The sequence below is a fragment of the Lepisosteus oculatus genome, chromosome 4, assembly GCF_040954835.1.
Source record: "Lepisosteus oculatus isolate fLepOcu1 chromosome 4, fLepOcu1.hap2, whole genome shotgun sequence".
In the NCBI taxonomy this organism is placed as follows: domain Eukaryota; kingdom Metazoa; phylum Chordata; class Actinopteri; order Semionotiformes; family Lepisosteidae; genus Lepisosteus; species Lepisosteus oculatus.
Genome location: NC_090699.1, coordinates 37,623,216 through 38,193,731, shown reverse-complemented (window position 1 = coordinate 38,193,731; position 570,516 = coordinate 37,623,216). Strand labels below are relative to the sequence as shown.

At 36.0% G+C, this 570,516-nt stretch overlaps 1 protein-coding gene, 1 long non-coding RNA gene and 1 pseudogene across 4 annotated transcripts; 1 reads left to right on the top strand and 2 right to left on the bottom strand.

The window, feature by feature from the left end:
• Window positions 1–292,981: 292,981 nt before the first annotated feature.
• On the top strand, window positions 292,982–524,521 carry sorcs1 (sortilin-related VPS10 domain containing receptor 1). 3 transcript variants are annotated; one of them, XM_006630828.3, is made up of 27 exons: window positions 292,983–294,139; window positions 398,214–398,281; window positions 435,168–435,267; window positions 460,829–460,987; window positions 465,880–465,953; window positions 473,120–473,184; window positions 474,736–474,854; window positions 477,385–477,474; window positions 478,593–478,772; window positions 484,980–485,126; window positions 494,110–494,212; window positions 498,563–498,639; window positions 500,407–500,498; window positions 501,414–501,521; window positions 502,311–502,428; window positions 503,808–503,941; window positions 506,379–506,492; window positions 507,917–508,088; window positions 508,583–508,769; window positions 509,182–509,315; window positions 511,284–511,407; window positions 512,680–512,792; window positions 513,585–513,719; window positions 517,011–517,110; window positions 517,643–517,748; window positions 518,517–518,677; window positions 519,678–524,521. In XM_006630828.3, the coding sequence occupies exons 1-27, from the start codon at window positions 293,327–293,329 to the stop codon at window positions 519,740–519,742; spliced, it is 3,858 nt and encodes a 1,285-aa protein (XP_006630891.2). In that variant the 5' UTR covers window positions 292,983–293,326; the 3' UTR covers window positions 519,743–524,521. The 3 variants fall into 3 exon arrangements, with proteins under 3 accessions (XP_015202889.2, XP_006630891.2, XP_015202888.2); XM_015347402.2 differs by having other exon boundaries at window positions 509,179–509,315; XM_015347403.2 differs by lacking the exon at window positions 519,678–524,521 and having other exon boundaries at window positions 292,982–294,139; window positions 509,179–509,315; window positions 518,521–518,661.
• LOC107077383 (U6 snRNA-associated Sm-like protein LSm6 pseudogene) lies at window positions 367,130–367,382 on the bottom strand (annotated as a pseudogene).
• Window positions 461,878–503,819, bottom strand: LOC107077384 (uncharacterized). Its single transcript, XR_001478430.2, has 4 exons — window positions 503,742–503,819; window positions 503,485–503,532; window positions 499,226–499,294; window positions 461,878–462,062 (listed from the first exon to the last, which is right to left on the bottom strand). It is a non-coding gene; the product is annotated as an uncharacterized lncRNA (long non-coding RNA).
• Window positions 524,522–570,516: the final 45,995 nt, after the last annotated feature.

Below are 570,516 nucleotides of genomic sequence, written 5' to 3'. Positions count from 1 at the left end.
GTATGATATTCTAGCTGTACTTTGGAAACCGAGTAGAACTATTTTAGGAGTAGCACGTTCTAATAATCTTTTCTAGGTTTTTTGGTAATGAAAATACTTTAAATGAAGAAAACGGCTTGAATATACTGTAATGTACAGTATATAGACATCCATCTGTCTTAAAACCATTTCTGGTGACCTCCCTAATACAAACTGATATCTCTGAATTGTCCTACTTAGTGTTTGGAAAGGGAAAAGATAAGATTTCTTGTTTTTTTTTCTGACCTGTTCTTTCCGTCATTAGTATGCAGGGTGACAGTGAATTGCATTTGCGTGACAGTGTTGACTCGGTGAATCAATGATAGTAGGCCGGCATAGACTATGAGTGGCATGATATTGAAACATGCCTGTTAAAGGGACATCTCAATCACTGGTGGGGAAATAAGCCTTCAACTTGCCATGTTTCGTTTGGTTTAAAAAAGTTTCTCTTAATCTCATACACCTCAGTGTTCTGCCAAGTAGTCCTCATGTTGGGAATCAGTGTGCTACAGTATATAAATAAAGAATTAAAGACTATACCAGATGCTCTGCTGCTTTGTTTTATGCATATTACATTCTGAAAAGACTCCAAACGCTACAGGAATGACCTCCTGGAGTACTTGCAACATGGAATTGTTAAATGTAGAGAGACAAGTGAAGGTAAGATACAATTCTGCTACTGTATGCACAGAAACAGAACAGCATGCAGCTTATATAATTTTTCCCAACTTGGTATTCCAATTTACAAAATTATTTTTCAGCAGAGCAAGTTAATACTTAAGGAGATTATTTCAAGCAATGTACTGTATACTACACTATGTATCCTGAAATTAAGAAAATATACTTTGAGATTTAAAGATTGTGTCTGCAGTCCCTAGCTTCAGAGCATCGGGAGTTAATATATTGCAATTCAAAATTAAAAAAATATTCTGCAACATACACAGGTTGCAGGCTAAAGTGATGTTTGGAACTAAATGTGTCATATTACTACATATATACTGTTATGCACTGTTTGTGGGTGCATGTTTGGTAAAAACAAACTTAGCTGAAAGGCCCTCATGTTGCTAATTCCTGTCAGTGATAAAGCCCAGGTGAAACTGAGAAGTGTCTGGTTAACACTTGGGTCTGAATTAATTCTTCCAAGTGCAAATAAAAAATTTGGACTTGATAGCAATGTCTTGTTTGCTGGAGGCTTTTCATTTATGCCCAGTGGAGATTCACCATCACTTTACTGGGTGTGTAATTTGCAGTTGAGAAGGTAGGATGGTTTTTAATCTGGGCTTTAGTCTGTACCTTTTCCCATTGTGGTTTTGACCTGACAAATGAAGAAATCAGCCTGACAGCAGGCCTCAATGGAGAGCACTTGTGTCTTTGGTTCGTTAAAGTCAGTGTGGGAGTTCAGGGATGAATCGCTTCTGCGTAGGAGGAACAAGTCTGTGTGTGATTGTAAAAAGAATAGGCTAGTTTTCAATTTTAATATTTTTTTTCATTGTGGCCTATCACCCCTTATTGACTTATTCGTGACCATAAATAAGTGAGAGAAAAAGCATTGTAACATTTTTGTTTTTGTTTTTTTGCTTATGTTTTTCTAAGCTGGTTCTTGTAGAAGACCTCAATGAAGAAATCTAAAGAGCCTTCAATGACCTGCTATTAAAAAGTTCTTTTTCACTGCTTGGCATTTAAGGAACAGAATTAAAATATGCATTTAATCTGTGGTATTTCTCCAGCTTGCCCATGGAAACACTAACTCCTTCTGCTAGAGACTTAGCAAAACTCTAGTGCTCAAAGGTAAAATCAGAAAATACTGTACTGTATTCTTTTTAACCTGGAGTCTGTAACAGGCAGTAGTCTAAGGGTTTTGTGAAACCCTTCACAATGTACAATAGGTAATACTGTTTATGACTCACTTTTATAGCTCATGCATAATGTATGATGTGTTCTATTTATAGATTATACGGGGTAAGAAAAGTCCTTTTAGGATATCTAGGAAATGCATGAAATAGTGCAAACTTTATTTTAAATTTAAAGTCTGTGCTTTGGAAATGTAGAACAGTCATGTATTCATGTGAACTGGAAGTTCTGATTAAGCCAGGGGGAATATTTCTCTCATCTCTAAAAGCCAGTGACGCGTGTCAAAAATGATGTACAGTAGTTTGAACTACTGTGCTAACTTCCTCCACTCACTGAATCTGATTGAAACCATACAGAATTTTCAGTGAAATTTTTGGTAGAATTTGGCAACATGTTTGTTTTCTATGCCATCTGCCAATTATTATTACTATTTCAGAAGCACTCTTGATGATGAGCAAGTTTTGAACACCTGGATGATTTGCATTTAGCGCATGAGGTATAGTCAGGTAAGTGACTGTAATCTGTGCATTTTAACAAAATAAAAATCTGTAGCCATTTTCTAAATAAAACAAATATTCTCTTCAGATCCATTAAAATACTGCTACAACTTACTGTTTTAATGAAGTTACCTTGCACCTTAGAAGATTAATATGGAGGAAGATAAGTAGTACTGGAAAAACAAAATGAACATTAACAACAACACAGAATTAATGAAGCAACTGAATTTTAATCTATGTATGAGTTCAATATCATGGCAACACTCCACTTGAAGGGATCTGTTATGGAAATGTTGTATTCTTTCCCACATATGATAAAATCACTGATCTTCACAAATTTCTTCTGAATTAATTTGGGAAAATTGCAGTGTTTTACAGCGGTGAGCATCGCTTCCTCATAGTGCTGGGGCCCCGAGTTCACTTCCGGACCTAGGGTACGATCTGCGTGTGGTTTGTATGTTCTCCCTGTATTCATGTGCCTTTTCTCTGGGTGCTCCAGGTTCCTTCCAGTTCAAAGACATACTGGTAGTTTCTGGCTTCTAGGAAAATTGATCCTGGCGTGAGTGTGTGCGTGTCTATGTGTGGCCTGTGATGGGTTAGTGTCGCATCCAGTGCGTACCCTGCCTTGAGTCCATTGCTTGCCGAAAGAGGCTGTGGCCCCCTGCAACCCAGAATTGGATGAAGCTGTTAGAAAATAGGTAAATGAAAAAATAGTGAGTTGATCCAGTAGGGGCTAAAATTTGTTAGGGGTGTTAACTAAAAGATGTAATTTATGTTTAACTAGAACAATTTAACTCACCGTCTGTGGTCTAAAGCTGCTTATGATGTACAGAAGCCTAAAAAAGCTGTGGGATTAAAGCCTTCAAAGATCTGGATGAGGGCTCATGAACTAACTGGTTTCACAGTATATTTGTCTTTTTGAACAAATGTACAGTAAAAAATCTCAAGGTCTTATCATCTCATTAAGTACTTGACCTGTAATACCTGTTAGTGATATTAAAAAAACATATTGCTACTTTGCTGTATGACTCCAAGACATTTTGGGATGGGGAAGGTTTTAAATTATCTCTAAATTGAAGATAATGAATATGCAAATCCTGCCTCTAACCTTTTACTAAATTAATAGTTACTATGCCACCAAGAAACATCATGACAATGAAAGTCTGAAATATAATTGGCAAGTAGCAGATAAACAGCTAATTAAAACAGAGAGAAAGGAAACCAAAGAAAAAGTCATTTTGTTTTTAAATTCTGTAAATGACCACTGCATTCTTCTGCTGTGAATAGTTATCAAAATATCCAGAGAAAGGATTTCATGATAATTGTATTAGGTTGTATACGTCGCTTATATTAGGTTAGAATCATAAGAAGAACATAAGAAAAGTTACAAAGATGAAGAGGCCATTTTGCTCACTTGGTTCTAGTATTTATTGTAATTGATCTGCACATCTCAGCCAGTTGTTTCTTGAAAGAAATCAAGAGATTTCAGTAGTTTTTTATAAAAATGTGTCATCTGTCTTCAGGAGGTCAGCTCTATAAAACCTGAATTCTGAAATTATGGGCCCAGGTTACAATGTAGTGTGCACTGCATTGCTATTGAATTGCTATTCATGCATTTTGTCTGGAAGCACATTTTCAAGCTTAATTGTTTTATTTACTCTTTATCTGGCTTCTGAAAAACTACAAATATGCATCTTTCGGGAATAAAGTGAAACTTTCTCAGTGTTTATAGTTCTTTCTCCATTGACTCAACTATAACACTCTGAAACGCCAAGAGTGAAAGGAAAAATACTGTATATTGGCATTCTTCACTCATTCTGAGGGGTTTGCCGTAACAATGGGGTAAGTTATTTTATATTTTAAAACTAATGTAAATCTGTCCATGTGGAGGATCCAAAGATTTATCAAACCAGTGTATACAGTATAAATGAGATCCACAGAAGCTTCTAATAAGACATTTTTTTTAATTGAAATGTTCATAAAGTGTTACAAGCATTTTTTTTCTTATAGTGGAAATTGGATCAGGTTTTCAAGTCACGTTTCTACATTATCTACTGTTTCTCACCCTTTGAGCCATTTTAAATTGACAGTGCATTAGGTCATAATCATCAAAGGTTAAAAGTCTTGGAACTCCAAGTATGCTTAAGATGAAGCAAACCTACTTGCCAACTTTACAGAAATAATATTGACTTCTGAGCTGTGGATTAAAAAAAACCCTTGATCACATATGACTTTGTGGTGATGATTAATTACATTCAGAAATTGATACTGAAGCCTTTAATTACACCTTCCTCCCACTTGGGGGCATTATTGTCTCTTATCTGCTTGCCTTCCTTACATCAGTATGCTCTGGAAATTGTTGATAACTTGAAGCAACGTTTTCTGATCTCTGCACTGTGGGGGATATGGGTTTTACAGTACTGAGTTTATTACCCATGACTACTTTATAGAAAAATATAAGCTTGATTGGAAATAGTACTAGAATTCCATAAACAGATCATGGAAAGGTCAAAGAGGCAATGACTGGCCCTAGCATCTATTTATTCCTATCTGAAATGTCATTTTTTATCAGAAAGTTAGTTATTCAGAAAGCTACAGTACGACAATGCACTCACTGTGCTGGCATTAACCTCCACTTGATCTACCTCTGTCAGACAAGCGACAAATTGCACAAAACGCACTGTTTGAAAAATTATTATCCTACCTGCATGTTTGTGATGGGGTTTCTTCAACTGTTTGTTTTCTGCAAGCATTTGTCATTTTAACCACTGAAACATGTCATTCACGGCAACGAGATTCTTGTATTAATCTTTTATAAATCACTTTTCTTCTAAGAAAATTCAAGACGAATCTTTAAGGAATTCAAAGATATTAACCATTAGAATAATCTTTTTTTCTAGAAGTCTTATTTACCTGCTTCAAAAGCCCTTTTTGCATTTCTTCAGTCTCATAACCTCATTAACAGGGGTAACTAGTAGAGTAACACATTTTGGTTGTTGTAACTGCTACCCCTGTAAGTTTCTCGTTTTTCTCCATTCACACAAAACTAGGCCATACTGTATTTCGCTCTGTAGGATAAAAAGGTTGCTCTGGCAGTTGTTTCAAAGTTAACAATAGTATTTTCTTACTTTGTGGGTAACCAAAAAGTGGAAAGTTTGTGTTCTCTGCAACTTTTTCACATGTCAGCAAAAACTTTAATCTCAACAGGAAGAATGTTGAACAATAAATTCTGTATTATTTTCCTATTGGATATTTTAGGTAAGGTTAAATTCACTGTTGCGCTGCACTGTGCAAGCATGAGACATTGATGTGGCTAGAATGAATGACATAAAAATGTATCTTGATTACTGATTTCAAATCCTTGACGCTTAAAAAAAAATACTTTGATGTTATTTCGTGAGGTGCCACAGCTTTCTGTGGGAGTTGATAAGCCCTCTAGAGAAAGTGTCTGTTCCATTCTAAATTTCTATTCCAAACTGTATCGCGTAAACTACTGTAGTATGCAAGACATTTATCAAGAGAAATAAAAAATACAAGCTGCTCTCCACTGATTTTAAAGTACAGGTTCGAAATGCAACATTTTAGATTGTGTTTCAGACAGTAGTTTGCAGTGTTCTAAAAAATGCTTCTTATTTTTTTAGGAAGTCATCCGTTCATGGGAATCAAATGGGCTTAGCAGAATCGATTCCCTTAAGTAGACTGCTATCTTTGTGAATCTCGAGAGACTGAAAGAAATGTGGAATTCCACATTCTTTGACATTTTCTTTTCAGTCCAGTGTTCTTAAGTAGTGGTCTTCTTATTTCAGCCTGATCTTGGCAGACTGTATGTGTTATCTCTTCTTCGTTAGTTTACTGAAAAAAACATGCTCAAAAATTAGCTTGTCCTGGACACTCAGAGGAACATGGTATTTGGTGCTGCTAAAATCGGCTGGTTTCCAAGCAGCCTCATGAATTTTAAGCTTTATTTTTGTCAGTGTCTACACAGCCAGCACTCCAAAGGAACTCATCTGCATTAGCCTTGGGACTGGAAGAAGTCTTGCTTCTTTTCTTCCTTTTTTCCCTTCTGAAATCAATTGACAGCTTCACACGTTGTTATGTTATATTTCAGTGCATGGATGGAAAACGTTAATAATCTAATCACATTGTAAGAACATTAGCTGGTCTGCTGGTCCCCTTGGCTATAAAATGGGAGTTGCTCTGTATTAAATTACTAAAGATTCCACTTTAACATCTGATCAGATCTTCCCTCTCATTTATTTCACAGAGCTTGTAATAATAATGTATTAGATGGAGCTTCAGTAAGACAGCTATTATGGGAGCCACCTTTGACTCCAATGTGTTTTCTGTAAGCTTGTAATGTAGCAAGAGAATTTGTGAGAAACATAATTTCCTTTTGTGGTCTTGAAAGGCTACATTATGTGTTTACTGGGGCTTCAGCACTCGAGGAAGTGTGAAAATGAGGGTGACAAGAAACTTTTCTTCCCTGGGACATTCTGACATACAGATTTTATTCTGGTGCATACAAGGTTTTAGTTATACATAATCAGGGTTATTTCAACCTTCTTTTTGGCTCTTTAGACTTGGGGGAAAAAAGGAACTTTGAGATTGCTGTGTTATAGAATTGAATAAGGGGAAAATGTTTAAGGTTGTATCTAGTTATTTATTGAAGGTGCTTGAGGCTTCCAATAGAATATCAGATTTTTTTATTGTGCATTTGCAGGTATGAGGCTAATCCAGGAGCGTTCTTGATTCTGTCTTACTGCAGGCTGGTCTTGTGAGTTACAGTACATACAGTATGAAATAATACATTACAAAAAAGGTAGTTCTAACAGTTCAGCAGCCTAGAAATAATAAATATTCTACGAAGTTGTCTTCGGTGTACAGCATGAGGTGGATCATGTATATCTCTGGGACATTTCAGGCTCTCATTATTCTCCCTTTGTAAACGTTGCATAGAGGTTTTATATTAAGTACATTTTCTCTCAAGCAAGTTTCAAAGTCTAAATCTTTGTGCCAGGAAACCTAAAAAAAGAGAAAACATTATTTCAACAGAATGTAGTACGGTAACGTTAGAACTGACCCAACTCTGACTTGACATAGACTGACAACTGAAATATTGTTTAATACTGGTATTACATATACTGTAGGTAGGCAGCTGGAGGTGAACTATCAATCCAAAAAGCTTGTTTTTAAAAAATAGTACCATATAAAACTGCCTATGACAGAAGCTATGATAAATTAGCCATTAATACATATCTTAAAAATATGAGATCATCAAATGTACATGAGCTGATCATTGAATCTCTATATCTCTATGCATGCTTGTTTTTAGAATAATAAAGTACAGTGTAAGGATTTTGGATGTTGATTAAATATTTTGGCATCATTTTAGTTGTTCATGACTGACGGATATGCTTGAGTGTCTTTGCTAGATAACCTTATTAGTGAGAGAGCTAAATGGTAATTATGTGATTTAACCTGTTGAATGTCAACTGCGGTGAAAAGAGAGAAAAATATAGTTGGGAAACAATTTGTCCTGTTCATCAAGAGAGCAATGCCTTTGTGGCATTAGAATACTGTAGACAAAGTCACTACAGTGTCAGTCACCATCTGTGGTATTCACAGCCAAAGTATTTCAACATTGTTAAGATGTAATAGTAAAGCAGTTTGTCAATAGAACATCACAATCTGGGAGACGACAAGTCACTATACCTCCCCAAGGTAAATACGGTAGATGGTTCAAGTGTAATGGTCTAGACAAGAGTGTCTAGTTTCTACATCTTGATTGATGGCATCCTGACTGAAAGGTGTCACATTGATCAGTTCCTGGGACTTCACATCATGCCCTTCCTGTAGGTTTATTGTGATGTGACAGTGTTCCAGTACAACACTACACATTTTTATCACGCTCATGTAACAACAGCTTTCTTGTTAGGGTGAGAATGTAACAGTTAATTCTCCTGACCTGAGCCTCTTTGAGCACTATTATCTGTGCCTTCTGGGGCTCTGTCACCAGTGAAAGGGTTATCTTCCTTCTAGTAGTGGGCATACTGTACATCCTGCTAGCTTTTGGCTTTCGTGGTAGACCCTGTTGATCAACCTTGTGAGTGAGAAATATTAATAATAATTTACATTTCAGTAAAAGTCAGGGAATATGCTACAGATTTGGTTATTTTCCTGATAATTATGTGAATCTGTTGCAGTTAGGAATGATATTCATTTTCCCTGTGCAGCTGCAGCCAATCACAATTGTCTCCTTTCGATGGCATTGGCCGGCTGGTTCCAGATGCTAAGGTCAGGAGAAAAATCTCACCTTGACATGGTAATCTTGTTATGTTTCCCTTGTAATTGTAGCATTGAGTAATCTTACAGTGGTACTGCTTGAAAATGCACGTTTCAGATTAGGCCTTAGCAATATGACCTCGGATAGATATCACGATAATTTCACACATTTATATTGATAACGATAAAATAACGGTAATGTTTTTGAAACCCTTTTGAAAGATCATGTTTTAAATATGCAAAACTATTAAAGCTGCACGACCTCATCTTATTTCAATGTCAATTTCAAGGAAATACAGAAAAAATATAATGAAAATGTGTTGAACGTTTTAACATACTGCACATATTGCACTCCTCGTATCCACACCACGGTTGTGTTTCAAGTGATAAAACAAGTTGCTTGTATTACATTTGGGCATAAAACGGTTTTCCGACAGAGTTTGCATCCGACTTCTCTTTGTTCAGTATCCGGTTTGCTGAAGCCAAAATATGACCAAATGATCGACACTGCTTTTTTTCCTGATTCCAGCTCCTCTTCATTTGTAGTTGAGTCATCCCTGCCTGACTGGTGTTCAGCATAAGTGCTCGTGTTGTCTCATGCCCGGCACGCTTCTTTGTGTTTTGAATGAAGAACTAAGGTTAGACAAGGCAGAAGCATGTGACTGGATATGACTGGCTGTTGTAATTTTTTAAGGGAACTGCTCATAAAAGCACACCGTGGTGAGAGCTTTTACTGAACATACCGACATAAGCAAAATTAGGTCGATGAGTGATTCTTTACGTCTGTATCGGTAAATGTTCGGTATATTGCCCAAATCCTACTTCAGATTGACTTTTAATCTGAAGTGTATCCGGACCACCTACAAGTCATCTTCCCATAGGAACCACAGAAAATCTCAAAGACCCACATGAGTGTGCGCGCACACTCTCACATACACATATAATAAAAATAGAAACACTTATAAAACTAACACTGAGCACTTACCATTTCAGTGAGAGGGGTGAGCTTGTTTAGTTAAAGCCTTGCAATGTCAGGGACGAGGGCAGTGAGCTTCAAACACAGATCTGGCTCAACATCCATTTTGCTGCAGTACTTTGTCTTGATTGCAGTGAGAGCAGAGAAGCCTTTCTCACAAAGGTAGGTAGTAATTAAAAATAATAACAATTGCTTACACTTACAGGTAATGGGGACTCCCCTCCACCACCACCAATGTGCAGCATCCACCTGGATGATGCGACAGCAGCCATAGTGCGCCAGAACACTCACCACACATCAGCTACAGTATCAGTGGGGAGGAGAGCAGTGTAATGTAGCCAATTCATAGAGGGGGATTATTAGGAGGCCATGACTGGTAAGGGCCAATTGGAAATTTTGGCCAGGACACCGGGGTTACACCCCTACTCTTTTTGAGAAGTGCCCTGGGATTTTTAATGACCACAGAGAGTCAGGACCTCGGTTTTATGTCTCATCCGAAGGACGGCGCCTGTTTACAGTATAGTGTCCCCGTCACTATACTGGGGCATAAGAACCCACATGGACCGCAGGGTGAGCACCCCCTGCTGGCCCCACTAACACCTCTTCCAGCAGCAACCTTAGTTTTTCCCAGGAGGTCTCCCATCCAGGTACTGACTAGGCTCACACCTGATTATCTTCAGTGGGTTGCCAGTTGTGAGTTGCAGGGTGATATGGCTGCTGGTAAGCAAAAGGCATTAAAAATTGCACAGCCTTTAATGAGAGGGCTTGGTATTCACTCTGTCTTTGGATCCACAAATGCAACAGTGACTGTCGTTTCAATTCTGACATCAGAGTCGCATCAGATGATAACTCGAGCAACTTCTCTTGCTCAGCACAGGAGAGATTCTTGGGTATTCCTTCGGCATCAACAGTAAAGGGGTTCCTGATCCGCACTGGTGTGGTCTCAACTGGAAAATACTCTGAGAACTGTTCTTTCAATGACAAGAGGTGCACTGCAATCACATCTCGAACAGCAACATCAAGTTCCACACCATATGTGTGCAGATGGTTCTCCAGAGTTGGGAAAGCAGACACATCACCTGCGTTGATTTTATGAACAAAAAGTTGCAGCTTTTTCTTCATAGCGGTGATCTTGTCAGCCACATCAAAAATTGTTAAAGAGAGCCCCTGCAGTCCCATATTCAGCTCATTCAAATGTGAGATTATATCAGCCAGGTAGGCCAATTTTACCAGCCACACTGGATCATCAAATTGACTTTCCAAGGGAGATTGCTGGTCATGCAAAAACATCTGTAGCTCAAAGAGCCTCGTGAGCACTTTGCCACTTGATAACCATCTCATTTCAGTATGTAGCAAAAGCTGCAAACGTTCGCTGCACATTGAATAGATGTGAATTCATTGATCGAGCCTTGATAAAATTCACAACTTTGACAGCAGGGTCTAACGCGGATTTCAAATCCTTAGGCATTTTCTTGGCTGCCAAGGCCTCGCGGTGGATGCTGCAGTGCGTCCACTTCATATCTGGAGCAACATCTCTAATTCGTGTAACTACACCGCTGTGTCTGCCTGTCATCGCTCTAGCACCGTCTGTACAAACTCCGATGCATTTTTTCCAGTCAATGCCATTCTCTTCAATAAATTCATTCAGAAGCTGAAATATGTGCTCTCCTGTAGTTCTTGTTGGTAGCGGCTTGCAGAACAGAAAGTCCTCATGCGACATGCCCTCAAACTCGTATCTAACGTAAACAAGCAAATTAGCCAAATTGACGACATCTACAGACTCATCTAATTGCAGTGAAAAGCATCTGCTCATCTTAACGTGCTCTATCAGCATACTTTTGACATCATCCGCCATATCAATAATTCTACGAGTGACTGTGTCATTCGAAAGCGCCACCAGGTCGAGTTGTTTAGCAGCCTTTTCTCCACACATAAGTATCAGCTCTTTTGCCAACGGTAAACAAAGTTCTTCACCGATAGTGTGGGGCTTACCTGCTTTAGCACTCCGCAAGCTTGCGTAGCAAGATGCTTCTTGGGCTTTGGAAATTGGAGTGGCACTGTTCCTTATAGTGGACTTGCGCTGCTTCAGATCTTTAAGTTTCCTTTGAAAAAAATCAACAGGCTTATCCTTCAAGACCGCATGCTTTGTGGTAATGTGCTGGCTTCATGCTTTCATTGCTGAGAATCTCACTGCACATGATACACTGTGGTCTTGGCTCTTCCTCTTCCGACGCTTGCTAACACTAGTAGGTTCAGCAGCAAAGTTTGTCGGTGGTTGATGTATAATCCTCCTCCATCTCAACAGGTGTGCATGATCTGTCGGAGCTGGCATCATTACTTTTGGTGTCTATTCCTTTCAGCCAGGAATTAATACTTGATTTTTGCGAGGTATTCATTTTCGATCAATTGTTGACGAATGTGGCGCTGTTGGAGAAATATTTCCCGTTTCCCCTTTAAAGGCAGTCAGAAGTCCGTCTCAGAAGTTTTTCTTTCATGCGCATGGATGCGAAATGGAGACACTTGATGTATTTTTGTCAAACTAACCCGGAACAGTCCTTAAGTATTTTTCTGTTATCTATCACGCTTTCCCATGCTTACAAGATTGGCGTGTTCCAAGATTACGCACATTCTCCTACCTCCCTATTTGCTGGAGATAGCTTTTTTTAAATACAATTGGTCACGTAAGTTCGTAGCATGCATTTCTATACTTTCCCACGCTTACAAGATTGGCGGTGTTCCAAGATCACGCACGTTCTCCTACCTCCCTATTTGCTGAAGATAGCTTTTTTTAAATACAATTAGTCACTTACTTCATAGCATGCATTCCTATAGAGTGGTATAGAATTACATCGTAACTGTGTCCACTCAAATATTAGCGTGCGCTGTACTGTAGTACGTAGGCTACGTATTCGACACATTCAAATAGAAAATATGAAAACCCTTCCCGATTTTTCAGCGCACACAACACAGTTCCAGGGTCATGGGCGTACCACCTGGCGGCACTCCGCGTACCACAGTTTGAGAACTACTGCTGTAGACCGACTGTAAGTCCAATTGTTGAAGGAGAGCAATTCGTTTGTGCAGAGACTGTAGTATCTAGCAAAACTTCATTACTCAAATGTGATGTGGCATAAGGTCTTGTGTTATTTAAAATCATGTCCTTTTGGAAATGCTGTTTATACATTTTTTGGTACTTTTAACTCAGCTGAAATATCAAACACCGACCTGATGTTTTTATTAAATCACAACTTTTTTGTTATGCCAAAGAGCAGAACTACTAAAAAAATCACCAAATATCTGCATGCTATGTAAAATGTAAATGACATTGTGAATGTACCCAATGGAACTATTGAGTTAAAATGTTGCATTCAAATTGCACATTAGTATCTTAAATCTGTTATCAACAGCTTTGAAGTTCACCTGATTTAAAGCCTTAAATTTAAACAGAAAAACAGCACATGCAGTGCAGTTCCTAAAATATTAATTAGAAGGAAAAAATACTTAGTCACACAAGAAGCGTGATCACAGTTCATTTGGAAAATAAGTAAAGTGGATACAAGTGTATAGGTACAGCAGGAGTACAATACACATTGTATCAAGTAAACGTCTGCTATACAGTACAGTAGTAATATACTTCCTGAGCATCTGCAGTCTTAATCGTGTGCAAGTCCTGGATTATAGACTGTTTGACTGCATATTTATGACTGTTGTAGTTTTGACTGTTGTGGAGAAATAAACTGGTTATCAATTGTCAGACAAATGAAAAAATTGGGGGTCCTTAACATTGTGAGTACCTTCAAAAACCTTTATACTATTAAAAAATAGATTTAAAAATGTGAACTGAAGCCATATTATAACACATCTAGATCATCTAAAATTGTTTTTTGAAAAATTTGAAAATGTTTACATTTTAGAAAATACTCTTAGGAGTGCACTGGCCCACCTTCAGCAATAATTGCACATGCATTATATCACAGCATTGATTCTAATAATCTTCCCAAATATTCAAGAGGTATGGCTCGCTTCTTATTTGTACTTTTTTGATCCACCAACCACTGCCTGTACAGCCTTGGGATATTAGAGAGACTGTCAGAGATTTACCTTTAGCAATGACTAAAGGTAACTTTTAGCAGAGGCTTTTGGTCTCCCCCCACAGCTCACTGAATAATGGCCATTACTTTAGCCCTTTGGGTTTTATGGGTTATTCCACGTGCTAGACCATTCCTACTAATTTGGTGAGGGCACGTAATTCCTATTATTCCTATTATTTTCTAATATTCTGATGGGAAAGTGTATTACCCAATTGTTTTGTTTTTTTTACTAGTACTTTCCAGATGTACTGTACTTTAAAAACTGTAAAGTTTTTAAAGTTTTATTCGACTAGTATTAGGAAACTGGTTGGTAAGGGGTGTTCTGTTATACTGTATTAATAGACTCTGATGTTCATTTTATTCACCTGCTTTGTGGATATGTAAATAGCCTTACAAATTAAATGTAAATGGACTGTTAAACCTGGCATAGGTGTCTGCAGTGATATGCTGTTCTTGATGCATAGGCCTCATAAATGAGGGAAGTTGGAAATCCAGTTGAATACCAGGTGCACTTTGGCTAGTCAGTTTTTTAGACTTGAGTGTCTTCACAATTCTGCTTCACAGTCCACATTTTGACAAAATGTATGGTTTAAGAAATTGTTGATTGTTTTTCTAAAACAAAAGCGCTTGCACTGTATCAAAATTTTAAGTACTAAAATGGATATATTTGCATTTATTCATTAAAAGTTTAAATTAATATAATAATAATAAACTTTATTTTATATAGTGCCTTTAAAGGTGGCTTCTCAAAGCTCTTTACAGGATGACAATAATAAATAAGAAGACTACAACAATAAATAAGAAGATTTCACAAGATAAGACACAATTACAATTACATCAATAAAACAATAACAATAGAGGAGACCGTGGAAGGTGGTACTAAGAAGAGCACAGGGGTGAAGAATAAGTAAAGTAAAGGCTTTCCTGAAGAAGGTTTTGAGTCAGGATTTGAAGGAGTTTAGAGAAGGTGACTCTCTGATATCCTTGGGCAAAGAGTTCCAGAGCTTGGGGGCATAGCAGGAGAAGGCCCTGTCGCCCATACAATGTAGACGGGCTTGTAAACGGGCTTGCGGGACAGTTAGCAGGGCAGAATTCGAAGAGCGGAGGTGGGGAGTAGGGCGATAAAAGTTCAGACAGGTATTGAGCCTTATAGGTGAGCATGAGGATTTTAAAGTCTGTGGAATTTGACCGGAAGCCAGTGCAAGGACTCCAGGATAGGAGTAATGTGATCACTTGCACTAGACCTGGTCAGGATTCTGGCTGCTGAATTTTGGACATACTGCAGCTTGTTCAGAGTAGAGTTCAGATTTAGATACCCCATCGAGTAGAGCATTGCAGAAGTCAATTCGAGATACAAATACAAATATGTTGATCAGCTTTTCAGCCAGTTAATGATAGCATAGGGCGTAGTCTTGCGATATGTCTAAGGTGAAAAAAATATGTTTTGACAGTATGCTGTACATGTGGGTCAAATGTTAAGCCAGAATCGAATATAACCCCAAGGTTTTTCAATTTTGACTGAAGCTCAAGTACAGAGCCATCTACAGATAGGGTTACGGGACTGGCTTTACGAAGTTGATGGGGGGTACCAATAAGCATGACTTTGGTCTTGTCACAGTTAAGATGAAGGAAGTTTTGAGTCATCCAAATTTTTATGTCAGAGATGCAATTAGATAGAAGAGAGACAGCCACATCAGTGTCAGGTTTGGTATGGATGTATATTTGAGTATCGTTAGCGTAAAAATGAAAGCTGAGGCCATGTGATCTTAAAAGCTGACCAAGTGGGAACATGTAAATGCTGAAGAGCAAGGGCCCCGGTATTGAGCTCTGGGGGACACCAAACTTGACAAGACCAATTTCAGACCTGTACCCATTGAGAGAGACAAAGTGACAGCGATTAGTGAGGTAAGATTTAAACCATTTGAGGGCAGTGTCAGAGACTCCAAACAGTCTCGAGATGAGAAAGTAAGATGTTATGGTCAACAGTGTCAAAGGCAGCACTGAGATCAAGAAGGATGAGTATGGAAAGAGAACCAGAATCAGAAGCTATTAGATCATTGGTGACTTTGACCAGGGCGGTTTCTGTGCTGTGAAATTGACGGAAGCCAGATCGGAGGGGTTCAAAAAGGTTGTTTGTCATGAGGTGGTTATGTAACTGAAGTGTGACAGCAGGTTCTAGAATTTTAGAGAGAAAGGGTAAGTTGGAGATGGGGCGAAATTAAATTTTGCATTTCAGCACAAACATCGATTAAAGTGACCAGAAAACTCTTCTTTCCTTTGTTTTTTAAATTTCTCATTGACAAATTAAACCAGTCGTAAAAACGTTCTGTGCAATATTGAAATTAGGTTATGTCCACCAGGCAGATTTCGTAGCTTTTGTGTTTCTCCAAACACTTATCAAGAGTTATTATAAACATGGTAAATTTGTATTGAAAGCAATGGCATTAGTTGTTTTTTTTAACACCTTTCAGTGTATTTTGAAATACCAATCTCATTCTCCTTTCTTTCTGAACAGGGTGCTATGAAAGCCACTTTTTTTCCTACTGTGTTTTAAAAAAATATCTTTATAACACAGCTCTAATTCTATTTCACAAAATCTTCTCGGTGAATACAATTTTCTCAGATCTAGCAAGCCCACAGGCCTTAATACTTATTACTTGGCCTTCCTGTTTATGAAAACTGCCAAAGTATGTTTAAAGCTGGGACATTTATTTACATTCAGAAGGATAGATTCTGTCATATTTCTGGAACTTTGCTATTGCCTGTCTTTTGGCAATAGAAATAGGTTACTGGCAGCCTCAGAAACTGCTGATAACATTGTATGCTCATAGAGAAACTAATACTCATTTATAAATCCTGTCATATAGTGGATAATATAATGTACTGTATTAAACATTTAAAATTTCTTATAAACCAATTTACTATTTATGCATCGATAGCCTGTGGTTTCTAGTAAAGATTTTTACAACTCTAATATACTTACTAAGTCCTCTTAAAGTAAAGACTTTGAACTAACTTCACACATTCCAAAACCAATATCTGATAATAGCTTTCCAAATGGTAGAGGCAGAATTGTTCCGAGAGAAAAAAATGCTGTTATAAAGTATGTCTTTGTAAGTTATTAATGTAAGATTGTTACAGAATACCAGCCTGTTCCTTTGCTTTTTAGACTTCATCCTTTAGTTTTTAGTTTGTGACATGATACTTCTGCAATGAAAGTAATATTCACCTACTCATGAAGCCATCGAGCACAAGAGTCTTTCTTTTTTATCATTTGTAGTATTACCGATAACGTCTTTGGGAAATTGCTGCTTGATAAAGCAGTTAGCTTGTGGGAAAAAAAAGTGCTGATTGATAAAAACATGGGTCAACGAGATGACTGTATTTTTTAACTTTTAGCCATTTCTGGGACTGGCTCAGGCTCAGCACATTGATCTTGCAATTATGGTGTGGGAAAGTATCCCAAAGGATTTAAATATATAAGGAGATACACTAAATACTCTGCTGAAGTGCAGACTCCCTCTTGGTGAAGACTGGTTTCTATTATGTGCTAGCAGCCCCCTACACAGAAGATCAAGTGAGAGATTACTGGACCAATTAAATTAAGGGTGACATTCAGGTAGGACAAAGTGTGCCAGCACCAAGTGAAATTTATAGCTGGGTAACTCAAGGAGGATGTAGGATCTTTAATAACAAGAAGACTTTGACTTTGATTTAACAAGATGTCAAGCAATCACTTTTGTATTTTCCCATGCTAAAATAATACATAAACTACTAAGAAAAGCAAGATGACTGCATCTCATTTCCTAATGTTGCACATTTTGTCCACCCTGTGAGTTTATCACAACACTTCCCCTTCCTGTTGCTTGGGGAACCCCTATCTTTTGATTCTAGTTGAGAACCCAGCCACTTAATTTGATTAATGGCTTGCTAAATTAGGCATGTTTTTTCAGCACTTTAAAGTTTTGGTCTTCTCAAGGTTGCTTGAACTAATTTCTGTTTAATTTTTGGTCTCTGGCCGCTTAACAGCAGAAAACAACTTGAAATAAAGGTGTAATTATGCTAATTGCCCCCTTTGTTACAGATTCAACAAAGTTACACATGCTACCATTGCTAAGGTAAGGGGGTAAGGTTTAGTATAGTGTTTTAACTTGTCTGTATTGCAGTTATACAAGGAGGATAATGCTGCATGTTTTTTCTTCTTCCAAGATTTACCTGCTGGCTATAGTGGCGTTCTTGTAGCACAGTGTTTTGCATATCTGCACAGATGTGTATCCCTTGGAGGCCAGTGTATTACAGTATGTCATGTATTGTGCAATCCAACACAGGTCTGTGCAGATTGTGCTTAGCCCAGTGCAAGTTGCTGTGGGAGACAGGTTCCAGCAGTGAACTAGCAGAATGATGCACCAACCAAAAGTGATTGTGTTAATTGTACAATTATTTGTTTTTAAACCAATGGTCCCAACAGCACAAAAGCTTCAACTGACTTTTGATAAATCAATATTAATTGGAGTGCTTTGAAAGAGCTTTATTTGCTTTGCTGTTGCATAGTATGGTTGGTTTTGCAAACAGACTAGTTTTTTTACATGAACTATTTATGATTAATACTGAAGCTGTTACCTATAACAGTTTCGACTATAGGCATATTGACATTATAAACCTCCCTTTTTCTGTCTTAGGCATCTTATTCCAGTAAGATCAGTGCAAAGATCAAACAAGCTAGAAAACCAATGCTACATTACATTGTATCCAAGTTGTCATAAAGGTTTCTTCTTCTGGAATGTTTTGGCGTGGACTAGTTTATGGTTTTATTTTACATACTGAAAGTAAAATATCTTATTCACTCAACAGAGTAAAAGTATATGTTAGTCACATCAGTGAAATGCATTTTATATATTTCCAAACAATGTTTTTTGAACTGCCCAATTTGATTGCATTGAACAGACCAACACAGCTCACCATTCGGCAATGCTTAATAACAGCTTTATGGGATGTATTGTAACACTAATGATACACCACTGGGGTGGTGGTTAACCTTGCTACCTCACAGCTCTTGCTGTGTAAGCAGCCATCTGTGCGGAGCTTGCGTAAACTCCCCTACAAAGTTGCATGTGTTTTAGCCGGTTGTTCCAGTTTCATCCCTCAGTCCAAATTCATGATATCTAGGTTCTTTTAAAAATGTCTCCCATGTGTGTGTTTGTGCCCAGTAGTGGACAGATGACCTATTCAGGGATTCATTTGCTTTGCGTCCATTGTCTTGGGCACAAAGAAAATAGTTTTTTCGTGTTGGTACGCCTGAATTGTCAAAAGTAAGAACTGCAATGCTAGGCTCTAACTCGCCAAGATCTGGATTGGACCAGGCATGTGTTCAAAATTGATATCAAATAAAGTTTATAACACCTCCCATGATGTATCATCTCAAGGCACTTTTCTAGCATAAAATTACTGTTATGCAGATCAGCCTGATTTTGCAGCCTTGGTCTTCACAACAGTCTCTCCATGCGCAAACGAGCCTGGAATCAAACACCTTCCGATTGCATGAGATCCAGTGCCAGTTGCCCTCACATAATGGGTAGTTATCTCATCAGCTCCAGGTTACTTAAACCCTGCCCTGTCCACAGCAAGATGCTCTGTCATTGAGCTTCTTACTGACTTAGGAAAGCGCTCCTTACACTAACCAGCCAGTCAGAACCGAGGAATCTGTCTGAATCAGTCTGACTACCGAGCCCAGTCTCAAAACGGAGCCTCACAGCCAACTGAATCCCCATCTGTGCCTTAAGTTCAATGCCTTACACAGCAACCAACCAGATCTACAGTACAGTATGGGAGTGTGCAGCTTCTCTTTTCTTCTCTGCTCACCTGTGCAGTGCCTCCTGGTCCTCTTCAGCCCAACTACACTGCTCATTCCTTGTTCTTCTCCTGTCTGCCTGCTTTGTGTCTGTGTGTGCCCTGTGATAGAATGTCATCCTATCCAGGGTGTATACTGCCTTGTGCCTGTTGCTTGCCAGGACAGGATTGCTGGTGAGCCCGAGATTGTATTGGATAAAATGGTTAGAAAATAAAAGGATGGGTGGTTATGTTAAACTGTTTGTCATAATATTGTGTGGTGGACAGTAATATGACCGAAAAGTGATTGATTCTGCCTTTCAAAATACTACTTTGCTTTCTATTTTTGGCATGAACACTTGGGAGATGGGAGATTCTGGAGTGACACCTGAGACGCCACCACCATCAACAGAACTCACAATGATGGATTTTCTTATGGAAGAATGGTGTTGTAGAATTCCAGACATTCTCACAATCAATGCCAAGGCTCGATAAAGCTGTATTGGTGATTTGTGGTGGCCCAATGCTGTATTAAGACACTTTAAGTAGGGGTTGCCTTTATTTTAGCAGTTACCTGTACATAATAGACATTGGTGTACAGTCAAGGTGCCCCTTCAGTGCTGTGACTCGGTATGCCTTAAGTGTGTACACTGTGGTGGAAAACTGCATCCTTGTTATTGGAAAACTGGTGTTTTCTATTGGGTGTAGTTCTGACTCACATTTATTAATACCAACTTGTGGAGATGATTTTTGTTGTTTATGTGAATCTCAATGCTCACATTTGAACCCGGCGTTCTGGCAAAATTTCCCATTGGCCTTTATCAATCATGGCCTCCTAATAATCCCCATCTATGAATTGGCTTCATTACTTGGCTTCATTACTCTGCTCCCACTGATACCTGATGTGTAGTGAGTGTTCTGGCGCCCCATGGCTGCCGTCGCATCATCCAGGTGGATGCTGCACATTGGTGGTGGTGGAGGGGAGTCCCCATTAGCTGTAAAGCACTTTGAGTGGATTGTCCAGAAAAGCGCTATATAAGCATAATAAATTATTATTATAATTATTATATTTGATACCTGTGCTTGACCTGTTGTTACATTAATGTTGATATAAACACTTCTTTAAAGAGGAAAATACTTGTCCTCATATGGGGGGGGTCAATAGTATATCTGGGTGATCTGCTTCATTCTGTACTCAAAATGCTACACTGCAGTATTCTTGCTCTACTGCTGGAATATACTGCTGTACTTTAAGATGAGTTAGGCAAAGTGTACATTATTGCCAACAACTGCCAATTTTCATGGCTAATGTGCTAGTTTCTGTTACTTGAATTGATTAAATTGAGGAAGATCTCTCATTTCTCAATGCAGCATTGTTGCCTGTCTATTTCATGCCTGTATTTGAACTAAAAGTATTCCAACAAAATATTGTTTGTATTGTAAGGATACTAACCTTGAACACACCATATGCAACATGTCACTCATAATGAACATCATTTTCAGATTTATTGTCAATTTACAGGTTAAACTTTAATTGAAATGATGGGTATCTTGAATATTGTGTAGCCCTTCTTTTCTTTGTGTAGCCCATTTCACTATACAGTAAATTTGCATGAAAGTAAATTTGATGAAGAAAATAGTCAACGTAAAATATGCTAATGTTATTTTTCATACAAACGATCAATCTCCGGATTCATATTCAATTGAGGCATGCATTTTACATGTAGATGGGAAAAAATGTAAGTTAGGCCACCCACATAAAAGGAAAGAACTCAAAATGACTACAATAAAGCATCTCGAATAACTACACAAAGAACTGGGAGAATTCACGCTTCATGCAGTTACTGCCTCAGAGGGATTGGCAACCAAATCCTTTTATACTCCTCAAATTTACTTACAATAACATGAATGTGTCCTCATATTTATGGTCGTTTGAAATAAATGGGTTTAACACAAAGCTTTTAAAAAAATGTATTGTTAAAATGTTTTTGGTATTAAATGATCAAATGTTTGCATACTGTAGAATTACCCCAAAATATAATACATTTTATTGTGCTTTATCATATTACACATGATAATATTATTATGATTTTAAATATTAATCATGTTACAAACACAGATTGTTTAACTGTAAATCAAAAATATATTTGGAAAGTCCCATACTTTCACAGTAAGCCCAGATGCATATTACAGTAGATTCCTGCAACAGAGCCATATCATCATTTCTCTTCTCATTATTACTGTAACTCATCTCCTGCAACTTGTAGAAAAGATCTTTAATATTTCAGTCTCTTGCTGGAAAAGGGTGGAAAAACTAAAGGAGTTATATCTAGAATCATCATTATGGCATTTGTAAACAAAGCAGAAAATGACTTGTATAAATATTCATGGGACATGTGCCAGATTGCTTTTTTTGTGAAACAAGTGTAGCACATTTTTGCTAAAAGCATGCATTAATGTTCTGTACTTGGCCTTTACTGTATCTAGATACTAATTAGTTGTATTTCCATTGTGTGGCACTGCTTTTTCACATTGATATGTTTCTGAGTAGCTAGTGGATTGTTCCCTAGGGATAACTACAGTGTAAATTCACAGTCAAAATTGCTTCAAGATTGAGAAAGCCTGGTCATTATTGATTATTAAAGAATGCCAATAGCCAAATAAAGTCCAGTAATGTTTGCATCGTACTTATAAGGGTATACAGTAATTTAAATTTGCTTCCATTCCCAAAATGTGGTATTTGTTTACCCCGGCAATCCACATTTTGCTATAAAAATAGTCACTACAAAATATTACAGAAAACATATACTGTACTTTATATAGCAAAAAATAATCCTTAATTTCCAGCACTAGCCCCAATTTTCACATAATGTTCTCTATTTATGTAGATTAGTTTGATACATTCATGAGTAACTCCAATCTGGAATTCTGCGAAGTCAGATGTTCCACAAATGTTAAATTTCTAAATACCACAAAAAATTAGATGTGAAAAATATTCCTCTAATTTTTACGGTTAAATTAAAATTGATAAAAACAGAGTTATAGTAATTCCAATTATAGTAGGATTTTAGCTTTTCTGTTATATTTGCTCTACTGATTGTTATTGGAGAGAGGGATGAATCAGAAATATTGCAGTTGCAGAAGTAAGTAGGACTGTCTGGTTTAAAGGCATTGAGTATTTCATGGATAATTGGCTGTGTTGCCAGAAGAATGGACTTCTCAAATGTTATGCTTCAAGTCAATGAAAAGTAGAAGACCTTGTTTAGTTTCTACCAATTAAATTTTCTTGTCTCTGTGCAGCTGTGAAATTAATGTGTATTTTAATAGATTTAGGGATAAAGCCTATTAAAATGACTTTTGCAAATGTTAAGAAGAGCCTTAGAGAATACTGTGAAGTATACAGAGGTTCTTTTCTGAGACAAGGATGACTAATTCTCCTGGTAGGATGCCTGCCTTTTGCCAAGTGAAAAGCTCTGGTCTGTTAAAATAGATTGTTTTTTTTAAGCTGATAAAACAGCAGAAGCCTTCCTTGAAGGGAAACCCTGAAAGTCTTACCGTTAAGAAACTCAGTGTGACCTCGTACTGTGTAAGTACGTTTTTGATACTAATTGTATGTGCACAGATCATCTGCTTTGCAGTTTTAATGTGCCCTCTATATTGCTTCAGTACTGTATGCTTTCACTTGAAAATTTGAGTAACAGTGCTTGGTTGACTTATACTTTATCATGGTGCTCCGAGTATATATATATACTATATATGTATTTAAAATAAACTTTTACTTGTTCCTAGGTAATAAACCTTTACTTGTTTCTGTTATATGTGTATCACTTAGCACAGTATACTGTATACAGTATCTAGAAGTGAGTCTCTTAGATCCACCTACTTCTCTCACATCATTTAAAATCACCATAACAACCCCAGACATCTTTTCTCCACCATCAAAAGACTGCTAAAGACAAACTGCCACCCACATTACCTGCCTCATCACAACTTTGCAACACATTCTAAGGTTTCTTTAGCTCCAAGATCGACAATATCCGGCATCACATTCTCTCCACTACGCATATAATTTCCATACCTCCTCCTTCCTTATCCAACTTTTCTGGTTCCCTTCTCTCCAGCTTCACTGTTCTTGACTCAGCATCCCTCAAACTAGTTACACACATGAAACCCACGACATCTGTTTTAGATCCCATTTCCCCAACTTTATTTCAGTCCTGTTTCTCTTCTCTCTGTCCCATTGTCCTCAATATTATAAATGAATCCTTGAGCCACTGGCATTGTACCAACGGTCCTCAAAACTGCTGCCATTACCCCGATGCCAAAAAAGCCTAACATGGCTCTTGACAGTATTAACAATTTTCGCCCCATCTACAACTGACCCTTTCTTGCAAAAATTCTAGAACATTTCAGTTACATAACCACCTCATGACAAATAACCCTTTTGAACCCCTCCAATCTGGCTTCCATCAACTTCGCAGCACACAAACTGCCCTGGTCAAAGTCACTAATGATCTTCTAATAGCTTCTGATTCTGGTTCTCTTTCTATACTCATCCTTCTTGATCTCAGTGCTGCTTTTGACACTGTTGACCGTTTCATCTTACTTACTCATCTTGAGACTGTGTTTAGAGTTTCTGACACTGCTCTCAAATGGTTCAAGTCTTTCCTCATTGATTGCTGTTACTTTTGTCTCTCTTAATGGGTTTAGGTCTGAAATTGGTCTTGTTAAGTCTGGTGTTCCTCAGGGCTCAATACTGGGCCCCTTGCTTTTCAGCATATACATGTTTCCACTTGGTCAGCTTTTAAGATCACATAGCCTCAGCTATCATTTCTATGCTGACGATACTCAAACATACATCCATACAAAACCTGACACCGATGTTGCTGTCTCTATTCTATCTAATTGCATCTTTGACATAAAAACATGGATGACTCAAAATTTCCTTCATCTTAACTGCGACAAGATTGAAGTCATGCTTATTGGCACCCCCCATCAACTTTGTAAAGCCAATCCTGTAACCCTATTTGTAGATGGTTCTGTTCTTGAGCTTCAGTCTATATTGAAAAACCTTGGGGTTATATTCGATTCTGGCTTAACATTCGACCCACATGTACAGCATACTGTCAAAACATCTTTTTTTCACCTCAGAAATATCGCTAGACTACACCCTATGCTGTCACTAGCTGTGACTGAAAAGCTGATCAACATATTTGTGTTCTCTTGAATTGACTACTGTAATGCTTTACTTACTGGGGTATCTAAATCTACTTTGAACAAACTGCAGTATGTCCAAAATTCAGCAGCCAGAATCCTGACTAGGTCTAGTGCAAGTGATCACATTACTCCTATCCTGGAGTCCTTGCACTGGCTTCCTGTCAAATTCCATGTGGATCCTCGTGCTCACCTACAAGGCTCTGCATGGCTTGGCACCTCAGTACCTCTCTGAGCTATTATTGCCCTATTCCCCACCTCGCAACCTTTGCTCTTCTAATTCTGGTCTCCTATCTGTCCTCCAAGCCCGTCTACATTGTATGGGTGACAGGGCCTTCTCCTGCTATGCACCCAAGCTCTGGAACTCTCTGCCCAAGAATATCAGAGAGTCACCTTCTCTAAACTCCTTCAAATCCAGACTCAAAACCTTCTTCTTTAGAAGAGCCTGTACTTAACTGGTTCCGTTCTTTACTCCTCCACTTCTACTTTTCTTAGTACCACCATCCACGGTCTCCTCTGTGTATTGTAATTGTGTTTTATTTTGTGTATTCTTTTTTATTGTTGTTGTCATTCTGTAAAGCGCTTTGAGAAGTCACCCTTAAAGGTGCTATATAAAATAGTTGTTGTTGTTGTTGTTGTTATTACATATAGTACCGCACCTGAAAGAAGTCTCACAGCCAAAACGTTCTTTCTTTTCTTTTTAGCATGGAATAAACCCATTACCTGTTCCTATACAGTATCTATATAATGTATACTGTTACAAATTGTTCAAGTGGGTAGCTCTGTCAGCATGCGTAAGCTGCAGAGGAAGAAGTAAAGGTTTATTTCATGTTGAAAAGAGAAGAAAAAGATTTGGCTGTGGAACCTTCTTTGGGTGTGAGAGAGGAAAAATTGATTTTCCTCTTCTCTTTTCAGCATGGAACAAACCTTTACTTGTTCTTTTGGTGTTACAAATTGATTGTGTCTCTGAGACTGTGGAATATATTCAAATTTATAAACAAATTTATGAAAGATACCAACGCTTTCACCAGTAGTCAGGAATGGTTGAACATAGTCCCATGGATTCTTCTTGGCTCCAGGGACAGTGCAGTTTCACAGCAAATGGATGACATGTTGGAAGACACAAACATCTTTTTACCATGATTGCAGGGCTAAGGGACAACACGCAGACTATTTGCAATATATTAGAGTACATGGGCCGGCTTTTTGCCAAACCAAGACTTGTTCAACTGGTTATCATGGTGATAAATAGACATAAGGAGCATATGAATGAGAGAGAAATTATAATACATTTAGTATGTATGATAATATTCACATTTAATGTATTAAATTATACATTAACAGAAAGGCAAAGAATATAAAGCTAATAGAAGGCCCATGCCTGAAGTAAAATGTTTTCTAAACTGATACTAAACTGGTGGGAACCCTGTACTAAATACACTAAAATCTGCCAGACACTCATCTTGCTTGGTGGATACCACAACACTTCCACAAATAAGAGCATAGTTACCTTTTCTAAACTGAAATTTGTATTTGGAAGCCTGGCCTGTTAAAGAAGGTGTCCACTCAGACGTTGATGCTGGTTCACTGTCAGCAGTAGAGTAAGAGAATGTGGTAATGGCGAAATCTCTGATGTACTGTGTTGAACTGGACTGTTCATTTACTTCTTTGCTTAAGCTTTCATTACTAGAATTTATCAGGACATCTTTTATTGATCTCTACTCAGAAAAAGGGAGTGTGTGACTTGCTGTCCCATTACTTCTACTTCTTCCTAAAATGTACTGTAACCGAATTGAGGGGTGAACAGACTGTGGCAATTAACTAATCCACATAGAGTAGGTGCTCCTAATGACATGTGCACACTTAGCTTTACACAAAAGTGTGTATGGGCAAACATACAGTCCTGTATGTATTGCCAAGCCATAAACCTTGCACTTCTAATTTACTATTTCAGTACTAAATGATTTACATACAATATTCGTGAAACCAATGACATTTTGTAGCAAACTGTAGCTTTCTATTATGAAAAGCAGGAGCAACTTAGCCAAATCACTTTACGACACAGGCCTCTGTCAGGCCAGGCAATTGCTAGGCAGTAAGAACAAAGATGGTGACTATTCCAATATTTGCATAGACATTGTAATAAAACTGACAGCTTTATGAAAAGGATTCACTATCCTTGCATAGGCTTGGGATGCCAACATCAATTACTTCCCAGTCCTATCTTACAAACCGGGATCGATTCAGAATATTTTATTGCTTTAATTAAGTCACTGTGTGCCCAATTTAAGGGGACTATCAGGGACAGATGTTTATTTTCTTTTTGGAATTGTTTTTCTATTATTTCTGCTTGGTGTTGCAGAATTCCTGTTTTTTATCAAGTAAAACATAAAGTGTAGTTTACCCTAAGCTAATTAGGAATTCTCACAAAAGACAAATGCTTGCACTTTCTTTTTTTGTGAAAGACAATTTACTTGTTTATTCAGTTTAAAAAAATCCAGATGGCTTAACTTTTTGTTGAAGTTTCCTGGAGTGTGCAATGTTATTTATAACCCCAAAACCATACCATAACGCAGTGTGAGCAGCTTATTCTAATCAACTAAGTTTTATTTTCCATCAACAGGGACCAGATTATGTTTTGTGACTTCATATTTATTTTATGATATTGTCCAAAATATGCCTTGATAAAAAACCACACTGAGGTTCTACAGTGACCTTTTCAAGTTTGAAGAAAATTAATACACAATCTATGTTTTATTAATGAAAATTCCAAGACCACATCTTTATTTTTTCTCCCCTGACGGCTACTTTTTCTGAAATATCATGTTAGAACCTGTTAGTTTACTGAACACAGGCATACTCTCTGCAGAATTCTCATGACAATAAAGGGATCGAGTAGGAGATGGTGGGGCTCAACAATTGAATGTTGTAGCTCTTAAATGCTCATCAAAGGCTCAGTTAAGATGCTGATCATTTTCTTAAGCAGATAGATTAGCTTTTTTTTTTTGCTAGATTCTAAAATTGCTTATTTGCAATGAACACTTTGTTCTTTTCTTGTGGTTTCAGAAATAGCCCAGTGCTTGTGAGAGTACGATTTTAGTTAAGGGACTCCCAAGCGATTCAACCAGAGATGGCACCCATTTAGATTGCAGGCTGGCACTGTTGTCCTGATAGTGCTATCTACATTGGATCTGTGTCCCATTGTTAGATGACTGTGGTGCAGATTTTCCAAATGACAGCAGCCTCATTGGTTTCTTGGCTCTCTAGTAACATTGTTGAAAAACCTTTTGTGGAATCCTTTGGTAATATGACAGGATGGCACCCTCTTGTTACTTTTCTTACCTTTGTATGGTACTGTTGTCTGTATTTCAGAAGATCTTTTCAAAACTGTTGACAACTGACAATTCCAGTCAAAAGGTACTGTACACTATGTACTGTAGTTGGGGGAATCTGAAAGGAAAAACAATTGCTCATTGTAACACATTAAGAAGTTGACCTTGACTAGTAAAGCTACTCTCTCAGAGCACCGTTTTAGCTTTAAGTTGTTTCCACCTCTAGTCTAGGTAATTTCATTAGTCAACCTTGATCAGTATTCCATGAGTGGTGGCATACAGCTGGCTGTATGGCATCTCAGGTAAGGCTGAGATGAGTCAGTCAGGGCTCTTTTGGCTTTCCAGCAAACATGGACTCCAGTGACTTCTTAGGTATCTGCAGGTTTGCAGTGATGTCAGGTTAGAGATGATTCTATGGAGCTTGCAGTATGTCAAATAATGAATGCTTCTGCTTCTGCCAGTTGCATGCAGGAGGCCAGAGAGCGCAGTTTAGAAAGAATTGACAACTTCAAACTACCCACTATGTGGGCAAAAAATACATTAATTGTGATTCCAAGTTTGAAATAATACATAATCCCAAGCAACTTCCAAAATGAGCATATTTTATAGTGTTTATTTTTTTTCCTTAATGGATCTACTTATTGGATCATATTGATTATATTTTTATATTTGTTTCTACACACTTTTGAATGGCTCATGTTTAAATGTCAGCCATGTCATACTGGGACATATAAACCTTTACATCTGGGGTCCTGCATGAGCATTAATTGAGGCCAGACCTATGGATTCAAAAGCCCTTTCATAATCCTAAGACTTATTGGCAGCAGTCATCTAAATCTGGTACCTTTTGTTAAAAAAGTAATAATTTCTGTGCCCTTACATCACAAACTGTTTTGAGAAATGCAGCCTATCACACAAGCTGTTTATAAACAATCAAAGCTACTTCTGAGGTGCTATTCATAAGATGCTGTGAGTTTTCCATCCTACACTGGGTCATCACCTCCTTGGTGAAATGGGCCACTTATACTTCAGTTCAAGAACCTTTTGGCCAATTAGCTCTAAATGTGTTTTTATTTCTAGTGCCAGTATACTTGCAATATGTTGAAATAGGGTTTCCATGCACACTTGGATGGCCGCAATCCTGCAGGTTTTTTCTTTTTTTGATATACTGTACATCCCACGCAAGAAGATCAAATAGACAATACAGTAAATCAAAAACGGCTCCAGTAGTTTACTCCAAATCTGTTATCATTCTAGTGACAATACAGCTCACTTATTGTGATGAGATTAGATTAGATTCCTGATTAAACAACAACTGCCATTTTGTCTGCCAAGATTCAAACCAGTCTTAGGACCTGCTTTTCTGATTTTCTTGAAACATGGCAGGCTTTGTCACAACCAAACCTGTTTCCCAACTTCTACCTCACATTTTGCAGCAATACTGTATAGGTTCACAAAGGATGGGCCAATCGTGTGCTTGGGGGTAAAAAAGCACCCTGTTACGCTAGCTCCTCTTCTACAGCAACTGTGAGTCCAGTAAATGCCAAACTTGGCAAGTATCTTTCAAGTGACTGTACAATTACAATATGGTCAAATTAAGTTTGTCTGGAAACGGGGAGAGTTGCTTGACTGCCAAAATCTGTTTGATTAAAATACATTCCTAATCTATAGATGCTTTGGAAACAAATGTTAGTCATTTAAGTAAGCAATGGCAATAAGGTTTCTGCACAAACCGGAATGTCACTGGTCTGTCCCTTTGTTCTGCTGCCTTTGGCTTTTGTACAGTATATGACTCTTATTAGTACAACAGTGCCAGAGACTCTTAGACTGGCATTGTTGTACTTTTTCACTTTGGCTTTCCTTTTTTAATCTGAAATAATCAATCATTATTTATAAATTTACAAAATGGATAATATTTCAGTTAATCCTGATAGATTTGATTAATCGAAAACCTTTGTTTACCTTGAATTGTTGTGAAGCTCACCCAAACTAAGCTGTAATAATTAAGTTCTTAAAAAGTGGCAAATATTTGAATAAACTGTTTATGTTCATAACGTATATTCCAATTCCTTATTATATATAAGCTGTAAAATGCATATAATTGTATAAATATTTTCTTTGCTGATATAGACATTTTAGAAGCTAAGGGAAAGGATTGTGCTCCTATAATGTGGAAATCTGTAAATCTAATCTCCATTGTGTACAGTATGTCTTAGTAAAAAACATGTCAAGCAAATTGGTTTGTGTGAAATACCAGAATAAAGTTTAGAAAATACTGCTGTTTTCACCTCTAGGACACACAGGCATGCATTTCTGTATTGAGTGAAATGAAAAATACATTTAAAAGATTCACTTCAGGTAAATTAATTCCACCTCATACTGGTCTCAGCTTCATTTCCTAATTTATATAATTACTTTTTCAGATACTCTGTACCTTATGTACAGGATACGTCAGTTTTCCCTGTCTTTAAAGAGATATTTTGCTACACATTTGCTTAACCAATAACATATACAGTGTTTTGTGTGACCTTATTTTGGCCCCTGTGAAATAACTCCTATACTTTTTGGTGTCTTTCTTTTTATGTTATACCCCAGTCCTCAAGTATCTCCTGCTATATCAAACAGTTTGTAGAAGTCCTCATTTCAGCATTTGTTCTTTCTACCTACCACAACAGCTATATTAATATAAATCAATTATCATTTATGTAAATGTTACACATTGTAAATGTTTTCAGTTCTTTCACAGTGGCAGTGAAGTCTTTTCTGTGCTTTATGCAGCTTTCTTGGCAGTTCATCATAATTATAGGGGAACGTCTTCCTAAAGTCAGCCTGTCATGCATTTATGTACCTGTTCATACTTCAGCAGAGAACTGCTTTTGAACAAAGTGAAGAATACATACATGTTTTTAATGAAGATGGATTCAATTTCATCAGAAGTAAACAGCTGCAGGTTTTAATGAGTCTCTGGGCTCATTTGTTTTAATTCATTTTTATATGTCCTGTGTTTAGTTCAATTAGAACTTGATCCGTCAAGTACTCTTCAACCAACACAGCTCCTATCACTGCTACTAAACATTTTAGTAGCCCATTATATTTAGTGTTTGAACATTTGTAATTGAATATTTAATTTTAACCCTAGATTTTGGGAAAATTAATAGAAGTCATACAGTTAAACAGGAGGACACACACCAAGTCAGCATTGTAAACAAGCCATATCCCACCTAACAGAACTGTTAATCCTTAGTAATAGACAACTTTTAAAATTAATCAGTAGTTCATTTTCTGATTCACACATGCTGCTTATTGTTTCTTTATACTTCTCTTTCTTAAAATTATTATTGTTAAAAAATTACCTTCAGTCATATATTGTGGGATTATTAGTTAATTAAAATTCACCGGTGGAACAGTTTTTTTGGAGGATTTAAGATGGACAGTTCCTTAATATGCAAAGGAACAAGTAAGAGGTTAATTCCATGCTGAAAAAAAGAAGAAAGAGAACACAACGTTTCGGCCGTGGAGCCGCCTTCTTTTTTTCAGCATGGAATAAACCTCTTACTTGTTCCTTTGCAGCCTACGCATGCTGACGCAACTACCCACCTGAACTACTAGTTCCTTAATATTATCCCTTATGAACAAATAAAACTAAAACTGGTAGTGTAACCAATTTTTAAATTATAATTATGTATACATGGACACATAAACCACTTTTAATGGTTTTAAAATTGTGAGGCCTGCATTTTTGTAAGTTACAGTACCTTAATGTATACCTGTTTCCGTTAAAATGAAGAAGCCTAAGGCAGTTCAATGAAGCCCATTTGATAGATTTTATGATGTGTAAATTATTATATGCGTATGTAACTATCCCGTTGTCTTAAACTATAGAGTATGAATTTTCCCAGCTTCAAAAGAGCGAGAGATCCATACTGTACATAATCAAGCTGCTTTGATCCAGCAAGATTCAGAGCAACTTACAGCTTGGGCAGGGTGCAAGATGGGACGGCACTCTTGATAGGACGCCAGTCTATGTGCAGGACATGCACCAAACCGCAGGACAATTTAGAGACGCAGCTTCTCCTCTCCAGCAGGTGCAACATCAGGAGAAACATACAAAACCCGAACAGATTGTACAGTACCTAAGTCTGAAATCAAATCTGAGACCCAAGAGCTGTGAGAGAACCACCAAGTCACTGTGCAACAGAAAGTGGTCAATAAGAAACTTAAATAAGCCTGGGGAAGCCTCAGACACTTGATTAAAATCATGGGAACACTGAAAGCCTAAGGCCATAGTTGCAGACAGTTGTGAAAGTCACAGAGCAGAAAAATTCAGTCAAGAATGGCTTAGCTTTTATTGAGTCAATTTAAAATAAAGGATAGAAACGTTGCCGTTAACTGATTATAAATTGTGTAGTCTTCTGTATGTATTTTATGGCTACTTAACTTATGAATATAGTATGCAATTACATATTTTAGTAGAAAATATACAGTAGAAGCTTGGAGCAGGATTTTTGACCTGTGTATTTGTTAAGATTAACACTGTGGGTAATTTTCTTTAGCACACACCACTTACAAAAAGAAGGTGAAAAAGAACAATGCTTCGTTATACTTTGTATATTTCAAATGCCTTTCAAAAAGGTATACGAAATGTTGCTGTTGCGATGTTGTGCATAAAACAATCTGAATATTAACACTGTGTGCATTGTCCTTTGCATATACACCCAGAGGCTTGTAAAGCCATGCTTAAATGCGGAAAAACATTGAAAACACTGATTTTGTTCAATTCCATTTAAATTGTTTCTGACTGGTTCTAGAAAAATAATATTACTGAATTTCTAATTTAATATAATTCTGTTTTCTGGCTGAGTGATGAGTACTCCAATATTTTCAACTCCTCTCTTTGAGTCCTCAGGTTCAGAAATAATTCTCAATCTCTCTGTGAGATTGATATTAATCTGAATCACAGTTAAATTTGCAACATACAGTAGCATACTCAAGCCCCAACCACTCATGAAGATCCACTAATGTATTCTATGGTACATTCTGTACTAGGTTATGTCAGTTCTCTATTTGTAGAACTCAGTCTAGTAAGCTTTGCACCAAATAATGAGCCAAGAACCATACCACCCATTTTCTGGTTCCCCATTTTAACATGGGTTAATTAAAAAATCCCTTTAGCCTTCCTGGTTTAGTAAAAAAAAACATTTTGACTTTTCTTCCTCTCCTCCTTGCTCTAGTAAGTCTTAAAAGCAGGGTTTTCTATCTGTTTCTCCCTTTACCTTTGGTAAGTAAGCCATTAGTATTTATTCCAAAGATCTGTGGAGCTGAGATTATTCAGCATTCTTCTTTTAGATCAAACCTAACTTTTCTTCCTTTCCTATGGTACACATGATGTGCTGTAGGAGTGCCTAAATATGGCTTTACCACCTCAACTGCCACCCCATATTATTCATTACCTAAAATCTCACATTGTCTTAAATTTACCAACAAAAGTAAATGTAGGAAACAATTACATCTTAAATGTTTTTTTAAGAGTCTATATTAAGCCTATGTTGTAAATGGTTTGTGTCGCCAAATATGTGACACGTCATTATAGAACATTCCCATGCAGTAACATAAAGTGAAAGTTGTGGGAAATTATGGCTTTGGCTTACTGTACATGTCAGTTTCTCCTCGCCGTGGAGTAAAACCAGGGTTGTCAGAGTAACTGGTGCAGAGAAAATTAGTAGTAATTTTATATCATACATTATTATAGTAATTATAAATATATAAAAGAATGCTTTGTGAATATATTTAAATGTATTCAAGTTTCACCCTGATTTTAAATTAAAATTTTGACCAACTCAGATGAAGGCAAATTTAGTTATTGATCTGTGTGTCACTGTTTGCATTGACCTGATGGAAGCCATTATTAGGTATTGCAATAGTGGGTGAACTTATGTTTTGACTGTATAAAAAACAATCTACACTGTAAAAATGTAATATACTATTTTGAAATGTCTTCAGTGTAGTTGTGGCACCATTTCCTGTTAATTTGTCACTTCCTTTTGGTGTCTTTCTGTGCTCGTTTAATTATGTCAGCACCTTGTATCTACTGTAATTACAGAAGACAGATTGGTTTTATGTTTCTAGAGTCTCGAGTGATAATTACGTTATATATTAATATAAAATATAAATTTAAACATTAATGTAAGAGTAACATGCATTCAAGCATTATATTTATATTTTTAAATACAACAGCATTTACATAACTATCTATAATGCTGTATAGCCTTCTCTTGTTCATGAAATTTTCCTTTTTTGCCATGATAATTAGTTTTCATTATCAGATAGAACAGTTACAGTGCCTTTTCATAATTGACTCTTGTTGTTTATTGTTTTTCATCATTTTATCTGTATCTTGTTGATTGTGACCAGACTAATTTGCAGAGAACTGTTGCTTTTATTATGATGCAGATCCTTTGTTCTTGGAGTGTTGTGATCTGATAGCTAATGCTATCTATGACAATTTAGAGCCTCAAACATTTTGCTCAGTAAACAAAAGTATGCTTATCAAAGGATATAAAGCAAACGGCAGCATGACAAGATGTTATGGAGGGGGAAATCTACAAATACTTTGCATGTGAAATGATAATGCAGTTATAGAATCTGATGGATGTTGCTGCCTTAAGGTTCAATATAATATCTCATTCTGATTGCATTGAAAGCCATCTTAAAGTCAAACAGTGAAGCTTTTAGGGCATTTTAAAATGATCATTTTTCTTATTCACTGGAACAGAATTAATTTTCCAGGGATGTTTAACACTTTATGCTGTGGACAAGAATAGAATGCAAGTGCAATTACTGGCACCCACTTATTGGTAGAAAAACAATTTTAGAAAAAGACTATACATATATTTTTTCTGAACTAAATCTTTAAATGGAGTTATAGTGCATAACAAATATGTATTGGTTAACTGCAAAATGTACCATTTATTCCATTTTAAGTGAGTAATTCTATCATTATCATAAACAATTAGCCCATTAAGTATGATGTATTTTGTTATAAAGTGCCAGTGGGAAATAAAATACTGTATTATAGACCATGAATTTCTCTAAGGACCTTTCTTTCTATGAAAGCAGATTAATTTGGGGTTTTTTTTTGGAAGTTTAAATTTGTTTTAAAGAGGATCCAACACCTGTTTGCAAATCCCAATTGACATCACCATAACAACAAATGAGCCCTTTATCATACACTTTATGAAACACAGCTAAATTAATGATCTTGTGCTTGGTTTGAGATGGGTAATTAGGCTAGGAAGCAGTCACAGCTCTGCTGTCAGTTTTGAACCTCAATAAAAGGTGTCCAATTGCCGCTTAAGAAATATTGTTCCACTGTGTTTTCACCGTAGGTACAGTATGCAAGCATTGCTTTCACATTCTTTTAATGAAAAAATAAAAAAGCAAAACTGCAAATGAGTGAGAAACTAGTGTAGAACCTGCTGGAGTAAAGAACAGGCATTATATCCTTCTATGCTGAAACAAGATTAACTGAATTTCTTCTGCAAAATACAGATTTATAACAAAGGCACCATTACCTTTTCTTATACATCTCCCATCTGCTTTAGCTGCCATATAAATTAGTCTCCCAAGCTGCCTGTGTTGGCTTCTATATATATATATTCTGTGCCAATGCCTGGTTTAAAAGTTTCTGTTCGTTCTGCATGAATTAATCATCATTTTGCAGCTTACCCTTCCAAAGCATGCTTTCAGTTTTCCAGTTTGAGAAGCTTATTTATTTATTTGTTTAATTACCACAGGTGCATTGTGCACTTTGACAAGTGAGAATATAACTGCTGCATGCATTAGTCGCAGAACTGTAGAATTGGCTGGAATTTACTAATGGATATTCGTATTCTTAGTTTTCATTCAACTAAAGAAGCTTACTTAATGGCTTCATACTTATGTTTCATGAATTTTGTTTTCTGAAGCAACAGTGATAACTGCAAAAAAAACATGCTAGTAATTCATACATAATATGCAGAACTCTGTAATACACAGCATATTTTTTTCAGATTTAGCAAACAATATTTACCTCTGTATATTTTAACAATATACAGTACAGACTCCTTAAATGCTGGCAATCAAGTGGCTAAAGTTGTGTAACCAGGTGATAAGGTGTATACACAGGAGTTGGGAACAGCGCCTTGCGGAGGCAGGTAATGATATCCTCACTACCAGCCTGCAGTACGCTCAACGTGAAAATATCTCTGGAAACCCACCCATGGTTTTCATGTTTTTCTTAATTTTCTAAAAAAATAAACATTTAATAAGGAATCCCGTATGAGTTCCCTCTGCGACAAGAGACGACCAACTGTGAAGCTGTCAGTAATGGGAGTAGCCTGCTAAACATAACCACAGCCAGGCAACTGTGACGGAGCACTGCCAGGAAGTCCTTCAGTACGTTTTATAGGAGTTGTAGTTCTTAAGCCAATGTTAAGTCAGGGAGAAATCATAGCCAGTTTGTTTATATCGGCTCCCCTTAAGACGGGGTTATACTTGTCTTGAATTAGAATTGGGCTCTTCTAAGATAAATTTTAATTATGAATATGGCCATACCTACTGTAGTTATATTAATGTCGGCAGCTATGTGGCCCTGCAATTCATGCCTGACAGCCCACTGAAGCTAAAGAGGTGTAAGCCCGGCCAGAACATGGATGGGAGACATTGCAGTATGTCGACAGGCACACTACGCTGTAAAAACATAAAACCAAGTTCGTGACTCTCTGTAGTCATTAAAAATCCGAGGGCGTTTCTCGAAAAGAGTAGGAGTGTTACCCTGGCGTCCTGGCCAATTTTCCCATTTGCCATTACCAATCATGGCCTCCAAATAATCGCTATCTATGAGCTGGATCCATCACTCTGTTCTACTCCCCACTGATAACAGATGTGTGATGAGTGTACTGGTGCGCTATGGCTGCTGCCGCATCATCCCTGTGGATGCTGCACATTGGTGGTGGAGATTCCCTGTTACCTGTAAAGCACTTTGAGTGGAGTGTCCAGAAAAGTGCTATATAAATGTAAAGAATTATTAGTAGTAGCTAGAATGATTTACACCCATTTGGACCCAAATTGCATTTAAAAATGAAAAAGCCCTTTACTTGGTGTATGGTTTTAATGGAAATCCATTCATCTTTTTAAAATCCCTTTCATTGAGTACATCTTGGTAAAGATTCAAAAATGAATAAATCCGTATATTGCTTTTTTATTAAATAGCTTTAGAATCTAGTGCAGTCAATTAAATGTTCTGTTTAACAGAAAATATAATAAAAGTTCAAAAAACATTAATAAAAATGCTTCTTTGGTGCTGTTCCATTTAATCTGTCTTTGGCATCAGATAGTAAAGGTGCCAGTTATAAATAGAAGTTAAAATAGGAATGAAAGTTAAAAAAAATAAGACCAGTCATAATTTTGTTAAAGAAAATGAAGATTTTTGACAACTGTATTTATTACGTTTGTTACATAAGAGAACTTTAGTAATATTAAACAAAAACAAACAAAACAAAAACATCTAAGATCTAGGAAATCATAGTAAATGTATTTGCAAAATAGGGAAATACATTTTAAAAACTTCAAGAGCATACCAGAACACAACTGGCAAACTTCCATTTATTGTCTAGCAAACAAAACATGCATTCTGTTCATGGGATAATGTGGCCAAGTGCTGCTGAAAATGAAAAAAAAAAAGTGCTCAGTTTGGAAATAGAACTGAAAAAAAAGAATATTGATTCAGTTTGGGGAAAATAGTGTTTTAAATCTTACTTCAGGAGCATTGGTTGAATGCAGTTTTATAGTTTGCTGGCTGTATTTTATGAAGAGGATGAAATTGTAGTTGTTGGTTGTTTTATTTTCTAGTCCCGTCTTCCATGATATTATAAGCAGCTCACATAAAATGGTCTACAATCCCTTAGATGTCTGTTAATAAAATAAAGCATGTTAAAAACGAAATCTGTTACAATTTATCTAGGCAGGAGTGTGATAAAAGTTAAAGCGTGAACATTCCCGTGCATTAAACCAGTAAGGTTATCAAGGTTATCTTGAGCTTGCCATGCAACAAGGATGACAGTGGCTAGCTACATCCATCCAACGTACTAATTCTGCGATGCTCTGAATTGCCTGACAGATTCACAAAGAATTAAAAGGAACTGCAATTTCCTGAATAAAATGTGAAATGAGTGATAAATATATAAATCAGATACAATATGTGTAGATCTTCTGATTATATCAAGAAACCAATAGATCGTGTGCTAGTGCACCTGAAAGATACAGAAGCATTGAACAATTATCGGTTTTCTATTCAATTATAAAGATCAGTGGTTGGCAATTCTTTTGTGTTCAAAAACCTCTATGATGAACATATCTTGGAAACAACACTAAAAATGAGGTGTAAGATGCAGCAGGCGACGGGGATAGAGAAGGAGGATCCTGTGTCTTCTGAATTGCAGACAGTTGTCCACGGATAGATAGATAGACTTTATTGATCCCATGAGGGAAATTGCAGATTGTCTGCTACATTGGCTGCTCAGCTCAAATCTCCAGGCAAATGAATTGGAAAAGAAAGCCATTTCTGATTGATGACTGAGGGAAATGTGTTTTGCTTTCCTTTGTTCAGGGGCCACATTGCAGACCCTAAGCCATCATTCTAAGCCATCACACCTTAGATCTAATTATTGCAAATGACTCCTTTGTCTCCCACTGCTCTCCCCTTGATCTAGGCCTCTCTGACCACTTAGCCATTCTCTTCAATCTGGAATTACCTGTTTCTAACACTTCCCCCTCACGCTCTGTAAATTTCCGCAACTGGCGATCAATTGATCACCCAAGGTTTGCAAATTCTGTTCTGTCCTCCTTATCCTGTTTCTCTTCCTCTGACCCTCTAGAGGACAAAATACAGTTCCTTGACAATGCTCTTTTATCTACCCTCAACACCTTTGCTCCTTTAAAAACTCGAACCATCTCCTTCTCTCGCCCTGCCCCCTGGTACAATGACCATCTGCAATTCATGAAGGCAGCCTCTCGCAAACTTGAGCGTAGGTGGCGTCTTTCCGGCCTAAATGTACATTATCAGGCCTAGAGAGATTACTTATCTGATTATAAGGTTACTATAGAGTCTGCTAGATCCACCTACTTCTCTCACATCATTGAAAATCACCAAAAGAACCCCAGACATCCTTTCTCCACCATCAACAGACTGCTCAAGCCAAACTGCCCTACCACATTACCTGCCTCATCACAACTTTGCAACACATTCTTAGAATTCTTTTGTTCTAAGTTTGACAACATCCGGCATCTCATTCTCTCCACTACGGATATCATTTCCATACCTCCTCCCTCCTCATCCAACTTCTCTGGTTCCCGTCTCTCCAGCTTCTCTCTTCTTGACTCAGCATCCCTCAACAAACTAGTTACGCGCATGAAACCCATCACATCTATTTTAGATCCCATTCCCGCCACTCTATTCCAGTCCTGTTTCTCTTCTCTCTGTCCCATTGTCCTCAATATAATACATGAATCCTTGAGCACCGGCATTGTACCAACTGTCCTCAAAGCTGCTGCTATTACCCCCGTGCCAAAGAAGCCTAACATGGCTCTTGACAATCTTAACAACTTTCGCCCCATCTCCAACTTACCCTTTCTATCTAAAATTCTAGAACGTGCTGTCACACTTCAGTTACATAACCACCTCATGACAAACAACCTTTTGAACCCCTCCAATCCGGCTTCCGTCAACTTCACAGCACAGAAACTGCCCTAGTCAAAGTCACCAACGATCTCCTAATAGCTTCTGATTCTGGTTCTCTTTCCATACTCATCCTTCTTGATCTCAGTGCTGCCTTTGACACTGTTGACCATAACATCTTACTTTCTCATCTCGAGACTTTGTTTGGAGTGTTTGGAGTCTCTGACACTGCCCTCAAATGGTTCAAGTCTTACCTCACAGTCTTACCTCACTGATCGCTGTTACTTTGTCTCTCTCAATGGGTACAGGTCTGAAATTGGTCTTGTCAAGTCTGGTGTCCCCCAGGGCTCAATACTGGGCCCCTTGCTCTTCAGCATTTACGTGTTCCCACTTGGTCAGCTTTTAAGATCACATGGCCTCAGCTTTAATTTTTACACTGATGATACTCAAATATACATCCATACCAAACCTGACACTGATGTGGCTGTCTCTATTCTATCTAATTGCATCTCTGACAAAACTTCCTTCATCTTAACTGTGACAAGACCAAAGTCATGCTTATTGGTACCCCCCATCAACTTTGTAAAGCCAGTCCTGCAACCCTGTCTGTAGATGGCTCTGTACTTGAGCTTCAATCAAAATTGAAAAACCTTGGGGTTATATTCGATTCTGGCTTAACATTTGACCCACATGTACAGCATACTGTCAAAATATATTTTTTCACCTTAGAAATATCACAAGACTACGCCATATGCTATCATTAACTGTGGCTGAAAAGCTGATCAACATATTTGTATTCTCTCGAATTGACTACTGCAATGCTCTACTCCCTGGGGTATCTAAATCTGAACTCTACTCTGAACAAGCTGCAGTATGTCCAAAATTCAGCAGCCAGAATCCTGACCAGGTCTAGTGCAAGTGTTCACATTACTCCTATCCTGGAGTCCTTGCACTGGCTTCCGGTCAAATTCCGCGTAGACTTTAAAATCCTCATGCTCACCTATAAGGCTTTACATGGCTTGGCACCTCAATACCTGTCTGAACTTTTATCGCCCTACTCCCCATCTCGCAACCGCCGCTCTTCAAATTCTGCCCTCTTTACTGTCCCCCAAGCCCGTCTACATTGTATGGGCGACAGGGCCTTCTCCTGCTATGCCCCAAAGCTCTGGAACTCTTTGCCCAAGGATATCAGAGAGTCACCTTCTCTAAACTCCTTCAAATCCAGACTCAAAACCTTCTTCTTCAGAAAAGCCTTTACTTAACTGGTTCCATTCTTCACCCCTCTGCTCTTCTTAATACCACCTTCCACGGTCTCCTCTATTGTTATTGTTGTATTGTTGTAATTATAATTGTGTCCTATCTTGTGAAATCTTCTTATTTATTGTTGTAGTCTTCTTATTTATTGTTATTGTCATCCTGTAAAGCGCTTTGAGAAGCCACCTTTAAAGGCGCTATATAAAATAAAGTTTTATTATTATTATTATTATTATTATTATTATTATTCCTGAACTTTCATTGACACACGCACAAACTCCACCTAGGGAGAACGGAATCAAAAAGTGACAGCTTTACAAAGCATGGTATGTAATGTGTGTCCTCAGGAAGACTAATGTGAATATTTTAAAAGGTTCTTTTTTACCTTATGAGAAGGAGAGAAATATGTAATTTCATACAAAGAATTAATAAAACAAAGAACATCAGTTTGATTTGGTACCTAATGCATGCTTATTTACTTTATGTTCAGATTCATATAGTACTGTGGGACACCGCATACTGTATGTTAGTTGTGTGTCATGGAAGATAATACATAAAATTTGACAGTGCATATCTGGTTTGTGTATGTACTTTGCATGGATCACAGATTTATATATATACTGTAGGAGAATTTTACTATTGTTTACTGTGTTTGTATTTAAGCATTTTACCATTTAAGCAGATGGGGAGTTTAGAAATGTCAGAATGAAGAGGTGCATTTTTAACTGTTTGTGCCATAGTTTTGTAAGTACAGAATGATAAGAAATTATGGATAGCACCGTTTCCTTGAAGACTGTTAATAAGCTAACATTTTCATGTTTTATGACTGATGTTTTTACTAAGATGTACTGTAATTCATATATTTTATATCAGTATTCTCTTTAAAAAAATCAGCCTCCTTCTCCCAGTGGGCCTAAGGATTCAATAACAGAGAGGCAAAAAAATGAAATTCATAAAAGATTTGCATGTTGGTATTGTTGAATTTTGGGTGGAAGTTATCTTTCCAGAGCACAGATTTTATCCTCTAATATGGCATTTTTGGAGCAGTTGTGTATCACCCTTTAAGCACTGAATTGAATGCTTTTACAATTTAAGGGAGAATGGCTTTCTATTTAAATATGACATTGCAATTAACAGTGTTGCAATTAAACCCTAATGCCAACAATCTAAGCTTTTCGTATTTCCACAAAGGCAGTTTTCTTTTGCTGGTTCATAAACTGTGCCAAATAAATGGCTTTAATAATGAAAAACCCAACTGCTGTGGTGGGTTAACAACAAGTTCATTCAAGGCATTCCAGATCTGTTGTAATGGCTGGGCAGGGGACATTTGTGACCATTTTTGTTTTGCAAAAGTCTCTCTGCCTAAATATGTTTGTTTCCATAGTCCATAGCCATCCATCTCTCGAGCATGCATTTTTGATGGTGTTGAGAAACCTGCCTCATAGAAGAGGCACTAACCCAGAACATTACCATTTTCAGGAGAGATGACTATCCTGTGCTGGGATTTATTTTGAAACAATTGAAATGCCTGTCGCAATATGCTAGATTTCCTGCAGAGTTGCTTCAGTTTTATTCCAGCACAGATTTTATTACCAGTTCCTTCTTTTTGAAGTTATTTTTAAACAAATTACCAGCTATTATAGGGTCATTTGTTTTTTTGCCATTTGCCATCCATTCATTCTTTTAATATTTATGAACATTAGAACTTTTGGAGGGAATCCAGCTGTATCTTGGACCTAGAATATATACAAATTCTTCTAAGCAATTACATAAGCAGAAGTAGAAGTTCTTGTTTTCTCCCATTTTAAGTGGCTTAATAGAATGTAGATATAATTACTGACCATAATTTGTCTGAAGTGAAGAATGACTAAGCGTTCTGAGCAAAACAAGAATTAATCATTTCATTACTCTGTATTTAAGTTAGTTTAATTTGGATAGATCACAAAACAAACTGAGTTGTGGCACTTGCAAGGGTGACTGCCTTATAATTATCTGGTGCAGACTTGTACTTTCCTCACGGTTTTTACAGTCTTGGAGATGGAAAGGGACAGGTCACTGAACTGGATCATTACATCTTAATAATGTACTCCTGCACTTAGTTTTTGAGAATTCCTGATGGTAGATGGGAGTTTTTTTGTCATGGAGGCTAATGATGTAAAATGGAAAAGCCTGCTGGGGTGCTCACGTCTGATTCTCTTTGACCTTTTGTGGCATTTCAATCAAATATGTGGTTAGCTGTCCCCAGAGGGGAGTCATTCCTTCATATACTTGCGGGAAAAAAAAGATTTTTGAAAAACATTGCTCTTCTAAAGATCCAGCAGAGGATAAAACAAATGGCTAAGGCTAATATCTTCATGTATTTTCAAAGGATATGCAGTAATTCCATTTTCATTTGTCAACCATGGACTTGTTTCTGTTCCAGTTGAAATCACTTTCTCCTGAGCTCTATTCTTTGCTGCTGCTACAGCACATCTTCATATCTTGGAACCCTATTAAAATAATCAAGCATGCAAAACAGTAGAGCTTCAGATAATAGACTAATGGCACTGTACATGAGCAGAAAAGATTTGATAACATGCATTAATTGAAATATCAGATATTCTATCAAAAATTTTACATGTTCATCTCTGATCTTTAGTTATTCTGTGTCTTGTATAACTCATTGCTTTCTTAATTGTTTAGCTTGGGCAGCTCAAGATTCGTGTTGAGATAAACGGTGGATATGATTTCAGCTGAAAAGTAATGCCTCCACTTTTTCTTTGACATATACATTTAGTAAATAAATAACTTCCCCTTCTTTTTGTTAAGGAACACAACTGTTTTCTGGAGTATATTCCTGATTTCTAAAGATGTGCATGTTACCATAGTACGGTTAAAAACAAGTGTATCATTCTACTGTATATATGCTTGTATAGATGTTTATAGTAATCTAGGTTTTTTTTTTCATTTGGATTTGATCTCTCAGTTTACCAGTAATTGCCTGTGATACACTCAAGTGACTTTGTTGCATAAGCACTAAATCACCTCAATTGGAAAGTTAATTAAACACATGTGATAAGGCAATCAGTCAAACTGTTGTATTTTGAATGTGGTGAAAATCTAGATAAAAACACAAAGTGGCCAGTTTGCCCCTTTTATTAAGAGAACAGTGCTTTTGTGCCACTGCTATGTTTGTGGTCTAAATGCATGGTTGCTCAGTTTCTGAGATGTTCACAGCCAGCAATCTCTAATCATGGATAAACAGTCAAATGCAATGATCTGTTGAAACATTAATGATAGGTCATGATATAGGAGACCATGAGCTATAACACATCATCATGAACTATCTCCTGATCATTTCTGCACTGTTGTTTCACTGCAACAGAAACTCATGGATACAGCAACACAAGTGGTTTAGATGGGAGAAGGTGCCCCAAAAGTCAGTTTTACACAGGCCATGCCTGAGGTATGGGGACCCAGTGCTCACCTGCTGTTCATTGATGCAGCAGAGTAAAGTACTTGGGTGAACTTGAAAGTAGTGGAGCCAACTCCCCTTTAGTGATGAACCAAGTTATTTTGTCGACCACACTGATGGTCATGAGCAAGTGTGGTACAGACATGTAAAATGATACACTAATACACTAACAGATTAATTGATGTGGAGATCCAAGATGGATGGTTTGGCCTTTGATTTACAATCTTTATGAAACTTGAGTATTAGTGAGTGATGACAACTTGACAACAGTAGTACAGGAAGAACAGGGGAGTGTCCCACAAGATTAACAATCCCAAAGTGCAGTTGAACTTCCAGGGGTGAACCGACATTCTGCTAGCCAGTCTGGTTACCACTGGAAGCAATACAGTGACTTTCAGTCATCCTGTTAATCGGATGTATTGATACCAAATGGGCATGAATATTCCCATGTCATGTCAATGTTCAATAAAAGTGTCCAAATGTTAAAGGATTTTGCCATTTTTCTGATGATAACTGTGACTTTTATTTGCAAATATGAGTGATTTATTTCTTTTGATGCTCACTACATTGTCAATTTTACCATTTTTTAGCTTTTTCTTCTGAGAGGTTCAGCTGCCATCTGTTATGTTGGTACTTAACTCCCCACAATACGTTTCAGATCTGATGCCCGACTTGAGGGGCTTCACCAGCAAAACCTTTTAAAATGAAATAAGTGATCTTTGACAACTTGTGATTCTATTGATAATTTCTGCTCTTCCCAGATTCAGGGAGCAGCTTGCAAATACACTTTCTGGTAACTTTTGTAGTTATTAGCTAATTTGAAAATGTATCCTAAAGGGAAAAGCAGCACCATCAGGAACCACTTTATTGTATGTTAAATAAAATAGAATCCAATGGCTGCTCATTCTTTTCTGTATTTGCTGTGTTGTCATATAATAAGCTTCTTTAGTTGCATATAGTTGCAAGACAGTAATCTTTTATTTTGGTCTTTATCTTTTATGAGGAGCATTTTTGCATCACACCTCCTACTAATAAATATAGGGTGTGTCTTTTACAGACACAATCACAGAATGGGCTTGGTGGAAGTATTTCCTCTGTGCATTTATAAAAAAAATTGAACAGAAATGTTGTTTTCTCCTGCTAAAAAAACTCAATGTACCTACTTAAAACATTAAAGGTACTTAGTTGATTCACAGCTTTATTTTAGCTGTTGCCAGCAGCAAAATGATAGAGGGTTGGTTAGTGAATATAGGTTACTGAGCTGTCATCTGTTTTCTGAACCCCCTGACATTGTTTCAGTGTAGCTCTTTTACTTCTGGTTAAGTTATTTAACATCAGAAGGAAATTAATTTTTAAAAAATATTTTCCCACACTTGTTGAATTCCTTATTCCTTCATGTTGTTATTATGAGACTTCATCTTTATGCAGTACATCTCGACCCTTGGTGTGAAGCAGTGTGTAAGTGGCTATATTTATAAATGAGATCTATAGTACAATAATAAAAAAGCTATCAGCTGAGGTTCAGAGGGAATCGCTAAAAATGCTCATTAAAAGAAGGAAGTAGGGAAGAAGGATTAGAGTAATTAGAATTCCATACTTTTCCTATCCGTGTAATTTTAATGCACCTTGTCACACAGAATTGAAAAATTTGAGGAATATGGAAAAAGGATCTGATTCACATATTTTGACTTTTTATCTTTTTCCCTGATCCTTTGAGAAGTGAAATAAACTTTGAAAATAATGAATTAAAACATTGAAAGGATCCAGATCTGAGTCATTTGTAAAAAATGAAGAACTTGGGTTGGAGCCCAAGGCTTTTCAGAGCATGTCTATCTCATGCTGATAGCTGTCAGATGTATCACTGACTGGTTTTTCTCATCTCAGCTGCAGGATAACAATCTCTCTCACTCTGGTTGTCTCCTCTTTACAACTGGCATGTATAGGAGACAGTTTTGTCAAGTGTAGCAACACAAGAGTGTAGCAAGGAGATAATAAGTTCCAGATTTACCTAACCTCCATGTGCTAACCTTACGCTTCAGGCTTTTCTGGTTTTAGATTTATGTAAAATAGCACAATACAATATTAGCCTACTGTACATTGAGGACTGATGTTTCTTTGTCAAATTACTGTATTGCAAACTAACTGGGGTGTGTATCTGCAAAATAATATAAAACAGCCTCATTAGTTAAGATGTTAATGTAATGCATCGTGACACAATTTTATTAATAATGCAAAAAGGAATTATTTAAAATCTGGATAATATTGAAATTCGAATCTCTGCACTATTTCATGGTTTTATGATTTTGAGTCAACTTTAAATAATACTTGTCAAATTTAGCTTCATCTTTATTCAAGAAGAATCAATCCGACCAGTATTTCTATTTAGATTGCAGGAAAAAATGTGCTGAAATACCTTTTTAAAATGCATAATTTTGGGTATTTTAATATACTTTATATACAGTAGTTTGGAGGCAAACATTTACTGATTATATAATTTATTTTTTTCATTTATTGTTTGTATTTTAAAACAATAGCATCATTTGCATGTAATATATCTGCGCCATTATACCAAAATGTGAGGTAAGACAGGTCTCTTTTAATTATATATTGCATATATATTTATATTTGAAACCTATCCTTAAACTGCCATTGCTTATTGTCACTTTGAAACTGTCAGCAAATAATGAATGCAGAGATCCATGTGATGTAACTGTCTGTGACCGTGATCTTTAGTAGTACAGCTAATTATTGGAAAACTTAAAGGTGTTTAGGAAGTGCCTGTGCTGTTCCTGAAATCAAGTCTCTAACGAGGCCAAGACTTTAGTAAACCTGTGCAGCACAGCTTTAAAAGCCCTGACATCTATTGTGCTTGTTTGGAGCAATGTTAGAGAGGTCAGCAACGTGTCAGGTGTGCAAGTGATGTCAGACACAGAGGGCCAATGAAGCCTGAAACTCGGTCTTCCAAATCAATCATCCTCACACAGCTGGGGTAGGCAGAGCTATCATTTTTACCCTTCAATATTATGCTGTTCCAACTGGGTTAAGTAATGGCAAAATCATTTAATGGGCTGTGCTGAATGCTTTCTTGATATGGGTTTTCCAGGCTTCATTTCATCTCCGATCCTTTCTCTGCCTTTGCTGTGAAAGATTTCCACCCTTCCCAGTTCACTTACTTTTTCTTCTGCACTGGCCTGAACATTTTTATTATTTTTTCAGGTACATGTTAGCACATATTTGTTTAGGAATAAAGCTGGATGTTTCTTATTTTGTCTAACAGTGAAAGAGTGAATAGTCCTCAGAATAATTCAAACGTAAATTTAGATTGTAGAAAGTAGATTTAAATGAATTATTTATGTAAACATAGCTTATGTGTCATAGCAGTATTTACATACTGCATTCAGATAATTAGTGGAAATATACTTATCCAGTGAATTCAATGTCAATAACCAGAAGAATGGCAATGACAGCACATTAAATTGCTAACCATGAATTAATTAAACCTAATTTTGTTTTTCAATAGAGTGAATTTTTCTACATATTTGCTCTGTGGGTGATCCTTATCTAATTGAATTAAATCAATCATAGTTTTATTTTACTTTTTTGGTGTTTTTGTCTTCTCTAACATGGAGAAAAAAGCTGACGATTGAGACCCCTTTGTAACAATTTGAAAGCATGTATTGATATTAGCAGAAAAGGGAGGACTCCTGAATAGCCTATCTGGTAGTCTCCATCTGCAGGAATAAAACTGCATCTAAGCTGTTTTGTTTCCATTTTGCATTCATAGGAAGAGGAAATGAACAGCCTGCAGTTATATCTGATATGCATGTGTGGTTATCTTGCTTTGTATTATTTAAATGTATTGTTTGATTTCATACATAGATTCTTTATCAGTAGTAAAATTTGTATGCAAGCTGATTATGATTTTTTGTGACTTTCATTACTATTACTGTGTACTACTTTTAGTAGCAATAATACTGTATATTAATAATAAATTGTCCCAAATAGACTAACATGCCATTAATAGTTTATCATCAGGTCTTCAACATGCTGATAAAATCATTTTGTACACTCCCTGACCAATAAAAAGGACTGACATTTATCTGTGGGTTGTTCCAAGTTTAATTGGTTAGGGATTCTGTTTAACTCCCTGGATAAAGATTGCTTCCTGATTTAAAGAGAATCTTTTCTTCATTTTATTGCCTAATAACTTGTGTTCAATGTGTTCGGCTTTGCAATGAGTTGATGAGGTGAGACATGAGGTCAAAAGGTCTTCATGATGTCAATACATTTCTAAATGTCATCCGGTTTTCGGTGATTTGTTAATCATACTGTTAATGTAAATGTGCGGCTCGAAAGATAGAAGAAAACACAATTTTTTCATCTGTGTGTTCTGTATCTCTGGTGAAATCAGTGTTTTTGGTGCTCCATCATGCTTTGTTGAAGGTCTACTAAGTTAACAGATTTACTTTTAAAAGTGGATTCCCATTTACCAAGTGTCATGGAAATATACCTATCAAGGAAGCCACGAGAGAGAGTTCTCACCTGAGTAAGGTCTTTATTTCAATATTGCAATATCGGGAGCCCTGTTGCCACTCTGCAAAGTGCATCAGAGACTCAATTTGTTACAAGCAGTACAGGGTTTTTATAAGAGCTTTCTCTTACAGCGCAACACTTTGTCCCTTCTAAAACTTCCCCTTTCCCTAAGACAAAACAGATTACATCATAAAACGAAAGAAGAAGCACCACTAGATTCGTTATTCAAAGCTTATCAGTTACTTTCGGCTAATCTTACGACCCAGACAGCATATATTGTTTTGGTACATTGTCTTCTGAAGTAACCTAAACAGTGTACTTTGTTGATGCATTGTTTTCTAAAAATCTGCACATACTGTAGCACAACATTTACATCCTTGAAAATATTTTCTAAAAGCACCAATATATTTTTTGCATAGCTCTCTACATTTTAAGAATAAATTTACTTATTAGATTTCCATTTCAATTTCCTCCTTTTTATTCTTGAAAATGTTTTAAAAGTTAGATTCTTCATATGGATTCCCTGGAGGCTCCCATACAGTACGTCGGATTCTTGCGTTCTTATCAGAATATACTGATGCGTAAACATTCATCACCATATTTTGAAGCATTGGAATAATACATCCATACAGCAACACTAAAAAAAAGGAAGACAAGTATCACAGTCCCTATAATCGGTGTTAGTAACTTACATGTGACTACCAACTGGTCGGGGAAAAAGTCGCATGGGCGAGGCTGTAGAATGAGGCATTAAAGCACATACATAACAGGATGCATTAAATTTATTTAACTTTACAGTATGATTTATAAATTTATACCACAAATTACTCATATCCCCCTCAGTTTCATTCAGCCAGTTTGTATACAAAGAGGCTTCGCGTTTAGATTAATATCTAATAATAGAAATAAAGACCTTACTCAGGTGAGAACTCTCTCTTGTGGCTTCCTTGATAGTTATATTTCCATGACATAAGATACTGTAAGTCTTCGCTTGCATGGTTGCAAATGTACAGACCTCGATAAGAGAGAGAACGTCTCATACAGTAAATTATATGGTTAATGTCACGGAGTAATGGTACATTCGGTAGCTACATCTGTAGTAGTTAAGACAGTAGTTTGTACATAAAATTGGCCTGATAGGCGAATACTGTACATATATTAAATAGTTTACCATATTTACAAAGTGTAACAAATACGTGCACTTTAATTTGCATCTGCTTGATACAGAAGTGAACAATGAGCCCATTTCAACTTCATGGCATTATGAAATCTAACATGACATTTGAGATTTGTGACTTGGCATCCATACAAACCATAGACCTTTTGCATGTGGAAATTGTTTTAACTTATGAACTGTTTACTATGGAGCTCTTTATGATCAATTTTCATTAAAAAAGTATAGGAAAATTGTACAGTAAGATTAATATTTTGTTTCAAACAACAGTATAGCTAATGGCTATTTAAAATATATCTGTGTTGCTGCCTGTTTCATAATAACATTGCTTATTTTCTAATAAACAACAATGTTAGCATCTTATTTAAAAAAGTTAGAAGATTAAACCCAACATGAGTTTAATAATACAAAACATAATCCCACTAGAGGGAGTAAATCTACATTGTAACTACATGCGTTTTCATAGGTCAAGGGGGGTAGCCTGCTATTTATCTCTGTTTCTCTGTGTGCTGTAGATTAGAAAAGAAAAAAACAAAAAACAACAGATACAGTACAGCTGTCTTTCATATACTGTACACAATATGTCTGCACTGCAAAGATGCATATATGCCAGTCCTTTCTCTTTTTGGATTACTGAGAGCCTCCTCTAGTTTAATTCCTCAGCTTAAGGACTTATCACATCAAACCAAAAGTTGCACTACAATCCACAATTATTGATTAGCAGTCTTAGGTCTTCAGTGATGCAAGTGATAGCAACAGAAAACCTAGCACTCATCGTCATCTTGCAACATTATTTGCGAAATTCGGATCTTATTTAAAATGTTCCTAAACTTGCACACTTCTTGAATGGAGTTTGTGGGGTTTCAAATGCAAACATCAGGTGGAATCAGTATAAACGAGGCTGCCGATTACAGTCTTCGGAAAAAGTTTAAATCAAGACTAGAATGTTGTATTTCTTCAAAACCCATCTTATTTTGAGGCAGAATACATTTAGGATGAATGCAATATTTTTTTTAGTATTTAAAAAGTAGTTTACAATACTTGGTTTGTGTGAGCCAGAAGTAATTGCAAACAAATTATTGAAGTGAAAAGTGATCTCCAAGGATTTTGCAATTACTTTTCACGATCTTAGCAGTATCATAGAATTTTTTTTCCTGAGAAAATTGTTTTTCTCTCGTGCAGTGCACTGTCATTGGTGAAATGGCTCCGATTTGACTTGCACTGTCTTCTGCGAAGAAATGAAAGTACATATAAAAACAAAGATTTAGGGGGAAAAAAAGGCAATACAATTAAACAAATCATACAGTACCAGAGAGTGTCACTATAAATATAAAAGTATACTATTGGGGGAAAAATGTTTGGGGGAAAGTTCCCATTCAAGTGTCTAGCTGTCCTCCATGTATTCCTCAGCTTGAAGCCTTATTAAACAAAAATAGAACAATGAGCGTACAGGATAACCTGTAGGGCAATCAGTAAAAGGTTTTATCATGGAAGAATAACGGGACAAAGCATTTGGCAAATTACAGGTTTTTATGAAATTATTGTTGAGAGGGTGGGGATGCATGATTGTTTTGAACTTTCTTAACATTTTTTACAAATCAAACAAACAGGATGAAATGGATAGAAAGCTTTTTTGGAAATCATGTTTGATTTATTTTTTTAACTCTAGTATCTCTTTTAACATTTCATGCCTCAGAATATCCAGTATATTCCAGGAGTTTGGCCTTTCTTAATTGGCCACACTAGCGGTGCCAGCTGCCTGTTGTTTTTTGTTTCTCTGTTGCAGTTGGAAAGCTGGCCATGGGACTGCAGTTGAATGATGTGCAATTTGAATGGGATCACCACTGCTTCTCAAGTCACTTTTAATAAACGAAATTGAATTGCTTGTCTTTTTAGTTTTTTATTTGGCTCTATTAGGGTTTTAATTATAAAGTATATAGCAGGTTCATTTTTTTACAATATATACTGCCTTTTTAAAAGCAAATTAGTAATCTGTCACAACTCATGATATTGTAACGCAATGGGGTTCAAGTGGGCGCCCTCATCTGCTACCTACACAGGTTGGCCACGCAACGTCGGGGACATGAAACCGGGCCTCCAGCGTCACTCAACAGGGACCCAGCCTGGTGAGCTAATGAGAGATCAGAAGTGGGATGGGATAGTCCTTCGCCGAGGACGGCGAGTTAAGCAGGGGAGAGTGTAATACATACGGCCGACAGGCACTGTGTAAGAGCTGGCTTACCAGAGCGGTGACGTCGCCGCCCTTCCCTGTAATAGCAGGACCACAGCCGCTGGGCTGAGGGGAGATCTCTCTTTAGCTCACCAGGCTGGGTCCCTGTTGAGTGACGCCAGAGGCCCCGGTTCGCGTCCCCGATGGTGCGGGGCAGACCTGTGTAGGCAGCAGGCAAGGGCGCCCACCTGAACCCCGTTGCGTTACAATATACTGTACTTTGGGATTACGGACTGGAAAGTTGCAATTTGAAGAATTTCCTCTTTACCCCATAAAATAAACTGCCCATTCGGCTTAAAAACTTGAACTTGAACTTAAGCCTAAATTTGAAAAAAACTCCAGTATGACCAAAATTCAGGAGCCAGAATCCTGACCAGATCTAGTGCAAGTGATCACATCCCGCCAAGTTTCATGTCAACTTCAAAATCCTCATGCTCATCTATAAGACTCAGCATGGCTTTGGCACCTCAGTACCTGTATGAGCTACTATCATTCTACTCCCCACCTCACAACCTTCACTTGTCTGTCCCTCAAGCCCATCTACTCTCTATGGGTGCAGGACCTTCTCCTGTTTTGCCCAAACTCTGGAACTCTATCCTCGAGGATATCGGAGAGTCACCTTCTCTAAACTCCTTTAAATCTAGACTCAAAACCTTCTTCTTTAGTTTCTGTTCTTTACCCCTCTGTTCCTACTGTATTCAATACTCCCATCCAGTGTCTCCTCTCATTGTGCATCTTGTTTGGAAGCTGTATTTTTTTTTGTTGTTGTCATTGTGTAAAGTGCTTTGAAAAGCCAACTTTAATGGTACTATATAAAATATAAAATTAATGATTATTTTTAGGATTAAAGGAGTGGAGTTGAGATAAGTATAAGAAATTGGACTGTGTCTTTCATTTGTTGCTACTGTACAGGTTGTTATTATACTGTAGATGTATATGTAACATTTCTAAACCATCTTTACTCAATTTTATCTAAACTTGCCAATCTGTTCAGCATATTTTTAAATGACACTTTAAACTTATCTTAACCAAACACTCGTTTATCTGATCTTACCTCAGGGAGTGGTTGAGTTACTCTTGTTAATGTTACTGCACTTCTTCATATGCTGAATGAACACTCTGTCACTAGCACTACATTTGTAACTGATTATTTTGGATGCAAAGATGAAATAGAGAATTATTCTTCACTTATATTCATAACAGCTATGCAAAAGACAAGAAAGAAGACTTTTTCTAAAAGAAATTCACTGAGTCGAGAATGGCAAACTGTAGTACAGGAGAGTTTTACATTGTGTCTCAAATATCTTGATGATTTTAGTGTCGGGAAATGAATATCAGGGTGACTTACTGGAATGTGTTCTATATACTTAAGGTGTTCCTTCTGCATGCATATTGTATACCGCATATAATACACGTGTAAACTCTTCTTACAACAGTTTCTTTTGATGAGTGGTAGATAAATTAGTCATTTTCTGAACATTTTGCATTCAAGCCATTTGTGTACTTGATGAAGACTTCATTAATTCAGTTAAATCAAGTTAATTAGAATGTGTATTGTATTCTCTTTTTGCTCTTCTTTGGTCTGAATCTTTGTATGAGATATGGACACATTTATGATGTGGAAAAAGAATGAAACCACCATGACAGCAATTCAGCATTCTGCTTTTTTTTGTCATACTATACAGTTTATGCTATTGTGTATATATTTTCATACCAATAAACTAGGCAATGGATTAATAAGACATTTATAAGATCATGTAAGTAGTGTGCCAATGGTAACCTTGAGCTAGAGATCTTGCTGCTTCTCTTTTCATTTCTATTTGATGAACAGTACCTCATCTTTTTTATACTCTTTTATTCTCTTTGTGTTGATAAACTTTTGGAGATGCCGCAATTTGGGAGAAGGCTGATTGCTTTTCCACCGGATTTTTCCCAAATTAAAAGCAGTTGAAATAATTTGATTTTTAATCAAAATTTTTGAAGCTTGGTGAAATGGCCATTCAGTTGGAGCAGAATGGAACAGCAGGTGCAGTTTGTAGAAGAGCTTGAGTAGTGGGGTTGCTGGTCACGCAGCTGGGTAATACTATTGGATAAAGTGTATCTTATTCTATATGTAAAGTTCCAGGACCTACAGTGGGAATATGAGGTCCTCAAGGGAAAGACCTCTTATGTTTATCAATGGGACTTATTATTAAACCAATTGATTTTTGTTGAGTACAATGTGGGGCACGTTCCTCACTCTCCTACCAGGGCATGCTATTTAAGGCAAGATGTACTATTACAATATTTAATAAATTGTATTGATTCACATGTATATGTGTATCCATTTTGAAAACAGTGAAAATTATTTTTTAAGTATTAATTATTAATACAGAAATGGACAATAATAGTAGAATGCAGTGGTGTTCTGTGGAATAGAATTAATAAGTAAATGTGTATGTATGAATGTATTAGCTATGCAGGTACATGTTGCTTTTGTGAAGATCCATATTCGTGTTAATGTACTGTAGGTGTTAATGAAGTTAAGCTGTGTTGGCAAGAAGATTCATCAGTTTAATTCTAAAACAATGTCTAATGCCCAACAGTACTATATGTCTGCTTATAGTGAATTTTCCACTTCACCAGCCAAAAGTAATACAGGTGCCGTACTGAACTAAACCACTGAAGGCACCTGCTGTGTACTGGTTCTTTTCAGATGAGCTGGCCTTGCTGCAGTTTCAAAATATTATGCAGATTTTGTGGACAATTAAGGATGTGAACCTGAAAAAATACACTGTTGCTTGATTACCTTCAAGAACAATGCCAATTCAATATTTGTCAGTTCACTAAAGATACTAGACACACCTGCTGTTCTCTTGGTCTTTTCTGCTAAACTGTCCTTGTTGCAGTTTTAAATAGTTGTAGATTGCATAATGCAAGTTTTTGCACTAAAGCCCTTGGAGCTAAATTTAAATTTAAACTGTTTCATCTGATCATACACTACTCTTACATGACTAATAGCAGTATTAAAATAATTTTATTTACTAATGATAATAAAAAGAGCTGTTCTAATCCCATGTACTGTAGCATGGCCAGGTCCTGCTGTACAATATATTTTTTAGGATTTTTAATGGCTGCTTTCTTCTTTTTAAAAAAGAAATCTGACATTTTAGAAGCATTGCTCTTTGGCACTTGTCATTTGTTTATGAATAGAGTTTGATTTAAATAGACCCACATGTCCACTCCACACAGTGCAGACTGTATACTGTAGGTAATGACCTTGCCTCTTCATGTTATTTTAAATAAAGTTAAGAAAAAAAGAATACAGTTGTAGACTAAAGGGTAGATTTGATACTGACCCAAGAAAACCCATACAGTATGTGTAACATTTAAAAAATTCATCTTGACACTGATAGATTTGATGATGATGATGCCTCTCAGTTCATTTTCTTGTTTAGTCCTGTGGGATTACAAAATCTGATTTGCACAAGGAATGTTTATCCCCACAAAGGGCATTGTATTCTAGTATGACCTCAAGGCTGTTCTTTCCTTGATTTCCTTTGGGCTCTTGTTTCTTCAGCTAGATGGATGCATGTGTTTTAGACTTTGTTGTTCTATCATGAATCATCTCTTAGCACTTAAAAGCATCCTGATCTTGTGTGTTGACTTTCCATATTTTGGAGGTTAGCTTATATTCCACACTGACCATCATAAGGTCATTAAAATTTAATCTCTTAGAGCCTGGCAAATTTTGTGTTGTGAAATATTGCTCTTGTTCACATGAACTAAGCATAAAAAAACCTTCAAGGTCTTCGTCCAGGAGTTCAGAACAATGTAGATTTCTCATTTAAAACCTAGAACAAGACCCAATGGTTTTGCCAGACACCTGATCTTTTTCAGAATTCTTGTTATAAAGGTATATTTGTTATATTTTAAGACAAAAGCTACATTTATCTCCCAAGCTAGCACTGACAAGATTTTCTTTGATCTAGTTTCTGGAATGTGATTGCACATTGACCTTAAGGCATGCTGATGTTCTTAATATGTTCATAGTTTTTTTCTTTAATTAAAAAAAAAAAATCCCTCCATTCTTCCCTTCTACTGCATGTTCCCAGCCTGCTATGAGGACTTTTTATTAGGTGGGGAATAAGGATTCCCCTGATATTTTAACAGACCCTTAAATCTGGGACATTCACTTCTGCTGGAACTCCAGATAGTAGGCTTTGAATTTAGAAATGAAAAACACCAAAATACCAAAAACAAGCCAAGATAATTACATTTGCTGTTTATTGAATTCAGTGTTTCTTTGATTATATTACTGTAACTTTACTGTCCTTCATAAAGCAATGTGTGGTGTTAGTGATATTTCTTTACAGCTTAAAGGGAAAGGACAGCACAATTTTAAATGCTGACTCAATGCTAACAAGCTCTAAAGTTTTCCACAGCTCAAATAATGTAACCACCATCATGCTCTAAGCACCTCTTATTTCCTTTGCTCTGTTGCTTTGGGTAAAAGTGCTGAATTGTTGCATCTTTAAGCTGGATTTTATGTGTAGATCATTACCTAAACACTTTACAAGGAGCTGTCGGATGTTTAAAAGACTCATTTAGGTCACTAAACCCATCACACTGTCAGTGATGATATCTTTAGCACCATCTTTGAACAGGCACTTTCTAAGGCACCTATACTATTGCAGTGCAGAGTTCTTTCCTGTATAAATTCTACTGATGAGCAAGAATAACCCGTCCTGTATTGTTGTACCCTAGGGTGCTGATCTGCCAAGCGTTTACCTGTCAAAAAAACATCTAAAAAAGGTTATAGTTAGTAATGTGCAAGTAAAAAAAACAACAAGATACTGTAACTTATTTTTGGAGTTTCTGTTGTGGTTTTTAAATAGATATCTGTTCAACTTGCTCGAGGTCATTTACAAGTCTCCCTTTGTTTATGATCTGAGACATAGCAGTATAAGCTTCTGTTAATTATTGATGTCAGCAAATTAATGCAGCACTTTGATTCTTTCCATGCATCTACCTCCTGTCTCACAGGAGTTTCCCAAAAATGAGAAGTATCCCCATCTTGCGAAATGTTTTTATTCAATAAATGAATAATTGAAATGCATTGTGTTCCTTCTTGCTTATGCCTATGATACAGACAGCCAGATGGTTCCTTATTTTTCTGTCAGTCTTTTATTTCTTTAATGAATAATTAAAAGTGAATTCCACAAAAGTTCTTCTATGGGCTTATTTTGTTCTCTTTATCTTGTGTAAAGATTTACCAAGAACCACTCATGATATCAATCCACAAGCAATTATGGACATGTAACGTTTGGCAGGTTCACGTATTAAATGCATTGTATTGATTCATGCAGGATACAACTTTTTAAAAAGAATGAAACAATAATTAAGAGCACAATCTAGCTGTGGTATGTAGAATAGAATCATTAAGTAAAGATGTGTATATACAGTATATGTATTTGGCTAGGCTTAAACGACATTGAATTTTTGCACATTGCTTTTTTTGACAATACCATATGCTTGCGTCAATTGAGGTGTTTAGTAAAACAGTGTTGACAAGATGATTCGTCAGTTAAATTCTAAAACAATGTCTAATGCCCAACAGTATGTCTGCTTACAGTGAATCTTCCACTTCACCACCTGAAAGTAATTCAGGTGCCGTGCTGAACTAAACCACTGAAGGCACCTGCTGTGCTCTGGTGCCTTTCAGATGACCTGGCCTTGTTGCAATTTCAAAACACTTTTATGCAAATTTGGGGACAATTAAAGATGTGAACCTGAATAAATACACCAGTGGTTGATGACCTTCAAGAACAATGCCAATTTAATATCATTAGTAAATTAAAATGTATACAAAAATACTAAAAATAACTGTTCTTGTGAAATGCAGCTTAATCATAAAACCACTTCTTAAAATAGCTTTATGTAAATGATCATTTTGACCCTAAGGTGTGTATAGAAAAGAAAGCTGGCTTTCCTCCAAGAAGACCCTCTAATTGCACAATAATGTTGATAAATTGACAATAAAAGATTGGAAATATTTTACCTTTATAAAAATGCTATTCGGGTCAAGCATATGGGACTGTACCACAGGATGGCTTTCCCACAGAAAAACATTCCTAAAGCGCACAACCTTTGACAACAGGGAGCTATTCATCTTTGGGACTGAATGAGAAATTAAATTAGTTTTCTTGCTTAATTATTCCTGCTTCACGTAATGAAGAAAAGCTGCCAAGTATAATGAAGTATGTGTTAGTTTTAAATGTCATGCCTGCTCTTTCTAGCGTGGAAGAGACCACCAAAGTTTTGTTCTCATCTGTAACTGGTGTCCCCTTCTTGGCCACAAAAAGAAAAAAAAAATATTGTGTACTGTATGTACTGGTGCACCCCCCCCCCCACCATTGACTTCCCGTGAAAACACTGGAAGAGCGATTCTGGAAATCCACTGTTGATGTTTGGCAGTCAATGTGGGGGAGGTGGGGTACATTTGTGAATTAAATACAGAAATATAGTAATACAGTAAGTTGTGAGGTTCTTAAAGAAAACAAAACAGTTATTTAAAAATTACCTTTCCCTTCAGTATGTGGGTTGCTATTTTAAGAGAGAGAATACTGCCTTTACCAGTGGCAACAGCACGGAGCACATCTTTTTGAAGGTGTATACTGTATGGTACATACTAGTTTAGATATGCTTATATATTTTTTCAAATCTTGTAGCCATACTGTTATGTTGTAAGTGGAAAGATAGTTCACAAAAAGAAACATCTTTATTCATACTTCTGAATAACCCCATTTGGACTCGTTACTATGTATTATTCTCCACTGCACTGTTCACTTTTGTGAGATGACATGTAAGGTTCAGGTGAACAAAGCAGCCAGTCTGGAGTTTTTCAGAGGAAGATAGCTGGCAATATCAATAAAGCAACACTAAAGTGGATAGAAAAATGAGCAAATGAGATGTCTAGCATTGAGATGTTTTGCATCTATGACGCCAGATACACATTATATCAAAGGCATTGCTGCGACTGCTTTTGGTGGCTTAAGAACTTGAGGAACTAGGAACTGCCATTTGCGCTCAGAGGAGTGATTTTCCTCCTTTAACGACGGTAACCCCTGCTGAGCCGGCAGCTGGTGGAAATCAGCTGAGATGACCTCAGTTCTCAAGGGCTCAATTACTTGTCAACATCTTGTGATTAGGTTCTTTCCAGGAAAAGACAACCTGCTTAGGCCATGAGATGTGAGAACACCTGCAGGTAGCAGCATTTGCTTTCAAGATTCCAAATTAGAAAAAAAGGGAGAAGGAGAAAAAAAATCCCTTTTCTCTGTCAATATCTCAAATTGTAATTCAGCAGCAATGTTCTACTGAGATACAGTTCTGATGCATACCATAACAAGAGTAACGATACTGATGCACAAAATCAATGCAGCACTCAGGTCTAATGGATTTAATTAAATATTTCAAACATGGATATGAAGTGAAGTCACAGACAATGTGAATAAAAATATAGATTAAAGAATCAGGATAAGAGATCAATCTTGTTTTTCAGCACAGAGCAGATTGTCCTGAGAGTGAAGAAATCAAAGGGTAAAATGCAGTGGTTTAATAGATCAATTAGGAAAAATATAAGGAGAAAGAAAGTACTTGATAAAATGATCAAAAAGAATGCTAAATGTTAAACAAAGGGCATATAACAAATGCAAGTACAGATAAAAAAAGGATATTAGAAAGGGAGAGAGAGAGAGATTACAATGGAGGCTAAAATGCTATAGCTCTTTCAATATTACAACAGCAAAAGAATGGTAAATGATGAAGTAAAATGTATCTGTGTTAATAATGGGAAATATCCAAACAGTGAGAGGGAAATAGCTGATGTGCTACATTAATATTTCACTCAGGTATTTACCAAAAACAAATCAACAGTATGCCTCAGGCAGCAGAAGTATAACTTTCTGTATTGATTAATACATAGAAATGAACATAGAAATGGTGTTTTCAGGCACTAGCGGGCTTACCTGCCCTAGCTTTATGGTAGGCAAGAACTTGGAAATTAGCATCTTTGAAGAACACATAACTTACAAACAAGAACAAGAAGCACATCTCTACAAAGGTGATATGTATTTTTTTCATTGAAAGTAATATCATGAATCTGTTAACTTCTATTAAAATGCCTCAAAACGTAGGTACAGCCTTTCTGCAATTACGATTTAAATTGTAAACCATTACAACATAGTTTGCAATACAAGTAAAAGGTTACTTCTAATGTTTCATTACATGTTAGATGTAATGGAATATTAATAAAAGTTATCATCACAACATTTACTACTTTCCTAGATTAGAACGAGCTGCATTTGCTGTAGCAGCACCTGAAACTGCACTGATATGGTCATCTTAAGGGGAAGAGGAGTCATTTACTACATTGACTGTGAAATAAACTGCTACACGTTCTGTAAATTCACAAATAATAGTATCACAATTTATAACTAACAGACTAACAGACATTCTAGATTTAGCAAGGCCGCAACAGAAAGATCCACTGCATGGATTTTTTCACTCCCATTTGAATGTGCTGATTAAAAACAATGTGTGTGTTTAAGAAGGCACCCCCTAGTGGCTTCGGGACCCTAGGCAGTTGCCAAGGCTGGCCCCGAGTAGTAGAAATACTTTACGATTGCCAAATCTCCAGGAAGTTATGATAATCTACCAATTGTACTTATAAATATAGGAAACAATAAATGCTATTCATAGACCATTTACATAATTACACCAATAGTTTAATTTGCTACAGATGGTATCAAAAGTTATGAAGAGCCCATACTTATGTAGAGCCCATACGGTACATAAAAAATGGTGACAAATCTGCACCAATTGATTAGAACTGAATCCAATAACTAAAGGAATTAAGCTTCCCCTATGAAAAATAAATCCTAGGTGATAGTAATCATCCCATCATCACTTTCAACAACTGCTTATCCTGTTCAGATTCACTGTGGCCTGGAAATTATCCCAGGAAGAATTGAATACATCCTGGATGGGACTGTACAGTAGTTCAGTATAGGACACACACACAAACAAACATGCACACACCCACATCTGGCCCAGTTTTCTCCAAAAGCCAGTTGACTTGCCAATGCGTCTTTTGATGGTGAAAGGAAACTAGAGAACCTGGAGGAAACCTAAGTGAACACGGGAGGAACATAAAAAACTCCTTGAGTTAGGTCCCCAGGGATTGAACCCAGGTTCCTAGCAGTGTGAGGCAGCAATGCTAACCACTGTGCTATCGTGCTATCTAGTCAACATGAATTGTTGAAAAGCAACTTAAAGGAAAAAACAGTAATAGTCACACATTGTATAACTATACTGTATATGACATGGTGTAGTTTATTAAATTTGATATACAGTATATTATATTACTATTTTGTATGTCTGGTATACTTGATTTTCAAAAGTCTTTTAATAAAGTTCCTTATTAAAGTATAATTCACAGATTACATGTAGTAGGAATTTTGGGAAGTGTGTGTGTGTTTGGATTGAGAATTAATAGACATATTCTGTAAAGGGTGATTGGTTTGATTAGGGTAATATAATTAGTGGAGTACCCCAGGGGGTTATATTCGAACCCTTCTAGCTACTAATTTATATTCATATTATAGATTCTGTTGTAGTTTGTTTCCTAGTCATGTTTGCAGATGATTCCACAGTCGCATCAGGAAACACTGAAACGGCAAATGCAATTCAAGAAGAATTAGATAATATTCAAGAGAAAATAACTAGCAGATGACATTTAATGTAGTAAATTGCAGAGTACTGCAAGCAGAACACATCATTTGGCACATCATTTACTTTGTCTATACCCGTGGTTCTCAAACTTTTTCAATGATGGAACCCTTTTTCTGTTGAAGCTAATATCACGGATCCCAGCAACATTTTTCCTTCCTTTTCAGGATTAGCTATGTTGGTGTTCTGCATAAAACATTCTAGGACTGCAGTTCAGGGGCAATTTAGCCAATTATTAAGGAAGAAACTATCAATTGCTTTTGTTTTCATTATTAATCACATGTGGCTAGAAGGCATATTACCCTGCAACTCACAACTGGCAACCCACTGAAGCTAAGCAGGGCTGAACCTGGTTCGGAGACCTCCTGGGAAAACCTGTAGTTGCTGCTGGAAGAGGTGTTAGTGGGACCAGCTGGGGGGTGCCCATCCTGCAGTCTGTGTGGGTCTTTATGCCCTAGCATAGTGGCGGGGACACTATACTGTAGTGGGCGCTGTCTTTCGGATGAGACGTTAAACCAAAGTCCTGACTCTCAGTGGTGATTTCTCGAGAACAGTAGGGAGTTATCCCAGTGGCTGGGCCAAATTTCCCCCCTCGACCTTGACCTTTACCGTGGCATCCACGGTTAGCACCCCTACAGTTCAATAAAGCTTAATCACTGAAATACTCATTGAGAATTAAAGAACAAAAGTTCTAACCACCGGTTCGACCAAGTAAGAACAACTTTTAGTTGTTTACTTTAACAAAGGAAAAAAAAATAATAGTTATAGAACCAGACGTCACTTTCTGTGGTCTAACCGGGCGCAAAAAGGAAAAGTTGGTAGCAAATTGAATAAGTAAAACGCAGTGAGACGACAACAAATGAGGTTTTTAAAAAAAGAGTACTGATTTTTAATCAACATTTACTTCAAACCAGCAGAAATAGTACAATCTCAGTGTGATGAGTGAGTTTGCCTCTTACTTCTACATTTTTAAAAAATATTTGGAGTTATGGATGTGAGTTGCAGATTCCTGTTCATGTCTGCATCCAATCTGTTGCGATACATCATTTTTGTGGACATGTACAATGAAAATCCTGTTTCACATAGATACAGTAGGAGGTCACAAACAGGAGAAGAACAGAAAGAGCTTTCTATGAAAATACTCTGAAAATACTGGATATTCATTTTTGATACTGTACCAAAACTCTGCCAACTGCACCTCATTTGACGCTGTTTGTAAGGAAGAGTCTGAAATCAGGTCAATGAACTTCTCATATTCTTGTGACGTGAACTCTTGAAGTTTTTTATTGGTTTTTCGCATTTTTTCTTCTTTTTTCTTTTGTGGTTGCAGTAATTTCTAAGTAATCTTTCCACCCAGTAACACGCTATTTCCTCTCATTGTGAGTTTTTGAGATTTTCCGGATGGTGAAATGGCAAAACTTTTTATCTCCAAACAAGATAGAAGAGCAGATGGAAGAGGAAATTTCATCTGATACTTTTGATCTACTGTACCTTCTGGCTCTAGCAGCGAAAGTACAGAAATTTATTCAGAGAGTGAATTTGAAGATGACCTTTCAGAAGATATGCCTAATTTTTCGACTTCTTGGAGCCATGCAAGTCATCGTAACGTTTTTTATTTATAGCAAATTATTTTCCGTATAGCCTACAGTATGCGAGAGCTCTCGGAACCCCTATGGATGTCCTGCGGAACCACTGGTCTATACAATGTGGAAACAAGATACAAAAGGCAATTCATTTTGAGGTTATTGTTAAAAGCATAGAGTTTAAATCATGGGAGTTTAAGTAAGTACTTTACAAACTGAATTGTCTGCTCCGGAATTAGTCTAAAGAAGAGAAACACAATACATTCCTGGACATAAAGGAATGTCCTATACTGTTAGGCTGAAAGAACTGAACCTCTTCAGTCTTGCACAGCAAAGATTACTGTGGGACCTGGCCAAACATTTTTTTTTTTAATTCACAAAGGCATTGCATCTTCAGATTCAACAGTGAAAACGTGTACTGCTAATATGAAAACTGTGTGTAAGTGTATTTTAAGATGGTGGCATAGCTTGATGAGATCTTTAGATCTCTGACTACTTTCAAATGGCTTAAGGCCCATTGGCCTCCTGTCATTTGTAACTGTCCTTATGAAACCTGACACTGTCATATTGAAACAGTCAGTATAACAGTCACGAGTAATGCTTAATATTGCCAGACACAAAGTGGTGTTAATCTGTGAATAAACCACTCTACTAATTTCTCTCCCTAGTTCTCTGTCCCACAGAAGACTGGAATTTTGTCTCTGAATTGTTAGTTCTCAGTGGCCTCTGGGCATGCAGATCATTTTCATGCAGACTGATGAGCTGGAGTTAATTTAATTGATGTGTAATTTATTTCATTGAAAATTCATCATGATGTAGCCTGTAAACACAACTGAATAAGACAGATGTTATGGTCCAGGGCTTGAATGGGGGCTAGGCCTTCCAGGACATAATCCATCCCCCATTTTACTGGATTCTGTAGACTAATCTGCTGATTAGAACCACATTTTATTCTTTGGAAGCCTTCTTTCACAGCCAGTCTTCAGTCACGTGATGACAACCAGTGAAGCATGGTTGTTGTTCTTGCACTAATTAAAATCATGTTTTTGAAGGGCTAGTTATACTGTTCTTTATAAACAATTTTTACCTTGATTCAATTATTCATCACTTAGCACTACATGTTATGAATTTATATGAGTCAAGCTCAGTATTTTATCTCAATGAACAATACTAACAATTTTTTGTAGTAAATTTGTTTCACCTACAGTAAATAAATATATATTGTATTAGACAATTCCTCATTTGGAAGCATACAACTTATTTTGTTTTTGCAGTTCTGCTTTTCCTAAGGTCCCTATAAGATGGCTTTTGTTTTAGATATTTACAGCCTACCATATTTTCTCTCCATTTCTGTTCCCCTGTCACATTTTGTCTTTAACTATTTATGATGTTCCCCTGCTGGGGCAGCCTCAATTACCAGCTTCCTCTTCACAATAAAGCCCAGACTTCAGGAAGAGTGCACCCTTGCTTTATAATTGGACTTAAGGTTGCCTCCTATTATGTGCTCATCTAACACCAATATAACACTTTGCCATCTGTTTACGTTAGTGTTAATCATATCCCTTTTTCTCCGTTATTGTTCCAGATGGCTTTCATAATTGCTTTGTTACTTCTGCAGATGTTTTATAGGCAGTTCAGGAGTACTGCCAGGCACGATTGATATAATGTTGAAGTTGTTAATGGGAAAATAACTGTTTTTGCAGGCTGGTTCCAGGTTTTTGTCAATGGTAGCATAAACAGTGTAATTGTCACTAATGGAGGTGAGTGGCTGGTGGAAGGGAGAGATGGGACTCATATCTATGGAGGCTGGGCTACAATCACAATCTAAGAATTGATGCACTTCCACCTAGTGTTTAAGTGAGCTGTTTTATCAGTGGTTGTGTGGCTAATTGTGTAAAGAATTGTTATTATCTGTAAACAGAGGTATTCTGGTATAAAGCAATTAAAATCAAAGTCTTACCTTTTGATTGTCAGAATACTTTTGAAAAGAGTATTTGACTTAATACTTTATTTTAAATTAACGTTATAGTGCATTGATAACCTTGTTAGACTCCTGTATAGCTTTCAGAATTTTCTGTTTGTAATATACAGGTTTTTCAGTGGATCAGAATTTCTTCCTTTTTTGGTCTGAAGATTACTCCATTGAACACTGCTATGCAGGAGGAGGGTACAAATTAAGTTTTGTCTGTTTAACTTTTGAAATACTAGATGTATTTCTTATCATATATTTTACCGATCTACTAAAAATATACTCAATAGAACTATTAAAACTGGACAGTGACAGAAAAGTGGCAGAGGAGAACTTCTAGAATGGATCAGCATGTGTTAAAAGGCAAATGTAGTGCAGCTGCAAATAGATACACAAGCACATAGGTTTCTCAAAGCTGAAAAATCACCAGCCCCACTCTTTCAGAGATATGCACAACTGCTGACTTTCACAACAAAAAATAGATTAGTATCTCTGCAAATATCTTGACTGTTATGGTAGGTGTTTCATTTTCTGCACACCACATCCATATTTTGCTATTGAGCTAAAGGGTATCCAACTGAGCTGTGCTGACTTTGTGTTGCTCTAAGTTTAGCCTTGCCAGATTTTTATTTTAAAATGGCCTATCTTACTTCCTTAATCATAGCCAAGAGGAATCATGCTAACGTGCCATGGCAGAAGCATCTGCTATGTTTAAAAAAGCAGCCAATTAAAGCAAACGAAATTAGGGTCATGACCATGCAACACTGCAGTTGGAAGAGACCTAACAAGTTTAATTGAAGAGGTTTCTTAGAGCAGGGGTCTTTAACCATAAAAGTAAATGCAATCTTTCCTGAAATCCAAGGGTGAAATTATTATTTTATCATTTATGCTTGAGTCTGTGGCAGTGACAAACACTAAATTAGCATGACTACCGCTAAAATCTCTCACTCTAGAAAATGGAACTTTTATTAAAATCCTAAAATAGAGCATGTGTTAATTTAAATATTGTCTTGTACCTGTATAAATAAAAATTATAAAGAAATGTTTGTATTAGTCCCTAACAGTCTTACCTTTTGTTTATTTTAAATTGTGATTAAGCCATAACTATTAATGTGAAATGAGACAAATTGCAGGCATCAATTTGTAATCAATACAACAGAGAGGATTTGTGGAAGTGCTGGTTGAGTGGTCTTATCTAAGACATGGGCCTCACTTTGTGCAAACCAATTTGTTGGCAATATTGGATGAAAGCAATTACACTATGAAATCTCAATAATTGTAGTAGTTATTCTACATAGAGGTCAACATCTGAAGCAATTATAAGTGGTGTCTCAGTATTTAAACAAATCTCATTTGGTATTGATGGGCATTTGACCATATAAGCAGATAAAAACAAAGCTGGTCTAGGATATTTGCACTAGGAATATCCAGAATATCATAAAAACGGAAAACCAAATAATTTTTTTATTTTAACCAAACAATTTGGAATGTCTGGTTGTTTCTTTACATCTCATGCTTATGGCAAGGATACCTCCTCCTTCGACCTGCCTACATTTTGCAGGAAAAACAATTCAATGGCCACAGTTTTTGTGTTTGCACACTATACAGCAGCATGACATACAGTATCTACCCAGTCAAGATCCTTGTCCATTTAACATATAAAGAATTGCCTGTATCTGGATATTTTAACAAAATTACATTCAAACTGTTGTGAAATGGATGTGAAATTGAAATATTCAGAATAAGAATATTCTGAAAACACTGTACTTTAAATTCCAGACACAAAGAGCAAAAAATAGCTTGGGTTGAACTAATCACCAAATTATGTTGTAGGTTTTTTAGATCAGCAAGGCTTTAGAAGTTTGGTTGCCTCATGCCGTGATATTGAGACATCTAACAGAGAAAATTATTTTAAATTTGTTTCTTCAGAACTTCATTTGGATTGAACATGGACCTACAGATTGTGAGCACAAAAGGGGCCAAAAGGCTGCTGAGTAACAGGTTTCAGTTTCAGCAAGATGTTCTTCAGCCTCAAGAAAGAGTCATAAGCAAGGACAGAAAGCTGGTAAGGTTACATTTTTATTGACTGAATTGATAATGATGAGTGAGTACAATAAGAGAAGGTTTGAATCAATCATGGTGTCCATAGAACAGATATACAACAGATATGATCTTAAATAAAAAGGGGTTATTTGAAAAAAAATGTTGTGAAGAATGTTGTGTTTCATGTGCATCCTTAAATTATTCTTAAATAGCTATATAAATATATGTATATATTAAAATACTCCTACATACACTGTATAGTAGATCCTATTAAAGCCCTTAAGATTTTCCATTATTTGTGGATCATTTATGATGCTTTTCTGTTTATATGTTGTAAATGTCTGGCAACAAAGATTTAACTTAATAAACAAGCTGGGTTGTTTTTTTAACTACTGGGAAGCAAGGGAGATCTACCTGACATAACCAAAAGATGCGTAGTTAGATCTAGACTCATCTTCAGTGCACAATCAAGTCTACTGATTCTAACACTCTGCCTAATCATTCGAGAGTTTCAGCACGTAAATTGGTTTGGAGAATCTGTTAGGTTAATAAAGGAAATGACAATGAAAAAAAATGAAGGCAGACAGTTGAGTTGGATTAATCAATACAATTAAATCTGCTATTTATGATATGAAATATACAAGGTTAAAGGTGCTATTTTCCTACTTGCTCCATAATGAAGATAAAGTATCTGCAAATAGTGGCATTTCTGGGATAGTAATGTCCTACTTGCTGGTGTTGAGCGGGTGCATGACAGTTTTATTGCAGGATTTACCTTTCTAACACAAAAGGGACAGCTAGCAACTGCAAGACATCCGCATTTACATTCAACTCATTCAAGGAATTAAAAACAGCGCTTTAGTATCTTCAAACATATTTTGGTATCAGTTTGTGTGTGCTGAAACGTTGACAAGACATTTTTGATGAATGCATTATGTCTTACTTGACGGGTATATACTGTACAATTTATAAAGGACCTTTTTCTAGTTTAATCATTCAATAAGACGATTATATAATAAAGGTATCTATAAGATATAGATAAGTACAAATGGTAAACTTTCAATTTAAGAAGGTTGGGAGGTAAGCAATAGAAGAAAATATGCAACCATATTGCTAGATGAGGTGTGCTGTAACTATACACTATTTTTCACAAACCCATCCTCAGTTTTCTTGATTTGCTATGTAACTAAGCTGCATGTAACAGAGGTGTGCTAATTTGCAAAAGGGATTGGCATTTTCACAAACAAAAAAATATTAAAATATACATGTAGTATTCTGCCTTCCTGTTGTCATGGGTTCAGCTTGGTCTTCACTGGGATTTGATCAAAGTTGCATGTGTGCTCAGAGCATGCATAGTGTTACTTCCTATGCAGAAGCCACAAGAGGGGTTTGGGTAAAATCACAAGTCTGCCCATTAGCAGGTGCTATTAAGGTTCATGTCATAGTACTAGTTACATACCACAGGACGAGAGTTATAAATCATGGTGACTTTTTCCTGTAAAAGTAATTTTTAGATTCTTACAATTTAAGTTAATGGGAGGAGATAAAATGTGTAATTATTTCTGGTAAAATAATCCCATTATTTCAACTGTAATAACTCTAGTGTGAAAGCAGCACTTTTAAAACTTTCAGAACTTGCAATGTAAGTAGAAACCTACAATTCCTAGTTTTCAAAAGTGAAAGGAGCTCTTTGGAAAATATTTCTGAACAGTTGTGTATGCCAACACCTTATTTTAGAATTCAGTCATAATCCTACAGTACGTTGTCCTATTATTTAGTTGGTTCAGTATAATACATTGCAGTCTTTGTGGGGATGAGTACCTGAGTTTATGGATGAACACTGTAACATGAAGCTGGTTAAACAGCTCTGTCCTCAACCTGTGCACTGTTAAAAATCAAATTGAGTACAGATAACATGAGGTGTCCATAGGCGTGTTGTGGTAGAACTGCACTACTCTGTTACACTGCCTGGTGGCATGCTGAAAACCTAGCTGCTGGGTGGCTGCATACTGGTGTGCTGTCATTCGAGGTCAAGATCACTTAAATAAAACCTCAAAAGGGTATTTACACTGTGGGGAAAAAGGTTTGAACTGAATTGAATTACTTTAAATGGTATTTTAAGTGTGAGCATCTGTAGTAAGAAAAACTGCACACTGCACTTGAATTGACAGCACAGGGGTTTGAGGAATGCAGTAATACAGTCATATATGAATCATGCAATGGCATTCACCTCACAAAAACAAAAAAAAATGCTGGTAACTGAAAATAAAAAAAAATAATAACATAAGAAAACTTTTCTTTCCATGTACATTTCCCCATTATTGCGGTGGTGCTTCACTCTGATTGGATGATTGAATAGATAACAGTGGAAATGTAGTTCCTTAGGTCCTGTGTTTTGTACCATAAGCTAAATTAAAAACTACAAGCATTGCTTTGTGATAGGTGTATTTGGCAAGAAGTTTCATTTTCCATTACACTGCAAAGAAACATATATAAACAATGAAATAAGCAATAAATAATTAAGATTACTGATCACCTGCATACTGTAGGAATTGGACTGTGTCCAATTGCCATTTACAGCAAACTTAGTCTGCTAATACAGCAGTTCACAAACCAGGGTGGGGTCATGAGAAGTGTTTCAGAAGTAAATGGGTATGAAAAATTATTAACAAAAACGCGCCCTAGATTACTGAGAAATACACCTAAAAACCACGTTATAAATCAAAATAATTTTGTTGTAAATATTATGGCGTGATGACAAAAGTGTGGTTTACTGTATGCTTCTTTAAAAGATTCTAAAACAGAATTTCTTGTACTCATTGAATCTTTACATCCTCAGTAATCTTAACACACAGCCCACCCTTATCTCGGAGGCATGTGTGACATAGAAAGGGTTATAAACTTCTGGTTTAAAATTTCAGATTTGTTTGTATCTGTTGTAACTGTTAATACTTTGGAAAATGTAATTGCAGTTCTACTGTTTATCACCTATTTATGTGAGCCATACACACGTGTTGAACCACTGATATAGTTGGGTGTCATTATTAAACAGGTACAAACAATGGAAAAATATTCATACATTGATGTCCATGCAAACCCATGCAGAAAAAGTTGTAGTGTGTTTGTTGTCTTGATTATTGATTCTGAATTTTCATTAATTCCCACTTGATAACAAATACTACACATTTCAGAATCCAATGACAACAGGGATTTCTATATCTAAAGACAATAAGACAATGGGCCATTAGAATAACCACTTCATGGGTAGATAAACATAAAGACACCTCTCTTGCAATTACATTTCAAACAGGTTTTTGCCAACTGCTGGCAATATTTTGAGTGGGGGCTGGGAAAAGATAACTAAAGAATGAAAATACTTTCTTCTCGAACTGCAGGTTGATTCCACAACTGCAGTACATTTTATAAGGTGCAAAGTTAAATATAGTAGACAATTTTTTCAAAAAGCTTTTTGTTTCATAATAACTCGGTTTCAAATCTATAGAAGACACTTGAGGCACCTTCATTGGAAAACCACGTTTTTTTTGTTTTTTGCGACTATCATGAATTAATTATCATTGTTCTCAACTCTAATTTATGACAGTACAGTACATCTGAAATAAACAGTTAATGGATATACAACACTTGATCATTCCCTTGACCTGGTTTTAAATTTGTTCCTTTTTATACAGTATACAGTATATGAAAAAAAAAACTTTATAATAAACATCTGTTAAAGAAGAAATCACCATTTCAACACATATAGTCCTAACGTGTCATGCACAGGATAACTCAAACTGAGCCTTACCTTGTGACTTTGTTTCACCAATGAAAAAAAACTCACTGTTCTGAAGGGATCCAGAAATGCTATTAGGCTAACTTGATATGGTTAAACTAGCATTTTGGAATTATGTATAGGGATTACAAAATAAAATATGAAATAATTAAGATGAGTCGTAAACTTGAAAAATCATATATAATTAACACACAATACTGAAATTAGTCAGATAACTTTAATGAAAAAAGTAGAAAATGGGAGTTATCCTAGCTAATCTATCAACACACATTGCAGTTTTCATTCATTTCAGGATATATTGAATACAATTACTTATCTAATGAAGTTTCCCCACTGGTTGTACTTGTGTTCTGTGCCACCATAACAGATTGTCAAGACAACTTCCACAGTATTTCTAATTTTTCAGCTTCTGAAAGTAAACTGTAAAACAAAGCTAAATGCTCTTTCCACTGCCTACAAAAACTACACCTCACAGAAATCCACGGTTCTTCTTTCTTGGGTTCTGCAGATTCCTTCTAACCTTGGATTTTTATACCTATTTACTGTATATACCTTATATTTGATCAACCATATGTTGTTTTAAATTTTAACCTTGCAGGAGTTTGTGGGAAACGTAGTTAAAAGGAGCATGTCAAAGCTTTCCAAAAACGATGACAGGAAGTAACAGGGAGTTTAAGAATTTAAAGCAGAATATGTTTATCAAGAAGGTAGAATAGTGTTTTGTAACATTTCTTTAGACCATGTTTCATGCTATTTTTTATTCTGAGATATATAAATTCTATATATATAGATATATATTTATATAGAAAAATAAAGTAATACAGCTGTTCTGTGAACTGCATATCTCATGGTGACATTGTCATCAATGGATTGATAGGGCCCTGGTTATTCTATATCAGTTATTTTTTTATTTTCAGCTGCTGGAGCCAGCTATATAAATAATGTGATACCCCAGGATTGTTCTTTGGGCACGGAACAGGAATATTCACAGCGACTGACGTGCACTCAGTCTATAGGAAAACTTTTTTGTTAACTTTGTGTCGTTTCCGCAGCTCACATGCACTCTCATCTAAAAGCGGTGCTATTACTTGCCCCACTTTTCGGAGCAACTACTGTAGGACACAACTTGCTTGTTTCTTATGCTCACTCTGTTTGAGCTTGTTTATGTTCAACATTCTCTAAATTCTCTAACATTCTCTAAGAGTCTTGTCTCACAGACTCTCAGGCACAGAGCCTCGTAATTCTGACATCTCCTCAGTGCCATATTATCTCTTTTCCTGATCCTCATAAAACACTTTCTCTAGCTCACGCCTTGTTCCTTCTGTCACCTTCTTGAGATCAATTTGTACTACTAAGTTCTTGGCTTGCATTTTTGCACATTCAAGAAACCTTTGGGCTTCAAAATTATAACAGATCCCATAAAACATATTAGCTTCTAATCTAGAAATAAACTGTAACTAACCTGCATTTAAGTTTGTCTTCACTCAGGAAGCCTCTGATCGAAATAGCACATAGATCTGACAGTTGGAATACTCCAGACTCTTCACTTAGAGTAATTTGTACCTTATTACCAGCTGTGAAAGGAAGGAGATGCAATAATTTTCTCTTGAGTCTCAACTTGAGTCAGTTCTTGGTGCTCTTGTCTACCAAAAACAGATGGCTAAATAATGAGGTGTAAATGCCTTTATTGGAACACCTGGAGATAAAAACGTCAAAAGAAAAAAATGTAGTGTGCGAGGTCACATCTAATTGATTATTGACCAGTTTAATGGTTAGCAGCACTTTCATTCTTCATGTGCTATAGTAAAGGGAACTCTGGCTACCATTATTTGCTTAAAATAACACAAGATCAAATTTTCTCAAAGCTGTCCTCTTGCCATGCGTTATATCCATTTAGAAGAAGCTATCTTTATGGTTCATTCTTTTTTAAGGGTTGTAACGTCCCGGTGTGTGTTCTGTGTGTGTTTTTCTGTTATGTCCACACTGCGGACCCTTGATTGTTCTCCATTCCCCATTGGCCCACCATTACACCACACTCCCAGTATGACATCATCATCGATCAGCCTCTCAGCCAATCAGAGTGCATCTTATTCAGTATAAAACCTGGAGGTTTTCAGCAAGGAGAGGCCTTTCGTTTGACTTTGGTCTCTTTCGGTTTTGGTTATTGCTTCGCTTCGCTTCGCTCCTGGTTATTGCTTCGGCTTCGTTTGTTGGTTTGTTTTGCTTTGCGTGTGTGTATTTTAGTATAGCTTCGGCTTTGTTGTTTTGTTGGATTTACGTTACTTTCTTTGTACTTTCGTTTGTTTGTGTGTTCATCCTTGTTTTGTCATTACCTTGCCCCAGTGTTACATGTTCAACTTTTGTGTTCTTTTTGTACCCTGCTCCTATTTATTAGTCTTGTTTTCCCTTATTTGTCTTCCTGGTTCACTTGTGTTTTTGTGTGAACTTTTGTATATAAGGTTAGTTTAGGTTGTTGGGTACACTTATACACTTAGTTGATTTTTGTATTAATACACTAGTTTAGTACGGGTGAGTGCCGTTTGTCTTGTATGGTTTTGGGTAGACAGTGCAGGTTAGCTAGGGTGTTGAAGACACCGAAGACCGTGTGTTTCAGGGTTTCTTTTGTAGTCAGATTAGCTTTCCCTCACTGTCCTAGCCAACTCCATTTTTGTTTGCTATTTTCTTTCCTTTGGCACCACTCTAGTTCCTTACCCTTATCACGCTTCCTAGTCCCTCACCAAAACCCCCCCTGCTTCCAAAAGAATTATCCTAAATGTTACACCCCTTTTCCCCTAGACACTTGGGGTCGTAAAAGGGGAAAAAACTGTTGGACTGTCATTGTTTAGGTAGATGCTTCTTTCATTTCAGTAATGCACCATCAAATGCTTTGCATGTTTAAACTCAGACTCATCATTATGGAATATTCTTTTAATTATATGGATATAGCACAGTTCTTCACTAGAATAGTTTCCAAGGCCTTTGTTAACATTATTCCTTCCCGTAAAAACATTTTAATCATTTTAATTATTCTGATGAATCTGAAGAACTTAACCATTCCTGTCATATTATCCAACATCCCTTAAATATCGATAGTGTAAGACTTAAGACTCATTAAAGTTATTAAAACTAGTATTATATCACAGTAAGAAATAGGACCAGGATAAGTTTTTGTATCATTTGTATAATGGCCCATCAATTTCTTTTTGAAATCAACTTTCACATATGTCTCCTTTATCAACATTAGTAAACATTATAACTATAGTCACCATTTTAAAGAGAGATGAGTTAAGGGTAAAAATAACTTTTGACTCCTAAATACCCAAATAGTTTTTCCAAATAGACAATCAAGTATAATTTATTATGGGTATTTGTTTTCTTTCAGAGAATATAAGTGCACTAATATAGTATATTATTTGAAGCCATGCGTTTAAAATATTTTCAGAACTTTCATATGCAAAAAACTGCAATTAGTAGACTTTAAAGCATTCTATTTACAAAGCTTTATTCACCCCTTATTGTAATATTCAATTGCTAGCTTTCCCGCAATGATGCCAATAACCCAGCCTGACTCTATTTTTAATTACTACTGCGTAGACACTGCACTAACAATCATGTTCCCTAAGTGCTCAGAATTTATGGAATGTGGTTAATAAACATGCATTATCAATAACATCTGTCAATTCATATGCTACATGCAAACATTTTGTTCAAATGTTTTGTTTGTGAAATGAAATCATAAAATGTCTTTCTTCATTATAGTTCCATCACTCTAAACTCTCCTGCAGGAGTTGATAATTGTATGCATCTCTTAAACCAAAAAGAGACAACTAATGAAATATGCAAAGATGATAAAATAAAACTATTTATCAGAAGCTGCTTCAGGAGCAAGTTAAGTTTTTTCTTTCCAATCAGCAGTGCAGTTATTTTGCAATGATTTATGGCTATACCTTTCTATAGAATGCTACCTGGGGTCAATTTTCTTAATGTCCTCATATCATGTAAGTCTGCATGGACCTGTATAACATTCTAGAAATTATTTAATCTCTGAATATTCTTTTCTATTTTGGTTTACTAAAATATCTGTGTTATTTAAAGTTAAGCTGTATTTGTCCCCTTTTACCCAATTTAGTGCGATCATATTGCATTTAACTGAACCAACTCTCCTTTTGCATTAGAACTTCTATTGGGGAACTTTGTGAACCAGGATTCTGTGAAACTTGGTTCCATTTGTTGTCTGCCACTGTTCAGCGACTTTGTTTCTGAATTTGATGTTGCTGCAACAACAGGCGAGTTATGCAGTACTTATTATGTTACTGCCAATGAAATTAGTCAATCACCGTAATGTTATTTACATTTTTAAATAAAACAGCATTTTAGTGCTATTTATGTTTAGATTTTGAAATGGAAAAAATGTCTAGAGTAGTTGTGTAAGTCTTTTTTTGTACTCAACCAGTGGCTGTTTACAAGGGGTATACTGTACCTACAGAACATCCAGAGTTTAATATGCTGATTCGATATACAACAACGTAAGAGCAAAGCCTGTGGCTTTGTTACTTTGTACATTATCATTGTACACCATCACTGTGAAGTATACATTAACAGGTAGAGGTTTATTCCATGCTGAAAAGAAAAGAGACACAACTTTTTGGCTGTGGAGCCTTCTTCAGGTGTGAAGAAGAGAGAAAAACCATCAACTAATGAAGATTGGGAGAACAAAAGATTGGGTAGATGTCTGTTGTTAAGTGAATGGGGAAGGTGTGATCCTGGTTTCAGGATTATTGGTTTCGGATGAAATTCCTTTGTGAGAATGCAGATGGAGAGATTGGCATGATCATGGTCATTAGGGGAGAAATGGAAAATTATGGGTTTGGAGAGATATTTGATCCTCACAGTCCTGACGTTCTCTGAAATGGTCTCCCTGTCTTTTTCCTGTCTCACCAATGTATATAGCTGGGCGTTTTCTGCAAGAGATGCAGTAAATTGAGACGCAAGAGATGCTGGGAATACATTATGTCATCTGGGTGTTCTGGAATTTGAAGTCCTTGAATGTGCATAGTATTGGATGTATATTTACAGGTGATACAGCAAGCTCTTGTTGCCAGGGAAAGTATCTGGTGTGGATGATTGCTGTGGACGGTCAAGGGATCTGTAAATAAAAAGGTTACACTGATTAGGTGGTTGGTGATATGAGATGACGGGGTGGTCGGAAAAGAAGTTATCATTAATGATCCTGGGAATAGAAAGGGTGTTAGGGTGGTAGGGAAGCACCAATGGAATTGTAAGTTCGGGAGTTCCTAATTGGGTTGCTATTTTGGCTCAGGAGAGGGCCCTGTCAATAACAGGGTGGAAAGTCCTTTGTTCATGAAAAAAGAGTGCATTTTGAGGGCTTGGTTATGGAAGTCCTTGCTGTCACTGCAAAGTTGTCGGAGTCTGTGGAACTGTGAAAAAGGGAGGGAGTTTTTAGTAAGTGTGGGTTGGAAGGAGCTGTACAGGATATAGCTGTATGAATCTGTAGGCTTGTAATAGACTAAAGTAGAGAGTTTTGGATGGTTAATCGATAGGCTTATGTCAAGAAACGGAAAAGTAATGGCAGATGTGTCAACCATATACTTGAGGGATGGATGGAAGTTGGTGAAATGTTGCCAACATGAAATGCAGGAAATGCTCTAGCTGATCATTAGAGCTGATTGTTAGAGCAGGTTGTGGCATTGACACAGTTATCGATGTATTGCCTGAAGAGGTCAGGGACAATGCTGATGTAGGAATTGAGGAAGCATTCTTTTACCCAGCTGACAAAAATATTAGCATAACTAGGTCCCATGGCAAACCTACTCACCTGCTGATAAAAAGGTTATTGAATGAGAAGGCATTCAGCAGGAGGACCAATTCCACAAGATGTACGAAAATAATAAATTATAATAAACTTTATTTTATATAGCGCCTTTAAAGGTGGCTTCTCAAAGCGCTTTACAGAATGACAACAACAATAAATAAAATGAATACACAAGATAAAACACAATTACAATATACAGAGGAAACCGTGGATGGTGGTACTAAGAAGAGCAGAGGGGTGAAGAATGCAACCAGTTAAGTAAAGACTTTTCTAAAGAAGAGGGTTTTGAGTCTGGATTTGAAGATGACTCTCTGATATCCTTGGGCAGAGAGTTCCAGAGCTTGTGGGCATAATAGGAGAAGGCCCTGTCAGCCATACAATGTAGATGGGCTTGGGGGTGTAGTGTGCTCTCTGAAGGCACCAGTTCTGTAGGGTTTGGGCATTTACTGGGACAATTATTAATTGTAGTAGTAAATCTCAAAATTCATTCTTTTGATGGCCTTAGAATCCAACCATGCGATATAATTCAAACAACGCACACACACAGGTACTAATACACGAGGATACATTTATTAATACATAGAATATGCATATAAACCTAACAGATCTTATCGAGAGGGTTATCAGAATACAAAAGGTATATATTCAGTCAGTTACAAAGAGTTACATATATCAAGAGGACATACGTTCAGTATATCATTCATTTAGACCGTTTCGTAAATGAACTTGGTTATAACTTCTACATTAGATACTCAAAACAAGTACATAACTCTTAGGGATTAAATTTATATTAACTGGTTGGGATAACAATTGAATTCTTGAGCTGTAATGCATTGAAGTTGAATACTCATCCAATCTCTGGGGATTCAGATCTCCTGCGGGCTCTCTGGCTCCGTGCCAGGCTGTGCTGTGCGGCTTGCGACGGTGCGCTGCTGATGCTCACTGGCCAGCTAGTTAGTGTTGGCTTTAACTAGCAAAGTTTGTGCACAGGAGAAAAGATGACTGTGGGTCCCAGCAAGTCAGGAAGAGGACCGGTTCGTTCCTGATGAAGAGCTAGTTCTGAATAGTGATTCAGCTGTCCACAGTTCTGACCTGTTCAAGAGGCTTGCTGCTGGTGCTAACCTCGGGTGGATCCTCTAGTTACTCTCTGGCAACCTCCGCTTTAGACTCTTAGAACAAAGGAAAGTTCTGGCACTCGGACACACTGGCTGTTCCGTGGTTGTCCGGGCTGAGTCTCAGGATGGTCAGGAGGCGAGCTGCGAGAATGTCCTGCCCTTGGGAGCCTTCTGCTCCTGGGCCGTCCTTCCCTGGAATTCTCCTTTGAATTCCCTTTAGAAAAGTCCACAGAATTCTCCTGGAGCTCTGTGTTGCCTGTTTTTACCTGGAGGAACTTCAGCTCGTTGATTGGCTGAAAGTTCCATGGGCATCAGAGTCCCACATGGGTTACTCGGCCCTACCAGTCCCTGATTGGTTGATCAAGGTGAGATATGAGTCACTTACTCCTGACACTTAGGACTGCAGTCCGGATGTCCATCTGGCACTCCCTAAACAGATAGGCGCCAATGGATGACCATTGATCATGATAGCCAGGCTTAGCTAAGAGCATCCCCCTTTGGGAGCTGTCCCTTATCAAAAGAAAACATCTTTAAATCAGCCTGCATGAATAGTTTCTCTGTGGCTGCACCACAGAGATGAACAGAGAGATGAGGCCTCATTTGGGAAAGCACAGCAACACTTAATTCTGTCTTATTAACAAGCATCGCCGCTACAGGGGACAGCAAGGAGACCAGAATTAGTTGAGTGAAGGTTGTGAGGTGGGGAGTAGGGCGATAATAGTTCAGACAGGTACTGAGGTGCCAAGCCATGCAGAGCCTTGTAGGTGAGCATGAGGATTTTAAATTCTACACAGAATTTGAGAGGAAGCCAGTGCTTCCAGGATAGGAGTAATGTGATCATTTGCACTAGACAGGATTCTGGCTGCTGAATTTTGGACACACTGCAGTTTGTTCAAAGTAGATTTAGATACCCCAGCGAGTAGAGCATTACAGTAGTCATTTCGAGAGAACACAAATGTGTTGATCAGCTTTACTGCCACAGTTAGTGATAGCAAAGGGTGTATTTTAGCGATATTTCTGAGGTGAAAAGAAGATGTTTTGACAACATGCTGCACATGTGGGTCGAATGTTAAGCCAGAATTGAATATACCCCCAAAGTTTTTTAATTTAGATTGAAGCCCAAGTACAGAACCATCAACAGATAGGGTTACAGGATTGGCTTTACGAAGTTGATGGGAGGTGCCAATAAGCATGACTTCAGTCTTGACGCGGTTAAGATTAAGGAAATTTTGAGTCATCCAAATTTTTATGTAAGAGATGCAATTAGACAGAATAGAGACAGCCACGTCAGTGTAAGTTTAGGTATGGATGTATATTTGAGTGTTGTCAGCATGGAAATGATAGCTGAGGCCATGTGATCTTAAAAGCTGACCAAGTGGAAACATGTAAATGTTGAAGAGCAAGGGGCCCAGTATTGAGCCCTGGTAACACCAGACTTAACAAGTCCAATTTCAGACCTATACCCATTAAGAGAGACAAAGTGACAGTGATCAGTGAAGTAAGATTTGAACCATTTGAGAGCAGTGTCAGAAACTCCAAACAGTCTAAAGACGAGTAAGTAAGATGTTGGCAGGTAGATCAAGCACTGTGTGTTTGTTCAGCATGTGCTTGAGGGCTGTTAGACCATCACTGTGGGGAATTACAGTGTATAAGGATTTTATGTCCATGGTAAAAATGAAACATTCTAGACCCTGAAACTGGAAAATGGAAAATGTTAAACCAAGTTCATTCCACACAATGCAATGAGTGTATCACCTGATACAGTACATCTATAAACTAAATGGTGATACACAATAGTATAAAACACTTCAGTGAGCTGAGTAGATGTTAATCGATTGTGGTATATCTTGATAAGGACATTTATTTGCTGAATTTCATTAATTATTGTTCACATAGATGTGCTAATCTGCCTTTGAGTACCGCCCTATTGCACTCACCCCCATCATAATGAAGTGCTTTGAAAAACTACTTATTCCACACATTAAAGCCAGCATTCCAAAAACACTGGATCCTCTCCAGTTTGCCTATCGTACAAACCTCTCCACAGAGGATGCTATCTCTATAGCTTTACACACCACACTAACCCACCTGGATAAAAGGAACACCTATACAATAATGCTTTCATTGACTTTAGCTCAGCATTTAACACCATCATACCCATAATACTTTCTACCAAACTCAGGGCTCTAGGTTTAGATACAACCCTCTGCAGCTGGATCCTAGACTTCCTCACCAGCATACCCCAGACTCTCAGGATTGGCAACCTCACCTCCAACACACTCACCCTTAACACCGGTGCCCCTCAAGGCTGTGTGCTCAGCCCACTGCTTTACTCCCTGTTCACCCACGACTGTATTGCCAAGTTCAGCACAAACACCATCATCAAGTATGCTGACGATACCATAGTCGTGGGCCTGATCACTGACAATGATGAGAGTGCCTTACAGGGAGGAGATAAAACAACTTGCAGACTGGTGCCGAGCCAACAACCTATGTCTCAACATCAGCAATACCAAAGAGCTGATTGTTGACTTCAGGAGACAAGGAAAAGTCCACTCCCCCATCTACATTGAAGGGTCTGCGGTGGAGATGGTGAGTAACTTCAAATTCCTAGGTGTTTACATCTCTAAGGACCTTACATGGACACTGAACATCTCCAGTCTCATCAAGAAGGCACAACAGCGGCTGTACTTCCTGAGAAGGCTGTAGAAAATACACCTACTTCCACAGATCCTCACCAACTTCTACAGATGTACGGTGGAGAGCATCCGACCGTAAGGCACTACAGCGGGTGGTCAAAACTGCCCAACACATCATTGGCAGTGCTTTACCATCCTTCCAGGAAATATACAACACCAGGAGTCTGAAAAAAGCCACCAAAATTGTCTGACCCCACTCACCCCAGTCATAGCTTGTTTGTTCCCCTACCATCTGGCAGAAGGTTCCAGTCATTCCAGTCGCACACAACTAGACTCCAAAATAGCTTCTTCCCCAGAGCTGTCAAGTTGGTGACGCCCCCACTCCCTCCCATCATATTATGATCTCTCCTAACGTCTTCCTATACCCACAAGGGCTGTACTCCTACACCACTACACACACATGTAAGCTGAATTTGTACTGTCCCCTCGATAGCCCAGTAAAACTGTACCGGTCGTAATATTTATTAACCATACTATTTTTGCACTGTTCCAAGAATTACCTTGCACTGTTTTTGTCCTGTTATATTTCTCTGTTTGTGGAATTTTGCACAGTTTGATTACTTGATTACATGTTATTTATGTTATGTTATTATAGTACATGTTATTGTTATTGTTATTGCTATTGTGTTACTGTCTATTGTCTTATCTTCTGTCCTATTTATATACTGCACCTGAGTGACTAATGAGAAACACTTTTCATTATACTTTGCACCTGTGTAAGTATAATGACAATAAAGTTGAATTGATCATCTCTCCCCCACCTGACACTGGACCCTGAGAAATCAAGTTGGAGGGAGGGAGCATGAGTGAACCACCAAAGGAACTACATGGAGGAAAGAACTGCTGGACTGCACTATTTTGGGATATTTGATTGGTGCCTGGGGCTTAATTAGACACTGGTTTGGAATGTGCGTCTTTTGGATTTGTTTTATTTAAAATACATTCTTAGTGTGTTAACTGGTCAGTGTTGAATCTAGTAGTACTACTAGAAAATATAGGCGATTCAATACTCGTGTCTGTTGCTGGTCTGTGTATGCACTGGTGATTCTGGGAGATGAATCTGTGGCAGAATAGGAGGGTCCAAACCCTTTAGAATTCCTAGCTGGCATAGTCATGCACAGAGCAAGAATAATTATTGTTTGAGCAGTCGCATATCTGAGACAAAAGTTACCAAGTTAAAGAATTCCGTGAAGTAATAACCACAGATATTTATACAGCAACTATTTCAGCACTTCTTGCAGACGGCCTTCATCTGGATCCTGTTTAGAAAATGGTTATTAAAAAAATATCATTAATATTTAGAGCAGTGCATATCTCAACAATATAACCGCAAATAGTGATGTTAAGAATTTAAATATATTAATCTAAATAAAGTTCACTTCAACAAAGTAAGCACTGTCCTAATATTACCCTATAGTTGGCATATACTGTATATCTCCATAGTTAAGTTTGCTGTAAATGCATGCTGGTTAATATAATGCTTAATATCAATTGGACGGGAGCAGGGTATAAAAGCTGGCAATGATCACTTTCAAACACTGCGTTAGCTTAGGAACTCCAGTTCCCCTAAAGTCCTGTGGGCAACTTCCAGATGGCATCTGTATCACGAGTCCAATGCTGCCTGGCTGTGGTGACACCCTGCAGGTCCCTCCCAGTGCTTGCAGCTTTACTGTTGGTGATCTGTTGTCACCGGCACATGCCACAGAAAGAATTCACATGGGATTGCTTTCTAAAAAGTTTATTTTCTAAGAAATAGAAAAAAAAACATGGGAGGGGTTCCAGAGGTATTCACAGGTCAGGAGCACAGCAAACTGGTATAGTGAGTGTTACAAATGGGGGGGTTACTAAAATGGTGAAGATCTGTAACTGACTGAGCAATTTAGTTAATAAGTAAAATAAATCTTCATAACCCCCAACTTGTACGTGATTTCAGCAGAATATATCCTAGGGGTTGATTATAATTAAAGGCATGTGAATTCTTTGTTCTCTGGCACAGCTTTGGTGAAAAGAGTAATAATCTAAGCATACTTGTTTAAACAAATATTTATTATTAATGACAGGACAAACGCTACACACAAGTTACTCTAGTATTTAACCAGTAGTACTTACCTTCTAAGCATTTAGAAAAAAAAACAGACTTCTACTGAGTATAAAACTCTTAAATAATGCCTAAAGAGGCCAAATAAGAGAGAAGGTACAGTACCTTCTTAATAAATGCATTACAACCTGCAGTTAAATCGCTGTCTGCACCCTGGGTGCCACAAAATAAATGGGAGCTTATCTCCCTTTTTTAAAAATGCACCTCAAGCAGGAAAGATGTCTCTAACCGAGGTACCTTTTACCAAGGAAACCCAAGTTCCCCAAAAATACAGAATAGCAAGCTCTTCCTAGCAATTTCAGATACTGTAGCTCCAGTCAGGTTTGGTTTGGATGATCATGAAGTAGGGGCTCTCACCTGGAGCAAGCTTTGAGTTCTAACTCCTCCGTCCTTCTCTCTCTTCTCTCCGCTTCTCTTTTTCCCCTCTGAGCTATTAATGCGATTTTTTTTTTATGGTGTTTTTCTGTACTGTTCATTGACAGTCATTAACCCACAACTTCGCAAAGTAAGCTTTACAATTTTTTTTGCGCAAGGGACCCCCCCAGCAAACATCCCAATAGCTTGCCATGCATATATAAGCTTGTGTGAAATGAGTTTTATGAAATTAATATACGTGTATGTATATCCAGTGATAAAGTGTAAGCATGTAATTGCTGTAGTGTTTTACTGCTAAAATGCGGACTTTACGAATTGTATTGCTAAAGTGACAGTGGAGTCAGTGGAGAGGAGTCCCTGGTCAATGTCTCTATTATCTTGTCTCTTTTTCTTTTATTGATGACAGCGAAAGCTCAGTGAGGATTAATACACATAGGTACAAGCAATTCACGGCGAGAGACGCGACCGTAGATCCACCACTCTTGCTTGCAAGGATTTTTGTTGTTGCTGTGGGTACCCGTATTTGTAAACCCAAAAGAATTATCACACACAGGAAATGGTAATTACTGTGAAGCATGTTTGAGTGATAAGGGAGTATTTGGTTCCCCACCGCCCTACGCTTTGCATGACAACTCAGCATGTGATTCTCTGGGGTAAATACTGTGAATAATTGCTTAGTTTTGCGTTCATGAAATGTAATAAAACCTGAAAGAATTGAGCAGATTGGATTGCAAGGAGGATGCCTGAATGGCATTATGGAACACTGAGTATCCGCAATGGTTGAAGGAACAAGAAATGGAAAACCACTAATCACAGCACATGTAATGTCTCTCCTGAGAAAAGTTTTGTCTTTTTAAACGCGGCTCAGCTTTGCAAAAAAGCTTTTGCAGCAGGAGACGTCTGAAGAAGAAACTTTTGATATCAAGAATTGTGGCCCCTACACATACAGTACACATATACTGTAGTAGTTTCATTAAATATGCAACCAGAGAGAGTGAAACTCTCAGAAGAAATCTGAAGGGGACTTATTAAACGTCTGCAACAAAGTGTTAGTTGGATAATAGTGCATTTTTGATTGTATAGTTTGTGGAAGTACAGTAGGAGGACAGAAACAGCAATACAACAAAAATAAAATTCTGTACCAACAGTTCTTGGAGCAATAAAAACTGCCCTATTTCAGAAGTCCACTTTGCAAAAGGCATCAGCTCAATTGTTTCACATACAAAGAATTTACTGTTTTTAATTTTTTTTTCATCTTAAGTCAGCCGCTCCAGACATGCTGTCAGCTGAGCCAAGAAAAAATAAAAATTTGTTTATTTTACAGCTTGTATTTTTAACTGCAAAAATAAGAAGCTAAAGTGTGACATTTTCCTTTAATACCAAAGGACTTGAATAACAAACATGTACTGTAGCTTGCATTAAAACACTATAATTTATCTTTTTCTGTATCAACGTTTCTAGTCAACTATTTAAGCATTCTAGCATTTGTGTCTTTTCTCTTCAGCACTACCAACTGCTGAAACATGCTTGGGACACCATTGTGAAAATGTTTTTTATATTCACTGCTGAGTTCCAGTAATTGTTTTTGCAGTACTTGTAAAATAAGTTGCAATGATTGTTTTTCTTTTTTTACAATAACTAGCAGCTTAAGCTAATGGGTCATCTTTGGCTGGTCAGAAATCCAATAAAGTAAGATATTTGTAGTTTAGTGGGTTATCATAGAATGTTTTAAAATATGGATTTGTTTGTATACAGATTGATGTACTGTTTTTCTCTGGTGTATAAAGATTCTGCAATTATATTTGCTAGCAAAAATATATTAGCACTAAGGCCATGAATTTGAAGTTTAGAAACTCTATAAGGATCTTAAATTGGAAATCTACTACAGAATATGTGAACGTTTCTGATCCAATAGGAGACCACACAATTTAGAAAAGAAGCTCGAAAGAAATATATCTGAAAAGGAAATGCTTGAAGAGGTAATTTAGGTGCTACAGAGGTAATCTGTAATTTTTTTTAACCTTGTTTATACCTTGTAACCATAAGAACATTATTTTATACAATAAGTATTTTCTGAACCCCCAACTGCATTGATATTGACCAGACAGCAAAATGAGGTGCTACTAAACAGTAATATACTGTGTAGGGGTTGTGGCCTATAGGCTAGAAGGATTTTGATAGAAAGTAGAACGTTCTCACAGCAATTAAATTAAATGAAGTTAAGATCCAGAAATGTTACGAATTTGCTGATTTGCATCCATAATCACCTACAGTATATTAGGATGTTGAGAATAAAATCAGTGTTGTGAAGCATGTTTGAGTGATAAGGGAATATTTGATTCTCCACACCCCTACTAAAAATACACTAAATGCAGGTATTTACTGTATACAAAAACTTGTCGTGTACCAACAAAATTTTATTTAAAAAAGCAAAGTATTGACCATAATATAGAGGCATGCAAAGTAATTCTGAAAAATTGGTTTTGACTTGCAAAGACAAACTGTCTGAAGATAAAATGTTGAATCAGTGTATCGTGGTGCACTTTGATCTTGATACTTTGATTTGATTGTTTTTGTATTATTATCCCATCATTAAACTGAGGCGTTTTAAAGTTGTGGCAAACATATTTGCATTTAAAGTGGACTAACCATGTCTGCAAACATGTTGTGTGTCAGCTAGGGCTACATCAAGCACATTGTAGTTAAATTGTCATTCCTCAGTTTGATTATACCATGTTTCAATCAGATGGAACCAGTGTAAAATGAAACGCATATAATGAAATAAGCTCCACAAGAAAGAAAAATGCTGTGATCGTTGGGTAAGGGTAGACATGATTTATGCTATGTTTGCATTCAATACATTGGCTAGTGCAATAAAATTTTGATTAGTATTGGCAGAGGGGGAGAGCACTGGTGTTCTAATGATAAAATATGGATTTTTTTTTAAATTAGATGGCATAAATCAGTTCATTTTGTCGATGGGTACCAGGTTCCAACCACAAGAATGTTCTTGCAGCAGCTTAAAGCAATAAAGCTGGTGGATAGCTGTTTTTTTTTTAACTGGAATACTTGGGCCAAATCAAAGACAAGGCAATCTGTCTTCAATAAACTAGCACCTAGCACTATAAAGGAGTACCTAATAGATTTCTATCAAACCAAAGTTTTTGCTTCAAGAGGTTTTCTCACCTTGTCAAATGTAATGATGCTGACGCACAATTCTATTATTTCTGTAGATTTTCTATTGACAAATGCTTAATTAGAAATGGATTCATGGCGATTTTAAATTGGAGGGTGTTAGAACTTTTCAGAATCATGTAGTCTGTGTTCAGAATTGAGGGTGAATAACCTCATTATTCTAAGGGGGCTTCAGTGGAAATTTGCATCAATTGTTTTTTTACGTGCTGTATATTTGCATTGTGAAACACTCTATAAACTGCAGTTTTATTTCAGGTTTTATTTGATATCAATATCAAGTTATCTGTGTGCTGATGTTTTTACATGACAGATGTTTGATTTTTGTGATTTTTTCATGGTTAAAAACCGTTATAGCTTGTCTGTATGGGCCGTTGACTATTGAAAAATTAAACAATTAAACATTTTTACCAGAAATAAAATCAGAGTCTTCATAGACAAGTAAACAGTATCTTTGGATACAGTATGTACATGTAGTGATTTTTTAAACTGTGATTTTGTGCAACTGGACCAACATGGATGGATAGGTGGATGGATTTTGTACAACATGACCTAAAGTGTAATACAAAATCATCCAATCAAATTTACATTTTGAAGTTTAAAATACTACATACCTTATTTTGGAAATGCCAGGTTCAAGAGAAATTGATTGAATGGAGTTTGGTTTTGTGGAAAAGTACCTCTGCAGGATCATGTCTTAGGGCATCACATTGAAATCTTTCCCACATCCGTTTACACGACAGCTCACCTGGACAGTACATTCATGGAATTAAATACTGAAAAAAACTGTAATTTCAGATTAGAGTGTCTCATATCTAAGTGTGGCCCACATGGAGCTCATTAAAAAAAAGCAGTTATATAAATTAGGAAAACAGGAAAATGTTTTTATAAAGATGTGCTACAATCATCATGAATTAAAGGACAAATATTAAACCTGTATATCTGACCCTGTTTATTATTTACCTACAAAATAAAGCAGTTTTTAATTATATTCCTTCATTATTTAACATTTTTGATTACTTCTTATTCTTTTGAACTTGACATTTAATTAACGTCAGATGTTTGTTAAAACAAGTAAAGCAAATAATATTGGTAATGTTGTCTTGCTTTTTATTTTAATAAGCAAAAGCTATAATTAAAAGTGAAATCAGTACATATTTTTAAACTGATTTTGTTGATGAAGAGAATGAAAAGGTACTTAGTATTTGACAAAAAAGTACTTTTTATATGACAGAACATATACAGTACTGTACAAGGGCTTCAGAGTTTCCATGTTTTGCATTTTTAAAGTTAAAAATAACAATTTCAAAGATGTACCCGTAGAAGTGCCTGTTTTATTTTATGGTAAACCTGCACAAAGCATCAGCACCAGCAAAACTGTCCACATGTTGGGAAGAATGTTAAAACCTGCTTCATAAAGAAAAATAACAAAAAATGTTTTTTTGTTCTGTAAGTTTAATTACTCCAACACATGCACAGGTCATTGCATGTGGTAATTAAACAAGGTAATTAAACAATCTAGCAGCATAAATGACAAGGTGCTATTGCAAATTCTGAATCGCAGATTCAGAGTGGTCACCCACGCATTGCTTCAGCAACAAAGAAATCTGTCATTTTTAGCTCAAAACCTACAAATACAAGGCTGACCATGCAGCATGTTTTTAACGTTTTTGTCTTGCCTTACACCTGTCTTTTGGGTTGATTGTCTTAGAAACCAGTTAGGAAGCGAAGGTAACAAATACAGTATGTGGGTTTCAAAAGAGCTCCGACAAAAAGAAAAAAAACATGCCTCGATGTACAGTATACATTAACAGTGCTTTGTGGAACAAAAATTACAAATCTGTTCTGAACCAGTATTTAATGTAATATGAAAGGCAATAAATGTCCAGCAACTTTTATCTTTTTTAGCAATGGAAATAGAAGTTGATTTTGTACAAATAGCACTGGGAAAAAGTATTACATAAGCTTGTATAGTACACTTAGTATATACAGTATCAGTTAATCTGGTTTGATGTACACATTTCAGTTTGGAAAACTTTAGATGAGTGCTTCGTAGGTAAAGAGGTAAAATATCTCTGGACTTTTAGTGTTTAATTAATGGTCTCAGGGCAAACATCTTTGTTAGGATAACATGGATGAAACAGAATCTAAGAGCTGCAGATTGTTGATGTACAATTACAACCACTAAGTGATGATCATCAAGTTAAAGTGCATTTTCCTCACATTAATTAGACATCATCTGTGTTTTAATAGGGATTGAAAAGGTCTCTGAATTATATTCTGTCCCCTTGGGTTTAAATTATAAATTAGACGAGATCTTCTTTAACTAGTTGATTAAACAAGTGAATTTGATATTCTTGTATATCTACTGTATATAAAGTAGATGATATAATGCATACATATTGTCATTTAATGTTGTCTGTGTCTGATTTACTGTTCAATAATTTGGATATCTCCAGAATAATATTGTTAATTTTTCTGTTCTGGTAGTAATCTGTGGTTTCAATTATATCTTAACATCACAAGATAGACAGCCATCTCCTCTTTTATAATATACAGTATTATATACATCAAAGTCTAGGAGCAATGGAGGACCAATGCTGTCTTTTTACTAGAACTACAGGATTTTTGAATAACCTAAACTTTGTTTTCCTGTTCAATTAACTGGTTCTTGTGTACAAAACATTTTTTTCAATACTACTTTCTGTACTTTCTGTATTTTAAACAGGCGTTTATGTATGTTTGCCATTCATCAGGTGACACACACTTTTCCATGTCTAACACATGCCAGTTTTTTAGTATAATGAGAGCAAATCTAACTTTAAATAAAGTAATAAAAGGAACTCATTTGGGCCATCTAGCTAATTTAAAGGTTAGTGCAGTAAGTAATTGCTCTCAGGGTCTCTTCCAGTTGTTTCCTCAAATATGCTATGGTATCAGCTTTTGTCATAAATCTCAGTAATACCAATTCAAAAAGGTTATCTATTCAGGATCCAATGGTAAATGGTATGCTATGATCGGAGAGAAGAACTGCTAATTCTAACAGTAATTAGAAGAAGAAAGAAAAAGAAACAACAATTAGAATGGTTTAACCGAAGAATCCACACTCCACATGTGTGTTCAAAAATAGGAACATACATGTTTGTCAGAAAATGTTATTTTGAGAATAATACTGTAGATTGAAAATGACTAAAGCCAAAAAAGAAACCGGGGAGAGAAGCCTTTTCAACCTTTTACCATAGATGCTTGCTTCTCTGAAAACATGGATTTTGTGAGGTATGGCATCTGAAAGTAATGCAAAGAAAAATAAAGAGGGATGAAACTTTTCCAAATAATAACAAACTACAAAGCTAGAGCCCTTAAGTACAGGTAAGTGGGCCACCCTAAGCCACCATTCTCCAATGAAGACCTGACAGGAGCCAGACTGTTCCACATGTTTAACAGGTTAACTATCCCTGACATTGATAAACATGTTCAACAAGTGTCCAATTTTTATATACCAGGCACTGCAAGAACATATACAGTAAGGCTTGTCTATCTTACCGACTAAGATAAGGCTGCCATCATAGTCGGTGTTAATTGACCAGGGTAAAGAACATTTTAACTAAATTAATGCTGGACGATTACCTGAATTCTTGTCAGGCAACTCTCTATATAATGTAGTTATCTCTGCATTTGGCAACCTTTACATCACACTACACATTTTAAAGGTTGTGCCATTCTTTTATTGCCTTGATTGCCATTTCTGTTGTTATTAAATTGTATTGTAAGTATTGTAGAACCTCATTGGCTGTTGTCCTAGTTGAATGTGAAAATAACTCATTGCTTTTGACAGGTCCATGTTGACGTCAAAGTTAATGGAATTACTTTGCTGCCTGGCAGACATAAATTGATTACAGGTTTTATAAACAAATCACTTCTGATTTTTTATTCTGTTGGGGAGTGATTGTGGAAGTAGTTCAGGTAATGTTCTTTGCATTTTGTTATCTGGATAGTAGAAATATGGTCATGTTGTTTATTTAATATAAATTCCCTAAGCTAAGAGACTGCCTTTCTTTTTATTTTCAGTTTTCCACTTTTATGATAGAATGTTGTATTTTACTTCTTGGCGGTTCATTATTAAACATCACACGGTTTGTAATTGTTAGGCAAATTCACTGTCTTCATTTGTATTGATCTAGATATTTGTTGTATGAATGCTATAATTCTGATAAACCTTGTGATTATCTCCCCAATTTTTTTGTGCCCTGGCAATAATTCCACAGTAGCACTTACATCTTTGCTATTCAGTTTATTCAGTGATTTAATTCTGCAATGTAGTCATGCATTGACTGCATGTTAATTAGAGCAAGTACAGTACAATGCAGATTGGAAATTAGATTTTTTTGTTTTTTGACGTGAATGAAAAGTGAATTTGTGGCCTTAGGTGTAGGTTAATTCGATTAAACAATATTATTAGAAGTATTATCTTAGCATAACTACCTTGTGACTAACTTACGTTGGGAAAAGTTTGCCATCTGCAGAATGGTTCCCTTTTTTGGCCCAACAGCAAAAAAGGAAAAGGCTGAAAGAAAAACAAAAAAGCAGGACAACAAGTAATGTTTTCTCTTGCAGAAGTAGCTTTGAATAGAATTCAAGGGTTTATACATCAGTAGTCTGAATGCAGCAGGCGACCGTGGCAACAGGCTGACTGCCTTTGTTTTACCAAGGGGGCGGAGTGAAATAAGGGAGCCTGGGTGGCATCTCCTGCTGAAAGGGCCCATGCACAAGTGTCACCAAACACAGTGTACCATGTGAGACACCACATAATATGCATTAGATCTCCGAGAGAGACAAATGACAGGACAACAGTAAGGCACTTGTAAAATATGCATTTATTTAACTCCCACAGGGCATATGTTAAATATGGATTGGCTAACATCACAATGTGTTCCAGTTGCATTTTTTTAGTAAGGAAAAGATTATAGCAAATCCAAGATCAGTAACTAAATAATTGTGCGCTTATCCTCATGCAAATCAGCTGTGATGGAATAAAGTACCCTTTTAGAGGTCATTGCATTTATATCTCAAGGAATGAGAGTGCTGTTGCATAATGGAATATGCCATTTATTTTTTGTAATAATGTAGTATAACTGTGAAAACCATTATGTTTTTCCAGTGTGGTAAAGTAAAGATACTGTATGGAAGTGAATCTAAATGGAAATATGTGTACATTAAGAAGCACAGGGGCTGTAGACTTTTGTGTCAAATAAGAGACTTGAACTGGTTGAAATAAAAGTAGCAACAATTATTTGTCACTCATTTGTGCCACACCAGTGATGTCTAAGTAAAAAGAAGTGCTGTTCTGTATTTTCAAGTTGTTTCCATCAGGGGCAATGGAGATAACTGGGGGTTGAAAACATTGTGAAATCACACTTAGTCATGTCCAGAATTTGACTGTAATTGGTAACACAGTTTTGCCTTTGGCCATTTTTGAAATTCTTAATTTCTTGCAATTTTCGTATAACAAAATGATGGCTATTAACTAGAGAATAGTTTTTTGGAAGAGATGGAAATAAACGTTTCAAACATTATCAATCTTATCAAACATTTGTTGACATCAATCTCTTTGAAGAATGATACCGAGGTGTTCATCTCGATCTCTGGGTATTGTAAACAAAACAGGAGGTGCACTAAGCCTGTTTTTAAGAAATGCATTTGTCAGTCAGCTAGAAAGTTGCCTTTTTTGAAGCCAATGGTTTAAACAGTTAATTGTGTTTTTAACTAGTTTTTAAAAGGAGGGAAATGTTATCAAGCACTAGAGTGCAAGCAATATTTCATTTTGAAAGTTAAATAAAGATTCCATTCTGAGACAGTACGAGTGATGAGTTAGGAAAATTATTTTGACAGCAGTGCCCTAGATGATCACTAACCTAGAACCTGAATATGAATACCACAAAAACTGATTTCATTGTAAGGAAAAAATATTACCCGAATATGTTGTGCTTAACAATTAGTTAGATTTTGGGAACACTTACAGTAAATATGTTAGTATTAATCGATGCATGAATTATCTTTTAGTTACTAGGCAGTCAGTGTGAAGGTTTTAAGGCACTCCTTACATTATAAAGTAATACATTCTGTAATTGAAACAATAATCCTACTAGAAATTTAATATAATTAAGCAATATACAGTATTCTGTAATTTATCTTAGTTACTGTATATTTATATTTGTAGTTGACCTTAATTTAAAATGTAAGCTTTAATACTTTTCCACAGAGTTAAACTCAGAATACAGTCAAGATTTTCCTAAGCTCTATAATTTAAAGTGCATTTTTCTCTCCACTTTGGTTATTTTATAAATACTCAAATAAATCTCTCTATATGGAGTACTCTGTGCAGGTTATTTTCCTATCACTTAAAGCTTCCATTTCTATAATTTATGCTCATCACTTATCACACATTTGGATGTTGGCAGTTTGAGAGGCACACATTATATTTTTGTGGTTGTAAATAAGATGTTTGAGTCTTATGATATATTGCATATTTTACAGCAAGAACTTTAAAGTAACAGGAAAACATTCATGTGCATCAGTGATATTTTCTTTTCTTGTCGTAATAGCTGAGCGTAAAATTCCCAGCTCTTCAACAGGACCCATATATATTAAAGCGTCATTTCTATGCATGTAAATTTACGAACCTATTATTAGAATATTAATGTAGTAGGAACACATAAATGTAGACTAAATATCAGTGTGCATTTGGGTGGCAAACTACCTACAACAGCACAAGAAGTACCAAGATCTCCAGACAGCAGCATAAGAACACAAGCAATAAATATAATATATAATTGTCTTACACTTTGAATTGTCAGCTTCATATGGTAGAACTGTAAATATCAAAAGAGCATAAGCTATTTTTTATCTTTGCCTTTCATGAGTCATACATTTAAGCGGAGTTAGGACACAACTTTCAGAGGATTTTTTTCAGTGATTCAGAAGAATTAATATATGCATACTGTATGTGGCAATAAATGCAATGGAGAGATTAAATACATATAAAGTATTTGGTGTGACTTGCGCAGCTGAATGAAAGGCAGCCTAGATAAGGCTGCCTAAACTCCGCTCGCTATTGTGAAGTAAGAGCTAGGAGATTGATGCAAGGTGTAGATTAGGTGGCCAGGGCGATACTAGAGAGATATGCAGAGGAAGTCCTGGATATGAGACTTAATGTATAAAAGTAGCATACAATTTGAGGGATTCCTCTCAAACTTCTGTTAGAAACTCAGCTAAATTATGTTCAGCTGTTTAATATTTTAGGTGGACAAGACTGAAAATTGGAGGTTGTCATTTCTTTGGTTTTAGCTTATACTAAAAAAAGAATTACTTTTCTTCTTTTGCTCCAGCTATATCAAAATGGAAACATTCCTTCCATCTTCATTTCTTCAGTTCATTTCTGTAGAATAGCATCTGTTTGCAGTACTAACGTGATATTGGGTAATTAAGAATTAAACAGGGATCTGGAGGCATTGTACTAACCAACGGCTTGTTTATGTTGCTGATGCAGTAATCACATCCCTGACATCAGCTGCACTGATCCCTGAGTAGGGGCTCTGTAACAGCAATTACTAGTAGTCAATCCCAGTGAAGTAATTGCTTTCAGTTCATAGAAGATCTTACTTGTAACTATACACACCAATTAGGACTGCAGAAATAAGTTTGATAGGATTTTTATTCTTAATGGCAACTTTACTGCATACCTTTCATATAAAAATAACAGCAGTATTGTTCCCATTTGAGAAAAACAAAAAAAAACCTTCAGTTTTTCTCTTTAAATATCAAGTTAGATGTAATTCTTCGTTTTAGGGTTTCATAGTAATGTTTCCTATTACAAATACTTTGTAAATAGGTAATGAAGCCACTGTAGCAGACTTTTCCTAATCCCTTTTAAAAAAAGTAGAAACAGGCTAACAAGCTGAGCAGCATTAAAAAGTTGCTGTGACTTAGTTAAATACCATTGCAGCTCACCAGCCCTTCCGTGTTTATTTATAGCGTATTAATATTTTAGAAAGTATGCATTTATGAAAATCACTCTCAAAAATGAGTTAGGTGATTCTCAAAGTGTTTCAAAGGTTTTCTGATATGATTGCAAAATCTAAATATTTATGGTTTATACTGTATATATTTTTTCTTTTAGCTGGGCTGATGTGGATATCGAAATACACAGTTTCAAATAGAGCAAAATGCTCTACATATTCTCCTGTCAGTGACACCACATTCACTTATTCCTTTAACAAATGTGCTTTTAGACATTGTATATGTAGAATTCTTCTTATTTAAATAATTACAATAAAACTTTTCAAAAATAATGAAAGCATTGTATATCATATTTGTCCATGTTTTGATACTGGAGTCTTAAAACATGCCTTTATTATGATTAGACTACTGTAACACTTGCTGTAAGGGACTATCAACTTAGGTACTGAATAGGCTTGAGTAGATTCAGTTTGCTGCTAAATACTATGTACTAACTACAACTACTCTGCATCAATTTATAATTACCATCATATGTAAATTGTGATGGTTCCCTGTGAAACTTAGAGTGGACTTTATGATCCCCTAGGTCACGTACTGTATAAGGCAATAAATGTCCTAACTCCAGAGTTTATGCAAGAAGTATAGTCTGAAACTTAGTCTCAGATCTGCTGATTCAGGCCTTTTTAGTCTACTGAAAGCCAAGCTCCCCACAATGGGTGATAGAGCTTTATCTTGTGCAACACCTCATCTGAGGAGCTCATTGCTGAAATCCATTATACACTCTGTAGCTGTCAACATTTTTAAAGCTCGCCTGAAGACCTACCTTTTCACAACTGCTTTTAATGTATAATTTAGTTTCATTCTTGTTTTTTTTCCAGTGAATTTAGTGTGCTCTTTTTTGTCTTCATTTTTATTTCTGTTTCCTACAGTATGCGACATCATATAACACCTTTATAATTTTGAAAAGTGCTTCAGAATATTCTTATGTGTAGAAAATTGCCTTTATCGGTAAATCATTGGAATTGGAGTCATTTGAGGTGCATGTTAGGACTGTTTATGAATATTGCAGACAAACATTGTGATGACCTTTCCAAGTTTTAAGACACTACCTTACTGTAATAGTGAATTTGACTCTGAGTGGTTAACAATATGTTATTCCTTTAATGTACTTCATTAGCATGGAAGATTGTGTTAATGTGAAAGCTGTGGCAGCTTCAGTGCATCTGAAAATGAGTTGATTAAATATTGGATCTATTAGCATACACAAACATGCAGATTAATTTTGTAACAGCTGGACATCACAAAACAATTGGTAGACTTCACTGACCCCATTAGTGCAAACATACGGATGCAACAACCTGAGTATCAGTGGAACCATCAACATTAAAAATTAGTGACCTCTTTCTGTGTGGCTTGGTATATACAGTAGCTGTCTGCCCAGAATAATCATGTTCTTGTGTAATGAAAGTCTAATAGAAACATCAAACTGAGAGTGCATTTTGTATTTGGATAGATAAAAAAGTATAATTCCAGTGTTGTGGAAAAGGGGAACTGGGATTAATCTACATTAAATGTCACTGCAATATACTGTATAGTAAGTTTATGATTAATTGCACTAAATCAACTGATTCAATTCCCTCTCCATATCAATACCGAAAATTGTTTAGATTGTTTCCATACATCCATATGCTAAGTGCTTCTTCCAGTTCAGCAATTCATCAATTCAGTTATACTTGGCTATCACAAGCTCTTTATTTAGCATCATTAAGGTTGTACCACTCACACCCGTAAATATAAATAAAGAACAAAAGTATTTCTTCAACTGATGAATTAGGTATGGCTAGATGATGGCAGGTTATTTAGCCTAAATCGGGAAACTCACCTGTGTTCATGAGCTGTGGGTAATGACTGAAAGAACAAGATCGCGGATACAAGCGGCAGAAATGAGGTTTCTCTCCAGGACCGCTGGGGTGACTCTCCACGACAGAGTGAGGAGCTCGGCAATCCAGGAGAGCCTCAGAGAAAAGACGCTGCTCCTCCAGGTCAAGAGGAGCCAGTTGAGGTGGTTTGGGCTTCCGCCGGCGCTGTTCTGGGCACTTCCCACCGGGCGGAGACACGCTGAAGGGATTATATCTCTCGGCTGGCTTGGGAGCACCTGGGGATCCCCCAGGTGGAGCTGTAATCTGTTGCTGGGGACAGGGAAGTCTGGGCTGATCTACTCGGTTTGCTGCAACCGCAACCCTCACCAGGAAAAGCGGAGTGAAGTTGGATGGATGGAAGGAAACTCCATTCATTTTCCTTTCTAATGAGCCAGATGAGTGTTCTGGCCGAGAGGGACGGGTCAGAAAGTTTGGAATGTCAAAAATGGTCTATGTGATGGTGATCCTGCTGCAGATTTCTTTGGAGCAGTGGATCACATATAAAAGGAGTTTGATGCATCTTTGGTGAAGCTGTCAAGCTACGTAGCTACAGCATGTCACCAACTCTTGGTAGTGCAAAGATGACCTTGCAAATGAGCATTTACCACACTGTGGACACTTGCATCAGACCAATTTGAAATTATATAGCCTTGCAACCATCCTGAAACACTTTTATCTCCTACCCCTCAACCCCTGCAAGATTTGCCAAGGATGATTGCTTGATTACATAGGTATACTGTATATTACAATATTGTTATTGCTATTTAAAACACGCAAGATAATCCTTGGACACATTTGATGACTTACTGTAACTGTCAGTGATTATCATCCTCTATTTTTTTATTCACTGTAGCTATAAAACTTGAAGTTTTGCAGAATCTCTTTAGATTGACGTTTTCTCTGAAAATGAAGATAGAAGAAAAATGTAAGTGTATTGACCAACAATCTGGCAATGTGAGTATTCAAAATGTGAAGATTGAAATTTAATCCCAATAATGAACTTGATTGATGATGAAATATAAGTGAGGTATAATTATTTTTATTTAGTTTGGCAATATACCAATTACTACTAAATAATACAGTGAGATCTACAGTGGGTGACATTTTGTCACCCACAGACCAGTTTAAGTATTCCTTTTCTGACCATTGACCACGCAGTAGCCAAAAAGCATTGGCTCAGCTGTAGGCAGAACTAAATTAAATCACTAAATTCCACTGATTCTTACACACTGTGCTTAACATGAGAACTTAAAAATTACTCCCCTAGACATTCTGTTGCACTGTGTAATTAGATACAATGCTGACTAAAGATTGAGACAGACTGAGGTGGGAGTAATGAGTATCGTAACTACAGACACTATTTTGCAAACAACACATCATTTAGATGCCACTTCCTGAAAGATGCACCGTCAAGTCACAATGGCAGAGAAAGTCATACACAGGCAATAATTATATTGTCAGTTTATTATAAATTTATTAAAAGTGAAGATTTTTTTTTCCAGTATCATAGACCAAATGCACATATTACTTGTTTATTATATCACTAATATTTGTATGTGCTGTGGACCACCTACTGTATAAGAAACCCATGGACCGCCGGTGGTCCACAGACCACAGGTTGAGAAACACTGTCTTACTATATATGCACTTTAAGGTATGTTGCATGCAAAGTACATACTTTTCAGAAATAATTCTTTAGCTCCTTGGCTTACAGTACATAAAAAATGTCTCAAAATCAAAACTGAAGAGGATGGAAGCTTTTGCCCTATCCCTGATGAATGCAAAATGATACTGAATGAAAGAGTACCTTCTTCCTTTGCCTGGAAGTTACTGTAAAAGGAAATAAACATTCCCCCAATTACAAAACACAATTCTTTTTGCTAAATTTACAATTTCATCTCTCTACTATGTAGTATGGTTCTGTTCAACAATGATAAGACCTAAAGCTCTTGAAGTCGACATGTAAAAGATAGCATCCACTCCATGTGCGGCTTCTTTATTTCTGGAGATAGAGAAAAAAACTTAATATGATTAATATGTGAATCCTCTAGACCAGGCCTTCATTTCTGACTGGTGGTTTTGTCACAATATTAGAGTTTTAATCCTTATCTTAGCCCTATTTCCAACTGAAAGGATGGCTTGGTAACATACTGCTATCCCATGACCATGATCACCCTCATTTACAGATGCCTGCTGTATCATTAGTGACTCCCGCACTGTACAAACACCTCATAATTTCTATCATTGGCTGTGATCAGTATAAACGTTCAGATGCAATACAAAAATCCAAATCTGTATTCTAGATAGTGCCTGTCATCTATAAAAAATCACTATGGTATGCATAGACATGTAGTAATGGAAAATAGGATCCATCTAGACATAAGACAAAGTAGGAACCAGAAATGGATTCAAAAGCAAGGCCATCTGTTTGTAGAGAGGCAAGTAATTCAGATTCTCAATGAGTATGAGAAGCTTTGATGCATATGATTCACTGAAAGCATTACATTGAAAGCATTGCTTCCATATGTTTATGGTGCCTTCAAGGGCATTTGAAATGTCCTACATCCATCTCATTAGCACTATTTGCAAGAAGACAACATTATTAGTAAACCTGCACCACAACAGTAAGAAAATTAATTTTTTAGACAGGTGTCCAGCATGGGAATGAAATATCCTTAAATTCTTTGCCGTCATATTGGATTCAAATCTACAAATAATGCAGAAACTGCAATCTTTAAGCCATAGCTAGTTTTTGCTCCAGGTATGTCATGATTGGAACACTCTATAATGATTAGAATTGTCTTTTCATATCCCTGCAGCTAGACTATTTTAGTATTTTTTTTGGAAAGAAGTGTGTTTTATCATGGCTATCAACAGTCATTCTCTAAAACACCAGCAGAAATGCTTTCAGTAATTCACATGGGACTAAAGAGTTAAATATACTGTGGGATGACAGCTGCTGTTCTTGATTACCCAGACATACCAGGGATTTTCTTTAAACAGGAAATTCAACAACACATAGTACAACATGTTTGTGTTTCCTTGTACAATTATGTTGGATTATCTTTCATCTTTGTAACAATGTATCTTTTTGAACATTGTTACCTAAAGTGTTCAGCTATTGTAGCATGCCTTTCTGAGAGGTCAGTACTACCGAGAAAGTGGATGAACTGCATTTAGATGTGAATGACTAAACATGTATTTTTCAGTCTTTTCCTCACTACTATTGATAGCATACAGGATTGTCGTAAGAAAAAAGGAAAGCGCAGAAAGGAAGGCTTTCAAAGTTTAAAATTGTGATAGAGTGATTAGATGACCCTACAGTGCTGACATACACAGTGCTTCATATGTGGAGCTAATAATTTGGCGGTCTTGATTTATAGACCCTTCTGCTTATAACAAGAGCTACAGTTCATCAATGATTGCCCAGGGTTATTTATACCTAACACCAGTACAACGGTTTTGTTTTTTTTCCAGTCAATATGGCTTTCATGTTGTTTTATAGCATTAATTTCAGAAGGTGAGAAAATGAAGAGCGATTGTTGCTTCATGGCATCCACTGGTTTTAATTTTTTTTAACTTGAGTTTAAGTGCTCAGCGAGTAGCCTAATACAGTTCAATAATTTTGTAATCACAAATAAGACCAAGAGCTGAATGTGCATACATAATTAATTAGGGATGAGGGAAGAGTTAGATTTTAGAGTAATCTTGTAATTAGTACTAAGTACCATTTTTTTCTGAAGCACACCTACAACACTTGATTTAATAATGCTGAATTTTAAAATAAGTCAGCAGACTCATTAATTTGGATTCCTTTCGCACATCAACCTCTTATTAATAATTATGCAAAACTAATATTTAAATGATGTGTTATACATTTCAATGACAAATAGACAAGATGTCATTGAAAAAAATTGCAAAGTACATCACATAGGTGCATATCTTATTAAATTTAATAAACAGATTATTGTACACATATTACTACTACCCAAAAGGTAGTAGTATGTGTACGTAATATGTGTAAGAAATTCAGTTACAACAGCATGAATTGAATAAATCAGCATTCAGTCCTGCTCAGAAGGGCAGTATGAGACAAGAACATAAAAGAACACTTCATTTGTAATTGCATCTCACAATGAACAGAAAAGCACTGAACCACTAAAGAGAATGTAATAATGTTCATAAAGGCACAAAGTAGGAGTATGAGAGGAAAAATACAAGAATTTAACACATTTGAATTTGAGTGTACATGGGATATCTAAAATAATATAAATTGTATATACAGTATACTGTAATATAAAGACAGATTGTAGATTTTAGATAGATATTAGCTATTTAGTTAAGATCACCAGTGTCTTGATAGCTGAAAATAAAAACAAAGAAAAAGTTAAGTAAATTATAAAGTTAATTCATGAAAGAGATGTTCATGAATTCACTTTACATTCAAGTGCTTCTGGATAGACTGAAAACAAGAAGACTACAGTGCTTGGTTTAAAAAGTCCTTTGGCACCAGTTAGGTAAACACGGCTGTTTTTCTTATCTTTCTTGATGAGAACAAAAACCTATACTTTGTGAAATACATAAGCACTTTCATGATTCAGGGGAGCTGAATCATAACAGAGAAGATGCCATAATACTTCAAATTTCATGCTTAGCTAGAAGTGCTAAATGCAAAGTGACATCGCTCTCAGTTCTGTGGGAGCAGAGGAATTATTACTCATTCCTAACATTAACATTAGTACTATCAGAGATCACAGTAAAGGACTTAGATTCACCTCAGCAGACTGCTGATAAAGCAGAACACCTGCAGTGCTTAGGGTTCTGCGCTAAATTTAATTAAAAAGCAGCAACAGAGAGAAATGGTAAAAGTAAGCGGGGTGTTAGAAAGGGAGCTTGAATAAGATGCTATCTTTTGTAACCACACATGAAACACCATTAACATTGTAAGGTCATTTCTGAATTTAATGGTTCTTTTACACTACATCTCCTTTTCTTCATGATAGAAGAGTGCAGCATATATTGTTGAGTGTTGCAGGACTGATTGGGTCTGTAAGAAAATATGAATTCATTAGGCACCTTTCCTGTGCACCAATCGAAACCTCAAACGCAGTAATTTCATTGACAATTTTTTTTGTGGCCCAGTGATCATTGTAAAGACAATGGGAATATATCCCCCATCCATTTTCTAACTGCTTTATTCATTACAGGGTTGGGGGGATTCAGGGTATGTTCCAGCAAGCAATGGGTGTAAGACAGCATGCATCCTGGACAGGATACCAGTCATTTTGGACTGTAGGACTGTAGGAACTGGTGCACCTGGAGGAAACCTATGCAAACACAAGGAGAACATACAAACTCCATGAAGGTAGCATAGCACCCAGGAATTGAACCCAGGGCCCCAGTGCTGCAAGATTGTGCAATATTGCTACTTTATGTACAGTATATTGTAGAAAAATAGGTCAGCTTTCTAACAATACAAAAATGTACTGTAATGCCATTCAGGGTCTGGTGTACGTGAGGGGTGGAGTGTTCTTTTAAAGGATTGCTTTGCTAAGCAACCACAGCTGAGTGGAGTTTGTGGTAATTAGACTCAGCTGTGGGAGAGCTTTAAGAGCATGTAGAGTAGTTCCATGAGTTCCATGAGTAGAGATCAAACCAGACTGTCTGTTCTAGATTAGTTTCAGAACAAACAAAAGAGGGAACTACAGTATATGATATTGGTCAGACTATTCGGATGGATGAGAACAGGTATGTCCAGTAACCTGTGAGTGAGAGTAGTGTGAATTAGTGTTAGCGTGTATATCAAAGATTGAGGTGTGGTGGAGGGTCCCTTCCGCTGGCAATATGAGGGAGAGAGAAGGGTCTGTTTGATCACTGATCTCTAGTAATGGGCGACAGAGTGAGGGCGCCACTGATTCCGCATATTGGACTAAAGGCAGTAGTGACTGGGCATGGAAGAATCTGCAAGTTACACAACCTGGGACATGAGAGAGGTTGTGAGGATTTTAAATCTACATTGAGTCTCATGAGAGTGTTGGAGACTTGGTGTAATGAATGTGAGAAGTCTCAATGCTTGAGAGAGGCACTAGAGACTGTGTTTTGAATGTGAGACCTAGCCTGGTGGAGTCAAGAGGTGACGTTAGTGGCTGGAGCTGGAAGTCCAAGGGCTGACTGGTTGTGAGAGAATTTGTAGCCGTCATCATGATGGAGATGGAGGTGGAATCTCCATGTGTGTGACATCTGGGACCTGGTGGCTCCAAAGTAGAGTGAGAGCAGGAGGCTCCTTGTGTGGTGGCTAGGATCAGGGAGGCTTCTAACAAAAGTCAGTGTCATTCAGATGCAGGGAAGGCCTTGAAGAGTAGCAGCCTGAGTCATTGCCATGTCAGCCTGCTGGTAGGGTACAGAAGATGGTAGAGTGGGTCCAGCCAAACAGGATCAACTGCGTTAACGGCCCTCAACTGCTACTAGCCAGAGGGCAAGAGAGTTAGAGACTTGAATTACATGAATATAATTATATCATTATTAATTTCTTTAGATACACAATTCCATATTATATTCCCTATTAATCAAATTCTAAAAGTATGCTTGTTTACTCCGGTATCGAGCATCTTCGCAGAAAAGCTTAAAACTACCACTTTTCTCACAGAGTCCTGTATACTGTATAAACGTCCAGTACAATAACATGGTCAGAGGGAGCAAGGAGCACGTAAAAACGTTTCTGAAATAACCACATGTAAGACTTTGATGCTTAAAATGTTTAGGGAGAAATGGAAAACTGGTGTGTATTTTTTCTTTAAAGTACCGAGACCAGCCATATACAGTTTACATAATATGTTTATATATATATACAGTATAATTTATATATAATATATATATATTGTGAATAAAATATGTTTTAATTGGCTGAGAGCTAATTGATGATGAATTGAAGTGTGGTGTAATGGTGGGTCAATGGGGAAAGGAGAACAATCAAGGGTCAGCAGTGTGGACATAACAGAAAAAACACACACAGAACACACACTGGGACGTAACAGACATTAAATTATTAAATCTGTCGGTCATTTTGGCCAGCCAATCACGTACTGCGGTATGACACGTTATGACAGAGGGAAATGCCTGCGGTACGTGTTTGTACCGCTCACTTTGAATGGCTGCATTTGTATTTGATAAAATGGTTTATTAAGATGATAGCACTATTCAATAAAGTAATATTATAGTATGTGGAGAAAATGTGTTTTCATGCATCTCTTGCTTTACGTTTTGCATAAATTTATTTATTTTTTAATCATTTAAATCATGAGCAATGCCTACTAAAACACTAGGTCCAAATATTTTATTTTTCCAACAATGCTGTAGTGTTCAAAAAACCTTATTTCAATAATCTAGATTATAGAGACTAAGATGAAATTTAATGTACAATAATAAATAATAATAAATATTAAGGTGGAAATTTTGAGAGCATTGGTTGTTTCTTGTAGATTTACTTGAAATCAATATGTCATGGGATCATTTTGTAATATATTGACCTTGCAAACAAGGGGTGTGTGAGAGAACTTTAAATGATAAGGGCCTCACAGAACTGCCTATTGTTAGTTTGTTTTTTCTTGCCTTGCCAATGTCAGATTCTTTATTTAAAGCTAACTGTTGAGAAAGCCATTTCCAGAACATAAACTACATTCCACGCAGAGAAAGGTTGTAATATTAGTTTTCATTTTTTAATTTGTCAATTTTTATGACAGTCATAAATTATAATTATTAAATACCATTCTGCAATACTCACAGACTTTTCAAATAAAAAAATGTCCCTGTGATTCATAACCAATTGTTTTTCTCAGTTTTAAATAAAAATCATTTTATTTTGTCATCATTTGACATTCAATCATTTATTTTTTAAGAACATACTATAAGAATGAAAGAATGTTGGTTGAATCTGTTTGTTTGCTTGTAGCTTTTAGGTTGTAGAATATCATCCAGTCATTTTTTTGAATGAATTATTTGATTTAATAAAATGCTTTTCGTCCTAAAGGATCCCCCAGTGATTTATACGTGTACCTGTATATAGAAGGGAACCTGCTTCATCCACCACTGAAGTGTAGCTCAACCTTTGTGAGAAATGCCAGCCGTTATGTGCTAAAATCCCCACTGGAACAGGGAAATTACATCACCATTTAAATTAAGGGAGTTTTTAGGTAAGACATATTTGTAGGCCTAAATTGGAATTTAGCCAGGATATAGAGTTAACACCTTTACTCCTACAAGTATATGTCACAGTCATTACTGTATGTCACATCTCAATCTTAAGGAAACCGCCCCCTCCAGCACAGTGTCTGGTCATTAGTGCTGGATTGGAAATTCTGATCCAATGGGAAGACTATTATCAACACTATTTACAATGGCAGCCTGATTTTGTCTTGAGATATCCCATCTCAGTACTAACCAAGCCAGATTGGTGTAGTAAAATGAATTTTGAAGTCAGATCAATGCTAATCAAAATACAAAACCTTTGGGAATGTATATTACAGTAAATTAACAAACTTAAAGAAACTAGGATTCATTCAACAGAAGAAATGTAAGATAGGAGAACAAAAATCTATACTACGTGAAATACCTTTTCATGATTCAGGGGAGCTGAATCATAACATGATAACACATGTTATACTGTATGTTAACATGACATCGAATATCATGAGCCTTTGTGGCTTTTGATTTCAAGAATTTAGTGTTGGTTTAATACAATATCATCCATCCGCTTATATTGTAAGCTCACTGGCACTCCGAATGTCAAAGGCCTTGATCTCGCATGGCAAATGGGAAACCCCAGGTGACTGAAGTCAATGCAATCCTGGTGGTGCACAGCTAGTTCTTTGTAATGAGAAATCCCTGTCACAGCTGACGTATGACGTAGGCCACACTCTGAAATAAGAATACCTGGACTCTGTGCTCCGAATGAACGCTCTGTAGTTCCAACCAATTTAATGTGAAACCTTGCTAGAGAAAGAATTGCCATCATCTGGATGTCAGAGTCTGATTTGAAAATGATGTACGCTGAGTTAAAGTTCTGTAAATATTTTTATTTTGATATGCATAATATATTAATGAGCATACAGTTATGCATGGTTTCCCACTTCTTTCATCTGAAATGGCACAGTTCATTCCAAAATATATGCAAGGTAATATGCTTTTAATATTAGCACATATGTCATTGTCCCTCATTTTTTACTGTTTGGATACAACCTTTCAAATAGTGAGAGTGTGGGTTAGGAATAATTAAACTCCCTACTGTTGTCTTCCCCTTGGGGAATTTTATTGCATTGTTTGGGTAGGGGGAGTGTAACTTTATAAGTAAAAATCCTTGTGGCTTGCTGCTGTTTCTTTACAAGTGAACTCCATGATTTTTCAAAGCTGTTTCCAGAATGGGGGAGTAAATCAATATTGTGTGAAATTCTGAGTAGTTGAACTATAGCTGACTTAACAAACTCAACCATTCTATGCTGGCAGGAAGCAGTATCCATGATGTCACCTCTCTTATTTGAAAGACAAGTCTTTGCTCAGCAAATAACCTCGTTTTTTTTTTCTGTTTGTTGTCAAACACTGAACACATTATTTTTCTCCAGTTCAGTTACTGTAGGTGCAGGGTTAGGGTCATGTTCGTCCTCAAACACCAAATTCATCTATTCTCCCACAGGAATATTTATTGACTGGGGCACGTCCTCCAGAGCAGCCAACACTGTCCTGAGTGGATCACTTGCTTTTTCTTCATAGACCAAACAACATGGCTTTTATCAGGAGGTGCAGAAAGCACTCTTTGTTACTGTGTTGAAAGCAGTCTTCAGACTGAAGGCTTTAAAAGGAATTTCTGTGCCCCATAAAAATGATTGTGGTTTGGGGATTTTTAAATGATCACATTGAACTCCATCTCGTTCATATTTTGCCATTCAAATAGACTTTCATCCCATTTACACAGCCTTGTGTTACTCTTTGTCTAACAATGACTTCCTCTCTCAGGGGGGATTTTGCGAGAGATGGAAAACTATCAAAGGCAGGAGTTGTTTGATTTATGTTATTAATTTCATCAGGAATTAAGATTATGGTTTGTGTTTATTCTGAAATATTTAACATTTGAAAGAAAAAAGAAATAACCATTGGAGGTAAACTCAAAGGCAAATAAACAAAAACTACGATGTGCTGCCTTCAGCAAACATGAATATGTTATCTCCATACACTCAGGGGTTTGGTGCTTTGCAGAATAAAGTACCAATTTATTTCCAATTAAGATGACTGTCTTTGAATTGTTATTAACCATAGCTCTGCACATCAGCTGACGAAATGTCAGTATTGTAGTCATTCTTCCATTTGTATATTGATTGATCAAGATTGTGTATTGCCCATTTAGTATAATTTTCCTTTTCCTTTAGAAATATTCTCATTGTCGTATTCCTCTACTTGAATCATTTACTTTAAATATAGATTTTTGTCAATGCTGATGTCATTGTGCATTTGGTATTTTCCTTATGTCTTGTTTAGCATGGCTCAAAATTAATTATATTAAAATTATAGTTATATAAAATTTTATATTAAATTATATTTATATTTAATATTTAATTATATTAAAACAAAGGTTTTTTGCTTTTCTAAGTTTTCTATGTTAAAATCTAATATGGTTATACATCGTCCACAACAAGTTGTACCATATGGCCATACTAAGTTTCTTATTCTCTTCTCAAATAATGAATGTACATTTTGGAAAATAAAAACTAAAATGTATTATTATATTATTTTATATATATTTAAAGCAACTTATTTGTATTCCTATTATGAAAATATTAAGCATTTTGGGGGGTATTGAAACATTGAATCCATGTTCATGTGTCCCTGATCTTTTTAAGCTTTTTTAAGACTAGTCACACTGAAAACACACAAAAGTACCAAAAGTTATCAAAGTACAATTTTTATGCAGTATACTAAAAATACATTTTTAATGAGAAGAGCCACACTATACAATTTAAAATCTCTTTTTGTGAGTTAATCACGACTGCACAGCAAGACACAGCAACAACTGCATCATTACATTTCCAGATTACATCACTGTAATAGGCCTGATCAGTGGTGATGACGAGTCCACTTACTTAGGGAAGTCGTACAGCTGAAGTGGTGTCATAGGAATAACCTGGACTTGAACATGGAAGTGGAAACAGTCACCAGCTTTAGGTTTTTGGGAATTCACATTTCTAATGACCTAACCTGGACTATGAACATGGGCATTAACTTGAAGAAGGCTCAGCAGCGCCTCTGTTTCCTGAGGTGCCTCAAGCGATGGGGGATGCCAGTACCTGTGTTAGTGAATTTCTACCGCTGCACCATCGAAAGCGTCCTCACCAATGGGATCACTGTATGGTATGGAAGCACCCTTTTCTCGAGAGAGAAATGCACTGCAGAGAATGGTGAACGTGGCCCAGTAGATCATTGGCTGTGGCCTTGCATGAGTTTAAACAGCTCTACGAGGACCACTGCTGTGGTAGAATTCTTGCCATCACAGAGAACAGTCACCATCCCAGGCATGAGCTCTTTACCCCCTGCCCTCAGGCAAGAGATACAAGAGCATACGGACACTTACCACTAGATTCTTCAATAGCTTCTTCCCACAAGCAGTTTGATTAGCGAACAAATTTGGCCATGTCCCTCGGACCACACCAACACCACCTACCTTATTGTAATTTTATTTATTGCACATCTGCAGTCATTGCTTACATGCCCAGGATAAATAAGACAAGCAAATAGTGTTTATTGCCCCAAGTATGTTGGTGAAAACCAGGAACGTTAAAAAAAATACTTTCACAGCTTGTAACTCAAACCTGTCCTAGGGAAAAATGATTGTGTGTATGTTTTAATGAGGTATTAAGCACAATTGGTAAAAAAAAACAAACAGACTGGATGACAGCAACTGCTGCCACAGTCTCCAGAAAAGAGCCAGAGGCGTGAACGTATTAGGTAATTTCACCACTGCAGGCAAAGAATGGGTGAGAGGCTGCAGGTTATTTTTGAGATCATCCAATCCTTTTTTTACTCTTTGCATAATTGGAAGAGGGTAGTGAGGGCATAAAATTCACTTTTTTCATCCTACTTTTCACACTTTGTTTCTGAAGCTGTTGTTGTTTTTGTCTAATTGGTTTGGTCTCACTGTTTTTCTCATATTGCTTATTAAATAACTGTAGGTTGCAACTTTAAATTGTGCTTTCTGAAGTTCTTAACGAATTGGTGCAAGTATAAATATTGCAGCTGCTGGCAACTTTTTTCCAGTTCATTTAATTCATGAGAAGCCTCACTTGCACAAACTCCACATACGTTTTGAGATGTTGTTCAGGCCAATGCCATGTTCTCTGTCGCACTGCATTCTCATGATTAAATCCTGAATCTTGCAACGTCTTTCTTCATCACCCAGTATGTTGCTTGATTTTATCAATATACTATATAGTCACTTCCCTGTACAAATGGTTCAGAATGTATTACTTTCAACTGGTCTCTTGCATGTTCATGTCTCTGTGGTCTTGGTTAAAAGTCACATTCATCTTAATAATCTTAGTTGTGCTGAACAGAACATTTGTTCCAGTTTTTTTCTTTTACACCTTCAGCAACATAAGTTAAAATTGAATGAATCCCATTTAATCTTACTGCTATTTGTTATATGATAAAATACATCATTTCTTACTCTCCGCTTAATCCAACTATTGTCTGTCCAATTTCACCTTTGATTTCTCCATTTTCCTGAATTCAGGAGCCTGGATAATTGAAACTGTGCTTGCTCATTTTCTTTTTTTGCCTGACGTATTTTAAGGCTGACTACTTCCTTAATGGAACATGTTTCAAACTCTGCTTAATATTTTGTGGCCTCAGGTAATAATTTATATAGAAATGTGCCTAACATGAGAGAGGCAAACCACACAAACTACATGTTCCAATACACACACAAACAAACATAGCTAGGTTAAGTGGTCCAGTGATTAAAGTAGCAGGCTACAGGTGGCTAAAATGAATATTTTGTGACTTCTCAGCTTCAGTTTTCCTTTTGGTGCTAATTCCAATGTTGTTGACCCTAACTGCTTTAAAAAAAAGTTGATCAGATTATTTTAGGATGAATATTGATGTAATCTTCACTAGTGACCTGATCTAGTTTAATCCTTTCTCCGTTAAAAATGAAAGAGGGCTCTTGATCAATTTTATTTCACTGATGCTGTTTAAAATAGTTATTTTATATTCAGTAGTGCCAACCTTTTATTGCATTCTGAAATTATAGGTTTTCCATTTGCACATGATATATAAATGTAATTGGGTGAATTTATTGTAGAAGGCAGAGATGTTTCTCTACATTTGGATATTTTGCATTAACAGTGTCTGTATAGATACAATTAATGTACCTGAAAAGAAAAGTAATTATAAGTTATACTTTAAAGATTGCAAGATTATGGCATTATCTTAATGTATGACAACATGACTGTCATACAGCTCTGACTGAGATAATTATATCTATTGTACATTGGTAAAGCCCAATTTTTTAATGTTTGTAATAGACCATCATAGTTGAATAATTTTGCCTGCTAGCAGGCTATCAGAATGTATTTGTTCTGACTCTTTCAACAATAAATATTCTTTAGAAATTCATGTGCTGTTAACTTTCTTGGAAGTATGTTGTGGAAGGTTTTTTGATATTTAAAGATTTAATTATGTCAACAGACAAAGTAAAATGCATTCAGTCTAGTGGGGTCTAGGCCCTTAAGCTAGCACTGAAAAGGGAAAAACTAATTATTTTACTAATGTTGCACTGTCTCACATCCATGAATACTTTTATCTTATCATGATGTTCTTTTTTCTTGTGGTAATGCATTTTGCAGCCTACTTGCTTGAGGCACACGTTCAAATGATGTGCAAGGAACCATTCTGCTTTGTGGATGACAGTGATGCATCCAGAACAAACACAAGCCACCAGATGCAAGAAGAATGAAAGATTCAAGTGACATCGTATTTTACCTAGATCTGAAATCAGGAGTAAAACAAGCAATTACACAAAACCATACATTGCTGACATATCTAACACATATTAAAGATGAAGAGTAAACTCATCACTACAACAAAATGATGTAATGATTAACTGCAAAGAAAAAAAGGTTCTTGATTCTGCTTCTAAATTTCTGAATATATTCTCATTGACTTGTAAAGTTTTTAATGATGTTTAAGTATGGAAAATAAATCTCTCTTTTAGAACAGTTTTAGAACTAATAATATTTTTTGTAAAATAAATTCATTAGGCTGCTTCAGATTCATACTGTATGTATTCTAGGTACAGGATTTTGACAAAGTTTTATTTAGTCACCCCATTTCGACTGTTTGATGGAATATTTAATAGTACAAAGCTGTGAAGTATTGCCACATTTACCTTAATTAGTTTACTTTGAATGAATGTGAATGAACATGTACAGTACGAGGAACATAACATTTTTGTACTAGGACAAACAATATGAAATGTATTTAGTAGTTTAAAGCTTTGAATAAACAGAGTGGTACTGCCAAGTTTTCCTTAGTTTTTTGCTGCTGCTCAACAGGAATGAACATGGTGTGTCACTACTTTGGTGCAGGGACAGATGAGATGAAATTCAAATTAATTAAAATGTGAATGGAGAGTGAATGGAGAGTGACCATGAGCCGAATAAGAAATGAGTGACATCAAGCGAGGGTGTCCCATTACCATATTTATACCTATGCCCCCTAGAATCCTTGTACACTTTAAGTCAACACTTGATATATGTCACAGAAATGTGGACTTCAAGGAAGAACTCGGTGCGAGGTTTGGGACAGCCTTGTTCAATCCCAAATTCTTATGACACACCAATTGCATTGTCTAACTGCATCTTATATATGCTGCTAAAAGGAAACTACAGAACAAAGCCACACTAATTGTCTACTGCAAATTTAGAAAATCCAATTAACACATTAACACTAACAAGATCAGTAATCCTCTGTCTCACTTTTGGAAATTTTTAAAAAAATTTTATACAAATGGGGCCATTTAGAATGTGCGAGGTACTGTATCTGGAGTTAGATTGCAATAGATACTCAGGTGTCTCAGAGTGCTTAGCATCATTGTTTGTTAATATTTTGGTATAATCTGATGCAGGACTGCATTTGTTAAACTATAAGGTGGCTCATTTAATCCTTAAAGTACCACAGCTGAGTGTGGTTGTCAGACAATTGCTACAGTATTGTAGCGTTTGCAGGTTCTTTTCAGAACTTAAGAACAGTGGAGACACGATTAACCAAGCACTAGCTTTATTTGTTAACAACCACACCAAAACCAAACACAGGATCTACACACACATGAGGAGACTGACGGAACACGTACATATATTTAGGGTGGTAATTACCTAACAACACACTGTACTTTTACAGGACTACACAGGGCACTAGAATTACTAGGACATTATTTACACAGGTAGGGTCAGCCGCTGGTCATCGTGCTGACCCTCAGACTCTCCCTGGCTACCACTCCCAGCATGCCCAGCAGTACTACGAGCGCCTAGGGGTGCTTCCTCCTCACCACCAGGCGAGGGCGTTACACTGCCCCCACCTGAAGCGTCTGGCGTCTCGCCGACGTCGAACACCCCCCTCAGGCTGTACTCGTATTCGGCCAACTGCTGCGGAACCCTGCGTGAGCGGCCGCTGCGCCGCGGTGACGGCTGGCGATCCACGGACGCCCCACTATCGGCCGGCTCCAGCCCCGGCTGCTCCTCTAGAGCCTCCCCACATGGCTCCTCCTCCCGGGCCCGGTAGGGGGCCAGGCGGTCTCGGTGCAGGACCACCACTCTCCCCCGCGTTCGCAACTGGACACGGTAGCAGACCTCTCCCACCACCCTGAGTACCTCAGTGGGCCCCTCCCACGACGGTGCCAGCTTAGGGCTGAGGCCTTTGCGGTGGCACGGGTTGTACACCCAAACCAAGTCCCCGGGCTGGAAGGCAGGCCCCCTGCAGCGTAGGTCGTAGTACCGCTTCTGCCGGACCCCCGCCTGTGTCAGGTGGGTCCGTGCAAAGCTGTGCACCCGCTGCATCCAATGCCGCAGGTCCCACTCGTAGTCCGGTCCAGCCGGCCCATCTCCGAGCGGCGGGCCGAAGACCAGGTCCACCGGTGTTCGCATTTCCCGGCCCAGCAGGAGCGAGGCCGGGGTGCACCCGGTGGATTCCTGGACCGTGGTCCTGTACGCCCAGAGCGCGAGGGGGAGGTGGCGGTCCCAGTCCCGTTGGTGCCGGGACACCAGGGTGGCCAGCTGGGTGGCGAGCGTCTGATTAAACCGCTCCACCAACCCGTCGCTCTGGGGATGCAGTGGTGTGGTCCGTGTCTTAGTGATCCCCAGGCGCTGACACACTCTGGCGAAGACCTGGGACTCGAAGTTACGCCCCTGGTCACTGTGTAACTCCTCCGGCACCCCCAGCCTGGCAAACATCCCCTCCAGCAGTGCATCGGCCACCGTGGGGGCACTCTGGTCCAGGAGGGCGTAAGCCTCCGGCCACTGCGTGAAATAATCCATGGCCACCAAGACGTAGCGGTTCCCGGCCTCAGTGTGCGGAAACGGGCCCAAAACGTCCACCTCCACCCGTTCCATAGGAGCCCCCACCTGGTGTTGTTGGAGGGGGGCCCGGGAGCGCTCGGGGGGACCCTTCTGCGCCACGCACACCGCACACGTTCGGCAGTACCGCTGCACGTCCCGGTGGCAAAGACCCCAATAAAAATGGCCTCGGAGACGCTGCAGGGTTTTTTTACCGCCGAAGTGCCCCACGCCTGGCTGGCCGTGCACCACTCGGAGCACCGCCTCGCGGAGCGACCGAGGCACCACCAGCTGCCACCGTATCTCGCCACTGGAGGGTACCCGCCACCCCCGGCGCAGCACCCCGTCCTTTACCTCCAAGGCCTCCCACAGGGCGCAGAGGGCCTTGACGGACTTCGGGTGCGGGGCGAGCTCCTCTCGCGTAGGCCGCACTCCTGCTGACCCTCAGACTCTCCCCGGCTACCACTCTCAGCATGCCCAGTGGTACTACGAGCGCTTAGGGCCGCTTCCTCCTCACCACCAGGCGAGGGCGTTACAGTATTATTAACCCATGTGTACTTCCCTGCGCTAGTCATAATGTTTGCATACTAGCAACAAACAGTTTAATTAAATATAGCAGTGGTTCTCAAACTTTTTGCCCAAGTACCACCAAAGATCAAACAAAAGCATCCAAGTACCACCTACAAGTCATCTTCTCGTAGGAACCACAGAAAATCTCAATGACCAACATGAGTGCGTGGGCACACACACTCACACACATATATAATAAAAATATCACCGAGCACTTAGTTAATTTGGATCGTACCACCGTAGCCATTTTTCGACACTTGCTAACACAAGCAGTGCTGTCAGTGTCAGGTTCAGCAGAAGAGCTAGTGTCAATGGCCGATTTTCCCGGCCATGTTCTCCATTTCAATCCTTATATCTCCATCCAGGGGGAATTTTCAAATATCCAGAAATCCCCCGGATTTCAACCCCATTATTTTCACCATGAAGAATAATTAATAAGAGTTATAAAGATAGAAAGAGAGAGAATACGTTGCCGTTCAGTTTTCATCCTGTAAGTGTATGATTATGTATGAGAGAACAAAATCGGGCGTCAATATCAGTGTCTTTGCTCAGTCTGTGCATTGCAGAAACATTTAATCGAAAGGCTCCCTATTTTGTTTCTCATTTTCCTACCCTCAAACACATTGCCAAAGCAAAAGTGTAAATTCACTGCAGAACTGAAAAATAAATGTCTGTGTTTTCAAAGTGTCAGAGAAGACTAGGAAGCTGAATGTTTGGTGCGTAAGCCTGGTACTTTTGTCTCTGTTGCAAATAAAGGTGTACAGTACTTGACTTGCAAGCTCATGTGGACTCAAACACAAAAAGGCAATTTGAGGAGAGAGGTCCTTAACCAAATTAACAGATTATTTTGTAAAATCTGGCAGAAAAGCAGAGGATACTGTTATTGCAGCAGAGGGGACTTATGCATTTCAGACAGTTAAACATCATCACAGCTACTTTACTTTGGGGGCGGAGCAGTGACACTGTGGCTAATGATCTACACCTGTGGCTGGGAGGTTGCTGGTTCAAATCCCGCAGCCGTCAGAGTAATCCTACTCCGTTGGGTCCCTGAGCAAGGCTCTTAACCCCAGCTGCTCCAGGGGCGCCATATACTGTAAATGGCTGATCCTGTGCTCTGACCCCAAGCTTCTCTCTCCCCATCTGTGTGGCTGTGTGTCTCATGGAGAGCAAGCTGGGGTATGTGAAAAGACAAATTCCTAATGCAAGAAATTGTATGTGGCTAATAGTGATCTTATCTTTACCAATGAACATAAAATGTGGGATATTTTGAAAAGACTCCATCCTAACCCCCTTCCCAGACAAGGCAGTAAGAAAGTTCCTCAGGGTTTCCTCTTTTTTCATGTCCAAATATGGTAACCTTTGTGGCCGATGTATAATCCTCCTCGTTCTCAACGGGTATGCATGATCTATCGGAGCTGGCATCAGTACTCTTGGCGTCTATTTCTTTCAGCCATGACATAATACTTGTTTTTTGCGAGGTATAAATTTTTTATCACTTGTTCTGTTGGCGAATGTGGCACTAAGCTGTGTCTTTGAAAGCTCAAGAGGAGTATGAACACTCAAGTATTAGCGCACGCTGTATCATCGTAGTATGTAGGCTGCGGATTTAAACTAATTTTATTAAAATAGAAAATGTGAAAACCCGTCTCAAGCTTTCTGAAACTGATTAAGTAAATTACAATTACATTTTTCATAATTCAATTTTTAATTCCCAAATTTTTTAGTGCACACAACAAATTTCCAGGGTCATCTGGCGCTTTGCGTACCATAGTTTGAGAACCACTGAAATATAGTGATTATTGTACTGTACATTGTTGAGTCAGGATGTTCTTACCACACTGCTACCACAACTTCAAATGAGATATACAGTATTGTGACATAAAACATAAAGTTATATATTTTGAAATTGCATGCAGTACATAGAATTGTGAGTAATTGTGTATACATACTGACCATGAGTTACAGGACAGCATGATTGAAAAGCATATTAGAATATCTGTGATAATTTCTAAAATTCAGGAAAAATTTTCCTTGTCACTAGCTGCTACCGTAAAACAGACTTAGCGGCTGCCAAGCTCACACAACCAGTTCACAGTCTTGTGCATCACCATTTATCTTTTTATTTATCAAATAACTGCAGTACAATGTATTGTGTAGAATTAACTGAGTTGAAAAAAAGCCATTAAAATGTCCAGATCTGGGGCACAGCAGACAAGCATAGATACTGAGGAGTCAGTAAGTGGGAGGGAGAACAAGCGCAACATCTGAATTCAACACAGACAATCGCCGGGAAAAAAGCTGGTTTTTGAAAACAGCTTTTTTGTCTGTCTCTAGCTGACATAGTTGTTATTGTATTGACAGTTAGTTTCATTTTCCATTACACTTCCAATCAAAGTGACATTATAAAGGCAATAAAGATGGTTGCACACTGCTTCAAAACCATACAGCAAGTTTTACAGCATGAAAAGCTTTCGGTTTCAGATTTTTAATGCATCAAGGACTATACATGGGGTGCTTCCCCAGTACCCCCATATACAGTATAGTGGCTTTAAAAACATTGCATTTAAAAGCAAATAAAAATGCCAGATAAAAAAAAAAAGTTTTGTATAGTAATTTTAAGGACTTTACTGTATGTTGCATTGTAGCTAATACAAGTCTGCACTATATTTAGATAAATATTTTTATAAATGTCTAATGCTACAATTTACCGTTATACTGTACATATTATTGATGTACAGTACAGTATGCATGTGTAGGGAAAACCGGTTCAGAGACGCCAAATATGTAATCATAGCGGCTCTCTGAAGGCACCAGTTCTGTAGGGTTTGGGCATTTACTGAGACAATTATTAATTGTAGCAGTAAATCCCAAAGTTGATTCTTTTGATGGCTTTAGAATCCAACCATGCGACATAACTCAAACAACGCGCACACACAGGTACTAATACACGAGGATACATTTATTAATACATAGAATATGCATGTAAACCTAACAGATCTTATCGAGAGGGTTATCAGAATACAAAAGATATATATTCAGTCAGTTACGAAGTGTTACACATATCAAGAGGACATACGTTCAGTATATCATTCATTAAGACCGTTTCGTAAAGTGAACTTGGTTACAACTTCTACATTAGATACTCGAACAAGTACATAACTCTTAGGAATTAAATTGATATCAACTGGTTGGGATAACAATTGAATTCTCGAGCTGTAATGCATTGAAGTTGAATACTCATCCAATCTCTGGGGATTCAAATCTCCTTCGGGCACAAAGAAACAGTTGCAGGCTGTTGCTGTCCAATCCGCGCTCTCTGGCTCCGTGCCAGGCTGTGCTGTGCGGCTTGCGACAGTGCGCTGCTGATGCTCATTGTTGGCTTTAACTAGCAAAGTTTGTGCACAGGAGAAAAGATGACTGTGGGTCCCAGCAAGTCAGGAAGAGGACCGGTTCGTTCCTGATGAAGAGCTAGTTCTGAATAGTAATTCAGCTGTCCACAGTTCCGACCTGTTCACGAGGCCTGCTGCTGGTTAATCTCTGGCAACCTCCACTCTAGACTCTTAGAACAAAGGAAAGTTCTGGCACTCGGACACACTGGCCATTCCGTGGTTGTCCAGGCTGAGTCTCAGGATGGTCAGGAGGCGCGCTGCGAGAATGTCCTGCCCTTGGGAGCCTTCTGCTCCTGGGCCGTCCTGCCCTGGAATTCTCCTTTGAATTCCCTTTAGAATTGTTGAATCTGAATCTGAATCTGAATCTGAATCTCTGACTCTCTGTGTTGCCTGTTTTTACCTGGAGGAACTTCAGCTGATTGATTGGCTGAAAGTTCCATGGGCATCAGAGTCCCACGTGGGTTACTCGGCCCTACCAGTCCCTGATTGGTTGATCAAGGCGAGATATGAGTCACTTACTCCTGACACTTAGTAATGCAGTCCAGATGTCCAACTGGCACTCCCTAGACAGATAGGCGCCAATGGATGACCATTGATCATGATAGCCAGGCTTAGCTAAGTGCATCCCCCTTTGGGAGCTGTCCTTATCAAAAGAAAACATCTTGCATGAATGGTTTCTCTGTGGCTGCACCACAGAGATGAACAGAGAAATGGGGCCTCATTTGGGAAGCTCAGAAACACTTAATTCTGCATTATTATTAAGCCTCGCCGCTACATATCCCCCCTTTTTGAAGGTCACGAGGTCCCGAGGCATTGTTGCCTTCAAAACAAAACAGAGTTAAGTGATGTCCCTTGCCATTAGAACATTAATCTTAAATGTCTACATTACTCCTCGAGAATTCATACCGGAACCAGCATTGGATACAAACAGGATGAATAACATCTGGAGTATGTATAAACACGGTAGGAGACATTATCTAAGTCTAGGAATTACACATCAGGAAGTTCACTATCAATATCTGATACCTCTGTGGTAGATATTTGGGGAGAAGTCACTTCCTTTCTTTTGACATGCTACCTTTGACTCATTCGTGCTACCCGGAGTACATCTTGATGTGAGAGTACAGCATTCAGAGTACACTGTCAGTCATGATCCAGCTACCCGGCAGCAGTTTTACAATAACACCAGTTCCTGTTCCCAGCCTCCTGATGAACCACAACACCTGTGTTGGGTATCTGCTAGGGTGGCTTGGAGGTTTGTTCCATTAAAGCAAACTAACTACCTGTACCTCTTCAGGGCTTACTGTTTCTTGGATTTCTATCCAATTCAATAGTGTGGCACCTGAAGGCATCCATAACCTCAAGTTTGGTCTTATGTTGTCTGGTTCCAGACCGTACAGCGTTAAGTTCAAGCTGTACTATGGCCTTCTCGGGAACTTACAGGAAAACTGTTTGATTAGGTAGCTGCATTGTGGTAGCTGTATCATGCCTGTCACAAGTCATAGTGACAGTAAAATGTGGTGTGCTGACCAGCCATTTACTTCCCACCTGCTCTTCATGGGGTTCATTAACCTCCCTCTGCTCGTTAGTAGCTTTACACCCTTCATTGGTGAATCGTTTAGACACAGCCAATGGATAGCTTTGGTAGCCATACCCATCTCAAGATTTGGAACCGAATTCAATCTTGGATTGCCTTCTGGGTGAGCTATGAGCGATGGGGTTAATGTCACATACTCCTCTACTGAGAAGAGTGGAATCAAGTGGGTTGGGAATTGTGCCATGTCTAGACTGGCTACAGTGGCACTAAGCTCCCTTAACAGTTCTTGTGTCAACATTCTGGCCTGTTGCACACAAGCATAAACCCACTGTATAACACCAACAATCATGTCCACTGGTTGGGGAATAAGGTTTAACCCTGTTGCATAGGAAGTTGCCTGTAGGGTTTCCCCTAAGCTTTCCAACTTTTGCTGCTGTTGATACAGTCTGTCACTACCCTCTGGCATCTCTGACACCTGCCTTCTTGGGGCAGTCAGGGTGAGAGTGCCAGTAGCACACAAACCTACCAGAAAAAGCAAACGTGCAACAGTGGCGGCAGCAATCAGTCCTCCCAAAAGTCTTTTCGGGTGGCTGATCCCAGTCATCTCCTTCTGAGTGACTGTTGCCTTTCTAAGCTGGCGCAGCGTGTACATGGTGTCTTTCTCTGTATGCCCTGTGGCATCTTGGGCACCAACATCCTGGAAATCTGGGGAGATCTGACGCAGCGGCTGATGCTGCTCCTCCGTTTCCAGGGCATCTGCTTTTTCGATTTGTTCATGCCTGTGCTCTAGGAACCCTGCAGGGGGCGGTGCAGCGGTGGAGCATGCCTGACCCTCGGCTGAGTGGTCATCTGGAGCACCTGAGTGATCTGGGATTGTTACCCCATTCTCACTATTCCGGTCCACCCTGCACACCTCCTGATTGAGGAATCCCTCTATCGGCATGTTTACAATCGTTCGCTGGGCGTGGGTGTAGGACACCTGCTCGCTCCTCCTTTCCCTCGCTAGGGGTTCAGGGAGCTGCCCCAGCAGTGAGATAGCTAGTTCACTGTCTTTGAACTTACTATCACTCACCAGGCCCATGTCAGTGCAGGCTGGGGTTCTGACACCCCTCTTTGCGATGTCCTGCACTGGCAGGCGGGTGGCTTGACCATTCAGCTCCAGTCTGGGTGAACCACTGTTGGTCAGACTCAGACTGACAGACTGAGCTGGTGGCTGTAAGAAAACCGTCTCGGCTTTCATTCCCTGTCCCTTCTGGGGGACTGGGTGTGTTGGCAACCCTGCCGTTGAGGCAGGAGCAATCAGGTCAGTCTTACTCACTACCTGGTAGTTGTGAGAAATAATGTTACCTGACTGCAGGTTCCCTGGGTCAAAGCAGAGGGAATTGGCATCTGGGATCAGGTGTGTCCACAGCGCAGTAGTCTCAGCATCCAGCTGGACCTCCTGTCTAACCTGTGAATGTTGCACCAGGGGCACCTGGCGGTGGCCTTGCGACAGCTGCTCAAGCCGATCCTCACTAATAGAGGATTTCTCAGGGCTAAGGGTGAGGGCTACATCACCAACCTGCTCTTCTGCCATCTGGATCCCTTCCACCACTGCAGGGTGGTGTTCCTGACCCCTCTTGGGTGCCAGGGTGCACAGGGAAAGCTCCTTTTCATCGCCAGGTGGGGAGATCTGCTCCTCTTTAGGTACGTAAAAGGTGTGTGCTTTACCTGGTCGATCAGGCGGCTGCTTGGAGCACCGCTCCTGTGGCATGGAGGCTGTTGTGACCTCAGCCGGGACACGACTTCCCTGTATATCCGGGGAACAAGAAAATATTTGTATTTCTTGTCCAGAGGGAACAGAAGGAATCTCCACATAGGCTTCTGTGTTCGGTGGGCAGTGTGAGCACAGTCTGCCTCTTGGCCCCCCTTTCCTTCTGTACAGAAGGCTTAGGAGCCTTGACCTGTTTCCACACCTTGCCTTTCTGGTGATCCACCAAAGGTTCCTCTCTGAGTCGCATGCCCTTTTCTTTTTCTACCCGTTTGAGCTTGCCGTGTGACATCAAACACCTTTCAACCTCAGTGTCAATCAGTGTCTCACTGGGTAAGACATCTCCCATGGCAGCCTTGAGGTAAAAGCTTCTTGCTTTTCCTCTGCGGTTTACTGCCTGCTCTGTGACTTCAGGGGTGGAGTCAGCACTTAATTGGGAGTGGCTGACCTCATCCAGGCAGGAACTCTTCCGCTCAATCAGATAGACTGAGGGAGGGAGAGGGGGCGGGTCTCCGCCTCCTCCAGTGGAGAGTATCGGCTCATTCACGCTTCCGGCAGCCTTGGGGAGCGGTTGTCCCTGTCCTAATAAAGCTTGTTCAAGCCTGGCCAGGCGGGCGGCTACTGAATCCTTTTGTTCAGCTTTTTCTAGCCCTTTCCCTCCCCCGGTGTTCTCATGGCACTTATGACGCTGGGTGCGGTCCTGTGTGCCTGCTTTGGAACGGGGCTTAGCCAGCTCAGGAGCCTGTGCTCCTTCGAGCAGGGGGGAATTAACCCTGCTGGCTCTGACGGCGAACACAGTCGCTTTAGCAGCTTTTTGCTCAGAGCGACTTTGGACATCATACTCCCATGCTTTCTGCACGAATCTCTTAATATCAGTCATTTTCATGGTCTGTGCATCTGTATGCATTAAGATCATCTTTCTGACTGACGGGTGGAGATTCGCAATGAATAAACCCTTGAAATGTGTGTTCTCTTCGCAACCCTCATCATTTCGCCCTGCAAAATAAGTTCGTCTAAGTCTCTCGTAATATTCGCGAGGGGACTCTGCTCTCTCGTGCTTAATGTTAAGAGCGGCGGCTATCGCAGCAGTCGGGTCAATAAACGCACTGTATTCTTTGATAAGTGCTTGACACAGCTGCTCAAAATCATTACAGACTTCTTTCATCTGCCTAGCCATCCACTCATGTACAGCTCTGCTGGTAGTTTTCCTGACCAGAAACACTTTCTCCTGTTCTGTGGCGTTTGGCAGGTACTGCAGGGTATACCTGAGGTCCTGAATATAACTCTCAATATTATTCTCTGACACTGTGGGGTCAAATCTCTCTATGTCCTTCGCTAGCTCTCTCAGAGAATGGAGATTTATTCTACTAGCTTCTCCGCTGACGGAGATATGGAAGAGATCGTGGTCAGACATGTCGCTGCTAGAGAGAGTGCTTAATAGCGACTCGAATTCAGACCTTTTAGCAACCATCGTTAAATTTAAAGTGTATTACTTTTAAGTACGAAATCACAGTTTTACCACAGAAAACCACAAGATCAAGTATGCAATCAACCCGGTAGATTGCAAAAGATCACAAAACAATCAAGCACTGCTTAAAGAGCAAGGGGAACTTTTTTCCTTTCGGCTTTCAGCACACTGTATTGTCGTGTATGAAACCCGCGGCGTTTTATATTGAATTATTCCGCCTGGTTGACTCATTTCAGTCTTGCCACGCCCACCCAGGGACACCAAATAATATAGGGAAAACCGGTTCAGGGACGCCAAATATGTAATCATAGTGGCTCTCTGAAGGCACCAGTTCTGTAGGGTTTGGGCATTTACTGAGACAATTATTAATTGTAGCAGGAGAAAAGATGACTGTGGGTCCCAGCAAGTCAGGAAGAGGACCGGTTCGTTCCTGATGAAGAGCTAGTTCTGAATAGTAATTCAGCTGTCCACAGTTCCGACCTGTTCACGAGGCCTGCTGCTGGTTACTCTCTGGCAACCTCCACTCTAGACTCTTAGAACAAAGGAAAGTTCTGGCACTCGGACACACTGGCCGTTCCGTGGTTGTCCGGGCTGAGTCTCAGGATGGTCAGGAGGCGCGCTGCGAGAATGTCCTGCCCTTGGGAGCCTTCTGCTCCTGGGCCGTCCTGCCCTGGAATTCTCCTTTGAATTCCCTTTAGAATTGTTGAATCTGAATCTGAATCTGAATCTGAATCTGAATCTCTGACTGTGTTGCCTGTTTTTACCTGGAGGAACTTCAGCTGATTGATTGGCTGAAAGTTCCATGGGCATCAGAGTCCCACGTGGGTTACTCGGCCCTACCAGTCCCTGATTGGTTGATCAAGGCGAGATATGAGTCACTTACTCCTGACACTTAGTAATGCAGTCCAGATGTCCAACTGGCACTCCCTAGACAGATAGGCGCCAATGGATGACCATTGATCATGATAGCCAGGCTTAGCTAAGTGCATCCCCCTTTGGGAGCTGTCCTTATCAAAAGAAAACATCTTGCATGAATGGTTTCTCTGTGGCTGCACCACAGAGATGAACAGAGAAATGGGGCCTCATTTGGGAAGCTCAGAAACACTTAATTCTGCATTATTATTAAGCCTCGCCACTACACATGGTTAGAAACATTTTCATATTTTGAGGTCACTTGCAAAACAGGTGATTTTAATAATATCATCTAGATCAGGGGTGCCTAACCCTTTTTAATGTAAGATCTACTTTTTCATTTGCCAGTCCAGCGTGATCTACCAGTGTGAATTTGAAGCTGATATAGGAAAAATAGATTGTGGGCACATCAGTACAATTACGATACCCATCATTAAAATGACAGCAAATAAAACCAAGTGACTCATGCTACAGTGAACAAGTAATGTTCTCCATTTTAGAAAGAGTATCCTACCTTAATGTGAGCATTGGCACTGAGAAGCTTACCTGAGAAAACTTGTAAAAGTTTTTTTGAACGTGTTGACACTGCTGATCATGTCGATGACATTTTTAGTTTGTCCCTGCAGCTCGACATTCAGCAGTTTAGTCACGTCTGTGAGGAATGCTTAATCCAGACACCACTGGTCATCCTCTAATTGGGCATATTCACCATGTTTAGACGACTCGAGAAACTCTTTGATTTCAGGCAACGGCTGTCTGAACCTGGCCAAAAATGTTTGTTTTTGAACTCACCAAACAGCAAGTCAGCAGCCTCAACAAATACTTTTTTTTATTACTTCTCGATCCCTGAATGACTTTTTGTGTTTAGCCAGGACCTGGCTCACATGGAACAATGTGATGATTGCTGCTTTCCCTCTTGTATTAGGCCCTGTGAAAACCGACTGCTGCTAGTTGAAATTTTAATTTTTCCACTTTTCCGTGACTCACTTTTAGCAGGAAAGCACATCATATGTTTTGTATGCATTTTTTAAATGTTATTCTATATTTCCCTTTTTTACTTTAACGCTAGAATTGCAGATATTAATGCGAAAGTACAAAAAAAAATTATGCTCCATTTCCTTGTGGTAACAGTAAGTTTTCGGTCTCTTTGCTTCGTCATTTTCGCTCAAACTCTACAACTATCTATTAGGCAATCAAACTTATCAAACTGCTGGTGAATTTATCACGGCCAGTCTGTTTCGCTCCACTATGCACTGAGATGAATGTGGGGTACGTGCGGCAATAACCAAGAGAAATTGTTCTTCGGTAGCAGACACAACACTATTTACGAAGCTCCTGCAGCCTTTTTTTCAGTGTCAGCCAGCACTCAGGGAATAGTCTTTTACAACCATTTGACAAGGGTTAAACACATACAAGGGCAGTAAAATGTATGACATAAAATGCACAGATCTGAATTAATTTTCAAATTTTTAGGCTATCGAAAAAATAGTCAAATAGTCCATTTGTTTTTGCCAAACATTCTTGTGATGGATCGACTTGCAAGTCAATCACGATCAACTGGTTGGGCACCACTGATCTAGATGAAAACAGTTTTCAAGAATAACGCTAACACTGTAGTTGTAGGTATGCGGTATACTATAGTTATATGGTATAGATATCTGTGGATATTCATGGAATTCTTTAACGTGTGTGGGAAATGTCAGAAAATATAGTTTTTGGTAATTTATGTGTTCAGCTCGTATCAAATTAAAAATTACAGTAGAGTACATGATTTGCTTGCGTGGTGAATGGGTCACTCTGATTGATATTGTGTTTTAATTAATTAATATTGATTATGCAAATACATAAACGTGAAAGATAGTTTGTTCAATTTTCGTTAACTATAAAATATCAGCACTCTCCCTTTGTGCAAATAAATGTGTAAAAAGAAGTGTAATGTCTTTTCTATGTATCAAGTATAACACCCTATAATTGAGCATTCCTGGGATAAACATGTCATTTTCACTAGTTTTGTGAAAAGCAGAATACATTCAGAATTACTTAGCAGTAAGACTTACCTGATGTTGTTTTGCAATCCAAAGTCAATGAGAAAGAAAAATGAAAGAGCCAAAACATTAGGGCAGACTCCTGCTGAACATACTGTATACAATAATTAATTTACAACCAGATCCAGTTGTAATTGCCTCATGAGACAATGAGCATTCCACTGTTGCCAGTCTTGTAAAAAGGAACAGTCATACAGTATCACCCTTTTTTTATGGAACAACATGGTTTCAAACTGCTCCAAAGCCATAGTAGCTTGTTACTAAAGTCAAGTGTTTATAGAGTGGGTAGTTCTCCGTGCATTGTAGATATATAAATAAAGACAAAAATGTTAACAATTCATTTAAAATCATTTTAAAAAGTTAAGATCACTCAGTCTTAACATCTTTTAATAGTCCAAGGCATTTTCCCTATAAGGGGAAATATCTTTCTCCACAAGGTTCTCTTGTTTCAGATGCGAATGAGCCTACTGCTAGTTTTCTGAGTCCATTCCCTTCCACTGATCCTAGATGTACTCTGTTTAGTGACTGTGGATGTACAGTGAGTCTCTCATTCATACTTTTCCTTCAGTAGAAACTACCTTTTCTTCTTGAAAGCCCTTTCTCCTTGGTTTCAGTGTGTTAGTCATCTACAGTATGGAGTATTATAACATGGTAGTTAATTATTTTATTAAGGAAATGTAATTGTTTTCTAATGTTCCCTTTTTAAGGCTAAAACAGCAATTCTTGTGGTTACATTCATATACTGTACATAAGAATTGGGAATAAAGTAGGTGAAACATTTCTGTGAGCTGGGCATCCGCTGATGAATTGTGGTATATTTCATTTGTTTTTGACAGCAGCTAGTGACAAGGACATTGTGTTCAGAAATGATTGTTGTGTTTCACACAGACATGCAGCCCACCCCCACCCCTCACCCCCTTTAAGCTTTATTATATATTTTGACTAGTTCCTCTCTTTTTGGATTTTGTGAGCGATGTGATAATTTATTTTTAAAGGGTCTATTAAAAATGGAACAGGAAGTGCCTCCTTCAAAGCATGTAGTTTTTAATTTCGTGCATAAGCTAAATACGTGGATGAAAACACTACATTTTCCAACGTGCCACACATGTTAGTTAATTCCCTGATGGATCCTCAGATATTGATACTGTCCATCAACTACAGTATTTGTGTTGTAATTGTAATCTGTGTTCATCTAGATACCATTGTTTACACCGCTGTTTTGCAAGCAATCATTTAAATATTAAAATGTTTTGATTGGTGCATACAATACCTCAACAATATTATGGCAAATTGCAACATTAACAATTCCATTTGTTTAAGTTATGGTTGCTCTATGAAGTTCCTAGTTTTCTGAGATTTTCTGTTAAACCAGGCACAAAACCGAGATCCAATCTAGGCTCCATTCATGATGTACTGTACCCCTTTTGAAAAACAAATACTGCACTTTTTGCTGTACTGTACATTTTCATTTTAAAGCAGTAGCTGGGCTATGTATTTTATATGTTTATACAACACATAAAATGTAGTGTTTTAAGAAAATATTATTAGACTAAGAAAATTAAGTGAAGCTACCTTTTCAGTAACATCTAATGCATCACAAGTGCCACCTATTGATCTGTTTTGAGCAGTGAATAGCTGACGAGACTGGTGTACAACAGTGTGCTTTCTGCAAGTTTTGCCATGCATTCTAGATGGCTGCATCTTTAAATGCTTTATGTGTAAAAGTGCTAATTTTAGGAACTGTACACTGTTCATAAAGTGCTAGCGCTAGGGATGAGTGTTTTGATGGATTGGACATTTGATTGATTTAACACGTGAATGTGAGTTTGCTGCTTATTACGCATAGAACTTTCTTGGAAATAAAATCCTGATTCTGGTGAGTCTGTCTTCTAGAGAAGAATTATCAAAGTAAGATATTGTGCTTTATTTTCTCTTTAAATGTAATTGTAAAATTGTCTTAAAAACATTAAATGATACATTTATTTATAAAATATCACAATAAATGCTAATTAATGTTAGGGTTAAACGCCTAAATGCTAGATAATGGTGGAGTTAGGTAAATGTTATGTATGTCTCGAACTACTTTGTAGTTGCATTAATTCTAATTGTAAAAAAAGACAAAACCATATATTTCATTTTGTTGTTGAATATGTTACTAGTAAATAAACATGAACACATAAACATGAAAATACACATGAACAGTTCAAAGCAAAACATCTTAGACTTTCTTGAATCTTACACGAGGAACTTAACTATATGAGGTTGGGTTGGTTACAAGTCTCTGCTACTAACGTGATTTACCATTTCTATGCAGATGACAGAATGTTTCACATCTTAATTGCGGTAAGACTTCCTGTTTGCATCTCAACAGTTAAAGAAGAAACAATGCTTTAACGTTGTTAACCGATGGAACTGTGAGTTTCGATCCAAAATGAAGAATTTGGGTTTATTTTTTTTATCTTAGATTGACTTTTAAATATCCTGTGCAGAAACTTTGTTTATGTGCAGACTTTGTTTTGTTAGCCCGAGTCTTATGCTGTCCGTGTCTGTAGTTGAGAAATGGATTTTCAAGGACTGGTTATTAAAATACCTTACTTGCAGGCGTATCTAAATTCAACTTAAAGTTCATTATATTCAGAATTCAACAGACAGAATCTTGCTGAGGTCATATACAAGTTATCACACCACTCCTGTCCTCGCACTGTGAAGTTTCTGGTTCATTATTAATATTCTCTGTTCATGTTCAAGGCTCTACATGGCTCCCCAGTATAAAGTGTAGATATTATCTTACAGTTTTATCTATTATCTAAAAGCTTTGCGGTAAAAGGCACTATATGGAATGTTTAAAATAATGTTTATTATTATAGGAGTATCAACAACATAATAAAAGCTTCCACTAATGTTTTCTATAACTTACAATATTAATATAGCTTTGTTTATTTAAGAAGAAACAAAGCTTCTCATTTAGCAATCTTTGATTAAGGAATAAAGTTATGTGAAAAAGGTAAAACAGTACCCATTGTATTAGCACAGCAGTAAACTGAACATGCAGTATGTATACAATTGGTTGGCAATACAGTATATTTACATTACCTTGAATATTGTTTCAAACACTTCCAAAAAAGAATCAATAAAAATAAAAGATTAGTGAATTAGCTTAATAACCAGTAAGCCATAAGCTAAGGGTTGTTATACTGCACAAAATAACAGTTATTATTTCTTCACTCTAATCTCCATTTTTGGGGATACCAATATCTTTGCATTCTTGAACAGAGAATAGGAATTCACTAGGAATACTGTGTAGTCAAGATTGATGTGAGTGTTGTCTAATATGTCTACTCAGAGAACTGTATATGCTTATTAAATGGTTTCTTTTAATGCACAGTTAATCTACTTCAGTGGTTCTCACCGAAGAAGGCTCCACGGCCGAAACGTTGTGTTTTCTTTTTTCCAGCATGGAATAAACCTATTAATTGTCTTTTAAAGAATAAGCTGTGAACAAAGAACAGCCTGGGATATGTGCAACTGCTTTGTTAAACCTTAAACAATAGTTGGTTTACCACTAAACCAGTGGTATTTTTATTTCCAGTCGTCTGTCACAAGATGACTGAAACCTGGTTCTGCCCTACATTAATTTCCCCCTCATTTCTGTGGTTTGAATGTATAAAAATCCATGTACGGTGAGCAGTTGTCCTCATGATGAAGTACACGTACTGTATGCTGTTTAGACTGTGTGATCTAAAAGACTGTGGATCATTTCTTCTTCCTGAACATGCTTAAAAAATATTATGTACACCAGTGGCAAGGCTGTTCTTGAATAGCACAGGATTACAGAACTCAGATTTCAAGAGCCAAATGCAAATCTTGAGATAAAAAAATGTACATCCAGTCCCCCCATCACGCAGACACTGCTCTCCTAGGGGGATGTGGTACTGAATGTTGTTGTCCTTTTCACGAGCTCACTCCTGCCAACACCTCTGGATGTCACTGTGCTCAAGTGTGGGGAAGGTCACAGGTACAACACTACAACTTTGCCAAACCCAACTTTGTGCTGAAACAAAATGCCAAAAGCACTTGTCCGTGTCTATTTGTTTCTGTCATGTTATCTTTCTACAGTAGCTGGATTCTATTATAGTTTTTTGTGTTTATTCTACTAAAACATGTTTGTGCCACTTGGCATTGTATGTGTAGGTGCTGATTTTTTTTCTTGTGATAAAAGGTGTCATTTCAGCAAACCCTGTCACTACCTTTCTGTCTACTGTATTTATGTAAATAGCATTGTATTTTTAAACACCCACATTTAAATTTAGAAATCAAAATCCTTATGCACTTTTTTGTGTGAATGTGGATGGATTGATGTGCCACTTTCTCCTATGTGATTTTAAATATCTTCTTGATCTTGATTCTACATTTACACTTCATTTAACTATTTTTCTGAAGTATTAAAACTTTAATAAACCTTCAACCTACTTTATTTAATTTTACAACTTTTTTCTCTGATTTTTTTAAACATGACTGGATAACACAAGAGCAACAAACATACAATGGGAACCAATATAAGATTGAAGTGTGATTTCTAGAAAGCTGTTTTGCTTAGAATTTTACACCTGGCAAAATTTGTGTTCTAAGGACTTTTAAATATACAGTATGTACAGCACTTACAAATTAGAGGTGAATACCCCAAACAACATAATTAAATGAAAACATGAAAATGCAATGATTCTTTAAAATATAACAATTATGTTTTGACATTGGCCATTAGTATGAAAAATGGCAAGGAAAAACCTCTTTTGTCCTTGGATTGTAAGAATAAAATATACAATAATTGAATAAGAATAACAACATAAAACAAAACCCTTGAAAAACATTGGCATAATGAAATACAATGAAAACTACATACAGTATACTGTACAGTATGATGCAAGTGAACTATGGTTACTCTAATTTCATACAGACATTCCCACACCCGCATATTAATAAATGTTCAGACTTGCTTACACTTTTAATCATATAATGATCATATAATTAATGATGCTATACAGTATGTCACCACTTTAAAATCCCACATGTTGCTACAGAATTCTCAATCTACATCACACAGGGGACATTTTACATTACTATATGAAGTCCATTCTCGAGGAAAGTATAATTAAATGTATTTTAGCTCACTAAAAACATGGCTCTAGGAAGCAACTCTGATGGCAAAACCCGTCAATGTGATGCTCCTGTTTTTGCCTAAAAATGTATTGCCTTTGTACAACAGCATACCATGATCTTGTAGAATACTAAAAAGCAATTGTCCGCTTTCATTGTGAATAGCAGCCCCCAACAGAGATGATAACACTGCCTCAGGGCAGAGGATCGAGCATTTATGGAAATGTTTCCGACAGGCCGGAACGAGTGTGATGCCCTAATTCCACCTCCTCTCCTGAGGAGTTACAGGGTCCAGCATGCCTCCTTTCCTTCCTCCTGTCTTGAGTAAGTGACTGAGATCTGTTTATTTATTTCGCTGAGAGTGAGTATCCGCCTGGAAGCTGGCTTTGCTCTGTATCCAGCTTTATTCACATTCTATTCTCTATTGAAAGCAATGACAGCTCTTTATTGGAGCTAAGTTATTTGCTCTTGGCATTGGTTTGGAAGTACCACTCCTTCCCAGCTTTGCTTTTTTAACCAAGTTTTCTAGCACCAATCAGCCAATCAATCAATTTTCATTTTTATATAGTTAATTTCATTCCAGAGATTTCTCAAGGCACTTGTAGGGGTTTTGTGCATTTCCTGGGACAATTATTAATTGTTGCAGTAAATCACAAAATGATTCTTCAATGGCTATTAGAAAATGGACCTTGTGGAACAACTCAGCAACGCACACACAGATGCTAATACACGAGAATACATTTATTAATACATAAAATGTGCATATACTGTAAACATAACAGATCTTATAGTGAGGGTTAGCAGAATACAAAAGGTATATATTCAATCACGAAGAGTTACAAATACCAAAAGATGCATAAATTCAGTATACCCTTCATTTATATTGTTTCGTTAATGAGCTTTTTGATTACAACTTCTACACTAGACACTCAAAAGCAAGTATGTCACTCATATTAATTAAATCGACATCACCTTGGATTGAGGTAAAGTTTGAATTCTCGAGCTGCAATGTAGAGTGTTGAATACTCATCCAATTTATGTGTATTCAGATCTCCCACGGACACTAAGGAACAGTGACAGGCTGTTGCTGCGTCCAGTCGGCATCCTCTGGCTCGGGGCCAGCCAGTCCTGGTGCAGCTGGAGGTGTGGGAGAAGGAGGGAGAGATTTCTGCTGCAGCACGCTGGCAGTTCCTGTCTCATAAAAAGTGACTGCGGGTCCGAGCAAGTCACACTCTTTAGACAGAAAGAAGACCGGTTCGTTCCCGATGTAGCGCTAGTCCTGAATGCTAAAATTCAGCTGTCGATAGTTCTGACAATGATCAGGCGAGCATTCATGGTGGGTTACCGGCGGTTCACGAGGCTTGCTGCTGGGCTAACCTCGGGCAGATCATTTGGCTACACCTGGGCGACCTCTGGTCTCGACTCTTAGAACAAAGTAAAGTCCTGGCACTCGGACACACTAGCCGTCATGTGATTGTCCGAGCTAAGTCTGGGAATGTCCTGGAGGGGCGCCCTCTGGACTCTGTGCAGCCTCTTCTATCTGGAGGAACTATGGTCGTTCATTGGTTGAAAGTTTCCTGGGCATTTAGACCCACATGGGGTTACCCCGCTCTACCAGTTCCTGTCACACATTCTTCACAGGATTGTGTCTAGAATCCTTATTATGTTATAGAACATTGATCAAGATTCATTTCCCATTAGGACATTGACATGGAATCTTTACCTGTGTAGATCTTTAGGGGATCCTGTAGGATCATGCATAATCTTACAAAATTAATTGTATGATTTCAATTAAGTTTATTTCATGAATCATGTACATACAAATGTACATGCACTTTTTACTACTATGGATTATTGATGACTCAGAGATACAGTACTACTGGGTCCTGGTTACTAAATTTCTTAGGGTAGAATTCAGGGCACTTTGGTTAATATGGTTTTACTGAAATCCTCCTCTTTAAAGGATTAAGACAATCAAAGATATAAAATATTTTTTTTTCTCCCAGAGGATGAACTAAAGATGTTTGTATAAGAAAAACAAATGTTTTATAGATAGCCTTGCTTTAAATAATAAATGAAGCAGTTGTGAAAAATCACAACTAAATAATCAAGTCTAGTATTGGGGAAAAAATCCCAAATACAGTATGAACAAAACTTTTTACTTGTACTCCTTAAAAAAATTTTAAACATTCAATACACACCGTTTTGTGATACTGTATGTTAATTGAAATAATAATAAAAAAAACGTTTGGCTCTTTTTGGCATAACACCCACAATCTTACTTCACTCCTAGTTCTTTTCCTTAGCTTCTTTTTGGCTATGATAAACACTTAAGCTTCTTGACATTTTACTGTACCTCACATGGCTCACAGATATTCTACTGAATCTGACTTCGCTAGGAATAGCAACACACTGTTAAGTGTACTGAAAATATTAATCAAAACTTGGCTTTATCCATTTGGCTGAGTATTAACCTCCTTGCCATAAAACGAGCAGGCTGGGACCCCCCTGCAGATAGAGGAGTGACCAGGGGGCAGCTGCAGAGGTTGAGATGGGTTGGAGGTGGGATGCAAACAGACAAAGGGAGAAAAGGGGATACTTTGCAGTAGTTATAATGTTTTAGGTAAGTAAATTACGTCAGGAGTGATTGTGAATTATTGACAGCTCAGTGTGTTTGAACTTGGCTGATGTTATCCCTCCTGAGCTTTCGTTATAAACTCAATTTAGAAACGCAAGGGACCCATTTGAGAATGATAACCGCTTTTCATAATAATAATAACATCACTTTATTAACCCTTTACAATTTCTTGCATTAGGAATTATCTTTTCGCATACCCCAGCTTGCTCTCCATGAGACACACAGACAGGGAGAGAGCTTGGGGTCAGAGCGCAGGGTCTGCCATTGTACAATGCCCCTGGAGCAGTTGGGGTAAAGGGCCTTGCTCAGAGGCCCAACAGAGTTGGATTCCTCTGCCGGCTGTGGGATTTGAACCAGCAACCTTGAACCAGCAACCACAGGCACAGATCCATAACCACAGTGCCACCGCTCCGCCCATCTTCATGCAAGCCATTCCTTTCTAACATGTGTTGTGTTCACTGGGCATTATGTTGTTGGAAAAGAACAACTGCACAAGCACGCTAGGAGACCATTTTGTTTGTAGGCAGCTCCAAAAGCACCAAAATCCATATACTGCTAAATTTGATAGTTGGGATGTTGCCATTGGGATGAACGTCTTCCCAGCTGCATTTGAAGACAATTCTGGGAGTTCCAAAAGCTTCAAATAAAAGTAAGGATAGTTCAATATAATTATGATTTTTAAAATGTTTATAGGATTATACAAAGTATTTACATTATTTTCATAAATACATTATGATCGGTTGATTGTGATTACTAATGCCACAACTGTTTCATCTACCCAGATCATTTTATCCTATATTCTCTTACTAAACTCTTATGGCATTTGATTTAGGCCCTCTGACAAGCTAGCCATATTTTTTGCCAAGCTTTACATCCTACAGTATACTGTATATCTACATTCATTTGCTCATCATCTATGTATCTGTTCTAGCCAAACAGCCTTTTACTGGGCAGTTATGGAGATAGTATTTCTTACTTGTGGAATGGAGTTTTTAAATGTACCTTTTGGGTTACCATATGCCTTTTCATATCTTTGCAGTATTTATTTGTCTGGGATGTGGCCTCTTTAAAGCTTTTTAGGGCTGTCTGGACTTCCCATCTGGGGTTCTTAATCTATTTTACATTTATAACCTGGCATTCCCCCTGGGAATAGAGGAGGTGTATCTGAAAACTCATTCCCATCACTGAGCAGTAAACATTTTTGTGAATAATATAATTATTCTCCAGCATTCACTATAGTTGTAAAATAAAAAGGAGCACTTGACTATACAGCTATCCCTTGTGATTATGGCCCAGAGGGTTTTAGAATTAATTAGAACAGATGGAAGTCCTACAAAATCTTAAATAGTTTTTTATTTGCAATCGGAATAATAGCTAATAAAAATAATATTTTTTTGGTTCAAATTATTACACAGTACTGGAAGTTTTTTAGGAGGTGTAGAGTATTATATACAGTACAGTATATTTGCAAAGATATCATCTTCATTGCCACTGAATAGAATACTGTTTGACCTTGTATTAGTGTCTCATCTTCCATTAGCAGTGACTGTCTAGGTTTGAGAAAATAAAAGAGAATCTACTTTATGTTAATTTATGGGATTGTTTTTTGTATCATGTAGGGTGAGTGCTTTTTATGAATAATGCAGTAGATTGTATCTGTGAGTGCTTGGCTAGGGCCCGGCAACAGATGGGGGTGTAGCTTGGTCAGATGATGTAAATATTGTAACTCCAGAATGGCGAGTGAGACACAGATAGGGAGTGCAACAGAGTAAGACAGGATTGTTTCTGTAGTTAATCTGCCCACCATTTATGGACATGCAAATTACTGTGCTGTGTGTGTTCTTCCAAGACTATGGATGGATCTTCCAGCCCATATCACATCTTACAACTTCCAAATAAAATCTTAAAACTCACTTTTATACTCCAAAATTTGTTTTAAATTCATTTTTATTTTAGGTTTTATTCTGCTGCTCTTCCAAAAGCTTTGGGGGAATTCTTCAAAATACATGAATGCTAACTTCCTGCATATTTTTATTATAGCTTATCCATATCCTCCCTAAGTCTGGAGTGAAATTAACTATGCTAGTTCTTTCAGATTAGGAAAATCTCATAAAGTCCATTTCACATCTTTCTATCCTAAAACTGCATACAATGACATTGTTTATATGTCTATAAATTGAATGCTGACACATAAAAGGCCTTTTATGCTCGTTCTTTAATCTTGTCTCAATATAGGACATAAATCATGCCAAATTCTGAACAAGCTAAAAAATTAAGGGTGGTTTACATGGCAAAATATTTTAATTTAATTATGCAAATCTGCTTGGCTTGAGTTTCTACTGACAACCGAGTAAACCTTTATGTATAAATCAGCCTAAGCTGAATTTCAGAGGTAGTTTATTTCCCTCACAACTGATAGAGTAACAGTTCCATAAAATCACTATTACATTACCGCAAAGTTGAGTTTATTCTTTATTCAGTTCTGTTCTTCATTCTGTAGTCTCATTTTTTGTACTCTTTTGTTTTAAAGATCTTGACATTAAAATTTTGTATGTTATGCTTGGATGCCTGATGAATAATGACTTCCCACAACAGGAGTGCATCCTGCACTTTCTGAAGCCTCTATTTAAAGAGAACTAAGCAGGATGTAAAAAATGAACAACTTTAATGTGAAACTTTGAAACGGGAACTATTGTGAGATGCAAGTTTAAGAATTGAAATGGTATTTAAAATGATCATATACAGGCCCATAAACACTATCTACTTGGATTGATCCTGCATTCTGTTCTTGCAGTAGAAAATGGAGAACTGGGCAACAAGTGCGTAAGATCAATATGTTGTCTGGTCTCCCAAAAAATCATTTAATGGAACAGCCAGACTCTCTGAAGTAACCCTTTATCAGAGAGCTTCAGGAGTCACGTTTTTGTGCCTATTAGGCTGAAAAGGATTGAAGCAGGACCTCTGGGGGTTGTTGTCAAAATTTCTATTGTTATTTAACTTCATGAACAACTACTGACAGTTCACTGCCACCTTTACATTATGTAGCTCTCCTTGCTTTTATGAAGTCTTTCATTCCCAGTACCTGCCATATATCATTTTGACAAAGGCATCACAATTGAGGCAAATCATAGTTTAGTTTTTATTTTAATGAGATACATTGGCAAAAAATAAAAATGGGAATGTTGGTGCGATGCTCTTAAGTGATGTTTCTTGTATGAATAAAATATCCTGAATATGATTTACTGTAGATGCACATAGAACATCTGCCTTGTAACAGAAGCGAGTTTTGATTTGATGTGAATTAAACAGCATGTGTGTTGCATAATTAATTCTGTGTGGTGCATATTTACCATTATATGCTGAGTTAGGAACTGCAAGATACTTATTTATACAACATGGACACTTTAAAAATGGGATGTCTAAAAAAATTATTCTCCGTATCTCTATGGAGAGCTTTGAAAAAGCATATTAAAAACAGAAATATTAAAGGTAAACAGCATATTTGTAATTCACAGTAATCATTGAAAAGGGTAATTCACACAGTGTATGATGTTATATACAATAGGAACAGTCCAGTCAGTTCAAATAAAGCACACTGTTGAGCCCAGAGTATAAGAATGTGACACAAGTGCTCTTTAGTGTAGAAGATAAAGTGTTGTGAAGGGAGCTTTTAAGGTCAAATGAACCCTTTTGACATTTTCAGTCTTCTATTATAAGTTTAAATCTCAATTACAATCCCAAGGAATCCGCAAGGGTCCAATCAACTTTAGAAATGTAATGGTATTCTGGTACCTCCATTTGGTAATTTTAGTTTAGGTTCTTGCTTTTCAAGGCTTTTTCAACAGTAACTAAACACAATGTGTTGGAAAATAAAATTCAAAATACATTAAAAAAAGGAATCAAATTGATATTGTTCCTGTGCCATTGTGTAAATCTTCTTTAAATATCATTAAAAAATGTACAGTAGGTAGTACAGTAGTACAGAAGGTAGCTGTATCAGAGAGTGAGCTCTCATAAAAACATTTTTAATGCAGAGTGTTTTCAGGTGTGTGCTTTTATTCTTTTTATTTTCATCATGGACTTAAGCCTGTTCAAGCAGATCGTACTGATACTATTCCCCATTCCTCTTAGCTCTTCAGGATATTTATAAACAGGCCTAATTGTTGGCCAATAAAGAAAAATTCCTTTTCAGTTTAGAAACAGAGAATATACAAATGAAAAATGTATAGAAAAAAAATACCCCTCATGCATTTTGATGTTTTTGTCAGCTCACCTTTTTATATTGTATTATAATGGCATGGAGGCTTTTGTACCTATTAAGATATTCATCAGATGGAGACTATTAAAAGAAAAAAAACGATCAAATGGAAAAGTCCTAAGGCATAAACAAGACAAGACCAAGAATATGAAGAGCAGGGAAATTCTAATACCAAATTACTTGAGAGCATGACTTTGACCTTAAGCAAGCAATGGATGATTACTTTTAATACCATTTCTATGAAAAAGAATGTGTTAGGTGAGATTCCCCAGTGTCTAAATAAACATATTACTGCTCTGTGTATGTACTGTATTATAGAAATTAAGATCCACTTCAACTCAATATATTCATATATCATGTATATACTGTACTAACAGTGACAGAGCCTGGGCTTCCCCATATAGCTCCCCCTGATATTCCTGTTCTATTTCTGGGTCTGTGACAGTCAGATCCTTGGAAGAAATGGGGTTGAGAATGAAAGGGGGGACCACAGGGGGGCCTGATGAGCTTTAGCTTTAAATTCTCTCCTAAATCCACAGAGATGTCCTTTACCCCTAGTGACACTGCCCTTGGCGGGGAGGATAAATGGTGGTGAGCTTCCAATGTTTGTGAGGTACAGTATGGGGGAAAACCCAGGTTTTGTTTTCTTTGTTTTTGCAGTACTCATTATCTACAGCCTGTTATCTGATTTATGTAATAAATCTGTTGGATGCAAGCCTGTGTCTGTGATGTATACCGTATATCGTGATGACATGTTCTGATGTTGTCATTGATTATAGCTTTTAACTCTTTAAGATGTATTTTCAGGAAGGGATAATGTTTTGTTGTTGAAACAAACAGCAGGAGCTTTGGAGGATGAAAGCAAAATCTGAGCATATTAAATTATTCTTCTCTAGGTTCAGAAGTACATTGTAGTGTCCTACACAATAAGATGGAACAGTAAAAAACAATTGGTCTGCTTTTCAGCAAGCTCTGTTTTTATATCTACTAATCTCATACTTGAGGTTTTCCTCCTGTTCACTGGAAAATTGTCTCTCAAGTGTAATGGCAACCTAGCAGGTCTTTCTTATTGAAGTATATATTTTTTATCTTTTGGGCTGACTTTAGGATTTCAGCAGTGAAAAATCTAACCAGTATTTCTATAATGGCAGCAAAGCTATTAATTATTAAAAAGTGCCTTTAAAGCTTTCCTTCAAATTTCTGGTTACATTAGATCATTTTAAAAAAGAGATACTTAACTTTTTAGGGAAACCAATGTTAAGGTTAATTGAGTTAAGAATTAAGAATTAATTTTTCAGTAAAAGAGTCAGCGTTATGCATGAGACCATTGTCTTATTCTTTTCCAAAAAATAATGCTTATGTTTTTGGGAATTTATTTGTTAGCCTGGGATTATGGTGGAGTTGAAAGAAAATTCTTGTTTTTATTCCCAGTGGCTATGTATATTGTTGCTTTCAAACTTTTGACCTGTTTTGTGTCAGTAAATATAATATTTTTACACCCAGCTAAGTTAATTTGGGGCCACAAAATGTCAGCAAAAGCATTTCAAGGAGTGAAAAAATTTAAACCTGAACCAACACCTTTGCTGTTGCCTAGTGGAAATTTAATCAGCCTGTTGACCTCCCTTGAAGCATTTGTGAAAGGTTACTGAGAAAGACCTCCATATTTCTTGAGAGATTATTAATATCCTTCAAGGCAATGTAAGTGTTTCTCTTTAACTACAGACACTGAAGCTCTAATGAAAAGAAATGGATTCAGTGGCATTTCATATCAGCCAGTAGACTGTACCCAGCAATAGGAAGAACCCCCTGTTCCAGTAAATTTATTAAAGTAGTGTAGTGTGGAAATCAATATAGTTTGATGCTTCTCTGTTTGACCTTTTGCTGAACTTCTAGAAATGGCCTTTCCTTGCAACCTTTCTTAACTTTTTTTTTCCCCGAGCAAGCTGATGGTCTTTCTAAGGGGCTTTAATCTTTCAGTATCCTACAAATGAGTCAATTAACTATGTACTGTAGTTAGCAACCTTGACAGCAGAGCATGATTCATCATTTAGTTATGAATACAAACACACCACTAATGCAGATAAAAGGGATGCTAATGGAAATTTCAGTTTTCTTCTTTTTTTTTACAGTGCTACTTGATATCTGACTGACTACATTTTTTTTGTTTTCAAATTCGCTGAAAATCTAGTATTCTTATGTAAGTGAGGATGGTTTGGCTTATATCAGCACAAGCAAAAGATCACCTGCCTAATGAGCCTTTTCCTTCTATGGCTTTGCAGATGCATCTTAGTCAGTTGTGAGAGATTTTGTTTTCTCATGTTTAGAAAGAGAGACAAACCCTGAACTGTGAGGTTGCATACAACATGCTTTATCTGAGATGCATTCGGCCGCTAAGACTTTTACAGGATGATCATAAAGAATTCATTTGCAACTATTTTTGCTTAAATAGTGCTGGACACTTGTCATATGAGAGTGCTCAATTAGGTCAGACTGTGTGGGAGTTTTGTGATATGAAGAAAAATCTATTGGCATTAAGGAAAGATCACAACCTTATTTTAGCTGGATCTCATATGGAACCTTACGAGGGAAAAGAAAACACTATGAAAGAAACACACTATAATAAAAATGCCCACACATTTGCAGTTATTAATATGAATAATTGAACCCTCCAAATGTTCAACATTTTTACATTTTTATGTATTTGTAGGTTCTACTGAAAAGGTTAATCAGACACACCTCTTAAAAATGGATTTGAAAAATATTTTTCTAAACAAAACAAATTACACTTTTCTTTCAAAACTCAGAAATGTCATATACAATACAGGTATTACATTTTCAATGCAGATAGGTAGACATTTCTCTTTTCTCCTATCAGGTCCCTGGACCTGTTAATTTGTCCTATAATAGCAACTCTGCACTCTGTAGTGTCTGTTCATGGAATATCCTTGCTACTGCTGTTCAATCAATCAAAAAATCAATAAAGAAATTAATTGAAAAAAGAGAAATGTCACAGGGCACAGGGCAGGGCACATCTGTCACATTTTTGGGACATGTGAAGGGTAAACGTGAGGGACTACTGGAATGTACAGTAACAGAAAAAAGGCAAAAAGTTATCTTAAGTTTCTTGACTCACAAATGTACTGCTACTGTACATTAAAGTTAACTTTTTAAACTAAGCAGTTGAGTAAAAAGTAATTTCAAACCTTTTAAATTAATGGCTTTTTAAATTTCTGTTGACATTGTGATACTTTTAAAGTTAGAAATCATGTTTTATTTTTAAATTTTTAGAATACTTTTCAAGTCATATAAAACATCATTGTGACATTGCATATTTCTGTGTTCATTCCCCATGGTGATTTTCTGTTAAACAAATGGTGTTGATTTAACATTGTTAAGAAACGTTAAGGACTTCTGATTTAGACCATAATTATGACCAGATGGTGGCTTTCGTCTGTTAGTTTTTAACACATGAATTAAATATCTGTTTATTGGAATCAGTTATCTGTGAAATGTTTATGCTATGCATGTTACAGGTTGAAAACAATAAAACTTGACTGTAGTTGCTACCATTTTTCTAAGGTCAGGTTAGATACTAGATTGGTTAATATTAATTAAAAAGAAAAGAAGATACAGAAAAAATAAAGTCATCTTCATACAGTTGTCTCTTTAGCCTTAAATCCACAGTGACAGCTGAAAGCATTGAGTTTATTGTATTTCTTTCATCATTCTAACAGGAATTTATATTCATCCTGCAAGATAAATGAAGATAAATATTGTGGCACCTTCATTGAAATATACTGCCTCAAACTGAATACAGTGGCATGCAATCACATCATGGTACTGTATGTATTGTTGTGAGTAGCAGAGACCAATAAAGCATTCTTCCTCTTCTACATACTCAGATTTTTCAAGCAAAACATGCCTTGTGAACAATGCTCTTTTTGTATACAGAATATTCCAAAAGTGACTGTGCTTTACTTGAAAGTGCGGTATTAGGTGTTAAAAGACCTTCTGTTATAGGAATTTCTGCTATTACTGCTGTCCTTTATAATGTTCTGTGGACAGCAGTATATTTTTATGATTAAGTTTCAAACAGAACAAAAATATTTATAAAATGGGGAAATTAAAGGTCATGCTAATTAAACAAAATTCTAAAGATAAGAAATAAAACTGTCAGTTTTTTCGTAACCTATCACTGGGCATTCCCAAAATGTGTATACTGGTAGTGGGCACATCCCAAATGTGTCTGTGAAAAAGAGGCTCAGGACCACCAATGTGGCAATAGCATACTGTAAATCCTATGTGCAAATTTAAAATGGATTAGCTAGTGTTCTAGGTTTTCACAAGAAGAGAAACCATTGTCTGTCCATGTCTCAGTCAGAATTACTATCCTGCTTGTGTGAGTCTTACACAAAGGTAACTGAATAGAATGATTTTGGACAATAGAAAAAGAAAAACTAAGGTAAGGAGAAAATTCATCGAACACTGCTTTTCCCATTCAGCACAGGTCTGATTACATTTCAAACAACATGTCTGAAAGAGGTGAAACTATTACGTCATTGATGCATATTAATTTTTTAATTTTTTAAAAGCCAAATGCCAATTTTAAAATATGCTTTAAATAGAAAACTGAAAACAATTTGCCTACATAATTCAGAGCTCTAAGCAGAACTACAGAGACATAAGGCACTTTTTGTGCAAAGTAATGTTTTTTAACCAGATTTGCTGTGATAGAAAATGACCAGGCTACTGTCTTGAGATTAGAACAAATCGCCACTAGCAAATAAATGAGTTAGGTGGGCCGAATGACCCTCTATCAGTTTGTACCTTTTCTGTGTTACGTAATAAATAGAAGACACAGGGGTCCTACAGGACTGAGGTTTGGAACTGCTGATCTAGCATTTGCATTTGCATAGTACATGAATTATTTACATGATGGACAGCAAGATACAAGCTCATCCAGTGATATGACACAACAAGGGTAGGTAATCGGTAATCAGATATGCCTTCAGCTTTTTGTATGATTGAACATACTGTAGCACTGAATCCAGTGATGAAAGATTTTACCTTATTTTTTCTGTAGCAGTAGCTGCTGACAGTACAATATGTGGCAGATGAGAAGGGTAGGTAGTACATAGCAGCTGTGATTTCTGATTGAATTAAATCTCTTGTGTAAACATAAGAAATGTAGGAAGCGGAATCTGTTAGTTGTAGCCACATTTTCCTAAGTTATTTAGTCTCCTTAATAACTAAATTTTCAGTTATTGTTCCATCTGTGGAATGTGTATCACCAGAGGATATGAATGTCACTTTGGCACAAAAACTGGGAGTTCTTTCCATTTAAAATAAAAAAAATGGAAATCCAAAGCCCAAGAACTGTGTAGTCCAGAATATCAGAGTATCCAGAATATTAGATTTGTCAAACTCAGATTTAACACAATGTTCATGAATTAATTCCTAACATTAAAACACCTCAGTTTCTTTCATATATAGTACAGTACATGGGTAAGATTGCTTTTGTAAGGGTTGCGCTCCATAAAGTCAACAAAATACCCTTCTATAGTTAACATGAGTTGTCCATTAAAACAAAAGGCTTGCACAAATTAATTAATTGCTTTGTTTTCTCCATGAAATTGCTAATCTGGTAAGGCCTTCCAAAAAATAATTTTTAAAAAAGACAAGCATTCTCAGTTTTTTTCATATACAGTACATGTGAGTAAAACTGTCTTTTGGAAGGGTTTTTGCTACATAAAGTCACCAAAATACCCTTCTGCGGTTGTCCGGTAAAACAAAGGGCTTGCACAAATGCATCTACTGCATATGTCTGTTCTGTGTTTTACTCTTTTAATAAAAATTCTTAAATGGTAATTGGTTAAAATCTGTCAAATTTGATTGTGTGGGCTCTTTCTTAAGTGGCATGAAGACTTCATTTTCTTACAGATACTTTGCTGATGTATTTATATCTGACGTCTTTGCCTTTTTTAACAGAAAGCTGAATTGTACACATTCTTTTTAGTTTTATGTTTGGACTTTTTGTCACATGTCTATTATACAATTAATAGACAGCATTTTGCAGTGCAGAACAATTATTACACATGAGGAAAAAAAAACTGTACATTTTGAAAGTGTAGGACTGGAAAAAAGGGTGAAAATTAAAACATTAAGAACAAACTTCGAACAAAGCCGCAAAACTATTAAGCACATTATGACTTGTGAAGAGAATAGTAGTAAAGCCAATTAATAAATGTCCAAAGGGAGCAATAGATGATAAATGTTAAAAATCTGCCATAATCTGAATATAATTTTCTATATTGTCAAATTAAAAACTAGATTTTTCAAGTTTGAGGATCTGCATTACATGCCTAAACCCATCATATTAGTGAAGACGGGAGGGCTTGCAACAGGTTGAACAAAATTATGTCTCTGTTTGGTAAAGTTGCAAAAGCCTGGGAAAATTCACTGTATTTTGGTCATAAAACTGATATTGGACACAATAGCATCCAAAAAGTGCTATTAGGGTGTTTGGTATTAATGCAAAGAAAATCAAATATGTAACAGTTAAGCAGGAGCTTGCTTGCATGTTGTACTCACATCTGAAAAAATATAGCTAATTTAGTGATCGATAAATAAATTGAGTATTAAAGGGCTGACCTAATCTCATACCTCAAGCAACACTCTGGAGATTTAAACTTTCTCTTAGGTTAAGCTGATGCCTTCAACTGCCACATAATCACAGGAGCATTCAACAGGATTCAACTGATTCAAGGCAATTATAGAGGATTTAAGAATTTCTTGATAATGATCACGTCTGTCAACTTCAGATGAGTAGAGATGTAAAAGACTTGGTGAGTTTTATTGAGTTGCTTGGGGCTGGTGAATGCAACACTTCAGGAAGTTCTGCATGTTCATATTCAACCTGCTTTGTCTTGTGTTTTGGAAAAAAAAATCCAAATTCATTTTTTCTTTTTAAAGAATTTACATTTGAATTATGTTTACATTTGAAAAGCAGAATTGCACTTCCTAGCTGAGAAATCTATACTGTATACTGTGGCAGAAGAATGCCCCAAATAGACAATGATGTAGTAACTTTCCAAAATTTATATTTTATATTTTCTTTTAAAAAGTCTTTTAAACCCTCAGAAAGATGATTTTACTTTTGCTTTTCTTAAGAATGAGGACTCGTTCTGAAGGAAGAATGAATTAAAATGCCAATATATGTGCATGCTTTATGTCCACAAATGTAGTCAACATACTAGTGAATCACTAAGCATCTCATAGAATCTTGTGCAAAGGTTTGAAAGCATTTAGAAGCAGAAGAAAGGGACCCTACCCCTATAAAAAGTGATAAATCTACAAACTAATACTATTAAGTCCTGTATTAATTCAATTCCTGTATTAACCTTCAATATCATTATGGAATCCATTGGTGGAATTATCCTGTGATCGGTTCCTACTAGAACTCAATTTGTTGTACAGTATTTAATGAATAAACAATATGTTTATTTTGAAATGTTTGAATACTTGAGGTGAGTTTCTTGAAATTAAGTGTATTGAAAGTTATTCATACAGTATATGAATAGCTCTTTTTATGGGTGATTTCTAGCCACATATATTCAAGGGCGTCACATTCTAAGTCATACTGTAATTTATAAATATTTAAAAACACAGGATTGTAGGACATTTCATTTTCTAGGAGTAGAAACAGAAAACCATCTTAAGCAACAAGCATAAGAGAAAGTAGTAAACATTATGGTGATAAATATAGCCTTATCAAACAGATTAAAAAAAAAAAATGCCCCCACAATAATGCACCAGCATGCTCTCAAATGTAGTACACATTACAAAAGTACAAATAAAATCAAAGAAACATGAACAAGCACTGAACTACATTGAGATCTTCTCAAAATAGAAGTGAAAACTACAAAACCAGCCCTAAACTGAAATTTAACATTAAAAATGGAGTGCGAATGCATGGCTATACAGTAAGTTGTGAAATTATTTTTCTGTATTATATTGAGATGACAACTTTATCAATAGTTTATTATTTATTTTGTTAAAGCTGATTACATGAAGACACTCATGAACGGTATCTTCTGTTTTAAAAAAATAAATACCATGAAAGAAAAATATTAAATTTTCTGTTGAAGCTTGGATTGGACGCATTGATATTTCACCTTAAGAATGAAAATTGCCTTTTACTTTCAAACATAGATGTACGAACATACAGTATCTATCTAATGTTTGCCTGCCTCTCAAGAGGTAATAGGATTTATGTCTTAAGTTTTCTGGCATTGTTTCAGTTATCAGATATCCTTTGTGTGAGAGCTAAAATATGAAATGCTCATGTTTCTGTGTCTGTCACTGCAGCGGCTATTCTTTCAGTGTATAAAGTAATTACCCTTCACATAAAGCAGAAGATTATTAGATCTGCTGAAGATATGATAAAAAAGATGATGGGAAGTCTTATTGAATTATTTCTCTTTGTGTATTACATGAATTGTTTAAATAAGAATAGCTACAAATGAGCAGAAATGTTTTTTCTTGGATAATGTTAAATTACCATGCATATTAATGTAGCCTGGTTTGACTGATATGATTGACAAATGCATGTGGCTTACAGAAAGCTTGAAATTTAAACTGTAAATTTTACATTATTTTTACTTCCGCAAAAGGGGCATAGAGGTACCCAGGATAAGATACAATTCTTAAATAAATGCAAGGCTGTATTGTAATATAAAGTAAATATGTTTTGTATGTAATGAAAATATATGTTGGAATAGACAGGTCTTTATGGTTAATTAAACCATCCAACTACCATACAACACACCATGAAGTAAAAGTAAAAGTTTTTTTTCTGACATACTGTGATTATATTTTTCAATTGTGTGCTAAAGTTTGAAAATACCAAATACCTACATTTAGACACCATCAGCTGGTAGGATTCCAGAGTTATGCACAAAAAACATGATGGTTCCATCATGTGTACTTTAATTTGAAGAGGATAAACGGTTTATACAGGTAAGAGGACAGAAATTTCATTAGAAATAATGGAAATGAAAGCTGAATTCTTGTAAAAGTTCAAAATGAAAAAATACCAGTCTGTATTCTTACTTTTAAGTTAATATATACATCTGATATGCATATGTCTATTTTATATACCTTTAAAAGCCTGAGGTTATTGTTATACATGTATCAGTGTGATCATTCCCATCACAATTTTGTAAGTGAAATAAATATAATCCCATGCATAGAATGTCTGTAATGGATATCTACTGCATTTCAAATACCCTTTACTCTGTGCCTGAATCTTTTTTACTCATCCAATCTGGATTCATAGAAAATAATGGATCCTTTTTTTAAATAAGAAATCCATCAAACAAAAAATTTAATTATACATTTAGGATTTGCCTGCAAGAAGTTTATATATCTGCTTTTGATTTGATATCATTATTTTGATGACTCATAACTTTATTACATTGTAACTCCCACAGCAACTGCACATTTACTAAAGAATTTTCCTTTTGGCTGAAGCACACTCATCATAACTAAAGATGTTTAGAGAATGTTTTAATGAAGCCAGCTTAGATTCCATTCCTAGATACTGTATACTGTGTCATGATGCTCTTAATTGTATGACTAAAATCCACCAGGCCAGCAGCCGTATCACCCTGCAACTCACAACTTGCAGCTCACTGAAGCTAAGCAGGTGTGAGCATGGTCAGTACCTGGATGGGAGAGCTCCTGGGAAAAACTAAGGTTGCTGCTGGAAGCGGTGTTAGTGGGGCCAGTAGGGGGTGCTCACCCTGCAGTCCATGTGGGTCCTAATGCCCCAGTATAGTGACAGGGACACTATACTGTAAACAGGTGCCTTCCTTCGGATGAGACGTAAAACCAAGGTCCTGACTCTCTGTGGTCATTAAAAATCCCAGGGCATTTCTCGAAAAGAGTAGGGGTGGCATCCTGGCCAAATTTCCCATTGGTCCTTACCAATCATGGCCTCCTTATAATCCCCCTCTATGAATTGCCTTCATTACTCTGCTCTGTGGTGAGCGTTCTGGCGCACTATGGCTGCCGTCACATCATCCAGGTGGATGCTGCACATTCATTGGTGGTGGTGGTGGAGGGGATGCCCATTACCTGTAAAGCGCTTTGAGTGGAGTGTCCAGAAAAGCACTATATAAGTGTAAGCAATTATTATTATTATTATTATAAAAGTAAAGCTTTTATAAAGCTGTATTCTTTTAGCATTGGTTTCCATTTTTATCCTTATGTAATTCAAAGAATGCAAACAAATAGAAATCTACAATACTTAATATTATTCCTTTAATGTACAAAATCAACTTCATTTCTTTGCACTGTTACTGTTAAATAAAAAATGTTCGACATGACAGTATGAGAAATGTTTTTTTAAAAAAACACAAAACGTAGATTAGATTGCAGTCACTTGATGCACTCTTCTTAATCAAAGTAATGTCCATAGTCTCCTCAGTGCTTCTTGAGATCCATTTGATAATGAGTGACACTCATTAATAGGACTGTAAAAGAGACATGTTATGCCCATATCTAAGATTAGTATAAAAAATACAACAGAGCTTTTGAAGATTATCACCACTAAATACCTTAATTAAAATTGTTCTAGATATTCATTACTCTAATTTATGAACTCATTGGAGTATAAATGCATATCAGATGAGATTTTATGTTTTCTAATAGCTATATCTTCTCCCTAAGTTATTTAATAGTTGTGCTACATAAATCTTTTAAAGACTTCCATTAAAAAATCCTGTTTGTCCAATATGGTATTTAAGCCACTGGGGAAGATGAAAGCAAACCCTTCTAAAAAGGAAAACAAACCAATTGTCTCAGTTGTTGTTGTTTTTTGGCCCACACAGCGCAATTTGCAGATTGATTTATTCTTTTTTTATGGTGAGGGCCAACATTTAACCTTCACAATGCCATCATACAGTATCATCTTTCTTTTAACTTTCTTGCCCATCATAATGAAAAAAGTAAAAAGATCAAATCATAATGGTGAAATGGGTATTACAGTATATGAACAGATGTCCAAGTGCTAAAGGAGTTCATTATCTCAAGGTATCATTGTTTCAAGTGACAGTATAAATATAATGGATTATGGCATGTTTAACTAATCAGTTTGAAAAATCCGGTGTGTATACATGTGTATTTTGATAACTGTGAAGTGGAGTGCATAGCACAGAAAAATAAACTATTGTCTGCTCTGGCACAAGTTGCTCAGGTAAATCTAAAGCTGCATTTTGATGATTATATTTTTTAACTGAATCTTGTTTCTGCCCTTGGGTAGTATTCGTGCAGAAGTACATTTCAGTCTTCTCAGCAAGAATGAGCCACTGCCACAACTATAAAACAGGAATATTAAGACAATAAAATTTAACAGAGTTTGGAATGTTCTCGCTATAGGTAAGCTTTCACAATGAGGGGGAACAGCTAAATTCTTAGACAACAGTGAGAGTGATGGTTTGCCTCAAAACAGTGTTTTGTTATAATCCAATGTGAGATTTCATTAAGAAACATTATAATGTCAAATATCACCTGGTGTGACGATTGCAAAACAGAAAATTTGAAACCAGTGTGATACCTGTCAGTCACTGTCAAGCAAGCTTATCTTTCTGTGGATATTGGGAAGTGTTTATACAGTATGCTCTTGTTTGCCATTGAGCAGATTTTTTAAAAAATCTTCTAAAGCTGCTGTAATATAAGTATTTTGATTATATCCAAAAACGTTGACACTGAAAAATGTTGGAATCAGAGTCAGGGGGTGCTTTAAAAATGTCATTCTTTATTTAAAAGTCAAGGCTTCAGGGTGGCAGTTTTTCCCTCAGTGTCAAAGTTTGTCAAAATAAAATGTCAAAGTAAAATGCTTCTTACCGACTAGTGCAGTTAATCATTTGCTGTGTACTGTATTGCACAAAAACAGGAAATCATCATTAGGCCTCATCTGTTAGAAGCTTCAGACAGAAAACATAGTAGTTATTATATACAGTTTTACATCAGTTGCCTGTCTTTGGGACACTAGAGTGTTTTTCAGTAATTACATTTACACATCTAGCATATTTAACATTAACGGTATTGTATTTACTTTGCGGTTTGCAGTTATAAATGAGGATATGATTCATATATCCTCAAAGCAGTCTTCCTTCAATCCAAATAATAAATGAAGACAGTGACAAATTATATAGTAAAGATTGACCTAGAGAAAACCTCTGCATATTGCACAGAATTTCTCAAGTAAATGTATTTTTGACAAATGGCTCCTGCCTTTATGATTTAATATGTAAGTGTTCTGTAATATTCCATATCTGTTTTATACTGTATTATTTTCTTGTGCAGCATTTACATGGACAGAGTTACAGGAAGTAGAAAACTATTTGTACAATATGTAGAAACATTTTTACATTTTTACATTACAGAACTACTGGCAATACATATATAAAATCTGCAATAAACATAGATTCAAACTGCTGTATATGTACAATAAAATTATGACCAACGATTTAGATAGAAACTTCTGTAATATACTTACTGACTCTGTAAACAATGTAGATTCATAGACTGAATCTTAGAGCTCCAAGTGGAAAAAGGAAGAAAGTGTTTTGTATAATAATTTTTAAGAACATAAGAAAGTTAACAAATGAGAGGAGGCCATTCATCCCATCTGCAGAAACTTATTTGGCAGTTGATAGATAATTGATCATAGGATCTTGTCGAGTCATTTCTTGAAAGAAGGGTATTGGCTTCAGCAACATAGCTGGGTAGATTGTTTCATTTTCCAGCACCCTTTTCAAGTTTTTCAAAATGAAGCTAGGGTACATTTATTTTTGTGACTATGAGTAATAGAAAATTTAGTCTGATAATGAATTGATTGCATGGTGTCTTCAGTAAATATTTTATATTTATACTCATTGCAGCTGCAATAAGTGTGCTATATAAAAATGTTGATGTTTCAGAATATTTTCACATTTTCTTCACGTTTCTCTAAAGTGGGTCCGAATGGCATATACTGTAGATATTTCCAGATTTCCTGGAAAAGTGTATGCAAATATTTTTTGTCCATTATAGCATTTTTAAATAATGCACTTGAGGAATAAATTGACAGTTAATCCCTTTCCTTTTTTCATTTTTTTACCTCAAAACATACCTTAAAATTTAAGAATTAGTTCATGATGGACAAATCCCAGTGTCAAGTAAATAATGGCACCATAGACTGGAAAAAATCAACAGTATATACTATAGCTAAAATATTCTAGTGATAACAATAACCCTTTAATGTTTTTGAATCCTACTAAAGGAAAAAGGAAAAAAAATGAAATAATCTAAGAACCAACCTTAACGTTTTGAAAACTAATGCATCCTCATCCCCATATGATCATAAGACAAGTTACAAATAAAAGGAGGCCATTTAACCCATTTAGCCCATAGTAGTTACCTACGTACTGTAGCTAGTGGCTAATTGATCCAAATAAATTATAGCCATTTATTGAATGAAGTAAAGGTGTCAGGTTTAACATGTCTGGGTGCTTGTTCCATACTCCGACCCTTTCCAATGTCTTAAGTGTTAATGGTTACAATTTAACACTTTAAATGTCTCCCCTAGCCAAACTGCTCTGCTCCCTTTCACGAATGTTGTAAAAACCTTGCTAAACATTTTGTCTAACATAACCAATCCATAACCTCCCAGCACTATTCAAATACAGTTTTGTAATGTTTTTTTTTATTTATCTGGGTAAGCAGTGAGCTCATGGGAGAGATGGTATGTGAAGTCCTGTGGGGATTTGCCTGTGCCAAGTAAAGCTTTTGTATGATATGAATTATTATAAGGTGATGTATGAGGTTGGGATGCCACAATTTAATGTTCTCCATTTGATCTGTTTAGACAGGTTCTGTAAAGAAACTGCAACAGAGTAATCTTATTTCTCAATCTCAGTGGATGAGATCATACATTTTCCAAGGGGGTATGTAAATTTCCCCAGCAAACAGCTGTTACCAGACCTTGAACTCTGAGATTGACATTAGACAATAGGGATTTTGAAATGGCAGGGTATAAAGTGTATTTTAAAACTGTGCAGATAAAAAATCATAACATACATGTAGGTTTATAATTTTAGTACAGCTCTGTGTTAAAGAGAGTTAATGAGAATGGATGGAACTAGGATGAAAATGGGGACCATCCATCAGTGGAGAATGGATGGTAGAAGTTTTAAGATGCAATTTCATTCCAAATGCAGATCAAGAACGCAGTGGCCCATATGGTTTAATCAATTACAGATAAATATAAAAATGGAGAGAATAGTTTATAAAATGATTTAAATGTTCAGAATCCCGTTAAAGAAAATGAATATCATAAATTGCAAGCATGGGTAAAAATGTGCTTATACAGTGCCTTGCGAAAGTATTCGGCCCCCTTGAACTTTTCAACCTTTTGCCACATTTCAGGCTTCAAACATAAAGATATAAATTTTTTATTTTATGTGAAGAATCACCAACAAGTGGGACACAATTGTGAAGTGGAACGAAATCTATTGGATTTTTGAAACTTTTTTAACTAATAAAAAAATGAAAAGTGGGGCGTGCAAAATTATTCGGCCCCTTTACTTTCAGTGCAGCAAACTCACTCCAGAAGTTCAGCGAGGATCTCTGAATGATCCAATGTTGCCCTAAATGACTGATGGTGATAAATAGAATCCACCTGTGTGTAATCAAGTCTCTGTATAAATGCACCTGCTCTGTGATAGTCTCAAGGTTCTGTTGAAAGCGCAGAGAGCATCATGAAGACCAAGGAACACACCAGGCAGGTCCGTAATACTGTTGTGGAGAAGTTTAAAGCCGGATTTGGATACAAAAAGATTTCCCAAGCTTCAAACATCCCAAGGAGCACTGTGCAAGCGATCATCTTGAAATGGAAGGAGTATCAGACCACTGCAAATCTACCAAGACCTGGCCGTCCCTCTAAACTTTCAACTCAGACAAGGAGAAGACTGATCAGAGATGCAGCCAAGAGGCCCATGATCACTCTGGATGAACTGCAGAGAACTACAGCTGAGGTGGGAGAGTCTGTCCATAGGACAACAATCAGTCTTACACTGCACAAATCTGGCCTTTATGGAAGAGTGGCAAGAAGAAAGCCATTTCTCAAAGATATCCATAAAAAGTCTCGTCTAAAGTTTGCCACAAGCCACCTGGGAGACACCCCAAACATGTGGAAGAAGGTGCTCTGGTCAGATGAAACCAAAATCGAACTTTTTGGCCACAATGCAAAACGATATGTTTGGCGTAAAAGCAACACAGCTCATCACCCTCAACACACCATCCCCACTGTCAAACATGGTGGTGGCAGCATCATGGTTTGGGCCTGCTTTTCTTCAGCAGGGACAGGGAAGATGGTTAAAATTGAGGGGAAGATGGATGCAGCCAAATACAGGACCATTCTGGATGAAAACCTGTTGGAGTCTGCAAAAGACCTGAAACTGGGACGGAGATTTATCTTCCAACAAGACAATGATCCCAAACATACAGCAAATTCTACAAAGGAATGGTTCACAAATAAACATATCCAGGTGTTTGAATGGCCAAGTCAAAGTCCAGACCTGAATCCAATCGAGAATCTGTGGAAAGAGCTGAAAACTGCTGTTCACAAACGCTCTCCATCCAACCTCACTGAGCTCAAGCTGTTTTGCAAGGAAGAATGGGCAAGAATTTCAGTCTCTCGATGTGCAAAACTGATAGAGACATACCCCAAGCGACTTGCAGCTGTAATCGCAGCAAAAGGTGGCTCTACAAAGTATTAACGCAAGGGGGCCGAATAATTTTGCACGCCCCACTTTTCATTTTTTTATTAGTTAAAAAAGTTTCAAAAATCCAATAGATTTCATTCCACTTCACAATTGTGTCCCACTTGTTGGTGATTCTTCACATAAAATAAAAAAATTATATCTTTATGTTTGAAGCCTGAAATGTGGCAAAAGGTTGAAAAGTTCAAGGGGGCCGAATACTTTCGCAAGGCACTGTAAATTCAGGAGGTAGTGAGAGAAAAGACTATTGCACAGGAGGTTTTTTTATTTTACAGAATTGTCTCCTCACATTTGTAATCTTACTTATGTTCTTAAATCATTGTGTTGTTTACGACTTTCAGATCTTAGCTTGGATAAGCTATGGGTATCCTCCTCAGCTGTCCATTTCATGCAGAACATCATCTCTGCAAGGAGGAAAAAAGAATATATTATCTTTCAAGCTTATATTTTCATTTACTGACTCAGATGAAAAGGAAGTACAGATAAAATATCCATAATGATGGAATATTGAAGACAGTAAGTATATTTTGGTTGAACCTCGATGCAAGAAACAGATACAGTACTTGTTAAAGGTATATAATTTTAAATTTTAAATGAAATGCCAATTTTGAATTGAAAGTACAATTACTTTAATGTATTGTTTACATAAAATATTCAAAGGTTTTTAGCATATTGAATTAACTCAAGGTTTATTAGCCTAGAGCACAGAACATGATCTAATTGCCTTTTTATTTTTTAAAGTTTTGTTTTGTGACATTGATAAAACCTACCAACCGCGAAGTGCTTTGGTTGTCTTCATATTCAAAGAAAGGTGATTAAATCAAGCTTTTATGTGGGCAGTTGTATATGACTGGTTAGAGATTTCTCAATGAAAATGAAATAAGACTCTATTAAACAGCCCCAGAAATACTTCTTACATTTGAATAATACTGCTTTTTTGCTATCATTAAGCCTTCTGGACTATGTTTTAAAATACATTGAACAAGTGTTTAAAGAGATATGCATTTACTGTACCATTTGTTTTGTCTAGTAAGGATACTACTTTTAAGCATCATATTATCAACAAATTGGGAAACCTTATTACTGTAGGAGCTTTACTGTAAGATCACTTGGGAGTTTTCTTGCTGTGTGACCAGAATTGTGATTTTCTTTTTAAATTCGGATGTACTTGGTGTTTTGAACTTGTTTTAATTTATATTTTAATTTGAAGAATTGGATTCAGCATTTTAGTTTGTGGAATGGATGATTCTTTTTCCAAGTTATAATGCTTTTCATTGTATTCCAAAAGCTTAGTGTGTTTTCTGAGCCTTAGCTGCTGCATGTTCTTTGGACTACATAGTGGTTAGTGATTAGGAAAGCCATAGTGGTACTAGGTATTACCCTTAAAGTGTTGTTGACAAGTTAAATAATTGCAGAATAAATTACAAGAATAACTTATTGAAACTCAGTAGAGATATAAAAATTTGGACAGGTGTAAAAGTGGGTTCTAAACAACCAATCCAAATATGAGAAAATACAGATTCAGAGGCATAAGTTGTAAGCTGAAATTCCTGTTGAAACTTGGATATTTTATGACGTGTTTATGTTTACTAACCCAACAACAGAACAACAACAAAGGTTGTTCTGATTTATTAGAAATATTCTCCTTTCTTCTCAGTTGCAGCATGTGGATGTGAATTCAACTGAGCTCAGACATGAAAGATAAAATTAATTTAATAAAGATACGTTTTTCTTATGAAAAGAAAAGTAATTAACGTTGACTTTCTGGAAATGCAGTATATTTTGGATAATGTTTTATACATATAGAGTAAATCAAACTTAAATTTTCATTTGTTTTCGGAGTGGGAAATGCCTCAAACTATTCAGTATATGCACTGAAAAGCAAAACTTGTTTCAGTGGTTACAATATTCCTTTGTCTTTAAGTCCTGAAACAAAATATCAGTCAACTTTAGCTTGTCAAAAGTTAATTTACTACTGTTAAAAGTAAATATTCTGAATATTGTTCGATTCTTTCTTTCAATTTCAATTCTTTGGATCCTGGGAAAACCGGCCCTGATGTGTGCGTGTGCGTGTTTGTCTGTGTGTGACCCACAGTGGATAAGTATCCCATCAAGGGATTCTGCCTTGTGCCGGCAACTTGCTGGGATAGGCTTCAGCTCCCCTGTGACCCTGAATTTGATGAAGCGATTAAAAATTGATGGATAGATTATATGGATTTGACCTGGGAAAGCGTTTTACCTGTTAGAGCAATTAATATTTTTATATTGGGCAAAATGTATATAAAAGGTTAAGATGTAACAAATCTAGAACAGAGCAATTCTGGAAGACTATCCTTAGGCTATTTGGTCTTGTAACTCCACACCAATTTACAAAAGAACGAATAAAGGTATTACATACTGAAAAGAGAAGAAAAGAAACACATTTCAGCTGTGGAGCCTTCTTCGGGAGCCACATTCCTTTGTACCCTATGCATGCCGAAGCAGCTACCTACTTGAACCAATTTAAAAATATGTAATTTTATATATACTATACCAGACAGCTAGGGTAGTATTCTGCACACGAAGTATTGTATTGTTTTTTCCATGTGGTACTGTATGTGCTCTGTTAATTTGAGCACACTACAAGCTTCCCAACAAAATGCATTGTCATAAAATGTTAAAGCTTTGTGGCAGTGAGGTTATTACAACCCATCCGTTTTCTAAAAGCTTCATTTAATTCTGGGTCTATGATGAGTCCATTGCAAGACATGAATTTTGTAGTGTAAATGTTCGTAGTAAATAAAAAAAAATATTTATAGTAATTATACAGTATATCTTAGCATTGACTCTTCATATTAATGGAGACAAAAAAGGTATTTTGTCTTTGCTGTTTACATTCAGTACACAAGTACTTAACTCCCACAACAGTTTACTATAATATTTTATAATGAATTTTTATGTTAGTGATAGAATATACAGTATAGATAAGCAAAGTGGTGATAGTTACTTTTGAATGGATGTTAGGTAAAAAAAAACAAAGTAAAAACATTGTCAAGTTACTTAATCAATGAAATCTAAGTCATTTATACTAATCAGATTGAGTTCATATTCACAACTGACATGATTTTTAATATTTGTAATATGAAGCATGTGCCTGCTTAATGCCAAGTATGTTAACCCTTACAAAAATATACTGGTAGCTTCTGGAACAGATTTTAAAACTATAGCCAGCAGCTGTACCACCCTGCAATGCACAACTGGTGACCCATTGAAACTAATCAGGTGTGGGCCTGGCCAGTACCTGGATGGGAGACCTCCTGGGAAAGCTAAGGGTGATGCTAGAAGAGGTATTAGTAGGGACAGTAGGGGGGGGGCGGTGCTCACCCTGTGGTCTGAGTGGTCCTATTGCCCCACTATAGTGAAGGAGACACTAAAATTTAAAAAAAGATGCTGTCCTTTGGAGGAGACATACTGTAAAACCAAGGTCCTGACTCTCCGTGGTCATTAAAAACCCAGTGGTTTTCCCAAGAAGAGTAGGGGTGTTTCTCCTATGTGTGTTACTCCTAAGTGTGTTATTTCCTGCCCAAATTTCCCACTGGCCTTTACCAATGATGGCCTCCTATGAATGCCCATCTATGAATTGGCATCATCACTCTGTTCTCCTTCCCACTGAGAGCTGGTGTGAGGTGAGTGTAATATGCGCACTATGGTTGCTGTTGCTTTAGCTACTGTAGGTGGAGGCTACACGTTCGGCATGGTGGAGGGGAGTCCCCATTATCTTTGAGTGAAATGTGCAGAAAAGCGCTATATAAGTGTAAGGAATTTTTATTATACCTAGTTTTTAATGTATTTAATGTACAGTATATGATCTCTTTATTACATTTTTCCAAATCAGTAACACTCTTCCTAATCAGATTCCATTGTTCTTTACTCTGGAACTATGAGCCAACAACTGGATCTGAGTGTATTTTTCTCTAAATTGTTTTTTTCTTTTAATTATTATTAGAGTATTTTGTGCTGAGGTATTGTTTTGTGTAATATAAACTGTTTTGTTGGTATCTGTTTGTATATCTTATAACATTAAAAAACCTGAAATTAAAATCTTGATTTTTGTGTTTCATCATGTTTGTGTGTGTGGTTATCGTGGCTACACACTTGAGGTACTGTAGTCTTGAGGTAGCATTTTTATTACATTATTGCATTCCTCCTGCATGTTCACTTAATGCATGTTATCTCAATTTAAGATGCAGGATCATTTTGTCATAAGACATGGTTTGCTTGTCTGACCAGTTTGTATATTGTGTAATTGAGACAGAGTAAAATCAAATTATTGTACAGATCTGGATCAGTCAGCAACTGGAATAAATTTAAATGCAACGTTAAAAGCAATAGTTGTCAGAATACAGTAGGTTTATCTGTATCTATAGCTTTTTTTTTTCAATACACTAGATTGAGCTATAAAACGTATATAGTAGCAATTTTCCATGTGTATATTTTTGATTGGTAATGATTCTGACTGCATTGTAAGCTTTCATCATCTGCAAATGAACATATGTGCATGTATTTTTTTTTGCACCATTTATGTGTTCGTTCTGACCTGTCACATACAGTATACAGTACACATTTATTTCTGATAATACCGAGCTCTGCCGCTGCCTGCACAATCAACACCATGCTCAGTCAACGAGCTTTAAGTCGTGGTTTAGAAATGGTATAAACTGAATTTAAACCTGCAATCAAAGGGTTTCGATATCCCACTGTACCCTGAAGTGGCTTAGATTTCTCATAGCTGAGCTCAGATACAGTGCATTGTTTTTAACCTTCAGTAAGTGACTTAAGAATGTTTTGGGCTAGTATAAAAAGCTAAAGCATTGTTTGTATTCTTCAACGGGCAAATTCAGAATATTTTGGGCTGCTGTAAAGAACAGTTTATTTTTAATAGCTTTCCGTTAATGGTATTTCAAGATGAGAAGGCTTAGGCATTTCTGTGTAAGATGTGGTGTGAGGAACTGAACAAGAGGCATGGGTTAATCGGGACACCTGTCTTCACAGCATGCAGAAATAAATATACTTGGGAATTAGTTTTTAATTGACACTGAAAGTTCATTCAGCAAATCAGATTTTATTCTTTTTCATGTTATCCATCACCGTTTAGGTGAGAAATTAATTTTAATTAAGCAGGATAATTAACACATTTATCATCTTCTACCCATCCACTTTCTGAAAGATGCTTATTTCTGGTAAGGGCTGTGGCAACCAGGAGACTATCTTGGAAGCATATGTTACAAACACAACACCTTGCTGAGGATACAAGCACACTGCTGGGTACACACACACACGCACAAAAGGACAATTTAGAAACAACATTAACCTACACATGATTTCTTTGTAAGATGGGAGAGAACCAGACACCTGGCAAAAAAAACATACAAACATGGTGAAGACTCCACAAAAGGCACTGCAGTTTGGAATTGAGCCCAGGATTTAAGAGCTAATGGGCAGCAGTGCTAACCACAATATCACTGTTCCCTCCCTTTTATCATCTTAGGGTTGTTAATTTGTTTTTAGTTAGGCTCTAGAAAGGAAGTGGCTGTTGGGTTTGTGTTAGACCTTACCTAGACTGAAGTACTGCCAAAAATGCCTTTTTTCATAATGCTGAGTTAAAATATTTTGTAACAAACCCTCCTTATGGGGTGCTGCAGCAAACAATCTCTTAATAGTTAGGTACCAGTAAAATACAAATAAGGTACCAACCAGTGCTCTTTTATTTACCACGTGAGGAAACAAATGAAAACCACAAAAATGAAACAAACGTTTAGTCCTTCTTTGAGCTCCTTACTAAACTTGTGTGCCTTTCTATAGCAAACCAAATGGCTAAGCTGTTTATTGGCTTCAAAACACTAAACATTTTTCCCCAAATGTTTGTCACACTGACTCTTAGTTCCACATGCTCTCCTCTCCAGGGAGCTTTAGCTACTGTATCTCCTGTCCAGTTGTCTTTTAGCAGATGATCAGGTGACTAATGGTGGCTGGACATTCCTCATGCTTTTCTGCCATCTTGCCTGAACCTGCTGTCTTCACAGTAAAGTCTCTTATAAAATGTGCAGTATGCATATTCATTATAGAACATTGTTACATTAAACAAAACCTTGACAAAATTCCCACCTGGTTTAAAGAAAACAATATAGTAAGTAGAACAAAAATGTACAGTGATTCTTTCAATTTGGAATTCAGATAAACATGAAATAAAGCAAATTATAGTTCAGTATATAAAGGAAAATGAATATGATTATAAAACTAAATGTTGTTTAGCTTGAGTTCTGAGACTTTTAAACAGCAAAAAAATTCAGCATACTTAAGGCAGCACTGGAATCACATGTGAATGCTAATGTGAAAAATCAAAAACTAAACATCTAACTGGGTGGAGAGATACTGGTGTGTGAGAGAGGCGAGACAGCAACACAGAGTCAAGAGTTAGAAGCCACATGCTTTTTAAAAGTTCCCATGGGCAGAACTGTGTATGAGCAAGGCTTTCTCTATGGTTGGGAAAAGTGGTTCTCAGAATTGAAAACCTTGTCGAGTGCTGCATTTGGCAAACTAGTGGTTGGCGAGGGAAACCTGCATAATGACAATGCATTATTTGCTAGTGTCAGAACCTATTTGGTGTTGAGTCTATGTAAGAGATGATGTCACCACGTTGGAATCTGGATAGCCTTGAATTCCCCTGCTGCTGGAGACTTTTTAATACAGTGGAAATTTCTTCTATCTGGTGGGAATGTTCCCCTTCAATTAATCAATAAGTATTTCAGACAATGCCTTTTCATAGTTGAGATTATTTCAAAGCATCTTTTTAAAGTGGTTTCAGTGTAGGACGGTGTCAAATTAAAAGTAGTTTTTTTAGAACACTAATATGGAAATACTCAAAATTAGAGATGACTTCCAGTTGGAGACATTGGTATAAGTCAGAATAAGGTGGTCAGGTAATATAGCATATACAGTAGGCTAAATTCCTAAATAGTTGTTAACAGGATGTTTAAAAACTAGTTTAAAAAAAAGGATTGTTATGGATAGATTCAAACAAGTAAGGGATAAAGTTATTCCTTATACAGTAGTACCTACCTACTGTAGCACTACATTTCAGAGTAAAGTTACAGTACAGGCAAATGAGTATCACCCTACCCATGTTTAGATAGTAGATGGAGGACTTTAATAAACAGGGGTTCTAAAAAAAGGTCAATACATCCAAGATTGTTGCATGCCCAGTATTCTACAGTAGGAAAAGACTCTTGAATGCACTTCAGAACTAAAGAAGGAAAGTCAGCTGTGAAACATTGTGCTTGTACTGCTTAGTACTAGTAATATAAAAAAATTGGTTGCTATATTTACCAACTTAAATTAGAATGAGAGGCAGCTATTGTGACACCAAAATGCAGCATTTACTGTAAAATAGTACAGTCAGGAGCAGACCAAAAAAGCAGAGAAAGCCAACATACAATTTGTATGCTAAGTTCTGTGCTGTTAGGTAAAAACTAGGGAACATTGAAACTTTCAAATACTATAGCATACAAAGTTCAAATTAATGAGTTCTATAGCTAAGAAGGAATAGGGGAATAATTTTGAACTGTGAAGGGTAGGTAAGACAAAGCTGATGTTGAATACTTTATTAGAGAATGAGCTGATGTGATTTGATTTTATTGTGAACGAGGAATAAATCAAGGGGAGTGGAGAATCAAGTGAGTGGCCTTTGCTATAAGTTCCTAACAGAAGCCTTATCCTGGTCTAGCAATAACATAGAATATGTTGTAGCAATACTCTAAATCAGCAGTGATAGAATGTTCAGTAATCTACAATTGCATTAATATCTCAATAGAAAAATAAATATAATGTATAATCTCCTGAGCCTGTTTAACCACAATGCTGATGATGCTGTCTTTAAAAAAAATGTTTCATTTCAATGCCAATATTGCATGTCCCTGGAAGTAGAAAGTATACACACTAGTAAATGTGTAATATAGTGTAAAACAAAAGTACTGAACTACTGAGTCTGAAGGCTAAAAATGTTAAAGATATCTCTAAACCCAATAGATACACGTTGAATACTGTATATAAACAGGAAAATGTTTGTCCTTTTAGTTAACTAAGATTACAAATGTTCTTTCATTACTGTAGAAAAAATAACAACTTGCATTAACGAGCAACTATGGTAGATTTCTGTGAAAAAGCAGATAATTGAGGTAACGAGTTTGTTTAAAGAGTTGTGAGGGAGGGAAGGATGAGTACTTCCTTCTAGTTGGAACAGCTTTCTAAAAATAGCAAGAAATGGCAGTTTGAATAAAAGAACAAACCCTAATTAAAAAATAATCAGATATATTGCCTTTCAAGGGGCACCCTTTCATGACTTTAATATACAATATAATTGACACGCTTGCCTATGAATAGTTCTTAATTAATTATCCTGACAGTATAGGTTTGCAATTAAAGTAGTATGATTAACTGGGTACCAGTTTTAATAGTAATGTTCTGTTTTACCATGTAATTTACCTCCTTTATTAGGATTTGAATGCATAATAACTTCAGGACAGACAGTAAGTAGGTACCATGCTGTAATGCAATTATCTGCGAAACTTTTTCTTGTATCTGGATGTTTACTAACTTATGGGGATTCAGTGATAATAATTAATGTACTATAAATAAAAGTGTGATCTGGTTCTTTGAATTAAGTTCCATCCATGTAGGGTGTGTGAAAGCAATAAATGTGTGCCTAAATAAAAACAGCTCTCAGATGCATAAACATCAGCTATTATTTTTATTACCTTCTTCAATTTGTAATATATTTGGACTCCTGAGCAACAACCTATAATGGAGTCATAGTTAGTTTGATAACCTATACTATTTCAAAATGTTTGTCTGAGATTATTACAATTTGTTTCCCAGTTCTCACACTATATATTATACAAACATGCATATCTTTTAAAAAACAATATCACACAACCATAGTCACACCAAGATGAACAAGTTACAAAAGTTGGCATTTCATAACATGAAGGTTAGTTTGTGTTTTATTCAATCTTATTATAGCAAATGCTTTCATGGCTGAACAGAGTGAAATGTCTGGATATTCTTTTCTCTCTCTACATGCACGGATTTGATTTATGGACTTGGTTGTTGTAAGTGGTTGGTGCAGAGCACACAATGTTAAAAATTCGGACTTACGGGATTTGGGCTTAGAACTTCAAGAGTTCATAACAAATCAAGGCCTGTTAAGACGCAAGATGAAATATTTAGATCCCTGACATGCAGTACAGCACCTCATATTTTTTTCCGTCTCTTTCCCCTATTTGGTGGTACTGCACACTCTGTCCGTAAATCAGCTATATAATAACTCCTAACCTAATAATGTGATGGAACTCCTGCCTTGGTTTTCTTTAGGGTTAACGATTCCTTTCAACCATTACTGTTTCTTCCCTTCCTGCTTGAGTTTTACATTCATTCTTTTGAAGCTTGAATAGATAACTTGATTTTACTAAAAATCAGAGTTGCTGTAGTGCCACTTACGGGTACTAATATTATGAATGATACCCTGCTGGTATAAAATGGTAATGATACCTTTCTCCTCATCATTTGTAGAATGGTACTATTATAGTATTATCTATAAATCCATACTCGTTTGAACCAATAGTAATTATAGAACAAGTAGGTAGCTGTGTCAGCATGCATAGGCTGCAAAGGAACAAGTAAAGATTTATTCCATGCTGAAAAGAGAAGAAAAGAAACAACATTTTGGCTCCACAGTCAAAATGTTACTATAAAATATCTTACAAATTATAATGCATTTAACCTTTTCATTTTATGAAAAACTACTAGTCTTTTTATAATCAAAAATAGGACAGTTGTTTTCTGCAAGTACATAGACATCTACAGTATGCTCTTTTGCATAACTTGACTTTTTACAATGATACTGGTCATTAGAAACTCCATTATTTTTATTTCCATTCTGGATTAGAACTTCACGAGTTCTGATCTATTAGTTTTCATCATCCGTTCTATACTATATTATTTTACATATATTCCAAAATAAAATCTCTCATTTTCTTCCTTTGAAAGGGAAGGCTGTGCTTTACATCTTTGCATTTTGCTGTTTGGAATCAGGCAGTTTTCACTTTAAAATAAAATTCAGATCCCTCTACCCCAGAAACTTATAGTTTGAAGCAGTGAGCCAAGATAACAGACTTAATGTAATAAGCACATTTTATATACAGGTATTTATAAAACCTTGTGTCAAATTAATTGTTTATGAAGCACATTCATAGTAAAGTAAAATAGTCAGTAGCACAAATCTAGATGTATAAACCAAAACATGCTATTTAATCTATAGTATTGGACTGTACTAATTATGTAAAGGTACAGTAGCAGTAATATCAACAAATCAAAAATTGTAGTGCTTTGGTTCACAACACATTGGGAGCTGGGCCCATAATGACTGCTGAAGTGAAAAGCAGAATTCTGCAATTGCTTTATGAAGAATAGCATGAATAAAATCTTGCATTTCTGAATAACTGTTAGCCTCTTTAGACACTGTTGAGATTGCCTTATAGTATCTTACCACCAACACAGCAAAACCTAATACATCATGTGCTCTGTGGTGACATCTTAACAACCTCTTTAATTGATGTCACCCCTTTGTGGGAACCATCAACACAGAATATGAGGCACTTTCAAATTAAAGCTTTACGCTTTCTTATGCAATATAGAAAATGCAGGCTTGCACAATTCACCTTTTGTTTTAATGTGTTCAGCACACCTGTTTGCTATAAACCTCATTTTACTTCTTGCCTTCTAAGCATTTTTAATATAAAGACTGTGTACTGTATCTTATATTAAGGAATCTAAACTAATTAATAGGAATCCATTGACATACTGTATCTTAATACTAAGGCAATAGCTTGATAAATAAGATAGTTTTGTTTTAGTCATTTCAGTTCAGCATTATGAGTTGAATTAATAAATTTAGGCACCTGAAAGTAGGATTTTAGGAATTTATTTATTACAAATACCAGTATTTTAGGGTATAACATTTTTAATGTTAAAAAAATCTGCACATAATAATAGTATATATAGATTTATAAATCTGCTAAAAAGGTACAGAATTATTTTATGAATTGTAGTTTATCTGTCATTATATGCCTTCTTATGCAATAGTGTATTGCTGTCAGGTTTTTTTCCTATCTGCTTCATTGACATCCAGGAAAATGATGCATAGGGAAATCAGCTCATTTTTCCCCTAAAATATTCAATTTCCATTATAAAGTTTGTTCACCTCTTAATGCAAGATGCCAGGAACTACAAGCAGATTGCATTTATTACTTAACACATTTTCCAGATTTTCAAGATGGGAATCACAATTATCTCTATCAACTGAAAAATAGCTCAACTGAAGAAATCAACAAGGGTGCAGATGAACAGAAATGCAGGAAATTGAAGCATCTATGCTAAAAACATATAAAATGTATGTACAATGTTCTGTAGTTATTTGTATTATACGCATTGATTTTTGTGAACCTATTAAGTTAGTTATTGAATTATTGAAATTAATTAAAACAACACACACAGCAAGGTGTGTCTGTAAGTTTTACACAAGATTATTTTGTGTCTTCCAGAGACCCAGTTATGGATTGCACAGTTCAAACAACATCAGGTAGAAAATCTGGAATTTGCAAATGGTGAGTGAATTGAAGTTACGTTGTAAAATGTCTTTATGGGCTCAAATTCAACCCAGATTAGCAGAGTGTTGTATGTGAAGCTTATTTCCCATTTTTTGTACTGTATGCTCATTGCACACATTTTTCTGTTGGCACATGAAGGTAGCAAATTGAATGTTTTTGTTGTATTTTTAAGAAGATGTCACCTTGTAGGAATGCATTTTGATTAAAACTGTAAGATCAAGCCTTAAATCAGTCAGTTGAAAAAGTAATGCATAGTGGGTAAAATAATATTTTAATATAAACATTTACTGCACCTATCAAATAAAAAGAGGGAAAAATAAAATAACTACATGCTGTACTGCAGAACGACTAACTTTTTAGTTGGTACTGTTGTAGGGAAAACCGGTTCAGGGACGCCAAATATGTCATCATAGTGGCTCTCTGAAGGCACCAGCTCTGTAGGGTTTGGGCATTTACTGAGACAATTATTAATTGTAGCAGTAAATCACAAAGTTGATTCTTTTGATGGCTTTAGAATCCAACCATGCGACATAACTCAAACAACGCGCACACACAGGTACTAATACACGAGGATACATTTATTAATACATAGAATATGCATATAAACCTAACAGATCTTATCGAGAGGGTTATCAGAATACAAAAGATATATTCGGTCAGTTACACATCAAGAGGACATACGTTCAGTATATCATTCATTAAGACCGTTTCGTAAAGTGAACTTGGTTACAACTTCTACATTAGATACTCAAACAAGTACATAACAAGTACATAAATAATTAAATTGATATCAACTGGTTGGGATAACAATTGAATTCTCGAGCTGTAATGCATTGAAGTTGAATACTCATCCAATCTTTGGGGATTCAGATCTCCTGCGGGCACAACGAAACAGTTGCAGGCTGTTGCTGTCCAATCCGCGCTCTCTGGCTACATGCCAGGCTGTGCTGTGCGGCTTGCGACGGTGCGCTGCTGATGCTCATTGTTGGCTTTAACTAGCAAAGTTTGTGCACAGGAGAAAAGATGACTGTGGATCCCAGCAAGTCAGGAAGAGGACCGGTTCGTTCCTGATGAAGAGTTAGTTCTGAATAGTGATTCAGCTTTCCATAGTTCCGACCTGTTCACGAGGCCTGCTGCTGGTTACTCTCTGGCAACCTCCACTCTAGACTCTTAGAACAAAGGAAAGTTCTGGCACTTGGACACACTGGCTGTTCCGTGGTTGTCCGGGCTGAGTCTCAGGATGGTCAGGAGGCGCGCTGCGAGAATGTCCTGCCCTTGGGAGCCCTCTGCTCCTGGGCCGTCCTGCCCTTTAGAATCTTACAGAATCTTGTTGAATCTGAATCTGAATCTGAATCTGAATCTCGTTGAATCTCCCTTTCTGAATCTGAATCTCTCAGGCTCTCTGTGTTGCCTGTTTTTACCTGGAGGAACCAGCTCATTGATTGGCTGAAAGTTCCATGGGCATCAGAGTCCCACGTGGGTTACTCGGCCCTACCAGTCCCTGATTGGTTGATCAAGGTGAGATATGAGTCACTTACTCCTGACACTTAGGAATGCAGTCCAGATGTCCATCTGGCACTCCCTAGACAGATAGGCGCCAATGGATGACCATTGATCATGATAGCCAGGCTTAGCTAAGTGCATCCCCCTTTGGGAGCTGTCCTTATCAAAAGAAAACATCTTGCATGAATGGTTTCTCTGTGGCTGCACCACAGAGATGAACAGAGAAATGGGGCATCATTTGGGAAGGCTCAGAACACTTAATTCTGCCTTATTATTAAGCCTCGCCGCTACACTGTATATCAATTATAGGCATGTTTAAGAAACTGCAGACTGCAGCTCAAGAAAGGTTTTGCATGGAACTTGATACCTTTAATAATGAAGGCTAATGCCTGGGTCATGTACTGTACATCTTACAGACAAGATCGACAAAAAGAAAAGTGAAACGCTTTTCCTGCTTTTGAAACCAGATATGTGCCATTTCCTGATTTAACTCATCATGAAAGTACCCACAGGTACAGGTGGTTTACACTAAAAATAAAATGTTTTTGCTGAAAAAGAAATATTCTTGGTACAAGGTACAGTATATTCTTGTACCTTGTACCAATGTCTCTATTTATAATGTATATACTGTATCTTCAAAACTAATTTTTAACTTATTTAACTAATTTTAAACTATTTTAGACTGGCCTAATTCATTATTATCCTGTGAGTTATTTTAGTTGACTAATTGGTATATGCTGAGACAGTGTTCAATCATTGGCTTTGTTATAAACTGGTACTGCTGACTTGTTGTAAGAATAATTGGTCAGCTACTTTATAAGAGGTCTAGGTCATCTGGGAGCTCATCAGAGGAAGTAAACACACTCATCTTGAAATAAAGCAGCTAGAGAGATCAGGAGAGCAGGCTAAAAGTAAAAGTATATCAGTCAGAAAGATCTTGGTAACTAAAGTTTTTGCAGAAATGTATCATAGAAGTTTGGAATGCTTAGAGCGTGATATTTTTTCTAGTTTTTGTATACTTTTTGCCATGAGAAATGCTTGACTAGAAGAAAGAAGGGGTAACAACTGATTTAAGGTCAAGAGAATTTCTAGACTGAAGTTCTGGGCTTGAACAATATCAAAACTTTTAAAACGTTCTCCATCTGGGGTTTGTTATTGGTGAAGATTTCTTCTCACTCACAGCAGAGAGAAAACAGAGACTATTGATGACATAAGGATTTGTACCTTTATTTCTTCAGGGGGATGTTTAATATGAATGACATCATTAATTTGTTGTGAATTTCAATTCTCAGATTGCTGATTCTATAAATGTTTCTTTTCTGACCCTTCCCATTGTTCATTTATGATTTATATTATGTCAAGCTTGTCTTTAGAATGCCTGCGTTGTTACAAACTTGCACCTGAATTGAAGGGAGATTGAAAGGCTATAGTCATCTGAATTGCTACCATACTTGCTTATGCATAGTGAATTATGCAGCTTCACAACATTTATAGGCAGCAAACTAAAACAGAATTCAAAGAATTTGACAAGGCTCTTGTGCTTTTTTGCCATCTCAGCCTATGAGCAATTTAAGGTTAGATTTGCCAACTTATATGAATTCTTATTAATTTTAAGGCTTACTGTATGCAGCCATTCAAAACAAGCGGGCGATACCGCATTATTTTGTGGTGCGCTTTACGCCGTCTACTGCGAGTTACCGTAAATTCTCCTATAGTAACGCAATAAAATAATAGTATCCGGAATTTCCGCAAGGTGGAGCTAATTAAGCTCAACCTCTCATGTTTGAGCTGTCGCCATCAAAGTCTTTAACGAAGATATTACTAATAGTATTAATAATGAATGACCTTGGACAAGCTGTAAACTCAAAGTATTGCCCTGGTCCACATTCTTTTTTTCATTGACCGTCTTTGTAAAAGTAACACCACAGCATTTCGCAATCACTCATTTGTTTCCAATCATGCAAAGTACAGTAATTTTTGAGAATCTCTGATTCACCATGCCTTTCACATGCTCATAAAAGAGATTGATTTAGGAACATAAACATATTACTGTATGCAAACTGTACTGTATTCAGTATGTATATGTATTGTAACGCAACGGGGGCTCAGGCGGGCGCCCTTGCCGCATCTGGTCGGCCCCATCCCGTCCGGGGCTCGAACCCGGGACTTCCGCATCTCTCTGAAGCAACCTAGCCCCGTGAGCTAAAGAGAGATCTCTCCACAGCCCAGTAGCTGTGGTCCTGCTTTCACAGGGAAGGGCGGTGACGTCACCCGCTCTGGTACGCCGGGTCTTACACACAGTGCTTGTCGGCCGTAAGCGTTACACTCTCCCCCGCTTAAATCGCCGTCCCCGGCGAAGGGCTATCCCGCCCCGCTTCTGACACCAATGTAACGCAACGGGGGCTCCGGCGGGCGCCCTTGCCGCATCTGGTCGGCCCCATCCCGACTGGAGGCTCGAACCCGGGACTTCTGCGTCTCTCTGCAGCGACCTAGCCCCGTGAGCTAAAAAGAGATCTCTCCACAGACAAGTAGCTGTGGTCCTGCTATCACAGGGAAGGGCGGTGACGTCACCCGCTCTGGTACGCCGGCTCTTACACACAGTGCTTGTCGGCCGTAAGCGTTACAGTATATTTAATGTCTTTACTGTGCCTGTTTGAGTACTGAATATTTATATGGAATTTTACCACTGAAGGGAAATCTTAGTAGCTGAGCATAAAAAGAATAGGAGCATTCTGTAACACATGTGAAGGGCATAAACGATATTAATTTTGGAACATAAACATACAGTACAGTATATGGCTGGTCTCGGTACTTTAAAGAAAACATACACACCAGTATTCCATTTCTCCCTAAACATTTTAAGCATCGAAGTCTTTAACTAACGTGATACCGGAGTCAACAAGCATACTTTTAGAATTTGATTAAAAGGGAATATATTATGGAATCGCGTATCTAAAGAAATTAATAATGATATAATTATATCCATGTACCACAACACAAGAATCGCTGGTGGCGCTGTGGGTTAGGTTCCTGACTACCATGTGTAGTAGTTGCTGGGTGTTCGAATCCTGCTGGAGCCATGACTTTATTTTTTAACAAACATTTCTTTGAAAAAATAAAACGTTTCCCTGACTCAGAGATTAACTCAAATTTCACTCGCACCAAACAAATTTATATTTCTAAATATCACAACATGATCGATTTTAAGTCATTTTAATAAAAATGAATAGTCACCTATGCATTACAATATAAACATTTATATTGATTTAAATCGCCTTTATTTAAAACCCATAAATAAAGCTGATACTGTTTAGACTTTTAAGTATTTAAAACTGTATTACAGCAGCACAATGCACAATGCAATGTAAATCGCTATCTTTGTCTTCTGCGTAATAATGTTCACCTCTCTGTCCAGCAAATTAACAATAGTAATAATAATGAACTTTATTGTATATGGCGCCTTTAAATGTGGCTCCTCAAAGCGCTTTACAGGATAAAAACAATAACAACAATACTGTTAGGCTGGGCAAACGATTTTTTTAAAGTAATACAAAATGAGATATAATGATGTGTTCCGGCTTAGACATTAACGAAGAGCATAACAGTACTTACTAGTTAAGGCTAGGCTCCTCAATGAAATCGTTTTAACATGCTAATGCGTTGGTTTAACAGTCCGGGTGTGGCAAGCTTCTAGTGTCAACTCGACTACGGCGAAAGGAACCCTTCTTTCGATGGAAGACAATGAACATATTCTACCCCTAAATGAAATAATAGCAAACATGGTTTACATAAAAGACATTTTTCCAAGAAAGTTTAGCCTTTGTCACTAATGAAACCCCTAAATAAACACATAAATATAGAAATCTTAAGATTTTTAAAATACATGACTTTGCTAAAATTTATTTAAAAATAAAAACGATTACAAACGCCAGCGGAGAGAGAGAACAGGGGAGGGGTGTTAGTTTTGCATAAGGGGCGGGGCTATGGAAATAAGGTATATTTGGGAATGTAGAGTCACATCTTCTGGCTTTTTGTGAATTCTCATTGTTGAGTATTGTTGAGTGTTGAGGTATCGATTTTGTGTAATGCTTTATGTTGAAAATTGAGGTGGATTTTGTTTATGATAAAGAGGATAAACTGGGATGGGAGGAGAGTTTGGTTTTGCATAAGGGGCGGGATTATGATGATTGGAGGAATTTGAGAGAGTTTGCGGGCTATTTTTGGTTTGTATTACGAATAATTCGTACAATATATTGAGATTTGTTGATAAATAGAGGACAGTTTTGCTTTAATGGTTTGATATATTTGATTTTATATTGTGATCGTTATCTATGTTTTTGATTGGTATTATGTTTATATGGTTGTTTTTGTTGGATGGTCGTTATTATGGTTATTATGTTTATTGTGTCATTTTTGATTATTGGATGTAATAATCGAGAGAGAGAGAGAGAGAGAGAGAGAGAGAGAGAGAGAGAGAGAGAGAGAGAGAGAGAGCAAGCGCCAACCCCAGAATTCTGTCCCATAGTTTAGATAGATGGTAGATACTTTTATTGATCCTGTGAGGGAAATAAAGTAAATCATTTTCATTTTAGGAAATTATTAAACGCTCGGTTAAAAGCAAAGGAGATTGTCTGTTATAGTGGACATAAAAACAAGAGTTTGCTGCGGCGTTATTGGAAACCCAAATTTAACAAAAAATCGCTGACATTATATCCTAGAAGACACAGACTTGCGCCAGACCGGGAGAATGCCCGCAGCGTAAAAGAAAATGCCTGATGAACTAGGGATTGGACAGTTTCCAAGTGCTTGTACAATCCATTGAAATGTTCACATATGTAATAATAATGTGCAAAAGAAAAAAACAAAATAATCATTTATTTCTTTATCATATTGGCTAGCTAATTGTCCTCTCTTTGCTAGTTAGTGGCTGTGTTTCTGCGTTAGGTAGCAACGGGTGACTGTTCTCAGGCAGAAGATGTAAACAGCTTAATTTTCGTGTTAAATAATTTTTTAAAATTAAAATTCATTCTATACAGCAATCGCATATTTGGGTACCGTTTCATAAAACTTTCATGCTTAAAATGTTTAGGGAGAAATGGAAGACTGGTGTGTAATTTTTCTTTAAACTACCAAGACCAGCCATACACAGTACTGTTTACATACAGTAATGTGTATGTTCCTAAATTAATATCGTTTATGACCTTCAGATGCGTTATGCTCCTCTTCTTTTTATGCTCAGCTACTAAAATTTCCCTTTAGTGGTTAAATTCCATATAAATATTCAATACTAATCGGATTAAAACGTGCACCGTAAAGAGATTAAATGATTACATCTTTTTACTCCCAACCAATGCACCACGAGTGCCCCTGTCGGTCATTTTGGCCAGCCAATCACTTACCGTGGTGCTTACCGATGGCTTGTGGGTAGTTTACCGTACCGCGGGTTTGTACCGTGCATTTTGAATGGCTGCATCTTATATACCATCCTCTTATTGTACACATGAGAGTACCCATAGACATACTCCTTTGACATGCCCACTTCTCACCTATCTTTTGACACACTGCATGCTGCCATGGTGCATAACAGAACAGACAGCACTGAGCAGCAGTGCATTTCTCACTGATGTTATTGCAAGCCTGCAGGTAACCAGTAAAGGACTAGAGTTGCTGTTTTGTCAAAATTTAAGAAGATCCCGCACAACTAATTCCCATCCTGGCCACCTGCTGTATAGTGCTCTAATTGTGGGGATCTATTTCACAGTCCCCTAATGACATGATCCAGACTTGGATCGATGATGTCTGGGGAATTTAGCTAGAGACTGGTTTCACGGTGTAGCCACTAGGGAACAGAGCGAAAGTCATCTATTACTTTTTTTCTATTCAAAAATAAACATCCCTTGCAATAGAATGTCACTCTTGATAGTTTACCAGAGTGTAACGATGATACTGTATATCACATTGTGTCATTAGAGATGAGAAAAACAATCGGTTTTGACCTTTAGCAAAGCTCCCCCATAATGACAAAGAAGGAGAAGCTGATTCCTTTTGTAATTAAATACAGTAGATCGTTTAATTTTATGAACAACACATTTTGCATATAAAATGCTATAAAATGGTTATGGTTATAAAGCTGACAGCCTTGTTTTAGTATGAATTAATATGCTGTCCTTTCTTGAGCCAAATATGGCCAAACATGTTTCCTTACCAAACAGCTCTTGCATTTTGCCCACACATTTGAAAATCTCAATATCAATGTAAACATAAAATGTTCCTGAATCTGCTTTTAAATAATGTTACATGCAAGACTGGATGAAGTCATAGTGCTGATAAGGCTTCCTACCTCTGGGCAAACTGAAATGGTGTGATAAGTCTGTACGTGCTTCACATAACATGACAATTAAATCATACAGGAGAAGTATTTTTAAGGAAATTCAAAATGGTACCATATGAAAACTATTAATCAAGGATGAAATGTAAAGCCTCTTAGGATTTCAGTGGGGATCACCACTCTCAAAGACACACTGATCCTGTACAATAAGTTTACTTGACAGTACCAATGTCCCAGATAAGCTCCAATTTTCCAATGTTCATGTTACTAATTGAGGCTATGATATCTGATTAGTTAAGTTTTAAGTGCAGATATCATAGCCTCATTTAACACAAGAGTGTTTGGGACAAAACCAGAAAGAGCTTCTGAGTGCAAAAAGAAAAAAAAATCACAATAACTTTTAGAAAATATAAAAACCATTACATTTTCTATCCCCAGTTTGGATTTACTGCCTGTTCCATGACTGCCCAGCACTGCCCCATTACTTTTCTCAGTCTTGATCTTCTTTTCATGCTGTGAATTTCATAGAGCCCACAGCATGGACCCCATCAACAGCAGGAGTAATTCGACTGTCACTAACAATGATGCAATCTTACTGGTGCACGACAAGTCACAGGATGTACTGTTGCACAGCCAACTGAGGGTTACTGTATCTCCAACTCATCCTGTCCTGGTGGCTCTCTTACAGCTGTTGTCTTTACTTAGGGAAACCTGGCCAATCAGCTTATTGCATAGCCCAGGCTCAAACTAGCGATATTTGGAATAAAACTTTTTTTTTTCCAAATGAATACCTTTGCTGGCTGAACCACCAGGGAGGTCCTGTATTAAGCTTCAATATATTATTCAGTTGTAGACTTTGATGTATGTAACTCCAAAAACCTTTTGAACTGCAGCTCACTGCAATCAGTTATATATAAACTGGTGGCAAAAATGTAAACAGCTCCCAACTGTGTTTCAGAGTTTGCAGAGACAATCTAATACCTCAGGGTAAGCTGGTTGTGCTGTACAAGAAGAAAAACCCTGGAATAAGTTGCAAAAGTTTGGTTGCTCAAGATGAGCCAAAATGAGACTGTGCTTAAGAGTGGCTCCTACCCATTTCTAGAAACCTTAAATATTTTGTACTGTAGTTTTTCAAAATGTGCAATTAGCCATGCAGAGGACTGCTGAAATTCATTTTTTTGGCGCATTATTAAGAAATTGATCAGCATTTTCAGATCTTTATTCTCTTCATTTAATATGGGAGATGTAATCTCTACTTTTGTTGCCTTTCATATTGCTGGATTTGTAATCATCTTTAAAATTACAAAACTTAAACTGTTGAAGGGTAAAATGTTACAAATGTTTAACTTTAACCACAGTTTAAAAAAAAACACATAGTACAGTATGTGTGTTGAGTCCTGTGATGCTTATGTTATATTATGCCAAACAAAAGCAGAATTACTTTAGTATAATTATTGTATCAAAACAATTCCTTCTGTACTGTTAAATCAGTGCTACACCTCAGCACCGTGGACTGGTTAGAGAGGTAACTGAAACTTTGTGGAAGCACTGTGTTAACATTAAGAAAGTAAAATGAACCTTCTCCTTTTGTATGACAAAAAAATATATTCTAGTAACTCCATGGAGACACTGCTTTCACATGCAATGTTTGGATTTAAGCAAAAAAGAATTCCCTAGTCAAAACATAATTAATTCTGAAAATACAGAAGGCACTAAGTATTTGAACACTATTTACATGTTGCCTACATCTTTGAAGCTGCCAAGCACCAATGAGAAAAGGAAATGGGGGATATTGTACCTTGCATGTAAACATTTGCAGTTCATGTGAGTTGATTTTTTTAATTCTAGAATAGGTTTTTCTATATACTGTATGAATTTTAGGAAAGAAAATTGGTCAAAGGGTGTAGTTGTATATGAAAGTAAATGAAATATTACACAAGAATGCTTTCATTTAGAAGTGAGAGTTTGCAGAGGATATTCACTGCAGCTCTTTCTTTTGCTTTTTGCTTTCCAAAATAAATAGCTCTCAAATAATTGTACTACAAAGATGAAATGTTGGTCTTGAAGGAAGTCAAATACTGTACTGTGAGTAACTTTAATAACAGTTGCTTTTTTGATTATACTACATTAAAACAATTTCTTGTACTGAGCTCATTTGTAAAAGAAATAAGCAACATGGGCCAGGCTACATAGATCACAGGGGGTTTTCAGTGAACACCTGCAGTTTCTTGCTCTTGTCCAATAATTCTATAGTTGCCTGTGGTAATATACTGAACTGGTTGGTATATTTTATATAAGTATATAAGTTTTCAAGTTTATAAGTTTTCAAGTGATGTATTCTCAGGTAGTAAGGTTAGCATGGAAATCAGCAGAAATGCTATAACTCCACTCTTATTACATGAGTATGCATTGTATTTTGTCATCATTGAAAGTTTTAAAATGATTACTAAAGTGCTAACATTATATTGTGCTGTAAAATGTAATATATTGGATATTACAATAATAAGCAAAATACAGTATAATAGCATACTTTTTAAAGTATAATAATGCTAAACAAAAGTGATTGGTTGATTTGTCATTAAAGCTACACATAGAAAAATAGATTTCTGCAAATTAATTTAGTTAAGGATGTGCTCTGTAATGCTGCTCCCCCTACAGACTGCACAAACGATGAAACCCACTGATTTGGTTAGGGCCATTGATGTGAGTGAGTTACATCATATCCCTGAGAAAATAATGTGCTATTATCTCAGAAACGTAATCGGTACAAGTGCTACTTTCAACTGCACAAACCAGCACAAACAGAGTACTAATGATGTGGTGGCTTTCATTGTGCTGGTTGTGTGTGTGTGTAGGGGCGGACTTCACGGAGCTTTTAGAATGCCCATTTTAGAGAATATTATCTCCATTTGAAAATATTATACTTCAAATGGAGCATTTATTTACTCCTCAGAATGTTTCAGGACTTGAACCAAGAGCCAGTGTGTTCAAAAGGTCAATAGATATTTAACATGTTGGATTATTGATATCATGCAGCGTGTTTAAATAAAAAAAATGTTGGTAGAAAGGCATGATCAGTGTTAGTGTTAGACTCTGATCTGGAAGGAATGGAGGAGAACTATTTTGCAGAATGCCAGGGCTTGCTCACCTCCCATACACATCCCAGAGCCCCTAGGGCAGCTCTCTCCCTCAGCATGGCCCTGCTATTTCCACACTTTCCTGCTGTTCCATTTCCCTTAAGCATAAAATATTTTACCCTGTTGATCTTGTACTACATATTTGTTAATGTCTTATTTTCCTTTTTTACCTCCAAATCAATAAATGACAAGCAAATATACACAATTTATGATGGAAGAATTTGTCGGATGGAGAGTTATTGAGAGAAATTTTAGCACTTTTAGCAAGTAGACCCACATATTTACTTCATTAAATTCATATCATATTATTGTTCAGCAGGTTATTATTATTATTATTATTATTATTATTATTATTATTATTATTTCAGCTGTCATTCTGTTTTCTTTTGCTCTCTTCCCACAACAACATGGACATTACCAGATGTTTTCCATACACATTTCTGCACAATGGTCAACTATGGACCAGCGTTTTGTCTTATTTCATTACCTTTTATGTTACGTTAGAAAAAACAACCTCATACAATTGTTGTTTGCTGAGCATTTGAACTTAAACAAGAACTTGCCACTCTGTTGTGTTTATTTATGGACACATTACATTAGAATTGGGTTACCAGTCCTACTCTTTCTTTCTGAGAAGAATCTCATAACCAATTCTGGGTGGTAATTAGGTAACAATTCTCCAGACTGCTGCCTGTTTCAGATTTGGCAGCAGAGGGGAATTGAGAAGGTGATAATGACCCACATCAAGGAAAATAGTGTTTGATAGAAGGCAATGCATACCTTAATCAAACCAGGCGAAATAGTTCCCTGGGTTTAGACTTTGATAGCTCAGTCTGTTTCTAGCATAAAATAAGTCACTAACACTCAGAACTAAAGGACTTACATTTTTGTTGAGAATAAAAATAGCAATAAAACAAATTATAATGAACAGAAGGCAATGCATTTATGTAATATCAACAATGGCATTTTGAATATGCTTCAAAACTAGAAATATAAAATGTATATCTTTAAAGCCTATTTGAAATATCATTTTTGACAAAACATTACAATTTTCATGATCCAAACATTTTTAAAGTCACAGCTAATTAAAAAGTGCTAGAAAACTTATAGCACACAATGGGAGGCATCTTGTCAGTGTAATCCATGCCAAGCTAATGTAGTATTTAGAAAACATGAACTATACTGGTGTGAATAAATATGACCTTCTTCTTTAGTTACTATTAAAAATGTTTTTTACTTTCTGAAATGCTATTAGTACTGTATATCATTTAAGCATTTTATCCAATCTCTGTATCTTTCTGTTATATGATGTTTTTGTTTGTAATTCAGTAGGTATATGAATAAATCTGAAGAGCACTGTATATATTCAGGGTATTTTTGCTGTTTCTCAAAGTGTACCGAGAATTGTTTTTCAGTCAAGCAAGTTTGTGGTAAAATTGTGGTAAGCTAGGAAAGACGGTTAATAATACCAAAATTAGCATTTTAAATTAGGTTTTATTCTTTCTAAATACCGTAATAATTTTCTTAGATCTCGGCAATGCTGGCTGTGGTGGTAGTGGTTGAAATTACTTAAAAAAACTTAAATGTGATTTCTGATGTGCAAAAAGTCATCCTTCTGACAGCTACAGATGACTGTCACCACCCTCACAACATTTCTGAGTCTTGTTTGAAAGAATGACCATGTTGATGAGTGTTAGAGGTGTTGTTTGCCAAGGGCAGTGTGCACTCAAATCACTGTATTCTCCTGTGCAACTTTTACAGGAACTGGCACACTTATTGGTCATAGTCAAGTGGATGAAGCACTTGGCTGCAAATTGTCCCAGGTATAATTTGGTATTCAGACAGTAGCATGAGGCTTTCGAAGCAACAGGGAGAACTCTACATTCTAAACTCTGTGATGTCCTGCTTGCTCTGATTTAACAGATAATGCTAAATCACAAGTTTACTAGGGTACCCATCTTTCTTTGCTTTGTGACGTCATTACAATTTAACATTTGAGATAAGGGACATTTTGAATTGACTCACATACAGTACACTTTTGTACATGCCATTTACACAAGGCAATTTTAATTAGGACTAACTAATGTTGTGTAACAAAGAGCAGTTGCACATCTACTTCACATATCTAATTTATCTTTGTTGTCATTCCAAGACATGTGGGAAAGGACATTCTATTTTGCATATTCACTACTATTGTTGTTAATACTGTTGATTTCTTTGAAGTGTGGTTGTTACTTGTATTTTTAACTTATCTGTCATTGATCCGAATGGTTTCTTTATTCATTTTGTGTTGGTCCACAGACCCTGACTCCCCTCTGGTTTAAAATGGAAGCTTACCTCCCCATTTGAATTAGCTGGGGTAGAGTTTAGGGTATTCAATCTGACAATCCCAGTTGTCAGTTGGAGTCAGTTTTACTTTAGTTTTTGTGTTGTTTGGTTTATAGTAGTCCAATACTCTTAAAAACCATTTATGAAACGTTCCCTGGAAAAACTGCAGTTAATAATTTTTGTTGAATGATGTCTTCTTCTGTTATTTTTATGCTTTGTATGACGAGTACTTAAGGCTTAAGTAAACATTTGCTGTTTTTCATGACTTCACGACTTATTGTTATGTCCCCATGTGTGTCTGTGTTTTTGTTTAGTTTTTTCCGCTTCCTGTATTCAGGTACCCCCCCATTGGTCCATCACTACACCATCACTGCAGTTGTGACATCGTCATCAATCAACTCCTGGCCAATCAGCAACCAGACCTAAAGTTCAAATACCTGAAGAACGTTCGACTCCATTAGCTTTTTAATCAACTAAGGTCTTTTTGCTCAACTTCGATTAGCTTTGGCTCGTGTTTGCATCGTCTAGACACACTAAGTTAGGGGCGAGTGCCACCTTTGTATTTTTCTGGTTAGTCAGTGTAGGGAAGTTAGAGCGCTTGAATATAACGAAAACCTTTTGTTTCGTGTTTTTGTTTTGGTTAGTTAGGAATGATCTCACCGTCTGTATTAGCTTGGGCCATTTTGTTATTTTTATTTTCTTTGACACCAATCAAGTTCCTTTTCCCTGTGTGTTCTTTGTGTCCTGTAATACGTACCAGTCACTTATTTATGGAAGCCCGTTTCCGCCAGGGAGGAAAAAAAAAACGCGCTATGCTATCTCAGAATTCCGACTTAGTATCTCAGAATTGCGACTTAGTAACTCAGAATTCTGACTTAGTATCTCAGAATTGCGACTTAGTAAGTCAGAATTCCGACTTAGTATCTCAGAATTGCGACTTAGTAAGTCAGAATTGCGACTTAGTATCTCAGAATTGCGACTTAGTAAGTCAGAATTGCGACTTAGTAAGTCAGAATTCCGACTTAGTATCTCAGAATTGCGACTTAGTAAGTCGGAATTCCGACTTAGTATCTCAGAATTGCGACTTAGTAAGTCAGAATTCCGACTTAGTATCTCAGAATTGCGACTTAGCAACTCAGAATTCCGACTTTATATCTCACATTTGTGACTTCGAAATAGCCGTAGTCCATTGTCTGTCCTTTTGTTATTGTAACGGATTCGGGTTCTAGGGCTTGTGCCCTCGCCGCTCCCACCCTTGTTCGTGCCTCGCTGCACTGGCTCACTTTCTTTAACCCCAGCATCCCTGTTATGCGCAGGGGAGGGTGGTGTACTGCAACCAGATCGTACAACCTGTATGTCGGCCGTTCCGTTACACTATTTTCATGAATCGTACAGGATCATAGGATCTATAAGCCTGAAGACTTGTCCTGTACAGTGCCCTGATAAAAATCAAATTAATTACACTAATTTTTATAGAATCCCATTTCCGCCAGTGAGGCTTCCATAGTACCCGGATGGAATAGTGCACGGTGGGCTTTTTAAAATAGTTTTTATTTACGTAGACAGAATATGAAATAAGATAGAGAAATAGGCACTTCACATCCAGAAGAATTCACAATTATAAAAGCTGAAACATACTTTTTACGTATTTCCATTGTATGTCCTTTTTTACTTAAAAAAGAAGGTCTTCTTTAGCTCAGCTGGCAAGACTCAGGTTCGAGCCAGTGCAGCGAGGCACGAACTAGGGTGGGAGCGGCGAGGGCACAATCCCTAGAACCCGAATCTGTTACAATAACAAAAGGACAGACAATGGAATACGGCTATTTCGAAGTCACAAATGTGAGATATAAAGTCGGAATTCTGAGTTGCTAAGTCGCAATTCTGAGATATAAAGTCGGAATTCTGAGTTGCTAAGTCGCAATTCTGAGATATTAAGTCGGAATTCTGAGTTGCTAAGTCGCAATTCTGAGATACTAAGTCGGAATTCTGACTTACTAAGTCGCAATTCTGAGATACTAAGTCGGAATTCTGAGATACTAAGTCAGAATTCTGAGTTGTTAAGTCGCAATTCTGAGATACTAAGTCGGAATTCTGACTTACTAAGTCGGAATTCTGAGTTACTAAGTCGCAATTCTGAGATACTAAGTCGGAATTCTGAGTTGCTAAGTCGCAATTCTGAGATACTAAGTCGGAATTCTGACTTACTAAGTCGCAATTCTGAGATACTAAGTCAGAATTCTGAGTTACTAAGTCGCAATTCTGAGATACTAAGTCGGAATTCTGAGATAGCATAGCGCGTTTTTTTTTTCCTCCCTGGCGGAAACGGGCTTCCATACTTATTCACTTTTTTACTTTGTAAATAAATAACTTTTGCCCCCAACTTTTTTGTCACACTTCCTAAGTCCCTCACCAGAAACCCACCTGCATCCAAACCTATCCTGAATGTTACACCCCTTTACCTCTACATACCTGGGGTCGTAACACTTATGAAGACCAAAAAGTTTCCATTTTGACAGTAACTGTTTTTTTATCTTCAACACAAAAGACTGCTTAGTGTTCACCTGTTTACCAGGTCAAAAAGGTGAATAGATTTCTGTCTAAGCTTTAGTAGAATGTGAGCAAGGAGCACGAAGACTTGGTTCAGAAGACTGAAATAGGATTCCTAAATTTAGATTTTAAAAGGAGCCATAAATGTTGTCATAAACTAAACTAATTAAATGCTTTTTTGTTGTTCTGTCATTTGAGGCTGATCAACCTCCATCTTTGAATGTCATTAAAACATAAATTGTAAGAATAAAGTTGATTGTGCTTGATTCGCTTTATCAAAGAGAAAGATTTATTATGATGTAGAAAGAGAGGATTGAGTAATACTGTATATCACACATTTAATTGTACCATTTTTGGTGTCTTGGAATGCAATAGCGTCATTTTGTCATTTTAAATTATTCTTCAGCATAGTGCTTTTCACTGCAGCTTATGTATGATCAACAAATGCTTATTCTCCTAAACTGTCAGCTGCTTGACTTGAAAAGCAAAGATTTCCCTTTGTAAAATTATTAAAAGATATTTCAAAGTATATTATGACATGTCAGGGGGGGAGGTGAAAGCTCTTTGGCTTGACTTCTCTTATTGTAGTCTGTGTTGCACTCTATGGTGCCCATGCTGAATGTAGAGAACACTTGTGTTATACAGTACATTCACAAGACAAGGGATAAATTGGGCAATAAAGATATGCCCTCCCCTTTCATCTTTCTCCTACAATGACTTCCTTACTGAATACCTGGGTATACCCTGAAATACAATTTCTCTTTCTTAACAATGTGAAGTCCTTAATGGGTAAGCTATATCGTATTTGCATCAATGGCTCACATAAGTGCTTTGTCTTATATGGTATAGGGCTACTTATTCTGCTTGGGCACTGTAAAATTATTCTTGGCACAGCGAGGAAAAAAATGTATGGTTGTGAAATGTAATTGAAAAGGTATTTTATTTGGCTAATAGAGAAAGGAATTAGATATAACTTGCTTGAACTTTGAAAATATAACATTTCTGGTTGAGAAAACATTTTGGTGAAGAAACCTTAATTTATATTCATCTATATGGAAAGCACATGGCCGAGTTATTTTGTGTGATAAAATCAATGTAAACCAGTTTATATGCTGAACATACTAGAGAGGCTCTACACTGTAAATGTATGCATTATTCTTTTGAAAAACATACTATTGATAAGGATGAGCAATATTTGTGTTCTGTAGTGTGAAAGCTTTTGGCCCTAAATCTGTAGATGGTTTTATTTCATACACTTATTTTCCCCACACTAAATAGGAAAAGTGTACTTAAGTTAATGAATTATTTTAATAAAAATCCTATTTGCAGCTTTCAAACAAAGGCATTAGCACTTCACTTTCTATGATCTATGTAATTACTTAAATTTAAATGCAAGCAAGTCCTTTTTGGAGAGGTTTTGTTGTTTTGTCCATGTGTGGTTAAACATACAGTACAGCAAATAAAATGCACAGAAGTCCCAAACAGTCTTACTTACAGTACATATCAACACCAACTGCGCTTGCAGTTTCATAAACTAATTAGGAGTCTGGAAGGGAAGCATCTGCCCTGTTAAGATCCTCATGAATGAATTCATCAGATGGAATTATAGTCTCTAATGTGAGAAGAGTTTTTCCAGAAAAAATAAGCAAAAATGGCCACTTCATTTTTGGTAAATGCATATAATTTAAATGATATATATTATTGGATTGGTGTTAAAAGGTTTGGATTGAAAATCCCAAGTATTAGCTATTAACCATTCTTTTCATAGACGTTTGTCTAGTTTCGAGTATGCTTTACTTTTACATATATTAAAGATATCATACAAGAATACAACAAAACCTGTAGAAGAAAGTATTTTCCTTGTTGATTAATAGAGCTGGCTTCTGCGTGGTGGCACAGTGGTTAACATCGCTGCCTGGCAGGGTGCTGGGTTTAGTCTTGGACCTAGGGTGCTATCTGCATGGAGTTTATACAGTATATTCTCACCTGTTTTCACGTGGGTTTTATCTGGCTGCTCTGGTTGACTAGCACAGTCCAAAAAACAGTCCTAAATGGCTTCTTAGAAACTTCCCGCTAACTGTGAAGGCAATAAATGTTTGTATGCCTGTCTGTATGTGTGTCTGGCGTGCGATGGACTGGGGTAGGGGTAGGGCTAAGGGTCGAAGGCCACTAACCTGCACCCGTTGTTTGTTGATATACAGTAGGCTCCATCCACTCCCGTGACCCTGAATTGGAAGAAGCAGAAATGAAGTGGATGGATGCATTCATAGAGCTCCCCATATCCAAGCAAATTAAAATTCAAAATGGGAAATGACAAATCCCTGTTCATTATTTTGTTTCAATAAAAAATGGAGGGTCAAAATATTATTGGCATAGGAGACATTGTTCAGGGTGACCTGTATATCAAATTTAGGTTTTAGAAGTGCAACAAAACAATTTTGCAGGTGTCATGTTATACAGTATATAACTTGTTAAGAGTGAGCCAGTGGAAAAGAACCATTTGTGCAATACAGTGTAAAAGTTATAGAAGAATGTAGATGAAAGCAGCGAGATCACAGTTGCTGTCTAACCAGATGAGTCTTGTTGCAGAGGCTGAAGAAGTTCAGGAACTGAGCATTTCGGATTTGTAAGGGTATCACTGATGGGTGATGGTGTAGAATGAATGGATTGTGGGACTGGGGTACAGAAGGACTGGGGGAAGATGAGAGGTTGGTTGGAAAGAGGTGCAGAGATCTAAGTTTTTTAATAGGAGCTATTCGAAGCACTGAAGTAATGGAGTAACATCTGAAAAGTGAAGAGGAGAGAAAACAAGGTGATCAGCAGACTTCTAGTTTCCTGGAGTTGAATGGCTGGATGCTATTGACAGGGAGGCTAACCAATAAGGAGTTAAGCAGTAGAGTTCCAGTCCTTGAAATATGAGTTCAGTTGACCAGTTGGTAAGAGAAGGTTGAATTCTGCAGTTGTTGCTCAAGAAGAGACAACAGACTGTGTCAGATTTGATAGATTGAAAATAGATGGGTACCTTCAAGAGACTGTTGAAAGAAGAGAGCAATAGAGATATGAAGCAGGAGACAATTAACATTTCTGTTTATTTTTAGCTTAGTGTACCTTAGTTCAGTCCAGGAAGAACAAGGAGAAGAGACAATGTTGGAAAAGGCACAGGCAAGGTGAGAATTGAATAGATAGTTAATCAATGCATTAAGAGTAGAGAAGAGAGTAGTATTAAAATGTTTTTTTAGAGAATGAATCAATACATGCAAGGTGGGAGAATGCAGAGGAAGCAAGGTTGCATTGGAAGGAGACATAGACATAGTGGAGGATAGACATACTGTAGGGATGATAGTGGAAGGGGAATGGAATAGAGATCAGAATAGTTAAGAAGGTTGTCAGAGATGGCTAGCAGTTCTTTGAGAAGTCCTGATCCAGCTGTCAACCAGCATTGTCTATAGAGATAAATGGAGATAGGGAAATGCTTAAACAGTATAGAAGAGGAAATACTGTACCATAACCAAGGAATTGTGATTGTAAAGATAAATATTGAAGCCACCACAGTAGGGTAGAGAAGATTATAGGGAAGAATTAAGGAAATCTAGTTTTATCAAGGAAAGAAGTAAGAGGACCAAGAGGTAGTACACAACAATAAATAGAAGTTGAGTGGGGGTATTTACTTTGATAAGTGGAAATACACAAAGGTGTAATAAAAGAAAAGAAAGAGATGATGACAGAGAATAGCCTGGAGGGAGAGAGCAGTAGTCATGTGCCACCAGCTAGACTAGAGAAAGGAGGGTTGTAGGGGAGATCCATGTTTCAGTAAGAGTAAGCCAATCCAGAGCATGATGACAGGCAAAAGCTGAAATAACTACAACGTGAATAGAGATTGATCAGCAGTTTGGAAGAGCGCCTAAAATGATTCAAGGTCTGGGTTATAGAAAGTTGGAAGAGGTTGGAATATCAAGTTGGACGAGGTAGAAATCAAGTCATTGGGGGGGGGGGGCAGTAAGGAACGGGACAACTGTAACTGGGGATATACAGTACATCTCCTTTGAGGCTCTTTGTAATTGATCTGTTCAAGAGAAGTACTTAATTACAGTAACTGACACTTACAAGAGAGCTCTGTAAAGTAAGCAGAATAAATGCTCAAGGCTCAATAAATTAACTAGTAAGAAATAAACTGTTGCTTTAGAAAATACAAGTAAATGAATTACAGGAGCGCTCCAGGCTCAAGTTTGTTGCCTTATTAATTGGATGCATTTATAGCATTACTCTGTGATTTGCAAAACAGTCACATAAATACTATAAAGCTGTGTTATTAAAGATAATTATTACAGTCACAAATCTACATTTTTAATAGTGGCATTAGTACATGAAAATAAATTTATTTAAAATATTACAGAAAAGAACAGTTGTTTTGAAATTAAAACAATAAATTTCCAGTCCCAATAATTAGTCTGTTGTCTGCTTTGCTTTGTCTTAACTTTTTCTGTTAGCATGGGTTTAACAGGAATTAAGAGTTCTACTCAGATCATATTGAAAATAGAGCTGGCACCAAAACTGAATCACTTTGAGTGAATACAGTACCTTTCTTACTATTCCTCTTATATCATACACAATAGAAGAGAATTAAAATTGTGTTTGTTGGAGAGTTACACTAGAAGAAAATGCTGAGGACTTCTGTGAAATGTACTGTACATTGTGTGTCATGATTGAAAAATACATACAGTAAATACACTTTTAGGGCAATACATACAGTACACTATATAAGAACAAATTTTACATCTGTACAAGGTATAGTATACAACATTGCACCTTGTTATACACAGAGCAGGATAATAGCAGAAATAAGTACAAACTAAAGGTGTTAATTCTACTGTACAGTACTTCTGTACTTTGTAAAAAAAACTACGATACTATGAAAAAAAAAACATCTAACAAATAGTATGACAAAATAGATAGATAATACTTTATTAATCCCGTAGGGAAATTGATGTGTTACAGCAGTCCAGCCCAAGACAAGCAAAACAGACATCAGAATAGTTATAAAACAAAAGATAAACAAGATAAATAAAAATAAATACATAGGTGTGTGCAAAATGTGCTGATCATAGTCACTGTAAAAACAATAAAATATGTGCAAAATGTGCATAGGTTTATACAGACTGATTGTCGAAAAAGTACAATGGAGTAAACATGCTGTCCATAGAGGAGCAAATGAAGGCCTAAAAGTCCTAGCCAAGGGCATCGTTATACACCCTTACAGCCGGCGGGAGGAAAGACCTGCGGAAACGTTCCTTGAACACTGTAGCTGGAGCAGTCTATTGCTAAATGTGCTCCGCTGCCCAGTAACAGTCCCATGAAGTGGATGAGAGGTGTTGTTCATGATGGCTGTGAGCTTGGTCAGCATTCTCCTCTCAGCCACCACCTCCATGGGGTCAAGGCTCATCCCCAGCACAGTGCCAGCCTTCTTGATGAGTTTATTGAGCCTATTTGCATCTTTTGTCATGATGCTGCTGCCCCAGCACACCACAGCGTAGAAGATGGCCGCTGCCACCACTGATTCATAAAAAATGTGTAGCAGTGTTCTACACACACCAAAGGACATGTCTCCTAAGAAAATAGAGTCGGCTCTGACCCTTCTTGTACAGGGCATCAGTGTTACCAGACCACTCCAGCTTATCATCCAGGTGTACCCCTAAGTACTTGTAGGAATGTACGCCCTCTATGTCCTCACCCTGGATGGAAACAGGGTTCAGCGGAGGCTTATTCCTTCAAAAGTCAAGCTCCTATATTCCTCTTCCCTCCCCTCTCTAATACACCCCACAATTGCAGAGTCATCTGAAAACTTCTGCAGATGACATGTCTCAGAGTTGTACCTGAAGTCAGAGGTGTAAAAGGTGAACAGGAATGTTGCAAGGACAGTCCCCTGTGGAGCCCCAGTACTGCTAACAACCTGTTCGGACACACAGCTCTGTAGCCGTACATACTGTGGCCTGCAGGTCAGATAGTCTATAATCCAGGACAGCAGGGGAGTGTCCACCTGCGCCGCCCTTAGCTTATCTCTCAGTAAAGGTGGATGGATGGTGTTAAAGGCACTGGAGAAGTCAAAGAACATAACTCTCACAATGCTCCCCGTCTTCTCCAGGTAAGAGTTAGCTCTGTGTAGCAGATAGATGACTGCATCCTCCACTCCCAGGCGTGACCGGTAGGCAAACTGCAGGGGGTCCAGTGCTGTACTCACCAGGGTTCTGAGGTGGTCCAGTACAAGCCTTTCCAGAGTTTTCATTAGGTGTGATTTCAGTGCCACTGGTCTGTAGTCATTCAAGACTTTAGGGTGCCCATTTTTGGGTACTGGCACCAGGCAAGATGTCTTCCAGAGCATCGGAACCTTTTCTAATCTCAGGCTGAGGTTGAAGATGTACTGTAGCACTGAGCCCAGTTGGTCCGCACAGATCTTTAGCAGATCTTTAGCACTTTAGATCTTTAGTCTCCTCAACTCCCTTCTGACCTGGTCAGCTGTGATGGATAGGCCGAGGAGGGCAGGGGAAGATGGAGTAGGAGTAGGAGGGATCACATGATGGGGTGACTGAGGACATGAAGAGGGTATCTGGGGTGAAGGGCTGTGAGGTGAATGGACAGTGGACCCTGTATCGAATCTGTTGAAGAAAAGATTCATCTCATTGGCCCTCTCCAGGCCTCCTTCACTCTGTTGGCTGCCGGACAACTTGTATCCGGAGATCTTCCTCATGCCATTCCACACTTCTCTCACATTGCTCTCCCTCAGCCTGTCCTCCATTTTCCTCCCATAAGCCACCTTGCTCTCCCTAACTTTCACCTTCAGCTCTTTCTGTGTTCGCTTCAGCTCCTCCTTGTCACCTGCCTGGAAAGCCCTCTTTTTCCTATTTAGGTTGGCCTTCAGATCACTGGTGACCCAGGGTTTATTATTGGAGAAGCAGTGCACTTTCCTGGTGGGCACTGCACTGTCAACACAGAAGTTTATGTAGTCAGTGATGCAGTGGGTAAGACCATCAATGTCATCTCCATAAGGCTCACAGAGTATCTCCCAGTCCGTTGTTTCAAAACAGTCCATCAGTGCATCATTAGCCTCAGCTGACCATCTCTTCATTGTCCTGGTGGTTACTGGTTGCTGTAGTACAAGAGGCTTGTACAGAGATAGGAAGTGAACAAGGTTGTGGTCAGATCTGCCAAGGGGGGGGGGGGGGAGTGATGTGGAGCTGTAGGCATTCTTGACATTAGCAAACAGCAAGTCCAAAGTCCTGTTATCTCTAGTAGGGCATTTAACAAACTGACTAAAAGTAGGCAGGGTAGAGGAGAGCGAAACATGATTAAAATCGCCAGTTATCAAAAACATGGCTTGTGGGTGACGAGTCTGTAGTCTGGCTGTAACAGTGTGTATGACGTCACACGCTGAGGCTGCATCGGCAGAGGGCGGGACATATACCAGCACAACAATAACCTGCGTGAACTCCCTAGGTAGGTAATATGGCCGCAGGCTAACTGCTAGTAGCTCAATGTCCGGGGTGCAGAGCTGTTCTTTTACAGTTATATGATTACAGTTACACCATCTGTTACTCACTCCCTTCTGACCTGCTAGCCCTCCTCCTCTCTTTTTACCGCTCTCCTCGATTTTCCGATCCGCACGCACTATCTGAAAACCCTCTATTGTAGCGTTAGCGTCGGGAACCAGTTCATTCAACCAAGTCTCTGTGAAGCACATAATAGAGGACTCACGATATTCCCACTGGCTCCTCCTCAGCACCGCTAGCTCCTCCATCTTGTTGGCAAGAGATCGTACATTCCCCATTATGATGGAAGGTAAGGAAGGTTTGTACCTCCTTTTTTAGCCCGATACATTGCTCCGGATCTACAGCCTCTATTCCGTTGAATTAGTTCTCTGGGGATCTCCAATCGCTCACCCGAGAACACTGCCGGCTTACGTAACATGAAGAGTTGGTCTCTGGTGTAAACAAAGAAGCCCGGTTTGCCCGTAGTACACGCCGATTTAAAAAGTTGCTCAGAGACCGTCATGACTCCGAGAGAAAAAAAAACACAGAAACAAAAACTAAAGTAAACAATATCCCAACCTAAAACTAACATAACTACCGGTAGTAACAACAAAAAAGACACACAAATCACAAACTAACTGGAGCTGCTGCAACAGGCTGCCGCACTCACGGCGCCATATTGAATGAAAATGGTAGAACAATTACCCTACAATGATTTTTAATTTACTGATGGTACTTAACATAAAAGAAAGAGGTAAAACTGATGCTGCCTATTTTTGCTGTGGAAGAATTCTGCACTGAATGTGATAAGTGCCATTGGAATAACCATGAATTAACCAGACAGCCATGGAACGGTTCAGTGGAACACTGCATCATTGTCAGGACAGATGGGACAACATCTGTTGCAACCAGGACAGTCTGACCTAAGATCAAAACTAGAGAAGAAGCACTGGACCAAATTGTTGGGTTGTGATCCAATGCCATTTTGCCACCCTGTTAGCCAAAAATGCCAAATTGATTTTTATGCTGGTCTTTTTTGTGACCATTCCATACATTGTATATTGAAATACAAAACAGTGGTGTATAGGCTGACATCTTAACACCCTTTGGCAGTGCAAAAAAAGATAATCTCTACAGAAATTAAGGTTTTGAAGTATACATCTGTAACTTTTTTTCCTCGAACCCTTCATTTTCTTTTTTATGTACTTTTCTCATAGGTTATATTTGAATAGCTACTTTGAGAAGAACTGCTTCATTTTATGTAAAACTACTTTGCTTAAGGAAGACATTTTCTATTTTAATGCCCAGTGTCTGTTAAGCTTTGTTTGATTGACCCTTTCTTCAAAAAAAAAAATCCATGTATCATTGTTTCTTTGGCTGATATTCTTGTCCACGTGAGGGCTGGAGCTTGTCCTGGCAAGCAGTGGTTGCAGGTTAGGATATTCCCTGGATGGGATACCAGTCCATTGCAGGGCACACACAGACACAGACCTACAAGGTTTACAGTTCAATGTGTTCATCCACACATTTCCACACAAGGAAAAAAAACTTCCACTGTGCAAAAAACTTCAATATTTTACTAATTAAAAACAAGGTAGATGCAATAAATGAACTGGAAAAAAAATAAACCATTTACAGTCCAACACAATGCAATCTGTATGTGCAGTGAAACAAAGAACAGAGTCACAAGGTGCAATATTTACGTTATACAGTACATAGGTTAATTTTTGTTGTGTAGCATCATTTGGTAATATAGATATGAAACTAAAAATGATTTATTTTTACCGTCTAAATATTGAAGATTTCATTATGTACAGAGATTAGAGTAATTGCCTGTGTTAAATTAAATTTATAAGCTTGCATCCTTGGGTAATATCCAGTTAATTCAGAATTTTCATATTATTGATCACACACTGAGACTGTTTAAGACAATCTATTTTAATTTGCATTTAGTTTCTTGGCAATGTTTTTTTATACACAGATTTTTCTTTGAATGAACATGAGGCAGGGTTTCCTATTATCTAAACAGAATTTTAAGTCATGACCATTCTCTGTAGGATTTACTTTGTGTAACATACCCTTTAATTCTAATTAAAATTAGGAGTACAAAAATTGGGAGTATTTAACATTTATCTTACATGGTTCAGCTGGGTGCTGTAATGTAGTAGAATTTTAATACCAATTATAATTTGGTAATAGTTTCAAAACTCAATATTGTGCAGCTAAATTAGGGAACAAGACTTAAATTGTCAAAGTGTCCTTGTCCTCACCAATGGAGGGATTAAGCACAGGGATCAAGGAATGTGCGCCTGCATGAATCAAAGCATTGTGCAAATACCCATGTGCTGTGAGTATTTCTAATGAGGACCCACACCAATCTCTCCTTGCTTGGCAACGCTTATCTTCACTTTACATTTGAGTGAAACTGCAACCGTGTAAATGTCACCAGTGCAACATATTAAGTCCATCGATCCAACCTGTGATGGTAAACCACATAAACACTCCATAAGAAACCATTTTTATGTAACTAATTTCCTTCTCTTTAGCATTTAACTGCTTAAAAGTGGTTGGATATAAGGGAAAACTAAAATGCCTCCTGTTTTAGCTTCCTCGCAGTGGCTCTCTGTGGATTTCAGAATAAGTTTTGAAATGGTGCTTCTCAGTTTTCATAGCTTTGAACAGTTTGGAATCTGACATGAGCAAAGAGTTTATTGGTGATCTGTTTTCTGCCAATAGTTGTACTCTTGGGACTCTGACCTTCTTTCCACCAAAACTAGGCTCCAAACCTTAGTAAACTGTGCTTACTGTTCTTTTACTCAAAAAACTAAGGAATGATTTCCCAGTCAGTCAGTCATCCCCTTTACATCACATATTAATTAGGCACTAGCTTTTAATTCTGTGTGATTTGTTATATTTGAAAGTTTGTGCATTAATGAGTTTCTAAGGCATTTACTTTTGCTTTGCTTAAATGTAGAGCATGTTGTGTTGAAAGACACTGTAAAATAAAAATGGTTCTTACTACTTTTGTAAATTGACATTTAATACAATAATGAATACCTACTTTCTGGCTTAGTGCCTACAGGACAGTTGATTTTTTTCATCTAATGCTTTTTGAATAATATATTTGTATATATTAATATTGGTTAAATTTAACAAGGAAACTACAAGAAGTAGCAAGGGCTGTTTTTTAAAAGACTTTTACTGTGTAATTGTGGCTGGGCAGAATGTATGGTTTACACACAACTAAGAAATATAAGGACCAAATTGATTTCAAGTTTAAAATTTAAACACATGTAAAAAATCTATAATTGGGAAATGTGGACGTCACCATTTTTTTTGCAGTTGTCAGTGTGGTACAGTATGTGTACCCAATCCTACTTGGTAATTGCTTGGCAGTGTTATTTCACAGCTTACTTTTTAAATGCTCCCATTGTGAGTGCACTGTGAATTTCACTGTTTCTGTTTATTGCTGTATTATTTCCCAGTGTTTTTTAACAAGTAAAACAGATTCACAAAATATGTTACTGGCATTTTTTTTTTTTACATTTTACTTCTTCAAGCTGAGCCTTAAGACCTGTAGTATTTTTGGATCCAAAATATTAATGAGTACACAGAAAATGAAATTCTAAGTCAAAAAGACAAATTACTCATTTCTAAAATGAACTAACAGGAAAGATAGATGTTTTAAATGACCCCTTTAACCTATCAACTATATGAGATTATGTCTTTCTCCTTGCAAAGTGCTGTCCTTTTGAAAGATTACTCCTAACTGTCTCTTCACAAGGGAATAGCACAGTTCTTCCACTGTACAGTTGTTTACAGTACATTGTTTTTCACTATAATTTGGTAGCAGACTTCTGTTTTTGCTGAGAGTCACTTTTAACTAGTAGTTCAGGAGAAGGGTTCATATTTTTTGGTGGACAGGAAGTAGGATTTGTACTGTAGAAAAATTTTAAATATAAATGTGTCGTAGAGTGACAGTGTTATTATTTTTTTATTAACTAAAAAATAGCCATAGTGTAATTTAAAAACTTAGCAATGTGTGGTAAGATCTTTGAAGACATAAATAGTATATTCAGAAGTATTTTTTTTTCAATTCTATTATATTATAATTGCTGCAGTCCTGGATTTGTTTCTTTGTGTGATTAAGTGTGTGGAGTTTGCATGCTCTCCAAATGTTTGTGTTATTTTCCAGGTTCTCTCATTGATGTGCAAGTTTAGCTTCATTTTATTCTCTAAAATTGTTCCTTTCTAAGTTTCCGTAGGAATAGTAGCAGCTACTGAACTACACAGAAGTAGAACCAAATTATATTGATGGGCAGAATATTTTCATGAGTTTTTCTCATGTATGGGCTTTGTGATGGTCTTATATTTCATGCATTTTTAAGATTTAAAATGAGCCTGTGTAAAGCTAGAATTTCTTGCTGTGCAGCAATTTTATAAATATGTCAATTTTTTATTAATGATATATATGCAGCTCATCAAACAGAATAAAAGATTACTGTTTTGCATTCAGATACTGCAGAGTTAATAGAGTATCTTAATTTCTGAAACAAACTACAATGAAGCAAGCCATGTGTCTGAGTTAGACAGGAATTATATATTGAAAATAGGTCCCTTGCTTTAAAATGTCTGCTTTGCTGTAAAATAGTTTAGACATATTCTAAACTATTTTAAACCAACTGAATGTCTCACTACTATATCATAATAATTTCAGATCATTCAGAACTTCTGGGCTCCAATGAAAACTCTTTGAGCATGCATCACTTCTTAAATCATATTGTTGAGGATTTTTCAAACTCTTACAGGTTTTAAATTTGACTAATTTTGCTTTTGGTTTGGTTTTATACATAGTCAAGAAATCACTTTGTAATTTACTAATTGCTTTGCATATTTTATTTAAACTAAGGATGGTAGAATAAAATTCACAGTAACAGTATAATACGTTCTTATCATTTCTCCAGAGTATACAACAGTTTGTCTTTGGTCTTATCCATTAAGATTCGTTTCTGTTGAGAAGTAGTACAGTAGAAATACAGAAAATACAATATAATGAACTTACTTACTATTACTTTTGTCTTACAGAGTCTTACATACAGTATGTGAAGTAACTAAAGATAGCTAGAAAGTGTCACGCAAAGGCAATATCAAATCATAGGGCTGCCTCTTTTTTATAACTGGCATAATGATAAAGGTTTATGTTGAAAAAAGGAAGATCTGAAAGGAAATGCCAATCATTTAATGAAGTATTATTTAATTAGACCTCTTATTCAAACTGATGCCTGGGACATGCCACACATGGAGAAATGGGTGCACTCCTGGTCTTCAGTTCCTAATGATGCTCAGTCACAAAGACAGTGAATCAAATCTGCTGCTTTTCCATGGAAACATCACCTTTTTGACCTCTCTCGTGTAAAACTGCTAATGGGAGGACTCATTGATAACCTGCAACTTTTATGTCGTAATTTAAAGTTTTAATCCATTGAAACCAGACATTTGTATATTTCTCAGAAATAAGCGGGATGATGTCATCACATACACCTTGTAAGACTCACTGCTTTTGCACCAAAAAAAATGTCTGAAACATGTTTTAGGTTTGCCTTGCATAGTCGTTTCAACATTAACAGTCAATGTCATAGCCATGACAACAGCATCCTCAGCATTCCAGTTTCAAAGCATTGCAGAAAAAGTGTGATGATTGCTTCTCCAAAGTTAAAAGGGTAATCAGCCTTTAGTATAAATATATCAGCTTATTATTATTTTCACAATGGATTTTTCCACCTTATCTCACAATGCTAAAACCAATATTTATATATCTACTTTTGGTCTAAGGCAAAGGGTGTCACCTTAAACAGAAAAGTCATAAATGATGCCAAATGATTGTTAAAGTGTATTCATATCCCCCAGCAATTGTCTGCCAGTTTTAATCAAGTCTTGTACTGTGTTTTATCATCCATGCACTTTTTTCAGACTGTTTGCACTATATTTGCATTTCAAAATGAACCTGCCTCAGAAGTTATTGACTATTACAAGGGCAAAACACATTCGTTTTGCATTTTTTTATCCCCTCTAACCTGAAAAGATTTATGCTAAATAATCATCCTGTTGTGATCCTGATAACTGAACCACATGTGAAAGAGAACAGAAGAGGCCTTGAACTAACACCAGCACCTCAGACTTTTGTCTGATACCTCTTCAGTTTTTGGCCTGGTGGCAGTGTTGTATGAGAAGATGGCTCCAGCTAAAAACATTTTTGACAAATAAGGAATATTAACAAGCATATTTCCTTTTTGTCATGGATTTACATAGAGTTGTTTTTACTTAGTGACAGCCTGTTCTTTAGGTGTGGTAACTTGCACTGCTAAGAAAAAAAAACTTTATGTAAAGGTTTAACTGCCTTATCCAATATAGGGTTGTGGGGGAGCCAGAGCCTATCCCAGCAAGCAATTGGTACAAGGTATAATACAACCTTGAGGAGACACCAGTCCAATGCAGGCCATACTGTACACAGACTCAAACACACACACACTCACACCAGGGCCCATTTTCCCATGAGCCAATTACCTTGCAAGTGTGTCTTTGGATGGTGGCAGGAAACCAGAGCACCCAGAGGAAACCCACATAAATACAGAGAGAACGTACAAATTCCAGATATCATCCTAGGAATTGAACCCAGGGCTCCTGCATTGGCAGCAAAGGCAGCAATGCTAACCACTGCATCATAGTGCCACCCAGATAACCATTTATAAAAACATTATTGTTACACTTTTGCATCAGATAACCATGGTTTAATTCAGTTGTGAATATTTCCCAGTGTCTAGTCTAAGATTCCAGAACATGCGTTCAAAGTGTGTACCTTTTATGGTGTTTTGATGTACAGTATGTAGCTCTCCAGGACACACCATGATGTTAATTTCTTCCAGGATGGGTGGGAGGCTAAGGGCTGCCTGAGACACAGCAATCGCTAACTTATATTTATGTACATGTACTGTAAGTTTATATTATTCAAAGTTGAACTCTGAACCTTTTTTTAACATATCCAGTTTATTACAGTATATCTTGGGTTTGATTCTCTCCTGGAGTGACTTCTGTATGGACTTTGCATGTTCTGTCTCAGGAATGCTCTGCATGCTGTTGTGTACTTCTGCAGTCCAAAACACGCTGCCTAGGTTTACTGACATCTTACAATTTTGCCCCTGTAAGAGACTAATGGGATTTATATCATGTGTTGCACCCAGTGTCTGCCAGGTTTGGCTCCAGCTCACCCCTATCCTGCATTAGACTCATCAGTTTCTGAAAATGGATGGGATAGATGCTTATCTTGTTAAAGCAAAGGAATTCTTTAGTAATTCTATTGGAATGAAAAATATTCATTTGGTGCTCTGCAATATTTAAATAAACATGAGCTTAATTTTGTTTTATTCATAAAACGGGATCTATGGGAACTGAATTTTGTGCTTATCAAACATTCTCTTATTCACTGTGGGAAATTTTTTATTTGATCATTTTTAAATTCTTTAAAATTAGTATTTAGAAATTAAATACATTTTGTAAAAAAACAGTTCTGGAACAAAACATTAGTGTCTTTTTCATTGCTCCCTTGACTCCACGGCACTGTAGTATTGGTACTACAGTTATTGGAATGCTACATTTACACTGTTTTTCTTTTCTTAGTAAGCTGTTTATCAACCTACAACAACATAATTACTGTATATACTCACTTTTTCATATAGAAAATATCTTACCTTTTAAAACTATTAACATTTTAGGTGTAGCCTTATAAATATGTTGTGTTTCTCTGATTGAAAACAATAAATAATTTTAGAGACATTTGAAAGGTATTATTGTTAATTTAACCTTCCTGTAGCAGTGTTGTCAGAATTCTGTTTTTATTTTTTCACAATTACTTTGAATTAGCAAGGCTACTATTGCTTATTCATTTATGATTAGCTTTCAATTAGAAATTGGTAAATTTGGGACCACAGGAACTGCAAATATATGCAGAAGAAGAAGACTAATGTTATTACAAAATGTACTTGTATTTCTAGAGATACCTTTTCCCTTTTTATGAGCGTGGAAAACATAACAATATTATATTCTAAAAAGGTCTGCAAATTATACAGAGATTTTTTAAAACTAAATTATACCTTTTGGCAAGAGGAATCACAAATTCATACAATGTACTACTGTACAATAACAGCTGTCTTTTAAAGCATCTGGCATTTACCCCTCCCCTGATTTTGAGACGTAAGCACGTCTGACTGGCCTCAAACCTGTTTGAATTTCATCAGAGAAATCTTAACTGCTTGCCTTCCATTACCTATACTAAGACCTGTACAACTGAGCTGGGATAAGCACGCTTGGATATTTACTGCACATTGAGGAATTGCTCTTCATTTTGTAATCATTACAAGCTGATCGCCCTCGGGAGCATCGATCAGTCTAATTTCTGCCTCATTGACCAGATTACAGTTTGGACTTCAGCATGAGCGGAGAAGGAAAACCCATCAGAGCTTGCTGGCTGCTCCGTTACTCACTTGCTTATGAATTCTCTGAGGTGTAAAGGTTAAGACATGTCATCAGATTATCCATTGATTTCAATTAGCGCTGTTTGCTACTAAACAACCTTTGTCAGTTTTTAGATCACTGCTTAGTATTGATCTCCAGCTTGTTCCTATGTGGCTTCATTAAATTTGATTGCCAATTGGGTACTCTTGGGTCTGAGATCTGAATACATCTTTCCTTGAGTTTCTCAGTTTCCTAAAACGATGGCTCTGAATTAAGTTCAATACCTTTGGTTGCTAATGAGCTTACAGGGTGCTGCTCAGATAACTCTCTTTAAAGGTCATACACAAATGTTTTGAGGCCTGAAAACATTAACACTAATTTTGTGTTTCATTGCAATCAACTACTGAGACAGTGATCAGTTCTGGAGCAGCTGCAGCACAATTTATAGCTACCTTTCATTTTCTTTAGGTTTTTAAAGGTTAGTATAGACTAGTCTTTTGAAAAAAAAAGATAACCAATTAAAATAAAAAATAACTTTTATTAAAATAATTTTGGATTCATCTGTGAGAAACATACAAGCCTTCAGAACAAAATTGTTATAGAAACTCTGCCTTCCCATTCAGAGTTAATGTGCTTGATTCATTAGGATTACTGTAGTGCAGTAGAGTAAATCTGTAGTGATGTAAAACTGAAGGTGCATTATAATATTTGGATTAATGGGTGGTATTAAAAAGAACCTGAATGACTGATAAAGGCTTTGCTTTACACTCAGACGAGATAAAGCTAAGCATGGTAATTAAAAAAAAGTCTCCCACAGATTTTATCAAAGAACCCCTCCCATGTTTATTTTAAACTGTTCCTACTTTACATTTTTACTCAGAACACCAAATTCTCTGCCTAAAATTCAGAATTTATTCTTTTTGAAAGATACAAGCAGAAAATGGAGCCTGGCATGGCTAAGTATGGTTAAGTGAGGTGAGACAGAAACAATTAGAATGAAGCACTGAGTGAGGGAGAACCTTCCTTACTTGAGAATTACTGTATGCGATCTCGGTGTACTCTTTAAAACTTTAAGATTACAGTTTATTGATTAATGTCCTCCAAAGATTCTGTTCCTTATCTCTTCTGTTGAAGTGAATATGACTTATTGAAGACATATACATGCAAATATTGCCTATTACTGGTCATGCCATAATGATATAAAACTCATTAATGGCATAAAACCATGCCAGCTGGACTGATGTTAAAAAATATGGGTAAATAGAACTATGATCATGTTGAGGGATAGGATATCTAACTACATTATACTATTTAAACAGTATGTTGCAGCAGGAACATGCAGTGGTTGTATACACCTTGAACACAAAGTTACTAAGAAGAAAATAACACTAGTAGCCATTGTGTAACAATAAAAGCTTTAATGAATGCTATATCTGTTAGAACATACCAATTTTTATAAAATTGAATATATATATACATTTGTGTCAAAAATGTGTCCAAATTCTTAGCAGTTGGTTTGTAGGTGACCTCTACAAACTAACGAGTTTGTTGGGTAATGAGGCGGGGGACTCAACAGAAGAAATAAATAATTTAGATTAGACAATTAACCGGGCAGCACCTTTGAAAGCTGTGAGGAAACCAGTGTACCCAGGATAACATAAGGGTGAACCCCATACAAAACAAACCCAGGAAGTACTGAGCTGTGAGATGGCAGAATTGAGTGCCGAGCCACTGAAACCTTTCTTTTTGGAAAGTGCAGCCAAAAACATTATCCTTTTAAGTTAAACATACATAATTAAGACTTTCACAATCCAGTAAAAATAAATGAGGTACTTTAATTAGAGCTGCTGTTTGTTTTTAAAAGGATGTAGGGAAGAAAATCCATCAGTCTAAGTACTGTAAATGAATTATAGTTCTGTTGTGAAATTGCAGCAAAAAGTCCAGATACTGGTGCTACAGTATAAATGTTAACTTCACAAAAATGCTTAAAATGGTTACTATCCATAATTTTCTGATCTGTAATGTCTTTGTTAATGCATACATGTGACAATTAAAAGAAAGTTCTATAAAATGGCAGCTAGTGATTTCGACATCTGCTGTAGACTGCACTCTTGCAAGGAAAGAGAAATGTTTTTGTCAGATTGTATTCCCAATATAGAAGCATTAGTGTCAGATACAAGAATTCTGAAGGCCTTAGCCTATTTTCTAGGAGACAGAAATCAATATCAAGAAGTCACTAATTGGTTCCTAATTTGAGAGCACTAGGTCTGACTGAAAGCATGGATTCTGGTTGCAGGTTCTGAAATGCTGTGCATTTTATCAAAGATAGTCTGCTTCTCTAGTTACTTCACCTGCATAAATAAAAGATAAAATATTACACTTAAACTATAAATTAATCAGTTGACATCCTTTCCTAGTGCTCATTTCCACTAATTATTCATTAGTAGGCACTGGGGAACGTATTTCAAGAACAGGCACATGAATCTATTATTTCATTTCCAGCTCTGCCATTCTGAATAATTTTTTTAAACAAAGTTGACATAACTTGTCAGTAAGGACCCAAATTGGCATCAGGTTAGTTTTTCATTTGGTGATTAGGGAAACTGTGCGGTGACCATTTCAGACCATGTTATTAAATGCAAAAACCTGAAAGTGACATATATTCTCATAATTCTTGCTTTACAAAGGGACTTGTATTGTGTTCTCTTTAACATTTTAGCTCTAACTGATGTGTAATTATGGGAGCATTGACAACAATTTTATTTATTTATACGTACTTTCACACACAGCAATGTTAACTGCATGGCGTTGTATTACAGGTATTATCCTTATCACATATTATGAAAATAGGCATATGTTTGAACATGTATCTTTGCAAGACAAAACAACTTCATCATACAGTATGATAAGTTGCTTTAAGGAATATGTACAAAAGCTTGTCTTGGAAACATAAGAGTTCAATTAAAATGTTGTTGCATCTCTTCATACCAAACCCTCATTTATATGAGAGTATTGATTTAATGCACATTATGTTAATAAGCTCTGAAAGTTGCAGTAATTAATATTAATATTTTAAATATTAATATTTCAAATCACTAGATGATACCTGGACTGTAGTATATTAAGGAACTACAGTGCAATTCATGTTCCTTAATTGTTTGAACAAGTACCAGCTCAAATTATAAATTTTATCCAACTATTAAAACCTGTTTTGTTTTGGTAATGGATAACATTTCAATATGAAATTAATCAAATCTGACAGTTGTCATGAATCAAGGCATGGTTAATAATTAGATTGCAGGACAGCACTAGAGGTATCGGAGGTGTCAAATGTTCTAAGGGTCTCTGGAAAACACTGTAATGTTTTAAATTATTTTAAATTACTTAATAAACCCTTAAAACAGAATTCGCTGTTTTAAGTTTTATCAGTACATTATATGTTCTGCAAACTAAACATCAACCAGAATGCAAAAATGGATAAGAAAAGTTATAGTTGTACTTGATGTTCATATATTTGTAGTGTAAGAGCATGACTTCGCAGGATATTTTGCTGAAACATACTTTTTTCAATTGTTTTAGTTAAATTAATTGCTTTGCATATATAAAACACATACTGTAGGACTGGCATAGTGATATGGTAGCAATTGTTGCTGCCTGACTTCCAGTTTTCAACTGGACTGTACAGTTTTTAAGGTATTTGTGCTGTATTTTGTATAGCCATCCATTCAAAAGTAATATAGTCATTTTCATGTTAAGTGTACGTTATGGTAATTAGTTGTGTAGTGATCTACTCAGTAGATTATGTCCCCAGACATTTCTCTATTAACTGCAGTGAGTATAGCCGTGACAAGATACTGAACTCGTCATTGTCTGTTTTTGCAGAATTACAATGTAGCAATCCTACTCACTACTTGTGGAGTTTGAAAGTTCTCTCAAAGTTCCTGTGTGCTTTTTCTGGGTGTAGGTTCCTCCTCCCTTTCACCCAGGGTGTAGTCTAATCCTGAGCTCTGTGCTTCTGGAATAAGTAGCTTTTTGATAAGTGGATTATGGATAGTGAAGTAGGTGAAGTATGGCTGCCGTCGCATCATCCAGGTGGATACTGCACATTGGTGGTGGTGGAGGGGAGTCTCCATTACCTGTAAAAGCGCTTTGAGTGGAGTGTCCAGAAAAGCCCTATAATTGTAAGCAAGTATTATTATTATTATTAAAACATTCTTGAATAAATAATGCTAGATTGACTATAATACCTATACCTAATACCTGTGCTACTGATTAAATGACATAATGTCTACTTATGGTTCCCTTTGGCATTTAGTAATGATTTATCTAAATTGCCCCCTTGGGGATGAATAAAGTATTTTGAATTGGATCAAATTATTTTACGTTTCCAGGGCTATATTGATCATTCAAACCACACTTCCCTGTGGAAGCTAATATTTTCTTTCTTTCACAACATGTTTATCACATTTTCTTTTGTTTTAAACTTTACTAAATTTTCTTTTTACCTTTATTGACCACATTAACAAATCTTTCACGAAGAGTATTCATATTATTTTACTTTTTAATTAGAGACCGCTTAAGAAAACATGTTAGTTCTATGAGGTTAAAAGATTTCTCCAAGCCCATAGTTTCTCATTTCACCTCTAACAGCCATGATCACACTGATCTCTCTGTCTGCGTTCTCAAAGAAGGGTTTCTTAACTCCTATTGCAGAAGGACATCCAAAACCAAAATTATCCTGAAACTAGGTTCACACCTTCCCCCTTCTCTCAACGACAGTCTTGTTTCCTTCTAAGTCTCTCTATTTATTTGCAGGTTCCAACCTCTCATTATTTGAACCTGTCTTCACCACTCTCGACTTCACACCACCCGAGAACCCACTCTGCCTCCCCCTGCTCATACCTCCTCTACACTCCCAGCTTTTGTTCTCCTATGCTACTGTATAACAGCTGCTAACCTCCCTGTATTTCTCACAGTCGGAGAAGGCCCCACAGCCGAAATGTTCTGTTTTCTTTCTTCTCTTTTCAGCATGGAATAAACCTGTACTTGTTCCTTTGCAGCCTAAACATGATGATGCAGCTACAGTACCTACTTGAACTATAAAAGATCTTACTCTACAGAAATAACATTTGTTACATTAGCAAATCTGTTCCTGAGGTGTTTTGATACTTTATCTGTTTTATAGAAGATAATGTTCACATTACAATTTAGCATCTCTTAAGTCTTGAGCCTATTTCCGGGCTTCTAAAATATTAAGATTTTGAGAAAATGATTTCTTCCTGGCAGGGACACAGCTCTTTCAGAGAGTAACACCCACTATGCCTGGTATGTATTTATGCAAGTATAATATTTATGCAAGTGGAATAATCAGGGTAAAGTACTTTGCACAAGAACACAACAGCAGTGTCCATAATGAGGAATTGATCTGGCAACCATGTGGTTAGAAGTCCAGTGTCTCAGCCACTACTGTGCTGTCTTAAAGGGGGGGGGGGGGGATGAATCAAGTAAGAGAGGACACCTCCTTCACTAAATATTTATTACACCTTCCCAAATGTAAAGAATGTGTCTACATTCAAGAAGGACAACATCTACTGTAGCTGGAGGATGTTTTGAAACTGTAGAAATACTGTATATTTAACATCCAGCAATAATTGGATTTTTTTTCTACAAGTCAGAAGAATAAATTAAGAACAACAACTAAAACACCTCTTTGAAAGTGCTTTAACAAATGGGCTTTGCTTCAGCGCACCATCAGTTATTTGATTTATGTGTATCCATGTGCTTGACTAGAATATTCCCACTTTTTAACAGTTTTGCCAACAGGAGTGGAAAATGCTTAAATTCATTTGTCTTCTCTGATATGTTAGATTCTGATGTATTAAATTACATATATTACATAAAAATCAGTACCTGGTCAATCTGACCAAATTAATAACTTAAATATTAAAAACTTCATGTGTTCAGCCAAGGGGAAATTTGCTTTTCTATTATTCCATTACATTATCCTTTTAAATAAGGCATAGTTAATTCCCTAGAAAGCAACATATATTAAAGTTTATGAATAATACTGTTAGGTGTCTTTTTATCAGTATTGTGGTTAGTTTGTAATGTTCATTTCTAATGTGACCAATTATTAGAAAGGTGCCAGAACAATGTATTCAATGTTGTAAACTTTTTATTGTTGAAACTCTCATTCTAATCATTGCAGGGATAGACAATTCATACTTCTTTCATTTATTGAATCCATGTTGAAATATGCTAATTGTGTTTTTTTTTCTTAACCTACTGTATTACTACGTAGTAAAAGTTATTCAAAGTATTTCTATGTTGATAGCTTATTTTTAACAGTATTAATTGTTGAGGTCTATAACAAAAAAACAAAAAATTAAAATTAAAATTATTGGCAAAAAAAAACGAAATGTATTTAAGAGAGTAAGAGTTTAATATATTTGAAAAGAAGATTGTCTAAAACCCCCTATAGATTTCTAACAGACTCTTTGTCTAGTGTACATATAAAATATTAACTCTTATTAGTAAAAAACATGTTATTTCAATCCTGAATTGTATTAAAGCAAAAGGTTCCAGAACACCACAATTTTTATATGAAATATATGATGACAATGCAAACAATATATCAACGAAGGTTATGGTGTATTTCATTGCAACAAAAAACACTGATACTTGATGTGACAAAATCTACTTTTATTTGCTTTATAAAAAGGATGATCCATATTTTTCCAGACCCAGCTTATTTAGTTATCTGAGCGTAAGGAAAGTTCAACATTTGGACACATTACCTACTGTATGATAACCCATTATATTTAAGCTAAAAATTTATATGGATAGAATTTGGATGTACTGTATGTGAAGAACAAATCTGAAGAAAAATCTTTTTATTCCTGTAATCAACTCAATACTGAGTAGAATAATTAAATAAAGTTTAGCTACTTATCAGAATTTATTGACCTTGATATTTAAGGACATGAAGGCATGAATGGTTTGAAAATCATACAGTATCTGTTTGGTCAGGCAGGATCATCCCGTACTGTATATTCTAAATCTTTATGACCTGATTTTCTCCCCTTTCCTTCCTCTTAAACTGAAATACTGTGTTTGTACCTCAAGAACACAGGCACAAACAGGGCAATTGTGCTGAAGAAAAACATTGGAGCTGTAGGTTTTGTCTGGCAGTTAAATTTTGCTTGCATTTACAGTATGTATAATGTACAGTAAGAACGCTTCATTCCCATAAAGCAATTTGTGAAACAAGTGGTTTAAAAAAGCTCCAAGAATGAATATCTTTGGCCAAAGGAGAGGTTACTACAAAATGTAATTTCCATTTTTTTTTATCCATTTCCTGTGGATCACAGATAAAATAGCTTTTATTTCACATATTTCACATGCTATAATATGTGAATAGAGAATATACAGATTATGACCAACTTAATTTAGTCATTAAATAATCAAAGGCCACATGGAAGAGGTTGTATGGAGGTACAGTATCAACCTGCATGGAAGTCAGTGATTCATGGACGCATTGTGGTGTACTGTATAAAGTACAGAGTATTCAGGAGATGAATTTGAGAATGCAGTTACAGCTCTTGAGTGTCAAAAAACACAGAAACAGGCAAAAACAGGATAACTGGCTGTGATAGAACCAGTTCTGCATCCCCACACAGGTGGCTTCTTCTTCCTCTATCCTTGTACTTGTAGTTGTTTTATCCTTACATGTAAACCTAAGAAAAAGATGGGAAGGGAGGATAAAAGGATGTTGTGAGTACCAAGAGCAGTAGAAACTGCTGTGGAAGAATGCAGAATGAAAACAAAGCAACCGACCAATAACAGAGGAAAGGAAGGGAAGACAATAGATGAGGGAAGTTATATTGACTTACTCAGTTTCTAACTTTGTTTCTAGAAAAATGTTTTTTTACACAAACATGCTAAACAGAAGTTCTCTTCCAATATAACTTGAAATTTAATTTGGAGTACTGGGGACAGGACATAATTTATTGGAATAGATGATACAGGAAACTACTGTTTCAGTCCACTGTGATAGCAGTGCTTTGCTCTTTATTTTTAACCATCTCTGAACAGTGTCAAAACTTATTTTTGTTCAGTCCTATATCCTTATAAGCTTAACCCCAGTTACAATACAATTATTGGTTTATATAGACTGCATGTCCCACTGGTACTTATTCATGGGTTTGACAACTGGTTTATACTGCAAGAAAAGAACTTCAGATCTACAAACTGCACAAGTATAGAAAGGTGTGTGAGATGTGAATAAGACTAAAGAGAAGAAGACATGAAGAAGGAAGTGTGTGTTCGTCATCATTGAAAGACTAAACAAACTTAAATTAAAATTGCAATGGGCTGGAGATAAGAAGAATGGAACAAATTTGACCATTTCCTGGTTCATAGAATCCTAAATGGTGCCTACAGTATGTCCATTACCATTGCAATTAATATTACATGTAGTGTATTCCACTCTTACACTAGGTATTGCATGACATTACATATTACGCCTCTGTCAAGCTTTCCAATTGTAATATGGCATTTGGTTTCATCACAAGAACACAAATCAAAGAGCAGTCAAAATATTCTTTAAAAGTTGGCAACGTAGTAAACTTGTCTTTCACGGCTAAGGCCACTACGGATTGTAACGCATACGGCTGACATTAGAGGTTGTGTGAGCCGACTTACCAGCGCGATGAAGTCACCGCCCTTCCCTGTGAATAGCAGGGACCTCAGCTGCCGGGAGATTTCCCTTTATCTCAACTGGCTGGGTCCCTGTTGAGTGATGCCGGAGGGCCGGGTTCGAGTCCCCAGCTGTGGGGGGCCGACCTGAGGCGGCAGCGGCGAGGGCGCATACCCACATGAACCCAAGAGCGCTACAGTATCAAATGACCTCACACATTCTTGCACAGTGCCATTTAGAGGATTATCTATTTTTCCTGAAATTCTGTAATATCCCACTCTCAGTGTGCATCTTAACTTTGGACTTGTTCCATTTATTTGTAGATGTGAGAATTAACTCCAAGTGTATATTTTAAGTTTTTTAAGATTCAAACATTTCAAATTGTAGCTTGCAGATACCCCTTAAATATGCAAATATCACGTTTTCAGTATTTGCATCTGTATGAATTACATTGTAGCTGGGCTGCATGCAAAGGGTACCAAAACAACTAAACAACTAAAAACAACTGGAAAGACCTTACGGGACAAAAGCATTTGTTACCCAGGGCGGAAGCAGCAAAATTTTAATTAAATGTACAAAAAAATTAATGGAAGCAAAGACTATATACAGCAGAAGTGGATTCATATATTCAGTTCATATTGCTTTTGTCAGTTGTAGTCTTTATTCATAACTAAAAGGTTTGCATTATAAAAATGAGAAGTTGGTGGATAATTAAGATCCTTAACCCATGAAGAATAATTTCCTTTGGAAACACAATGAGCAAAAAAAAATGTCAGCCTCACAAAGAGCTATAGACTAGCTTTTCATATCTAAATACACAAAGTGATGGCTTTTCAGTGGAACACAGAAATTAATTTTATAGCATAAAGAAGGCTGAGGTTTTTCACGATGCGCTTAAAAAAGAATATACTGTGCCGCTGTAAAAAGCAAAAATGAATACTCAAGCAATCAAACAGATCATTTGGTGAAATTACTCTCTGTCATTTAGCCTAACACTTTGTCAGTGACAAATGTCTTGCTTTTGTTTTTTCCATAAAGCTTATCATCAACCCATGTGATTCCAGAAAAACAAATGGTTCTTGTCAAATTCACAGCTAGGGTGAAGGGTGCAGCTCCAGATTAAAGCTAATCCAAATCAAGACCTTTATAAATTTAATTTGCATTTCTAATTTAACAGTTTTGGCTTCTCCTTTTTCTCTCTAGCTGTAGATTAGACTTCCAAAGCCTTGATGCATCTGTACACTTGTGGGATAAAGTTCTTGGCCAAGAAGGGATGTCTATCAGCTTCTGACTTAGTGTTGGTAGCTAGAGGCAAGACTTTATTTTTGTCATTCAGCCCAATCAAAGCAAAAGTGTTTTTCCACCTGCGGTGTAATTAAAATGAAATGTTTGTTGGGGATTATTTCCGTTTCACTATGTTAAAACTAATCATACGCATTGTTACAGAGAGGAGCAGTGAAAATAGAGAATAATTTTGTTTCATTACTGTCATTGTATATTTTAACACAAACATTTCACAAACAATAATGAAGGATGTCAAAGTTAACATTCATATAGTACTTAGATATGGAAGAATAGAAATGAAAGGAAATATGTTTATCATTGAGTGATGTTTATATTCACTTTCATAGAGGTCACCCCAGTTATTATTTTTTTCATAAAAGTAGTGAGAAATTGAAATGGCACCACTGATTGAGTTTATTTCAACTTGTCAGTATCTGGAATTTGGGCTGTTTATGCACAAAGGAGGAATAGGGAAAAAACATGTCATGGCAGCAAAGTTTGATTCAAGTGCATCTTTTTAGAGGGTTGGCAGGATTAGTCCATTTAGAAGTATGAAAGAGCAACTGGGTTGACTCTATTACTTCAAGATTTCAAACAGGCTGTTGCTTCCAGATTTCCAATAGTCTTGTTAAATACAGTGTAGCTCAAAAGAATTATATTGAAACTACACAGCTAGATTGTTAAATTGGGGGAAAAATGAGAATGAAAAGCAAGACAGATACACACAGAATATTAATTCTAGTTAAGAAAAGGTATTCACCATGGGGTTAAAGACTAGGTCACTCAACCTAGTTGTTTTGAAACTGTTACTTAAGATCCTTAATAGTTTGGACTTTTTGGAATTCACTTGTTTTAACAGTGCATGAAATATCATTAGAAGAAAATGACCCTGTGGCTTTTGGGATTGAAATGTGCTGTGCATATTTCAATTGGGAAGAGAAGCTGTTATGCAAAGGAAGGCAAATGAAAGGGAAAGGATAGAGTTCAATGCAAATTAGCCATGTGAATTAGTTTTTTGGGTTTTCATAGAAACATCCCAGAAAGGCTGATTTACATGTAGAAACGGGCATTAACACAATAAAATCACATAATTGAAACCTTTGGATACAACATGGCATTTTATTTCAGTTAATCAAGTTGACTTGATTAACACACAGTGTTAAGATCTTAAAACTGTTGATGTCAGTGATGGGGTAGTACTGTATGTTATTAGCTGCAAATAATGTCTACTAATTTATCTCTGAATTCAATCATTTGATATGAAATTTTAAATCTTGAAGTATACAGTTAAACTTCCCAATTCCCACTATACTGTATATTTGTACTTTTGTAGCATAAACTGTATGTACTATATTGTACTGTATGACATTCTCTTATTGATGAGATTTTCCCTATCTTTCTCTTAGGCTTTTTTTTTTTGCCACTGAGTGTATTCATTCGTCAGATTCCCTAAATAATACATGTGCACCTTTGAAACACTAAGAAGTAACTTCAAGAACAAAAGCCACCAAAGCTTCAAAGTTCAGTACTTGATACTTGAGAAGATTGAGTTGCTTATTTTGTATGTCTTAGCAGTCCCTCTGAAAGAGTCTGCGTATGGTAGATATTCTAAACTGTAGAGTGGTTTATTATGAGGGAAAGTAAAAAAACCCAACAAATGAATTAATAAGTAATGTTCCTGTACATCCAAGTTGCGTTCATGTAATAGTATGTTTTCATTGTATAGTTTCTGCAGAGCAGTTTTGTGAGGATATTATCATGTGTCTTGAAGTGTCGCATACAGTAAGCCTTTGACATTTAATTCCGTGCTGTATTTGTTGGCTAATGATTAGGGTATTGTTTTGTTAAAGTATAATTTAAAAACGTGTAGGTTTAGACGAAATGTAAATGGGGTTATTTTTTGTACCCTGCTTCCGAACCTCACAAGTTGCATGGATCACCCCCTTGGCAGAACACATCCTGCACCACCAGCTACTTAAATTCAAAACATTTTTGTAGAATGATCTAAAAAATTAGTAGTTATCATTCTTTTCCCCCCTTTTGTTTTAGTCAAAGTAATTGGTAAATATGCTTGGAAGCCTTCAAAAATGCTTTTTTTCTAGTTAACATTATTCATGCAATTACTGTTCATAAAACAATTTGGTCCCTCCTGACAAAAATCCTCACAGTTTCTATTTTAAAACATAACATAACATCATTTAATTAACCCTTTACAATTTTTTGCATTAGGAATTGTCTTTTCGCATACCCCAGCTTGCTCTCCATGAGACACACAGACAGGGAGAGAGCCTGGGGTCAGAGTGCAGAGTCTGCCATTGTACAGCATCCCTGGAGCAGTTGGGGTTAAGGGCTTGCTCAGGAGCCCAACGGAGTAGGATTCCTCTGCTGGCTGCAGGATTTGAACCGGCAACCTTCCAGCTGCAGGTGCAGATCCTTAACCACAGAGCCACCGCTCCGCCCCAAGTTTTTTAGTTAGACTTATTAGAATGGATCATTTTTAACTTAATTGAGCATTAGGTACAATACATCGAATGACATGTACTATGTACTATGACATGTGAAGTTGAAGTCTTCATTGAACTATATTACTGACATTATCTAAAAACTCTCAGAGAGCCCTGCCTTTTTCTTTGCACTGGTCCATGGTCATACTGTACGGAAAGGACAGCTATCTTGATACACTGTAAAGTGTGACTTCCACTGAGCAGAAATTAGTCAACCAAGATGGTGACCTGATACAGTGTATGTGTTAAAACAAAATTAAAATTAAGCAAAATTAAAACTTCTGCAACAGGTGCATTAAGCAAACCGCTCCTTCTCCTCCTTTCTAAGAGCTTTTTGCCCAGTTAACATTAAACTTTGTACAGTAGGCATCTTTCCAACTTAATATCTTTTTCCTGGAGTCCAGAGCTTTCAAATATCTGTAGCTTAGGGTCCCTGGTAGACTGAGGCAGCTTGGAAACTGGTAAGACTAGGTGTTGATTATTCCCATTTTTACCCTTAGAAATCACACTAAAGGCTCCTTATCTACTGTAACTATAAGAAAAAAAATATATTTTATGTCTCTGTGGTATGGAAGCAGAAAATAAGCCAATCTTAGTCACGTTTAAATTTGCAGTGGAAAACGAGGTGCATAGCTGTTCTGATGTTAGGTGTGAGTAATTAAAGGGGATGTGAATAATGTAGACTTGGCCGTATCAAATGTGTGAATTAAAAATGCTGCAAGAAAATTGAACAAAGGAAATTGTTTCCATGATATTCTGGCCCTATTTGTCCACACTATTGCTGAGATGACGTTTTAGTGTTTTTTTCCTCAGAAATAGTTAAAAACAAACTCCACCAGCTTTCCTAATCTAAACATCGAGGATCTTAGCCTAGCTGTTGATGATACTAGTTATTCAGAATGTACAACATTGAAATGTAGCACTGACACATTTTGACAAAAAGCAAAGCAAACTTTCCTACATATAAATATTCTGTGACTTTCCACAACTCTGCAAGCATTTTTCTAGCACTGAGCATTTTGATCTCATTGTAGACAGATACAGTATCTCTCATACTCAGCATTAAGCCTTTGACTTTGTCCTCTCCAAACCAGGGCTGGAGGTACATCTTTGTCTCTTCTCAAACGAGCAACTCTTCATCCTCAAATTCTTAGCAAAAAAATAACCAGCTCTCTGCTCCTATCATTTGCTCATTTCTTTCAGTTCCTCTGATGTTGTCAACCTCTCTGGATCTCCAATCAACTGTGGCTACTTCTTCTACCTCTGCCTCCAGCTTCTCTAATGTCACTTGTTTCAACCTCTTCCTCCCTCCCTCTTTCTGTTCTCTGTTTCTGGTATCCCGTCACTACACCTATGGCCCCAGCCTACTGTGTGTTCATTGTTTTGTCTCTCTTCCTTCTGTGATCCCCCTTTTTACTGTCCCCATAGCTTTCACCCCCCACACACACACACACACACCCCATTGCTGACAGCAACAGGCCCATGGCGTTATTCTACACATCCCTTACCATCCCTGGTGATGGCCTCTCCGACCTCCTTCACCCCTCCTCTGTTGGCATCCAAGTTGTCTGGTGTCAGCCATTGACTCTTTCCCTTCCCCAACCTTTCACCTGCAAAAGTTCTTCTGCTTTTGAGGGTTCTACTTGGGATCCTTGAAATCCTCCTCCATTTAGTTCTAGCAAACGTCAGATTGTGATAACTCATTACCTGTTTTATTCGTCTGGGTCAAGATACTGTCTTCTGTTGTCCACCTCAGAGTTCCAGTCTCTAGAGAAGTAAGTACTGTAGGTTTGATGGCTTTGCTGCTGAATCTACTTAATCAAACAAAGCTCAAGCCTGTGTCACACACTTTTGTCATTCACTCCATGTTATACCACACATTCTCCGATTGGTTCCTGTGAAATCAACCTGTTCCAACAGCTTTTTTTAAAATGAAATTCTGTATCAGTGTTTGGGGATCATTTTAGGGGTTATGACAGCTCCAACCGTCAGCCAGGGCTATCATTTCCTCAGTTAGGGAGTCACAGAAATATTTGTTGTTGATCTTGAAGAAGTCTATTGAGTTTTCAATGCCTTTAAAAAATATGAATGCATGATTAAAGTCCCCTCATACTGTAGTCTCATAGTTTCAAGACTAAAGCACTTCTTTCTTTAATTTGTCTCTGTAAAGCATTACTTTAAGTGATCTTGTACCTTTCTTGAACTGATTTTAGAGAAATATAATTTCTCTTGACTTGAATTTAAAACTTTTCATTATATATCAGCATTTTGTTGGCCTTTGATGAAATGTACTGTACTGGTGTACTGTGTAGCAGTGAAGATCACTTAAAATGAGGGATTCCAATTTAAAAAAAAAATGAAGATTATATAAGTGCTTAGTAACAAGCTGTTTTGCTCAGGGGAAGAAAAAGGAATACATTCTCCTTATAATATTTAATGAATTTAAATATTTATAAATCTTACATCATCCATGAAGTTCAAAGATCTGACCTGACAAACTAATATTAATAACAAGTGTAAGAAAAAAGGATGTATCAAGTGATGACAAGAACTCTCATGGCATCATTCTAAATCAGGCTTTTCCATTAGGAGCCCATCTAGTTTTAAAATATGATCGAAATTCAACGATTCTACATTAAATCTATGAAGGCACCAAGGCTTGAACTGTTGTGTGAAGTGTACTGGAAAATCTGGAAACCTCTGTTAAAAAATATCCTTATTTATGTGAATCCTGGTAGATCTCCAGAGTAGAGCTTTTTTGCATTTACTTTTGAATAAATATTTTAAATGTGTCTGAGACATTTCCTTCTTGATACTGGCCACAGTTAAAAAAAACAAACAAAGTACTGTATTTTTTACTTGTTTACGTTCTTTTAAATAGATCTGCTGATTCAATTGCTGCAGTGTTACCTGTATAAATAAACAAATGACCTGGAAACACATATTCTATTCAGTTCTGTGCCAAGAAATTCAACAGGTTTAATTGGTAAACATGAAATCACTAATCCTGCCCTTGAATGATTTAATTTACATCAATTAAACATTGCTCTCCAGCAATTAATAATTTACCAAAATTAACAATAGATTCATTGAGTGTACAATTAAATAATTTAGGTAATGTTTGAGTAATTTGAGGAAATGTGGATGTTCACAACAGTTTACAGTACCACGGAGGTGTTTTAAATTACTACCAATAGTAATGATTTCTTAAATGGTTTCATACATTTTTGTTTGATTCCTCTGTCATTATGAAAGCTATTCATTTTTGTTTAATTGTTTATTTGAGAATATGCTTTCTTGAGGGATGTATAGAAAGAAGATAATAAAGATGATAATGAAAGTAGTACTTTAAAAATGGTATGAAGTGTATGAAGGAAAAACATGAGTAGCATATCACCATAATTGTTAATAATATATATAATTATATATATTTGTATATAAAATTCCGAGTTAAAAATTAATTGCACTGTAAAATGTCTTAACTGTTTTAAGTTTCTAAGAGGTAGTCTGGACCTGAGATTTATAAGGGAGGATTTTATTATAAAACAAAAAATTATAGGGCTAAAATGTGACAGAACAAAAGTGAACTGGTACATTTAAAAGACATTTATATTTGCAGTAGCACATTTTGCTTGTATTAATTAGGCTTGCAAACCTAAAGTGATTTTTTAAAAAGATTTTCATTTTCCCCCACTTTGTTTTACTCTGCTTAGGTTTGAAGACCATTCTGCCTAACAACCTCATACCAATCAGAATTACTGGGACAGATAATTGAATTGGTGACAAAAAGTAGGTTCCTGTGCTCACCCAAATGGATGCCAGGCTAGCATTTTTCAACACCCTTCCAAAGTTTCAGAATTGAAAGCATATTTCATTAAGCACAATTTGTATAGGTTGCACTATTAATTCTGACCCTCTTTATGCCCATAACAGTCCATAAATGTAACCTAAAACCAAGCCCTGTCACCCTGTTTCTGTTTGGCTAGTGCCTCCATGTTTTCTAGGTGAAATTGTAGTACTGTATCAACTGCATGAATACTGTATGTATGAAAACTGAAGGATATTTATTTTTCTTTATTCTAAATACACACCACATAGCTTTGACTCCTTCTCTTTAAAAAGATTTACCCAATTAACTCTAGATATTGTATCATTCTATTGAGGATACCACTAACATTTGCCAAACTGCTGTTCCTGAGTATAATAAGATTGCTGCAGGACCACCATTTGTTTCTTACAAATCCAATGGTCTCTGTCTTGCAAACAACTACACAGATTGAATGTAATAGACTCTTACTGTTGAAAACATTACTACCACATTTACTATAGAATTTAATGACATTGGAACCATGCTTGTAAAATAGCTTATTTTCTTTTCTCCTTGTTTACTGTTGTGCTTGAAACACTAATACACAAGCAATGAAAGCTATTCTTAAGATTGTGCATTAAAAAAAATGTTTTGTACTTCTTTTCATCCAATTATAAGAAAAAATACATCTAACTTTTTTTCTCCCATATTAATATGCCTTTTTCACAGGACTTCATGACATTGCTAACCCCTAAGTCCTGGAGACAGAAGGCAGCTTGTTTTCTGTGAAAGTCTCCAAAGCTATAATCCCATTTCATGAAATAAATAATCTCTTTTTCAGCAGCTTGAGAATTTGATCAGGGTGCTATGTATCAAGCTTCTAAATCTGCTACATGCTAATAACATTTGGATTTTTGCATGAGAACCCATTTAAACCTTTGCTTTTCCCTTTAAGTATAATTTTTAATTTTAAATTATAGAATTAAAATTGAATGTGGAATTTGAAATGTAATATTGTATACAGTATGTATAATGTATATCAGGAGCAAAAGTTCACTCAGTAAAAAAGCACACATGCAGCATTCAGCAGTATTTGAAAGCAAAGTTTTTAACTGATTATATTTATCCATCCTTTTTCAGCCTTGTCTTTGGAAGTGTCACAGTTCAGAATTTGTTTCTTGAATGTGGTGCAATAGAAGATGAATAGGTTGTTTTAAAATTAAACAGTTTAAATATGGCAAAACCATGCCATTTAATCAGATTTATTTTCCATTTAAGATAAAGCACATAGTACAATGCATTTAATGTTTTCTACCTCAAAGCAAAAAAACTAAATCTGATGAATCTCATTATTAAAAAAACACACTTTGTTAAAAATAATGAGCAGACAAAACTACATTATAAAGCACTCAAAGTATCATTTTAAAATTTAATGAGAACAAATTAAAACAACTTTTATTTTATAAGTTTTTGAGCTCAGATTTTTAGAACTGTTTTTAACCTATTTAGATGTATCTTACAAATTACAGTACTGATTTTTTATATGCACTAGTGATATGCACTATATGCACTAACATCCTGGTTTTGGTCATGTCATGTGTGTGTAAAATCCAACTTAACTTTCAGTTCATATATTAACGTACAGAACACAACTGGTACTTACTCCCAAATATCAAAGAATATCTTTAGATTCCATTTTTGCAGGTGTTCTTTTCCATGGCGCACCTAGAAAGTTTGCACAGCAATATGTTTAGGAGGTGACATTAAAACTGAGATGTTCTGTAACTTGTGACCTCCTCTTTTCTTGTGGTGCACCTGTCAGTGAGAGAAGAAATCCCAGTACAAAATAAGGATTGGAGCACACAGTTTGCAGTTTAACTTTTTCAGCTTGTCTTACATGATCTATGAACCTAAAACATTTGAAAAATAATTTGTGGGGGAAGCATACAGTATACCTTAATATTGCACAACCCTCTGAATCCCTTAGATGAAACCCATACAAACTAACAGATTCTTTTCATTTTCTTATGTTTATCTGTGAGAAATTAATTCAGACAATGTTTTTTATTAAGTACTTTACTTAGATGACATGTCTTCATTTGGCCATACATTTAGGTGCAATATTGACTCAGTGTCCTCATTTGTAACCCTTCTTATGCTCTTATGTGTCTTTACACACTGTGCAAATGGAAAGTTGAATTTCTGTCAAGCATCCATCAAGAAATTGCCATGCACGGTTGCATTTAATACATGGGGACAAAAGGAGGATTTTTTTCAGTTTTAGGTGGTAGATTTATGGTTTCTGCTTGACACAGTCAGCCCCTCAAATAGGTCTGAGATTAGTCTGCACCTAAAGTAACAGCTGAGACACAACTACATCTGTATGGAATCAATATCTCATACCGTTGTGAAATTGAGTTTTAGAGTAGGAGGAGGGGTAAAAGCAAGACAGAATATGACACAAGTGGGAAAATGGGAAAGGCAAAGATTTTCAGTCTACCAGTTATGGAGTCAGTTATGTGATACCTTCAGAGCATTTTAGATACACTATAATTTTAACCTTGTGTCTCACCCACGTTTTGATTTCGAGTCTGGTACTATTTGGCTAGAGTGACATTGTCATGTTTGCACGAGTCACAGATTGCAGGGTATGTCATAATTTTAGAAGTCCACTTACTTGTATCCAGTTCTTCTTTGTGAAAGAGGACTTATAAATGACCAGATGCAAGTAATCATAGCAATCAGCTCTGTACTTATTTCCGTGCAATTGTTTCCCAGACAGTAATCAGAGTCAAAATCTGTATTTCATTTTAAAAGCTGGGTAGCATCAGCTTGTATTTTCTAAACTAATAGTTTGCATATAAAATTGTAGTCACTACCATTCGTTATGCATAAATGTTAAGTTTATTCTATTGAAGTTGACCAAAGACTCGGAATATACTCTCTGCTTTCCCTCTCATTTTCCATCTGTTCTAAGTCTTTTCACCTTTGTGTTGAACTTTATTAACCAAATATAATGAAAAATGTTTCCAAGGGCAAAGGGTTAAAAGAAAGACTCTGTAAATCTGTTAATAGCTTTTTACCTTTAAGCCACAGCATCTTTGAAATGATTTGCTTGGAATTCTAATGACAGTAATGGAGAGCAGTGTTGTTTCCCTCAGATGTCTAGCTTGAGCAAATGAGTTTTAGCCAGCTTAGTCGCTAGTCTCATTACAGTGACAGTAAGTCTTTGAAAACATTGGGAAGAAAACAGTATTCAGGCAATCACTCTTAACAGATGCAATCCCCCATCTCTCCAGGTTCATTTTGAAACCTCAAAAACTTGAAGTATTAAAATGCTTGTTGATATTTTTTATAGGTCCTGAGTCTCCTATCTAGATACAGATTACTCCCACTCAAAACATATCTCAACAAATTAAGGTGTTGAGGCTTGCTCAGAAAGCACTTTTGGTGCCTGGAAGGAGCCTTTATTCCATGCAACATTTCTAGTTTTTGTAGAGAACTTTGTCATCATTGTAATTCCTGTTTTACTGCAGCATGTGGCACACATAAGAATAAGACCCAACTCACCTTTCCAAAGATTTCACTGACTTACAATCAGAATAACAGAACAAAACCTTTGATGTACATTCAATTACTAATATTCTTTAGTTTTCAGTTCAATCAAATTAAACTCTTTAGATTCCCTGCTGCACATGGAAATTATGAATCTTTATATATATATACAAGTAAGCAAGGATTGCATATCAAATAAATCAATTGTGTATACTAGCCACTTCAAATGTTTGTTCTAACTGAAAAAAGCTTAAAGAACAATGAAAAAATAACAAGTCACTATATAACTTGAACAATAAAACTGGACATTTCTTTATATGGGAAATGATTAAATAAAGAAGTTCCAGCGCATCATTGGAAACTTTGTGTGACCCTGTTCTAGGTAAGATTTAATAATAATAACAAAACAATAGGATTCAGCGATTCTGTCAAGGAGAATTTAACACAGAAAAGCAGCTGAAGTGGCCAATTTAAGAGGGAGGCTAGGGAGTTCAGTGTGCTGTGTGTGCTCCATAATTGGCATCCTTCTTGTCTTATTAAAGAGGAAACAACCTCTATGGATCTCTTAAGCTTTTGCCTGGTTTTATTAGGAACTCTGGTAAACACTAAGGGTGGTTCATAGAAACGAATAATTGCTTATGTACATAATGATACCAGTCAAAGTGTTTTTGCTTTCCATGTTTAACAAGGGAAACTTTTAAAATAAACTGGTTACTTGAGGCACTGAGCTGTGTTAAATGTACAGCTAGAATGTCACATCATTAAGACAGAATATCAAGCACATCTAAATAAGAGTAAACACTAAATATGTACATAATTGCAGTATATTAAATATGCAAGCAGTATATTAAGTATTTCAATTTACTTGTTCTTGCATTATGGAAAGTGTAATGTAGTTCTAGCCTAGATTAAATGAAACCTTTAATTTTCCTGCAAATTGCAAGACAAAAGACAAAAACAGATTGTGACTTGTTTTTGTGCAGATTTGAATTTATATTGCTCACCCAGGATTTTAACCTATGGTCTTCAAGTTATCTATATGTTGCTCTAACATCTACTCTATATTGCTGCTTGGAGATTCCAGGAGTCTCTAGCAAACAGCAGCAACTAAGTGTCATTTCAGGATCTGGGGTTAGTAGCTTTAAGTCTAATTAAATCAAGGCCATTTGCTACAGAACATACTATTGTAAACATCCTTGTAAAAATAACCTACATAGTATGATATCAGATATAGACAAGTCCATGATTGTGCAGGATCCTAAGATGGTACAATGTCATAGTTGTCATTTGAAAAATAATACAGGATCCTGAAGAATAAAAATGTGGCATAAACAGTGTTGTTAGTGCTTCATCTCAAGGTAGCAGGAGAAATTTTATCATATATACTGTAATTATGAGGCAGGCAAGGCCTCATACAGCAATGCTTCAGCTTTCTGGGTTGAATCACTGCGTGGACAATAAATTATTTAGTTAATTAATAAGAAAAGGTGACTTGGAAGCCGTAATCTGTTTATTGTCTTCAATTTTTTTCCTGCATGGATTGCACATTTGCTGAGAGTTTAAACTGGACACATATTACAAAGAATTAACACTATTTGTTTATTATGGTTTGGTGTAAGAGAGAGAGAGAGAAAGGGAACGTCCTACCCCCTATTTACTGTATACAGGCAGGGAGAGGGGAAATGAGTGCAAAATAGATGATAGAGTGGTCAGGGTTCAGATAGACTGGTTCCAGAAGGGGAACTCTACAGTTACTCTTCCTGAGCTCCTTTGCCCCCAAGGGTGACTTACAAAGTACTGGTAGTGGAATGGCAGCCTCCTCTATTGGTGAGGGCACTGGGGTGATGGTGGCGTAGACAGGCAGCAAAGCCTGTGAAGGGTGAAGATTCTCCCTCAGCCTCTGCCTGGGCAGTTGACCTCCTCATTAACCCCCCTACCCCTTGTAAGGAGCCATCAATCTAAGGAGCCTGATAGAGAGTGACCAGACGGCCCCACAGCGGCAGATGAATGCAGTAACTGGTCCCAATCAGCCTCTTAACTATGGTGCAGGGTCCATCCCACTTGGTGTTGAGTTTTGAAATGTAGCCTTTGGCTCTTTTCAGTCCTTTCACCCACACTTTCTCCTGGGGATGCAAAGGGGTGCATTTGGGCTTCACATCATAGTTTCTCCAGAATAACTTTACTGCTTCTTGGGTCCATAGGTGTTCCCAACAGGGTGCTGTGCACTCTGGCCCATCTGATAGTAGAGGATCCACTGGGAGGTGCACCAAGACATCAATGGCTACTGGCTTCATCGGTGCGCTGACCAGGAATGCCTGAAGGTGTTCCCAAGGGTGCTCATGAAGGCCCTTGCGAGCCAAACTGGTGTCGCCACAGCAGTAATCTTTTAAATCCACTTGCATGCATCCCTATTAATAGGCTTGGTGAAGGCACTCTATATCTAGGTAACTCCAGGGTCTCATGGCAGCAGGCACGACTACTTGCCACGGAGCTTCTCCAGTCACAGGATGCACCCAGTGCCTCTTCATGACACCTTAGTCTTGTCTTAGACCAGGCCATTGTGACCAGAGAGCCTTAAGAGAGAGAGGCTGTCCCTTCAGTTCTTCCCATATGGGTGAGCTTCCATCTGCCACCCACCTACGGAAGTTCGGGGTCCGGAGTTTGGGATCTGTCTCCTGGTTATTCACCTACTGTTGTGTTGACTCCAGTAGGCTGACCCGGCAGCTCTTGATAGGCGGGGTTCGAATCTCAAACCTTCCAGAATCCTGCAGTGCTGGCACTAGGCACAGCCTTCTTCAATACTAGGCTCTCTGGTTAGGGTGTCTGCATTCAGGTGCTTGGCTCCGGCTTGGAAAAGCATCCACCACTGCCAACAGCTTTCGTCTCCTGATGCAATAATTGTGCTCTGCCTTAGTAAGGGCATGACTATAATAGGGGGCACCTTGTACTCCATCTCCTAGGTTCTGGGTGAGAACAGTGCCAAAGCCATTTTGCACGAATGCTGCACTAGCGTCTGGGCAGCCAGTTCTGGTGGACTGCACAACGCATGTTTGAGGGCGTCGGAGGCACACTGGTGATCTTAGCTCCAGCTAAATGGGGTTCCTTTCTGAGCGATCTAGTGTAGTTGTGCCATGACGGTAGCGAACCTGACTACAAAGTGGCAATACCATGAGGCTAGCCCAAGGGAGGTCTGGAGCTGCTTCAAGTGTGCAGCTGTTGGCCAGTCTTTAACGGCACTCATCTTATTCTCTTTGGTGGCAACTCCAGCCTCATTTAGATGGTGGCCAAGGAAGGAAGGGTTGAGCATGAGGCCAGCTGCTGCTGTCTTCTCCAGGACTTGGTGGGGAACTTGTAGAGCATCATCTAAAGACAGCTGATCATAGAGATGAACCAGGCATTGGGCAGGGAGTATCGGCATCGGGACCCACTCCATCAGGCATTCAAAGGAGGCTGGTGCATTTCATAGGTTTAATTGCCTGACCTCGAATTGCCACAAGCCTCGGCCTGTCAAGAAAGCCATCTTAGGACATGCATTTGGAGTCAGTTTGACCTAGGACAAGCTGGTGCGCGAAGCCAAGGTCTTATCAATTTGGCATAGCAGACAGGAGTCTTTCTTGGTTGCTGTGTTCAGCGGTAGTCTACGCAGTTCTCCAGCTGCTGTTTTTCTGCAGGACCAGCAACACATATGACTTCCATGGACTGTCAGACAGCTCTATGATGCCATTTTCCGTCTTTGCTATGGCGCACTCCATGACTATTCTCTTTGCTTGAGTCAGCTAACTAGGTCACTATCAGATTGGGTGTGCATCTTCTGTCTTAATGTGGTGCTGCACCATGTTGGTGTGGCTGAGGTCCTGCTGTGTCACCTCAAAAAGATGTTGAAACTGCTGCAGGAGGTGTTCAGCTTCATTTAAGTGCCACAGGTGGTTGAAGTCTCACTGTCAAACAGTAGGATTCCGAGCTTGATAAATGAGCACAGTTGTCTAATTGTAAGGTTATTCTTACATATAGAGGTTGTGGCTTTTCTATGCAGATTGTGCTATTTGTCGAAGAACAGGATATGATATCAATAAGATTAGAGAATTTCTCATAGTTTTATTATTTTACTTTAGAATTATTTCAAGTCACATTCCATTACATTCCCCCTCTTGAAACCAAAAATATTATTTCAGACTTGTATCAAGCATTCATTAATGAATGACAAAATATTACGAATTATACACTGATGTGCAAAAGGAATTATATGCATTTAATTCATTACATATTAACATGAGATAAGATTCTTAAAATACATTTCTTTATAACATTTAGATATGGAGAGACTTTCTCCCTCTTTCTTTATGCATAAAAGCACATTTTCATTTAAATTAATCTGGGATGCCAGTGAATCAGCAATATCCAAATTGCTTTACATTTTGTTTCATAAACCTCAGTATTCAGTAGATAAAGAAGCGCATTTTAATCTTAATTGTTGGATCTGCCTCATCTTAAATACCTGATAATCCCTTTGGTCCAATTCTGTTTCATTTTCTTGATGTAGAACCTGACTTTGCACAGCCCCTTCAGGATGCTGAAGATTTCAGTTTGATGCTTGTAATTAACATTTATTCTCTCCTTACAAGAAAAATTGCATTCTTTTCATATTAATTAATATGGTGCCCCTTTTTGTGAATTTACAAAATGTTATATACACATTTTTGCAAAAAAGTATTTTATTAAATCCCTGAATGTTCAAACTCAAGCCTTCTAAGAGTAAGATTGGTTCCAATAAATGACAGCAAAAAGTAAAGAAAAAAATGTATTATGTTGATTGTGCTTTTAGAAGTATTCAGACTTCATTATTCTTCTTATGTGGAAGTTCATTTAGCAGAAATTATAGCTGCAAGTAGGTACCACATTTGCACACCACCTTGCTGCAATTTGTGCCCATTCTTCTTGACTGGTTTGCTCCAGCTCTCTGATGTTGCTTGGGGATTGCTTATGGACAGAAGGTTTTAAATTTTTCCACAGATTCTCAATAGGATTTAAGTCAAGACTTTAACTGGGCCACTGAAGGACATTCACTTTATTATTGTTAAGCCACTCTGATATAGCTTTGGCTTTGTGCTTTGGATCATTGTCCTCCTGAAAGGTGAATTCTTGCCCTAGTTTTATATCTTTAGTAGATTGAATTAGGTTTTGTTCTAGTATTTGTCAGTGCTCTGCTCCATCCATTCTTCCTTCAGTTCTAACAAGCTTTGCAGTCCCTGGTGAGGGCAAGCATCCTCATTGCTTGATGCTGCCACCATCATTCTTGACAATAGGGTGGTGTTGTCTGGGAGATTTGCTGTTGCTGTGTTAGGTTAGTGCCAGATGTATCGCTTCCCACTTAGACCAAAAGGTTCATATTTGTCCTCACCTTTCCACACCCCCCTTTGTCTCACTTTTGTAGGATCAATCAGGTGCTTTGTTGCAAACTGCTCTGGCATACAGGCAAGCTTTGTAGAGTAACAGGGATATTGTTGACTGACAGACGTTTTTTTCCATCTAAGCCATTGAATTCTGTAGCTTTTCAAAATTGACGATGGCCTAATTTCCTAACTAATTTGCTCCATGCCTGGATATTCAATTTGGCCTGATTTAGGGAGTGTCTGGATGGCTTGATGCACCTTCCCTGTCTTGATGAATGTGAAGAATGTGCTCACAAACATATTCACAGACATTAATATTTGCTTTGAAATTAAATTAAACGTCTTCGTGGTTGAGTCTTTGCTTGAAATTCACTACCTGACCTGATAGAGTCAGATGTTGTTATTGAGACAATCTGAGAACCACTATGATTACACTCAACTAAATACAGTGTGTGTCTTGTTAGGTTTATTGTGCACCTAAATTAATTTAAGAGGTTTAAATAGGTTTAGTTAGCCATAACCTTTCCATTTTTTTCTTTCACAATATCTGTATACTTCTTTCTTTTATGTTTTTTTTTTGCTTTGAGTGTGTGGAATAGGTTGTGCAAGTGTCATCGCTGGATGCTTTAAAGCTACAAAATGTGAAAAATTTGCAAGGCTCTAAATACTTTTGTGAGAAACTGTCAATCCATTTGGGCTTAATGTCTAACTTAGCAGGTTCAGTATAATTTTTGAAAATCAGTTAAATAGCTGAGAATAACAGACGCCTGGTCATTTATGAGTCCCAATCCTAAACCCCCTAATATCTATTGTAAATGTTTATCTATTGTAAAAACTACTTTCTGAAAAGTAATGACAATTTTATGTTTTCCCTCTAAAACATATGAGACAAACCTATTTGTTATTTTTTTTAATTACACATTTGTGACTGAAAAGTTTCTAAACTACAGCAAATGTTACAAGAGTTTTTTAAAGACTATGCAAGTACTATAGATGAATAAAAATTGTATAGAAATATACTTATTCTGATTTAGCTGCAACACCAATTTATGAAAAATGTGATATATAATTTAGTTAGGAGGGAATAATACTCTATGTAATCCCTCTGAAGGCACATTTGTAAATGATATTAGATTATTGAAATCCTTGCCAAAACCTATGAATGCCTTTTCATTTCACGTTTGAAATGTCTTTCAAAAAGCATTTTTTACACTGATGCTGAAACAGACCTGCTGATGGGCTTTCTGAATAGAATATTTATTTTCATATAGATAGTAGTATTAATACTGTAGATACATTAAGTAAATGCATTAACTAGAACACACAGACCCAAATTTAAATGGCAGGTTTTAAAAATATAAAAGCAAATAAATAGGTGAAAATGCGGAAAGAAAATGATAAATTACTTAAAAGAGATTTTAAAATCTGAAACATGTTTGTCAGTCTGTCAAATATAGCCATGATTTCTTTTCAGCTTAAAAACAGCGGGCTGTTGTGCCTTTCCTCATTTTTAGTTTAATTCCCATTTCTTTTCCTCAGGGCTGATCAAAATGCTGTTAAGGATGCCTGTGGACAAACAAAGGGTCAGCAGACTCATACAGTAGCAGCTGCCTTTGAATAGCTGCTTCTGCTTCAGTAGTGCATACTGGTATAATAAGTTTATGATGTCCCCCATGTTCAAGGTTTTAACCCCCCTCGGGAGGCAACAACACATACACAATCTGAAAACTTGCTGCTCTCTCTCTCTCTCTTTTTCTTAGCTTAGGTCCCCTGCCAGCAGTGGGAGTAGAGGGTCAGCAGTCTAAAAGCAAATCACTTTAATGCTAGAGGCTGTGCTGGCAGGTTTGCACAGGCCCTTTTTAAAATTGTGCTGACATTTTAACAAATTTGTCAATTAGTGATTTTCTGTTTTAATAACTTCACTGAAGTAACAACGAGTCTATATTTCCTCCCTGTTCCGAGAGGTTGGGGACCTGAAGATTACATCAGGGAGGAATTAGACAAAAATGTGTGATGTACAATTAGTGCTCCTTTGTTGGGTTTTTCATCTGGTAAGAATGTTAGCGGCTCAGGCTTTTTCTCATTGCTTACCATATTTCAGTTTTGTGTCTGAGCAAGTGCTTGCTGTTTTCCCATCACATATTTTGTCATTTCATTTGTAACTGCACAAAACCAGCCTGCTTTTCTGTCCCTCAGACACAATGTGTGTGTTTTTTTGTCATTATTTTTAAAGAAAGGATTAGTCATTCTTTTGAAAATAATTTAGTTAGTCTGTATTGAATCTGTGCAGACCCCCCCTTGGTCCTTTTCATCCGAGTTGACCCACAGTCTTTATGCATTCACCCAAATGCTGATTTAATTCTTTCAGAAATTAGAGCAGTTGTAAGCTTGTGTGTATCTGACTGTTGAAGTTTGAAGTGGCAGAGGTGGAAAACAGGAACTTTCAATTATACCAGCAAAAAAAGCTTTAGTGAAGACTAAAGAAAAGATGAATAGACCAAGTTCCTTTTCTGAGCTAAAAACTGAATGCTGCCTTGTCTTCTACATCTACATTGTAAATGAACAGCTTGAGAAGCCCATTTTAGGTAACAGTCTTGTGTTGAACAACATTGTTCAACTTCTGTCATTTTTTAAATGTATTGCATTTGTTGTTCTTTTCCACCAGGTTATTCAGCTGCAAATCGTTTTTAAAGAAGTCTATCGATACATTTTCAAGATATGTGTGATGTAACTATGAGACTTCAGCTTGCATCAGTCTTTCTTTGCATGGATTTCTGTCCCCCTTGGTAATGAAATCTGTCAATAGCTATTCTACCTTTTAAATAATACATGACCACACAAAAAAATGTAAAATGTCAGAGAATGTATTTATAATTTACAAGTCAAGAGCTGTTGCTGTACAGTACTACATTGGATTTTGCTCTGTTTTTGTCTTTTATAAATACAGAGCATATTTCTATTAAATTAGATTTAAATAAGTTTAGGTTTTAAATTGCATTGCCTCTTTACTCAAAACCTGCCCTTTGCAACTTAGCCTCTGGGAGTAGAAATGTCTATTCTTACACACATCAGACCTTTTCGTATGACGTTCCTTTATCTTAAATGTGGTCTGAAACCTTCAAGCTTTTCAAATGGAAAAGTCATGGTAAAACCAGTCTTTTTGCTCTTAGATTTTATTAAAAAGCATATTTTAATTTATTATTGATACACTTGTTTGTGTGTTTATGCTTTGTGACATTTTCTTAATGCAATGCAGTCATTTCTCTTATACTGTGGTTTGCATCATACATTTTATTTACAGTATGTCAGTTCTTTTTTATGAAAGGGTTTGTACTATATACAGTATACATTTATTGGTAATCATTAAACTTTCAATGGATTGCATGTCAATAAACACTTTTAGTTGCTCTGATCTTACAGTAGCTTTTTATAAAATCCTAACAATATTATTAAATTATTGACATTCATAAATGTTAAATACAGAAAAAACAAATGTTTCACACTATTCCATTTGCTCTGGAGGAAAATAAATGATTGGAATAAATAAAATACGGTTAACTGTAGCTTCTGCACAGTTCCTAAAAGTAAATCTTTCCATATGAGCAGATATTGGTGTTTATATGTACTGTATGCGATTAACACATTTTGTTGTTCCATAAGTAGGGTTGTGTTCCTATAACAGCAGTATACAATAGGCTAGCCCTTGATATAAATTAAAACTGCACCTTGTGTCATTTAATCAGCCATTGTTAACATTTTCTGCCCTGTTCAGCTAGCTATCAGCATCAAAGGTGGCACATTTGTCAATTATTCAACTTTTAAACTCATTACCTCAAACTGTTATTCAAGAGATGATGACAGCATGCAAATTGGAATAACTGTGCTGAAGCGATCACTTCAACTACCCTAATGAGACATCGGATTTATATTGAAACAAAATATTTTCCAAAAACTGTGTAGAATAAAAGAAATGAATATGATAGTAAAACTGAAAAAGAAAAAAATACAAAAATATAAATGATAAATTTCATACAGAATTTCATGAAGCCATTGTGTTTGTACTGTATATTGATTTCATTGCTATCCACTGTGAACCCATGGAATTTCCACATACAGTAAAGGTTTTTATAATGGACATTTCAGTGATGTGATTGATTTTCCATTGAAGGTTACACACAATGATACTTGTAGTGCACAATAAGCTATTTTTGACATTCTGCTTTTTCTTGCATCCTACACCCTTTCTGTATTGTATACTTAATACTAAGTAATGATACTGTACTTAGTCAAGGTATTCTTGCATATTACTATTACAAACAGTATTACTTATTACTCCTGAAACCAGATATTAAATAGATTCATTAAACTCTTTGAATCTTGTTAATATTTAACAAATGAAACTTTTACATCAGATGTTTACTTATAATTCCTTTTGGTCCAATACACATTTTTCAGTCTTTAATGCTTGACAATTTCAAAACCAGTAGACTGCAAAGCTTTGCAATGTTTTATTTAGTTTTATTTTCAATATAATCGCCACACACGAAGGCAAGTTTCATTTTCTATGTCAACTTAAGGAGAAGAACTGATGACATACAAATAAAACTGTCACACACAAGGAAAGGTTATTCAATAATAAAAAATATTCTGATTTCATGATATTTCATGGTATCACATTTAGGCATGGCAATCACAGATTGAGAAAAGTTAACAAAACATCACAACATTCAGTTCCAATTTTAGTATAATTATAGAATATTAATATCTGTGCATTTTACCTCAGAGTCAGAATATCAGGAGTGAATGCAAGGAGATATTTCTTGTATCAGACAGAAACAAACATGTTTTTTATCTAAATTGGTGTAAGGATTGGTTTTGGGATTCCCATCCCCAGTTCACATTTTGCATTAAGGAAATCCCATTAAATGATACCTGAACCCTCAAGTCTGGAGTTCGATAATTGCTTTATTTAAAAATATGGATATTTATACAGATGTTTATGTATTTTTGTTATTGTTTACATCTAGGACAGAATGTTTTTTTTATTTATAGTCATAAAAAAGGAGCTTAATGCAGCACTGCACTGGAAAACAACATTCGAATCTGAATATCTTTACAAGGCCTGTGGTAATGACTGATTTCACTTCTTATGACTCTAAAATCATTTATAAAATATAAGCAAGATTAAAACCAAAAAGAAAGGTGGGGTGAACAGATCAATCTTAAAGGTATTCAGAAATCTATGGGGTGTTCGCAGAAGAAGAGATTTAATATACCTTGTGCAGTGTAGATGCCTTTGAATGGATTAGTCAGTGAGAAAAGTCACTGAACTACTGGTCTCTTTAACCTGAGGGTCCACTGATCCAACAGCTTTGGGCTGTTTTAGTCCTTTTCTTAGTGGATGCATGTTTCTTGGCTGTCACCTCCTGTTTAATACTGTAAGTCTTTGCATATACCTTTACTGATAAGTCCTGCCCTTTGAAAAAAACATTTAAGTGTCTTCCTCCATTATGTATATATCACAAATACTTATCATATTCAGTAATGTATTACCAACACATATTTTCTGTTTCTTTTTGTTTTTGCTTTCCATTTTTTCAGAAGTTAATTATGTAATGTTCTGAATTCGTTTTACATCTATTCAGACTTTGTTCTGTGGCTTTTTCTTTCTTAAGCAAATTATTAGTTCAAATAAGGTTCAATTTAAATAACAGAGTTCATTTGGAACAACAGTAACTGCAATCTGGTGCATTCCAGATGGTATCTTTTTTATAAAAAAAGACCAAACAGCAACAATGTGCTATATGGGAAATATATCCAATATTAAATCAAACTTGATACCTTTCAATGGAAGAACAAAACGAGAAGCATCTAGTATGAGGCATCGCTGATGAACATCTTGACTGATACCTCATGCAACACGCTCCTCTGAGAAAGTCTCATCCAATTTTCTGTGCAGAAAGGACATTTGCTGCTGTGTTGTTCTTGTACATACAGTATTTACGAAGTTTCTTTCTATTCACACAAAAAGATAAGGAAGAGAATCAAATAGAAAACACATACTTGGGGATATTGAACTATAAAGTACACATTATATAGTTCTGTTTTCACAAGAACATAGACTGCTATCACATTTTTGTGCAAGACATTAACAAAAATTATTGGTGTATTTGTTTAGAACAATAAATAGCATTTTGCCTTGGTGTTTACAATGGAAAGATTTAATCCTGGTATGTCGAATCATTAGGTTCTTCAGGTTCTTGCCAATTTTCTCCCCCAAATCAAATTTCAACTTTCAATTTCAGAGCATTGGGACATTGTGACAGGTTGTTTTAAGGGAGGAAAAGCGTTCAATATAAGTTGTATGGCACAACATGTGGATGTGCGTGTTCTGTAATGCTAAGATCGATATAGAATTTGTCAAATGACCGACGGGTGGCCTCTTCTTATTCACAATAAGTTTTTTGTTAGTGTAGTATTTTTGTTAAAAGACCAGAAGTGCACACCTTTCATTTTTCTTTGGAAGCTATAATGATTTAGAAATGTTGTTTAACAGGAATCATTAGTATACTCAGAATATTTCATTTTCTTTAGGTTATACATGAATCTTTACGGCCATAGGCATAATCTAGGAAGAGCCGGTGAAAAAAGTGATATATAGACGGTTACTATTTTAATGCTGCATTCCAATTTCACATCCATTTTATATTGCTTGTGTTGTGCAAGATTATGAAAGGCCACACAGATTTCAACTTTTCTCATGGGGTTCACTTTGTCATGCTCTTCTGAGACAGTTGTACAGCCACAGAGAGCTGGCTATTACTTGGGTTCTTCTCTTCTCCATCCTGCTCTCAAAATGTAGCCTAGAGAGACCACAAACATCATAGCACCAGGAGTGAGAAGTAAGAATATGTAAATGAATTTTTACTTGTTTTTTTTGTCTTTATACTGTATAACTCCTGCACTTAAATATGAAACCAGGGTTTGGCTTTGTCCAGGCCAGATTCATGCAAGTGAAATAAGTGCCTCCTTTCTCCTTACACAGCACTCATACTTCAATTCTAATTGTCATCATTATCAATGATCTTTTCTTGAAGAATAGAAATAAGCTAAGGGAATTGGTATTTTATTTCATTTTAGTTTTAAAATGAGTGTAGGTGATTCTCTATCACTTTATCCTGCTATACACTGAATGTAAAGTACCTTCTGAAATGCAGTTTCTTTGAATCCATTGTCATTTTCTTAAAATTATTTTTACATTATTGATTTGTAGGGATGCTGTAACAGCCACAATAAATGGGATAGCCACTATCTTGGCTAAGCTGCAAACAATAAATTATAATGAAATTATAAAGTATAATTTTGACAGAATCTATTTTACTGTATGTACAAAAATGGTTATTACTAACAAGAGTGGCATGGTTTAAACACATGTAGCAAAATATTTTATAACCAAAACAATAATACTAAAAATGCTTATTACTTATTACTAAGGTAAAGGCTGGTATTTTGGCAAATCTATTTTTTTTTAAATAAAACAAGGGATTTAAAATGTGTTTTTTTAATATATTTCTTAAAAACTTTAGTAGTAGTTTTTACCTAACATTACTACTTAACATAGAGGAGTCTGATATTGATAGTATCAATGTGTGGTGTTCCATTTTCTTCTGTTGTCTTTAAATTCAAACTGTTCAATTCTATGACAGTATGACATCATAGTTGCTTTTATTTGCCCATGGTGGTGGCTCTGTGGCTAAGGATCTGCGCCTGTGGCTGGAAGGTTGCCGGTTTGCATCCCGTGGCCGGCAGAGGAATCCTGGAATCCTACTCCATTGGGCCCCTGAGCAAGGCCCTTAACCCCATCTGCTCCAGGGGTGCAGCCATAAATGGCTGACCCTGCGCTCTGACCCCAAGCTTCTCTCCCTGTCAGGGAACAAGTAATAGGTTTATTCCATGCTGAAAAGAGAAGAAAGAAAACACAATGTTTTGGCCGTGGAGCCTTCTTCAGGTGTGAGAAAGACAGGGCAGTAAGCAAAGGTAGTGTAGCAGGAGAACAAAAGCTGGGAGAGAGGAGGAGCGAGGGACGGAAGCAAAGGAACAGAAAGAGAGGCCAGGTAGGAAGTGTGAAGTCAGAATAAGTGAAGAGAGGTGTGAAATGAAACCTTCAATAAATAGAGAGAATTTAGAAGAAAAGTAGTCTGTCGTTAAGAGAAGGGGAAAGGTGTGTTCCTAGCTGCAGGATAATTTCAGTTTCTCTAGTCTTTCTGATGTATGACTTCGGAAAACCGTCTTTGAAAACACAGATGGAGAGATTAGTGTGATTATGGCTGTCAGAGGTGAAATGAGAAACAATGGGCTTGGAGAGGTCTTTAATCTTCATAGCCCTAACATATTTTCTGAAGCGGTCTCAGAGTCTCCTTCATGTTTCTCAATGTAGATGGCTGGGCATTTACAGCAAGAGATAAAGTAAACAAGGTTGCTGGAGGTACAAGATGCCATCTGGGTGATCCGGAATTGTCCTGAGGCGCATTGAATGAGTGTGGTGTTAGATATGTACTTGCAGGTGATACAGTGAGCTCTGTTGCAAGGGAAAGTGCCTGGTGTGGATGGTTGCTGATAGCAGTCAAGGGAGCTGTGAAAAAGAAGGTTTTGCAGATTAGGTGGTCTGCGATATGAGATGATGGGGAAATCAGAAAAGAGGACCCCAATGGAGGGATCATCCTGTAGGATGGAAAAGTTGGTTTGAAGAAGTGTTGGTTAGCTATCTAGAGATATATAGGTCCTTACGCCACACCACAACAGTGCCTCCTTTGTCCCCTGGTTTGATGACGATTTCTGTTGCGGAGAGACTGGAGCGCCTGAATTTCTTCTTGGGTGAGGTTGGACCTGTGTTTACTGGGTGTAGAGAGTGTCTTGGGAGCTTGATTGGTGCATTGGATAATGAAATAATCGACTGGTGGAAAACGGCCGGAGGGAGGAGTCTAGCAGCTCTGTTTAGGATTAATATTGTTAATGACATCAATAACCGGATTGTTGTCAGCTGCTTGTGAAGAGGAATCGTCAGCAAAATGTGCTCTGAGACAGATCCTGCGGTAAACCGGTTGAGGTTGACTCTGGTCTAAGGGATGTCCAGCTTTCTAGGAACTGCTACAAAACTGAGGCCTTTGCTGAGGAGGGATCGCTCATCCTGTGAAAGGGAAAGGTCAGAAGGTGTAGTGAAAACAAGGTTAGGATTGGTGAAGATGTTAGGGGTGTTGATGGTGTTCTTCTGTAGAAGATGACTCAGTTTTTTTATCCTTCTCTGTAGTGAGGAACTGGTAGAGTTTGGAGTTGAGAGATCTAATGAGGTTAGTTATAAAGGGAAGATGATGTGGAGCTGTCAGTCGTTTAAAGGAAAAGGATAATCGGAAAGGATAATCTGTTTTTTGAGGGAGAAAATGGTAGAAAGCATTAGTTTCCTAGAATATTGTTTTAGAAGTCTCTGAGTGTTACTCTGGGTGGTATCAGAGTCAAAATAAAGGGTATTAAATTTCAGCGAAATCCTTTAGGAATTATATTATGTCAACGACATCTGTAAAGGAATAGAAATTCTCTCCCTGTCTGTGTGTCTCATGGAGAGCAAGTTGGAGTATGCGAAAAAAGACAAATTTCTAATACAAGAAATTGTATATGGCCAATAAAGTGATCTTATCTTATTTGAAGTTATTAAGTGTTTAGTCCTACATTAAATTTCCCAAATCCATTATATCTAATCCATATTTTCTAAACAAATCCCATATACACAAACCAGTACATCTGGGCACTCACTTACATCATAGACTGCATTATATATTGTTACAGCTATAAGTGACTTGGAAGTGTCTCTTAGAGTTTAGATAAACACCTGGCCCTTCTAGCTTCAAAACGGAGAGAATAGTTCCTAAAATGTGGGGAGCCTTTTGAGCAAAGACAATTGTAAAGATTATCTTGGTATACCTACTGTAGATACGTTGTGGGTTAATAATTGCCAGTGAGCAGTATAGAAACATCATATAAGATCACATTAAGACCACAGAGAGAGGAGAAGAGAAGAAAGAAGAAAACAACAAGAAACAAGAACAGGATAAGAATAGAGAGAAGAGAGGAGTTTTGAACTTGAAACTTTCACCAGATGAGAGCCCCAACTTCATGATCTTTCAAACAAAACCTGACTGGAGCATAAACTAATCAGTGTGTTGTTTGTTTTTTGTGTATATTGTAATGTTTGTATTGCCATCATTAATAAATATTTGTTTAACCAAGTGTTCCTGGATTATTACTCTTTTTTTCAAAGCTGTGCCAGAGAAAGATTTGCGTGCCTCTAATTATACCAACCACATGGGTATATTCTGGAGAAATCACCTACAAGATGGGGGTTATAAATAATTATATTACTTATTGATTAAACTGCTTGGTCAATTCCTGATTTTTACCATTTGTAACAATATCTTTATATTTTACATGAGCTGGTCTTTTGTGATGTACATAGACATAGTTGTAGTAGGCCCCATCTCCCTTTCTCATACAGTTATTCACACAGTTCTGATTTAAGGTGTTTTCTCTCAGATAAGGAGCAGCTCCCAAATGGGGATGCACCCAGCCATGCTTAGCTATCATGATCAATGGCCGATCCTGGCACCTATCTGTCTGTGAGATTCTTGGAAACATCTGGATTGCAGTCCTAGATGTCTGTGGTCATTGTTACTTGTCCCTAGAAGTGACCAACCAATCAGGAACCTACAGGGTGTGGTAACCCCACATGGGTCTCAGATGCCTGCTAAACGTTCAACCAATCATCAACCGTCTTGGTTCTGGTTTAAAACACACTGCGGGGCTCAGAAACTTTGCTTCTCCGGCCAATTTTCACACCCTGAGAGACTATCACGTGACTGGCAATGTTGTTTTTATAGGAACTGGAACCTTGTTTCAGCAAAGTGTCGGCCTGGGGAATGCCCATATGTAAATCACTAGCCTACACCAATGTGGACGCTTCGCTTGATCACCAGAGTATACGTTTGGACTCTTGTCGACAACAGTGCTACACTGGTAGCAAACCAAGTTTCTTAACCCTAAAGAGTGACTTGCTTGGAACCCACCCTCTGTGCATAGAGACTTTCTACTAGTCTACTTTCTACTAGTCAGTCGGACTACTAGTAGGTCCCTGAGAGAGACACTGTCGAGCGCGTCGCCACAGCAGAAATCTCTCCACAGCAGAATTCGTCTGACTCTGAGCTGCACCCCAACTGGTTGGCCGGGAGCCAGAGGACGCTGGGACGACGCCTATTGAATGCCGCAGCGATTGGACACAGCCACTAGCTGGTCTTTGGTGTCCGTGCCAGGAAATACGAGTCCATAACTGGATAAGTAAACCCAATGTTCTACATTGGGTCTCGAGAATTCAATTGTTACCTCAACACAAGCTGATATCAATTCAATTCATATGAGTAATGTATTTACTTTTGAGTAGCTAATGTAGACTGATTAACAATAGTACGGCAGAATGGTATACTGATGCATATTCTTTGTCTGTATCTTTTTGTGATTATATACCTTGTACTTTGATAACTCTCACAGTAAGATCTGCCATCTGAATCCAGGCAGACTGTTATATGTTTTATATGCACAATTTATGTATTAATAAATGTATCTCGTGTATTGAATCCGTGTGTGTCCATTGCTGATTGATTGATTTTCTGATAGCTATAACGAATCACCTCGTGATTACTGCTACAGTTAATAAATCGTCCCAGTAAATTCACAAAACCCCTACATAGTATTGATATTTCTGCTAATGTACTACAAAATTATTTATTAACACCTGTTTGGTAACTAATATGTAAACTTAGTTCACCAGAACTAACCTCTTAAGTGCAACTCTTAAGAAGCATCCTTTTTGGATTCTCTGTTTCCTGAAGACTTTTTAGATTGACATTAAATACTATTCTAATTGTACAGTATACTGTATGTTTGTTTGACAGCAGTTACCAAGGTCATGTCTTTGGAGAGGACAAATAAAGCAGGTGTGCACTAGGATTTGTTCTGCTGTTAATCACTACATATTCTCAAATGAAGGCCTGGAATAGAAAGCGACAAAGATATTGTGAGTTTGGTCTATGATATGATCTAGAGGACTCATGTCAAAAGCCATGACACAAATGATGTATCTAACAAAGCTCATCAATAACTCCCACATAGCTACTAATGGAGGCATAAAACTGGACAGATAAGAAATTTGGCTTGAGGCTGTCATAAATCAGCTCTTCTGAATGACCTGTATGAAAAGAGATGGCTGTGGCAGGATTACATAAATTACCAATAGATGCTGTTTAATAAAAATGATTGCTATTATTTAAGGGATCAAGGAGATATGGATGCCTTGAGAGCCCATATTAAATATTCCATTAAAGGACTGCATTGTTTACTGGTCTTTGTAATGCAGATCAGGTTGTAGCTGGTAGAGTTAGGGTTTAAAAATGAGGTCCTCAGTCACAGTCTATTTTGCAGCCAGTGTTATATTCTTATATGCTTTTCCTTTGTGAATTTCTTTAGTATTAACTGTTATTGGTGTCTTTACTGATCAAATATTAAAAAGCAATATCTTAAGTTTGTCTCATTTGGTCAGTGTATTCTTTCTTTACTACATGTCAAAGGGAGTCTAGTTTGAGTAGTTCTTGCAGAATGCACTATAAAATATCATTGGCATCGAGATCACAGCTCTTAATTTAGGTCCTTTGTCCTGCAAAATCATCAGTGGCTCAAAACATTCAGACACTGTCATAAAAACACTGAATTTTTGGTTGTGATGACCAGTGTGTAGTATATGTACAAACTGAGAGATTTGACATAAACAGTTTTTTATGTGCTGTATATAGACACATACATAGAGACACTACATTTGTTGTTTTTTTTGTGTATGCAGTAAAGTAATAAATGAATGGCTTGGTGAGGACCGTGGGAAGGTCAGATGTCTAAATATGTTAAACCATTAAATCAAGGAGATGTGCTTACTTTTTCACCATGCTGCACAAATGACAGTAGACACATTGAAAATGTTAAATATACTACATTTTAGAAAGCAATGGCTTCCCACGGAGAAACAAATAATAATAGCACAGAGCCATTTTAAATGTTTAAGGTGCCATGGTATGACACACAGCATCACATCATTTTATTACATTAATTAATTTCTGATTATCAAATAATCAGGTTCAAGACAGCACTACTCTGTTAATCCACCAGGTGACACAGTGAATCCTTAATGTAATACATTTGTGTGTAGATATCACACAAATTTTATTTTAAAGGGGAGCTGCAACGCTATTTTCATATTTTTCATATTTTGGGGTTAGAAAGAATCAGCATCGATGTGCATTTTTAACCACAATAAAAGTAAAATGTACACAGTAACTTGTATAACCTCCAATTTACATCACAAAATAGATTAAATTTCCAGTTACACACAGCACCATATTCTGTGATTCAGAATAAGGCAACAAAACTTCTGGTGCCTTGTGCAGCTCTATGACACTGTAAACAAGCAGGCTTGAGAATATAGCTCTTTTAATTAAGTAGAATTAAAATTAATATAAATATTGCTTTCGATTTCAGGACAGTGTTGCCAAACAAACACTACTTACTTGTTAACTCTGCATGCAGATCAGATTTACATTGGTAAAATGTCTGCTGCACCACCTGTATTTATTCACTCACACATTGCATTGGTCATTATGGATACTAGTGAGCAGGAAGGTCCGCATCACGATGCAATTCATGGGAACTCAAATACATGTTTGCAACAACATACAGTATGTTTGTACTACAGTACTATTACAAAGTTCACAATTTTGTGCTTAATTGTCAATTAATTTATTTTGTTTGCAAGATTTAATAACTTATCCAAGAAACTGGGACACTTTCCCTTTAATAACAAAAATTAAATGTTTATTAACCATTAGTGCTCTCTGTGCTAATCATACTGTACAATAGTGACAAACAATTTCAGTATTAACAACTGTACAAATTAAACACTCAAGAGTATGTCACAACACTTTTACTCTAAGAGAATAAAGTATACAGAATTTTTAGTGATTGTGTATTAATAGTATTTTTTTTATTTTGGTTATTAAAATATAATCATCATGGCTTTAAAAACATATTTAAAAGTAAGTAAAATAAAAAACAAAGAGAGGTCAGTTGTGATTTGAATGCCTCAACGAGTGTACTGTAAGCAGCATTATAGCTGATACAAGGCTGCACTTGTACAAACAGAGTGACGCATTGGTGCTTCCGTGGTAAAATTCTTGCCTGTCATGCGGGATGCCTGGGTTTAATATCCGACCAATGGCTGGGTCCTTGGGGATAACACTTGTTTAATAATAAAATCTAATATGTATACCATTGTGACATTTTTATTGATTATATATAAATATATCACAGTATTATAATATTCAATTAATATTTAAACTAAAAGTAACAATGGCATGGATGAACCTATACTGTAGAGCTGCTGTAGTAAATGTGATACCCTGGGGCTGTTTCACAAATCAAGATTATTCATTTTGCCAGATATATAAAAGTTGTTTATTGTCTGTTGTGAATGTTTTTTTCAGGTTTACATACACATAAGACAAATTTAGTTAAGTTTAGTCAATCAAACTACACTACGCACAACAAAACATTCAACACACAAGTTACTCTATGTATATAGTATTTACAAACAATAAATTTCAGAGGCCTCACATCACAAAATCCTAATCACCCACCAAGACTTCTGCTAAGTATTAAACTCTTAAATCCTACAGAGGCCGAATACAAGATAAGCCAGATAGCCATATCACCCTAAAACTCACAACAGGCAACCCGCTGAAACTAAGCAGGTGTGAGCCTGGTCAGTACCTGGATGGAAGACCTCCTGGGAAAATCTGAGGTTGTTGCTGGAATTTTAGGGGGCCATTAGGGGTGCTCACCCTGCAGTCTGTGTAGGTCCTAATGCCTCAGTATAGTAATGGGGACATTGTACTGTAAAAAGGTACCGTCCTTCGGATGAGATGTATAACCAAGAGTCAAGGTCCTGACTCTCTGTGCATATTAAAAATCCCAGGGCTTTTCTCAAAAAGATTAGGGGTGTTACACTGGTGTCCTGGCCAAATTTCCTATTCATCTTTACCAATCATGGCCTCCTAATAACCCCTTTCTATGAATCGGCTTTTTCAGTCTGTTCTCTTCCCTACTGATAGCTGATGTATGGTGTGAGTGTACTGGTGCACTATGGCTGACAGTACATCATCCAGGTGGATGCTGCACATTGGTGGTGGCGGAGGGGAGTCCTCATTTCCTGTATAGCACGTTGAATGGAGGATCCAGAAAAGCACTATATAAGTTTAAGCTATTATTATTATTATAAGCAGCCATTCTAAATGAACAAGTAATAGGTTTATTCCATGCTGAAAAGAGGTGAAATGAAACACAACATTTCAGCTGTGGAGCCTTCTTTGGGTGTGAAGCTAATGCAGCTGTTGCGTGTCAGGTGTTGCGCTCATGCAGCACAGTGCTGATGCAGCTACCCATCTGAATTACTTTCTAAATAAATACAATACAACCTGCAGTTAAATCTCTCTCTCAATCCCAGATACAACAGAATATATGGGAGCCTATATCTTTATTCTTAAAATGCACCCTAACTGGAAAGATGTCTCTAACTTCCTAAGTTCCCTAAAAAAACAAAATAGCAAGCTCTCTCTAGCAAGGGTCAAATACTTACAATAGCTCCAGGCAGATTTTGTTTGGATGATCATGAAGTAGAGGCTCTCACCTGGTGCAAGCTTCAAGTGCCAACACCCCCGAACTCCGCTCTTGTCTCTCCTCTCAACTCTATTCTCTTTGTTCTTGTCCTTTTTTCTTGTCCCTTGTCTCTCTTCTTCTTGTCATCCTGTCTCCCTCTGTGCTCTTAATATGATCTTATATGGTGTGTTTCTGTACTGTTCATTGACAATCATTTACCCACAACTTCGTTACCTACTGTAGGTATACCAATTGTTTTTGTGTTTACAATTGTTTTTGATCAGGGGCCCTCCCATATTTCAGCAAATATTCCCTGTGATTTGATAAAGTGTTTACTCTGCCAGGTGTCACTTACTTTATTTAAACTCTAGAGACACTTCCTAGTCACCTGTAACAATATTGTAGCTTAAATATTAATAGCTTAATGGGTTTTACATTTCTATTTACTTTTAAATACTAATTTTTAATTCCGTATATCTGTATAATATATTATACTTTATTTTGATAACTATAATCTAAAATATATACAGATGTAGCCATTCAAAATGTTGATTAAAACCCCTACAGGCTACCATAGTACGTGATTCACTGGTCAAAATGATCAACAGGTGGCAATTGTGGTGTATTAGGTGTTAGTGAAACGATTGTTTCATTGAATCTCTCTACTGTGCATGTTTAAATCTGCTTAATACAGAATATTAATATGGAATTTTAAAACTAAAGGGAAATGTTGGTACAGATTCAGCCATTTAAAAAGCACAAGGTACACTGCATTAAAATGCGGTGGGTGTGGTGCAATATGCCGCATGTTAATTGAAATATGATAATAGTATCCGGAAGCACCTTGTAAAACTGCCAGGTGAAGCTAATAAAGCTTAACATCTCATGTACAGCATTGGAGCTGTCGCCAGAAAAAGCCCGGGTTTGAATTCCATTCACTGCTGAGAGACAATCTTTTTCCAATTAAGAATTTAAGTTGTATACTCTTTAGACTTTTAATAATTTTAAACGGTGTATTACAGCATGTTAAACATTAAAATGATTAAAAAGTAGGTATATTTTATAAAAGCAAGATTGCTCGGTTGGACAAAAATAGACAACCTTCTATTGTCCTTGTAGTGGTAATGAGCAGTAAAATGTAGCGAGCAGCACCCAGGCGGTTCAAAGCGCGATCAAAGAAATTTCTTTGTTTCTTACATAGCCGAATATATAAAAATAGTCCACTATTATAGCTTGTTGTTGGTGTGAGGGTGTGTATCTGGATGAATTATTATACAGTAAGTGATGGTTTCGTGAATTAGGATTTCTTCACGCAATTCTTTAAGTTAAAGGAGGGAAACATATTATTAATAACATTCTAACAAATTCAGATTCTTAGGCTTGTGCCGTCACTGCTCCTGCCCCGGTTCGCCCTTCACCGCATTGGCTCGAACCTGGGTCTCCTGTGTTGCTCAAACTCTGCTGTTAAGCAGAGTTTGTGTTAACACACCACACCCTTTTGAATGAGTTTAATGAACTTAGTCTGTCAGTGAAAAAAATGACTGTGGGCATTTTACTTTCCTGCCCGGTGCGAGGTGATAATTCGGAAAACAGGCTTTTTATTTTACTGGGAATGTGAACATTGATTGAGCAATGGGGCGTACAGTGAGACTAACACAGTGAGATTACTTCTTTAAGTTAAAGGAGGAAAGAAGGGTTATTTTTACAATTGGCACCTCGAGATTCTGATTGATTGAATTCCCCTCTTTTAGCTGAAATGGATTAAGAAATCATGCAGTAGTTACAGTAAAGGAACAATTTATAGGTTTATTCCATGCTGAAAAGATAAGAGAGAAAACACAACGTTATGGCTGTGAAGCCTCTTCAGGTATGAGCTGAAGACCCTCACTGTTACGGTATATGTATTGGAAGGCTCTCTGTTTTATTAACAGACATAGATGATATAGACATGGGTAATGTCATCCCCATTAAACAATGTGCTTGTTGCGCAAATCCTGCTAAATTAGAAGCATTGCAGATGGTGATAAACTGTACATTATTTACTGGAGCACAGTTGAGTTCACAGAAGGAAGTCTGTTTATTGGTACCAAACATTGATGAGACATTACAGTTTTGTACAGATTACAGAAAAGCGAATGCTGAAACTCTACCAGACATCATATGTACTGTTTAACCATAGTCAAGGACCGATACGCCATTCCTATTTGTAATAGGACTGCTCCATGGAAATTAGTTCCTTTTAACTCGGAGTTTGTAATGTCGGGCGCTCTAAACAAGTTAAGCTTTGATGCAGTATAAATAAAATTTCCCACAAACTACAGTATACTGTAGTGGCTTTAAAACTATACAGTATCTCGCGCTATGCATGTTGCTAATCCTTGTTCAAGTTTTAAAACTACAGTATGAAAAAACGAGTGTTAAGAAAAAACAGGACATTTGATAGCTGGTTGCCTTATGTTAAACAACAACAATGACAACAGAGCATGTTGCTGAAAATTCCTTCCCATCCCCCAGAACTATTCTACTTAACATTACACAGCGGGGTGTTAACACTGCTAGCCTTTGTGAGAAGTACAGAGCTGCGTTACATAAAGTGCCTGCAATGGAATATACAGTACTAGTAGGTAAAAGTTAATTCTAAGTTGGAAAGAAAAGACACAATGTTTCCTTTATAAATCTTCAGTTTACAGACCATCCAAGGTCGTTTATAATTAATAAAATCTTCCATATCGCATTAAAATTGGAACATTTTTTACAAGTGTTTATCCACCTATTTTCTAACCGCTTTATCCAGGACAGGTAACAGTTTTACCCCTTCCCCTTCCCTCTTCCTGCCTGACCGGTTCCCATTTTTAACCATTCTGTGTCCGAATCAGAGGGGGGGAGAAAGAGTAGAGAGAAACAGAAAAAAAGTTAACCCTGGTTTTTTGATTTAACGTATGTTTGAACACAGTCCAGATTAAAATAATTTTGATTTGATTTAATGATTTGATTTAAAAGACTTACTTGCAGCTAATACAAGTCTGCACTTTATTTAAATCATATATCCAAATTGTTGATATCTCCAAGAATGCTTCACTCAAATATTTAGATGTAATTGCAATATAATTTCAATGATTTGTTAGTGACTAGATGAAGGCAGTCTGCAAGAATGCAAGAATGATTCAAATCCATAACATAATCCAGACACAGGAAATATTTCTAAAGACATAAAGACAATGGGCTATTGAAAAAACTGGTTTGTGGGTCAATTTACTAAAGCTATAGCATTGTTCTGGGAAGGGTTAGGGGGCAGGGAAAATTAATTTTCAAGGTTTTATAATAGATCAAGTGTGCATTTTTATTTATTCAGGCATAAACTGTATTTTTATGTTATATTGTTAGGCTATATCCTATCCAACCAAACTTTTTAAAGACAAAAATAGAGCAATAGAACTTTAGAGATTTAACTTAGTGGCTGTCCTCCTCACTGAAGCATTTCACACTATTGCATTACCATTTATTTTGGGGATGTCCTTTATCAGATATTACATTGAGACGAATATCAAATATCTACATTGCATTGTGTGGAATGAACTGGGTTGAAAAGCCAGAGGAATGTCTTGATTTTGGGCTACTGCGCACATGCACTCATACCGAGGATCAAGTAGGTGGGTGGAAGAAAAGAGTTGTTTTATTGACAGTTTCTTTTTCCATTACACCTTAAAGTGGCACTAAAAAGACAACAAACAACGAAGATTTAAGATTAGCAATGTTATGAAACCAAATCAAAAACAAGTTTGCATCTACCTTGAATCCCCCTCCTCCCCCTTTTGAAGACAAGGAAACTGGGAACCCCTACAGTGTGAGAAGTGACCTAGGGTTAGCTGCAATGATGGAGATAGGCTTGAGGAGGGGTGTATATCTTCATGCTTCCAGAAGCAGAATTTTCAATCCCGCCTGTAGCTTGCAAACATTTTTTTTTCGGATCTTAAACTATGCTTATTTAAAGTATTAGGATGGAGAGAGTGAGCGAACAAGAGAGAGGGAGATAACTTTTTCAAAAAGAGAAGTCTTGACTTTGACACAAATAAAGCCAAGATCGCTTCACATGATGTATAAATTATAATAGTTCAGGTGGGTAGCTGCGTCAGCATGCGTAGGAACTAGGTACTAGGTTTATTCCATGCTGAAAAAAAGAAGAAAGAAAACACGTTCTTCAGGTGACAGTAGCTCTTAAATATTTGGGGTCCATGCTATTGTTAACTTTTCTTTTAATATTCCTTTAATATTTAATGTACTGTGATATATAGAGTTAATACACCTATTATCATCCATATTATTTATTGGATTTTATTATTAGAGAAAATGTCTTTATTATCCCCAGGGGGCATTTGATTCTACCACTGCGTCCAATGCGTCATTATGATTGGACAAACTGAATTTAATCTGTTACACTGCAAATAAATATTATACTGTATATTGCTATAGGCTGTTGTAAGTGACTACTGAAGTATCTTTAAGAATCTAGGTACAGTGGGTAACATCTTGCAAATGTCATAAGGAGATATTTGCTGAGATGTAGGCGGTTAGCTGTGATGTCGGTGTAAGAGATTTAGTGATCAAAGCAATTGTAAAGTATACTTGGTTTATCATAGATAATTAAGATCTTTGTAGATCATTTAGACTGGCATCAACAGTCTCTGAACACAGCATGAAACAGGCAGGTACAGAAAAAGGGAAAGGGGGAGAGAGAGATGAGTAGAGGAAGATAGAAGGTGAGAGCTCCTTCTCCTGATCATCCGTAAACTCCAGATTCGAAATAAGTATTTTAATGTGTTTTTAGGAAGCTTTTATTTCCTTTATTATTATTTCCTTTTATTCCTATAGAGCAGTGGTTCTCAAACTTTTTGGACCAAGTACCACCCCTAATCCAACCAAAGCATCCAAGTACCACCTACAAGTCATCATCTCATAGGAACCCCAGAAATTCTCAATGACCAACATGAGCGCGTGTGCACACACACTCACACATACATATAATAAATATTATAATAATAAACTTTATTTGATATAGCGCCTTTAAAGGTGGCTTCTCAAAGTGTTTTACAGAAAAAAAAAACATTAACAACAACTAATAAAAAAGCACCATTTCAGTGAGAGGGATGAGCCTGTTTAGTTGAGCAAAGCAGAGGTGAATTAATTTTTCGAGCCTTGAAACAATTCACAACAGTCTAACAGATATTAAATGGTCAGGCATTTTCTTGACGGCAAAGGTCTCGCTGTGGATGTTGTAATGCGTACATTAATTTCTGGAGCAACCTCTCTAATTCGTGCAACTACACCGTTATGTCGGCTTGTCATTGCTCTAGCACCTTCTGTACAAACTCAGACGCATTTTATCCAGTCGAGGCCATTCTCTTCGATAAATTCATTCAGAAGCTGAAATATGTGCTCTCCTGTTGTTTCTGTTGGTAGCGGTTTACAGAACAGAAAGTCTTCATGGGACATACCGTCAAACTCGTATCTAACGTAAACGAGCAAATTGACCAAATCGACTAAAGACTCATCTAATTGCAGTGAAAAACATCTGCTCATCTTAACGCCCTCTATCAGTGTACTTTTGATATAATCCTTCATTTCAATAATTCTATGAATGACTGTGTCTTTCAGGGGGAGGGGGGCAGCAGGTCGAGCCGTTTACCAGCTTTTTCTCCACACATAATACGTGTCAGCTCTTTTGCCAACGGTAAATAAGGTTCTTCAAAAATAGTGTAACTTACCTGCTTTAGCAATACGCAAGCTTGCATTTTTCCGCGTTCCGTTTTTATTTCCGGATTTATTTAAAGTTTTTATTTCATGCGCATGTGAGCGAAACACAGAGACGCTTGGTGTATTTTTCTCAAATTAGAACAGTTCTTAAATATTTTTCTGTTATCATGCTTTCATGTGCTCACAAGATTACCTGTGTTTGTAGCACGTATTTCTATGCATTCCTGTGTTTACAACGTTGGCAGTGTTCCAAAATCACGCACATTCTCCTTTCTCCCTATTTGCTGGAGATGCAGTAGCTTTTTTTAAATACAATTGGTCTCTTGCATCCGTAGCACACATTCCTATAGAGTGGTATAGACTTACAGAGTATCTCTTGTGTCCACTGAAGTATTAGCGCGCACTGTATCGTAGTACGTAGACTGCGTATTCGACACGTATTAAAATACAAAATATGAAAACCCGTCCCGATTTTTCAGTGCACACGACACAGTTCCAGGGTCATTTGGCGTAACACCTGGCGGCACTCCACGTACTGTACCACTGCCGGTACGCGAACCACTGAGAGAATCCCTCAGTTACAAACTGCCTCTCCAGGTGAGTAGGTGCATTTTTAGAATAGAGAGATAAGTTCCCATTCCTATTTTGTAGCATTCACGTTTTTAAAAGAGAGATTCTACTGTAGATCATATTCCGTTTAGTTTGGAAGGCAGCTTTATCTTATTTTGGCCTTTGTAGCAATTATGTAGAGGATCTGAATACTTGGTAGCAGTCTACTGTTCTTCTGGTTGGTCAAGATGTAGGCCTCTAGGATGACTTGTTTGTAAGCTTGTAAATAGTGTAACTGGTATGTTGTATGTTTATGTTGTGTGTTGTTTAGTGTGTGTATTTTCATTGTTATTAAATGTTTGTTAAACACAGTGTACCTGTTCCCCAAAGCAGTGCCAGAATACAAAGAACTCAGGCGCCTCTAATTATACCAATGTTCTGGGTTTATTCTTGGCAAAAATCTTTACAATTTTGGCTGTGATTATTTGAGTATCAATTAATCTGTTCAGCCTATTTCTTTTAAATATTATATTTGTTTATATATTATATATAATATATAAATATTGTATATAGACACCAAAAAAGTTACAGATGTTTCACTTGCTTGCAGAGGAAGTGAAGCCAAACAAACCCTGAAAATTGCAAAACAAAACATTATGAATAGATAACACTGAATGAAAACTTACATAGAAATGCTGTCAAACTAAAAAACTGCATATTATAAATAAAAACATTTTATAAGTTCTAAAACATAAGTATGTATAGAATTTGTGTGAATCTTGCAAGTGTTCCAAACTTTTCCCAAATAACGACAGCAAATGACCAAGTTAAAATTCGATGTTGAACATTTTATGAAGAAAGCAGAATGCTGTCATATATCTTTTTTATTTTCACCCACCTCTACCAGCTATAGTATATATAGTACACTAAATATTCATATATTCATATTCATAATTATTATTGTTAAAAACCTTATGTAATGTTATTATCATTTGGTTATTTATATTTTCAACAATTTCCCTTTATTAACAATGGATTAAATGAAGTTACTGTTTCACTAACATCTAAAGCACCACAAGTGCTACCTGTTGATCTTCTTTGGGCAGTTAAAAGCTAAATTGAGCATACTGAATCACACTGTGGAGCAGTGTAGATAGCCTACCTCGACACAGGTTTTGACACACTTTCTTAATGAATTAATCTGTACATCTAGAAATGAAAATAATTTAAATTAACCCTTAATTAAGTCATTCCATTGTGGGTTATAATGAAAGCATTCTCTTGAATCAGAGGGTTCAGGTTTTGATCTGCAAATGTGCCATGAGTACAATTATGTTGTGTAAACCTTACATTTGCCAGCAAATGTGACTTTTTTATCTACTGGATGCATACAAAGTAATATCAATGCATCTCAACCTTGTCATTTCCTTACTGTAGACTGAACAGGAGATAAGATTATTTCCTTTTGAAAATATTTACAGATTCTTGAAATTTCTTGAAATAGTTTCTGCATAATTTTAAAACATGGTAGAGTGATAAATAACTTCCTGACAAACCAGAAAATGCCTCTAGAGAACTTTCCTTGTACCTGTGGTAAATAAATAAATATTTATATACAGTATACTGTACTGTATATACAGTATAACACGTTGATGTTCTGTGTAGTTACCACGTGAATCATTCAGCCCACATCGATCAAGTCCAGACCACTATATTTGCTAATAAAATAAGTTTTGTAGCTGATTACCTGTATTCATAAATATTTATTCTCTGTGTTTAGTTGTAAAATGTAAAAGTTTTCACATCAAAACATTTTTTTCTTCTAAACAAGCATACAGTATAATATTGTTTCTAGATTTTGAGTTAAAATACTATAAATTTGTCCAGGTGACACTTGACATTTTGGGTGTCCTGACCACTTTTCATCACCTACTGGAGCTTTCTGTCTTGCTAGAAAGCTCTTTATTTATGTACAATTCTAATTGTTTCAGAAAAAATAGTAATGAACTTTTCTGTACCCTCTCAGCTGGTTGTGGCTGAGCCTGGGCTCTTAATATATCACACTTTGCAGAGTTTCACTGTTCTGTTGCATGGCTCATTTCCCAAAGAGGTCAAAGTAAAATTCCTGTGATGTGCCAAACTCCTACACACATACTGTAAGCCTGATGACTGAGATTCACACTGGGATTGGCCCTCCAACCACTATCCTGCATTGCTCAGTTTTTCCCAGGTGTGGAAGGCTATCTAGTGAAACGGATTAAGGCAGCTACTGTGTGTAACACTGCTAATCCAGCTGAAGGAAACATTTTTTTTTGCTTTGACACTCTAGAGTAACATAAGTGCTGAAAGTGAAGTAATATGGGAGGCAGCTGCAGTTTTCGCAGTGAAGGTTCCAGCTGAAAATCATTTAAGTTAAATGCCAACTAAAAATAGATGGAGAATCAATCAAGCACATCAGTCTGTCTGGAGAATTATGTGCTGCAAACAGCCCAGCTTTTCCCAGATATCCTAAAAAAGGCATTGCTCTGAAGTAAATATTTTAAGCTTATTTATTCTGTCAAAATAAGCTTTGAAGTAGCCATGTGCTGTTTAACTGGAACTGTTTGTATTACATTTTCATTTTTGGATTAAATAATTCTTTGGATGCCATATTCAATTAAAAAAAAAACAAGAAATAGAAACTGTTGAACTTAATTGTCAAAGGACAAAAAAGATTTCCAGGTGATGAAACCACACGTAAATGAAACTAAGTAAAACAAAACAGCTGATCTGGAGAACATGACAGTACAGTACATATTCAGCAAAAATTAAAACTGAGACTGCATCAGTGGGCAATCCCTTAAGGAACATGTACAGTACATGCACTTAAAATGTGTGATGTGTTAGGCAGCATAACCCAACAAGCACTGCGGCATGACAAACAGCACCGCTTCTAGCTGTTTTTAATTTTTCAAATAATCTGATGCAGGACTGCACTACTCTCTAAAGCTGCCAGTTGGTGCAGTGATTCCTTAAAGTACAGCACAAATCTTTACAGTGTTAAATGTTTTTTACCCATTAGTGCTTTCCTAAGCAGTATGCATACTGTAAAAGCAATAATTTTATCAAATACAATTACATTGTTGATAGAGGATGTTGTTACCACGTTGCCACCACAACTCTTAATTACTAATTGTACATTGTTATTTTGCAATACCGTATACCATGAATATTGTCACACTTCTCTGTTTGATAGAATTATTGGTTATTAATTACACACAGTATACTGAATTATAAGTAATTGTGTACAAATAGTAATTAGAAAACTATGGCAGCATCCTGGTGCCACGAGGAAAAAATAAAAAGCTTAAAAATCATGTCTGATTTTTTTCTCCTAATTAGGATTTTTTAATGTCCTATATAGGAGTTTATTAACTCCTAAATAGTACTTTTTATTTCATATGTAGGACTTTATCAACTCCTAAGTATGATTGTTTTCCCCATTATGTACTGTATACATTATTCAATGAAAACAAAGAACAAACTATCTTTTCATGTTTAGTTGTTAGCATTATGACAAAATAGAAATTATTTTAATGCACATGCAAACCTCAGAAAAACACATCACATTTACAAATAAAATATATATATACAGTATAAAATATAGTAAAAAATTGCTTTTATATATCTGACTTATCTGCCAAGTAATCTTGCTTTCTGAAATCACCCCAGAGTGTTAGACTTGATTTACTTTATACAAAAGAGATTACAGATTTTCTTTTATACAAATTAATTAGTGTAAAGGGAGTGTGATAATATTTTTTGCTAATGAAAATTGAACTTTGCATGGGGGAATGTTATTGCATATATATTGCTACCTGTATATATTGGCACAATATTATTTAAACAATAATTATTGCATTTAAACAGTTATGTATAATTGCAATATTTATTTTTTCTCCATGGTGCTAATTGGCTTCCAAAAGAGTCCTGCAGATTTGCATTATTATACAGTATACAGTATTTTAAGTACTAGCTTTTATATGAAGGGACAAAGACACATTTTTACAATACTTTTGGATTTTTGTGAGTAGCATTTATTAGTTACATTTCTAAAATAATTTTCAATTTTTACTTTTCTATTTAAAACAGAACTGGAAGTACCAGGAAAAGCATGTACGGTAATTTTTAAGTCAGTGTGTGAGTCAAATACCTGAACTTCAAAAACGACATTTTCTGACATTCCATACAGAAACACAAAATTCTGTCAATATTCACAGATATCCATACTGTACATCAGCTGTAGTATTACCACCATTCATAAAAGCAAATTATAAAATTAACAGTTTACTTGTATTAATCAGTTTATAGTTACTCCATGAAATGCCTTGTTTTCTGAGAATTTCAGTGAATACGAGTCCTGCTGCTTTAAAAAACTTACTGTGTTTACTGTAGAGCCAGGTTTCATTTTAAAAGAGTAGCTAAGCTATGTATTTTATATGTTTATAAATATACATTGTACTTCTGACAAGAATCTGAAGCATTGTTGAGGAAATAACATGTCTCACTTGTCTTTATAGATAATGTAATTAATGATTGATTAGTTACATGATTAATAAAGACAATGGAGCCAATATAAAGTTTACATTTCTTTTTGGTGGCGCCTCACCATGTAGCATGACAGTGATCCAAAACATACTGTATGAGCAGTCCAATCAAAGATGTCATTATTCGAAAAAAGTGGAAATTCTACTGTCAAAGCTAATCTTCAGGTTTAAATGTGTGTGTTGTGTACTGTATGTGCTATAACACGATCTACTAAAAGAAAGAAGAAGAAGTTCCTCCAGATAAAATAGGCAGCACAGGGCCCAGAGACAGGCTCCTCCAAGGCTCCTCCAGGACATTTTCAGACTCGGACAATCTCGGACAATCACGTAATGGCCAGTGTGTCCGAAAGCCAGGACTTTACTTTGTTCTAAGAGTCGAGAACGGAGGTTGTCGTGTGTAACCAAAGAATCCGCCAGAGGTTAGCTCAGCAGCAAGCCTCGTGAACTGTGGACAGCTGAATCTCAGGATTCAGGACTAGCGCTACATTGGGAACGAACCGGTCTTCTTCCTGTCTAAAGAGTGTGACCTGCTTGGACCCGCAGTCGCTTTCCGTGTGCACAAACTCTGCTAGTAAGGCAGGACTAACTAGCCGGTCTTCAGAGAGCCACCACTATTGCACCACAGCAGGAACCTCTCTCTCCTTCTTTACAACTCCAGCCAGACCAGCACTGCCTGGCACCAGGCCAGAGAACGCGGATTGGACATAGCAACAGCCTGCCACTGTTCCTTTGTGTCCGCGGGAGATCTGAATCCACACAGATTGGATGAGTATTCAACATTCTTCATTACAGCTCAAGAATTCAATTGTTACCTTAACCTGAGTTTATATCAATTTAATTCCTATGAGTGACATACTTGCTTGCGAGTATCTAGCGTAGAAGGTGTAGTCTAAGTTCATTTACGAAACGGTATAAATTAATGGTATACTGAATGTATGTCCCTCTAGGTTTGTAACTCTTCGTTATTGAATATATACCTTTTGTATTCTGCTAACCCTCACTATCTGTGAGATCTGTTATGTTTATATGCACATTTTATGTATTAATAAATGTATCATCGTGTATTAGTATCCATGCGTGTGCATTGCTGAGTTATCCCGGTGGGTCGGTTTTCTAATAGCCATCAAAGAGTTATAGGTTGAGGTAGATGTTTGAATTTTGTCCCTAATTTTTATAATCTACTCATTGAAAAAGTTTTATCACAAATACTAACATTTTTACTTTTACCTAAAATGAATGTGTTCTAATACCTATGGTCATTTGAAATCAGTTGGTTCAACATAAAATACCCTATGGTTTTAATATGATGAAATGTATGCCAAAAAATAAAACAACTATTACATTACATTTTTGTTGTTGGATATTCAGACTTAATTTCATATTAATCAAATTGTCACAAGTACAGACTTTAGCAAAAGTAATAATTTGGACTTTACAGTCTAAATATTTTGGGTGCCATTGGATTAGCCTAAGAGTTTTAAGTGCAAGGCAGGGTTTACTTTCTAAATTAAGACTTTATCTTTTTCTGTCTTGAATTGACAAATGAATGCTCATTGATTTTATAAAAATATAAACCTTGGATCTGTCTTTATGAATTACAATACACAATCTGCACCACTTTCTATCCCTGAGAGATGTGTTTCTGAATCTTGCGGAGCAATCTAAAAATAAAAATAGCAAATAGATGCCAGAATAGTCAAAAAAGATGCCAGGAGATGAGATACTAATGCCTTGAGAAAGCCCTGTATTTGTAGGGCAAGACGTCAAAAGTATTGTTGTCTTCATTTACTGTCATAGGCTGTGTTTCATTAAATCCCACACTACACATTCCAAAATAACTTCAAAGTCAACTGTACCCTCATCTTTATTCATTTTCTCTTCAGTTACAGGTCTTCATATGACTGAATTCTGTGCTGATATTTAGCATTTATATTCATCGCATTGAAAGAACAAACTGTTTTTCTCAAGATCTCTTGGCTGTTTAAACTGCAGCCTTTAACCTTCTATCTTTAAAGCCCATATTTGTTGGAAAACTGGAGATGAATAGCAGTTAGCATTAAGAAGAATTAAGAACTGTCAGCCTTGTTCTATTGGGCTTGGAAAGTCCTTAAATCTCTTGGCTTTGGCAATCTGTCTGTGTCTAAGGCTTCAGAGAAAGAAAGATAGATGCATTCAATAAACACAGTCCTGAAAAATCTGCAGTCAATGAATAAGACTGAGAAAAGAGGACATGAACTTTGATGCAAATCAAAGAGTTTCATTTGACAAATTCATTATTTTGTTTTTCAGACTACTTAGAGATGATGCAATATAAATTATTTTAGTAACCTAAAAGGTGCTTTTTGTGTTTGTGCTTTTATGTCAGCTCTGTATTATTGCTGACAATATTACTTACATGCACATTAATCTCAACCTGATTTTCACAATTTGCATTTTTTTTCTGTATTCACAGCATACACAGCATATATTTCACATATAATTTACTTTTTCAATTTAAAATGTTTTTCTGTTTTAATGTTCTTATAGGACGTAAACTATATAAGAAACAAATAAGTTCTCAGGATGCAATAATGTAGCTCTTGTAGTAGCATGACAAGAAATAAAAAGTTGCTCCTAAAATGATTTTATCACTTCAAAATTTGCAAGCTATGCTGCTGTAGTATCCTTGAAAAATAAAATAAAATCTGCATTAATGCAGTATAGAATTTATAGTGCCATTTGTTTATTTAATAGATTAATAGATTATTATTAGATTAATAACCACAACTTCTGTACCAATATGTATTTGCATTACCACATACCTTTGTAATTTAAATAACCTTTTCCACTATACCAAATAGCTGCCAGTACAATAATATTTGCACCACTGTGTTCGACTATCATCTGCAAACAGGGTTGCTAGAATGTGTTGCTTATCTACTTACCTATTATTCTCGCTGGAAATGAATTGTTGAAAATAAGATTACTGAGACAACACTGCTATTTTCCAGTATTTTACAGGTTGGCGACATATTTCAATAGCCCATATAAATTATTGCCTTACATGTGCTGTAATAAACAAAGGATTTCCACAGCTACTGTATATGCTTTGTGTTGGTTTTGATGTACTAGTAGTATACCTCTGCTCCCATCTGCTGTTTTTACAACATCTGAGTGGCTCTAGCTAAACTTGTTTTATTATGCCCCGTTGTATAATACTTGACAGGCTTTACAACTCTAATGCTACTGGATGATGGTGTTGAATACAATATTTAGCTGGAGAAAGTGATTCCTTTACTATGGCAGCATTTAAAGGAATGTACTACATAACCGCCATTAAGGGCCAAATATCAAAAGCACAAATTATGCGTGCCAATCTTTTTGAAGATAAAATGCTTCTACAACTAATTAATTCAGTTTTTATCTTTTACATACACCATTATGGATAACAGGCTGTAGGCATCCTCTCACGAGGCACCAATAAATGTAGGGGTTTTGTGCATTTACTGGGACAATTATTAATTGTAGCAGTAAGTCACAAAACGATTCTTTGATGACTATTAGAAAACCGACCTTGCAGGATAACTCAGCAACGCACACACATGGATACTAATACACGAGAATACATCTATTAATACATAAAATGTGCATATAAACATAACAGATCTTATAGTGAGGGTTAGCAGAATACAAAAGCTATATACTTGATAACGAAGAGTTACAAACCAAGAAGGACATACAGTACATTCAGTATACCATTCATTTAGACCGTTTCGTAAATGAACTTGGATTACAACTTCTACACTAGATACTCATAAGCAAGTACATCACTCATAGAAATTAAATTGATATCAACTGGCATTGAGGTAACAATTGAATTTTCAAGCTGTAATGCAGAAGGTTGAATACTCATCCAATCTGTGTGGATTCAGATCTCCCGCGGACACAAAGGAACAGTGGCAGGCTGTTGCTATGTCCAATCTGCGTTCCCTGGCCCGGTGCCAGCCTGTCCTGTTCCGGCTGAGGTGGGAGAGAAGGACGGAGAGATTTCTGCTGCAGCACGCTAGCAGTGAGCTCTCTGAAGACTGGCTAGTTAGTATTGGCTGAACGTGCAGAGTTTGTGCACACGGAAAGTGACTGCAGGTCCAAGCAGGTATTGCCCAGACAGCAATGTGCCAGAGATGACCATTTATTAGGGTTGCTGGAGTATCTCAGCATTGGGAGTTGTTCCTTATCAGGACACTCTATCAGCTAGAAAAACACCTTAAATGTGAACCAAATGGAATGGCCTTTCTGTATCCAGCACCACTGAGATGAGAGACTGGCAAGGGGACAGAAAACTTAATTCCTGTATTTTTAATAAGCCTTTCCACTATAAGGCAGTTCTGCTCTTTCAGGATTGTTCATTTTATTATTTAAATACTGTGGAATATGTCTCATTTGAACACTATTTAAAGTGTATCTATAGTTTAAATTTAAGAAATCTGTAATTCAGTACGTAAATGTGTGGCCAAAGTTGTTTTCACTATTTAAAGTCTTTGCTGTCATTGTCAAGACAATTTAAAACTTAAAAAATCTTAAAACCAAGATAAACAATGTTTCAGTGGTTCTCAAATGTTGGCGGTGCTATTTAAATGACCTGTGTTCCCTCTTTTGTGTAGTCCTTGGAGAGAGAAGGAAGATTACTTCTCTCTAGCAATGTGGATCAGTGTGAGCCATCCCTTTGTGAGTGTGGTGCGTGAACGTTGTGTGTCTGATCTGCTGTGAGCGTGGAGTGTTTGTTCACCTGGTTTATGCAGGGGTGCAGCAGTTGGTCTAGCTGGCCCTGAACTACTGACTTGCAGGTATGTGTATGAGAATGATCTCTGAGATCATTAAGGATGAAATAGCAGGACAGCCTCATCGAATTGGCCATAGGTTCGATTCACTGAACTCCAACATAATTCATTGATTCACTGAGCTCCAACATGATGACTACCCACCATGTGTTCTTCCATCCTGCCTTGTGCCTCTGGCTTTTGTTGCCACATAACCCCAGCAGCAGATATGCAGAAGTCACTACCTTTCTCCTATTGTTGCCCTTATTACAGTCCCAGAAGCTTTAGACTTGCTGCCACCACAGTCTGCTTCTTCTCTGCCCTGTGTTGTGGCACCTTTCTTTATTTCCCTGAAGGATATTGTTCACCAAGCACTAACCTCAGAACCTGGGCCTACTAGTACTCTGCCAGGAAAGCACTATGTGTCTCTTCTGTGTGTCCAGGGATTGGGAAATGGCTCCACACTTCCGCTGTTGTTTATCATCTTGTCATCAAATGCACTCAAATTCTTCTAAGAAGATATTTTCGATGGCCTTTATGGACTGCAGATGTTGCCCAATATGTCCGCCCCAAGTACAATTAAAAAACACAGAAATCTGCTTTTGGGCTTGTGGCAGTCCTTACCTGTGCACGACAAGTCCTGGACTCCCATTTCTGTGGGCCCTCATTACAGTTTTTCCTCCAAATAAGGATATGCAATCATAGGTCACCCTTTATGTACAGTGAGCTACTGTGAGAACAGTGAATTTATGCTGATCTAAAATGCTCTTTTCCTCACTTTGCAGTGGTGCTCGTGGAGTTTCTGGCAACGATGTTCTTCTCTCTGAGCTACCACGCTTCTTTCTTAGAGGTTTTCCTGTGTCTACTCACTACTGCTCTGCTTCAGTAATTATCACCAGCACCTGTATCCAGTTATCCTTAGGACTTGTGTCTCCCACCAAGATTGAGGAACCTGCATCTGAAAGATGAAAAAGCAGGAGGTGAAATTGAATGGAGCATACCTGGAAGAGGAGCTGGGGTTGGTTCTTGGCTCTTCGAAAGCGTAATGTGCCAGACATGATGGCAAGGCCGTAAACAGATGTGACGTGAATTCAGGCTGGCCAGATGGATGATAGCAGCTACAAAGTGCTGTGTTTCTATAGCAAATTTAAATGATGGGGGGCTGTTAGTCATGGAAGGAAACTGTGGTAGAAATTTTTGAGAAAATGGAAACTGGTTAGTGTGCAATGTGAAAATTTAAAAAACAACAACAATAGAGTAGTGAGTTGCAGGAGTCATAAGATCATGCACAGACAGCCCTGTAAAGAAGGGTGGTTCCTGCTTCTGTGACATGTAATATAATGTCACATAATTGAGTACTGTATCTTGTGCCCACCAATATTCAAGCAAGGTGAGACAGAGTGCACTCCAACTTAACAGTCACTGCCATCGAAACTATAGAACACTGGAGAAATAAATAAACATATCCAACAAAGGTTCTGATTTGCTGTGTGTCTGCATTGCTTCACAGGTGAACACACAAAGTAAAATCAGAGATCGTAAATGTCTTCAGGGACCAAAAAGAGCCAAAACAATACAACAATAAGTGGCTTTATTGTGCCCAAAGGCAAAGGTTCTTTAGAGCTGGAAGAGACCAGTTATTGCTGGGTAATGTTAATTGGATATTTAAAATGATGTATAGAGTGTAAATTAGAAAAATGCAGTCTAAAATGGCAATTTATTATGAATAAATGTTAATTGTGAGGTACTGTATAAACCTACATGATTGGTTATTTTCTATGGGAGGAGCTAGAGATACAGTGTAGTATATAAGCGGCTGTTGTTTTGATTAGAGAGAGGAGTTGAACAGCAAAACAGAAGTGTTATGCCCAGAGGAGCAGCAGTTCTCAATCTCGGGTTGCTCCAGGAAATTTTGACATTCCCACAAAGGGTGGTGGATCTAGCATGGAGCTGAGGACTTGGGCTGGATGCCCTTCAGTTCAGCCTTTTTTTAGGACCCTGCAAAAATGCAGTTTGCTGGAGTAGCTTATTTCAGCAGTGCTTCATTCATGTGGCTGGAGTTACAATGTAGCATGTACTGTACTTAACCATGCATATTGTCTTTAACTGCTGTTTAACATCCTCAAACAGTAGTCCTTTGGAGTCATTATACTGCATGACTCCTGCACCAGGTTTTGCTTGTTGATTACTTAGAACTATCTTAAAGTCTGTTTGAGAACCACTTATGCATTACAGTGGATATTTTTCTACCTTTTCTTGAAAACTGACAGAAAAGATGGCTGTGAAAAATCTGTCTTAAGTGAGTTTATTCAAAACCTTTTAGGGGATAGGGGGATATTGAATAGATTTTCCCACAAGTGGTTGTAAAAAGTAGCATTCACGTCAAATAAAGAAAAAGATTAAACTTTTAAAGTGGGGTTAGATAGGTAGCTGTAATAATTTCTAGGAATGATAAAATAGAAATTACAACTGAAGGCTTAATTGTTCATGTTCTCCTTGGTAGCATAAGGGAGCAGATGCAGAGTTTTAGTCATTGTCAGATTGCCTTCCTACTGTACATTTATTTTAGATTTTTATGTTTGATTATTAATTCCCAGCATGACTGTTCCCAGTAGCGGCTACAAAAAAGAATACAAAGAGTCTTCAAAATCCCGCAATTAATATTATAACATCACCCATAATGCATACCAGACTGCCTGACACTCTCTTGTAATGTTTAAAAGACTTCTGTCTCCAAAAAGGTATTTTTTTAATCTTAAGTTCAGATGTCCTCAGGCTGGCCTGTTTCCAGCAGAAGAGAAAAGGGATGTGTAATTACTTTTGATTCCATGGCTACTTAGGAAAGGTTTTGTATCAATGGACTGAAAGTTCAGTGCTTCAATGACTGTTGGCTTATAACATTTTTGAGCTTTATGGCTCTCTGGAGCTGCCATTAATACCATTAATTTCAAAGATAATTTTAATTTATACAGTGTTGTTTTACAAATGCAGTGATAGTACTTACCATGTTTTGTTAAACATGAAGCTTAATTCTCTTGTGTGACAGACATGCTCACAATGTTTCACTCTTAGGACATGAATAGGTTTGGCACATTTGTTTGAGATTAACATTAATTGGTACTTTCTGGCTCAGTTTTCTAAAGTGTTGTCAAATGTCAAGGAGAAGAAAGAAATTCTACATTTTCTTTTTATTTTTAGAACACTTACAGATGAGAATACTATGTAGGAAAAAGAAATGTACTGTATTTTTTCTCAACAAATCAAATCAATTAATCACTGAATTCAAAATGTACGATTCCTGTCATCTTCTTGCCTCTTAATATGGTTAAACAACAACATACATTATTTCATTTACATACAGTTTGTATTAATTATATTAGTTGTCCTAAGGTATGAAATGTATTTTTCTGCTATTTGATGATCAGATTTAATGATGAAAATTGTGATGTTGATTTTTACAAGGATTGACTGTTCTTTGATTTGGGTTGAGATGAATGTCTGCACCTATTTTTATCTTGTATGGGAGTTTTTTAAATCATATATTTGTGCTTTGTATTAATGAATTAATGTCTTGAAAAAAAATGTTTCAGATAACAAATCTTTGCTCTGACATTAATTTTTTTATTTGCTATTTTTGGCATTTGTTCTGATGCACATGCAAGGAGTCAGTCGATATACTGAAGTAGACACTGCAGTACCACAGAAAGAGGCCTGTCATTGCTTTTGCACTACTGCAGTACTCTGTAAAACTGCCAGGTGGTTCAGTGAATCCTTAAAGTACCGTAGCTGCATGTGATTTTCAGACAAATTAGTATTAAATGTTTATTAACCCAGTAGTGTTTTGCTGCATTAATCATACTGTAACAACGTCCTGTCTCAACGATGTGATACTTGTATTTAATTGAATTATTTGTTGTTACTTATGCCAAAAGTATGATTAATGGTTAAATTCACGTTTAACACGCAGCTGTGGTACTTTACAATTTCACAGCATGGGAAATGGCACAATTAACAACTTCTGTTGTTTTGATTAGTTTATAGTATCTTCATGACTTTCCAGGATACCAGGAATGGTAAAAAACTGAGGTCCGATCAAGGTTACATTGATGACACATCCTGTGTAGGTGATGTGGAGTTTTAATTTATTGTAACAGTCAGAAATCACAAGTGTAACTGACAACTTTCAGGAAAAAATCAAACAAAATAATGTACAATCTCACACATGGTTCTTATTATACAATATACAATTAATTTATAAATCACCAAAACATATGTAATGAACAACAAACACAACATATTTAACCAATCTGCTGTGATATGAAAGGGTGGCCCTCCACTCAGATTTTCCAAAGATCAGAGTTACCAACTTCAAGGTTAAAAATACATTAACTATAATGTAAAGTACATACTACGTGCTCGTAGCTACCGTATGAAGCTACCGTTTCAGTAACATTTAATGCAAGGCAAGTGCACTCTGTAAGAAAACCGGCTCAGGGACACCAAATATGTAATCATAGTGGCTCTCTGAAGGCACCAGTTCTGTAGGGTTTGGGCATTTACTGAGACAATTATTAATTGTAGCAGTAAATCACAAAGTTGATTCTTTTGATGGCTTTAGAATCCAACCATGCAACATAACTCAAACAACGCGCACACACAGGTACTAATACACGAGGATACATTTATTAATACATAGAATATGCATATAAACCTAACATATCTTATTGAGAGGGTTATCAGAATACAAAAGGTATATTCGGTCAGTTACAAATAGTTACACATATCAAGAGGACATACGTTCAGTATATCATTCATTAAGACCGTTTCATAAATGAACTTGGTTATAACTTCTACATTAGATACTCAAAACAAGTACATAACTCTTAGGAATTAAATTGATATCAACTGGTTGGGATAACAATTGAATTCTCGAGCTGTAATGCAGTGAAGTTGAATACTCATCATTTCTCTGGGGATTCAGATCTCCTGCGGGCACAAAGAAACAGTTGCAGGCTGTTGCTGTCCAATCTGCGCTCTCTGGCTGTGTGCCAGGCTGTGCTGTGCGGCTTGCGACGGTGCGCTGCTGATGTTCACTGACCGGCTAGTTAGTGTTGGCTTTAACTAGCAAAGTTTGTGTACAGGAGAAAAGATGACTGTGGTCCCAGCAAGTCAGGAAGAGGACTGGTTCGTTCCTGATGAAGAGCTAGTTCTGAATAGTGATTCAGCTGTCCACAGTTCCGACCTGTCCACGAGGCCTGCTGCTGGTTACTCTCTGGCAACCTCCACTCTAGACTCTTAGAACAAAGGAACGTTCTGGCACTTGGACACACTGGCCGTTCCGGGGTTGTCCGGGCTGAGTCTCAGGATGGTCAGGAAGCGTGCTGGGAGAATGTCCTGCCCTTTGGAGCCTTCTGCTCCTGGGCCGTCCTGCCCTGGAATTCTCCTTTGAATTCCCTTTAGAACAGTCCACAGAATCCTCTCCAGAATCTTACTGAATCTTACTGAATCTGAATCTAACAGGCTCTCTGTGTTGCCTGTTTTTACCTGGAGGAACTTCAGCTCATTGATTGGCTGAAAGTTCCATGGGCATCAGAGTCCCACGTGGGTTACTCGGCCCTACCAGTCCCTGATTGGTTGATCAAGGTGAGATATGAGTCACTTACTCCTGACACTTAGGAATGCAGTCCAGATGTCCAACTGGCACTCCCTTGACAGATAGGCGCCAATGGATGACCATTGATCATGATAGCCAGGCTTAGCTAAGTGCATCCCCCTTTGGGAGCTGTCGTTTTCAAAAGAACCCTAAATCAGCTTGCATGAATAGTTTCTCTGTGGCTGCACCACAGAGATGAACAGAGAAATGAGGCCTCATTTGGGAAGGCTCAGAACACTTAATTCTTTCTTATTAATAAGCCTCGCTGCTACAACCCTATCGACCTTCTTTGAACAGCGAAGGATTGAATTTGATACACTAAGCAGAATTGTAGTATACTGCTGTGTACCGTCTGCTGATGCAAATTTTGACATGCATTATCTAAATTTTGACATGCATACCATATCTGCACTCAATTAATTTTGAAACTTTTTAAACTTATGTCACTCTTTCATTAATCATTGCAATTGCATTGCAATATTTTTGGATACTCCTTTCTTTACGTTTGCTACATGAAAGTAAAAATAAATCTCATCTGAAAAAGCTATTATCAGCATGACACTGTTAACTAGCTCATATATTATGAAACCAGTTAAGTAACCATGTCTTTGCCTAGTGATAGGTGTATTCTTTATTCATGCTGGATAGCTGTTGTAGTGTCTTGTAGAAGGAACTACTTACTTGTATTTAATTACATTAATTAAAAAGCCTGAAGTGGGTGTTTAGGTTTAAACAATATTGTCATGGTAAGTGTACAGTACATCTAAAGTCAAACAAAATTTACATTTAAGAAATGGGCACTTTTAATTTAGAAATCTAAAGTACTTCCAAGGACCCTATGAATATTCTGCTACTCAAAGCTGAGTTGCAGTCGGATCTGTCTTGTTTCCTGGCAAGCCAGCAGCCCTGATTCTATATGTAATTCACTACTTTATGAATATTGCAATGACAATGAATAATTTAGACACTTTCTTTAAAAGTCTTCCTTCAGTTTATAGCAGAAGTGTTTTGCACAGAAAATCACTGATAGTTTGAAAAACCATTGTGAACATGCTGCCCATTTGCCTTCAAATTCCAGGACTCATGAGTAATAAAGCACTTCAAATTTTCTATTTTCCACTCACTGTTCCAATATGCAAATATTCTTCCAACTCAGGTGCTTCCTATGAATTACTGTTGGGTAGTCTGTGCATGGGGCAATAAAACTAATTATCTAAATCATGTAATTTAAACTAATGTTTTATAGCCTGCTGTTTTTCAGTCAAACCTGGCTGCGGTAACACTTTAAAGTAATAGGCTGGAATTTTCTAACTAATTGAAACATCACAGAAGCTTGTTATTTCAAACCTCCTTATTTTTTGTTATGTTTCATTTCAAATTACTTCCTATGATACAATGATATTCTCAAAGTAAAGCTTAAATATTTTATAATGAGATACTTTGATTTCATTTCTTATGTCTTTAACTTTATCTATGCATTTAACAAAATGATTAAACTCAATATAATGGAGTTATGGCATGGACGATAAAGTTTTTTTACAAAGCCTAGTTGACCCTGTTACTATAGATAATATTACAGCTTAACAGATTTGGGATACGTCTATGCCTACAGTAGGTATAAGTACTGTATATACAGATTATTCAATTATTCATCTAAACATGATGATGATAATAATAATAATAATAAGAGATAGTGTCTGTTTCTCTAGAGGTGAAAATACATATGCATTAAAATCATGTCTCCATTAGACAGTTGCTCCTGATTTTTCTTGGTTTGCTTCAGTTTTAAATAGTTTCATAAACGACATTGAAACTTCATCTTCTGCCAGTAGCTTCTTGCACTGGTTTTAGTTATGGATCTGTGTCATAAGACAGTTTGTGAGATTGTGTTTTTAAACTGTGTGAAATGGACAGTAAACATAAATTCAAAGAGCTGGGCAGAAAGTGGAAATTTATAATTTATAGCCATGGGAAATATAAAACTCGGGGCATTTGGTTAATGTATTCTTGAGAAAGAGTATTCTTTACCCTTCCGTATTTATTTACACCATTAATTTATTTCTTAATCAACACAAAAATATATACACGTTTTGTCAAGCAAACACCAAGCTATCTATTTCTCTACACCCTAGAGACATTTTTCAGTGTGGTGTCAATGTACATTTCCATTTTTTAATTACAGTGGAGTCTTTCTGATAATAATAGACACCTAAAATATTATTTGTAAAATAATCTATTTAAACTCAGGTCCTGTTGAAGTATGTCTTATTCTGAAGTCTTTATGTCAGGTAATTTTGCAATAGATGAGGCTAGGCTGTAAGTTATTAATTTCCATTATTTGTGTTATAAGTGCCTTGCTTTTGTGATGCATTCCCCAAATATTTAATATTTTTGTGAATAGGCATAGGGAATAAATTATACAGAATTAGTAATATTTTGTGGAAACTTCAATTCATATATATATATATTATAGAAGTGATGTGTACACTGTGGGTGAAGCACACCAGCTCAGGAAACTGTGAGATTTGTATTAATTAAAAAGTCCCTTTTTGTTTTGTTCAAATGCAGGTCATTTAAGTCATTCAAAAATGAAAATTTAACCATGTTCACCCAAACCTCCTAAACATTTAGTTTTTGTAATCTTCTTCTAATTTTAAACCTCTAATATCCGTAAGCCACATTTATTCAATTGCTGAAGCCATTTCCATTTCAGATATTGTATTATAGTACAGACCGTTTAATTAGACTTTAAAAAATTTGAGCAATAGGTCATTGATTTTTATTTTTTACATTCTTTTTGTATAAATCTTGTTATGCTAAATAGAAGAGCATATATATATATAATCTCAAATAAATTAGCAAGCATTTGTAAGCATAGTTTAACAACCCTCTTCCTATCCCTAGATGGCGCTCCACCATTCTGTCCTGTTCCTAGCTCCCCTGTACCTTTTTTTGAGATTCCAGTGCGTCTGGTGATGGTGTGCTATTTATGGTCTATCCTATCTTCCGAATGCCGAGAGGCTCGCCTCACCAGGACGCCTCACGTCCGTGTCCTGAGAGCTTTGGTCTCGTCCCAGACTCCGCCCGATACCTTGAGCCCGGAGCGAACTCCTGCGTTTGCTCGTATCCTGCTGCTTCGCATAGGGTCTTCTCATCCCACCGGTCTCTCCACAGCTAGCCTCTGGCTTCTATGACAGAATGCCGAGCCTGCACTGGACCCCGTGAGTGGTTCTGGCCTCCCTGGATTCTGGTTCTCTGGCCTCCCTGGCTTCTTGTTTCCTGGCCTCTTATGCTTCTGGTTCCCTGTCTCCCTGGTCTTTTTATGTGTCATTTGTCCCCATGGATTCTGAGGTTTTTCAGTTGTGTCTTATTTTTTATGTGTTGTTTGTTGCCCTGTTCCCTCAGGGTTTATTTATGTTGTGGGTATTTTTTTATGTGTTGTTCGTTTCCTCGGATTTCTGGGTTATTTCTGTTGTATGCAATTTTTACGTGTTTTGTCTGTTTTTTTCTCGGTCCTCGTGAGCCCTGCCTGGCTCCCACTTCCTCTGCTTAATAAAGGTTTACCCCGGAGGAGGGGGTAGGTCTCAGCCGTGTACTCCCGGAGGTTTCCTTTCAGTTAAATGAGGTTTTTCCTCCCACAAGTGCTATGCAGATATATATATTTTTGGGCATCCAGAGCTGCCCTTAAAGCTGGTGGGGGTACTGTCACGACCCTCTTCCTACCCCTAGGGAACGCTCCATCTTTCTGTCCTATTCCTAGCCTCCCTGTGCCTTTTCTTGTGCTTCTGGTGCATCTGGTGGTGGTGTGCTATTTATTTCCGGTCTGTCCTATCTTCCACGCTCAGCATTGGGATCGGTTGTCAAGAGGCTCGCCTCACCAGGTTGCCCCATGTATGTGGCCTGAGGGCTTTAGTCTCGTCCCAGACTCTGCCAGATGCTTTGAGCCCAGAGCGAATCCCCGCGTTTGCTCCGTTCCTGCCACTTCGCATTGAGTCTTCTTGTCCTGCTGGTCTCTCCACGGCCTCCGGCTTCCGTGATACATAGTTATATACAGTATATAATATCTCCATTTTCTTATGCTTTCAGGAGGATTAGCCTACATCACTGTCTGTCCTAGTCATACTCAAAAAAGGCATACCAATGGCAAAGACAAATAAATATGAAGTGTTTTAAAAGTACTTACTATAATGAATGTCTATATTTTAACCTCATATTAAATTTTAAATGCTACCCTTATACTATATAATGAATCACAATGACCTTTTAAAAGCAACATTTAAATAATAAGAATAGATATTGTATTCAGCTGCTTTAAATTAATGCATATTATAAAGATCTTGGTTGCCTGCAGTATTTCATTTTCCTGGTTTAGGAAAGAAGGGACTACGATTTATTTTTAATATAAATAATGGCATTTATGCAGACATTGACAATGAAAAATGTTCATTTTTGTTTATGTAGATCTATTGAGAGAGGTTTTCTTTTCTATCTTCGCAAAGCATTTTACATACCATATTACTTATGTAGGCAAATGCCTGCAGTCAGGCAGTCTGGCACTTGAAAATTTATTCCTTATTCCTTTAGAAAGGAATATTTCTTCAATTTCCTGTGGCTGGCAGACTTACTCTAAATTAAAATCAGACTAATTAACTGTCATCTACATCTGTCTCTTGTAACCTGGTCTGGTTCATGATTTATGTTTTATGCTCTAATTTTATTTAGAAAATTAGAATAAGAAAAGGCTATATTTAACTTCTAAGAGTACCAAAAAATGTTAATGTTTAAATTAATTTACAGTATTCCTGAAAGAAGGGTTTGTGAAAGAAGGGTAATGTGTCAAATCTCAATATAATAATAATAACAATGATAATAATAATTATTATGTATTATTACTATTATTGTTATTAATTATTATAATTATTTAAAAGCTCCTTTAAAAACAGCTTCTCAAAGTGCTTTACAGTAAGATGGAAAAGTAATTTGCTCCTCATACATCTTACACGAGAGTTAAACTGTGCTGAAAAGAAAAATGTATCAAAACAATACAAAAATGTATACAGTATATTACACAGAAAATGCAGGATTCACTAGAATAGTTTTTTTGGCTTATGCATTGCTGGTATATAATGGTGAAATGTAAGATTGAAATACCTATATGAGAGTGTTGCTTCAATGTAGATTGATGTTAGTTTCAAAATCAGTGTCTTAGGGAAATTAAGATATAATACAAAAGAATCTGTGAATGACCTAGCATGATTTGGAATTCGTGACAGCAAAATCCTACATCCTATATCTAAATACATTTAAAGGGTTAGAGTTAGAATAAATACACAAGGAAAATATTTTGAGTTTGAAAAAGCGAAATGGTATATCTTCTTTTACACTCTAGTGGTGGTGTTTTACAGATCCAGCCATTCAAAAAGCGTGACGTATGCTGCGCAAAACACAGTGGCTGATCTACAAAGCAGCCATAACACCCTGCAACTCACAACTGGCAGCCCACTGAAGCTAAGCAGGTCTGAGCCTGGTCAGTACCTGGATGAGAGACCTCCTGGGAAAAACTAAGGTTGCTGCTGGAAGAGGTGTTAGTGGGGCCAGCAGGGGGCGCTCACCCTGCGGTCCATGTGGGTCCTAATGCCCCAGTATAGTGACGGGGACACTATACTGTAAACAGGTGCCGTCCTTCGGATGAGACGTAAAACCGGGGTCCTGACTCTCTGTGGTCATTAAAAATCCCAGGGTGTTTCTCGTAAAGAATAGGGGTGTAACTCCAGTGTCCTTGCCAAATTTCCCATTGGCCCTTACCAATCATGGCCTCCTAATAATCCCCATCTATGAATTGGTTTTATTACTCTGCTCTCCTATCAGTTGTACTGATTTAATACCTCTTGATAGTAATATTAATATGGAGTTGTGTAACTAAGTAGATAAAATATCATAAGGGGACAGTTTGGAAACATTTGATGTATGTTTTATTAAAAATATATTATTGTCCTTATAGTGGTAATAGGCAATGTACTTGTCACGCCCTCTGCAGCCAGAGGGCGCTCCTTCTCTGTCCTGTCCCTAGTTTCCGGTCTGCTGTCCTTCCTGTCCCTCTCTTTCCCTTGGGCTAAATATTTCCGGGTCTTGCACTCTGTCCTCGCTCAGCATTGACGTTCGGATGTCCTGAGACCCGCCTAGCACCAGGGCGCCCCACGTCCGCTCCCTGAGGGCATAGGTTTCTATACGGCATTCCTGAACTCTTTGCACTAATGAGCCCGGGCCTTTTTCCCGTCTTGCCGCTACGCATATGGGTCTTTTTCCGCTCTCCTGCTTCCCACGGTTAGTCCCTTTGGACGTCCGTGACAGTACTGTCATGTAGTGCGCTGCACCCAGGCAGTTCAAAGCCCCATCAGAGAATTACTTTGTTTCTTACATAGCCGAATATATAAAAATAGTCCACTATTATAGCTTGTTGTTGGTGTGAGTGTGTGTATCTGGATTAATTATTTTAAGTGATTGTTTCGTGACTTAGTATTTCTTCATGGAATTCTTAAAGCTAAAGCAAGGAAAAGGGTTATTTTAACATGTTGTGTATCGCCTCTTATATTTGTAAAAACATTCCAATTTAAATGCAATACAAAATATATTATTAATAATATTGTAAGGAATTCAGGTTCTTGGGCTTGTGCCTTCGCTGCTCCTGTCCCCATTCATCCTTCACTGTGTGGCCTCGAACCCAGGTCTCCTGTGTTGCTCAACAGAGGTTTTCTGTCTGAGCTACAGAAGACCTCCTTCAGCACCAGCAGTATGCCGGCTGTTCGTTACAATATTAATAATGAATGACAATGCATGAGTTGTGAATTGAAGAGTTAGAGAAGACACGTTGAGTCTTGTCTTTTCAGCTTGGAATTTAACCTTTACAATGATTCTTTTAGCTATTTTTTTTTACAAAGCCGGATGAGTAAAAATTGATTGGATTAATAAATTGATTAAGAAAAGATATTTCACACATACTTTGAAAAGATACAGCTTTGGAACAGCGGGAGGCAAAAACCCAGCTGTTGGAAAGGGGCGGTAATTTAATTTTCTTGCACAAACCGTATTCTCTACAATACTATAATGCAGTGGTTCTCAAACTGTGGTACGCGTACCGGCAGTGGTATGTGGAGTGCCGCCAGGTGGTACGCCAAATGACCCTGGAACTGTGTCGTGTGCACTGAAAAATCGGGACAGGTTTTCATATTTTGTATTTTAATACGTGTCGAATATGCAGCCTACATACTATGATACAGTGCGCGCTAATACTTTAGTGGACACAAGAGATACTCTGTAATTCTATACCACTCTATAGGAATGCGTGCTACGGATGCAAGTGACCAATTGTATTTAAAAAAAGCTACTGTATCTCCAGCAAATAGGGAGAAAGGAGAATGTGCGTGATTTTGGAACAATGGCAACGTTGTAAACACAGGAATGCATAGAAATACATGCTACGAACACAGGTAATCTTGTGAGCACACGAAAGCGTGATAACAGAAAAATATTTAAGAACTGTTCTAATTAGAGAAAAATATACAGAGCGTCTCTGTGTTTCACTCACATGCTCATGAAATAAAAAATAAATAGGGAAATAAAAACGGAAACACAGAAAAATGCAAGCTTGCGTATTGCTAAAGCAGGTAAGCTACACTATTTTTGAAGAACCTTATTTACCATTGGCAAAAGAGCTGACACGTAATATGTGTAGAGAAAAAGCTTCTAAACAGCTCGACCTGCTGCCCCCCTCCCCCTGAAAGACACACTCATTCATAGAATTATTGAAATGAAGGATTATATCAAAAGTACACTGTTGTTTTTCACTGCAATTAGATGAGTGTAGTAGATTTGGCCAATTTGCTCATTTACGTTAGAGTTTGAGGGCATGTCCCATGCAGACTTTCTGTTCTGTAAACCGCTACCAACAGGAACTACAGGAGAGCACATATTTCAGCTTCTGAATGAATTTATCGTAGAGAATGGCCTCGACTGGATAAAATGCGTCTGAGTTTGTACAGACTGTGCTAGAGCAATGACAAGCCGACATAACGGTGTAGTTGCACGAATTAGATAGGTTGCTCCAGAAATTAATGTACGCATTACAACATCCACCGCGAGACCTTTGCCGTCAAGAAAATGCCTGACGATTTAAAATCTGTTAGACTCTGTTGTGAATTGTATCAAGGCTCGAAAAATAAATTCACATCTGCTTTGCTCAACTAAACAGGCTCACCCCTCTCACTGAAATGGTGCTTTTTTATTAGTTGTTGTTAATGTTTTTTTTCTGTAAAACACTTTGAGAAGCCACCTTTAAAGGCGCTATATCAAATAAAGTTTATTATTATAATATTTATTATATGTATGTGTGAGTGTGTGTGCACGCACACTCATGTTGGTCATTGAGAATTTCTGGGGTTCCTATGAGTTGATGACTTGTAGGTGGTACCTGGATGCTTTGGTTGGATTAGGGGTGGTACTTGGTCCAAAAAGTTTGAGAACCACTGCTATAATGAGTCCCTGAGTCATATCGTTGAAAGTTCAGAATTATAAAAAATAAACCTTTGCTGATTTTGACAAAATAGCTGATTTTGTTTGAAGAATTTTGAAATCTGTCTGTACTGTACAGTAGCTTTATTTAAATGAGCAGAAAGTCACCTTGCTCCTGCAAGTGGCTCTGTTAATCAGCTACGTGACCTTGCCCCTGTGAAATTTTTGGGAAAGAGGTTTCGTGGGCAGCATTACTCAAAGTGTAGTGCCCATCGAGTGTTCATTGTAATAGACTGTACGGTATAACAGTATAAAGCAAGTACTGTATGTTTTTTTAATGTTTGTAATCGTTATTCTTGCAAGTACATTTTGTATTCAGTTCGTTTCTGTGTGTTAGCTGGTGGGCAAACGTTTGAGGTGAAACTTCTTCCTCAAGGAGTGTACCTTTAAAGCGGAGAAGACCGCACCAAACTTTTTAGGCTCTGTATGTCACAAGCCATTCCCCTTTGACGCTTTCTTTAGTCATAGTGATGGGACAATGCCTCACCCTCACCCTTTTCCTCTGCCTGCCTGACCCGTCCCCATTTTTAACCATTCTGTGTCCGAATCGCAGCAGGTGAGAGAGAGCACAGAGAGACAGAAAACAAATTAATCCTGTCTTAATTTTAAATTATATTTTACTTTCATTTTTTTATTTTGTAAGTATGTATTTTACTTATTTTCTGATGGTCAATTTTAATGTATATTTGAACAACGTCTTGTAAATTAATGTTTTTACAAGATGTGGAAGAAGTTCAACAATTTATCACAGTGTGATTTTAATACTAATTATTGATTAGTAATAGTTTATGCTAACGCATGACTTTCTTGTTTAGATGTATATAAAATATTGAACTGTTACATAAAATCCAGAAATACAATCGAAAATAATCTATGGTATTTGTGTAGATTTAACTTTTCTAAAATGTATTGAAAAAATAAAATCGATTAAAATGTATAATCTTCCCACATGTAATGTCATTAGGAAGTACAATAAGCAACTGTTTTGTTTAACGATGGTTTCAAATACAAAACTGATTGGTGCGAAAGCTATGTTAAATGAGAATTAAAAAGAGTTCAAGTTTAAAAAAAATGATTTGTGTTCCATTATTCAATTTTAAAGGCAGATGGACGTGCTCAGCGCAAAGCTGCAGAACAGGAACTCCACGCCTCCTCTCAGGTCCGCCTCTTTGATGGAGCTCATTGGCTGGTGTCCTGTTTCCTCAGCAACCTGCTGATTGCTGATTGCTTCACAGTTCAGGAAGAGTTGAGAAGGAATGCAATTTGTACGATCTGTACGATATGCGTGTTACGTTTACAAAATCAAAATCTTTCAAATCCTACAGGAACAGCTGATTTTTATTTGGGGTTAATCAGATTCACTTTCATTGATGGCAGGTGTATGCTACTTACCTTTGGACATTATTTTGAATGTGACTGGTTAACTCTGAACACAGCTATAGCCCACATTATAAAAGGGTGCGCACACTTATGCAATTAGGGTGTTGTAGGTTTTTTCATTTCAGTTTTTTTTCCTAATAATTATTTATTTGTTTTTCTCTTGAATTTTGTTGGTTGCAAGGTCACAATAAAGATGGAAAAATGTTTGACATGATTTATCTTGATTTCTGGCTTTACGTCACAAAAACCTGCAATTTCAATAAGGGTGTGTGGACTTTTTATATCCACTGTACTAAACTTTATGAGCTACCTGAGAAAATAGTTTATAATGGGCTTTTTGTCAATATATGATGTACATTGTTATCCCATTTCAAGGTGGAAGAGATTGTGGTGCCAAGAAACTTAAATATAAACACCCTCTCCACTATCTGAACACTAATCAGAAAAAGTTGTACTTCAGAATACTTCTTTGGTTTTACATTTATTGAGATGAAGATTTTTTGTCAGAGAGAGATCCTGTACAGATATTCATTATTTTTTGTTATTAGGGTAGGGTAGTATCATCTGCCAAATTGATTAATATCACAGATTCATAGTAGATACAGTCATTAGTATACAAGGACAACAGTAGTAATCATCCACAGACCTGTTTGCCTCGTATGCCAATCGGTGCATGTCTAGTTTGATGTTGGGACGATATTTACATACTAGTCAGTTGAAAACTTTTATAAAAGCTAATGGGAGACCCATTTTTATCACTAGAATTCCCATAATACTAACTGCTCATTTATAGTATTATCAATTGAAGGAGGCATTCAGCGCTTACTGAAAACATTGTAAGTTCACAGGTGCTCAGCTAGTCAGTTAAAATATTGTGCAGCAAGTTTTGGAGATACAAGTGGACTGAAACCAACTCTAGCTCAGCATTATTCTAGCAATTGAGTACCATTGCTTGGGGATGTTGGGTACAATTGGGATATTACATAGTAGTAGTAACATCTGGGCTACGAAGCAATGAGTAATGAGTAAGAAGTTTACTCAGGTGTCTTTGTTTGACATTAATCGTTGTTGTAACATTTTACAATGTTATATGCTTATATACAGTATTTATAAGCAGCGAATCCCACAATGATTATATTTTAAATGGTGCTTTCCTGCATATTGTTTTTCATTAGGTCTTTTGTATTGCACTCTCATTTAAACAGATTTATTATGCATAAGCAGTGAATCTATAAAATACACAGTACTAGGGGAGAGAAACATTTTATAAAATGTTGTTACTTATTGAGTAAGATGGATATATATACTGTAAATCTGTCTCTTGTCTGTATTTGAAGAGTGCAAAATAAATTTGCTTTTTATAAAAAAATATCTTAGCTAACAGTAAAAACATACATCATTTGAAGCCTTTATTGAAGAAGCAGTAATGGTGTAAATTAAGACTGGAGTAAAATATAATCAATTCATTCTGTTTGTGAAGGGTGAAAAGTTAGTTTTATTTAATGTAATTAATGTTTCTTAGCTAAACCATTATATTCTGATATTCCTTTGAAGAAATAGGCTGGCCTTTTAAACAACTATTAAACATGAACCTGACAGTACCTGATTTTGAATGAATTCATGAATATAAATACCAGGAGACTTTTTGTTTCTTTTATATATTTGCTATAAAACCTTACTGACATTTTCTGCACATTTTATTGAGGAATAAAATATTTTACAAATGTAAGTAAAATGCCACCAGATAATTTTCCAAACCATTAAATGTATCTTAGATACCAGGAAAAAGTACATAATAATGTAATTTAAAATGCAACAATCACAGGTTTAGGTCTTACTTTTATCACAGGTTTATACTTTTCAAAATACGATCCCTTGCCAGACTGCTTAAAGTTTGAGATAAATGTGTGTACCATACCTGAGTCACCTTTCCCCAATAAACAAGCAGTAAAAAAGTAAACAGTAAAATGATCTATAGACCATGTTTCTTAGGAGATGATGTATATAATGCTGTAAGAGATGATTGATGGACTGCTGTGCCAACCAAAGCCCTTTATAAAAACCATTGTTGCTCTTACCATGATCCTGGCTTAAGACTTGTTTGCTGCTAATAAATTCTGGAGCCAGCGTAGTGATTGTTTGCCCATAAATATGTATAGCTGCTCCAGTAACTCACTTGAAAGGCCTGTGCATAACTTTCTCACGCTGAATGTCTGCTTCACTGCAAACAAATCTGTTATTCGCACGATTAGATGACAGTAAACTAAAAGCATGGACAACAGCTATTTTAAGCCAAACAACATCAAAGACAGGCTCAATTAAAATCAGACAAGGTTATTACCCAATAGTAGTGTTTCTTTTCATGAAATCCTTGTTGAAAATGTTTCTACCTAAGTTAGTGGTCTATGTTAGTGAAACTGTAATAAATATTATCCTCTAGAAACAAGATTAACACACATTTGTGGGTTTGCCAAAGATAGACATTCCAAAATGGCCATTGTTATTCTGTTCTGATTATGATATTTTGCTACAATGATGTTGTAAAACAATGCTAGCAATCAATATGTGCACTTAGAAGTGATGTCAGTCAGTCTGATTTAGGTGATTTTAGGAGTTCTGTAATTAACTTTTTTGTAAAAATAAAAAAGATAGCACTTTGAGTAGTCAATGAAACACATAGCAATATGATCAGCATATGCATAAAAACCCCATTCTATTCACCACTTCTCAATTCCCAGCCACCTAAATTGCTTCACAAAAGTAACAGTACAAACCTACTGTAAAAACATAATACAGGGTGAAGATGAAGCAGAGAGCAAAAAGAAAGGGAGAATTTTACAATCCAAAAATCATAAAGGTAATACAATAGCAAAAAAGCTTTTCCAAAGAGTTTGTTACAAAGCAAATCCATATAAAAGTATAGAAATATCCACTGTATAGGCTAACCAAAGGACAGAACCTCAATGTGCTTGAAGAAGGTGAGAACAAGCTTCCACGTTATTACAAAGCCTAGTAGGACTTTTTAATTTAATGTAGAATGTTCCTGTTCAGTCAGTGAAGGTGGGCCAGTTTGCTTCAAATCAAAAGGATAAGGGTTCCAGCTAAACATACAGTAGTACAGCTGTAATAGGGACATATACTTGAGTATAACCCCCGCATAGGGTTAGGAGCTAAATGTCATGTAAAAAAATGCAATAATGTTTTTAAAATATCTGACCACAAACTGACCAGCCTGGGATGTGACTAGAACATATGTTTAGGAGAGAAAGGGGTTTGAATGCATCTCTCACAGATTGGACCGGATACAGGGTGTATCTAAACCAGTTTTTGGCTTATAGAAAACAAAGTCTTAATTTAATCTGTCTTTTCCCAAGACAACACAGATACAACACAGGAGAGTGCACCTGTTGCAACATAGATTTTAACTTTAATTATCCAACATTGCACTGAAGTTTTGTAAATATGAATTGATCAAATTTGAATTAAATGAATACAGACATTTTACATTTGTTCTGGATACAGCTTTTCATCTAAGAAAAAGGCCCCCTGGATGGTTTGTTTAGTGGATTGCAAATTAGACGTGGTCCTTGATTCGATTTTTTAAGTTATAATTTACTGATTTATAAACTAAAGAGATTTGTTATCTCTAAATAGTGTGAAGTGAGCAAAGTAATTTTATATTTCTGGGTGGTTTGAATGATACATGTCCAGTTTCCACTACTAATAGTTAAAATATTAATATTTAAACTGAAGTAGTGTTTTTGGGCTTCATACAGGGAAGATAATTTTTCTTCTGCATTGTGTAAGAAATTGATTCTCAACGGTGTTCTTTTTGTTTAAATGTCTAAAATATTGTTTATGTGAACATCTTATTTCTTCCTTATAGTCTTCTCTAGTCTGTTCTCTAGAAAAGCTAGTTGTTGTACCTTGTGTGGAAAAAAAATGGAAATGATTAATCCCAATTAGTAATTGTTTTTTAAATTTAAGAGTTTCACCTTTGTAATTACAAATACAATTCTGTAGATGTTAACGGATATTCCAGTACAAATAAAATGACATTAATATAAACACCAGTCAGATATATACAGTACTGTACGCATCTGTTAATTAAGTCATACATATGGGGTATGGATTTTTAATCTGCAAATTCAGCAGGTTTGGATGTGACTTCAAGTTTGTCATCCAGCAGTTAATAAGAACACTAATATAAAAGGAAGTGTATACATTTAAATAAACCTTTTCTAAGTCAAACATTTTCCCATAAATGTGCTGATCTCACTTGTTGCTACGCTGAAGATTAGAATAGAACAGCGAATTCCATGTCCACAAACAATATTGATTTAGAGACCTCTAATGAAAAGTGTTGGGACTTAACCAAGTAACAGAAAGCAGCATCTTAAAGTCATGCTGGCCTGTCCACAGATCAAACTGATTAAATCAGGGTGGCACTGGTGCTGGAGAACTAATTCACATCTTCAAATTTAAATCCTGATAAGTTAAATTGGTTGCCAAGATATTGCATGCACGAAATTCAATGGTTCACCACTGCACTCCATTTTGTCAATAGGTATGTCTGCCCTATATCTTATAAATAGATTGCATTTGCTGACATCTCATTATAATCTCAGATGCTTCAATCATTTACTGCTGTCTTGCAAACTCCTAGAAGGCTTGCCGAACTTGGTTAACAAAAGAAAAGATCTGTGCTGCAAGACATCCACCCCCCTTACTCTGCATTAGAACTCTAGTGTCCTGACAGTGAAAACTCCTCAGCATTAGGCAATGAACAGGTCTCGTTACACTTAATATTAATGTTTCAAATTGATTACATGTACACACTTTTCTTTTAAATTGACTATCAATGCTAATGACGTTATGCTTTAGCCTTTCTACTGCAGAAACATATCAAATATGTTTCTTGCCTGGATAGTTTTATGATTTTATTTTGAGTTCTCCTTTGTAATAGTGCTACTGAATCTGGAAGTAACAGTCCTGAGACACAAAACTGTACAACAATCAAATCTGTGATATGTCTGTATGAATGAACTGATGAACTGAATGAGCTGAATGTGTGAAATGCAATAAGATAGTATGCATTTATGTTGGATTACTCAGATAAAACGTCACCAGATATAGTGTAATAATAATAATTGCTTATACTTATATAGCGCTTTTCTAGACACTCCACTCAAAGCACTTTACAGGTAATGGTAATGGTAAACTTTACCCCTCCACCACCACCAATTTGCAGCATCCACCATCCATCATGATGTGACGGCAGCCATACAGCTCACCACACACCAGGTATCAGTGGGGAGAAGAGCAGAGTAATGTAGCCAATTCATAGATGGGGATTATGAGGCCATGATTGGTAAGGGCCAATAGGAAATTTGTCCAGGACGCCAGGGTTACACCCCTACTCTTTACGAGAAACACCCTGGGATTTTTAATGACCACAGAGAGTCAGGACCTCGGTTTTACGTCTCATCCGAAGGACAGCACCTTTTTACAGTAGAGTGTCCCCGTCACTATACTGGGGCATTAGGACCCACATGGACCGCAGGGTGAGCGCCCCCTGCTGGCCCCACTAACACCTCTTCCAGGAGCAACCTTAGTTTTTCCCAGGAGGTCTCCCATCCAGGTACTAGCCAGGCTCCTTAGCTTCAGGGTGTTGCCAGTTGTGAGTTGCAGGGTGATATGGCTGCTGGTTATTCCAGCTCATTCTTGAACATACTGTACTGTATTTAGTAAGCTACCTAAAGATGGATGGATTGTCCTTCTAAGTACTGTATTTCTAACATTTTGGTCAGCAGCATACATGATATTTGTTATTCTTTTTTGTGAATTAATTTTATTGAAATACAATTTAATTTCTTTAAATGAAAAATAAAAACAATAACATTACATTCACAACATTTGAAACCCAATATTGACGCTCATCACCAAACCTCCTCATATACTCAGTCACCACCAGTGGTACCCTCCTCTATGTTTCTACCAAAGAACCCCCAACACAGTTACCACCAATACATATACCATGCAGAAAAGTTTTGCAAAGTTTTTGCATTTGCAGCAGCACTTCATGCCTTTAACCATCAGAGCATTCAGGTGTCCACACCTGAAGAAGGCTCCACAGCCGCAACGTTGTGTTTTCTCTCTTCTCTTTTCAGCATGGAATAATATAAAAATAATACCCCTTGATTTAAATTCTGTAACTACATACCTTAGCATTTTATTTTTTAATTAATATTTTAATTTTTTGCTTCCCCATATTTTCCTAAAGATTTTTAAAGTAGCATCTTGTTCATTTCAATTTATATTATTAGTTTATGTTTTTACTACCTGCATGCACTACCCTGCACTTGTCTAGATTAAAAATCCTGAATTTTATCTAAATCATTTGATTTTCATGTGCTGCTTCTGTGGTGTTTGCTAATCCACTTATTTTGGTATAATTTGCAAACTTGACTATTAACTATACCAGAATGTAAATCATTTATATAAATTGAGAAGAGCAGTGGCTGTAGTACAGATTGATACAATTTTACCATTCACCCCTTGTGTGTACAGTTTGAAATTGGAGTATTAATCTTTTATGAGGAACCTTATAAAAAAGCTCTCTAAAAATGTAAATACACCAATACAAGCTGTTAAGCAAGACCTAACTTTTCAAAACCCATATTGATTATTTCCTAGGATACTGATTCTCTAGTTCAGTTTAAATAAGTGGTTCCATAACCTTACATGTCACAGAAATCAGATGTATTACATAATTCAGTTTTTTCAACCTTTCTGTAGGTAGTGTAGATTAAACCGAGCCAGGGACGCCAAATAATGTAATCATAGTGGCTCTCTGAAGGCACCAGTTCTGTAGGGTTTGGGCATTTACTGAGACAATTATTAATTGTAGCAGTAAATCACAAAGTTGATTCTTTTGATGGCTTTAGAATCCAACCATGCGACATAACTCAAACAACGCGCACACACAGGTACTAATACATGAGGATACATTTATTAATACATAGAATATGCATATAAACTTAACCGATCTTATCAAGAGGGTTATCAGAATACAAAAGTTATATTCGGTCAGTTACAAAGAGTTATACATATCAAGAGGACATACGTTCAGTATATCATTCATTTAGACCGTTTCATAAATGAACTTGGTCATGCATTGAAGTTGAATACTCATCCAATTTCTGGGGATTCAGATCTCCTGCGGGCACAAAGAAACAGTTGCAGGCTGTTGCTGTCCAATCCGCGCTCTCTGGCTCGGTGCCAGGCTGTGCTGTGCGGCTTGCGACGGTGCGCTGCTGATGCTCACTGACCGGCTAGTTAGTGTTGGCTTTAACTAGCAAAGTTTGTGTACAGGAGAAAAGATGACTGTGGGTCCCAGCAAGTCTGGAAGAGGACCGGTTCGTTCCTGATGAAGAGCTAGTTCTGAATAGTGATTCAGCTGTCCACAGTTCCGACCTGTCCACGAGGCCTGCTGCTGGTTACTCTCTGGCAACCTCCACTCTAGACTCTTAGAACAAAGGAAAGTTCTGGCACTCGGACACACTGGCCGTTCCGGGGTTGTCCGGGCTGAGTCTCAGGATGGTCAGGAGGAGTGCTGCGAGAATGTCCTGCCCTTGGGAGCCTTCTGCTCCTGGGCCGTCCTGCCCTGGAATTCTCCTTTGAATTCCCTTTAGAACAGTCCACAGAATCCTCTCCAGAATCTTACTGAATCTTACTGAATCTGAATCTAACTGAATCTGAATCTCTGTGTTGTCTGTTTTTACCTGGAGGAACTTCAGCTCATTGATTGGCTGAAAGTTCCATGGGCATCAGAGTCCCACGTGGGTTACTCGGCCCTACCAGTCCCTGATTGGTTGATCAAGGTGAGATATGAGTCACTTACTCCTGACACTTAGTAATGCAGTCCAGATGTCCAACTGGCACTCCCTAGACAGATAGGCGCCAATGGATGACCATTGATCATGATAGCCAGGCTTAGCTAAGTGCATCCCCCTTTGGGAGCTGTCCTTATCAAAAGAAAACATCTTGCATGAATAATTTCTCTGTGGCTGCACCACAGAGATGAACAGAGAAATGGGGCCTCATTTGGGAAGGCTCAGAACACTTAATTCTGCCTTATTATTAAGCCTCGCCGCTACACAGTATATTTACTTTTTTTGTGAAAATGACATTTTGAAATATCCTGCTGTCCTACTAGAAGTATTGTGCTTTTACAGTTTCATGGTTCCATTCAAGGATTGGTTTCTTGGTTTTATTCCTTCCCGTGAAGCATTCTGAGTTTGTATGTTCTTCCTGTGTTTTTGCGGATTTTCTTCAGATGCTACAGTTCCTTCCACCTTTACAAGTACTGTACACACTGGCTAAGTTGTAGTTAGCATGCGTATAGGATATGTGCATGTCCTGTGATACATTGGAGTCCCATCCAGGATATAGTGCTCCCTATATCTGCTGTCTGCAGCATATGTGTCAAATCAAAATAAATAATTACAGCTTATCATAACAACCTTCAGCTGACAACCTATACTCTATTTAGAAGTACGATTAGCATAGCATAAAGAGACAAAGCAGCATAAATGTGAAGTTCAATAATATTAAATTAAAAATGTGATGTTAGTTATTAACCTTTTTCAGTCAAATATATCATGTCTGATGGTACAGTATGCAATTTCAGAAATATGTAGATATGCAATTATTTCTACACAAAATGCATTCATTTTCTCCTAATGTTTTGTGACATCTCAGGTCTTGAACAAAAAATTATTATATTTAAGCCATCGGGAAAAATAAAAAGACCACATTTTAACATTTTCAGTCATAGTATTCATACAGTACATGTTCTACTGTACATTTAATATTGGTCTTTTGTAAACTCTTGGGGATGCTTACATTAACATAGCATCTGAATTATGTTTTCTAAGGAAATTAAAACATTGTTTAATAAGCAATTTCAATATATTATGTTATAATGAAGATGCCTTTCAAAACTTACTTAATATATTTATACCACAGCAGTGGATGAAGGGGGATATTTTTTTGCAAGCCTAGTAATTCCAATAGATAATTCCAGGCAACAGTGACATGATATATTGGACCCTGTGCATTTCAAAGTACAGACAGAGACAAATAGTTCCTTCACATTTACCTTCCCACTGTGGATTCTCTTTGGCTAGGATAATGACATTAAAGCTATAGACCATGAGGCATGCATGTATTGAATGAGAAAGCTCAAGGTCAAATATTAACATGAACAATGATAAATATATGTTTTACCACAAGGAGCAATCCCTTTCAATGTTATATATAAAAATTCAGTCACTTCAAATTTTCAGATTGTGGTTATTCAGGTGTAGTACAGCCTCCAGGAACAGAGGGCACTCCTTATTTATAGAGAAAAATCTTTCCACCACAAAATGTCTGGAAACTGCCATCTTGACAAATGACAAATGACTATTTCCAGCAACCCGTGTTTAGAATTGGCAATACTTCAGGTCATCTGATTAGCAATATATACAGTGAAGGTGTGTCTATGGAAATGTGTTCAGTTTCATACAGATGGAGCAAAGTCTGTATACTTAATGGCTCTAAGGCAAATTCCTGGCCATTTAGTTAAAGCGCACTGTACTGAAGAATACAGTAAATCTGTGATATACTGTAGTGATATACAGAAAGGACACAACAAACTTCACTTTAAGGACAAATTTGATTCTGTCTTTTTGTGTATCTTTTTTCAGTTTTAAAAATAAACCATTTTAAATGTGTTCTTTCTGCCAAACAAGGACACACTCTTAAAACCTCTTTTTTTTGTATGTTATTCAAATACAGTACATGCTATCTATAGGTAAGGTGGTTTAGACTATCTTTTTAAAGTTTAATGTTCACAGATGTCATATAGAGCTTTAACTCCCTAGACAGAAATTGTGAGACTTTTCATTAAAAAAATGCAATATACAGTACATGATAGAAACCAACAATGGAAAGATAAGCCTCTCAATTTAAATGATTGCATGAACAATGTAGGCCTTTATATATAGTATATATACTGTATATATCCAGTCATGTGTTATTAAGTTAAGTTAACTATTAAAACCAAGACTTTAAAAGCAGTATTATGGAATTGAAGTCATATAAATGCAATGAAGTGTTGGATGTGATGCCCTTCACTTTGGCCATGACGATAGTTGTTGAGAAATTAATTAGCTCTGTGATTATCTGCTTTGGTGGTAGATTGGAAGCTACCATTCAAAATCTTTTCAGAACTCTGGTTTAACAATATATGAGTGTCATTTGTATCCATTTCAATATTTAACCAAGAGTTATCTGAATGAATTCCCATGGCCAACAGCTGTAAAACTGCTTGCCCGTAACCTACAGTATATACTCTATACTGCCACATCTGTTGTTTGCAGTTTCTACAAACAAATACTATTGGAGTTTAGAGGTTCTAAGCTCATTTTCTGTAGGTAACTGAAATGAATGATAGTAAGACAATGAAATATCTTTTTAGATTCACCACAGTCCAAATGGGCCTTATTACTAGTTTATTTACTTCTTCATAAAGGTCAGTAGTCTTTTAGTTCAACTACTGTTCTTATTACAGTATGTTTGAAATGTTATGGTGCTTTTCATATAATGCTCTTATGGTGCATTATTTTTTGGCTGTGTGAAATGTTAAGGAATGCCAACATAGAATATAATATAAATAGCTAAGTTTTTCCTTAAATAATCATATTAGTGTATTTTGTTTGATAACTAAATCTGTACAATTGTATGTCTCTTGTTTGATGAATGGTGACATTACAAGTGAGAAGTACAAATAGGGTCACATTTGTAAAATATTTTCACCAATCAGATTGCAGCATTCTACACTTGACAGCTGGCTCTTCCCTTTTTAGAGTAATCATTTTAAAGCATTTATCAGATGTCCCAACTCATGAAGCTAATATTACTGCATTGTAGACTGGAACAATTCACAAGCTGTTTCTCAAAGCATTTAGCAAACTTGATCAATCTAGACTGGGATGTGGGATTGGTAGAGCATCACATTATTAAAGCCTGTGACTGTATTATATTGCAAGGTTATATTGTAAAATTAGACATTATCTTAAGAAAAATACAGCATTATTAAATGGCATTTTTAAATAAGATCCCGTTAGCAGTGCAGTATCATGTACAGTAGATCACTAGAAATGCAGATGGAAAAATATTTGCTGAAGGCTGACTGGTGACTATTCGACTTCATCCTATATTCAGGTGGGAAAATCACTCCACATTGTCAGCATGTCTGCTGAATTTATTACCTTGTACATTTATAAAGATATTATAGAGTATAATTAGTTGGTGATGCTTACGTACACTACACATTGAAGGTGAGCTCATCAACATTCAGTGCATTAAGCCTCATTACTTTCCAATGAGCACGTATATTTTAACACTATATTTAATTAAAACAGAGCAGAGCACATCATTTGATTTTGATAAGGTAATCAACACGTTTCCATCTTGTAAATCATGCATCACACTTTTTTAAAAATGGGTGCAATTACAAACATTACATAGATCTTTTTTGTATGAAAGTCAATACAAGTACCAACAGGTAGATGGTTTGTCTAGTTTTGTGGGATTGCATGGTGATGATGATGATGATGATGATGATTATTATAATTAAAGTTAGATTCAAAGTCTTAAACCAGAAATGAAAAGAGCTTTTCTTTTACACCAAAGGGTTACTCCTTTGCCCCTTAATGCTCTATTGTTCCTGCAAGATAACTAATGCAAAAGACATGGTGAGAAATAACCTTTCACCTGGCTTTTCATCTGAGTAACATCATCAAAGGTTACCGACTTATTAGCCTTTCTCCCCTTAGTGGGCCATTATAGAGTCTTTTTTCAAGTGCACCTTCAAAACATGTTTCCTACAGGTCTTTTTAACAAAAATACTGTAGATTTGATTATCGTTACATCACCAAGATGGTTGTGCCCTATTACTGATTCAGAAAAGTGGTATACAGTATATTCTAAGAGAAGCAGAGAACTGCTTCTGGGATACAATCATGCTTGAAGGGGTGGAGCTAAAGTAAAGCTCATGAATAACAGTGATTTGGTGTGAGCAGTGCTGCTGACTGCAAATGGAACACTCCTTGTTTGTTGAGTAAGAGTTACCCCCCTGGGTCAGACTGGTAAATACTGAAGCACAGCTGACCGGCAGTGTAAAGTACTAGAAATGGAAATTATGTGGAAGTGCATTTACTGTATATCTGAGAACATGAAGCATTTAACACACAGGGTTTTGGTATCATCCATAATTAGAGAACAAGCTACTGTAGCTAGCCATGTTGTTAAAACCATATCCCTGGCTTTCAAGAAAAAGCTGGATGAGACCCTCATGTTAAATAGATCCCAAATGGGCTAGAAGGGCTGAATTGCTTATTGCTATTAACAATAAGCCTCTCTTAAGGCATTCTTTATTCAAAAAATCAAAGTCTTCAATTTGGCTGCTGGCTGCTGTGTATGCTACAACAACAAAAATGTTTCTGGGACAGCTGCTGACAATTGTGGTGCCGAGTTACCACCTTTTAGCCTGAGTGTTCAAATTTCAGAAACTCAACACCTGGGTTTGGTCTATACTGGGGTGAGCGACCTCTAAGGAAAATGAAGATACTGCTGTAAGTGATGTTGATGGACCAGTGGTTGACACTTTCTTTTGAGACTAGAATTTTCAAGTTAGTGCCCCAGTATGATGACCTGGGATAATGCACAATGAGAGGTGCTCTTTTTCAGAGATTAAACCAAGGTCCTAACTGCTTGCTTATTAAACAAACTCTTTGGACTTGCACAATCTGATGTACCTTGGGCACATACTGTAATAGCTGCTGCACATCATTGGTGAAGTGGTTCTACCTGTATGTAAATGCATTTAGGTATCCTTAGGGATGGATTTCAATATACCAGTACAGATGCAAGGAATTATGATTATTGTGGACAATGAAGCACTCAGGGAGAGCAATGGTTTGCCATTGACATGATAAATTGGTAGAGCTCAGTTTTTTATCTCACTGATTTTTCCTGATGCCTTTTTTTATGTTTTATGGCCCTTAAAATAGAAATGTAAAATATAATTATTATGTGATACAAGATGCATTCTCGATTATTGTTCAGCATTGTTGTATTTTGTATTAGGGAGGTAAATTCTTAGCTTTTAGACACATTTTATTCAGTAGATGTAATTGTAAATGGCCTCATGGTAGAGACATTTGTCAGAAACCATCGTAGTAGTTGTGGAACTTGGCATCTACTTATAAGATTATAAAATGTTACAGTATGCATTCGCTTTTATGAATTTACATTGTTTTACAAAGGCAAACTTTGAACCTTTTTCCAGATGCCATATAAATTCACAATTTTATCAATAAGAAAGCTTAATGGTAAAGGTGATATTGGTAAAATGACTATAGACTTTAATGCTAAAATCCACAAGTTTAAAAATATTGCTTTGGCTACATATAAGAGCATTCTATACATCAGACTCCAAAGTCCAACTTCAATGAAACACACAGGTATTACACAGTACTTGTGTTAAAGTAGATATTATAAATAAAATTGCACATTTCACACAGTATTTGAAAAAATTACATTGGCTAACAGTACAGTTTTGCAGCTAATTATCTACTGTATCTATTTTTACAACAATATTGTTAAAAATCAGAGACTGAGTGGAATTTGCTCTGTTGTAGTCCAGGAGGGCTCACAGAAACAACACCCAGGCCCTATTAATAAAGCTCAGTTTGTTTTAAACAAATACCCTGAATGAAAGATCTTACATACTCCATGTACAGTATGCCTTGGGGGTCAAAATTCACCTCCATTGTACTGGTATTGGCAAGCCTATAACCAGAAATGTTAATTCTGGCCACAGCCTTCATTGATGTATCCATTTTAGTCACAAAAGTTGAATGTGGTTTTGAGTGTGCTCTTACCAGATCACTCATGTACAACCCGACTTTAGGTAAACACTTGTATGCAAATTCACTTTTTTTCTGTAACTCTGAGATACACTATCTAAAATATCACCAAAGTTAGTGTCAGACTATGGTGGTACAGCAGGGGCACTTTTGGACATTGACTCATCTTGAAGCATAAATATTACGTTTCTTTTTTTATACTACCCTCTTACACAAAGGTCAAGTTATATTGCAACTCCTTGACATAAAGTTCATTCTTTTCATATTTAGAAGGCAGGGGTTTCAAAGAAAATCTCTGCTTTTCTCATCCAGTCTGTGCATTGTCGTTTTTCTTACAGTACATCACATTTATTGGTAAGACTGCTTTGGTCAGGCTGCTTCTATGGTATGTGACACTTCTTTCTACAAATTCCATCACCGCTCTGCAAAATGCTGTAATCAGTGATGTATAAATACTCCAAATAAACGTTGGGCTAAAGGCTTCTTTTTATAAATAGATATGGTGCAGTTTGGCTATGGTTTCTCATAGTCAGAGGTAACTTGCCTTTTAAAGTGGTCAATTTGTAAATGAATAAAATCACTGTCCCAATTCAACTTTACGGTGGTGGGATTATGAACTTGTTGAGCACACTAATATCTGCTCACATATTTATCTTTCCTTCCTTATACTATAAATGAAGCTATCCACATTCCTGTGACTCACTGCTTCTTTGAGTGTATAATATTACTTTTTTTAATTACTTGTAACCCCTTTTTCCCGTCTACAGCAGTACTGTATGTGTGTGTCTGAGTTACTGTTGGTGCGTCTCTGTGTGCCAGTGTGCTCTCAGTGGTTATCCTCACTCCATAAGAGCTAAAATCATGGGTATTTTAGGAATGACAACAACCAATTTAGAACTTTAAAAGGCAGAGAGGGAGGGAATTCCAGTCTATAACACAATAACATTGGTTCCAGGGAATGGGACTTGTTGTTAATATTTCAGTCTTATTGTTAATATACCCAAAAGGGGGCAGGGCAAATGTCAAATATCAAATCCTGTATTCCTATTGCTTGAGAAATTCTGACAAAACATACCAATTTCTAAAACTGTGTAATTAATGCATTACAACTGGGAGAGAACAAAGAAACATAAATTATTGAATGAAAAATAGCAAAGACGTTGAGGTTTGATGCAGAAATTGCTAATTAAACCAAACAACAGCTGTTTTTTTCCCATTCTAATTCCCATCAACCCATAAGGAATGAATTACCTTTACTACCACACAAACTTTATGTTAACATCTTAACAGATTGTTCCTTCATATCCAGTTAGATCCAGAGGAGAGATATGAGTCCTCAAGGTCACATGCTTGAGAACCTCCAGTAAGTTGAAAATGGGATTCATTAATAATTATCATTGCTGCGCTCTAAGATTCCTGATAATGTAGCACAGTATGTATTAATATTTTACCCTTCATATAAAAGCTTTTAAACTAGTAATTCATTTTAGCCCTCAGCTGGCTTATGACTGCCTTTTTTATTTCCCTTTTTTAGATCATGTTTTTTTTATTTTCGTTTATAAGGGACACATGCTCATTTGCATAAACTTTCTGTTGCATGCTTAGTAAATTCTGTTTGCAAATTGCTTGGGGCAGTGCAAATGCACAGAATTGCAATATCTCTTGATCAGAATCATTTGCAACTGTTTGAAACTGAACTGCATTTGAAAAAGGAAGCTAATGGTTGTGTGACAACTGACGTGGAACAGGAAATCTTTTTATATTGTATTATACTGGAGCATGAGTAACTCCATTTAAAAAAGCCTTCCACCCCATCCCTAAGGTTATGACACATTCATTTTTCCCACATGAGCACATTCAGGTCACATGGCAAGACAAAAGAAGATTGTAGGCTTTGTGAAAGTCTTTGTGAATGGAGACCATTGTCTCTCAAAATATTTTGTGATTGAGGACTGTGGGATTTTAGAAATTCCTTTCTTGATCTTGAGGGATATACTACTTCTTCTAATGACCTCTTGTATCATACATTCCATATGTAAAAACAGTCTAATGAAACCAGTGGCTCAGATGTTTATGATGGTTTTGAAGCCACAGGTGACAGGAATTTCAAGTCTCATTTAATACTGTAGTTTCATGACATTGTGACCATTATGAAAAATGAAGTAGAGTAAAAGATATATATGATACAAGTACTGTACAAGTTGTCTTTGGATGAGAAAACAGCATTCCACAAATATTATGTGACCAACTGAGTACGGTCTTGTGAAAAAATTGAAAAATAGGCCACCCATTTTGTTTCACATTTACAGTTTCAAATCTGTGATATGCAGAACAACAGCATCTTCTGTTTAGCACTCTTTTGTATCTTGTATTTGAAATAGTGGTGATGCTACATGTTAAAAATGTATTATTTCCAGCTAGTTTACAGATTTTACTGCTAATGTAAGCATGATCATTTTACCATTTGTTTACCATTTTTACTTTTATTCTTAGTTATTCTTAATTTGTTTATGCAACCTCTTTATTGTGAATGGTATCCCAAAAATACAGTATGTTTCAATATGTTTTTGTGCTAGTTGGATTCAATTAGAAATATTATGTCTTTAGTTTCATACAAATGTTTCTTGAAGGCTTTTTAGATTTTAACAGATAGCTGTTAAAGATATAACTTATTGTTTCATGGACCTTTCTAGGGTGTTTCCTGAACTGAAATTCCTCCAAAAAGTTTGATTTTATGAACAGTTTACTTAAACTCATACCGTATTTTGTTCTGTGATGCAAAACATGATGTTTTATGTTGATCTCACTGTTCTTCAGATGTTTCAATAAAAGACAAGTACCATTTTAATTCATTCACATTAGAATAGACAAGTAAATTGCACACAAGCACATGTAATAATGGTATGATGAATCAGACTGGCTTGAGAACCTCAAATTACAGTGATATCAATAGATACAGTCACTTTAACTTCAGATCAAAGTAAGTGAGGTGAAAGAACCACTGCAGACATGGATTAGATTGGTTTTGATTTTTTTAAAACCTGCTGCTTGAAAATGGCTTGCATTCAAATAATCAAATCACAAAAACTTTGTTTTACATTTCTCTCATTGTTATGGATGCTGCCTAGTGCAATTAATAGCTGAAGGGAAAACAAACAAGCAGAAAGGGTTTGGAACTGAGAGGTGTTGAACTCTGCTTTTGAACTGTTTTGGATGAGTTGCTGAGAAGTGATTGCTACTGACCCAGCTTGTGAACTTTGCAACAGGAAGAATACCAATACACTATTTTAATGCATTAAACTTCGAAGTGTGATCATGATCTTGAAAAGGAGAAGTCTGATTTTCAGATTGTCTAAAACACTACAGTTTAATGATAAGAAATCCACATGATTTACTGTAAATAAAGTGCTCTTTGGTTCCTTGTTATTCATTCACACGTACTCATTTGGTTGCAATAGGTTTCTCTTTCATGCAATAAAAGAATCTCGTACAACACAAGTGGATGACTGAAAACATTGTCTGTGACTATTGAACCACCTTTTAATTTTTTATTCATCTCTATTGACTGACCTTTCCTTTGAAAAATTTATGCAGACATACTGTAACAGTTAAATTTATTTTATTTGACAATTAGAAATCATATACAGCTATAACAAAAATATGTACCTGGGTGCTTCACTATATTTTGTTTTTTGTAAAAATAATATTTCTCCAGATTACCAGATTAAGATAACTCACCTAAGAGAAAAAAAAAACCTTTAGACTTCAAGCCTTTATATGGCCCTTATCAATTTTACCACCTTATGGACAAATTGACAATGTTTGATCAGTTTGAGTTTCCTTTCTGTGTGGTAGAACTAAAACAGTTTTGGAGTATATGAAATAAATAGGTTTGACTGGAGAGCTACTTGTGTATCAGCAATAAAGCTGCAAAGCAACAAGTAGTGTTAATCCCACACTGCAAATTAGAAGAAAAAAAAGCAGTGTTTCAGATGTGAAGTCTTTTTTTGGGGTTTGAGGATATTAAAATGCAGGATTATGAAACAAGAGGGTGGATAAGGAGAAGAATAGAAAGATCATGTGAAAACGGGCTGTCAACATGAATGGAAATCTGTGGGACAAATTCCAGGAAAAGTGTGAAAAGATTAAATCCTTGAGTGAATGGTGGGCTTAATAAAGAAATTAATTTATCATTGGGAACCTGTGGAAGGTGTGATTCTATTTAAGGATACTTTTGGCATATGTCTTTCTGGAGTTCCTGTGAAAGGACACGGGCAGAAAGGTCAGTGAGATCATGGCTAAGAGTTTTAAAATGGCCCAGAAAGATTGGTAATCCTCACTGCTCAGATCAGTATTATGAACAAATTATGCATGTAAAAACTATGACATAAGTATGCAGGTTATGCATTTGTCACATTTTATGGTCCTTAAACCTCAGACATAAGAATGCAGGTGGTGGTTGAGTTGTCTTTTGTTATTACTAGTTCCACTTACCTGACCCTTCAAGCAGTCATACTATTTTAAAATTACTTATTTCTTGTGAATAAATCAAGGTTGTTTCAGAAAATGAGTTATTGCTGTAGATTTACAGAAAACAGTTATATATCTTTTTAAGTCACAAAGTAATTTACAAGTAAGGAAAACTGCACTTTATTATCGTTAAATGAGCTATGTCATATGGCTGCATACTTTAAGATAAAGCAGAATGATGACAAGATTTCTGAATGGAAAGAAAGACATTTCCAAAAATGTTTGATTAATGCCATTTCCATAAAACTCAGTTACCCCAATTATATTCAAGCCATTTGTTGCAAATGCTCAGTGAAATTGTCCTATTATGACAGGTCCCCTCAATCTCCTCATTGTCTTACTGTAAATGACTTTACTGCCATATACTAAAGCAATTTGGAAATTCCACATTGACATATCAATGAATCTCAAAGCTGCCCCTGAGCCATTAGGGGATGAGAGGTGTCTGAAACTATATTGTTGTTAGCATTCAAAACCAGATCTGTTGTTAATATTTTCAAACATAGAGGTACAAACTTCAAACAACATTTACAACAAGAAACATTACAATTCTAAACACAGTGATGTGCAAAAGACATAATCTGTACAGTATATACAGATTTATCTTATCTTTAATTAATATTGTGCACAATCTTTAACAACATACTCCCAGCAACTCAGGGACAGGTATACAGTACATGAGTAGCCAATATTCATGTAGTACATAACCATCATATTTACAGTACCTAACAAATATAATTACAAAACTTAAATGATAAATATAATCATTATCAGGTACTGTATTCTTCACCTAATATTATTTGTTCCTCTCTGCACACCTGTTAGAAGGCACCTCTTTGCACTACATACTGTAATACAGATCTATCATGATTAAGTGTTTGCTTAAAACAAAATGGCTTACATTTCAGTATAAAATCACCATAAAATTGTTTCTGTGTTAAGAAAGGGAAACCCTGAGTAAAAATCTTATACAAAAGCAAGACGTGTAAGGCTTAAGTTGTGTGCATACATTTATTTGTTTGTGGAACCCACCTTCATTAGTCCCTGAGCTCCACTACCTCTGCACATTCTTGCCCCAGAAAAAAAAAAAAAACTTAATTATCTAGAACTTCATTATCCTTATAGATGGGTTTGGTGACCTTGAGAAAAAACCTAAAACAAAATACTGTAATAATGTGTTTCTGACTATTATACCAAAAATAGCTTTAAATTATTCTCCAAATGTACATATGAATTCTCTGAAAATTCAGAGTAAAATATATGTATCTGTACGTACATTTTGGCATTTTCTTTTTATCTCTTAATCATATGGATTATTTTCCAAACTGTGCTCAAAATGTGTAAACAGCTCTGTTTCTAGCATTAAGTAAAACATGGAGAGTGATCAAAATAAAATATAATTCTTCTTGTTAAAAGTCTGCAAGTCGCTGAAATGTAAAAATAACTTTTTACATGTACAGTATTTCAGATTAATTCAGAAACACTATTTCTGCCAGGTGTATAGGGACATGAAACTAGCAGGTGTAAAGTCCCTGGTGATCAAAGGGTCTTCAGCTGTAGCAAAACTCACCTCTGCAGAAATCACCATCTCTTTCAGACACCTGTGTGCCACTGAGAGAATGTTGTGTGTAACATATGGATACCACTGCACAGTTTTTACATGAGGTTCAGTATTTTAAACAAATTAGATTTTTCATACCATATCATTCAGTGAGTGGCTTATTGTTCCAATGATATGTATTCTTTTTAAAACCATGTTAGTGCCACCTGTGGCTCAGCATTGAGCCCCACTATGCCCTTATTGCATAATAGGCCAGTAACAATATGCACTTCTGATTAATGGGGATTTGCAATTATTATAAAATTATATATTAAAGATAGTAAAGGAGTTTAAAACATTATTAGTCATACATATACAGTATATATAAGCTTGTTTGAAATACAGACTGAGTCTATTAGTCTGGATATTTCCCCCACAGGGAGCATGTGACATGCTGAGTGTCATGCTGAAAGAGATATTGGTGATGCCAAAAAAATGACAAAATAAAATAAGCGTATATCTGTAAAATCAAACAATAAATAACAACATGAAAGTGTATCAAGATAAATCTTCATAACATTGATGATGATATTAATTGTTTAAAATTATTTTTATGCATAGTGCTGGGCCCATGAGCGTCCAGCACTGCAGTACTGGTGGTAAAAGTTTCCAAGCTACAAAGCACAGAGTGCTTGTCCCCAGTTTCTGAACTGTGGGGCGGGCGAGCAAGCTGTGGAGCACCAATGGGGATGTCATCACCAACAATCTGTCCCTTCTCTGGCTGCCACAGAAAACTAATCCCCTGGAGACTCAGAGCACCTGGGGTCATTTATGACCACACCCATTCCAGATGCTCCTCAGGATACATACTTGGACCTGACAGAGCTTGGGGCTCTGTCATTGAGTTTGGACACTAAGCCCCTCAAGCTTCATCTCTGAGTTTTTTTTCTCTGAGTCAGGCTTTGCTTGTTCTCCGACCCCTGCTTTGTTTTTGACCGTGTTCCTGATCACCTCCTCAGCTTTGTTAACTGTGTGTCTCTCTGGCTTTGAACTTGGACTAAAACCCTGACCTACAGTAACTCTCAGATCCTCCTTGGCTTTGTTCCAATGTCTCCCCAGTTACAAACCTGTGTCTGCACCATGCTTCACCACTCTGCAAGCAGCCTGCTCCCCACTCCCAGCTGCCTCTGGTCTCGGTATCACACAGCTCTGAGTATTCCCTGTGTGCTGTTTGCAAGCTCCCCAACTCAGCCACCTGTTTGCCCTGCGCTTGGGTTTTCTAATACTCCTGGGTTTTGCTTCGAGTCCCATCGAGGGAGTGCAACATTACAAAAATATAAAAATGTCTCAGGTGCCATTTGAGTACAAGGATTTGGAGAAGATTATCAGAGAAAGTACAGTACAGTCCTTGTATATGCAAATACTTTTACCTGGCTCCAGCACAAGGGACCAAGGGAAAAGGTAAAAACAGCAAAAAATGGAAAAACACATAACCAGGAGAAATAATTCTGAAAAGCAACTGTACATAGGAACAGACACGGAATTGAAGAAGGGAAGGTTTTTATGTATGATAGAACATTCTCCTTGAACAGCATGTACTGCCAGAATTCAATTAGGCATGGAGTCAACAAGTCTTTGAGTTACAGCGCGCTCCAGATCTTGCCATAGTTCTGTAAATCTTTCCTTCATGGTGGTCACAAAAGTAGGACACAAATGTGTTAACTTGTTCATTCCTTGCCTAATTGGATTCTGGCACTGCATGAAGCTCATGATCTAGGTAGAAAGAGATCCAAGTACTTTTTTAACATGTAGCATTTATTTGATGAATCAGGTATATTTTTAAAGTATAACATGGAGAGCTGTGATTTATTTAAGGAGGGCACTGTGCATATAATTTCTCTATATAGTAAAAAGGCATTATCGATACAGAAATAAATATGAAGTATTTGTGTACAGTACATGCATAGACAGTATCATTTAAGTCATAAATGTATTTGTTTATTACATTCCGGGATCCATTTTTAAATATGTACACTGTACCATCCCTTACAGGTTCGGAGAACTCAGCAGAAAATATACTGTATGACACTGAGAAGAAGTTGTTTATTTTGTTCAGTGGTCTCAGTTAACCTTTGATTGTTCTTTAATCAGGACAGGGTAGGAGGCAGCCAGTTTGTTAACATCTCTGCTCATATTGTTTTAATGCATGCAGCTGGAATTTAATTATTTATCTTTTTAACCTCTGTTTACTTTGTTCACTGCAAAACATATCTCCAGACCAAACTCCTTTATATCATTGAGCACAAATAGCAGCAACTGTACATGCATCACTTATCAATCTTTTAAACACCATAGCAGAGCTCTGGAACTTGCTGTTCTGTTAGCTGAAGTCACTCCTTTAATTAAGAAATAATTAAAAAAAAACTGTATCCTAAAATTTAAAACTGTCAACAATAAAAACGATATATACAATAGTACTTTGAGTAGTGCATGTACATTTCTCCACCACTATAACTCTATTTGGCAAAACAATTACTTTCAAGCAGTGGCAAAATGTACATCCTTATAAACTGTTTTGAGACGATTAAAATGGAAAATTCATCTTGGTCTTTCTCAAACAGAAGATGTGATCAAAACCCCTCTATAAAAAAAACCCTCCTACAAAATGAAACAGCTCTTGGAAATTATTGCTTTTTCACATCATTCACATTAAGTGCTTTGTATTTTTGGTTTAAAATAAACTGCTTCTACTGAACCACACCCTTCACCAGGAAAAGCAAACTGAAAATGGGTGGACAGTTACTGCTGAACAAAGACAAGTATCTGTTAAAATGGTGTTACAGCAACGAGATAAGCTATTTGTAAAAGGGTGCATTTTGCCTTCTTTTCAAACTGCAGTCTTGCCCTCTCAGAACCAATTCAGACTTGAAGTTTGTTACTGCCAGGGCAATTTTTTGCACATCCACTGCAATTTCATTTGGCAGTACATTGCTCATTGGAACTTCAGTAATCAATCACAAAGCTGTTAAAATGGTATTGCCAGCAAAAGACAAAATAGCTTTTGTATTTTTAACAATTACTGTAGGTTTTATGCATACATGATTTAATAGTATTTCTGGAGAAAAAAATATGCCATTGGTGTCTTATTTACAAAGAAAAAATTTACGAAGATAACCTAACAAAAAACTAGCATTTTTCAGCAAAGGTTTGCTACTTTATAGTAGTACCCATATTTTCAGTTCATTTCTTATACAATGTTTGTATTATTAGCAAAGATTGATGTACTCTTTGATAATTTAGACGTGTTGTTTACAATTACTTGTGCAGTATTTTACTATTGCATTTCTCTTTAAATAAAATACATGTTCTTGATATATGCAATAGCGTGTCTTTAAATGTAAAATGTAAAGCTGTGTTTTACACGCGTTTTGTGTATGAGCTGCACTTCATGTGGTTTAAACCGAACAAGAGAACAGGTATTTTGATGAGAGGCTAGGAAAATAAACGTGCAACTTGTGTTATCTATTCCGTGTCATTTAGTGAAAGCACTGAGACTGGCTACCGTTGCAAAAGCTACTGTATCGTTTGTCTGCAATACATGGGGACCACTGTACTCAGCAACCTGAAGAATGAAATCAACTCGCGCGTGTATCAAAATAGGACTTGTCAAAAATGTATTTTCAGTCCTGAGACGTACCATGTTCAAATCAAGTCTCCGATAGAAAAAAAAAACTTTAATTTTAAACCTCAACTCTTGTCGGTTATACATCAATATCAAGTGTGTAAGGAATATATCACATTAGCACAATTTATAATTTATAATGCTTAAAGTAGGCAACAGATATTTTATACAGCATATCGGAATATGGGTTTAAATATTTTTCTTCTATTTTTCAGGAGCTACTGTTCCAACAAAGTATAAAAAGGTAACGTACTGTAACCTTTTATCACAATACACAAAAACTGGTTTTAAATAACGGTTGATACTGAATAGCATCACTCCGCTTTCAGTTTAATTGCATTGGACATTAAATGCAGGATCACGCAATATGGAAAACAGCAATAACCGAAAGAGATATGTAATGCAACTCCCACCACAAGTTAATGGATGTGAGCTCATTATATTGCAAAGATTAATGCCGTGTAAAAAAGCAAAGGAGCAAGAAATCTCCCCTATCTTTCCTCTGGATTCAGCCGAGCTCCTCCCCCATGTGGTGCTTCATTTGATCAAATCCTTCAACGTGAACCGCTTCAGCGAAAATCACTTTTTACAACACCGCAACTGTAACCCCACAAGTTACAAGCAGTTCTGTAGCCGTAACGTACTGTAGCAAAGAAGAAAAAGAAAGACTAAAGGGAGCAAAGAGAAAAAAGCCAGTGTCTTTCTGTGCTACCAGCAATGGAGAGGGGGGTCGGTTTCAGCCCATTCTGGCACATTGGTGTTTGGGTCTGGGTACTGATCTTTACTTCTTTCCTTTTCGTTGCTAAAGGAGAGATTACTTGCAGGTCCTGCCATTCCCTGGTGGGTAAGCCACGTCCGCAGGAACCGTGTGGTGTTATTAAGATGGACACAGGAGAATCTGCAACTGGGCTTCAAGGGGAAGTTACTAGGTTTCTAGACGGGACAGCGGGGTCTGAACCTGCAAGTGAGGAAACTTACCATCTTGGTTGTGTTGCAGAAACTCCGGGTTGCCATTCGGGGCAAAGCATAGAAGTCAGCTTTGCACGAAAACGAAGTACTGACCGGCTGCATCTGAACAAATCACTTCGTCGAGGACTGCCAAAAACCGAGGATGAGATAAAAGTGACCAATGATGGCAAGAAAGTTTCGAGCCTTCGATGGAATGGACAGAAAGACGGCAGTGGAAATGCTGGTACACTTTATACTCCAGTCACCCGCAGTATAGTAAAAGACAGTTACAGCCACAGAATCAGAAGGCGCATAAGGCGACTGGGAAAGGTAAACAACAGAGTGAAATCATCCCCTGTACTGCAGGACAGGGGCTCGTCAGCTGCTGGTCACCGACGGAAGCGCAGCGCAGCGCTGCCTGACCACACACTGAGTCGGGCTGAATTTAGATGGAGCAGTGAGGAAAAGAAGATGACCACTTCTAGGCAGGAAGAGTTGAAACTTACCAGTTCCACCTTCGCATTGACTGGGGATTCTGCTCATAACCAAGCCATGGTGCACTGGTCAGGGCAAAATAGCAGTGTAAGTAAAATATATATGTTAATGTAATCAAGATTTAAAGGGCATACGCTATAAAGGGCATCCACAATTAAGCTTTTTATAAATTCCTGCTATTTAAATTCATGTAAGGTCCCTTCCAGCTTTATGCAGAGATTATCTGCACGATCGCGTAATTTATCTTTTTACAATCAATTAAATATATGTTAGCAATTACGATCAGATTTAAAACGCCTGTTAACGGCGTCCAAACGTTTGATAACTCCAAACGTCCGATATCATATCACTGTCTCAGTTACAATGATTGAAAACACCACATGATTTGTCCATTGTGATGTGGTAGGTTGGCTTTCTCTTTAGGTATTGTTCTTTTTGTAGCATTAAGTTTTGAAAGTTATTTTAAAAGGAAAATCGCCATTATGTCTCACACTAGTCTATAATATCAGACTTAAATCTATTTTTAATTGTCATTACACATTTATACAGTAATATTAACACTTTGGCTAACTTACAAATGTTTATTGAATTAAGCAATTAGAAGTTACAGGTGCACTACACTGCATGTTATTAAGATCAAAGAAGTTGCTGTGTACACTTGTGTCTTAAATGTCCCTTTAGATATCACTTTATCTGCTTTTATTTACATCTTAAAGTATTGATAACTGGTATTAAGTTGTTAAAAAACCTTTGAGAATATGGGAGCTATTATCCAGAAAATTGATCCAGGGACCAATCTTCAGAGACTACTTACAATTATACATAAATAATTTTACAGAAGCCTGCAGAAAGCTACTTTACTGTAGCTACTCCAAATGGTAAAAGTGATAATTGTGCAAATGGCAAGTTTTTGCATATTGTAGGCAATGGAAATTTTAGTGATTTAATTGATTTGGTTTCTATTTTTCAAGATATTTAAGATGTCAAATTCAATCACAGGATGAATGACGCAATCAGTAACTTTAAAATCTTATTGATTTTAAACAATATTATTTTTTTTGAAGAACAAAATTGTTCACTGTAAGCAACTTCTAAGAACATATTTAAAAATAAAAAATATCACTGTTAAATAGGGACTGGTAGATGTTAAAGCCATATAAACTACTGAAAGCATTGAGTGAATAAGATGGTATTTGACATCTAAATCATTTTATTTTTGTAATATGTTTTGTAATGTATTGACTCATTACTCAGAACCGAACAGATTTAAGAAATTACAAATCCTGTGCATTTAAACTTTTATGTTTGTAAGCAAAAAAACATGAGTTTAGAAAGAAAAGAATACAATTGTTAAATATGTAGTCTGAGAGCACTTAGAATGTTCAATATACAGTACTAGCAGTTTAAAGATCATAAAGTGCTACTTGAATATTGTACTTTTTAGGTCCTTCTGTAAAAACAGAATCCAATTTCACACTATCACACATTCATATTTTTTTCACGGGTTACTTCTGACATTGTTCTGTTTCATCAAGCAAGTAATGGAGATTTGTGTCTCTTCCCCATGGACTACTTCTGTGTGAAAGGGTAGGTGGTAGGCAAAACAGCTGTAGAGACAAAAAGAAAGTAAGAAACACATTATGCATTTTATTTTAATAGCTCCATTTCTTGGTTGACCCTCTAATAGAAATTCTTTAATGAAGTAGAAAAAAAAACAAATCTGTGAACTGTAATATAATTACTCAAATGTTCACTCGTTCTTTTAAATGTATAAATTTACATACTGTATTTAGGAGAAATAATTTAAAATTTTGAATTCTTGATGCTGCAAAGCAGAGTTCTATAAATAGCTACAGTGTACAAAAGCTTCTTAAGACTTAGGAATCCCACACAAATGCACAAGTTACCAGAAATTCCCTTAACAGAATCCTTGGTTTCAATTCATCTTCTTTAGTTTGCTCATATCTGATAAAAAGTGTCCTAATAATGCTTATTTTGCAAGGGGATTCTAAAGCAAAACATACTGTTTACTCATTACCTTGTGATGTAGCAAGCTCTTTCATTCTAAGAAAACACATTCTATTTTAACATTATTCTTTCACCCTTAATGTTGCCTTTAGCCTTAGATCCATCCATCTCCAGCTACTGTACGTCTTGTTACGTTCTCAAATAATTGATTCTTCAGATTTGAACAAAATGGAATTTTCCAGTCAATTCAGTGTGAGGCGTCTCAGTTTACATTTCAGATGCTTTTAATGGCTTTGCTTAATAATTGTGTCTATTTTAGTGTTTATTCATTTTTCCCACTTAGTACCAACTCCCATAGTACAGTACTGTATATAGGTCTAGTGTGTGGTCAAAGTTAATCAACAGTGTGAAACTAGACACTCTTCAGCATTTTATGTTTTGGGTTAATGGATCCAAAAAGTTCCTTTAAAACTAGGTTATAGATTTTTCAAATTATGTGGGAATGGACACTTTATTATTTTAAAAAATAAATCTAAATTTGGACTGCAATATTCGTGGAACATTTAAAACAAAAGATAAATAATGCAAGTTGTGCATATTGGCATTTAAACATTTCTTTCTGTTTGAATCCCATTCCTTATCAAGCTTAAAACTGAATACAAAAAAGGAGAATTACCCCTATACTGTAAATTGAAGGTACAGTATGTTGCATGGGAGTAACTGAAATGGAAGACCCGTAAATGCTAGATACCCCTGTTTAATGCAAAAAAAAATCATACTTGTAGATTTCAAATCAGTGCTCACTTCACTGCTCTAAATTATACCATTGAAATGTATTAAGTAATGAATCTTTGAAGTTTTGACCTAGTAAAAATAAATGCAATTTAGAGGAACAAGTAGAGGTTGATTTCACCCTGAAAAGAAAAAAAGAAAAAAAACTCACAATATTTCATCTGTTGAGCATTTTCAGCTGTTGTTGAGAAGGCTCAAGCATGACACATTGTTTGAGAAGGATGAATGGGCTTTCTACTTTTCAGATCTACAATACCTGTTCTTTTGCAGCTCACGAGCTGACACAACTCCCCACTCGAGCATCCTAAGAACGATGTATACTACACATGGAATAGGCGAAAATGTACTTTTGAGAAAAACTCTAAGTCCTAGCTGTTATTGTAGTTGCACTTTTTTGGTGAAGCCTGGCTAGATGCTGTATTTCCTACAAATTCTGCTGACATATGTATGTAAGGAATAAGACCTATGCAATTCTGAATGAATGCATCTTTTGTGTAGAAGATGGGGAGGGGAGTTGCATGGCACTTAATCAGTCTCGCCTTATGTCCCTACCAAAAATGTAGTGTTTCATGGGTGTTTTGTGAAATCACATTTCAGCTGTACTGATTTACAAAGATGATTTTCGTAAGCTGGTAACTTAGGTGGAGATTTAGCTGGAGGGAGGGAATGAGTGAAATGTGATATTTTTCCAATGCCCGTCTACAACAAAACAGTCTTTTCTTGGTTACTTTCTTAGTTACTAGTAATAGCATGAACATGCAACATGCACAACGTACTGTAACTGACAAAAATGTACTAATATGTCACAATCACGGTGCCTGTGAGTTTAATGGTGACAGAAGCTGTTGAAACAGTTTATTTATGGGGCCAGAGAAGCTCCTACTGCTGTTCATCATTTTGAGTGACAGGCTGTCCAGCCCCACAGAACCTTGCTGTTGATTGCTTTACCCCACTTAGTGTTGTCTCAGAATTAGAAGCTGCTCTGTAGAAAGCAGCTCAGGCCTGGTGCAGTGTAATCTTTTGATTCTTACAAATTCACTCAAACTATAGACCATTAGAAATCAAGAATGACTAATGAACTGCTTGTTTCTGTCTTAATGTCATTCTTTAAGTGTGAGTGGAGGAATACTTTATGGTGCCCCTCCGAGTACAGAACAATAAATAATATGAAATAAAGCAGTTCAAATCTTGGATGTGTCAGGAATAGTACCACAAGGAAGGCTCAAAGCTTTTAATATGACAGAAATGTCCTCATTTTTGAGAATTTCCTGCAATTTGTGGATATCTTCAAAAGACTACATTTTTTTATTTAAGGTTTTTATGTACAGAGTTTTCACACCACTGATTGTATAAGAATAAGTGCAATTTAACTGTCTTACATACAGAGAATCTTGTTTTCATATAAAAAATAATTTAAAAGACAAAAGATGTCTGTGAGGAGTAGATTTTGTAGTGCATACAGTATGTGCTAGATGGGTCAAATAACCTTTTTTGTAAACTTTTCGTCTACCCATTCCATATAACCAGTCAGAGATTCTGTTAAGAGAAACTCTTACTGTATGTCCATTATTAAAATTAACCTACATTCATTTATTCCATAAGGAAGGGTTTTTACAGTTTTTGTACAGTTTTCTCTAACCGGCTAGGCTAGCTTTGAATCTCTGTGAATGAAGTTTTACATTTCACTATTTAAGAACTAGAAACAAGATCATGAAATGACAATGCCAAAAATAAATAAAATGATACCCCGATGGAACAATACCTTAAACACCTGCTTGAATATGCATTCAGATACCCAGATTTTTCTAGTCTTTTTGCCTGTATGTTTTGTTCTAGTTACATGCAGTTCTTTAGACTAACATGGAAAGGAAAAACATTGATGTGGAATTCAGAATGCTTCGATTTTGGCCCACTGAAGATGGAAACAAACCGTACTGACTGAAAACAGATTTCCTGTCAGTCCTAAGGGACAGGATGAAACATGGCTTCAGATGGGGCTCTCTGGCTCTGATGATTTACCTATTTGCTTTTATCTTAGCTCTTTTGAAAAAAGCGAAATGACTCAAATTGGTTGTTACATACAGTATTATAAGCATTCTAGATCACATCAAAGATTTTAATCATGTGCTTTGGACTATTTTTATCATTTCTACAACTGAGAGACCTGCAGCAAGGCTGTTAACCAGTTGGCTTTGTCTTATGTTCATTTACAGGACTCTTATGTGTTTATCTGTTTATGGAATGTAATAAATGTCCCACTCAGTGTAATGGATCTAGAAGGCTGCATGTTGGGTATCCCTTTTTATGTTCCTTTTTTCATTATAAGCAGTGAGCCTGATTGCTAGGGTGACTGGTACTGGAGGATTATGTATTCAATAAATTGCTTTTCAAAACTTGATTTAAACTAAATATAAATATACTGTATTTTGCTTTACCACAAAATATCTAAGTGATACATTCTTGCACAGTTACAACTAGAAAGATTTGAAGTGTCCTCTTTCCTACTTATGAAATTACAAGTTAATTTGAAGCTCTGCTGGAAATAAGTTGGAAAATCAAATTGTAAATGCCTTATTAGTTTGTTTTATTCATTTAATTGGATAACCTTTATCTGCTCAATGGATCCATATTTGTAGACACCAGAAGTATGATATGAACTCAAGTGCACAATACGTAAAGCAATCAAGTTGAAATAATAATTTTTCAGAATGAATCTAAACTTTTGAGTACAATATTTTGAATATAAAATAGTAAACATAAATATAAAGGGCATTTTACATATTTTTCTATGTTCTTTAAGCTTTGAATACTTCAGCTAATATTACTTAGTACTTACAAGATAGATAGCAAGGGAAGTGTTAAAGAAATTACAACTGTAGTCATTAGTTGCTCTTTAGAATAGTTGAAAAAATGAATCCAAGACCAGCTTCAAATTGTGTGATGACATTTATCTTAAGTATTTCATTTTTTGCATCTTTTTATATGGGTTAAGCATTTTATACTGTATATAGCATGCTAGACACATTAATGGACTGTGGTTTGCAATTGTAGTCAGCAGAGTATGAAGTGACTTTGTGTTCTGTTAACATTCAGGCAAAATTATTGAAAAGTTGTATGTGTCATTTCGTCAAATCCCTTATTTGCAGTTATGTCTAATGCCTTTCCAAGTTATGTAAATAGATACAAAGAGAGAGAACAGGTGAGAGGTATGCAGTGTGTGTGATATGAAGAAAATTCAGAACCTAAACAGAAAGGATGTACACTTCACCATTTAGAGAGGGTGCCTGCTCTCAATCTGGAAAAGATAAATGAGCTGACATTCGGAGTGTATACACATTAGTAGTTTCCTTACAGCTTTGCCTGTTTTGCAATTCAGATTGACAAGGATGATTGTTTGAGCTATTGAAAGACAGTCAGGGCTGTTTTATAAAAAATAGTATCACCTGGCATCAGGTGCAGAATTGTATATGAACTTTGAAAAGCACAGTAGCACAAATTGAAACCTGAGCAATCTGTGATCCTTAGGAATATGACTGAAAGTGAAGATAAAAATGCATTTTTTTAGTAGAATGAAGCAAAGATTGGATGGAGGATGAGATGCTGCTGAAGTTAATTCAGTAGGTCAGTAAAAATTAGGAAGAGTGGGATGGCAGAATGACCAGTTTGTTTCTTCAATAGCACAGTTTAATTTAATTAAACCTTAATATTAGTGTTTATTTTAATAAACTGTATAATTTATTCTGTATTACCTTGACATGTGTTACCTTACTTAGTTTTGTGAATGACATGCTAGAAAATGTGGAAATAATACAAATTAAATAAAAAAATCAGATTTTAAGACTCCTTTTAGTGGTTTCCTGTTTATATATCGACAACAACAATGAAAATTGTGAAAGTTAATATAGTTTGTTACTGAAGTTCAACAGTTTCTTTTTCAAAATATTTGTAATTTTGTTGTACAGTATGTGTATATAATTTTAGTCTAAGTCTTTGCTGATAAATGTAAAACAATTGTTTGCAATCTGTTTTGTTCTTATAGAATAACAGACTACTGCAACATTCTAAACTATGCAACAAGTGTTTAAATTTCCATAAAATTTAATGAGTATGTATTCTGCTCTAGTAAAATTACTAGTTTAATTTTAAAGGATAAATTAAAAATCTAAAATAATTTGTGTAGAACCAGGCTTGTTTTTTTTAATTGTTAATTAAATCCACAAAGAATTCCCCAGGATCTCATTGTATTTTCTGAGCCAGTGAAGCAAACCAACAAAGGCTGTATTAGAGGCCGTGTGCTTGTGGCCATGTGTTTCTCAGAGTCTTGGGAAACTTCAATGAAGAAACCAAAAGAAAAAAAAAACAATCAATCTTGCAGATGTAATTGAAATTCCCTAAAGAGGTTATTAAACATGCAGTATCCTTTTTTTTCACTTCTTCCTATATCCAGCAAGCAGCACTGCAATCATTTCTATTATCCCTATTGTAGAAGGAAGAATGAAAATATTCAACCATTTTATTTAAATATTCTGGGTATGTAGTAAGTGTGCACCATATTTAAATAGACCTGTTCAACTAGGGTGAAAGGGCTTAAGTAATCATGCCAGTTTCAGCATCAAGAAAGATTTAATCCAATATTTACATTAGCAATTTATATGGTTATGTCTGTGATGGAACTCTTTATTTTTAACATTTTTTAGTTAAAAATCTACTTGATCATTATTGATATTTTGAATCCAGTGTTTGTTGCACTATATGTGAGGTTGAATAGACTGTAATTTCTCTTTTAAATCAGGTCAGGCAGAATCAATTAATAGTTGTAGGTGAAGTTGTATTAAATGAAATGAGGATCTAAGCAAAAGAAACCCCATTCCCTGGAAAGCAACATAAAAAAACATAATGTAGAAAGCAATAGGATGCCTTTTCATAGAAGTGAGATATATTAAAGTCGGGTGTGATTTAAAAATCTTTAAATGAATCAAAAATGTATTTTTCTTTGACTCCTAAATGCTGCATATGATAATTCATGTAGGTGACAAACAGAAATGTAGAAACGTCATATACTATACAAATGAGACATCATAAACGCATCTTAAGATACAAAATGTAGAGCCCTTACAGAAAACCTTGCCTTTTGTATGATAAAAGTACTATTAAAATATGAAATTGCAATGGACTGTGATTTTCAGCAATATTTAAATGTACAGTACTCGGCACAAAGCCACTTTGAAAGACCTGTCACCATTTGATGAAGATGTTCAGATGTCAGGTGTTCTACAGCTACTGGTGTCTATTTCATTCATTGTACCCTTCATCAGGAATAAAAAACTGTGATAAGTTCAGCTTTACCCGTGTAAGTGCCCATCTCCCAAGTACTACAAAGTCATTATCATGAACTTTGAATCCATTATAAATGGCCACATAATGACCCTGTGTAGGGTCTGATTTTTCTTTAAAGATTCTAGCTGTGGATCTGATTAGCAGTTGCTAGGACACTTTTCCAGACAGATACACCAAGGGCTTCATTCTGTGCTAAAATATTGTCTAAAATTATCTTTTGCATTAACTGTTGTTTTCTAGTTTAATTTATATGTTAAACAGAGTGGGGAGTACAGGTGGTGGAATGGCAGAGTTGAAGAAAGTGTTTGACTACTGAAGGCTGACCTCATTAGAATTTCAGGTGTTGCAACTGGGCACTGAACTCAGGTATAATTAATTCATCCACACAACAGCAGGATACTCCAGAGGGCTTGCCAGAGACTAATAAAAGAGCCAGCTCAGTGAATTCTGCTTTAGTTGACATGAAGTAAAAAGAAATCAGCCAAGACTAGAATAAACGTGTGCTGTTCATGCTCAATTGAGTACTGTCTCAGTGTATTATGGCCTTCATACTTCTTCATACAACTGAAGAACTCCAGATTGGAGTAATGGATTCACTTGTGAAAGATCTGCAGTGTTACCATGCTTTTATATCACATTGGTCAGTTCTTAGATAGGATGCGCTTATCAGGCTTACTGCTGATTTCATTGTAAGCACCACTGTATGCAGCTGCTGTGCATCAGTGTGTGGATAATCAGAAGACAATGTGACACATGGAGCTCAGAGCAAAAGCTCCATTCTTTGGCTTACACGGTTAACACATAACTGTAGGCTTGCATCATGGTCAAGGTCAGTGTGTGACTGACATGCAAAAGCATTATTCACTTCATGTCTCTGCAGCTTGTGCTATTGTGCCTATTGAAATAATCTTTATGAGCAATGAAAATTGTTGTTTTTACAGTTTTATCTGTGTTGATGAAGATGTCAATGCTGATAAGAAGCTCACATTCTGAATGCACTCTTTTCCCACTGTGTTAAAATTGATGAATCTGTACTTTTGAGAAAGAAAATGATCACATCTTATCAGAGTGTTTTATTAATATCTCTAAACTTCAAACTTTCAACGCCACAAAACAGTTATCTTTGGCTTTAGCAATATAGAAATAATTTCTGAAAAGGAATGTATTATGTACAATTGTTCTCATAGAGGTTTCATTCTTTTCTTCACTTGCTGTATCTGCCTGGGTGGGTACAATAATTCCTCCATGGGTTTTGCAGAGTTTGCATCACAATGTGTATTCAGCCAGTGAGATATCCAGGAACAATGTGCTTGATTGTGATATAGTGGGTTTTACTGGAATGCAACCAGCATGAGAACAACTCCCATCACAAGTAAAAATACTGTACAGTAAGTATAGCAAAGTACTGTAGTTAATTCTAAGCTGTTGTGTTAATTCTAAGCTTGTTTCATAGTCAAAATCTTCCTAGGTAAATATGTATTTTTACCCAATAGAAATATTGCTCTCCACTTAAAGATGGTTTTACCTGCAAGTACTCCTCATTTGTTAAGTTTGGATGCAAATCGCATTGGAACATTTCTCTGGTGAACTAGCTGCACAACTTGCACTTGTCTACTGCATTATGTTAGTCATTACAGTGACTAGTGAGCAGGAAGGGCCGCTTCATCTTGCAATTTGCATGAACTCTCACCAGTGGTTTGTGACAACAATGGTGACCATATACTGTAGTACTTTGTGCTTGATTTCAAATTTGTTAATTTTTTTATACCGTCAGTTAATTTGTTACCAGGATTTATTAACCGGTCTGAAAATTTGGGACTGCAGTTCCCCTTTAAGCTTGTTTAAAAAAAAATCACACTTTCAATATCATTACTCACCATTGCTGTTCAATATCAGCAGCCTTAATTCAGGCTTTTGAATGATATAGCATCAGGGTACTATTGTGCCATTGATTAATGGAATAACAAAATATTTGAACTGGTTTAGTTCATATACAGTCACTATGCTAATTCATATTTGCTTCTGCAAAATACTGTGTTTTAGGCTGGAATTCTGAAAGATTTGTAAATGTAAAAAAGCACATTCAACTACTGTACTTTTGGCCTTGTAAAATACAATTACAGAGAAATGACTCTAGGTTCAAAACTCTACATTTGTACTCTGGTCAGAATTGTGTCAGTTCCATTTTGAAGTTTAATGGTATTGCAGGCCAGATATTACGTATAATGGCTTCCAATCACGTTTGGCTCTGACAGATAATTTTAACTTGCATTATGTACATTGTCTTATAAAGAGAAGGGACTTCTTTATCTGTATAAAACTAAAAACACTAAACAAATTTTGCTGTGCAATTCAACCTCATAAATGATATTGACTGTCTGATATTCTTCACGTAGCACTGTACAATTGACAATGAACAACTGGGGGACGTCAGTCAGTACACTTTGGCTCGTGGCGAAACAGTTTCTAAAAGCTTGCAGTGAAATTGGTAAAGGAAACAGCACCTCTTCAATCAATGGTAAACCTCCTGCAAGAGCTATGGAGCATGTCAAAAGTTGTTTGGCTTTATTTATGGGCTAGAGAGTGAAGGAGTCTACCTAGCCATCTTTATTCTCCCTGTGCAGTAAACGAGCTGTTGCTGTGAACAGAGGAAATTGTTGATGATCCCAAATTAGGTAGGTATAAATGAGCAATTCAAAAATGTCCTACACTTGAGATGGCTCAAGCAATTAAAATCCTTTGTTCTTGAAAGACAAAAGAAGCTCTTGGCTCTTTCTGTCTGGCATTGAGATAAGAGATCACTATATTGGCAATATACAATTTCTTGTATTAGGAATTTGTCTTTTTCGGATACCCCAACTTGCTCTCCATGAGACATGTAGACAGGGAGAGAAGCTTGGGGTCAGACCGCAGCGTCAGCCATTTATACGGTGCCCCTGGAGCAGTTGGGGTTAAGGTCCTTGATCAGGGGCCCAACGAAGTAGGATTTCTCTGCAGGCCACAGGATACGAACCGGCAACAATCCAACCACAGGCGCAGATCCTTAGCCGCAGAGCCATTGCACCACCCATTGCTTGAACTGATTTATTTATTCCATAAATAATTAGAGCTGATGAAATCTAAAATATGAATTTAGTGCTCCAGAACTGAAATTAAAGGTTTGTTGGTATTCTCAGTGTGTACTAAAAATAAAAGCATAAAAAGGTAAAAGCATTATATGAGAGCGGAAAAATGTTCCAGCCATGCTGTTCAACTTGATACCCTTGCTTCTTTCAAGAAGATCCTTGAATCAAGCAGCTACTAACTACCAAATGAGTTAGATGGACCAAATGTCTTCTCCTCATCTGTAACCATTCTTATGTTCTTATGTACACCACTGTACTAAATGTTGTTTTTTCTATTAGTTTTGTTGAAATAAGTCATATGAAAAATATTTGTCTTATGATCAATATTGTTTAACATTGACTGTCAATCAAATCTGAAATCAAGTAACTCCATCCTAGTAAGAGTACAGTATATAGTGTACTGGGATTATATTTGTTCTCACACCTTGTAGGTGATTGAATAATGAGGACTAATTTAGGAACAGCTCTTTTGTCTTTAATGAGCCTTTATATAAACATGTACATGAAAAAGTCATTTAATAAATATACTTATAGTGTCAACATTGATAAATAAAATAAATCAAACCATACATCTGTCCATCACAGGGTACACACAGACACAGACAAACACACACACACCAGGGCCAGTTTCCCCTGTGATGAATGTTGACCTCTGAGCCATAGTATGTGTTTGGATGATCTATCACTATTGGCTTGCGGAAACCTTCCAGGCTCGTAAGATGTACTGGTAGTCCCCTGTCAGAGAAGCCTGCTCAGTCCCAAAAACTAGCTAATCACCCGCAGGTGTTTATAGATCTGTGTATTAAATTCTTCTTCATCTACTATAGTACAACTCTTTGATCTTCAGGAGATCTGCATATTTTAATCGTCAGGAGGGCAGAAAAGGGGAAGCTTTATTTTCATTCCCTTCGCGCACTAGCACACTCAACTGGGCACACCCATCCATGGCCAGCCTTCCCTTTGCTGGGTGTGCCTTACCCAGTTTAATCATGGTGTTTCCCAGTTTCCAGCAGTAATCTACTACTAGACGAAGATTCTGGGAAATTTAAATTAATCCAGGATACATATTAAAAGTGCTGTATTCACTCTCGATCCATCTTTCTTTACAAAATCCAATCCATAACACAATCCTTGCAAATTTTGTTATCTCTTTCTAACCCTTTAGATTTTAACAGGTGCTAGGTCTCTTGGCTGGCTGCTGATATGAAAGGACTTATCCTATGCTATCATATCTCTTTACAGTTCATATTACTACTAACTCCTTTCCTAAACTGCAGTAGCATAGATGCAACCCCCCAAGCCTAAGCACTTGACTGCAGATATTTTCCGACTGATGCTCCTGAGGAATATTCTCTGGAAGCCAATTACCCATCTTGTATGAGCTTGGACTGTGAAGGGAACCGGAGCACCTGAAAAAAACCTACATGAACATAATGAGAACATTCAGACTCCATACACATAGCACCCTAGGTCCCCAGTGCTGTGAGGCACCAAAACCATCCAATGGGCCACAGTGTCACCCACTGAATAGAATAAAAAAGCTGCTTGCAATGTTATAGTGCTTTTTTATACAGTAGATAGCAGGTAAGGGACAATATTCAACATACAATATTCACAATGCTGGTAGACTGATTCTGTTTACATTGGAAAGTGCACACTTTATATTTATTGGGAGTTTTGATGGCATTGTACATATTATATTCTGCATTTTAAATTGTAATTGAAGGAGGTGAAGTAGATGAAGGAGGTATTTTTTCATCTTTTTTCATGTGATGCTCTTCTTGTATCCCTGTTAAGTGTATACAGGATGCATATGTTTCTTAGATTCTTCTGGAGAATTTACAGTATAGTAGCAGTAAAGCAATACATGTTGAGTGCAGTGTGCTGACCATGGTGCTGAAATGCATTTGGTTTAAATGCAATTAAATGAATATGAGCTGTCACTACTCTGTAAGCTTTTATAAACCAAATACCCTATTTAGGCATGTATAGTCTGTGCATGTCCCGTCCTTCCCCATCCACCACCTCTCCCCTGGCTTTATGCACAGAGAATGTCAGTGTCCATATATCTTTCTGTCTCTCACTGAGTTCTTTACCTTTTTATGCATCCTTTGTTATTTATATGTATCCTTTGCGCTGTTCTTTGCTTATATGTATATTCCCTCTGTCCAGAATTGATTAGAGATATATTTTATATGCACTGATGTTTTATTAGCATTTACTGCCATTGGGTCTGTGTTAAAAAGCAATAAATCACACTTTAATTCAAGTCGTAAACCGGGAGAAGAATAAGTATAAAGCCGTACAAGATGATGACAAATGACAGCACTAAAATTACTGAGCAAAACAGAGAGATTTATTTAATATGTTATTTAATGCATATATACATATACTGTATATATCCATAAAGAAAAGATACATTACATATATTCCACACTATAGCAATTCACTGAATTCATGCAACTTACCTGTCCTCTGCATGAATATTGTTTTTGTCACATTCTTTAATAAAGAACATTTCTAGAAATTCACAATGGGTGCACAGTAGTCTTAGGAAATTTAAGATTTCTCCTTCAGACCTGATTTTTCACAAGCAGCATTCTGATGTTTAACATAACTATGATTTTTAACTGCTTCTCCAGATGAATACAAATATGTAAGAAATATTCCTGTTTGAAAAAATACATTCCACTAAGATATTCAAACTTTTTTTTTCAAACTATGAATTTGTTTGAAGTAATCTATTTTTATCCCTTAGTACAAAATTCTGTTCATATGTACCTATTATGCAACTGCTAGCACTCCACCTGGGAATGTTAAATATTGCTGTTTTGTGCAGTTTTGCTTGCACAAATCTGCAATGCTGCAGCTTTGTAAAATCTTTAGTTTTAGCGACAAAGTGAAGCATGAAAATGCAGTGTATTATTTGAGGCTAATCACAGTAAAATGTCCTGGAAACAGAGATCCTTGGCTTTCTGAATCATATGACAGGACCCTGTAGAAAGAGTATAATATTGTAACTAATGAGGTTTCCACTTGCATTCCTCTTGCCCTGAGGCAACATACTGAAGAGCTTGTTTAGTTCATAAGGAGACCTTACTGCCATACCTCTCAGTAGAGAACCTAGCTCTGAATTGTACCTGAAGCAAGATCATATCATGTTTGATTCCTCCAAGAGAGTCATGGTTCTGTAAAAAGGAGATCTGAAGTATGCCCAAATTACACTGGTGTGAGAAAATGGAAATGAACTGTTGTACATTTCACTTGTGTGCTCTTTGTCTGATCTTTCGACACACTAATGATTCCAGAACTCTTTCTTCAATATGGTAGTTATGAGCAGAACTTGTTATAAATACAGTACCAAATAAAATCACAAGCCACAGTGTGTATGTACAGTATGCATATCTATCTATCATTCTTACTGCACAGTAATAATGAAATAGAAAGAATGTCAATGTTGCAATTTTATTGTTTCTATATTTACATTTAGCATTTTGTTTTGCTTCCAGCCTCCTGGCAGCCTATCAGAACATTCCATCAACAAGTACTTTAGTAATTTCGTTTAGAAACGATATATAAGTAGCATAAATACTGTATATACTGTAGGATCTATCACACTGAACTTTTTTTAGCCAAATATTGTGATCTGTGTAAAACCTAAAGAATATAGTAGATCAAGACGTTTGCTTACTGTTGGAACTTTGTAAATGTTGTAAAACTTGTTTTTATCACTCTGTTATCTTTTATGTTCTGCTTGTCTTTCCTTTTTTATGTATAGTAAGTGAAATCTCACTTTAGGATTGTATGTCATTTGTAATGTACTCTGTAGCCCAGGCATTATTACATATAAATACAAGTATGAGAATATTGTTGGCATATGTTGGCATACAGTTAGCATTTTCCATTGTTGAATTTTATCTCTGTATTAATCACACATAAGTGCTGGTCATTCCAAAAAAAGGGCTCATGAATATGAGAGTAAGAGTGCTTAGGTGTATGAATGATTTTCCACTCATTATGGTGCACTATACACCAGCCAAAGGACAGCTGCCCGCAGTTGCCATTTGACATTTTAGGCCTCAGAGCTAATAGCAGAGTTGTGGCTAATCCCTTTTCCTGTTGCAATCAGAGTGGTGTACTGTATTTTGTTTAAACTGAAGCCATGCTTCACAGGTGATCTTTTGAATTAAACATCTTTCATATCATTGCTGATGCACAGCCCCTGGCAGTTATGCTGTATCTAGCCTGCTCATAGAAAGATGCAAAGCCCACATAGGATGGTTTACACTACAAACCACCTGTGATAGTAAAATGCATTGTTTTACTCATGCAGCTTGACTTACAATTAAGTTACTTTCCCATGTCTTTTTATTTTTAAAATGCAGCTCAATTTTTCTTATCCTTACGGAAGGGCTTTCTGTGGTTGCCAGAGCAACGACGTTTGAATTCTCGGATGTGGACGAGTAAGGCAATGCTACTGAAAGGATTTTGAGGTTGCCTAAGCAGCAGTAGGGTGCAGTTCAGCTTCAGCACATTTATTCATTGTTTTTGTATCTACAGTAGGAGACGTCATGTTTAAATGCAAAAAATACAGCTATGTACGCTCATCATCTGTAATCTAGTGCAGTTAACATCTGCAAAACTAATTGATGAATAAGAAAAAAAACTTTTCTAATTTTACATAAAATGTCACAGAAACTTTGAGTATGAAATTACCATGTGAAACATTGAGAACCAGAATATTACTTTTTATGTTTTAGAAAAGATTTAATAAAAACTGCAAAGTTAGAGAAAGCAATCAGCTACTCTAATTGTAAGTTTAATTAATCTAAAGATAAGTCTTTTCTTACATCTAAATTACAATTAGTTTGTCTGAAATTGTTGACTGCAGAGGACAATGCTGAACACTACCCTAAAATTAGTATACACAATTTATCAGTTTAATTTCTATATCAGAAATGTGTTACCAGGAAATATTAACTCTGGCGGTAAAAAAATAATTTGCTGAAGTTTTGACAGACATATGTTTTCAGTAGCTGGTACATCCATTATTTATATTTGTACTGTATGTGCATGTATGATATAATAAAGCATACTGCCTGTATTAATTTACAAAAATACCATTGCATTATAGTATTGTACTATTTAATGGATAAAAAATTGTAAGATTAAGACTTAAAATTTACATCTGAAAATAATAAAATGAAAAGACTTAATATTTTGTCTTAGCTTATTAAATCACTTGGTCCTAACATGTCCAAAGCAGAAAATTTGTATTAACAAAGATGAGTTCCATTATGTGACTGCATGCGGTGGAAAGCATTAGCACAGCTGCTTGTGTTTCATACAAAATAACATAACCACTCGTGATATTACATGATGTTCTGTATTGGAATACAGTATGCACCTGAAAATAATGGGAATCTAATGACAAAAATATTTGGCTGACACTTTTATACAAAGCTGCCTATGTTTGCTCTCATTTATATGAGTATTTTACTGATGTAATTTTGGTGAAGTACTTTCTTCAGGTAAATCAGTGTTTTACCACATCCTTCAAGATATGAGACCAGAACTGTACCCACAGCTCCACTCTGCTGCCCTAAGTGTAATGATGTACTGCACATGGCCACTGACTACAACAAAGAGCGCAGAGATTGAAAATGAACAAAGAGGTATACTGTAGGAAAGTGGGAGCAATTGTGTTTTGGAGAATATCATCATTATATTACTTTCAAGAACCACTTATCCAAATCAGTGTCATGGTGGCCTGCAGCTTTGGGTGCAAGATGGGATACACCCTGGATGAGATAACAGTCTACCACAGGGCACACTCACACCTGGGCCAGTATTCGTAACAGCCAGTTCACTAACCACCAAGCCTTTGAACTGTGGGAGGAAACTGGAGCACCCAGAGGAAACCCATGTGACATGGGTCCATACAAACTCCGCACAGGAAGCACCCCTGGAATTAAACCAAGGGCCCCAGTGCTGCAAAACAACAGTGCTAACCACGGATAATGTCTTGAATAAATATTTTATAACATTTGATATGATTCCATTATGTATTTAAAATAATATTCTGGATATCACCATTTTTTGTGGTTGTTGAGAACTCCAGCATACAGGCTACAACATTACACCTGCTTTTCAGAAGAAAGACAACACTTTGCTTAGATGTGTTGCACCTCAAGCTTTTTTTCCTCATCTGTTACCCATATTGACTTGATTTAGTGAGAGAGAGCTATGATATGAAAGGGATCTTTCATTTTCATATTCAATAGCTCAAGATTGTTGGCACCAGCTGTGTATCGTATTATCGCATAGATAGCAGGTGCCTAATATTGGCATGTTATTCATTTATATCAAATTAAATTGCATATGCTTCTTTCTTAATTCAACCTTTGAAGAAAAGACTTAAAATTATCTTCATGCTTAATCGCATCAGTGTTCGGTTATTTAGAAATTACTCCTTTATAGCTACTTGGATTCGGATACAGTGCTTGTCTAGTTGCAAGTACTCACAAAGTGTATTACCAGATCCTTTGTTTTTTAAACATGCTCTCCCAAATAAGCAAATTACAGTGGTGAAAGTAGTGAAGAAAATTCTATTTAATTTAACCTAAAGGTTCGTGGAACTAGCTTTATTTCCTGTAAAAATGAGCATTAGAGGCAAATGGCTTTATCTATATTTAGCTGATAAATGGATTGGTTTTATATTTTTAGAATTTCTTTGGTCGAGAGCAACTGAGGGTTTTAATGATATATACTGTAGTTGTATAATTTGATAATATGTCCCAGATAATGTTACTTTGTAATATAATTTTAATATGACATGAGGAAATGTAGTGTATTATAATATCTAGTATTGTAATACAAATTATCTGGTTATCCAGTTAAGAGCAGTGCAGTATTAATTTTATTTGTGCCTATATTCTTTATTGTTTATGCTGTATCTCATTTCTTTCCAAAACTATTGTTACAATTGAAAACTACAGACAGTTGTTTACAATTTGCTGTCCAAATAAGTCCATTTCATTTTAACTTAAAACATCTTGTGTTTGGTTATGTTTTTGTGATAAATGAAAACACCCATTTGGCTAGTCACTGCATTCATTTGACACCTGAAAAGAAGTGCTTAGAAATGCAAATATGAATTTCTGAGGGGGGTAATTGACACTCAGCCAGGTGGTGTTTCTAAAATGCAATTGCTGCCATAACTAATCAGTCTGCACCACCCTTTCAAATCTAGCGAAAATAAATGCATCTATAACAAAGTTAGAGTGCCTGTTGGAAGGACATCCTAAAAATAACCTTTTGAATGATTCATATGCATTTTATTTTTTCATTCATTTACTTTAAAAAAACTCTAATTGAATTCATTTTTCAATATGTTCTGCCACAAAGAGTCGAAAAAGTTCCAGACTCTCTTTTATTCTGTTCCAAACAATTACATTCCTGAGAAGGAAAGTTAAAAAATGGTGGATGTCAATACTTTTTCACTTTTATGAGGTCTGTCTTATCTGAAATGCTACTGCAGTGGACTGAAAGCAATTACCGTACTTTAACTGCACATCTCAGTGACATCCTAATAATATGAGAGGCATAAAGCATGAAGCTGAAATTCATAAAAAACAGAAGGTAACAGGATTAATATTGTATTGCTCATTTTTCCACCAATGACTTATTTTGGGGTCCTTGAGCAAGTTATGTTTAAAATACGCTCTACTACAGCAGACTCAGTGTAGGAAGGTTGTGGACCCCTGCCTTACTGGATATCATGTCATTTCCTGGAAACAGGCACATTTGTAATTTTGACAAAATGCTTAAAGTGTTAAATGTTAAAAAACCCTGTTACAGTTTTTGCACAACATAAATAATGAAAAAAGGGCAGGGTTTTCTGTTTGGTTTTTAAATAAATGTTGCAGTGATATTCCTCATAGGTGCTGGATAATCTTCTTTCTTTACATACAGTACTTTATTCAGCACCAGTGAAGACAGATGGGGTTACATTAACTTGATACCAACATCACTGTCAAGGATTCCAAGTGTCAAGGATTCTCAGTGTGTCAGTGCAATGATTTCATGATTTCATCAGTATTAGTGTAATATTTTTAATAACAATGCTAGCTGGTAGGTTTTTGTTTCTTTCTAAACAAAACCATGGTTTTGTTGCTCTTTCATTATATATACATATACTGTATTATTCCTATGCACTGTTGCATCCAATTATAGCAAGGCTGATATTGTTCATAATTTCTCTGGAGAGAGTAGAACATTTTTTACTGTAATGCCTACCTATCCATTTTCTCACAGAAATTAAAGTATGCTTTTATAGAAATGGATGATCAAATTTAACTTAAAAATCCAGTAACAGCGTGAGGATTATTTGCATCAGAATGGAGAAAGAAGCTGGTAAAAGTAAGACAAAAACAAGAAAAAGAACCCATTCCTCTTCTGTCATTCTCATTTTCCTTTGCTGTTCTTGCTCCAATGCATGGCAGTAAAATATATTTGATATATTCTATACAATAATATCATGAGGGTAGGCATGGTGCTTTAGTTCAGGTGGGTAGCTGCATCAGCATGCGTAGGCTGCAGAGGAACAAGTAAAAGGTTTATTCCAAGCTGAAAAGAGAAGAAAGGCATGGTGCTTTGTACATGATAGTAGTGTTGCTTCACTTTTCTAGGATTCCTTTTGAGAATATATCTCTGTCTGTATGGAAATTGTATGTTTGCCCTGCATTTGTATGGGTTTTTCCTGGTACGCTGGTTTCCACCCACAGTCCAAACACATGCTGTTTAGGTTAACTGAGACCTCTATATTACTCCCTCTATATACAGTATAGTATGTGTGAGTATGCCCCACAGTAGTCTGGCATCCTCTGCAGAGTATACCAAATACCATGCACCTGCTGGGTTAGACTTTAGATCATTGTCAACAAGGGTAATGCTGAAATGAGCGGACAAATGAATTGGTGAGGGTTACACTGCACCATAGATATCCGTATGATGCCACACAACTAGCTGACAGATGAATTACGCTTTTTGTTCTCATTACGGACTGATAAAAAATGTTGTTGGTACTGAACTCCTGTACCTTCACAGGTAATCTGCAATGTGAGGATTATGAATAGATAATTTAATTCTGCTACACACCAGGTATAAACTGCAGGCCTGTTATTTTTGTTATTAGATCATGTCATTGGCACGTTCAGTTCTTGAACTCTTGACAGTTACTGTACATGTATGTGAACATTGTGTAATTATAACTGCATTTGTTTTCATTGATCTAGTTTGTTTATAAAAGTGTAGGACATTTAAATTTGTTTAAAGGTTTGGTCTTTGTTTAATGCCCTCTTTAAAATATGAAAAATTAATTTATTTTTATGCATTTATGCATCTCTGTGTTTTAGCTTGCTATATAGTTTTACATACAGTATAATACTTACTGTATAATGAAGTTATTTCTTCTACTATAGATACCATGAAGTGTTAATTTTATTTTGGAAGATATCCTGGATGTGGAGCCATAGTTTTCAAAGAATAAACATTACTAATGGACCATTATGACAAACCTATCTATTTTCACCACCTGCAGGGCAGCGAATTGGAACACTGGGTACTGAACACTGAATTGTTGTTTTTGCAGTTTTTGACTTTATTTCTTTCCCCTACAAATCAGTTACAACCATGACTGTATCACCTGATTGTATAAATACAGTAAATGAAAATGAAGAGTAAATCTAGAGTACATTTTGGTGTCATAGACAAACCTGTTTGTACTCTTCAGTTGAAGTAAGCTACAGTAATTGTTTTGTTCCTTAGACAGTTTAGGGGAAGTTACTTAACCATACGATAAGAGCTGATATACAAAATTTAAAAAAAGGCTTCATTATATGACAATGAGGGACATTTCTATTAAAATAATGGATATTTTGCATAGTTTTTTTTTCTCCCCCAAAAAAGACAAACAATCTTTGCATTTTTTTTTTAAATCAGCAGTACTTGGCATCTCAGGGTGTACAATTCTGTTTATAATGATAAAATGAGATGAAGAAGACTCATGGATTTGTAAATCCTGATATCAGCTGGATGCAGTTGTCTTTCATTCCATTCTTACCCTGTATTAAACATAAAAAACCTGCAAGGGTTGTTTAGTTTCATTTGACTGGGCTGTACAAATTAAACTTTCTTTGTTTTCTTCACCAGTTTGTATTTGCCAAGGTTAGCAAACATGTAAAATTAATGTACTCTCACTCAGGCTCTGGAAAATAAAATCTGATGGCCTTAAAGTATCTCAGTCTATATTCTAGGCAAGAAAAAAACATTTTAGACCTCCTGATTGTTCAAATTGGAGGTATAGGTTTGTAAATGGGACTGAGAGCTCCTATGGACGGGTGCCAGTTCATTGCAGAGAAATCTAGTGAAAACACATCTACTATCTTGAACACAGAGAAAAACACAGAGAAAGCGTGCCATAATAGAACCCTGGGTTCTGAAACTACTGTATATGGCAGCAGCACTAAATTCCAGTACAGTATGTGCACCACCATTGTTTTCTTTTATAGACAGAGCACTTCAAATTCCTTTGATTGACAGCATTCCAAATAATTCTACATATATGATTTAGTCCTATAATTCACAACTTCAGCCGAATTTACTTAGAATAGCTTTTATGCTTTGTTGGAGTCAATTTGAAATAAAAACACAGACATATTCACTGTAAGGATTTACATGCACTATTGACATACTGTAGTAAGATTTTCCAAAGTCAGCTAGAAGAGATCAGTTTTGTACAATGTAAATCACAACTTAATTGTTCCGATTCAAATTGAAATGAAGAAATTGATGTCTCAAACACTGAGATGGATCAAGAAGAAGTGAGATGACTGCCTTTTCTTCCCAAGCAGTGTCTAGCATCTGGGTGGTTTTCTAGAGAATTCAGAGAACTGAACATCCTCAGCTGTCAATGGTAACAGTCAGTTGAAACTCTGTGAAGAAAGTATGTCTACCACGGGAACCATTACTACTGTTCTAAAAGGTAACTGCCTGTCATATGAGTTGGCAGTAATGATGAAAGACTTTAACTGGAGTAAATTATAGATAGATTCATATTTTTCTTGTCAGACATTTTAAGAATGAGGTAATTCACTGCAGACACTTCTTGCTTGAGTGTGGGCAGAACAGGTGTGCTTCTGAGTAGAGTTGACAAAATCCCAAAACCAAGATTCAATAAAAGGACCTATTTTTTATATCTACTGTGGTTATGCATTAAGAGGAAATTAAATCATGGTTGCTATAGATCACCAGTAAATTATTTTGAATGTCTGTTCTAAACAGCAGTTATCATGCTGTAAGTTTTGAAGAACACTGCACATTTTTTAGGTTCAAAAATAAATTGCTGTCACCAGCCATTTTGATGCTCTTGAAACTGCTTAGGTTCACCCTTTAAATGGGGTTTTGTGTATTTTCAACTACTTCAGCTAAAACAATAAAATAATTAACTTAATGCAGGGATAGAGCATTAGGTAGTCCATCAGTTTGTAAGATTTACAAGTCATCTTTTGCTTGATGTATTTTGATTTGGGTAAGTTATTTATACTAGTTAAATGAAGAGTAACAAGAAAGACAATCTATCATCTGTTTATTATGCTGTGGGAATCGCACAAAGTGGTACACCGTGGCTTGCTGCAGGTAACTTACAGGCTGGAATCCAAGCACAGTATCTTGTTGATCTTCGGTGGCAGGGAAAAGCCGAACATGGAGGAGCTCGGGAAGCAGCCGTGGAAGAATAGAGATTGTGGTGGTTAAGGGCAGATGAGAGTCGGATTGTGTGGAATGTGAACTCGTGTCTTGAGGTTGGGTCAGGTTTAGAGACTGTGCTGCAGGCCAGTGGATGGCTGAAGGGGCAGATGCCACTGGACCGGTGCCTAATTGAAAGCTGGAGTTCTCAGGGTTCTGAGAGGCTGAATTGGAAATCTTCAGGGTTCAGGCTTAAGACTGGAAGAGTCTCTCAGGTTAGCCCTGAAATTAGCACTACTGAGAGTTTCTCAATGTCAGAGCACCCATCCCAGTGGTGTAACAAGTTGTAAATAAGGAGCACTAAATAGGATGATTACCAGTTATTTAGATTTCAGGGCACTGATAAACGCCAGTGTATCCTGATAGCTCTGGAATGAATGCCTTGTGGGAATGTTGTGGGTTCCTGTGGCAACCGAAGGCTGTGAGCTCTCACCCACATTGGTATGACACCAAGTGCTTTACAATAACTTCAAGAACTTATATAAGATATTTACTTAAAGCTACAACTTTACAGAACTTTATAGAGTACTGCATATATCCCTGTTCTGCCACACAGACCATTTTTATCCATGAGATACTGAACTACAGTACATGCCCGAACTAAGTGTGCTGACTTTAGTACAACAGGGACCAGCTGAGATCGGTTTAGATTATGCTCTTAAAGTTATGCTATTTAATATATATTTATTTAGGAAGATGTTTATTGTGATGATCCCCAATAAGATTAAACCACAGTAATTTTTTATGTGTCTTGTAGGATGTGAAAAGGCTGTGGTGTAATTCTCAGGATTACTTTAGATTATGTTTTGTGAAAAAATATATGGTAGTTATTCCTTGATCTTTTGGCTTCTTAGCTGAGTCTTCAAATTCTGACAGGCAACTAGAAATCTTTGTCAACAGATGACTGCTTCAAGGCAAAAGCAGATTGGGGATCAAAACAAAGTGTGCCAGTTTCTCATTCTCGAAGAAGTTTAAATTCATTATGTTTTATAGCCTTGGGGAACGCTTACTGGTTCATTAGGTTTGCTGCAGTGCAATGGTGACCCAACAGAACCTTCAGCTAGTGACCTTAGGACATATTTATCCAAATATTTCCTCACAGTACAATTTGCAACATATTTCTGTAAAAGGAAACATACACTGTTGATTCCAGGACTCACTCACATTGAAAGAACCAACAAATTACTTTGATAAGGCTGCAGTCTAGATTTTTAGACCCTTGTGCTGTTGTTCATTTGCTTATACTGTACGTCCCTAAGAAATCCACTTAACTGCATATCCTTATTTGCTAAATATGTTTTCTATAAATACAAGAAGGATAGATAAATAAACTTTTATTTCTCTTTATTAAAGACAGCTTTTCTTAAACTCTTTTTTGACATCTTTCTTCTTCAGTTTTTTAGACTTTGGGATAGTTTCTGAATAAAGATGAATGTAACAATAATGCCCTTTGTTCAATCTATCCTGAACAAGGATAGATTTTAACATACTGTAACCACTGTGAGTTGATTTATGGTGTACTTTATTCATAATATGCCCATCTTTGTTGCTTTTTTTAAAACTAATGTGTACTAATTTGGAAAATTCTATAGATCTGTATACGGTGTCCTTTCAAAAGTATTTGGACGTATCAAAGCTGTTTTTTTCACTTTACAGTCACGTAATTTCTGTTTGTAATCAGGATTAATGTGATCGGCCAATTTCTGAACAACAATTCAGTTGTTGAAAAGAGTGATACAGCTGTTATTGAAAGCACTTTAAGTAGGTTCCCCTGCATGCCCCAGGAACCACAGTAATGTAATTCATATTTCTAATCATGTGATTAATATGATCATATCATTACACTGGTGCAAGGCAAACCAATGGCTAATTGTCATGGCCATGTTTTGTCTAATGATATGGTCAAGCCAGTGATTGCTGGATTATTGGAGTGATCCTTTGCCACATATACTGTAAGCACCTTTCCTGGTTCAATCACTCAGGAGCCCCTGGAGAGATGCTTTTTAATTATTTGGCCAATACCAATTTGACCATAAAGCCTAACATTAGTTATTTTAGTTGAAGAGAGGCTTTGAAATTGAAGAGAGAGATGAGAAGCCTTTTTTTGGCCACTTTAAGGTAGTCTTTGTGAATGCAGCCCACAGGGAGAGAGGGTGAAAAAAAGTTCATATTAAACTCGTTAAAGTTTATTTTATCCAGTGTTTAGAATTCCTGATCATGGAAAAAAGAAGCCATCTGCTTCAGGCAGATGGATTCCCTCTGCAGCCTCTTGTAATTTACCAAACAAAGTTTGTCTCTCCTTGCAAAAATGACTACCCAAAGGGGACTTCGCCAGCTTCTGTTGCTCTGTAAATTGTGAGCAGGTGTTTCTCCCATGAATCAATACTCATTTCACTTATGATGGGTTAGCTTCTCTCCACTATTGCTTAGCATTAATTAATAAGGTTACCAATTAATCAGTTCCACACGATTGGCCTGCCTGATTATAAAATCAAAAGGAGTAGTGAATAGTCTCATTAGGACGTAATATTCTGCATTATTCCTAAAGCCAGTTTATGCTGCTCTTTACTGCATTCATCTTCCTTGAGCTCCATTGATTTTCAATCAGTGAATTGTACTGCTGTCCAGTCAGCCCTGTTTGATTTGTAACTTAATGTTAGGATTTTATTATAGTAATTTGTCTGTTAATCCATTTGTCTACATATATGTCTATCTGCCAGTCTATCTGTGCATATCCCATTGTTGTTCCTTTTTCTTTCAGGTGCTTAATAGAAAGGTGTCTTAAGGCTTATACTTCAGGTTACTTTTGTTGATTTGATGGGTAAGCACAAAGCTGTTATTTTTTTAGGTAATATCAGCAATCTATTGATGAGATCTGTCTGGAATGAAAATAAATGTGTGTAAAGTGCCAGCCAAACAACAACTTTAAAATTCATAGCTGTCTCTAAGTCCCATATTTAGTTTTTTTTTCATAAAAATGGACATCCTGTCTTGCTATGACAAAATGGATTTAATGTTATTGATTTCACCTCATTATTTGTAAAGCAATTTATAAACAGAAGACATGATGGAACACAGTCAGTGTCTCCAATTGTGATTATCAAAAGGGCCAAGAAATGTGATTGATTAGAAAGTAACACTTTTAAAATTGGACACTTTTCTCACAGATAGTGATCATGGAAAAAAGAAGCCAGATAGTGATCATTCATGTCTTAGAGGAGTCTATGAAAGTTTTGTGTTTAAGATAATTCTTTTAGTATATAACTTTTGAGTACAGTACACACATTCACATTTATGCTATTATCAAGAGATTAATTTGTGTATAAGTAATTGGAAGTACATCTGCTCAATTTATCTTTGCTTGAAAATGTTTTGCAGATTAAAAAAGAAAAATGTCCATGTTTGTTCTTTTCCTTTCAAGGTTCAATAGGGTTTTTTCCTATGAAGAAGTTTTTAAATGCCCAGCTAAGGTGCCCATTAACTCACTCTATATTGATCTCTTGTTTTCCTCTTAGAAAGCTTGCCAGATATCTTCTCAGATTTTCAAAATAGCTGCCTTGGTTTTGGGAAAGTATTCATGCTTATTATTATTTTTCATACTTGAAACTTTATACTTATTGAAGCAATCAAACATAAGTTTAAATTAAAATGTCAGTGCAGTTTAGAAATATTTTTTTTCTTTTCATATTTCTTTTCCCTTTTCAAATTAGTTTGTGCGCATTGTGCAATTAATTTTTATCCATGAATCAGACAATTTAATATACAAGGTTGCTGTTATTCATCATATTCAGGATTGATTTGGGGAACTTGTAATGCACACATTGTGCATTAATTGTAAACCTAAGCAATACCCACCATGAAGAGATTTCTGACTTTTTGTGTGATAATCAAATAAATGTCTAAATCTTAATGAATAATGTGTAAAATTAAAACACCAGGTGCTTTTTAAATTCTCCGGGACATGCTGGTTAAATCTCCTTAATTGTCAGGAATGTCTAGTTTCAAGTGGAAAACTTAAGAAGACATAATGGTGCTAACTTTACTTCAGATTACTACACCATGTGATGTCTATACTGCTATAGAACCATTTTTATCTTCAGTCTTTTTGACAGTTTATGGTTCTTCAGTTTTACATCAGGCTTGAAAGGGTCTCATTCTTCAGCACAGCACCATCACACACCACACTGAGTCCTACAAGAAGGCTGTTACGACCCCAAGTGTCTAGGGGAAAAGGGGTGTAACATTTAGGATAATTCTTTTGGAAGCAGGGGGGTTTTGGTGAGGGACTAGGAAGCGTGATAAGGGTAAGGAACTAGAGTGGAGCCAAAGAAAAGAAAATAACAAACAAAATGGAGCTGGCTAGGACAGTGAGGGAAAGCTAATCTGACTATAAAAGAAAACCCGAAACATACGGTCTTCGGCGTCTTCAACACCCTAGCTAACCTGCACTGACTACCCAAAACCATACAAGACAAATGGCACTCACCCGTACTAAACCTAGTGTACTAATACAAAATCAACTAAGTGTGTAAAGTGTACCCAACAACCTAAATTAACCCTATATACAAAAGTTCACACAAAACACAAGTGAACCAGGAATACAAATAAGGGAAAACAAGAGTAATCAACAGGAGCAGGGTACAAAAGAACACAAAAGTTGAACATGTAACACTGGGGCAAGGTAATGACAAAACAAGGATGAACACACAAACGAAAGTACAAAGAAACTAACGTAAAACCAACAAAACAACAAAGCCGAAGCTATGCGAAAATACACACACACAAAGCAAAACAAACCAACAAACGAAGCCGAAGCCGAAGCCGAAGCCGAAGCCGAAGCCGAAGCCGAAGCCGAAGCCGAAGCCGAAGCCGAAGCCGAAGCCGAAGCCGAAGCCGAAGCAATAACCAGAAGCGAAGCAATCACCAAAACCAAATGGGACCGAAGTCAAACGAAAGGCCTTTTCTTCCTGAAAGCCTCCATGTTATATAGTGAATAAAATGTGTTCTGATTGGCTGAGAGTTAATTAATGATGACGTCATACTGAAAATGTGGTGTGATGGTGGGCCAATGGGGAAGGGAGAACAATCAAGGGTCAGCAGTGTGGACATAACAGAAAAAACACACACACTGGGACGTAACACCCCCACCCATAAAAACAAACATCTAATGTTTGGACAAAGCGAAAACAAAAAGAAATCAAATCTTTGTTAGATTCTAGAAAGGGCGTCAGCTAACACATTTTCTGCCCCTCTCTTGTGGAGAATTTCCAGATTATAGTTCTGGATAATCAATGACCATCGCATCAGTCGCTGATTTTGATTATACATATGATGCAGAAACACCAAAGGGTTATTGTCAGTGTAAACACTTACAGGTAGGTGGCTAGAACCTACATAAACTTCAAAATATTGTAAAGCGAGTAGTAACGCCAAAGCTTCTTTCTCAATTGTCGAGTAATTTAACTGATGTTTATTAAACTTTTTTGAAAAGTAACACACTGGATGGTCCAATCCATTCTTATCCTCTTGTAACAATACTGCTCCTGCTCCCACAGCGCTTGCATCAACCTCCAATTTAAATGGCAAAGAGAAGTCAGGGGCAGTAAGTACAGGAGTACTACACAAAAGAGCTTTCACATTCTCAAATGCATGCTGACATTCTTCATACCAGGTGAATGTTTTGTTCGGGCTAAGTATACTCGTCAGTGGGTTCATTACAGTTGAAAAGTTTTTACAAAAACTTCTATAATATCCAGCCATACCTAAAAATCTACGAAGTTCTCTCCTTGTGGTAGGAACTGGGAACTCATTTATGGCGGATATCTTAGCTTCTATGGGTCGAACTTGACCTTGTCCAACCTCTTTTCCTAAGTAAGTCACAGTGGCTTTTCCGAAATCACATTTTGCAAGGTTGAGCGTTAGATTTGCCTTCTCTAGATGCTCAAACACCGTTTTTAACAAGGCCACATGGCCCTTCCAGTCCATCAAATAAATAACGAAGTCATCAAGGTAACCATTACAATTAGGTACTTCTGCTAAAACTTTATTGACTAGCCTCTGGAAAGTGGCAGGTGCATTACGTAGTCCAAATGCCATGACCGTATATTGCAAGAATTTATCAGGAGTTACAAATGCTGAAATTTCAGAAGCCCGAGGAGTTAAAGGAACCTGCCAGTACCCTTTTAATAAATCTAGTTTAGTCACAAAACGAGCAGAACCTAAATTGTCTATACAATCATCCATTCTTGGCAAAGGAAACGAGTCAGGAACAGTGACTGCATTCAATTTACGATAATCTGTACAAAATCGAGAACTTCCATCAGATTTAGGTACTAGTACGCATGGGGAACTCCAAGGACTATAGCTTGGTTTAGCTAATCCATTCTCAAGAAGGTAGTTTACTTCCTCTTTCATTATTCTTTTTGTAAAATTAACACGATAGACATTTTGTTTTATAGGTTTAGCACCATTAATGTCAATACCGTGGTGTAACACATTAGTCTGAGTGGGAATATCACCAAATAATGTTGGAAACTGACAAATTAAATTAATGATATCTTCACTTTGTGAATCTGACAGATGACTAAGGAATGAGGGAAGGTTCATCAAAATATCAGAATTTGATAAATGAGCACACTGTTGAGGTGAGTTGCGCAAAATTAAACCATCCTCATCAATCGTTTTAGTTTCAACATTGTCTATAACTGGACTGGCTATTACAGCCGATGAGACAGTGGACATTGTAGTCTTATCTACATTACTCTGTTCCAAAGTCTCTCTGTTTACATAAGCCTTCAACATGTTTACATGGCACACTCGAGTCTGTCTCTTGCGTTCAGGAGTTCAAATAACATAATCTGTATCACTAAGTTTTTCAACTATCGTGTATGGTCCAGAAAAATGTGCTGAAAGGGCAGAACCAGGAACGGGCAGAAGAACTAAAACTTTGTCACCAGGGTTAAATATGCGGGCAACAGCTTTCTTGTCATGACACCGCTTCATGCCTTTCTGTACTACTCCTAATGTCTCCCTTGCTAGTGAACAAGCCTTATGAAGGCGCTCTCGGAATTTACTTACATATGTTAGTACATTTGTTTTAGGATTTTCTCCAATCTCTAACATTTTCTCTTAAAACACTTTTAATGGACCTCTAACAGTATGTCCGAATACAAGTTCTGCGGGACTAAAACCCAGAGATTCTTGTATAGATTCTCAGACCGCAAATAATATCAATGGAATGCCTTCATCCCAATCTTTTCCTGTTTCATAACAGTACTTTCTTAACATAGATTTCATTGTTTGATTAAATCTTTCAAGAGCTCCCTGACTTTCAGGATGGTAGGCACTTGACACCCGATGTGTGATATCTAAAGACTGTAATACTTGTGCAGAAAGTCTAGATAAAAAATTTGTGCCTCGATCAGACTGTACTATTTTCGGTAAGCCGAACGTTGAAAATAATTTAATGAGTGCCTTAACAACACTAGACGCGGTTATTTTTCTAAGGGGAATTGCTTCTGGGAACCTTGTAGCAACACACATGATAGTTAACAAAAATTGATTTCCAGATTTAGATTTCGGTAGTGGTCCAACACAATCAACAATAACATGTTCAAAAGGTTCACCAATAACTGGAATTGGGTACAACGGAGCAGGTGGAATCACCTGATTTGGTTTTCCAGTAAGTTGGCATGTGTGACATTCTTTACAAAATTGAACAACGTCAGACTTCAAACCAGGCCAAAAGAAATGTCTAAGGATTCGATCGTATGTTTTCGTGATTCCCAAATGACCCGATAATTGGTGATCATGGGCGAGAGCAAGTATTTGTTTACGATAGCCTAATGGTATCACTATCTGAAATACTACATTCCAGTCCAGGTCTACTGTAGTATTGGAACACCATTTTCGCATAAGCAACCCGTCTTCCATGAAATAAGCAGTTTTCTTCTCTTTAGCCTCCTCAAGTCTAATTACAGAAGAGAAACATTTAGCTAAAGAAGGATCCACTTTCTGAGCAGCTACTAACTGTTCCCGAGATAATTTCCCCTTTATTTCATTATTCAGAACATGCAATCCTACATCTAGTCTTTTTGCTGAGGACTGTTTCCTGTCCTCATGTACTAAAAAAGATTCAGACAAAGGCAGTGCATCCACAACAATAAATGACTGGGCTGCTCCAGTATCTCTTAATATTTGAATTGTTTTCTGGTCTTCTGGTTTTACACACACACTGGGACGTAACAAAGGTACATTTTAAAGGAGATAACTGGGGAGGATTTCAACTTGTCACCTATTGTTCTTAGCAATTAAGCCAACACTACCCTGCTAGAAAGCAGTATAGTTTCTGAAAACCGACAATTCCACAGATATAACAATTGTGGAGGCACTTCACTTTTCAGTTCCCATATTTTAATTTCTGCTGGGAGCCCTAGTCAATTATAACTGTAGGTATCCTTCCATCTAGCACCTGCCAACCTGTGATTGATCTTGTGGCATAGTGTACAACCATGGTGAGAATCCAAGGCACCCTTTACCTGCCTTGAGGGAGAGACCTTTCTTCTCGTCATCAAAGAAAATGACGACCTGTCTGAAATGATTGAGCTCCATGGATGTGAAAAGTAAGGTATTGGATCCCCATTCAGGCAGCCCTTGCTGAGATTTTTGAAGGTCATGGACAATCACTCTAAATATCAAAGCCTGGTTCAATCTTTTGTGATAAAGGTGCAAGTGAGTAATAAGCAACAGTATGAAAATCTGTAAAAGATTCAACCTGTATTTTATTACATCTTTCAAACCTGTGCTGGAATCTAGTTAAACTGTGATCTTTTTATTTGAGTTGCCTTATAGACATATCGAGTAATAAAGAAGTTCAATTAAAATTATTTGAAAAATTCAATTTTCTAAGCGTTACATAATTGCAATTACTGTACCTCACAGTATTATTCAGCAATTCCTTAAAGATACTTCAGAAAAAGTATACATTTAACAATTCTTTAATCCATGTCCCAATTCGTTTTTTATATAGGCATCAAGAAACTTTTTGAAGAACTTTTAATCAATTAGAAAAGAGGAACTCCTATTGAGTTAAATGGAAGGATTTCACAGAGTAAATTTGAGCATCTAGTACTATTGATTGCCAATCTACAACAACATCCAAGATTTCATCTTGTATGAACAGCCTAAACAACAGAAAGTATCATTTCAGAATTCTAAAACAAAACCCAAGTACTGTGATGTCTGCTCTTTTTTTACACCTTTTAAAAGTATCAGTTTGATTAGATGAACATTAGCAGTGCTTAACTTCAGTATATAACCATGTTTCATGTTAAATAGTTAAAAAAACATTTTTGCTTTGGATTGAATATGTCACATACAGTACATGTCAACTTCAACAGGGATTATTAATATAAGTTATGACAACCCTACAACACTACGTCTCGATATTGTATAGCCTGTAATGAGTCTGCTACCATTGCTTCAGGCACACTGGACACCAATCCAACATTATAGGTGGTGGAAGAATGGAGAATGGCCAGCTCCAGTTCTCCAGAGCAAGATTCCAATAGGTTTTTCAGGTCATTTTCTCTTAGTAACTGTTTAGCTGTAAAGGAATAGATTATTTGGTTTCTTATTCAAATAATTAGTACAAATATGTAATTAAGATAAGTGGAATGAAAGCCATTCACATTCAGACTTGATTTGTCCATCCCAGTATTAAAACAATGTTGTTTTAAAGGGATGTAGAATAATGGCCAGTTTCTGCAGACTGCTCTGACTGTTGCAAAATTGTGTCTCCTCTTTTTCAGTATTGTCACTGTGCTGTGCCAAAGTACCAATCGCAACTCTTGATGAAAATGTATAACAACAGTATACTGTATGTGCTAGGTGTATAACTATACTCAATATATCTTGTACAGACTGGTAGATAACCTTTGATACAGTATGATAGATGAGCAATAGTTGCGTTAGCTGACTTGCCTCTTTAGGTCTTTGTATGAAATTGTGATTGGAACATGCCAGATGAAGCAAAGATATGACAGCTTGTAAATTAAGTCCAAACTGCACCAGGTGTGGTTGTTTGTTAACAGGTGGGCTATTTTATAAACCATCTTTGAAAAAGCAGACCTGGCATGTTTTTCATCCACATTTTGTTTTAAATGCTTGACATACACTAAGACATCCCATTTAAGCAGTCTTGCATTTTCTTGTTGAGAGATGGTTTAAATTTAGTTTAGAGACTTACATTTAAAAAAACAGTGTCATAAATTCAGATCACTAAAGAATCAATGGGTAGTTAACCAGCTGTCAACAACAAATCTAAACAACGTCTCCAATTATCACATCAGCATACAGGTTACATTTTCAAGACTTGGAAACTGAAGGCATTAGTTCCCAGTATACAAGTCCACATAGTAATCAGCTAGCCTTTAATCGATGCCTTTGAAACCAAAATTGCAAAAAAATAGAAGTAGCTTTTTCTCTTTTTTTCTGAGATGATGACCATTCTCAGTAACACTATACTGTAAGTGAGATATGCATCAAGGACCCTGAATTATCAACAGTGTGAAGTCTCCCTGGAGCTGATATACTGTAGCTGACATCATCCAAAGAGTGGATAGGCTCCTAGCAAAGGCAGTTGAAGACCCAATGGTTTTTCTTGTTAGAACAAATAACATCAGCAGAAATAGCACACTTTTCATCTGAAACAAATTCTAAGATGTTGGACACAAATAAAGAGTAGAACCAAATCTATCAAAAAACGCAGTCAGACACAGGAACATAACCTAGATGCATCAAGAGGTCAGCATCTGTAAAGATCAGACTTATACAGAAACATTCAGAAGTCATAGTATTAGGAGTGTAATGCTTAAATCAGGGTTTGCTTGTAAAAATAAGTTGTTTCCATTGTAGGTTTTTAACTTTCTTCACATATTGAGGGGGAACAGTAGGAATGTCAGTATGGCTGTAGAATGTAAACGTGGCTAATGACTGCTTTCTTACTCAGTGTCTAAGAGTGCTTACAAAAGGGAATGACTTTATTGATCTACTTTAAAATAGTTTGACTTTTTAAACAATCATGATAGAGTGCAGAAAATAGAGGTGAAAAGCCATTAGGGAACTATGATCATAATATGCTGTGCTTTGAAATATAATTTTGTAAACTGTAAGGTAGAATCCATGACAAACTTTTGCAAGTTCATGAAACCAGGCTAGTATGGAATGAGACAGAGTTAAGAAACAGAGTAAAACAGAATAAATGTGGCATCACTGGAAAATGATATTATGCTGGAAGAGCAAAATACATTTATCCTGTAAATAAATAAATTCAGGAAGAGGTGTGCCATTTTATAAAATAAATGAAGAATGTAAGGAGAAAGAGACCACTTTATAAAATCTTCCAAAAACAAAAGGGTTTAAGTTAAAGGGTTAAAGAAAATTAATATAATGAGCCAACCAGCCCATATGGAAAAGATATTCAAAAGGCTGGGTGTAGGAGCTAGAAAGGAACATTTCAACGGGGACTAAAATGAATAATAACATTTTCTTTCACTATTATCATAGCAAAAGAACAATAAATGAAGAATTAAAGAGTCACAGAGACAGAAATGGAAAACTTTGAAATGGAAATGGCTAATGTATGAAATTAATATTTTACTCAGGTGTTTGCCTAAGAAGAAAAAGGCAATATGTTCCAGTCTGTGAAAGCACAAAGGTTTTCATTAAATATTAGCCTAGAAGAGGCTGACTTGTTCCAGGTATTAGAATTAGTATTAGAATGTCTTAGGATAAATCTCTGGGGCTGAATTGTACAATTATACTTACCAAAACAAGAAATTATATTCATGATATAAATCAAGATGTTATATTTAGGCCATTAAAAAACTATTTCACGAGTCGCCCAAAGCAGGGGTAATACCCATTGTAATGTCCATTCATAAAAAGAGTGACCAACCCAAATTAAACAATTATAGATCACTAAGTCTTACTGTATTGCAACAAAAGCTGTGAAAATAAGAATTATTAGTAACCTAGAAGATAATTTGTTAGCAATCAGAGTCTAAAGTCTAGTTAACATGGGTTTAGGGAAGGCTGATTAACTTCATAGAGTTCTTTCAACACAAAAACAGAGGTAATGGATATTAGCAGAGCATATGCTGCAGTTAGATGGATATATTTAGATTTTCAGAAGGCTTTTGATTAAGTTTCTCATAAAAGATTAATTCTAAAATTCCAAGTGGTTGCCATTAAAGGTAACACATTAACTTGGATTAAGAATTGTTTAATGGATGGGAAAAAGAGGGTACTGATAAGGGGTGATTTCACAAATTGGGGTGAACGAACGTTTTAGAAACTGCAGAAGAAATAAAAATACACAAAAATCAGGACTAAGCAAATACCTTACACATGACATGTAATGCAGGGTGGTGTGTGCAGATAGGAAAAATGTCAAATATAAATATGAAATACTGAGTTTGGATAGGATATTTATGAGAATAACTTGGGTATTTATGTAGACACATCTTGTAGAAGATACACATGTATAGAAGGAATAAAATAGCAGAGTGTCTGTTCGGATATTTTTATTTTAATGCTTGTTATGTTAAAATTGTATATCGTGCTAGCAATATTGTGTACTATTTTGGTCACTGTGTTACACAGAACATATTTCTGATTTGGAATTAGTTTAGAAAAGAACAGCCAGATGCATTCCCAGGCTCAAAGGAATTGATAGGTAACAATATATGAACCTTTTTAGACTTGAACAGAAGAGACTGCAAGGGGACATGATTCAAAGTATTGTAGCTGTCTTATATGCTGACCATACACATAACAAAGAAAACAACATACAAAAACACACCTAAAGAAGTCTTCACAGCTGAAATGTTGTGTTTTTGTTCTTTAACTTTCAACATGGAATTAACCTTTACCTGTTCCTTTGCAGCCTCCACATGTTACTACAGCTCCTTACTCAAACCTCTTTCAGAAAAACATGTGATTTACAGATCTGATAAAACTAAAAAATATGAACAAATACTGTAGTGTAATAGTTCAGGTGGGTAGCTGCGTCAGCATGCGTAGGCTGCAAAGGAACAAGTAATAGGTTTATTCCATGCTGAAAAAAAGAAGAAAGAGAACACAACGTTTCGGCCATGGAGCCTTCTTCAGGTGTTATGCTGGGTGAAGTTATACACCTGAGGTATAGTCATACACCTGAAGAAGGCTCCATGGTTGAAACGTTGTGTTCTCTTTCTTCTTTTTTTCAGCATGGAATAAACCTATTACTTGTTCCCCTGTAGTGTCATAGCCTTCAGGTGCTTGGGTATGGGGTTGTGGCAGCTCCCTTTTATCCTTTAGCCTGGTGTTGGACCTAAATACTGTACATTAAAACAGAGTGTTCATACACATGTGCTGTGTTTTATGCAATACATCCATAAAATACTCGACTGTCAAGTTTCTATTTTATATCTAAACCTTATCAAGGTTCCTGTACTCTGAACCTGGCTTTTCAGAAAGTGAGCTGGAGGTAGTAAAATATTTCAGTCTGTTCCTAACCCTGAGTCAATGAGCAAACACAAACGTTGATCAATGCCCCACCTCTGCACCAGCTCAAAAACTAAAATAACCTAAAGACTTGGGTCTCACCACAACCATAGACTAGTCTAATCTCAGTATAAGACTAGACTGTGTTTCTGCACATTTATAGAGATGTCTGGTGAAAACCAGCTATGTTAGATTCCTCTTCCAACTAAGCCACCCTCTAGTGGTTAAAACTGACACAAACATTCCAGGATTTATATGCTCCATTACAGGGCTGTTAATCATAACTGGCTTAAAATTGGCTTAAAATGGCTTAAAGTAGTCCTGGCCTTTTTTTCCCAGAAAGTGTGTAATATGTGTGGTGGATCTCACTGCAAAATCAATATTTTCTCTTTTTCTTCAGCTCTTTCTGTCTTTTCACTCAGTAAATAAGAACATAAGAAAATGATTGCCTGCTGCATGTGTACAGTAAATACAGTAGCTGAATGGCATGTTCAGTAAAGTGCTGAAACACTTTACAATAAAAGACAGTATGATCAAATTAATTATTATTTTATGCTTCAAATAATTAATTATTATGATTTGTGCTTCAGTCCACAAGCTTGAAGAGCTTCTTTAATTTTCCTGTTGCATTTTTCCCCCCAGTTTACCACTCACAAGTCAGATTATTGAAATAGCCCAAGGCATAAAAGTGGAATTAAATGAAATGTCCATGAAAAACAGTCAAAAACAATGTTTGTTTGTTTTCATTTGTCTTTGAGATCTCTAAATATAGAGACAATGTCTTCTGGGAAGGAAAAGCCTTCAGAAAATAATTAGTCTCAAAAGAACTCAACTTATTTCTTAAAAAAAAGTTCTTTTCTAGTAGATGAGAAGAGCCAAACTCCTATTGTGAAAAAGAACTTTTATGTTTCAGCACCAAATTTGTGTTGTATGCTCTTGAAGCAGAGATTATTGAGTGAATGTATGAATAATCTATAATATTAGAAATAGTAATTAGTATAAGCGTATATGGAAAGCCAGAGAGTGATACTGTACATGTGACATAATGAAAATGGGACGTGATCAGTAGCATAAACTTAAATGTACACTTCTGTACTTTTTATGTACGTTTCCATATTTATTTTGTACCGGCAAACACAGGCCACAATATTTACATTCTGTATAACAGTTTTTGTTTTCCAGAATGAAGAAATTATTTGCATTTTGTGCTGTTGATAGATTATAGAGTATGTTTTAATTATATAGATGAGATACAAACTTACTGTAGGTGGCACAGTATATTTATATTGAACATCTTATATGTAAAATATTCTTTCAAATTCTTTCATCCTGTAGAATACTGATACTGAATCTGAAAAAAATCTCAAGATGCAAGTCTTGAAATATATTTTTGAAGGTGTGTTTACTATAGAAGTTTGGACTTTTTTGAAGAAATGTGAGCTACAGAATAAAAATGAAATCTGTTGGTAAAGTAAAGCTCCTTATTCCAAGTATACTGTAAATAAAGACCTAGAGTACAGGCAAATGTAAAATTCCCAATTGTATTTACTGATTCAAATCTTAAGTCACTTTTAATTGGGTGACTTAAAGTGCTGCAATAGAAGAAATGAAACAATATGCAGTTAGTATGAATATCATGTGGTAATGGAGATTGCTTAATGGTGTGTATTCCATGTTCATAGTGAACAGGTGCAATGATTAAGTCACTTTGCCAGTTTTAGAGTGAAGAACATGAGTAAGAGTATCTAAACAATGGAATTGAGAATTGAGTTGTAGGTGCTATGTAAACAGATGACACTCTTGAGAAGCACTGAAAGGTAATACAGAACTCGGCACTTCTACTTTCTGGGCATAGTTAATTTTACTATCAGAAGCAGGGTGGAGAATGAACTAGATCTGGAAGTAGAAGGATTAAGTCAATGGTGGAATATAACTTTAGAGAAAAAATATGCCAGAAGTAACATAAGTGGATCGCTCTGAAGTTTCATACTATTCCAATACTGTTATTCACTTCCTCTCTCTTCATACTGTTTGCCATATTCAAGCCAGGAAAGGGGTTTTGTATTGTATCATATCTCAGATGTCCATTCTTACAAATATAATCTTTACTGGCTAGGTAGTACAGCATATTGGCATCCATCAGACTGTAACTGGCATTTCTTATTCCTGAAGAGTGAATGTTATTGCCAGTGAACACTTTTTAATTTTTTTTACAGATTTAAGTTTTGTGTCCATACAAAAAATGTCTCTGTGAATATTCTTTTCAGGGCCACTTTACTTCTCTAATTAACAGAAACCATTGTGGGTACTGTAGGACGTTCAGTGTGAATTAGAAATGATGAGGCATTCATTTGTATCTGATTGTATCTGATTCATTTTGATCACTGATATCATTAGCCGACCATGACTGGAATTACCCAAGTGGTAGGATGCAATTGGAGGAGGAGCTAGGCTGTTGGCTCAATGCAGTAGCACCTCCTGGATTGTGCCTGGTGCCTACAATCCTGCAGAGACAGAGAGACATTTTCTTTTCCTCCAAACACTCCTCACTCTGGCACTGAGGAGTTTGCAAAATGTCAGCTGGCGAATAGTTCTGATAGGGTGCATTTTCTTTATGTGTTTGGTCCTTATTTTTCTTATAAAGTATGGGCGATGAATCTGTTTTAACTTGGATATTAAGCTGCAATTCCAAAATACGTGGATATAAAATGCAATTGGTAGTTCAATTTTTTAACTTAGATTCTATGGATACATTATTTTCTCAACAAAATCCAAAGCACGTCTTTGCCCATGCCATTCCAGCCCTATCAAGATACCCAGTAATTCCAAGCACAAACTCACACCCCTGCCAAGTAGTCTGGCTTTATTGATTCTATTGTGTGTGTGCTGAAGATTTGAGGATCTGGAATTGAATCCTAAATGGCACTCAGAGTCTATGAATGACAATGTTTAAGCATATTATGCAGTTGAGGTGTTTGAAAAAGTAGTAAAATTTTAGTCTTTAATAGTAATGACCTGTCATAAAAAAGTCTGCATTTCATACTTAGAGCTCTTCCTTCTAAAATGCTTTGAGCCTAACAATGGATATATTTTTTAAAAAGTGTACATGCATGGTAACACTCAAAAGTTTGATCTTGTATTTTAGTGAAATGCATTTGTCAGCTTCTTGCTGTTAAAACCATGACTTTTGTTGCCTATGCAAGTTGGTATTTCCTGTGTCCTATAACTTAGAAATGTCCTATTGTCTAGACCATTAGAATGCAAGCAACCAACAGTATTTGTGTAGTGTGTCTTCTCCTTTGACTTTACTTTCTCAGTTTCAAACCTTTTTTAGGCTTGAAAGCTGATGTAAGCACTCTGTAATACACGGTATAGTGAATAGTGTAATGGATTCCCCAAGGGGAAGTTTTTTTGTCCATCTTTTCTTTGGAATGTCTGCAGTAAAGGCTACTGAGCACAAGCACAATGGAAATCTTCATGCTTTTTGTGAGTTTATAGCCAAACATTTACAATCTGGTTATATTCATGCTTACTTAGTGATCTTATTGAGTCTGATATGTTTCAGGGATTAATTTAGGAAAATGAAAGAAAACTCTCTGTACATTCATTTAAGTGTAAGTGAATAGAATTATTGCTGCAAAGACCTTTTAATCTTTAATCTCAAATGATTTACTGATTTATTACAGTCATATAAACACATGTTCACATACTGTATTCAAGTAGTGTTCTTTTGTTTAATAATTTCCCAATTTAACAGACTATTCTATAGCTCTCTATCCCCTAGGCTGGAATTTTTATTGGAACGAGCTGTTTTGATGCTCTTTTTGTTCTATGAATTCATGTCGTGACTGAGATTAGGGTTGTGGGAATATGGATCAAGCTGATACTCTGGTTTCCTTCAATAAATGACTGGATTAGATCCTTGGATCAATAAACTAATATGAAATGAGCAGAATGGCCTCCTCATTTTTGTATCCTTTCTTGTTTCCTATGTGACTGTCCTTAATGTAGTTTTGATAAAAAGTTCTGCAATTATTCATTTTGCATGTGTTTTTACTCCAAATTCCTTATTTTGCACAGTTTATTCTGGGGTGAGAATTCCCCAGAAAAATCAACTACATTTGATACAGGTGATTTACTTGGTAGTTTTTGTGCATTTATTTCCTAAAACAACAACATATCACTTTTTATTCTTAGTAACACAAGTAAAGCTTTATTTAGTGATATACTGTACTGTATGCTGAACTGGAGAGTGAGATACAGTATCTTATCATGAAAATCAGCATTATTGTTTCTATTGTTTACTTTGTGTGGGTAAAGAAAACCCATAAGCATGTTTTTTTGCCATGAGTATTATTTCTTTTTACTTATATATTGAAGAATTACAGTTTAAGATAATCTGTTGTATATATGGCACTGAAAATAAATATTGCCACTGTAATTGCAGAAATACACACAGGCTTTAAACCTTATTTCTTCTAAAAATAAGAAAGCAACCTACACTTTAAATTAACTCTGTAACTTCAAAGTAAAATAGGGAAGTATGACACCTAAATAATTTGTTACGATAATTTTAATGTGTTACACGTTTTCAGCATTGATGTACATCATCTCTGGAATTTTCGTTAGAGTCAATGAAAGCCTTTTGAAATCAACTCATAGTGTAGCTAAATCAACAGCTGTTTACTCTTCTTATATTCTTATATACTGATATCTTTTATTCTTTTTTGTAGAATGTGGAAGCCATTTTGTTTTCTGCCCTTCTGAAAACATCAACATATTTCATTTTAAAAAAGTCAGGAAATGTTAACCTATAATTATTGTTAAGTTTTACAGCACTTTGTATAAATCAGTCTCCAAATACTTTGTTTTGCAGGAGAAGAGTATTTTGTAGGTATACAAGTGTAGCAGTGGACTATTGTTACCTCTCTAGTTACCCAATTTTGTTGTGCTTGTCAATGAAACAGCCCTCAGTTGTTTTGATGTTTTTGTTCACATGTTCTGGGTCATTTATTGCTTGAGGAAGGCAGCCAAAGTCATTTTCCTCAACTGGCAGTCATTTGGAAATTCCTGTTTTTTTTCTCTATACACATCGCTTTAAGCCTTAATTCAGATAAGAAGAACTAAAATGCACAAAAACATCCAAGAGGGGTCTATTATGTACACCTTTTCCTTTTAAAGCAGTAAGTGAATAAGTCTGAGTGACAATTGACCCAAAACATTTGCACACAAATGTAGCCTAAGTGGAGTACTGTAAAAGTGGTACCCAGTTTTGTTTTGTTATTGTAAGGAGGCTCAGAGCTTCTTGTTGTAAACATTATCTGTATTCTTTTACGAAGCATGAGCAACCCATCATTAACTGATGTTTTACTGTGTAACATCACTGTGTTGAAATTAAAATAAAAACTGGCAAAACAATTGCTGTCCACTTATAAACATAACCTTTAGATGATTTATAGATTTCTAGAGAGAAGTGGGTCATTCCAATGCAAACCATAGAAACCTCTGGATTATTTTTGTACAAGCAATCCCCTCACCCAAATATAATGCCCATCCATCCGCACTTGAGTAAGTTTTGACAATGTACAGGTACTGTATATGTAGAAACAGTTTTTGGGGAAAAAAAAGTTCCCTGATAGGTATACAAAATGTTTATAAAAGGTATAAAAAAATTATATTAAAAGTTAATGTTCTATAGAGCAAGCTATTTATTAAACAGATTTGCTCTGTAAGTACTGCAATTGATTAACTGGTAATATTTCAAGGGCATTTTATTTAAAGAAAGTCAGCATGTTACATACAGTATGACAAAAGCATTAATGAAAATAAAGACATTTTTCTATGTTTGGTATGTCATTCATATATTTCTATAAGTACCACAAAATTAAAGTTTTAAGATGTGTAATTTTAAATAACTTGAAAATAAAAGGGTTATACAATATATGGCTAAAACATTATATAATTCATCCAATAAACCACTTGATGGGCATGCCATCTGTTGAGAAATACTGTATGTACAGTATTCTGTTTGTAGACTAGGACTGTACATTAAACTAAAAAGATCTGAACAGGAAGGCAAAGGGATAAGAAACACAAATGTAGTGGGACATTAGTGTTTCTAGATTGCTTGTTTTATTGAAGAAGGGCTAAAGCTTAATTCTAGGTAAAGACTATCTAATACAGTATCAGCATTAAAGGATTCTTTACAAATCTGTGTGCTCTCATTTATATCATCCAACAAGTTTGAGGATGTAGATGTTTGCTTTTTTTGAGATGCTGCTTTGTTTAGTTTTTTTTATTATCATGGAAGTAATTGCTTCTCGTCTTTGGTTACTAATTTGTAGACCTTAAAGAGAGATCCATTGTGGTAAACTATTTTCATTTATTATGGTGGCATAGTTTATACTGTAAGTATATGGTAACAAAAGCATACAAATGCATCTGGAATTCAATCAAGTGTTGCCTTATGATTGCCGGGAGCATGTTTGAATACCTGCCTCTTTATTTTATCCTAAAAAAATATCAAGTCTTGTAAAAGCAAGATCAATGTGTTCTCACTGATAGAAGACTTAGATGTAGAATATTAAAGTGATTGGTGTCTGGGTGTTTAGGTGAATTAATTTAACAACAGATGCAGCCATTCAAAATGCACGGGCGATACCGCATTATTTTGCGGTGCGCTTTACGCAGTCTACCGCGAGTTACCGGTAAATACCGCTAGTTACCGTAAATTCTCCTATAATACCGCAAGCAAAATAATATCATCCGGAATTTCCGCAAGGTGGAGCTAATAAAGCTCAACCGCTCATGTTTGAGCTGTTGCCATCAAAGTCTTTAACGGGGATATTACTAATAGTATTAATAATGAATGACCTTGGACAAGCTGTAAACTCAAAGTATTGCCCTGGTACATATTATTTTTTTCATTGACCGTCTTTGTAAAAGTAACACCACAGCATTTCGCAATCATGCATTTGTTTCCAATCATGCAAAGTACAGTAATTTTTGAGAATCGTTTCACCATGCCTTTCACATGCTCATAAAAGAGATTGATTTAGGAACATAAACATATTGCTGTATGCAAACTGTACTGTATACAGTATGTATATGTATATTTAATGTCTTAACTGTGCCCGTTTAAGTATTTAATATTTATATGGAATTTTATCACTGAAGGGAAATCTTAGTACCTGAGCATAAAAAGAATAGCATACTGTAACGCGTGTGAAGGCCATAAACGATATTAATTTTGGAACTTAAACATACAGTACATGGCTGGTCTCGGTACTTTAAAGAAAACATACACACCAGTATTCCATTTCTCCCTAAACATTTTAAGCATTGAAGTCTTTAACTAACGAGATACTGGAGTCAACAAGCATACTTTTAGAACTTGATTAAAGAGGAATATAATATGGAATCACGTATCTAAAGAAATTAATAATGATATAATTATATTCATGTACCGCAACACAAGAATAGTACACGGTGTACATTGTCTGTTGATAATGTTTCTGTAGTGCTTTTTCAGCACTCTGCATGTGACCTTGCCGGTGGCGCTGTGGGTTAGATTCCTGACTTCCACATCACAAGGTCTGTGATCGATTCCCACTGGAGCCATGAAAAAATGAAATGTTTCACTTGGTCAGAGATTAAATAAAACCTCATTTGCACCAAATTTATATTTCTTAATATCACAACATGATCGAATTTAAGTCATTTTAATAAAAATGAATAGTCACCTATGCGTTACAATATAAACATTTATATTGATTTGAATCGCATTTTGATTTAAATCGTAAACGCGTGTTTAAATATATGTGTTTTTTTATTCACAATCAGACAAATGCAACATAAATTGATATCTTTGTCTTCTTAAGTATCTTAAAGATTTAGATTTATTTTTCTTGGGATCTTAGGATCAAACGTGGAAAGATTAGATTGTAATCGTTTTTATTTTTTAAATACATTTGATAAAAGTGTAATCTATGCTAAAAAGTTGTACACCACCTGCTATAAAGATGCATATTGTAATACTTTTGGGTTCGGATAGGACGGACACGAGAACTCAGACTTGCGGAGTTAAAGCAAGTTAAAGCCTTGATTTTAAATATCACCTTTAAAAGTGGAATCTCAAAGCAAAGTAAATACCCAACGCTGATTGTACCCATCTGTCATGCTAATAAAGCACCTTGAATTGAATTGAATTGAGGGGGAGAGGGGGGGAGGGCGAGTGAGAGAGCCAGGACAGACATGCAAATAAGATACACTCCACAGACATTCACAACAGCGACATATCATAAAACATTTGCACATATAGTTAAGTTATTACTTGGTTTTCAAAGTGCAATGAAATACAATATTGTTGCTGTTGCTGTTATTGTTGTTTTTATCCTGTAAAGTGTTTTGAGAAGCCACCTTTAAAGGCGATATATAAAAGCGCTGATTCTTATGGAATGTGTTCCGCCGGGGATTCAAAAACATTTTTTTTAATCCCGTATCTAAGGAAATAACAGTATAACTTTGTTCATGCACAAACAGTGGCATGTTACATTATTAATTTGGGTGTCTCCTCTTGCCAGAAAGCTCTAAATTGCATTTTGAGTGCGGCTTTTGACTTTTTCTAAATTGCAACCCATAAATAAAGCTGATACAGTTTAGACTTATTTTAAACTGTATTACAGCAGCACAATGGACAATGCAACGTACATTGCAAAAATGCACTTGGAATCTGTCCAAGCCCTACTTTGTCAGGCATTTTCTTTTACTGCAACGGACATAAAAACTCCCTTGCTTTTAACATAGCATTTCAGAATTTCTAACTACGAAAATTATTTAAATTGCGACACTTATCATTCATTCCATTCCATTCCATTATCAATCTTCCATTTCCCCCTAAACATTTTAAGCATGAAAGTTTTATGAAACGGTACCCAAATATGCGATTGCTGTATAATTATTTAACACGAAAATTAAGCTGTTTACATCTTCCGCCTAAGAACAGTCACCCGTTGCTACCCAACGCAGAAACACAGCCACTAACTAGCAAAGAGAGGACATTAGCTAGCCAATATGATAAAGAAATAAATTATTATTTTGTTTATTTCTTTTGCACATTTATTTGAACATTTCCATCGATTATACAAGCACTTGGAAACTGTCCAATCCTTAGTTCATCAGGCATTTTCTTTTAAGCTGCGGGCATTCTCCTGGTCTGGCGTCGGTCTGTGTCTTCTAGGATATAATGCCAGCGAACTCTTGTTTTTATGTCCACTATAACAGACAATCTCCTTTGCTTTTAACCGAGCGTCTAACCCCTCTGATTGGAGAAAAAAGATGTGCTGATTTGCTATACATACTGTACCAGGAAGATGATTTCTTTCTATTCGAAACGTGTATTTTAAAAGTTTAAGAAGTAAAAACCTTACAGCGTACACAGATTTCTAAACTGATCAGGATCATTATCTTTGTCTTATCCATAATAATGTTCACCGCTCTGTCCAGCAAATTATTAATAAACCTTATTTTATATAGCGTTTTAAACGAATAAGTAATTAGATTGCTCATAAACCTAATCACTTTTTCTACATAAACACAGCGTGACTGCTCTCTGAAAATGCTTTTTCTTTTTATTTAGGCTCAGATTTCAACTATAGATCATATAATTATAAACTTTCTTGGAAAAATGTCTTTTATGTAAACCATGTTTGCTATTAATTCATTTAGGGCTTGAATATGTTCATTCTCTTCCAATTGAGTCGAGTTCACATTAGAAGCTTGCCACGCCCGGACTGTTACACCAACGCATTAGCATGTTAAAGCAATTTCATTGAGGAGCCTAGCCTTCTTAACTAGTAAGTACTGTACTTCCTTGGCTTTGGAGGGGGGGGGGGGGGTGTCTTTCGCTGGAAATCTCACCCCTTCTACTTTGAAAATACCTGTGAAACCGGTTTAATTCGTCACAGCCAGCACTCCCGCAGAGAGGGGGGTTGTACTCGTTAATGTCTTAGCCAGAACACATCATTATATCTCATTTTGTATTTCTATAAAAAAATCGTTTGCCCAGCTTAACACTATTGCTGTTATTGTTTTTATCCTGTAAAGCGCTTTGAGGAGCACAGCTTTCTCACCACTTAGATTACTTTTTGATACCATCCTTACACAAAGCAGAAACTTCTTGTATTTTCCGATGACATACAAGTGGAAAGATTACAGATTTTAATCGTCTTTTTTCTTAACCAGGGAAAATCTGATCATGTTTCTCTATAACAATAATAAAAAACTTTATTTTGAATATCACCTTTAAAAGTGGCATCTTTTTAAATGGAGAAATGGAATACTGGTGTGTATTTTTTCTTTAAAGTACCAAGACCAGCCATATACTGTATGTTTATGTTCCAAAATTAATATTGTTTATGGCCTTCACACGCGTTGCAGTATGCTCCTACTCTTTTTATGCTCAGCTACTAAGATTTCCCTTCAGTGGTAAAATTCTATATGAATATTCAATACTACAACAGGCACAGTAAAATAGTTTACTGTAAATCTTTCTACGACAGACCAACGGACCACGAGTGCCCCTGTCGGTCAACCAAGCACGTACCGCGGTACCCCGCGTCATCTTGCGTCACGATGCGCGACAACCGTAGCCAATTACCTCCGGTACGTGTCTGTACCGCACACTTTGAATGGCTGCATCTGTATGTTAATGTTTAATACATTTTAATTTTATAGGTTTAGATAAGAATCCTAAATGTTCAACTTTGTGTTTTCAGAAATGTGCTTCAAGTCCAGTTCCAGTTTGACGTTGCTGCCTATGCTGGTCAATTGGACAATAAAAAAGGAACACAGCACCACCAACAAAAAACATTATCCGAGGAAATATTTAAATTGGTGCCTTTTCTGTAAATAAGCTTCATTGTTTACCTCATTCATTATACATGAGTTTAAAAGTTACAAAGGGGATTTGCTCATTGCCTTGTTTCTTGTGCTTAGTCTGTTGGAAGATTTATTATCCAGCTGTATTTATATATTACTCTCCAAAGCAGTCTCTTCTGCTGTTTTTATCAAGTTCCCTCACTTCAAATTTGTTCTGCTGTACAGCCAGTATGACATTGGCATCTCCGAGAATGACAGAGTCCCTGATGGGACTTCAGAATTTACATAAGCAACATCTTGATTTGCTGTTACATGAAATTAGGGTTCCTTAACATTCAATTACCTCCTCAGTTCTTGTTGTAATTAAAAGCTCACAGCTCTTACTGTTCAATAAGTACTCACCAGGAGAAAAAAAAGTTGAAAGATAAACTGCTGGTTCATCATGTTTTCATCAGATACGACCTTGACAATCATAATGGCTGGGTTCAAGTCATCTTTGGAGAAGTGCCACAATATCCATAAGTTAGAAGTTAATGGGAGAAGCATCAGCTTTATGGTCATAGTTACTAACATCCTTGCCAAAACTTATAATTGGAGAGCAGCAGCTTTGTGGCTTTCCCCTTCTAGACATTTACCTTGAAATTAATTACATTGTATGTAAGGGGGTGGGGATTATAGTATATCTCAATATCCTAAGTAGCTCTTTTTGAGGTTAACAGTTTTCCCATCTGAATATAAGCTCTTTAATAATTACTACTGTATACTTAATGTTGGGATTTATGCATTGGCAGTGAATTGCTCACTTGATATCAGTTTTAAGCTTTCTATCCCATAGGAAATATATAAGACATGGACAAAACACCTTAGATAATCATTTTGCAAATGTGTGTTTTTTTGTGTGAAAACTCACACTGCCACTAACTAACATGAACTTTGAGAGCCTCTGAGCATCATCAGCACACAGGCTTGTGCTGTGAGAATTTCTATGTCATTATGAAACTCGACAGCAGTTAAGAGATCCCTGAACACTCATTGGGGCTTTTAACTAAAGCATTTTATCCTTTTGCATTTAGACTGTATGTGTAGTTGACGACCTGCCAAACTAAGTAAAACATGTCCCTTACCACCCAGCCCACATGACAAGTCTCAGGAAGGTATTTTATGGAATCCCTGGCAGATGTATAAGCCACTCTCCTAAAATTTATAAACTAGCTTTTAAATCTTCTTCCCCACCATGCTTTTCATAGAATTCATGAATGCTAATACAGAGATTATAAATCTCATCAGGAGAAAAACAACTTATCCATCACATGCCTGAAGTTTCCTTATGGGACAGTTTATGGAATACAAAAACAGTTTCATTATGGAAAGCCATATACTGTATACTTTAAAGGGAGTGAAATTATACTTACATCTGCAATAATGCATATCCATTTTTCATTCTGAAATCCTTCCATTAAAGAGTTTATCAGTACCCTAAGAAGAATTAAAAATGTAACATCTTGTTTGAAATGGAATTCTGGCTTGCTTACTCTGCTTTATCTTCACTACCTTTCAAATACTGTATCATGATTGCTTTTTGACTTGTAAGTAATGTAGTGCACACAAAAAAGTAATTCTTGTCTTATCAGTTGAATGGTAACCTCTTACTGGGTGATTTCTGTGGTGTCCCATGTGGACGTTCCTGCTAAGATCATAGATTAGGCCATGTATTGGACAAGATGATTTGGAGGAAATGTAATTGTTTAGTGTCTGATTTAAAGAGCTTCAGATGGGGCAAAGTATTCTATTGTAGCACGGCAGTGCAAGACTACAAGGTTCTTTATTGTAACATTGAACAGACTGTATTTTGAATATCTGCCATGTCCTTCCTTTTGGCCCCTTATTTTTCACCTCTCTTGAAACCCTAAAAGGTGATGTTCTCATTTGAGGATTCGTCAGTAATAACGCGTAGTGCAATCATGGCCTAAACAGCAACCAAAAGGCTTCTAGTAGGACAGTGTTAAAATAAACAATTACACATAGGGATGCATGTATTGTGAAACATAAAACAGAGAGGCCCTATATAGAAGGGTGCAGTACAATAATACTTGCCCTCATTGTTTTGATGTTTGAAACTGACAAAGAAATATGAGAGAGAAGTAGGAGAATGTCATCAGCGGAAAGTGAGATAGCTGGACATCAAGGGCAGTAATGGTGGTGCAGGCATCCTCTCACGAGGCACCAATAAATGTAGGGGTTTTGTGCATTTACTGGGACAATTATTAATTGTAGCAGTAAGTCACAAAATGATTCTTTGATGGCTATTAGAATCAACCTTGCAGGATAACTCAAACAACGCACACACATGGACACTAATACACAAGAATACATTTATTAATACATAAAATGTGCATATAAACATAACAGATATTATCGTGAGGGTTATCAGAATACAAAAGGTATATATTCAATCACAAAGCGTTACAAATACCAAGAGGGACATACGTTCAGTATATCATTCATTTAGACCATTTCGTAAATGAACTTGGATTACAACTTCCACACTAGATACTCAACAGCTACATCACTCATAGGAATTAAATTGATATCAACTCAGGTTGAGGTAACAATTGAATTCTTGAGCTGTAATGGAGAATGTTAAATACTCATCCAATCTGTGTGGATTCAGATCCCTCACGGGCACAAAGAAGCAGTGGCAGGCTGTTGCTGTGTCCAATCGGCGATCTCTGGCTTGGTGCCAGGCAGTGCTGTTGCGGCTTGCGACGTTGTGGGAGAGATTCCTGCTGCGATGCTCTAGCAGTGGGCTCTCTGAAGACTGGCTAGTTAGTTCTGGCTTACTAGCAGAGTTTTCTGCACAGGAGAAAAGTGACCGCGGGTCCAAGCAGGTCACACTCTTTAGACAGGAAGAAGACCGGTTCATTCCTGATGTAGCGCGAGTCCTGAATATTGATATTCAGCTGTCCACAGTTCCGACCGTAGTTCACTTGTTGATCAGGTGAGCGTTCGTGGTGGGTTCACGAGGGCTAACCTTGGATGGATCCTTTGGTTACGCGCTGGTGACATCTGGGCTGAGTCTGAGGATGTCCAGGAGGAGCCCTGAGGAAGCCCTGCGCTGCCTGTTTTACCAGGAGGAACTACGGTCATTAATTGGTTGAAAGTTTCGTGGGCATCCGAGACCCACGTGGGGTTAACCTGCCCTACCAGTTCCTGATTGGCTGATGATAAATAACAATGCACTCTGACCTTAGAGTTGTAAACAAACTTGGGATGAGACTCTCCCAGAATCTCCCAGACTTTAAGGTGCCAGAGATGACCATTTGTTAGGGTGGTTGATGTGTCTCAGCCTTGGAAGTTGTTCCTTATCAGGACACTATCAGCTAGAAAAACACCTTGATTGTAAACTGAGATGAAGAAGAAATGGACTGGCAAGGGAGCAGCAAATTTAATTCCTGTACTTTAGTAAGCCTTTCCTCTACAGTGGAATTCTGTCTAATATCCTATGTCAGTGAATCAAATGAAAGATAAATCTTGCTGACGATGGGAAACCCTGATGTACCCTGCCACTGATGTACTGTTAACGCGTGTATGCGTGTACAGATCATATTGATGGTAGAATTAGAGTTCTAGAAAAAGTGTTATCGGATAACTTGGTATAGCCTGTTTCAGATAATCAAATGTATTACTGTATCTACATCTAAAGAAAATGTGCACAGGAGGCAGAAATGATTGGGGCCTGCTCCAGAATATGAGGTGCCGTACTATACTGTATGTTAATCTGAAATAAATTCATGTTTATGAATTTATATTATGTTACATGATGCATGTCTTTGTCTACTTAAAAAAATAATGGGGAAGCCTGTTAATTCCTTCTTCAGTGTAGACCTGCTCAGCAAATTAAGTGGGTTTAGTAATTTTTCGATTTTCACCAAGTCATCATGAGTTTCAAATGTGGTGACATACTGTATACTGTTGATAAAAATACTTTACTGCAACATAGAAGCAAATGCAAAACAAGTGAAATACAAATGAAGTGTGTTCCAGGTAATCCAAAATTTCTATTGTATTTGATACATGTATCCTTTAATTATATTTGATCAAAGAAAGATAAATATATTGTCAATATCTCTAAACAATGTATTGTTTTGATATACTGTACAGTATCTATTTCTTATACATTTTGTCATCATAACCTGGAAGAGGGGGCACATACTGTATAGCAGACACAGAGGAGTCTTTGGAAGAGTTTTCTTCTATATATAGGCACACTGAAGAGTGAAAATCTGTATATTCTGTATATTCTCTCTATAATGAATATAGAGATTGATATATTTTCTCTATTCTCTGGCTCTATAGCAACACAAAATACTGTAAACATTATTTGACTGGAAATAAAAGCAAAAATTAGTAATAGCTATTCTTTTGACAGGACTTAAAAGTCAACATGGATATGATACATTTTATTAATTCCAACAAACGAAAAATAACTGGGTAAGACAATGCAAATTAGAATGTGCAGGTTTTTGTTTCTTTTAAAAACAGAGGTATTGAGGCTCTGAATGGGCAAGAAGATGAAAAATAATAAGACATAAACATACAGCTCAATAAAGGAGAGATCTAAAACATTTTTAAAATATTCAAAAAAAAACTATACAAAAACCTTAATGGGAAATGTGTCCTCCCCTGGTTGCATTGTTGCTTTGCCCTTATCTCACCAATGAAGTGATCCTTCCAGGCTGGTCTTGGGCTGTGAATTTCCACCAAAGATATTTAGAATTTAAAATAAAGCCTTAAATAATAATACAACACATTTGAGCAAATCACAAAAATAGAGGGACAAAATGATTTAAACAGATAAATGTTAAATCTGCTTTTGGCTGACAGTAACCACACTTGATTCAGTTGAAATTTCATCAATGCTATGGGTAACAGTAGAAGGATGAAGCTGTCTATTTACTTGCTTTGTCACAGAAATGTGTAATAGGATCTACAGTATTTACCACCTACTCATCCTGTTTTAGGGACAGGAGACTACATAATTACTATAGAGCAAATTGTTTTTTACATAGATCGGGATCTGAGCAACCATATAAGGGCAGTTAATTCTGGGGCATAACTGGTATGCTACCTTTATGGTATTAGCACTCAAAGATCTATATAATTTGACCATGAAGGTAAATTTTTTATTTTTCCTATAATGTGATTGACAAGATCCCTGAGATGTCAAGATATACTTGTTTAAAGAGACAGTTATTTTGATTAAAAAGTTAACAATGAGTAGTTGGCAGAAACAGTTGGTCAAAACGGCCTGAGCAGGAGCTCTCTCAGAGAACACCATGATGAAGGGGACTTGGTCAGATATCACTGTACTATATAAGCATGGAATGGAGGATGGTAATTTGCTCAGAGTAAAATATAGTCAATTTTAGAAAATGTTTGAAGTTATACAGCCAATTGAAAAGGAGAAAATGATATCCTTTTGAATGAGAAAATAAACTGTTCCTATTTATGTCTATGTTCATATTTAAAGCTATGGTTCTGAAACCTTTAAGTAAGCATTTAAGTACAGATAGTTACAAATGACTTTGATGGCAGACTTAATAATAATAATAATAATAATAATAATTGCTTACATTTATATAGCGCTTTTCTGGACACTCCACTCAAAGCGCTTTACAGGTAATGGGGACTCCCCTCCACCACCACCAATGTGCAGCATCCACCTGGATGATGCGACGGCAGCCATAGTGCGCCAGAACGCTCACCACACATCAGATATCAGTGGGGAGGAGAGCAGAGTAATTAAGCCAATTTATAGATGGGGATTGTTAGGAGGCCATGATTGATAAAGGCCGATGGGAAATGTGGCCACGACGCCGGGGTACACCCCTACTCTTTTTGAGAAACGCCCTGGGATTTTTAATGACCACAGAGAGTCAGAACATCGGTTTTACATCTCATCCGAAGGATGGCACCTGTTTACAGTATAGTGTCCCCGTCACTACACTGGGGCATTAGGACCCACATGAGCCGCAGGGTTAGCGCCCCCTGCTGGCCCCACTAACGCCTCTTCCAGACTTGAATTAAGATCTAAACATAGTTTAGGGCAGAGTTAAAAGCTCACCCTAGGCAAGAGAGAAAATACCTTTAGGAATTCACCATCATATCCCACTTTGTTGCATTTACATACTGTAAACAAAAAACAGTGGGGTATAATAATTCGTCACTTATGTTATGATGACCATTTGGGTATACTTTTCACCATAATATGAAAAAGGACAAAAGTAATGGATCTCTTGATCAGCATTGCTATACCTATGGCTTTGCTGGAAAAATTACAATGAAACGCAAGCAACATCCATCCCCACGGATGTGGAAATAAAGAAAAATATGCACAGATTTGTTGCACAAAACAGAGCTCCCACTCTCACCTTCTGGGAGGGGATAGAACTTTTTAACATTTTGCTAATTGGTACAAAGCCCATCGCATTCCAGCTTTTAATGTTGACTCAGATGTCACCAGATTTACAGTAGCTGCCTTAGCAAGCATCATATTTTAAAGGAAGTAAATTAATAAAAAAAAAACAGCTTTCCCGCACAGTTGTTAATTAAGACATATCAAAGGAAAAAGAGAAGGAAAAACAATGGGTTCTACTCAGCTTTGACAGATCCCACAGTTGACACCACTGTCTAAATCTTCACTCTCACTCTTCCTGGTTATACCACTCATCCACACAACAAACAGCAGGGTTTGGTTATTACCATTTTGCAGAGAACATGCGTGATTTCTGCAATTTACTTAAAAATATTCAACTAGTAAGACAAAACAGTAACCCAAGTAAACATGAACAATATACTGTATGGAGACATAAATTACCTGTTAAGTGTTTGAAGGTATGAAGGCAGACTGCTGTCTGTACACCATTAACCAGTTGACGCTGTGTGATTGTAAGTAAAAGAAAAACAGAAATGGGACGGGTCAAAATAAATAATTAAAAAAGATACAGCACAAATTTATGAAACCTTTAAGATTCCAATATAATTTACAGTAATGACATTACACACCGTATACAGTACACAAGTACATACAGTATACCCATACTGTATATGCACTCGTACTATACACTATACTGTATATAGTGCCATGTACTGAACTGAAATGGAATAACATTTTTTAAAAATGTTTACCTATAGATACACACAACTGGGATCACCTATACATCTAAATGTATACTGTATACACATTATGATTGCTCATTTCTAACTAATGTTGTGCCCATTTAGCTATTCATATTACACAAATACTGTACAATATGTGCCAGTGGGAATATGCCAGCAAATCAGTAGTTGCACTTGAGTAAAAGTAGAGGTCTTTATTAACTATAGGTTATATGATTGCTGATTTGATACATGTCCAAAAACCTAAAGGCTCTACCTGTGTTTACACTACCCAGTAGCTGCCACCAAGAAGTGCTAAGTTTCTTTCTTCCTACCATCACATTGGATGGAGAAAAGCATAATGAAATACAGAGAAAAAGAAGGATATTTATAAATAAGGAGATAAGAGATACTCACTTGGACAAACTTCTGCTAATCAGCTAGAACTTTGGTTCGGATGGAGCTGCATTCAGACCCACAGGAGAGAATCTTAAAGCCTAGTACAGCAGCAAACTCACCAGAATCGGCCCTGTGTAAAAATAAATAACACAAAACATGGCAAATAATATGTCAATATGTTTATCTAACTGCGGTAGACCCAATACTGGATAAAGTACTTATGGATGTATATCTAATAATCAGGCCATAACATTTATAAGTAATGGTGATCAGTAACAAGTACAACAAATTATAGCCTATGTTTGCACTTGGTTGAAATCCCACTGACACGCACCTCCCTCAGAACCCTTTGCAAATCCACGTTCGCAAACCCGTGTAATATCCATATAGTCACTTTCTTACCCTTGATGGAAATGAAGGAAGTGATGCCTTTCAAATGTTTTTTTTTAAATGATAAAACCATTAATTAAAAAAATAGTCCAATGAAAAATTAATGAAATTGTAAAGGAGCTTTGATTGTTAGAGATCTTCACAGAACGCTAAAAAAACCAACAGTAAATCCATCAATAAATATTTTACCAACAAAAAAATCTTTATCTTACATGCATGCTTTTTTATCATGTCACTATAGTTTTAAATCAGCGTTTCACACCTTTCCCCATAGAGGTACATTTATTTTGGTTTTCTAGCCTGGTTAAATGTTTTGGCTTATTTATGTTCTTAGAAGGTACAGGCTTAGACAAGGACCTTGATTTTACCTGATAGATGCCTATTATATGACACAATTTGTCAATATGAGAACATAGAATGTGTCCTTTCAGGTCCAGGATAGGATAGCCTGAATTGGATGAAGTGCTTAGAAAATGGATAAAAATGGATTTATAACAGATATTATTTTTTTGCTGTTTTAGATTTCGTTGTGCCATCTTTTTATTTTCTACCCACCTTACTTGAAATCATCAGTTACATCTTGGCTCACAGTTAAGGCACTTGTACGCACTGGTTCATCCAACCCATCGATACATTCAATCAATATTCATCACTATTCATCTGCTACAGGGTTTGCAGCAATACAAAAGAGGTCCTGTGCTGATTGGAGAGGAGAACTGAACTTGTGTTTTGCTGGAACTCAGTGGAGGTCAGCTCCATAGCACTTTCTAAGCACAGCTCTGGCACCTCCTCAAGACATGAAAAATTGAACATTCACATTTCAGTTTAAAAATACCTATACAATGGACTGGAAGTGTGAAAACTTCAAGAACTCGAAGCTTTGCAATTTTTTACATGTACAGAGTTTGCAGCATAAGTACATGCTCTACCATAGGAGGAGCGGCAGACTAACTGTATGACAAAAAATTATTTAAGCTACCCATTTATGGATATGAATTTGCATCCTCGTTCTTTAAAAAATCGCCAAAACAAATAAACTCATTTTCATACTCATTTTGTGATTAATCTGAACCTCTATGAAACAGTGTAGAAATGAAGGAAGCCCTGAGCAGCAGACAGATACAGTATAAGCTGTTCTACTGATTTGGTTGCCACTAATAATGATGCTCTAGATAAAAACATGGCTCTGCCAAATCAGGAGAGGGATGTATCAATAAGTGGAGGGCATAAAACTGGATGGCAAAACTCAGGAGCTTCTGACTGCTTGAACTACTGAACCATTTGAATTTCATCACACCAAAGAACCATAGTGAATTAAAGAGAAAGAAGCATGTCTTGTCTTTGCAACATATTTGAGTATATGATAGGATTAACACCATGTGATTATATATTTTTGATTAAATATTTTTAGTTACGTTATTAGCATGTTACCAAAAGTGATGGCTTGACGATATGGTGATAGTCTGTTACATTATTGTTGTGCACATCATGGTTTAGTGCTTAACCATGTGCCAGTATCTACTTTGCTCCTTGTACAATACTCTCTCCCGTTCACATTGATCTCCATCACATTGCGATTTACAAATTAAGTACTAGAGGAGACTTATGTCCCTCACTGATGTCACTGCACAGGTATGTGAAGGGAGGTTATAGGCGTTGTAGTTTTTACTAGTAAAGGAGAAAAACCTGGAGGATCCCAATCTTACCCCCTGGTAATGCTGTAAATGACTTTTTGAATTTATAACATCTGATGAGATCCCATTCTTATAGCGGCCCATCCTAGTTATTTTTATGTCAGTGCAGCTATACAAAGCAGTCCTGTTCTTTGTATTTATAAAAATGACACAGTATTTAATGCTGTAATAGAATCTTTATGTGTGTTTGATGTTCTTATCTGGAAATCAATAGGCTACCATTGTATATCTGCCATTAAAAGACTTATGTTACGCCAGTTTACTCAGATAATCAGTTTTGCAAAAAAAAAGGTTATATTTAAAATTACATATTCTCAACACCTTGGAATTGCTTTATATTTATGATTTCTTCTTTTGTTTTTATCATTATTCAAATTTACCTTTTAAACTACAAACTAAGAATTTCCAGTGACAGAAATACATGCACACTGAGCAGGTTTAATGACTTCTTCTCAGAAAATGGCTTTTTACAGAGAACACTAAAAATGTTCATCAAATTGGTGTGTGGGAATTTTCTGTGTCGCAAAGCTGCTGAGGGTAGTAATTATCAATGCAGAGCAGTAACTGAACATAAATAAGATATAAAAAACAATATGGCAAGATGTGTTTCCCCTTAGGCAACTACCCTTGGAAATAAAGAAGACTTTTACTGCCCCTCCTTATACTTTCTAGCTGTATTTTTTAACTTCCCACTGGTTATAAGTAAAATATATTTTACAAGGCAATAAAAATGCAGTTATGTGAATTAAATCCTTTTTATGACTCCAAGGTGGTTCAAATGGCTAATGCATTGCTTTTGGGTGTGTTCATAAATGCAATTACCAGAAGAAATAATATCAGTCCTCACTGAATGGATTGGCTGTGACATACAGTAGCAGATACCATAAAACCACTCATGTCACAGAAACATCTCATGTAGGATGTAGGAGAAATGTCCTATGATCCTGCAACCATTCTATCTATACAGTAGGTCAAGATATTGCTGTCAATACAACAACCTAATAGGTTTCTTTAGTATTAAATCATGTTCATATCTGGTAATCTTGGAATACAATCCAACATTTGAACATTTTGTAACTCTGGTTATGTGCAATGTGTACAATTGTGGAACATGACGTGTCTGTATCCATGAGTTTGCATCAACCATTGAAGGAAGACTGGCCATACGATGTTATCCACATTGCATTGTGTAGTAAGATTTCCCTCTGCAATAAGAGATTCTGATTGCGAATGAGTGAGTGTTGATGGTAGCGCCACACCATCATTCCTGGTGGTGAATATCACAAATGATGGTGGTGAACCGTCATTCCTTGACATTGACAGATTTTCAGTACTGAAAAACTGAGTCTGCCAGATGTCTTCGAACTGTTCAGTCACTAATTGCTAATTGTCAGTTCACAATGACAGCATTTGCTGTAGTTCTGGCAGATTCTAACCTGTTGAGGTGTGGAAGACTACTATATTCCTGTCTTCCTGTGCTGACATGGGGTTCCAGTTGTCCTACCAAGTTGATACTGTAGGTGACTGCTGGGTGGATATCAAGATTGCATGCAAATTAGTGCTGTGGCATTCCAGCATTCCCCATCCCAAGTTTAAATGCAAGTGTTTACTGCATTGTTTTTCAAGGGATGGAATGTGCATAGTACAGGTGAACAATGACATCCCTGCATGAATAACACTGAAATGAATGCACTGTTGAAATGTTTGTAAACCTGTTATGAATTTAAAAAACACCAAAACATCCCTGAATCAGTTGTTAAAAAGTCAGGTGATTTCATACATTTTCCTCAAGTGGGTGCCACTGTGTTTTATCACTTTTGTTAATAGATTGTTAAACATTATTTATTTATCAGTAATAATAATTATTAGAGGTTATTTGTTAGTATTAAATATATCTTAATATATATAGGTTAGAAAGAATTTGTAAATTGAACTTTTAACCCATAATCTATATACAGTATAATGCTTTAGGGATTATTAATAGAGTTAATATTAATAGAGTTGTTCAAATGAATGTTAAAATAGTATTTCCAAAATATCCACAAGTGATATTTTTTTCTTTAGTTACATGATTCTAGAGTAATATCTCCTATCATGTGGTATTAAATCAGTACTACAACTTTTTATATAACAATAGTAACAGTAAGTACAATCTTCTTATAATGCTTTCATAGAAACTGATAAAATATGATAGGTTTTTATCAAGTTTATTAACTTTATACAGTATAGCTAGACCAAGTACATCAAAACGGTTCCAAAATAACCAATGTAAATTACGGTCCAAGTTAAAGACCTTGATGCATGAAATGTTTATGAAGAAGGTGGGGGTACTGTTGTGTACTTTGTTGTTATATTTAGCTACCACTATCACCTACTGTACAGTACAGTATGTGCATAAGGTACAGTATATATTACATATGAAACAGTATAGCTTTAAAGCTACTTTAATACAGTATGTATGAAATATATTTTTCATAAATCAAAATTTAAAAATGTGTTACTGAAATATGCGTTACATTAGGTCCACTAAGTACTGTATATATTACATTATACTTCTGTTTTTATTTCAGTTACCAAAATATTCCTTTATTTGCAATATTCCATATTAATATTCAATTTTAAATTAATTTAAACATACACAGTAGAAAAACAGTTTAAATGAAGCAATCATTTCACTAACATCGAACACACCACAAGTGCCATCTATCGATCGTCTTTGGCCAGTGAATTGCATAACACAACACGCCCCATTATAGGTAACGCATTTGGGAGAAATACAGTGTGTTCTGACTGTCTGCATCTGTACATGTAATAATAATGTATTAATTGATTGTTTGTAGATTATATTTCTAAGCTAAAGAGTTACAAGTTAAAACTATTCTGAAATGTCACCTTCATTATATATCACATATCCCACAACATTTCTAGAGACATGTTAATTTGTTTTATATTCCTGTTTTACTGAATACAAATCTTTCTATCAGAAAGGTGGTACTGTACCTTACATGCAAATCTATAAAAAATTATATGCAGTATGCTGGAAGTGGGAAGCCAGAAAAACAGAAACAGGTTAATATCTTAAGCTAACAGTGAAGAATGGGACTTTAACCGAGATTGTCTGGCCTCTGGAAACTGATATTAAACCTCAGCTACAGTATGCTATGATGTTGAAGGAAACCTTTTTTGAAACATCAGATACAGGAAAAAAATCAATCTCTTTCATAATACATTGTAAATGTAAATGGAGACTGAATTGTAGAGCTAGCAGGAATCAATATTGCTGTGAAGTGCTTTACTAAAGATTATTTTGTTTTTCCTTAATGCAGGAGAAAAGTGCTCTTTGATATTCTAAAATGAAACACTAAAAAAGAAGGTGCTTGGTCCATGCACGTGGTTTTGCAACTACTGTATGTTATATAATTGAGGGTAACAGGAAAAGATCAAGACACTAACCTGTTTTTGTTTCAAGAACTTCTAGCTCTGGAGCTAAATTTGAGTAATTGTAAAACGTGAGTGTCTACCAAGGGACAGCATTAGTGTTAAAAATGAGAAATGCCTTTTTTTCACTTAAAACGCAGCTTTGGAATAATAATAATTGCATGCATTTGTATAATGTGATCCCAAAGGATACCAAAGTGCTTCACATACTGTATATGAGGGGACCCACTTTATCCAAAAGTGAAGTGCCGCAACCACCTGGGTGGCATTATTTGCCAGAAAACCCACTACACGGCAGATCAGATGGAGAAGTGAGAAGTGAGATATTACTTTACCAAATGAAATAAGGGATGGTTTAGCCTTATTGTGTAAAACCATGATAAAATTTGATGTTTAACACCCTATTACTGTCTTATCTGAATGGCTGCACATCCTACATCACAGTACAGTACTGTGGCGTTGATTTGGAAAATGTACAGTAGCTCAGAAGGAAAAGTACAATGACTCATTGAGTATATCCTATGATTTTTTAGTCTCACTTATTAGTTGAAGATCATGAAATAATTATTACATAATTTTGAAAAAACAAAGCTTTTATTTCAAGATCACAATGCACATGACCTTGATGATCTTGGATCATTTATAAGCAGGTAGACTTTGTGAAACTATTTACCCAGATATGGTTAACTTTAAACAATGGCTGGGTAAAAAGTGCTGTTTTATTTATACTGTAGTGCAAATCAAAATAACTAAGTGTTAAATTTAATTATAATCCTAAACTCCTCTTTGAGCTTCTAGCTGGGCTTTGTGAGCCCTCTCTAATAACTCAGCCAGGAAGCTTAGTTCCTTACTAGCTCCACTACAAAGTTTCTCTCTGAACCTCAAAGCTCTCAGTTCCACCTGCCACTTGCTCAACCCAATGCTTCCTTCCCTTCCTTCCTCAGGTACAGTTTGCATAATAAAGGTTATGGCCTCTTTCTAAGAACAGCAGTTAATGACTGACTCTTAAAGTCTCTGCTTCCTGTTTCCTGCTTTCAATCATTGTCATTCAATCAACTGTTTTACACCTACTAGTCAGGTGACTAATGATGGCAGATCATCCAACATTCTGAGGAATGTTGTTCAGAAAAAAAGAGCTGTCATCATGTCTGAACCTGAAGTCCTGTCACAGAAACCAATATTTGTGATGATGATATTAATCACTACTTAAAAGAAAAAAGTTATATAAATCTAATATTCAAATATGTACTGTATAATGCATCAGGAAGAGAGCAGTATACTCATACATACTGTATACTGTAGTAATGTAATTAAGGCCAATGTCTTGTAAGAGACATTGAAAAGTTCCACGGTGAGATTTATGTAATATCATCTTATTATATTTCTCACACATAGTAGTGTTATGCCTCATGAAATACAAACCACAGTTATGTTGCTTTGATATGTACTAATAAAATATTTATTTGTCTTATAAAACATCGAACTACAAAATCAGTGTGTTATTACAGTTTTACACAGTCTGTGAGAACAGATGTAGGTTGAAGCAATTAAATATAGTACACAAATGCTTTTTATTGTTTTTGATTACAATAAAAACATATATACAAAGCATAAAAAGCTAAGCCCTATTATTATGATTTATAACAGGTGACAAGAAGAATACTGGGTTCAAATAACAGTAAGTGAGTTGTGAAAGGGTTCTGATGAAATATTGTCGTAGATAATTGTTTTCCCCAAACGTACTCCAGCCGCTGCCCTTTCTGCTGTTCTTGTGTTATTGGATGAACACAATGAGCCGAGCCAGCATGGAAGAGTGCCACCTGTTGGTTTACCAACAATGTTTAGAACATATAGTCTCAATTGAAAAAAAAAACATGTTTTGCACAGGAATAAAGATGTGTATATATCACCCTACAAGTTTGGTGGCAGTCCAGTCCTTTGAGAAGTTCAATTGAATGCTAATGATTTGAGAGAGTCTGGTCTGGTTTACTATCTAGTCCTTATAATGGCTTTATTTTGCAATCATAGGATGCTTACATCTTTAGAGAAGTGCAACTCAGAGAGAATAACCCCTGAGAGTCAGAATTCTTTGTAGAGACAAAATTCCCTGTGTTTGATTGTGAGAAGAGACTGTTTTTATTTAAACATCTAAAGAAAGTGGTATCTAAAATTTTATTCTGTTGAGCTTAAGCTATTTAATTGTATTAGTGGGGGTCATATTTACCTTATATAAACTGTTATAATAAATACAAAATATATAAAATATAATTTTTACCAAATTCCTGCTATAGTATTTTTTTGCCCAAGTGTTTTGGAAGACCAAGGGTTGCAAAATAAAAGCATTCTTTCATCGTGCTTTCATCTTGCTCTTCATTCTAAGATTAAATCAGAAAAAGAAAATCTTACATTGAATACAAGATTACATTCTCTGTCTTTTTTAGGTAATGTAATGATGTTTTCAATCTGCTATTTTTTTCTGGTAGTAGATTGCCTTAACAAGATATTTTTCTGATGGGGCTGATTAGCATTTAAATAATCTGAAATCTTCACTCCATCTCCTGCCACTTAAACTATTTGGTTTCATGGATGTTAAATACTTCCATGCCATGACAGTGCCTTTCCTCAAAATCTTGACTTCAATTGCACATCTCAGGATCATTCTGTTTGGGCTTTTGAGAGTAATAGAAATGGGTAACTTATTGCTAATTACATTAGTAATATCATAGCATTCTTTAGATTAATATTTGTAAACAAATCTTGATTGTAGAAATAATGACATCAAACAGACTTCTCTACTGCAGTTTAAATCTTTTAAACAAGACTTAGATGATAAACTTAGAGAGGACACCATTGGTTATTTGTATTCATTCATTTGAAGGGAAGATTAAAATGTAAAATCTTCCCTGACTTTTTAGGATTAGGACACGCTGACTTTTTAGGATTGTCCTTTTCTGCAGTGTAAGCTCCATCACCATTTTATATTAATATAAACAGTTTTACATCTGTGGGCTTATGATATTTTATGTTAAATCCTGCATTTTTCTTAGTAAACAATAGGATGCCATTTGACCCATCTATCCCATTGTGTAGTTAAGATCTAAAGGATCCAAGTATCTCATTCAGCTTATTTGAAGGAGAAATGTTTTGTTAATCTGCAGCAGTTTTGTGAAACCCTGAGCCAGGTGATCATTATCAGTGAGAAATATTTCTCAATTGACTTACTGTAGTTCAGTAATGATCAATTGATTGAACTAAAGATGCACACACAAGGTGTGGATCAATTGCATAAGGTCACCTCGCCTGAAAGCTTGAACCATGAATATGTGAACCATGCCATTTCTTTTTCTTATTTTCTTTAAACTTGAAAATTTTAAGCTTTATTTGGAATTGTGTTTTTAACATACAGTATTATATAAATATAAATAAATATTCACAACAATACAAAATAATAGAGAATCCATATAAAATAACCAACACAAAAGAGCAAAATATAGGACCAATATTTCAAGTGTTGTACTGTACATGCAGTAATATTTGGCATATGCAAAATGCTATACAGATTACAGTAAATTACTATGCAATGTTTGTTTTTAAGTCATATGAGAATTTGTCAGATTTGATGTGTTTGTTACAGGCCAGTGTTCCCACAAAAAATAGTTTTGTATTGATATGTGATTGCATTTAATATAAAAAGCATCATTGCTTAGGGACATTAGTAGCCTTTAAGGCACAAGTTTCCCATTGAATAAGTACAGGGCCTTGGGCATTCAATAGTTGGAAAAGGACTCATGCTCATTAACACATCGGTTAGGATTGGCTTAGCCGCTCTCATTTGCTTGCTTGTTTTTGTCCAGATTGGCATGGCTCCTTACACCTGCAAAGCCAAAGTGAGTTTTGATTCCCCCGCAAACTGAAAAGACATCTGAATGCATTCCATGTGAACTACAGTGTTTCCATTTGGTTAGTTTCTGGTTTCCTGAATAAATCAATGAGTAGAGAAACAAATGAGCTGCTAGATAAATGATTGAATGATACCTGGTTTTCCCTTTTTCCTGCCCAATTTGTCATGCTTTACCTCAATGTCTGCTCACTGCTGCGATGATTTAAAGCAGATGGATGTTCCCAGTTTCACTCAGGCAACCTAATCAGTATGTTCTGACACCAGGATGCAAGCGGAAATGAGCACCAGGGGCAAAGTGAACTACAAGTAATAGATGCGTCTTTATACAAAAAGCCATAGATGAAATGTGTTGATGAAATTACAGAGGAATGTTAAGATGAATCTGAGTTTCTTCAAAAAATGGCTTTAAGTAAGTTCAAACTTGGTCTCTAGCCTAGAAATAGTTAATTGATATCTGGGCTTTTGTCACTGGTTGATAGCGACCCTTAATTGGCATATACTATAGCAATCATACAGGGATGGGGCTTTATTAACAGAATTTCCTAGTAGCAATCAGGAGTAGCGATCAGGAGTAAGATGGGTTAGATTGCCTCCTCTCAGTAGTAATCTTTATAAAAAGTTACTAAACCATGTGCTATAAACCATTGTTAGGGTTTTAATCTCCATTCTCCACCCTGGATGACCATATGTTAGAGCCCTACCATAGATTGACAATTCTTTACTCATACTGGGTTTCAAGTAAAGCAAATGTATTCAAACAGTCCTTCAATCTTCTAAATCTGCTGTGTACCAAATGGAGTAGACACTCTAGTTAGCCTCTATGAACATTTGTCTCAACCTAAACAGTGAATATTTAACTATATTTGTGTACATATACTGTAAATGGTACTATCCATTTTATGATCTTCTGGGTCTGAGCCAGACAGATTCTTTTCATAAAATTCAAGCAAAAAATAGCAAATAAATATAAGGATTTTGTTTTTCCATTCGGACTATATTATATACAGTGCAAACCCTGAATGTCAGTTTACTGTGAGATTTGCTGAAATGTTAGCACCTGGAACGGACATACGCTGGAGATTTGTTGAACAAGCAATGCTCCGTCTTATTCCACCATGTAGTACTCTGGAATTTAAAATGGAAAATTAAGGATTAATGATGGAAAAATATAAAGAAAAAAAAATTAAAGGAAATTCATAGTGTTTCTGTACCTCAAAAACAACCCCAAAGGCATTTCTTTTGCTTGTTGTTGTGCCAGGGAAGGCGACTTCATCAAATGGAGTTCTCTTTATAATCCAGTTTGCTGATGTGATAGATTGCTGACAGCAACCTGGCAGCCACCAGACAATTGCAAGCCATGGTGTAATGGCTGGACAGTTCTGCTTCTGTGAGGAAATCATGTTTAATCACAAAAAAACATTGAGTTTTAATCAATGAAAATGTAAAGCTCTTTCTATTTTATTTTTGCTGATACCAGCTTAAATTACAGTACTAAAGCTTCAAACTCCATTTGTGAGCCTCTGGGAAGATTCTGAGTCATGTTCTACCAGAGGCAGATATAATAGATCCCTCATTTTTATTATTATTTTGGATGGAGCAATGCAAATAGTACAAGAATACTACAATGCAATAGTACAAGAATGAATTAGCAGTTGAATCAGTATGAGGTTGATGCAATTACTGCAGTTTGCAGTGTAATATAATCAGCGTGTTAAAACAGTTTCCCTTCTGAATTAATTTGAACAGTTTTAGATGATAGCTAAGACTACTAAAACTCTTGATAAATGGGTTGCTTTATAAATTATGTTCATCTCAAGGAATGCAAATATTGTAAAGCAGAGAGTTTTAAAAAGAAAAACATTATCCAACTTGTTCCTGTTTTATATGTGAGTGCTCTGCATTTTGCTGATGCTGTGATTTCAGTGGGTCCAGAGAAATGCGTCACTGTTTGTTGTACTTAGACTGTCCAGCTAGTCTGTCTGACACTGATAAGGAAAGTTGAGGAGTAATTTACCATCACATCCGGACTTCTTTAGCCTAATCAGTTAGTGTTTAAAACACTTTCTCCAAATACAACATCAAAGTGCCTGACGTATAATGAATTATAAAAAATGCAAGGAAAAATGTATGACTTTCAACTTACATCTCAAACACTTCTGAAATTTAAAAAAGAAACTACAGCACCTAAAGGATGCAATATGAATATCTTTTTTTCAATTTGTGGCTGCAGTACCTCTTTAAAGTGGTTCATCTGCTAATTTTGCTTCGCATCATCTTTCAGCTTTGCAGGAAGGAAGAAGTGGAACTCTTCTACAGATAATCTTGGTGACAAGGATGAGACTTGGCTGGCTTCTTCCAAGCAGATGGATTTATTAGGAAGCATGCTGACTTATGTTTCACTGTCAGCGTAGAAAAGCAAAACCAAAATGTGGGAGCTAGATGCTGGGTGCTGTAATTTGGGCATAATTGCTGATTTTATGAAAGGAGAACATGTGATTTTGGGAAAAAAAACAGATTTGTAAAGCAACATCTATGGTAGAAGCACAGTACGGTATATTTGGCATACAGTACCAAAGTACCCATATCAGCCAATAGTTCCTTGCTATACTTGCCCAGCATGTTTCAAAATTGATTTCAGATTGGCTTGATAACTTTGCCATGATTAGGTTTGCCACCTGCCTTAGTGTTTTAAGGGTTTTGCAGGCTACAAAGTGTACAACATCTCTCTCTATGTTTTTTAATTCCCATTTTATTCTTTTCTGAGCCACCTCACTTGTCAAGCCATGCAGCGTTCCTCCTTTGATTTTTCACATGAGATATAAAGCAACTGTCTTTGATAAATAGTATGACAGCTGGTGAAATATCAAGTGTTACAAAAATGTTAATTTCATACCTTTTCTGTGAAATGCGGGTCCTAAAGAATTGTAAAGTTTATACAATTTGAAATAGGAAAAAAGAAACTTGAAACCTTTGCTAGTCAAGAAATCCACAACAATTCTTTCTCCAACTGCACTTACTGTTTACTGTCTTACAGGCTTCTTAAGGGATTGATCCCCTTTATTTACTGTACTTGAAAAGTGTTTTTATGTTTTAGGGTTCTGTGCAGTAGCTTTGGTCTTCTCTTCATATCTGTGCATGTACTCTAGATGATTCATAAGTAAACTGCTTTGCACTTGATAATATGGTGTTTAATATTTTAATTTTGATGTTCCATTTCCACTTAAATTGTAGATGAATATTTTCATAGGTATACTGGATTATTTCACAGTATGCCTATTTCCACTTTTCACCTTGTGTAGTTATTATAAAATTAAATACAAATAAAAGAAAACATTTGGTGTTGAAAGGTGTTTTCACAAACTGAAAAGCTTCTCACATATAATATTTCATTATTTCATACTTTAAAATCCTGAAAAACAGGTCTAAAATGTTATTTTTTAATTTGCACAATTAATATCTCTTTTAATGTCTGTAAACAAGGCCACTTATGTACAAACAGGTATCCACAGATACAGATTTGAAGTTTCTACTGCTGTGATGTTTTTGCTATGTTGCTTGTTTCTTGCCGACTTTTCCCTTTAAAATATCATTGCTTTTGAGAAGATAAAACTTGAGTGCTTTTAAAATCAGACTATTGACATCGATTGACTGTTTGGATTTGGTACCTGCTGTTTCAATTTCAAAAGTGTTGTTTATACAAAAATACTTCAGTTAGAACAGGAAATAGTGACAATATGTAGAGGAAGGAAATGATAGAGGATCATAAAAAACATTTTTACATTTCTTCAATGGTCTAAAATTAGATGTTATAAATTATTGTGTTGTCTACATTCTGTACCTACCTATTTTTAATTCTTAAAAAAAAAGGTGGAATAAGGTTTTAACTGCAGGCAGCATCATTTGATACACATTAAAAGTGAAGTTCCAAAATATTGAATGCACATTAAACTTACTTTCTTTTGACATGGAAATCTATCATTTGTGATGTGATGAATAAAGCGTAAAAAAGGTTAAGTAGCACAGTGTGGAAAATTAGTTTGTAACATTATCTAGTAAATGCCCTGTTCAATTTCTACTAGTATCATTAACAAAAAATAATCATGCTGGCTCACTAATTGGTGTAATTTCTTTAATTAGCCTTCATTGTGAATTTGGCGGCTCAAGTCAATCTGCGCAGTATATTTTGTTATAGATAATTAGCCCTGCCTAAGCTCTTCAATATGTTTTTTTCTCTGTGTATGCTGGCAGGAATGCCCTGCAAATTATCTTTAAAATAAATTGTAATAGAAACATGGTTTCTATTTAACTTACCCTGCAATCAGGTAAGATTTAAACAAACAAATAAGTAGACATAATTGTACCAATGATGTCTTAAGTACTTTGCGTGTTTTACGTTACTGCTTTTCTTTGGATTTCCATAATTGCTGTAAAGTACCACATTTAAAATGGGTACTATTTACTTCTGAATTTCATTTTACATTTTCACTGATAACTTTATGGGTGGATGGCATGGTGACACAGTGGTTGGCATTGCTGCCTTCCAGCACAGGAGGCCTGAGTTCAGTTCCTGCTCACTGTGTGGAGTTTCCTCTGGGTGCTCCATTTTTCTTCCATGGTCCAAAGAAATACCGTAATGGTAGGAAAATTGGCCCTGGTGTGAGTGTGTGTACAGTATGTTTGTGCCTGTGTATGTGTGTGCCTTGCAATGGACTGGCGTACATCCCAAGATGTATCCTGCCTTGCACCTGTTTCTTGCCAATATCAGCTCACCCACTTTGGATACAGTAACATGGATGGATTGGTGGATGGATGTTATATGATTTGAAGGGCAACATTTTAATAATGTTCAAGGCCTGTTTACACCTACAAGAAATGGTGAACATCCCCTTCTGAGAGGTAGCTCCTACAACCTTAAAAATGACATTTTTTCATTTGTATTGGTGCAAGATGATTTCTGATTATTTGTGATATGTAATACTTTTGACAGAAGGTAGGACTGGGTTGCTGGGTTTGTTAGAACCATACGATTCTGATATATCTTCCAGTTAGAGTATCTGCAAAAAGGAGCTCTGCAATCCAACTGGTCTGTAGGCCACCTTGTTTGTACCCATTTTAAAATAAGGCAGAGCTTGAAAGAAAATATAGGTAAAAACGTTATTTTTTCCCCAGATCTATTTTGAGGATAAGTAGACATTCAGAAAAAAAAGAATAATTTAATCAAACCACTTACCAAGGAATCAATATAAGCATATTGGCACAAGCTCATGAACTTCTGAAAACAAAAGCACTCAGGAATAAATGACGTGTCACTCACAACAGTAACTGTCAGTAAAAGACAAATCAATGTATTGGTCTGCATCAGTGGAATCAGTTACTATAGATTGAGTTGCAAACTCAAAGACTGCCCTCCAGACCTTTCCTCATTTAAAAATGCTGTAACAGTAAGATTTCCCTTGGAATTTATAGATTTCTAAAAGGCAAAGAGCCAGCCTGAGCCTTTCCTTCTCATTGCTAGGTGCACTGCAAACTGTAAAATTCCAGAAGGTAAATGCTTTCTTGAAATTATGGCTATAGCAGGGCTCACTGTCATCAAATTTGTTCTAGTGATTCAAATGAATATAACTGTAATGTGTCTAAAAAAACTAAACATGTTAACTTGAAGGAAATTTCTTGGACAAATATGCATGTAAAGTATTTTAGAGTAGCAAGACAATGCAAAAATCTGTAAACTTAACCTTATTCTGAAAATCTGTTAAAATTATACAGTTGTTTTTTGACAGTGTTTTATTTATTTTTTAATTCAGTAAGTAAAAATATGATAAACTGTTGTTGGCTTTCATTTGTACAAATATGTTAAGTTGTAATCCAAAATATATGAATAGAACCCAATAAACTATAGACTGACGTTTGCACAAACTTAATACAATAGCTCTGAAGAGAATGCAATAATTCAAGTAATAGTACGTATACAAGTAATAGAAGAATGTATTGCAGGTGCAATAACATAGGAAATGTTAAAGAATGTTATTTAGATGAATCAAGAATTCTTGGCAAACCTGATTTCCTTTATGAAATATTCAGGTTGTACTATGCACATTCAGTAACTGCAACATGTATATTGTTCATCATCTTCTACTGCAGAATTATTTAATTCTGGCCTTTTAAGTAGTTTTGGATAATAAATACAGTATTAGGTAAGACCAGTGGATACGTAGCAGTCTTGCATTGTGCATAGATGGTCCTTTTTAAAAGAAAGGGGTGAAACATAATTGGACATGTTACTTTTGAACATACTGTAGTTCAGTCTGTTGCCATTTTAGGTTAGCAAACAAACTCCAGCCAGTCTCGACATCATGTCAATTCCACATGCCGGCTTTAATAAAATGGCCTGTGCTATGGGAAGAGGTCTTGTCAATCAATACATACAGTACTCAATTGTAATTGCCACAGGTTTCCACTTTCATCTTTCCAAACATTGCTTTACTTCAAGGTGTGTGCAAGGTTACACAAATAAGCTGTCTCTGTAGGTGAATGATTTTTTAATTTAATTTTAATGGCAGGGCCTCCTATTTACCTTACGTTGGGATAACCATTCTAAAACAGCTTAGTCACTGGAGTAAGATAAGTAATTGCCATAAAATATTGACTGATGTGAGAAGAGGAGGTCTGTAAAAGGACTCTAACCATCATTAATAGCTATATGCTATCTGTTCTGGAGGACAACCAATTTGCTGTAACTGATTTTACTGCTTTCCATAGTGTGAAATGTAATAACTAGTGAAGCCATTTATGGCACTGTTTAAATATTCATAAGTGGGGATCTTTAGATGAGCCATAAAGAACTTACACTATGGTGGGATTGTGAAGGAATCCTTAATTTTTAAATTGCAAAAAAGGAAGCTGCCCAAATTTACCAATGTACGCACACAAAGCAAAAACAAAATAGAACTAGTTACAATATTATGATTGTTATTCTTTGCAGAAGAAACTACATATTAATATAATTTGATCAATTTTCTGTCCACTGCATTACTTTATAAAGACACACATTATGACCTACTGTAGTACTAAAACAATTTACCAGAAAAGCCACTTGGTGTATTAAGAAATGTCCTAGATAAATTTACATTTAAATACATTCAGTTATTTGAATTTCACCAGCAGGAGATGTTTTGCTGTATAGTCAGTTTTTACTTCCCAGTAGTACAAAGCTTTTTTTTGTACTTATTTTGGTGTCTTTTCCATTTTAATTTTTCATTCCAGTATGTACTGTATGAATGGGACATGCAATGCTGTCTTATTAATTAGCTGTATATTTTAACCATGTAAGCATGCAATATTAGGATCATTAGTATGCTATGAACAGTGTACCAGCAGTATACTGTAGGTTAGCATGCAGATGGTGTGTCTGGCAAAAGCCTCAAACTTGGGAATTCAGATTAAGCTCTATAGTCTGGAAATTGTTGATTTTAAAGCTGGTCATGTAATTAGCTGGTTCTAGTGCTGGTGAGGTTTCTTTTCCTTAAACAGGTCTTGTTTTTAATGTCGAGAAGACCTACGAGCTTGCAGTGTAGTAAGAGATGCATCAGTGCTCCAACTTCTGCCTTCGAACTGCACTGAGAGCTTTCAGTGTGAATAGAAGCAGATGGCCTGGCAGTGCATGCTTCAGGGGATGTGTGTATCACAATTATCTCTGGGCTTCTGTAACAGTTGTTGTGGTGAGCTTGGTTGATTACCAACAGCTATTGTCAAGTCCAATTTTGGGAAAACAAAAAGAAAATTGTTTTAAAAATATGTATAAATGCAGGGGTGTGTAAATAATTGATTATATATTTTAAAATTAAAATTCTAAATACAAAATAGTAATCGAATCAAATCCTATTCAATATCTGAAATATCAAGTCCTGAGTTCAGCTTTCCATGCAAGCAAAATCTATAAAAATAACATTTATAAAATGTAACAATTATACACTGTCTTTGATCACTGAATACTGAATTGCAACATGGCTCACACCTGGTGGCAAACCAAAATAGGATAAAAAAGTATTAATTCCAAAATAAACAAACATTGTTTTCTACTACTGTATACAGGTATTTAAATTACTAGTTGGGATCCTGCATTGTACAGACATGTAAACATATAATTCTATAACTGAGACAACAATACCATATAAAGAAAACTGGGAACCAGTATATTATATATGATAATCCCATATTATCAAGTAAAAGGTCCTACTTAGGACTAAATGTCTTCCTAAAACAATCACCGTATTAAAAATAATGTGTCACTAAATAATGAGAGATTTATTTGTGCCTGGTGGGTAACAGAAATAAGAAAACAGTATGTACAGAAATGGGAAACAAGTTTGCAGTCGTTAACATATCTGCCTCACAGTACTGGGGCCCTGTGTGCTATCTGCATGGAGTTTGTGTGATCTCCAGGTGCTCCAGTTTCCTCCATAGCCTAGAAACATACTGTACTGATATGTTTTTTTAAGAACTCAAATTATAATTTATTCAAGATCTTTTCTTCATACAATAAAAAAGGACTTCCATTCAGAAAAGTTTCAAGAATGAAACAATGAATGAAAGAATGAACACAGCCTTGAAAAAAAAGAAATCATGAAGACAGATTTTAAAATCCTCTTCACATCTTCCTCTTTTCAGTACTTACTGTATATACAAAACATTGTTTCCTAGCAGGAAAGCATCTCCGTACTTTTTCTTCAGCTGCCCCTTGACATACTGTCCTGTCTGCTCCATGGCGATGTTCATACTGTGTAGCCATCCAGACAGGCCAAAACGCCTCGGTAATCAACACCAGAGTTCAGTGTCACCACTACTGATCTTCCAATGATTTGTTTCAGAAAATCACTGAGGGTTTGCTTCCGGAGACTCATATTGGTGTTTTCATTTCAAACACGATTTCTCTCAAAACTTGATGCTAATTGGCTTCTGGGAAAAATGGGCCTGGTGTGAGTGTTTGCATCTCTGTGTTTGTGTCTGCGTCTACGCTGTGATGGACTGCCATCCTGTCCAGGGTGTACCCTGCCTTGTCTCCATTGTATTCCAGGATAGGCTCTAGTTTCCCCATGGCCCTGAATTGGATGAAGCAGTTAGAAAATTGATGGTCTCTTTAGTTTGAAGATTACTTGGAAGTTCTGTAGTCCAAGACTATGAAGAACAAACCTCTGTCCTAGTGTTAAGTGCTTCTCTCATTTCTCTTTTTTTTCCTCTTCCACCATATCTTTCCCTGTTTTTGTATGCTCCATTTATCTAACATTTACCCTACAATTCCTATGTCATATGCTCAATAGTGATTTAATTGAAATGACTGTAGTTTAGTCATATTTAATAAATAGTACAATTTTTTGGATATATTTGACTGTTTCACCTATAGAATGGGGTACTTTGTGAAGTTTAAACATTTTGATATCCCCAAGATGTAATACAGCAATATTTTTTTTTAATCCTTTTAATCAGATCTTCCATCTGGAATTAGATGAGCATTTACTTGTTCTACTAGAAATAAGAAATGACATTGTCATATTTAATTTCCACTTGTTTTGTATATTTTCTAAAGGGCATTGTTTTTGTCAGTTGTCTGGCTGGATGCAATTGGCAATGTAAGGTCATCCAGTGACAGGACATGAGCCTGTAACCATCTACAGTACCAAGAATATTCTGGTTGTTATTTGACAATCAATACTCCATCCCATAACAGTGGTTTGCTAGCTTTAAAATCTGCACAGATTATAATAGGCAATTTGGTACACATTTGTACAGTACTTTGTTTTCATTTTAATTTAATTAACAAGTACTGTAGGTGTTCATGTGCTTTGTAAGCAAGAACAGTGGAAGTTAACCTAAGCACAATAAAAAAATCACTATTATATACACGCCTTCATAACAGATTCCAGCTCTACAGTGTTTAAGCATATACTGTAAGTTTTTGAATTGCATATTTAAAGTGCTCCACAGGCACTGATATAATAAACCTATAATATTTTAAAACCAATTTTAATGTTTAATTCTATGAAAACTATAAAATTCTATTATATCTGTCTTACAAGGGGTACCTTTCAGGTTAATGGTGTTTCATAATAGCAAGCAATCACTTTCAGATATTGGAATCTGAATTGGTTCTGGTTACTTCACTGTCACGACTGCACGCAACCAGACATAAGCACATTCCCACAAGCACTGAATCCCGCAAATGTCCATGCAGGGATTAAGTATTCAACCAAGTTCCCGTCCTGCACCGCACTCCCCACTTACACACTACTTAACTGACTGCTTACTCAGATACCCATTTGCTATGGCAGGCCGGATTTGATTTAAAAGTATATAAATAAGGTGTAGGTGAGCAAAAGACACAGTAGATAAAAAGGGATGGTGGCCAGACAGGAAAATTGACATAAAGCGGTGTGAATGAATGTCCAAACTTGGGGAGAATGGGCGCAGAGGTGTGGCAAGCTGAAATCTACAAATGAATGGTGCGGATTGAGAACTTGAGGCTGTCAATGAGAGAAGGGGCAAAGGATAATTTGATTTCAGATGACTTTCTGCAATAGGAGTTCCAGAATCCCTGTCTGAGGATGCAGATGGAGAGATCAGAAAGATTCTGACCACTAGAGATAAAATTGGAAACTATTTGTTTGGAGATTCTTTATTTTCACAGCTCTGACATGTTCCCTGATGTGGTCTGCCAGTCTTGTTCCTGTCTCATCAATGTAAATGACTGGGCATTTTCTGCATGAGATGCAGTAAATGAGTTTGCTGCAAAAACACAATCTCACGATCTCGATCTCAGATGCGTGAGAGGCCGTGCCAGAGAGGCCTGGAGTGTGTGCTGTAAATTCGGTATATGCCAATTTAGCAAAATGTACTCTTTACATTCTCATTGTTTAGCATTATACGATATAATTGTTTCAAATTTTATAGCTGTAATTTTTAAATGCTACATAAAACTGTCCTGTTGAAAAGAATATCGTTGGGACAACTTGTTCAATAATAGTTGTCCTAAACGAGGAGATATATACTATACAACCAACCATTCAATTTATAAATTTTTGCTGCAAAAAAGATGTTTCCCATCATAACCAGCACTTTCTCTCTTATTTAGTGATTTTGATAATTGAATATAGTTTTTATTTTTAACTTCATGCTGATAAAATGTGTTGCCAGTGCTTCAGGTATTACAAAGAAATTATAGTGTCACAAAGAAATAAGGAAAACATTTCCTGTGGTCTACTTTTGAGATCATAAAGAACACCAGATGCAGCTTCAGTGAGATCCTTTCTGATTCTGTTGCTGAGGTTTCTCCAAAATGTGAAGGAAGAGTGCACACAGGTCACATGGTGTTAATCTTTCCCCCCATCAAACTACAGTATCAAACAGGGCACAAAGAAGTAAAGAACCATAAAAAGCATCTGTCTGCAATACTAAAATTAACACTACCAAGTACAGCTATTTCATGTCTGGGTTATGCTGGCTCAGACAAGTTGCCAGTTGAATCCCTACACATGGCTTTGACAACAACAGCTACACAGACAGAAATAATTGAGCTTTGAGGCCTGGACCCAATTTGTGGACTGTATGTTTGACACCTTCTTGTTTAAACAGACTTAAAATTCTGATCTAATTCTTTCAATTGGTTTCAGATCTTTCCACTGGTCAAAGTTAGCTAAACTTTGCAGAGCAGTCCAAATAAAGGTGAAAAAGTGGTTTGTGGCTCCTAACCTACTCTACATTCACATAGCTTAATCTTTCTTAGGCAGTTCATTGTATATCAGTCAGCGATAATTTATTTTCACATCTATTTTTTATTGTAATATTACCTATGAATGGAAGCAATTTGAATGAATACTGTATATGTCTCTTCAAGTGTTACACAATTGGAAGCATTGAGAGCATCTGAGCACAATTTGAGCTGTCATCCTTGTTCTTTGATGTAAAAAAAATATATCATTTGTATCAACATTAAATGATATATAATACAAGCAGGTTCTTCTTGCTCTGAAGTCCAAAAAATGCAGAATGGCTAGTCTTCTAGGATATTACTACTGGGAGGGATTTTGTACCAATTTTCTGCTGGGTACTGACACCAGATAAATGGGTGATAAAATAGTAGGATAGCCGTCTTGTTCACGCTGATGACTTTTGACGTTTGCCATTTCAGTATCTGGCTTGCCACAAGATATGGTGGTCTACTTCTGCATATTAGTGAAAAACAAAAGCATTCAAACAAGGAGTCATAATTGTGTGGGAGATTTTCATTGACTTTAATGTGGTAAAACCAAAAGAATTGAAGAGCACTTCTGTAGCACTGTGTCACTTATTGTAAAAGCATGTCGTGGTGAACAAGATGGAACCATGTGACAGACAATGTACTGTATTATGGGGTTCCAATTCAGTATTTATATACTATACGTACTGTAAGTAATTTAACTTACAGTACAGGTAAGTTACAGTTAAATGTAACTTGCTAAATTAAACTGTATATAAGTAAATACATCTCTTTTAATTACAATAGGTTGTTGTTTGAAATCCATAAGTGCAACTAGGATAGAGATGATGTTCTCTCAGAATTTACAAAATTAATTTTGGGGGGAAGTTCTCCAGTTCTGCCCAAATATGTTGATTATGTTATTGCTTTTGAATTGTCTATAATTTGTTCAGCTGCTAGAGCATCTCCCTGATAAAACTGTATTGGATCTGTTTAAATTGACACTCACTAGATGGATCTACTACATGTATTGTTTAATAAGTATCAAAGTATCGATATGTATAAGTATTCAAGATATTTATTGTATTTAAAATAAAGGAGCTGGGATTTAACTGTACAAGCAGAGACTCCACAAAGGACTGCAGACTTCTCTTTCATTATTACCACTTCAAGTTGGAAATAAAGGCTATTGTGAACCCAGTGTCCCTTTCTGTCTCTTTAGGGGACTGACATTCAGTTGGCAAGGATCACTAAAAGAAGGTTTATGTAGTTGGTCCTGACCTCAAAGATATGTAAAGGCATATAAAAGGCTTTCTTGCTGCCCTCAAAAGACTCTTTATTGAGACAATAAAAATGCAGTTGACATTTTGAACTAAAAATGTGTTGGTGGAAATATCTGATGCAATTTTTCATGCTTCAAAGAATATACTTCTGAAGTCACAAGGATTTCTGTTTTCTTTTCATGCTACTACTATTGAGTTACATTAACAGGGGTACTTTGATTGGATAGAGGCAGGGAACCACAGGGAGTGTTCCTGCCTCATGTGTGGGTAATGCAAGCTCAGACAAGTTGCACATGCAATCCCTACCAATGGATCTGACCTTCTTGTCTATACAGATGTATAATTGTGAATAAATCAAGAGTTATTAATATATTTTCATAAGTCAAGCTGCGCTTCCCTGAAAAGCCATAGCAGGTGAAACAGGTGTTGATGGCTGATAACTGAATGATAACTGACTGATAATACATTTTTTATAATCAAAAGGACTCATGTTTACTCTTCATGCTGGTACTATTGAATCTCATTTTATTAGTGACAAAACTCTGAAGATACCTTATTTCCATAGAGTCCTGTTTAAGGGGAATCTTGTACTCTCAGTGTATCTAAAAATATTGAAATTGGGACATTTTTTGGCTCCATATAGGAATTTCTGGAATGAGTTTTTGGAAAAGAAGATTGTCTTCTCTACAACCTTCCATCATGGAACACTTTAAAAATAACAAAAAACAAAACAGTAAGCATCTTTAAACTGCCAGAATTATTTAAACTAATCTCTTAAAAAGTTAAATTACTCTTAAAAAAATACTCCTAAAAATGGCTTTAATACTTTTATTTTAGCAGACCACAGCTATTTGGTGGTGCAAAGCCTTATTTTTCTTTTTTGAATTAGAAAGCACTAGTTTATGTCCTGGCAATCCGTTTCTTGGTTAAACAAGTGCTTCTTAAGAGCCAAGTCCATCTATCAGCCCATTATTAATTACATTGTGTAAATATGTGGACATTGGTATTGATGAGGTATCTTAATTCTAGTGCTGATAAGGCAGGATTGTGGAGAATGGCATTGAATTACAATGGGGATCAGTCTTGTCCTTTAATCTGTCTTTCTCAGGTGTTCACATATTTTTCACTAATAAAATACATCCCCTGGATACACAAGAGTAATTACATCTGACTGAGCATTCCTAAGCTACCATAAAGCCCTTTTCAGATTTTTATAATGATCAAATGCATTTATATGCCATTTTCCTTGATATGCTGAGATTTACCTTGGATTTAGTTGCCTGTAAATCAATTTGCTTATTCAGGTTCAACAAATTATCTTGGTGACCTTTTCGAAGTAAGACTAAAGCTCTTCTAAAATTGAAACTGGAAACAGCTGTCTCAAAAGAAAGAAGTTTTATATATAAGGTGTCACTGTCATTCTGAAGAAAGGGATTTAGAAATGGTCTTTTCTTCCTAGGATTTATAAATGATTACTGTTATCCAGACAATGTGAATGTTCAGCACAGTTATGAATTTCTGAATATGGCAAATGCAGAACTTTGCTTTTTTTTAATTAAAGTAAAATTGAATTTGCATCAAATTGCATAAAACTGTTGAAAAACGTCGGTTGATTATTTGTGTATATAATATAAGAAAACAATAAACAAAAAATGCTTTTGGGGATCTCAGTTTAGTTCTATAATGTGCAACTCAGTTACTCATCAGTAGCCCCTTAAGAAATTCTAGCTCCTTTACTTCAGAAGTAATCAATATTAACAGGCAGAAGAAATCAGTGCAGCTAAGAATTGAACCAAAACCTTCTAGCATAATAGGGACCAGAGTATTGCATTCTTAAAAGACAGTGTTATGATCTTATGTTATTCTAGGATTGATTACCTTTGAATGTAATATCTTCTCAGAATCCTTGTAAGAAGAAGTAAGTTGATCAAAGATAAAAAACTTTGCAGACTAATGTAACATCTGTTTTAGCTTTAGTCTTATTTACAGTAACTAATAATATAACATACAGTAAGTTAATGAGATCCCAGATTTTTGTATTGCTAAAAAATATTTAACAAATATTTAGCAAATATTAGTGACAAAATAGTTTTATAATGGTGAAATTATTTGTGACTTGTTCTTTACAGTATATCTCAGTTTTGTAGTCTCTGAAAAAGGCCCAATAATTGGGCAGGACAGTAAGTCTGTGTCAGGTGGATAGTTTTGCAGAGTAATTTCTTTTTAACTTTAAATTACAGTCTAATGTAAATTTCTAAAGCTGAGCTTGAAAGGGAAAACCCTATCTTTTACATCAACATCTACAATTTCTCTTTACATACAAAGCTCCGCAATAGAAATTAGTGTTGTAAATGTCAGAGGCTTTTATAAATGAACTGAGCACTAACATATGTGTACAGATCAATGCTGTATAAATGAAAAGAAATCTCATCGCTTTTTATTATTTGAATCATAATGATACTTTTATAACGACTAATTTAATTTCACTCTTTTTAAAAAGAAGGAAACTTCTAAATTATACTGCATGTGATTGAAGAAAGATGTGAAGACGGGGGTTTGAATTTAATCTTTTCTGTAGGGGGTTTAGACTTCCAAGTCACAAGCAGGGGTTTATGGCAGGAAAGGGGGTTAACTGATAAGGATTGCAGATGCCAGCTAGGAACCCCCCTGGGTGTAATGTTAAACTGACCATTTGCCCAGAACATCATAAACTGGCCAAATACCATGAACTCCCCTCTTTACCATCAGACTGAGTGACGTCAGAAACGGAGAAGAAAACTGTATATAACCCAAAAGTTTGTAACAATACGGGGAACAATACTTCGGTTTTGTTGTTTCTTGCGGGAAACAAGACTTCGGCTTTATTGTTTCTTGCATGCAATAAACTCATCTGTTTCACTTCATCTCGGGATCAAGAACCTTATTTCTTCTGTTACAACATGATGTACACTTGCGCTGTTTCTAGGGTGCAGTACAAAGAAAATTCAGCTCTGTTAGACTGCTTGGTGTTTGTTTTGTAACTATTAATCTCTGCATGCTGTAAATAGTGTTTACAAAGCACTTCCAAGCAAGCAGATTGCTAACACTGGCAGACAATCCTGATACAGCCTTCTTTTAAATCAAAATGCTTAACCTATAATTAGAGCTACATATCTGTATTCTGTACACTAAATGAGGCTGGCCATCACAGACTACAGCTTTGCCTTAGGCAGCCATTCTTTAAAAATTATAGGGGCCCAGGGACCAGCTGCAATACAGAGGTCATATTTTGTTGACTTTTATGGATCTTATGTTTTTAATGTGATGCATCATCAATAACTCAATAAATGAAAACTCAGGGCCAGTTATGCATCTGTCAATTGCTAATTTCTCTTACCTTAATCCTCTTTTTCCCAATGGGGTTGTTCTGTGTTTGTATGTTTAGCTGATTACAGAAAATTAACTTTGAAACTTTTGCATTCTATTTAGTTGCATGGAGCTAAAATAAACTAGTGTTTATTACAGTACTTTTGAAAGTTACACAATGAGCTTTGTCATATAAACATTAGAATATTAGCCAGGAGGACCAATTATTTGCTCCCTGTTGCTTACTTATTGATTTATTTATTAAGTTGGAAAAGGTCCAGCATCAAATTCCCAATGATCTGTTTCCACCCATCTGTACAGATAGGTGAAATTGTGCTGTAAAACAGCAATGTTGTTCACTTATAGCATTACATTCCTAATGCATTTACACTAGCTCAGATATTCTGTTTAAATATATGTTTATTTTTTGAGGATATATTTGATTTGTTTGTTAATGGTGCTTAATATATCAAAATATTGGTAGGTCTTTAGTAATATAGACATGTCTTATTATAAGGCATAATCCATTTTTTTCAGAGAAATATTTTCTAGGTAGGTGTTCCCTGATATTCTTTTTCTTTATTTACTAATACTTTATAACTGTTTAACATATTGCAAAAAACAGTGTATTCGGCATTGCATGAAAACTATCATTCTATACCATATCTGAATGTAGAATAAACCTGGCATAAACTGCAACACAGTGCTGAATTGCATTCAACAACTGTATCTTAAAATGCAGTATTATCAGGGTCATTAACTGTAACAACAGAGGAGCTTAGTTTAAGAAAAGTCTGCAGTATAGAAATTAAGGAAATTGTATTTTCACTGTTTTGTTAAAAGGCCATAATTAATTAACATGCTTTAAGGTTAACATTTTTGCAAGTTGGGCTGTAGGTCCTTAAAAAAATATGCAAGACTTATTTATACAATTGACAATATACAGTACAGTAGCTATGCTATGGGCTTAGTTGATTGGCTGAGAGATTTACAATTACATTTTAATTTCATTAGTTAAAAAGAGTATTTTTATTGTTTTGTTTTTTCCACTTTCCTTACATCATTTTCTAACACATGCAACCCCAAAGTTTCAATGAAAATTGAAACTTGGTTTGGAAATTGAATCTCAGTTGATGCATTTTTTTATTCTCGACATTGTTCCAGAGGTGCTGTGTTTTTCACCGGTAGACTTTTCCTCTGCAGATGGCGTTTCAAAGTACAAAATGAGCTTTGAGCAAGTTCATGTTTTGGAGTATTTTTTCACAAAGGGTGTAATAGGATCCTAAATAATTAGCATTCAGCAGATTGTGTGAGTTTTGGAAAACTGATGTCTTTATTGCCATGATTGATTGAATGATTAATATTTATGTATTTATTAGCAATAACAAATTCAGTTCCAGAAATGTTATCATACACAATGCTTAGGACGTTTTTTTTCTTTTACATACATCAGTTAAATTATTCAGAAACCAATCTCTGCAACCCGTAGTTAGGTAGACAGATGTGAAAGAACTCCCCGTATAGTATTTTCTTGTGATGACTTTTTAAAAACTCAAATCTATATTTTTAATAGCAGACATGTCTGTGAACTTTTGTTGTGCTTTGTGTCTGTGAATAATATTCCATCTTTCAATCCACGCATTACATTGTAGAGCACATTGGAAGGCTTAGCTGGAGTAGAAAGCTATTAACCTTCTGCCTGGCATTTAGTGACATCAAATGTTCTATTCTGATGTAGCCACTGTTTCACTACTATTAGAAACTGAAGAAAAGTGATATAACAGCTATGTTTTTTACTATGCTATGTGTAATGTACTATTTAATTAAAATTATTTCCTGGTATGAAATATTTGGTATTTCTTTGAAATAGGAGTCAAATGATGCATTGATATCCTCATGTAGTGCACCAGGAATCCAGGTTGGAATTGTCATATATGAAAACTTGCCCTGTCACCTGTTGAAGTGTTTAGCAAGGTTGAAATTACAATAATGCAATTTGAAATCAAAATCAGAGATTGAAAATCCTAGTGAATATATGCCCTTTACAAATGTGGACTTTCTGTCAGTTAAGAACAGGATCACTACAGTATTTGCCCTTTACCTGAAGGAGTTTAGCTACAGTGCTAAATGGAAAAATGAGAAGTATATTTTTGTGTTATTTACTAAAAAGATAAGAAAATGTTCTTTGAACTTTGTTTTTGAAAGCAATGTATGAGGATAGCTGCTGCGTGGTGGTAATATGTTTTAGCAGGACTGAAAGATTTACTAGTATTTTCATTAAGAACAGCTCACAATTATTCAGCTCAAACAGTTCTGTAGTTCTCATCCTATAGCTTGAGTTTCTTATTATATGATTGCTATGTCTACTCTTTTATTTAAAAAAATGAATTAATTCATTAAATATTTATTATTCACATCATAATATTGGCTAAATAGCATACAAGCACTCTAGGTATTGAAGTGCTGAATAAGCAGGTAGCTTTTCTTATTCTAATTTAACTTTTTAAATCAAATATATTTAACACAGTATACATTTTTACACAGTCTTATATATATGTGTATAGCTTTACATATTACTTTTGTGCTTCTCTATATCTGTAATATTTGTTTCTGTTTAATCCTCCTTGTTTTGTATTTCATGGCAGCTGTGCTCAGGTCTGAAGCTGCATACACTTTTCAGCTAATCATCTTTAATCTCACATGTGAATGATCGGAATCAGATACCTTTGATTCAGGACAATGAGAACAAAGGCAGAGAGTGGGAGATAAGAGCTTTTTACCACTGACATAGTTCCTTTGAGTCTTTGGCTTTGTCTCATTTTCAGCAACTCACAAAAAGCTCTTTTAAAATTAAGCAAATCGATAAGACAAAGTTCTTTTTAAAACATGAACAAATAATGTTCTAGTTTTTTTTTACACAATTAACTTTGTCTTTTGCATTGCCTCAGCTTCATTTTATCCAAGTGACAAGCTGATTGTGCCACCAAATACCTATAGTTTAAGAATGATTTGAACTGGAAAAATCAGTCAGCATTTATTTGTATTCCTACGCTTTGGTCTGCAATTGAAGGTAGTTCAGGAGCTATTTCAGTTTTTCACTGTATCTTGTGTTCATTTTCTTTCTGATTGAAATAGTTGAAACATACATCACAAGAGCATTTTTACCTCTAGAGCGTCATCTTTTGTATCTATGCATCAGTAATGGCATTGGGGATATATTGAAAAAGACAGATGTCAATACATTTGTTTGTGACATTTCTCTCAGCATTTCGAAAGACATTTTGAAATTATTTATAGTGAACGTCTTTATGCTCAGAGCAAAACAAAAACATTTTAGTACCCATTTTAGACATTCATTTTTCTACTAACATTTAATATCTCTCTTTGTTGAACAGACAGATCTGCTCCTTAAGAAAGATACATCTTTGCATGAATAATATGACCAGACAGGTACTATGCATTTGATTCATCATTGCAAGCAACACTGAGGATATATTGATTTAGGACTAAAATCTTGTTGACCAAAAAATCCAACGATAGTTGAGACTATGCGCAAAGTACTGCATGGTGCCTTTGATCCAGACTGCTGTTCCAGACCAAAGGCTTGGATAAGGGTTCAATGCATTCAGATTCAGCTCATTGATTGCATTTAACATTGGTTGTGTACAAGAAGATGAAAATAGCAATAAAACAAAATTAGGTAATTTTAATAAATTGCATTAAAGGTTTAATATTACTTTTTAAAGCACATAAGCCCAAGGATACTGAAATTTGCTATTGCAGAGAAAAAACCCCATAAATGTGCCAGAGATGTTGTTACGGTAAAATCAGATGTATTACCTAAACAGTGAAGGTGACATGAAGTACGTGTTTGTTAGTACAAATAAGGATGAGTATCATGTCATCTGTAAGTGATAGATTCAACTATATGCAAATGATGCCTGTAATTAGTCATTAATCACTGACTTTCTGCAGATTTGTGTCTGATTAAAACAATAGTTTAATCTCCAGGAAAAAAAATATTCCTTAACGCAAATCAAGATTTCCATGTATAACAGATGCACAACATATTGGTATAGTTCTACCATGGTAGCCAGATAATGACACCCTTTTATGAATATTTAAAGCACTGCTGTGACCTGGTAATGAAACAATTCCAAACAATTACTGATCAACACATTTGTGTTCTCTCGAATTGACTACTGTAATGCTCTACTCGCTGGGGTATCTAAATCTACTTTGAACAAACTGCAGTATGTCCAAAATTCAGCAGCCAGAATCCTGACCAGGTCTAGTGCAAATGATCACATTACTCCTATCCTGGAGTCCTTGCACTGGCTTCCTGTCAAATTCTGTGTGGAATTTAAAATCCTCAAGCTCACCTTCAAGGCTCTGCATGGCTTGGCACCTCAGTACCTGTCTGAACTATTATCACCCTACTCCCCACCTCACAACCTTTGCTCTTCTAATCCTGGTCTCCTTACTGTCCCCCAAGCCCATCTACAGTGTATGGGTGACAGGGCCTTCTCCTGTTATGCCCCAAAGCTCTGGAACTCTCTGCCCAGGGACATCAGAGAGTCACCTTCTCTAAACTCCTTCAAATCCAGAATCAAAACCTTCTTCTTTAGAAAAGCCTTTACTTAACTGGGTCCATTCTTCACCCCTCTGCTTTTCTTAGTACCACCATCCATGGCCTCCGCTGTATATTGTAATTGTGTTTTATCTTGTGTATTCTTTTTATTTGTTGTTGTTGTCATTCTGTAAAGCACTTTGAGAAGCCACCTTTAAAGGGGCTATATAAAATAAAGTTTATTGTTATTAAATAATAGCAATACAGTGTACAGTATATACAGTACAGTATATAATGGCAGATGTGCTATTACTTATTACCTACCTACAGTACTTCCCCTGCACCAGTGCTTGAGGAAGCATAAAAGAATGGAAATGGTAAAAAGGTAAAATATCTGATGGAGACAGACCTGTTTATTAGTTTAATGCTAGATTACACAAAAAATAACACAACTGAGAAATGCAGACTTTGGAAATGGAAAGTAAAGACAAACATTTGCCTCACTCTGCTGTAGCTTTTTTTCATGCTCAGTCATCTTGGGGGTATCAAATTAATTGAAATATACTGTAGATGTTTGAATTTTGACTTTAAATATTAAAGTTTAGTATTTAAAAGCAGAGCCATTTTATAGTGTTTAGTGTTACAGATTAAAGTCAGATGTATTTTGAATCTACATGACTATTACTGTAAATGGTGGAGTTTTCAGTGAATTTGTTTAGTTTTATGAACCATTAAAAAGTGCTGGGACTCCACAAGAAGTGCCAATACAAGCAGAATTTGAGCTCCGCTCTGCATCTCACAGACTGTATCTAGATCTGCTAGTTAGCAAAGGTACAGTAACTGTGTAGGAATAAAATAATTTGAATGTTTACAAACAAGAAGAAGCCATTCCACCAATCTAGCCTGTTTGGGTTTAAGTAGGTAATTTATCCAAGAATCTCATCCAGCCATTTCTTGAAGAAAATGGAGAAATGGTATCAGTTTTAAAAATCTTCCTGGGTGGTTTATATAGCAACCATTTGTAAGAAATTTCTTCCTGTGCTCAATTTTCAATGCGCTTCTGCATAATTTCCACCTGTGTTGTCTCTTTTGTGTCTCAGTGTTGGTTCTGAAGATGTCCCTTGGGTTGACATTGTCTAGGTTTTGAGAATTCCAATTTTGAGTCCAAGAATCAGTTACTATTATAGACTACTCTGTTTGCAGTAACAGCTAAACAACCTTTCTAACTGAACAAGCATTCATTTAAATACCACAATTTTAACTATACTTCAAATATTCTATTAGCACTTTTTATTACTTCTACAAAGTGTTTGAAGAGTGAAAATGATGCATCTTTAGTATCAGTGTTTTATAGCAATTTTTCTTTACTGTACGTCAAATACATTGCTGTATTCCAAAAAAGTTGCTTTAATATTTCCTTCATTGCATCTTAGAGAATTGTTCTCTCATCAGATCATTAGCCTTGTATTTCTTTTTGGGCAGGGAATAACATTTACAATATTCCATTTGATCTTAATCCACTTTAAAAGAGAAAATCAATCACCATAGTGCATCCTCTTATAGATCCTGGTGCCATAGACCCTCAGAGCATTATGCATTGAGTTATCTGCCTAACATGAGTTGGTGGCCATGCATCCTATTTCAATAATTGTGTCAAGTGTTATCTTACCCTGGTGGCAAAGTACTAAACAGTGATTTATTGCTTGAATAAACATTGTCTTCAGAAAAGTTATTCATTTAAAGACAAGCCACACACATAGACACACACTCTAGCACACATGGGTATCCATTATTCATTGTATGCTAATAGTCTGACTGAATGCTGGGATAAGTTCAAAGTACAGATGCATTTGTGAGTGCTGATTATTGACAGTGGCTTCATGCTGGCAAAGTTTTCTTCCCCACTGGCTTTTCAAAAATTTTAATCATAAGAATAATTATGCATTTTATTATAATTTTTCATGCATGCCCAAGCATTAAAGTTCTGAAAATGGATGGAGGATATGTTGTATTACGTCTTAATACTTTCGTTACAGTTTGTTTCTTTGTCTTTCTTTACCATATTATTCCTCAAACAAACAAAATAAGGACTGCAAGCAGTTTCGATGGCTTCTAGGCAAGTTCTGTTGTCATAAAATGCCATAGTAATGCAAATTGGCAGTAAGACTGTTATGGAAATGTTGAAATAAATCAATGTACAGGGCATAAGAATTAATTGTTTTTTTATTAAATGAATTACTAGGATCTGATTTATTTGTTCTTCTAATCATTTGCGCTTTAGCCTTAGGATTTAAATTATTTTAAAGATTTTTAATCTAAAACTGTCAGCTCCTATTGTAGGAATCCCACAAAAATAAAATCAGTCTTGTACTAGTGTGTAAACATGAAAGTTCTCTGTTACAAGCACTGATATTTTATAGACAAAATAAATCAAAATACTGTATTATTGCTATTATAAGAAATAGTTTCACTATAATTGCATAAACCAATATCTGTTTAAAAATATTGACTGTAGAGGAAATGTCTTATTATTTTTGACATGATGCTATGTTTTAAATTACTAATAGCCACAAAAGGGCAGAAAGGGTCATGGGTATAATGTGCTTATAGTAATGTAATGATACTATCATAATATATCGTTAAGCTATCGGCATGTGTGTTGTACTTAAGAAAAAGAAAATAAAGTTACAACTGAGACTATACCATGTGGCACATTTACCTTATTTGTTCTTCTCAATAGCTAATGGATCTTAATTATTCATTTCTTGAATAAAGCCAAGGTAGCAGTTTCAATGATATAGCTACTGTATGCAGCTCACTGAAATAAATTTTCACCTCTCATATTTTTTCATATTAAACTCTCTGTGTATTTAGACTGTCATGCACAACAGCTTACAATACATGGGGTCAGAAGATAACATATTGTCCTGTTCAATGAATATGGTTATTAGCCTAGGGGCACTTAAAAAAAAAGATAGACATCCTTTCTGCTGGTATCCAAGTTCAAAATAAATAGTGCTGAAAGAAGATGTTAAAATTCTCTGAGCTGTAGTTTTGTAAACTTGACATACAGTATGACTGACAGTAACTGTCTGTATGCCAGTCAGCTTGTGAAAATACAATCTTCTTCTTCCCAAGGTGTTAAGAAACAAATTGCTTTGCATACTTTGTGAATTACCAAAGAAAGGAATGCTTTTTCAAACACATAAGAATCTTTCTCTCTTCTTCCTGTCTGCTATGCAGTTTTTACTCACTACATTACTCATTATGCAATTCTCTGCAATTGTAATTATGGGCACACCTGGGCCATTTAATGTAATACAACATAGAAGGTAAGAATAGGTATTAACTGTTGGTTTACATTTAAATTTATTGGCCTTTTAAAAATAAAAAACAACAGAGAATGGTTTTACTGTACATTGTTCTCATTAAAATGTTGGTCCTCATTAGCAATCCCATCTCCGCTTGCTCTAGGTATCACTTCATAGTTTTAGCAGTACATACCTATCTACTATTTTGTCCCAACAGTTACTGTGAATGATTTAATAAAGTGTAGAACAATGTCCTCATTATATTTTGCAGCAACTCCAATTGAAGCTTTTTCCATAAATATTGTCAGTTTTGTTCCAATTTAATTATTTCTCCAGCCATATTTATTCTGGTTGTCTTCTTTCTTTCATTCTCCTGTTCAATACATACCATCAGATGCAATTAGAGTTATGGACAGAAGACAAACAAGACAAATATGTCAGTTTCAAAGCCCATTGTTGAGCTTTGCAATTTAAGTCTGGCTTAAGATTCATGATCGTACTGACATGTAAGCCCTTTACTCAGAAGAGGCCAAATTTAAGGTTATTGCTTCCTGCTCAGCTTTTACTCTATGCATCACTTTTTATTTTGGGGGCTTTGAAATACAGACAACAATTGAATGGCTTGAGAAACAAAATTTCAGTAATTAAATAAACAGTCCTATATGGTAAAACTATCATAGTGTAAGATTTCCATTACAACTGTTCAGTAAGCACTTTCTCAGTAACAGCATAATTTAAAAATTATGCTGATGTTCTGTCTCAATTCTGACATAATTACTGTATATTCAGTGTTAGAACTAGTGAACTGCTCTTCAAAGCAAGTTTTCCATTCCAGATATGCAATGAAAGGGCTCTCGGGTGACTCAACCAGTTAAGGTTTTCACTAGTTTACTCATAACTTACATCTATTTCCCAAATGGGAAATTTGCTTTGTAGGCAGGTAAAATACAATGAACATTACACAAAATGCAATGAATTTAACACAACATGAACCCATTAACAATTAAGAAACATACACATTTTTTCTTTCTTTATAAGAAATGAGAATGAGAAAGAAAAAATAAGGAAAATACACAGTCAATTTTCCAAATCCAGCACGTTAATAGCCCTGGGCATAAAGGATTACTTAATTCTGTTCATTTGAATCTAGATACACGTAGTCTAAATTGATGCCCAGATGGAAGGAACTCAGATTTACTGTGCAAGGGGTGGACATGACAGTCAATGATTATATTGTTTGACGTACAAATGTTTGCAACTTCACAATCCTGCTCAGTCTGTTTTTGTTGCATGCATTTAGGTTACCAAACCAGGCTACTGCAGTGAATGTTAGCCCATATTCATGAAAGTTCTATAGAATAAAGTAATTGTCTCAGTAAGGAGAATTGCTGTTGGCCCTTCTTACAGTACATACCTGTATGGCATCCGTGTTAACTTTAAAGGTTACTTTGTAAGTAACAGTAGTGCCAAGATATTTGTAACTGTTGACAATTTTAATTTCTTGCTCCCTAGTGACAGTTGGTTTTGCAGCTGATGGTTGCTTTATATCAAAGATTATGTATTTGTTTTTTTACAAAATAAGTTGAAGTAAGTTGTTACAGAATTTGCAATGACTCCTTAAGAACTCAGGTTGAGTCCCACAGTGCAGACGATACTGGTTCAAATATTTAGATGACTGTATCTGGAATTTCTCAAATGGTGGAGCACAATAAGTTGCATGGGCTTGAGTCAGCTAAGGTATCATCAGCCTATTATGAAACATGCTCACAGACTCTTGTAGCTTACTAAGATATGGGAGTCTATGAGTTTTCAGTGTTAGAAATGAGAGCTGTGTCAGTCCTTCATTCAGTACTGTCCCTTTTGTAGATCATGTGAAGCTAACTGTGGAACATGGCAAACATTTTAACTATTTCACATTTCAGAGGAAAGCATGCATGTATTTAATCTTTTTCCATGGTGGTAGGGAAGTGGCAGCAATCAGCCAAATTAGATTTTATGATTAGCAATTCCAAATAGGGGATTTATAAAAAGAAAAACAATTTTCATTTTAAAGTGAGAGACATTATTCTGCTTGGTTATAGTGATATATTACTTTTTAAATAAAAATGTAAATAATGACAATTTATGCATCACAAATCTGCTTTGGGGTCCACCTCTATGTTCAGATACATTTAATGTTAAAAACCTTGTTGTTTATTTACAATAATGTTAATTTTATATATTCATTTTTTTCAATTTCCAAGGAATAGTGCATTCAGAATGTGTTTTGTTATCTCTATAAGTTTTAACCTAGATTAAGTCAGGTGTTTGTGACCAGACATCACTGAGTAATAAAAATGGGAAAATAACAACAGCATGAAAGCTGTTGTAATTTTCCCTGAAAATAGTCAATATTACCAAAAAGGTCAATGGATATTCTGTTAACTTTCTTTGAAAGTGATAAAAACAAATGTGAATGTACAGAGCCTATGAGTATGCCAAACAATATATCCCAGGACTAAGATTTTAAAACTGTGTTAAGTTGCAGCTTGTCTAATACATTGATAACTTAGAATGGTAGTTTGTATTATCTTGTGTTTGACATGCTTTATATTTTTTTAATCCCGTAATGAGCATTTCTTCTTTGTGACTTGTTTCTGTTCCGCTTAGATCTTTTGACATATTCTAAGTATTCCAACCAAAATAAATCTTCTGAAAAGATCCCTCAAGGTTGGCTATGGGCAAGTATTACTGTTTGTTGGTGCAGCACAATTTTTAAGATTTCCCCTAAGTTATGTCTCATTATCTACCTCCACTGTTTGGTGATCTGCAAATGTCACATATTTTTTAGATCTCTTTCTTTAAATAGAGGATTTTACATACCTGCTGTCTAAAGAATATAACTGAAATTCTAGAAAATCACATTTAGTCTTTTACACCTGTCACCATGAAAGAATATACAGTTTTAGGATCTTGCTAAAATACAGTAACTAAGCCTCCAATGTTACCTAAGATGTACTTTGCATAAGTAGGGATTTGTTGGTATGTGTGCATACAGTAGATATCTGACGCTTGGCTGTGCAGATATGCCAAAGTGAGTCTCAAAGCAGGTAGTGTAAAGCATTTTTGCAACTGTCTTGGGAAAATAAAGCAGAACATTTTTAATGCTGTTTGTTATTTGAATCAATGGGTTATAAATGGTCTACACCAAGAGCTGAACAGTAAGTCTACTATAAGTAATTTGTGATTAGTTTGATGCTGAATTTATAATGATCAAAATCTTACAGTCTTTGAAGAGCATTTTGCTTTATATTTCAATTCTCAGAAACCAGATATACATTTTATGTTGTTATTTTTCAAATTTACTTTAGAAACACAGAGTCTAAATTACATAATGGACTTTTATACTCATCTTGAAACATTAGGGTTTAATCAAGTTCAAGTTTATTGTCATTATACTCATATACAGGTATGTGGTATAACGAAATGCTATTTAACTAGCTCTCAGACGATAAGTAGAACAAAAAAACAATACAATTGTATAATAAAAGAAAGAGACTACAGGCAGTGTGCAAAAACAACAACAGGCAATGTGCAAAACAACAACAGGCAATGTGCAAAACAACAACAAGGTGACAGGTAATGTGCAAAAACAACATCAAATGTGCAAAAACATGCATCAACAGAATGAAATAAAGGGATAGAAATTATAGGGAGTGAGCTTTTTGACATGTAAGGTAAAGGTAGATTTCAATGTGTGTTTGAGTTTTTGGTAAGAAAGAAGGCACTGTGAGGTTCAGATCATAGGTGAGAGTGAAAGAGGCTGGGAGTTTAATAGTTTGATAGTGCGGGGGTAAAAACTGTCGAATGCTCCGGTAATGTTTTCCAGATGGTAGAGGGTCATACAGTCTGTAGCTGGAGTGTGTGGGATCTTTGATAATGCTTAGAGCTTTCCTCAAGCACTGTCTGTCAAATGTCCTGTATAGATGGAAGGGCAACCCCAGTGATGGACTGGGCAGTTGCCAGTCCATCGGTCAGCAATACTGCAGTTGCCATACCACACTGTGATGCAACCTGTCAGTGTGCTTTCTGTAGTGCATCTGTAAAAGTTAGTGAGGATCTGGGGACATATCTTAGCCTTCTTCAACTGTCTTAGGAAGTACAGGCACTGTTGCGCTTCCTTGATAAGACAGGTGGCATTGAGAGACCATTTGAGGTCCTCGGTGATATGGACGCCAAGGAATTTACAGTTACTCACCCTTTCCACTTCAGTCCCGTTGATGTGGATAGGGGCATGTCCGTTTTGCAGTTTCCTGAAATCAACGATCAGCTCCTTCATTTTGCTGACTGAGGGTGAGGTTGTTGTCTTCACACCACGTTGTAAGGAGATTGACCACCTCCCTGTAGACCCTCTCATCATTGTCTGTGATCAGACCTACAACTGTGGTGTCATCGGCAAACTTGATGATGGGGTTGGTCTTGTGTTTGGCCTTACAGTCGTGGGTGTAGAGGGAGTAGAGTAATGGACTAAGCACACACCCCTGGGGGACCCCAGTGTTCAGAGTTAGTGTGCCGGAGGTGTGGTTTCCAAGCCTGACAGCCTGAGGTCTGCCTGTCAGAAAGTCCCGAATCCAGTTTCAGAGGGTGGTGTTGAGACCCAGTACACTGAGTTTCTTGACTAGTTTCTCTGGAATGATAGTGTTAAAAGCTGAGCTGAAGCCGATGAATAGTATTCTTACATATGTGTTCTTTTTGTCCAGATGGGATAGGGCAGTGTGTATGGCAATGGAGATTGCGTCATCTGTGGATCTGTTGGGCCGGTAGGCAAATTGGTACGGGTCCAGTGTGTTTGGAATGATGTCCTTAATGTGCTTCATGACCAGCCTCTCGAAGCACTTCATGATGACAGGTGTAAGTGCCACCGGTCGGTAGTCATTAAGACATGTCATGTGGTTTTCTTTGGTATTGGAGATGATGATGGTTGTCTTGAAGCAGGTGGGGACTACGGCTTGGGCCAGAGACATGTTGAAAATGTCTGTGAATACACCCGCCAGTTGATTGGTGCAGGCTCTGAGGACGCAACTGGGTATGCCGTCGGGTCCTGCAGCCTTGCGTGTGTTCACTTATGATAACCCATTAGGGTTATCTTAAGATATTCCATTGATTATTATTATTTTGTGTAGAATTTAGGTACTATTCATCTGTGCTTTATTTTGCAGAAAATGTCCTTGGGATGTAGCTTTTATGCCAAGAACCATCCCCAGACAGAAGAAAACAGAACACTTCCACAGCATTATTTGGAAACTTGCAAATATGGAAAATGCAAATATTTTATAGTTAGAATTATTTTCACTGATGTATGCCAGTACAGAACTAGATGTTAAGATGTAAATTTATTTTTTCAGATTGCATGTGAATAAGCATTTAGTTTTTGTATTTTCTGAATGCAAGACGTATCACACCAGTGTAACATTTACCATATTTTTCTGGCCAGCCAAGTGCAGGGTAATATTGGTAAAACAGTCTACTGTACCATCTGTCTTTTAAAAATAGTATCATATTGCTACCAATGGGGTTATGAAAATAGAGAGTATCAGAAATGACCAAGTGGTTTAACCAAGAATTACTGTAAGTAATATAAAAGTATATAAACTGTAATGATTTTGCCAAAAATATACATGAGCGGTTGGCAATAACATACTAAGCAACACACAACATAAACAAACAACATGCCAGATACACTATTTACAAACAGGGCATCTCAAACGTCTACGTCCTGAACAACTAAAAAAAACAGATTGCTACCAGGAATTGGAATACAATATAACACCTAACACATTTATAGAGATACACCTGCCTTCTGCACCAAGAACAATACAACCTAGAGTTACATCTCACTCTATAAACCCAGATGCTACAAAATGAATGGGAAATCTATCTCCCTAAAAATGCATCCACTAACAAGGAGAGGCTATTTATAACCTAGGGATTGTCTATACAGGAAATTGGAGTTTCCTAAAAACAATAGCATGGCAAATTCTCTTAACAAGGTTAAAATACAGGTACTTAACTCAAATCTGGACTTAAAGGCTGATTGGAACAAAGACCTTCCACCTTAACTTTCACTCTCTCGCGTTCCTTCCTCTACTACAAACTACAAATGTTGACACTCTCTAGATGTTTGACTATTTCCCCTAGATTCCTGAGACAACTCAGTAGCTAGTATCTATAACTGTACATACAGTCCCTTACAAAAGTATTCATTTCTCTTACAATGTTTCTGCATACGTGAGCTTTCAATCATGACACATTCAAATAGAACTTTATATTTAGAAAGGTTTTGAATCTGTTACCAACTTCAAACTGATAAATCTAAGAAATACCGATAGCATGTAGTTTATTTTGATTTTTTAAGAAAACTATAATACTCTTGATTTCATAGGGTTATTCAGCAAACCTAAATCAGTTCAGGTGAAAATAAAAAACAGAAAAGCCACAAAAGCAGTGTAATGGTCTGTGAACAATCCAAGTAGTTTAGCTTGACATCAAAGTAAATGCAACCGCCGCGGTAAATTCCCAGTTAGATATTGAATTTCAGGCCACAACTCACATAGAATTAAGACAATTTAAAAGTGAAGACCAAGGAGGTTTTGAAACAAATAAAAGACAAAGTGGTGGAGAGTGTCAGTTTTTAGAGGCAATCCAAAATATGTATTGTGTGATACTAGAAAATATTTCTATTAAGAAGCTGATCGATTTTACGTAAAATGTAAAGTTGATTATGCTGTGATTTTTTGTTGAAAATCTTGGATCTAAACTGCAAGAAAGGTCTCTTTTTTGCCAGGGATCACCTCTTGGGAGGTGATATTTACAGTTTAGCAAATGCACAAGTCTAATTGGCATGCTTATGATATTAGCATATGTACCTTCCAGTGGGAAGCCATCTGACATCTCTACTTGGTGCTGGCCACCTACATTAGTCTCCATATGTGGCAGACAGAAGGTTCATGTGCACACTGTCCTTCAGCTGATGAATGGATGCTTTCACCTAACTTTTAAACACTATAATTTTGGCCAGTTCCTTTCATCCCACTGAAGCACATTTTAAACACACCTGGACCAGCAGTGAAGCCTGTTGGGAAAGGTAGTAAGGAAGAAGCTGTGATTTCACCTACCAGCTGGTGTTACTGGATGCTTTGTCATTCACATCCACTGGTCTATCTGGACATTTAAGGTTATTTGGTCCCTCAGCAATTTCTCTCAAAGGGCCTCTGCACTTACTTGTACTTTCTGATTCTTAATTAGAGGAGTATATTTCTTACTTCGGTGCATCTCAAAGCAGACGTTTTAATTTGCAGCTCTTAATGCATGCATAATTAGAGTGGTTGCAGGGGCAAATGTAAGGTGATTCTGCTGCTGTAGTGTGTCCCTTTTGCACATTGTAAACGCCGACAAACAGTCTGCTGTCAAACAATTTTGCAAAGTTGGAAGGAGAAGATAACTCTTTTCTAGCAGAAGATCACGTTCTAATAATAGCTGTGTGGCATATTGAGAAAGCAAATAGTCTTAGAGCAAAAGTATGTGCTGACTCAGGAGCATTGCTCAATTCAAATGTTGTTTATGAATCTTAAGTACAGGGTCTCAGTGGATATGAAAAGGCCATACTTTGTATTGCCTTAGGGTTTCAGCAGTACACATTAAGCCTAGAAATAAATAGGCAGCCTTAAGAGACCATAAGTAATGCAGTGGAGATGATGGTATGGCTTCTTTAATAAAAAAGAGTCAATTGCTATGTAATTCAGCTGAAGTATCTGACCTTAGTACTGTATGGAGATTGTGTGCAAGAGATTACTGAATCTTAGTAATGAAACGTATGTTAATAAAGATGCATTCATTTTAAAAGTTATAATTGATAGTTTAGTTGAGTTGTGAGTTGTCATGCAAAATTGCAAAATAAGTTGTTAAAATTTTGAGTTGACATTAAAAATATAAATCTTCAATGTGCTGTGTTGCTATAAAGGGAATATTAAGTTATTTGGAAAATGAGGTTTCACCAGTGATTCAATCAAGACTAAAATATTGAGATACTGTATGAATGTTGTGCAGTAGAAAATGTAGGTGATTTCACAAAATGATCTAATAAGAAAAACTCAAATTCTTACTGCATTTTGGACTTTGTTGTCAGTATATGTTTTTTTGTGTTGTATAAACTGAGAATTAAGTTACTAAATATTAGTTTAATGATGCAATGAACAAATAAGGCTTATGTAAAGTATAAGCTGATATGATATATACAATATGATATCAAATTGCCATCAAATGGATACTTTTTTAACATCTGATTAGCATTGCACAGCATCTGGATTTTAGAACAGTGCACACAATTAACAATTAATTTGTTATTTATAATATGTTTGCTTAATGTATCTTAAGTTAATTTACATGCATTGCTAATATGAACGACTGTATATCACCATAGAGTATTCACAGAAAACATGTGTTAACATGGAGGGGTAGAAGTTATACTCAATATCCAGTTTAAAGACTACTGCATTTATATATCATTCAAATTTAACATAAGATTTTAAAATTTCATATACCGGTGTTCCATTGCTCCCACCAGAATAAAATGTGTTGTATGTGTTATTGTAGCAGGAATGATAATACATTTCTAAACATCTTATGTAGAGTGTAGAACCCCTAAAAAACACACAATATACTTATTAATTTTTCAAGTATGTAATGACTGAAGAGATCCATACATCTGCAGAGGTTGATAATTTACTGTATACAGTATCTGGAGTTGACTCTCACTGGTCTAAGATTTCAACAGAAAAATACAGAGAATGAGAATTGACTCTGTTTTTTTTTAAGGTATTTAATAATTGAGAAGTTAAACATAGTTGGAAGACCTGCAGTTTTTGGGGAAAACAATAGTTACAAAATTGTGGAGAAAACAATTCAGTTTTTTTTTTTCTTCCAGAATATGTAATTAATTCATTAAATTAATTTATTATTAGCCTCCGTCAGTCGGGGTCGACCATGGATGTTGCGCCCTAGTTACTGGTTACTCTGCGACTGAAACAGCATCAGGAGTGGCTGATGATGCGGGAGTGACAGTCTCTGTTGAAGTGGCAGAATCTGTGGACAGTCTCCGTGTACCTGGTGGTGCAGTGCTACATTTGATGATTTCTTCTTCCTCCGGCCTGCCTGAGGACCTTCTCTTCTCCTATCTTGAGCTGACGCTGAATACCGCCTCTCCAGCTGACACGGTCACCTGCCATGTCCTCCCAGCATGCAGCGTCAATGTCTAGCTCTCTCATGTCTCGCTTGCAGACATCCTTGATGCTCAGATGGAAGCTATTCGGTTTCTTCTCTTGCTTTGCGTATGTTGTCGAGGTTTTGCTGAGAAGTGTGTTGATGACGAACGCGTTGTACACTGCTGTTTTGGTCCTGACAGTGAGCTTCGTGTTCTCCCAGACACGAGTACTAAGCCGAGCAAGAGTCATGGCAGCTTTTCTGATGCGTTTGCTGATTTCAGCATCCAAGGAGAGGTTGTCACTGATGGTGGACCCCAGGTATATACTGTAAACTGGTTTGACGACTTCCAGTTCATAGTTGTCGATTATGATGGCAGGAGATGTTTCCATGTCCTGATGCAGTACCTTAGGCTAATGGTCAGTCCAAAGTCTGTGCAGGCCTGAGAGAAGCGGACCATCAGATTCTGGAGTTGTTGCTCTGTATGGGTGGTGACTGCAGCATCATCGGCAAAGTGCAAGTCTCTAATGAGAGTCTCACGGACTTTGATTTTTGCTCTGAGACGTGCTAAATTGAATAGCTGCCTATCTGATCTGGTGTGCCCTCAGTTGATGACCCAAATGCATGCTTCAGAAGCACAGAGAAGAAGATCCCAAAGAGCTTTGGTGCCAGAACACACCCTTGCTTGACTCCGCTGCGGATGTCACAGCTTTCAGATGAACTGCCGTCATACTGGACTGTGCCCTTCATGTTCTCATGGAAAGATTTAATCATGCTATGTAGCTTCGGTGGGCATCTTATCTTCAGAAGGATATGAAAGAGACCATCTCTATTGACCAGATCAAATGTCTTGAGGTCGATGAAGGCGACATATAGGAGCTGATGTTGTTCCCCACACTTCTCTTGAAGCTGACGGAGGGAGAAGATCATGTCCACCGTGAATCTTTTAGCACTAAAACCACACTGCGACTCAGGGTAGACACACTCACCCAGCTTTTGGAGTCGGACATGGACATGTGCAAAGAGCTTGCAAACAACGCTCAGGTGAGAGATGCCCCTGTAATTGTTGCAGTCACTTGTTTTTGTAAAGGGTGATGATCTTTGCATCTCTCATGTCCTGGGCTACAGTTCCTTCTCTCCAGCACTGAAACAGGACATCATATAGGGGATGCAGTGGCGTGCCTTTGCAGCGCTTGATGAGATCTGGGGGAATCCCATCGTTGCCTAAAACTTTACCAAAAGCCAAGCTGTCAATGGCCTTGCTGAGTTCTTCTTGGTTTGGCTTTCTGCATCTAGTTCATTCATAATGGGCAGGCACTCTACAGCATCAAGTGCTGAACTGATGACAGTATTCTCTGTAAAGCTGAGAGTAATGTTCTACCCATCTCTCCATCTGCTTGCCTCTGTCAGTAATCATTTCCCCACTGGAGGACTTGAGGGGTACTGTTTTGTTCTGAGCAGGACCAAGGACTTTGTTGATGCCATCGTACATCCCTCTGATGTTACCTGTTGCAACTGCTGTTCAGCTGTCTTCACAGAGTTCTTACCAGTACTCATTTGCATAGCGCCTGGCTGTCTGCTGGACTTTCCTCCTGGCAGCTCTCAGCATCTGCAAAAACCTCCCACTTGGTGAATGCCTGTGTTCCGTGATGGCCGCACACTTTGCTTCAGTAACGGGATTCATCTCTCAAGACTTGGCTTCAAACCAGTCTCTGTTCTTCGAGGTCCTTTTCCCATATGTAGCAAAAGCACTGCTATATATAGTTCTTCCCACGTGTCAGTGACAGAATCACCATTCTGAGTGACTTTCAGAGCTTCATCCATAGATTTTGCAAACTGGACTACTTTTTCAGGATCTTGCATCTTGGTGATTCTAAGGTGTGGTTTTCCCTCCAGTTTGGAGTGGTGAATCTTCTTAGGCTACATCCTTAACTTGCAGCATACTAGTGAAATGTAATATGTAATTGTATTATGTGCTTAATATGTAATATTAATTGGTTATTGAGAGTTTGTCCCCAAGCTTTACTGTTTTTTTTTGGTGAAGCTATTGTACTGTTTATGACATCATATAACACTAATATCAAGGAACTTTAAAGAAAATATGTTGAAGGTTTAAAAGTTGTTACAGTTCTTAAAGCATAAGATTAAATACAAAAATGTGGAGTGAAAAAATACTATAATACATATTTTCAAGTAATAGTTGAAATAAATTATTTTACATATCCTGTATGTGTTTATTTCAACTGCCTTCAAGTAACACATTGAGAAATACTGTATCTTTGAAGTGGTTAATAGACAAGTGACTGTAGCTGTTGAAAATGTGATTGGCAAGTTCCAAAGCTGGGAAAAGTTAAAAATAAAAATTGTTTTAATTAGGAAAAAATGATCCTCTGCTACACTTCATGTAATGCTTTCATCCTTATAAATATCTTCTTGATTTTCCCAGCCACAAGGTATAATGAATTTCAAATACCTATGAATCCCTTGCCAGAGAGTAAATAGATTGCAGGTTCCTGTACTTTTATCCAGCTGCAGGCAAAATCCGATTTTCAGTCTTTATTTTCCCCTTAGATTTCAACTGACCCAATTTTCAAATCTCTTCAGCCTGGAGGGTTTCATAAAGAATATTTACTGTACAGTTTTAAGATTGGACCCACTATGATTAAATAATGAGCTCTAAATAATTAGCAGGATTTGGTTGCTTTGGGAGTGTGAAGTGTTTCATTTTTCCAATTTTTGTTTTTTTGCTTATTAAAAGGTGTGATGCCCAGTTTTCAGAGCACCTTGTAAAATACCACACTTTCAGTAGTTTGTTCATTTTAAGTATATCTGACTAACATTTATCTGTGAATGTGCAGCATACTTATACAAGTATACGTACATAAGGATCATTCAAAACTGTAAAATACCAAAGAAACAGTTTCTCTTTAACTGACATTTTTTACCATCCAGCCAAATAAGCAAATTCTTATACAGTTGTTGGGCTATACGTACAATACCTCCTAAAGTAGTTATTTCAACTGACAGGTTATAAAATTAATGGTATCATGAGACTAACATCTGTGGGTCTAGAAAAAAAATGGCCCCAAACTGTTCTGTTTTATGATGGTACAGCCCCTAGCAAAACACACTAGTTCTTAGCACCCTGTCAGTGAACATATGCAATTACTTAAAAAACACAGATCTGTTCATTTGAATTTAATTCAAGAGCACATGCAACATGTCAGCTTGAGTTATCAGTACTGAGGGGAAGTGGAAAAGGCTGGCTTCACAAAATTGATGCTTAATGTGTCATAATTCTTATGGTAATCCTGTTTTATCTTCAGTGTGAAAAGCTTTATGGAATTAAAAAAAATGATTTATACAGTATGTACTTTGGATTCTAGATGTTTTTTAGTTAAAAGTATTTAACCACTTTCATTATAATATTTTGGAAGTGATACAGTATACTGTATGTAATATTGTCTACATGTGTTACTTTGCAAATAGTGAATAACGAGTTCTTAATAATGATGTCACTTCCCACTCTCATAGTCTCTCAGCACTCAAATCCTTTATTTCAAAGTGCTGGTCTTTTAGTAAAGCATGTTAGATCTTGTGTGTGGTCTGTGTAGCTCAGAAACAAGAAGGTGTACTGTACATATGACAGAAGTTCAAGTCCAGAATCTTGTCATACTGTATATGCTTCAGTGATGCTATCTCTCAAATCAGACACAATGATACAAGGTCAACCACTGAGTGTTCTGTGAAGCTGAGAAGGGCAGAGTGTAACAGAGCACATAGTGTATAATTAGCCTTTTATCAGAACATGGATCTTCTGAGTCTCTGAAGATCACCTGCAACTACTTCAACAGGGGATCAGTCTTTTGGATTCTACTTGATTGTTACCTTTTGACTCAAAGTAGTCTATAAAGGAGATACTGTAAATGTATATTGTATTATAAAGAATAAATATTTAAATAGATATGTTAATTTACAATGATTGTTAGTTTTACATGTATATTCATTAAGTGTAGTTTTAATAATGTATTCCATGTTTTGGAAAATGTAGTTTACACAGTGATGGAATTCCCCCACAGTGCTTTAAAACAGGTAATGCACATAAGCTTTAAAGCAATTTTCAGGTATGTTACCTTTCTTACTATGAAGATACACCACCACATTTGGGCAGCTACACTATACCAAAATTGTAAAAATCCATTAAGGATAAGTTATTGGAAACAATCAAGGTTTCTTTTTGGAGAAGTGATTAATTTTACTTAAATATTATTAGAAATTCTGTGGTTAGTGTACAGTACAGTGTATATATACATACAATATAATGTAGTGTACAATAGCTAGATTTACCAGAAATGTGTCATGTTTAATGATTTTGTACAAATGATAGCCCTGAAGTTGTCAGAGCATTATTTATTGCTTTGTAAGTTAAAATACATGTATTAAATAGAGCTGTGTGTAATGGTTATTGGAGGGGTACTTTTATTTTTACAGACCTTGGTTTGAGTGTAAAGTACAGTACATATAGAACAATACAATCTGCGATACAAAAATTATTATTAGTTTTGCAATACATAACTTTATTAATGTATTTGTACATAATTATTGGTATTTCTAAAATGTAACAGCTTTGATGTGGAAACCTATAGGTAGACAATCTAATTAAATGAACTGGGTCTTTTGTGTAGTTATATAGTGTCGAATGTTTTCTTAAATTGAAAATACACAATCTTCTTGGTTGGGCTTCCAGAAACATGTGTGCAAGATAATCTACTTATTTTTCTTGGCAGGTTTGAACTCCCAAGAGGAACATTTATTTCTTCTTTTCACCCCTATATATAGTAGTCTGTTGTCAGGAGAGGATTTTACTTCTAATTTTATAAAATAATTTGTGAACTGTTAATTGTCAACTCATCTTCACATCTATGAATGTTGCACCTGCATGATATGTAGATACAGGTAGAGGTTTCCTCTGTAATGTACCAGGGTGGTCCCATCACAGTAAGCATTGAATGGAGCAGTGCAGCATTAATAACAATTATTATTATTATTAATAACAGACACCTCTCCTGTCAGTGGAGGATCGATCAGTTTTCTTGTAAGAGGACGATACCCTTGTCAAGTTTAAACCAATTCATTTCCAACATTCAGCCAGCTATTTGCTGCTGCCTGGTAAATTTCAATCACGGTGAGCTTATATGGGCTCCATACAAGCCCCTTTATTGGCTGAGCCACTCAGAAGCCCAATAAAGAATTGGAAAATGTCAATACTGATTCAGCAGTCAAGTTTAAATAAATGTATTATAAGGGTTATTAGAACTATGTAACATGTATTTTAAGGGTTATTAAAAATGAAGTTCCACATGTTTAGATATGGTATGACATTATTGTGATGGATAGTCTTCCATCCTTAGCATAATATAAGCAGTCTTTTCTCTGAATTTTTTAATGGCTGGGCAGTTCGTGTTTTGGGGCATTCAGTGTAGGGAAAATGGCAGAATCATAAAACTTAAAATGACAGCAGGAATTATAAAAGACCTCAAGCTGCGTTTGTAACAGATGATGATTCATGGACTCCACCAATAAAGTTGCTCACTATGTGTGTAATTGTAGTTCTGTGATCTAGACTTAATAAGTTCAAGCCTGGGTCATGTCATTAGGTGACTGCTACTGGGATTCTCCAAACAGCAGTTTACAATTTTCACAAAGCCACTGGGGTAGGACAGGAGATTAGTCATCTAAACAGAAACCCCTGAAACTTCCTAAAAATCTGCAGGCCTATGGTGTTGTCAGTCAGGGACATTCCTCTCCTCTAATCAGTACTAAACCTCCTTTATGGTGATGTAGAGTTTGTATTATGTCAAAAGGTTGAATGTCTCAATTGGAGGAGCCTGTCTACATCTCCTCAGTCTTGACAATGTGTACACAGCCTGTTGCTGTCAGCTGAATTGTAAATATTCAATTGATGGTAGTTCAAGTAGGAAGCTGTGTCAGCATGTGAACAAGTAAAGGTTTATTCGAGAGAAGAAAAGAAACACAACATTTTCGCTGTGGAGCCTTCTTCGGGTGTCAGTTCAGTTGATGGTTTCAAAATGTGTGTTCCTAGAATAAAAAAGATATTTTAAATATTAAAGTTTAAGCTAAAATTATCTTATCTAATTATTATAATAACTGAATAAATGTTAAGTTAACACAATGGCCATAGCGGGGCAAATTGGTGTAAATGATTCTAAAAGTCTGTTTCCCAATTTCTTGTTTAGGTCATTCTTATGTTGACGAAGCTGTTTGATTTCAACCTGGGAAGTGTCACGGAGAGCTCCTTGTGGAGGTAAGTAACATGATCTGAGTGTATACATTAGAACAGGTGGTGCTTATTTAGAGCTTGAAGAAAGATATAAGATGTGAAAAATGGGTTAACTGATTTCTTTCTGCACAAAGACTTCTTGTGGCACAAGACATTCCATGCTTAGGCACCTTTGAGTTATGGCAGGGATGGGATTTAATTGACATGAAATTCCAAGTGCAAGATAAAGACTCCCTAACTAAGGAAAGATAAAACCGACCATCACAAGTGTTCAAGGTCTTGGGAATGTTCAAACACAGGTGGCCCCCCATTACTATGGCAACAATTTGCATCAGAAGCCGGTGAAATTTGCTATATAAACTGGAAGTTTTGTACCTATGTTTCAAACAATACTTTGGTCTTATTGTTCCTTGCATGCAATAAACTCAGTTCTTTAAACTTCATCTCGGGTTCCAGAACTTATTTGTCTGTTACTACAAGCTTATTTACAGATGTTAATCCAAATTACTACATTTATAAAGTATGAAATTCTTTATTTCTTTTCAATAGAAATTAAGTTTTTGTTAACATAACTCTCTTTCCATTGTTCACCCATTCAACAAGCATGTGAATGTTTCAAAATTATTTTGGGAGAAAGCTCATAGTCCTTATTTAAATTTTTAAACTGACATGGCGCTGTTTGAGAAACACAATTCTCATTGTTGTAAGACTAGCAACTGCATAGTCCACATACAGAAATACTTAATTTGACGTTAGTGAAATTCAGTGTTGGACAGCATGGTGGTATAATGGTTAGTATTGTTCTCCCTATGTTCACATGGGTTTCCCCCAGGAGCTCTGATTTCTTCCCATAGTCCAAAGACATACTGTCGTGGTCTATGACCTTGGGGAGGTTAATTGGCTTCTGGAAAATTTGGCCCTTGTTTGGGTGTGTGCTTGTCTGAGTTTGTGTTTGTGTCTGCCCTGTGATGGACAGGAATCCAGTTAGAAAATGGATGAATGGAATTCAGTGTTTTCAGTTTTAAGCCAATCCTCTACTGTATATATTATAGTAAGTCTCTCTTGGAAATGAAGTTAAAATAACTTTTTTATTCATTTTTCAATCAAGTTGAAATTTGTATTAATTATTGCACTTTGATCTCCTCACTTACTCTATCTATAAAAAAAACAGATCACCATTAGGTGTAAAACCAGATGTGATTGACAGATTTTCAGGATAGATTTCAGCTTTAGGCTGGGAAAAAGAGCCATTTGCAGGGTTAACAGGATGTAGTTTAAGTATAAAACTAAGAAAAACATATCCTTTGGCATTTCAGGAAAATACTGGTCTACCTTTTTAGTCCAGGATTTATAAAAATCCTGAATAGTGTTCAATGTAAACTGAAATTATGTTTAAAAAATCCTTAATATTATTAAGTTAATATTTTTTTAGATGTAATTCCACTTTTGTACATTTGATATATTCTTGTTTTATCAGTGAAAGGGGCATTCATAGACTATAGCTCATATATTTTGATGGTGACTATTATACATTTCCTGTTTTTTTTATTTGGTTAATGTGATTAAAATATATCAGTATCATGCTGTAAGTGGCAGCTACCATTCATTTCTAATCAGGCTCATTAAAAAAAAGACATCAAAGGTAAAGGAAAGTGGAATCATCATATTATGATTGATGCTTGGAAACTCTGTTAGCAAAAGCTGGCCCTAAATATTCAACAGTGGTATGCTGACAACATGAGTTAGCAGAGAACTGATTCATTTCCCTAGGTCTGGATGTCCTTTTAATATGACTAGCCAAGCAGTAGTCTGCATTGGAAAGCACAAAACTCTGAGTGCTACCTAAACTTAAAACCTAAATCAAGTATGTCCATGCAACAATATTTTCAAGTAATATCTAGATTACCTTGTTTTGCACACTGAAATGCTAATAAGTCCCAAAAAGATCAACCAAGTCCAGCCAATAAATAAATATTCATGCTGTCAAAATTAAACAGAAGTTTATCTTTTCAAAATCTAAATAATATTTGTTTGATATATTTGCAAACTTTAAACAGGTAAGCAGTTGACCAAGCATTGATTGCTTTATGTGTGCAAATATTATGTCAAACTTTTACAGTATGTTGGATAGGTGGAACCCTAGCTCACAAGACAGGGGACTTTGTTTCTGACTATTGATGACTGACTATTGGGAAGAAAGCAATATTGAATTAGTGCTATTCACTGTTCCACTCCCAAAGATGTTCTGCATCAAAGCCTAAAATAACAAGATTAAGGCCAGCATCTTCTGAGATTTAAACAGGATACCTCTAATCAAAATCATCATTGCACTACAATCACTGGTCTAAATAGCTGTGTAGAAATGACCACAAGCAACTCTGGGAATGGTGTTCGGCATATGTTTGTCAATTTGCTAATTTGCACAATCAGATTCATACAGGATAAGGTTCACAAAAATGGATTTGAACAGATGAATCCATGCTATAACAAAGATGTGGCCTGGCATGATTATTATTTTTTCAGCTGAAGTCTATACTCCTCGGGGCATTGAACACAATGATTTTTAAAGGCTTCTATTGACAAGTAATTAAAAAGCAGATAGAAGAGTAATATAATCGAGAAACTGATACTCTTAAGAATGGATATACAGTATAAAGTGTTAGTGTTTGAGATGGAGGGTGATTATAATAAGAAATAAAATCAAGAAATTGTCTTTTAGTGTAATATTATTCCAGGTTTTGACAACGTTTTCTCAGATGCATAGCTATCGTGAAAAACACTAGTGTCAGCACTGTATACTGTAGGTGACCTTGTACATACTCTTTAGTATTTATGTATTTCTTCACAAAATGTGGACAGTCAGTTCATCAGCTGGACATGATTGCATCCTGCCATGGAAAACTAGGTGTAATGTGATAATTTGTATATTGAGATGAGGGTTATTCAAATAACTGTAGATAGAAAGCCAGCTATGCACATCCTGTACATTATAAGGGAGCTCAGAAAGGGAAAAACAACTAAGTTGGATCACTTTGTGCAAAATATTACAATACTTATTACTCATTACAATACAGTAATTGTGTCTCATTTTTTAGATAACATAAAGGAAACAGCTTGCTATTCAGTACATACTTTTCAAACTGGTTAGAAGAAAAATCTATGTATTGGGTGTATGTATTTTTTATTTGATTGTCTAAAGGGAAAATAATCTGTACTTTCCGAGTGATTTTTTTAAGCAAATCTATTGCTTGCCATTAGTTTAGTGTCCAGAACCTCTTCTTTTAGGATTTAATGTCTTTTGTGACATGAACCAGAAGGAAGGAGTGGAAACTATGTGGATGTGTATTTAAAAAAAAACATGTGGTACTTCTTTGCCCAAAGTGTTGTGAGAGTATAGAGCAAGCTACCCAGCCATGGTGTTGAAGCCAAGACCCTGGCTTCTTTTGGGAAACAGCTATATAATTGATCCTTGGATCAGTTACTGTACCTACTAACTACCAAATGGGCCAGAAGGGCAAAATGGCCTCCTCTTATTTGTACATTTTCTTATGCTCCTTTTTTTAGACTTACTGCAGTTGTTTTCTGTGCCACTAATTCATTTTTAGTGATGGTTGTTTTAAGTATTGCCATTTTTTATTCCTTGTTTCACTGATTTCAAATTTCTGCTTATTGAAGCCTTTCTTTTGTGATCTAAAGATGAATTGCAGCAAGTGTAAAATATAGATTCTGGTCATCAGTGTACTGAGCTCAAGGTTACTTATTTTATTTGCCATTCATCAAACACATGATTTTGTACTTTATATAGAAACAAAGAGTGTTTAATAGTAAGCACTTCCTCAGTCCTATGAAAAATTTTAGATCTGTTCATGCACTTTCTTCATCATTAATATTCTGTGATATTAAAATGAATGGGAAATAGAAATGTTATGTTTTTTTTTAATATTGCCTTATAAAATGTATTAATGTTCATGAAGTAAAACAAAACAAACCCCAAAAGTAAAATAAAAATATATTAATAAACAGCTAGTTAATAATTTAACTTCCATAATGCTCAATAAAAAAATAAAATAAATACACTTGGGAAATCTTATCAATAGTTTATCCCACAAGGCCTCAAGGGCTCATCTCTAGTGAAAAGGATATTCGTAATATACTGTACTGTAGCTGTCACATTTTATTTTGGTATACAAGCAGTGTGAGGATGTGCAGTAGGTTGTCTTGCTGGAATGTTGTCTCATCAGTGTGGGCCAGCAAGTGAGGTCCTTGGACATGATCAGTCACTACTACAGTATGTCACTAAAGTTGAGGTCTGTAACAAGTACATACTTTTACTCCAGCCATCACATTTTGCCCTCTCCATTGATCCTGGTGGTCTTGGTGGCTTTATTCTGCATACATTTTTTTAGTTTTTTACACCCTTGCTGATGTATCTCCTATATATTGATTGTCTGAAGCCTTTTTTCTCTTGGTAACCTAGACAAAAGTTTTCCTTCTTTTGGTGTCATATACGTCTTCCGTCTGAACATTCAGATTGTAATTCTTCGGATGAGACGTAAAACCGAGGTCCTGACTCTCTGTGGTCATTAAAAATCCCAGGGTGTTTCTCGAAAAGAGTAGGGGTGTAACCCCGGTGTCCTGGCCAAATTTCCCATTAGGCCTCCTAATAATCCCCATCTATAAATTGGCTACATTACTCTGCTCTCCTCCCCACTGATAGCTGATGTGTGGTGAGCATTCTGGTGCACTATGGCTGCCGTCGCATCATCCAGGTGGATGCTGCACATTGGTGGTGGTGGAGGGGAGTCCCCATTACCTGTAAAGCGCTTTGAGTGGAGTGTCCGGAAAAGCGCTATATAAGTGTAAGCAATTATTATTATTATTATTATTATTATTATTATTATTATTATTATTATTATTATTATTATTAATTAAAATAGAAATTTAAAAATGTGTATGCATTATTTTGTAATTTCACAAAATGGGAGGCAGAACGGGTCTGACATTTTTGTAAGTCATTGTGATAGGACAGTAGGTTCAATCAAGATGACAGCTCTTGTCTGAATTGCAGTCCCTAAAAAGCTGCAGGGAATGACCTGCCACCCTTAGTCACATGGCTAGTTGATGAAAGAGAATGTGATAGATGACAATTAAAAAAACAGGAAGCAGAGGCTTCCAGCTCTCCCAAGAGTCACTAGAGGTAATGGAGGAACAGTGCTCTGTGTCCCAGTGTTCCCAGAGGCAGATGATGATGTATCTTGGCCTACACCTCCAGAAGAAGTATGAAATGATGCCACTATGGCTTGAGAAAGAACAACTCAAGTCAGAGAAGGGACCTAAGAATGATAGAGGGAACCAACAGAGAACCTGGTGATAGAAAAAACAGAATAGTGCATTACCACTCAGACCTGAGGCAGCAAGGGATGGCCTGGGGCCAGAGAAGGAAGGCTAGAAGTGGCCAATGTTACCTTGGCAAGAGCCTGCATTCACGATGCCAGTGGTAGAAGAAGAGTCAGACCGTCCAGATCTTCCTGAAACAGGAACAGCGAAAGAGGCAGAGTTGCCATTGGTCAGTGTTACACAAAGGAAAAGGAGGAGAGGCTGTCTGCCAGACACCTGAAAGTCGAAGAGAAGTTGTTGATGCTGCAGTGTATTGTGTGTCCACAATGGGGAATACCAGCCAAAAGACTGAGAACCTCTGGAAATGTGATGCATCATGGGAAAGGGGAGGAACTAAGTGACCAAATGATAGATGGATAGATATTGTGAGCTTTTGAAGAGTCCTGGGGAGAGGATGAGTTTTTTTTAAGGGTAGTTTTTTTGGAAAAGTTTTGAGTTTTCTTTGTTTGACTTTGTGGTTGTCAGCTAAGGTTTGTTTGTGGTTTTAATTTATTTTCCCTGCACTGTGAAGAAAGAGCAGTTGATTTTAGAGCTGTGTTTGTCTGTCTCTTTTACCTAGACTCACCTATTCTGGATCCCATTTCTGCACATCGCCCCTGGGTATGCTAAAAAAAGTACATTCATTTTTTTTGTACCAGTACTGTATGCTCTTTTCCAAAATACACCTTGTAAATATTTTAGAAATGCATATTAATGATATTGCTGTTGCAAATCAGGTAAATTTCATAATCAGCTCTGAACATCACCATGAAAAAGCATGCTATCCATTTTGTTATTGTTTCAACCTTTATTTAAAAAAATAAAAAGTTATTTCCTTCCTCACTTACAATAAACAAAATTAAATTAATGCATACTTTCTTACCTGGTATAGTAACAATGGTTATAATAATATAACAATAGGATTACAATGACAATGGAAAATAAAACAGTATTTTTTATAAAACAAATCTGAACATGTAAACCATAAATTACATCCCATGCAGATGTCAAAATATAATATTTTCTTTCAGCTGTTTGCATTTCCTGGAACCTACTATTACTTCAAGGAATAAAGTGAGGAATAAATTCTAACAGAATTTTACATTGCTCGGGATTACTATCTCCTATTTTTATTTTATTTAATATAAATTTTGTTCAGACAATACAACAGTAATGAAGTGGATTTCACAGCAAGCATCCCAAGGTACAGTAACAAATGAGGGCTAATAAATAGTTAAGTGATTAAAACAAAGCGGTACTTAAAATTAATTGGGAGGCGAGGTCCAAAGGCGAGTTTTTAATTGACTTGTAGATTGACTCCCCTGACTCAGAGTCCCAAATCCAGTGAGACAAAGCATTGCAACATTATTAGTCCTTTAGAAGAAAAACTCAGGCTGTAAAAACCTGCCTTGGGGAGACACAGAAAGCTAACATCAGCTTAGTGTGGAGTGTAACCTACAGAATAAGGCAAGACCAGATTTGTCAAATGTGTTAACAAAGTCATCCCAGTCAGTTTTTCATAGATCAGCAGAGAAACACAAACCGGAGGACACAAGTGGAACCTAAGGGGAAGTGCGTTTAAAACAGAGCACACGAGGCACTTCTTTACACAAAGAGTTTGTGTTCAATTTGATATGACAATGAAAAAGGTGACTGGGGCTCCAAAAACTGATATTACTGCAGCTGGCCACACAGCAACATCCCTCAGTATGTAAAGACAAAAATCCACCAGCTATGAACAGTAATGCTCTGTGATATAAAAAGTATGTTGTACAAAATTTTAGATCTAAAGTAATAGCTTATGCATGCAAACAACGCAACAAAGCACAATTGCATTTGACTTGTAAAAGTCTGACATGCACAGCTGATAATTTCCCTACAACAGCATACTTCTAAAACACCCCGGTCCACAATTAATTTTCGGTCACTATATCTGTGAACTAAAATATTTATAATAGATTTCAAGCATCTTGTATGAAATAATATAGGCAGAGCAGCAACACCTTTTATATAATTCAGTAATCAGTAAAAATAAATTAATGCTCTGCTGAAAGCTAAAATATCTTTGAAAATTTTAGCATGTAATATACAGTACTTACTGTACATCATTGTCTTAGTTTAGGAACTAAACTTTAGGAAGTTTAGGAAGGTTTATAGCATAATATATCATAAATATAATCAGAAAATCACAATAGAAATACAGTATATATAAATCCCTTTAGTATGCACAGCTTTGTACATGCTATTGTTTACATAATTTGCGTTGGTAATGTCCATTTTTCTTGTGTCATCTGGTAAGCCAGATCGATACAAAGTGGTACTTTATACAAGAATGCCAATATTGAAATGAACTTTGATTGATTTGTAAAAATCTGTCATACTATTATTATTTGGATTGTTATTCTTGTTGAAAAAAGACATATCCTTACCCCTTCAAATCTATATAATCTTTTAGTATGAATATATGTGGAGATATAAACATGTATATATTTTTATGGAAAACATCACAATTGTTATAAGTTCACAAAAAATCTCATCATATTGACAAACTTCACACTTGAAGATTGAAATTTTAATTTTGAATGTGTGTTAGAATATTTTTTGTAAAACATTAATTTGTATAAATCAGTTTTTAAAGATATGGTGCAATATGGAGAAATGCAACATTTGTTGTCCCTTGAGCCTAGAAGTCAATTTCATATGAAAAAAACAAAATAACAAATACTCTAATATTTATTTTCACCAGTAAGTCTAATACCAAGGGCCTTTGAGAATTCACATTTCTGCCTATTCTCCTTGGAATTTTCTCAATGTGCTACTGTATATGGAAGATTAACACTTTTAAATAATACTGGCAAAGAAATAAACTTTTATTCTTTTAAAATGATAAAAAGAGAGTTATTATTGCATTATTTTTTTTGACTTCCTTAATTGTCACTGTCCAGGCATACTCCGTTTTTCTGCCAATGCCACATGCTAACTCAGGGAAACAGAAGGAATACCTGTACAGCATGGAGACTTAACACAAAGCTCATAGATGATGTGAAACTGCTGAAGAAATTAGGTTTACATTTATGGAACAACGGGGGTCCTTCTAGAACACCTTTGAACCAGAAGTAAACTGATGTTTTGAGGAAGTATAGAGTAGTTGAGGTGTATGTTAGCTATGTAACTGGGAATTAGTTCTATAATACTGTAAAGGATTATTATTTTACATTGTTATAATAAGACCAAAGTGTAATTAGGTAGGACTTACAAACTATGAACCAGAAGGGTGGTATACACCAAAAATGTAATGTTAAAAACTCAAAACAAATAAGTCCTTGAAACAAATACAGTAAGTATAAAATATGGCTTAAAAGATTTTCTAGAGTAATTAAGAAAAAAAAACAGAAGGAAAAAGCACTCTAAAGAGGGTGTAAAGAGGTCTAATTGAAAGACAGAAACAGGCAAACTACACTGAGATACAGAAATACAGTAGCTGAAAAAAATATGCAGTAGCATTCTCCATATTATAGAAGTAGCTACTGTATATCGGTATTGGGTAATTTTAGCATTCTTGACACCGAGGTTCTATAAGCATGGTTTAAAAATAACCTCTGTGGCCTCAGGTATTTTCCCAGTTGCACTGAAAAAAATTAAGGATGCTATTCATAGATCACTAGCTAGGATATTTCAGCTAACACTTAATTGTAATCAGAGATTGGGGAGAATGGCAGATATAACAAAAGTTCAATAAAAAAGGGAGAAAGTATAGGCCAGACAGCCTTACCTCTGGTAAAGATATGAAATGTAATGAGTTATTTAACCTGTAACAATACATAAAAACGATGGATAATATAAGTGTTTAGAAAATGGAAGGCCTTATACCCTTCTAATAAGTAAGTGCTAGTTATTAACTTACTAGAAGTGTTTGAACAAGCAGCTATGATAGCTTCCTGTTATTGGGCTGATGTAAATACTGGTATAACAGGGTTCAATTTTTTTGTCTTTGCTCTTCCTGATGTTTATTCATTAATTATATTTTTTATCAAAATAGGAAAATTGGAAATAAAACAAAGACAGGGGATTTGGTTAACTGGAATACCATGTTAAGTTTTTGTCACTGTACTGCAAAAAATATATTATGGCCTTTGGAAGAATTGAAAGAAGAGAAACAAGAATGATTCCAAGGGTATTGTCTCACGGGTACTGTCACATTCAGTACAAATAGATTAAAGGACACAATCTCTTCAATCTCAAGCAAAGGAGGATAAATGGAGATTTGATCCAACTATTTAACATCCTAAAGGGTACATGGGGTCAATAGCATAGAAAAGAAACTTAACAAACTGGTGGAATTATTTTAGGACAGAGAATAAAAAGCACTTCTTTACATACGAAGTGTTGTATTTAGAACAGGCCTCTTAGCAAGATTCTTGAAGCCCAAACTTTGAGAAATGGCCAGATGAAATTTTAGATTAGTTAAGTTGGCCTGCTATAATTTACAAGATTTCTTATGTCTTTATTGGTGTTTTGGGACTTCTGCTGGTTGATATACAGTACTAAAAGTATTTGTGGATGCCTTATGCCATATTATTGATGTGGTACATTCCCCATAGCTTATTTCCACAGAGAAATGTTGCTGTAGCTATCGGTCCAAATTATGCATCAAGTCATGCATAAATAATGCTTTAACAAAAGAATTCCAATTAAATATTTATCAGATATTGGGGAATTTAATATTGACACTTAATGAAGCATTTCTAAAAATGAATCAAAGAACAAGCTCATCTTACACAGAAAGCAACACAAGCATATTTGCCATGTTCTTTTTACCTGAAATCTGAAAGAGCTCATGCCAGGATGCAACATCGTTATTGAGTTTTCCCTTCATTAACTTGACTTACAAGAACCCACCCACAGACTTTTGTTCATTGCTTCTAGAATACAGATGAAATTTTGTATTCTGAAAGGCAAGCCTTGCAACGTAAGTTATTGTCATTTTCTCATCTTACTCAAAATTCCCTTTCAAGCATTTAGTTCTAATTATGCATCGCAAATTTTCCATGGTGCACTTCCCATTTTTAAGCACCTTCTTTGTCATTATGTTTAGCCATATATATGCATTCATTTCTTCATAGTAATGGTTCACTCCTTTCCACTTAAAATTCAGAATAATATCTAGGGTTAAATAAACCTTTTGTATGCATACGGATGACCTTATGACATAATAAAAAGCATTTTTTTTTCCAGGACTAACCTGTAAAATTCAAATGAAATTCTCTGGTATAAAGTTTGCCCAAATGTAAACATCCTTTTTAATACTTCACTAAAAGCTTTTCATAGCTTTTGTTAGATAAAACTTTTTTGAAATACTTTTTAAATAGGCACACTTAGTCACAAATATTCTCTTCCAGAATAAGGACGTTTGAAACTGTAGAAGGAAGTGATTCATCTGTACACGTGAATAAAGGTGTTACAAGTTATAAACTTCTATTTTAAAGTTATATAAAACCATGCACACAAGTGCATGCAGCAAAATTATGGTACTGTCTAATTCCACTCTTTTATGCTACCTACAGGCCTTAAATCTCAAACAAAATAAGCTAGATGAGCCAAATGACCTCCTTGCTTTTGTAATACTTTTTATGTTGGCATGACACAAATAAAAATGAGTTCACATTACTTTTACTTCACATGAGCAACATAATATGCATTACAAATGTTTTTTCTTGTATACAAGCCAGGATCATTTATTCCCTAATTTAATTTTTTATAATTTAATTTTACTTTTTGTATTGTTTAGTGTAAACATAAAATGTATTACTAAAGTACTGAGTGGCCATTCCAGTGACCAAAACATTATGCTTTTGTTCATTCGAATCTCTATCAATGATTATTTTAGTTAGCTGCCAATTGTGAATAACAATTACTACTTGTGAAAAGAGAAGTAGTTAGTAAAAGAGAAAATATAAAAAATGTACAATAGCAATTTAAACAACTAGTAACCAGCTAGTAATAAACCAATAAACTGCCTTGTTAAAATAAATAACATTATTATAATATTATAATGATCTTTTGGAGAAATACTGTCATTACTCTGTCAGTTGTTTATAGATTAAGAAGTGTAAAAGCATTTTCATTAGAAATTAATACAGTCTTCTACCGAACCCTATATGCTCTTCTGCTGCTGTTCTATTCCTGGCATAAAGTGCCAGCAGTTTCCTTGACAAAATGGGTCTCTGTGTTTGAATGACTCTTACATTTTAATTTTTTTCCATTTGCATGAAGTCAACAAACTGCATTCTTGTGAAATGAGCACTATGCACACAAATCAACTAATTAATGATCGACTTGAACTTTTCATTTTAATAAGTAAGAAAAAGTACAGCAGACTTACTGAACTTAGAACTTTATATGACTGGGAAAATGCAATGATCAAGAAGAAAAACAAATCATAAATCAATCAAGTCCAACCAGGAAGAGATTGCTGTGCATTTTATTCTGTCTACTCATTATCGGCCCCAAGGATTTGGGAAGTATAGATATGAGTGGGTAATATACTGTAAGTGGTGCTCAACGCGCATGACAGTCGTTGCCCCCAGTGAAATGTCTTGATTGCTCTTTCTGCCTGTTTAATGACTGATCTAGTGTGAAACACAAAGGAAACAGGGACAGCTTGTGGATCTCCTGTAGCATTGAGTCCCATTGGATTTTTCCTCTCTCAGAAAACGAATGATATTTGTGGGTAGAATTAATGAGGAGTTGCCAGGCCTATGCCTAAAAGAAATTGTTGTAAGACCTGCTAGACATTTCACATGTTGCTCATATGCTTCATAGTGCACTTTTCACAGATGAGTATACCAGGGGGAAGCCATTATGGAGCAGCTTGTTTCAAGGTTACTCTCAGGATTCATTTAACTGGACACATTTTATGACTTGCTCTTGTTATTCTCATGGCCTTTTGTGATAGAAACAGAAAATTAGATTCAGCTGATGTGTGTTGTCTCATCACCAGTTGGGAGGCTGATTTACAGAGATTCAACATTTATGAGACTCTGTGTATTAATCACTTTGAACAGATGCAATTTCTCTTAGTGTTCAAACATCAAGCTCAAAGCTAAAGGTAGGCAGGACGGTTCCTAAAAATGAGTTCCGACTCCAATATCACTCACACAGGGTCTCTGGATCACTAATATCCTTCAAATATCAGAGTTTATATAAGGGTTCATATTGCTTGGGCTTACATTTTGAAGTCATCTTGTGATGGGCATTCCTATAACTCCACTTTCTATTTCAATTAATGATTAAGGGCTTAATGACCACAGTACAACTGGGAAATCCTGAAAAAAACATATTTTAAAGAAAACATACATTATAATGCAATTATTAAAATATTTTTTTCTGAAATTACTAACTAGTTATCTTATTTTAGATGCAAACTCCATTATGGTATTATACAATAAAATACAAACAATAGCCAATTACTTTGCATCATTTCGTATGAAATGCAGAATCCATTCTAAACTTAGAATAAGTACCCAATAGAGGGTAATGTTTTGCAGCACAAGAGCTATGAGAAGATAGGATTAAAAGAAATTCTTCCGCACCAGTTTGCTGTGGCTCCCTCAAAGGATTTTGGCATGGAAATCAGCCATGATTCCTAAGGGCAGAGGAGAAAGGGGGGGCCAGCCTGCTGTTTTAAGGAGGAGAAACGGGAGCTTAGTTCAGCAAAGCATTTCATAAATTAATTTCAGATACACAGCAAATCTGCCACCCATTTTGTATGTCATATTGTTTATTGTTTATCTTGCAGCCTACTTATGCAATTAGTGACCTTTTGTTAATCAATTGAGCCCCTCTTTTTAATTAATTATTTTTTATGTGAAGCAGGATTGGTGAAGTGAACTTCATGCCACACTCAAAACTGTTGGTGTTTTAATGACGGCAGTGATTTATTAATGCTCTCATTTTTGCCTCCTTGCTCAGTGTTGCTCCTCATGTCCCCAGAGAGCTTTTTCAATTTTTCAGAAGTGCAGTCGGATAAATTAAAATAATATATAAAACAGAACCCCTGAAGTGACCTTTTTTAATGTGGTTTATCTAAAACATCTGATAATGCAAATGGATAAATTAAAATAATATATAAAACTGAAACCCCTTGACGTGACCTTTTTTGATGTGTTTTGTCTAAAACATTTGGAAAATGTCATGTATTAGCATTTGAACTCATACACCCCTGCTAGGTATTAGAAAAAGATTTAAAATTATGAAGAGCTTCATTGAAAGTACCAGTCTTTAATAATGAGACTAGGAGTTTTATTTTACATGCCACAGCTGAGTTTGAATTGAAAGTCTGATTCAATATTATTACAGGACACCACATAATGAAGGCAATTTTCTCATGTTTCTGGAAAAACTGGTATCCAGGAGACGTCTACACATAATCTTTAAAAGCAGTAACTAGTTCTGAAGAAAATTGAACTTCTGGTAGAGATAATCATGCTTCAGATAAGCTATGGACAAATATTGAAAAATCTGAAATCCCCCAAAAAAATATTGGTGTCACAATTTAGACAAACTTACAACAGTGGACAGAAAAAAGAGCATGTTATTTGTAGATTTCAGGAAAATTCATTAATGTTTAAATAATCAAACTCTTTAAACATATCAAACAAATCAAAAACATTGAACGCACAAAACATGCATCTTAAAATCACAAAGGCACATAATACAGTGTAATTTTCCAAAATTGTGCATTTTGGATTTTAGAAACATTAGAAGGCAATGTATTGGAAAGAACTTGTTCTTCAAATATTTGGTAAACCTAGACCATTTGCACTTTGCATCCACAGTGTGTAGTTTTTTTCTTCATAGACAGCTGCATTGATGTACAAAGAATGGTAATTTCTATTATCATTTCCAAAATTAAAGTTCCCGGCACTTTGACAAGGTTATACTTTTAAAGGATTTTAAATTTCCAAGTACTGTGTTTATATCAACAAGCACATGTTTTTCAATTAGAGCATATGTGTTATGGTCACATGCTGTATATACTGTACAATATACAGTATATATTGTGCTTATAAAATGTGCAAGTTTCAAGAGAACATACAAACTCTGCAGAGAAAACACCTCAGCCTGGGACAGAAACCATGTTCCAAGAGCGGTATGTTAGAAACATAAACACTAATATACGAACACCTCAGCAGTATTAGTATCTAAAGGATACCATGGAAGAACAATGCTGTCTGTTGATTCTTATAAAGGTGAGGGAGTATAAGGATACAGAAATCCTCAGGGAAGGAAAATCTGTTGCTGAATCAACATTTCTTTTTGGAAGCTTGTCAATAGTTATGTAAAAGAGAATAAATTCAAGTAAACTAAGATATTAAATTAACTGATCATGCCATGCCATATGCTTCATACTGTATGTGGGAGTATGAAACAAGCTATTGGAGCCAATACCCTGACTTCTTTTAAGACATGGTTGGCTGAGATCCTTAGAGCAATGCAATGCTACAATAACTACTCTATCAAGCAGACTAGATTCCTCTCAGTGTTACCTTTTTAATTTTTATCATGTGCATTTTCACCACAAAACTATTTAAAAATGTTTTTAAAACTAAAGTACATGTACTGTATGCAACATACCTGTATAAATTAAGAAGTTCCAGCTTAAAATGCATAATACAAAACTTGCTTTCTTTCTTGCTGGAAGTTGCTGTTATAATGAGGGCAACACAAACAAGGAAACAGGAAAAATCAAATTCTCTTTCATTCCCATGTGCTGCATACCGTACATGGTGGAAGAAATGCCTTAGCGCTAAAAGGGATTCCTGCAATGTGCTTGCAGATACTGTAGGATGGATACAAAAATAGAATTTCATTCATGTTTAAAGAATATTGTGCCTCTGCTTCCTTTAGTGTTTTTATAGCCTTATTGCTGTTTGTGTGCATGTGCTTAAGAATTCAAAGAATTCAAGTTATAGTTGGAGTGCTCTTTTTTCCATTGATGACTAATTGCTGCTCTGGAACAGACGTACAGTGTATGTCTCTTGTTTCATTTAGGTTTAGACGTTATATAATTTGAAGTATATTTCCATTGTTTTTCTACCTGGTGGCAGTGGAAAACCGTTTTGGTGATTGATGTCCCCTGATGATTATAGTCATACTTTTCTTGAACATATAAATATACAGTATAGGAGAAAGTAAAGATGATTTCCATACTGAAAAGTTGAAGAAAAGCAAAGACAACTTGTAAGCTGTTAAGCTTTTTTTAAAGTGTGAGGGAGAGAGTGAAAACAGGAGTTCTCCAGGACAGAGCAGTTGAGAAAGAGTGTCCAAACAAAGGGAGATCAGGGGGAGAGGTGTGAAAAGCTAGTATCTATAAATGAGTGGATGGATTCTAAAAATAAATTAGTCTATCATTTTTTTAATAATACAATATGCACAGTAAACAACACACATAGACATGCAACATACAAGTTACAATTTTTACAAACAAGGTATGCATCCTGACTTAAACATAGATCCCCAGACAGCTGCCAAGTATTCAAATCCTATATATTTTTTCCCAGTTGAGCTCCATTTTTATTAGAATTGACTTTCCCTGATATTAACAACTGGGACCACCCTCAAGACACACTGCCGGGTCCTGGTTTAACCTGTCTCTAAGGGCCGCATCTCTTCCAGGTCAGGGTGTTCTGACATAGCACTTGTCAATATCTGGCTTTTCCAGCACTGGGATTTTGAGGCCATCAAAGCAGCCCTCCACACACTACCGCTCAGACAGTAGGCACAGCTCTGTGGAGCACATGAAGTAGATTTCCTCATTGATGTAGGATTAGGGGGTGTTGTCCAGGAACTGGAAGGTGTGGATATTGAAGTGGGTGTGGTGCTTGGGCAGAGGCAGCCTGGAGTGGATGTGCAGGGTAGAAATGTGGCCGTAGTCCAGAGCAGTCATCATACAGCAGGACCCAGTCTGACCAGAGCAGGTTAGTTAATGCAGTAGTGCACTAGCAGCATCAGGTTGGGGTCTGGAGCATTCAGCAGTTGCACCTCGAGGTAGACTTGGTTCTCCACCAGGAGCCAGAGCGGCCAGTGGTATTGAGGGTTGAACCTGGAGTACCTCTTATCTGTAGAAATCCAAAGGTGTACCCCAAACACTCCCTGTGACAGCATAGCAGGTAGCCTGTGCTGTCCTACAACCAGTTACAGGGAACTTGAAGATGAAAAGATCTGGGGTACAGATGACAGGGGTGCTGGATGTGCTGCCAGCAATCACCAGGGTGTAGACATTGGCCTGATGGCCAGCAAAGACAAACTGCTTGTCAGCAATGCACTCCTCCAGTGGATAGTAGCAGGAGGGTGTTTCTGGATCCACATAGCATGCCTTGGCCAGGTAAGTGGGCTGGAGAGATCCTTTCTGGACCATAGGCCACCTGATAACTCCTGGGACGTTTGCAGCTCTCATTTGGTCTGCAGGGGCAATAGGGACAGGACACCACCAACTCCCTTCTTGGGCCATAACTGGGAACATACACCACCTTGACCATGTAATCCAAGTCCACAAGCCAGACATGGTAGTCAATGTACAGGATAGACAGGGTGTTCAGGTACTGTCCTCCTGTCACAGAGTATCCACAAGATCCAGCACCAACACCAAGCTGCCAGAGGCTCTCTGATCCTTGATCTCCTCCAGGGAGCCAGCGGGCAGGGTCACAGTCATGCACACCTCACTGCTGCAGAAAGCCTATATGGTCCCATGGGGAAAATTACCCAGGTCAGACAGGCATTAATCCAATGCTGGAGCAGTTACGTAATCTCATTAAAGCTTATTTTGATTATACAAATTCAACAAAAATAGGAAAGAAAAAAACGTAACAGACAAATTTGATAAACCACATTCGGAACACATGAAAAGATGAGACAAGTAAAATGTAAATGTGAGGTATTAAAGGGAAACCGTATGTTACATTTAGTACACTATGAGTTTTACATATTACATATAGTATTAAGGAGGGATAATCACAATACTGTATGATAACAGCCCCTTGTGAAAAAGAAAAGAAAAATGTGGCATATGATGGTAATACATGGTGCATACTTCAAAAGTGTACATGTATTATATGTACACTACGATACTGTATATGCGAGTGTACACTATGGATTTAGATTTTCAATAAATGGAGCCCAACTTTCTTCAAAATGTTTAGTTTGATTTGTAATTGAGGCTTTCATTTTCTCTATTGATATATGTTCTGTACAGTAGGTAGATTTAACCATTGTGTGACATTGAGTGAATTTCTGGTTTTCCAGTTCAAGAGAATAACTTTCTCAGCAATAGTTAAGGTGACGAGTATTGTTTGGGGGTACTGAATGGGTGGATTAATTACTGAGAGATCTCCCAGTAAACAAAGAGATGCAGGCAGAGGAATGCTGCAACTCAAAAGGAGGGACATTCTATCAATAACTGTCTGCAAAAAATGTTGAGTTGTAGGGCAGAGCCAAATGGCATGGAAGTAGTTATCTGGAGTGTCTAGTGTGAGCATGTACAGTATCTGAATTTATTAAGCCCATCTTATACATCTTGTGCTGGGTGAGATGTACTCTATGATTCACTTTATATTGAATAAGATGTAAAAAAAAAAATTAGTCTATCATTGAAAAAAAAGAGGTGTGATCCAAACTTAAGGATAATTTTGGCTCCCGATGTCCTTACTCTAGGAGACTTCCTAGAGTAGAAGTCTCAGAATCCCTGTCGAAGGATGCAAACAATAAGATCATGATTAAGAGAGGTGATATAGGGAGCTGTTGGCTTAGAGAAAAGTTTGATCCTCACAGTCCTTTTCCTGTCTAACCAATGTAAATGGCAGAGAGATTTCTACAAAAGTAGTTATTGGTATCTGATTTCATTGAATGTCATTTGTGCTTACACATTCCTGGCCAAAGGATTTTTGAGAACATTCTTCACCATTTCATCAGTGATAATTTGTTATATCAGTGCAGTACATACTAAATAAAAAGAAGCTCCAAATCTTAGCCAATTAAAATTGACAATGGCTCTTTACAGTTCAAGTCTGAGCCCATTAAATCAAATTAGAGCAACACAAGTGAGAAGTGCTAATAACTATATATATACAGTACATAACAACTTTTATTGCTTGATCACAATTTAAATAAAAAATGAATGTTGATTTAATTAGAGATTAGAAAGCCCTTATTTTTAAGACTTCTTTGCTAGGATATCGACAGGCTTCTTTAAAAGAATTTTATGCCATGCCAACATTTCTTTGCATAACATTTCCTGTGTCATCACCCCCGGGCCCAAACGCATGCATTTCATCCATTTCCCTTCTGCCATCATGGTCAGTCAAGCAAAGAAGTTCTTGTGCTGAAAGCACAGTCATATCCCATCAGTCATTTACTTCCCACTCAGAACTTGTCTTTCCTTTATGTGTACAAGACATGCATGAGTTTTGACAGATATTACAACTCACAATGAACAGGAGTTTTCTGTATTTATTTTACAGATTTCATTGTTCTCAGTGTTTTCTACCATTACTGTACATACTGTAAGTGTGACATCATTTTAATCTCACCATGCATTTTTTTTAAACAATATTATCTGTAAACATTTTTTCATTAAAGCATTTAACATTCAAATAAAAAACACTTTTAAAATATTTTCTTTTTTAATTATTTTTTATAACCAGATGGTTGATATACTCATAATGCAGTACAGTACATTATAATTGATTTTGGTATTTTTTCAGGAAAAAATAAAAAGTAACAAGGGATTTATTAAGGTAAACTAAATTCCACTACTGAACTTTGGATGGTTAAATATTTAAAATTTATATTTTATGCATTTTAACAAACTTCAGTGGAAATAATATTTATGACTGTGCCCATATACAGTTATGGGTCTAACAAATTAGTTTGATGGTGTATGAACAGCATTCTTAATTAAATTAATTTAAAGACCCCTGAAAACAATTATCTGATTTCTTATCAATAGATCCATACAGGACACTGCAAAAGTACTGTCATCCAAAACTAATGAATTAAACTAAATTAAAATCAGCTTTTCTGTTTTGAGCTACAATGATAAGAGCCCAAGTTTTTTTTCTTTTCCCACCTAATAGGAACAGATCTTTCATAATATATTTATAATAATGCAGTAAAAAAGATTATTGTATCAGACATGTCTTATTACAGTTATAGCATTTCAATAACATAGTAATTTTATACTACACAGAATTTGTTATGTACAACACTTGAAAGTAATTATACAAACATACTGTACATGGTAATTGATGCATTGAACATACTTCCTTAGTTGCTTAGCTTTTGTTTTCTGACCTTTTATACTTTTATACACTAGCAAAAGTTATTTTCAAGCCAGTACAGCATGCTAATGCCACCCACTCTAATATAACTTTTAATAAGGCATGTGTATAAATATATTTGAAAGACAAAAGCTTAAATTGATGTAGTTCCTGGATAAGTATTCTGAAAAATACAATAAATCTAAAAACAAACTGATGCAAAGTACAATAAATACCATGAAATTTAGGAGGGCACCTTGAGTGTTAAATCCTCCTTACAAAGCTTGAGCATTTCCATTCCCAAATATTTTTTTTTTCCAGAATTTATGGGTTTCATTAGTGGATGCAAAAATCATGACTTAAAATCTTGATTTTTTTTTTGCTTTTTGTATTGTTGAAGATATGTCAGTCTGTGAAAATTGCTAAATGTGGTAATTAGAGAGGTTACTTATTAAAAAAAGAACTGCACACTTGTTATGTTTCAATATAGTAAATGAATGACAGTTAATTAATGAATAAGCCCTATCAGTATGGACCCAGACTACACAATTCACAATGAGCAAGATGTTATATGGCAGTTGTCTTGGAATAATAATGCAGTCTTGCAAAGTAGAATGTTTTGGGGATACTTGCCGCAGGTGAATCTTAAGCCTTAAATTAATCAGAAATTGAATTAATATTGTAACACAACTGGGGTTCAGGCGGGCCCCCTTGCCGCATTAGGTCGGCCCCGCACCGTCGGGGGCTCGAACCCGGGACTCCCACGTCAATCAACAGGGACCCAGCCCAGTGAGCCAAAGAGAGATCTCTCTACAGCTCAGTAGCTGTAGTCCTGCTATCGCAGGTAAGGGCGGTGACGTCACCTGCTCTGGTAAGCTGGCTCTTACACAGTGCCTGTCGGCCGTAAGCGTTACACTCTATCAGCGTACAGGGCTGTTCCGCGGGATTCACTGCACGGGCTGGCTCCTCTTCCCCCTCGCTGGATTCCTCCATCGCCGCCTCGGTCAGCCGGCAGGGCGCACTGCGTCAGTTGGCGCTTCCAGCCACCCCGAACACGGCCTCAGCCCGTGTAGCAAGGGCCAAGGCCTGCTCCAGCGATGCTGGCGCGGCCAGCTGCACGTGGCGCTGCAGCTCCTCGGGTGAGAGGGCCTTGAGAAAGGCCTGGAGAGCCATCTCCGCTGTGCCTCCTGGGGAAAAGTTGGGTATCCTCCGCGGGAGAGGAACATGACATCAGCGGCAACCGGGCCCAGTCGCTCTCCTGGTCGGCGCCGCCACAGGGCCAGCCTCTCCCGCATCAAGTCCGGTGCCTCCTCCACACCGAAGCGCAGCTGGAGAGCTGCTGCCAGCGCAGTGTATTCGCCTCTGTCCTCCTCTGGGACATCCAGGAGCTCCTTCCAGCGCCGCCGCCAGGTGGCCGGCCATCTCCGCTCGGCTCCAGCCATTCGTCTGGGCCATGAGCTGGAACTGCGCCTCGTAGGTTTCCCAAGGCGCTTCCCCATCGTAGCGACCTGGTCGCACCCGCGCCGACGGGTGTGGGAATCACTGATCGGCTCCGGCAGGGAGGGTATCCTCTCTCTCAGGCACTCGCTGACCAGGAGTAGCGGCCAGTCTCCCCAATTCTACCGGCGGGACCACTACTGAATAGCCCTGGTAAGGGCTGTGGCCACCTGTCGCACCCAGGAGTTGCTCAGGCTCCCTATGTGCGCTGCCGATGGGTTCTGTTTCTTTTAGAGTCAGCCAGCGCTTAACAGAATCGGGTAGTGTCTGCCACGATTTGTCCATCCTGCCCGCTTCTGACACCAATGTAGCATTTACAGGTTCTTTTCAGAACAAAGGACCAGTGGAGACGCAATTAACAAACCAAGCGCTAGCTTTATTCATTAACAACCACACAAAACCAAACACAGGATATATACGCACATGAGGCGACTGACGGAACACGTACACATCTTTAGGGTGGTGTAACATGACCAGGGGAAGGGTCATTCATAACAGGTATTTTTTGAAGGACCTACTTAAAATACTAGATATGGACCTTAGCAAAATGGCTGCCAAAAAGAATCAGCTGACCGGTAAATGGAAAGGGTCTACCCTGAGAAACAATAAGACACAGCTGAGCCGCATCAGGAACCGAAATATAAGTGCCCCGGAGGCAGTGAACAGGGCGGAAGCCGATAAGGTGAATGCGGTTTGGAGGAAAAGAGAGGAAAGAGGTGTATGTTAAAGATTGGGCTAAAGAATAACGGACTACTGAAAGGAGAAAAGGTTTATGGTTTTTGGATTATGGACACTGGATAAGGATACATCGCGGATTGGCTTTATTACGGGCTTTTGGAACTCGGATTGGATCAGGATTAAGGGAACGGATTACGGACTGTATTTGGAAGATAGTTGGAGGAAGAAATGCCACGAAACTCAGGAAAGAAAAGTGTGGTGTGAGTACTACTTTCATTTACATAAACTTTCCCCCGGAGGCACCACAGTAGTTATTACTTAACAACATGCTATACACTTATAAGACTACACAGGGCACTAGAACTACTAGGATATTATTTACACAGGTAGGGTCAGCCGCTGGTCATCGTGCTGACCCTCAGACTCTCCCTGGCTACCACTCCCAGCATGCCCAGCGGTACTACAAGTGCCTAGGGGCGCTTCCTCCTCACCACCAGGCGAGGATATCAATATTTTATGAGACATTTAATGTTAAAGTTAGGAAACTTTGCAAAATAAAAATGTCAACCCATAATAATGTAAAAAATATTTCCATTGTTTTTTTTTGCATCTTATGTGCAGACAACAGAGTTTTTTTTGTAAAATGTTAGATTACAATGTTTTAAAACATTGTTTTTTCAGTGTTTTTTTGTCTCTAAAGTATACAGTATTTAGTTTCTTTATACCATTGGTGAAAGTTAACTTTTCCGGTAGTTTGAATGTACTGTACAATCAATTTTTTTAATGTTCTGTATGTGTTGCTTTTTACTATCAATTTATCTCTTTCAATATACTGTAGGTATGTACTGTATAAGCACTTGATTGTGTTATAGTAGCACTCAGTGTAATAGAATTAATGTAGTTAATTCTCCACTTGTATCAATGCAGTCTCTCAAGATGGCCCCGTTCAATGGCGACGTCTCGTGTGTTGCTCTCGTTTATTTACGTGTTATGTCTCGTTTTATATGCAAAAATACGGGTGTGACCGTTACATACGACCAACAAATACTTGAGATTCAGAAGCTAGGTTCTGAAGCTAGAATCAGTACTTCTCAAGCACAGAGCAAACAGGGACATGAATGCCAAAGAAAGCGGGGTACGAGAAGCGGCATGTTAGCGCGAATCAGGCAGCACCATGGTTGCAAATGTGCTAGACACTAAGATCGATGAACTTCATTGTCGCATCAACACTCCAACACTCAGACTGAGAGACTGCTGCGTCTTCTGTTTCGCTGAAACCCAATGTTCCCTATGCCGCTGTACAAACTGCTGGATTCATGCTGTATAGAGGATGCCGCACAGCTGATTCTACCGACAAGGAGAATGGAGGTGGAGTATTTCATGATAATCTTTGATGCACTGACGTAGAAATTCTCTACAGTTCTTGCTCATCTAATCTGGAATACTTGACTATTAAATGTCGCCTTTTTATGGCTGTTATTATGATCACTGTGTACATTCACCCACATGCTAATGTTTAATGGACATTCAGCGAGCTGTACAGCGTCTTCAGCAAAAACGAAAACACGCATCCGAAAGCTGTTTCTATTGCAGCGGGGGACTTCAACCACTGTAACCTAAAAAAAGTACTTCCAAAGTACTTTCAGCACGTCTTTGTTCTCACTAGAGGGAATAACACACTGGATCACTGCTATATCACCATTAAAGGAGCATACCGCTCCATTTTACGATTCATTTTAGGAAGTCTGACCACGCCTTCTTGTTTACAAGCAGAAGCTAAAGAGTGCGCCACCTACAGCAGAGACTGTGCAGTGCTGGTCAGACGCTGCTGAGCAAGCACTCGCAGACTGTTTTGAAATGACTGTTGTGTATTCAAAGATTCGTTCACTGACCTAAATGAGTATATGCTATATATGCTAAGATGCTGTTTATTGATTATAGCTCAGCCTTCAACACAATTGTTCCCGCCAAGCAGGTCCCAATACTCAGGAATATGGGCTTACAGTATGTAACTCTATCTGCAACTTTTTTTTGCGATTTCCTGATGAGCAGACCTCAGGTGGTAAAAAATAGTCAACAATATCTCTACAGCAATCCTAAACACTAGCCATCTACAGCAGCAATCACATCATTAAGTTTGCAGATGACACCTGTATTATTGGGCTGATCAACAACAACGATGAGTCCGCATACAGGAGTGAGGTGGAGCATCTTACAAGATGGTGCCTCGACATCAATCTGGCCCTGAATGTCAGCAAGACAAAAGACTTCAGGAGATCCAGAGGGAGTCATGCCCCAATCAGCATCAATGACACAGCAGTGGAAACTGCCAACTGCTTCAGGTTCCTCTGCCTACAGATCTCCACCGACCTGGCTTGGACTCACAACACTGTGGTACCGCACTGTTAAAGCAAGGACCATGAGACTCAAGAACAGCTTCTATCCCACTGCAGTACACATTCTCAACACTTAACTGCAGGGCCTCAAACTCAATACACACCTGCACTCTGCACTTTTTACATAGTCTACCCTTTTTTTTCTCAGTCTCACTACTACATATTTATTTATTTTTACACAATATATTTATTGTTCCTGTTGTCTGTTGTACATTGTGTGGTGTTGTCTGTTGTACTGTGTATGTCCCAGAGATGAGTGTGATTAAGAATTCCAATGTACGTGTACTGTACATATGGCAATAAACTACTCTACTCTACTGAAGTATTCTGCTGAATATTGGACACACTCAAATGTGTACCCTGTGAGCTGTTTACCAGCACTTTATTGCCATGTACAGGTCTGTCAGTGAATCTGTACTATTTGCTCATCAATATTTACCAGTTGTCTGCCTTCTGGCTGAAAGGGGTGGACACCTTCAGCAAGTGTTACCTATGTTCAGTAAACAAGCTGCCTAAGAGCAGATAAGCTGTCTAGTTGTGCACTGGGAGAATGCAGAAGCCTTCACAGTCACTTGAACTGTGCTCCTAAACACACCATGGGGTTTTTAAGTAAAAAAGGAAACCATCTTCAATCACTGAATAACATGTACGAATATCCTTAACAAAATAAGCCATTGTATACTTATTTCCTACTGCTATCTACTCTGGAAACAAAGCTCCAAGCTGATGTTAAACTATATGCTGAGTTCTGTATGCTGAGCTTCATAATAAACTTACTTTCCTATTTATGGACGTTGTTTTAGAAATATACAGTATATACGTAGATTTTCAATACTGATCAAATGTTTTTGGCTAATCATTCATGGCTCACCGTGTCACATGCAAGTGACTTCTGTGGGTGCTGATCAGGCACAGGTAATGTGGTGAAAAGAACACCAAGAAAAAAAACATGCAAAGGAATGAATGTGTTATGATTATAAAGAGAACAATGCCTTGCTACCAGTTTTCTGAAAGCAGTGAGCCATTGGTATGTTGGAGGATGGACTTAGTCAGTCTACTGCTTCTCACTCTCTGAAACGTTATAAATACCTTGTAGTATCGTATGTATCGTACAGTAGTATCTAGACCAATTCAGTGTAGTGTTGTTCAGTGTCTCTGTGTTCATTTCTAACCTGACAAGATCTTACAGTCAAACTGATTCTGTCAGTAGTAGACTACAAACTGGGAGAATGTGTAACAATACCATATAAAGATCAAATTACAGGACCAAATATGAAGGAACAAGAGCATCTAGCTTGTACAGAATTCCACCTGTAGTGATTGATTGCAACCTGACTGCATGGAACTGCACTTCTCAAGTAATAGGACCTCTCTTACTGCCCAGTACAGGTTCATCCTAAAATCACAACATTCCTGCAGGGCAATACATGCCCTTATATTGATTTGGTAGCAATGGCTTTTTTGTGATCAGGATGTAATGTTGTGATTGACCTGCTTGCAATACCTGAACCCCATTGCCCGTCTGCGGAATGAGATCCGAAACTGTGCCATCTACAGTAGGTGAACAGGGATTTGCTTGTCCAGGCTTCATTGAAAATGGGAATGGGAAAGAATGCTTTTGGTTTGGATTCGCAGTCTGGTATAAAGCATGCGTCCCAGATGCTGTCAAACTTCTTGCAAACAAAGACCTTTTTTTTGCTGGTGCTGCCACTCTAGGAAGATTTAAGTTATATCAATTCAAGTAAAACAAATGATGACTTGACAATGTTGCTATCTAAATTGTTAAGGATGAAATTAAAACAAAAAGTTATTTCAGAAACAGAAAGCGAGACATTTCAATATTGCTTTCTGATGTTAGAGTCATTAAAATTAAATAATATTTTTTCTTTTCTACTTAGCTTTTGTAGTTCTGTTGATGGGAAAAGTGTTGGGTGTGTATCTGCATTGACAATTTAACACAGAATTGTCAGCAACTTTGTCCTTGAAAAGGCTATAATTTTCCTTTTTTCATTTGCTTGGATCTAGATCAGTTTCTATGGGAACATGTAGCGAGACAAAGTAATAGTAAAAGTAAATCATGGGGCTTTAAATCATACAGTTCTATGATGGGCTATAAGGAGCTGATCAATAGCAAGATGATGTCATTGTCCCATGGTCCGTATGTCGGTGACCTCCATTTTGATAAATGTTGCAGGTGCAGTTTGGTTCAAATAATTCATGAATTCAGAGTGACTACCTGTAATTAATTTCACCAGATTACAATTCATAATAAATCTGCAAGAAATAAAATGAAAAATGCACCTGTGCCTATCTTGTGACTGTGTTTGTGTTGAATTTGCTGTTTTACCGAGTATCAGTATAAGATAAGGGAAGAACATGTCACATAAGGTGTCACAGTGTAACATTGTTTGAAAGTGAATATGAGAAATTAAGAAAATATGTCTTTCCCTCTGCGACAAAGAAGAAACGAGGGATTTTTAAAGAAATGTGCTGTACTCTGGTGGTACTGCAATTTTTATAACATATATATAGGAAAAAGCCATTAACCCAACTCCCACTTCTGTGTTCTGACTTTCTTCAGCATAATAATTTTAATTATTAATAAAGTTCCTTTGATAACCTTTTTTTGTGTTCTATTTCTTAGTGTGCTAGATGACAAATTAAATTTGAATGGGCATGCCTGTGCCATGTTCATATCAGACTGAGGAGGCTAAAATCATCATTACCGGCTTCGTAGCCTCTAAGTCTTTCAAGTCTGCCTCTGTTTATATTGGACATGAAACACAACATGTAGCAAAGAAGTTGCCTTATTTCCCCTCAGTTTTAGTTATACTCATGACTTGTTTGCTCTTTCATAAGAGGCACTTCAACTGAAAATAAGCCAGATGTTGTGTTTAAAAGAAAGAAGTTTACTGCTAATGTCAAAGCATAGTGGTCTGTGTATGATAGCTACAGTACTTGTTAATGTCTGAGTAAACTCTTGACATTTCCCTGTGGAAACTGAAGGTATTGTTATTGAAACCATCTGCATTAACTTTTCATTCTTTTCTGATCCAGACCACTGAATGAAAGCACATCTTTTTGAGTCCAATATGCATTTTCACTTCTAACCTGTCTCTCTTGTATTTTGTTATTCAGTTTTAATGTATTCAATATATTCTATATTGTATACATTTTTTCTTTAGAGTCTTCTTCTCTATCCCCACCCTGTTCCAGTCACAGCACTATACAGTATGAATATGCTTCATCTCCCTGATTAAGTTATTGATCCTGAGCACTATCCATGTTTCTTGTAATCTTTATCTCTCAAATGTTTCATGCTATTACAGTACATCCGTTAGCTCAAAATAAGTGGAAGTGTTAGATTAGATATGTTTATCTTTATAATGTTTGACTCATTATTATTCTTTCAAGTCAAGTTCTTTATAAGTAATCGTCTCACATCTTACTGATTTAATACAGAAGGAAAATATTAGTTTATCTCACACCTGAAGAAGGCTTCACAGCCAAAATGTTGTGTTTTCTTTCTTCTCTTTTCAGCATAGAATAAACCTATTACTCGTTCCTTTGCTGACTATGCATGCTGACGCAACTACCCACCTTAAATATTATATTAGAACTTGAGAAAAAGAGGTCCAGTGTTTTTGTTTCTGAAAATATTTTCTGCCAAACATTTAGGAAAGAATAATGCTAGCAACAACAACATGTATCTTGATCAAGAGAAAGGTATTGTTGACTGTTGCATATATTGTCTATATGAGCACTTCCCTTCATCCTATTGTTAGGTAAAGAAAAAAAATCTATGCATTTAATCTTTTCAGAAAACTACACTAGAAAACCAAATGGCACAAGAAGATTTGGACTTTTTTTCTTGATTTATAAGGGAATATTATGTTTATTGTCTAGTAAGAGAAAACAAAAAAAATGTTATTATAAGTACAGTATATTGAGTAAACCTTGCTGTATATAAATTGTGTGTATATGTATATACTATATGTAGTATTTTCAAATATGAATTATATGGTAGAATATGTAATGAATTTAAGTTTAATATTATTTAGTCTCTGTCTCAACATGCCTTTGTATTTTACATTATGTCAGTACACACATTTTGAGTTTGAGAGTACAAAAATAGAAGAACAGACAAATCACCCATTCCTTGAATTTTAATTTAAAATTACCTCCATGGAGAAAAAGAACCACAGTATATTTTTACCTAAAGTCTGGGACATACAGTAAGCTTAACATGATGAAATATTAATTAAATGAGTTAAATTTACCCAAGACAATTATGTATTTCTCTCAGCTACCTTCTTCTGCATTTAGCTTATGAGAATTGTGTTCTTTAATGAAAATACTGGCACACCAAGTGAATGCCAATTAAGACAAATTGGTAGTGGCTATAGAAGCAGACCTAATAACTACAATGATTTTTTATTAGATCAAGAGAGGTCAAAGTTATATTTTTTATAAATAGACCTTTGTTACCAAAGCCTGGGACCAAAAGGTGGGTTAGTATTTGAAAATGTATTTAAATGTATTCAGTTTTAATAAAAAAGCCAAGTGTACTGAATTACAAAAAAGGGAGAAGTCAACAGTTCACTGCACTTCGCAAGGGATCAGTGGGTAGGATGCTTTTTAAATGCTTTAATCCAGCTACTAATTGGTCTTTCATGACTCGACATACCATAGCTTGGGATTCATTTTTGTATAAGACAGTAATATTGAGCTTATTTTAAATTTATTTAAATGTAATGTTTTTTTTTCATCTGTGAACTGCAAAGCCCCAATGATATTCATTTTCTCCAGGCAAAACTACTAATGTAGTTTGGGATCTTTTAATGTAGAATTGCTAATATACCGAGCATAAAAAGAAACATCTAGCACATATACTGACATGAACAGACAAGACATTACCTGTATGTAAAATCTTTTTACTGAAAAACATTTATCAACAGTGGTGATCAAGAGTGTGTCTAGTATGGAAGTCATAGGATATTGCTGTAACATTTTTGGTCATTGCTTGAAGCAATATAAGCTGAAAATCTGTGATACTGTACATACTGTACTTTGCTTCAGTTTGCAGATTCTACCCTATTCCTCTTATAATGGGTGAACAAGCATTTGAATGTTCACTTGTCTCACATCAATAATACATTCCATCCTAGTTCAGCTCATTGGTGAGAATTTTGAACAATTGTTGAAGAGTGGATCAAAACCTAATTTCAGACACTTCCACCATTTTACATATACTTGTGCATTTTCACATGCCTCCCTTCATCTCAACTTCAACCTTGAGCATCTCATGTTTCAGCTGGCTCATCATCCATTAGAAGAGGGTACAGTACTGTAGGTGTTCTGACAGTCCTGGGTTGTACAGTAGTTCTCCTCCGCATGGTGTTACCATCTTAAAGTTTGCTGTTCCAATCACATCTCTACTCCTTCATTAGGATTTACCTAAACAACTGAAATTTCATCGGGGTTCAGTGTGTGTAATTAAGGGGTCCATGGCACAGCTGTCACTTGCTCATCTTGCTAGAAAGTCCTTACTCCAGGAGTTGCATGTAGGTACAGAATGTGTCAAGTTTGGAAGAGCCCACAGGAAGGGTGGCTATTGAGGTTTCTCTACTGGATCAATATAGCAAAATGAGGGGAGGTGCACTTTGATGAAGTGGAGTTCTATAATGACTGGACACTCCAACCCAGACTATCACATCTGGACCTTAAACATCAACTGTACACAACAATTAACATATTAGTAACTTATTCTCACAATCTAATCAAAATCTATATTTTATTTCTAAAAAAGGCAGTGCATAAATGTTTAGTAATATGATTTTTTTTTATGTTCGGTATATTTTTCACATTTGCCTCCATCAGCATTAAAAATAAACTCATTTTTCTTGCAGTAGTTATATGCATTTGTTTTAAGCAACATGTTTAGATAAATTAATATGGAAAAAATAAGTGACTGTTCGATATATCCTGACCTATCATCTTCACAGAACTCATCCCACATCGCTTGAATTTTATTAACTTCTTATATCTACTTCAAAAGCTTTCTTTAATACTGAAAGCATATTTTCCACCACTTGAATGTATAGTAGCAGTAGCATAGGCTTACAGGAGTACATCACTAAAATGGTCAATTATTTACATGGTTTTGATTAACCCAAAAGTAATCATATGCTATACATAACCTTATACTTTTTACCTCATGAAGACTTTTACAGAACTCAGTCCCTAAAAAAAATAGGCATGGATATATACTGTATAACACACACATAAACACACGGTGTGTTGTAAAAGCAAGCAGTGACTGTGTATTATGGGAATTAATATTCATTTGTGTTCACCATTTCATAATGCTTGAGGCAGAGCCATCTAAACAGATTTCAAATTCTGTTGAATATTCATTAGAGCCTGGAATGGGCTCCACAGTCAAAATGTTATTTGTTTTTAATTTTAATTTTCTCTTTTCATCATGGAAGTAGCACCCGTGTGTTCATATAATATATATATATAGATTTCATCACATCGTATCCCAATGAGACATTATTTAGTCAGTATTGACCATGATCCTCCTTCAGAGAAAATATCAGACTTTTTCCAATAGTCATCAGTGTTTATGCTTTAACTTATATGAAACAACAAGGCAATAACATGGAATCAAGTGTCAACTGTAGACACTTTAAGTCTTTAAGTTTGATTAGTAATGATTTTTTGTGGATTAATTTTTGAATGTCTTGTTTTTCCAGAAACAGTATACACAAGCACCATGTCTTCATTCTAGCAATATTACCACTAGTATCCTATATATCTGAAGTGGCAGTAATTCAGAAGTTCATCCTTTCATTGCCTTTTGCAAACATACTTCTTTTTATGTTCATCCTATCCCTGACTTAAGAGTCAGGGGAGCATATTACCAACTGTCCTGCTCATCTCTGGAGAAGCTATAAATATTGTGTTTTATGACCTAGTTCATCCCAAAACTACTCACAGATATATATCTGCAGTGATAACAAGAAATATGTAATTCTTTTTTTAAGCATACAAATATGATTAACAGTGTAAGGGAAGTACAGGCATTATAGTAGGCTTGGGAGCCAAAAGCTCAAAAGAAAAGGATGAATTTCCTAGAGACTGCATGCCATTTATTTACTTACAGTATATATTTATTTAGAGTCGCATGGTGGCATTATTTCTGGCACTGCTGCCTACTAACTTCTGAATCCTGAATTTAAACTCCACTTGGTGTGTCTTCTGTATGTGTATTTACGTGCACTCCCTGTGTCAGCATGGGTCAGTCCAATGACATACAATAAGACTAAATTGGTGTGTTTATGTGCTACGCGATATACTGACTTCCCCCCTAGGGTGAAGTCTTGCCTTGTGCCCTATGCTTGCTAGGAATAAAGTGGTTACTAAAAATGGATGGCTGTATTTATATTTAGAATAGTTGTAGAAGAACACTGTCTCAATAAGTCTTTGATTCAAATAATATTTATTGTTGACTAAAGTATGTTTTTGTCATTGCCATTTGCTTTTAATACACTCAATACTTCAGTAATGGAACGGTATATTACTACTGCTGCTGCTGATTCTTTTGCTTAATGTAAATATTTTGGACAGTCTCATCAGGAAATTAATACTTTCAAAAAGCATTATGTAAAAAGACACTCTCATGGTTGTAGATGTGGCCTAGATGCTGGTTAATTGTAAAGGAGGCAGAAGGAAGATCCCTAGTTCTGTCAAAAGTGACTTTTCTAAGTAGAAAGTCTGTTTCTATCTCTGTCACTATATTGTTTTTCCCATTCTGATGAGCAGTTTTAAAGACTGAATAAGTAAGTACAATGTTTATTTGCATATATATTTCATAAACAAAAGCTACAACAACATGTTACCATAAATAAGAATTGCCAAACATGAAAAAATTAAAATATTTAAAAAGCAGTTTTAAAGCTATGTAATAATTTCTTCAGAAGAAGAAAAAAGGCTTTCAAACATGATTCCAGGCTGAAATGCTGCATCATCTGATTTTATTGATTTGGTCATTCATATTTACAGCACAGTTCTATCAGTAACAACTAAATGCATTTATTTCTTCAACATGGGATGAAATGTACTTCACATCTTCAAAAGCAATATCTTCAGTGGTTGTTTGATGTGAGCAATGTCCAGTTTCACATTACGATTACTCTGATTTCTTGATGGCATATGAAATAAGTGTATTGCTGGTACTATCAGTGAAATGTACTTCAAAAATGCTGTTCAATCTACATATTTATGCTGGAAAAACAGGACATCTTGTTGGATTATAGAAAAATAACATTTATTATTTTTTCACACATCAATTCCTAAACATTTTATTTCTGTTTGATAAGTTTGCAGCTTCTTTCTACTAAACGAGCATACAGTACATAGTTAAGGGGTTATGGTGCAGAACTTGCCATTTCAGCTTGAATAAGTCAATAATTAGTATGGTCAGTTTTATGTACAGTATAATTATGTATTTGATGAGGCATTCATTCAGATAACATAAAATAAAAGCTAAGAAGTAGATCTTTATGAGAACATTTCAGATTTATTTCCTATGAGAAATAAAGCAAAAAAAAAAAACAGATTATTTTACTCCAGCAATAATTGAACAGTGAATACTGTAATTTGATCTGTGGCAGATTAGTAAATTTAATTGTGTTATGTTAGTGTTGAGCCATGCGATGGACTGGTGCCGTGTCCAGGCTGTACCCTGCCTTAGGCTTGTTGCTTGCCGGGTAGGCTCTGGCTTCCACCATATGGTATAAAGTGGTTTGGCAAATGACAGGACATGTTAGTGTTAAAAGGACAGTGCAGTTTATGTACTGTACAGTAATTTATAAATGGTTTTGGTTGTTATTTTGTGTTATTTGTCATATACAAAATAAAATATTACATTTTTGCCATTTTTGAGAAACTTCAAACAAAAGGTACTAGTTGGACCTCCATTCATGTCAAATTCCATTATTTTTTATTTGGTTGCTGCAGACGTACTGTAGCTGGTTTCCTAACTGCAGTGCCAGCCTCTAAACCAACTTTTCACAGCTGCCTCTTTATTGACACTTTAATTTGTTGAGCTGTCTTCAGTTGAGGTGGAATTCTTTGCCTTCTCAGATCGCTTTCTCTGACTTCAGATACACATTCAATGGCATTCAGCTTGTTCTTTTGTGCTGCCCCCTTTAGAAATTTCCATTATCTTTCTTCTGGTCCTTTGTGAGCATGTTACCTGACGTTTTCTCTGTATTTTATTACTGTTCCTTTTGACACTTCATAGAACAAGGAATAACCCTAAGTGGTTATAGGGCCATCACTGCTTTACTGTGAGAATTAACGGCTTCACTGATTCACACTAAATCTTGAGAACTTTTTTGATTTGGCCTGAAGACTGTTATATCCTCAGTAGAACTAAGGAAAAGTAATTACAGCGAAAATAGACTGGCTTGTTTAAATAAAGGATCTATTTACCTTGTGGGAATAAGTTACAGTTGCATATTCATCCAGTAGGTAATTCTCTTTGTGTATTAGTGAATATCACAGGAATTTAGCAGTATACATACTGTAGGAACTTACTGGCATCTTGTGGGTTTTTCTCTGTATGAGGTATCAGGAGAAAGAAAATGAATACTTGCATCTTTATTTTTGCTCCTAGTTAATGAGAAATTCATAGAAAACACACTGGTTTTAAAGGAAATACAGTTCTCCTTGAAAGTATGTGAACCTTTCATATGTCTTAGACACATTATCTTAAAAACACTTTTATACGAACTTCAATACTTAATGAAGATAACCCAACAGTCACACATACAAAATCTATATAGTTTCATTGTTTCATTATTTATTAAATAAAACTTATAAATTATTATTTAACAGAAACTCAATGATCCCTCTGTGAACCTAATTCAATAAGCAGTGGCACACCCTGTAGAAGATATGACACCAACCAAATATTTCCCATAGTTACCAATCAGTCTTTAACATCTGCTTTGAGGAGTGTTGCCCATTCTTCCTTACAAAACTGCTTCAACCACACCAGATTTGTTTGCTGTCTTACATGAAGAACCTGCTTCGGGTCTTGTCACTACATTTCTCTTGGGTTGAGATCTGAACTTTGACTTGGCCATTCCAAAACACAAAATGTCTTCCTCATAATCTGTTCTTTGAGAGATTTACGGGAATGTCAGGGTCATTGTGATGCTGGAGGATCCCCTTTTAGGCTCATCTTCAGCTCATGGACAGAGGGCTGACATTCTCCCCAAGAATATTTTGGTGTGACTGAATTCGTAGTTTGCTCGATGATGGCGAATCATCTGGGTCCAGTTCACAGTTCACAAACTTCCAAGCAGCACTGTATAAAGGATTCAGAAAGGATTTCTGCAGAACACCTGAAGAAATCTGTAAATATTTGGTTCCAAAAAGTTGCACGTTTAAAGTTTGCAGGTGAATGTCCTTGAGAACTTTGGCCTAGATCCATACAGAATTTGCTTTTTGGTGGTTACGGAGATGTGCAAGGTTGAACTGTTTTCATTACAAATCTCATACTGACAGGATGGGTTTAACATTATTATTTTTTTAATCAAACTTGTCTGGATTACAAAAAGTTAACCTTCATCTTCCAAATTAAATGTATATAACATCTGATACGGAATAATGAAACCCATGTATATTGAGTATTTAGTTATAGTGCTGAGTAACAGTATTTAGTTATGGGGTGATTTGGCTTGGTTGTGGACAGCCTTCCTGCCATAGGACAAGAGTGCCAGGGTGTGGAGTTAATCAAGGGGCAGCTGCAAAAATGGAGAAAAGGTGAAAGAGGGATGCATGAAATGAAATGCAAAAAGATAGGGGTGTTTATGATATACAGAACATAAAATGAAGAATTATTTAAGTAGATATAGTACTGGGGTGGCTCTGTGGCACAGTGGGTAGCATCGATACCTTGCAGCACTGTGGCCTTGGGTTCAATTCGAGACCTGGGGTGCTATCTGTGTGGAGTTTATGCTGTATGTTCTTCTCTGGGTGCTCCCACAGTCTAAAGACATACTTTACTGGTAGGTTAATTGGCTTCTGGTACAATTGGCTCTGGTGTGAGTGTGTTTGTGAGTTTGTTTATGTGTGTCTGTCCTGTGATGGATTGTTTGCCATGACAGCCCCCCCCCCCACCTGCCCCTCCCCCTTCTGTGTTGGCTAAAGCAGTTAGAAAATGGATGGATGTAGTATTTATAACAAGTTTGATCTTTCATATTAATGCCCAGTAGCAATACTTCCTTCTTGTAATTAAGATACAGAAATATTATTTATGGAATTGATGCAGCCTGGGGGCATGCTGGCGTAGCGGTTAGCACTGCTGATTCTCAATCCTGGAGTTGGGTACCTTTCTGTAAATTAGTACATTCCTCCTTTGTTCACATGTGTTTTCACCAGGTGCTTCGCTGAACTCCCACTTTTCAAAGACATGCTACTCAGGTTGATTGATTAAATTTAAATTGTGCCCCTTGGGTGGGGGTAGCTGGTCTCTCACTTCACAACACGATCGTGAGAAAGTGACCTTGGTGCCTCTCTTCTCTGTAATTTTTTTACTGTATTCATAGTATTTCTGAAAAGAATAAGTGCTTATACTGTAATATACCGACTGTTATTTTTTTCTTTCTTTTCCTGTCCTATCTTCATCTGGTTAGAATCAAAGCAGCTGTTCTTTGTCTACTGACTATACTTGGAGCATAACCTCCAAAATGATGACATTGTTGTGACCAACAGCATTTTTTTCCAAAGAGTGAATTTTAAATTCCTAGATATACTGTAGTATATAGTACATTTTAGTGTATACTGCTGTCTGATTTATTATATTATTGGTGATATTTTTTTTTTGTAATATGTGTTTCAGTGAATTAAAAAATAATTAAAAAAAGGGAGAATCATGTCTAGTATTTCAAATACACAACCACTGGGAAAAGGGATCTGCCTCACTAAACTGATAGAGCGCAGATGCTCAGCCCATGCGCCAAAATCAGTGAAATCCTAAAAGGAAAAGCCAGACTTGTGTTTTAATCTTGGACCGGAGACTGAAAACAGTTTGGGGTTGATTTGCCTGACAGTGTCACAGTATCCCATTCTGCTGAGGCCAGTTCCCTTGCTAAACTGGAATCCTCAATGATCTTCAGTTTGACACCTTGCACTGATTAGGTTCAACTTGTAGAAAAAGAATCTCAATAGATTTGGGGATAAACAAGGAAAGTCTTTCAGTGGCTGACACGCCAGTTTGAGGCAACAGCAGTGTATTCTGAAATGTTTAGAAACCAGAGGAAGAGTGTGGGGGTGGATGGGTTGGTGGTGTAACAGGCACATTAATTTAATAATCTCTTTTGTATTTCATGGTTGGCTTTCTCTTTATAAATGGGTCTGCCTAAATACATACCTTGCCAACTGCTTTATTTTCTTATTTCACTGTTAATTTGCAATTTGTCAGTCAAAATCGGCATTGTTTTATGTGTACAGCATTAGTGTATTAAAGAAAATAGGAAACATTATTAAATTGCTTTGACTCTGCCTATTAAATATAGCCCAATGCTGTTGATTGCAATAACCTATTCACTGAGTCTTCTAATTAAATTTCAGGTCAACTGACTATGGAACCACATATGAGAAGCTTAATGACAAAGTAGGAGCAAAAACTATTCTGAATTACTTGTATGTCAGCCCTAATAACAAGAGAAAGGTAAGGCCCTTATATTTATATATTTACATTACCCTTGCATGCCATTCTGCCGTGGTAGATTTATCCTAGGTCTTTTATCATTTTCCTAATGATTTTACAGTGGCTAGGCCATTGCTTTTCTTTAGTTGTCAGTGTTTTCTCTATGCTTTCCTACCCCATAGAATGGGAATATCATGAAAAGGTGTCTAAGGAATGTCTTCTATGGTATCCCATTTTGTCCAGTGCCCTGCAATAGACAGGTGCCCCATTCTATCACTTGCTATCAGCACTGCTCTGCACCATGTGGTTCCAGGGCTCTATTTTGCTGTGACCCTTACCAAGACATGCAATTTTGTGATAATGAATGGATAGATTATTAAATTGAAATTGCAGATTTCCACAGTTCTTGCAATCTTTAAATCTTTTAGTTCTTTGAATCTTAATTACAAGATTTGAACTAGATGTGCCACAACAATCTAGCAATAGTTCCATTAACGCAAAGCTCTTAAACCAAGTTTTCTATTTCATTTATGGGGACCCTAATGGGATTTGTTGCATTTTATATTACCTTATTGCATTTCTTTGGAAAACTATTGCACAGTTTTGTCTTGTGCAATCAAGGGAAACCAAGTCAGAATACAAGTAATGAAAACTTCAGTAAGTCAAAGTCTTTGTTTTGAATATGAGATCTTCTCAAGAACAAACTTTGAACAAACTTTGAAACTTGAATATTAACCTCAAAGAACCTGGCTTTGCAAGTTGAAAATTCATAATGTGCACTTCTTCTTAAAAATGCACAAGGGGAGAGAATTAATGGCTTGTGTGTTTAGAATGCAAAGTAACATTTTGTTTCAATGTTATTTGATGGCATTAAACATTTTTTTTGTTATTAGAATAAGTATACCATAGGAAAAGTTCACATGGCTTAGTGAATTTCAATGTCAAAATCAAAGGCAAAGGATAAGTTCTTATTTACAACCCTCTTTCTGTGCCTTCTCTTGGGAGATAAGTGGCAGCTGAGCAGTTAATTAGATACCCAGGAGTGAAAGCTGGCAATGTGACAGCACAGCCTTCTCTGTCTATTCTCCACTCCCTCCTACTCTACAGTAGTCATTTTCTCTTTGTGTCCTCTCTTTCTGCAGTCAAAAATCATTATTTCTTTTGCATGGTCGTACTTTGATCGTGTTACAAACTGTGCTTCACAGCAAGTGGGACCCTGCAAAATGATCTTAATGCATAGCATTATTACTCCAATATGGACCTCCACCATAACCTTTCTTTTGATATTGAGCCACTGCACACCATTTGTCTGAGCTGAAAAAATGCAGATATATTTGCTTTCTTATGTTGTTTTTTAATTAAAAGAACTTAGAATTTAGAAATATTTTTTGCTGCATATGCAGGGGTATAGGCTGGGTATTAAAATATTTGTTTACAGAGGGATTCTTACAGTATGCAAAGGAACAAGTAATAGGTTTATTCCATGCTGAAAAAAAGAAGAAAGAGAACACAACGTTTCGGCCGTGGAGCCTTCTTCAGGTGTCACCTGAAGAAGGCTCCACGGCCGAAACTTCTTCTCTTTTTCTTTTTTTCTTTTTTTTTCAGCATGGAATCTTCTTTTTTTCAGCATGGAATAAACCTATTACTTGTTCCTTTGCAGCCTACGCATGCTGACGCAGCTACCCACCTGAATTCTTACAGTATGTCATACATGCACATTAATGAACGTAGTGCTATCACATAAAGTATGAAAAAAATTCTGAGACACTTCTCAAATGGCAGCTTACATGTTTGCAAGCAAGGGTAGTTGATCTATAGTATGGGTTAAGGAAAATGACTGATACTTCATATTTTGAATATTTCAATTTCAAACCCAGTTTGGTTACTGACTCTTGTGCACTTTCTTTTATATGACTGTACAGCTAAGGTTTTCTTGCTGGGTGACTTTCTAGACGTAGTTATTGATGCATAGTTCACACACTGGTTTTATTTGACAAAAAGGTCTGCTAAATTTGAAAATATTTATTTAAACAATGGCAGAAGTATGGACATGTGCAAATTAATTTTAATTTATTTATAAAACAATTATTTCTATGGTTACAAATCCCATACAGTATCAGGGAAAATACCAACAATACATTAGTTTTGATTTGTTAAATTGTTTTGAGTCTAAAAGTTTTAATTTTAATATACAGTATTTGCTGATTCAATAACAAAAAATATTTCCTTTCTAGATGAAAGTCATGATATGCTATAGTATTTGAGGTGATGATTTTTTGTGCTTGTTCCTGTGTGTGCATAACAGGGCTCTGCCTTTGTCTTCCTAGTTGCACCACTAATAACAGATCTCAGTGCTACAGTAATTAAAAATGTTAAAACCTACCTCTCCATATATACATTGACCCGAAATTGATGTGTATTGTGTCTATGCTGTTCAGAAACAATTATACCCTTGTGAAGCTCTGTTCCCAACAACAGGCAGGTGGGTGGAATATGAATGCTGCCTCAGATGATCTCCATACATCTGTGTTCAATGCCTTTGAATGGCCTTTTATCTTCACGCAACTCTGGAATGAGCCTGCATTTACAAATGTAAATGAATATTTCATGTCATCCATTTATAGCCAACTGGTGAAAACAAAAAAAAAATGACATTCCTCTTGGGGGCTTGTTGCAAACTATAATGAACGTGAAAAGTGTTAAAATGAGAATAACGAGAATGTCCTAAGAGCCATCTTTAGCTCTGTGTAAAATGAACAGTTGCGCTAAACAGAAGAACTTCATTATCACTTTGTCAGAAGCTGTTAATTAGGTGGATCCATTCTTTACCTTGCTGAATGGCAGTATCTTCTTTTAGCAATCTTGGCAGTTATTTTTTCATTATTTTGTTCACCCATATGTTATGCCTGGATTTTGATTTTGTTATTTTGGTTTTGAAGATGAAAATGTGGTTTGAAGATGTTCAGCCTCCCTTGACTTGAAGAGTAGTATGAAAAGAGTAATTGTTAGAGGTTACTCAAAGTCATTGAAGATACTGTACTTCTCCAAGGTTCAAAAGATTCTGCTATTGTTTTATTTTTTCATCGTTTTGTGTTTTTTTTCTCAAATACATATTGATTACACAATTCTTTTACAATACCCATCCAGATCATGTTTTGTCAGTACTCAGAAAGCGCAATAATTTCTCTAAAAAAGAATAATGCTTTTTATTTGTGTTAGTTGTTCTGATTTTCTGATTATCTGAACCAAGAAATAGTAAGTAAGTAGGTCAAAACTTATGAACTCATAGTAAAGTATTCAGTTTCTGTAGGTTTCCAAAACCTACAGTGTGTCTTTTATGGACTTTCTGGCTTTGTTTGTAATGTATGGTTTGTAAAGATATTTAAAATATGATCTTAGATTTAGAGATTACAAAGTGCAGATTGTTGTTACCTCTTTTTTAGTTCTCTAGCACACACTTGTTTAAAGCCTGACTTTGGTTTCAGGAAAACTTTCTAGAACATGACACTGATTGACTTTTCTCTATATACTGTACCTGGTGATCAAAGTTAAATTAAATTAAACTTATTCCATTCAAAATGTTTAACATTTGAACAGTTTAACAGCCTCAAGAACCAGCCTCCTAATTTCCAGGGAAATGTGTTCTGTGTACGTGATAAAACTGTTGAGATGCACAGACCCATGTGATTCACCAATCTGGAAGTCCCCAGGAGTGTTCTAAATTGCCCTGTTAAAACCGTGGATGAACTGTATTTAGCAGTATACTTGTAATCTGGAGTCTTTGAAAATGTCTCTCAGAAAGGCACGCTAGCATAAGTCCAGTTGAATCTACATCTGTGCGAAAATAGAAGTCAAGTTGAATCAGCTGGGTGCTGCACAGAATACGCTTGGTGGTAATGTGGTGGAAATGAACAACCTTGCACTGAAAAAAAAAGAAACATCTGTCAGCCCTTAGGCATAATCTGAGAATGTCTGTAATAAGCATCAGCGCTCAGTAGGGGAAAAAAGAAAAACTGGATAGGAATAAACAGTTGCGTGGCACTGAGTTATTTTGAGTTTACTCCTGGTTTTAAGAAAGTGAACTTTTTATAATATAGATAAAAATAATTATAAACTATTTTAATCAGTGCCTTTAAAGGTGACTTTTCAAAGTGCTTTACAGAATGACAACAAGAACAAAAAAATATACAACATATGCACGATGAAAATACACAATGAGAGGAAACAGTGGATGGGGTACTGAATACAGTAGGAGCAGAGGGGTAAAGAAGAAATCCAGTTAAATAAAGGCTCTTCTAAAGAATAAAGTTTTTAGTCTAGATTTGAAGGAGTTTAGGGAAGGTGACTCTCTGATATCCCTGGGGATAGAGTTCCAGAGGTTTTGGGGAATAACAGGAGAAGGTACTGTCACCCATAGAGTGAGGACAGGCTTGGGGGACAGATAGGAGACCAGAATTAGAAGAGCGAAGGTTGTGAGGTGGGGAGTAGGACGGCAGTAGCTCAAACAGGTACTGTGGTGCCAAGCCATGTAGAGCTTCATAGGGGAGCATGAGGATTTTGAAGTAGACACAAAACCTGATAGGAAGCCAGTGTAAGGACTCCTGGATAGGAGTGATGTGATCCCTTGCACTAGACATGGTCGGGATACTGGCTGCCGAATTTTGGACATATTGGAGTTTGTTCAGTGTGGATTTAGAAACTCCAGAGAGTAGAGTATTTCAATAGTCAATTCCAATGGAAGAGTTTTTCAGCACTCAGAAGCATATACAGTAGCAACACACTGAAGATGATACTTAACTTGGTTTAAATGCTTAGATTTGCTGGCCTTCAGATAATTTGATCTCATGTGATTGAGGTCATGTGATCTTAAAAGCTGACAAAGTGGAAACGTTTAAATGCTTAAAAGTAGGGGGCTCAGTATTCCTCATGATTGGGAGCTGGGCCCTCACGGGTAGAGTAAGAAGAGGATGACTCCCCTGACTCCCTGAGGGTCATTTGAGAGGTGCTGCCTCGTGAAAGGGAGCTACATGTAGGACCTCAGGGGATAGAAATGGAAGAGGAAGACTCCCTTGACTTCTTGAGAGTTGCTTTGAGAGGCGCTGCCTCATGACTAGGCTATACCCTCAGGTGATAGAAATGAGGAGATAGCCCCTTGACTCACTGAGAGTCGCATGAGAGGCTCTGCCTCACAACTGGAAGCGAATCCCTTAGGGAAAAGAGAAAGAACTCCTTGACTGTAGGAATCACTTTGAGAGGTGCTGCCGGAGGGGTTGAGAATGAAGAGAAAGCTGCTTGAGAAGGAAGTGAAAAAAGTCCTCTGACTGGCTGAGAGTTGCTTTTGTGGTGCTGCCTCACAACCAGGCTATACCTTCTGGGGACAAAGAGAGGAGAATTAGTAGGTTAGAGCTACTGAGAACAATGTGGCCGGGCGTCTCCTCTGGATCATGCTGTGAGAACCACTCCAGAAGGAGTCAAGGTGTCGCTGCCAACCTGAGGTGGCCATCCCTGAGGTCAGGGAAGTGTACTTCACTTACCCCCCAGAGGAAACCTGGATGCAAAGGAAACACAAAAGAAAGAAGAGGAGGAGGGAGAAGGAGGGAATTAAAAAACTCTATGCGTGTGTGTTAGCATGTTTAGTGTTTAAATAGGAAGGAGAAAATTTAATGATAGAGGAAGGGGCAGAGCAGCCCCAGCTTCTCCCCTCGAACCTTCACCTCTCGGTTTCCATTCAGTGTCTTTGACCAGGAGAGTTAGTGAAGTTGTGCTGTGAAGTTGTCGGATAACAGATTTTATACGTTTCAGGGTGATATTTGTGTGCCATTTATTATTTAAAAATGATTACATTGAAAATTTGTGGTCAGAGTTGGATTTAGTCTATCTATGCCTTGTGGTTGAATTGCTCTGCCTGTATATTTTCCACCAAATATTCTTTCTTAAAAAAAGTAGAGGTGTTACCCTGGTGTCCTGGCCACATTTCCCATTGTCCTTTACCAATCATGGTCTCCTAATAATCCCCATTTATGAATTGGTTCATTCTGTTCTACTCCCCACTGATAGCTGATGTATGGTGAGCATACTAGCGCACTATGGCTGCCGTCACATCGTTATTAAAAGTACAGCCTGATCTTTTTCACAGGTTTTTTCTTGTTGTCTATTTCCCCATAATTTAGATCTGCAGTGAAAGAGGTCAGCTGAGCCAACATAGTAAGCAGGGTAATTAACAGTCATTGAACAATCACCCTATTGCTCTTTTCACTTTCTTCTTCAATTGATCCTCCTATTGCAACAACCTTCGTATTAGCAGTTTAATTAACAAATTGTTGTCGATGGTCATTGGTACTGTAATTTGTTTAATTGTTACAGACTTCTAAAAATACAGCTTTAAATCTTGTTTTTTTTCAAAGCATACTTCCTTGTTATTATTATGTGATTGCTACTGTAAATTTTGTTGTGCAAAATAGTATGCTTCTTTTTAAAGGCAATATAAACATTGTATATTACCTTGATTTTAGGATTTAATTTATAACAAATGTATGGTCCAAGTAAATATATTTTTCATCTTGGAATATTATTTTCTTGGCATTTTTCCTCCCACCATCCATCGCTTTCTGTGTGAGTCCTAATCTCCCAAGTTGTTTTGACATTTCATTGGACAAATGAAATTGACATTTTTATATCTTTTGCAACATATTTTTTTCCGGAGGCATTGAAATAAATTCAGTATCCCAACAAAATCATGTTTTCCTTAAGTACAAAACTGAACCAGCTTTGTAATATTATCTTGTTGTCCTTCAGTACACAAATATAAAATGACAAATGTGTTATTTAAGATGTTTTATTGTATAAAATGTGTGCAAGGAAATAGTTATAGTATATATTATTATCAATACTATAATATTAATTAATCAAATAGGATTAGTACTGTATATACCTAGAATAATATTTATTTCAGTAATGTATTAAATTTAGTTCAAACAAAAGCTAAGTATTGGTGTTCATATAGTACATACGGTATAGTACAACCCAGAATTTTCCCATTTGCTACCCTTATATTCCACAGCAATAGGGTTAACAATGTCCCTTCATGCTTATGCTGGAATGCTTTATATCTTATATTCCAATATGAAAAAAAATACAATGAAAGCCATATTATTGTGGGTCTTTCATTAGAGCAAAGTGAAACATTTAAACAAATTCTATAGTATTTATTTGAGACATATGAATGAGCTTGCCTATCTAATGGATTAATATTACTGTAGTTTAAGCTTTGACAATAATGATAAATGACTAATTTAAATATGAAGCATGTTGTTTAACAGATTGTAAAGACCAAAAATACATTGTTGTGTTCATATATGAAAGCAATGATGTGTGTGTTGTCAGGGAGCTATTATGTGTGTCACAAAATAGTAGAAATCTGAAAAGATTAAAAAAAAAAATATTATTGTAGTAGTTCACAAGCCTTTCACTAGTAACAGAGCTGGCATCATTAGCAAATACAGTATAATGATGTAGGTGACTACCGTAGCTATATGTGGATAAAAAACATTCCCAGATTTTACACAGTTACATACATTGAATTGAAAAGAAGGCCACTGTTATTCTCTCCAAGCCCTAGTTTAGTACCATTTAAATCTGCAAAAAGACAACTGTTATCTAACCTGACTTGTGCAGTGTCTTTGAGGAGCACTAAAAAACTAGAATAAATAAATCAATAAAGAGATGAATCCTTTATTTGTGTTTACTGTATTTTATTAAAAGGCAAGTTTGTGCCATACATTTGTTCAAATCCCGGCTTGTGAACTTTCTAACCCTGATGCTCGGCTTTTACTAAGGGAGCAGCCCTTTGTGAAAACATTCCAAACCTACTGTTGACATTTACAAACCTCTCATTCAGCAGCCAAGCCTTGTCCCCAGTCAACTGACCTGAGCCCTAGGCTTCAATTAAGCGTTCCTTTTCTCCTGTGTTAGATGAATGGTTAAATCTCGTTAAGTCCTTTTTTCTTGCTGACATGGCTGCAAAATGATATATCTTCAGTTCAAGAGTAATTGGCACATAACCCACATTGATCTTTAATAAGCAGTAACTTTAAACTCCTTTTTCTGTACACACAAAGGGAATAACTGATGAAAACATAAATGGCATTAGGCAAAATTGTCTGTTGTGCTATAGGCATGTTCATGAAACATTTAACATCTGTTTTTTTATATTATTCTCTCAGTGTCAAAGAGGGTATGCACTTTAAAAGTGTTTGTCAGGTGCTTTTTCACAGGCACTTTTTAACACAAAGAAATGCTTTCAATTATTTTGAATAACATTTTAATACGGCCATCTATTAGTAACATGAAAGGAGTTTTAAGGCTATTAACATTAGGAAAAGGGAAGGTCTTTTTTTGCTCATCAAACACTTGTTAATTCATTCTGTACTCTCTCTACATCTCATTGTGTTGAAGACGATGTAGGGGGAGTGCTGCTACTGTTCTGCAGACTTGGTGCTGTTTCTGAAGGCAAGCCACTGCTTTTGAGGTTTCCTTCTATTGTTATGCATCATGCCTCCTTTGGCCTATCTCTTTTTCTCTCGCCACATGGTGTCCATTGAAGGTCTTCCCCAGGAATTGCAGGAGGTGGCATTCTGCGTACATAATCAGCCATCTCCATCTGCTGTGATGCTGCTCTCCAGGCTTGTTATTCTTGGAGTTCATTTGACTCTGTGGCAGCATGACATTTTTTAATCTTTCTAGCTTTGCAATGATAAATAATAATCAACTTTATTTTATATAGCACTTTTAAAGGTGGCTTCTCAAAGAGTTTTACAGATCAAACGCAGCAATAAAACTGTCATGGAACCTATACGTGGAATAGGAGGATCCTTGTGCGTGACCGGAATCCCACAGGATGCAGAGTAGCAAAGGGACAATCCAAAAGACAAAATCCAAAGGCTGGGTCGATAAGGGAGGCAGAGGGTCCAGTAACGAGAGATATCCAAAAACAATCCAAAAGTCAAAATCCAGAAGGCGAGGTCAAGAGGCGGAAGCAGAAGATTCGTAACAGGAGATCAGTCAAAAGGTTTGGAAACACACACTGGAGAATACTATGAAGGCTTCTCAATAGTGAGCATGGGAAGGTGTGCGAAGGGGGTTTAAATACTGAAAGGAAAGGGGTGTGATTGGATGATTGGTTAGGGAGTGAGAATTTGAGGAATCTGGTGCATGTGAGAATGTGCTGGGTTCAATCAGGGATGAGATTGGGAAGCAGAGGTTCCGGGAATGTGACGTCGTTTGCGAGGGAGAGTGTGGGGCGTGACAAAAACAATATGTACAATGATAATACACAATGAAAGGAGACAGTGGATGGGAGTACTGATTACAGAAGGAACACAGAGGTAAAGAACAGAACCAGTTAAGTAAAGGCTCTTCTAAAGAATAAGGTTATTAGTTTAGATTTGAATGAGTTTAGCGAAGGTGACTCTCTGAAATCCTTGGGGATACAGTTCCAGAGGTTTGGGGGCATAACAGGAGAAGGCACTGTCACCCATAGAGTGCAGACAGACTTGGGGGACAGATAGGAGACCAGAATTAGAAGAGCAAAGGTTGCGAGGTGGGGAGGCAAGGTGAGGAGGCCAGTGCAAGGACTCCAGGATAGGAGTGATGTGATTATGTGCACTAGACCTGGTCAGGATTCTGGCTGCCGAATTTCAGACATATTGGAGTTTGTTCAATGTGTATTTAGAAACCCCAGCGAATAGACCATTACAATAGTCAATTGCACTTTAAGTAGTTTTAAAAGACATTAGCAACACACTGAAGATGATACTTAACTTGGTTTAAATGCTTAGGAGGTTGCTGACCTCCAGATAATTTGAACTATGTCTTTGTTTGCTTTGCTGTTTTGTGTGTTCACATTCCTCCCACTTTCAATATCTGTTGACACATTAGAAATGTCCATTCTTCTGATGGAAGGCATGTTGTTCACTGTAACTGGGTAATTCACCTTGGAATTGGTCTGCAAGTTGTTTTCCCTTTATTGATGTTCAGACTAATGCCACTTAGTGTTACTGTCTAATTTCCATCTTCTATTGAATGTCCTGGTATTGGCTGGAAGGAAGAGTAGGGCGGAGCGGTGGCTCTGTGGTTAAGGATCTGCGCCTGTGACCGGAAGGTTCAAATCCCGCGGCCGGCAGAGGAATCCTACTCCGTTGGGCCCCTGAGCAAGGCCCTTAACCCTAACTGCTCCAGGGGTGCCGTACAATGGCAGACCCTGCGCTCTGACCCCAAGCTTCTCTCCCTGTCTCTGTCTCTGTGTCTGTGTCTCCATAGAGAAAAGCTGGGGTATGCGAAAAGACGCATTCCTAATGCAAGAAATTGTATAGGGCTAATAAAGAAACATTATCATTAATATCATCAGTGTAATCCATTCCTTCTTGCATGAATGTCATTGTCTATGATAAGTCTTCTATTTCTTGTCACTTGTTTCATCAGCCAGTCCAACGCAAGAAAAAAAGGAATTCTGACAGAATGCAACCTTGTTTCACTGACATGTCTATCTTGAGACCTTGTTAGGTGCCTTTTCTACAAACTCTTTGATTTTTAAATATTCATACACTCTCTTGACCAATTTTTTATTATAACTATATTTTAATCCAAATCATCTGTGATTGTGCTAAGTTGGTCAAACTATTAGTATTTTGTCTTATTTTTTACATTACATTATTCATTTAAAAATTGAAAAAAGTAAACATGAACTATTAAGACCTGTTTAAATAGTTAAGACAGTTCAATTAATTAATTAAAATGAAAGCCTTCCATATACGATTCAGCTGTTGATATTTTTTTTACCAGTGTGTTCTCTTATGTGTCTTCTATTTTTAGCTTCATCCAAGATGTTATTGCAGTCAAATTGATTTAGTTTTTTTGCTTTAGGTGTACTTTTAATTTTGTTTCAACTCTTTTGACATGTTATACCCTATACTCTTGAGTTTCAGAAGTCCAGAACTTTCATTCAAGTGCATTATCCTAAAATGTAAAAATGTAACAAGTTCAGGTGGGTAGCTGCGTCAGCATGCGTAGGCTGCAAAGGAACAAGTAATAGGTTTATTCCATGCTGAAAAAAAGAAGAAAGAGAACACAACGTTTCGGCCGTGGAGCCTTCTTCAGGTGTGCCACCTTCTTCAGGTGTGTGCCACCTCACACCTGAAGAAGGCTCCACGGCCGAAACGTTGTGTTCTCTTTCTTCTTTTTTTCAGCATGGAATAAACCTATTACTTGTTCCAAAATGTAACAAGTGTGACTTAAACAGAAGGAAAAAAAACAAATTCTCATTATGGGTATTTTTGATAAATTACCCACCTGTGTCTGTTAATAATAAATGGCTTGGTAGTAACTATTTGGTTAGGAAATTCATAATTAGTAGGTTGAGGAGAGACTATGTTCTGTATGCTGATGATGCTGGATATATCATACCTTAACTACGGCGTTTCTTTAAAAATCAAGAAAAGACAAGAAAAAAAGCAAGCAGATCAATTACATGCATCAATTAGCACCAATGATTAAGGGCTCAGTTGGGATGAAAACTTCCAGGAACAGTGGTCCCTTAGGACCAGGATTGAGGAGAACTAATTTAAAACAACCTGTAAATCCTGGTTAACTATGAGTCTCAAGTGCCAAGATTTGGTCTGAAGAATGATAATTTTTGCTGGGTTTTTTTTTCGTTCCTTTTCAAGGGAAAATGTAACTGACTCTTGATTAGGTCTATAAATTAAGTCAGTCACTGAAATCAGTTTTGTGGTCAGTGTTATTAATAAACAATGTTAAAACACTATTTTAACTGTTGATTTTATTTTATGCAATATGCAATTTAATTTGTTTGCCAAAACAGTGATGCATACTGTCTAACATTTATAATTTATATATTTTTAGTGCAGTAAACAGTGCAGCCACTAGATGGTGGCTGTTTCTTTCCAGTTCTGAATTTAAGGCACATCATTATGCTGTGTGCAGGGAAGTATGCCAGGTTGAAGCAGATTTTTATTCTTTCAACAGCAATATACAGTACCTTAATTAGCTGTCCTAATCACATTTAAAACCTAGCAGCTACAATGTGTGCATGCTAATTCCAGAGTATGCTCTGACTTTATGCCACCTTATTGTTTAGCTTATTGTTAGCTTATTGTTCAAGTAGCAATTTGGTATACAATACATTTTAAAAACAGATACTACATGAAAAAGGTTGAGTTACAAAATGGCAGAATGAGAATCTCCTTAAGCATCTCCTTTCCTGTTAGACAAAAATATAATTCTAAGACAGCTGCTAATTTATCAATATTTTTTTAAACATTCCTATGTGTTTCAGTCCTACAGTACCTCTCCACAGGTGAAGACTCATTTTAAAGCTCTTTGCCTACTGTATGTGGTCACTGAATTTTTATTGAATTGGTTCATATTTTAAAATTCCAGTAAACTGTACTGAGAAAGTAATGCCAGTTCAGAAAAAGAAGCAAAATAACATGCTTTATCTAACAAACTAGAAATGTATCTTCATTAGTTTAATTCCTTGAGATTAAACCAAATCGTAGTTATAAACATGTCTAAAACAATTTATGGTACATTATTTTATGCTTTGCTTTTAAAATGCTGCCAGTTGATTTATTTTGCCATAGAAAATCTGTATCTTTATCTAATCTGTTGTTACCGATTTACTAAAGCTATGTTATGACAGATTTAGCCTTATATACATGTAATTGTAAACTAATTTAAACAAAGCCCACAGAGAAATACACATTATACACTTGATACAGTATGTCCAGTTGAGAATCGGACATGATTGTACCCCAGAATGAAGTTCCTTGTAGTGTTATTTACAGGGTGTACTGTACTTTATAGCAAGGTTTAAGATTGTTTTTGTAACTTGTTCATCCTTCAAGTATGCAGAAGACACAATTGTAATACTCACAGAAAAAAAAATGAGATTAATTTAGCCAGAACTTTAGTTTTGTGATTGCTAAGTACAAAATGCAAAGTTCAGCTGAATTGTAAGCCTTTATAATTTTTTGTTTGGCTGATGTACAAGTCTCTGCATGAAGCAGAACTCTGTAGAGCTCTAAATTAGTCTTCCTTTTCATAATGCCATTGTCACACTCTTCTTAATTTAGAATGAGCTTCTAGTTTTCAGAAGTGAGAAATGCTGAGAGAATTAAATTGATTCTCTTCCCCATAATGCAGGTAATTATTCAGCAGAAGAGAATATACTGCAAATTACTTATAACACTGGTCAGCAGACTCATCAGAATAATTTGCACATGTAACTTAAGATTTAGACTTCAAAATTGTGTTGTCAAGATTATGACAAAACCAAAACAGTGAATGCTTTGCTGTTTTCATTTTAATAGCCTGGACAGTGGATAAATGCATACCAATTGATTTATGTATTCATTATTTTTAGTAAAAGCTGCCACTTTATCATATTATGTAGAAGCTATTTGAATTTTGCATTACATGTGGGATGCAGTGACAAATATAAGTTGATAAATGTCAGAAACCCATAAAGTTGCTGCAAGAGGAGAGCTTCATCTTACATTTAGTAGTCAATGAAATGCTTTGAACAGAAGGGTCCTCCTACTTGGCATTTTCACAACATTCATCAAGCAACAGACTGGCCACATTAGTTTAAAAGACTTGTTTGGAGAGAAAAAATGAATACAAAATAAGAAGCTTTTTCTTCTCATGTTCAGGTAAACTGTTAAATCTGCTTTGCTGAAACCAATGTTATTGATAAAAATCTTCCTGTGACTGCTGGTGCTGAGAGAGATATGATAAGAGAATTTAAAGTTCCAAAAATCACATTGACTATCAAGAATTTAGCATTTGCTAAGGTGCACTTTAAAAAAATAGCAATAGCATTTATTATTACTTTGCATTCCAGAGCCTTGATTTCTGTGCTTGTCATAGCCTTGTAGGATTGAGATTACACCACAAAAAAGACTTGGAATCTCAAATTGAATGGTAAGGAAATGTCATCAGATTTTCAAAACCTGATGGAATCTGACAAGAAGGGTGCCTTTTTCTGTGTAGAGTGAAACATTTACAGTATCCTTAGGGCATTTGTTCCGAAATGAAAGTACTATGCCCTATTAGTTCTTTTCTAGTATAGAAAGGGGCCTGGCAGGACTGTGACAGAAGAGTTCTTCCTGTTTCTAGTCTCCTGTTGTTTATGTAATATGACTTAAATATTGTTTTGTCACACCTGCAGACATTCTGTTAAATTTATTAATTAAAAGGCTATTATTATTAATTAAAATAGATTTGGAATTATGTCCTTAGAATAGTCTGTATTTTCCCATTTGTAAGGGTATGATGGTGCCTTTTAAAATGGAATGAGTGGAGAAACACCAGTGGATGGTGTTTTTATTGACATTATTCTCCTGTATTTGGCTTTATAAAACTCCTTAAGGAAATTGTGTGTAGAGTTTAAAAAAAAAGGCATGGATGCGGAGGTCTGTCTGGGGCATGAGTGTGACATCATTCCAGTGTGCCTTGAAGGATTAATGTGAGACCAGCTTTCCTGAAAAAGAGAGAGGCAAGTTATTATTCTGCAGCATTATAATTACTTCTGTGAAAACAAATAGGTTCGCTGTTAATCATTCATGTGACCGATTAGCATACTAGAGAAGGGAAATATTTATGAGGATGTGCATGAATTGGAGAAATTCAAGTCTGCTGATACAGTTCCTTTGGAGAATTATAATAGCATCTGTGACATTTATATACAGAATATAACACAGGGCATCCTGTTTGGATCCTTGGTGCTAATATCATACAGCTTGTTAAATATTGAGTCTTATAGGGAAATTATAGATATCCAGTGTGCAGTCCATAACAGATTTGAAAATTGGTCGATAAAAACATACTCACACTACTTACTTTATCCATTGTGAATATTAGAACAGTGCAATGCATTCTCTTACAGCATCCGTTTAAAAAACAACTTCAGAACCAAAACAAGAGCAATAAATTTACAAGGAAGTCAGTGATTTAAATGTCCATCTAAACTGAGAGATGTTTTCCTTTGAAGCTAAATTGCTCATTTTGAACATTAAAATAAATATTTTAGTGTTGCACATGCTTTAGTATACAATCATTTCTTGTTGTAACTAATGCATTTCACATATTCACCAATTTTCTAAGTCATGTTTTGAGAAGACATTCTGACAGATTTTTGCTCATCATTGTTGCAAAATAATGTTTTAATCCATGTATAAAATATAATGATCCCTTTGTCTTTTCATCTTCTCCCACTTTCAGAAGTTTGGTCCAACCCTAATTAAGACAGGGAAGCAGGGACATTTGAATAGTGTGCTTTATTGGGGTAATTCACCTGGCTGAGGAGTACAATAACTGGTGTGTACTGGGGCAGAATAATGAACAGGCTGGCATTGATCATGGGGCCCTGATTGGCCAGGATTTTTGTTGTTATTATTTTTTTATCAGACCTGTGGGCCCCCATTGGTCCATAAAAACATTGAATAATTTGTGAATCGATGATTGGTTAGATGCAATAGGTTCGCAGTTCAAATTTATTTTGGAGGATTTTATATCACTGTTTTGTCACTTAGTGGGTTATCTCTGGTGCAGTTTCACGGTGGCTAATATCAAAATGTGTGACAGAAAATATTGTAGCGAGTTCAGGTTCTGGGGCTTGTGCCCACACCGCTCCTGCCCCAATTTGTCCCTCACAACATGGGAGCGAACCTGGGTCTCAGGCGTCATTCAACAGGGGCTTGCCGGCTGAGCTAAAGAAGACCTTCCTCAGCCCGGGCAGCCAAGATCTCTGTTATACGCAGAGGAGTAGAGGACAGTACTGTCACCGTGCTGCAACCGGCTCGTACAATCTGTCTGTTGGCTGTATTCGTTACAATATTGTAACGCAATTGGGTTTAGGTGGGCACCCTTGCCGCATTAGGTCAGCCCCGCACCTTCGGGGGCTCGAACCCAGGACTCCCGCATCACTCAACAGGGACCCAGCCCGATGAGCTGAAGAGAGATCTCTCCACAGCCCAGGGGCTATGGTCCTGCTATTACAGGGAAGGGCGGTGCCGTCACCGCTCTGGTAAGCCGGCTCTTGCACAGTACCTGTCGGCCGTTACACTCTCCCCAGCTTAACTCGCCTTCCCCAGCGAAGGGCTATCCAATCCCACTCTGACACCAATGTAACGCAACAGGGTTCGGGTGGGTGCCCTTGCCGCATTAGGTCGGCCCTGCACCGTCGGCAAGGGTGCCCACCTGAACCCCGTTGCATTACAATATGATAGTGGGGTGCAAAAACGAAAAGCACAGCGGTTAAAAGAGCAGAGTGAGCAGGATCTACTCAAAAAGATTTCCAAATTGATAGGTAATTTCAAGTGTGATGAATCATCATCCAGTCAGCCTGTGCCAGACCCCAACCCCGAGTTTACAGCTACTGTTGCAGCCAGTGCTACAGCAATAGAAAAGCTGCAGCTGGCTTGGGCGAAGACCCCATCAACACCGATCAAGATGACGAGCCAGCTCATAGATTGGCTGTGAATCTGATTAATGGTTGCATTGCTGTACTTACATTACAGGCTATAGTAGTATGTGGACATGTTCCCTGTGTGTGTTGCGTCATATTCCATTTGAATTGGCGGTAGCAGGCTACTCCCAGTGCATCACTGAATTATTACAGTATTTTCTCTCGCTTTTTTCTGGTAATGGGATGGGTAGGGGGGCCTACACAATGTGTAGCCTAGGGGCCTCTGATCACCTTAATCCGACACTGGGTCTGTAAATATAGGGCTGTTGGAAATCACTTTTTTAATGAGTATGAGCCAGGGAGCTCTTGCAAGAGTGAAGATAAAGTAGAGGAAGGAGTGTGAAAATTCATTCCTCATTCAAGCAAAAAGCATGATATTTATTCTTACTGTAGGTAGGCAGAAATGGGCGATAATAGAGTTTGACATCCTCTCAGACTTTTTATTTAAAACTCAAATAAGTCAGTTTTCATAAGATCATTTTTGTAAATGTGTACATTGGTTAACAAACAACATACAGTAGGTAAAATTCTTTTACTTTTAAATATTGGTTGGGGCTATTAATTGCAGTATGTATGGAGTTACAAATAGTTTAGTGCATTGCACATGGTGAAAATTCCCCTGCTCAAACAAAAGCAATGTTTAGGTACATTACCAATTGGGAAATGTCAGATCAGTCACTGAGTTAATTCATAATTGCATTTGTTAATGTGAGGATTTCAGATAATTTAGGAGTGAATGGGAATAAGAGTTTTTTTCACTTTCTCTCTTTTTGGAGATGGATGAAATTCACCAGATGTTTCAGCTTCATGCATAGTATGGAACTAATTAGTATAGCTTTACATACAGTACCACTGAGATATCCAAGATACAGTATATATACTGAAGATTTTTCATGTGTTTCGGATTAAGCCACACAGTTCTTCCCAACAGCTTTAAGAGACTAAATTAATACATGTTCTTCTGGGCAATTTTGGATATAGATATGTACAGTATTAAAAAGCAAAAATGATTAAAAATGTCCTACCCAGTGTATCCTCTAGTCTAGTATCTTATATGATGATGATGTTATCCGGTCAGTCGGATCTGACTCTCTGCGATTCTATAGGCCATCTCTCGCCACGCTTATTTTTGGACTTTCCCTTTCAGCGGTTCTATGCCTAAGCAAGTGTCTGTTTTGATGGCGTCGAGCCGCGGTGTTCATTGGCGGCCTCGTCTTCTTGTTCCACTGACCATTCCAAGCATCATTGCTTTCTCCAATGAATCTGATTGCATCAGGTGACCAAAATAAGTAAGCCGGAGTCTGGTGATCTTTCCCTCAAGCGAAATTTCTGGCTTAATGCGCTCCAGAACCTCTTTATTGGTGACCCTTGCTGTCCATGGTATCCGTAACCATCTTTTCCAGAACCATAGCTCAAAAGTATCTTATATACACCATGTTTATTAAAAAATATTTAAAGTGCATTACAAAAGTGGGATACGTGTTGTGTGTTGGGTAATGTATAAATTTCTCCACTCATTCCATTTTAAAAGGCAGCCTTTAAAGATGTTTGTGACAGTTTGCAGCTGCTATACAAGGCAAAGTAAAAAAACCTGGGATTTTTAATGACCACAGAGAGTCAGGACCTCGGTTTTACGTCTCATCCGAAGGACGGCGCCAGTTTACAGTATAGTCTCCCCGTCACTATACTGGGGCATTAGGACCCACATAGACTGCACAGTGAGCGCCCCCTGCTGGCCCCACTAACACCTCTTCCAGCAGCAACCTTAGGTTTTCCCAGGACATCTCCCATCCAGGTACTGACCAGGCTCACACCTGCTTAGCTTCAGTGGGATGCCAGTTGTAAGTTGTAGGGTGATATGGCTGCTGGCTTTGCATTATACAAATGTATAAGGTACACAAATATAACAAATGTAATCAAAGTGTTGCTAAATCTTCTTAAATAATATATACACAACTGGCAATGGAGTTACTGTATATTGTATTGTATATTGCATGATATACCTGTACAATAAAAACCTTAAAGTATTCAACTAAAACAAGAAATGGCAAAAAGTAATTTGTAGCTTACTGTAGGTAATCTTTTAACATGTTAAATATAATGTTATATTATTAATATGTAATAATTTTAATATGTAATAAATATACTGTGTACTATACCACAGTGCTAATGCCATTATGCCATCTATCACAGTGTTAATGCCATCAATCGGAAGACTAATGCAAATTAAAAAGGCTAATCACAAGTTCTTTCTTGTGATGTTTAACCTATAGGAAAGCCTACATATTTAAGTGTTTCTATAATTTCAGGACTTTTTTTGTTCAGGAAATAACAATTTACCTCAGTGTCTTAGAATTAGATAACAACACTTGCTGTAAGTGGAGATAGACTCCTCAATGGTGTTTAATTATTTTTTTGCTTCATTGTTGCAGTGTAATGCCTGCTTGCATATTTGTTAAAGGAGAAGACATATTTTCTTAAACCTGACATACTGAACATTTGGCCTATTAGTAGTGTAATATTAAGATAAGATCACTTTATTGGCCAAATACAATGTCTTGTATTAGGAATTTGTCTTTTTGCATACCCCAACTTGCTCTCCATGAGACACACAGACAGGGAGAGAAGCTTGGGGTCAGAGAGCAGGGTCAGCCATTTATACAGCGCCCCTGGGGCACTTGGGGTTAAGGGCCTTGATCAGGGGCCCAACAGGGTAGGATTCCTCTGCCAGCCACAGGATTCATACCAACAACCCCCCAGCCACAGGCGCAGACCCTTTGCCACAGAGTCACCACTCTGCCCATTATTCCCCATATGCCCAAATCTTAAGCAATTATATATGGTGTAATGCTATCTAATGGCTTAATTATCTGAAAAGTCATTTGTTTTTCCAGAACACCAGTAAGAGGTTTTATTTCAGCACTTTAGTAGTTAAAATCAGGAGATTTGTCTATAAAGGTGTTGGTCATTCTATACTTAAAATATGGAAATGAAGCACCATTTTAGCACCAGTTTTAGCTTGGAATTTTAAAAATGTTAAAGCATAAAGCCCTCTTTAATATCAGTTTTAAATAGGACGTATTTCAGGATTATGTACTCCTGGAGAATACAGGACAAGAACAAGTCATTCTTGATCATTGAAACCATCCTCTCTTCCTCATCATACAGCTTTAGGGCAGAAGGTCAAGCTGAAACTGATGGAATCTGCAGCCCCATGAAGAAGCTTATGGAATCTCCATAACCCATTTTTATCCTTCGCTGTGATGTATTGATTTTCAGATTGCAATACATTTTAACTAGAAAGGCTGGTATAGTACCAGCAGGGCCTGTGTGCAAAATCAATAAAAATGCAAGTAACCCAAAAATTAAATCTTCTAATGTATTTTCTGCATTGTAAACTTGGTAAGATTGCAAAATGTTTTGTGAATGAACCACAAATCTGGCAGCAGCAGAACTGCAAGTGTAAGCACTTTGTGTTATGTTATTTATTTATTTTATTCATTCCTTCAAAATGCTGAGATTGCGGCCTGGCTGGCAAGTATTGCCAAAAGTTTCTACATTGAATGCTAACCAGTGTTGCACAGCAATCTCTGCAGTCTACAAACCTAGGCTTTAGGAGTGTCCATATTGCTGTGTCACTAGTTTGCATATACAGTATACATGGCTTGTAACTGATTTTTATTTAGCCCCACTGTGCTAAAGATACAGTATATTAGATGTGCTCCTTATTTTTAAAACCTGAAAACCTGTTGACAACCCTGGCTATTCTCACAATCTGTTACAGCATCAACACAAAAAGCTCTGTGGATGTGACAATATTTCATCTGCGGCTTTGTAACCATTTCCGGCAAATACTTACGACATTGCCAAAAGTAAGTACTAACAATAGTGCAGATCATACTGTAGTTCTAAAATGAACACTGTGCTTATAAATACCTCACAGATGGTCAAATAATTTTAATTTAACAGTACTTTAACAGCACATTGTAAAATATAAGCAGAATAAAAGATGCCATGGCAATTGTACTTTGTATTTTTCCTAACAAAAGATAATGCAGATCTTACGTTAGTAAAATGCTGATGAATAGAGTTTCACTGAAAACAAATAAAACAAGAAAATTGCATTTCCTTACAATTTATTGAACCAATGAGGCTCTCATTCCTATTTAAAAACTTAATGTATCTTCAATGAGTGTTCAAGGTCACATACAGCACAGTTTCCCACAGTTGTAATTTCACTTTTTTTCTTTTTAATTTGTTTAGCACATACTCTTATGTGACTTACAGTATGTGCCACTTGAATGCAGAGAAAAATAAATGAAGTACTATTAGAAATTCCAAGTATAAACAGGTGGTGTGGTAACAAAGAAGTAATATTGACAGCCCACTGGTACTGTATTGTATGTTTTTAGTGAATAAAACAACAAGTGAATTGCATTACCAAAGTGAGAATTAAAAGCAATAATTAAAAGCACAGTGCTGTGCAGTTCAGGAGTTATTGAAGAATGTAGAGAATTGAAAGGTAATGGAATGCTGTCAAAACAGAGTATCATGGGAAAGTGCCAAAAGATGGTTAGGAATTAGGCAGTCATCATTCCTTTGCGTAGTTCATTCAACCACTATGGAGTAAGAATGGAGTGAATGGGATAAGGGTATGGAAGAATGAAGAGGGGTATGTGGAGGAGTGGAGAGTGTGAGGGAGAGATAAGACACTGAATGCAAGCAGGTGCAAAGTGGTTTAGACACTGCTTCTGCCTGTATTTTATATGAAGCCAGTGAAGGGACTGAAGTAATGGTGTAGCATGTGTAATGACAAGTCAAGCAGCAGAGTTATGGATGAGTTGGAGAAGACAGATCGCATTGGCAGGCAGAGTGGCCAGTAGAGAGTTACATTAGTTATGGCAGAAAAGAAGCAGGACCAAGAAAAGGAACTGTGTAGAATAATTGGTAATGAAGGTATAAATGCTGCAAATATTGCCCAGGTAGGAGTGTATCAGAGAATACATGTGCCAGGAATAAGAGACGGAGTGTTTCAAGACACAGTCATATGGGGATTGTTTGTGGGAGTCTGGATGATAGATTGAAAGCAGGAACGTTTTTGCAGGGGCAAGTGTAGAAGAGAAGGGGGCACTGACTATTAGTGTACAAATGCAACAGTAACCAAAACTGTTGCTACTGCTAATACTGTAACAATAATAAAAACTGCTTCTTCATAATGAAGGTTTTTGTAGCTTTAAAGGTATGACCTTTAAAGTAGCCTGTGCTTTAACCTCCTTAGTTCTATTTTGTTTGTTATATTCTGCAGATACACAAACTTAAGAATACATGTTCTGGTTTTCCTTATGTCTGTGTCTGTGCTAACCTGCTTTTAATTAACAGAGACCTACAGTGTGTGAACTACAGTAATTCTTCATTTTTTAGGATAATTTGTTGTTTAAAGATGAATTTAAATCATGTGGGGCTGTTGGCCTGCTAGATCATGCTGTTCTCTAGTGATGTGCCAGAATGGTCTATTCCATTTCTTATTTAACATGGTATTTTACATTTAATTTATGTGCTGTGACTTTAAAACTCTGTGCCATTAGTTTAGTGGTATTTCAATTGAGCGGGATTTAGGTTCAGTCACTGATAATGTTGCTTCTGTTTGTATGTGGAATTAAATGGTGAATTATTTAACTAGCAATGGAATGTTTTAATGTGATTCCATATTAATGACTCCACTTCCTTTCCACCTTCACTTAAAGTACTTAATAGCTACTACCATTTAATTTGACATTGTGTAGTGATGGATTTATATGATTCTCAGTCAGGGAATTTTAAACACAAACAAGATCATGTAGATGACTCTGCTGCTCAGTAAGTGTAAGAAGGATTTTAAAAATATGAGCTATGCATAACGTGAATCGCTGTGATTAAAATAACATGCACCAGTGATTTGTTAACAATACCAGTTCTGTTTTCTACTCTGCGAATTAAGTATTTTTCCAACAACTGTTTCTCAATCTTTGTTTATCCCAAGTGTGTGTCTTCACTTGATAAAGTGAGACATTTCCCCCTTCTTCAAAGATGGGAAGAAGGAAAATAAACTTTTAAATTACAATTCTTTGGTACTCCACACAGACCTCCCTCAGAGTCTTAGGCATAGATATAAAAAAGTTTTTCTTCACTTTTTTAAAATCTACTTTGTTCAACAGATCAAAAGAAAAGGTTATTTTGAGCAACATTATTTTTTGGTTTTCTATGATTGATGATTATGAATTTACACATGTTTTACCTTTGTCTTGTACAACAAAAAAGGCACTAGCTCCTGTTCAATATACTGTACATGTATATTGAAAGAAACCTTTGGCTTTTTACATTTTTGTAGAAAAATGGTTCTAATAAGTAAAGCAGATAATGATCGTAAAAAAATAAAAGCTTGCTTTTTTGTTTCCACTTACTGATTTTCTATGCTAAAACCTAAAGAAACATACATAAATTGCAATACTATTTTTTATTCTGATCTGTTTCTTTTGTTATTGACTTTTACACACCTGGTGAACTTTTAAAATGAAGAATAAAAATGTGAAATCTAAACATCTGAAATAAGGAAATAATTTAAAAGGACATTTTAAAATATTCACTACAGAATGTACTGTTGTTTCAGTTTAGCCTGTAAGCTGTTTTACTCCTAGTGACCTATCGGTTGAATTCAAACAGTATGTGATCTGTAAATGCAAAGAGATCACTGAACAAAATGGATAGTATTAAATATTGAAAGAGGATTTGATCATATATAAAATCTTTGAATGAATGTTAAGGCCCTTATATAATCTACAAATTAGTCCACAAATCTACAAATTGCCTCTCTGTATTTTTTTTTTACTGTTGACTGTTATTCTGCTGTAAATCATGAATATTCAGAGTCATTTTGCTTTTATATATATATTTTTTTTTACTTTATACAAAATAAACCTGAATTTGTGACTTTATGGTAAAGATGTTTTAATGTTTGCATTCTACAAGCCCAAGAATCACTATTCTAAAAGCTATTCTAAAAAATATATATTATGTATGATGTAATTTGTGTTAAAGGCATAATTATTAGGAGAAACTCACATGAAGTGGTGGCACTTGTTTGAATCAGATACTTGCAAACAAAAGTTTAAACAGTAAAAGGCTGATTGACGAAGCTGTAGATAAAGAACATAAAAAATGTGGAATGTTTCACAGTAGTTAAAAAAGGAGGTCATTACAACAGAAGAAGGAGGTATTGAACATCCCAGCATGAACTCCTCCAGACACCTACAGTATGTGATCAATTTAATGAGACACCTTGGGACAGACTGCTGAATGTGTTTGACCACAGTGACTAGATTTGTCAATAGCTCTTAGAAGTCAGTAATATGTGAACACAAGGTATTGCTATTAGCCATGAGCAATTCAGAGGCTTTCAAAGCAGGTGTCACGTCACTTTAAAAAACATTTACTTCAAAAACACTCTTTCAAATGCGCTTTGACCTTTTTCTTGCTTTAATTATTAAACAGCATATTGAACATTATGTATCCATTAATTATTAAGGACTTATTAAACTTCAATGTGTTTATCACAGTAAAACAGTTCTCTTAGTACAAGTACAAAAACAGATAATGACCATTCATATTTTGCTTCCTGGTACACAAAGAGATTCTGAGGTTGTGTGATTTTATTAGTTTTCTTTTTTTCATTTTGTTAGAAACTGGAATACTTCATGCTTATTGAACAAAGAAGAGTTTTGTTTACCCACGTTTACACTGTTAGCAAGGTCCTATGTTGTAATTGTGTGTAATTAAGATGGAAAACACAGAAATAATGCATCAATAATTATGAATACATGAGTACAAATACAGTAACTGCACAAAGAGAGATAGAAAGAAGGATCATCAGAATGAAGATGTGATATTTGCTAAAAGAACAATGTACTGTAATTAACAAGTCATTCTTTTTAGAGATGTTGTGTTTAACTTATTTGAATGAGGGTCAGAGTTAACCTGAATGTTGTTCTGTATAATGTCAATACATGTTTGAACTCATCTAAATGATAATCATAATACATGTAATGATTATAAGTGTTTGCTCCAATGTTTTTTTTTTGCCACATCAGTTTATGGTCAGGCCCTGCATGCTTTAAAGTAACTAAAAGCGAATAAAGTAGTTCTTTCAGCTAATCAATCATTTTGACCTTTTTAAAGATTATCACGATGTGTAGGTGAGTAAATTAAATTTCATTGCAGGTTAGAATGTATTTTATTTAATGGCATATTGATTGGAATTTGCTTATCCTATACCAAAAACATTGATTTGTTTTGCTAACCAATAGCTAAAGAGAGATTTAATCCTGTATTATCACATGAACAATTAACATATAAAAACATGTAGATATATATAGTACTTATACAACAACATATACTGTAGATACAGACATAATCCATTCCTTTTATCATTTCAGCTATAACTGCTGAAAGTATTGTGACAGTTTAGCCTTTCTTGGTGCCCCTTGTGTTTAAATTACATTAATGTATTTAAATACACTTGTCTTTAGTGTATTAAAATGACTATTAGTTTTACCTACTTTCTCATTCTTTAACATTTTATGTAGTTAAAATACTTAGTTTACTGTATTCAACATTATTTTAAGAGAAAAAAAGAAGAAAGCAACAGAAAAAACACCACAGCCAGATGGTATTATCTTGTAGAAAGATTTTTCCCTGTGTCTGCTTAATTTACAGTTTGTGTAAAGAGACCAATCAGTTAAAAAACATTTAGTTATATTTTGCTATACTGTACATTTTGTTGTCATGCAAAGTTTGTTGATTTCATTCTTGTTTATATTATTTTACCCACATTTCTTGGATCCTTAGATCCTGTATATTCTGTTATGAATAAAATCACACAAAATGCTGTTTTCCATAGGAATAATATGGTTTTTCAGCCAAACAGAATTTTAAATTGTATAGTCAAAGAAATAGCTTATCGTGCTTTCCTTGAATTCATGGTGTCTTTTATGGTATCCCTTTCAGATAATGCTGCTGACTGACCCAGAGATTGAAAGCAGCTTGCTCATCAGTTCAGATGAAGGGGCCACCTATCAGAAGTACCGCCTGAATTTCTACATTTTGAGCTTGTTGTTTCATCCCGAGCAAGAGGACTGGATTTTGGCATACAGCCATGACCAAAAGGTGAGAAATGTCAATCAGCTTTGCAGTGTCAAAGCAATATCTGATAGCTCTCAAACAAGGCAACCTGTATTTCAGATCCTGAACAAAAGATTGCCAGTCTCATTATTTTCTGTGCAAATGACATCCCAAGATCATTTGGAGTGATCTTTAACATTTACTGTATGGATTTTTAGAACATTTTTTACCTATTTTCACATATTTTTTTAGACAGGCAAAGCATTTAATTATGTAACCCTGTGCTTATTTATCAAATAAGCTAGGCATAAAATAGGCATAAAATATACTGACATCCAGGGAGAATTATTCCATTGATTATTATTTTTGCAAAATATGTACAGGCAATGCAGATGCACAGTTAGAAAGAAAAAGATGTGAAGTTTTATTTTGTCCACTGCCTTCCATATTATGTTATTCCAAACAGTGTACAATGAGTCTGAGTTCTCAAGGACTTTTAAGTTTTCTAAATTTACTACTTTCTTGAAATGTTAAATTACAGTGTTTGCTAAGTTTAAAACATACTACAAATGTGCGTGATCTATACTTTATTTAGTGTATTATCCTAGTGTAAATTAATTCTTCAGTATTTCTCTCTTGTTAATGATTAATTTAGACTGACAGTTTCTCCTTTGTAACTCAACTTCAAATTTGTCAGGTCCTAAAATGATGGCTTCATCTGAAATGTAATAACATATGAAGAGGTTAGTGGGTCCAGTAGAACCCACACTTCTTCAACAACAAGGGTTCAAAGTACCTGCCTAATGTTAAATTTACTGCTCTGTGGAGCACATCTTGTTAAAAATTGGTTTTGAAAAGTGGTATTTGCTGCCAGACCGTAGTAAAAAGACACACAATAAGTCAAAATGAAACCTGTATGACGTAAACTACTTTAATTTAATTGTCTTTTGTGATGAGTGCATTATTGCCCTATCCTTTCCAAAAGACTTGTGATCATTTTGCTGAGAGGATTTCAATCAGCTCCTTTGTTGATCTCAGGTAACTCAAGCAATCCTCTCCACTTCAGTCACCAAAGCTTCTTTGATGTCAGTAAGAACCTCGGAAACAGCCCTTATTGCTTCTGGAAAGATCAGAGAAGTAGACATTATATAAGACCGCTTGAGTGACAGTCTTTTAGAACTAAATGCCTCCTGTAGCATTCTCTATCCTTTATTTAATTGAAATGAAATCATATTTCAGAACCTAGTTTCAGATAAGTGACTGAGGATATCTTAAAAGTGCCTTGTAGTATTTTTTTCTGTACTGAATTACTTCTAATAATCCTTTTAACAATTTCATCATTTTCCACACTATACTTTGTGCTTCTTTTAAGTCTGAAAGGTTCAGTGAAGACATTATGTCTGGCACACCATATTGATATGTTTCTTTTTATTTTGTAGTTTTAAAGTTACATAAAATGGGTTGCATAGCAAGCAGAAATTCAGAAGAAAATAGATTATATTCCTTTCTCAGTTTAAATCAGTGTAATATAAATGATAGTGTTTCTGTCATTCTCGTTATTTGATAAGCATTTTTTTTGCTTCAGGAGGAGTAGAGTAGATGATATCTTCAAAATAGACATGTCTTTGTGTAGATATACTGAATTGATTTGTAACGTTGTGGTTTCTATATGCTGTTACCATATTTAATTTTATGTAACCACTCGTTACCACTGGTGCGTATGTCTACTTTTTAATATTTTAAATACCTTTCTCTACTTTTGAATTCATATGCAAACTTAATTATATCACTGGAACCAAAGCAGTGATATATAATACTATATGTGATGTTATTTCGTTTTTTCTCCTCATCTTTGCTACAAATTGAAAACAGCAAATGTAATAGGCTGGCTAAGCTTCATTTAACTCACATTAGGACTAATTTGTAGAAGACTAAAGGTTACAACTTTGCTATGTTACAAAATTACATTCATAAACCAGTATTGGGTTGTTATATGGTGTACAGCTGTTTGCTTAGAAAATTGGTTTGGGCCTTTATATTACAGAAACCTGGTACCTCCTTTGTAGGGCTGTGCTCAAACAGTAGTTGTCAAATCAGACTTTGATCACTAACTAGGAGTAAACTAGTCAGAAAATGTCAAAGCCAATGATTGATATAGAGTAGACCTAGCCTTATCTCCTCTCTTGTTAATATCGGATCTGGAGCTGCACATCTGTTTTTGTCAGAATGAAAGTAAAAATAATAACTGTTTAGTATTGGACTGAGGTTCATGGGCAATAGGGTTTCAATGTATAATAGCTGGTCTATACTGTATATAACAGTATATACTGTAAGTACTGTATATACTTGTACAGTATATTCAGTCAAGCTATTCTGGGACATTTCAAAAGGATTCCTGCTGGTCTGAATTAGATGGTAAACATTTCTGATGTAGCAAGCAAATCATAAGAATCTTAAGGAAGAAATTCCCTACATTTCTAAAGGATCCCCAAATATTTCACACGAAGAAGTAGACCCACTTCATTCACTCCGAAGCGAACTACCCATCTGGGTGACGTGTGCCAACAATCCAAAAGAGAAAGTGAGAAACTCCTTTACCAACTGAACTGAGGCTCCACTTTAGAAAGGCCTACATTCCTAAAGGAACATAGGAATTTAACCAGGACAACAGGTTTAACACCCCTTTTCTTTTGAAAAGTACCATGCAATCATTAATGACCAAGCAGTCATATCCTCAATTTAATTTCTCTTCCAAATGACAAAATCCCAGCACTGTATCCTTGTGTGGGCATTGGTTTAGAAATACTCTTGCAGAGTGAAGATCTCTACCTCCTTTTATACAAATACTACTTGCAGCACATACAGCATCTATAAGCACCCAACACAGCATTGGCCAGGCTTATCTTTTTTTAGCTTACAAATCTAACAAGATCAAGCTAACAGATGGTAGTGTTGTTTTCATGAGATTAACTCCATATAGGAATTAAATTAACTTTAGAAGCAGGTGATGTCAACGGTTTGTGATTTACACATTTTTCCATATGTCGCTAAATCTATTTAAGCAGGAATTTAGCTGTTCAACCTACAGTATGATTGACCCCCTAAAACCATTGACTACCAATTATCCAGGAAATTAGCTGCTTTAAATAGAAATATTTCTTCTTGTTTCACTTATTCCCATTGGTTATAGTTATTTTCAAAATTTACCTAAGAAGATAAACAATTGCAGTGACTGCAATTACAAACTTGAAGCATTCTCACATCAAAGAAGGAGGATGTACAAACTACTGTACTGTATTCTTTTTCACAAAAGCCCTTCATTGAAACCTAGGCATGGATGTGAAATAAAACTTTTTTAAAAAATTTAATTTCATTCACATTTCTGTGAAGTGTAATATCCTTGATGCATCTTTTGCTTTGGAAAGATTTTTTTGTGTTTATACAAAAGATCAAGACAAAATCATTGCTTTTTTGACTCACTGTATTTTGAAGTATTAGTGTGCTTGTAGATGTCCTGTGCTTCTATTGTCTCTTACCTGCTCACCAGGATCTGTCAGGATCAGGAATGAGAAATTGAATGATTTTCTTGGGATATCCTTTCCATTTTGCAGGTTCTTTATATTGCAGCTCTTTTTATCCTTTCAGCCTCCAGATTTGGGTGTCTTATGCTTGAAATATCATGGAGTAAATCGCTTACAAAGGCGTTCAAAATAAAAAAAAATAGTTTCTCCCTGCATTTTTTTAAATGTCCTGTATAGCTAGACAATCCCACAAAGGCCTTATTTTCTTCATGTGAGACTTGTTGCTTCTGAATCTTTTGAATGCCTGTAATATAATACAAGCTAATTATTAACTAAAAACACTCATTAACCTGCCGGTGTTATGTTATTTAATGGAGTTTATAACAAAAGAGACGACAGCAACCAAGCTCAATCAGACTCAGCTGTCAGTAATTAGTAAATGCTCCAGACAATCCATTCCTCTCCCAAATGCTATAACTGCCTATGAGATCCCCATCTCTCTCTCGTGCATGCCTCTTGATCCCACCTCCACCCCATCTCTACATCTGCAGCTACCCCTTAGTCACCCTGTTTGGGGGTCCTGGCCTCCTGGTCCTATGGCCAGGAGGTTAGCCCTCAGCCAAGCGGGTTAAGCCACAATTTCGCTCCATGATGCTTTCATCTTGGGTGTTGTCATTCCTCGTGAATTCATTTTTGTTGTTGTTGCTGCCCAAAATAGAATTCAGTGTTTGCAGTTTTTAAAGCTATAAGCAAAGTCGTAATGTTCATTCATTTTACAGAATGCAGATTAATTTCTATACATGTGTAGTTTAATTTCTCCCTCAAAAGGATTTTCTCAAAATATTGTGGAATCACAACCCCACTACAACTGATTTAGTTTTTTAAGAAGTTAATTGTGAACTAGTAGCCATAATAGAAAAAAGAATGTATCATCTTCCTATTTTTTCTTAGTAATTGTTTTCAATGCGCTCAACATATACTGTAATGTAGAGTACTGTCATTGGGAGAGTTCTTTAATTTCATTCTGCAGTGTTTTAGCATTAAATAATGCCTTGTAAGAAAAGTATCACATTTGTAGCAAGAAAATATTGTATAATTATGGAAATAAAAATGATACAGTGGTTAGCACTGCTGCTTTGCAGTGCGGATGCCTTGGGTTCAGTTCTCTGTGAAATTTGTATGTTCTCCTTGTGTTTGTATGGGTTCCTTCCCACTGTGCCAAGATATGCAAGACTGATAAGTTAATTGGCTTCTGAGAAAACAGGTCAACTGAAAATCAGAAATGTACAAAATAAGCAAACATGCTCTGTACAGACAAAGTTCATCTAATGACATTAAACTCATATTTTGTATTTTGTAACAAATATTTATACTGGACTATGTTTCTAATAGTCTTTGTCTTTCTTTGTTCCTCAGCTCTACAGCTCCGTGGAGTTCGGGAGGCGGTGGCAGCTGGTCCATGAAAGAGTGACCCCTAACCGATTCTACTGGTATGAAATAAAATCTTAAAGTGCTGGTTGCTCAGGAGAAAAATAAATGCATGTTGAGATCCTGTAATTCATAATTCCATATCCTGGCCCTCTTTTCTCCAGGTTTAAAAAAAAATCCATTTTTGTCATTCATGCTCCGCCTTCTGCTGCATAAACCCAGTCCAACAGACTTTATAGGTAACCTTTAACTAAACCAAACCATTACTATACCATATAGGATTTAGCACAATTTGATTGTGATCAATTTCAAGGTGATTTGTTAAATAATGTATGTGAATAGAAATTAAGAAAGCAGCAGAAATACATTTATTTGAAGTAACTGAATTTGACAGATATGTATTAAAGGCAAATAGTGTCAAATGAAAATGGATACTGTGCTAAAATCGAATGTGGAGTAGTGACTCGATGGCAGTGAGTTTTGGGTACCAGAATGGGTAAGGGACTGTATGAATGCAACGACTGAAATTACTGAAATGTAGTTCCCTATTTGTCCACCAGAGGGTAGCAAGTCCAATAATGCAGCCTACAATAATAGGTGACCTGCAGGGAAGCTGTTACAAAAACATTGTTTGAAATAGTCAGAAGGTTAACAAGACATACTGTAGCAACTTTAAGACTGATGTACATGGGTATACTGTATGTTTCCTGAAGTCTTTTATTTTTAAAACAGAAACAACAAGTGTGGCACAGTTCAGATGTGTAAGAACATGTTATGCTATCTATTTTTATAGTGTGACAGTATATACTTTAATTGTTTCATGCATTTCTGGCACACACATTTTAGTAAAAAGTATAGAGAAAAATATACATGCTCAGAAAGCAATACCTGTAAATAAGATAAAAAACTTCTTACCTTGAAAAAAATAAGCTATTACACATTAAACAATGGCAGAATTTTATTATACTTTATTACTTTAAATACCTCTTGTGATTTTTTTTGTGAGTATATCCTTGATTCAGGCTGGAACATTATGCACTGGTGTTTTACAGGTAATTGCCTGTACAGACGATTATGACTCTGTTAATGAATGAACCCATTAGAGCTAAACATTGCAAGCTCTAATGCCAGCATATTTTTCTTAAAATTGTAATTTTACACTACCACTAATCAATTACAATGTGGCAGATTATTTCTGGGCTATTACAATGACTTATTTACATTATTTTGTGAAGTCCACACAAATAGGCTTGAGAAAACTATAACATTTTCAAAATTGGAAATTAATCACATGATAACCTTGTCTTTCCAAATAAATTATACAAAGGTTACATTGTTCCCTTTATAGATTTATGTTTTTTTTTCTTTTTTGTCCTTTCATATTTTCATAATAATAAGTAATAATTTTGTATTATCTATTTCTTGAGTCAATCAACACACTCAACCTACTGTACATCATCCAAGGCTATTGAGACCTGGCAGAAGAGCTCTCAGTATTATGCATGGGAAAGAATGATATGCAGAAATAGTTTTTCTTCTGTCTTCTCAGAATATTGTTTTCATTTGTGTGGAAGTAAAACTACTTGTCATATCCTCCTGCATAGTGAATATACAGTAGGCCATTCCAGAGTACATCTGCTGCTCCAAAAATGATTTATCAATGTTTTTTTCAAATATAATTTGTACCACATTTGCTTATTAAAAGGCAAAGGAATAAGTTGTTCCTGCAAAGATGCAAGTGTTAATGTATGATTTCTTCGTGATCATTAGTGATTCTTCGTGATTATCTTTGTGCTTTCTTGTTTTTAAGCTGCTTATTGTTTTAATAGTGTCTGGTGCCAGCAGTGCTTTGCAATTCTGGCACAATTTCAAGAACATCAGCTGAACAGCTGATCTTTACCTCTCATAATGTTTAATACATCCAGTAGAAACAGTAAAACTCAAGTTCACTCCAGAAAATTGGTCTGTCTTACACAAATGCACATTTCTACATTGCTGCATTTTCCACGAAGGGGAGCCCTGCTTTTGTTGTTGATATTTGGCTAGTATTTCAGAAAGCTGAAGCAAAGCTTAGGAAAGTATCTAATCTATTTTTAACTTGGAAATGCAGCTCCTTTTTTTGCTTTTTTCTTTTCCTCTCTTCATATTTCTTTAGCTTTATGGATAGCTGGTTTCCCGTCTGCTGGATTGAAGCTGTCAAACCCAGTCATTTATAACATCGCTGCCTCAACTTCTTAAAAAGCTCTAGTAGAGCAATTCTGGAAGAACTGTCAAACTCGTAACAAGCTGCAGAGTGGGAGTCTAGAGGGCTGCTTGTTTAGCACATGTATAAGATTTATTATAAGGAATATGAGCTGCAGTGCTAAGGCTCTGGAAGTTGAATTCCCTGATGGAAACTCCACCAATAAAAGGAATTGAACTACAAAGCAATTACAGACTGCTGAACAGGGCAAGTCTGTAACTTTTATTACAGCACAGAGATGAAAAACGTAAGAAATCTCGCCTTCCTGACAACAGACACAATTAATAAAATCAGGAAATATTGAAGAGGTAGTGCCACTTTGCCTTTTTTTTAGCAATCCATCACCTGACAGCAGGTGAATGAAGATGACCAAATCATCATCTCCTACCTTCCTGTCAGCCTATCACAATGCTTTACAGCTCCTTACTGGAACACTTGTTTTGGTCAGTGTTTAAACAAAAGCATTGCTAATTTTAACCACAGTATTTTAAACTAAATTTATTTTAGTTCTAATCCTGTACTTAAGATGGCATATGTTTAACCAGTCATAGTCATTCTGGGGTAGATAATGTGAATACTGTTGCCACAATAGAAAGGTGAAATAGGTGTATATTTTTTTAAAGATAAAAGGCATGAACTTTAATTTTTTCTTGTTTTTTGTGTTTTGATTTGGAATTTCCAAACTTGCAATCAACAGAAAAAAATTAAATATATATATTTCCAACAACTCTCAGTTACAAGTCTAATTTGTATGAGATGGGTATATACTGTACTGTAGAAATGGTACATGTAGACTTTAATGGGAAGTCTAAGAATAGGAGTCAGAATGTATATCCAGTTGAATTTCCTGAGGCATGGACTTACATTATATAATTTACTATCAAGAATATTATTGTGTAATTTCTGGATCTCAGGTTTACTCAGAAAAAATCAATAAAACATTTCTGTAAGTATATACTGTATATATAAAATAATAAACCTGTTGGAACTAAATAACAGCAAGCAATTTGTAACATACATTAAAAGAGAACCTTATCAAAGTTTGGGGACTTTGAAATTTGGTAAAAACCTGAGTAATTTAAATTGATGAAAACTTTCAAAACCCTTACAAAATGTACAACATGGGATTAATGTGTATTCATTTGGATATGGGATGCAGAACAGATGTCCAGCAGATGTTAATTAAAATGGTATATGCATTTCTGTGAAGGAAAGTTACTTTTTTCTGCCTAAAAAGCATAGATGTGTTGTAGCACACGCCTTTCACATGTTTCAACAAAAAAATGCTCCAGTGTTCCTTCATATACTGTAGCTTGCCTAGGCATCCGAGTCTCCAGAAAACTAAAAAGTAGGTCATTGAAGAAGAGGTGGTGCAGCCGCAAAGTTTAATCCACCAATGCTTCCAATAAGTGTCCTAATTATCTGTCTCGTTGAAACAGGCAGAGTTCCCTCTTTGTTTGTACTTTGGTTGAAGTTGTCTTTCTGATTCTGAAGTCTTTTTAATAAATATTTAATCTTACACAGATTTTTCATCAAAAAGCAGAAAGGAGGATTTGGTGAATACACTGTAATGCCTGTAGGCATTTTTAGTGAGCAGATAAATGAGCGTCTCATTCTAACGAAAGGCTCTGTTCTGCTGTTCTGTCAGAAACCAAGGGCAGCCTTGAACAATAAACTTGGGGACACTGTAGCTAAAATCTCTGGCTCTTTTTTTACTTCAAAAGATGTGGAAGGCTGGATCAAATATTTATCTTCATTCTAAAAAAAACATTAAAAAACTTCCTTATACCATTATTTTTATGAAGTACTGAAAATTTGAAAGTATTTAAAATTCTGGCAAACATTGTGAACATTTACCTTGATATAAATTCCTCCTTCCTTGATTTCTTTAACCTCTCCAGCTCAGAAACCAGTCTTTCAGTTCTGAAACTCCATAGAGATTTCTATATCATAATTGCTGACCCCAGAGTTCATTTTGTTCTTTGTCATTACTGTCCTTTATGTTCCCACCACATCTTGAGCCCCAGAACAAAGTCAGAACAATACAAATACTGTAGTGTGACAGAGGCACAGTCTGCAATTGAGAATTAAAAGGGGGAAAGGAGAACAAGCATGTTCAACTGCAATATGATTTTTTTGCACCAAGAATTGCTTTAGGTAATTCTTTGTACATTTTTTTATTTGTAGAATATTTCGAAGGTAGTGATAACTTTGTCAGTACCTTGGAATGTCCGGGAAACTTTGGATTTCCAGTCCATTTGAACTCTTAGCAACTAAACTGAATCAATTATTTCATTGTGTATGTAAATACTCTCTTTCCAGTTCTTTACGGAGGAATTTGGGTAATCTTTAAAACATGCTGGATTTGTGTCTTTCTATGAGTAGCAATGAGTGGCACTGCTCTAATAAAAGTATGGTTTTAACAATGCAGTTGTTCAAATGTATTAAAAGTGATCTATTTTATTAATTAAATAAAACACCTTAAATGCTACAGCAGTAATCCTTTAAGCTGAGAGCACAACCTCTTTATTAAGAAGTACATTTGATTAAGAAAAACAATCAAAAGCTTATTATCCTAATTTAAAGGCTTAGATACTGTACATTTTGCGGGTTTTATTGGAATGAAGCTTTTAATAAAAATGAATGTTTTTTTTGTCTTTTGTTTAAATTGAAGGCACTACCATACAAAGAAGTTGCTTTCTCAGACTAAAAGATTAGAAAAACAGTAAATATCGAGATTGCACATGGATGCAACCATTAAAAGATGTGCATTGCCACTGTGCACAGCTACCAAAGCTGATTGTTAAAAAAGTAAAGTGGATTATAAAGCACAAGAGTTACTTTAAAATACATTGCATCATATTGATCTGGTTCTCTTTCTAGAAGTGTCGAAGAAATTCTTTTATTTCAACACAAATACATGAGGTATACATAGAAGTACAGCACTGCACGAAAGTATTAGATTTGAATTGTCTGATTCGTTTCTCTCAGTTTTTCTTTCTGTATGGCGAAACATACTATTATGGTAATCTTCTGAAACCATTTTGTTTTAAAATGTCAGTTAATCCTACCTGATCTATATGATGAAATACAAAAATAATCCTCTAAACTTTACTAATGTGTATAGAGGATCAAATGATTTTAATGATGAGAACACTTGAAAATTTTATTATATACTGTATGTTTGGTCAATGTGAGAGATTATGTACTACTATGCATCATATTGTCTGTTTATATATGATTTACCTTTAGCTGTTGTGATCAAGCATTTGAAATTTCCATTCTTTATGACTCAAAGTTTGCTAAAACAAGATTGATTTCTTCCAAAAAAAAGTAGAAATTGTGATGGTAATTGAAAACTAGTAGAGACTTGGAATACATTGTTGATGCTTTGAAAATACATATATTGTAACTTCTCATTGCATTTAAAAGAAGAGTTTTGATAAGCAGTGTAGAGTAGGTATGCAAATATCTTATACAGTGCCTTGCGAAAGTATTCGGCCCCCTTGAACTTTTCAACCTTTTGCCACATTTCAGGCTTCAAACATAAAGATATAAATTTTTTATTTTATGTGAAGAATCACCAACAAGTGGGACACAATTGTGAAGTGGAACGAAATCTATTGGATTTTTGAAACTTTTTTAACTAATTAAAAAATGAAAAGTGGGGCGTGCAAAATTATTCGGCCCCCTTGCGTTAATACTTTGTAGAGCCACCTTTTGCTGCGATTACAGCTGCAAGTCGCTTGGGGTATGTCTCTATCAGTTTTGCACATCGAGAGACTGAAATTCTTGCCCATTCTTCCTTGCAAAACAGCTCGAGCTCAGTGAGGTTGGATGGAGAGCGTTTGTGAACAGCAGTTTTCAGCTCTTTCCACAGATTCTCGTTTGGATTCAGGTCTGGACTTTGACTTGGCCATTCAAACACCTGGATACGTTTATTTGTGAACCATTCCTTTGTAGATTTTGCTGTATGTTTGGGATCATTGTCTTGTTGGAAGATAAATCCAGGCCAGATTTGTGCAGTGTAAGACTGATTGTTGTCCTATGGACAGACTCTCCCACCTCAGCTGTAGTTCTCTGCAGTTCATCCAGAGTGATCATGGGCCTCTTGGCTGCATCTCTGATCAGTCTTCTCCTTGTCTGAGCTGAAAGTTTAGAGGGACGGCCAGGTCTTGGTAGATTTGCAGTGGTCTGATACTCCTTCCATTTCAAGATGATCGCTTGCACAGTGCTCCTTGGGATGTTTGAAGCTTGGGAAATCTTTTTGTATCCAAATCCGGCTTTAAACTTCTCCACAACAGTATTACGGACCTGCCTGGTGTGTTCCTTGGTCTTCATGATGCTCTCTGCGCTTTCAACAGAACCTTGAGACTATCACAGAGCAGGTGCATTTATACAGAGACTTGATTACACACAGGTGGATTCTATTTATCACCATCAGTCATTTAGGACAACATTGGATCATTCAGAGATCCTCGCTGAACTTCTGGAGTGAGTTTGCTGCACTAAAAGTAAAGGGGCCGAATAATTTTGCACGCCCCACTTTTCATTTTTTTATTAGTTAAAAAAGTTTCAAAAATCCAATAGATTTCATTCCACTTCACAATTGTGTCCCACTTGTTGGTGATTCTTCACATAAAATAAAAAATTTATATCTTTATGTTTGAAGCCTGAAATGTGGCAAAAGGCTGAAAAGTTCAAGGGGGCCAAATACTTTCGCAAGGCACTGTATGAGTAATTAATCTGCCACTGCAGAGTTGGAGGTCAAAGTTTTTGTTTTTCATTCAGTACTGATGACCAGCATCTACCTTTTAATTAATGGTATTTTAAGTGTTCCTGCACTTAACAGAGAAAGTATCTGTGGTAGAATAAATCAGAAGACAGACACTCCTGTTTTCTGAATACTACTACAATATGTACTAAGGTAAAGGGAGCTGTCGTCACCTTGAAATAACATTCTTTTGATATTTTTTTCACCGGTAGGTCAAAAACGGGTTTAGACAAGGAGCCTGGCCTAATTCACCTGGAAACCATTGTTTCAGAGGGACGTAAGTAATTTCATTCAGCCATTGCAGCTCCAATGCTTTCTGTTTTGCTCATGTTTATGTCTATAGAGCAAAAACTAGAGAGACAGAGATAGGGTGACAAAGAGAATCCTAATTAAAGTTGTGTTTCTGTAGTTTTAGACAGTTGACTACATATTTAAAGGTAGATCTCAGACTGAATAAATTTACCTTGAAAATTATCTTGAAGGGATTATCTTGAAAACATTTTATGTGCTTCACTAATTATAGGGCAACCAAGAACATTGGTCATGGTGCAGACAACACTTTGCTTTTAGTCTGACTGCCTGATTCTCTTTTTCCAAGAACAATGGTCAACAAGAACATTTTGCATAGACTGCGGGCAGGGAGGCGGATTTGTCAAGCTTTCTGATCACTACTTGGTCAGGATGGAGTACAAGTCAGACTAATTATCATAATTTAGATGTGACGGAAAGTAATCCACCTTCTATCAGCTGATTGATTGGGATTCATCAACTGGTGATATACTATTTGACCTCCTGTTTTGCTGTTGGGGTAGCTTTAGTCAACTGGGATTTGCTTGGCTTGTTGAGCAACAGTTGACCCTTTTCCAGGTACCTGGGATCTTTCAATAATGTCAGCACTGTTGAACACAGTTCATCAAATTGCTCCGACAGATGTACTGTACATGTTGGAGAAGTGTGTTCATAGTTTCTCATTTTCACTGTATTACAGGATGTTCAGAAGTAAACTGAGATGATAATTAATTTCTAAATTTAAAATAATAATACTAATCCTTTTAAAATTTGTTGTGTGCTGATTAGTGTTGTTGCCTCACAGTTCTACGTTTCTAGGTTAAATTCCTGGGGTACCTACAGGGCAAGTTGCACTGTGTTAATTGTTGCATGAAACGTATTCCTATGTGCTTGTGTTTATTCACATCCCTGCAAAAGACTAGCATACTTGATAAAGCCTAGGCTTACACCTTGTGCTTCTAGGATAGATTCCAGGTTTCTTTACCTCTTACCAGGAATAAGCAGTAGATTAGCAGAATAACAGTCATTTGCGGGTTATGTTATGATCCACCATATCAACTGCCCTAATTTAATATAAGAACTGCTCTGTACTCAGAAACTATGTCTTTTTATTAAACTATACTGTCACTGGAATGATAATTACATTGTATTTTGTTACAGTAGGTATAATCAAAAAGTTTCTCGCTTTACCATGCTGCTTGATCTAATTTTTAAATCCTTGGTCTTTAGCGGTTATGTATCTGATGTTATATTGCTGAAAGAGATTCAGTACCAGCATTTTGACGCCTGAATGTGAGGTTGTTTTTTTCATAAGGGCATTGGTATTGATCAGCTGGGGTTTTCAAAAAACTGTTAGCTTATGCTAAAGGACTTTTTTTTACTTCCTGCCCTGGAATTTTAGAAGAAAAAAAGCCATTGTTTTTTATGATTTGCTGTTTTGTCACTTCATTGATGCAATTAACGTAAGTCTCTGATTGAATGTCAGTGAAAGCTGTTCTCCTTTGGCTTAATATGATGATTCATTTGATATCTGTTTCAGAAGCCCAATATGTCACCTGCAAACTTCAAAACTGCACAGAGGCCAACAAAGGCAAACCGTTTCCAGGATACATTGACCCCAATTCCCTGGTGGTTCAGGATGAGTATGTGTTTGTTCAGGTATGTAATTGCCAAGTATGAAGTGAGGGAGGCAGTAAGCTGTGGACTAGAAAAGCTTAAATTTCAATGTCAGAGAACTGCCTAGGCTGTGTTCGTCAGTGCTTTACCCTATACTCCCCTGCAGAGCCACTTAAGGTCAATCCAATTGAGCAGAGTTGTCATACTGGCAGCTGCCTTTGTTGCAATAATTTACAAATTAAATCCAGCAGTAGGCAATGCCGCAGCAAGGGGAGGCCAGTCTTATCAAAAAGGCATGAGCATTAAAAATATATCATTTAATTTAGAAGCCAAACCAGCCCGACACCAGCATGAGTATGGAACATGTAATACAGTATAAGTAGGGCTTCTGGGTTTTGGCAGTTATTTTCCAGCTAGATACTGTACTTCTCTTTAAATCACAATATTTTTAAGTCATCACTGCTACTTAATTAAGAGAAAATAGTCAATGCTGTCTGTATTTTTTTAATAATGCTATTTATGAATTATTTACATTTTAATGTTGCATTGTAAGCATTTGCTATTTTCAGACAGCTAAACAGCTACTATAATACATTGAGGTCTATTTTCTGCTAAAATAATATTTTTCAGCAGATTCCTAGTTCAATAAGTGTTTAAAAATTCCAAAGTGTAGCAATAAAATAGCTTCTGGCTAAATAAGGTAGAATAACTTTGCTAAGACTTGGTAATAAGTGATTATAACCTTTCAATAAATATGAAGTTGATTGAAGACATATAAACTTAATGGGATCACATGATAAAAATTTAAAAATAATAGCCATGAATCTGAAATGAATTCCTGCTTCTGTGTAGTGTGTGTCTTTAAAAACGATATCTCATCGCCTGTAGATGTGTATTTATTCACTTAGGGGTCTAACAATATGAAGCAGAAAATTAATCCAAAATGACAACAATAATGAGGCACTCTTTGCTGTTTTAAAAGTATTAAAGTAGGAGGCAGAGGTATGAAAGAAAGGCTGTGGTTAATCTTCTAAAGTAATTATTTATTAAATATTTTATAATTGTTTTTAGATTCTCAAATTAAAATGCAGGAATTACATTGTCACGTCAGAACATTAGTGCTGGAGCATCAATTATTAGACGTTAACAACTGGTGTAGTCACTATTTAATTTCATAAATAGTAAAAATGGTCTTGAGATTATTGTGTTACTAGTTTGAATTTAGTGGTAGCAATATAACATTGTCCTGAGTTATGAGGCTTTTGCAAAATGTGGTGTTGTTATGGCACTAACTAGTGAAGTGGTAATAAATTCTGATTCTCTTTAAAATAATTGTATTACCTTTGGATAGATTCAGTTTTGTATAAAATTAGGAGTTGTGTTCCATCTTTACACCTTGGAGTGTATCTGGAAAATAATCTATATAAGCCAAAATAATACCAGAAAGACTGTTGTAACTGTAATACAGGAAAAGGTAACAAAAGATTAGAGGATGCATTGCATATAAATCATAAAATGTCATGTATTGTAGCTTAAAGCCAGTTTGTAGTTTGTTTTCCCTATTTCACTTTTGATAATTAAAATGTCCCCTCTTTTATCCATAATAGTATTCATTGTATTTTCATTATTGTATTTAATTATGGGCCAAGGGGTTTTGGTGTTTATGGGATGTTCGAAGATATAATATTGATTCGAGTGTAAGGCAATGAAGGAGAAAAAATGCCTGCTGAATGTGTGAATAGGAAAACGTAGAATGTCTTGACTTTGACAGCTGATTGATAGCACCTATTCCATAGTTTACTAGGAATATAGTATCTCTCCTTCTTTCATTGTAAGAGATAAAATGTACACAGGTACAGAAGCAAGAAAAATATTTTTTCTCAATCTGTATATTGCACAGGTATGACTGTGATCTTTATGATATATCATTGCCCTTTTCAGTTTCAATAATTTGATTATTTTATTAAACTGATTTTCAGTATCAAAACCCTAACCATTTTAAAATAATCTTTTTATCATGAATCCCTTCTGAAGAATGTCTTTTGAACCATCTATCCAGTGTCAGAAACCCCATGCGATGCCTCTTCTATTTAAAGACATGACAAATTGGAACCTTGAAGAAAATCTTTTAAAGTTAATTGCATTTGTATTTTAATTATTAATTGTACTGTAAATTAGTAAGCTTACTGACACTTCTGAAAAAAAATCTGAAAATGAAAATTACATTTGGTTTATTGGTGATTGGTGTGTTACAGTTATGTGAACCAGATTTATTATTGTATATTATTTTTCTCTAGATCTAAATACGTACCTGTACTTATGAAATGCCTGATTAGAGTTTCATCTTCCAACTGAATCACTGTGATTCATAGTTTGCAAAGAAAAAAGTTTAATTCACTTCCATTCTGTGCAGTCAATTCCAATATGTTGATCCAGTATCAGTATTTGGAGCTTTAAGCACTGAATAGATTCTTAGAATACATACCCTGTATGGTTCTGAAGGCTTCAGTGGACTTAAAGGTCATTTTGATAAAGGTGCAATAAAATGAAAAACTGATGTTTTGAATTCCAGGTGTCAACAGGAGGCCAGTCAGTTTACTACGTATCTTATAAAAGAGAAACATTTACACAAATGAAGCTACCAAAATACACTTTGCCGAAGGTAAGAATTTTTAACTGGTAATCACAAATCTCTCCTACTAAAAACATCTTCATTTAACGAATGGTAACCATATACACTGTTTGGTTCAGTCTAACATATTATGATGTTTATATGAACAGATGGATAGAAAAAGAAAAAATATAACATTGTATATGTTTCATATAGTTACTGTATATATTTCTAATTCCATAGAGATTTTTTTTTTTAGTTTTGAGCAGTACAAACGTGAAGTTTTCTACAGATTGCAAAAGGGTTCAGTACAATGAGTACCTAAGTTCTGCATTCATAGTACATATTTTATACAGTATGTACTGTATTTATGAGTAATGCATGTCTAATCTTAGAGCTTCATGTTATTGATATCCTTTCATGCAAATGTCAAGACAGCTATCATTAGCAAAAGGGTAGCCTGAAAACTACAGGATTTTCGAGTTCAAAATGTCATCCCCTTTAACCTTCTGTGGTGAGGAATCTGAACTCAAAATGTATCTTTTTAATGCCACTTCCATAGAGGACTTCCAGTATCAAAATATATAGCAATCTGATTCTTCCTCCCTGGGTTTTATCAGCATGGTTCCTAAATAGATTGCAGGGATTACTAGAGAAATAAGTTCCAGGTGACTTGAGCCCAGTCTGAGGTAGATAGCAATTTGCAAAGTACCTGCGTGTGCTCTGTAGTGCTTGCTGGGCTGACATGAAAAAAATCAGAGGTAATGAGAATATTATGTCTATCTTGAAATAGATTATCCAGTTTCATCGAACTGGTGCAAATTAGACTGGGTGTTGAAGGGTAGCGTGACTGATCTCAGCAAGTTTTTATACTCAAAGCGGGGGAGAGTACTATTGCAGACATCTTAGTTTTAATGGCATCTGGGCTTAAAACTCATATTATGTATATTATACTCACCAACAGAATTTTTTTGGGGAGATTTACTTGGTAATCTTCTGAAAACTGTATTGAAATTAAACCACAGGCAAAGAAAAGCAATATTTTCCCCACAAAATACAGTAACATCACTATTCCTTTTTTTATGTTTCCAAACATATAACAGTATCAGAGCATGGACCGCCAGCAGCTTCTCCCTAATGTAAATAACTTGAATGCTGTTGCTTTCCAGGATATGCATGTTATCAGCACGGATGAGTACCGTGTGGTAGCTGCCGTGCAAGAATGGAATCAGAATGATACCTACAACTTGTATGTCTCAGAGGCTCGAGGGGTTTACTTCACCCTGGCCTTGGAGAATGTCATGAGCAGCATGGGACCTGAAGGGAACATTATGATTGATCTCTATGAGGTATGTAGCACTGAAAGCCGGCTAATCTTGCTGATTGTATCTACACACATCCATGTGCCCTGAACTGAAGCTTTGTATCAAGCTTCCCTTGTGGTTAACGTTGACAAATGACTGTGCTGCATCATGCTAGATAATACTACAGATCACTGAATGACATCACTACAGTTGTTGTCTCCTTCAAGTCAAAGGATCCTTAAATATTTTTCCATTGCTAAAGATCAAGATCTACTGTACATCTATTAATGCAGACTTTGGGATGAAATGTCAATAATTTCAGAAGAATCCATAAACTGTTAAACTTTAATGCCGCTCATGAGCTACTGTATAGTGCATTATTAGTCACTGCTTTCTTCATTTTCATGGTGCTTTTCAGTGGTAGCCAGTGATTAAAGTTTTGGTAGATATGCAGTTTGTAAAATTATGAATATTAATATTTATTGAAATCATAATGATAATAACAATAACCCGTGTGTTATTATTGTTTTTTATTTTGTATGAATAATTGTACGATTCTAATATGATTATACCTGTGGCTATTCTTATTAATTAAAGGTTATTTTTCTGGATTCTTTCATCAATAAAATAAAATACAATCTTTGTATTTCATCACACTTAGTAGCAAATGAATGTTGTCAATTGTGAAGTAAATGTGTCTTATCCAGTCTATCAGCACTTACAATAGTTGGCTCTATAGCTTGATCAGAAATAAACCACTATCAATCTGAGTAGTGATGTTAAACGTTTCTTCTAATTCTAATTGGGTGGCTATTCCCACATGTATTTCAGAACTTTATGGGTTGTGCTAACACAGAATTGTTTCAAATCTTTCTAGCCTTATTTTTCCCAAGCCATATTTTCTTTTCACATTTGAGTAATTACCCTATTAGAGGGCTAATGAGGTTCTGAATGTTCAACCTCCGACTTTTTGCAAAGGTTAACGGAATAAAAAATAATGCGGTAGGTTTTAGGATAGTGTTTCGCTGTACAGCATTCAACGCGATTACGAATAAACATAGAAAGTAAAAATACAATATGCAGGAAGATAATTTTAATAGCAAATAGAAAACTGTGACATATGAATATTGTATGTGGTAAGGCAAGGGGCAAAGATGAATGGGCTCTTCACTTTCATAGAAAAGGCATTAAATGAAAGTTCATTTATTCAATTCTTCTTCACTACAGTAGATATACTGTATGCCATAGTCCTCTATGAATATGAAAACATTAATTCAACTTCAAAATTCAAAATTCTTTTCTGTCTCAGTGTCCAGGGAATATGTGTTGTCTCCCATATTAATGTTTAGACATGCAGTAGAAAGAGTATGTCCATACTGTACTACTACTGCCACACTGTCAACGTGTTCACTTGCCTGTATTGATGGCTTTACAGATTAATCTTATCGACTTTGGTTTACTAAAAACCTCTTGCTTAACTTGACATAGTGCAAAACATATAATAAATTTGCCCATAACTGTTGCTGTTTTTTGTGTGTTTGAGACATTTTTTTTTTTTGCTCCCATCCTTCTCATTATTTTGGGTCTTTTATTTTCCGTAATGAGCAGCCATCTGTGTTACTTTCATACGTTCACTGGGAATCCAAAGAGGTCTTGATTTATATTGATCACTCTTGATCATTGAAAGGTGAGGAGGAATCTATTGACAAAGCCAAATCAGGACAGCCAACATCATAGCTCATCTGCAATATGTTTTGTGCAAATGTCTTCATATAAAATACGTTTTTTAGTAAAGGGGAGATTTTAAAATATCTACTGTATGTAATTGTGATAGATACATGGAGGGGAAGATTCATTTATGCTTTTAAGAATCAGATCAATTTTATATAAGAAGTACAGTACATTAGATTAATATATATTTATGTTTTTTCGTTAGGGCTCTTGTTTTAAAATGTATGTCTTCATAAATGGTGTTCTGTAAAATGATACTTTTTAGATAAAATCTTAATTGCTATGGATACCTTTGTGCAGTTCTTCTGATATTGGTTGTCTAGGTTTTTCCTAACAAGGAAAAATTATCCACTACAAGTTGCACAGAATTTATTATGTTACATTCAGGACAGATTAATGTTAGTCTGATAAAAGTGACATTAAAAGATACTTAAAAATGAAATACTTGGCTTTTTGACATTAGTGAAGATATATTAACTATAATCAAGTCATCAGTTTTGAAGTTTGATTTCTAAATTATGAGACAAGAAAATACTGTTCAAAATACAGATACTGTATTTATGATTTCTACAGTTATTTTAATACCAACTGTAGAAATGCATATCAGCGCTTCAGTACTTCTTAGTCTGTATACATTCATTTTATGTAATTTGATTTTTGTATTTAATTTCCCAAGTTTAATTTCCCATTGTAGAACTTTTGCTGTCACTTCAATCTTTATGGTATTAAATGTTTATTAATCCATTAGTGCTTCCCTGCACTAATCAGAACCTGTGCCGCTCATTAAATTTTTTGGGACTGGCAAAAACCTAGAAAGGCAGAGCACAGACATTAACTAACCAGCCTTCAGTATTTTCTTAACTGGTCTATTATTGGTCATTTCTGTTCTGCATACCTGTACTGTTTACTTAAAAAACAATAACATCAGGGAGCAATATGTACAGTACAGTATCAAGACACTCGGCACAATGATGTGAAATGCACAGAAGCAATGTCTAGTATTCGTATTGAGTATCCCCAGATTTAAATCCAATAAAGATGGTTTGGCACTCCCTCAAAGACTGCATTCAAGAGACAGCAAAACCAACCACAAAGCAAAAACTTTTATTTTAAAAGCATTTATTATCAGCTACTACTACCAACAAAAGTATGCTGTGTAAATATATTTATGTTTATAAATTAGTATGGACATTTTATAAAATAACATATGGAAACTTTGATTATTTTTATTTTCCGATGCCAACATGTCCTTTTGTTACCCGGGTCCTTATTAATATTCCATCTTAGGTGGATTTAAAGAAGTATTAAAATACATTTAATGAAGCTACTGTTTTACTTGCATCTTAATCATCTATTGACCATCTATTGATCTATTGACTAAAGTCAACATGCTAAAGCACACCATGGTATACCACAGTGTGCTTACCAGTGAAACATGATTTGATGTGCATTCGGATCAGCACCTGTACTTTGTGAATGGATGTTAGAATTGAATCAAGAAAGCATGAACAGAATGAAGACTATCCAGTCATCCATTTCCTAACCACTTCATTCAATTTAGGGTGGAGGAGAAACTGGAGCATATCCCGGCAATGGGCACAAGGTGGGATACACTTTGGATGGGTCAACAATCCATCACAAGGCACACACAGACACAAGCACACACATTCACACACCCATTGAGGGCCAATTTTCCCAGAAGCTAATTGACTTAACAGTATGACTTTGGACTGTGGAAGGAAACTGGATCACCTGGCAAAAACCCACCGTGAACACAGAGAGAATGTACAGTACACGCTCCGCAAAGATAACATCCCAGGTCCAGAATTGAACCCAGGACCCCAGTGCTAAAAGGCAACAATACTAAACACTGTGCTACTCGGAATGAAGACTATTGAAGACATAAACTAATGAACTACTATTAAACAATACTATACGATTAAACAAACAAAATCTAGATAACAGTTCAAAAATGATTTTAAGGGATTTACATGGGCATGGTCTTGGCTCAAAACATACATGAAAAAAACATAAAATAAAAATGAATTTCATGTACGTCTTATGTAAAATTGTTCTGATTCTTAAAAGCATAAATGTATCTCTACACAATCAAGAATTGTTTTTTCAAGCAAGTTCATTTTCTGAGGAAGATCAAGCCTCTGACACACAGGTGTTTAGTGCTGTTTCACTGCATGTTTGAGACATGGAAAGTTTTTGAGAGATGGAGTTGGAATTCTGGCAGATTGAAAACTTGTTTCCAGGGCTGGCAATAACATATACAGTATACACATACTGTACATGTAGTGCATTCTTAAGGTAATCACTGATTATTTCTAATTAGAATAAGAATCAAAACACTTATAATTAAAACACTTCACACAGAATTAAAACAGAATATATCATATTCTGAGATAAAATGACATTTTATTTTCTTATTGTACCATACTTGTACTTTGGAACCATTGACAAAGTGCCAAGCCTTGAAGTTGAGCAAAAAGTCTTTTTTTATTCTTACAAAGAAAGCTTATAAGAAGGCTTATTAAAACTTTACTTTTGCCTTTGAAATACTGTGGTTGGGTGAGTTCCTATAATTGGCTTTTATTGTTTCTGGAATGTTCACTTAAACTGTACTTAATATTTGGTTTCTTTCTCTTCAGCCCTAGTACTCTTGTAATCTTTTCTGAGATTTTACACCTTTTTTTCTTATTTTCATCAGAGGCTTTTGGGTCATTTAAAACAATTCAATCTCTCCCATAGAATAAAATACATCAATACAGATTTCAAATTTCCTTAAAAGACAGGATTGTCTGCACTAAGATAACAAAACTGATTTTTTTGTCACACACTGTAAGTCTAAAACCTTAGTTACATTCAAAGCACATCGTGTAAGTCTTAGGTGCTCAGTTTTAATTTTTACATAAGATAATGGGCTTACCCAAGAAATGTGAATTGTTTTTCACGTTTAAAAAGACATTAATGTTTTGTGGTTGAATCACATAGCTTATTCAACAAATTCCATTTGTCTTGATCCAAATGAGATAGAGGATTTATCAATCTAATTAAATGGATAAACCACATGTTGTGATATAAATTCATACTATATATTTTAGTTACTGATGTGATGTTATTTGGAGGAAAATTTGTCACAGTCCTTCTACAAACATTAGTTTCTTGTTTTATTCAAAAGCCCATACGAATTTCTAAATATCCCGTTCATAAAATGTATTTTGATTAAGTTGCTGATTACACAGCATGCTGTTTTAAATGAGAAGTTTCATTTTAAGCTCTTATATTATCCTTTTGGTTATAAGTTTTTGTCTTTAATTAGAGGACACAAAAATAGAACATTTCTTTTGACTTTGCATAGCTATAAGAATTGTTGCAATAATATATTTTCATCCTTTATATTACTGAAACTCCATGGAATTTGTTGGATTCTATGGATTGATAATAATTCTAAATTTGGTTTTAGACTGAGTTTTAATTGCAGGGTTTTTCTTTAGATTCATTTTTTTATCTCTCTACAAAAGTATTCTCCTGAAATCAATCGAAAAACCAGAACTATTATTTTCCCTTGAAGTAATCCATGAACTCATGGATAACTTCCTATCTGGCTTTTACTTTTTGTAGACATGGAGAAATGTGAATGGAATTTGTAACTGTTACTTTAATGAGTACTGTGCATTTCACTAATGAAGTTTCATTAACTTTCAAAGCATTATCAGTTAAACCCATAAATATCTCTGCTTATACATTTGGAGAAAATAGAGGTTAATTTCACACTGAAATGTAGATAGAAATACAAAACATAATTATTTGGCAATGGATCCTGCTTCAATGTGTGAAATAAGTAATTGGTTTAAATGTTTTGAAAAAAGCTTCTGTTTATTCAGGAAACTTACAGTGCACTGGTCAAATATTAGAGAGGATAACACTCTGGAATGCTCCTTGAGATTGCACCTTGTTGCTGGCACATTTAATATTAAGCAGCTTTGTGAAGTTGGTTTATTGGCATGCTTTGTGAGCATAGATCATACGTATGTAATCACTGAGGACACTGTGGTTATTCACAGCAGGTTTGCAATGCCCCTGGCTCAGTTTTAATTTCCATGGTGCACATTGTTTACCTCCAATATTCCATACAAATATGGCCTTTTCTGGTAGATGATCTCTACAAGGAGATGAAAGACAACTCCGGGAGAACTGTGAAATACGTATAGGCAGAAGTTACAGTTTCTTTCCAGACCACAAGTTCTGACTAAATAGTGGCCTAATCTGTGCCACCCAAAAAAGAGATCGTTATATTATGTCTATGCTATAAAATGATCTCAGAATATGTACTTATTTAGGCGTCTTTGAGCTCTGTAGTCATATATCTTGATACACAGCAAGTTAATTTCCGTTGCACTTGTACTACTGTTGTCTTTAACTTCTAAAACTGTTGTATTGACTTTTCACTGAATCAAAAATCTAAATATTTTGAAGATAGATGCATTGTTCAGCTTCTTCCATTTTTCCTAGGTAGCAGGGATAAAAGGAATGTTCTTGGCAAACAAGAAGCTTGAGAACCAAGTGAAGACCTACATCACGTACAACAAAGGCAGAGACTGGCGTTTACTGCAGGCACCTGCCACAGACCTGAGGGGTAACGACATCCAATGTGTTCTGGTGAGTTGTCTCTGTCAGGCTTCTCAATTAAGCCTTGTCAAATGTTGAGTGATGTGGATGCAGGTGCCGTTTACTGTAAGTATCCTTTTGACTGAAATTTCAGAGCTAAAGGTCATGAATTTGATTTAGTCCACCTGTCTATCTGTACATATACTGTAGATGGCAATGCCAATTATAATGATGTGTTATCTTCTATATTTCTAGTGTTTCAAAACATGACATTACTATGATTGGCAGAAATATAATAGACGAATCTCTCTGTCTAAAAAGGAGGTACTTGTTTTCCACATGGGTATGGATACACCCATTCTTGGATGTAATAGTGTCCATTCTACCTCTATTTCACTGAACAATGGTTTGTGTAAAAAACAGGAATCAAAACTAAGCTCCCTTTAAGTCGTTATTTTACACTAGTTATTCCCAGATGTTACTTTCAACTTCCAAACATAGTAATGCAGGAATTAATTGTTGTCTCTCAGTGAATCAGAATCTCATATGTGCCTATTAAAAGCAATGTTACTAATCCAATTTCTTTTTCTTTTTCTTATTCTTATTCTATTGGAGTGCAAACAAATACATTTATTACTTTAATTTTACTATTCTAATATCTACAGAACTATGTTTTAGATCCAAATCCAAACACCACTGTCAAAAGCTGCTAATTTGGCAGCTGTTCTTGCGTTTCTTTTGTTATTTCTGGTTTCTATTTTAATGGAGATTTGCCAGACTGTGTTTCCAAAATGCCCCATCTTGTCCAAGTGGCAGCTTCAGGCTGTCCAACATCTGCACATTTCAGAATTCAAATGTTTCAGGGAAGGAATACTGACAGGTTGGTGGGAGCTGGAGATGTTAACTTTTTCTGGGTTAGCTGCTAATTAGTTATCTTCAATTTTGGAGGTGGTTGATTGATTGACCATGAACACTATTGGCAGCCAAACAGCACAGTAATAAAGCAGGACTAACAGGATGGATCAATACAGCCAGGAATCCAATACGTGAAGGAGAAAAAAGCAAAAGAAACATAGAGTGAAAGGTTAAATTTAATTACTGGGGTATTGACTGCTTCATTTTAAAGGGATGCCTGTTTAAAAGAAGAAAATACAGTTCTGAGCATCATCAGCATTAATGTTTTAATGAGCTAGAACACATTGAGGCTTCTGAAGGAAATACTAGCTGTCCCTACAATCTTTCAGTTGTATTAGATTGCTTTCACTCCTGAAGCATCTGGATTGCTAATGCAGCTGTTAGCAGAATTCATCTGAAACATTGTGTGATGGTGAGCTGCCGTATATCAGGACCCTATGCAGTGATCTCGGAGTGTTAGGTGAGCAATCCAAATTGCTAGGCAAAGACATAGTCGGTAAACAGGCAAACATCCAAAAGACCAAGGTTTAAGAATAGGTAGTCAGAGAGAACAACAGGTGAGGTAGGAGCTCCAGGGGAGAAACCAATACCTAGCGCTGACAGATACTGAATGAGGGCTTATAAGGAGTGGAGACTGGGGTGAGTTTAGTGAAGAACAGCTGAGAATGATTGATTATCATGTGCAGTAGTGCTTTGTGGAATTAGCCTGCACTGGGGACTGGTTAGAGCGTTTTCCAGTAACAGGTTTTTGATTGCTGGTCGTATCACTTTGTTGTTGTTTGAGATAAAGGTGGTCTTTAAAGTATCTTATTTTAGTTGCTTGGCAGATTGGGAAAGACATCAAATTCTAATTTTAAATAATTAAACAAACTGCATTTTAAACTGACATGAAGCCATGTAGTTTTTAACTTACAAAGACAAGCCCTAGCCACTTGGTTGTTGACATGATTGAGACATTTTCTAATAAGAGCTTCTGTCACGATGAAGGACAAATTCCATGTAGAAAATACTGTACTTTGACCACAGGGTGTACCAGATGTTTACAAATTCTCAATTCACTCCCTGGGCAATGCAGTGAATGCAGTACAATTATATAAGGGGTAGCTAAACATTCCAATGCACTGTTTTCTATTCCTGAATTCAACTGCAACCATTTAGTTTTTTAAATGCAAAATGTTTGCTGTTTGATGAAAGACATGGATCAAGCTAAGGAGCATTCTGTATGAAAATCCTTGAATAAATTATCGTATAATTATATTATCAATACCTAATGAAGTCTTCATGATCTATAAAAGGTAAACGGGTCCATGATTTAACCAATCTGAATTTCAGCTATTACATTTGTCCTGAACACTGGCACATTCATTAAGCTACTTCATCCCAATTGCCGTTAACATTGATTTTTTCTTTCTTGTTATTGTTTTGGATGCTAATATCTACTTTTGTTTTAGAAATGACAGTTATTTGTTTTGCAGTGTTTTTCAATATTCAGTCTACCAGATACCACAGTAGAAAATGACCTAAAATGGCCATATGTTTCAATTTTATAATATATTATTTTTCTTGAATATTTATGTTCATAACATATCCAAATAAAATGCTCCAGAGATAGCATGCAGTCAGAAAATGCAACAAAGTGATGAATAACAAATACTGTATATGTTTTTTTTCAAATATTTTTATCTTCAGGTCTTTTTTATGTCTTCTTTTTTTCTGTTTTTGTTTTGTTCTGTTTTTTTAAGTTTTTTTAAAGAGATTCTGTTCTTTGATTTTTTTGCTGTATTTTTATTTTATTTATTTTTATCTTAAATAATTCTTCTTTCCTATGATTCCTACTTAATGAATTTTATGCAATGGAGCAACTGTATCATGGTGAAATAAGGGGTTGCAACACAATGTAGGCAAATTATTCTCAACAACAGCTAGTTGTGTGATTTTCTTTATGTTGCATGTTACTCTCCACGTGAAGCATTGTAGCATGAAAATCTGTACTCGTAGTGGTTTTCTAGTTCATGTGCAGTTATGCGTGCCTTCTTTCTGGCCCTGTTTGACATTACAGCACAATTCCTTTCTCCTTCATCAGTTTCTGATATTGAATTCAAACAATTTTCTTAGACCAGAGCGGGAACGTTAAAATAATGTGGTCTATTTATGTGAAGCAGAAAAGGGTTTTATTCACTTGAATGGTGAAAATATGTTTTTATATTTGAAAATTGAAGTACAATATTTTGTTTTACTGTTTCAAAAAACCTTTTCGCCATTAAGAACAAGGAGGTATGAAAGTCTTAAGAGCAATACATTTGGTAGAAGCAGAAATATTTTATGGGGTGATCTAATTAGTGTAGTGCTTTACAATGAAGTACTGTATTTATGCACATAGAACAATCAGTCACAAATGTTAACTACTAGAAATCTGCATCAGCCTTAAACAAAATTATTTGGATGAACTCCCGCAATTGTCTCAGAGCTTACTGTAAATCCTGGTTTATACAAACTGCATTATTACAGTTTTTAATAGGTACTTATCCTATACGTAATCCATTCTCAAATGCCTCTAAAACCTTAACAGCTTTCATTTACAAGGTAGCTGTTAAAGTATATGTTGGATGAGATTTTAGATATATTTAAATGCAATTTATGGAGGGAAAATGACTTAATACCTGTAATAATAAGATGATGATGAAGAAGAGAATGAAGAAAACCATCTTGATACTTTTGATGCAGAAGGTACTATAAGATTTTCTTTAAAAATTTAATATGTGAATATTAGATATTTTTTAGGTAAGGTAAACTACATGTATATTCATTTTATGCTGCGTGGAACAAGGAGCTATTGTTTAAAAATTCATTACTTTCAATGTTATGCCCCAAAATAAACATTAAAATAGAATTTAAAAATAAATAAATACAAATTAGAGCCCGTTTGAAAATACATTTCATCTGCATCCTATCATGTCCTTAATGCAAATATAAAGTTAATTTCACTAGCCCTTTGTTTTATTAAATGCTTCTGTTGCTTACATGCTTGTGTTCGGTGCCCCCTAGCAACTGTAACACACAATTACAATTGATATGAGATTGAAGGATCTGGTCTTCATTTCTTTATTTTTTTCTGTGTGACTCTGAAGTATAGTTCAGTCAGATGCCTTTTCTTACCTTAAACAGTTATTGAGCTAACCCTGTTTTCTCCTTTTTAGTGTCTGAGCTCCCATTCTTTGTATGTTTTTGCTGTTGTTTTATTCAGCTTTGAAAAAGCATTTGCTTCTGTGGCAAAACAAGCCATTTAAATTAAAATGTTCATTTTATAAAATGAACATATTAGACAAAGAAAGTTTAGTAATTTCAAGCAGAAAACCAAGAGGGGCAATAAGGCAGAGAAATAAAAAATGACTTGTCATGTTTAATCACTTCCCTTGCTTTAACTTCAATTCCTACTGAAACTCTTATACCACAGAGTATCCTTCACTATCCTGTTATGATATAGTTTAATGCTTTAATGAGGTGGAACAGATCACAGCTCTGAGGAATGATGCAAAGCCTTAGGCACTAATGGTTTAATGGGCTTCATTTGGCTCAATGCTTGCATTGTTTGGGCTATTATTACACAACGGCAGTAGGGTATTTGCTTTATTGTGTTTATGTTTTTGTCTCAGAGTGACCCTTAAAGAGTTTTCATTATAAATGTGTTCTTTAGTGGTGGTGTTGAAAAGATGGCTAAAAGCAAATCAAATTTGCAAGTGTAGTATGTCTGCACTGTAAAAAAATCCGTTCTTTCATGGAAGTGATTTAATGCACATTATAAATAAATCATACAGTACCTATCGTATGTTTAAAATGAGTCAAATACGTTTTTCATCATTCCCTTATTATTACTGGTATTACAGTGCCTTGCGAAAGTATTCGGCCCCCTTGAACTTTTCAACGTTTTGCCACATTTCAGGCTTCAAACATAAAGATATATTTTTTTTATTTTATGTGAAGAATCACCAACAAGTGGGACACAATTGTGAAGTGGAACGAAATCTATTGGATTTTTGAAACTTTTTTAACTAATAAAAAAATGAAAAGTGGGGCGTGCAAAATTATTCGGCCCCCTTGCGTTAATACTTTGTAGAGCCACCTTTTGCTGCGATTACAGCTGCAAGTCGCTTGGGGTATGTCTCTATCAGTTTTGCACATCGAGAGACTGAAATTCTTGCCCATTCTTCCTTGCAAAACAGCTCGAGCTCAGTGAGGTTGGATGGAGAGCGTTTGTGAACAGCAGTTTTCAGCTCTTTCCACAGATTCTCGATTGGATTCAGGTCTGGACTTTGACTTGGCCATTCAAACACCTGGATACGTTTATTTGTGAACCATTCCTTTGTAGATTTTGCTGTATGTTTGGGATCATTGTCTTGTTGGAAGATAAATCTCCGTCCCAGTTTCAGGTCTTTTGCAGACTCCAACAGGTTTTCATCCAGAATGGTCCTGTATTTGGCTGCATCCATCTTCCCCTCAATTTTAACCATCTTCCCTGTCCCTGCTGAAGAAAAGCAGGCCCAAACCATGATGCTGCCACCACCATGTTTGACAGTGGGGATGGTGTGTTGAGGGTGATGAGCTGTGTTGCTTTTACGCCAAACATATCGTTTTGCATTGTGGCCAAAAAGTTCGATTTTGGTTTCATCTGACCAGAGCACCTTCTTCCACATGTTTGGGGTGTCTCCCAGGTGGCTTGTGGCAAACTTTAGACGAGACTTTTTATGGATATCTTTGAGAAATGGCTTTCTTCTTGCCACTCTTCCATAAAGGCCAGATTTGTGCAGTGTAAGACTGATTGTTGTCCTATGGACAGACTCTCCCACCTCAGCTGTAGTTCTCTGCAGTTCATCCAGAGTGATCATGGGCCTCTTGGCTGCATCTCTGATCAGTCTTCTCCTTGTCTGAGCTGAAAGTTTAGAGGGACGGCCAGGTCTTGGTAGATTTGCAGTGGTCTGATACTCCTTCCATTTCAAGATGATCGCTTGCACAGTGCTCCTTGGGATGTTTGAAGCTTGGGAAATCTTTTTGTATCCAAATCCGGCTTTAAACTTCTCCACAACAGTATTACGGACATGCCTGGTGTGTTCCTTGGTCTTCATGATGCTCTCTGCGCTTTCAACAGAACCTTGAGACTATCACAGAGCAGGTGCATTTATACAGAGACTTGATTACACACAGGTGGATTCTATTTATCACCATCAGTCATTTAGGACAACATTGGATCATTCAGAGATCCTCGCTGAACTTCTGGAGTGAGTTTGCTGCACTGAAAGTAAAGGGGCCGAATAATTTTGCACGCCCCACTTTTCATTTTTTTATTAGTTAAAAAAGTTTCAAAAATCCAATAGATTTCGTTCCACTTCACAATTGTGTCCCACTTGTTGGTGATTCTTCACATAAAATAAAAAATTTATATCTTTATGTTTGAAGCCTGAAATGTGGCAAAAGGTTGAAAAGTTCAAGGGGGCCGAATACTTCCGCAAGGCACTGTAAGTGTAAGCAATTTATTATTATTATTATTATTATTATTATTATTATTATTAAAAGGTAACAATGCTAACCACTGTGCTGCCCCTGTTCCATATTCCCACAACCCAAAACATGTCTAAACTATGGCAACTCAGTGCCTCAGCCAGGAAAATGCTGCAGATAAGTCTTATGTTAAGAGATAAGATAAGAGATGTTAAACCGATGTCTTCACTACGTGGAAAATCGCATGGCACTCATAAGGACAGTGGTGTTAACCTTGGTGTTCTGGCCAAATTCACTTTATACTTCTACAGTCTCTACACTCATTTCAACTGGTCTAGCAGTTTCTCTTCTTTACCTGCTGTGCTGTGTAGTGAAGGTCTTGGCACATAGTCTGTACTGTATATTATTAAGGTGGATGCTAAACTTCAGTAGTGCCTGAAGTACTTTTCGGTATGTTTTAAAATCATGAAGTTGTTATGAATTATGAATTATAAAATTAATTATCGGAATGGATATTAACTCCTGCTGTTTCATAACACTGGAGTGAATCTAAATAGAGTTTCAATTCATCCTTTTGCATAAAGTATAAAGTAAGTCAGCAGTCATGGACAGCCCTCATTAGGGCTCATCAGCGTGATGTCTAACTTTTAAAGGCTGCTAACATTTAATGTGCTGTACTGTATATGTGAAGGCAGATTAGGGAGATTCTTTAGATGTTTCTGCCCCACTCAGTGTTGTGAAAGGGCATGGGCTTATTAACATTAATTTCCATAAAAAATATGATATATCTATACAGTGACTTGCAAACAAATCAGACTCTTCCCATACCGTCCTATTTTGTGAAATTACAAAATGATGCATGTATGTTTTTAACTTAATATTTTATTCAAAACCTGAAAACTCAAACTGACTTCTAAGGGTTAGATAGGTTAATGTCAGCAAAAAATAAATGCATAAGCATTCAGACCTATGAATTAAATATGTGGCAGAAGTAGCAATTGCAGTCACATGTACAGTATATTTGAATAAATCTCCTCCAATTGTCCTGCTGAAAGGTAAATTTTCACCCCAATATTAAGTCTTTAGCAGACTGAGGCAGGTTTTCAGTATTATTTACGTGTGTTTTGCAACATTAATTTTTCCTTCAATCCTACCAAGCTTTCCAGTCCCATACAGGAGAAGCATCCCTACAGCGAGATGCTGACACTGGCATGCTTCACAACAGGAAAGGTGTTGAATTGAATGTTCAATGTCCTTTGTTGTGTATGCACCAGATGTAATGTTTGACATTCAGACCATCTGAGAACCACACCTGTTGCCACATTTTTGCAAGATCACTCAGGTGCTTTGTTGCAAACTCCATGCAAGATAGGACATTTACACTCTACCACAAAGGCAAGGTTATTTTCCATCTTAGCCAATTCAAAGTTGTTGTTGGGCTGTTATTCACTGTTTTTATCATTGTTCAGCTGTTCAATTTGGACATCTGGGCCTAATCTAGGAAATGTTAAGGTGATATGATGCACCTTTTATATCTTAATGATTAAGCAAACTGTGCTCACTGGGATATAAAGATTCCATATAAAGTATACTGTATACAGTACATGTACTCTATATTTGTAGCCTTCTGAGCATTTTAATTACTTTATCCCTTTATCAGCTTTGCAAAGCTTCCTTGATCTTTGTGGTTGAGCTTTGCTTGAAATTATCTGCTTAACCAAGGTACCTAACAAGAACTGGTGTTTTTTTATTATGAAATTGTGAGAACTGTTGTTATTCCAAACAAACAGAAGCAACTCAAATAATTTGGTGATTTAATAAATGTAGGTTTGCCATAGCACATGGTTGATTACTTTCTTATTCAATCATGACTTTTCTATTTTTCTTTCAGATTATCTAATTACTTGTTTCTTTTATTTCTTTTTTGGATGTGTTGTGTATATTACTTGCTACTTCAAAGTGTTATGATAACAAGCTTTAAAGCAACAAATTCTGAAAACTGCGCATGGGTCTGAATACTTTTGCAAGGCTTTGCACGTTATACAGTACATTATATACAACTGCAATATATTAAATCACTAAGGGATAAGGGCTTTTACACATATTAGAAGCACTTCAATTAAATTAATTTCTGTTTTTGATGCAGTATACTGCCAAAAGATTTTCAAATGTTCTATTTGGAAAAAGTCTACATAAAACTAACAATCATTGCTATTTGTAAATGAGTTCCACCTAACACGAACTTCTTTAACCTACATTACTGCATAAAATGATAATCACCATTTGATAAACAAATTAACAGCACAATTTTGTGGCATAATACCACTTCAATTAGTTAGAAAACCCAGAAGCATTATAAAATCCCTCAACACTCTTCGCAATATGTTCTTGCCATTGGCATTTTGCGTGTTATAATGAGGAGTGTGTCAGTAAAGGTTATTCTAATAGAAAGTAATGTTATGGACGCCCAATGGGGGAGTGCATTGGAGATGGAGAATGTAATAGGAATTAATGTAACTCTATGAGCTTAAACTATGAAAGTATTGAGTACTCTAATGAGGACTGAGTGTTTGATAAATGCACCGTAATTATATTCTGACTTTTCTCTTTATCTTTTTTTTTTCAGCCTTACTGCTCTTTGCACCTACATCTTCAGGTATCTGATAATCCTTACACTTCTGGCAATATTGCAAGCAAATATTCAGCCCCTGGAATTATAGTTGCCACAGGTAGGCAACTTTGGTTTCATTGTAATTGTTTGTTAATAAATAATAACAGATGGACTGCACATAGCTTTTATGAAGCCACATTTTATCTAGATCATGCTAGATGGAGAATATTATTCATCAGTATCTGTTTTGGTTTATCATTATGTATTTTAGATTGCATACAGTAGCTCTTTATAGAGATAATATTTGTTTACCAGCTATGAGCAGATTTAGAATAAAGAAATAATTAAAAAGAGGTAAAAATCTTTGTACACTGATTTGTGCACTGATTACTGATTTAGTCAACTTAAGAATTCAACAAGATTTCTACTGAAAACGGACTTTCTAAAACTGTCTTGTTTTCAGAAATGTTGTCAGCATTAAGAAGTATTAAAATATGTTAAATGCTACTGTAATGTTGAAGTTACAAAGGCCATAAAAATAATAAAAACACACTCACCTGAGCCCCATGACATTGTCACATGATTGGTTGATGTCATGCAGGTAAAGGAGGAAGGCACTTGTAATCAATAACAAATATACACAAAGCTAACATGAAACATACAGACTATCCCCTGTTATGTTTGTCTTACTGGTAAAATCATTATCTGAAATATGTGAGTCTTGAGTTGTTGATATAACAGATCTCCATTTGCTCTTGGTTAAAATAGTAACAAGAAGCTTTGTCATTGCTGAGGAGGTTAAGGGGTACTGCGTTTAGATCTGTCAGTGTCCTGTGTTATCTGCTGGGGGTAGTATGAGTTGTTGGTCCAGAAAGGGCTTGTTTTATGAAGAAACCTAGTTATTGAATAGAGAGATTTATGGAGAGTTAATGGTTAGTGAAGATGAAGAGCACTTTGGTTTTGACACACTACTGAAATTTCTAACAACCCATGGTGCCACAGATACATTTTATATTTATTTACTAACATTTAAGTTAGAATGTGGTAAAAAAATAATATTATTGCAAGATAGTAATTTTATGGAAGCCCGTTTCCGCCAGGGAGGAAAAAAAAAACGCGCTATGCTATCTCAGAATTCTGACTTAGTATCTCAGAATTGCGACTTAGCAACTCAGAATTCCGACTTAGTATCTCAGAATTGCGACTTAGCAACTCAGAATTCCGACTTAGTATCTCAGAATTGCGACTTAGTAACTCAGAATTCCGACTTAGTAAGTCAGAATTCCGACTTAGTATCTCAGAATTGCGACTTAGCAACTCAGAATTCCGACTTAGTATTTCAGAATTGCGACTTAGTAACTCAGAATTCTGACTTAGTAAGTCAGAATTCCGACTTAGTATCTCAGAATTGCGACTTAGCAACTCAGAATTCTGACTTAGTATCTCAGAATTCCGACTTAGTATCTCAGAATTGCGACTTAGTAAGTCAGAATTCCGACTTAGTATCTCAGAATTGCGACTTAGCAACTCAAAATTCCGACTTAATATCTCAGAATTGCGACTTAGCAACTCAGAATTCCGACTTTATATCTCAGAATTGCGACTTAGCAACTCAGAATTCCGACTTTATAACTCAAATTTGTGACTTCGAAATAGCCGTATTCCATTGTCTGTCCTTTTGTTATTGTAACGGATTCGGGTTCTAGGGCTTGTGCCCTCGCCGCTCCCACCCTAGTAGTAAAAAAGGACATACAATGGAAATACGTAAAAAGTATGTTTCAGCTTTTATAATTGTGAATTCTTCTGGATGTGAAGTGCCTATTTCTGTATCTTATTTCATATTCTGTCTACGTAAATAAAAACTATTTTAAAAAGCCCACCGTGAACTATTCCATCCGGGTACTATGGAAACCTCACTGGCGGAAATGGGATTCTATAAAAATTAGTGTAATTAATTTGATTTTTATCAGGGCACTGTACAGGACAAGTCTTCAGGCTTATAGATCCTATGATCCTGTACGATTCATGAAAATAGTGTAACGGAACGGCCGACATACAGGTTGTACGATCTGGTTGCAGTACACCACCCTCCCCTGCGCATAACAGGGATGCTGGGGTTAAAGAAAGTGAGCCAGTGCAGCGAGGCACGAACAAGGGTGGGAGCGGCGAGGGCACAAGCCCTAGAACCCGAATCCGTTACAATAACAAAAGGACAGACAATGGAATACGGCTATTTCGAAGTCACAAATGTGAGATATAAAGTCGGAATTCTGAGTTGCTAAGTCGCAATTCTGAGATACTAAGTCGGAATTCTGACTTGCTAAGTCGCAATTCTGAGATATAAAGTCGGAATTCTGAGTTGCTAAGTCCAATTCTGAGATACTAAGTCGGAATTCTGACTTACTAAGTCGCAATTCTGAGATACTAAGTCGGAATTCTGACTTACTAAGTCGAAATTCTGAGATACTAAGTCGGAATTCCGACTTACTAAGTCGCAATTCTGAGATACTAAGTCGGAATTCTGACTTACTAAGTCGCAATTCTGAGATACTAAGTCGGAATTCTGACTTACTAAGTCGCAATTCTGAGATACTAAGTCAGAATTCTGAGTTACTAAGTCGCAATTCTGAGATACTAAATCGGAATTCTGAGATAGCATAGCGCGTTTTTTTTTCCTCCCTGGCGGAAACGGGCTTCCATATAATTTGGATTTACAGTTGCAAAAAATATTTTACAGATTGTTGAGCAGGGATTGTTGTAAGACAGCTGTGTGATTTTTTTCTCTACATCAGTTTTAATAATTTCAGGTTTGTTACTAATTTTCCATGTCATATACAGCCATTTGTTGGAATTTTCCATGTATCAAAAAATCAGTCATTATATGGTTGCTACAGTCTATGTAGGTAAAACTGCATTAATCATTTTCCATCCACTTTACCCTAGGCATCAGTTATCTAATCTGATTGCCTTAATGAGCCTTGCGTTTGTTCTCCTGTAGTCAATATATTATTTTTAAGGAATATTCTTTATCGCTGTAGAAAAAGATTATCACTCTGGAAAATTGCTCTTTGGGAAGATGCTAATAGATGCTAATGGTACTGTCCTTGTGCTGCTTTACAACTGAGATTAATAGAAAGCTGCACCAAAAGAGTTTTATTAATTAATGTCATTCCCCTTGTACTTGTAGCTAGTGCATCCAGAATAAATGAGCAGTGTCTTCTGGCGGCAATAATACTGTTAAAGCTGACCCCACTGCCTGGTCTGAGCTCATTGTATGATTATCATTAACTGCACATGAAAGTTCTTCAGGTTCTGTTTTATAATGTGTGTTTTGCTCCTCATTGTTTATAGTTGAAAACCACAAAACTTTGTTACAAAAGAAGCCTCAATTATCTACACCAAAGGCATGTGTCATATTGCTGTAGTTTAGAGTACACACTTGGGAAATATGAGAAAAATAAAATCTTTAAATTGTCTGCTTTCTGCTTCTGTGCCACTTCCATCTTGAGTTCGCCTTCTCTGATTCGCTTTAAACATTTTTATTATAAAGGAATTCGCTTGTAATATTAAATATTAAATTCATTATTGCAAAAATAGATACACAATAATATAAATAGATTAGAAATTAATGTCAGAACCAGAGAATATTGATAGATAGAAGTGTATGTACTGGCTTAGAATTTTTTTAATTTGCATTGTACAACCTTCCAAATCAATATCTCTCTTGAAATTTATTTTTGATTTTAGTCCAGTTTACTGTTTACTTCAATGTTTACTGTGACCTGCAGAAGGAATGGGTAGTCATAAGAATTTGATTATTTAAATTTCATGTTAAAAGCAATCGTGTGTCCTTTGACAATTAATTTTGCTGAAATTCTGACCCAGACTAGGATAGAGGAGGGAATCAATTCTTTTAATTAGTATATACCTTTAAGTTGAATTGTGTCTACGTTTTTACATAGACAAAAACTCCATGAAGATGTCTATATAATGTGAATATTTTATCATATTTAAAATAAGAAAGATCACTTATTAGTGCAAAAATCCTGCTCAGTATGATTTATTCTCAGTTTACACAGGAACAATGTACAGTACATAAAAATGTGTACTCAAATAAATGTCACACCTGACACAGAATAAAAAAAAAACTTTTTTTTTTTCTACAAAATCAATTCATGGGCTTTTTCTAAAAAACTACCATTTAGTTTAGAGGTGCCATCATAGACAACCTCAATAATTAGCTTCAAAACAATGCATTGGCATTGATAACTTGATAACACTGTTGATAACAGTGATCTAACGGGAAAAAAATGGTGAAACAGCAGGGTTTTTCTTCTCTTCCTGTTGTTAGTGATACATTAATTGAATTGGTACACGTATTATGTCGTAGAACTGTATAAACTTTAAGTTTAAATGCAATCGAAGTCAAGTGCAAAATGTCTAATACTTTCCCTTCTTTGTCTTGAAGGTTCCATAGGTTCTGAGCTGTCAAACAATAATGTCAGTATGTTTATAACGTCAGATGCCGGTAACACCTGGAGACAGGTAAATAAAGGTAGAAGTGAAAAGAAAAGCTGTAGAGTGGTGATTTTTCAAAGATTGATGTGTTCGAAAAGGTTGTCTTCATAATTCAGTACTGCACTTACTTCCTGTGTGGGGGACCCCTTCTTTTAAAGTAGTGGATTAAATTCCAGCTCTCCGTAATAATTTCAGTCAAGGATCTGACATGTAATCCCAAAGAGCCTAACAATTTCAGAATTAAGCAGAGCAAGAACCCGGAGCCATATCAATAAATGCTGACCGTAGTCCAAGACTCATAGCAAAGTAATGTGCTATGAAGCAAATATTTATAGTGTGAAACAAACTGTACTCTAATATTAAATGTATTGAAAGTACAAATGTTTGAAAACCAATTTGAAAATCTGAAAAAATGTAATTACTGAAGCTCAGAAAGTTTTAAAGAATTACTAAAGCCAGGTAATCAATTTCACATGAGCTAGACTAATGCATATAAAACTACAGTATATCAACAAGTAGGACCCGATTCAGAATAAGGAGTGAAATAACAGTGAAATCTGATATAGTAATTGTTCATTGCATCTATATAAAACCTAAGCTTTGACTCAAATACCTTGTAAATCATTTGGCAGAATTATCCCTCAGCAAGCAAGGAGTAGGTGGACAAGGTGAAAGTGCAAATCTGTGATCAAAGAAAACATACAAATTAAGCACATGGAAATGGAATCCATAACCTCAGAAATTATTCGAGAACATCCTATTATATGATTAATCAGATATTGAGTTGTTTATAATTGAGGGCCCTAAGTCCAGCCAAGGCCTAAAAGAAGCATTTTTTAATGAAAAGTTAAATAAAAGGGGCAAACTGGTAACTCATTTCATGACAGAAATTATACCCTGACCTCATTTACTGTAGCTTCACACTTCAGCAAGGCAACCAATGCAACACAAACAAGTATAAACAACAAGCTCTGAAAAATAAGGGAAATGTAATCAGATAATGGGGGAAAAAGTACAGGACGGATGCTGACATCACATTGAAAGCTACAGTACAATCAATCAACCTCTTAGTTATTCAATACATTATGTATTACTTTAGAATACTTGAATACATTTCAATACTCGTGCTTTTAATTATATATATTTTCTGTAATGTACAGTACTTGTATTAGGAAACTCATTCAGGAATTACAAACTTTTGCCCATGCTCCCTATGTTTATAGTAATTGTGGACCCTCACCTGTTTACCAATAATTGGTGACAAGGGTAAATTAGGTGACATGCTAGTCTGTGAGAACATTAACACAGACAATTTTAAACTTCTTTTAGTGTTCTAACACCATGTTATACACATTTCTGACTTTTAACTAACCTGGGCCTCAGACTGAAATCCACTTGCTTTGGGTATTCATTTTATTGAAAATGAAAAATTAACATTTTTAATGCAGTTCACTTAAGATGAATTACACATATCATGTAATTAAATATTAAGTGTTTATAGACAGGTTTATACAGTTTAAAGCACAGATAATCATGAAAGGTCTGGTTTTAAGGAGGTGTATTCAAACTTTTGACTGGTACTGTATACTGTATAGCCTTAATTTCATTGTATTTCAGTCTATTTATACCTTTGATAATTGTAGATATATATGTAAGTTTTTGTGTATGTCCTTGTCTTCTGTCTTTGTCCAAACACAGACACTAAAGTTTGTTATAGTAAGCCCACATATTGACTGTATTCCCGATTGTCATGAATGTGTTCATAAAAAGAGTCTGTGATCTTTTCTTTTCCAGATCTTTGATGAAGAGTATAGTGTTCTTTACTTGGACCAAGGTGGTGCTTTAGTTGCAATTAGACACACACCTCTTCCTATCAGACATCTTTGGTAATGCCAAATAATAATTATTTTTTAAAAATAACTCCTGTTCAGTATATCTTCCAGACACTTTTCCTGTAAATCTGATAGCCAATTATATGAAACAGTGAAAAAAATCACCTTATTATCAGCAGGATGTTGTTTAATTACACCAGTTTCAGCTACGTGTGCATACCCTTAAGACAAGAAGTATTATTTCAAACACCTGCACAAGGTGCATTAGGTGAAACTGTAGAATTTTTCTAATTAAGAAAATATTTACATTTGTCATCAGCTGTGATAATGACTACTGTTTGCCTTAAGCTGAATAAAAATAGGTCACCTACATAGCAGGGAGATGTGAGATTTTTTAGTTTTGAGTATACATTTACTAAAAATACCCCAGATAGAGGCACAAACAAACAGGATGATCATTCCACATTTTACATTCCATAAATTGCTTAACAATAGACAGTAGTTGATCAGCATTGATGTGAAAATGTTTGTTAATAGTTCAGCATGTTTTGCTCATCATAAAGGGTTGGATTTTGTGATGATTATTCAAATATATTTTGAAGAATTCCAAAGTCTGTTATTACATTCCATTATATTGCATGAAGCCTGCCAAATAAAATTAAATATTCGTGCAAACCTGGCTAGAAGTTTGGGTGGATAAATGGTGGATGAATAACTATTAAAAATGATTTGGGATTATGGAAACTTGTCAATACCTACAATGAGTTTCTCACTCTTTAATCCACTTTACAGTATTCTTTTCTGTTTTGATAATCAATAGGATGAGTGAATTATTAAAAAAAAGTTTTCCATCCTGTTGCTGCATAGGTACTGTATCATATGTTATGAGTTAAGGAAGAGGGAGGTTATTTTATATTTCTCTGTGGGAATTCTTTTTTGTGGACTCTGATTTCCTCCTACTTCACACAGGCTGAGTTTTGATGAAGGCAGGGTGTGGAATAAGTACAGTTTCACTTTCACCCCCCTCTTTGTGGATGGAGTGCTAGGAGAACCTGGAGATGAAACTCTGATAATGACGTGAGTGAAGTGCGGAGTTTTGAACTGAAGTACTGTATCTTTTCTTAAAATAAAAAATAATCAAATCAAATTGAGACACTAGCTGTGGTTAAGTTGGAATTGATGTAGGCTTTTCAAGAGGTTTTTGTAGAAGCAAGAGTGTTGTCCGAAGTCATGGTTTGCAGATGCAAAATCCTGCAAATCAATTTGGCTCAAGAGGTACTTCTGATGGCAAGGAAAATATCTGTAAAAACAGGCCTTTTCTAGCATAGACAGATTTTAGCACCATAGATTTTTACCAATATTCAGTACTACTAGCAATACAAAATCTTTATTGATATAGTAAGAGGTGCTATGTGCAGTGACACAAAGCAAAAAGGAGATGAAGAAGAATTTTGTTTATTTGGCAATACATTTTGTTCACAAAGGATATCAATTTTGTGAACTCTTTGAACCTGTCTTATCGCCCTTCCCTCTTTAAAAAGGATCTTATTCCCGAGTACAGTAACTCAGATCAAAACAAAATTCTTCTGATTTTGAATCAATGACGATCAATTTCTGGTAAGCTAGTGACTGTATAATTGTTTTTTGAAGAAAATAATAGTGTTTGATGGAAATGGTCCATAAGCATGTCATTTTTTAACTTTGGCCAGGCCATTTACTGGTATTATTTACCAGACAGAGAAAGTATACAGTCTATTAATTCAATGATCCAGATAAATCTCCACCCTTTGCAACAAATATGAAGGATTTTCAAAACTGTAGACTTACAATTTTAATATTATAACTGGTTCTCTTTTTTGTTTTTAGTATATTTGGTCATTTTAGCCATCGATCAGAATGGCAGCTAGTCAAAATTGACTTCAGGTCAATCTTTAATCGGAGATGTACAGAAGCTGATTATCAAACATGGCATCTGCACAACCAGGTAAAAATCTCAGCATGTTATATACCCAAAGTTTACCTATGCACTGAAATATTAAAGTAATGATAATTTGCAATGACTCCTCAATGCCACAAAGTACAATATCTGCAATATATTTGTACAATTTATTAAAGGACATAAATGTATTATATGTATATTAAGTAAATTTTCATCTGATGGAATTACTTTAAAGTGAAACATTTAAAAACATTAAACATTTTAAAAACACTTGTTTGCAACATTTTGAACTCTGATCTGAAAGAGGCTCAGTGCAGTAAGTCTTACAGGTGCCTCTCTGTCAACACAATTCTTGTTGTACATTACTGCACTTTTCATTTCTCATGGAAAATTATACTGCTTTGGTATATATCAAAATAAACTGTATTGGTGAACCTCTAAAAACTACAATTCAAACAGAAATTTGCATTAAGCAAATTAAAAATAAAAAATACAGTTTGTTTTGACATACTGTACTTATTTAAACCACTGTATTTTTTGTTATCCACTCATACAATTACTGTTTTTCTCTGGCGTGCCAATTTTCAGTCCTTTTTAATTTAGCATTACTCAGAATGCCAACAATAAATTTCACAGAAACACTGCCAAGTATGAGAGTGAGGAAGATAAATGAGCTCATTGTCTAAGCGAAAAGCATTTGTTACCCAAGGATCATAGTTCCACCACAACAGTATTCAATCTTAACCATTAAGAGGAATAGGCAGGTGCTTCAGTATAGCAGGTATCAGATGGAACTGAAATCACTAGCATGTAGTGTAAGACAAAATCACCCAAATACATTTAGTAAAAAAGAACATAACTACAATATTGAATTTCACATACCAATTTTAATTAAATTGAGTTAAAAACAAAACAATTAAAAACCATCCATCCATCCTTTTTCAAACTGCTTTATGTAGTATGGAGTCGTAGGGGAGCCAGAGCCTATCCCAGCAAGCAAGAGGCTCAAGGCAGGATAAGCCCTGGACAGGAAGCCACTCTGTTACAGGGCACACACAGACACAAACACACATGAACTCACAAAAGGGCCAGTAAACCTACCAGTGTGTCTTCGGACTGTGGAAGAAACCCCGAACATCCTGAGGAAACCTACAGAAAGATGGGGAGAACATACAGTACAGGACAAACTCCACTCAGATAGAACCCCAGGTCCAGAATTGAACCCCGGACCCAAGCACTGCGAGACAGCAATGTTAACCACTGCTTCATTGTTCCACCCCAATTTAAAACCAACTGGAATCAATCCTTTGATTATTTTAATCATTTTAATGACATTTGAATAGGAAAAATATATTAACCTTGTTACTTTGTCAACCAAGGTCCCCATTACAGATGCTTTTGATCAGCGTAATGTCTCCTTGCAGGGTGAGCCATGCATTATGGGTGTGAAAAGAATCTACAGGAAACTCAAGCCAACAGCCAGATGTGTCATGGGAAAAGATTATTCTGTCACAATGACATCAGAACCCTGTCTTTGTACAGAGTCAGATTTTGAATGGTGAGTGCAAGGGGGTCATTCCACAAAGCAAGACGATAGTCTGGTACTTCTTTATAAACTGAAGTGAGTTGGCACTCAAGTTAATGCAATATTGCAATAACAAAGAAAGCTTTGGGATTTAGAGTTGGGAATTAAATGGGTTCGGGCTTTGTTTGCTTTTCTTCATCTGTGACAACTATTAATCAGATTCAAAAACGTCCATGCCTAAAACTGTAATTAACTAAATAATAAATCTTAATTTTAAAATATTACGATGAAGACATCAGGAATGTTTAGTGGCTAATTTGTACTGTACTTGAATGGGCATCAGTAGATATGCTCTTTTCTTTGTTGTCCTCTTACAATACAATATATTAGAATATACAGTAGATCTAATTTCCTTTTTCTGTTTTCTTTTTGTGTCTTACTGTGTTTTTATTTTTCTTCTCAAACCCTAGAATCTTTTCAACCCATGTGGTGTGCACTATTCAAACTGAGGTTCCTGAAAGCAATTACTCATCTTGTGTAATAGCTTTCATTAACAATCACAACTCTGCTGTGCATCTGTATGCATGTACCACTAATTGGTGTAATTCATTACCATCATTGTTGGAAAGCACAACTGTGCTGCCTTTTTAATTAGATTAGTGTGTTTGTACTCATTCTAATTAGTTGCCAAAGTTTTCAATCTGTATGTTTTTTCCACGGCTGCTTCTTTCTGTGGAATAAGGGGGAAGAAGAAATTGACACACTGTAGTAGTAAACTTCGGTCACATCTGATAAGACTGGAAGTTTATAAGAATTAAACATTTTGTGGCACCTTCCTTCACACTCTGGAAAAGAGCTGTGTTTTCCTAAGTTGTTTTTTTTTTCTTTTTTTTGTACTCCTTCAGTTCACTTTTACACAGAGAGGTGCATTTGACATACACCTTACAGTAGACTGAAAAATGATTTGAAAAACCACACAGAGCTCTGTTACTATCAAACTCTCATCAATCTTAGTCATGCTCTGTTCTGTAACCCATTGAAAAGTGTGCAGTCTATTAAAAGCTCAACATGGCATGCATTTTGTTAGTTTAATAAAAAAATGCATCAGGTAAATTTATGACAACGGTAGTAAAGTATGCATTTCTAAGTGGATTTATTCTGTAATGTACACATACATAAATTTTAAAAGTTTGACATCACTTCAATTTTGCTTGTTTATATGCAAAAAGCCCATGAATTGTATTATAAAATACTGGCAGTAGAAGTGATATTAATAAATAGGGTCTGGATGGAACAATGAGGCAAAGAACACTTATGAGACCTGCAACAATTCCCAAATTGTCATTAACCTGCCAGCAAAACCCAAGGGGTAACCTACATAATTCAATATGAACACCTCACCATACATAATTTGGAGTGACATGTATGTTGCTGTGACATGTGCTCAGTAGAACGTATGAATTAGTGCAAATAAAAGAAGCCAAGGTAACAGGTTCAACACCATGGCTGGGTAAGCTTGTTCCAGACTCCCATAACCTTTTGTGTAAAAACATGCCTGCTGGTTTCCATTTTCAAAAGCATTTTCACATAGTTTCCATTTCTCCTCTTTTTCATGTTTTACTATTGATTATGAAGAAAAGGTGACTTTTTTCAATATCTTTGAGATGGTTGAATACTTGAAAAAAATTACTTTTAGTCTTCTATGTTGCACAATTCAAGTTAGAAGCTTTTAGCCTTTCAGTATAGCATATTCTTTTTAAACTGGAATGCTCTTCCGTGGTCTGATTCCAAAGCAGCAATATCTTTTTTTGCACTGTGAAGACCAAAATTGTACAAAATATCTAAATGAGATCTTACTAATGGTGTACAGTTTAATATAACATCCCTTTATTTAAATGTTAGGCTTTTAGCTACTGTATATTGCCTAAAATTTTTGATCCCTGTACTGTAGTAATACACTTGCCTTAGGAAAGTATCTTTTGTAATCAAAAGATAGTAGAAAGATACTTCTTTTGTTTGGCAGTAATGTGACATTTCCTCGTTCATTATAAGAATAAGAGCCAAATAGACAGATGAAAATCTCAGATACTGAGTTTGTGTGGACTACAGCATATAAAAATAAAAGGTGTTCTGCTCTTTAAAAAGTGTCTTCATTGTAGGTTTTTTAAGCCTTTTGAAATGACTTTGCATATATTCATGTTTTCTTATTTTTTAAATTATAGTAGTATAAATAAAACTGCAGTGTAAACTCATATTGTTATCCATATTAGATATACTGTATGAAGAAAAGATATACACTGAACATTAAACCTGAAAAGATCACACAGCCACATTGAAAATCACAGTCTTAGTATAGTGTACTGTATGTCAGGATATTTACGGTTTGTATGGCATTTTAATTGCCTTTGATTCTGTGTTTAATTTTAAAGCCAGTTTAATAGATAAGTATGTTCTTGTATGCACACTGTAGTGATTATGGATATGAGCGAAGAGGAAATGGAAAGTGCACACCTGCCTTCTGGTTTACTCCATCTTCTGTGTCTAGAATCTGCAACTCAGGAAAGAGTTTCCTCAACAGCACTGGGTAAGCGTACAGTATGTAAAAGTCATGAGATTTCTTTTTTTTTTTCATTGTCAGTGAATGTTTTTTCTCCTAAAATGATCATCTTTAAAAGAAACTGAATAGAGTTCAGTGTTTAATCTTTATGCACAATATTTGAATAGGCAACCTGAAATAGACATGAGACCAAGTATAGATTTGTCATATACTTCAAAATACAGCTACAGTAATTACAGTGTAGTAACATTTTAATCACCTTGCAATTATGTGACATTTACATTTTGAAATACATATAATTACATTTAAAGTCATATGGCTGATATTGTAACTACATTATGTAATTACTTACAATATGGGAGTTACAAATGTAAACTGTAGAAAGAAGTGAATTTATGTGTGATTACTGGTTCAGTCATAGGATTATTTTTCTCAATTATATCACTGAAAAGTATAACTACCACATTATTAAAAGGTAATTACTATGTTATTACACTGTAATAAATGTATTTGCATTTTCAGGTGTATCCCGTTGATTTATATACCAAAGTGATTCCATCATATATATTCAATCCAGAATTCAGTAAAACTGGCATCTTGGGTGCTCTGAAATGGAAATATAAATATATGTAATAAATGAACTGCCTTTGAACTTATCATTATATTATTATAACATACTGCTTGTTTTCAGTGTAAAAAGCACTGGTATTACAGCATTTTTTTCTCTTTTGCTAACAACTTTTAACATTTTATTTCTGCCACTATGAAGACTGACAGTATAAAGTTCATACAGAAACTTCTACAACTGAATGACATTTGGTACTATTCATTGTCATTCACTCTAGCAGTGCATCAGTAAATCTGCCACTCTGTAGGGTCTTGTCATAACCAAATGGGTCTACTTGCCAAATTGTAAACAGGTGCGCTGAGTCATACAGGCAAAAATGCAATGGTACCTGACACATCAGCATCCCTTCTCTCATGGGGCACCCTATGGCAAGGTACTGTATGCTCCAGACATATCTGTGCAAATGAAAGCCATAATGATTGCCAGAAGTGCCTGGTATCATGGACAGGCCATATGCATGAGCATCATATCAATCCCTGGCATTCAGAAAAAGAGAACATTAAAAAAACTGAAGTCTGATTTCTCATACTTGAGTCTATCATGATCCCTGCATTTGTTATTGCGACTAATCTGTTACCTCATGCCAAGGGGGGAAGTTTAACACTGTTAAACTAAAAACGTTCAGTTTCATAAAGTGCACTTCATGTTCTTGAAAAGGGCTGATATTATTTGACTCTGAATTTGTGGTGGAATAAGCCACTGGTGATAAGAGTAACAAGAACTAACCCTAGGTGGCTCTGCAGTCTCCCTTTAAAAAAGATTATTTCACAATTGTCAAAATAGTATTTCTTCTTCCAATATTCTGCCGGTTTGTGTCTGTCAGGTACCGGAAGGTGGTGTCCAATAACTGCACTGCTGGGGTAAAGGAGCTGTACACAGCCAGGAGGCAGCAGTGTCCTAATCGGCCTCCTAGGGGCCTCCATCTCGTCACCAGTGAAGGAAAGCTGACAGCCACTCTGAGTACCAACGTCACTTTCCTCATCTTTCTGGAAGAAGTAAGTACCCTGAAGGGAAATAGACGTGATTAAAGATTTTGTATATTCCTTCCTAGAATAACACTGACAGGGCTATTCTTGTGTCAGAGTACTCTGTAATTTCACTAAAACTGAAGTTTCTCTATCTTCTTAGATACTCAGGCACTTTTGTAATCAAACATAGCCATTTCCTGCAGCCATTGTAGTCACAGGTTCCCACTTACTGACACAAATGTTATCCTTTCTTATGATCATTTACTGAAATGTCATTGAAAAGCCTGTATTTATCTCTGTGGTCTCATTTTAAACCTCAGTGACATTGTAAAGATGCATTAATTTGCTCAATGCTTGTGTCCTACTAATGTGTAAAGTTTATTGTAGTTCAATTTTATTTAGAATTTTCATGATGTGATATGAGGATTTTTTTTTACTTGGTGTACTTTCTATAATTTATTTCTCTTGGATTGTTACTGTGCTTTTTGACTGTGCCTTTTGTATTAAACATTATGTTTTAGGGTGATGGGTCTAAAACAAGCATCATGGTAGATTTTGGTGATGGTAATGCCATATCATACTCCAATGTGAGTTCCATAGAAGATGGGATCAAGCATGTGTACAAAAATGTGGGGATTTATAAGGTGTCTGCTACTGCAGAGAACGGCCTTGGATCGGACAGTGCCGTCCTCTACCTGCACGTAACATGTAAGTTACTCCTGCTGTTAAGTGAGTGAACAGACCACCCCCTGATGTATTTGAGGTTGACAGATATAATGGTAATGACTTATTGATCAGGGATGTTGAGCTCTCCAATCTGTCAATCTGATTTGCCAGAAAAAGAAAATGAGGTCTGGTTTGCTCAGTGTGTTAGAGATGAAAAATAACACACAGATGACATGATTCCCAATGAGAGAGACATTTGTATAAAACTCCATGGAGTGTGAGCTGTTCAGGGATAAAATTTAGGTTATAGGAAGGAGGAAGAGGGGCAAAAAAAACTGAAGCAAAATATGCATGCAGAGAATTGAATCTATCTATTAAATTTTTGTAAAATACTGTAAATGAAAGAATGAGGACTCCAGTCTGTCATGCTGGATGTTTTTCTGTCCTTGAGTAGGTCAGCTAGAGCACATTCACCTTTCTGCTCCCTTTGTGGCTGTGAAGAACAAAGAAGTCAATCTTACAGCAGTCCTTTGGCCAAGTCAAGTGGGAACAGTCACCTACATCTGGTGGTTTGGAAATAACACTGAGGTTGGTCAATGAGATGTTTTCAGTGTTTTCAGAGTTTTCAGAGCTTACTCAGTAAAGGTATCTAGGTACATTGGCTCTGATACTTTTGTTCAAAGAGGTTTTAATTTTTTTAAGAAGCATCTGTAATTTTAAATGTCAGAGTGTCAGAATATGAATTTTCTTTTAGAAAACCTGTGATAATTTTTTTCTTTTTTTGAACTGATATTACATCTATATCAAACTTCAGCCACTTTTAAGAGATCTATAAAGTGAAAAATATCTGTTTTCAGACATTATATACACACCTGATTGATAAATTGTATAGATTCTCAATACATAAATAAAGTACATTCATTGTAATAACTTATTATTATGATATAAAATCACATTTTCATCAGACATTATACATAATAACTTTATGCATAATATACATTTATATATTAAAAATTATATCACCTTCTCCTACAATTAAGTATAAATTATAACCTATGATTAAATTATGAATTAGAAGTTACACTATCAAATAATTCAAGATATAAATACGTCTTAATTGATTTTTGCTCTTCTTTTAAAAAATCTAACTTCTTAAATTAGGATTAATTTTCATTATATAATGTAGAATACAGTGCTCATACTTTTTGCTTTTTTTGTGTTTGTTATTGTGGATGAGTCCTGGGTTTAATGGAAACAACATCCCGTGTCACAGTCACAGAGATGTTACTAAGTGGCAGCTGTTTGCTTGCCTCAGCTTTCCTAAGTTAACCATCCAAATCCAACAAGTACTTGGTTTTTAATTTGCTGTTGATACTGTATGTGGGTGGGTAGTGTTGGTTTAATCTGTGTTATAGTCATGCTAAAGAAGTCATTATTATTGATTTATATATTTTGCCAATTTTAAGACCTCTAGCTTTAATAAAAAATCTGGGCCAGATTTTTCTTCTCACCGATATTATATGGGTACAGTATATAGAGAGAAACAATTTCAGGGGGTTTATCAAGTCGACAATACCCTTCTTCAGTACAGTGTATATTTTCCATCAGTGGAGGATCAGTGAACTCCACTGTAGTAGCAGAAGAGTAGTGATTTACTGCCTTGAACAAATCTTGAGACTTTAAGACACATCTAAAGTGGAAAAATAAAATTAATTTACATGTTTACAATGTTGTGAAAGTTTCTGTTTCTTCTTTGCAACTTTCCTCACTTCCATTTACATTCCTTTTAATCTGATGCAGAAAAGCTAACACATGCTTTTGGCATTTTCCAGAACTGCTTATTAGTAAGCAATGTGTACTGCCACTTCAAAACATCTTCTTAGCTCAGTTATCTAACGTATCTTTAGTTAATATAATGTCTAACTACTGTACATACTATAGATCTTAACTAAAGCTAAACTTTATGATAATTGATGACTTTTTTAAAGCTTTTTTGCAACAGAGCATTAGAAAAAAAACAAAATACTACCGCTCAGTTTTAAGGGCTTGAATAGTTCAGCTCCTGACTACATCAATGAGTCATTAAGTCCCCTTACACCTACACATCACTTGTGCTCTTTAGATTCTGGCCTTCTTTCAGTTCCGAAATCATGGCTCTGAACACTAGAAGAATGTGCTTTCTGTGCTGTTGCCTAAGGCTGTGGAATGATCTCCCAACTCATACCAGTTCTTACATGTCAGTCAGCACTTTTGAATTCTGTCTTAAAATTCATTTTATACTGTGGCGTTTAATATTTTTTAAATTACTTTATTAAATCCTTTTTACGTGTCTCTTGTTTATTATTATATTGCAAAGCATCACAAAAAACAATATTTTTCACTCGTGTGACCATGTTACCTTTCTTTCAAAGGCAACTTAAAACTATTCAAGAAAAAATATTGTAGGCTTCTATTGTTTACATAGTGTAAATAACCCAATGTCCTCCCAGTAGTCAGGCTGATAAGAAGACCCCAAGGGATACACTAGCTCCTTATCTTTTTTTCTTTAAATTTCAGCCAGTGATCACTCTAGAGGGAAGTGTTGCCTTTACATTCAGCAAGGAAGGAATAAACACTGTCACAGTCCAAGTGTCTGCTGGGAATTCCTTACTGCAAGACAGGAAAACAATTGCTGTTCATGGTGAGAGACTTTAACTTTTCAAAAAGAAGGAGTATTTAGCTATCCAGTCTACTCATGGAATTCTGTAGGACCTGACTCATTTGTTGGGTGTTAAGCTTTAAAAGTTGCATACGAACTCACAATGTCAATGCTTTAAAGAAATGTCATAATCTTTTAAATTTTTCTAAAAGAATAGCATAATCAGAACCTAGGTTCTACTACTACTATTGCTACCACTACTGCTACTACTAATAGTTCCCTTAACAGTATCTTCTCAAAACTCTTTACAGGAAAAGTAAAAACCACAAACATAACAAATGAAAACTAACAAAGATAGGGAATAAAAAAATAGTACATAGAAAAGGGATTTGAAAAGTAGTAGGCACAAATGCCAAATTACATAAAAGACTTTCTGAAGAAGTATTTGCAGCTGGATTTGAATGTGCTAAGGGTGGGTGACTCTCTGATATGCTTGGGGGTAGAATTTCAGAGCTCTGGGGCATAGCAAGAGAAGGCCCTGCCACTCAGTGAGTGTAAACAAGCTTGAGGGACAAACAGGAGACAAAATCAGATGAACAAAGATTGTGTGGTGGGGAGTAGGAAGATAATAAGTCATATAGCTACTTAGACAATCCATGTAGAACCTTAAAGGTAAGTATGAGCATTTTGAAGTCGACACAAAACCTGATAGAAAGCAAGACTCCAAGACAGGAGTAATGTGATTACTTGCATGCGATATGATAAGGATTCTGGCTGCTGAATTTTGGACCTACTGAAGTTTATATAAAAACTTCATGTACATAAACTGAAATATACCATACAGTATAAAAGAGCAATATAGGTGGGGTGCAGTAGTAATTACTGTTATACTGTACAACCTCTGTTTTACACCCCTTATTCGCTGTTTAAATCCAATTTTGAGACAATTAGTTATGGACAGATATATTAAAAGTGGAATTAAATTGCATGGCTGAGTTGTTGTGTGGATACTGTTATGAAGTTTTATTATTATAATTGGGTTTCTATTTGTTGCCATTATTTTCATTCAAAGTCTCATCAAAGCTAAAAAATATATTAAGAGCCTTTATTTTGCTGTCCAACGAACCTTGAAAAATATAGTGCAGTGTTTGATCTTCATTGAAAATAACCCTCAGATATTATTGCAAAAACATGAATGCAGAATAGCTCAAATAATTTGACTAATTTAAATTTAAAATAGATTTTAGTGAAAAGTACCCATAATCATACTTGACTACCATATATATGTATTTATAATTGATCTTCTCTTTTAAGAATATTTCAGATCACAGCTTTTAGCATTTTCCTCCAATTTGGATGACTATAATCCTGATGTTGCCGAATGGAGACAAGACATCAGTAGAGTCATCAAGAATTCTTTGGTGCAAGTGAGTTGCACCAGATGTTTCCTTTCATCACCATTTGTAGGCATTTGTAGTTGAAGCTATTACTGAATTATCATCAAATAAAGTGTCTTTCCAGAAAAGTGTTCTGTAACAGTGGTGGTGAAAATAGTTTTGGAGACTTACTACATGACCTGAGAAGCTTTGGTGGGTCAAATGTGAAATACCTGCTGTAAACTGTCAAAAACCCTATTCAAGCAGACTGATGACACTTAAAACCAGGGTAATTTTACACAGATAAAAAGAAATTCATGACAATTTAACATTATAAATAATATTCTTCCTCTGTTGCTGTACAAGTTTGAATACAGTAATCTTAGCATTGTTTTTTTTCTTTCCACAAACAATGCATCCCAATGCTTTAGTACACATTCTGTAAAAACTATAAAACCCCAAATAAGAAATGACTGTGATGTAATATTAAATCCATGTTTTTTATTCTTCATGGAAATGATGATAATATAGAAGACAAGAAAAGACAGGAAAAATATGCATAATTATTGGATCTATAGCATGCAAATTAAGTGAAACAAAACGTTCAGATACAGAAGATTATATTAAAATTCACATTTGAACAAGATTAAGTGTTTTATATGATTTCTTTTACTGACCTATTCTCCTTCACTTTGTGTTTTATTATCACATAATCAGAGTTTTCTCTAATGTTTTTAGCAACAAAGAAGGGCTAGTACATTCTAAAGTGAAAATGTTTTTGATTGTAATTGAACAATTCTAATTGCAATATGTATACATGTATGTATATTTATGTTACGTTAGGTCACAGATATTGGTGAAGAACAACTCCTGGTTACAGTTCTCCCTGGCTTACCAACAGCTGCAGAATTCTTTCTTTTACCTGACAAAGAGTTAACAGAGGGGAAACCAGAAAGAAATGCAGCACATTTAGATCAGGTAAAAATATTGTCTCGTTACAGAATGTTACGTTCCTCTCTCAGCTTGACAACAGCATCAAGCTCAAAGAATGATCTTGATTTCAGCCTTGCAGACTATCAGTCTTATTTACATGCTTTTTTACTGTTTCTTTACATCTCTTAAGTACAGATGTCTGGGTGCCTACAGTGATATGAATCATTGTGTTATATTTAGAAGTCAGAGCCACTGGGAAAAAGTTGTTTGAAATTATTAAGGGGTTACAACTTTTGTTTTGTGAGAAAAAATGTCAGAGATCATGATAATAGGTAATGACTATTGACGATGTTCCTGGCATTTATTGATATTAATTTAACAATAAAACAATGTTGGATCTTTGCTACCACTCTCATTTTACAACATCATTACCTTAATTTTTTAGCTGCAAGCTGGGGACTTTTGAAAGATCTATTTATGCATTTGTTTAGGTATTTTTAGAGTGTTTTTGCATTTTTGGAGTAGTACAATCATGAACCTGTGAGTGTTGTGAGTGGAAGTTTTGATTTATTTAAAAAAAAAGAAAGTCGTAAGACTTTTATGTGATTAAACAAAAACACAAAAACTAAGAGGTTATTTTGCACTCTATGTCTGAATTTAGTCGTTCTTCTGTCAGAGAAGTCTTAAATTTGATTAAAAAATGACTGGGTAGACTACATAGTTTGTGAGATTACCCAGACTTTTGATTGTTTTCTCTGAATTCAAAAGTGTCATTTTTATGACACTTGTACTTTACCTGTTCTGTACATTTTCTAAAAGCACAGTGGAAAAAAGTGATTTTCTGGTATTGAAAACCAGCTTCAGATACTTTCTGGACATCAAAGTATCAGTACAAACATATTTTGAAAGTGTAAAACAGTATTCAATTATTAAAATATATAATTGTACAATAAATATTAATTTCCAATAAAACATAAAAACAAGAAGATTTGGTACTGTTAGAAGTGTGAGTAGTGATTAGATTTATGTAATTGTTTCTTATCAATTGTAAATCTTAATGCTTTCAACACTCAAACATTGTCACTACATCAAACCAGTGTTTTTCTGTTTCAGTGAAATTTTAATTATGTAATATTTATTAGCAAATAACTTGCTTGTGTAGGGATTGTTCTTTATTTCTTCATATTTAATGTACTGTAAGTTCGGTATTAACTAGCATGATATAATTTTTTAAAATACATTGTCTTATACACAGCTGTTGTTACTTTTTGTTTATGAACTACTTTTACATAGTATTAAAAATAATTCAAGGTGTTACTACAACATATGAAACATATTTAGTCTCCAGTCTGAAGATGCGGTAAGGTCATAACATGACAGTGTTTATTTTACTCCAGTGTTTATTTTACCCCACTAGATGTCACTGTTTGTTCATTTTTATGGGCAGTGGTGCCCTTGTGTAACTATATGCACATTACTTATGATATATGCATTGGATACATTAATATTTTAGGGCAATCAGATGCAATAATTAACCTAAAGTGACATATGAGGATGATAGCTTTTAGAGTGCAGACCAAAGAAAGGACCTGTGTTTGTGTCTGTGTAATAACATACAGAGTATGTTTAAGATTATTCCAATTTTTGCAAATTCTTATGTACATTGCATATTAAAATCACATTTTAAATATTAACAGCTCTGCTTATAAACAACTTAGTGCCATGTATATGAGTGTGTATGTATATAACTGTGCTAGGGAATGAAAATGAGAGATTATGTCTAATACAAGAATGTGTAAGGTTCTGATTCTGACGTACAGTACTATCAGAAAACATTTTTAAAATGTCCTAAGGATTCCTGTAATTATGTAAGGTGTTGCAAGTTAAGAAATCCGGTTGATCTAATCATAAACAGGTTTTGATTGTCTGGCAAACTATGTAATAAATCATCATTCAAGATTGGCATCTCCAAAGTGCAATGTGTAGGCAGCTTATTAAAAAGTTTAATAGATTTACTGACCCTGATACACTTCAAAAAAGGTAATTATTCATAGAATAGTCTAATTTTAACTACTAGGAAAAAAGAAATCGAGAACTGAATATATTGCTCATATCACAATTAATTTGCTAAATGGGGCAGATAAAATTAATGAAGTAAAGCTGAGAAAGAAAATGAATTCTGGAAAGGCATTTGTTTTGTAGAATATCCTTAAACAGCTGCAAATCATAGTTCTTTCTTCCTTGGCTTTGGGTGTTGGATTAAAAGAGGATAGCAATGCCAGTGAATTAAAGGATTTATGATCTTCATAATAATAAAAATAGGCTGGAACACTTACTTGTTTATGCCATGATTTATAACATTGAACTGTCCCCTCATGCAGTGTTAGCACATTGTGTGTACACTCTAGATCACTTTTATTATTATTAGCATATTACTGTTAACAACCAAACTTTAAAACTGATTGGTTTAGGTGGCGGTAGTTCCTGTTCCCTTAGAAAACACCTTTTTTATCACATTATAATGTTAAGGAAAGAAATATATATGGGCTGTTGGTCAGAGCTAAAAACAAGTTCACCTTTTGCTCACAAAGAAAATGCTTGATGTTTCGAACAAACCTAAAAATGACTATTTGTCTGGCAAACAGCTGAAAATTTAAAATGTCTTCATTTTCAAATATGTATACCATATAATTTTACATATGCTTCAAAGACCATCATAGATGGTGGTGGATGTCATGCTTGTACTTCAAGATACTGAAATTCTAAACAAACCCCCCAAGGGCTTTTGCACCCAATACCACGTCATAGCTTATGGTTCATTTGGAAAAACATCATTGTAGTGTATCTAACTGTTGCATAAGGAAATAACAATGGTGAAACTTTTGTTTGCATTACAATAATGGCTACGGATTTTGGGGTTTAGCCTTTCAGTCTCATGTCAAAGTGAATATAACCATATTCTTCATTAGGTTTATTCTTCCAGCCAGAATAGGCCCACCCCCACCGAAGGTTCACGGTCACCATTATGCATGGAAACTAGTCCACTGTTGAAAAGTCATTTACCTTTGTTTAGTATAGCAAAGCCACCTATAATACCAACTCCCAGATAGCAGAGAAACAATGGAGAAGGCAGTTTTAAGGGTGTGTTACAGTAGATAAGAATATAGTTCCCCATAAATATGCTCCCCATTATTCGTTGTTCATCTTTCAGAATTGTACAGTATGTGGTATTATCTTTTTAACCTAGTGGTGTTGATATTTTGCAAAAGCCATAAGTTCACCAGGATTTTACTTCAGCAATGGTAACACTATGAAAACCTCTTTATCATTCCCCAGCTTTCTGAAATGTTGCTTTCTGCACTCAACCAAAACTTAATACAGTTCACTCTTCGGCCAGGTGTTCAAGTCACAGTCTATGCAGCTCATTTATCAGCAGGTAAGTTCTATTTAAGTATGCGTCTTGGCTGTGTACTGAAAAGAAAGACTAGATGTTGTCTCAGAAAAGCCATTTTCCTTCTGACTTTGATAATCATTTTAATAATTATCATGAAAATGTAACACAAACAATAATATACCCATACAAAGGCTACTTCAAGCTACTACATGTAGCTGACATATTGGAAAAAGAGGTTAATAATTTCAACTATTTCTTTAAGTATATGTATATTGATATACAGTATTGAAACCCTATAGAAAACCTGGGATAATTGTGCTTCAGAAAATGGCTGAGTAGCAACCTGAATGTACCAGAATAGGACAGTGTTATGTAATACAACAGAATTTATGGAAAACATGGAATTTGTTTTTACAGTACAAATGTCTATTTTAATTTCTACTTATTATCTGTCAGGTGTAGCTATAAATGTTCTGTTGAGCTATTTTTTGTAAAGCTTCAATATATGCAGTATCTAATTTTGTTTCAAAACAAATTTACGTGAATCCCATTTGCTCTGTGTTTTCCTTCTAAGCTCCTCTTGTGGATACCAGTGAAAGTCACAGTGGCTCTGCAATGCTCATGTTGTTATCAGTCGTATTTGTGGGGTTAGCTGTGTTTGTCATCTATAAATTCAAAAGGTACAGTGCTCTTGATATATGTATTTAGTAGGGATTGATTTATGTATTGTGTCTTACTGGCGGAAGCAACTAATTTTCTTAATATCTGCATGTTTGTACTAAATGGATGTCTCTAGTCTCAACAAAGACTAGATTATGTCCCCTTCTATAAACTACGTAAAAACGATTAAACAAGTTCATTTTGATAAAAAAATTAACTTTGATTTAGCTCTTTACAAGAGAAAGGATTATAATGGATGATTATCAATTGCTTAGAAACAAACTTGCAATTTATTATTTTACCTTATTTTTTATTACTCCCATGTGCATAAAAATCCTCACAAGTGTATACAGTACATTTATTTGTTATAATATAATCACAGGACTCAGTTGCTAGTTGTGTTGTTAAATCAGCTTTTCATATCTTTAGTTATATAATGAATGCTTATTGACATATCAGATTAGAATGACTCCTGTTTTGAATACAGGCTTATACTCTAAATTGTGCCAAAATGCACAATTTTGTGTTTCCAAATTCAAATTCAAATCCAAACTAAACACTCAACTGGAATTTTCAAACCACTTTAAAATAAATACATCATTCAGTGGCAAAAAGTTATCAATATGCTGTCAAATGAGAAATTGACGTACTGTATCTGTGTAGAATTATATTTTATTAATTTAGAATGGCAAATCCTCGCCATATTTCCAGTCATAAAGAAAGGGGAACAAGTAAATACTTGTTTGTCAATGCTCTTTATCCATGACTTATCTTTCTCTTTCCTCAAGGAAGATCCCAGGCATCAATGTCTATACGCAGATGCAGAACGAAAAAGAGCAAGAAATGATAAGTCCAGTGAGTCCCATTGAAAGCACTCCTAATGATACACAAAGGGAATTAGTGACTTCTTTGGAGCTACTGGACAAGGAGCTGGATACACGGGCTATAGGTAATAGCAACATTCTTACATACTGGCAGTCCAAACTGCATGGGTTGAAAAATCAGTTAGGTGTTCCTGAATCATTTCTTGGTGCCACAAAACTGGCACAAACAAGAGCCATTTGGCCCATGCTTCTCTGAGTTATTGATAATATTTATTGTTCCAAAGATTCCCCCCATTTCTTGTATTCCTTCTTTTATTGCTTTCCACAGAATTGGCCTCAACAATGTGAATTGACAGTTTGTCCAAGACACGCACTACTCTTTGTATAAAACCGTGCCTCTTGTACTCAATCCTAAATACAGTCATACCGATCTGTAATTCAATGGATGACTTTATCAATACAGTTTGAAATTTGGAAAGTTTGGATTTTCTATCCTATTCCTATTCTGCGCAATATTGAATAACTTCAATATTGAAATTGAATAACTATTTTAGCCTGTGTACAATATTAAATTTAGACCCAGAAGTATTCTGGTTACTCTTCATTCACCTTTTTCATGGGTATTGATGAAACCTGTAAGTCTAAGTGTGGTCTAAAAACCTTATTGTGTAACCCTATAAACATTTTAAATTGGTTCTCCACATTGTCTGGAAAAGGACAGTGATGAGTCAATCTGAACTGCTGCTAACTGGTATAAACTGCTGTGTTGGTGTACAGTATATAACACCTTACGTTTTAAATAAGGAAACATTTTGCATCAATAATAGCGTAACTGTTCTTAAACTATCAAACATCCTAAAAGTTATCTTTAATTGCCAAAGTGCAATGAAAGTAAATCTAAGGGGAAATTTACTTTAACATATCAGTTCTCCACCTAACATGAAGGCTTCCTGTTTGTGCAACTGTACTTTGTAGCATGTAAAGGGCAGTTTGACAACATGTAGTTGTACAGTGAGATGTGTTGCAGTTGGATATTTTAAATTAGTGAATGTACAAGGGAAGAAATATGGCTGATTCTAAATGAATTTAAACAGTGTTTTTTTCTTTGTTTTTTTTTCCACCCAGGATGCATTTCACCACATGCCAACATCAAAATCTCAAAGGAAATCCCCACATATGTAAATGTTTGAACTCTGGGACAATCTATAAACAGTAGTGTTATGGACCTCGCAAACCATTCAGACACAACAAGGTTTTAAGCTTTATACCTGTGCATGTGGACATTTCTGACAAAAGACAGTGCTCCATGGATATCTGAAGATACTATGTACAGGTTTTTTTGTATGTCTCAATGAAATAGCCCATTTTTTGATGACATTTATTTATATAAGGTATGGTACTTCTTATGAAAAGCCTGCATGTATGAGAAAAAACCTTTTGGTTTGCTAAAGTGGCTTTTATGTTTATTTGCTCTATTTTAATGCTAACAAGAGTGATATGCTATTTATTCATGAGAATATATTTCAAAAAAAGGAGAGAAAATGGTTAAAAATCTTAGCCATTATATTTTTTGTAAATCATAAATGTTTGTGAGAAATGTATGAATTTTAATATTCTCAGCTAAATTAAAAAAAAACTACTGTAAAGCTGAAGAAGAGAAATGTTCAGTTATCAACCCTATTTCCAATCAAAAAATGAATCTGTTTTTTCCTCCTTAAGGAATGTAATATTGCACAACTCATGATACAGATTATTAAGTTAGTTTATTTAAAAAAAAATCAAATTTAAAATGCATTTTGTTATAGCTATATACAGTACAGTGAAAGTTTATATTTTTCATTTTAAATTGTTGACAGTGGGGAAAAGTTTAACCCTTGATTTGTTTTTACTTATTTAAACTCATTGTTCATTTTACATTTTTACAATCTCTCTTTGTTAATTTACAATGGTTCTGTGTTGATAATTGCTTCCCAACATGGTGCCAGTCACGTTAGACTATAATACACACTAAACATTCATCAGGGTAACGATTCATGGTAAGCGAGTATGACAGAAAGTGGTACAGTAAGTCTTTTTCTCAAAAATTTTCAAACCACTTTTCCTTAAAAGAAAATGTATAGCTCTTAACCCTGGTGTCCTGGCCAAATTTCCCATTGACCCTTACCAATCATGGCCTCCTAATAATCCCCATCTATGAATTGGATTCATCACTCTGTTCTCCCCACTGATACCTGGTGTGTAGTTAGCGTTCTGGCGCACTATGGCTGCTGTAGCATCATCCAGGTGGATGCTGCACATTGGTGGTGGTGGAGGGGAGTCCCCATTACCTGTAAAAGCTTTGAGTGGAGTGTCCAGAAAAGCACTATATAAGTGTAAGCAATTATTATTATTAATTATATTGACCTAAAAAGAGAACATAGTACATGTGTTTCCACCCATTTTTTAATGCAAGGTTAAATCATTTTTACAGATATTTGTGATTTAAACATTCCCCCAATTTTCTTCCAACATGAATAGGTGAGACCTCCTAGCTCTTTATTCTTTGGGGCGGGGGGTCTCGTGAGCAACTCAAGTCAGAGAGAATCTCCTCTGGTCGTTAAGAAACAGCTGAAATTTAGTGAGAGCTGCATTAACTTTCCTATTTAACACCTTTGACCTACTGTTCATGCTGTGGCGTTGTAAGGTGAGCAGCACTGGTTTGCCAGACAGTGTGCAGTTCAGAAGAACATGTTCTAGTGTTCACTGCTAGGATGGGAGCTGAAACTGAGAGTCTCCAGGGGTTGGCAACCTACAGCACGCAGGGATTTTTAACAGGATATGCAATAAAAGCGACATGTGCAACAAATAAGACACAAAAAATTAAATGTTAAAAACTGTCCCTGACTGCTCCATACGTCTATACAAAATACTACATAATGAAAGGTCTTTTACACTGAAAAAAACAATTCACTTGGTTTATTTACAGCAGTATTATTTGCGGGGCTTGCCTACAGTTTTCACAGGAAAGCTAGAAATCCGTATCACTGATAACATTTTTCAGACTTAAGTGTAAAGTCAAACATTATAAAGCAGTGGGAAAGGTTTGGCATGCTGTCTTGATGCATTCAAGATCTTTTTGTCAAGAAAAGGTCAAAACTAGCCTGAACTGAATGATGAAAAATGAGTTGCAAAACTAATGTTTTGAACTGACATCACCACGCATATGAATTAACTCAACCTCCATCTGCAGGGTGCAGATCAAACTGCTATGGGTCATTTTGAAATGGGGAAGACATTTCTTGCAAAACTTGCCATTTGTGCTGAGGACATTGACATCTCAACTTTCTGCTATTTCCAACATCTTAAAGAACTTTCAAAACACTGTACAATCTGTGTTGTTCACTTGGAGTGTCCATATGAGAACTGGTATTAACATTTTTGTCCAATTTCAGTACAGTATTTCTAATGTTTTGGCCCGATGTTTTATTCTCTGATTAAACCAGACAGCTTTGATACCAGCGACATTGATTTTTCAGTGTATCAGTGGATGGGTGTTGGGGATTTGGAAATGCACCACACTAAATTTAGCTCAAAGTTAGATATTTGCTTGATTTTGTTTTTTTTAGAGAGATGCCAAACTTCTTGCATTGTGTTCAGAGGGATTTATGATTTTTTTCTCAACTTTCACTTTATCATTTAAACACCTATTTACTGTATTTTTGAGACACAATGTTTCAGATGCCAATAACTTTCCAAGTGGAACAGAGATTTCAAACCACTTACATTTAAAAGATTGCATTTTGATAACTTTTTCAGCATTTGGATCACCATATCTCTGTGAATGCATATTTTCACACATTAAGTCTATTCTCTGTCCCTCCTGTAGCAGGTTAACAACTGAACTCAGCAAGAGAAAGCATGTGTAAGGATCTCACTAAATGGTAAGATGAGCATATTAACTTATTAATTTGAGATATTACTGTATTTTAATATTAAATTTTTATTAATCAGTTCATAAGTAGAGCTATTATTGTTGTTAAAAATGTATCAATGGCAAGCAAATCCATAAAAACAAGTACATGAGCTAACTCTTGACACATTTACTGTATTCTGAAAGGTTGCCAACCCCTGGTCTAATCAATGAACAATCGACAATTACAAATTACAATATTAAAAGAAAGATAATCTGAGATTCAAAGTTCAGTACAATTCATTTAAGAGGGAAAATAATTAATTAAAATTAATTTAATTAGTGAAATAAAAAATTGGGCAAAGCTTTTAGACTGTTAGCAACACTTAAGATTGTTTTAATGCAATAAGTCTCCTTTCCCCATTTTATTTATTGTTAAAGTTTAATGTTTTCAAGCAGAACCATTAAAGTTGTCATTTTGATAACAGCAGTTACTTTTTCATTAAATTATTTTGCAAGTGCAGTTTTCAATTATATGTTAACTACAGGTATCTAATTTTATAAAGAATTACATTATTAATTACTAACTACAATAATCTTTCATGATGTATGCTGTAAACTGCTTTTTGAATGCTTTTTAAAATAAAGGGATTGATATGAAAGGCAATGTAATCTTGGAACATGCAATATTAATGTCATCCTGTTAGAAAAAAGCATACATGCTTCAGATAGAAATTAGTTAACACCATGTCTTCCATCAAAATCCAGAACTAAGAGAAAGGTATTAAACGGTGGTGAACAGGGTTAATTTATACTCCTCTTTACAATTAACTTTTCAAGTTTAGACTCTATTGTATTGCATAAGCTTTATCTGAAAGAAAGTAAGATATTATAGCTAAAGTGGTTTTGTGATAATGCCAAACTGGGGGGGAGTTTTACAAACAAAATATGTCTGCGTATTCTTCACTTGATTGTTTTACAGGCCAGTTAAAACATATTACAAATATTTCTGCTCCCTGGTGTATACTGTATGTTTTATGTATCTTAAATGTTTCACCCTGGAAAAGTTATGTTTTTGCTAATATCATTACCATACATTAACTGATTTCCCTAAAATATATTGATATTCAAGTATTGTGTCATTACTTATCCATCTGGTGATCTATTTTAAGTCAGTTAATTAATACTTTATATTTAAACAAATTAGAGTCCATAAAAAACAAGGATAATGCAAAATTCTGTTGTGGTTCTACTGTACACAAGTCCCTAGACAAAGAACAATTTCCAGCAGTGTTCTTGTAGAGTGTAAGCTGTTAGGATTAATGGTTTGTAGTCTACCACTCTCACATTTAAGAAAAGAACATTAATGAGAAATGAATTTGCTGTGCAAAAGTTGTTCTAGACATGATTCTTGTTAATGCTTCCCATGGGAACAGGTCAAGAAAGGGGTTCTGGACTCCTATTAGCACACTGTTTTTGAGATTTTTTTTATTTTGACAACACTAATGGCACAATGTCTATAAGGGACCTAGAAGGTCTGGAAGACCCTGAAATGTTTAACCAGAAAAGACCTGGTTAAAAATTATTTCAATGAAGTCCTTGCTGTTCAAGGAGTTTCCTTTTTTTCTCCTCACTGAACTCTTGCTAAAATCCTAAAAGCATTATTTCTAATAACAGTAAACTGTATAATGCTCCATCTTATTTTGACTTGTAGTGTATATATATTCAAAATGAATTGGGAGATAGTTATAAATTGTAAATTGTACATAAAAATGTATGAAGAACCATCTTTCAAATTATTTTCTCATGGGGAGATACAGTACAATGAAGAAACTGCATTAAAAAAATGACAAATTCAATAGACTAATCTGTCAGTTGAAACCAATCAGCTCTTTGTTTCCCCTTTTGAGAGTTAGCAAGTTTATTTTTTTAGATGCGGGAGATTTATTACTGTAAAGCTTTTATATAAAACAGTTTAGATGTACAGTGTTTTGTTTGACTATAATTCTGTTCCATGTGCAATTGTTTCTGTTTTCTTGCATTTACAATCATATTTATTAAATGGAACAATTCTCTGTAATTGTGTCTTCATTTTATTCTGTTGATGATTCTTGATACTGTTTTAAACAAATCACAGGAATACATCTGTAGTATTGTTGTTTGAATGCAACAGAGCATTTTGTTATGTAATATTTCTCATCTAAAGTGATAATAGAAAAAAATATAAATGAAAACAGGTAAAACAGTTGTTAATTGTTGTAATGTGTAATGTTCTCTGTTTTTGGTAACTGGACACAGTACCAAAAACAGAATACAGATTATATGGATACAAAATGTATTGAATTCATTTAGTAGATTTTATAAAATATGTGAGACTTTATTTATTATATGATTGCACAAGCCAGATATACTGGAGATACTTTGCTTTGATGCTTTGATTAACATCTAATGAAATAGACAATGAATCTTCCTTGGATAATGAAACAATGCAAGCTTCTTGTTATTGAATTATTTGGAGTTCAATAACAAGAGAGGACAAAACTTTGTACAATTAGCTGATTGTGTTGTTATCACTTTTGCAGCTCCTATCTCATGCCACCTTGTATGTGGGCTCCATTAGTCCCTTCCCCCGGTTTTTGTTCCCTCAGCCATTGTCAGTGCAAGAATTGTACATCCAATTACATCTCATACCACACATACCCCATAGAATGTATCTGAAACTATTCAACATATTATGAAGTTTTTCTTGTTTTTGGTTGGAGAAAAGAGGCATATATTGAAGGAAATTGCCAAATTATGCCACTGTTGAACAGGAGAAATGGAAAAACACATTACTAATGCTTTATGGTTTTATAAGCTAAGATGTGAAGCTTGGAAAAAGACATCAGGTAAGTCAGAGATCAGTGGGGATCCAGAGCAAGGATTGTACAGAGCTTACTTAAAGTGCAATGCGACTAAAATTAATTTTTTTCATGATAATTGATTGTACAGAAGCAGTCTCACAGTGAAGAGCATGCTGTGTCAGGCAATGGCTGTCAAGAGGTTAGGCACTTGTATTAAAGCACATATTTTAGAAACCCAGGTTCTAAATCTGAAAATCATATTATGTAGTATCCTAGAATAACCATAAAAAGTTTCCAAATTTGGTTTCTTAAACATAGTCACCCATCAAAATAATAAAGTTTATAATTAAACATGGAAAACAGAACAACAGCAAATTCAATCATATATAACATATAATTATGATCAAAGCTCATTATAGTCCAACAAAATTATTCTTGAATATGCAGAAAAAGTTTTAAAAAGTATTGAAGCACATAAACTGACACATTACATACTGTACAGTACAATATAATTGAATCTTCTGTTGTGTGATTTGATTCCAGCAATGTTTAGAATTGCTAATCATCTGGCTGGGCACTTGTGAAACAAACAAAATACTTAGTTAAACAGTGACTGCAGAAGCTATGTCAGAAATGTAAAAGGACACTATCAAGTGATGCTACACATGTTTTTATAAGAAGATGAGGTACAGTAATTAAAATATCTCACCTGTTTGTTTTTATTCTCAAAATGAGAATGCCTGCAATTCATTTTAAAAGCATTTAGAATTCTACAAGTCGACTTTAATATTCATCATATTGGAAGTTGCATTTTTTTCACATTAAAGTAATACTACAAAACATGTAGATCATTGGAACAGTGTGTTACCTGAGAATAATTAATGAAAGGAAAAATACAAAATGTCCAATCCCCTCCCACATCCCTCATAAATCTTCCCTCACAAGAATGTAGTAAAACTAGAACAGAAAGTGACAGAAGTCACAAAAAAGAGCATACCAAAATACTAATTACACTAAACAGTTTCTAAGAAGCAAACAATAAATAAAGTGGAATGCAATTCCAATCAGATATCGAGTACTGTAAGTAATTAAGTAATTAAGTAAGGACAGATTAAGGTCTAGGGTGTAGAAGTGTGGGTCAAAGTCTCAAAATAGTTCAGAAACAATTTCAAAGCTTTAAAAAACTTAAATGTGGACACACTTTGTATGTATCTAATTTTTTACAACTCAAGAAACTGAATCGTGTCTCTGATCCATTGAAAAAATAGGGGTGGGGTAGCTTGCTTCCATATGAAGATAAGGCACCTTGCAAGAAGAGTTGTTTTTATGGTAAGGTAAGGTTATCAGGTAGCACACAAAAAATTGCCTTAAAAGAAGTAGTTTTGATTTCAATATGAGTAATATGAGAGAAAGTATCAAAAATGGAGGACCAGAAATGAAACACTGCAGGACAAGACCAAAATGTATGTATGAGAATGGCAGGGGCTTTCCTACATTTGTCACATGACAGGTCAAAATTAGAAAAAAAGACTCATGTAAGCAGTGTATAATTGTGTCATTGTGAGAATAGGAAAGCAAATGATAAGTATAAAGATGGGAATTCTATGAGAGTGAAACAAAGCCAAACTGCTTCCTGAACTGGATCCAAATACAAAAGGTATGTTGGGGTTATGAGTGAACTGAGAAATACTGTAGCTGAGTAGAGAAGAGCACAGCATATTTGTAAAAGTTACCCAACCAAGATCTAACTTCAAAGTTACACTTTTAAGACTCATATTTAAGGAACTGGATACCAATATAATATGTTCTTAATACAGTAGTTGCTGCCCAGCAAGAAAACAGAAAATTAGGCAATGTCATGTCTCTCTTTTTTTGGTCATTGCATAATATCCGTATGAATGTGTATTCAGTAATAATATTATTCTAAATAGAGGGTATAAAGTATTTGACTGATATTATTTAAAATATTTATTTGATTTAACTGAGGTATTAACTGAAATAATGGAATGGACTGAAACATATACAGTATATATATATAAAAAAACTGAATTGATTCTACCTGTAACTGACAATGTTATGGTGGATCGCCTGCATGTTTTTGTACATTCTAGAAGTGCTGTGAAATTGACTTTGAGGAGATGAGAGTGAGATCTTGTAACTGTGACTCCCAGGTAGGAAAATTTGGAGTGGGCAATCTTAAATGTTCAGCTATGGCTTGGATATTGAATGGAGGTCTTACAATATCCGAAATATGACCAAATTGATTTAAAATGGACATTGCGTGCAGAATAGAGGCAACAGGATCAGAAATATAAAGTAATAAGTCATCTTCGTATAAGGAAAGTTTATGTTCTTACCCTCCTCATTACTGCACACCCCAAATTAACCATGTAAAGAAACAGTGAGGAGCTCAATAGCAAAAGCAAAAAGGAGTGGGGAGAGTGGGCACCCCTACCTTGTTCAACAATACAGGGTAAAGTATTGTGAACGTGTCGCTAAAGGAAACAAGTTTAAATTGCTGCAGGTAAAGGAAATGGGGCCAAAGCCAAATCATTTCATGGTATTAAATAAAAAGTCCCACTCAACAGGGTTAAAAGCTTTATCTACATGAAGAGAGACAAGGACTTCAGAGAACATTCTTGTTGATATACAGTAGATAAAATTAAATAAGGAATGTTTATTTTTAATAAAACCAGTTTGATCATTTGAGATAATGCAGGGCAAAACTCATTCTAATCGAAGTGCTAGAAACGTAGCAAGGATCTTAATATCCACGTTCAGAAAGGAAATAGGTCAGTAGTAACAGCACTGAAGTTTTTCTTCATCTTTTTTCAGCAGCAATGATTAAGTATCATGTTAAAATCCTATTTATAAGAGTTATATTTGAAAGTACAGGAATGTATACTTAATTTTACAATAACAGGAAAGGTTTTCATTTTTTCTGCTTTCAAGACCACATTCTACAGTACTTAAAAGATATGCCACTTGTTGCAATGTAACCTTTGGAAGAACAGAAATAACATTAACATTTATGAAAAAGCAATGCACAGTAAACACCTTTTGAGTTTGCACCAGTCAGTATCTTACAGTACCACATGTCTACATTGGATCGATGCTGAAGACGCTTACCTGCTAATTATTGCTTTTGTACCAAAGTCAAAGAACTGACAGTGTTGAGCCAGCAATTTACTGTAACTCCATTCATAACATTCTGTTCATTTTTAAAGAACCACGTATCTGTTACTGCCAAGTTAACCTCAAAGAGTGTATTATGTGCTTTTATACACCAGAGACTAGGTTCTGATTACAGAGATGTGCTTTCTCCAGACAGGCACTATATCAGGAAGATTTTCCCCATAGGCCTCTGAAATTTTAAATAAAATGTGTAATTTAACAAAGCAGCACATACCACACCGTATATTAGTGGTAAATTCTGTAATAGTGAAGTAACTGTATGATTTAGACACATTGAGCCAATCTTGATGTTTGGAAATTATATATATATTTTTTATTACTGAAACTAATGGTGCTTGTTTTATAGTCTTTAAGTCTTTAAGACTTAGAAAAAGTAATATGTACAGTTATTAGCATAGCAAAGATTAATCTGTATTTTTCATAGATTTTACCACTACTAGTGCAATCTTAACAGGACAAATGATGTGACATTCGCTTTTTCTTACAATAAGGTCAATGTAAGTGAATCCCAAGCATTTGTAATTAAAGTAGTTGTTGGATAAATAAGATAATGTGCTATGACGACATTTTATTTATTTAAAAATATGTTTGAAATGTCAGCATTTATCTAAATAATTATTGATATTAAGGGAAAACCAGTGTGTTGGACAAAAAGGAATTAATAGCTCTAGACATGAACCATCATCATCTGTCATCATATTCAAACAAATCTACAAAAAATCCAAAACATGACTATCCATAGTCAGTGAAATAATAAATGTAATATCATGACAAGTTCTTTTTGGTTTTTCTTACAATTTGTATTTCTGTAGCTGAGAGAAAGTCATAAACTGTAGCTGCACAAAAAGGTAAACATTAAAATAGTTAAATGCTTTTAGTGTAAATGACCCCTTTAGAAATATGTTTACTTATTAAAAACAGTGGTATAAAGATCTCTTCCATGTGGAGTAATTCTGACAGTGGTATAATGATCTAACATGTGGAGTAATTCTGATTTTACACAGAGTTTGTTTAACTTATGATTATAATATGAAAAATGTCTAGATTTTATATGCACTATAGCAGATCTTAAAGTTCACAAATCGCCCCATTTTATCTTGCATAAAGCTGGGAATCGATAACTGATTTTGGTTTTAAGTGCTATCTAAGCACTTTTAAGATTACTCATTAAGATTACTCATTAACATAGTGCTGACCACTGCCACTATAACCTTAACCAAAACAGTAGTAAGTCATTTAGTTATTTTATCTGATATCGTTCAATATAAAAGATTCACAGGCAATTGCAACTGGAACTTTGTTTCAATGCAGAAGATAACTTGAAATTATATTAATTTTATTTTACCCAGAAAGATTTTTAACTTTCAGCAAAAGAATAGATAGAAGAAGTATTTATCCCCTACTAATGTCACATTTTGTTGAATTACAAATAATATATGAATAGTTACTTCATTTGTATTCATAGCCATAGTGGTTGAACTGAACACTAGTAGTTGAGGGTTTTAAATGTTAGGGGTTAAAATAATTTGTATCCAGGGGAGTGATCAATTCCACATAGAGTCTATCCTATCTGATCTTCTCCCCAATGTGGAATCACACTCCTTCTGAATGCCAATTGTTCAGTTAGCCAAGTTCTGTCTCATTTTACCCATCTTTTATCCTTAACAGGTGGCTTCCTCTCAAAACATCCTCTTAGTCTCACACCGTGGATCCTGTTTAATGCACATTAAAAGTCACTAAATATCCAGCTTGGTTTCTTCTCACCCCAACTATTAGCAGTACTAATAACAAAGCTGTAACAATAGTGGAAAATACAGTAGTTTTGAAAACTGTAAGTAAATTATTGATTCTCAGATCATACAATATACATATATTAAAATCTCCCGCTTAAGATACCTAAGACGTTAGTACAATAATTGAATGGCTAAAATGTTCATTATATGGTAGCTCTAATGCTATGCTAGTATAGGAAGAATTGGTAATTATGGGTTCCTGTTTCTTTTTCTGAAATGTGTTATCTAAAAAATTAAGCAAATTAGCAAATTAGAGAAAATGCATATTATGGAAATACTAATGACAGCTTATCTGTGATTAGACTCATATTAAATTAGACAACATTAAATGCTTGCTTATTTGAATAATTAAATGTCTTGATTGAGAACACACTTACAACCCCTTGACTTAAATGACATTCAGAATTTTAAATTTCAATCACTTTTCATGTATTTTTTATCCTGAGGAAAATAAGTAGCTTATACATCAATACGTAAAAGACCCTTTAGTTCAGTTTTAGTAATAATTGTTGACTTTGTTGACTAAACCTTGTTGTTTTTTATTTAGCTGGCATGCATATTTGAAATGTATTTATTTTTTTAATAAGAGACTATTAAAATAGTGTTATATAAATGTTAAATGTAAATGTTAAAATGTTATAAAATAGATCATACTAAACACAAAAATCCTGCTAATCCTTTTTCCTCACATAAATTTGATCATGTGCTGGATTACAAAGGAAAAATGTAATTATGCGAGGGATACTGAAGGCATGGTCAGTTTTAAAACTGAGGAAAAAATACTGTAAAGAAATAACTACTTTCAGATCTATAGATTTATTTATATCATTTTTAGAGTAAGACTTTAATTTTATTTATTTTTCATGTTTTTTAGAGTAAGACACCAGAGGAAAATCATGTGTTTAGGCAACATTACCAGACAAACAAATTCTTTCAGCCTACAATGCGATCTGACCTTTCAGAATGCTTACTGTACTTGCCAAGACAGAGAAGATTAGCAGACATACTCAAGATGAACGATGAGGAAATGTTTACAAATGTGGGGTTCTGGTCTGACAAAGATTTTAATATGGCAAGGAGTCATCCAGAAATTACAATTTGCAGTTCACAGCACCATATATCCAGTGCTTTACTAAATTATAGTATAGTGATTGTATTTACTATAGGTAGTAGTTAACATCCTTAAATGTGCTAGTGTTTTGTCATATAAATCCCCTGTTGGGTCTATCGATAAATGTGGGGTGGTTCTCTTATGCAGGGGAAAAGAACAAGAATATTATAGAAAATTTAACCGTGAATCATATTATTTATGATAATATTATTGGTTTGAAATACAAAAAGCATAATTCTGCATGATTTAAACTAATTTTTACATTAATTGCTCTGAAGCAAGATACGTTTTAATCATTTTATGTACATCATGTAAGAGTAATAGAAGTAAAAATTGCTCTGGTATTATTACAGAAATATCATAATAAAGTATGTCCTGCTTGGGACACCAATAGCCAGGTGCCATTGTAATCTCCTTGTTAAATGTTGCATCCAAAAAATGACTTCTCATTACTGCCCTGCTGACTGGCTAGTTCACAAGTTCAAGGTAAGTACAGGGCACAAGGTAAATATAAAGATCCAGTGTTTCCTTAAAATAAATGTCAATTAATACATTTTCTTTGTCATTCTAATGTAGTTTGTAGTTGCATTCCTAACATGCCATCATACTGTATAACTAGATGAGTCATTTTTTAGGAAAGACCTACAAGCTCTGCTAGGTACACAGTTTGGCCCACCAATTAGAGTGTGAATGGATAATACATTAGTATGAAAATAATCTCTGTATAGATATATTAAATAACATATACAGCAATTCACTGTAACAGATAATATGAGATAGGAAAGGGAAACATACTGTAGTACTAAGGCAGACTGTTTCATTGGAATTGAGTGATTTCTATTATAATTTTCCCTGAATACTTGAAGAGCAAAGTAAAGGTAAGGACATGGTAAGGAGAACATTATTGTGGTAATTCTTCCAATAAAACTTATTATATACAAGTAATCACACTGGTTTTCAAGTTAACAGGTGGCTCTTTCTCTGATAATTGTAAGCCTACTATCTCACATTGCTTGCTTTCCTTTTTTTTTCATTTTCCCAGGGGGAAAATGTTTCAAATCACTTTCCAGTTTATAGCAGTACACACATACAGCTGCTCTAAGTCAAAAGATGCATGGTAAGTCATTTTGAAGACCTCCTTTCTTTAAACATACATAGAAATCAATGCTTGGGGAACTAATTAGATCTATGTTCAATGAGATGACAACACTGGCTGTATGAGAGATGAATGTTGTGTCTGTTACAGATGAAAATCACGCCACCTTGATTGGCCCCAGCACGACAATGACAAATTGTAATCAACAGTCCTGCCTAAAGCAATCCCAGGGTCTGCAGAGGTGGCACAGTTAAGTCTATTTTAATTAATTACTTGGTTCACAATTTCAAATTTTCACACATAGTCTTGCTTTTGAATTTGATTTGCATTCAAAATTCATATTAGAATATGTCTGGGTCACTTTTGTCAAGATTGAGAGAGAGGAACATCAAGAAAAATAGTTTTTATTTTTTAAGTGATACAAACTCAACCTACCACCTATCCAATACCATGGCAAATAAGACTAGTATTGTCCACAAAAGCCAATTTCTTTAAAAGGTAAAACACTATAAAATGTGATAGGTTTTTCATATTTTCTTCCAATCTATTTGTCTATTTGTCAGGGAGAATCTGCAAACAATGATCCCTTGCTTCACATCCTTCACCTTGCTAATGTTTGTGACCTTTCTGAAAAGGTAAAATCAATCTTATTCATATTACAAAATCAAAAGTTTTCTGTTGCCCATGTAGAATTGATAAGTAGTTTCATGAGCTTTATTTTGTTGTTTTTTTAGGGAAAATAGTGACATGGTAAGTATTTCACATTGACTGAGGTTTTAAAATAATGAAGTAATATGCATTTTAATATTAAGATTCACAAATGTCTTTAAACATAACTCTGACCTATAACAATTAACTCGGAAAAAAAAACCCATAATGTACTCATCCATTTTCCCCAAATCACTGGAGAAATATCTTGGTTTTCTGTATAGGCTTTAGTGTCCAACCAAGTATTATCCAAAAGGTTCAACAAGAGCACACTTTGGTGTTTATGTCTACAAAAAGTTTCAGTTGTTTTGTTCAGCGTTTCTATAGTATGTCAAGTGTAGATGTACTGTTTAGGATATACATTTGTACTGTTAGTTGTATGCTCTGAACTACTGTATTAATAATCATACTTTTCTTAGACATATAAATTCTCATTTGTAATGATGATCTGCCAAAAGGCTTATACCAATTTTGTGCATAAGACAAAACTAAAGAAAAGACCAATCAACAAATAACATAACAGGAGGTGTCATACAATTAAATAAAGTTATCAAAATTATATTGCATTTTTAACAAGTGCTAGTATTAAAAAAATCCCTGGATATGAGGAGGGATAGTTTTAGCTTACTCTCCAGATTTTTCCATTGGTATCAGCAGATTGAAAAACCTGCACTTGAAGCTTCTAGTTGCTCATGTTGGATTCAGTTTTGTCTTAAACTGTAGGATGGTACAAAGAACAGCAATAAATTATTAAGATAGGAAGTTGTTTTCTCAATTAAAGATCTGTAAATTCATTTAAACCAGTGAAGTATTCATCTAGTATGTAGAGAGAAGCAATCAATCAAATAATTAAGGTCACAATGATGAGTGTGAAAGGGGGTGCCGGTGATAAATCTTACAGCAGAATAGTATTAGAGTATAATAGCATAAGACATTGCATTTCTCAAGAGTAGTTTTCGAGGCAATTCTTTTAGCCACATCACCGTAATCCAAAATGTGGAGTGTAGACATTTGAACTAGTCTATAGCTAGAGCAGTGTGCAAAACGAGATTTCTCACAATAAAAGAAAAGAAGCTTAGACTTGACATCAGGTTGTATTTTTTTAGCTGAAATAAAAAGCACTATCCAGACAATTACTTACATATTTTTACACCGCAAATTTGCTTCAACTTTGTTTTATGCATGGTAAAAATTGTTTGCATTATTAGGGGAGCAATTTGAATTATACAGTATTTATTGAAGAGTGTAAATTTTGTTTTATCAGATTTAGTAAACAATCTAATTCAAAGAAAGTCTACTGAATTTGATTGAAATTAAGTTGCAAATCCGACATTGCAGATAATAACGTGGGTCCAATTGAGTATAAAATGGTGTAATTGGTGTAGCAAAGGATGTAAGAGTTTGCTAATACATGAGTTGATATACAATAGAATGTGAAAAGAGAAAGGCCAAGGTACTGTAATTCACCTGGTGACTGGAAGAGGCTGTGAAACAAATCTGGCAGATTAAACACACTCTATATGGTTTTGTATGTAATTGTAAAGTCAAACAAGGAAGTTTGCTCTGTATCACAATGTATTGCATTCTGCAAAGGTGGGTGCACATACTGTAATGAGATTTTTGTTGAAAGCTATTACAGCATTTGAGATCCTTCAAGGCTGCTATCAGACATCCATGCTCAGAATAAAAGACAGACTACATACTGCATAAGGCAAAAAGTAATTGCAGACAAAAAAAATCCTAACTGTTATTTGGGAGTTATTTGTTTTCAGTATTTGTAGAAAGGCGAGGCAAAAAGTCTATATGTCGGCCTGAATTATGACTCAATTAAGGGGATTGGTGCATCGGATAGTTTAGGTGCAAGCTTTTTCAAATTGTTCAAAATCATCATAGCCAGCTGACTTCTTATAGTAAAGTTGACAGACCTCAGCTGGTACTTCTGATTTTGTAACTGATTCCAAAATTCTTAGAATTGTTTCAGACCTTAGAGATAGTTCATTTGAGAATTGATAATGGTTTGTGTGAATTTTGTTTCTGATTTATTTGAAAGTAGACCTATCAGTGGGATTCAAACAAATCCATCCATCCATTTTCTAATGTTTCTTCCAATTCAGGATCACAGAGGAGCTGGAGCCTATCACAGCAAGCAACTGGTGCAAAGCAGGGTCAGGTCACCAGACCGTCGTAGGGCAGACAGACACAAACACACTCACACCAGGGTCAGTTTTCTCAGAAGCCAATTAACCTACTGTACCGGCATGGTTTTGAACTGTGGGAGGAAACCCAAGCAAACATGGGAAGAATATACATACTCGAAGCAGATACCACCCAAGGTCTGGAATTGAACTCAGGGCCCTATAAATGCTAACTGATGTGTCTCTGTGTCACCCCGTTCATAAAATCAGTTTGCCAAAATTAAATTATTTTACTTAAAAAAGGTTGATAACTTGGAGTTAAACCCAAGTATCTAACAAGTTTTGACTCAATACCTTGTAATTTGCACATGCTTGTTGATAATATTGCTAAAACTCTTTAAAATGATCCAAATGTCATCACTAATGAGTTGATAGTAAATCTACACAATTTATTAAAGCCAGTTCATAAATAATGGAAAGGTCCATTAATTAGCATTCTAATAGGGGCTGGATTGTTTTTCAAGCTACTTTTAGCACATTCAATAAAACAATGATCACCAAAATTCACAAAATACAGTCACTGATACAAACTGAAGGTGTTTGAGTTTTATGTCAAACATGGCTGACTTATTTGGTGACTTAAAATATTCATTTTTTCTAGGTTTGGGTATTATGCTTAATAAATTTAAAGAATTGAATCACCTTTTAACAGTGCCAGTAGGTTTTAACCTACCATAATTTATATTATATAGTAAAATAACTTCAGAGCTAAAATTAGTTTACTAGAAAAGCTCTGGTGACTGCTGCAACAGAGTGTGGTCTATAGCAATGTGCTACAGTTAATAATTTAAGAGATCATTATCAATTTTCTTTAATTTCTATATCAGCCATCTTCTCTTAAAAGATGTATCCCAGCAAAAGACCTTTATGTACACTTCAATGCCAGTAACACTATTTTAACTAAGTCTCCATAATACTGTATCTAGCACATCTGGAGAAGAGGTACAGTAAAAGTTCATAACTTAAATTGATAAGGTTTAGGAATATACCTCAGACTTTACTTCAAAATATTGGTTCATGAGGAAAATAGTTATAAACAACTGAATTTCATTGAGAACCTTGTAAAATGTAAGGAGCAGAATCTGTTTTATTTACAGTTATAGAATATGTTTTAGGAAGTCTCCATTTTCCTATCTTCAAACAAGCTTGGCATTTCTGATCAGCACAGTGACAAAGAATCATGACTATTAATAAAAGTTTTCATTTTATTAGATTCATTCCGACTGCCAAACAAATTCAAAGAGACTAACCCCCCCATCAAAACCAAGCACTAGCTTTGGTAACATCTGAATTTTAAAGTAGAATACATTCTGCAACATTAAAAGATACTTTTGGTGTTATGAAATGTCTGAGTCAGTTTTATAGTATTTGGCACTGAAAGTGGTATAAATCTAGAATGAGGCTCTGTTCTAAACTCTAGCTAGAATAAACTCTGGTTTGCCAGTAAATTAATCATCTAATCTAGCCATACACAACCATTTAAAATATCCATTGCTTTAATGGTTTTTGAAGCTAATTTGTTTATTCAGTAGGTTTCATTGTCACACCCTGATCTTATGCAGATTTTTACTGTTTACTGTGTTCTTTACTCATTGGTATTATAATAAGCATAGATTCTTAATACTTTACAACTGGGAAATTGTAATTTCAAATGAACTAAAAGTAGGCCTAAAGGCTTATGTGTAAAAGGTTAGGACTGTTGTATCGAAAGACAGAGTACTTTTCAATGGTACTGTAACAACAAATAAGAACATACAATGCAAATGGTTTATTTGCAAAAATTGAGGGCACTTATTTCCACTCTTTTGATTCAGAGTAGATAATTGATACAAGAATCTGTCCAACCTCTTCTTAATGCAAGTTATACTATCAGCTTCACCAATATGGCTTGGTAACTTGAATTAATAAATGTTTCCTGTTTAAGTCTTAAATGTACTTCCCCTTAGTTTCCACTTGTGCCCTTTTGATTTGTTTTTAACTCTTCATGTAGAAATTTTGACTTTGTCAGTACCTTTAGAGAATTTAGAATACTTAAATCAAGTACTGTACCTTTGCAGAGTTATCTGCTCAAATCTAAAAAGACTTAGTGTAGGGCATTCCTTTAAGCTAGTGAATGCACTTCACCTGTCTTCCTTAGAACAGTTCTAGTCAAGCAATCTCTTTTAAAATAAACACAGAAATCAGGTTTCCATTTCATAGAAAATGTTAACCTTTTTATAAGTTCACAGTTTGACAATGAAATCGCATCAAGAATGAAATAATGAGAATTCAATTATTTATAAGTGTATTAATAAATGGAACCAGCTGAGTTTGTATCAGTTAGCTGAAAAAAAAATCTCCGCACAAGAGCGTCAATAAACTAGTCTTGCGTTGTAAAGGAGCAATGGTCGATTAAGCACACCTTGCCCTTTAATTGGCTTGGAAAGCTTATATTTCGCGTCCTGGATTTAGAGAACCTTCCTAAAACTCAGAGGACGGTTTTTTTTAAAAAAAAGCTGAATATTTGTTGTGTATTGGAGCAAAATCTATAAGAGTGATTTAGCAGGAGCAACAGTCGTGAATTATATACAGTCCGTTAGTTTGTTGTTTTAATTCGGCGAGAAGACGTTTGGCGTTTCTTTAAAAGTTGCTATTTTGTGCAGCTGGCGTTGATAAAATGAAATGGGCAGGATCTGTAAATGTCTCAGTGTTGAAGTCTCCAAATCGTAGCTTCAGATACAGTATACAGTATGTTACAATCTACTGTTTCCCTATGCTGCAAGGAAGCAAGGTAGGACAATCAACAAGAAAGCCATGCGACATAAGTTAAATTGTTTTCTACGAATGTTACAGTTGCATAACTTAACTGCATAACTACATAAAACTTGCATACATACTTGCATTAAAAATCTTGAAGTCATGCGACACTGGGTTTTTAACGTGTTTTGCAAAGAATGGGAACAACAACAATGCGAACAAAAACATTGAACAATGTTCATATGAGCTGGGAACTAATTGAAAATCAATATTCATTTAATTGTTTAGACGCAAAATAAGAAATGTCGGCTCTTTCATTACACTTTATTGTACTATAGTTGAATAGCTCGTGTTGTGGCATGTTTTGAGACAGCAGGGAAACCTTTAGTCATTTTGCAAAACTCCTCTCAGCAGTATACTGTAGCCTACACATGGGGGACAATGGCTAACAAATTGTTCATTCACAGGATTGTAACGACAGTATCAGCAAAGGCTTCCCTGAGAGAAATATTACTATTCTGTGCGTAATTTCAGTGTTTAGTACATATATAAACTATAGGGGAGAGACAAAAGGTCACTGAAGAATGACTTCAATTCCTTTAACTTAGAGCAACGTTTGCACAACACCCACCTCACAAAAATACAAATCCAGTGAAGCAAATGATTAACAATGGAGTTAAATGAAGTAAGAAGAAATTATACTATGGCTAATTTGACTTGATATCTTGATCAAATATGTCACCCTAAAATGCATATGAAAAGTCATGAATTAGCATTCACCAAAAGGTTCTGGGTTTAATGAAGACAGTTCAGTTCTGATAAAACTACTGTACTGTACATTTAGCAGGCCTAATAGGCGGGCAAGCCAGTTTGGAAATCACTGACAGATTTTATAGTAATGTAGAGAAAGGGTATCATGACAGCATTGTGTTTTCCAGCACAAGTACTAGTTTTAATGTTAGGAATTAACTTTTGACACAATCTTGATGTCAAAAGTGTTCTTTAATATTTAAATTCTAATATTGATATGTTTTCTTTTCTTGAATGCAGGTGTTACATTGGTAAAATTACATTGCTCATAAAAATTGTTACTATTTTAATGCATTGACAATTGATTCTGTCTTAAGTGCAAATGAGAACTTGATTCTTGTTTTTTTTATTGTGATACCTTTGTATCAAAACAAAGTGTATTATATTTTTATGATAGAATTTTGCCTTAACATTTAAGGAATTCAATAACTTTGGCAAGTAATTGAATGTTATATGGATACTGTGTTGTTTTGTACAAGATAGGCTCATGCCTCATAGATTATCCTTATTCTAACAGGTTTTGGGATCAGATGTGATTGCCTTAATATCCCTTTCTGTATTCATATATACATGAATTAATAACAAGCATTGTGTGCTTAATCATGTAGTGCTGACTCTTGTTCCTCCTTTGTGTAATGGATTATATTCCATGACCGTAAAGGATTAAAGGTGTTTTGATTCTTTCGCAAGTTTAATTGTAGGGGTTTCATAGTATTTGTTTATCAATCTTGTTTCTGTGACATCTGTTTCAGTCATGGCAGATCTGATTGATTATGTTTTTTAATATCAAGTGCAGCCATCTGAGAAACGTTCTTGGACTAGATTGGCCATTTGGTGAATTACAGATTCACAGCAGCTGTCAGCACAATATGGAACCCCCAGCCCCCACACCCCCAAAATTGCATCAAACTTCACAAAACTTTTTAATTAGCTGTTGTTCATTTATTCATTTGTCATCCCATTATGGAATTGAAACTCTGTTTGCATTGCTGTTCAGATACAAATTCAACACTTAAACCTCAATACAGAAGTCTTAGTGAGACATCATACAATGTTTTGTCCCATTTAAAGGGTTTTCTTCTCTTAGATCAGAAAGAGGCAAGTTAATATAAAATATTATATAAAGACTGCAATATACAATTGTATAATAGCTCTATCTCACTCAGTCTTTATCTGCTATTACTTATTGCTTATAAGTAGTTGTCACTTCCATGAGAAGTCTTGGTCTGTTTTATTTTGAAAATTAAACAATGATGCTCTCCAAATAAAGGTCTGTAAACAAAATGAATATAAAAGTTATTTAATAATACAGTAATCGCAAAACTTTGTGAAGAGTGATAAAATAAAAAGTTGAAGAAAAAGGAAGTCATCTTTTGTGTCATTTGAACTACAATTCAGGCTAAGGTATTAATGCAGTCAAAGTACAAGAGAACATAACCTAAACTTGTCAGGTTCAGTGAGTGACATTTTCTAGTACACTTGAAGAGATACTACATCACTACATCCCAATTCAAAACCACCCCATCATATTCCTCTGAGGAGACATCTGCCTTCTGTTTTAGTTTGTCTGCATATTTAAAGCAAACCCAGCAGGAAGCATGTCTTTGCTAATGACATCTCCAATCAATATGTTAATGTTTGTTTCAAAAGCTGCCAGTCGTTTGGCTATTCTTGCATTTTACTTGTAAATGGTTAGTTGAGGAAAAAACAAAGTTTGTTCTCATGGTATCTTATTCTTAAACTGATTTGACTTCATGCAATCAGTGGTACGGTGGGGTTACATTGTTATTAAGTTTCCAGATGCTAAAATCCATCTGTAGTTATTCTAACAATTTGCGCTCGTGTACTGTACCTAGCTTTTTGGCCACTAACATTGTAATTCATGCAACATTGTAGAAATGTGTGTTTCCCTTTTATTAAAAGATACAGAAGTGATAAAAGTTAGGGCTACATGTCAAATTGAAAATGGATAAGTTGACAGTATGCATTGTTAGGGCATCTGTTTTCTTGACACACAGTGGCAGAAGTTTTAATCAGCTTGTAAAAGAGTGTTTTAATGGAATTTGTTCTGTACTTATACTGTAGCATGTTTGCCTATTACTCTACAAGTCACTTGGAGCATAATTTTATTTACTTGCTTGTGTCTAAAAACATCAAACTGTAATGTAGGGATGCAGTATTAAACTTTAAAGTATACATATACTTTAAAGCATTCTAAAATTTGACTATTTAGTTGAAATATTACTACAGTAGAAGACAGAAGGGTTTCATTTTGCTAGCTTTTGTTTCTTATCTTTAATTTGTTTTCTGCACAAAAGCATCATTATATTGTTTTCTGGTATAATGTACTGTGTTCTGTGCATTGTAATGTAGAAGAAACCCAAGAAACACTTCATCTGAGAAATGACTAAAAATCTAAAATGCTCAAAAATGATAATGCAACAACCACTGCCACCTTCAGATTGATGAAAATGTAATAAAGATATTTCCCCTGAAACATTAAATCAAGATATCTCATACTAATGTATTCAATATAATTTACATATTCAGGTTTATAATGTACTTTGTGTAATGTGTTGCAGAAAATAAACATTTTTGTACTAACATACAAGCAGCCAAAGTTGAGCTCATAGTGCTGACGGTATTTCTGACCCAAAACTTTGAAAACATTGCATGGTTTACCTAATGAATACATGACCGACTCGTATCACCTTTAACATTTGTGTTGTGCCACATTATAAAAAGTCATAAAAGAAGAATCATACTATATATGTATTTTTTATGATTATACTGTATAAGCTGATAAAAAAAAATCAGGTCACAGTTGGGATTTTAATGAGCTTAGAAGTCCTGTTAAAAAGGTTTTCTGCCTAAGATTCTTTGCATATTGTATCTCACTAGTCTCTGCTTTAAGGCTAGTGAAAGATTTTTATGAGAAAAATATTAACTTGTTAGGCTCCATAAAGGCTTTTTAAAGCTAAACATAATTGTAAAGATAAGACTTGTTGGCTAAAGTACAGTACTTTGTTTCTAATTACATAAGATGTCAACTTCCAAAACTATAAGCTGCTGTCTGGTATGGTCACTTAGTGCTTTGCATCAGCCCTGGTTGGACATCTGTCTGTCTCCATGTTCACCTTATTGAGTGTTGATTTAAAGGATGCAATCCAGATCTGTCTGTTCAGTTAAAACCATGCTTTCTGATCATAGTCATGCCCAGTGTGGTTCTTGTTTGGTGTTAGTATGATACAAGTCTGAGCAATGATATCACTCTGTTATTTCCCAAAGAATAAGCTGTTTATCACTGACCTTTTTCAAGATCTTGTAGGTGGGCTTCATATACAAAAAGTCTACTTACTCTTAAGCCTGTTTGTCTTTGGTTAACTGCTGATGGAGCAGGTGAAACTTGTGATGTCCTGCTTTCATTTTCATGTTTGTCATTTGATAGAATGAGAAGTGCAGTACTGTATGTGTGTAAGGTGTTGTCAGCATACATACATGGTGTCAAGCTTTTTTGTTATGACAACTTCTGCACTTCAAGGGGAACAAAGTATTGTGCTGGGGCATATACCATTTCATGTATGGTGTTTTTGAGCACTTTGTAGTTGGCACTGCACAACATGGAGCTCTCTTAGAACGGCTACTGTACCTGTTACCTGTTAGAGACCTTGTTACGACCCCAAGTGTCTAGGGGTAAAGGGGTGTAACATTTAGGATCATTTTTGGATGCAGGTCGGTTCTGGTGAGGGACTAGGAAGCGTGACAAGTGTTGGTGCAAAAGTGATTATTTTAAGGTGAATAAGTGACTGGTATGTAATAGGACACAATAACACACAGTGAAAAGGAACTAGAGTGGTGCCAAAGAAAAGAAAAAAAACAAAATGGAGCTGGCTAAGAAAATGAGGGAAAGCTGACCTAACTACAAAAGAAAACCCCGAAACACACGGTCTTCGGTGTCTTCAAACAACCTACCTAACCTTCACTGACTACCAAAAACCATACAAGACAAATGGCAGTCAACAATACTAGACTACTGTGACTAATCCAAAAAATCAATTATGTGTGTGGAATGTACCCAACAACCTAAACTAATGCTAAACACAAAAGTTCACACAAAAACACAAGTGAACTACAAATACAAACGAGAGTAGATAAGTAACAGGGTACAAAAGAACACAGAGGTTGATACAATAAGTTTGGACAAGTTAATGGATAAATAAAGGATAACAAAAACACATGAAAGTACAAAGAGACTAACACAAATCAACTAAACAACCAAGCCGAAGCTATACGAAAACACACACAAACGAAGCGAAGCGAAACCAGAGCTGAGCAGGACCAAAGTCAAACAAAAGGCCCATTCCTTCTGAAAACCTGCAACTAATATACTGAATAATCTGCGTTCTGATTGGCCGAGATTTAATTGATGATGATGTCACACAGAAAAAAATGATGTAATGATGGACCAATGGGGGAGCGAGAACAATCAAGTATGGAACAGCAACAAAACGCACATGGACCACACACTGGGACGTAACAGACCTCACTGTTGTTCTTTTGAACATGATGTTTTTCAGTGGGGTAGCAATTTAACAATTTAGATACCCAATGTACTTGGCTTAATTCATATCATGTTGTAAGAGTTATTCATTGAAATAATTCATATCAGAGATTCTGAAATCACTATTTTGCAGCTCTGTGCTGCCTTGTACAGTAGTTATGTTATACTGATGTTAGTATTAACTGTATATGCACAATATCTCTAAGGTCTATAAGGTGTGGGAAAACTGAGGTGTATTTAGAATAATTGGTTATACCATTAATATTTGGGGATCCCCATTCTTCAAGGCTCATTTTTTCTCCTTGGACGGTAGTGTGTATAAATGATAGTACTTTGAAATACTTTAGTTTTATTCAGGACCTCGAACATATTCTCTTCTGGAATCTTCTGAAAAGTAGGAGAGACCTTAATGTCTAGATAAAACTTGAAGACTTTGACCGAACAGAGCTATGGGGAAGAAGATAGCTTGTATAATAAGTTAATATATCAGTGGATTTCAAACGTATAATATTTAAAGGCATCTATTGTTTGAATGTGACCAAATCTGTGTTTTTCAAAAGGTACTGATAAGTAAAATTCCTTCTATTGTATATGAGGGTCAAGTTCCAGTCTGATAGTGAAACAAGTGCCATTTTTATTGTGTACTATAATTTGAATTCACATTTTCAATTTTGATTCTAAAAGACCAAAGAGTTTCTTCACCAAGAGTTTAGACATTGCATGCATCACTTTCTTTAGGCATTTACCCTTTTAGATAACTAAGTATTGTACATTGTACAAGTATTTATACAGCTAGTAGCAGCTGGCATTTGTATTTAACAGGTGTTTATTATTTGGTGTGACAGTACTGTACCTGTTTTATCAGTGATGGGATATTTGCTGTTATTTTGAAATATATTTGAAGTGATTATTATTTAGAAATAAGAATAACATACTGTAGAGATCTGTGAAATATCATGTATTTAGGTATAGGTTTTGCCTTTTTTCAGATTTGTATGGATTTTCATAGCTTATTTTCTGTTTATTTTCTGTACTTTCTATTGCATCACTGTATTAATCTTTGTAGTAATAATAATATAATAAACTTTATTTTATATAGCACCTTTAAAGGTGGCTTCTCAAAGCGCTTTACAAGATGACAATAACAATAAATAAGAAGAATACAACAATAAATAAGGATAATACACAAGATAAGACACAATTAAAATATGTAGAGGAGACCGTGGATGTTGGTACTAAGAAGAGCAGAGGGGTGAAGAATGGAACCAGTTAAGTAAAGGCTTTTCTGAAGAAGAGGGTTTTGAGTCTGGATTTGAAGGAGTTTAGAGAAGGTGACTCTCTGATATACTTGGGCAAAGAGTTCCAGAGCTTGTGGGGCATAACAGGAGAAGGGCCTGTCACTCAGATCATGTAGACAGGCTTGGGGGACAGTAAGGAGGGCAGAATTTAAAGAGCAGAGGTTGCGAGATGGGGAGTAGGACGATAATAGTTCAGACAGGTACTGAGGTGCCAAGCCATGCAGAGCCTTATACTGTAGGTGAGCATGAGGATTTTAAAGTTTACACAGAATTTGACCGGAAGCCAGTGCAAGGACTCCAGGACAGGAGTAATGTGAACACTTGCACTAGAACTGGTCAGGATTCTGGCTGCTGAATTTTGGACATACTGCAGTTTGTTCAGAGTAGAGTTCAGATTTAGATACCCCAGCAAGTAGAGCATTACAGAAGTCAATTCGAGAGAATACAAATGTGTTGATCAGCTTTTCAGCCACAGTTAATGATAGCATATGGCATAGCCTTGCAATATTCTTAAGGTGAAAAAAAGAAGTTTTGACAGTATGGTGCACATGTGGGTCGAATGTTAAGCCAGAATCGAATATAACCCCAAGGTTTTTCAATTTTGATTGAAGCTCAGAGCCATCTACAGAAGGGGTTACAGGACTGGCTTTACGAAGTTGATGGGGGGGGTGGGTATCAATAAGCATGACTTCAGTCTTGTCGCAGTTAAGATGAAGAAAGTTTTGAGTCATCCAAATTTTTATGTCAGAGATGCAATTAGATAGAATAGAGACAGCCACATCAGTGTCAGGTTTGGTATGAATGTATATTTGAGTATCGTCAGCGTAAAAATGAAAGCTGAGGCCATGTGATCTTAAAAGCTGACCAAGAGGGAACATGTAAATGCTGAAGAGCAAGGGGCCCAGTATTGAGACCTGAGGGACACCAGACTTAACAAGACTGATTTCAGACCTATACCCATTAAGAGAGACAAAGTGACAGCGATCAGTGAGGTAAGATTTGAAGCATTTGAGGGCAGTGTCAGAAACTCCAAACACAGTCTCAAGATGAGAAAGTAAGATGTTATGGTTGTAGCGGTGAGGCTTATTAATAAGGCAGAATTAAGTGTTGCTGTGCTTTCCCAGATGAGGCCTCATCTCTCTCTTCATCTCTCCCTCCCTTCATCTCCCTTCATCTTCATCTGTGTAGCCACAGAGAAGCTATTCATGCAGGCTGATTTAAAGATGTTTTCTTTTGATAAGGGACAGCTCCCAAATGGGGATGCACTTAGCTAAGCCTGGCTATCATGATCAATGGTCATCCATTGGTGCCTATCTGTCTAGGGAGTGCCAGATGGACATCTGGACTGCATTCCTAGGTGTCAGGAATAAGTGACTCATATCTCACCTTGATCAACCAATCAGGGACTGGTATGGCCGAGTAACCCATGTGGGACTCTGATGCCCATGGATCTTTCAGCCAATGAACGAGCTGAAGTTCCTCCAGGTGAAAACAGGCAACACAGAGGGCCTGAGAGACTATTTCTGAGACAATTCTAAAGTGAATTCAAAGGAGAATTCCAGGGCAGGACAGCCCAGGAGCAGAAGGCTCCCAAGGGCAGGACATTCTCGCAGAGCGCCTCCTGACCATCCTGAGACTCAGCCCGGACAACCACGGAATGGCCAGTGTGTCCGAGTTCCAGAACTTTCCTTTGTCCTAAGAGTCGAGAGCGGAGGTTGCCAGAGAGTAACCAGAGGATCCACCCGAGGTTAGCACCAGCAGCAAACCTCGTGAACAGGTCGGAACTGTGGACAGCTGAATCACTATTCAGAACTAGCGCTTCATCAGAAACGAACCGGTCCTCTTCCTGACTTGCTGGGACCCACAGTCATCTTTTCTCCTGTGCACAAACTGTGCTAGTTAAAGCCAACACTAACTAGGTGGTCAGTGAGCGTCAGCAGCGCACCGTCGCAAGCCACACAGCACAGCCTGGCACGGAGCCAGGGAGCCCGCAGGAGATCTGAATCCCCAAAGATTGGATGAGTATTCAACTTCACTGCATTACTGCTTGAGAATTCAATTGTTATCCCAACTAGTTGATATCAATTTAATTCCTAAGAGTTATGTACTTGTTTTGAGTATCTAATGTAGAAGTTATAACCAAGTTCATTTATGAAACGGTCTAAAACCCACTGAAGCTAAGCAGGTGTGAGCCTGGTCAGTACCTGGATGAGAGACCTCCTGGGAAAAACTAAGGTTGCTGCTGGAAGAGGTGTTAGCAGGGGGCGCTCACCCTGTGGCTCATGTGGGTCCTAATGCCCCAGTGTAGTGACGGGGACCCTATACTGTAAACAGGCACCGTCCTTCGGATAAGACGTAAAACCAAGGTCCTGACTCTCTGTGGTCATTAAAAATCCCAGGGTGTTTCTCGAAAAAAGTAGGGGTGTACCCCGGCATCCTGGCCAAATTTCCCCATCAGCCTTTATCAATCATGGCCTCCTAACAATCCCCCTCTATAAATTGGCTTCATTACTCTGCTCTCCTCCCCACTGATCGCTGATGTGTGGTGAGCGTTCTGGTGCACTATGGCTGCCGTCGCATCATCCAGGTGGATGCTGCACATTGGTGGTGGTGGAAGGGAGTCCCCATTACCTGTAAACGCTTTGAGTGGAGTGTCCAGAAAAGCGCTATATAAGTGTAAATTATTATTATTATTATTATTTCATGTGTGTAACTAGTTTGTTGAGGGATGGTGAGTCAAGAAGAGAGAAGCTGGAGAGAAGGGAACCAGAGAAGTTGGATGAGAAGGGAGGAGGTATGGAAATGATATGCGTAGTGGAGAGAATGTGATGCCGGATGTTGTCAATCTTAGAACTAAAGAAATCTTAAGAATGTGTTGCAAAGTTGTGATGAGAGCAGTGGGAGACAAAGGAGTAATTTGCAATAATTAGATCTAAGGTGTGTCCTTTATGTGTAGGGATCCCAAAAGAGAAAGGAAGTCTTTAGCAAGACTGGAAGAGGTTGAATCGATGTGTATGTTAAATTCCCCTAGAATAAGGATCTTTTTAAACTTAAGGGATAAGAATGAGAGAAAATCAGCAAACTCACCTGAGAAGGCTCCACTGGGTTTGGGTGGTCTATAAATTCTGGCAATAATAGTAGATTGGGGGATAGAAACATTTAAAACAAAACATTCAAAAGAAGAGGGAGGAGGTATAGTAATACGACTTAGACTGTAAAAAAGGTTGTAAATAACAATAATGCCCCTGCCTCTGCCTGAAAGACACGGAAGGTCAAACAAACCATATCCAGGAGGATATAGTAATGTGCCAATCCATTATTTTGTTGCTTTGTGAGGAAGGTGTTCTTCCTGTGTTTCTTCCGTCAAACATTTCCTTAAATCTGTTTTCTTAGTGGTGGTTTGCCATCAGCCTTACTCTTAATAACAGCCACATATTAATATCAGGTGAGTGGGCTTTTCAGGACTCATTTGTAATGAAATTCAGGAAAACAGACAGTCATTTATGAAACAAACTCAAATACAACATATGCATGCTATTGGTTTTTGGTTTTGCGTCACCGTTTTATATCACCATTGGGATCAGCAAATTCCAAAGCAACTTGCAAAAATTGTCACAGGGAAAAAGGTTTTAGAAATCTTCTTATAAAGTGTGTTATAGGGAAATTGACATTTTATGTTTGTAACACTGAAATACATTAAAAAAAACAGATGTCTGCAAAGACTTGACCATTTCCACTTGGCTGTCCACTTAGCAGTCATAGCACATACTGAAGGTCTGAGCTCCAAATGCAACTCTTGCAAAAAAAAGAAAAAAAAAAGATGATGGCATGCCAGTTCAAGCTCCTTTACAATAGAAATAAATTTTCCGAGGCAGGTTTCATTCTAATAGAATATTGGCTGCGTATCAAATGCATTGCTTAGTACTTGTGCATCACAGTGCTTTAAATCTCAGTTGATTTACCAGGAGAAAGCCTGGTGGGGAAAGGAATTAAATGTCTAATGCTCTGCAGAAAATTGCCTAGGTAATCTAAATGGTGGGTAGGCATAAACATATGATTGTTTGTATAGGACTGTGTGTAGAGAGACACATCTGTGAAAATGTTTCCAAATCTGTTTTATATAAAACAATCCAATTAAATCTAGTGTTCAATAAAGAGATAAGGCTATTGTACTGTCTTCGGAATCATACACATCTGAAACATTATCCTTTACAAATTAGCCCTTCAGACCAAATTTGCTGCTTAAGTTATGCCTTTAAGCCTTTAAATGTGTTCTTGATTTCATTCTATAAAGTCATTGAAACACAAAATTAAAATACGGAGATAAAAAAGCACTAAAAAGACTGCATAAAACCATTACTGTAGATTTAATTTAATTTGAAAAAACACTTTATCTCATACACAAAGTAAATTTATTTTGCACTGGAAACATAATAAACTATTTGTCTATTCTGTTGCATAGGAAAAAATGTTCTGAGTTCCCTTTCTCCAGTACCATTTGTAACAAGTGGATGGCTATTAACTGTAATCTTTAGTGTACGCCTGAAGACAGTCATTTTCATAGCTTGGACAAGCAAGCAACTATTAATCTTTATGCTTAAAAAATAGACAGTTTGGGGAAAAAATGCCTCCCATCAAATATGGCACATCTATCTGTGCAAAACAGTCAGTCACATTGGCCTGACATTTATTATGTAAAGAGATCAAAATCATTGAGGCTGAGGTTATCAACTGGTTTACGATTTTACAGGTGTGTGAAATAATTTCCTTGACACTGTAGAGGTGTCAGGAACATGTTTCAGAATGTACTATATTGATGAATATTCATGATTCTATCAGTGAAATGCAGCATCTGAAAATTTCCATCCAGTCACACAATGAAACTCATCTTATTTAAATATCCCACAATTGTGGTCGTTCTTGGTCACTTGTTTTTTTATTAAATTCTTTATTCCTCTGTAGAAATGATCTTGGAGTCAAAAGACACGACCTATTTAGAATGGACAAAATATCACACAGTTAAAATATGTATAAAAAAGTATAAAATAAGAAAGTTTGTTATTCTTGGAGTTATTGCTATTGTGCTCACCTGCCTTTTCTTTAACTGGCCTGGCTAAGTGTCCTTTTCATTACAGAGTGAATTATACTGAAATAGAGAGAATTAGAATGATAATAGATAGAATCCTTTTAGGTGAGGTACTGTATAATTCTCTTTAGGTGGGGTCTTTAAAGTTTTGGTTACTTGCTTAAGCATGATAAGAAACTGTATATCCATGAGAATTATATTTCTGATTACAAGCAAGTTGCCCGTTTTTTGGCACATGGCCTAACTCTGGAATGGAGTCAGAGTGGAGATCTGATTATAATTTCACTTTCCATGAAATTTTATCTCTGTGATATACAGCACTAATGCAAATGCATGTGTAGACTAAAACACACTTGTACACCTATATCACTTTTAGATTCTTTGAGACTGTCATTGTAATTACAGTATTTCCAAACCATTGAATTCTTCTAGAAATTTCAGTCAGAAGTACAGTAACTCACTCAGAAGTGGTTATCACCATCATCTTTGTGTCACTGTAGTTCAGTTGAGGTTCTTCTATTTCATTTTAAGTTGTCTTTACGAGTATACATTGATAACAGGATGTCAGTGAAATCTCACAAACATTAGTATGCTGTATGAATTATACAGATTATTGAAAATTAATTCTGAAAATGCAAACTGAATAGTTTAACAAAAGATATGTAATGAAAAACAACTGTAAGAAAATTTCATCCTTTAAAAAGTGTCTGGAAAAACCAATATATATGCTAATTTTCTTAGATTTTGTCAAGTAGTTATGCCTTTTTGGGGGGATATATTGACAAGATGTATCCAGTCAGAACAGGTACTAAAATTTCGTATTTTTTGTTTACTAGTAAGAGAAATCATCAGCTAGAAGAGATAAATAGATTGATAAGAGAGGATAATTTCTCATTTGTTTATTTTTTAATTTATTTGTAGTGCTCTTATTGACCAGAAATGTAAAGTGACTTATTATACTTTTCTCTTTGCCTTGGCAGCTTCTTAATCTCTAACCAATTCTCCCATGTTTCTGCTCATCCAGCTGTTTATGTTACAGACAGCTCTATCATTAAGTCCTGTGTGTGCTACATGTCTTTGATTTCAAGGCCTGGGCATATCTAATGAGGTATTATTGTTTGGCAGGTTCAGTTTGTCGCCCTACTGCAATTTCTCATAAGTCTTATAAAAACACAGGATAAAGTGGTGTTATGTAAAATGATGTCAATTTAAAATTCCTAAGAAGTCAGTTCCAGAGGTCGTCATCTAAAATATTTTCTCTTAATCTTTTTTGTGCCTTTAATGTCCAGGTCATGCAGTGACATGGAATATACCAACGATATCAGCAAAGTTTAGTATGACAACTTTAAAAGATTATTCAGCTATGTTTCTGAGAATCAGATCACATTAAGAGTTACTTATTTTGCCTCTGCTAGTAACAGTGAAAATCGTGTTGGATCGATCTTGTTTTGAGCAATCCCAGTTGTACAGGATCTATCAGAATTTTTGAGGGGTGGAATTAGATTAGATTTGTTTAGAAGAAGAAATTGAAACTGAGCAGAAGATAATTGTAACTGAGGTTTGCAACATAGCAGAGCGGAGCACTTGTCAGCAGTGCCAGGGGATGTAAAAATTGCTTCTCTGACTGAACATCTAAATATTTTATAGAAAAAAAAAGTTGGTGGGGAAAAAAGCAAATTCATAAAACCCGAAATAGCCTACACATAAAACTATAAACTGAAAGTTTTGTTAAATTACAGTCTAGAAGTCAGAGTCATTTCTTTTGGCAAGTGGTTGGAATTGTGATTAAACTTTAATTATAAAACTGCAATCCTTATATAAGATTTAAAGTAATAAGGTACAAATGGTTCATTGAAGATTGCAGATAATGGTGAATACTAAAGGTGTTCAGGCATATGCTGCTCTCTGTGGTTTTATGAAATGGTCTTAACAGAGACTATTAACTTAACATTTGCCTTTTTGCTTTTAAAAGTTTTGCATGTCATGTGTTTTGCAAACTCTGTAACTTTCAAGAAATGTTCAATTTTGGCACCATTTTTTCCCCTTTCATCTTGTAGACTGTTAAAAATCGTAGGTCATTAAATTGTGGAATTCTTGTCAATGGTAATAGTGTGGCACAGTAATTTGTGATCATATGGGCACTTTCAATTTGTTGTTCATAAATGTGCAGTTATAACCAGTTGAACCCTATAGTCCAGATGTCAATACTTGCCTTATGACCTTAAGGCGTTTGTGACTGGTGTTCCCTAAGTGTCCTTGCACAACTGAATACCTACAGATGCAGCCATTCAAAATGGGTGAGGTATTTCGCGGCATACCCCGGTGGGCGTGTCACGCGGTTAATCGCGGGTCATTTGATGCTCTGTCGGAAACTATCCAGCGTCGCCTTGTAAAACCGCCAGGGGGAGCTTAACCTCTCATGTACAGCTTTTGAGCCTTTAATTTTGAACTGTGTATTACATGTTAATCATCAGTCATTAAAATGTTGGTATATTTTATGTCCAAGATTGCTCAGTTGGACAGTACACAACCTACCTTTATCAGAAATATTTATGCATCAAAGCCTTTACTGAAGATATTACTAATAGTATTAATAATGGATGACTTTGGACAAGCTGTATACTCAAAGTATAATTTCTTTAGCACATTTGTACAAGCACTTGGAATCTGTCCAAGCCATACTTTGTCAGGCATTTTGTTTTACTTCAATGGGCATAAAAACTTCCTTGCTTTTAACAGGGCTTTTATAATTTCTAACTACGAAAATGATTTAAAATGCGACACTTATCATTCAACTAGAGCTTAAAATATCACAAGGATCCTCAACAGCACAGCAAAGAGTGTATTAAAAGACACTTGTATTTATCAACGCTTTCTTTTCCGTATACCAGATTTTATGGAACCACTTCAGAGGGGTGTCAGCCAGTCAGATTCCAGGAATCGGCACTTTAAAGGAAAAATACACACTGGTATTCCATTTCTCCCTAACGATTTTAAGCATCGAAGTATTTAACTAGCATGTGAAATAGCGTGTGAAAAAGTGGTAGTTTTAAGCTTTTCTGCTAATATAATATGGAATCGCATATCTAAAGAATTTAATAACGGTATGATTATATTCGTGTGCTGCGACAGGGCTGTGTAGGGCTGTTTCGCCTGCCTGTTCATGCGAGCTGTCTTGTAGCCTACTGGTCTACGTGTGTGACTACCAACTGGCAGGTTGTGTGTTCGAATCCAGCTGGTGCTGGACTTTTCTTTTAACAAACATTTCTTTGAAAAAATAGAATAGCGATATTATGGACAATCAATTGACTTTTATATTTCAAAATATCGCATCATGATCGATTCTAAGTCATTTTTGATAACAATGAATAGTCACCTTCTTCCATTTAAAAGCTAGCAAGACAGGTTTCGATTAACATTAGCTGGCGAGCCTTGTTAAAAAAACTAATGATAATGTAACATGCCACTGTTTGTTCATGAACAAAGTTATACTGAGATTTCCTTAGATACGCGATTAAAAAATAAATAAATAAAAATTTGAATCTCCTGCAGAACACATTCCATAAGAATCACCGGTTTTACAGTATATATCACCTTTAAAGGTGGCTTCTCAAAACGCTTTACGGGATAAAAACAACCAGAACAGCAGCAACAACAATATTGTATTTCATTGCACTTTGAAAACCAAGTAATAACTTAACTATACAGTACGTGCAAACGTTTCGTATGTTGCTGTCGTGAATGCCTGCGTACCCATAAGTATCTTATTTGCCTTGAGTCCTGTCTACAGTATATCTGTCCCCCTACCCCCCTCTCTCTCTCAATTCAATTCAATTCAAGGTGTTTTACTTGCATGACAGATGGGTACAATTCTTGTTGGGAATGTATACTTTGATATTTACAACCGGCGCGGCACTGAGGGAGCGTCTGCATTTATAACTTAGTTTTTAAAATTAGTCAAGCAATATGAAGCATTTCCTTTTACTTTTAAGTCCCTTAAATACATTGAGCACAGCTTTCTCACCACTTAAGATTGCTTTTCGATACCATCCTTACACTACAAAGCAGAAACTTTCCGATGACTCACAGTACAAGTGGAAAGATTACAGTTTTTAATCGTCTTTAATTTTATTACATTATACGTTTTAGGAACGTTTCATCTAAACAAACACCACAAAACTATTCTCGATTGTATTTCTGAATGTTATGTTACAACTGCAGTAGTTCACTGTTTTAAATACATCGAATTAAGAAAGTTATGTGTAGCACTTTAGATCTTTTTTTCTGAACCAGGGAAAATCTGATCATGTTTCTCTATAACAATAATAAAAAACTTTATTTTAGTAGGTACTGTTAAACCAACAGCGTACTATTAAACCAACACATTAGCATGTTAAAGTGATTCTATTGAGGGAGTAGCCCAGCTACCACTTAACACTGTACTTCCTACTTTGAATACCTGTGAGACCGGTTTAATTCGTCACAGCCAGCACTCTGGGAGAGAGGTGTTGAGTAGTAGAGGCAGGCGAGATTTCCAGCAAAAGACCCCTCCCCCTCAAAAACCCAGTAAGCAGTAATGCTTTAAGTTGAAAATCGAGGTAGATTTTGAGGATGATAAAGAGGGTAAACTGGGATGGGAGGAGGGTTTGGTTTTGCATAAGGGGCAGAAGATTTCCCTTGTAAGGATGGTATCAAAAGCAATCTTAAGGGGTGAGAAAGCTGTGCTCAATGTATTTAAGGGACTTAAAAGTAAAAGGAGATGCTTCATATTGCTTGACTAATTTTAAAAACTAAGTTATAAATGCAGACGCTCCCTCGGTGCGCTACTCTGGTATGCCGGCTCTTACACAGTGCCTGTCGGCAGTAAGCGTTACAATATACATACCCAACACTGCTTGTACCCATCTGTCATGCAAATAAAACACCTTGAATTGAATTGAATTCACACGTGTTGCAGTATGCTCCTATTCTTTTTATGCTCAGCTACTGAGATTTCCCTTCAGTGGTAAAATTAGATATGAATATTCAATACTTAAACGGGCACAGTTAAGACATTAAATATACATATACATACTGTATACAGTACAGTTTGCATATGGTAATATGTTTATGTTCCTAAATCAGTCTCTTTTATGAGCATGTGAAAGGCATGGTGAATCACTACTTTGCATGATTGGAAACAAATGCGTGATTGCGAAATGCTGTGGTGTTACTTTTACAAAGACGGTCAATGGAAAAAAAGAATGTTGACCAGGGCAATACTTTGAGTTTACACTTACAGCTTGTCCAAGGTCATTCATTATTAATACTATTAGTAATATGAAGACAGTAAGTACAGTTATAATTCAAACGGAATTAAAAACTACACATCCCAGTTACCATGGTGGTGCTTGTGATCATTGCGTTTAACCAACGAAACAGGGCGAAAAATCAGTCACATGACTTTGGGGCAGAGTTTCGAAAGCTTAACCTATCAGCAACAAAGCGAAATTTACACGATAGGCTACCTCAAACTGTCAGTTACACGACTTTTAAGTCCCTTAAATACATTGAGCACAGCTTTCTCACCACTTAAGATTGCTTTTGATACCATCCTTACAAGGGAAACACACTCCATAGGATTCAGCGCTTTTATACAGTATATCGCCTTTAAACACATATATTTAAACATATATTCAAATCAATATAAATGTATATTTTGTAACGCATAGGTGACTATTCATTGTTATTAAAAAGACTTAAATTCGATCATGTCGTGATATTTAGAAATATAAATTTGTTTGGTGCGAGTGAGGTTTTATTTAATCTCTGACCAAGGGAAACGTTTCATTTTTTCAAAGAAATGTTTGTTAAAAAATAAAGTCATAGTTCCATGGGATTCAATCACAGACCATGTGACATGGGAGTCAGGAAACTAACACACAGCGCCACCGGATTTAATAACGCAATAAAAACGCTATAAAATAATGTGACTAGGCAATAATAAATGCTGACCATGACTTTAGAAGCATAAATTACCTTACACTCAATTTAAACACAAGCTGTCTTTCTGTATGAACCTCTAAGCTGGTTCATACAGAAAATGTAGAAATGCATTAGCCTGATTATGATTAAAAAACACATAATTAAACACGCGTTTGCGATTTAAATCAGAACACGATTTAAATCAATATAAATGTTTATATTGTAACACATACTGTCCAGCCTCCATTTCTCTATAAAAATTTACTCTGTTGCACACACACACAATAGAAGCAGGAACCGCTGTCAGAAAGGAAGAAGGTGACTATTCATTGTTATCAAAAATGACTTAGGATCGATCATGTTGCGATATTTTGAAATATAAAAGTCAATTGATTGTCCATAATATCGCTATTCTATTTTTTTGAAGAAATGTTTGTTAAAAGAAAAGTCCAGCACCACCTGGATTCGAACACACATCTTGGTTAGTAAATTAACTGTCTGGCATGACAGCCTTATAGTGTTCTCAAAGACGTCTGTGTTCTCAAAGACGGTTTTCCGAACTCATACATCAGAAAGACCACCGAAACTAAAATTATTCTGCAGCTAGGATCACACATTCTCCCTTCCCTTAACGACAGATTACTGTTCTTTTAAATTTTCTCCATTCATTGGAAGTTTCATTTCACACCTCTCTGCACCCATTCTGACTTCACACCTCTTGATTGGCCTCTCTTTCTGTCCCCTGCTCCCGCCTCTCACTCCTCCTCCCTCTCAACCTTTGTTCTCCCGCTACTTTACCTTTGCCTACTGCCCTGTCTCTCTCACACCTGAAGAAGGCTCCACGGCCGAAACGTTGTGTTCTCTTTCTTCTTTTTTTCAGCATGGAATAAACCTATTACTTGTTCATCTGTGCTTTAACACAGTTGTTCATAACCCTATCCCTGTATGGAGTCAGTGTCTGTGTTTTACTCCAGCTATGCACTTAATAACCTAATTGAGCTAATAAATAGCTTACCTGAACCAATGTAACACTTTTTTTTAACAATTTAAAGAAATCTAAAATGCCTGCTGAATTCTGGCTTTTGACAACTAGTTTTAGAACTATGCTAAAGCAGATTTATTCATGAAATAGAAACATACAGTAAACCCAGCATAAAAAAAAGATTCATAGATTGGATTATGTTAATGCAATCTAAAAAATGTATTATAAGAGCATTATAGAAGAGGAACCTTGTATTTGTAATAAATATTTAAGTCCAGAAAACATGAGGGTCATACTTATGCACACTACTGTGGTTAGTATTTTGTACTTTCTCAGGTAAGGATTATCCTGACAAGACATCTTCTGTAATATATTTTAAGATTCTGGCACCTTTAAGTAGGGCACTTCTATAATGTTCCTTCAGACCTTTTGATTTCTGTTGCCTTCTCAAGTTCAAACCTTAAATATTCAATTGGATTGAGATCTGGTGATTGTGAGGGTGAGTTGAGAACATTTATTTTAAAGTGGTTAACTGTTGCTTTGTAGATTTGGATGTACAGTATGCTTTGCAATATTGTCATACTGAAATGTTTATTTCAATCAAGCCTGAGCTTCATGGAGGAGAGAACCAGGTAATTTGCCAAAATGTCCTGGTATGTGTTGGAGTTAACAAGGCCTCCAGTATGCGAAACAAAACCAAAACATAACCCCCAAAACATAATATAAGTCAGCATGAGTGTTCATCTTTTTAATGCCACACATAATGAAGATGATGCCCAAATAATTCAATTTTGATTTTGACCTAAAGGTTCAAATTATTATTTAAATGAAGTTTCAAGAATACAGCTCACCTCTCTTTATGTTACTTTGTATCTGGAACATTCCGGTTTGTTACAGATCTGCGGCTGTTACCTTGTAAATAGTTGCCCCACTCCCCCTTTCCACTTCTTACAATCCAGTACACTTGCAATCTCTTAATGGCAGGGCTGTCACTATACAATTTCTATAGATTATAGTAGAAACAGGTATATTCAGGTTTTGGGTTTTTTTCATAACATATGGAGGTTAACCATTTGCCTGAAGTCTTCAGAGAGCTCTCCAACCTTAACCATAATGTTAACTGTTAACCATCCAATTTTGAACTGTCAGTTATGTTTGTACTCTCTTGGCTCGTAGCAGTAACACCTGTAACCATGAGTGGGAAAATGAGGAAGATCAGACAGGCTCCACCTGCACACATAACCATCAATCCATTCATCTTTTGTCCATCTATCTTTTTTTACGCGCTCCATTCAACTTAAAGTGTACTGTATAGTTCAGAGTCATCAGGAGTAGGACTAGGATGTGCTAGCCAGATTTTTCAGGGCTCTGAGTGAAGCAAATAACCTCTTCAAGGTAACAATAATGTCAGTGAAGTACAAACTACTCATTCAGTCAGCAGTTAATATACAGTACAGTATACTATGTTTGTCCACTAGGAAAATGTGAGTTACAATCAGTATGCAACACATCCAAAACTCAGGCTCTCCATGTCTGGAATGAAAAGATCAATTTGCACTTGAAGGGAGTATCATTACTAATACTATTTACCTGTATAACAATTAAATAAATGAAAACTGTTATTAACCAGCTTCTTAGAGCACGTAATAAATAACTTGCAAACAAGAACATATTTTATTAAGATAACATGTATATTACCATTGAAAGTAATAATGTGAAACGTGAATCTATTAACTTCTAGTAAAAGAACGTAGGTAGTCTATATGTCTGGCCAAAACATCTGGCTTGTTTACCATTCACTTGTTGCACAGAACACACAGACTTAAAACCAAATTTACTACAAATGCATTATTACAGTGGCTTGATTTGGTGTACCTCTGTTTTGAGATCACTTACCTTGCTGTTCTTTTCTGCTCTTCCTTTTCTCATTTACCATTTGCAACCACATTTTTTTATTTTGATTTTTAAATCATTACAACATAGTTTGCAATGCAAGTAAAAGGCCACTTTTAGAGTTTAATTACATGTTAGATGTATTTTTGCATCACAACATTTGCTACATTCCAAAATTTAAACAGACAGCATTCGGTGTAGCACCTGAAACTGTACAGAAACTTCAGCAGCTGAAATTTACAGCGAAGCAGCAGAAACATCTGTCAAATATGAGTCATTTACTACATTGTAACAGTGAAATAAACCACTACACTTACATTCACAACTGCTGTAAGTTATAATTATAACTAATTATAATTTATAACTAACAGATTATAACATCCTAGATTCACCAAAGCTGTAACAGAAAGATCCAATGGAGGAAATGTTTGGCTCATATTTGAAAGTGCCAATTTAAAACAAATGTTGTGTTGCTCATTGAGGCATCCCCTGGTGGCCTCTGGGCTCTAGGTAGTCATCTTGTTCATCTAAGCCAGTGGCCGGCACTGCATTCAGGAAACCCTGATTTTTTTTTTATTTCTAGTGAATTTTTTTTGGTAATTTTTCTGACCTCTTGAATTAATTTTCAGCATTTTCAATGTGATATTTTGTGTTTTTCAAGATTACTTATCTATGTACAATTTTATCATTGATATCCTTGAAGGACCTACAATATAACCACAATTGTGATGTAAGTATACAAAAAGGGCTTTTATTTTGCTTACTTTAAGGCAAAACTCCATTTTACAATGAGTGAATATCTTCCTCATTCTAAATATACCTAACTGCCAATGGGGTATTTAACTTAATGTTTAAATATTATTGAACATATTTTTACCACCCTTAAGGAATTTGGTTAAGGATACACAACATATAACGTTTGCTTTGCTGTAACTATCTGTAATTTTACCGTCATAAAAATGATAGATAAAATGGTTGTTTTCTTTAAATGCCGTAAGAGGATATTCTGATGTGTGCAATAAAGAAATATGACAAATATGACATATGACATTTTTTGTCAATTTAATTGCTATTTAAAACCACACTGTATAGACATGCTTATATATCTTGGTTGCATACTATTTTGTATCTTAAATTGTGAAGCAATGAACTCCCAATGCTAGCAATTCTGTAATACCTATCTCACAAATCAGAAATGACAAATGCACCCTCAAACATGAGATGTCAGCTCATTTGGGATTTCATTAAAGATCAGGATATACATTCAAACAACATTAGAGGCCTATGTTTCTCTTTTCCATCTCCCATATGAATTCCCAATGTGACTTGTATAAAGTGAGCAGTTGCATCAAGACTGTTGTTCCATTTCAGTTCAAAATGTAAAAAAAAAATCCCTTTGAGACTTCAGGCATGTATCTACTGTGGCAATAAGGAATCTGAAACTGCATCACCATTTACATTTTTTTTAAACAAAAAAGACCCTGAGCACAAAGGCGGCACACTTAGTCATATATTTCATTTAAAATCATTTGTCAAGATGGTCAGTGGACAGAAACAATTCCATTCTCAAGCAATATGTGCATGTTTAGAAGAGAAGTGTTTTGTTCTCCAACATTTGCCTGTATTTCCTTTTCTGTGTCTATTCTTTGTGGAAACAGAAAAAGTGCAATCAGCATGGATACAAAAATAGCAAGGGTACAAAATGAGTTGCTATCACAGATTTAAAGCTCATGAGTATATTTAAACATTGAACATGTTACATAAAAACAATTCCACACGTATTTGCATTCACTGCAGCCAATAGAGGACTTTTTATCGAGGATTTGTTTATTTTTAAAGACTTGTACTGTAGTTACTTCTAAAGCTGTGTGGGTCAGGTGTGGACTTAATGGTCTTTACAATTAAAACCCTTTGCTTCTGTCAGTAAATTATTTCAATTTTTTCAAAAGGAGAAGAGCACCAAGTAGTGAAGATAAACTTGCAATATCTCAGGATCCCTAAACCACTGAGACATTTTGTTTCTATTTTTAGTTATATAGTGAATAGGAGAAAATTAGTCTGCAAAAAAAATATTTTAAGTTAAATTCAGTGCAGCTTTTTATTGTACTTCCCAGAAAACAGACCCATTGCACCTGTTCCTCTTGTCAGGTTATGCAAATGATTGCAATAAATAGTGCTTCAGGGCACTTGCTTATAGTGTACAAAAATATCAGAGATAGTGTCCATATTGCTTCTAAGGCAGATGTAAGTCCCTCAGACATGCAGTATAAAGGGAGGGGTGTAACAATGAATGATTAAGAAGTTCAGGTGGGTAGCTGCGTCAGCATGCGTAGGCTGCAAAGGAACAAGTAATAGGTTTATTCCATGCTGAAAAAAAGAACAGAGAAAACGCAACGTTTTGGCCGTGGAGCCTTCTTCAGGTGTCATTCTTAATCATTCTTCAGATGATTAAGAAGTACTTCAAAAGAAAGGTATCCCTTATACTGTAGGTGCAACTAATTTGCAGTTACCAGGAAAATAGTGATCTTTATGTTATGAAACATCTTAGTGAACAGACAAGCCAATTCGTATTTGTCTTCAACAGGGGTGATCATCTGATGGTCACCAATGAAACTCAAAGTAAGGTGGCCACCATTGGATGTACTGTACAGTAATACAATCTGTAAACTAAGAACATACAGTACAGTAACAACATATGCTTTGCATGAGGTTGTCCCATTGCTCTCTTAGGGCCTGGACAAGCATATACTGTACATACAGTATCTGTTCATTGGTCTTCAATCTCTTGATGTTGCACATTGTCCTAGATTATCTAACACACTTTCAGTGGGTCTGAAGTCTGACTTAGTTGTCAAATTCTCATCTTGCATCAAATCAGTTGTTACATGAGGACGTGTATTATCGTGCTGGAATGTCACATCATGATGAGCCTGAAGTACAGCACATGAGGTTCCAGAACTTCCATTAATCAGTCTAATTGACGTTCTATTGTGATTAGACATCCTTGGCCAGATCATCAGACATGGACATCCCCATTTGTTTTGGTTTGTAGTACGTAATAATTAACACATTTACATGTATGTCTGTGCCACACTCACTGATGTCCATAAATTGATGGTCGGTTTTAAAAAAAAAGACTTGGTTCCACGGTGGGTGAGTCCACCTGAAGTTTTGTTCTGTCTCCTTTTATTGTGTCAGCAAGCATTGGGCTCTTGTGGCCTTCTATCCTACAAACAATGATATTATAGGTATAGTACATACCTCTTTAGAGCTGAACTATTCCCTTACTGTTGCTGGAAACTGCAACAACTACGACAGAAACTAAAATAGCAATATTAAAATGTGATGATGTGTCAATCTGGGTGTTGGATTGTGAATCATGATCTTCCAGATCATGGCCAGTCATTCTTGGACTATGTTTGGCTGTAGTGTCGTGCTGGCTATGACCACCCCAGATGGTGAGAGGTATTGTTTTGATTTAATCTAGCTGCCTATGTACAGTACCAAAGGGAGGGAGGTGTGAAAAGCTGATTTTTTTTCACTCTTGATTTTCACCAGACTTGACATTCATAAGGTTAAGTCATCTAATCACCTGTGCCTAATCAACACTCTTATTTGATTTGAAGTGATTTTGTATAGTCACTTGAGTATATCAATGTCAATCATGAATGATCAATTAATCTAAAAGCATTTAATCAATATCCAAAATCTGCATATTTAATTTTTCCTAAATATCAATCTTCTTTTGATGCTCAGTATATAACAGGATCTGATCACCTGCAGTCTCTCAGTTCTCAATATTCTTCAGTTGTCCTTGACTCTTAAGTCAGTGTGGATATAGAATGAATGCCACCAAGCTGCTTTTTATTTGTTTGAGATACAAACTGTCTGTATTCTGCTTCAAATCCTACTATTTTATTTTGAATGCACAGCTTTTGCTAGCCTTATTTTCCTCTCATTACTTTAATTGTATGTACATAGTTATTTACTATATATAATGTCCTACATGTATTATAAGTTGCTCTGGATATGGCTATCTGCTAGGCAGATAGTAGTACATACCTAGAACATAAGATCCTGTATATTTGCTTTGGTTCGGCTGCAACAATATTACGTAAATTAGAAATGCATGTATTTGTCTATGTTCTTTCATGGTTGCCCTGAATGTTTTATAGATTGAACTATAAAGTACCGAGAAAGGTGGCTAGAATTGGGTATATACTGTATCAGTCTCTGAACATTATAAGTATATCTTGTACTACATTTTGTTTAGTGGGTAAAAAGGATGCTCCCCAAATTTAATATTATTTGAATCAATGTGTTAATCATCTGCATGGTCATTTTTACAAGACAGTCTGCTATACTGTTTTAGGCCTCAAGTCAAAAAAATAATCTACTGTATGTTGGTTTAGGATAATATATTCTAATTCTAAATAAAAGATTTTATCATCCCTCCCCAGTACATTTACAACATACTGTACCAGTGCCCTATTTAGGTGTATCCCAAGTACATGGATAAGACCCTTGAGTGCCTTCTCAGCACAAAAAAAATGGAGTAGAATGTGGCCTGAGTATTATGGTATTCCCAGAACTGCTCTTGAATTGGATTACTTGAAAGTTATTCAGTTAACACCAGCCTACTGTACATGCCTGTATACAATAATCAGCAAAATTACTGTAATTTGTACAGAATGTGATGGGTCATAACATTAACGATCTTGGAACCTTCTCGTAAAATTCCTTGAATAACTTCTTGTCTCAAATTGTTAGGCTAACTGAAGCAATTTTTAAAGTAGGTTGTGTTACATATTTGTTCATTACAAACATTACAAGATTTGAAAAAACATGGCTGCCAGGAGACAAATAAATTAATGTTATAAGGTAATTCCCCTATATTACTACATATCCTTGTGGTACAGTATGTCAGACATGAACATGTAGTCCTAAATTTCATATCTACCTATAGTTTATGTGGAAATAAAGCTTTTTGTCACATTTTATAACTATCCCAATAGAGCTTTGAGAAGTGTTTCATGATTTTTGGATCATATTATACTTAAATTATTTTCTCTGAATATAATCTGAATCTCTTCCCTTGAACAATTGTAATGATATATGCTATAACAATTGTAATGACACCCCTTCAAAATGGTTCTAAATAAGTTGCTACATAAAAAGCTTGGACCAATTAGATTGTAGGTGTGCTCAATGTGCATATTTGCATATGTTGCAAGGTTCTATAGCAGAACCTTGAAGACTATTCACAGAGGAATAGTAGACTATTGGATTTACAGTCCATACATTAATAAAACTGGGGACTTGATCAGTCAAGTGTGACGTTTTACATGTTATTCTATTTGGAGGAAAACAAATAGCTTGGAACTCAAAAATTAATTCTAATAGGGTCACAATGTCTATAGAAAACTTATTTTGCAAAACTGGCCATGGCAGCATGGGGGGTTTGTATTTATGCTGTCACACAGGCTATGAAATAAGCAAAAACGTATTCACATTTCACAAATCATTTTCGTAATTATGAAATATTAAAGAGGGAGTTAGGATGCAGATCACAAAAAGTCTTCTTACTTAACTTCTTAACCTTTGCTCTTTGAGGTCAGTCATTCGTGTTACAAAAGGCATGATTGGTGCAGTTTAAAAACTCTTATTTTTAAAGAACACTTTTTTTCTTTCTTCAGTTTTTAATGAATGTTGCATAATGAGCTGGCTTTGTTTCACAGCATGCCAGAGTACCCTTTTCATTTAGGAGCAGAAGGAATTATGGATGATAATCTCATGAAAAGCAATTAGACTAACTTAATTTTCCCAACATTAAAATTCAAATTGCTTAAGAATTTTAACGATTTAGAAGTCAGCAAACACACTCCTTTGTGCCTCTAAGTACCCTGTCACTGCAAAGCCTACTTACACAGAAATGATGCGCTGGAATATGGATGCTGCTTGAAGGAAGTGGAAATAAACAACATTACTGACGGCCGTGTCAGCAGAGACTGGAAAAGAGAAGTGAAAAATGGAATCAAAAGTGAAAACTCAGCTTTTTATGACAAATAATAGAGTGCTTCTGCTCTTTTTAGCTGTGGTGTTCTTGAAGAAGAAGAAAATAAGCACCCAAAACCAATTGTTTTTCTTCATTATCTAGAACTAGGTAGCATTAATTTATAGCTGCCAGTAGACATTTAAAAAGCACACGATAGATTTTATTACTATGCAGATAACTTCATAGATTTTAACAGTACTGTGCTTTCCCAACAACATACGGTATATATCATGAGGAATATGCTAATTAAATTACTATGGCTATTTCACTAAAATCTTTAATTCTATTTCACATCTACTTTAGCCTTTGTAAACAACAACAGACTGCTGTTTTGTTCTGTATAAGAGCTCATCAGTGTTGTGTAGCTGTATCATTATTGTTGAAATGATCTTATGGTCATTTTAAGAAACCTTTGAGAGTGTCCAAGAAAGCAAAAAGAGACAGTACAGTACCTGAAGACCATTTTCCTAGTTAAGATACAGCTTTTCTACAATGCTGAGCCCTAATAAGTTTGTGGTGTTTCTTGCTATGGCTAAATAGATGTCAAACAGGATCAAAGGTCTTTGTAGATACTGTAGGTCTATTTTATATGTGAAAAAATATATTCTGCACATTTTCCTTGACTCAGAGCAATCCTTTTGCTTTCCTGGGTATTTTAAACCTAACAATGTTTGTATATTTGGATTGTTACAAATAGTGGAGAATAATGTACACAAAATTAATGGTTCAGAAAACTATTTAAAATCTTTTTATATATGCATGTTAGGATCATAAATAAAAAAATCATTAATAGTTTATTACTGTATAGATGTATGTCTGTGTCTCGCAATGGCCTGAGGAAGGCCAAAGTAGGTCCGTTTTATAAAAGAATGGCTCTGCCGCAAAGCACTCAAGTAAAATAAGTGCAGTTTATTTACAGTGTTCCCAGTCCCCCACACCAGAAAAACAAAACCCCAAAAAGGAACAAAAATAATTCTTTAAATAACGACAAATCCTCCTTTTCTTATTGGGTTCTCTCTGATTTAAGTCACACTACCTGACTCGCCAACCACCACCAACTACTCCCTCTTAGGCTGAGGAGCCAGCTTAAATAGCATGTAAGCCCCTCCCCCTCTGGAACAAACAATTTCTCCAATTCATCATCATTTCACAAATTATACATTCATAATTAATTCCTGTATAACCAAAGAACATCACATATCTTAATTACACAGTTCTTTTGATCCTGGTTCAAATAAACAATACAGAAAAACAATACAAACAATAGCATTTCCCTCTCTTCACATGCATGTGGTTTTTTCCAACTCCATAAATAAACCTTCAGAACTGGGGTTAAGTTTGGCCTTCTGAGGCCACCATAGGCTGACCCACCCTGGAAGTACTAGCACCAAAAAAAAAAAACACGGCAAGTATCAGATAGATACTTTACTGATCCCGTGAGGGAAATTGCAGCGCAACAGCAGCTTAACACAGACAACACAGCCACAGTGTAACAAATGATATAATAATAGTACAATACATACACTACAATCAGTACAGTGAGGGGTGCACTAAAAGAGTTACTCACAGTCCGGGCACACAAAGAACAAACTAGAACAGAACAGTACGCAGAAAAATCGTATCACACATATGAATATAAATATAGATGTAGATATAGATATAAATGTATTGCACAGGTCCCTGGCATATATTGCACAAAAAACGGTTGTAAACGGGAAAAGAAAAAAAGAGAACAGATGTAGCAGTAGATGTGTAGATGCGTTCAGTCTAGAAACGGGTCACTGTCAATGTTGCCTCTGCCCAGACGCAAGGTGGATGCGTTGTACAGTCTGGCAGAAGGCAAGAATGACCTCCTGTAGCACTCCCTGTCGCACCGTGGATGAATCAGTCTATTGCTGAATGTGCTCTTCATTTCTGCAAGCCTGTCATAGAGGGGATGGGAGATGTTGTCCATGATGGACACCATTCTCCTCTCAGCCACTACCTCCAAGGGGTTCAGGCCAGACCCAATGACAGAGCTTGCTCTCCTGATGAGCTTGTTCAGCCTTTTAGAATCCGCTTCTCTAATCCCAGGGCCCCAGCATACCACTGCGTAGAAAATGGCACTCGCTACCACCGACTGATAGAACATATGAAGTATCTTACTACATACATTGAAGGACCTGAGCCTCCTCAAGAAGTAAAGTTGGCTCTGTCCCTTCTTATAGATGGCCTCCATGTTCTTAGACCATTCCAGTCTATCGTCGATGTGCACTCCCAAGTACTTGTACGAGTCCATCATCCATTTTGAGAGCGCTCTCCATTCACACCACAATATATACTAATACCTGTGTTTAAGTATGGGTTTTATGTATGTGAATGTATATGAAATTAAGTAATAGCAGTTACTAGTCAAGCCCTGAGCATGCTCCCTCAGGATCTTATGTAGCAACTGCTCAGTGGAAGGTGTATGAATAGTGCATTTCCCGTGCTACCTGTACCTTGTGACAGGCTCCTCTGTCACAGTCTGTTTTCTTTGAAGGGAGGGGGCATCTAATAAAATCTAATTTTTTTGATATTTTTCAATTACTCTTCCAACCTATTGATTAGTTGTTCCAAAACAAGACCTGTGTTATTTAACAGAAACATTCAGAGTGGCATCAACATTGGTATTGGTTACTTTATTTTCCAGTTCATGTAAACTTGATTAAGTACTCTAGTTAAAGCTGTAGTACTAAACAGCTCATGTAAAGTTTTTTTTCTAACGATAAAACACTTAAAGAATTTACATTTTCCGATAAACTGAGGAACAAGAACACTAAAACCGCAGTTACAGTATGTTATTAGTTTAAAATAGGTGGTACCAAAATATCAAGGATTATACTCTGAATCAAAGATTATTCATCTTTACACTCTAACTCAGTTCTGTCAACTTCAGCCTCAAAAATGCCATTGTATGCTCTTGTGTAAAAATTCGGAAACCCTAAGACAGCTGCTTTTTTAGTGTCTTGACACATCTTAATGCTCTACACAAAAAATATGTAATTTGAATGGCTAAATTATTCTAATTTTGAGCAAGAAATTTACTATTCACCTTTCATATTTCTTGCTTTATGCAATTTTCATCTATTTTACTTTGGTCCTTCGGAATGTCATACATGTGATATAACCCTTCTTAAATACTTGATTGCACAATATAAATCTGACATGTCTTAAAAAGATTTCTAGCAGTTTTATATTACAGAAATTACACTAGAAATACCTTCAGTAAGGATTTTATTTTTAAAAAAATAAGAAAAAAGGCTTGAAGATACAACTCTTATGTTCAAAAGTGATTTGAACTTAAGCACACTTTAAAATAAATGGCATAAAATTATGCTGTATGATGGCAGTAAAAATTTTGAAAATAATGTTAAAGTGTTACTTTGCTTCATTTCAAGTTGTATATTTTAATGATGAAATTATATATAAAAGTACCTTTTTTCAAATAAGAAGGTGCTGGACAGCTCCATACTTGTTTTGAATGTCTTATCTTATTGTCAAATATCGGGCTTATTGTACATGCCTTTAATAACTTAATAAGGAACCAGACTTAAGTTTTCTGTGTTCTGCCTGTTACAATTTGTGCACCTTTGTTTGCCACCATCTTTTTTAACTCGGCCATTGCTTTTAGTTTAGATTTTTTTTCTTTATTGGGTTTGGTGTAATCTCCAGCAACTATGTCTTAGATTGCACCTTTGTATCTGACAGTGCTTTCTGTTATATGATGAAATCTTTCTGCTTGACAGATGCATTTGTTAATACTGCCATGTCCTGTTATTTAAATGTAATTTATTGTCCTTTTCTTTCTTTCATGGCTTTGTCCTCTGTGTAAGCCAAAGACCAGGTCATTTTTGTAAGTGGTCATTTCTGCTCAACTGATTTATTTGGTTAATAAATAATTGGATGGTTATTATTAAATTCTGATATTGGTCTTCAAAGGCTTTGGCATTATTGTTCTCAGCTTGTGAATAAATCAGTGGTGTGTGTACTGTATTTACTAAGATGATAATATCTATATTAATTAAGTTTGAGGAGTTTTAAAGTTCTGAGCCTACCTTCAGAAGTACTTCCTGATAAAACTGAAAAGGAGATATGTACATCCATATCATAAAAAAGCATCTACTGCAGTAGCCGGGAAGCATACATCTTAAAAAAAATAATCAGCTACTGTATATACTTGGCAAGTAGCATTAATACAACCAGGCATTAGAGGAAAATACATGGAGCCTTGGTTAAGACCAAGACGAAGACTGATTTTGCAACATGATAGTGACATATAATTAGAACAATCAGATTGCATAATTGATGTTACATTATTAAGAGACTCTACAGTATAGACTGGCATCAATTATAAAAATGAGTGATCAATAGGTAATGAATTAGTTGTACCTGAAATCATTACTCATTAGCCAGCCATCTTTACATCAGGGCATTCACAGCTGTAGAATACAGCTGTCAAACAAATAACAAAAAGTCCAACAAACCTATAAGCAACACTCATGCAGTTAGCCTCCAAGCTATGCATCACTGAATAACAAACAATTAAACTGATTGACAGACCCTGTTTTCAGATTGCAGCTGTTTCAAAATATTTTGTTTAATAAGCAAAGAATGTAGCTTTTACATGTCACATTTCAGTGAATATATACTGCATTGGCTAATTAAGTGCATTGTTTTGAAGTGCTTAAAATACTTCAAATTACAGTATTTACACATGCATATAGACAAACACCTGCATAAACACTTAGGTAATCTACCTTATCCAGCTTTGTTTCTGAAATAATAGTTGTTTTCTGTTCAGTTGTTAGCTCTTAGTACATAAACAGAACATTTGGATGGGACAGTAATAGTTTTTCTTTCAACAATCCTGAGTTTTCAGCCACATGCGCAAGCTACATTTATTTTGATTGTCAGATTATTCTTAAAAATTTTATGAATTCATTCATTCAATGGCACCCCTCCCTTTTTCTTTTTGTACAACAAAGATTTACACTTGGTTTGACTGTACAGTACAAACGTACAGTTGTGACACCTACATGAGTGTTTTTTTAATTGCAAGGTGGTACCCAAAATTGTTCACAGATTCACAGCCCATGCTAGTGATTAATGTAGAATGCAAGCTAAATTATATGTTTACTAGTAGGGGAACAGTTTTGTTGTTTTTGTTTTTTTTTTCAAAAAAGTTGCACGTTTCTATTCTAGTCCCGGCCATTCTAGTCCCATCCTCCAAAATCTCCCAATTCCAATACTTTTCAGGCCCTTTCACAAAGTTGTCTACTCTTTCTTTATTTCTGTTGTATTTAGCTTTGTCTGATTTGTATTCAAGACCAACGATTAAGTACAACAATGTCTGATACTCTTTAGAAAAATGCCTTACAGAAGGTTCAGGAAAGGACAGCTAGACTTAATCCCAGGCTGGAAGGCCTAGGTTGTGATGGAAGATTAGAACAGCCAAATCCTTTTAGCTTTAGTAAGTAATGGCTGATGGGTAATTCTAAAAAAAAAAACACACAGGGATCCAGCACTTGCTTCGAACTTTGTGATCTAGCAGACATTAGGGGCTTAAATGTGAATGTCATAGAAAAAGCAGTAAACCTAATGAATTTTAGAAAAAAAATGGATGAGTTAACCCAGCTTTAGGACTAAATCACATTTGGTGACATACAGTATCTCATGCTACGCTATTATGTATAAACATTGCATAATTTGTTATTAATTTCTAATCCTC

Excerpts from the sequence above, each read along its gene's own strand:
- sorcs1 (XM_015347402.2), top strand. The coding sequence starts at position 293,327 with ATGGAGAGGGGGGTCGGTTTCAGCCCATTCTGGCACATTGGTGTTTGG. Across the intron at positions 473,185-474,735 it reads AACCATTGTTTCAGAGGGAC|AAGCCCAATATGTCACCTGC; the intron begins GTAAGTAATTTC and ends TATCTGTTTCAG. Across the intron at positions 500,499-501,413 it reads CTTCCTATCAGACATCTTTG|GCTGAGTTTTGATGAAGGCA; the intron begins GTAATGCCAAAT and ends TACTTCACACAG.